General features: G+C 41.7%; 2 protein-coding genes across 9 annotated transcripts; one reads left to right on the top strand and one right to left on the bottom strand.

Annotated features, from left to right (window-relative positions):
• Positions 1 to 36,745: 36,745 nt before the first annotated feature.
• On the top strand, positions 36,746 to 60,629 carry DCTD (dCMP deaminase). Its single transcript, XM_065899962.1, has 5 exons — positions 36,746 to 36,853; positions 37,450 to 37,585; positions 56,816 to 56,932; positions 58,489 to 58,585; positions 60,551 to 60,629. Exons 1-5 carry the CDS (start codon positions 36,746 to 36,748, stop codon positions 60,627 to 60,629), a joined length of 537 nt encoding a protein of 178 aa, XP_065756034.1.
• Positions 60,630 to 113,606: 52,977 nt separating this feature from the next.
• On the bottom strand, positions 113,607 to 553,588 carry TENM3 (teneurin transmembrane protein 3). 8 transcript variants are annotated; one of them, XM_065899884.1, is made up of 29 exons: positions 553,357 to 553,588; positions 528,824 to 529,102; positions 293,166 to 293,403; positions 268,049 to 268,287; positions 244,516 to 244,638; positions 228,924 to 229,138; positions 223,217 to 223,427; positions 222,685 to 222,786; positions 222,290 to 222,484; positions 221,014 to 221,214; positions 214,392 to 214,577; positions 192,893 to 192,919; positions 190,235 to 190,381; positions 176,985 to 177,201; positions 175,857 to 175,976; positions 174,797 to 175,058; positions 171,122 to 171,389; positions 169,642 to 169,785; positions 165,420 to 165,669; positions 164,691 to 164,711; positions 155,523 to 155,755; positions 154,075 to 154,229; positions 152,424 to 153,298; positions 136,481 to 136,656; positions 134,476 to 134,711; positions 126,407 to 126,703; positions 120,618 to 122,229; positions 116,420 to 116,550; positions 113,607 to 114,362 (listed from the first exon to the last, which is right to left on the bottom strand). In XM_065899884.1, exons 1-29 carry the CDS (start codon positions 553,586 to 553,588, stop codon positions 113,607 to 113,609), a joined length of 8,148 nt encoding a protein of 2,715 aa, XP_065755956.1. The 8 variants fall into 8 exon arrangements, with proteins under 8 accessions (XP_065755956.1, XP_065755957.1, XP_065755958.1 ...); XM_065899885.1 differs by lacking the exon at positions 192,893 to 192,919; XM_065899886.1 differs by lacking the exon at positions 192,893 to 192,919 and having other exon boundaries at positions 155,523 to 155,752.
• Between the last annotated feature and the right edge of the window lie 23,128 nt (positions 553,589 to 576,716).

Genomic DNA, 576,716 nt, shown 5'->3' with positions numbered 1-576,716 from the left:
CTCTCCGGAGGAGTGAGGGCGTGCGTCTTCAACGGGGCCATATTGCCCCCAAGGATGCAGCAGTTGGTTCTTGGGAGAAATAACCTCATAGTTATTATGAAGTACGAGTATACATATCGTACAGAAATAGATATCTAGTATACCTATGCTATTAAAATTTCATGGAGGGGAACGATTAGGGGGAAAAAAGTCTAAAAAATATATATATATCCTTGGGCTTCCCTAGTGGCGCAGTGGTTGAGAGTCCGCCTGCCGGGGACACGGGTTCGTGCCCCGGTCCGGGAAGATCCCACATGCCGCGGAGCGGCTGGGCCCGTGAGCCATGGCCGCTGAGCCTGCGCGTCCGGAGCCTGTGCTCCGCAGCGGGAGAGGCCACAGCAGTGAGAGGCCCCAGTACCGCCAAAAAAAAATAATAATAATAATCTCCTTATGATAATGACGAAAAGGGTTGTGAACACGGGGCAAAGGGAAAGAGTAGAGGCACGGGTGGCTGTTAGACCTGCCGTTGTGCACTTGACGGTCTGGAACCTCCACAGGGGGGTAACCTGGAACCCCGGGGCCCTCAGCTCTTTCTCCCCCTTCTGAACATGGATCCGGAGGAGGCACAGGCCACGGCTGTATGGAGAGTCTGGTGCTAGATGCGACCCAGTCCTTTCACTCTCTAGCTCTTGTTGGGAACGTTGCTGGCGGATTCATCCCACACACAGCAACGACAAAACGTCTCGGAGGAAATGAACAGGCGCTCCTTTCCTTAAGCAGCGTGGGGACGCCTGAGGTGGGAACACTCACTGGGGCAAAGATTCAAAGACCCTCACATCCATCCGGTTCACGGAACCTCTGGATCAGGCCACATGTGGAGCTCTCCAACTGCTTTGGTGTAATTGGCACCAAGGGTGAGGTAGGTGGAAGGCTTTTCAGAGAATGAAACGTATCTTTAGGTCTACCTAAAGATTCCTCCACCCAAGTGGGCTTTGAAGCTCTTCCCCTGTGAGCTCAGGGGTTTACCCTCTCGCTCCTACAGGGAACAGTGGAAGTGGCTGCAAAGATGGAATCCTTTTGTATCACTTCCCTGTCTTGACAGAGCAGAATTTAAGACAGGCATCCCTGCATTGCGGCCCTGCTCAGCCATCATTTTAAAAACGACATCAGCGGTAGTCCTACGATCAATTAAAAAAAAAAAGGTGAGAAATGAAAACTAAAGAACAGGGCTCCAATACCTGCACCTTCTCTGCATTGTGATGGGCTACAACGTGTTTTCAGGAACTTCTGTCTTTGTCTTGAGGAAGAGAAAAGACCGTTAACGATTTTTAAATGCAAGACAAAGGAAGACTCTGTTAAGAGTAGGAGGAAAGCTCTACATTTAGGTCAGTCACTAGCACACTTGAAAGAAAATGTCTCCAGTGACCATAAATAATTGGATATCTTACAGGGGGCACACAATGCGTCAGATAACTCCCTTCCCCTTTATCTGCGTTTTTGATACCTGGTAGGAGGGAGTGGGGGAGACACACTTCACAGTGAATGGAGGTAGATAAAAGGGGAAGATCTGACAGTTGCCCTTATTACCGTGCCGTATCATTTACCTCAGCCAGGAGTCACTAACGCACCAGGTCACCCCCGAGGTCGAGGGCAAGACGGGGAGTTTACATAGCCAAACAGGGTAGCTTGCTGGCTGGGGGCACACATCAAAGTGTGACAACAAACATGAGAAGAAGATTTATCCAGGTACAGAGATCAAGATAACAGTGCTCTCCTTGCAATATTCTACCACTGTGGTGAAAGGGAAGCTTTAAATTTCAACATCAGTTCTTTCTGATCTTTTGAGAAGGGGCAAACACAATTAAAGGTTTAGTGAAATATCCTGTTTCTTTAGAAGTGGGCTCTTCCTAATAATGTACTGTTTCACTAAAGTCTTCCTCTGCACCAACTCCAAATTTGAAGTAGAAATCTCCTCCTTTTTTACGGTGGCAAAATAGACGTAACGTAAAGTTTACCATTTTGAAGTGTCCGGTTCAGTGGCATCAAGTACATTCCTATTCTTATACAACCATCTCTACCATCCGTCTCCAGAACCTTTCTGTTTTCTTCAACTGAAACTCTGTACCCATTAAATACCAACTCCCCATTCTTCCCATAACCTCATAACCCCCAGCCCCTGATAGCCACTACTCTACTTTCAATTTCTATACATCTGACTAATCTAGGTAACTCATAAAAGTGGAATCATACAACACGTGTTCTTCTGCGTCTGACTTACTTCACTTAGCACAATGCCCGCCGGGTTCTTCCATGTTGTAGCATGTGTCAGAATTGCATTCCTTTTTAAGAGTGACTGACATTCCATTGTATGTAAAGACCACATTTTGTTTATCCAATCATCCGTTGACAGACATCTGGATTGTTTCCGTCCTTTGGCTGTTGTGAATAATGCTGCTATGAACATGGGTGTATAAGTATCTGTTTGAGTCTCTGCTTTCAATTCTTTCGTATACCCAGAAGTGGAAAGCTAGATCACATGGTGATTCTATGTTTAATTTTTTGAGGAACACCATGCTGTTTTTCTCCCCCCCATCCCCATTTTTTTTGTACCTTAAACATATGTGGCTTTTTTATTGGGCAATATGTGAAATTGGTTCTGTACACTGAATAGTTTGAAACAGGTTATAGTTTCCACAACAGCATTGGTTGCCGTTTATAGTCTCCGAACAGTAGGTGTCTGGACAGTCAGGTAGCAGGTGAGAGATACCCAGTGAGCATTGTTTCCCATGAGACATTATTTCAGTGAGATCAAGCGTGCAGTCCTTAATGTCAAGCCAAAGACAGCAGCAAAGTAGATGTCACTGACCCAGGGTGGCTATTCTCCACTTGGGACATGGGACTTGCAGCCACATAAGAACTCCTATGTGTTCTGAATTCAGTTCACCAGTGCAGAGTTCCCTGAGACCTTGGAATAGTGGCGGTACAGGGAGATTTGGGAGACCTGGGTACTAATCCTAATCCAGCCATAAATAATGTATGACATTGAAAAAGACCTTTAGCCTCTCAGACCCATAGCTTCCCTAAGGACATTTGAGTTCAGTGTTCTCTAAATTACTTAGAGCTTTGTAATCCTCTGATGTAACAGTTACCTTGATACTATGCTGTTGTTAAAAACTGATGACTCCTTTTTAATCTGGCTCCTTTAATGAATCCAGTAATTTTCAAAAAACCTGTAATAATTCTTCACTTTCTGTTCCCGGTTACTGAAAGCTCGGTTATGGAGGATTTCTAGTTGCAGCAACAGTTCGGCAGCTCCACTGGGTGTTTTTGGTTTTGCCTATTTGCTTAGCACTTGTGAGTTTCCCTGGTTTCACCTCTCTCAACGTTATGAGGTCTGAAAAGCACCCTTGGAAAGAGAAAGACATTGGGGGTCTCCCAAAGGCTGGGCAGGTCCAGTGAGTGTCTGTAATTGTACAAAGATACCAATTTCCCTGCAGGTGAAATAAAATTCAGTGCAGAAAATAAGATTTTATGTCTGTACAGAGTCATAGCTATTTTCCTCTCAAAGGCTACTGTGAGATAAATATGACTTCTCAGGTTTTCATGAAAAAATGATTTGAATATTGGGCCTAGAGCTCCAAGTTCAAACTATTTGTTTATTATAGTTCTTGGTATAACAGTGCTTGAAGGCTGACCAAAATTTCTAGGGCCGTTGAGAAAACCCGTTGATGGGAATTTTTGATTTGCAAGAAAGACGATACCAACTTAAAGTATACTTTCTTATTAGCTAAAATCTTGGCCAAGCTTATGGTAGAAAAGGCTGATCCTGTGAAATGTGCCCTCCAGGTCCTCTGATTCTGCGAGGGGTTCATTTGTTCTAAATGGTTGGCACAGATGTTTGTGCTTTGTTTCTGACGTTGCTTAACTTTCTGTGACGAATGGTAGGATTTCAAGCAGTCTCAAATTTCTGCAATGATAAGGAAAACCAGCAAATGACTGTGTCACAGCATTAGGGAGATCATGATATGATTAAATAATGAAACTTTTGCACTGCCACTACTGGTAAGGGGGTATTTGTGTTACACTGAAATCTAAAATACAACAAAGTATATAAAATATATATGTATGACAAAGACCAGTGTCCAAAGAATCTATCACCCAAAGGAAAAAATAGAACATTTCTAGTGCCTGGGAAGGCCCATGTGTCCTTCCTCCAGTACCTCCTACTGTTTTCCCCGGAGGAGTGGTTTATAGCCCTCATTACACATTAGCACCACCTGAGGGGCTTTTGAACCATACTGATGCCAGTACTGGTTATACATTAGAATGGGGGATTAGTCTAATATAATATAATATAATATAATAGTCAGTTTTGATTCCATTATACTGCATATAGCTAAGGGTAAAACCCACTGTACTAAAGAGTTCTTCTCAAACTTCAATGTGTGTTCAAATCCCCTAAAGATCTTGTTAAAACGTAGCCCCTAAAGGCTTGTACATACTCTGTTAGATTTCTGATCAGGCCATTCATAAAAGGGGATATTAAAGGGCCAATAAACATACAAAAAGGCACTCAATCTCATTATTTTTCAGGGAAATACAAATTAAAACCACAGTGGGTTACAATTACAATTCACCAAAACGGCCAAAGTTAAAAAGGCTGACACTATTACAGGATGGCAAGGCGTGTTTTGTGGTGGTGTAGTGGTACAGCCCCTTTGGAGAATTAGCATTATCTATTGAAGTTAAATATATACTTGTATGTACCCTATGCCCAAACAATTTCACTACGAGCTAGAGACCCACAGAATGCGTGCGCATGTGTTTAAAAGACATTAACAGTAGTGTTCCCACAGCGTCAGTCAGCCCAAACTAGAAACAACCGAATCTCAGCTTAACACTAGCACGGATTAGTAAATTGTGTTGTACTCCTGTGATGGAATGCTAGTGGTGATGAAAATGAACAGACCGCTGTTCCACATAACAGCATGCAGGAATGTCACAGACATGATGCTGAGTGAGGGAAGCCGAACACAAAAGAATATATATTATGAGTCTGATATATGAGAACATATAGAGTCCATTTATATAAAGTTCAAACACAGGCAAAACAAATCTACAGTGTTAGAAGGCAGTGTGGTTGCTACCTGTGGGGCAGAGGGAAGAAGTAGTGACTGAATGTGGGCGAGGTAAGGGGGGTCTTGGGAACTGGTAATCTTTCTTTTATTAACCTGGATGGAAGTCCCGTGCAAGTATTCACTTGGTTATAGTTCATCGAGCCGAACACTTATGATCTGTGCCCTTTTCTATATAGCGCACATCACTATACTTCACGTATGCTGTATATGCTATCCACCAATAAAATAGTGTATGTATATGTTTTCAAACCTCGGGCTGGGGAACTGAGCAGGGTTTCAGCTGAAAGGTGCAAATCACTGTCACTTTCGTTGACCGAAGCCTCTAGTAATTTCACCTTACAGCAGCTTTAAAAAATTGCTTTTTTTTAGGAATGAACAAACTTTTAAAGGTTGAATCTGCATACCTAAAGCAATGAAATGATGGCAAATGTCAAGGGTCTTCACTTATGCTTTAACATGCAGACATAATGATAATTAAGAAATCTCTCAAGTAAAGTTTCTTATCTTCCTTCCTCATTTTTTGAACTCTGGGTTACTTTTCAAATTTACAAATTGCTGCTAAGCACATGCTAGCATTAAGTACATTAACATTCCTCAGAACAAATGTCACAGTGAATACAAAACCTATCCTTACTTAGAACATATGGCTTTAACAACAGTGATAATTTTTCATGTACCAGAGATGAACAGTTTGGCTTGTGCTTTTTTTTATGAATTCGGTCTGTTCTGGTCCCAAGCTTGTAGTACGCCTCTTTCTCTCTGAATGGCTCTCAAAAATGAGATGACAATCTGTAGACATTTCCCTTTACCACCAAGGGTCCTAATCTTTTGGAAGACATGGGAACAGATGAAAGTATTTGGTTCTGGGAATGGAAATTACAGATGGATAGAATCCCACTACACTGAGCTTCACTGGCATTTTCTATTGAGCAATTAGCCCTTATCCGACTGAAAAGGCTTCCTGCCATGTCCGGCAGGGAATGCATAAGGCAATGTCGGTTTTTATTTATTCCAGAAAAAGAAAATATTTTTTTATTTTTAGCTTCCTTAAATTCCAGATAAATGTATTCTTTTGCCAAAGAGGATGATTTTCCACATCAAAGGCTAAGACTCTGTATGTGTGTCTGTATACATAGTATGTATCCCTTATCTTGTGACTGGAATATAAATGTGACTGTAAATAAAAGGTGTATTAGAGGTACTACTTGTTCCATTAATTTGTTTTACAAATTATTTAAAATCCAGTTAATTTAATCTAAGTTTTAATATAGTAGAAGCTACATGCCAGAAGGTTGTGTGACAAAAATGCTATAAATGATATAGTAACTCATCTAAAACAAGATTTTCTCAAAGTAGCACAGACACAATAAAAACCACCAGGTGTCTCTTACTTGGGTATATGCTGTCATTAGTCAAAAGTAAGTACACATGCAAGGAAAAATACTAAGAAAGACTTGTTTTATAAAACTGACCAAAATATTGATGGATACTCTCCTTTTTGGGAACAGTCTCAGACCTTTTAGAATAAAGCATATTGAAACGCTACCAGTTATTCTGTGTACTTCTGTCACTAGTTTTTCCCAGTCTTTAAAAGGCTATATACTTCTACTCAGACATGCCAAGAACACATGGCTTATTCCCATAATTGTTATAATCTTGTTTCAGACTTCCAGTCTATGTGTATAGTAGATTTGTGGGAGAGGAGGAAGGATTTGCCAGTTAATGCTTTCTCTTCCAGTTCAAATACACTCCTCCAGGTAAATGCTCAGATGTTCAGAGTTTTTCCCGCTTGCTTTTTCGTCCTCCAGATGTTGGGTATAGAGACAAGCTTCAGTGTCCTCTTGGTGGTCAGGAGAGGAGGCCTCAGGTCGGCAAGTTCAGGTCCTGTGCTGTGCTCTGAGCCTTTGTTGCTTTCGGGGTTGAAGTCCCCATTGCCTGCTGCCTGCGTACTGCTGGCAGCCACTGTTGACACCTGAGGCTGATGAGCTTGTGGTCTATCCTCTCAGCTGGTCAGGGCTCTATTGTCATCCCGTGCTCTCTCAATCCTACCTCAGCTCTTGCCGTTACTGACACTATGACTCTTAATGGTTTCCAGCTTCTGCCTTTGCTTCCTCCCTTCACTCCTTCCTTTCTGCCTTTCTCCCTCCGTGCTCCCTTCCTCCATTTCTCTCTCCCTCCCTTCTGTCTTCTCCTCCACTAATATTTGTTGAGTATCTGCTATGTGTAAAGCACTGCATTAGGTACATGGAGTCCAGGAATAATGCTAAGACCCCTGCCCCCTTGGAGCTTACATTTTAATGAGGGGGCTCAAACAATAAGCAACAAGCAGTAAATCGAATAGTATGTTCAAAGGTGATGAGGGCTATGGGAAAAAGAAGAGAAAAATTAAAGCAGGGTAAATGAGGCCACCATGGGGGAATGGGCAGTAAAGCAGTAAAACAGAGTGGATGGAAGAGGCAGGGACAGCCGGGCTTTGTGGTACCCAAAGCTTGTAAAGTTTGGGGGGCTTCCTCCTTAAGAAATAAATGCAAAATTGGGAATTAAAAACTTAGTCCCCAAAGCAAACATTTGTGGAATGAGAAAAGATTATAAGAAATTAGTCACATCAGAGTATAGGTCCCTATCTTCTGCTTAAACCATTTATCAGAAACGTTTACATAGAAATACTTCCTAACTGTAAACCCGTGTCCTGTTCTCCACACTCGACTACCAGCAACTTCCAGCCCTCATGGAGACTTGTGTGAGTGATGTGTCCGGCAACTTAAACTTCGCTTGCTTCACACATCACTCTGCCTCTACAGGTGTGTCTCACTGAGAAGGGAAGATTTGTCCAGGGCTTGAAGGACAGAGAAATCTGCAGAAGACTGTTCCAGGAAGAGGGAACAGCTAGAGCAAATTCCATAACAGTCTCCCTCTGTGCCACCTGGCTGTTTTGTTCATGAGCACTTTTGCAAGCACTGGGGTGGCAAGGATAGAGACTGGCTAACATCAGCTGGATGAGCCATACCATCTGCCTGGCTGTTTAATGCCCTGTTCGTGGCAGAAGCTTTCTGTTAGGCATTACCACGCAATGGAAAGAGCCTCACACTTTGTGTCCACTTCCGTAGGTTCATCCATATGTCTCTTCCCTATAGACCTCCTTGTTCCCTTCCAAACCTACCCCTCTGATGCCCATAACAAATGTGCCAAAAGTGTTCACCACTGCCCAAGAGTCCACATATATACTTACCTTCGACCACTTCTCTCTCGATACAGAGGGATCACTAGGTACAGTGCCCATTGCTTTACCCAGTGTAATCGTTGCCTTTCAAGGCCATCTCTGAGTGGATCTACAGGGCAGCATCTGTCTGCTTTAGCTCACGTCAACATAGCCTGTTGACTCATCTTTGAACCAGCCCTTATTTTCTTCTGGTGAACTGGCCGTAGCTGTGAGGTGAGAGAGAGGTGATGGTGCATGAATTCGTTTTCTAGGGCTGCTGTAACAGAATGTCACAGACCGAGGGGCTTAAAACAACAGAAACTGTGCACTGTGCATTGGTGTCTGGCCAATGGTGAGAAGGGAGACTGAAATGCACGCAGTGATTTTCAGGACGGCATCTACACAAAGGGAGGACTTCTTCTAGTTGCACAAAGGCTAACAGAGGTTCTGTGGGAGAATTTTAAGGTGCACTGTTGTCATGTAGTTTAGCCCTACTTTGTCAGGGGCAGAGCCAAGGTTAAGGTGATTTGAAGGTTACCCAAAGATTTTATGCCTTAAGCATCCCAATTACTTTGTATCTTTGGAGTCACAGTGGGGTCCAAGAAACAGAAAGCAACATATCCGAGTCAAAAATCAGAAAGAAATTTGGCGGATAAGACTCAACAGCAACAAAGAGATTTTTTATTATGTATTTGTCCAACAAAAAGTAAAAACAAGGCTTCCCTGGTGGCACAGTGGTTGAGAATCTGCCTGCTAATGCAGGGGACACGGGTTCGAGCCCTGGTCTGGGAAGATCCCACATGCCGCGAAGCAACTAGGCCCATGAGCCACAACTACTGAGCCTGCACGTCTGGAGACTGTGCTCCACAACAAGAGAGGCCGCGATAGTGAGAGACCCGTGCACCGCGATGAAGAGTGGCCCCCGCTTGCCACAACTAGAGAAAGCCCTCACACAGAAACGAAGACCCAACACAGCCAAAAATAAATTAATTAATTAATTTTTAAAAAATAAATAAAAACAAATTTCAAGGCACGTCTTCAAAACGGGTGAGGAAGTACCTGAAAAGTTCCCAGTATATTATAGCTGGCAAATGAAAATAATTTATAGTAATTATTACTACCAGTTCCATATATATGTACATTTTATTGCTATTTCCTTAATTGATTGCTGTTTCTTATCTAATATTTATTACTTATTTTGTGGATACAAAACTACTCAGAGGGGTCTCAGTATTTATCATTTTATTTTTCTGAACATAAAAATTCATACAGCTTTCACAAGTTTGGGTACAATCCTTGCCCCACAATTCTGTTTTTTTCCTATAAGGTTTTAAGTTATTCAACTATGTATCTCCTACTATGGACTTTTTCAGGATCTTAACTCTCCTGTTCAAGAAGATAATACTGTAGATTCTGCATTATTTACATGGGCCTTTTTGTCAGTGGCAATTACCGTGTGGTTCACGTCTCATAACTGATTCCCCTTGCTCCTTCCCACCCAGCCTAGCTCAAAATTTCCACTTATTCTTTGATATTTTTTATTCCTAATATTTAAGATTCTTCTTTTACAACATCTGTATGGCTTTCTGCTTCCCCCATGTCACCACCCTATCGCTGATATTTAGATTCTTGCAATAGCCTCCTAACTAGTCTTTCTAACTTCAACATCTACTCTATCCAATCTAACCCTTATAGTGCTTTTAGATTGTTTTTCCCCAAATTCTCCTTTCATCATGTCATTTCCCTGGCCAAAATTTTCAGTGGTGCCCCATCATCTCTAGTAGCAATCTCAAAACTCATTTGATTGTGTACATATCAGTAAAGGTATTTTGAGCATGCACCCCTAGTGTGTCTGTGTCTGTGTGTGTGTGTGTGTGTGTGCACATGTGTACTTATTTATTTATAACTTATACATGTATACTCCTATCTCTACATATACTTAATTGAGCTTAACTTTAAACTCTTAGATAAAAATAATTATAAATGGAAGTTCTAATATTTTTCTTCTGCCATCCTAAAGGAACATTTAGTGCAACTCATTTTAGGTAATTATACGCAGGCAGAATATTTTTAGAACTCAGAGAGGGGGCAGTGGAACGCTGTTCCGCTGTCCGTGGTGCTGAACTATGATTCCACATTACCACATCATTGTATCTCCTGACCTTCGGATACTGGGGATTCCTTTCTAACTTTCCCCCATATTAAAAAAAAAAAAAAAAAAAAAAAACTTTCCGTTTATTTTGCTTGTTTGTTTGTTTGTTTTTGGCCACGCTGCGCAGCTTGTGGCTTCTCAGTTCCCCAACCAGGGATTGAAACCAGGTGCTTAGCAGTGAAAGTGCCACGTCCAAACAAACTGGACCTCCAGGGAAGTCCCTCCTCCATATTTTTTAAACAAAAGGAAATGCTATAGACTATACTCTCAATAGGATTCTAGTTCCTAACGTGGAATTCCAGAGGAGTAAATATTCTTTTTCCTCCATACTGAAGAGCAAAGTATCTCTTCTCCTTGGAAAGAAGCAGACTGAGAATAAAAAGAAATGGAGGGTTTAAGTAAGTCTCCATATTAGCTGAATCATTTCATTTCTCTGTTGAAAAAGCATAGTCAAGGAAGATGTTAAAAGAAGATTCTAATACTCATGTTTTCTTAATTTTATAGTTTCATAACCAAGAATGATTGAAAATAGGAGAAAGAAGTACTGTCAAAGATTATACAGTACAATGAAGTTGTACAGTGAGGCTCAGGAATATAAATGTTAGCAGGTAAATGAATACTTCTGTGACTGTTGGCTATTAGAAACAAGACTGTAAATTTCTGCCCTGAGGAAGATTCTGATGATCTATAAAATGTCAACTGATGTTGTCACAAATCAGTGGTTCACATGAATCTCATAAAGATTGTAGAACCAACAGCACTTGTTATATAAATGATGAAAGATTATTTCCTCTTTAAATCTCCAGCTAGGTGCAGTTCAACTGAATGCAAATTAGAAAGCTTAAGTGACATCCAGAGTGTTGAAAAATAGTTAGGGGTTTCTCATATAAGTAAAAATATATTGAGAACTTAGAAAAACAGAACAATATCTTGTTATTAATGGTTCTACTGTAATGTTATTAGAGAATTTACAACGATTATAGCAAATTCCAGTAGACCATTTTAAAACTTACTTTTTCCTCTCTATGGCAACAAATCTCTGGTCACTTGACACTGAGAAAAACTAGTATTTGATTGTGGATATCACCATCAATGTTCAACTTCAGTATTAACTGTAACATTTGAATACTCAGTGCACTGAAATTCTTCTTTGATGCAAGTTTTTAACACAGATTTCCATTTAATAAATGTTTGTTTGCAAATGTTATATGCCAGGCCATGCAGATACAGAGATTAAAAAGACAGAGTCTGGGGGCTTCCCTGGTGGTGCAGTGGTTAAGAATCCGCTTGCCAATGCAGGGGACATGGGTTCCAGCCCTGGTCCGGGAAGACCCCACATGCTGCAGAGCAACTAAGCCTGTGCACCACAACTACTGAGCCTGTGCTCTAGAGCTCGCGAGCCACAACTACTGAGCCCACGTGCCACAACTACTGAGGCTCACGTGCCTAGAGCCCATGCTCCACAACAAGAGAAGCCACCACAATGAGAAGCCCGTGCACCATGATGAAGACCCAACACAGCCCAAAATAAATTAATTAATTAATTTTTTTAAAAAAAGGCAGACTCTGACTTTAGAAATTTCATGATCCAGTGAAGGACACAGACAAGAAGATAAAGTAATATCACTATATTATATTGCATGGTAGATGTATAAACAGAATAGCATGTCAGCACATAGAGAAGTGCCTAATCAGACTGGGACAGCCTTCCCAGATGAACTGATGCTTCAGCTCACTCTTTCAAGGACAGTAGGAGTCAGCTAGGAAAGCAAATGGAAGAAAGTCATTGCAGAGAAAGAAAGCAGTATATGCAGGGGCAAAGAGGTGTGAGACAGTAGAGCGAGATTTGAAAATTAAATGCACTTCATTATCGTGACACAACAGGTATGAATGGGTAAAATTCAAGATCAAAAAGAGCTATGTAGAGGATTCTAAGGAGTTTGGATATTCCCTGAGAATAAAGGGGAGGTACTATTAAAGGAATCTGAGCAGTGAGGGGACATGATATTATTTGCATATTAAGAAAGTCCTTCTGACAATAGTGTAAGGAGTAGATTCACAAATAGTCACAAAAAAGGGAAATGAATTTGGAATATTAGAGAAATATTGAGTCATCAATCAAGTCATTGAAAGTGAAGATGGAGAATAACAGATTTAAAAGATATTTAGGCTATAGTTTCAATAGACATAATGAACAATTAATTTTTGGGCAAGGAAGAGAGAAAAGTCTCAGATAATCCCAAAGTTTTGTGTGGGGAAAAAGATATCACTTGCTGAGCACTGGGGTGCAGAAGGAGGAACATAGTTGGGGGACAGATAATGTGAGTTTTGGACATGCTGTGCTTGAGTACCTATGGGTCATATAAGCAGAGATGTCCAGCAGGAAGAAGCATACTTGATTTTGAAGCTCTGAAGAGCAATGTTGGCTCAAAGGAGACATTTGGGAGTCTTCAGTGGTAGGTGGAACCATGTGTACGATCCTCAGAGAGAATGCGTAGAATGAAGAGAAAATCAGGTAAAGTCTCCAGGGAAAGATAATATTTAAGCAGTGATTGGAGGAAGAGGAACCATCAAAGGAAGAATAAACTTGAGTAAACAGAGAGGTCAGAAGAAAACAAAGAGAATGTGTATCATGGAAGCCAGCGGAGGAGGAGTTTCCAAAAGTGGAAACAGTCAACAGTGACTACGAAGACATAGTCTGTACCTGACTCGCCCTCATTGGTCATTTTTTGACCAATTGAAATTTATATTCTATTCATATTAGATACTAAATATAAAAATATTATGTTTAAATAAATTACTTAAAATATACATGGTCAAATTATAGACATTACAGCTAACAATTATGACCAGACCAGTACATCTTCACTCTTGTATTCTTATGGTTATGCCAGAGGTGGTGTTTCTTATTGTGCTTGAAGCAAAGCCTGGAACCATATAGAGCAACTATTCCTGAGATTCCCCAGTGTAAAAATGAAATTTTATGTTCTAGAAATGAACTCTAATATATGATTGAGGGGACCCTTTTGAGAGAGTCTTTATAGTGCCATAATATAACTACTTGGCACTCACAAATTCATCCATTCAGGTTTTTATATTTGTCATAATGTCCAAAATTACCCTGAGGAGTCCAGAGAGTAAAAATACTTTGAATATGATGGAAACATATTCAGAGTTCTCAACACTGTCACGTAAACGTTGAACCTAAATAATTGAATGAGAAAAATACGTTTTAAAAGGTTTATTCCATGAGTTAAGGTCATAGCATTTTATAATAATCTCAAAAAGAATGCTGAAATCTAAAACTGGGATACCAGTCTTTCAGGGCTAAAATACAAGTTAGTTGAAACTCAGAAAATTACTTGTTAGATGTGGTGCTTGCATGTGTTTGTATGGGAGTGTGTCGGTTTTATGGGGTGTCTGCCCATGACACATCTAGAGTCTAGATTGCCTAAGAGGCAGGATGGCATATATGAGCAGGAAATGGTGCAAACCTCCCAAAGGGGTATAAGTTTTAGATGATCTGCTCAGTTTCCTTCTGGTTTCTCAAAGGGGTTGCATTGGTTTTTGTTTTTTTTTTTTAACAGTGCAGCATGCAGGATCTAGGTTCCCTGACCAGGGATCAAACCCATGCCTCCTGCAGTGGAAGTTCGGAGTCCCAACCACTGGAATGCCAGGGATGCATTCTTATATCCCATATATCCGCCCACTTAAACAAGATGTGGTTTGAACAAAAGTCAACCAGTTTTTCACAACTAGTTAATTTGTTAGAAAATAAGTGTAGGCATCATATCTGTGAAAGTTTATGGTGGTTGCCATAAACAACCACCCACAAAACATATACTAGTTTCTTCAACTTATTATCTTGAAAATTTACAAAACTAAAGAAAAGTTGAAAGAGTAGTACATTTATTTACCTTTCATCTAGAATCACCAGTTGTTTAGCCACATTTGCTTGATCAGTCTGTATGTAGGACCATTTTTTTAAAAATAGTTTTCTTTGAACCATTTGAAAATAAGTTGTAGACATCATGACACATATTCCTAAGAATGAGGAAGTCTCCTGTATAACCACAGCAGCACTAGCAAACCCAAGAAGTGTAACACTGGTATAATAATCTTATCTACCCATGTTTAGATCTCCCCAGTTGTCCCTTTAATAGCCAGGATCTAATCAAGAGTCACACACCACATTTAATTATCATGTCTCCCTAGTCTCCTTCAACCTAGAACAATCTCCCACCTATTTTCTCTGTTAGTGCTGTTTATGACATGGATATGTTTAAAGAATCAAACTAGTTGTCTTGTAGACTATCCTACAATCTGAATTTGTGTGTTAACAGTTTACTAGGGCTACTGTAACAGAGTACCACAAACCAGGTGGCTTGAAACAACAGAAATTTGTTGATTCACAGTTCTGGAGGCTAGAAGTCCAAGATCAAGGAGTTGACAGGGTCACACTCCCTCCAAAGGCTCTAGAGAATCCTTTCTTTCTTCTGCCAGCTTCTGGTGGCTCTTGGTGTTCCTTGGCCTTGGATAACATAACTCCAATCTCTGCCTTTGTGTCTTCACATGGTAATCTTATGAGGACACCACTTGTTGGATTTAAGGTCCACCCTACTCCAGTATGACCTTATTTTGACCTAACTAATTATATCTGCAAAGACCCTATTTCCAAATAAGGTCACATTCTGAGGTACTGGGGGTTAGGGTCTCAACATATGAATTTTGAGGAAAACACAATTCAACCTGTAATAGTGTCATTGTTTCATATGATTCAGTTGAGCTTGAAGATTTTTGTCGAGAATATTTCGTAAGTGATGTGGGGTACTCCCAATTGAATCAGTTTGTCCCATTATTGGCGATGCTAAATTTGTTCACTTAGGGTGGGGTCTGCCAGATTTCTTTTGTTATTAATAAGTAATTAATAAGTAATCTGTGAGGGTGGGAAAAAAACGAAGACAAGGTGAAAAGCAAGTCATTATTTGGAAGCTCCTACACAGGTAGGAGAGGGGAGGAGTAGGACAGGGCAGGAAAGCAGCCTGTGTGGGGTGGGGCATCAAGCTACTCATCGCTGTGGTTGCGAGCTTAATCCCACTGGGAGTCAGTGCGGAACAGAATACTTTCTCAGTCTCCAGCTGGGGGCCACTGGGGTGGGGCTGAGTTGCTTAATTATCTGAAATTTCCACCCTCCCCTGCTGCAGGCAGAGCTGGCTCTGCGACTGGAGAAAGCCCTGAGGCCTTTGGGTGCTTGTGCTTCACATTGTCAAGGCTGAGGCGATGGCCAGGGCACAGACATCATCTGCTACAATCGCCTGCCTTTACTTATTTATAGTTGATTTACAGTGTTATGTTAGTTCCTAATATACATCAACGTGATTAAGAATATATATATGGAATGTATATGTACATGGAATACATTTATGGAATATATATATGCACACATGTATATATTTTTTTTCAGATTTTTTTCTATTATTGGTTATTACAAGATGTTGAATATAGATCGCCGTGCTGTACAGTAGGTCCTTCTTGTTAATCTATTTTATACATAGTAGTGTGTATCTGTTAATCCCAAACTCCTAATTTATTCCTCCCCCGTCCTCTCCCCTTTAGTAACCATAAATTTTTTTTCTGTCTGTGGGTCTATTTCTGTTTCATAAATAAGTTCATTTGTACCATTTTTTTAGATTCCACATATAAGTAATATCATATGATATTTGTTTTTCTCTGTCTGACTTACTTCACTTAATATGATAATCTCTAGGTCCATCCATGTGGACTTGCAAATGGCATTATTTCATTCGTTTTTATGGCTGAGTAATATTCCACTATGATGGCCTTTTTTTTTTTTTTTTAATTTATTTATTCATTTATTTATTTTTGGCTGTGTTGGGTCTTCGTTTCTGTGCGAGGGCTTTCTCTAGTTGTGGCAAGGGGGGCCACTCTTCATCGCCGTGCGCGGGCCTCTCACTGTCGCGGCCTCTCTTGCTGCGGAGCACAGGCTCCAGACGCGCAGAGCTCAGTATTTGTAGCTCACGGGCCCAGCTGCTCCGTGGCACGTGGGATCTTCCCAGACCAGGGCTTGAACCCATGTCCCCTGCATTGGCAGGCAGACTCTCAACCACTGCGCCACCAGGGAAGCCCTATGATGGCCTTTTAAACTTACTTTATGAGCAAGTTATAGACCTCAGCTACTTGGTCTTTAGCCATACTTTTAAGAGTTTTCCCTATACAATGTCCTGCCTTGTCAATTTCAATTAATTTTGATTTCATTTTGATGACCTTAGGAACCAGAGTTAAGAAAGAACCCACTACTCACACTCTACAGATTCTGAGTTATCAGTGACATGGCAGGGGAGCGAGGGAGTGAAGTGAATTACCAGATGGCCGAGAATGAATGGTGAAGAAACGCATATGGTACGACTGCAGGCCGGGAATGTGTCCTTCTCCCCCTCTACACAAGCTTGCCGTACGTCCTGCTGCTGCCCTGTAGCCCACACTGAGGACAGCTCTCTGAGTAGCGGTCAAGGCCTGGTCCTGTCATGGACTGAATTGTTTTCCCCAAAAATACAGATGATGAAGCTTAATCCCCAAGGTGACTGTATTCAGAGGTAGGGCTTTTAAGGAAGTAGTGAAGGTGAGGTCATAAGGGTAGGGCCCTAAGGATATGACTGGTACCCTTCTAAGAAGAGGAAGAGACACCAAGGATGTGAGGACACAGAGAAAAGGCCATGTGAGGGTGCAGCAAGAAGGTGGCCATCTGCAAGCCGAGGAGAGAGGCCTCACCAGAAGCCAACCCTGCCGCCACCTTCATCTTAAACTTCCAGCCTCCAGAACCATGAGAACATAAATTCCTGTTGTTTAAGCCACCGTGTCTGTGGTAATTGCCATGGCAACCCTAGCAAACAAATAGAAACGGTTGTGCTTGCTTCCTCTTTTCTCAGCTCATTTACCCTCTTATATCCCTCTTTGAACTTAAAGGAAGAGATACCTTACTTCCTGGCTCTAAATCCCTTTTCCTGCCCAGGAGGTAGTTTATTCCCAAACATACCCCATTTGCTGTCTTTCCAATTCTTTAAGAAAATAAGGTAGAATGTAAATCATAAATAGATAATAAATAACATTCTTTTCTTTTTCTTCTATTATCTTCATCCTCTCCTTCGCCAAAGACTCTGTTCCTTTTCTGGTCTGAGGCATGTGGATGGCTCTCAGGTAAAGCCTGCCAGGACAGGAGGGCAGGTAGTGGTGTATTTATCACCGAAAGGAAGATGCTCTTACCATGAGTTAACTACAAACATGAATCTAAAGCAGTGCTTCTCAAATAATTTCTGAAAAAAAACCAAAATGAAACAGAATTGCCGGGCTCCCCTGGTGGTGCAGTGGTTGAGAGTCCGCCTGCCGATGCAGGGGACACGGGTTCGTGCCCCGGTCCGGGAAGATCCCACATGCCGCGGAGCGGCTGGGCCCGTGAGCCATGGCCGCTGAGCCTGCGCGTCCGGAGCCTGTGCTCCGCAACGGGAGAGGCCACAACAGTGAGAGGCCCGCGTACCGCAAAAAAAAAAAAAAAAAACAGAATTGCCCTCCACAACCCCTACCAGATCTAGTTTTGTAAAATAGGATAAAAATGAATTTCTAGAAAAAAATAAAGACATACAAAATACAAGTCCCAACTTTCAACAGACAGAAAATTACTCTGTCAAATTGCTTTTGAAGTTTCTAAACCATTGTTTCTGTACTTGCCACATACACTTAACAAATAGTTCAAGGACAGGCACTGGTGTATGCACCACACTTTGAGGACAACAGTTTCAAAGGACAGGTGAATTATTTCCTTCCTTTCTCAATGGTTCCTATCATCTCATTCAGAGTCAGCCGAGCTCTATGTCTAGGAGAGCTTCTTCCCTTTGACTTTCTCTCTCTCTTTTTCTGCACCTCTGCCTTCCTGTTGGAGTTTATCCTACCAGACTTTCCTGTATGGTCAAGGGCATGGAGAACTGGGTTATCCTAGGAGGATCTTGGGAAGACCGCTAGTCCTCTGTAAGAATTAGCGTTCTCAAATCCCTCTGATTGGAGCGTCTATAAGATAGACCACTCTCTCTCTCTTGCTAAGATCGATAGCCTGGCGTATTTGACTCTCGGATCAATCTCACTTTTCTGAAACTCTTCCTCTGTCTCCTTCGTATCAGTCTATCCATGGACAGTCAGACTGGCAATGTGTCAGATGAAACTAGGGTAACAGATTCCTGGGTCTAGGAACTTCACCATCTGTAATGGTAAGTGGGAGGGCAGAGAGATTGGCAGAGATTCCTGGAACTCTTAAAGAGGCTTGGAGCCTAAAGATCTACATAATTTACTGGAATAAACCCTCTCTAGGGAAGTGACTGTCCAGACAGTACGTTTAGTTTATTGCCCAGCAATAAATGAAAGGTTGAAGGACAACAGTTGTTATGTGCTGGCATACTGAGAGTGTACAGCCAAAGCCCAAGCGCATGGTCGGTACTCACAGTCTCCCATTGTTACCTGGACAACAGTCTTTATCCTGTCTCTCACCTGTCTCATGAACATCTATGTGACAATTGGTCTCTAGCGGGGTCAGCTTTGTGAGGCTGGAGCCCCCGGAATTATTCCAAGTGGTTTAGAATATAAATCTCTTATAAGAGATCACTGCATCACCATGGTGTTTCCCACACCAGGACACCCTACCTCGGCAAGAACACATCATATCCATCCAGAGCACCTGGTTTCTAGAAGAGGTGATGCACACGCCATTCCTGTTCTCTTGGAAGACAAACAAGGACAGTGCTCCGGGAGCAAAGATCATGTGGTCAGGCTGTAACAGACGCGGGTAAGTCTGGTCTGAGCCTAGCAGACTAACCCTGACACTAGCTGATTCCAATAAAAAGTGGTCCTATTATTCACCCTAACTTAGCCTTGCCTAGAATATGCTGAGATGTTAAAAGATGGAAGATTCTGGGTTTTTTTAGGAAATGAGCTAAGGGAAAATTGAAAATGAAATAAGGGAAAACTAAGGAGCAAATTCCTTGAGAAAGGATGAGATCCAGAAAACACATGAAGGATTGCCCTTGATAGGAAAGGAAGCTGTTTGCTCAGTTGCCAAAGGAAGGGAAACATGGACAATGGCACAAGTGCAGAGAAGTTTGTAAATCAGGTGGTGCAAAGGTCCTATTTTCTCAAACAAGTAGAAGGTAAAGTATATGGAGGATGTGAGGAAGCCACTAGGAAGGGCAGAAGGTTTGAGAGAAGAAATGCTTCCCTTGGAGACAACAACAATAATCTTATTGGCAAACAAGCACTGCGTTGCTGGGTTGTAATGACAGCCCATCTGGGGTGTGGGATCGTGAAGTATAAAGTGAAGCCAGTTTGCCCAGTTGTGTGAATCTGGCGGAGTTCAACTGCTGGGTGCAGACTTGGAGCTGATGGGAATCTGGGTCTGTTCAGCCAAGTGTGATGGAGGGAGAGAGAGACTAGGTGATTAAAGGATAGGTCGTGGAGTCTGACCTGGAGAATAAATTCGAAGAAAGGAAAACTAAGTTCAAATACTTGCTGGCTCCGCCATTTACTAGCTGTGTGATCTTGGCCAAGATTCTTAAATCTCTGACTCAGTTTCCACAATTTAAAAATGGAGAGAATAGCAGAACGAATTATGTTATCAGTAAACATGAGGATTAAAAGAAATAATTGTATATATAGCAGCTTACCGCCATGTCCGGCATACGGTAAGTACTCAAGAAATTCTTCTCTTTCATCTTTAAGATATTATGAAAATTTCCCAACTATTAAGTGTTTTTTCAAAGGTAGTATTCTGTCTGGTTGCTTAGTATTCCATAGTATTTGTGAACTCTATGTCCATCCCTTTTTGATGAGAGCACAATGTAGAAACTAGGACAGCATAGCACAGTGGCAGGCTTCAGAGTCAAACAAAATGCCTGGGTTTGACTCCTGGCTTCACCACTTACTACCTGTGTGACTTTGGAAGAGTTACTTAACTTCTATAATCTCGGTTTTCTAATCTGTGAAATGGGTATCATTTTATTTCTCCCGAGTTGTTACGGTAATTAACTAATGTAATACACATGAATGCTCAGTAAATCTTAGCGGCAATGATGATGATAGCGATGATGATGTTGGTGTTTCCAAACATTTAAGACATTTCCAGAGTATGCCAACTGCATTGCTAGTCTTATAATTTCTAGAAAGTGAGGTTAACCGAGAAGAGTAGCTCTGGTTGGACAGAATATTCTTCAAGATTCTGAAAAGCACAAGTTAAATAAAACTTGTGCAGTGACAACTAATACGTCATATTTTTTTAAGTAAGACGAATGAAAGAAACAGATCAACCATCTCAAGAGGACATGCAATTTGATTATAAAGTAATGAGACAGACTCCACGACAGTCAATCGTATTATTTTGAGTTACAGCTAGAATGCTTACTCTCTCCTGGAGATAGGAAGCTTTGGTGAGCCTAGTGATTATGTCACTGGATATCAGTTTATGATAAATAAAAGTACACACATACCTATTAATATTCTGTCTGGCTTCAAGCCTTGATACTAAAAATATGACTTAGCACATGTTGTACTGGCTTTCATGTGATCACTAAACTTACTATTTTCCCCAGGTATAATCCTCTATTTGATGACTCACGTACTAATGAATTCCATGCAATATTTGTTATTGTCGGAGAAAAATCCTGGTAGATTTTCAGTTATTATCTCAGTTGATGATACAGGTCTGAATTCAAAAAAGTAATTCAAATTCTTTTGAAGCTGTGTGAGATCTGTTTGCTTCATCTTCTACTCCACACGTGAAGCAATTAACTTGGGTTATATTCATATAATACTTTCCCATACTAAAAGAAAAATTATTCCAACTTTTTTCAAACGAAGCTTTTTCTTAATATTAAAATCATAGCCTTGAGAGTATCAAAAATAACGGAAGGTAGAACCTGCAAGAGCAATACAACAAAAATATTGAAAATTGCTGCCTGCCAGCCAGACGCTGTTGCCAAATTAGAGGGAGGAATGTGGGTCGTGACCCCTTCTCACCCTTCCTTTGATCGGTCTTTTGACGGAAACATTGATGGAAAGGATTTGTGCCTAATGATAAAGGCTGTGTCTACAAGAGGCAGGAAGTTGGACTGGCTTTTTCATGTTCTGTAGACGATGGTCTATAAGAATCTAGAGTAGTGAAAATGTCATCTGTAGTGATAGATTACAAAATGACGCTACAACAGCTAAGTTGAGATCAATTACATTCACTGAAGTTAATTTAACTGAAGTACGTTTCCAGGCGGTAGGAGTAGAAAACATAATGAGAGGACTGTGATTATTGGAAGAGCAGCTACTGGCCACAGGATGGAGCCTAAAGAGGTCCAGGGCCCCGGGACCAGTATTTCTACGGGGGCGCCTGGGGAGCCCCTTTGGAGAGCTCAGATGCCCTCGTGACCGTGATTCCTGCATAAGTATGTTTTGTTGACCCTTGGGTCTTTGATTTTCACCTGTGAGTTATTTTTTTCCTGTTTTTCTCTTTTAAAAACATCTCAGTTGTTCCATATTTCTTGGCTTCACCTATTTCTTGTATTGTCACATCCAGAGGCAAGCTTTACTCCCCTGGTGTGTGGTCTATGGATAGTGCCTTGAATCTGTATAAATATTTGACAGATGTTTGCACATAAAACCCATGGCAGGCCATTTTGTGGGTGTTCAATAACCATATACGGTGCCTCGTGCTTTTCTAGGCACTGTCACATCTTATCTGAGCCTTACAAGAGCCCTGCGAAGAAAGCAGGGCAAGCGTTAAGGCCATTTTGCAAGTGAGGAACTTGGAAAAGAAATTAAGAAATGGGAACAGGTTCCCATAGTTGTTAGGAATAGAACCAGAATTTGACCCTTGTTGAGCTTCTCACTCTGAGGCATTCAAAACAGATCAGCAAATATTTGGAGCACAAGACCCTCTCCCAAAATCCTCCAGTGTCTTACATGCTTCTGAAATGAAATTCATACCGAGCGTGGGCTTTGAGTCTCCACAGCCAGAGGTCCTTAATCGAGAACCCATGGATCCCTGTGAGATTTATGGATGGGTGACTGAGAACTTCCCAAAACTGTGTTCAAACTATGTTTTTGCACCTTTCCAGAGATGCTTCAAGGCTACCAGAAGATTCTCAAAGTGTCCATCACTTGGGTCAATCTTACACCTAAATCTCTTAAGGATTTCCAAACCGCTAGTCTTTTCTTCAGTAGGAGATACAGATTATTAGTCACGTTTCAACTTCATGAGAGGTTTCTTTACACCAGAACCTTATTAAAATAAATACAGAAGAAATTCCTAGTCAACAGGAATTTGGAGATAAACAAAGCCAATGCTTGGTTTCATAGAAGTACAGTGGGAGGATAATGAATCAGAGCTACCTGGGACAGACTCAGGTCAGTCAATATCAGTGATTCCAAACTTTGGCTTGTGTAAGATACTCCTTGAGAGCCCATAATGCTTCAGGTCCTGACCCACTGACTTAGCACCTCTGAGGGAGGCATCCTGTCATTTGCATTTTAAATGATGACTTCGGGTAATCCCGATGCTGGCCAGTAGTCTACACTAGGAGAAAAAGTGCCTTTTCCATTTCCGGCATCTCTTTTCTTATGCATAAAAGAGTTTCATTTTAAAAAAATGTTATTGAAGTAAAAACTGCATACAGAAAAGCACACGGCGTAAATGAACAGCCCAGTGAATTCTCACGTGGGAACACACTTGTGTGATCACCTTCCAGGTTAGCAGACAGAATGTTTTCAGCTTCCCAGGAGCCTCAGTCCCCACCCTCATCCCATCCTCCCAATGATTCCTCTCCCTTCTCTCTAAAGGTGCCAATATTTTACCTGTTTCTGGACTTTATACAAATGCAATCATACAGTATTATTTTGTGTTTGGTAGCATCAGGTTACAGAAGCCACACCAGTCCCTTTAACAGAGACAATTGAATTGAATAGAATGAATTATTAACTGTGTATTGGAGAGCCGAGAAGGCGAAAAGAGACACTAGAGTCGAATCAGGAAGAAGCAACGTCAGGATGCAAAAGGGGAGACGCTGGAATTATTAAAATTGAGGAGACCAACTTTGGGGGGTTCTGTGGAGCTGAAGCTCAGACCTCTGAGCGGATGTAATGACGTTTTTTCTGTGAAGAAGGAAAAACCGAAAATAAGAAATAATTGATGCTACAGGAAGGAGCAGGTCCATTTTCCTCTTCCAGCCTTGCAGTCCCTAGTGCCCCCTATTGGCAGAACCTCTCAGGGAGGCAGCTAACAAAGCAGGAATGTGCTTCACAGAGTCCCAGCCTCAGCGCTGCAAAGCGCAGACTGGAAGGCTGGGCTTGCAGGCGGAAGACAGCAGCTAAATAACTCGCAGAGTTTCTTTAGCTCAATACGTTTGCGAGATTCATCCATGTTAGGTGTGGCAGTAGTTCAGTTTTTTTATTGCGGCATAATATTCGGTTGTATGAATATACTGCAGTTTACCGTTTTACTGTTGATGGGCGTTTGGGATGTTTCCTTTTTTTACTATTATGAATCATAATGAAAATAAATATCCTTAGATATGTTTCTTGGTGCACATGTGTATATTTTCTACAGTATATGCCTAGAAATGTAATTGCTGGGCCATAGGGTTGCATATATTCAGTTGTAGATAAGGCCAAACAGTTGTCCAAAGTGGTTCTACCAATGGACACTCCCACCGGCCAGTGTATGAGAGCTGCCAGTTCCTACGCATTCCAGTCAACTCTTGATGTTGTCAAACTTTTAAGTTTTAGCCAATCTGGCATGAGGATGATGGCATGTCATTACAGTTTTAATTTTCATTTCCCTGAAGACCAACGGCATTGAGCTCGTCTTACGTATATCTATCAGCTATTTCTATATTCTCTTCTGTGAAATGTCTGTTCAAAAAGTCCCTTGTACATTTTTCTATTGGACTATTTTTTTCTTATTGATCTGTAGGAATTCTTTTTTTTGTTTGTCTGTTTGTTTGTTTGTTTTTTGCGGTACGTGGGCCTCTCACTGTTGTGGCCTCTCCCGTTGCGGAGCACAGGCTCCGGACGCGCAGGCTCAGCGGCCATGGCTCACGGGCCCAGCCGTTCCGCGGCACGTGGGATATTCCCGGACCGGGGCACGAACCTGTGTCCCCTGCATCGGCAGGCGGACTCTCAACCACTGCGCCACCAGGGAAGCCCTGTAGGAATTCTTTGTATATACCAAATGTAAATCTTCTATCAGTTATATAATGTGCTTTTTTCTTAGCTGTAACTTACCTTTTCCACTCTTTTAATGAAGAACAGAAGTTACCAATTTTTTAATTATAGTAAAAAACACATAACATAAGATTTACTATCTTAACTATTTTAAGTGTGCGGTACAGTTGTAATCTGTTGTGCCACAGATTTCTAGAATCTTTTCGTGCTGTAAAACTGAAACTCTGTACCTATTAAACAATCATTTCCCCTGCCCTATGTCCCCAGCCTTTGGCAACCACGTGTCTACTGTCTGTTTTTATGGTTTTGACCACTTTAGATACTTCATATGAGTGGAATTGTAAAGTATTTGTCCTTTTGGGACTGTGACTTATTTCACTTAGCATAATGTCCCAGAAGTTCTGAATTTTCATTAAGTACTCTTGGACGTCTGATTTAAGAAATTTTTTCCTACCACATGGCCATGAAAGTATTATCTTGAATTATCTTCTAGATCTGTGCCAATACAATAGTAGCCACTGGCCATATATGACTATTTAAGTTTAAATTAACTAAAATTAAATTTAATTTAAGATACAGTTTTTCAGTTGCAGTAGCCACATTTCAAGTGCTCAATAACCACATGAAACTAGTGGCTAATGTATTGGACCGTGCAGAATTATAGAACATTCTACCATCATAGAGATTTCTATTGGACAGCACTGATCTACAGGGTTTATTGTTTACTTCTCACAATTGGATCAGCAGTCCACCTGGAATTAACTTCCATGTACATGTTTGGTAGTGGTCAAGTTTAATTTTGTCCATACAGACCTTCAACTAATCCAGCACTATTTATTTTTTTCCCCACTGCTCTGCAGTTGCTAACTTGGTAATTTATAAAGTTTCCATTCACAAGTAAGCTTGTTTGTAGATTCTCTTTCTGTTCCATTAATCCGTTTCTCTACCTTTGTACTCACACGTATGACTGGCTTTTACTTAGTTATTTTCAGTATGATTTTAAACCTGAAAAGACCAAGTCTACATTTCTTTTGCTAGACAGCATTAGAGCACAAAGTAAAAGTTAATCTAAATTCTAGAAAGGTAAGAAAATTTACTTTTTTCTTTTTCGTACCTGGGTTTTGTTGCTTGAAATTGTTCAGACTACTTAATGCCTGACACTTTTGGAAGCAGGAAACTTGGGCTCCCTGGAGGTCTGTCTCCTAGAAGCACCTATTGTTATGTGTATTTCCCTCCCACTAAAGGTGATTGGATAGACACACGCAAGTTTTAAAATGTGTGTTGCCATGATTTTCTAATGTGTTCCTTTTATGATACCAAGTGTTTTGAATTCAGGAACTGTGCCTTCCATCTGATTTGGAAACTTCCAAATAACGTCTTATATGGTGGTCTTCCAGGAAGGGCACTGTGCATATTTCTTTTTTTTTTTTAATTTATTTACTTTATTTATTTATTATTTTGGCTGTGTTGGGTCTTTGTTGCTGCACGCCAACTTTCTCTAGTTGCGGCGAGCGGGGGCTACTCTTCGTTGTGGTGTACAGGCTTCTCATTGTGTTGGCTTCTCTTGTTGTGGAGCATGGGCTCTAGGCATGCGACTTCAGTAGTTGTGGCTTGCTGGCTCAGTAGTTGTGGCTCACGGACTCTAGAGCGCAGGCTCAGTAGTTGAGGTGCACAGGCTTAATTGCTCTGTGGCATGTGGGATCTTCCCGGACCAGGAATCAAACCCGTGCCCCTGAATTGGCAGGTGGATTCTTAACCACTGCCACCAAGGAAGTCCCTGTGCATATTTCTTAATGCTTAAGTGGCTGCCTTCAATGCTTTTTTTCTTCTTTTCTCTGTCTTTGTCTTGGCTCTTCCTGGAGAAGTTCTCTTTTGAATTTTCTCTTTCTTAAGAAGCAAACACCAAATTTACTCTGGTGCTGATGGCAGGAGGGAGAGGAGGACTGATGTTCTAGAAATGGAGGCGTGACCCACGACACCTAACTCAGCCTGGACCACAGTCAGGCTGGCTTGACTGCTGATGCCACCGCTCTCAGACCTGTGGACTGAGAGTCAGTTTTCTTATCACAGGACTCAGCAAACCCTGGCTGGTGGCCAGTACAGCCACTGCTTCTGTGCGGCTTGGTTACCTATTTTTGTATGGCCCGTGAGATAAGAATGATTTTTACATTTTGAAATGGCTGAAACAAAACCAAAAGAAAAGTATCTTGAGACATGTGAAAATTACATGAATTCCACTTTTCAGTGTCTGTGAGTAAAGTCTTATTGGGATACAGCCACTCCCATTTGTTTACCTATTGTCCTTGACTACGTTCACAGTGTAACCGCAGAGTTGAGTGAATACAGAGATGTGACAGAGGCTGGATGGCCCTCAAAGCCTAAAATATTTACTCTCTGGCCTTTATGGGAAAAGTTTGCCAACCTCTGCCTCATTTGGAAAAAAAAATCCAGATAATGATTCCTCCATCAGAGGCTTTTTCGTGAGGATTAAATGAATACTTGAGATAAAATATGGGGCTGTGCTTGGAATACACAGGTAGTTGAGGAATGATTCCCCTCAGCCAAGCCTAACCCTAACCTTATCACATTCCCTAAACAGTGACTTACGCTCACGCTGCTTTGAAGCACAGTACAGAGCATTCGCACGGACAGATAGACGGTAAAGCTAAAGGTACTCTGTATTCTATTTAGATATAACTTTCACTAATGAACCTCCTACAGATGCACAAGGATTCATTTAAACCTGAACGCTTTCGTTGGCAAAGGCAAATTTGCTCATAAAACATTCCCACGGATCCAGGAGATGCCAATTGCGCTAGACAGCATCTCTACCTTGCCTTTCCGAGACATCTAGTTTTGAATCATCCCCGACGTGCTTCCAAGCATCAGATAATTTTATGTTCCTCTGGCCACTAGAGAGCACTTTGAGACTAGCAAACGTGGGTCTGGGCACCCAGGCCTCCGTTTGAACCCTGCTCTCCCCAGGATCATGGGACTGTGCAGTTAGTCACTGCGCCATCTAGCTACCAGCAGCGGCTTGCAAATGGCTAGCAAGGCTGATGGATGCATTTTGTGAAGCTTAGTGACCTGTGGTAGTGATAATGAAGTATTCTGAAGCCCAGATCACGTTTTATTCCGTCACTCTGGTTTGCTGCCTGTGGTGACATCACCTCATTTGGACTGCTTTACAGCGTATTTCTAAGGCAAGCATTTTAGCCAGGGTCTGTTTCCTTATGGCTCCTTCTCTTTTCTGTCAGATTGAATTTCTCTCAAAGAGAAAATATCGCTTGATATTGATTCCAGTGCACGAGATAATTCCAGCTTCTCACTCTGCAGTTCAGCCAAAGCCCTGTTTAAAATCTTGAAGAGGTTTTCCGAGGCTAAGAGGCACAGTTCAAAAGAACAGTTCTTAAGTGTGTTTAAAAGACCCTTGGCTACATTTTCTGATGTTTCATCAGCAGTTTGCACTGATACACTTTCCATTGTTATTACAACTGAACCACATCATAGGGAGTTGTACCAGCAAGACCATCAAGTTTTCTAAAAAGCTATAAAGCTTTGATGTTTTCTGGCCTATTTCTTACTGTGCTCTTAAAAATGTTTAGCTTCTGCTGAGCCAAATGTGTACCTCTAAAGGAATATGCAGTGAAAAAGTCTTCAAGCATCTCAGTTACCGCTGCAATCTCTGTATATACAGCGGGAGGATGCGATTCTCTTTGGATGAAGCAAGGGGGGGAGTTCTTTGTGGTATGCACTGTAAATGAATAATACCCACCATCAGCTGGGCTTCAGCCCATCGGCACTGGGGTCTGGCTGTGAGTATAGAAGAATCCACTTTCCCAACCACTGCTTACGAGCATTTCCCAAAGCTATTCCATTCTGTATTATTGTTTGCATCAAAGAGAAATCAAAGGCATCAGTTCTGGCCCTGATTTCTGAACGGATTGAGGCATTTATGAGGATGGTTTGCAGGGGATTTCTTTGATGTTTTCAGAAATCCTAAATAATTTCTCCCTCTTTTGAATGACACTTGACTTTCAAGTAAAGAGTGTGCCTGCATGTGAAATGTCAGTTCTGTCTAATAATAACCGGCTTAATGTGCCACTAAAATCACTAACAGAATCTGCCACCATTTTTAGAAAATGAAGTTCGTTCCTCTGTCCCAGAGCCTGGCGTACAGAATCTGGCTGGAACAAGGGCAGAGGCCGTTACAAACAAACGGATTGCTCCATAAGGAAATTACACTCTAAAATGTAAACTTGCTATCTCACCTCCTGCCAACACGTAGCATTTGCGATATGTGACACGAGTACAGCGAGGGAGTGAATAGGCTATTAACAAAGACTTTCAAGAAAGGGACTCCTCTGGGTTTCACAGGGAGCCATGAATACGAAAACATAAAGGAATGGAAGGCAAAGACAAGGAGTTTACATGGGGGTCTATGCATTACTGTGGAGATATTATCGGTTCCCAGCAGCCAGACTTAGTTTTTAGCTATCGGTCTCTAAGCCAGATCCAGGCATCTTCTCCAGTCCGAGAGGGTGGACTCCCTGCACACTCTTGATTGATTGATTGATTGATTGATTGATTTCATGTGATGCTTTTTGTGTGAGTGCAAAGATAGTAGATCTCTATCTGAAAGGTAATGTTATCCCTGGGATTTCAACACGCATTGAGTTAAAAGTACAAAGCAGAAAGACCCCATAAGTGTGCGTTATATATTTATTTGCCCGAAACTCCATGGTTCTCAGGGGGCTCTGATTATGTCAAGGACATAGTAACATTTAATATTCAGCGAACACAAAAAGAGGGCACGCACTCCTCCTCGTGCGAGCTTAAGCACAGCTCTAGAGACACAATCCGATTTCTTCAGATGGGATCTTTTCCCCAGGTTATGAAGGGCTACGGTTAGAGCAGCTTCTAATGCTCAAGGTTGAAATGCGTATGATCCTGTATGTCTGTGCAGGCTTTTGTTCTTTGCATCTTGTATATCTTGCACTTCTTCCAAAACAGAAACTGGGTTACAAACAGAATATTGCACTTAATGGCAGCAGTGACAAAGGGAGCAGGGGACCCCTGTGTCTGTAAGCTACCTCCTCGGTGGGCAGAGAGGACTAGTTTTCGGTAGAAGACACACACAACAAATCATGTTCTACGTTGGACAGCTCTTTTAAGCTGATTGTTTTTTTTGTTTTTTGGTTTTTTGGGGTTTTTTTGGCCACGCCGTGTGGCATGCAGGATCCTAGTTTCCCTGACCAGGGATCGAAGCCATGCCCCCCTGCATTGGGAGCGCAGAGTCTTAACCACTGGAGCACCAGGGAATTCCCCTGGACAGCTCTTTTATTGTCATCTTACACCGCGACTTAACTCTTGAGTCAAACTCTTAGGTAGTTTTCTCTCTGGCACAGAACTGGAGGAAGCTGATTCAGCTTTCTTTACGCTCCTGGAAGGCTCCGCAAAGTGCCTTCCATAGAGGCTCCGAATAAACAGTTGTGATTGACTCTAAGACTCGGGATGGGCAGTGTGGTGCCTGGAGGAGATCTCACCAGATCAGCTGTGTGAATGGGAGCAAAGCCAACTCATCTTTCTGGGCCTCTATTTCCTCATCTGTAAAAAGAAGGGGCTGGACTCAGTGATTGCTAAGGTCACTTCCAGCTTTGTAAATTCTGTGCTTTTAAAATATACTTGGATCCTGAAAGAAGAGCATCTTCTTGGGTTTCGGACAAAAGAGCCCAGGTTGTATTTGTGCTTCACCTGCCACTACATCCTGACTTGCTGCTCTAATGAATCCGAGTTTGTTCTTCAGTGACATGGCTCAGCTCCAGGACCCCTTGGTGTGATTCTAACACTGTAGAGATACTGATTTTTCTTGCAGGATAGTGGCTACGGGAACCACCAAACTACTAAATCTCTCCCGTTCTCATAAGGATGCTTTCACAGGTATCCTTCCACTCCTTTTCGTTGATATTTAACTCAATCCAGGGCTAATTCGAAGACAGCATTACTAGCTCTGCGGTTGACACCTGGCACCATCTCCGGGTTGTCAGTCAAACACTGCAGCAGACAGAGGTTGGTCCAAAAGGGGCCTTTTGAAGACTTTGACCTTGTCACTGCCATGTTGTTCTCCATCACCTCCTGCATCAAAGCTTAGAATTCCTTACTGTGAACAGTGACAGTAGTTACTCAAATAGGATAGGCTTCCTTCCGTATTTGGTTTGTTTGTGCCTGTAGAAGCTGACTTTTCACCTCACGGCATTGACTGTTGTTGTCATAGCGAGACCACAGATGTTACCCTCAGTACACACATACGTAGTGAGCAGCCGTACTAAAATATTCATTTGATTCTTGCTTTCTCATTTTAGACGTTTACCCGCAGTGAGCGCTCCAGTGAGCTGACGGAAGGTACAACATGTCAAGCAGATTATGATAGCCATTAACTTCCCGGTACAGCTTACACAGGGGCTTTCATTTACAGTGGTTCTTGGGCGCTCACCTTGTTACATCAGTGAAAATACACACTACAAAATGAGTGGGGACTTTGATGTCAATAAAGAATTCTCTATCCAGAACCGTAATACCTTGTTCATTACCTTTCCATGGTGACCCCAGAGTAGAGGGGGTAACTTAATGAGATCGTTAATATTTCTATAAAACCAGCAATCTGCTAAATTCTCTTTTGGTAGGCACGTTTGCAGAACTAACGTAAGTGACTGTTCCGCACGAAGCATTATCTTTTCTTGTACAACACTGAAGCCTACGTGCTGCTTGACAAATCTGAATTTTAAAAAGTAAGAATGATTGGCGCGCGGTAACTTACACAGAAATATAAAGTGGTACAAGAAAATTGCCCGTTTCTTTTAGATTTACATTTTATAATTTTTTTTTCTTTTAAGAAGTGATAAGACATGTAATTTCCATCAGCTTCAACCAGTTATGTATGAAAGAGGCTGCGAGTTCAGCCCTGTAGCGGAAAAGCAAACCATGGGGAGAACTGACATACCGCAGACGCCTCCCAGCTGCCTTCCGTTCCGGTCCTGGAGACGGTCGGTTACTTTAGGCCAAGACTCAAATCCAAGGACTGAGATACCGCATGTCTTGAAAACGGCTTAGTTCACCCTCGGCTCCCGACCCAACCAGCTCCAGTGTCTTACTCAAATGTCTTTCCAGGTCCATCAAGTGCAAGGAGAAAAAGGAAGCAGATAGAGAGGTATGATAGAGTTTACACGTGGGATGCTCCAAAAAATTGGGCGTAAAGCAATTATTGCCTATTAATTCTTTTATTTAGTCAGCAACATTTATTGATATACCACTGCAAAGCAGCCAGCTCTGCGCACACGCCGAGTTAACACTTCCTCACTGATCTTCGTTATCATTTTGAAGCTGTGTCACAATAAAGATAATTGGGGGCCTCAACTCATAACCAAAATCCTGTTTAGGAATCCTGACGTTTCCGGGATAGGAATGTTCTGTCAGTCCGCAGTCTGTCTGACTTTCATTAAACATGAATAACTGACTCCTTGCTCTAATACACGTATAAAAATGTATCTATTGACAAGACCATCTTTTTTTTTCTAGAATTTACATTGACTTCTTTTCTGGTCCACTCATCCCCTTACTTAAGGTTTAAACAGTCTAGTTGGGACTGCTGCATGGAAACATAAACAAAGATTTCTTTTTAAAAAAGTGAAAGTGAAAATAAAATAAAATAAAATAAAAATTAAAAAGTGAAAGCGGTCCTTTGCCTCTAAGGGCAGCTGTTGAGCTATGGAAAGAAGGTTTTGGTCTTGACAATCACGGGATTAAGAACAAAGATATTCCAACAGGCGAGTTATCTTATGACAGCATTTATTGCGTCAACTAAGCCAGCAATGAGGCTCTTTGATTCAGCATTTATTTGGGGCGGGGCAGCGGTGGTGCTAAGCTCTAGGAGGGCAAGAACACGGGTTTATCTTGTTCGTCGCTGGGATTCACAGCACGTGGCGCATAGAGAATTGATAAAAAACGATCGAATGCGTGAATGTTGTTGATTTTACAAATGAGGAAACAAAAGACTCTGAAGGTCATTTGGGTAGTAAGAAGTGGACCTGGAGATCAAGATCTGGTTAGACCCCGAGGCCTGTGCCCTTTTTCACATGACAAATTAGATACCCACAGATTGGTGACTTTCCAGACTTCCTGCCTCTGTTTCTGGGTTGCAAATCACATCCTTTCCTGGGTAACAGAGGTGATGGGAGAGGTGGTGAGTGGTATCTTGATAGAGCAGACATCTATGAATACCATCAAAGCCCCATGTGAGGTCACCCTAGAAGACTCTTACTTTGACTTCTGTCTTTTTAACCTGGATCTGCCACCTTCAAGGCACTGAATATATTCCAGGTTGTGCTACAGACCAGACGCAGATAACCTGCGGGCTGGTAAGTAGAGGAGCCGAGCCCAAGCCTGTGGCGTAAATCCTTCACACAGCTGATCGTCTTCACCCCCTGTGAAGTCCCCTCTGCTCACAACTGATGTGGCTGAAAACATAGCAAGCTTCTGTATCTGTGGTGGGTGGAGAAAGATCTTTCATTATAAACCAGAATATGAGGTGTTAACAGGAGGGCTTTAACACCCACAGTTACACTTGGAGTTCCGAGGAAGGCGTTTTTTCCCCTCCTGGGCTGCCTGGGTTCGCTGTGGGTGCAGAACAATTGAAACCTCAAGTTGTGAGACCATGAATCAGGGGGGTTTCCTGTATTATGAATGATGTCATCTAATAAGATGAGAGACTTTCAGTGAAACGCAGGAACATTCAGGGTAATGTGTTTGCAGCAAGCAGGACCCTGACTTTATGGCAGACGGGAGTGTATGAGTTGACCAAAGTGGAGAATGATGAGAAGTAACTAAATTATGTATGGCAGTCTTTACAGAGCAGAGGAAGGAAGAAAGCTTAACGATGTTGTGCTTGAAGCACCAGCAGCAACTGGTAACGTATAGGTTGGAGGCTGGTAAGAAGAGAAACGGATCTATGAAGGCTCAAAGACCATACATGAGTGTGACCCGGACCAAGCAGTGGATTTGGGAGGGGGAGAGGAACCAGGGGCTCAGCATATAATAAACTTTAGTGGCAACGAGACAGCCAAGTTAACTCGACATTAAAAATCACCATCTTAATCTATGTAGCTCTTTCCAGCCTGAGTCTTATCAAGGCAAAAAAAAGAAAAGAAAAGAAAAGAAAAAATCTATAGTTAATGATGAAGAATTTTTCCGCTTTGCTTTCCCGGCATCCACTGAAGGCAGTGCATAATTTAATTATTGAATCTACAGTATGGACCATGGAGATGAAGAATGATGTACGTGCTGTAGTGAGAAATTAGATAGAACCAACTGTTGATCCTGATCATTCTTCCTCTGTTAGGCTAAAGGAATACAGTTAACAAGCTTTTGTTTGGATTCGAGGCTCAGATCTGGGATGTGCTGATCGGAACTCAGGATTGCTACAGTAGCTATTATTTATGGAGTCCTGACAGTATCCTCAAGCCCCACGTGTGAAACAGAAAGGGGTCCATTCCTCATTCTCTGCCGTGTAACCAATGTTCCAGCGACTGCGGGGCTAGACGTCTGAAGAGAATAAGAAAGTTCAAGAAAATCAGATTTCGTTCCTTGGAGCAGCTGCCTTCAGAAATGTCACCCCAGGTCTTCCCTATTGACCTGCACCCAGTTTCTCGGATCTTTCTAACAATCGTTAACAAAACATGCACAATTGTATAGCCGGGAAGCGTTACGGGGAGCACCAGGAAGGCGTGTGCAGTGGTGGGGCTGGGAAGGGGGAGCAGGCTTCCGTTCAGCACGCGTCTCAGGCTCTTCCCCACGCCTGGCGTAGGAAACGAAGCCGGCCAAGCCCAGCGCTTATGCAAATGCAGCTTCGAGGCATTTGTGCCTCGAGGGCAGCGGCTCCCCGCCCGACCCAGTTCGCTGCCTGCCAACAAACCCCTCCCGCGAGGAACAGTGAAGCTGCTCCGGCGACGTCGCAGGCCCGTTCCAGGGACCCAAGCCGCTTCCCCTTAGTCCTGCCCCGAAAAAAGTGAGAAGGAAAAACCCCAAACCCTCGCCAGCAACCGCTGAAACGACCCTCAGATCCCGAGATCTGAAACTGCAGCGGTTTCGAAGAAGTCGGAGGCCTGGGCGCGGCCACGAGCCGTGCCGTCCGAGGACCCGGGGCGGCGGGGCGACCGTGCAGGTGCCCAGCGGCCTCGGCGCGCGTTCGCGGGAGCCAAATGGAAGCCAAGGGCGAAACCCAAGCGCCGCTACGGCACACAGGGCGGGCGGCCCGGGCGCGGCCGCTCGTGCGCCGGCCCGGAAGGTCGCCGGCCGGCCGGGACAAGGAAGCGCCGGCGACCTGGGCGTGGAGTCCCGCCACCTTCCGGCCACGCGGCGGCCCCGCCTCCTCTGCCGACTTCCTTCCCGGGCGGGACGGCGGGACAGCGGTGGCGGCGGGGACGGGCGCCGGCCTGCAGGTCGCGGGCGGGGAGCGGAGGGGCGGCCGGGGCAGCGGGCGGCCGCGGGGACGCCCCTTCCCGGTCCAACGTGCTGCCGGGGAAGCGGCGCGGGGCCGGCGGCGCTTGGTCAACCTCGCGGGGCGCGCGGCGGCCTCCGGGGCGTCCGAGAGGAGCTGCCACGTGGGCGGCGGGGCCGGTGGCTGCGTCCCGGGGTTGGCCTCGAGGGGCGGGAGGAGCGTGGCTTGCGGCCGGGCCGGTGACCAGCCGTGTCTCCCTGGGTCCGTTCTGCAGCGGGGCTGCAGGGCACCAGCGAGCGTTAATCCTAAGCCGGTAGTAAGTTCCCTTCCCTCGGCTCTCCTTCCTCGCTCTCCTTCCTCGCCTGGCCTCCTGCCTAGCCAGCACCCCTCCGGGCCCCCAGCAGCGGTTTTGGATGCTGCCCCTTAAACCGCGTGGTAAACCAGTTCCGTCCAGCGTCGCTTCGCGTTAAGAGGGTTTACAGGACCCTTAGGATCGGAGAAGCGTACCTAGTGGGTAACCAGGTTCCCAGCAGGCACCGACGTGCTGCACGGTCGCGTCAGCTTCACAGCTAGGTCCCGAAGCCCAGCTGTTGGGAAAGCCTCCCCATCCTTCAGCCCTTGACATTAAAAATCAGACTTTTCCCTGAGAGCCACCGGGTTTCTGCGTTGTTGCCCTCCTTCCTTGCCCTTGATTCATCTCCCTCGAAAGGATCCCCCCACCCGCTTACTGGAAGCGTTAGGTCCCTTCAGGGCTCTCTCCCTGTTGGAGAGACTGCTTGTGCCTGCCCGGGAGTAGAGCGCAGTGTTACCGAAATCTTGCCTTACTCACACGACACTTGGCAGTCTTCATCGTTTCTCCTCTTTTGGTTCAGTACTCACAGTGGATAACGTCTGTCCCACCTGGGGAAACTAAGCGAAAGGGAAGGCACACATGAATATCACAGTTGGGACAGCTCCAAATGGAATCCAACTGGCATGGAGAATAATCCAGTGTGGTTTAGGGAGAGTTACTTATATTCTCTGAGCCTCTCTCTAAGAAGGATGTTAGTTACCTTTAGCTCAGAACGAGGCTTCAGTGAGATAATGTGTATAACCTTCAACAGTGTCTGAAATATATTAGATGATCAATAAGTGTTCTACCTTCCCTTGCCCTCTTTTGCTGGCTCCATTTGATAAGGGAGAGAGGTAAAGGATGACAGTGATTTGTAGGGCAGGCATGTGTAGTCACTGGCAAAAAAATCCTATGATAAAGCAGTAAATAGATGTAGTATCTGGGAATGCACAGCCATACAAGCCGAATCCAAACTTCCGAAATAGTAACTTAATTTCTTATTTTTTTTTTTCTGAAGACCAGAGACCGTCTGGGGTTCATGTGCTGTGATTTCTGATTGATAAATGTAAATTGAAATTGTCTGAGTTTGGAGATCCAAAGTTGAAATGTGCTTTGGGTTGAACCAGAAAGCAGATTGACCAAAATGTGTTTGTCCACTGCTATTTTGTTGTGTTTTTCTTCTAGACCCAGCATGAGTGAATTTCCCTGTAAAAAACGTGATGACTATTTGGAATGGCCTGAGTATTTCATGGCAGTGGCCTTCTTATCGGCACAGAGGAGCAAAGATCCAAACTCCCAGGTAAGTGAGTTGTTTTTGTTTTGTTTTTTTTGTTTTTTTTTTTGCGGTACGCGAGCCTCTCACTGTTGTGGCCTCTCCGTTGCGGAGCACGTCCATGCAGGCTCCGGACGTGCAGGGTCAGCGGCCATGGCTCACGGGCCCAGCCGCTCCGCGGCACGTGGGATCTTCCCGGACCGGGGCACGAACCCGTGTCCTTTGCATCGGCAGGCGGACTCTCAACCACTGCGCCACCGGGGAGGCCCGGTAAGTGAGTTTTACAGGAGAATGTTTGGACACTCACAGACACGGAGGTACCTACAAGTGAGCAAATTACAAGAGGAAGAGGCTCAGTGGACACCTGCCAACTTACAAAAAGCAGAGGAAATCTGCTGTCTTTTGTGCTGCATTCCTGCCTGCTTACCTCTTCCTGTGAGAGAGTAAATTGTCACATGCCATCGTTCACTGCCTCTCGTACCCCAAGGAGACAGAGCTCTTAGCCCCTCCAGAAGTAGCATGCCCATCTTGGAGCTCTGCAGGCCTCTGGTCTCCCTTACTGCCTCTCCACTGGCAGACCAGCCACCCAAAGTCACCAAGCCTTTGGGCATGTCTTCCTGTAGGTCGGAGCCTGCATCGTGAATGCAGAAAACAAGATTGTGGGCATTGGGTACAATGGAATGCCAAATGGATGCAGCGATGACCTCTTGCCTTGGAGGAGGACAGCGGAGAGTATACTGGATACCAAATACCCTTACGGTAGGGCATGTTGTGTGTTCCGTTCTGCTTGTGTCATAGCCTCGGTGAGTGCTTAAATACGGTAGATGGTCAGAAAGCATCATCTTCCTTTTCAGTTGTTACCGACAGCTGGAAAGAAAAAAAGATCCTATTGAAGTACCCCAATTTCCCCTAAGTGCCAAAGGGAGCCAAGAAGTGGAGGCGTGGTAGTGGTCACACAGCCTGGCCCTGGGGCCAGGGCTCTGTCATGGGCCTCGCGTGTTTCACTGGTGGTGGGCTTCTCTGCAGAGTGCTACAGCCCCCGGGGGAGGTGGCTGTGAAGTGGGCACGGTGGCCCTGCCATTTGTTTCCTGGCTGCTTGGGAGCGGGGCCAGCTAACCAAGTACTGGCCAGGGCTTTGCTCTGGTGAGAAGCAGCGTGCATTTCCATCTACTGAGGAAATCTGGCTCAAGCTCGTCTCTGGGAAGCAGGACACAAGCTGTGAGCTGGACGCCCAGAGAGGGATGATGCTGTCGCTTGCTCCTGTTTCCCCGGGCGCTGCATTCCCAGAGTGGCCGCTGGCCAGACCGCGAGCCAGATGCGCACGCGAGACCTTTGGCCTGGCCGACTCTGGTTTTCATCTTTAAATTAGGAGAGTAATCTGTTGGCTATCTGAGCCCCAGGGGGACTCACTTCAGAGATTATCTGGGAGTGACCAGCCAAGCCTCCCTTTTCCTTTAACTCCCTGGAGAATATGCAACTCATGCTGTAAAGAGGCGCATCGGGCCGCAAATGCTGGTTGCTGAATTTTCTTAACGTTTGGGCCTGAATTTATGTCTGGAAATGAACAGACTGCCTCTGCTGGAAGTAACGTAGATGCAGGCCATCCGAATGGGAAATCTGTGCCCTCAGGAAATAAGGGTCAGGTGTCGTGTGAGCCCTTTCTGTTTCATTGGCTCTTCCCTGCTAGGTTTTCCTCTGGAGTTTTTCTCACGAAGAGCTCCAAGTCTACATGTAGCCTACGTTATATATTTTTACTAATGTTCCTGGGCCTTAATCAGGTTAAATAAGCCCCATAAATTTCTTTCTAAGCTGCTTCAGGGCAACTGCTTTGTTTTTGAAAGAAAAAGAAAAAAAGTGCCTGGAGGTGGAGAAGGAATTGAAGAATGAGACTGGGGAGAGCTACAAAGCACTCAGGGTTCTCAGGGAATAGAACAGTTCCGTGATTAAGGGGATTTCATCGTCGGGTTAGTCCATTTAACTCGCCCCCTTGTCAGAGAAGGAAGAGTCGGATCCCGGGGAAAAGAGGGTAAAACTGCCTTCTCAGCCTCAGCTTTATAGCCGAGTGGAGCGCGGGAAAGATGTGCCAGTGTATTTGAGAAACTCGTGGTCACCCTGCTTTTGGTTCTGTATGCTTTCAGTGATGAGAAAGAAGGGAAATGATTCGTTCATTGTAGGCACACGCAAAGGTGCTTTTTCACAGGACAGTTCAGGGTCCCACATAAAGATGAAAGGGTTGATGAATTCAAGGTCCACGGTGATGTGTGTAAGGACCGCAGCCCGTATTCACTGAGTCAGGATAGTGGGCTGTGGGTCCCGGCGCTGAGCTTCCCTGTAGAGGAGGCTGTGACGCTGAGGCTGGTGGCAAAACGATGCCAGTGGTCTGCACGGCGTAGAGGGGTCCTCACTGGTTACCGGGCGGCTCTCCCGTAGGACCTGTGCCTCCTTCAATCACCATGAGCCCCAGGCACATTTCTGGCAGTGACCTAGAAGCCCAAGGCTTTGCAGCATATTTACCATCCCCCGACTTCCCACTTCCAGAACCTCTCCAGTAGCTAATTGTGTTTGTTCTGAGACACTTGCCTTTTGTCCAAGTTGGAGAGTACCTTTCAGAGCTCCTTTCCAGAAGGAATTAAAAAAAAAAAAACCCACACAGGCATTTGTCCAGCTCCACTGATTGTTTTCTATTGAATGGTTGCTGAGTTTCAGGGCACTGGTTGTCTGTGTGCATTATTTTTTACTATCCATGTGATACCTCTAGGTTTTCAAAGCTCTTTGCCCCTTACTTATCAATTATTCATTTTACATGTAGCTGTGTTAGAATGTAGACAGTTTTCTTTCACGAGAGTAAGCCTATAATTTGATGTACCGTAAAAGTCGGAGAACGTATTAAGTGGTTTTTAAAAGGCATTTAGTATCACTACCATCATAATACATGTAAAGATGGGCTTTAAGTCTGAATAACTATGACTGGCTGTAAAGTATCCACTCGGTCTTGTCTTTTGAAGGGATTTTGGGTCACAGAGAAGTAAATGTTTAGGTAGCCTTGGATGTAATAGAAATGTTTGGTGCTAATTGACTAAATGCAAATTCTTTTTTTCTGTTTTAAGACTTAAAGAAAATTAATTTAAAAAAATAAGTGATGGGGCTTCCCTGGTGGCGCAGTGGTGGAGAGTCCGCCTGCCGATGCAGGGGACGCGGGTTCGTGCCCCGGTCCGGGAAGATCCCACATGCCGCGGAGCGGCTGGGCCCGTGAGCCATGGCCGCTGAGCCTGTGCGTCCGGAGCCTGTGCTCCGCAGCGGGAGAGGCCGCAGCAGTGAGAGGCCCGCGTACCGCAAAAAAAAAAAAAAAAAAAAGAAGTCAAAAAAAATAAGTGATAATGTCTGGACTTGGGTGGGCGTTAACGGTGGCTGGGCTGCTGTCTCAGGGATGACTCTGTGTCCATCCCTGTAGAGGAGCTTTAGAGGTTATCTAGATTCCAGACCACTGGCTTCCTAATTCTTCCGAGTATATGGGGACCCTCTTTTAAATGTCAAAAAAACCTTCCAAGACCCCTATATAATGCTAGTTAAACTAGTAGTATCTTTTTAAAAGAACTGAGGTATGATTGACATACAAAGTTACACTAGTTACAGGTAGAGGACATGATGGTTCGTATGTATCAGTATTTGATATGTTTACAAAGTTTTTTTTCTTACCATGAAGATTTGCAAGACCTACTCTCTTAGCAACCTTCAAGTGTCAGTACTGTTTTATTATTAACTACAGTCACCATGCTGAACATCACAGGACTTCATTTCATAACTGGAAGTTTGTACCTCCCACCCACCTCCCCCCTCTGGCAACCACCCATCTGGTCTGTGTATCTGTGAGCTTGTTTTTGTTTTTTAGATTCCACACAAAAGTGAGATCATACCTTTTATGAGTATCTTTTGAGTAAGAAGATCCGTGATGACAAAAAGCTATTTGATATCAGTAACACTTTGCATTAATCTGAACTTTCCTGATGTTTGGAAAAAAGTGTATGTAAGTGCTAGACATATGTTTGCCAGTCTGTGGACCGTCCCTGTAGCCCTGGCAGAACCTCAGTGGTACCTTGGGGTTTGTGCCCACGGGGTCTCAGCTACCCACTTCATTCATGGATGGGAACCGGAAGGCCCAGAAACGTTAAGTAACTAACACAATGCCACACAGGCAGGGTGACATCTTCTAATGCCGAGGCCAGCACTCTGTGCTTCCTTGCGGGGGCAGTGGGGCACGGGAATTCGGCTTTTCTGAAGTGGGTACATGGCGGCACGGTGGGCCACCCATTTTCTTCTCGCCGTGCACTTGAGCAAACAGAGGTTTCAATGAAATGACCCCCCAGAGGTCGAGAGCTCAGGTGGTGGTGGCCTGCGCCTAGGATGAAGCAGGAAGCCCTTTGCACCTGGCTTCCCTTCACATTTCTCCCAAGGGGAGCTTGGGAACTGTGTAAGTTTAAGTTTACTGGTTAACATATATAGCTTAATTCTCCTTATTAATTCTGTAAGTTTGGAAGTCATTAGTCTTGATTGACACTCTGTGGAAGGGGAGGTAAACACAGAATACGTGTAACAGAGTAGGAAGATGGTGTTTTTTCTGGGCTGTGTCTCTAGAGAGGCATTTTTAAAGGGTGTTTTTGTTCTTCCAGGCTTAGGATCAAAACTTCACTGAAACGATTTGATTATAATGTGGTATTAATATGGAAAATGAAAATTCCCCCTGCCAAGGAAACTGCCTTTTATCTCATCTTTTTCCTGAGAAATCCAAAAGATAGTATGATGTCAGTAAGAGTAAGTGGCAGGAGGAAGCCAGCGCTATTATAGTGACGCCTTTTCACATGAATGACAATGAAAAAAAAACGGGAAAGGAGCAGATATACCTAATTTACCTTGTAAAGAACTTCGGAAGACTTTAATTTTTATGAGGGGTGGTTGCTAACCCCAGAATGAAGCACTCAGCTGACACTTTCCGCTCCTTTCTCTTTGCGGGATTCATCAGAGTGAAGCACATTTAATCAAAATACCAATTTTATAAAATGGAGGCGAAATACTTGTGGTAATTCAGAGATCACTCTTTCCTCAGGTTTTCATAACCAATTTTGATGACGTGGTTTACAGACCAGAGTGCTGGCATAGAATCAACTTCTTTCTTCCTTGAGAGCCGTTGTTAAACTTCATGTTTTTAACAGAGCTCCCACGCCCATCAAACTTGAATGCATTTTCCTGCCATGCTGGTTCCCATTGGGGAAGGGATTTGTGGGGAAGCAGGCCTCTTCGCTTGGCCTCCTCTTCCATCCCAGTCAATCAAGAAGCCAGGATGGCTTTGGCTGTTGCATCGCACTCGTGGAGGGGACCATAGTCTTGATGTCCCAAGGTGGGGGTAGCCCCGCACTCTGATGCATCAGGCAGACATGGAGGCATGAGACTTTTTCCAGAGTCAGTTCATATTTATGCAGGAAAACTCTCACTGGTTAAGAATCTGTGCTTCCACTGCAGGGGCCGCGGGTTCGATCCCTGGTCGGGGGACTAAGAAATCCCACATGCCGTGCAGCGTGGTCAAAAAAAAAAAGTATAATGCTGGGAAGGAAAATGCTGGAAATTAATTAAGGCATGAGTTCAGCGTGGCAGCTTGAAACAGTTTTGCCGGCGTGTGGCTTCTTTACATTTTCTGTTTAAATGTAGTCTTTATTTTTCAGATGTAGCGTGTTGTTAAGCGTGCATAGATGTCGTCTTAGGGATTACTTAGCCGTTTACCTTTTACCCCTTTGAACACTGACATTTTCCCGACTGCCATGCATGTGATGTATTTCTCTGGCGTCCGAAAGGTTAGTCTTGAGAAACTAATTTATCAGGAAGTTAGGAGGCTGCTCCTTCTTAAGCTGCAACATCCTCACAACGTAAGAGCTTCTTAGTAATTAAGATCAAAGTTATTCCCTCAGCCGGTTGAAACTGAATGCCCTCTGGTTTTGTTAGGCAGATCCATGGATTTGATGACTTGCTGTTTCTTTTCCTGCAGAATTCTAATTTCACTGGTGGCGACCCAACATCCCTCCCCTGCCTAGCCATCCGGTACCTGTGGCCTGACAGTGGGCCTAATTAGGGACTTTTGTACAAAATAACCAGTGTAATCAATGGAAAACCTTGGAGCAAGTTTACAGTAAAAAAATAAAGTATATTGTTTTTATGAAAAGAGGGGCAAACTCGGGTTTCACCGTGCGGTGTTTTAGACAAACAGGGAAACACAACGGCTTATGAATGAGGCTCCCCCCAGCTTAACATAAGTGTATTTCACATTCAGGTGTAAGTGTTTATAAACAGCCTTCAGAAAAGAATAAATCATGATTTTGTTCATTTATTTGATTTTTATCTATACGTTTTAATCTGTAAATTCAGGGCTAGTTATTTTCTAAGAGCTAGAGATTACTGTTTCACCATGAATGTCTACAAGGGATGTATAGTAACAATGTATTGTAACTACCTGTCCTGAAGAGCAGATGTAGGAAAAGCTCAAATGCTTATCTATAGGATCAAACCTACCCATGAAAGTACACGTATCGGTCTTTGTCTATAAAAAGCCAGTTTACTTCATGGACGTTTATAATAAAACTTAAAAATCATTCAAGGTTAGTGATTTCCAAATTGATGACCAGGAAGGGGGCTGAAGTTTGTCTTTGTACAATCTCTCTAAATAAAAGGTTTGTTGAGAGATTAATAGCGTCAACAAAATTTCAGGGCCGCATTCAACCTATTTTAGGTTGTATTAAGTATGTGAGCTCATTAATTATCTGAATGATAAATATAAGTTCTTTAATTCTCTATGTTGATAAGCCTTTGCTTAGAAACTCAGGGTTGCCATCATCGTGGTTCCAGGGAGCACCTGACACTCCTTGAACCTTGGAGTCTTTATTCTGTTGGTCTATTCTGTCAGTTATGTGGGTTTTGATTGATCTGTTCTGAAATTGGCCTGAATTATTAAGGTTTTGTTTTGAGTTTTTTTCATCAAGACTCCATCTTTCATAAGCTTTGTTAATACTGGTATTAAAGTAGAATATATATATATGTATATAGTTTGCTCCCAGAAATAGGCAATAAAATCTGGTTCCCAGAGATTTTTGCAACTATTTATATTGTTTATTACTTTTACTTCTTAGGACCTTTGTTTTATATTTGCGTGGTACCATACAAACCTTTAATATGCATGTTGGCTAAGAAAAGCTCCACAGTGCTTAAAATGACAGTTACCAGGTTCAAGTGAGAGAGTCCTAGACTGACTGTCCAGAGCCGGGGCTCCAGGGGTGGTGTATGTACATAAACCCAGGGATTGTGGGGTTGTCAGATACACGACCATACTTCTCAATATCTTTTTGAAATAAATGATCACTGAGGACTCCTCCAGTTCTAGAGTTTTCGGGAAAAATTAAACAATATAGCTTTGATTTTATTTGATTAGGGCGCTGTTTCTCTGCTTAAGGGGTTTTAAGGGGGTTCGGGGAGCATCCTGGGGTGAAAGCTGCAGTAAACAGCTGTTGATGGCAGCGACACAGAGGGACTGTGCATCTGTACGTGTGGACAAATTAACAGAGAGAAACAGGCTCTGTTCCCCTGCAACTCCGTCTAGTGATTCAGATCTGCGCCAGTTCTGAGATGAATATAAACCGATGGAGATGGTCAGGCTCTGTTCCCCTGCAACTCCGTCTAGTGATTCAGGTCTGCGCCAGTTCTGAGATGAATATAAACCGATGGAGATGGTACACAGAGTGTAGGTTACCCCGCAACCATGGATGAAAAAAGGTTGGAGGACAGCAATGAAGAAAAAGACCCCGTGCATAAATACAAGAAAATATATATGAAGAGAGGAGAGACACTTAGAACTCTTTGGAGACAGGAGGTTATTCTAAGACCAAATAGAAAGAAAGGACTTGAGAAATCCTTTTGTGAATCAGTCCGTGTGGTGATGTTTATTGAAACATGGGTACTGGCCTGGCTTCAGGAAATCCCTTGATAAATGGAGAATATTGGTGAAAGCAAGGTGGTTGGAATGTGCCCGTCTTCTCTCTGCTCTGACGCGCAGGTCCTAGCCAGTGCATGGCGGTGTAAATTTCATCCCTGTGCCTTCAAGTGATAGATGCCATAGTAAATTTAAAATATTGAATATGATAAGTGAGCATGAATTTTTAAATTCTACAATTAAAAGACTTTGTTCAAAACGCCATTAATTTTGAGCTTAGGTGGAAAAGGGAAGCAGAATTCCTCGTGTCCTTTTTCCTTCCGCGAGTGAGTTATAACTTCTAACTTGAGTTAGAAATTGAAATAAATACAAATGAGTCATCTACTCATATCAGTTTGAGTTGTCTGTTGGTGAGTTCTTAAAGCGTCTTGCTTTTTAAAAATTGTAACTATATTTTATAATACGTGACATTTCCCGAGTATGTTCACCTGTAGTTGTTCATTTACTCAGCAGATACTTACAGGTTCATCTATTTTATGTATTCTGTGCCAGGCGCTCTACAGCAGTAAATAATGTCCATGTTCTCTGTGTTCAAGGAGCTTGCAGACTGATGGTGGAGCAGGTAGACATGAATGGGATAAACAGATGGTATTGAATGTTTCTTTCTGAGGAAGTGACTGTTACACAGAGATCTGAAGGATTTGATGGGCCCCCGTCAGGTAAAGATGGCGTAATGGGTGTTTGGGGATGAGAACCGCGTTCCACAGAGAGCGATGCTTGGGTGAAGGCGCTGGAGGAGGAAGGCTCTAGATCACTGTGCAGCAAGGAGACCGTCTGGCCCAGGCCTAGCGGGTGAAGAGGCCGGAGTAACACGGCAGGGCTGGGGGCCCGCAGGGTCAGGAGTTTGGAGGGTGTGAGAAGTGGGTTGTTCGGGGGCCGGTGGAAACAGGGACACAGCCAGGGGCAGTTGCAGGAGGCGGGGCGAGAGGGCAGTGGGGAGAGGGGTGCTTTGGAGGCAGCATGATGAGGGCTGGTGGTGCGGGGTTGGGGAGGGAGAACCGCTCCTTGCAAAGGTTCTGGTCGAGCCGCCTACGTTTGGGGGAGGGGAGGGGAGGAGATCCGGGCCTCTGGGGTTGAAGGTGTGTGTAAGAGCTCCCAGGGAGGGTGTGAGGTCAGCGGGTTGGGTGTGCGAGCAGACATCCGAGTCAGCGTGGCGTGCCAGCACTGGGTGGCATCACGGGTGTAGGCGAGGTGATGCAGGGAGAGGGTGCAGAGGCCGGGCCCTGGCCAGATCCCTGAGTGGCAGCTGGGGGAGTGGAAGGGCCCGCAGAGAAGAGCTGTGGTATCAGGAAGCACACAGGGCAGGGCTTCCAGAAGGCGGGAGGCCACGCCAGAGGCTGCCGAGAGGTCCGGGAAGGTGGGAATACGCCTGTGGGGTTGAGCACCGCGCAAGTGCTGGCAGTGCAGAGGGCAGCTCCGTGGGGCGGGCCCGCTGGAAGGCAAACTGGAGCAGCTGAAGGAAGAGCGGAAGGCGAGGAAATGGGCAGGGCGGACGCAGATCTGGTTTTGAGATGTCTGGGAAGAGAGCAGAACGGCAGAAGCAGCCAGAAGGGAGGGGCCAAGGCAGAGGTGAGCACCGTCTGTCCGAGGGGAGGGTCCGGGTGTGTTTGTCGTTACAGCACGCATTTGCTTGCAGCTGAGGATGGTCCAGAGAGGGAGATGGATGAGGATGTGAGGGGGATGGCCCCCAAGCTCATGGATCAGCAACGAGGGGAGGACGCCAGGTGAGGGCAGAGGGGCGGGTGACAGCCAACCTGCCGCCTTCGGTTCATGGAATCACAGGTGGAGACATGATCCACTGCAGCATTCCAGTGGAGGATGAGGACGGTCACGAGCTGTAAGGGGACGGAGGCAGACGAGAGGTGGCTGTGTGGGGCAGGGAGCCGGGCCACCCTGGAAACGTAGGGCAGGGTCGCAAGTGTGGTCTCTCCTGGGAGTCCTGAGTTAGATCCGGTAAGCCCCGTCTTCTCCACCCCAGACCGGGATCTGCGCGTCACCCGAGGTGTGCCTTGCAGAGCTGGGATCGATTACAACACAGGTCCTGACTGCTGTTCCAGTGCCCATCGGTCGGTCCTGGTTCACCTTTAAAAGCTGTTAACCCGAGAGGGAAGCTTTGAAGCTTGACAGTGGGTCTTTCTGTCACAACGCTGTCCAGCAGTGGTGAGTGTTCTGCTGCTATCTGTGCTTCCTCAGGACGTATTAGACGTCAAACAATGTATGTATCGCGCGTAGACAGTGGAAAGGGAGGTGGGCTCAGCTCACACTGTCTCCACTCCCTCCTCCTTCTGACCTGGTTGTGTGTCCTTAGCACACAGGGAAGCAAAGTAATTAGAATTCTGGGGGCTTTATTGTCAATAATGGAAACACCGCAGCCAGGAGTCTCTTTAGCCCTAAGCACTACCACTGGGGCTAAGTGGATCCCCTGGGTGCCCTGAGTTGCTGCCAGCAGCCTTAGCAAGAGGCAGTGAGGAGAAGGGGGCAGGGGAGGGAGGGAGGAAAAACGCCTGTCCTCCTGTCTGCCCAGCCGAGCAGCCTGGGAGGAGAGGTCAGGCGGCACCGACATTTACCAGGTCCATCTTCGGTGCTGTGCGCATCACAGATTCTAGTCCTGGTGGCGGGGCTCAGAGGCAGGTCTTTGTGTGAACATCTTTATTGGAGTATAGAACTACCATACGACCCAGCAATCCCACTACTGGGCATATACCTTGAGAAAACCATAATTCAAACAGAGTCATGTACCAAAATGTTCATTGCAGCTCTATTTACAGTAGCCCGGAGATGGAAACAACCTAAGTGTCCATCATCGGATGAATGGATAAAGAAGATGTGGCACATATATACAATGGAATATTACTCAGCCATAAGAAGAAACGAAATTGAGTTATTTGTAGTGAGGTGGATGGACCTAGAGTCTGTCATACAGAGTGAAGTAGGTCTTTTTCTTTCGGGTTCATAGGCCAGGAGGCTGAGGCTTCACCGGATGCAAAGGGTCATTCACACAACTAGCAGCTGGGGGCAGGGGCAGAGTCTGAGGAGATGGCTGGGGTACATGCAGGAGGAAGCGGGGCTCTGGGGCGTCTCTGGACCAGCCCAAAGCCTTGTTCCAGGAGTGGCCTGGGCCACAGGCAGCTGAGCCTGAGGCTTCATGCAGAGCCTGGAGGATTTAACTGCCGTTTTGAATTTTTTTTACATTATTTTTATTTTATTTTTTTAACATCCTTATTAGAGTATAATTGCTTTACAATGGTGTGTTAGTTTCTGCTTTATAACAAAATGAATCAGCTATACGTATACATATATCCCCATCTCTCTTCCCTCTTGCATCTCCCACCCTCCCTATCCCACCCCTCTAGGTAGTCACAGAGCACGGAGCTGGTCTCCCTGTGCCATGCGGCTGCTTCCCACTAGCTATCTGTTTTACATTTGGTAGCGTATATATGTCCCTGCCGACTGCCTTTTGAGGGAGCTCATCCTCTTCAGATCCCAGATCTGGCCAGAATTCCCTTCTGCTGTCATTTTCTCCCAGCAGAGACCTCCTCTCTGGGCACAGGGTGGTAACAGAACAGACTCCAGATGTTTTCCAGGGGCAGGGCTGGGATCCTGCATTATCACTACTCCTTGTTTTTATTTTCACTTACAACCCTAGACTGTAATAATGGACGACTCTCCACTGGAACTATGCGCCCTCAATGCCAGAAGCTAGGAGGGCACAGTTGCTTTATCTTCTGAACAGAAAAGCCACTAACTGTACAGGGGGTGGGGTTGGCGGGGCAGTCGTATCCAGTTCTTAGCAGAGGGGTTCCCACTGTTAGGGGTGTGGCCGGGTGAGGCCCAAGTGCTGTCACCTGTCGCCTCTGCTTAGGAGGGCCCTGCTCCTGGCTCCCACAGGTCTTCATCATAGCAAGACCCAGCTGGATTGGACGCCGCTGTTCTCAGAAAACACTTGCAGTTCTGACTTGGTAACAGTGGCTTCACTGGCAGAATTCTCTCTGGTTCACAAAGCGATTTTCTGCCGTGCTCGGCATTGTAACCTTGCGAGTTAGGAAGGGAAGGTCCTCGTGTTCCTGTTCATCGTTGAGTGAGGCTGGGCTTTTGAACCCTGGTGCCCTGGTGCAGGCAGATGCCAGGTTTTAGCCCCCTTGGTTCTGAAAGCCATCTGTAATCCAGATACATTTTTCTGCAGGAACAATACTGCCTGCAGATTCAGCTCCCCTCTGTCTACAAACGGTGCATTTAAGCCCTTGTTTCCTGGGGTTTTGCCACACTTCCCGCCTTCCGTGGCCTTTCTTCTGTGGTGCCTGCAGCCCTGGCTCTGGTTTGTCCGTGCTTGGGCGTCTCCTGCCTGGCGGGGCATGGGCTCTGCAGGGGGGACCTGCCAGCTCCTGCAGTGCCAGCGCCCAGGCCTGTAGGCGCTCTGCCGGCAACCAAGACTTAGAACGACACGCATCTGGGAGTCGTCTACAGTTGGAAACCACTTTCCCTCCCTGCTGCAGCCCAGTGCCAAGGGAGGCTCCTCTGGTGGGGGTAAGGGGGGACGGGGATGGGCAGAGAAGCCCATGTGAGATGTGAGAAGCCGTGGGAGGGAAGTAGGCTTTGGAGCATTAGCAGCTGTCAGAGAGGAAGACCGTGGCGGGGGCTCGGGGCAGAGGCTGAGAAGCGCGGGCGGGGTCCACCAGGCCTGTGCCGCTGGGTTTGTCTCGGAGAAGTAATGTCCCTTCCTGAGCCGGTTCTCCCTCTCCCCTACCCACCATAGCCTCAGATCCTTTGACAACTCGATAGCGAGTCCAGTCGCTGCCTTACCAATATGGAAACTTCATGGAGCGGAGGTGAGGCAGAGGGGTGACGTCGTTTGGGGCCAGATTCTGGCTTTGGATTGGGGGTAGCCGTGACAGTGAACCCTTTGCGACCTTTGTGGGGTGCTGGGGGTGGGAGGCTGGGGAAGGGTTAAATCTGGAGGCTACTCTCTTGTTTAGTTCTCGACTTGAAGGATGGGTCCTTTGCAGGCTGGTGGTGATAGATGAGGCCGTCGGGACATCTTTCAATAATTAAGAAATAAGTAGTTGAAATTCCGTCCCAACTCCTGAAGCAGGGAAGCGCTTCCCTAAATGGATCTGTTAGAGGAGTGGGTGCACGTCCCACCCCTCAGTGGAAGCCTCCATCGGGCACCTGAGGGGCACCCAGAGCAGGGGGGCACCCGTGCTCTGAGAGAGACGGGTCCGATTCAGCCACTCTGATCCCTGTATGACGCCAGAAGCCAAAACACTTGGACCCTGATTTCAAGAAGTAATGACCAAGAGCTGTGTCATCAGAAGTGGGAGTATCGTGTAAAAATTAACGTTGCGTTATTTTTTTAAATGCACAGGTCAACCTTGAACTCGGGTACCCCGTTTTGTGTCAGTTATTAATTGCAGGCTGGAGCGTCCCACCTTTTCACGGCCCTGAGCGCATCCTTCTTGGCTCTCGAGTCTGGACCCTCCCTCTTGGCAGCAAGCTGAAGTGTCCGTGCTCAGAACGCTGGTGGCCGCCTGGCCCCGAGAACCGTCACAGCCATCGTTCAAGGGCACGGAGGCACTCCCCAGGGACGCCGAGCACGCTTGTACAGACCAGCCTGGAGAGTGTTGGCAGAAGGCAGGGCAGGTCGGGCTAAGTTCCAACAGGTGCTCTGTGTCTGGACCTTTTTCCTGCTCCTAACCCAGATGTGTCACCAGGCTGCCCCACTTTCCAGGTCAGCCTTGGTGGAATAGCCCTCAGGCCCCAGGAAGTCATTTTCTTCAAGTAAAAATCCTGTACTACTAAAAATGAGGAATTTTAAACAACCTCTAGGCTTTCTCTAACTGGAATAGAAACAGTTTTCCTGACCCCAAATTTCATCAGGCCCCAGTATCTCCCATCACGTCCTGGTAGCCACATGGCGATCAGTTTGGGGTAAAATCACGCTGTTAAATGATTTGTGCAGCAGTTAGCAATTGTTTAGCCTTATTCTGAGGTTTCTTTTTTCTTTTTTTTAACCTATTTAAGTAACCTTAACAATGCTGCTGTCTGAAATAGATGTTGTATTAGTCTTACATGAAACGAGATGAAAGTTAAATCTATAAAATGTTGAATCTCTTAAATCTAACCAAGGATGGAATATATCCTGTTAATTTGTCAAACTTCTAGAGAAACGCCTACATGAGACAGTAAGGATTAATCAAGCCCTAGTAAGAGGGAATTTGAAAAATACAGTTTTCTAATTATGCAGTCTCTTCTCAGCGGGCCAAGGTTAATGCAGTTCTGAATTCTGACAGTTAGTAATACGAAAGAAAAAAAAAAAAAAGACCAAAGCATGTGAATTGTCTTATAGTTACCTGAAACAGAGGTTCTCCTTCTAGCCATCAAGAACTTCATACGCGTTAATCTGATATTTTCAGCATTTGATCCTTTTCCTTTTAAACAATGTGGAGAATCATTGAAGCTTCTTGTGTCACTCTTTGTGCTTAACAGATACACATGTAGTGTTTGGAGATTTCTTTGGCTTATTGCTCAGCCATAGATGAGTAATTCTAGGTAAATGGAAAATTTGTCTTCTTGTGTGTATATAACAATTTAGCTTCTTTTGAATACTTTCTAGACACTGTGTATCTTTGGAATACTTGGTCCTGATTCCTGCTCTGAATGTAGAAACTAGGCTTATCTCGAGGTCAGTAGTACAGCCATCCTCCTTGGTTGGTTTTTGTACTCAGCCCTGTTTGTAGTTCTTGCTGCAGCTCTTCCGAAGCCACATCATAAAAACGCTAGCACTCGGGGGGCTTCCCTGGTGGCGCAGTGGTTGAGAGTCCGCCTGCCGATGCAGGGGACGCGGGTTCGTGCCCCGGTCTGGGAGGATCCCGCATGCCGCGGAGCGGCTGGGCCCGTGAGCCATGGCCGCTGGGCCTGCGCGTCCGGAGCCTGTCCTCCGCAACGGGAGAGGCCGCGACAGTGAGAGGCCCGCGTGGCGCATAAAAAAAAAAAAAAAAAAAAAAAAAAAAACGCTAGCACTCAAAAAAGATAAATGTATTCTTTAATTTAGTGCCATCAGATATCTACGGAGTGTTTCTATCATAGTGAGAAAAGTTGCAAAGAAGACTCAGCCCACCCAGAGAAGAGGCCTGCAGAGAAGGTGGGAAAAATTGGGGTTAGAAATGTAGATTTCAGGGTTTTACAAGTAGATCTGTTCTCTGAGAATCTACGGATGGATGAATCCTTAAAGTCCAGGACTACGGGAGGAAAACGAAAGACCAGGGTTGAGCCTTGGGAAACGCCCAGAAATGTGAGAGCAGCACAGGGACCCACAGAGAGGTGGTCTGGTGATGCTGAGCGGGTTAGAGCGGCGGGGTGTGGGGTGGTCACGCATCGAGGGCCAGCAGAGCAGGGAGCCCAGAGACTGCAGCCAGAAAAGGACTGCGTTTAGGTAACTATGAGGCCGCCCGGCAGGGTGTGAGGATAGCCTCCTGTCGGCTCACGGAGCAGATCCGACACATCACGTCTCTCCCCAGCTATGCACCACACGTTGGGGGCTTGGAATTAGCCCTGCAGGAGTATTTCCACCACAGAGATCGGCAGAGGCTATAAATTAGGGCTTAGTTTTTTGTTTGTGTGTTTATAGTAGTTGGTTGTGTGCGTGTAGTAGCACGTTACAGAGGCCAACAGGTTTCCACAGACTGGTATCTCTTAAGCTTTTTACATGGCGACGCAGCAAACATAGTTTACACCCGAAACAGTTTTCAGGAACCTCCTTAACCTTGCCACGTGGGATGCATTCGGATCTCTCTCCTTCTCTTTCCACCTGTTTCCTTAAGAAGGAGGAAAAAATGCTGTTTATAACTCACTAAACTGATTTCAGGACCTACAGCTAAGTCTTGTTTTACAGAAAACTAGAGGTTCTGTGTGCATCGTAACGCCAAGAGGTGATTATTTTAAAAATAGAGTAGCAGCTGTAGATAAGACAGTCTCATCTCGAAAGGAAGAAGAAAAGAGACGCAAAGTGCTGAAAAGGCAGCCTCTTCAGAATGGGGGCTAAGCGTATGTGTGTAAAGAAGAAGAAAAATGGGGCAGCGGGAGCCTGCATCATAGGAGATGCCTGGTGAGGGGCTGCCGAGAGCGCGGCCCAGCCCTTGGCGACAACAGTAGAGAAGCCTCATGTTTTGTTGCGACAGCCTGTCTTGGAAAAGGTCAGCTGTTCTAGAGGTTGAGGGAAGGAAACTGGACACATGGGGAAAAGCTAAAAACCAGATCCCCTTGGGATTGTAAAAACTGCTTTTATTTAGTTAGTTGGAGCCACTGTTACTCTTGCAAACCAAAGAGCACAGCTTTAAGTGGCAAGCCTGGGCCTTGAACCGCGGGCTGACTCCTGTCGCAAAGCTGTTTCTCCAGACTTGCCTGAGAGGACGCGAATACAGGGAAGGACGCTCGGCCTTGTGGTCAGGCCAGCCAGGGCCCTGGAGCAAGCCCGTCGCAGGCAGGCCCTGCTGCTGGGTGCTCCTTGGGCCTGGAGCGGCCTCCTCCAGGCGGCTACCTGTTAAGTGACCAGTGGAGATGCCAGGCCAGGTGAATGAATCCCCAGCCTCCGCCCTGACTGGCCCACGTTAAACAAGCCGAATGGACAGTCGTCAGTCACGTTGGTCTGCCCAGAGGACAGTCTGGGGCCCGAGGCCTGTCTGCCGGGTGCCGCCTGGGCGGATCAGCCCCAGAGAGAAACACAGGGCGGTCTTGGAGGGTCAGGGCCGCAGAGACTGGAGGCCGTGGTGCCGAAAGGCCAGCCAGGCCAGAAACGCACAGCCTTTCAGACTTGAAGATCTGGACCCACAGCGCAGGGGGTCACGAGGTGGGAGGGGCCCGGCTCAGTGTCAGGGGCTTCGCGGGCCAGGGGTTCCTCCCCTTGACCCTCAGGTGCAGGCTGGGGAAGCAGGTGCCCGGTGGCTGGGGTGGATGTTCGCCACGTCTGAGTTTGGGGTGTGCGGTGGTGAACGAGGGCAGCGAGGTGTGGAGGGGACGCCTGAGTTTCGCTCTCGTCATTGTCTGCTTTTGAACGTGTGGGATTGTGGGTTGTGACCTGTTCCCTTTACAGAGCCTCACGTGCGCCTGGCACTCAGCTGCTCTAAATGCCCAGGAGACCTCTTGTTTCTCTAACAAGAAGCTTTGTGTTTTCCGTCCTGTGATCTTGTGGTTAAGAGAAAGGAAGTCTGTTTATAGTCCAGCGTGTTACTTCTATAAACCACCCTTTACACAGGGGTGTCGGATGCTGCACGCGAGAATCTGTTTCATCTGATAGTTTTCGTTAATGAATCCAGACATAATACATTTTGCCCCAGACTGCCTGGGATGAATTAGAGGAAGACAGTTGTAGTCAGTGTGACAATTTTTAGAGATTCATAAGAGGACGATATCATAGAGTTTCCTAACAGATTCAGAAACTCTGGTCCTGAATATTAATACCAGCACCATCAAAAAATAGTTATTAGGTGGGAAAGCATATTTTTGATATTTGAATTTAAGAGGACTTTCTGTATTTCCCAACGTTGCCATCAAGAATTGGAATCTGAATTTCCTCCTTTATTCATTCAGTAAATATTTAACACCCGTATGTTCATGGCATAGCATTAGGCTCAGGGAGTCACACAGAACCTAGAAGCCTGGGCTGTGTCCTCAAGGGGGAAATAAAAGCAACAAGTTCCTCTAATTGGTTTTACACGGAGCAGTGTTGATACCAGCTTGGGAAATCTCGGTCACCAGGGAAGGAAATGGGGCCGGGGGGCCCCTCCGAGGCCAGTGCCCTGACAGCCCTGAGGGTCCCCCCACCCCTTGGGGTTTACGGGACAAGGTACAAGGAGCCAGGCTCGGGTCCCTCTGCAGCCGGTGAGGATCGTTCTCTGATGGGCTGTGATGTGATTAAGCACGGCTGCTCTTTTTCCCTTTAGATTTTCTTAACAATGCCAGAGACTGTCATTTCTACACATAACTAAGTCGTGGTGTTCGTAGGCCAAGGTGTGCACTCGCCAGCATCTCCTGAGAAGGCTCCAGCTCAGCCTTCTGCCTGCAGGATTGCAGAGCTGCTGCAGGACTCACAGGGACACTTACAACGTCCCCTGAAGACGGGAGGCCTGGGGAGGACGGTGGACCAGGGTCTGTATCCTGTCTGAGCCAGAGTGGGCCCCCAGTAAAAATTTATTGACTGAGTGAGGACATCCGAGCTAAAGTATACAAGAGCCGTGAGTTGAGGCCACTCTTCTTTTAAGGCCTTGTCGACTAAAAGAAAAACGCAGAACGTAAGAGCCGGGAGTTGAGTTTTATTCAGGGTCCTACTGAGGACCAGAGCCAGGAGACAGCCTCTCCGAGACCCTCTGAGAGACGGCTCTGAAGACGTAGCGAGGGAGGTCCACGTATATACGGCCTCGGCTAAGGGGCTTGTGCAGTCAGCGTACAGTATAACCAGTCACGAGGAGGAGATATCTCAGTTGATGAATTCAGTGCTTTCCTGAGTATGGGAAGATGCAAGAATCTGGGTTCATAAAAAGATTTTCTTGGAATTGATCCCTAATTTGTCCTGAAATGTGTATCTAACTAAGGGCCTGTCGTGCCTGTTTTCCCAAAGCACAGAGTGCGTCCTCCCGTTCTTTGCCCTGAATTCCTTTCAGGGCGCACGGTAGGTCAGCGGCTGCCGTGGCCGGTGACTTGATCTTGTAGAACTGGGTGGTGGGCAAGATTCTTTGTTTTACAACCTCAGTGCTCCTGGACGAAGGTGCTCGGGGTAGGAGGGTGATAAGTTGGAGACAGAGGGGGAGACCTTCGAAGGCCCCCATGTTTATAATTAGAAGTTTTGTATGATTTGGACCAGAGCCAGATGGTAATTCATTCAGTAAACATTTATCTAGCACTCGTGTGCCTAGAGTTCTACACGGCAGTGTTTTCTAAACGTGTCTGCAGCTTAGAATCATGAGGGAGAATCTCTGAAAAATTCCGAAGCCTAGGCCACACCCCAGACCATCACGGTCTCTAGGTGGGGGACACAGACGTGGCGGTTTCCTCCTTGGGGGGTTCCACCAGGCAGACAAGTCTGCGAATCACCACCACAAGGAGAACGGTTTTAGAGCATGCACCCAGAAAAGTAAGTAATGATATTAGAAGTCAGTAGCAGCTCACAAACAGGTCGGGGGTTCCGGAGTAGATCCGAGAGGCAAATACTACGAGCCCCCTCAAAGGAGCACCTGTGGATTAGGTGGTGGGAACACCTAGCCTAGCAGCCTGGGAAGATGGGTGGGCGTCAGCAGGTGCGGGACAGGAGAGGAGGGAGCCTCCCCAACCTTGAACCCAGGCAAGGCTGGGGACGACCTTGGATCACCATTTGGGGATCACTGACCAGTCTGGCGAGAACTTGACTTTGCACGGCCATTAAGTGGATGGATGGTTTTCGTAGGGAAGACAAGCGGCTGGTTATCCGCCGGCACTCTTCTTTGGTGTGTGCGGGCTGAGGGCCACGCGGTGTAGCATATCCCTGGGGACAGAAACGCTCAGCTTCACTTCCTGACGCTCTTGCTCTCAGAATTGCCCTTTGCCCGCTTGGTGGCCCTGGCGAATGTCCCGCGTGAGCGTTATCGGCACACAGTGAGCCGTTTTGTGCTGGTGGTTCCGTCCCCGCCTTGTGGGTCTTGGGGAGCGGTGAGCCATCGCTCTGCTTGGGGTGGATGGGGACAATTGACCTTGGCCCCTCCTGGCTGCTGTAGGTGCTAACAGGCCCGGGGCTGCTGCGGTCCACGCTGCTCATCACCAACCTGTCAGACCACGTGGCCTGCATTTCTTGGTACTTTCCGTCTCTCATCAGTTTTTTAAAAATTGAGCCTGTTATCTGTGTTATTTCATAGGGGCAAACGGAATGCCTCAACACTCTTAGCGAATTCTTCATGAGCTTGCAATCAAAGTTTTTCTTTCTTTCTCCTTCAAACCCACAGTGTGCCACGCCGAGCTGAATGCCATTATGAACAAAAACTCAGCAGATGTGAAAGGCTGTACCATGTATGTCGCCTTGTTCCCGTGTAATGAATGTGCGAAGCTCATCATCCAGGCAGGTAGGACCCGGCCGTTCCCGTTCGTCACATTTGCATTGCCGCCTGCTCGCTGTAGATGTGTTTGATCTCAAATCGCTATTGTTTAGATCTAAATTAACTGCGCTATCAGCTTTGCAAGGTATTTCCTGGGTTTTGTTTTTGAATGGTGCCAGGTATTCTAAGACTAATTGCATCCTCTGTGATTCTTAGCATGTTTTTAATTTAGTTTGCAACTTCCTAAACTGCAAGCTGCCAAAAAACACCACCAGCATTGCATATAACTACTGACAATTTACTATTCTCTGACGTATTGTGCATAGATTAGGGAGGAGGGAGAGAAATGAACTTCTGTCAGAAACAAGGTCAGCTGGGAGTCTGTAAATGAAATTTTAATTTGTATCTAATATATGGTAGATATATGAGGACCTAAACATCTCTTTGCATATAAATGTCATAAGACTCAAATGGTACAACTTGAAGTTTTTCTTACATTACGGTTACCATAAATCTGCACCATTGTGTTCGGAATCTTTCACCTTTTTCAAACTGTCGCATCTAAGATTCAGCTACACTTTATCTCCATAAAGCTCTCGGCTTGAGATTTAAAGACTTACCACGTTGGCCAGATGTGTGCTTTAACGGGGCTGTTTATCCCGAGCCCTGGATCTCTGAGCAGAAGCGGTCTGGTGGAATCAGGATCAAAGATCTCAGTTAAAGAGTCTCGTGGGCTCCCTCCCTGGGGGTGTACGACCCTTCGCGAGTTTTCCTCGCCATCCTTAGCACAGTGGCGGCGGCAGGTGCATGGGAAGAGCAGCCTCCTGTGGTCCCTTTTGTTTTTTTGCGGTACGCGGGCCTCTCACTGCTGTGGCCTCTCCCGTTGCGGAGCACAGGCTCCGGACGCGCAGGCTCAGCGGCCATGGCTCACGGGCCCAGCCGCTCCGCGGCATGTGGGATCTTCCCGGACCGGGGCACGAACCCGCGTCCCCTGCATCGGCAGGCGGACTCCCAACCACTGCACCACCAGGGAAGCCCCTGTGGTCCCTTCTGAGGCTCGTGGAGGAGCGAGTGATTGTCAAGTGCCCTCCAGATTCTTGGCCCTCAAGTTAGAACTGCCTGGTGAGACAGGGGTAGGAAACAGATCTGCCCTCTGTCAAGCTGGCTTGAACTGGTCTGCAGAGCCATTCCTGGCAGCACGGTGGTCCTCATCTCTGATTCTGCCAGTGTTCTCCACCACCCCCGTTAGCCTCTTGAGTTAGGAGTCGTTGCCTTGCGAATAAAGAATATTTGATTGCCTGCAGTAAAGAAAATTTGTTAATCGGATCAAGGCTTGACTATTTGACATGTTTTCACTTTGCATTTATTTTAAAAAAATCCATAAAGACTGGAGGGCAGATTAAACAGAATCCATGTGCTGCTGTATTTGAGAGCAGCAGATACATATTTCAGTCGCTGGACATTGTGTGCTCGCACCCTCAGGAAAGTTGATTAATCAGACTCCCCCAGGGCTTCCGTCCGCATGCCTCTTGTTGTATCTCTGTGTGCACATAATGAGGTTTCTTTCATTGTTGCCTTTTAAGGGATAAAAGAAGTCATTTTCATGTCTGATAAATACCACGACAGCAATGAGACAAGAGCCGCGAGGCTCATGTTGGAAATGGCCGGGGTTTCCTTCAGGTGAGTGGGAGGCGTGTGGAGGAGAAGGCGCTGGAAGGCCTGATGAAGAAAACACACTTGACCTTGTCTGATGTTTAATTTCTATGTGGGATGCCTGACCTCCACACTTGGAAGCATCTTTTTATTTATTTTATTTATTTTAAAAATTTATTTCTTAATTGAAGTATAGTTGATTTACAATGTTGTGCTAATTTCTGCCGTACGGCAAAGTGATTCAGTTATATATATGTATACATTCTTTTCCATTATGGTTTATCACAGGATACTGAATATAGTTCCCTGTGCTCTACAGTAGGACCTTGTTGTTTATGCATCCTGTATATAAAAGCTCACATCTGCTGACCCCAACCTCACACTCCATCCTTCCCCCAACCCCTCCCCCTTGGCAACCACAAATCTGTTCTCTATGTCCACGAGTCTGTTTCTGTTTCCTAGATAGGTTCATTTGTATCATATTCTAGGTTCCACATACAAGTGATATCATATGGTATTTGTCTTTCTCTTTCTAACTTCACTTAGTTTGATAATCTCTCGTTGCATCCATGTTGCTGCAAATGGCGTTATTTCGTTCTTTTTCATGGTTGAGTAATATTCCATTGTGTGTGTGTGTGTGTGTGTGTGTGTGTGTGTGTGTGTACACACACACATACACATAACATCTTTCTTATCCATTCATCTGTCAATGGACATTCAGGTTGTTTCCATGTCTTGACTATTGTGAATAGTGCTGCTATGAATATAGGGGTGCATGGATCTTTTTTGGATTAGAGTTTTGTCTGGATATAGGAAGCATCTTTTTAAATGGGATGGGCTAAGACTCTAAAGATTATTCTAAGGGTAGATTTTTATGGGCAGTGACAGAAGTAACTGAAGACAATCTGTGTAATGATTGCACTTTACTTTTAGTAGATTTCCGGGGCTTGAACTAATTATTCTGGTAGTGAGAAATTTTTAAATTCACAAGTTTTATAATATTAACATTAAATCTTTTTGCAGATGTAACAACTCTGGCATAAAATATTTAAGGTGAAAATAACCTGCCAGGTTGGAACACTGGGAATTCTTTTTACAGTCGTAGTTTAAATTGAGATTTTAAGTCATTGATATTTATATGCTTTACCTTTGGTAGGCACAGATTGGGAGGTATGTGTTACTTACAAGTCAGTTCAACCACCTTTGGTTTCTGGTAGAAACTTCTTTTCGACTGAAAACTTTTGAAGAAGTTCCTTTATATATAGTCTTTGTGTCAGCAGTTGGGGTCCTTGTAATTGGTAACATACCTCACCTTTTGGGCTACTCTTTAGGGATATAGGTTATACGTAATGAATCTCTTGCACTATTGTGCGTTCTGAGACACAATTTATTTACATAACGCTAATTAGATATTTACTGTATACTGACTTTTTTTAAGGAATATGTTTAGTCCCCATGTATGTTCTTTTCACCTGCTTGAGAAGGTATATTAATGAGTAAAAAATGTCATGGGTTTATTTTACTTCTGCATTTATAGAACATGGTTTTAAAAATGACTCCACTAGAGCTGGTTGTTTTGTATTGAGAGCAAAAGAAAATTTGCTCTTTTTTTTTGCTTTAGAGCAATTCCAAGTTGGCTGCAAAAATTTCCTAGACAATAAGATAAATCTGGTGGGGAAACTAGTCATTGGATGTCATGTCATGCAGCTAACTTGTTAGAAATCCTCTGACTTCCCGATAATTCATGAACTCAGCTAGCTGACGAACACACAAACCAAGCCGCCCCATGCATCTTTTTTTGTCTTAGTCTTTTCCGGTCCGTGTTTCTCTCGGTATGGTGCACTGTAATTGGCTCCTATAGAGACAAAATATCAAGCGAATACCGGGAAATTTTCTTCCTCCCCGCAGAAAATGTAGGTTAAGCCAAAGTAAACAAATGGCTCTAACTACTCACTAGATAATATCTTTATATGTTTTGTTTCTTACCTTTAGGAAATTCACACCAAAGTGCAGCCAGATTGTCATTGACTTTGATTCAATTAACAGCAGACCGAGTCAGACGCTCCAGTGACTTACATCTCATTAAATCTCCAGAAGATTGGATTATCCTCTTCTAAGAAGCTGCTAATGCCTTTCATCTTGAAGTTACACATAACTTTTTAATAGCCGGGACGGCAAAAGTCGACATCTGAAGAATGTAAAAGCTCAAATCTTCCTGACTCGCTCTCCTGTCACGTGGAATCTGCATCTGTTGAAACTATCGATTTAGGGTGTAAAATAAAGGAGCTGTGGGTGCGCACGGGGCTGGAGCGGGCACCTCCCCTCCTGTCCCCTGATTCGCTGGGACGCTGGTGGCTGCGCAGAAGGGCATCAGCCGTGCGTCGTCCACTGCGTTTCACAGCCGTTCTTCAACGCCACGTGTGCTGGGAGGACAAACAAATAACTGTGGCTGTGTGCCTACCGGGATGAGCAGACACGCTGATCTGAACATCGGGCCCGAATGAAGCATCACATGTAATGCCCTTGGGGAAAGGAAAGGAGCCGCAAGACAGTAGCATTTAAGTGTTTGCTTTCGAGAGTTGAGGGAGCCCCCAGCCGCCCAGCCACCCGCCCAAAAGTCCTGGACGGGGTGCGCCTTCGTCCTGGCAGATGATGAGTGCAACTGAGCGGGCGTTCTTTCCCCCGCTCTGCTGTCCTGCCTCCCACAGGGCGGTGCCGCGGTGTGCCTCTGCACGGTGGGGACCTCTGTTGTTCGTGCTTCTTATTCTGGCTTTGTGGGTTACACAGAGCTCTTACGTTAGTTTATTTGAGTAATGAGTCGTTCCCCGGGGAAGGCAGCCCATCGTCGCCCTGCGTCACCCCCAGGTCCACACCCTGCCCGGGGGCGGAGCCCCGCACCGCTGCTGCACGTGCCAGCACGGTTCATTCCCAGGGCTGCTGTCTCCCGTCCTGTAAGTGAAATGAACGTGAGGAGGTGTCAGTTCCGTCCAGATCTCTTGGTGACAGGAGCTCACTTGCGCTCCTGGTGCCCTGCCTTCATTGACACACATCTCACCTTCCTAATCACTTCGATTTGGGGGATGGGTGGCAGTGCACCTTGTCTTTAATCTCATTTCATTTTTATTAAATGTGCTCAGTACCTTCGTTGAGAAAATGGTTTCTTTATCCTAAAGATCATGACCATTTTAAAGTGCTCTTACATCTTTATGAGTTTTTATATTGTCTCTGAGGTTTTGGATTCCGTATTCTGGGGCACGTCATTTCTGTGTTGTCTGTGAAGCACACTTGCACATGTTTTAATGCTCAGAGAACAGTTTGAGGCACGGATGCCATGTGCCTTCCCCAGGAGATTGAAGATGTTCGGGAAGGCTCTCTTCCCTCTCTCTCTCCATTGTGCCCTGCTCCTGTCTCGGGTGTGGCCATCTGATCTGACAGGTCATCTCCACCACCCAATAGGTCCCAGGCCTCCTCCCTCCCATAATCCTCCAGTCTCCAGTGCTGGCTTGTCTGCTGCTTTCCTACCGTATTCTTTCTCTAAATCTCCTTTTCTCGCCTCAAATTTTTTCTCTCTTATCTCCTCCAAACCCCCTGCCCTCTGCTCTAAAATGCATAAAACAAAAACAAAAAGTATATAGACGCAAGAAATCAGTAAAGATATTTAAAGATAGAAAATACGTTAGATTTTTGTGTTGCTGTGAATGAGTTGTGAGCCCTTTCAGCAAGGAATGTGTCATTGTTTATGTCACATTCGTAAATATGTCTAGGGGCTACTGCCCTGTACAGTCAGCCTTCTGTGTTTACGGATTTCTGCATCTGCGGATTCAACCAACCTCACATGGAAAATGTTCAGGAAAAAGTTCCAGAAAGTTCCGAAAAGCAAAACTCGGGTTTGCCGTGCACCTCACAGGCAGATACTGCGTGTTTTACGTATTGGAGGTCAGTTGCAGCCCTTCTTGAAGCAAGTCTCCCAGCGCCATTTTTTCAGCAGCATTTGCACACTTCACGTCTCTGCGTCACATTTTGATAATTCTCACGATATTTTAAACTTTTTCTTTACTAACGTTTATTATGGTGATCAGTGATCTTTGAGGTTTTACCGTTGCAAAAAGATTATACGACTCCCTGAAGGTTCTGATGATGGTTCGCATTTTTTAGCAATAAAGTATTTCTTGATTAAGGTATGTGCATTTTTTAGACATAATGCTGTTACGCACTTAATACACTACCGTAAACGTAACTTCTGTATGCACTTGGAAACCAAAAAATGTGTGTGACTTGATTTATTGTGATACTTGCTTTATTGCAGTGGTCTGGAACCGAGCCAGCAGTATCTCCAAGGTCTGCCTGTATATAGTGTTTATATTGTGTACAACTATTGACATAGCATTTACATTGTATTAGGTAGTATAAGTAATATAGAGACGATTTAAACTATACAGGAGGATATCCGTAGGTTATATGCAAATACTACGCCATTTTATTTAAGGTACTTGAGCGTCGGCGGGTTTGGGTATCCACGGGGGTCCTGGAACCAGTCCTCCAGGACACCAAGGGTCGACTACAGTGCATCTAATTTATTTAACTTTGATACTGTCTTATATTTTGTCCCTTCTTGTTACATTGAGTTTTAGTGAAAAACATTTTTTTTCTTTTCCTTACTGGGAGGAGGTGAACAGGGGGGATCCTTGCTAAGCAGGAAGCACGTCTTTTGACGGTCCGGGGGGCTGTGTACGTGGTGCTCGTCCCCCCAGTGTGGGTATATAAGGCTTCCACGTATAGACCATGTTGCTGAACTTGACTTCCTGGTGACTGGAGTGTGCGTAATTACGTGTTAGTTTCCCATATCACTATAGGAGGAGTGGAATCTTCTGGCCAGAGAACTCTGTAGATATCAGTGTTCCAGTCAATAGAGGTTTGCTTTGAACTGTTGCCTTTGGGAACAGTATTCCAGAAGAAAGGCGGTTTGAGCCTTCTTTTGCCTTGCAGACTCTGTTAGATAATTGTGGTGGATGGCGGTTGTATCCGAGGCAGTGTTGCTGCCTGTCATGGGTAATAAATGACAATAAGGAAACCATCTTTCGCTGAACTGTTGGTGGGAGAACTGCATTTAAAAGGCAAAATTTCTGAGGGAAATGATGGGAATTCCATTTCCCTGACACATTTTATGCTTTTTCTTCTTTTTCAAAGAATCCATCCTTAAAGACTTCTGAAGCCCAACAAGATACAGCAGTGGAAGTGATCTAAGATATTGACCATTTCCTCCTAAATTAAAAATGAAGCAAAATAAGGGAACAAGCATAAAAAGAAAAATTGAGAAGAGCTTGAATAACAATTTAGGCCTATACAACCAGTGATCTAAACTTCCTCTATTCCAGGCCTAAGTTTTGATCTTCCGACGTCTACATCCACTTGAGGATTACGAATATTAGGTTGGCGAATCGACTGTTGCAGAAAGAGAGCGCGAGAGTGCAGGGCAGGTAGTTTTCCTGTGAGTGACACGGGTGAGAAGTTCTCACACGCACAGTTCACTTGGTTTTGCTTTTTAAAGTGAGGCTACGCTGAACATGGTGGATTCCACAAGTCATCAGTCAGGAGGGCTGCCTTGAGCTCCGTGGGAGGACTCGGCTCTCCCCACTTAACCTCCTGCCAGGGAACCATGGTGATGAGGGATTAGCATCGGCAGAAGCCAGCAAAATAACCCTGGGCCCAGGACTTTTTGGAATCGGGATCACATTTAGAGGGAAAGGCTTATCCCATTTAGATGAGAGGTGCCCAAGGATTCTGGAAAGATGTAGAGCTAGGCCGATTTTTCAGGACTGTTGGAGAGGTGGAAAGCCATTAATTCAAAAACTGCATTTAAAAACAGAGAAAGACTAGCTGCTGGCAGCTGGAGATACGGACGGGACTCGAAGAGGGAGCGCAGGGCTGGAAGGAAGAGGTCTCCTTGGCAGCTGGCCTCCGAAAAGAAGGGCAGCATCGGGCTGTACGAGTCTCCAAATGGTTGCCGAGCGCCTCGCCAAGTACAAAGTGGGTTCTCCAATGCTCCCTCGCTTAGAGTCGGAAGACAGAATCGTTAGATGAAGCCCAGCTTTGCCAGTCTCACTCTCCACCTGCCAGGGCCTGCCGACGCGGCCTGCAGTTTATTTTCCCTGGGATTGAGTTGTCTGCAGTGTCCATATCCACTGAGTGAGGCCAGAGGGGAGAGGGCAGGGGTCAGAAGTGGGTGTGCGCAGATGCCTGGCTCTTACTCCATTTCCAAGGTGACTTATTTTAAAAGATTGTAAAGGTTTTTCACTAAATTAAATTGAGCTCAGTATTTCCAAAGAAAACTGGGGAAGAGTTCTGTACGCCACCTGCCCACCACTCAGTAGCAGAGTTGCTCAGTGAAGCCCACGGATCTCACAGGCCTGGAGCCTGAAAATGATGCCGCCCTTCTTTCCGGAGGCCAGCTGCCAAGTAGATCTCTTCCTTCCAGCCCTGCGCTCCCTCTTCAAGTCCGGTCCATATCTTCAGCTGCCAGCGGCTGGTCTTTCTCTGTTTTTAAATACATTTTTTAAATGTAAAATATACATAGCAAAATTTACCATCTTAACCATTTTCAAATATACCGTTGAGTGATAACTACATTGACATTTTTTGTGCCCCCATCACCACTATCCAGCTCCAGAAGTCTTTTCACTTACAAAACTGAAACTCTGTGCCTGTCAAACAGTAACTCCCCATTCCCCTCTCCGGCCAGCCCCTGGCAACCAGCATTCCACTTTCTGTCTCTGACTGATCCAGCTACCTCCCATAGTGGAATCATACAGAATTGTTTCTTTGTGACTCTGGCTGATTTCACCTAGCACAGTGTCCGGTGTTTGTCCATGTTGCAGCACGTGTCAGACCTTCCTTCCTTTTGAAAGCCGAATAATACTCCATTGTACGCCACATTTTGTTTCTCCATGTGTCTGTTGATGGACTCTTGGATTGTTTCCACCTTTCGGCTGCCATTTTCTTTTTGTTTGTTTGTTTTTTGCGGTACGCGGGCCTCTCACTGTTGTGGCCTCTCCCGTTGCGGAGCACAGGCTCCGGACGCGCAGGCTCAGCGGCCATGGCTCACGGGCCCAGCCGCTCCGCGGCATGTGGGATCTTCCCGGACCGGGGCACGAACCCGTGTCCCCTGCATCTGTGTGTGTGTGTAAACCAGCCTTTCTGAGAGGCTCGTAATGTGCTTCCCTTGCTCGCGCACAGCTTTCTATGTCTCTTTCAAGACTGAGCTGGGATCCTGCCTTCTCTGTAAAGTCTCCCCAGGTCTTCCTCAGCTGGAACTGATCTATTTCTTCTCTGAAATCCTACAGCGGTTATTGTCAGCAACCATCTTTTCGGCAGTGAATCGTGCACAGTTTTATGACAACTCTCCCACCGTCTAGAACTGTTACTGAGACATTTCACTTAACTTTTCACAATGATCTCTTCCTGCTCTAACAGGATGATTAACTCCATGAGAGCATGTGTGTCTCGTGTATCTTTGTACCCACCGCCTTCCATTCCACCCACATCTTTGCATCGTACCTTACACAGATGTGTTTAATATTTCCATTTGAAAATTATGGACCTGATTGCACTTTAATTCAGTGAAGCGGCTGATCAGGAGCCAACTTCCTAGATCATTTTTTCCCGATTTCCTCCTGAACAGCCTGAAGAAATATGGTCAAACAGAATGCAAGAGAAAGAAGTCTTCCTGTTAGCATCCAGGGTTAACGGGCACATTTATCTTTGAGAGAGAAGGGAGATTATTATTTAAATGTCTTATTTTTGGCTTCTGTGTTTCAGTTAAAGCATGCTTACATATGGTTTTGGATTAGAAGGTTGGCAATAATATACACACTTGCCAAGACCCTAGAGATGATGTTTCCATTTAGACCCTTCTGATTAGAGGACGGCTTGACCTTTACAGGTCTTAAATCACTATAGACTGCTCACTGTTGCAGGGATGCTTTATTTTAACTTTTGTTAATGAAAATTGTTACATCTTTGGTATTGTTAAAAATGCCATTTGGTCCAGGTTTTAGATGGGCATTTTGGGATTGCTTCCCCTGGCACAGCAGTGCATGGCATGCAGCCTTTTGTGTTCATTCTCCTGCCCTTCCCCTGTTTTTCTTGAAGAAGCAGTCATCAGCAATATATGCAGCTATAAGTAACAGACACCTGACTCTCAGCGGCTTAAACAAAAAATATATTTTTCTTACATAATAACTGCATTTGCTGGAGTTAGTTCAGCTACTCGATGATGTCGGCAAAGATGTAGGCTTTTTTTTTTTTTTATTTTAACTTGGCTTTCTTTAGCATTATGTCTTAAAGCTTGTTTTGTCAAGCTCCAAGTGTCCCCTTAAGTACAAGAAGGGGGAGATGGGAGGTGGGGCAAGCAAGAGACTTCTCCCCTCTTGCCTGTCCTTTTTATCAGGAAAGCAGAAGCTTTCCCAGAAGCTCCCAGCTAATATTCCCTTATGTCTCATTGGCCACAAGTGGGTCAGTTGTCCCCTTAGCTGCAAGGGAGGCTGTCAGGGTGCTTGCATTCCAAGTTCTGTAGTGGAGTCTGCAAGGGAGAAGGAGGTTAGTAGCAGAAGCTACGAATGATTTGGGCCTTACTTGAGAAATTGCATAATGGTCTAATTATGTAATTTCTACTCAACTGCTGTTCACATACTAGGTGTTAAAGTATTAATTGAGTTGAAAAGTGATACCTCCTTCACAGGAAGTTTGTGAACTTTTGTAGAAAAGGGAGGAGTATTTTAATAGCCATTTCAGAAAATTGTAAACACTCTTCTTTGATAACACACCAGAAGTTGGTAAGTGATAGTTTCTTAAAGCATAGCTGCTATGTAAAGTATGAAACCACATCAGAAATGAACATTTCCTGTTAACTTACATGGAAACCCACTGGTCTGTCTTGTACTTTGAATTGATGTTTTACCTGTGCGTGCTGTTATAACATGCCTTGGTCATTTGGAAAATCCCGGTTCACTGAGTTATGTAGATCTTCCACATGTTGACTCCTCTCATGGTACAGTATCCAAAAATCACTTTTATAAATATCACAACTGATCTCATTCGAAAGATCCTTTAAGTATTGGGAAGCTGTCAAACTCATGGCGCCAGACAAGTTTACCGAAACTCTACTTTTATCTTAAAAGCTTGACCTTTAGCATTTCTTCTTCCTTGATGCCCTGAGTTCTAATGAAGACTGGGACCGCTTTCTGGGGCCTGCTTGTTCCTTGCTTCCTTTTCATTGAGTGGGAACAGTGGTGTTTCTGTCTAAGCCCCACGAGGCTGATTGGCCCTCTTCTTGGTAGAGTTAGAGATTTTAATTACCCGCGGCAGCCCTCGAAGAGGTGATAAGCGACAGGGCATCACCACTTGGACAACACAGGTCGGCACTGATTAGCGCGGCTGGTTAGAGCCACGACTAATGAGGCCGAGGTCACGGACTCGGCCCCGAAGCCCAGGCAGCCCGGCCACCCTCCAAATCGCCGCCCCGCCGCGTCAGCTGCCTCCGCAGATGCCCGCTGCCTTCTGGAAGGGGGCCAGGGAGGCGCGAGCCAGCAGCCAGCAAGGGCTCCTTTCGTTTAAAACCAAACAAAATAAGAACAGGGTCTCTAATGCGCCACCCCCGGCGATCCCTCTCTAGGAATATCAGACTTAATTACTTACATTTAATTTGTTAGCCATTGGCTGGTGAATTTTTTAAAAACCCGATGATTAATTAGCATTCTTATAATAAGCACCATTAAGATCTATTAATGAGAGTTGCGATGGATCAACGATTTAATTTTCTTAATAAAATGAATCGGGAAAGTATTGTTTAGGAGGGACTCCATACTGCGAGCATATGCTCTCTGCCTGTTTTGTGACCTTGATTTGTTTTGCGAGCCAGAAATGGAGCGGAGGATAAGCTGATTGCGGTACGTCCGCCAGCAGCTCTGACTTCCCAGAGCGAAGCCGGGCTGCGCGCGAGGACAGCGGAGTGTTCACGCAGCTCGCAAGCACCACAAGCTAAGGAGGGCGAAGCCCGCTGCAGCCTGTCCTGTCCCTTTCCTGCTGCATCCCCGGTGACGCTCACCGAGACAGGCTGACCGCAGCCTGTGACCCACGTCACACCCAGGACAAGTGGGAGGAGGGTGCAAACTGGCTTCAGAAACGTGCCCGGCCAAAGCGCACCTGTCGGTAAATCCAGCGCTTTGCTGCCGGGTATGAACGTCCGTCTTCATGTCACGTCTTGATCAAGCAGCCACCCGGGAGGGAAGGCTCCAAAGGGCAGGAGGTACAGAGCAGCACCGTGACACGTGCCTGCCCCGAGCCCCCAAACAGCAACAGCGCCCGGCTGGCTTTCAAAGCGTCGCGGCGCGTTCTCCCGGGGCGACAGGTGCGCGGCTCGGATGCGATTCAGCGAGGGGCTCCTTGCCCGTCACCGACCGTCGGGCTGTAGAGGGCCGGCTGGGCGGGACGCGGAGGTGGCGGCCCGGGCCGGGGCCCAGAGCTCCGGGCTCAGCAGCCTGGACGCGGGACCCGGAGCCCGCGCAGGTCCCGAGAGCCCGGCCCCCGCCCCCGCCCTGCTGCCTGGGGAGCCCAGTCTGAGTGAGTAGCGGATCGTCTGCCTCAGCCCCCGAGGGTGGCGCCCGTGAACGTGGCGCGCGCGGGCGCTGGCTGCGCTTTGGCCCAGCTGGGAAGTCGGCCGGGCCCGGCGCAGGCAGCCCGGGTCCCCGCGGGCCGATGCTTTTCCCACGTGCTTTCGTGCGGTCCCTCCGCGGGGCGGGGATGATGCTTCAATTCAGACTCGCTCAGCCAGGGCTCTTCAGAGCCTCACTGTGGGGGGACGGGCGCCCTGCCTGTGACGGCTCCCTCCTCCTGCCTGTCCTCTCTTCCACACGGCCGTGCCGTTGCTCGCCGGCCGAGTGAGTTGTTAGTGTCCCCCGGCTGCGGTCGGCAGGCTTCCACTCCGGCGGGGGCGGCAGCGGCCCTGCAGGGAAGATGCGAGGCTCCTGGAATGCCCGCGTGGTGCCCGTGCGCTTGGAGCCTTGGAGCTCCGTGTGAATCTGCGGCCGTGGTGCGCAGCCTCGCACAGCGGTTGCTGAAGAACGTCAGAGTTGACAGTCTTCTTCTGTTCTTCAACTGTCCACTTACCCAGGCTTCTGCAGCCTCAGAACTAGAACCGGGATGAAAATGCAGGCTTCCCGACTCCGAAGGCCTCGCCAGGATCCTGGGCCGAGTCACACTGAGCTAAGGCAGGCACGCGGGACTCTGCGGACCCCACGCGCCGCTGGGTTTCCAGCCTCCCTCCGAACCTCCTGTTCCTGGTGCTCTGACCTTGCTGTGGCCTCTGTTTTGTTTCTCGGACATTCCTTCCCAGGTCAAGGCTGCCGCACTTGCTATTTTTCCTTCCTGGGTGGGAGCTTCCTCCCCCAGCCCTTGCCATCGCTGAACGCAGCTCAAGCCTTGCTCTTCAGAGACGCCAACCCTGACTACCTGCTCCCCCGTGGCCTCAGCCTCCAGTTACCTATACCCCAGCCTGGCAGGGGTCGTGTTGTGTCACTCCTGGAAGCCCCATCCTCTGGGTTCTCTGTGAATGACGTCCCTACAGTCGTGCCACAGAGTGGTCCTTGGAAGCTTTCCTATCTTGGGGTAGGGCTGATCATGGCCAGGCCAGCTGCAGCGGAGGCAGACTGCCCAGTTCCAGACCCTGAACTCAGATCCTTTGCTGGGGTGCGGCAGGTGCTGGGGGACAGGCCAGCCACAGCTTTGGAGACACAGTGCGGACTCACAGTTGCGCCGTAATTGGGGCAGGTGGTGATGGGAGGGAGGGAAGGCCACAGGTTTTCCAAGAGGCAGTGAGCAAGCGAGGGGACCAGCCCACGGTGGGGACCACGGGAGGCTCAGAGGAGCCAGGGAGGGGCGCCAGGAGCGGGGGTCTAAGTGAGCAGCAGGGAGAGACTGTGGGCAGGTGACAGAGCCCCAGTCCCCCGGGCAGGACCGCAAGAGGGGAACCGCCGGAGCACGGCAGGCAGGCCCCCTGTCCTCAAGGGGCTGGGCTGTCGGGCAGTGACCTCCTCGCCAGAACTGGGACCCGACCTCAGTCACCGGGACGAGCCAGGGGCTCAAGCTCCCGAGTCCCTGTCTTAAGGACTGTCCTTCCTCCAGTATGTCAAGAAGCTCTGCTCAGGGGTAGGAAGCCAGGAGGACGTGGACTCGACACAGTCCCGGGAAGGCGCCGGGAAGAGCTTATTACAACTGAGAACCATATATGGAGAAAAAAATAAATCTGATCGTTTGATGCATTAAATACAGTCATTTTTCCCCTGAACATTTACTTGCATTACATCCTCCTGGAACGGTGTGTCAGAAGAATACATAACCCCACCCCCCTTTTTCTTTTCAAATAACAATTTTTCCCAATGACACAGAAGAAAGGATTCCCGAGTTGGCTCAGGGCTCCCATGGCCTGGTGTACGGCCTCTCACACAGAAACCTCATCAGGAAAACCAGAGTTCACTCCGTCCTACTGACACCCCCTCCCTCTCTTGAGATTTAAACAAGGACGTGTGAGGCAAACAGAGATTCTCGGTAGAAAAGTCTCACGAAAATTGGTGCAAAGTGTGATTTTAAATATCTGGTGCCCAGGGGTGAGGCGGGAGGGAGGGATGAACACGTGGATTTTTAGGGCAGTGGAACTACTCTTAATGATAAAGCTGGATACTTCTGTCAAACCCACAGAATGTACAGCACAAAGAGTGACCCCAAGTACAAACCATAGGCCTTAGTTCATAATCACGTATCAGCATTAGATTATCAGTGGTGACAAATGTGCCGCGCTAATGCAAGATATTAACAACAGGAGAATTTGTGTGCATGGCTTCTAGGGGGAGAGAACTGAGGGATAACATGGGAACTCTACTTCTCGCTCAATTTTTCTGCACATCGAAAACTGCTTTAGTGGCTTCCCTGGCGGTCCAGTGGTTGAGACTCCGCGCTTCCACTGCAGGGGACGCAGGTTCCATCCCTGGTTGGGGAACTAAGATCCCACATGCTGTGCAGTGCGGCCAAAAAAAAACGTCCTAAAAATAAGATCTGACATTTAAAAAAATCTAAACTTCCAGCTATAAGATAAATAAATACTAGGGATGTGTATGATATGGTACAATAAGATAAATAGAATTGATATTGCTGCTGTACATTGCGTACGTAAGTTGTCAAGAGAGAAAATCCTGAGTTCTCATCACAAGGAAAAACATTTTTTTCTTTCTGTTTAATGTTGTCTCTCTAGGAGATGATGGATGTTCACTAAACGTATTGTGGGCATCATTTCATGTTGTGTGTAAGTCACATAATTCTGCTGTACACCTTACACTTACACAGTGCCGTATGCCAATTATATCTCGAAACTGGAAGAAAAGAAACCTAAAAAAAGGTGGCCAGGTCACAATGAACAATTTGAGTGAGAAGCCACTCAGAAAAGTACAAAAGGGCCAGAAAGAAAGGGCACATGCACCCCGTTTCCTTTGCTACTTTCTACACCATAAGGATGGACGTACTCGGATGAGAAACCCTTGTTGCGTTTGCACGACGATGATAGTAATGAATTATGAGTTTTCTGAGGCGGATAGGTGTACAGATATCCAAACAAAGGAACAAAAATCACCAAAGTTAGGTATCAGGATCTCCTTCACGTTCTATGGTCCTTTTGTCTGCTGGGATCTCTTTCTCCCTAGGTGTGAAATAGAGACAAGTTAGATGAGTTTCCCCTTCTAGTATATTTAAAAGAGGATCTTGGAGTCAAGCAAAATTGGAAGAAAAAAGTTGGAACTAGAAAGGATAGTGCTGGGTGAAATTCAGCAGAGGGGCTCCATAGTGAAACAGACTAAGGGTGGTGAGGAGTGTGACGGTTGAGGGAAAAATGGAGAAAAAAATAGTTATTCTTGAAGGCCTGAAATAGGCAAAAGTGGAGACATTTAAAGGGATAGGAGCCCCGGGGAGAAATAAGTCAAGGACAGCACGGAGGAGAGGGTACAGCTTCTTAGGAGAATAGAGAGTGGTCAGTCCTTTCAGGAGGAGCCGGATGGGGTTCCGGGGTAGGTGGACCGGCCCCAGTGCTGCTATCATGTCTGAAATGACCCCTTCACGAAACACCGCCCACAGCCATGTGCACGGCGGCACTGGTCACGGTAGCCAAGAGGTGGAAGCAGCCCAGGGGTCCGTTGATGGATGGGTGGATAAACAAGCTGTGGCATCTCATTGCAATGGAATATTATCCAGCCTTAAAAAGGAAGGAAATCCTGACACCTGCTACAACACGGATGAACCTTGAGGATATTATGCTAAGTGAAGTAATCCAGTAACAAAAAGGCAAATACTGCATGATTGCACTTATACAAGCTACCCCGGGTAGTTAAAAATACATAGAGACAGAAAGTCGCAGGGTGGTTACCAGGAGCCCAGGGCAGTGGCGATGGGGAGGTCGTTTAATGGATACAGAGTCTCAGTTTTGCAAGACGAGAAAACTCTGGAGGATACACTTCACACCACTGAACTGTGCACTTAGACCTGATTAAGATGGTCAATTTTACGGTACTCGTGCTTTACCACAATGAGAAATAAAACCAAAACAGCTGCCCCACCCCTGGAGTGGTCACCAGGGGCCACATCGTGAATTTTCTCATCATTTTGGAGGATCTTCTGAGCTGTGCTCCTGACTTGGCCCCGTCCCCAGCCCTGTCCCTCTCTACAGTCCCTCGGTCCCCAGCCATCCTTGCTCTCAACTCAAGGATCCAAGGAAGCACATGCTCAGCTTCCTGGTTATGCCTTGTTTTCTCTGCCCGAGGGTCTCGGGCTGTCTCAGGAGGACGGCCCTGCATTGCCCCGTTCCCTAGGACCCCGCAGTACAGACTGCCCCCCACCGTGAGTGCCCCTTAGCTCCCTGGGCCTCTCACCCCGCCCTCGTTGGCATACGTACAATTGTAACACGACTGTGCAGGGAGCAGGGCTTGCTCTGGACCCCGTGCTCCCGGGAATTCGAGGCACAGCCGAATTTCTATTATCACTTAGTAACTGGAGTTTTGCAGGCTTGGGATTACTGCTAACGGAAAGCAAATGGGCTACGAATCAAGAGATAAGCCCTTCAACAGCCAGCACCACTCGGTAAAGCAGAGAGGCTATCGTGGCACTTTACGTGCCTAGAGATCATCGTTTGTCGAAAGATTTGCAAACTCCTCACTAGCCCAGAAACACGATGCCCCGCTAGGCTGTCCAGCGGCCCGGACCGGCCCTGCCTGGCGGGAGCAGCTAAGTGCCTGCCCAGCAGGGAAGCACGGCTGGCTGCCCGAGGCCCAGGCGCACCTCCTTGGCAGGGGAGAGATTTAATTTTGTCTTCACTCTCTGTCTGGCACCCAAACCTCAGAGAAGCCCTCAGAGCCCAAAGCCCTTCCGTATGCCCCTCCCTAGACTCCCTCAGCCTTGTCGCCCACCGCGGCCCAGAGAACAGGCGGTGACAGGCCTGGGACAAGGCTGCTGCAGGCGAGGGGCCCTGCACAGTGGCTCTTGACTCTGGGAGAGAGAAGTGGCTGTAAAGACTGACGTTTCCCGGGGTTTGCTGACCTCTGGTCTCCGGGCTCGTCTTGCCCTTTCTCCTCCGGGGAGAGTGTCAGCCCATCATACATTTACATGAGGGGCCTTTTCTCCACAGATCACATCACCCCCTCTCCAGTTGCTAAAAGGCAATTTAATATGCAGAAGCTCTGCTAGAACAGCATTAGGTTATGACACGAGGAAATGGAAAAAAAAAAACAACAACACAACAACCTAAGCCCACCCTCCGCCCTTCAGTCGTCCTCTGAGAGTGACTTGGCCATTGCTCAAGGACGGAGCAGGTGTGCTGTGCTCCTGGGCTCAGCCAACGGGAGGGAAACAGAGGCAAGTTCAGCTGTTGGCCAAAGGCTGTCAGGACTCACGTGAGTTCTCAAGCTCAAGTCGCTCCCGGGGCTGCAGGGGCTCGTGTTTCCGCTCCCTCGGGTGCAGTTGCTGAGACATTTGCAGACCCCCTCCTGGAGGCGCCCCTCAGCCCCGCCCCTCAGCGGTAACTTCCTCACTCAGCCATTAAATGTCACTGCAGCCCTTTGCACAGGGGACAGAATCTACATCTAGCCGTAAAGAAGGTGGTGAAATGAAAGATGTTGTGAAATGACATTGTTTTCCAGCAGGTTTGTCATATCTCCTGCATGGAGGAAAATTGCTTTCTGTAAATCTTGGTCCAACAGAACAAAAACACCTATTTCTTTCCAGTTGGGGAGACAGCCATCCTCACGGGCATAATGAAGGTATTGTACGCTGTGACTTTTACAAAGCCTGAGGGAACCAATCTGAAATCTTGACAGATATGATCTTTCCAGGATGCACTGTTCGGTGATGGTGGCGAAAGACCTCAATTAGTTTATGAGCGAGGACAGTGGGCTGTGACCCCTTGTGCAGAGTCTAGGTGGAGCTGTCCCTGTCTGCATTTATGTTCTGGTAATTTAAAAAGATTTATATTAAGCTTTTCTTTCATTTTGAGAGTAGATTAAAATTCTAATGGAAACCATTTGTATGCATTTGTTGAATTGAATAGTATTTATGGCTGTGTTAAAAAAAACGTTGCAAAATTCTGCTGATAATGAAGTCAGTGAAGCAAGAATAAGTGTAAAAACAGGAAGAGAAGCTGAATGGAAACCGCACTGTATTAAACAAGTGTAATGAGGGAGCCGAGCCGGGTAGCGCGAGACTGGGATGAGGCCCCGGAGTGGGATAGGTTTCCTTATTTAGTGTAAGGTTTTTATAGCTCTTTTATAACTTAAAACCAAATTTACATTTCGAAATAGGCCAGATCGGGCCTCACAAACCCCATGGCCATGTCACCCTTTCCCATCATTCTTGAACCTGTGCCAGTGTCCAGGACACACGGGAAGGAAGAAAAATCTAAGCAGCGACCCGGAGAAAAGATGCTGATCCCAGGAAAAGCAGACACTGCGCGTAAGAGGCCAGAGGTTGGCAAGTAAGGGGCAAATCTGAGCTTAGGAGCGTCAGGCAGGTGGCAGGGAGGTTGCCCCCAGCACCTTCTGGGTGGGACCAGGGACATCCCGGTACTCGGATCTGTCCGTGCACCCCTGGTGTCCACGTTCGTTGCCGTGGCCACTTGACCGGTACCTGGACTTGGAGACCGCAGTCACCTCTGTGGTGAAGGGCAGGGAGCGCTCAGCGGCCTTTGGCCAGCCGCGAAACGAGTGCCAATGACGTGACGACCTGCGAACACAAGCAAGCACGAGGCTTTCCCTCTGTCACCTTCTCCAGGGGACAGAAGCTCAGGCCTCCCATCTTGCTGGGAAGGCAGAGAAAGCTGACGTCCTGTCAACATCCATCTCAGAACCGACAGAGGGCATTTCACCAGGAAACTCACATTTTTCTCAGAAACAGCATCTTAGAGTCAGGGAAACACCAAGCATGATGGTTAACAGCTCTAAGCGAGAAGATGGAAATTTCCTGAGAGCCCACACTGCTCTGCTCCTGGGCTGTTGTTCTTTCCTCCCAGTTGTAAGCATATTCTTTAACAGAGTTACACGGATGTCATAAAATGCCTTACAATGCATCAGAGCGGAATTGTGCGTTAGCGAATTTCACAGATGTAAAGCTGTGTTGCTGTCAACAAAAGCCTGCGTGGAAAATCAGGGGTATCTTAAGAAAGAACCGTCTTCTCTCAAAATTACACCACAGCCGGAAATGCGGATGTCCCCACACCGCCCAAAGCACAGCCCTGCGAGTCTCACCGGCCTCAGAGTCTGGGCACTTCTCCTCTATTTAGTTCACGTTGCCTCTGTGAGGCTAAAAAATGGGTCTCTCGGGTCACTGTGTACCCCCGGCACCCAGCACAGTTCCTGGCACACAGAAGGTGCTCAACGCATCTTTGCCGAGCTAAACATATATGTTCTAGGGCCCAGGGGAGATGCAACATGAGTGAAACAAGCAAGGTTCCTGCTGGTCCCAGGCTAGAAACCTCAGCCCGGGGGGGTGGTGTCTGCACCTTAGGAGGCATCCAGCTCAGGTCCTCAGCCTAAGTTTGTTACTAGTGACAAGTTTTCAACATTTACTTTTCTATTAACTGCCCTTCACCCCCAATGTCAGAACACAACTTTATATAATTGAATAGAAACCCAGGGCTTCCCTGGTGGCGCAGTGGTTAAGAATCCGCCTGCCAATGCAGGGGACACAGGGCCGAGCCCTGGTCCGTGAAGATCCCACATGCCGCAGAGCAGCTAAGCCCGTGCCCCACAACTACTGAGCCTGCGGTCTAGAGCCCTCGAGCCACAACTACTGAGCCCACGTGACACAACTACTGAAGCCTGCCCACCTAGAGCTCCGCAACAAGAGAAGCCCGTGCACCGCCACGAAGAGTAGGCCCCGCTCGCCACAACTAGAGAAAAGCCTGCACGCAGCAACGAGGACCCAACACAGCCAAACATAAAAGTTAATTAATTAATTAAAAAAATAGAAACCCATAAGCCAGTTGCTAGAAGTTTTACATACTTTTGTCCTCCTTGGATTCCCGAATTAATCCTGGAAAGCAGGTGACATTATTATTATCATCATCTCGTTCACAAATGAAAAAAGAGTCGTGGGGAGATTTAATAGCTCACCTATTGTCGTATAACTACTATGCAGGAGAGGAGAATTTGATTTCATGTTTGATTCCAAGCCCAGTTTGCAAGTATTGGCTGGACATCGGTGCCTGGCACCGTGCTCGGCAGGGTTGGGGGTGTCACAGTACATTGTCCCTGCCCTCAAGAAGCCCAGAAACCGATAAGGAAAGCCCTTCATAAGCAAAAAAGAAAAGAAAAGGTTGCATAGGATGCCAAGCATTATCCTAGTGGGATGTGTGGAAACTCGCTTGGCCACACCAACTCAACAGGGGAGGTAGTGGATGGCATCAGGTTTTCCACCGGAAGGGAACTTGAACTCGTTCTTGGAAGATGAATATTTTTGCCAGGACCGCTACAGGAATACCAAGGCAGGTAAAGTCTGTGCTCAAAAGTCACCTTATCTGTGAGGGTGTCCCTGACTCCCCCATATAAAGAGCAAACTCACGCCCATTCGGCCACAGCACCCTGAGCCTGTTTTGCTTCTTTTCGCCCGGCACTCAACATATACAACACGCCCCATGTATTAGGCTGAATGGTGGCCCCCCCAAATGTCCATGCTCTCATCCTCAGAGGCTGTGTATATGTTAGCTTACACGGCAAAATGAACTTGACAGATATGGCTACATTAAGGATCTTGAGATGGGGAGATTACCCTGCATCATCCAGGAGCACCTGACGGAATCGAGTCCTTATAAAAGGGAGGTGGGAGTTCAGAGGAGAGAAGATGCCCTTCAGCTTGTCTTGAAGATGGAGGAAGCTTCTAGAATGTGGGAGGCCATGAGTCACTATTAGATGCTGAAAAAGACAAGGATGTGGATTCTGCCCTGCGTTTTACTTCTCTCTTCTCTTTCCTAAGTCTGAGGTCCTTCCATCTCTGGAGGCTGGAGGTCCACCCTCCTCTGGATTCTAGGGTTTTCCCGCCTCTGGAGTCTGGGGTCCTCCTGTCCTCTTGTGCCCCTCGCCTGTGAATCGCCTGTAGTGGCCCCTACCTTTTTGCTTTTTTGCCTGTTTAGCCCCTAAAACAATTTTGAAACAGTGTGTATCTCTTCACACATTTTTAGGTAAATAGCTCAAAATTTTAATTATATGTTTAAATCATTTTAAAAGATTTATTTTCCTGCATATTTTATATCGTCTACCTGCTTTAAACACATATTGTATTAAAATCTTGGAGCAGCAGATTTTAGCTCATCCAATTCATGAAACCAAAATGACAAAGCCAGTCTTTGCTCTCACATCAATCAGCGAAATCAGACATCATTTGGTAGAAGATGTATCAGTCCCCATGACGACCACCTCAGCTCTGCATTTGAATCTTGGCCTCAGCTGGAGAGAGGCAGCCGGTGGGCAGAGATGGATGCAGGCAGAGGGATGGGGCGCTGCCTGGGTTCCTTGTACAGGTGAACTGCTCCCGTCAAAGCGTCTAGAGATCTCCTTGCCTCGCCCTCAGGGCGTCCTCAGGAATAGTGCATTCTGGCATTGTCCCTTTTTTGGTGTCCTAGAAATGTTGACACTCCAGAGCGATTCAGGATGAGTGACGGGAAGGTTTTCTTTTTTTCCCCCCCCCAGTTTTATTGAGATATAATGGACACACAGCGCTGTATAAGTTTAAGGTGCCCAGCATAATGATTTGACTTCCATACATCATGAAATGGATGGATCCGTTTCAGGAAGTTGAGAACCTGGAAGTGGATTCCCCGAAATCTGTGTAGGCTTTGGTTTCCCTGAAGACTCATGAAATAACGAAAGGGGCTTATTATTCCCTCCCTGATTAACCTCTTGATATCAGTCACGCCGCCAGCACTTTTCAGTTCTCCAGTCACCAGAGAGTCCCTGAGAACCTACCACACGCCAATACCGTGCCAGCTGTCAGGGACAGCCAAGCCACGGTTCCTGCTCCGTCTGCAGAAGCAGCAAAAGGGGACAAAGGCAGGATCGTGAAAGAGACAGGGAGCCCAGAGGGGAGAGCCCAGCTCAGCGGGGTGGCGGGCGTGCCCAGGGGGCCCAGGCGGGCTTCCCAGGGAGATGTGTCCTCTGAGGCTGGAGGGGCGGGCCCGAGAGACCACAAGAGAAGGGGAGGGACGTGTGAGAGTGGGGAAGGGCTCTGCGGGCCCAGGAACCAGCATGGGCAGGGGCTCGGCAGCTAGAGCGGGAACACGGAGGAATACAACGGTCCATCCATCCGACAAAGAGCAGGCAGTAATAAGGCCCTTTCAGTCCACTGCCTGCAGCGCACAGAGACAGAAATATCGAGGCCACACACTAAAACTAGTGACTGGCATTGAATTATGATTCCAGCGTCTCAGCAGGAAGGCCGGAGCCGTGACCTCTCTTCATGAGACGTGCTGTCTATTCTAGCAGTTTTTGATTTCAAAGCATTTAATCGCTGTCAATTAATTAAGCCTCTAAAGGTGCAAAAGTGCAAAGTGGACTTATCTCCATTTCAGAAAGGCAGAGCGTCAGTCCAACGAAACCCTACGGTCTGCCTGAGACTGGCTCCAGCCCGGCATCAGGGGCCCACGGTGGCGACAATGGCCACACTGCCCCGCTCGCCCCTCGGGCCCTGACTAATAGAGTCACCAGGTGCGCCCGTGAAGAGGGGGCCCAGCCCTGCCCAGCCGGCCACCTGCCCGTCGGGGGGTGGCAGCAGCCTGGAGCTCCTGTTCTTGCCTTTGCTTTTCTTTGCACAGCAATGCCAGTCCCAGGAGAAGACTGCTTTCCCAAGAGGAGCTTAAGCTTTTTGGCTTTCGTTTTAAATACGCCTTGCTTTACTTTTTTTTTTTTTCTTTTCACTTCACAGAGATAAGTGAAAATCCCACAGGTGGTGGTCCTCACCAAAAGGACAGGAGAACCGAGGCCTTGCCGAGGACGCAGGGAGAGAGTTGACCAGGTGGCCCGTCGCACGCGCCCTCGGTCAAGGACACAGGTGTGCACGGGGCCACCTGCAGGTCGGTGGGAGGGGCCGGGAGGATGCCTGGAAAGCTGCGTATTTGAATGGAAGGTCTCCAGGGCACGGCAGCGGCAGTGGCTTTTGCCATTTTGTCTTGTAAGGGCTGTCAGCTGGCGTGCAGCAGGCACCTGCTTTAATTCGGGGTTTGCTGGAGCAGCTGCCTTTTGGACGAGGGAGTGAAGTCCCCGACTCCCGGTGGCCGTGCTCGCCTGTGTGTGGCACTCAGGGCCGCGGTCTGCCAGAACGCTGTCGCTGGCACAGGGCCTAGGGAGGGGCGTCCCTTTAGCCAGAAAGATGCATTTTTCTTCTTTTGGCTTCCGAGCTGCAGGAGAGCAGCCTGACTTCTCAGCTTTAGCCAGCAGAGTTGGGCCACCTGCAGTGTCCTAAGGCGGGCGCAGCCACGGGGCTGTGGGAGGAGTGCGCCAGGCGTGGGGAAGAGGGATGGCGGGCAGCTCTGCCACCTCTCGCCTCCAGATGCCTAGTCACTGTGCGTGCACCGGGCCCTTCACCCAGGGCCCCCTGGGAGACCGGCAGGTCCTGAAATAAAACATACGTCAAGCTTCCTTTTACGCCGTTCTCTTTGCTGTTTTTCAAGGCTATGACTAAGCGTCTCACGGCACACAACGCAGAGTAGGTGCTCAATAATTCCTCGCGTGGGTTAGCAAATTATGATCAACACGCTGGCCTTGGACTCAGTGTCCCAGAAAATAAGGGCTGCGACGTTTCAATATGCTCTGTGAATCCCTGGCATCCTGGAATAGGGATTTGCTCATACTTTTGATAATGATTATTAATAGTGTATCTGTGTTCTCTGATCTAAAACAATAATGGAATAGAGAGCTTGCAAATTTAGAACCATGTGTATTTATAAGGAAATCAGAGAATCCTGGAAAACACACCAGCTCAACCTAGACCCCTCAATCTAAAGGGCTACTAGAGGACACGTGAGCTTTCTTTCTCTGCCCCAATGTGAGTGGGAATATCTATCAGTTTCCTAGGCGCCATAACAAATGCCGCAGATGGCGGTGGGGTGAGGTGAGGGTGGAAGTTAAACGACAGGAGCTTATTGGCTCACAGGTGTCAGTGGGTTGGGTTGCCCATTCCCCCAGCTGCGGGTGCTTTGCTGGCCATCTGGGCTGTTCCGCGGCTTGGGGAGGCGTCACCCCAGGCTTCGCCTTCATCTTCACAAGGTTTCTCCCTGTGCGCGTCTGTGTGTAAAATTCCCCCTTTTATAAGGACGGCAGCCACACTGGATTAGGGGCCCACCCTCCCCCCGGTCTGACCGTATCTCAGCTTAACTAATTCTATCTGTAATGACCCTATTTACAAATCAGATCACATTCTGAGGTCCTGGGGGTTAGGAGTTCAACATGTAAATGGGCGGGGAGGCTCGGTTCTACCCACAGCAGAGCTTTCCCACAGCCTCCATAGAGGAAGAGAGAAGCGTCTAAGGGCCACTGTCCGAAAGGATCGAGGAGGGCGTGGAGGGAGATGGGGGGAGGGGGAGGGGAGAGGGAGGGGGAGGGGAGGGGACGGGAGGGGGAGGGGGAGGGGAGGGGGAGGGGAGGGGAGGGGGAGGGGAGGGGAGGGGAGGGGAAGGGAGTGGGAGGGGAGGGGAAGGGAGGGAGAGGGGGAGGGGCGGCCCCGGGGCGAGAAGCAGGGCAGAGGCAGCAGCGTCAGCGAGGGCTGCGTCCACGTGCTCGCTGAACGGCGCGCCTTCCTTCCTGCACTCTTCCTTCCGTCCTCGGCCCCCGCTGCTTGCCGGGCCACATACTAGATGGTGAGCACGAGTCCATCTTCTCAACGGCCTTCTAATTGGTAGATCAGTTGATCAATGGCTATCAATAGCCACTGATATGGCTGTTGAAATTAAATGAAAAATTCAGTTCTTCAGCCTCAGTCGCTATATTGCAAGGGCGGCTTGTGGTTGCCATTTTGAGCATCGCAGCTACAGAGCATTTCCAGTATCACAGAAAGTTGTATTGGACAGAGCCAGTCCAGAGGGTGGCACCTGGGACACGTGGTTGAGGAAGAAAGAAGCTGGACTGGAAGGAGTACGGAAATAGGTTGAAAGCGGGCGGAAGGGCCCCAGGTGGCCTTGAATTCCCACGGCACTCAAGTGAGTATGCAGGATTTAGAGATCCGTGAGGCAACCAATGGGCTGAGAGCCTGGGTGACAGGTCAGGTGACCTTGGAGTTGGCCTTTATCTCACAGCCCACTTCTGAGAAGTGTTCATTCATCATAGTGGGTGGCGCTCTGGAAATGTCCCCGGAACCTCCAGCTTGGGAAACACTGGCCCAAAGCAGAGCAGAGCAGAGGGAAGGGCGCCGACTGGCCGTTGCTCCCCTGAGGACCCAGAGAACTGCCGTCCAGGGCCCTCCATGAGTCTGGAGGAGGCAGTGAGGACCCGAGGCCCCTTCCTCGGGCTCCTGCAAATGTCTCCAAATTGGCCAAGTTCGGAAGACGGGAAGAGAAGTCCGGGCAACCTTGTTAAGTTAGACAGACGTTTGATGAATGATAAGGTGTCTTTCCGTAATAACATGGATAACATGCTTTTAAGGACTGAATACAAGATATTTTATGCACATCCAGGTGGGAGACAGCACAGCCGACAAAACCTCGGGGATTACTGGGTCTCCGCGCCGGTATTGACAGAGGGAGCGCGCGCCGGCCAGGAGGGACAGGGGGCGACACGGGGTCACCAGGGAGCCGTAGGGGCTGAGCACACACAGCGGAGGTCAGGCTCGGTGACAGGCCTCCACGGCGTACTTTGCTCTCTGAATTTTAAGAGCAATGAAGTAAAACTGCAGCAAATCAGAAGCAGAAATGAGCCAAGGTTACAGAGGAGTTTTAAGTTGTTTAACTTGTAAAAGAGAAACATAAAAAGCACATAGTACAGAGCCTTATTCTCAGGCGCCCGAGAAGCTATGACAAGGAGACCAGAGCCCCTTCTGGAAGAGGTCTGGGTGAGCTTCATGCCTGCGTGAGGAGGTCTGCGCGGGGAAGGACTGCCAACGTTTTCATGAATAACCATCTCCCGGGGGACGCAGGCTCCCCAGGGGCAGGGGCCTGGCCTGGCCAGCACGCGGTCTGGCAATAAGTCTTTGAGTCCACACGTGATCGGATGTCCTCCTGAGGTGCTCTCCATTTCTGTCACCAACACCTCGCCCTCACCCTCCATCGCCTCTCCCCTGGGTTGGCGGGAAGCCTTGCCTGTGCAGCCGATGTGTCCTTCCGCGTTGAGGAGTCTCCGTGCCTCTCTCCGCCCTCGACCCCCTGGACCGCAGCACTGGCTGATGGGCAGTTCCGGGAAGCATGGACTGGGCGCGTTCTTCAGCTTTGCTTTCCTCCTCTTGGGCGCGCGCTGCCGGCAGGGATGCTGGTGCTCCGGCGGCCGCAGGCTCTTCCTCTCCGTGGGGCTGGGGCACTGATCCGGGCGAGGGGTCAGTATCAGGAAGCCGTCTAGGCTCTTCTACCTAGCTTTACCAACGTTAAGGATAATAGTTTAGCCTCCATCTGCTGCTCCACTGTTTACTGTCAAATGAGTCAGGACTCAGGCCAGAAAGAGGCGCAGCTGTTTGGGGGGCCCCTCCAAGACCCCAGCAGCCTGCCTGCAACAATATTACAATGATCCCTCCACTTTCGCTCCCCTGAAATTCATTCTCACTGCTCCTGAGAGCTTTACAAAATACAAATCGGATATGTTGTTTCTTGCCTGAAATCCTGCACTGGTTTCCCGTCACAACTCGAAGAAAGCTCAACTCCTGTCCGTGAGTCCCGGATCTGGCCTTCTGCGGCCCGGCTCTCACTCCCCTTGAGCTCCGGTAGACTCTGCTGCGGGAAGAGAAGGCTGAATCGGACCTTAGGGACCTGGCAGTATAGACTGTTCTTCGTCCTCTTGCGTTCCACTTCTGACCTGCCCGGAGAGCCTGCTTTGAGCCCTGGGTCCACAGCAGTCCCTGTTCCCGCCCTTCCCCGGGATCCTTTTGTCCTTTTGATGGTACCCAACACCAGTGACGTCATCGTGTGCACTTGCTGACTTTCATTTATCCTCTGTCTCCACCACTGCCTGAGACGGAGAGCCTGCCCTTGAGAGCAGGGATCTGGTCCCCCTCCATTTGCTTTGCATCCTCAGTACCTGACAGAGCGGTCACCCAGTCAGTATCTGAGCAGCGAATGCAGGAGGGAAGCGTCCGGGAGAAGCAGGGCGATCCACAGGACACACCCTGGACCAGGAACCAAGAGAAGCGGGGCTTCAGCCCCTGCTCACCGCTAATAACTGTGTGCTTGCTCCTTGCAAGAAGATTTTCCCCTTCTTTCATCTCCAAAGCAAGGAGGGTTCACCCTCTGCGTTGGGAGACTCTTGTAAAGGTCAGACGTCCTTTTGGAGGGGTCTCTTGCTTCTTAGGAAAAGTGTGTTTTCCCGGCCCGGTGCTGCTAATATCTCCCCCTCCCGGCCCCCCTCCTTTTCAGTACTTAATGCGGCAGCTGAATTATTTAACGTGTGAGTGTTCGGGGCCCGAGTTTGAAGGGCAAATAAGATAACAAGTGAAGCAGCGCTGCGGCGTCATTCTTTCTGCTGCTGGGGGTTCTGGAGCGTTTATTTTTCTTGGGCAACTTGACTTTCTCAACAGAAAGAGTAAAACAAATCACATACACAAATCACACGCCCAGCCCTGCCGGAGCCGCTGCGGCCGAACGGGAGCGATTTTAAATGAGAAGATTAGAGCCGCAGCTACTGGGCCAGGAGCGAGAAACACATGGCCTGGGCTGGCAGCACCAAATACCCCTTATCACCCCCCAAGAGCGTATTATTATAATGTTAAACACAGTAAATTGCAAACTAGTAAAGTCACATTCAGACTTGCCTCCCCTCTGTTTGTCCGGTGACCGGCACGTGCATTAATACGTTTTCCTTATTGTGAGGTTTCTCAACCTCCCGAGTCCCGTTCGGCAGCCTTTATCTCCTTTGGTACCTTCCATGGAACCTTGCAATAAAGTCTCCTTTTTAAAGTACAATGCGTTTCCCTCAACCCTATTCTTCTGGGGCTTTTATGACTCACAATTGACAAAGGCCTCGCTAATGGAAATGCAAATTTCCTACCTGTCAAAGACTGAGAATGCTTTCTTGAAAACACTGGCTGGCGGGGCAGAAAGTACATTAGCATTTGCATACTCGGGGGAGAAGCTGCTTCCCATGAATTTGTGGGATAAAAGTGTTTATTTGATGCTGGGATATAAATAAAATAGCAATGCTTAGATCTCCCATGCGGACAGGACAACTCCCTGGGAATTTCCAACTTTTTTACCCCTTTGGTTTCAGCACACGTACTATTCAGATTCACATCACCCAGTACTGCCTGTGTGAAGGCTTTGATTTGGGGACCAGGAAGGTTGGGTGCCCTGGATCTCTCCTGTTGCTTTACTGAGGGGGCCCAGCGGAAGTCAGTGCGGCTGGTGTCTGGCTGTCGTGGGGTTCCTCACTTCTGAAGCATCAACCCTCCCCCTTCTCTTCATCCTCTTCTCTTGTTGTTTTCATTTAACAGTTCACACGACAGTGAGCGAAGTATGGTCTTTGCCTGAAATTTTAGGGGATAGCAGGCTGTGGGGACGGTTTCTGAGAATCGGGGTGATTTCCTACACGAGTCTGCCAGGGCTTGTCGACTGGAAAAAACGCACAACTTAAACTTGAGAACTGTGTTTTGCTTGGCAGACGAACTGAGGACTTAAGCCTGGGAGACAGGCTCTCACATGCTCTGAGGGACTGTCCGGAAGCGGTCAGGGAGGGGTCAGGATACATAGGAGTTTCTGCAAAACAAAACAAACGAAACAAAACAAAAAACCCAGGTAGTGGGAACATCAAAAGATTAGTGCTGATAAAGAAAACCAGACACCTCAAGGTCATGCGTTTACCGCTTTTCTGTGTACGGGAAGATGCAAGGGTCTGGGCTTACAGAAATTATCCCTTTGATATGCACCTTAACTATCGAGGGCTAGTATCCTGTTTTTCTCCACCCTGAATCCTTCAGGGTGAACCCGGTGGGCGGGAGAGGTGTGACTGCAGCGGTTGCTGGCTTGATGCCGGCAACACCCTTTGTTTACTGATAGGCAGGTGACATTCTTTGTCTACAGGTTGCTGTAACCAAGTACCCTAGACTGGGTGGCTCAAACAACAGAAATTCATTGTCTCACAGTTCTGGAGGCTGGAAGTGAAAAAAATCAAGGTACTGGTAGTGTTGATTCCTTCTGAGGGCTATGAGGAAAAGGTCTGTTCCAGACTTTTCTCTTTGGCTAGCAGCTGACCATCTTTTCCCTGTGTCTCTTCACATCGTCTTCCCTTTCTGCCCATCTCTGTGTCTAATTTTCCTCTTCTTATAAAGACACAGTCCTGCTGGACTAGAGTTCACCCTAATGACCCCATTTTAACTTGATTGCCTCTGTGAAAACCCTCTCTCCTAATAAGGTCACATTCTCCGGTGCTGGGGGTTGGGACTTCAACACAGACATCTGGGGCTGTGGGGAAAACACCATTCCGCCCAGTAACACTGCCCATCTGGAAAGGTGCATGGGGCTCTGATCAGCCAAGCTCTCCTCTGAGGAGAGTTGGTCGAGATGAGAAATCCGCGGGCCACCCCTGCCCTCGAACGCCTGCCCCCTGTCACTGCCGCCTGCCACTCAAGTGACTGAAGCTTTCCAAGGACCCAATTATGGTTTCTCCTCGGTGGCCCGGCAGAGGTCCTAGCGTCCAACACACACTGTAATTACTTTTAAACGTGCCCTAATCGTGAGGACAGTGTGGCAGAGAGCCTGACCAGGTGACTTTGCCTGTGGAGGGCTGTCCTCTGTGAAAGCAGGCTGCTCTCAGGGAAGGAAGGGAGGCCAAGGGGAAATGAGGGCAGGAAATCCTCACCCTCGCAGTGCGCAGCAGCCCGTTTCGGATTTCTTCTCTTTGGCTTAAAGGTGGCGGAGACGTGGGACCTGGCTCTCTGTGACGCTGCGAACAGACGGCCTGGCTTTGGCCCAGGGCAGGCCAGGTGGTCTGACCCCAGCGCTCGTAGCATCCTCTGAGGCAGAGTGATTTGCCAAACATTTAGAACAATGGAACAACCTGATGGAAAAAATGAACCGTATCGCCTTTACTTGGCTGTGTCCTTAGAAATGGGAAAGAAAGAGAGATCATCTCCTTTTGTCAGCTCTGGAAGAGTTATCAGATATCATTATAATCTTTGTTGTTATTATTGGCTTCAAACAACTGAAACCGATTGTCTTGTAGTTCTGCAGTCTAGAAGTCTGAAGTCAAGGCGTGGGCAGGGCCGTACTCTCTCTGAAGCCTGTAGGGGAGTCCTCTGCGGCTTCTGGCTAGCTTCTGATGGGTTGCTGGCGATCTCTAACATTCCTTGGCTTGTAGGTGCATCACCGCAATCCCTCTGCTTTTCTAAGCTGCCCACCGTGTGATACTTTGTTATTACATCCCTAGGAAACCAATACAATCCCTGAGGACAGTGGGAAGCCAGGAGAGGATGTTTAGAAGGGGAGGGACCGGTTCTCTGACCTGGAAATTGCTACAGAGCTACCAGACGTGACTGGATACATCTACATATAGCAGTACGACTGCGACCCAAGCACCCCAGCACTAGCAAATGCCTCCATCATGTCACGTAACTATCGTTTCTTTTCTGTGGTGAGAACAATTAAGAATTATGCTCTTGGCAACTTTGAGGTCTATAACACAGCACGTTGTCTGTAATCTCTCCACTCTACATTCGATCTTCGGGTCTTATTTACCTACTGGTTGCAAGTTTGTGCCCCTAAACCACGTCTCCCCAGTTCCCCTGCTCCCTAGTCCCTGGTAACCACCATGCTACTCTCTGTTTTTATGAGTTTGGTTTCTAAGATTCCACGTATAAGTGACATTGTACACTCTTTGTCTTTCTCGGTCTGACTTATCGCACGTAGTGCAATTCCCTCGAGGTCCATCCACGCTGTCGCAAATGGCAACATGTCCTTCGTTCTCTCGGGAGAATATATGCCATTGCACGTGCATATCGCACCCTCCACATCCATTCAACCTCTCTGATTCTTATTTCCCCAGGACAAGAATGGACAGCCCTTGACTTCAGTAAGATGTGGAGTTCGCACGGCTTCTAACTCCTAAAACTGAATCTTTCCGTTCTCCCCTCCAAATTCCCTTGCTCGCTCTTTCCATACTCGCTTTCCCTTTTCCTGCCCTTTCTTTTCTCCCTATTTCTCAGTCCTTACTCGATTAAAGGACTAAAGGACTGGATGGGTTTGGTCCCTGATCCTGGTCAGGTGCAGCCTTGCGAGAGAGAGGAAGGAGGGGACACGGGAAGGAGCAGGGCGTTGCCATGACTGCTGGGCTCATCGGTGTCTCCGGTGTCTCCTGTTGTGTGGATTCCGATTTCAGTTTATAACTGTCACTCATGACGAATGTGCCTCTTGTGATGAGCACGTTTTGAAGGGGAAACAAACGGGATACAATTGGCTTGTTACTGAAAATTAATTAAAACTAGATTTCAGCAGAGAAAAGGAGAAAGATGGGAGAATAATTTAGCAGGATGGCAAAGGGAAATCAGAGAACACTCGATTTAGCAGCAGAAAGGAGAAGCAACAGTTCCCTGCTAGGAATTTTCAGACACAGCTGACTTGGGCTTCCAGGGCTTGGTGAGACCAGATTCTCCTGGGTTCCTAAGATCCTTGCGAAAGGATCCGCCAGAATCAGATTTACCTGCTTCACCAGGGGGTACGACTTTCCCCATCTTTTCCAAAATTAAAGAAGGAAAAGCATGTTTACTCTGTGGCACGTCCTCCCCCGCCCTCACCTGAGATCTTAGTGTAGATTAGTTTCGCCCAATCTCTCTATCCCATAAAAAAGTCTTTTTGAGGAAGAGCTGAAATGCAGTGTCATCTAAAACAAGATAAACATTTCTAGTTTGGACTTGTCCTCTTGAGGTGATCTTTCAGAAGGCTCCACGGCCTCTGCTAAATTAGTTCTCCAGCGCTAACTCCAGGAGTGATTGGAAGGGAGATTGAGAAAAAGTGTCGAGAGGAGAGGAATTTGGAGGAACTTTCCTTTGCCAAGGCCAAGATTCTCAGCCTTCCAGAGTGAGGGGCTGGTTTGCGCAGCCTGCCCTCTGGGAGTGCATCCCGGGTGGCAGCTGGGTGGGCAAGGCAGGGCCGGGGCCCTCCTTGGGAAGCACAGAGTTTCTCAAGTCACATGGGCCTGGGGTCATCGCTTCCACTTGACGACTTCTGTAGCGTCTGCCTCTGGCAGCTGGCTTCGTCTCTGAACCTTAGTTCCTTCGTTATAAAATGCGGGTAATCGTAGCATCTACTTCACAGGCTCATTAAGAGGTTTAGTATCCACGTGAGCATATGAGCATCTAGAACGATCGTCCTCTTGCAATAAATGCCAGATTAAAGGTCTTTCCCTTCATGATCCACACAGTCTGAGCAAAGCATCACGCTCCCTACCTTAGAGGCAGGTATTTTATTTATTCCTTTACCGACCCATTCAAGCAAAGGTATTGAGGGCCTCCTACGTGCCCGGCACTGTTTTAGGTGTTGAGGCCGGAGCAGTGAAGCACACAGACGAGCCCCATCCATCACGGCCCGGACGTGCCAGCTGGGCAGCAGAGCAATGGAATAAACCCGCGGTTCACGTGGGGATGGATTAGTAACAAAGCACCACAAACTGCGTGGCCTAAGAAAATGGAATTTAGCGTCCCAGAGGCTCTGGAGGCTAGAAACCTGAACTCGAGGCGTCAGCAGAGCCGTGCCCTTGCTGAAGGCTCCAGGGAAGCCTCCTTCGTGGCCTCTCCGGCTTCTGCTGGTTGCCGGCGATCCTCGGTGTTCCTCGGCTGGTGGACGCATCACTCCAGTTCTCCCTCATCTTCGCTGGGCATTATCCCCTGTGTGTGGTGGTGGGGGGGGGGGCGCTTAGAAGGACACTGGTCACTGGAGTGGGGCCCACCCTCATGCAGTATGATGTCATCTTAACTTGATTATATCTGCAAAGACCCTCTTTCCAAACAAGGGCATATTCACAGCTTCTGGGTGGACACGAATTCTGGCGTGGGGCACGCTTCGGCCCAGTATAGTGAGATATGCTCTGAGGACAAGAAAACTGAGCATGGTGGCGGTGAGCGGGGGTGGGCGTGCTATTGCTGGGGAGGAAGTGGGATGGGCTCCGGGAGAGGCCCTCTGAGAGGATGACCTTCGAGCTCACACAGAAGGACAATAGGGTGACAGCTGCGGGAAGAGTACTCACTTCTCAGGGTAAATTCCTCTTTTTCTTTCTTTTTTTTAAAAACAATTCAAATTGTTTCTCTCTTTTTTAATTGACGTGTTACATCGTGTTCGTTTTAGGTGTACGACGTAATGACTCCATATGCTCATCACGCAGACTGGTCAGTTCAGGTCCATCAGCACACACAGTTCCGAATGTTTTTTCTTGCGATGAGAGCATGTAAGATCTACTCTCTTACCAACGTTTAAATCTACAGTGCGGTCTTATTAACCGTAGTCACCATGCTGTACATTATATCCTCAAGACTTTTATTTATCTTCCAACTGGAAGTTTGTACCTTTTGGCCCCTTCTACCCACTTCGCCCACCTCTCCACCCTCTGTAAACTCCTGGTCAGACAATAAGTTTTTATTCTAAGCCAGAACACCTCCACGTAGAAGACACACTAACATCAACCGGGAAGCTTCAAAATATACGTGCCAATTCTCAGAGAATTTAAACAGACTCTCCCCAGACCAATTAAACAGCATCCGTGGAGGTTGGACCCTCACGTGGGTATTTTTAAAAGCTCCCCAGCGAGAAGCCAGAACTGAGCACCCCAGTGGAACGCTGGCTGCACAGTGGAATCATCTAGATGCAGCCATGTATGGACGTTCACATCTCCTTTCTCAATGAAAAATTACGGCTGCCTGGTCCCTGGGGGTTTGATATGCGGTTCGGGGTGTGGCCAGGGTGACAGACTTTCTCAAACTCCCCAGGTGGTCCTGACAGGACTGTCCGGCTCTGGCCACTTCCTGAAGGTGTCTGGGTTGACACAGGCAGAGTCAGGTAAAATTCCAGTTGGAAGAGGGCCCCAGGATTCCAGGGGTGCGGCGACGCCGTGGAAGCCAGGGGGCAGCCCGAGGGTCCCCGCCCCTGACAGAGGAGTTGTAGAAAGGAAAGTCATGACAGTCCCTGATAGACAGGGTTGCTGGACAATTCAAATTCAAGACACAGAAAGCATTTGCCACAAACCTGCCAGGTGTTAGCGTGTAGTGAATGGCAGCCAGTACGTCTCACGAGGGGCATTGCTCTTCCTACCCTCTTGCTGAGGCCCCAGGACCCACAGAGTCTTGTCGGGGTCTTAGGTGACCCTCAGCCGGCCCCCTCAGCCCAGGCTGTGGCCCTCCAGGTGTGCCATAATGCCAGCAACGACATCTCTGGGCTTGCTGGCGACACGGTCGAAGACCCCAAGGTGACGATGGCCGTGCGTGGGCAGAGCCCTGCTAAAGGGCAGCGTCTTCATTCATCGTCAGGTGGAAACTTGAATCTGGTTTTGCTGCTCCTCTATCGCTGGAGGGTCAGTGCCAGGCCTGGCCCCAGGGCCACCTGGGCGGACATTTTGGCCTCGGTGAGCAGGTCAGCCCAGCCCATGAGCAAAGGGGTGACAGGGCTGTGGAGAACCCCTTTCCTCATGCCCACAAAGGGGATGCTCCCTGGGCCACCGTGGGCCCTGCCTGGGGGCTGCGGGCTGCAGGGGCAGCTTGACGAGGGGACAGGGGGCAGGGGGTGGGGTGGCGGCTGAACCACGGAGCTGCTTCCCAGGGACGCTAATAAGGCCGCGCTGGCTGCGCCCCCCAGTGCCGCATCTGTCTTCATTGAAGCATGCTCTCGGTAATTTCATTGTGGCGTTTTCCATTAAAAAGTTTGATTAATTCTATAAATATTAAAATAAGACAGATAATTAGAATCCAGGTACCCAGTGTACACTCAAGCGGTAGAGTCTGCGGTAAATCAATATTATTGTTAGTAGCACTGGTAATAAGTGCCGAGGAAGAAGAAGGGCCCACGATCACCGTTATTAACATCGTTCCCCCCAGGACAGTCTGAAGCCCTGGCTCTGAGTGCCTCGGTGGCTGCAGGAGAGAGACGAGGGGCCTGGGTGAGGCGGTCTGTCCTCCAGCGACAGGGCGGGGGTCTCGTCTGCTCGACTTTGATGCTCACCTTTCTAACGGCTCCGGCTTCTGTCCCTGGAGACAGTGTCTCCTGCCCTCTCCTGACGGATTTCCCCCGATGCTGAGGCAGTTCGCGATGCCTCCGCTCCCGAGCTCACGGGATGCTGGCGGTGACGGCGAAAGAGGTGCAGGACCTGGTTCCCGGGGTGCTGGCTTGAATAATAAGTGTCTCTGAGCTTCTCTATACATCCTGTGGACGAGTTTAAACTATGAGTCGTTAAGGTAGAAGGGCGGGTACATCGGATCGACAAACAGCAAAGCAAGGGGGACGCCCAGCGCTCTTAGGCCGAAGCCCCTCTTTTGCTGTGTTGGGTCCCAGTCGTAATTGTCTTGCTGATCGCTGACGGTAGATTCCCATCGTGGCCACGCTGGAGAATGAAAAAAGGCCTCTTCTTATTTTTAATCAGAGGAACAGTTCAACCATCCAAACACTTTTTCTTTTTTCTTTTTTTTTTTAAGTAGTTGTTTGTTTTTTTTAAAAAATAAAGCCTTCTCAGCAGCTGAGGAAATGGCTTTGACATCTGGGCCTCAGGTGGGACTGTTTCCCTCGCTGCTGGACGGGGCATCTTAGGACACACTCCGAGCGTGGTATTCAGTACTGAGCAGGTGTCACCACACTTAGGTTACTGGGCCAAGCTTAACAGAGATTTGTGACCCTTTTATGTGGGTGGGTGAGGGACAGAGGGAGAGAAGACCTGATGAAGGTCGTGGCTGGTGCAGGTGGAAGCGGGCAGCCAGGATAACCCAGACGTTTGTGGAAGGGGGATTAGACTTAATCCCGTGTGTTCCACGGGACCCCAGGAAGCCAAGTAAGGACCAGAGGTTAGAAGTTACAAGTATTTGGGGGGCCAATACAAGCCAGGTGTTCCTAACCACTGGAGCTGACCAGCACTGGACTAGGATACCTCATGGGGTTGAGGGGCCCTTGTCGCTGGGGGCATCCAAACAGGTGCCACCCTGGCTGGGACGGGGAGAGGAAATCCTCTCGTCTAAGGAGGTTTCTTGCAGAATAAGCGTAGCTGGAGCCCACATCAGCTGGCGCTGTCCCCAGAGAAGGTCTCTCTGAGAATTCCAAGAACACCTGTTTTGCGAGTCATCTCAGCTGCTCTTGTCTGGACTCTTAGGCGACGGGTCTCTGATTGGAGATACGGTGCAGGGCAGAGAGGCATGTTTGTGGCCATTCTGTGTGTTTTACTTTCTATTTCCTGGCAAACTAGGCAAGTAAGATGAGGAAACAGAAAACACTCAGAAATCTCACCTCTTTTCCTCTCTTCCCACCCCTCTTCTCTTCCCTCCTTCCTTTGTTTAATTTGCTTCTTATTTCAATGAACAAACTGTTTTAAAAGAACAAATATCCAGCCCAGGAAAGTGAGACTCTTTTATACACAGGTTTAAATCTCTCCAACAAAGAATTGTCTAGATTAGTTAAGTATTCTGAAGGAGGAGGGTGGGAGAAATTTGCGAGTCTGAGCCGAGTGAAGGGATCTGTAAGGGAAGAAGTGAAGTTATCGTTCACGTCAGCGGTTAAGGATTTAAACGCCGTAGCCTCGGAGCCCATATCTGGCACCTGGAGCGCGACAGCCCAGGCCGGGCTGAGCTTGCGGTAGTGTCACTTCTTTGCCAACAAGGCTGAAGGACTCAGGTGATTTGAGAGACGCAGGTGTGGTGCTAAAGTCACTGTCTTGGACTGAACCCTGAGCCATTTGCTCAATACTTTCCCCAAGACAGAAGATCTGTGTATCCTTGGTGGTTACCCGGCCTTGATATCTCCATCTGTAAATTGGAACTGGTACGAGTACTTCCTTTACGGGGCTGTGGTGAGGCGTAAATGTGATACGGAATGTAGAGAGCTTAGTAGAACATCCCTCCCAGAGTTAAATGCGGAGTAAGTGTCGACTGTGATCTTTTCTGCAGGAAGGTAATTTTCGGAGTTCCGTTACGCGCCAGCCACTAGGGCGAGCGCTGGCCAGGTTTCTGCCTCAGGGTCCTGGCGATGCGTGCGTGCTGCCCCCACGACGTGAGTGCTCGTGAGGAGGAGAAGGCGGGAGCAGTGCTGGGAGCAAAGGGAGATGGGGTCCCCGGGGATCCAGGACGTCCTCAGAACAGCTGGCAGTGCCTGAGGGGCTAGTGTGCAGGCACCTCGGGGAGCAGCCAGCAGCCCTGCAGAGGAAGCCTGGGCTCTGGAGAGGAGGTTTCCCTGCCTTTTCTAAGCCTCTTCTGCCCCGTTCCCTACACCTGAATGAGTAGGGTGCTCACAGAGGGCATCTAAAGGCAACAGAAATTTGCACCGACCTCAATCTACACATGTTTCCTGTGAATGATCTTTTTGTATGACGGTGTTTTGCAAGCTCTTGGCAGGAAGACTCTGTTTTCTGGTGGATGATGCCGAATATTAGAGCCGGAAGCTCTTGCCGACGCAGTGAACGCTCCAGGCGTTTCCCTCTCTCACCTGCAAACCAGTTTCCTGTTCTCAGCTCCGGGCGGCTGGTGCTGGGTCTCTGCCAGGGGCATCTCTGGCCCCTGCTGGTTCCGCCAGAAGGGCCCACTGGGAACAGGAGCGGGGAGAGGAGGAGACCTGACTTCCCGCTCCTCGTTTGTCCACTGCTTCTGTCATTGCTGTTCCAACAGTGGCACCTCGTCCTGTCCTGGTGGCAGCTGCTGGCTTCTGTCTCACGCCTCTTCAGAGGTACCAGCCAGCAGCATCTGGGCATCACCCCAGCTCGGAGGTCTGTGTCCCAGCTCCGTTGGGGCAAGGCCCTCCTCCAAGGTTCCAACTTTGGCGGTGCCCAGCCCTTCCCATTGTTCCCCTTGCAGTGGGGGTAGTATCTGATTCCTGTTATGATTTTCTTCTGTATGTTGATGTCCCACGCCCCTTTTCCCCCCTTTCAGCTCTCCACTACCTATGCGATCAATTTCCTATGTTAAATTCCCTCTGTTGAAATAACTGTTCAACTGGAGCTGCTGTGGCTTTGACTCCTGTAAATGGAAGTAGCTGACACCAGGGCTACCTGTCTTAAGGTCAGGAGGACATATTGGGCGTGTGGAGGATTATAAAAGTGACGCGTGGATGGGAGGGAGGACGTTCCGAGGGGGATGAAGTGCCCGTAGACAAACTCTGTTAAGTTTTGTAGTTTTGTCCAGAGGTAGAGAGTGACAGAGTGTGCAAATGCCCTAGTCAGGATGTCGGGACCAGTTTTAAAGAAGGTACAGGTCTATTTCCCCAAAGTGTTCATTATTTCTCACACGAAGAAAAAGATAAAAATAAGGAAAAGAAAGGAGAAGAGGAAGAAGCAGAGATGTATCCTTACAAACGCTTCTGTCTTTTCTTTCTTTCTTCTCAATATAGCAAAGTTAAATAGTGCTAGACTTCCTAGCTCAGGGTCACCTTTAGGAGGAAGGGAATTTTGAGAAAGGAAGAGGAAGAAAAAGCAATGCGGGATCATAGGCTCTGTGGGGGAGGAAAGGGCCGGGTGGGTAACAGGGAGGGGAGTGCAGACACAGGGCAGCACAGAGGCTCGGGACTCCTGAGAAGCAGGAGGGGAGGATGGCAGAAGGTGGAGGAGAGCTGCATGTTGGGGAGGAAGGATCTAAGAGCAACTTGACTTTGAAAGTTTGCTGGGTGTTAGACTCTGCTTCTGGATCTAATGGATTTTTTAAAAGTAGGTTTTTTTAAAAGGCCACATGTAAAATAATTTCTACCACACATTTCCTGTGGTATCCCATCAGGAATTCCTCTACAGCCAAGTGTCGCTGGGAAAGGCTGGGGGTGGCCGCCTTCAGCCATTCTGCGCGCAGCCCTGGGTGCTAGACAAGGCACCTGCTGAAACGGACTTGCTGAGCCAAAAGGACTGCTTTTGCCGCTTGCACAGGTGGCCTTCCCTCAGATGACATTTGCTTGCCTACTCTTCAGGGACATCCTGAAAGGGAAGCGAAGGAAGGAGAGTTAGTAGCTTTTAGTTTTAGCCCTGGGGGACCCTGTGCCTAAGAGCAGGAAGGTCAGGGCCTCGTGGGTCTAGAGATGGGAAGGATGCTGCTGGATCGGGTACCCTTTGACAGAACCTGGAAATGCTCTGCGTGTCGTGGAAAGGCCATACTAATTGCAGTCATTTAGGCAAACTGATTACCACTTAGGCCTAAGTGCAACTACGCAGTCATGATTCTGCCTATCGTTTTACGTGTGTCAGATGAAGTTGACTGCAAGCTTGGTTTGATGACAACACTAAATTCTCTTCTGTCTTGGGCTTGGTAAACTCAGCCTCCAGTTACGTGTCGCTCACGCGGCCTGTCCTGGACACCCCGGGGGGCCCCATGAAGAGGAGTGAGTGACAGACCCTGAGCTGTCCCTCCCCCTCCCCACTCTCTCCCCTAATTGCCTGTGACAAGGCTTCTTTCTGGGCTCCTGTGATTTGGGGTCTCCCTGACATCAGGCAATGGCAGTCCCCTTTGTGGCACTGCTCTTCCTGGTCTGAGGACGGGGAACTTGGCAATCTCAAGAATCCTTCCTTTTCTTTCTAGAAGACCCCGAAGCTGCTTCTCTCCTGTGCAGGGGTCTGTGTGCTTGGCCCTCCCTCTGGAGAGGCTAAGTTGTCACTTCCCAATCAGAGGAAGACGGTGCCTCTGAACAAAGCATCCTGCTGATGATGGGGCCCCGGTGGAGGTGCGCGAGCGGATGACGACGGCCCTTTACGAAAGGTACACAAATCGTGGCGCGGTAGGCCCTGGAGTCCTCAGTAGAACCTGCGGGGTCAGAGCACTTCGAAGACCCTCCCCTGGACTCTCTCCCTGTGAGACGAGCCCTTGCAGCTGCCACGTAATTGAGGGTTCAAGCCTTCGAATCCCCGCGTTGCTGAAGAATCCCTCAAAGGGTGCCGGCCTCAGGCTGGGAAGAGGGAGGAAGGACGTCCTGAGGCTCTACCTGAAGAGAAAGAAGCTACCGTTGGCTCAGAAAATCTGGTGTTCCTGGCAGACCCGGCCCATGAGCAAGCCGCTGCGAAGAGAGGCCACCAGGGGTCCAGGGCAGGAACGGGACCATGTCCCCACAGCTCAGGGAGGCGCTGTGCACGTGTGGTGTCAGGCTCCCCTGTGGCAGGCCGGGCACCGCTGCCCACTCTGTTGCTGCTGGCCCTGGCCACCCAGACAACGGGCTGCATTAATTATTGATGTTAGGTGTCTGCAGCGAGGCCCTCCTCCACCCAGAAAGGCTCCAGGTAACAAGTGAAGCGCCAGGCCTGTCAGCTCCGAGGGTCGTGGCTTTTCCCCGTGCGGTCCAGGCCCAGACCCTGAGACAGACGGGGCCAGAGCCACCGCGCGGAGGGCTGGGGGCCAGGCTCTGGAGCCCCCCGGACTCTGAGAGGCTCCCCCGGGAGCAGCAGCTTCCGGAAGGCTCCCCACAAGCCCATGCGGCCGGATCCCTTATCCGAACCTCCTTCTGCACCTCAGAGCCGGGCCCTGGGCCCCAGGCTGGAGTGGCATCTGGGCCGAGCCCGGGGCCCTCAGGCCACACAGACTTTGCCCAGGCCCGAGGCAGCTTCCGCCTGCAAAGCTGTTTCCTCTTCCTCTGCAGGAGCTCAGCCTCTCACAGAGTTTTGGAGGCAACTCCACCCAGGGGCCCAGCACACGAACACCCAACCCCAGGTTCCCTTGTGGCTGTGAGGGTGGCTTTAGGCCTGTTTCCGGGACCCAGTCGGCGCCCTTTCCCTTGGGCTCTTTGCAGAAGGGGAGGGGGGCAGCTCTGGCCCCAGGTGTCCCCTGGAGTCGCGTGGCTCTGGCCTCGTGGGTTGTGTGATAGTGGACATTTCTTTTCTGGTCGATGCTCTGGTCTTCTGGATCTGAGAGTTTTCAGTGAGGTGGGTGTGACTGAAAGCAGAGTGAATCCTCACATCCCCCAGGGGCCACAGAATGTGACCTTATTTGGAAAGAGGGTCTTTGCAGTTGTAATCAAGTTAAGATGAGGCCATACTGGATTGGGGTGGGCCCCCCTCCAGGGACTGGTGTCCTTTTAAACAGAGGAAGGAGAGGCCGGAGACCCGCAGCGAGAACTCCATGTGACATCGAGGCAGAGACAGGGCAATCCTGCCACAGGACAAAGGGCCCCAGAGGTTGCCGGCTGCCGCCAGGAGCCGGAGGAGGCAGGGGAGGGTCCTCCCCAGGAGCCTTCAGAGGGCACAGCTCTGCCGACACGCCAAGTTCGACTTCCAGCCTCCAGAGCTGTGACATGATAAATTCTTGTTGTTTAAGCCACCCCGTCCAAAGTACTTTGCTACGGCAGCCCTAGGATCCAACATACCCCCATGTCTCCGTCCTTCCACCGTGCTGGAGGGGCCAGCATGTGTCTGAGGGATAAACACCATCAGAGTTTCCAGTAGATCCTGACCTAGGGTTGCCAGATTTAGAGCACGCGCACACACACACACACACACACACACACACACCCCAAAATAAAACAGGATACCCTCGTACATCAAATTTCAGATCAGGGCTTCCCTGGTGGCGCAGCGGTTGGGAGTCCGCCTGCCGATGCGGGGGACGCGGGTTCGTGCCCCGGTCCGGGAAGATCCCACATGCCGCGGAGCGGCTGGGCCCGTGAGCCATGGCCGCTGAGCCTGCGCGTCCGGAGCCTGTGCTCCGCAACGGGAGAGGCCACAACAGTGAGAGGCCCACCTACTGGAAAAAAAAAAAAAAAAAAGTTTTGGATCAATAACAAATAAAACTTTTTAGTATATGTCCCCAATATTGTATGGGACACGCTTATAATGACAAATGATTCATTTTTGATCTGAGGTTCAGTTTTAAGTAGGCGTCCTGCCTCTCATCTGGCGTTCCTAGCCGCCGCCCCTCGGCTCCCAGAAGGGCCTGCGGGGCCTGCTCTGACCCGTGGAAGGTCAGGGTGGCCGCAGGCGAGCCGCAGGGCTGCTCCTTAGCCCCTCGTGCGCCTCCCTCCGGGCTGCCTGAGCCCTGCCAGCAGCCTGCAGTCTGAACATCCTGCCAGCTGAAGGCGAGTCTGGCAGGACCGGATCGTACAGGACGAGGTGCACAGGGGGGGCATGCACGGCCGCCCGGGGGGCGTGTTCCGGCGGGACGAGCCGGGCCCCCCGTGGTTCCTGCTGAGCGGCACTGGGCATACGTCTCTGCACTTGGACTCGTGCTGTTTTGGATTGTCTTCAGCTCCCCTCCGGGGGTGGCGAGAAGCTAGTGCGGACGGGAGGGGCCGGGGTGGGGCGTGGGGAGTGATTCCGGGGGACGCAGGAGCAGATGAGGCGGTGGGCTTCTGTGGGATCCGAAGGCCCAGGCGAGGGAGAGCGAGCCGGCGGGGCCGAGGGCACGCGGAGGGACTGGGCCCGAGCCGCCGCGAACCATTCGGGGGGCGTCTGTAGGGTGGCGGCCGTCCTGGCCGGATCCTTCAGCATAGTCACAGCTGGCGGCGGGCAAGGGTCAGAGCGGGACTCCCACGGGGGCTCCGCACTGCGGACGCCCGCACTCTCCCTTCCTGGTACCACAGGGTCTAGAGAAGACCCCTCTCTCCAGGGAGACCTAGCAGAGGTCCCCACTGGAAGGGTGAGGTGAGCAGAAGTGACGAAAAGGGATGGGGTCCCCGCCCCCGTGCCCCCTTTCCCAGGGGGAGGGCCCACGGTGCAGGAGGCCAAGGACAGATGCTGGGGAAGCCCACACCGGGGGAGCAGCGGATGGCGAGGACCCCAGAGAGGCAGGGGGCCTAGATGCCAGAGGCGGGGAGGGGTCGGAGCGGGGGGCTGGTGGAGGGAAGCATCACCGCGGGGGCGGGAGGGAAGGAGGCGGGTGCCCGGGAGGCCGTGCCTGGGCCACCGGGATATCAGGCTGCAGCAGCAGAGGGAACAGGGCTGACCCTGTGGGCGCGAGGAGAACAAGCCCCCTTCCCAGGAATTCTGGCAGGGCTGGGGCTGGAGGTGTGGAGACAAAAATGCGAGGGCCCGGCGCCAGCTGAGGGCGGCCCCGGCCAGGCTGGGAGGAGGGGCTGCGGGCTTGCGGCTGGAAACCTCCCCTTCTATAAGGCGGGGCGGTGTTTTCTTTCAGAGGTTCCAGCCCCAGGTGGAAGAATAGATCAAAGCCCTCCCATGCCTGCAGCAGTTTCATTTTCTCGCTGCGGGTGGGTGGTGCTGCCTTTGCTTCTGAAGCACCAGCCGGATGGGCATGTTCCCTGGAGCTGGGTCTCTGCACCCCTCAGGGACTTGTTCGTAGGAATGAAGGAATTTAATTGGCAGGAAAGACCCACCCTCCCCCCCCAAAAAAATACAAACCATCGGATAAGTGTTCCCAAAGGATCCCCAGGCCCCAGCCCTCGCAGGACCCCTCTGGCTTCCTGGCCCCCATGGTGAAGAGCCCTGGGGTGGAGGTGCGGGGCTGGCACCGGGCGCCCGGGGCCCCGTTGTCCCGGTGGAGGACAGCTCTGTCCTCCTGTTCCTGCTCGCAGGGATGAAGGAAGACAGGGGGGAACAGGGCAGAGCTGGGGTTTGGGGTCCCCAGAGCCATGAGTGGGGTACGCAGGGGTCAGTCTTGGGTCAGCTGTGCCCTCGGGAACTTATAGCAGGCAGCACCGTGCACCCTACTGGCCAGTTTTAGAGCAATATAACAGTTTAATATACTAACTTTAAAAAATAAAAAAGGATACCAACTATTCAATTTCTGTGGAACAGCAAAGTCTGCTTTTCCTCTTTCCCTAACAGGACCAGCCGAGGGAGACAGGTGAGGCAGCAGCGAGCAGCATTGAGGGAGGCCAGGAGCGGCGAGGGGCCCCAGTCAGAGGAAGCCCAGGCCACCCCCCCCCCCCATGCCCATGGGGGCCGTGGGAGCGTCAGGTTTGTGTTCTGTGTCCCGCAAGCCTGCGAGCCGGTGTCTCATGGCCCGAGGGCATCACAGGAGCCGTCAGCTGCTACCGCTTTGCTTTGAACGGTTAATTAGCTCTTCAATAATTTAGACCACTTCTTTCTATACCACAAATGGCTGACGTTTTAAATTTTAAAGTTTATGTTTGAAATAAGGGCATCCTTATTTCTGGAGGCATCCCGGATGTTTTGCAGAATGGCAGGTACTTATGACTTACCACGTTTGGAGCACGGTGTGGTGATGCCTTTCTAACTGCAAGCACCCCCTTGAGGGCCGGCCCCATCCCTGTGCCTCGTGGGGGCCAAGGAGCCGGGCCTGCTCACGGCCCGGGTAGAGCACGGGGCACCCTCCAGACCTGGACTCGCCGTGGTGCCACCAAGCAGTTGCCAGTCCAGAGGGGAGTCCGGCGAGGTGCGCCCAGCAGCCGGGCAAGGGGCACAGCACAGGCAAAGGCACCGAGGCTTGAGGGGTGCGGTTCCTTGGAAAGTGGGAGAACATTCATTTAGCTGGATTTCAGCATGTGCTCAGCATATCCTGGCCCGGAAGGCCCAGAGAGCGAATAGGGTGGGCCTCTGAAGTGGTCTGGGGCCCTGTACCCTGAGCTCGGAGCTTGGCTTTGGCTGCAGCAAGGTGGACGGGGAGAGCATGGGTTTTGGAGTTAGATGGACAGGAATTTCAGCGCTATAGCTCCTGTAGCACTAGCCATGCGTCTTGGGCCAGTCCCTAACCTGTTCCAGGGGATCTCAGGAAGCCCAGGGAGCACGCGTTCCAGACTCCTGCCTACGGGGGCTGTCCTGGGCCTGCACCCCTGGGAGAGGTCCCTGGGGATGTGCGTTCAGCCGCCCTGATCCACCCAGGCTGGTGCCCGGGGCTCATAGACTGCGGTTCTCTTGCACTGCCCTCGGGCAGGGGACGCTGGGGACGCCGGTTCTCCGCACAGCCCTGTGCTCAGAGGCGTGGCTTCGGCTGCCTGGGCCACACTGTGGCCGTGACTGCAGGCGGGGGCCGGACTCCTGTGAGGCGCTGAGCCTAGGCGGGCGCTGTGCCGAGCTCTTGACATCTGCTGCTTCACTGAGCTATAGCTTCACGATGACCACATGGAGCCCCAGTCCTCAATTTGTAAAAAAAGGAAACTGGGCCACAGAGCGGGGAATAAGTCCTGTGAGTCCAGGCAGCTGGTAACTGGCGTGGGAAGACCCAGGCGGCCTGGCTCCGGAGCCTGTGCCGCAGTCCCCTACACTCTGCTCTGCACAGCCTGCCTGCCTCCCCACTGCTCCTCCCCTGGAGCTCCAGCTCAGGCTCACCTCCTCCAGGAAGCCCGCCTGGACCCCCCAGGTGGGACTGGGCTCTCTGGTCCGTGTTCACAGCAGTCGCCTCTTGACTAAACAGGAAACCCTGGAGGATGGGAAGCTTTCTTTTCTGGGAACTTCCACAGTGCCCCTCACAGGTAGGGTGGCCCGACCCCCATTCTTAACTTCAATCCGAGCAGCTGGGCCTTTGTCAGCTTTGGTTTAATGTGAGATTTAATTGGAAAAAGACCCTGTCCCCCTCCCCCCGCCAAAAGGACTAGTTGCAAACCGTGGGCTGGGGGTTCTCAGAGGATCCTCAGGCTCTGGGCCTCTGCGGGGGTCCCCTCTGGCTGCCCAGCCCCCGTGGTGAAGCGGCCGGGCTTAGAGGTGGGGGGCAGCACTGAGGGCCCGGGCCTCCTTATCCTGCTGCAGGACAGCTCTGTCCTCCCGGCTCTGTCTCGACAGTGGTTTTCTTGAGGGGTCTGTGCAGCTGGCACCCTCAGTGGCTGTCGCAGTGGTGCCGGCAGAGGGCCCACAGCCAGGGACGTCCTGGGAGGCCGGAGGCTTCCTGCCTGGGGTTTAGGTGTCTCTGTAGCCCGCCACACGGTGAGACACAGAGGGGTCTGCCCAGGCACGGACTCCGCTCTAGCAGTGGAAAAGCGCTCTGGCTCTCAGGCAGCTCACGGGCTGGGGAGGCTGGGAAGGAGAGACTCAAGAACACAGGTTTGGGCCCAATTTAAAGATGGAGAAAACTGAGGTGCCGAGACACCAAGTGGTTTGCCTCACTTGGGTCAGGCAGAACTGCACGTGCGTGTGTGATTGTGTGTGTGTGTGACGGTGGTGGTGATGGGGGGTATGTGTGTGATGGTGGTGGAGGTGGGGTGTGTGTGTGATGGTGGTGGAGGTGGGGTGTGTGTGTGATGGTGGTGGTGATGGGGGGTATGTGTGTGACGGTGGTGGTGATGGGGGGTATGTGTGTGATGGTGGTGGAGGTGGGGTGTGTGTGTGATGGTGGTGGTGATGGGGGGTATGTGTGTGATGGTGGTGGAGGTGGGGTGTGTGTGTGACAGTGGAGGTGGGGTGTGTGTGTGATGGTGGTGATGGGGTGTGTGTGTGTGTGTGTGTGAGGTATGGTCTGTGCCTGTCCGTGGCTGGGATAGGGGGTCCTTCACACACCCGGCCAGCGCTCCTGACGGACAGAGGCCGCAGGCGTGTCCGGTCAGGCTGAGGGCCGAGCCTGGGGCAGTGGTTCAGGGCAGGACACCCCATGGGCTGGGCCCTGCCCGCGCTGTCTGCAGATCTCAGTCCTTAGTAATAGCGCCGCAGAGTCTCGCTCTGATCCCAGAGGCCGTGAGGGCTGGGGTGGCCCTGCCGTGCCTGAGGGGCCCACGAAGGAGAGGTGGGGACTCCAGCCACACAGCTTGGGGACCCTCTCTCTGCTCAGCTCCATTAGCATTGACAGCTCCTTTCTGAGTCGGGATGCGGAGCTTGTTGGGGACTCTACTGCCCCTGCCCGGGCCAAGCCTGGCACCTGGATGCGTGAGGCCTGCAGCAGACCGGGGGTTCTGTCAGGCTAAGACTGTCACGACTGTTGCTTTCTCTCCCAGTAAACTAGAGCTGGGCAGAAGCTGCCAGAATCTTTTTTTTTTTTTCTTGGCATCATGGGAAGATCAGACAGCAGCACAGAGGGATCGCTACGGCAGAGATGAAAATGCCGTCATCCTGTCACTCCTTGGGCTCTGGATTGGATGGCCTTGCAGAGAGCCCTTATTTCAGGCATGTTAATTGCCAGGGGCTTGAGCGCGGCCATGTCCTGACACCTTGGACCCGGCAGGACGGAGAGCTCCGGCAGGGGCACATCCTGTAGGTTCTGGTCGTCGCTGGCCTTTGAGGCCACCAGCAGGAAGGGAGCCGGTTGTGAACCCTCAGGCTTGGGGCCCCCAGCCCTGAGCTTGCTGCCTCTGCCCCTCCCTCAGCCGCTCCCTTTCTGCAGCTGGGCCACGTCCAGGACACTGGCTGCAGGCAGTATTCTGAAGGTGTGTATTCTGTATTATTCTATATTGGTCTGTGTGTGATTACAAATATTCACACTCACTAATTTCCACCATCTTAAGGTGAGCAGTGAGAGCTTGGGTAGGAAGGGGCTTCATCCTCAGCTCTTTCCTGCAGGTAAAAGTGTGGGCCCTCAGCAAAGACGGCAGTTCCCTCTCCTCTGGGAGTTTACAGGGAGAACCCCCCTTCCCCTTGGAGGGGCCTCCTAACGCAGCCTCGGGCAGCGGGATGCTGAAAGATGTCTGGGGAATAGCGTCACCACGGGCCCCTTTTTCCTTTGTCTGTCTGTCTGTGTCTCACACACACACACACACACACACACACCCCTTGTGGGCAGGGGAGGCGGGGAAGGAGCAGCTCAGCGGCAGAAGGTCGGGCCACTTTAAAGGTGGAAAACCTGAGGTGCAGACAGAGCAGGTGGCCAGGCGAGGTGGGACTAACGGGTATTTGTCCACTGCTCTGGGGCTTCGCCCAGCTCCGCCACTTCCCCAGGGCCTCTCTGAGTTTGATGAACTAGAGCACCAATTGGCGAGGCCGCAGAAAGAGCCCCGAGTGGCGGCAGGGCTAGGCCTGCTTCCCTGTGACTTACAAGAGCGGGGCGAGCCTGCCGCCCCCTCCTAGCAAGAGGCAGAGGAATGGGGAGGGGCGCTTCCCCAAAGTCCAGAGCCCCGGCTCTGCTGCCTGTTCCCTCCCGGGGGGAGTGGCGGTTTGGAGCGCAGGAGCAGGTGTATGAAACAGACCCTCCTCATCTGGATGGCTGCCAGTCTGCGGACGGGGCGAGAGCTTGTGTTTCAGGACTGGTTTCCGATACAGCCACCAAATGCCTCCACGGGTGTCGGAGCAGGAAGGGGGTGCCCGACGGAGTCCCGGAGGGAAGAAGCGTCGTGGCTGGAGGCCGTGTCACTGTGGGCAGCGCCAGGCAGACCCGAGGGCCTGAGATCTGGTGTAGTATTCCTGCCTCCTGGCTCTGTGTGTGAGTGAGGGAGATCTCGCACCTGACCGCTCTCTCCCTGTCGCTCCAGTGGGGCAGGAGGGCAGCTTACCCTTCCTGGTGAGTTGGGGAGTATGACTAGGCTCGTGGGGCGAACTGGGCCTCACTGCCCCCAGGCGAGGGCCGCCCAGGCCAGTACTCACAGCAAAGTGCGGGACGTCTCTATACCTGATTTTGGTATCCGTATTGCTTTTCACTTTTTTTTTTGCGGTACGCAGGCCTCTCACTGTTGTGGCCTCTCCCGTCACGGGACACAGGCTCCGGACACACAGGCTCAGCGGCCATGGCTCACGGGCCCAGCCGCTCTGCGGCATGTGGGATCTTCCCGGACCGGGGCTCAAACCCGTGTCCCCTGCATCAGCAGGTGGACTCCCAACCACTGCGCCACCAGGGAAGCCCTGCTTTTCACTTTAATCTAAGGTGATGCTCGCACTTTCACATGCCAACTTTGATCCTTTTCCTCATTTCCGTGAAAACTTGGGTGGGGAAAAGAGGGGGCTGCTATGTCTGGGGGCCCCAGAGGCCTCCAGGGACACCAGTGCAGGCTGCCATATAAAAGGAGCGTCCGTTGGCTCCTTTGGGTGACAACATGGGTCAAGAAGGTTGAACCCTGGATTCTTTCCCCCGTGGCCACTGTGGGCTGGCAGACGGGGGAGACGGATGTCCCCAGCGCCCGGGAGGCCAGGTGGAGGGCCGGCGGGCCCTGCTTAGGCCTCAGCTGCCCCCGAGGGGCTTCAGGGAGTTCACCCCTCTAGCACTTACGGTGAGAGCCTGGCTCCCTCGGAAATAAAAACGCCACTCTGAATTTAAATGACCTGTCCTTCTGGGAGATTCTTCAGAACGACAGGACTGTTCAAACATGAAAAGTAAAAGGGAAACAATGTGATAGTTCAGAAACCACTGTTTTTGGGGGGCTGCAAAACTCAAACAACAGCCCGCAGGCAATTCCTGGGAGGAAGGGCCTTATTTTGATCTGCGAAGCGAGAGGAACATTGTTTGACAAAGTTTCTGCTTGACGGGAAGGGAAATCTGACGGGGAGCGATTTTTGCAAGGACCAGGCCTCAGTGAGGCGGTGCATGAAGCAGAAGTAATCGTTTTATGTGTGAAACTCTGTGCGCAGAGCAAAGATGGGAAAATAGAGGCTAATTGGAACTGGCCTGACCGGGGAGAGGGCTAGAGGGTGGCAGGAGCTGGTCCTGGCGCCGCTACTTTGGCATCGATCACGTCTTCACCAACGATGCCCATCACCAGGGGGCACTAGAACCCTTCCCGAAAGTTCCTCGGACGGAGCAATCTTCCGGAGGGTTGTCGGGGAGGAGCCCTGGGGCCCCAGGTCCTCCCTAACCGGATGCTTCCGTGGGATTTCAGGAGGAGGCAGTGTTCTGAAGGACCTGCCCAACTCTCCCACCAGAGGTTGGGATGGCTTTTCATTCCTGCAGGACCAGAGCCCTGGAGATTGAAGGGAAGGCAAGAGGGCAGCCCCACGCTGGGCGGTGAACGTAGGGCAGGAGCTCTTCCCTCTGCTATGGCCCACGTGCCGTGCCCCTCCGAGCCAGGCCGGCCCTGGCCACTCCTCCCATTCTGCGTCATCTCTGCATCTGCTCTCTGCTCTGCAGTGGCACCTGTCCATGCTTGAGCCAGGCTCTTTCTTTTCTTTTGTTTTTTTGGCTACAGGGTCCAACCTAGAAATCATGTCATAGCTGAAGTGAGTAGATTTTAAAATCTGCTTGTTTATAACCTTCTGTAAGTAAGTCAAGGACAAAGAACTCTAGTTTCCTGTGATGTCCTGTGTAATTATTTATCGTCCATCTGGTCTACCAGGGGAGTCTATGGGTTTCCTCCTAAGCCTTAGAAAGATACCTGGCTAGACACAGCCTGCGTTGATTGCAACCTAGACAGCTTCTACCAGGTGGTAAAGGGTAGATCCAGTGAGTGGGGGGGGGGGGGCGGGGGGCGGGGAGAGGAACGCGAGCTCTCTAGAAGAGCATCACGGGTGATGGGTATAGAGCCAGGAGTCCTGCGGATGATTTTTCTAGAATTTTCTGTAGGACAGGTAGACTAGAATCTCCCTAGCATTCATTCTGGAGGAAAATTGGGGGTAGGGTAGTTTCTTCACCTCTATGGCCATTAATCACTTCTGTGATAAGAACTCGAGGTCCACGGGGGCCTTTGGTGTGCTTCTTCACACGCTCCCGTGTTCCATTCCCAGCCTTTCAGTCACGTCAGAGGACTTGTCATTTTAACTCCTCGGGTACTTATGCTCCCCTCACAGACCACTGATACAGTTAACATGTGAGAACTTTAAAGAATTCATTTTGACCCAGTGGGCCACTTGTAAATGCTGTCAGTTCTGTGCAGTGAGTCATGCTGGACAGAAGTAGCCACTGTGGGTGGAATTCGGGTAATCTCAGCACACGTGTAGAAGGTGTCATTTCCCTTCCTAAATGCAGGCTGAATGTCTGCATTAGGGCCCAGCTCACGGGTCACCTTCTGAGCAGGAAGGCTGTAACCAAGACACTGCCTTGCCCCAGAAGTCACAATTTACGCGTCTAATTTTTAATTTTCCTCAGCTTAGGTCCCGGAAGGATATATTAAATTCGCTTTGTGGACCCCATTAACTCTGAGCTGAATACTGATGTTACTCTAGGCTTACGATCCGTTTATAGTAAATTCTCTCTATAGGAGACTCTAGGAATCCTATATTCCTCCATGACAGAGTTTTAAGTCAGTGCATAAATGAAAAGGCTTACTCAATTTACCTACAAGTTATTCGTAATTAACTGACATCAAGAGACCATGCTTGCCGAGGTGGTGAATAGCAAATGAGGACTCTGGCGAGAGAGGATATTCATTATGTGGCTTAAGTTAGAAGCCAGAAAACTCAAATGGCTTATCACTACCTCTTTGGTACTCTGGCTTAACTCCGTGGTTAAGTGGGTAATAATGACTTATAACCAATTTTAATTTTTTCATTGTCTTGGTAAGATGACCAAAGCCAGATGAATAGCGTAGGGAAAATCTAGATAAACAGCCCAACACGTGCATATATGCAAATCAGTGGTCTCTCTTTTATAAGTCTTTTTAGAAATTAGGAAGTCATTAACACTGCATGGCAGACTTTCTTAACTACGGTGAGGGGGGATGAAGAGCTAGAAATATCGGCGGGCAGTGTCGGATTCAAGACACATGCCCTGTTCGAGGGTCGGGGGCATCTTTATATAACGAAAAACGCATGTCATGACTCTAGATTATGGCAGCTTTGGAAAAGACCCATGCCCCGAGGCAATGGCAGTGGTAAGGAGTGTTGCCAGTATTTCCTGGGTGGTGTCATTGGGAGACTACGGGATACAGTGGAGGGTACTTGCTGACACGACATCTCTGCTCACCTGGGTTTGAGCCACGTCTGTGAACTTGGGCAACTCATTCAAACTTCTCTAAATCCCTTCTGATTCCCACTTCTAGAATTTGATGCATTTTAAAGGGTGCTGGAAATCAGCTCACCCCTTGGAAGGAAAGTGGGGTAGAATCTATCTGGGTACCTGTGGAAGGGGGAAGAGCGCTGCGGTCCTTCATGTATTCCCAGGGGTGGGCTGGCTGCAGTCTGCAGGAGGTCAGATGGCACCTGAGGCCGGGGATGGGGAGGGAGGGGCCGATCCTGGCCCGGGGTGGGGGTGGGGCCTTCTCCTTCGCACTATAGCAAGCGCGCGGCTGTGGGCGCTGCCCAGGTGGGTTTTGCCACAGAGCGAGCACGGTGCGGATCAGTGCCTTCCCGCTGCGTCTTCTGGAGCCCTGCGTGCAAAAGCACCTCACTACCAAACGTACAACAGGTAGCTGGTGGGAAGCACCGCATAGCACAGGGAGATCAGCTCAGTGCTCTGTGACCACCTGGAGGGGTGGGATAGGCAGGGTGGGAGGGAGGGAGACACGCAAGAGGGAGGACATATGGGAACATAGGTATATGTATAACTGATTCACTTTGTTATACAGCTGAAACTAACACACCACTGTAAAGCAATTATACTCCAATAAAGATGTTTGAATAAATAAATAAATAAAATTTAAAAAAGCACCTCAGACAGCTGATCTGCTGTTCAGCGGGTGAGAGAAAGGGCTTCACTTGGGAGCAGGCCAGGATAAAAGGAGAAAGAAAAGATGGTGCATAGAGAGCACGGTGGGCACGGCTAGGGCGGCATCACAGGCAGGGGTCTCCCCTCATCTTTAAAGTGCTGGGGGACTGGTGTCAGTTCCAGGTGGTTGTAGGCAGGTATTGTTCTTATGCGCAGGTCCACGCTTGAAACCATAGGCGATGCTGTGTGAGGTGCGACGCGTGTAAACACCTGAATGCACGTCTCACAGCATATGCGGCAGCTGCATATCCCCTGCCCGGAGGATTCTGCTCCGAAGACACAATTTTCACCTACAACGTTCTTCTTTGCCTGCATTCAGACATGACTTCTGGGGAAAGCAGTGTAGAAAGTGAAAGCAGGAGTTCGCATGTGTTTTTCTGGCTTACCCCCGTTCTGAGTGTGTTAACCTCTAATTCGAGGAGAAAAAAATAGACCCTTCGGCTGAGTGGAGTGACCTGATTCTTCTTCTTCTGGATCAACGTTATCAAGTTGAGGCTGTCAGTACAAAGCAAGTGTGATGAAGCCTGCCTCTTCAGACTAAACTCAAAAGCCTTGGCCAGCCAGCCTGGGACTGCTGATCTAAGCACCCCCTAAATAAGGCGGTCTAGATGTAGATGTAGACATCTCCAGGACGCTGGGAGCCTATCAGGCCCAAACTGATTGTTCTAATCAAGAGTTTTAATTGAGCACTTATTGCCAGGATCACAGGAATGAGGCCTGCTGTCAGGGAGTAACAGGTAGTATGTTTTTTCCCTTCTCCTTCTTCACAGTGATAACGTTTGGCTTTGTAGGGGCACCCTTAACGTCTTCCTAAAGTAGGCCACGGGAAGAGTTCCCTGTGAAGCGCACACCGTTGAACAGGCCATGTGGCCGGTGGACACCACAATTAGAAAATAAAAGAAAAGATATGATCAACTGGTTGCCGATGAATCGATACCGCCACAACTGCATCTATTTACATCCTCCACCCCCAAAACACAAAAGCCATCCTGGCTGGCCCAAGGTCTTAAAAAATATATAAACACACACACACGTTGGGTTGGCTTTTATTGGAATGCCTAGATGCAATCTATAGTCATCCAGTTATGGAGAATTCAGGTCACATATAAAGTTAAGAAGGCAGATGAAAAGAACAATACAAATCAGACCAAAGTTACATCTCAAAATATCACGAGAGCGTTTTGACTGGCTGTGCCTAAAATACTTTGAATATTAATTTCTCTTTTGTAAGCTAATTCTTTTCATTACACAGTCCCCCACCTCCCTGCCAACTCTTAGAAAAAGGTCTTTTGTTTACATATTCCCCAAGGTCACTATTTCTCGTAAAACCATGTCCAGATCACAAGTCTTTTGACAAAGAAATAGCTCATTATACCCGCTAACAAGACACTAATTGGGTTGATTTGACTTCGTCTAAAATAAGCACCAGGAGATACTCCAAATCTGTTACTCAGCGGTGCCAGTGTAAAGGACCAGAGTCTTGTCAAGAGGAGGGTAAGGCTGTGACTCCACTACTGTCATGTGGTACAAGCTTTCCGTGGTCAATACATTAGAAACATTTCTGAGAATTTAGGCTCAGAGCCTCTTTCAACCAAAAGTACTTACAGCATGCTAAATACAGCCCTGCAGAGATGCCGTGGAACAGAACTGCAAACACCTATGTCAACAGGTAAAAAATAAAATGTAGAACAGAGCCATGTTTATGTGGTTTGAAATCTCATAGTTTTCTAAATTTGGGCTTCATAATACTCGCCAAAGGATCTCCAGGATAAAAAATATTACTGCTACTCTGTGCTTTCATTCTATTAAAATATCGGCATTCATCAGATTAATTACTTCGGTAGCTACCAGACACACAGATGGTGATAGCACTGATACTGGGAACTCAGTAGCTATCTTGAAACTTTCCCAGCCTACGGTGCAAATTCAGAGTATGTGATACACACAAAGCAGTTAAAAGTTATCTCCAGTACATCACTTGGACCTTTATGTGTACGACATGTTCACTTAGCTACGCTTTATCACCATTATACACAGAGGAAGACAGCGTGTGCGATAGCTCAATGAACTGAGAAAGGTTTTCTGAAAATATTTTTGTGGCTGAATTTAGTGCTCACGAAAGAGACGTGCCAGAGCGGCCAGAGCCGCACGGAAGTGCAGGTGCTCGGCGCGCGGGCACGCGGGACCGGCTGCCAGGTCACTTCCCGTGGCGTCTGCCACCCCGGGCGTCCCCGAGACAGAGCCGAGGCTGCCGTTCAAACCAGCTCCCGGGCAGGCTGGGTCGTGCGGGCTTAGGGCAGCTTTTGCCTCCCTTTCTTGTCCCTCTTGGTGACCCGAGGGTCCAAACTCGAGACCGGCCGAGGGACCCTGACCTTCCCCACCTGGCTCTCTCACCACTGCTCGGTTTCTGCTCGCTTCCCTGGATCTGAAGACACATGTCTGTGGTCACGACTGCATCAGCCCCTTTCCTGCTCACAAAGGTTTCCCGAGCACCCGACGGGGTCTCTCGCCTCCATCACGAAATGAGGCTTCAAGGAACGCTAACAGTAGAACCCTGGGGTTAACGACACCAACTCCCCACGGACTTCCAGGGCCGAGAGAGGGCCAGAGAACTCCTCCCGCCCCGTTTTGGTTGTTTTGTTTCTGTTTGTTTGTTTTTGTGTTTGTATCTTCCGTTACATTCCACCAGCCTTAGTTTTCTACCGTGCCTCTTAGCTGATAATGGTCGAGGACACCGGCCTGATGAAAAAGAGAAGAGAAAGGAGACGTCCTCTGATGAGCCAGCCACCCACGTAGGACTGCACTGTCCTACCGGTCTAGCGATAGAAAGTGGCACATTTTTTTCAACCTGATACAAAAATATTAACACTTCCGGACATTATAGGCATAAGTCGTTATATCTCTACAATATAATAATTTATACTGTACAGCTATAACAGATAACAAAAGGTGCAATCCTTTTTAAAAAATCACACAGTTCACATGTTTTTATCGTTTTATTTTTAAGTATAAACTTTTTAAACACTTTACATAAATTAACTCCTCTGAGACTAATATTTGATGTACAGTAAATTGTAATTCATATAAAAATCCATAAACAACTTGTCTCACATAATTTACAAAAAAATCAGGGCTTCCTTTGCTCATCATCAGTGACAAGGATTCTGTGTGGGCCGGTTCTTCCCCGCGAGGCACACCACGTTGGCCTCGTAAAATCCCTTAGAAATCCCCGCCCCGGCAGAAGTCACTTGTGCCAATGTCCTTTTACAAAGCAGCACTGGGGAAGCAGTCGGGTCGTCCAGGAACAGTAACTCTGCCTCACATTCTAACATTAACAGGGATATACATCACACCCTATGCAGAGAGACTACTTCTTGTAAGCAAAGGTCGACAGCTGGGTAACATCTGGAAACACTGTGTGCATCTCTACCTTCTTTAAACACAGTGCCTCGAAGAACAGACGGCCCGGGGCAAAATGGTTGGGCTTTTTTTTTTTCCTTTAATGATGTTTTCCTCGCAATACTTTCCGTCCAACTGAGTGCAGCGATATGCATATGTAAACATATTCTTTAAAGCCGATCACCTTTAAGGTCATTCAGAAGAAAGGTTTTTGTTTTTGTCTGTCTGCTTTGATTTGGGGGGGGGGTGGTTTTTTTTTTTTTTTAAGAGCAGTCTGGCTCTCCTCGGTGCCGGGGAGCCCCCTCGGCTCGCGCCCCAGACACATCTGCGCATAGGTGGCGCTGCGCCTGGGGCTGGAGAGGCAGGCGGCCCCGCCGGCTCGGCCCCCGCGCGCGCGCGCGCTTCCCCGCCGCCGGCGCGGGCGTTACCTGCGGCCGATCTCGCTCTGGCGGAGGAACTGGATGTTGTCCGCGCTGTCTGCCAGCTCGGGGTACTGCTCCACCGAGAGCACGTAGTAGCCGTCGTAGCCCTGCACCCTGCCGGCGCTCAGCAGCTGCCGCTTCTCGCCCTCCGTCCAGAGGCGCGCGCCCTCCTCGCCGTCGCGCACGCGCTGCTGCTCGCGCGCCCAGGCCCGGGCGAGCGCGCGCTGCCGCGCCTGCTCCAGCACGCGCGCCCTCTCCTCGTCCAGGGTCGCGCCGTAGCGCACATGCAGCGCCAGCGCGCCGAACTGCAGCTCCACGTCCGCGAACCTGCGGGTCCTGCCGTTGACCACGGCGGTGGACTGCGACACGGTCACGTTGATGCCGTTCTCCAGCGCCCGGCGGCCGCTCGTCAGGCGCAGCGTGCCCAGGTCGCCCTCGGGCGTGCTGGTCTTGATGAAGTGGTGCGTGTCCCTGCCCTCGACGGTGAAGTGCAGGTCCTCCAGGTAGAGGGCGCTGTTGAGCACGGCCGCCACCTTGATGCAGTCCTCGTCGGCGATGTTGAGCGCGTTGGTCTGCACGCGGCCCCGGCTCACGGCCAGCATGACGCCCTTGCCGATCAGCGACTTAACCGTCGCGAACCACAGCCACGACGGCGCGCCGCTGCCCTGGCGCGCGCTGCCCCGCACCTCGGCCATCCTGCCCAGGGACAGGAAGGCCTTGGCCTGCCTCGCCACCTGCTGCTGGACTCCAAACGTGGGCTGAAAAGCGAAACAGAACAGGAGGGCGCTTTAGAGAACAGCCTCCGCCCGGGCGGGGCTCCGGCTGCGGGCAGGAAAAACGGAGGGGCGGGGGAAGGCGGGGAGCGGGGGGCTGGGGAGAACCTCCGTCAGCTCTTGAGAGAGGCCGAGGCTTCGCCGGCCCCCGGGGTCCTCCCGCTCAGGCTGATCCCCAGTGTGTTTCGAAAGGCAGAGCGAGGTGGTAACGCCATCACGCATGGTGCTTAGCAAAGCGTTTTCCTTTCTAATGGGGGCGAAGCATGCAGGGCGTTTGCCTTCTCTCTCTCCGTTTCCAGATGCCCTTTTCCCAGGCTCACCCCACGAGCGGAATCAGCTTATCGGGGCGTCCACCCCAGCACCGTTCTCCATGGCAGGCTGGGGAGAAAGCACCAGCACCCAGGGGAAGGCTGGAAAGCCTGGGGGCGCTTGGCGCTGGCTCACCGCGCCCCACTTGATACGCTTTGAAAGGCGTGTGCTTTAATTCAGGCAAACTCGGCACCGTCTCCGGGTGCACAGTTTGCAGCTGCATGTGACCACTATAATCGGCCACGATGGGCGGCGCACAGTGGGACAGCTGGCAACGAGTGTTTATTACTTTAGGAAAACATTTATTTTTTTTCGCAGACTTAGGAGACAGTGGGCCTTCTACACTGGCAAGGGTTTTAAATTGGGGAGTTTTAACTCAGACAGCTCTTATACCACCAGATGTTTGTCTGGCCAGGGTTTCCCCAAATGGAAACGTGTTTCGTTTGCAGCAGTGAGGGCACATTTGTTTTTCTGCTCTCCGGGCGGCCTTGATGTCTTTGCCTTCGACTCCCTAAGCTGTCCTTATGGTATGCTTCTGAAGACAGAGGACCTGAGCCTGACTGAAAAGGCTGCCTAGGAAAAAAAGTTGGCAGTCCATTTGTACAGTAAGACTTCAGTGTTTTCAGACATGTTGGGAAGTCATCTGCCATTAGGACACGCTCAAAGGCATTAGTAAACTTCAGGATGTCTTCATGGCACTTGATCAGTGCAGATGTATTTGCAGTTAGAAGTGTCAAAATGGCTCCCAGGTCCTGGAAACTGGATGGGTTTTACTTTTTAAATGTAAAGGTGACATCTGAAAAAGGAATTGCTTTTATGTTAAGTATGAAACATGTACCAGAAAGCAGAGGTATTGGAACTGTGTAATAACTTGTGTGTGTATGTGTGTTTGAGCCAGGATTGCCTTTTCTCTTTGTATTCATTGAAATTCTAGGAAATTGGTCAAGGGGCGGGGGTGGGGGTGGGGAATGAATCTTTCTAAGAAACTCTGCGCTCTCTTCTTATTACGGGGTAGCCCAATTTCTTGACCTTTAATTATTCTTGCTTTAAGCTAGAAATTCTGGTGTTTCGTTGTTGCATTCCTTTCTGATCTCTGCATGGTGGGAATTAAAAGTGCCACTTTCTGAAATGGCAGCTTTGACTTTGCAATTTTCCATTCTTTCTCCGTTTCTTTTATTTCCCAGAACAGTTCCAGGCTTCCTGCTCTGTTCTTTTCAGGAAAATTCCATAAACACCTAGTAGTAGGTGGTGCCTTACCAGAGGCCATTTTATTTTTATTTTTAATCCTTTCCCTTGAAACACTGCCAGTATTTTAAGGAAGTGGAACTTTGTGGCATTGCTTGCGAGCTGCTAATTTGTGACATGAACCCCCCCGCCCTCCTGTTTATTGTATCTTTGCCTTAAGGTCCCAAATACTATAAATGTGCGTTCCTGGGGTTCTCTGTAGAAACCCTGCACTCAAAAATGAGCTTTCACATTTTATTACCTTTTGATAATGCTTTTCTCTGTTTGTATTAGCATCACTAAAACCAGATTTAAGCCTGTTTCACAGGCCCCTGATTTGCTGAACAGAAATGCAAGAGGGAAGTGGTGCTTTCTTTCCTGAAAGAGTCAAAAAAATTAAAAATGGTCTTTGGTACAGTTTTCACCCGGGTAGTCTGATTAAGCAGGGGAAAATAAGGTGCAAGTAAGCCCTTTATCACCTTTTCATGGTTTTGCTTTTTGTCTCTTACCGGTACATCATCCCACTGCTGACTCTTCACCAGTTCGTAAGAAGGCTCCGTTAGATCGAATTTGGGGACAGGGAACCCAGGAATGGCATTGTGCAGATGGAAGCCAAATGTCACCAGCCAGCTGTTAACATCTAGGAAAAGAAGGTTCCAAATGAAAGGCCTTAGAGTTTATCTTGTGCTTTCCTGCACTGAAAGCCTTACCGTAAAACCCACATTCGCAAACAATGACCCTGAAAAAGAGCCCATGTTTGCCATCACCCTACAATTAAAAACTGACTCTAGACCCAGCAATCCCACTCCTGGGCATATACCCTGAGAAAACCATAATTCAAACAGAGTCATGTACCAAAATGTTCACTGCAGCTCTATTTACAATAGCCCGGAGATGGAAGCAACCTAAGTGTCCATCATCGGATGAATGGATAAAGAAGACGTGGCACATGTATACAATGGAATATTACTCAGCCATAAAAAGAAACGGAATTGAGTTATTTGTAGTGAGGTGGATGGACCTAGAGTCTGTCATACAGAGTGAAGTAAGTCAGAAAGAGAAAAACAAATATAGTATGCTAACACATATATATGGAATGTAAGAAAAAACAAAAAAAGGTCATGAAGAACCTAGGGGTACGACAGGAATAAAGACACAGACCTACTAGAGAATGAACTTGAGGATACAGGGAGGGGGCAGGGTAAGCTGTGACAAAGACAGTGGCATGGACATATATACACTACCAAACGTAAAATAGATAGCTAGTGGGAAGCAGCCGCATAGCACAGGGAGGTCAGCTCGGTGCTTTGTGACCACCTAGAGGGGTGGGATAGGGAGGGTGGGAGGGAGACGCAAGAGGGAGGAGATATGGGGATATATGTATACGTATAGCTGATTCACTTTGTTATACAGCAGAAACTAACACACCATTGTAAAGCAATTATACTCTAATAAAGATGTTTTAAAAAACCGACTATTTTCAGACACGATGACAATAACTTCAGTAGCAGAACGAAGTGAGAAGCAGAACGAAGTGAGACAGGGCTGCAGACAATGCAGATAACAGAGACTCACCTCGACAGAGGGGGTACACGGTCCCTTGTGCTGGTGATGGTGATAAAAAATGCGAATAACAACGCCCAGAAACACGAAACAGACAGCGTTGTCGACAACAAATGGCATTTGTAGTTAGTAAAGGCTGGTCTTAAATAGAAGTCGTGTGTTATTAGCTTTCAAAAGCGACTGCCCAAGGATATGCAGGCTTCCACCACCCATTTCCTATTAATAAGAACCCTGAATTGCGGGTATGAAGATCAACCGTTGATTCTTAAAGATGAATGGTGAAAGCTGGCCAAGCTGGCCAAGGGCACAGGCGTTCTGATCCCATCAGTTCTGACTACACAGGCTCACTGTGCACAGGTGGAGACAAACTTTGGGGGAGAGAAGAAGCTGGAAACCTTTAAGATGGTATTTTAAAATGTCACCACGTGACTCCAGAAGCCATTAAGCTGAAAATAAGGCTTTGATTCTGTTCCGGAGGTTCTAATGTTACGGAACTAGGCAGCAGGCTTGCAGCTTCACGAGTACAGTTGGGTGTAGTTTACTTTATATACTAAGCACATTGCTGGAAAACTCGAAATTGCATTTCACCTAATATATTTTATGCTGTTCCATCTCTCTTTTGATATTTTTCAGAAAATGCTGCCGTGGCATTCCCTGCCACCCACATTGCTAGCAGAGGATGAATCCAGGAGCTGTGGGCTTTCCAGCCTTTCAGCCACTGTCAACACCTCTTAAATAACCAGTGGTAAACTGCTTGTCAGAATGATGAAGGCCACTTGTTCCCCATTTCCTTCTCCAAGGCACAGACTCTCACTTCATTGCCAGGCTGGCAGGTCCCTTTGTGCAGGCATCATATAGGCTATAAACCCAGCGGTGTCCTCCCTGTTTTAAGTGGAGGGTGGCTGGTGGTGGAGGAGGATAGAAAGTAACACACTTGTGTGTGTGTGCGCGCATGTGTGCGTAAGATTACAGGGGGCTTGTATGTTAGAGAAAATTCTTTTTGGATGGGGCAGTGCTGGGGGGGCAAAGGTACCCTACTGTGAACAATGTCTGTGAAGCAGTGAAAATCAGAGGCTCCTATCAAGTGTTGAACATTACTGCCCAACAAGTGGGACGTGAAGGCAGGTAAGTACGGAAAACCCTGAAGGAGAATTCCATAAGGGTGTTGCTGAATGAGGACGCCGAGAGAAGGGACACGGACGGAACTGGCTCGCGAGGGAGAGGGCTACGAAAAGCCCAGGAAAGTGGGAGGCAGATGTGCAGTGAACCGGGGGTGGAGAGCTGCGCCGAAAACAGCCGTCTGGGGACGCCTCAAGCGCTGGGTGAGAAAGACAGCCGGAAGGAGGACCTAACGCGAGCCAAAAGCGAACAGAACAGAAAACTCCAGAATAACCTTCCTCTAGGAAACATAAATATAGCCAGGAGGTTAACTGTGGCAGAGTGTGGCTCAGGAATGGAAGGTGGAAACAGAAGGCTTCAGAATCCCTGCAGCAGGGCACGAGGGGAGATCTCAGCTCACCAGAGGGAAGTAAGGGAAGCAGGATGGACGTTCCTCACAAAGCTACGAATGGAATTACCATATGATCCAGCAGTCTCTCTTCTGCATATTTATCCAAAAATACAAAGACACTAATTCGAAAGGATACATCCACCCCTAGGTTCACTGCAGCATTCTTTACAATAGCCAAGATATGGAAACAACCTAAGTGCTTATCAATAGATGAATGGATAGAGAAGATATGGTATGTGTATACACACACACACAATGGAATATGAGTCACAAAAAAAATGAAATCTTGCCATTTGTGACAACGTGGATGCATGGACCTTGAGGGTATGACGCTAAGTGAAGTAATTCAGACGGAGAAAGGCAAACACGGTATGACTTCGCTCGTAATGTACAACGTTTTTGTTTTTTTGGCCGCGTTGTGCAGTTTGTGGGATCTTAATTCCCTGACCAGGGACTGAACCCAGGCCTTTGGCAGTGAAAACACCAGAGTCTTACCAACTGGACCACCAGGGAATTCCCCTAACTCAGATGATATAAAAAAACCAAATAAATGACCAAACCAAACCAAACATGTAGATACAGAGGACAGAGTAGTGGTTACCACAAGGGCAGGAGGTGGGGAGGACAAAGCGGGGAAACGGCATCAACTGTGTATGGTGACGGATGTCACGTAAGTTTGTGTTGGCAAGGACGCTGTCGTGTGTACAGAAATAGAAACAGAATGTTGTACACATGAAACATATAATGTTGTAAAGCAATGTTACCTCAATAAAGAGTAAAGAAGCTGCTCGTTAAAGGGAACCAGAGTCACGCTTGCAAGGACTCGTCTCTGTTTCACATCCTGGTGCTTCTGTGGTGGCAGAAGGGGAACTCAATGTTTTAAATTGGATCATGCACTGAATTTGGAAAGGTCTTAAAACTATACCCATACTGGCAGAAAAACTAATGTGTTCCTTAGCAGTGCCACCGTACAGGAACACTGCCCTAACTGGTGATGAAGACAGTAGTATAAGAGGACAGAACTGAGGAGAGAAACAGGGTCCACTGGCTAAGCATCACTGCCCCCAGGCGACAGTGGGGAAGAGGGAGTTATCACACCTCCCAGGGATGGGCTGCTGAGTCACGTGGTGTCGTGTTCCTTACTGATTCCTTCATTAGAACTTGACACGTGTAAAAGGAAAACCTCCCTCACACATTTGTAAGGCAGTCACTATTTAAAGCAGAATTGCATACGTTACTGTATTTAATACCACAAAGCAGGCATTGCTCTCCCCAGTTTACTTTTAAGGAAACAGACTCAAAAAGTCATGTGACTTGGCTATAAAGCGTTGGAATTGGAACTCCAATCTGGGGACTCCAAGTTCCCCGTGTTTTCTGCACCCCCACGTCCCTTCCCTTCCTTAAGTGACTGGATTGCACGTCATGTCAGAAACCTGTGGTCTTGGGCACTGGCAGGCAGAATAGGAAGCAACGAACTATGTCTCAGTGTCCCTCTGTGGTTTCTCCTTGGTTTCATCTAAAAGGTTAGGCATTTGATTTTGCATGAGGGAGGCGCACAGTTAAACCACGGGCCGTTATTTCGTGTGTTAATCCAGTGATTAAAGTACTTGGAAAGGAAAAACAATGACACTTACCTGTGATGTAGTCTTTCACATCATGGATTTTGCTTGCAGGGTTGTTATTCCTAAACATGTACAGGTTAAAGGGAGCTGGGTCCTTCCCAATCCTTTTCCAGATTTCTATGTCAGGCGTTGTCCATCGTCCTGCCAAAATGTCATAATCCCTTTCTCCAAAGTGGATTAATTTTGTGAGCGGGTCATACAAGCCACCATGAAATCCAATCACCAGCTGAAAGTCAATGTTGGAGTCAAAATAGATTTCGCCGTATGCGGTGTACTGAATCTGTTTGAGCATAAGCCCGTTGCTGCTGAAGACAGCCAGTGGTGTCCCTGTGTTGTCTGACGCGATGTAGAATTCATCCCCGCTGCTGATTTCCATGGCAAAAAGATGTCCTTGGAGATCGTAATAGAGGGAGGTGATCTCTGAACTCGAATGGTTGTAGACGTGAGTAATCCTGGTGGGATAAGTGAGGTCTGCGTAAAAAAACTGCAGGTGCTGTCCCAGACTGGTCTTGCTAGACACACGCCTTCCCAGGCCGTCGTAACGATAGATCACTGTCCAGCCGCTGCCTTTACTGTACACTCGGGTCAGAAGCCCCTTGGAGCTGTACTCAAAGATCTCTGTGCCTCTTTGACGCAGGAAGCCATCTTCATCCAACCGGTACTGAACATCGCCCAGTCGGGTGATCCTGTCTCGCAGGTCATAGCGAAGAGGCGTCAAGCGCGCGCTGTTACTTGGGTTCAGTAGGTGGAGGTTTCCATTCAGGTCGTAGTTGTAACGCCACATAATCTTTTCATTCAGATAAACTGTCTGCAGCTGTCCGTCGACATCGTACTCATAAGCATATTTGGTAGTGTTGGCGAAGGGCCCTATTTTAATCTCTCTCTTGGTTACCCGACCCATGTTATCATACTGAATTGTAATCCAGTACATGAGTGACCTGAAGATCTCATATTGAATTTCCTTGATGCGGCCGTGAGCGTCAAAGTGCTTCGTGTAAGTCATTACAGCTGTGGAAATGATCTGGTTAATATCATAATATATAACTCCAAATTTTCCAAACTGTTCCACTTTTCCAGAAATGTCATCGAACTGATAGAGGTCAATGGGCAGCGGAGTTTCATTGATGACACCCTGCATGCTGGTCACCCGAAAGCTGTTGTCATAGCTGTAGTCGAATCTCGCGTTCACCATCCCATCTTCACTAAAGCGGAAGATCTGTCTGTCAATGAGAGGCCCAATTTGCCTGTATCTGATGGTGCAAATAAAACCATCACTCTGGAGGTTTACCGTTTTGAGGACTCCTGCCGTTTCATCGTAGGTAAAACTGACTCTCGTGCTATCGTATAAGATTTCTGAGAGCCTGGTCTGCCTCCTGTACTTGAATAGGACCCTCCGACTCGTACCCAGGAAGGCCGTCTGGAGAAGCAGCCCGCCCTCGTTGTAGTCCGTGATGACGGAGGCATTGCTCTCCGGGGGGTTGTATATGTTACGGTAATAGCCGATGGAGCGGATGGTCTGCATTGTGTGGCGAGCCACGCTGGGCATGGTGATGGCCGACAGCTGGTCCCACGTGTCGTACTCGAAGATGTACTGCCGCTGGCTATGCAGCAGAAGCACCATGGACTGCAAAGAGAGGACAGACCGTTAGCCGGCACTCGCGAATGGCGGAGGTAGTGACCACAAACGCGCAAAACACTCCCCTTGAGAGAGTGGTTTTCATTCCAACTGGGTCTCCTTGACTTTCCACGTCGCTACCGATTTCCTGCCTAATTTGCCTGGATGCTTAATTGTGAGGGGTTCTGCAGTGAGTGTCTCAGGTCTCAGGACCGTACCTTTCTTTTTTTTTTTTTTCAGGCATTCATAGCCAAGCAGAAGATTGTCCATGGATTCCGGTAAGTCGTAATACGGGCACGAGCAAAGCTGCTTCAAAGACAACAGTTCAAGGGGAAAACAGCATATGGGAAGTGCAGTCCTGTCCATAATTAGCAATTATTTAGTAAGGTGGCTTTTCCCCCTCATTTGATTGAAGAACCACTCAAATCATGTTTTAATTTCCAGTGCATTTGGGGAAGGAGCAAAGCATTCAAAACATTACTTTATAAAGAGGAAACACAGGGCTTCCCTGGTGGCGCAGTGGTTAAGAATCTGCCTGCCAATGCAGGGGACATGGGTTTGAGCCTTGGTCCGGGAAGATCCCACATGCCACGGAGCAACTAAGCCCGTGCGTCACAACTACTGAGCCTGCGCTCTAGAGCCCGTGAGCCACGACTACTAAGCCTGCGTGCTACAACTACTGAAGCCCACGCGCCTAGAGCCCGTGCTCTGTGCCCCGCAACGAAGAGTAGCCCCCACTTGCCGCAACTAGAGAAAGCCCGCATACAGCAACGAAGACCCAATGCAGCCAAAAATAAATAAATAAAATAAATTTATTAAAAATAAATAAAGAAGAAACATAAAATTAGCCCAAAATGGATCATGTGTACCTAAAGTATCAACAGCAACAAACACTGCTACAAACAAATCACTCGGTGAATGAGAGCTGTCAATGCCCTTATTAGGAACATGGATCCAGATATTCTGTTTGTTTGTTTGCAGATTCTTAAATGGCATCTGTAATGACAGGAAAATCTGAATTCTGAAATTTCCTTTTGTGAGAACCAAATCAGACTTGTACCTCAGGTGCGGGGAGGATGGTTCCTGGGCTACAGACTTGCTTTGGTGCTAAATTATGAAGTGAATAGATAGATAAATAAAAATAAGCTCTGGGGCTTCCCTGGTGGCGCAGTGGTTGAGAGCCCGCCTGCCAATGCAGGGGACACGGGTTCGTGCCCCGGTCCGGGAGGATCCCACATGCCGCAGAGCGGCTGGGCCCGTGAGCCACGGCTGCTGAGCCTGCGCGTCCGGAGCCTGTGCTCCGCAACGGGAGAGGCCACAACAGTGAGAGGCCCGCGTACCCACCCCCGCAAAAAAATAAAAATAAAAATAAGCTCTTTATATTTGGCAAGTAATTGCAGAAAGACAAAAGACAATGTATTAGGCCAACGTGAGACAAGGCCAACCTGGAGGCTGGTTAGGTAGCTCTTGCCGTGGTGCAGTGCATGGGTGGTTCTATCCTCTGAGGAAGCCCCCTCTAAAACTTGTTAGACCGAATGGAAGGATGGCCAAACTGGGAGGTGGTTAGATTAGGAGCCCACTTCCCCACCTACCCTCCGCACCGGAACTCGCTCTTTGCTTTTGACACAGAAACGCATAACCCCGTGTCCAAGGCTCATTCTTTGCTCCTTCTTTTTTTTTTTTTTTGCGGTACGCGGGCCTCTCACTGCTGTGGCCTCTCCTGTTGCGGAGCACAGGCTCCGGACGCGCAGGCTCAGCGGCCATGGCTCACGGGCCCAGCCGCTCCGCGGCCTGTGGGATCTTCCCGGACCAGGGCACGAACCCGTGTTCCCTGCATCGGCAGGCGGACTCTCAACCACTGCGCCACCAGGGAAGCCCTCTTTGCTTCTTTATCGTCCACCATTTTCAGAAGCAGTTTGCCTGACTTACGCTTCTGCAGAACCTCCTCTCTGGGCACATCTAGGGGCAATTTTTGTGCACAGACTCCGCGGCAAAAGTCTTGAGACTTGTTCCTGGTGGTCTGCAGCCTTCCGAGGAAGCCTGGACCGCTGCCGAATTCACAGGCCCAGGACCCAGTGCTGCAGAGTCATTCAGAATCACAGCTCACGGCAGGTAGTAATACTCCTTACTTGGCCATGGATAAGTTGTGGCTTAGGGTGCCTATCCTAGCGAGGAAATGGAAATAGTCTGGGTGGATTTTAGAGATTTGGGAGAGATGGTGAGAAAGTGCTTGTTGGCGTTTCTCATCCCTGTTGATACATGGACGTGATCTCGGTCACTGCTGGTGTCATTTTGTGACAGTGGCCCTTACCAGTCACACGCCCCTTTGCTCCCTTTAAAGATTTTTCAGTCACATTACGGTCACCACTCTCAATTTTGGGGGCCTGAGAGTTTATTTTGTTTGTTTATTTATTTATTTATTTTTGGCCTCACTGCTCGGCTCGCGGGATCTTAGCTCCTCGAGCAGGGATTAAACCCACACCCTAGCATTGGCAGCACGGAGCCCTAGCCACTGGACCGCCAGGGAATTCCCAGTCTGGGGGTTTATATTTCTGTCGCTCTTCTCTGTAATGCGCTTAATTTAAATTGGGAAGAGTGTTGCAGAATGAGGTAGTGTTCTACTCCCAGCAACTTCAGGCAGGAGTGTTCTCGGGGCTTGTAGGTTGCAGGATGAGCTATTCTCCAGGTGTCGGGATTTGCTCTCAGGAAGGTAAGTGTGGAGGGGGCTTACTCTGTGCTCTCTCAACAAATAACAGCCGGAGGACTAACCATAGCGTGTGATGACGAGTCTGGAGGGAAACTGTCACCTAATGGGTCTCCTCCGTGGTCTCAGGGGTGCGTCTCTTCTAAGGACGGCACATAGGCGGGTTTGCAAGAGGAGAAATTGGCAAGTAGGGTGGTAGCTGGAAGCACTGGAGAGTTAGCGGGCTGCCTGAAGGTGAACTCTGAACACGAACTGGTCCTCAGGAAGAGGAAGTAGCCAGGACGGCTCAGGTGCAGGGGAGAGGTAGGTCCAGAGCATCTCTGGTGGAGACACCACGGGGCGAGTGAGCGCGACAGTGACGTGCGTGTGAGTGTTCGGAGGACGGGGTTATTCTGTGTAACCGAGGAGGGGCAGGCAGTGAGGCTGGGAGCTGTGTCTGTGCCTCTGCTGCCGTGTGGCCGCAGGCAGTGTGGGTGCCCTGAGCTGAGAGGCACCCGAACGCAAAGCCAGTGCGAACCTGCATCGCAAAGGCAGGTGAAACCTCCCATGGATATGCTTCTTGGTGGATTCTACTTCTTCAGAAAGGAACTACAGAGGGGTGGTCTTTTCCTCTATTGTTCTTTCTTCTTTGTTTTTTAATATTTATTTTTGGCTGCTTCGGGTCTTAGTTGAGGCACATGGGATCTCTCCTTGGGGCGCGCGGGCTCAGCCGTTGTGGCGCGTGGGCTTAGTTGCCCCGTGGCGTGTGGGCTCTTAGTTCCCGGACCAGGGATCGAACCCGCATCCCCTGCATTAGAAGGAGGATTCTTAACCGGTGGACCACCAGGGAAGTCCCTCCTCTTTCCTCTTACTTTCATTCTCTCTTGACCCCAGTCACCACCCGGAAGCTGGCATCTACGACCTGGCATTCTGCACACGTAGTCCTGTTTGGTGTCGTGCACAGGTCTCGAGAATGGCTGCCCTTTACATGCAGAAGAAAGGGGAGAGGCCACAGAGGACCAGACGCGTGGCTTTCTTAAAAAACAGCCTCTTTTGGTTACTAATGCATAAGTCGGGTGTATGTGCTTTTTATGGTTATGTCGAAGCTCTGCGGGCAACAACGCAAAACTGACAGCTTTAACTGTGCGAATGCGTAAGGCTCTTTCTCAAATGAAAAAGCTCGCACGGAGATGATTTACAAATGACTAACAAGCTCAAGGTCTAGTCTGTGAATGTTGTTGACGTATGAGGTTGGCAGGTGGGCGCTGTTGTGGCTTGTTTGTTCACAGCACAAATCACGTAAAAGGGTTTCGGAGAGGAGAACTTAACTGAGGAGAAACACCGTGGCTAATGCAGAAATTCATCAGTGCTCTACAGATGTGATTTACACGTGGGTACTCAGAATAACAAGCGGGGCTCAGTCACGTGACACTGGCCCCCCCGGAAGTGTGCTTGGGTGACTGCTGGAAAATACCTGTGTTTACCCTCGGTGTGCAGGCGTACCTTTTCCAAGTACGTGTAACTCCATGTCTTCCCGTCAGCAAAAACCCGGGAAACGATTCTCCCCTGTCCGTCGTAATCTACTTTCTCACTCGTAGTTCCTCGCTGGACGCTGGCCACTTGACCCGTGGATGAATAGGTGACATTGACGGCCATCAGCTTGCTGCTCGGCAGCCAGAGAGTCGGATGCCCTGATGTGTCATAGGCGATCCTCAGGAGAAATTTACGGTGGTCATCATAGATCTTTTCTGTCTTCGTTGTTCGATCAAAGTCAACTGAAAGGAGGTTTCTGCCATTAACCTGTTACCACACAAACAAGAGGATAAAATAAATCATGCTGTTCCAATACCAGCCGCTTTTTACTCTTCAGCGTCCCCACTATTGTTCAAACACCGTTTATGACGATTGATTCTCTTTGTCAGTAAACTAATTTAGCAACTTCTTGGGTACAAGTGCAAGGCAGTAGATTAACTGCTCTTTTAAAAGGTTTCATTAAGCAGAAATACAGCCTGGCATTTGTTCAAAACCTTTTCAATTAAATTTTGTAACCTTAAGCAACCGATAAGAAAAAAGCCGAAATGCATTTGCTTTAAAGTTTGCTCAGAAGATACGAAGGTGGTAAACCTGACATCTCTGCACATTACTCAAATCCCTGCCCCGCCCCACCCAGAAGACATTGGGAAATAATTGCTTACTAGATTAATCATGGCTACATTAAATAAAATGGTGGTAAACGTGATTCTAGCCCTTCGAGGAGCAGTTAAGAGCAGATAATGTGGAACCCACATTACTGTAAATTATTAATTAGTTGAAATAGCAGGAGGTTACAAACATGATCCTTGTTTTTGACTAAGTGCTGAAGTGTCACAATTTTTTGGAATGCATTTTTCTTTGATAACATCTGGTTCACTGGCAAGGACTTCAAATCCTTCACTCCCACATCTACACAGTCTGACCACTGTGCTTACTTTACAAATCTAGCCCCATGCTGTTGTCGTAGGGTCTCTGTGTCATGTCCAGAATCTCTGACTACATCTGGCTGTTACTGTCTGTGGTCCAGGGCACACACCAGCCAGCATCTGTTACTGTGGTGGACATGTGGCCTTGGTTAAATTCTACTTTACACATGGTCTACAGCGTTTGCAGAAGACGAGGGCCAGTCCATTCTTTGGTTTTCTACTGCACCTTTGTGGTGATGGTGGCTTGTCCATACCAAAATGCTTGTTAACTGTTCGGATTGTTACAAGTTAAATGGGAAAATCTTAATTTTACTTGACCATGTCCTAGCTAGAACCTTCAAAACAGACAGTTCCAGCTGATCACTTACACACACACACACACACACACACACACCACTTATACACACACATACACATCACTTATACACACACACCACTTATATACACACACACACACCACTTACACACACACACACATATATCCACCACTTATACACACACACACACACACACACACCACTTATACACACATACACATCACTTATACACACACACACATATATCCACCACTTATACATACACACACACACACACCAATATATGTAAATATATATGTATGTACATACATAATATACACGTATATGTATGTAAAATCTGGGATAAAAACTTGTGCCTTGTATCACGGCCATTGAACAAGGCCCATGAAAAAATTCTCCTTAAGCTTTATTTAAACTTTTCCAATTAGCTCTTCAGGGGGGGGTACTGTGAAGTCCATGGAAGGGTAAAGATATGAGCTGAAAAGAAGTTCACGCCTAGCTGGCAAAGCGGTCGGGGTCAGGGTGCCGGGGAAGCACCCAGATGATTCACAACGAATGAGAAAGCAGAGCCCTGGATGCAAGTGAGGAGCCCTTAAGTTTTCAGTTCTGTCATTGCACATCCAGCTGATGCAGGAAAAAGAAAAACCCCTCGAGCCATAGAGCAACTGGTATGTGTTGGTGTGGGGTGTGTACCTGTGTCGGAGGGGGCAGCCAGGAGTCCGAAAGCCCCATTTCCACACACCACAAGGTCTAGAAGCAGCGAGGCCCTGGGCTCTCAGTGAGTTTATATGATTCTGACCAGCCAGCTGAAGGCTTTCCGGGCTTCTGTTTTCCCAAGTGGAAATTTCTGCAGAATAGCTGCTCGGCCTTCTGTGAATGTTGTGAGACTTGATACGAGTTTAGGTTTGCAGGATGCTTTGTGTACCTCGGAAAGAAGCTACTAGCTTACAAGGATGTATTTTTAAGTCTGTAGTTTTACAGATGTGATTTGATATCAAAGAGCTCAATACTGAACTGGCAGAATCCAGCTCTTCAGCTTCTATTTGCACACTTGTGATGCCTTAAGGAAGAGGCTTTGCACAATTTAAATGGTTTCCTAGGGCTCGTTTTTCTCACATTGTGATTTAAAAAACAAAACAAAACAACAGAGCGTTTAGGTTTGCCCTCCTTTTTCCGTCCTCAGGTTATTCCAGGCTACGAATAGCCAAGCGAGACCGCCTGTGTAGTTAGTTTCCATGGACTGCAGCCCGCAGTCGCACCCCATCTGTTTGCGTTTTACTTGTATTCATTTTAATTTGTATCTCGAGTCTTTATTGCCTTCCTGAACCCTCCTTTGCCTCTGCAGTATTTCCTACGGGTAGAGTACAGGAAATCTGCTCTGCAGATCTGGTATGGCTGCTTGGTCAGGAAGGGAGAGGGGCCAGAGGCAGGCCTGGGACCCCTTCTTTGCACGCCTGCGCCCACCACCGGGCTTCTGATTTGTCGCTCTGGTTTGGGACTCTGGCTGCACAACACCAAAGCGTCCAGGAGAACATCTAACGCTGCCACACCACGCATGTCACCATATGGAAACATCTAGAAGCACCGCGAGACCAAACATCTGGATAGCAGTTAACATTTTTCTTTTTATCCAGACAAATGCCTTTCTTGTGTCCTCCAACTGAAGAAATGAGGAAAGAATGAGAATGTGGCTGTGTTTTTCTCCACGTTCACAACACAAGCCAAGGTTTTAACTGTTCTGTTTCCAGACACCAGCCACTGTTATTCAATAGGTAACATTTCAGAAGATACTAACAGATGTTTTGTTTTTTTCCATCCCTCTCAAACCTGCCCGCACGTTCTCCTTTGGGTGTTGCAGACAAAATGCACAAGTCAAAGGACATTTCCATCTGGAACACAGTGCGCTTAACTGCATCTGTATGAAATCACAACTATTTTGCAAACTTTTTTTTGACAATCATAGAGGACCAGCATTGTTGCCCCAGTGGCCTTTTAATAAATATTTTTAACATAAAAAAATATCAAGTTACACTGAGTAGTTCACCTAAGATGAAAAACCTTCTATCAGATCGTTACGATACCTCCAGCTACATAAAAATGAATCCAAATGTTGTGTCTGGATAAAAGCTCACCATGAATTCCTTTGTGATATACAGCGTTTCTTTTTTTCTTTTTTTTTTGCGGTACGCGGGCCTCTCACTGCTGTGGCCTCTCCCGTCGCGGAGCACAGGCTCCGGACGCGCAGGCTCAGCGGCCATGGCTCACGGGCCCAGCCGCTCCGCGGCATGTGGGACCTTCCCGGACCGGTGCGCGAACCCGTGTCCCCTGCATCGGCAGGCGGACTCTCAACCACTGCGCCACCAGGGAAGCCCTACAGCGTTTCTTTTAAGTAAGCATGGAAAATCCCCATGTTCAAAGATCATGTCCAGCATGCCTGCAATCAATCACAATGCCCCTTTGATATCGGGAAGTAGGTATTTTCCCTCTGTAACGCTTGAAAAACTGAGGCATGAAGAGGTTAAAACAATGTCTGTATGTTTGACGACACGAAGCACAGTCAGGCTGTATTCAGGTATCCAGAATGTTTGTGACACTATGTCAACTCCCTGGTGTCCTTGTTAGAACATCAACCGTCTGCAGGCGGTTCTGTGTCCCCTCCACACACCAGCAAGTGCTAACTGCTCGCACCATCCCACTCTAGGCCCCCTGCCAGTCAGACGAAAGTGAGACACAGGACGTCACACAAACGTGATGGGCATAATAAGAGTTAAATAAGCTATCATATTTACGCATGCCTCGAAACACCCTTTTGGCCTTCAAGTTTCGAGAATTTCTTTTTCACGTAATCCACTAAATGTTTTCCTTTAAGCATCAGAATTCTGGGCAAGTTTAGAAGATGACTTTTATTATTAGGATAACATAACAATTTTTGGGAATTGATCAAAGGCTGGCTCTAAAGTCCAACACTGACAAAAATTAGGACTGTTTACCAAATACTGTAAGACAAGGACAAGCAACTATTATGCATGTCTTTTTTTAAAAAAATGTAGGTACAAGCGAGTAAGCTAAGGAATTGTCTCATCTTTGTTCTGTTTTCCCACATCTCTGCCACGATTGCCTCTGCTGGGTATCCCTATGTATCCAACCCCCTTTCCCTTAATGCAGTTTCACAGAAAATGCTTTCCATGTTGCTCATTTCTTGTATAATTTTTCCTTTTGTACTCCTTGCCTTTTTTTTTTTTTTCTTTTTAAACCACTCCATCTAGTGTTATACCTATTATATCCATGTGATCTATTCAACTGAGTGTTAGGTCTCCTGCAGTCAAACATCTGCAAGGATGTGCTGCTATTCCTACAGCTTCTCTCTGAGGAAGATCTAGAGGCAATGAAATAACCCGATTCTAAGGCTGGCTCTTCCTCATTCTTTCATTTATTGAATAAATATTTGAGTGCCCACCCTGTGTCAGGCCCATAGCTAGATTTAGGCCAGTAACTTAAAAATGAAAAGACGTTTCTGCTAGAAGATAATGAAAGGTAAGAGACGAGACGTCCTCTGTTTCAGGAAAGGGTGGAGTAAAAACGGGCGGCTTTTCGGGCTGATTCTGACTCTGATTTCTGATTCAGAGGCCCTGGTGGCCTCGCGTCATGCCCCTCCTTCCTCCTCTGCGCCCTAACTTGGCAGATTCCAGGTCCAGTCCCCCAACGAGATTTTCACACCATTGCTTTCTCCCTAGAATTCCTCTCTTAGAATCCACAGAGGATGAAATTAGCAAGCCGAGCTAGCACATCCAATCTTATCTTTTTTTTTTATTACATCTTTATTGGAGTATAATTGCTTTACAATGGTGTGTTAGTTTCTGCTTTATAACAAAGTGAATCAGTTATACATAAACATATGTTCCCATATCGCTCTTGAAAGTACGCAACCCTCCCTTGTGATCTTGGCACTGTCTCTATGTGAGCCATCACAAGTATCAGCTGGAAATCTCCTTTCAGTGTGAACGAACAGGCCGTTTTAAATAGCGTATCTTCTGAAATGACTTGCTGAGGCATTGTCGTTCTGGTATTTGGAAAGAAACTCACACCCATGCCTGTGTGCACTGGCCTCTTCCTCCCCAAAGGGAGGTGTTTTCTTCATTTAGAATCTGAGACTGAGAATCAGAGACTTAAAATCGGCTTTTTCCTCTTTTCCTCTACTCTTCTTAATTCCTTTTTTATGTCTAGAAAATCAGTATTAAAAAGGAAAAAGAAGGATGCACTTAGACTAGCTTGTCTCAAAGAACAGTGGGCCACATGTTACGTGGTCAGTTTCTGGGCAAAGCATCTCCCATAATCTTTCTTGTGTTTTCGTAACAAGTGAGTTAACCGGATTTTTCCTATCCATCTGTTGGGTGGGAATAAATGCCCACTGTTTGTGCCCATGGTTCAGATTCTCTGGGTTAGGGTTACAGAATATGTAATCATGCCTTTCGTTTTTCAAGGATTTTCACATTATCTCATTTGTTCTGTAACAATTGTGTGAGACGGCGGCAGGGTAGGGCAAATTATATTTATCCATAATACAGCTAATCTATATCGTGTCTGTGTCATAAGGTCAGGATATTATCTACACAATGTCGTATTATTGCCGTCATAATATGGATATCATCATATAGGTAAGGAAAATGAGCTTTACAGATGTTAGGACTGTCCTATAAGATTTATTATTAGTAAAAAGTGGAGCCTGATCTAGAACCCACATTTTTTGAGCACAAATGCGAGCAGAAGCTTCGTGTCTTTTGATGAAGTAAGTCCCGTGTCCAGGTACACGTGGGACTCTGTGCGTGTGTGTATGTGTGTGTACGGGCACACCACACTTGCTGTAGGGGTAGCTGACTAAGACAAAGCCTGTGAACTAGCTTCCAGTTTGCAGTGACCCAAGGAAGCATGGCCCAGGGGCAGCGGTCAGTGGTAGCAGCCGACAGGCACGCAGGCAGCTCAGTTCCTTGTTTCGGCAGAAGAAAAGGCCGGGGCTGGCGCTGACTCTGGTAACAGACCAAGACCCTCTGAAAGCGACCCCGGAATGAGCCTGGAGCTTGTTTTCTTCCCATCATGTTACTTGCCCCTTAATCATGCTCTTCTTTCTGAGGTTCTATTCCATCTTCTTCTGGCCCTTCTCACGGGATAACCTCCCTCCAGCCTCCCCAGCTCCTATCCACCAGAACTCCTGGTGCAGGGCCCCGGAGCTAGGGCATCCAGGCTCCCATAGCCTGGGAGACGGGTGAAGTGGGAGCAAAACACTGGTTTCAGAAGACCATGCATTTAGAGTCCCAACCCCTGCCTTGCAACTGAAGAGGAATTAGAATGTAACTGTGAGTTGGACAGTCTATCTGATGCACTGATTCCTTCTCACTTCATTTCTATTTCTTGGAAATAGCCAGAGACAATATGTAGTAGCTGTTTCTTACCATGAGGGCTTGTCCTGGGAAATAATGTTGGCCTGTTATAATAATAATAATTTAACCATTTTTTGGTGCTGAAAAAAGGACATGAATGGTATCCTCCATGTTTTTTGTCTCTCCTTGATTTTAAGGAACTTTTTTTTAAACAGCAAGGGAAGTAATTTTAGGAATAGTTATCTACATTTATCTGATAAATGAAAATCTGTTTGCTAATAGAAAGAATGAATCTGGTTCAGTTTATAGTGGTTTGAAGGTGGTTCCTTGTAACCCGTGTTTTAGTAGTTAATCTATGATGTCTTTACCAAACAGCTATCCTAAAGCACAGCTTGCTTTCTAGATCTCGTTGGCCCACAATGTGAGATGGAGGAATAAAAACACCTAAGAAGGCAACACAGAGAACATTTTGCAGAGGTCAATTACACGAGCGTACTCAGCAGTGTCATCACACTTCTCAGAACAGTGACGTCAGTTTGGGTTTCCCTTCAACAGGGAGGAGGTGGCAGGGGGTTTCCGACGTTGGTCCTCTTCTAGGTGCCTAAGCTGTACTTTAAAAATATTGAGAATGCAAAGGAAGGATCCAACTTTCAAAGGCCAACCCACCTCTTTCAAGATACATATTTATGACTTGGAATACTTTTAATATTTCATCCAACTCTTACCCATCCCCATCCCATTAGGAAGCCATCACTCCTGAGTGGGTAAAGGAAAATCGTAAGATTATTAGGGCAATATCAGTAAAACAAGAATCTGTCGGCCATCCAGGCTATTTGGAATTGTGCTACATGCACTACCCTAATCTCCCAGGGAAGAACTGATTTTCTTTTTTTAATTTAACACCTTTTTTGGAGTATAATTGCTTTACAGTGGTGTGTTAGTTTCTGCTGTATAACAAAGTGAATCAGCTATACGTATACATACATCCCCATATCCCCTCCCTCTTGCATCTCCCTCCCACCCTCCCTATCCCACCCTTCTAGGTGGTCACAAAGCACGGAGCTGTGCTATGAGGCTGCTTCCCACTAGCTAGCTATTTTACATTTGGTAGTGTATATATGTCCATGCCACTCTCTCACTTTGTCCCAGCTTACCCTTCCCCCTCCCCATATCCTCAAGTCCATTCTCTATGGGAAGAACTGATTTTTAATCAAAGCTATATTAAGAAAACGCTTTTCTCAAATAGTTGGCTTTTTCTATGAGTGATCTGATGGCTTGATGGTTGGCTGTAACTCATGCTCTAAGGTAAGGTGTTACCCTGAGTGTGAACAGGAGATGAGTCCTAGGCCTGCCCTCCCGGACAGGCCACTGCATGACACAGAGGACCGGGTGGCTGTCACCTCGCTCTGACACTGACTTACCCTGAGCTTTCGACCAAAGACGTTGACTTTGCCTTGGGCTTGCTCTTTTCGGAATCTCCATTCCACCAAATTCTGACCGTTTTCACCAGGAAGAGTCATGTTTCTTTTGGCAACTGTTGGGTTAGCTGTGCCGGCCAGAACATGTGGCTCTGTCTGGTAGTGCGAATCCAGGCCACTGGCGTACAGGATTCGAAGGGAGCCGTCGTAACCAACCTGGTAGCTGTTTCTTAACTGATCTAGAAAACAAGCAGCAGAAAACATGAACTGTAGGTGTGCATTAAACACCAGATCGTTTGTGGGGTTAGAAGTGATATGAATTTCTAAAACATTGACTGGACTCCATTTATAAGGGAATGAAAAGTACTTAATGATATCCTTTTAGAAAATAACAAAACAACTTCGATTTCTGGCATCTCATGCTGTAACAGATTTGGCTGAATGTTAAAGGCAAACTTTAGGGGAATTTAAAGTCCTTTTCTACTTTATTTGCCTGATTAAATAAATGAAGGTTCGACCTCCAGTAAATGTTTTGCAAAGAACCAAGTATGTGTTCTTTTCAGAGGCTGGTGTGTCTCCTCCAAGGGTTTAGAAGACATCTTCCCAATATTCATCCCTATATCTTTTGTTAAAGATGTTTTGAAACGAGTTAATATCTGTACCTTCTATACCAAAAATATAAGGAGATATTTCCCCCTGAAATTGACTTTAAAAAAGGAAGTCGGGCTTCCCTGGTGGTGCAGTGTTAAGAATCTGCCTGCTAATGCAGGGGACATGGGTTCAAGCCCTGGTCTGGGAAGATCCCACATGCCACGGAGCAACTAAGCCCGTGCGCCACAACTACTGAGCCTGCGTGCCACAACTAATGAAGCCCGCGTGCCTTGAGCCTGTGCTCTTCAACAAGGGAAGCCACCACAATGAGAAGCCCGCGCACTGCAACGAAGAGTAGCCCCCGCTCGCCACAACTAGAGAAAGCCCACGCGCAGCAACGAAGACCCAATGCAGCCAAAAACAAATAAACTAAAAAAAAAAAATGGAAGTCATATTTTGTACAAAACACCCTCTCATATTGTAGGCTACTGCCTCAACTTAAAAATTTTGAATAATATAGGACCATTTGGGGAAGCAATGAATTCAAGCAATACTGATTTTAGATGACTGTAGAGATTAACTGACAGAATTGGTAAAAAAAAAAAAGAGGAGAAGCTTAACTCAGATTTAGCAATAAGTCTTAGAGCAATGACCTCACAGTTGCAATTGTCATTGTAAACAGGCCTTTTCAAGATTACATCAAAAGGGAATATGGTGGGAGGTTCCATCATGGAGTTATTGGACATATATACCTACAGACTGAATGAAAAAATGGGAAGTTGAGCTATTACACATATGGGTATACAATTTCCAGTGATGGCATGAGATGCGGATTCAAACGCTGCATCGTGCACGGATTCGGAAAGCTCAGACTGCTGGCCTTCCATGGCGGTGATGATGATGCCAAAGGGCCTTTAGATGCAAGTGAAGAGTGGGAATTAACGTGTTTTATTAAATGGGAAAGAAAAAAACCGTAATTTCTAGGTTAACAGATTGTTTTAGATATTATGTGATTTTACATACGTATATATTACTAAATAAACAATACACGTAGACGTTAGACTATCTCATCAATATCTCTAGGGGTTTATATTTCCACCTTCTCTTTCCTGGTTCATCTTATAAAATGGGGGTTGCCACTTTCTACCCGGGTACCAGTGGTATTTTACTTTTTAAAGAGTTTTTTTTTTTTTGGTGTGGACTATTTTTAAAGTCTTTATTGAACTTGTTACAATACTGCTTCTGTTTTATGTTTTGGTTTTTTGGCCCCAAGGCATGTGGGATCTTAGCTCCACGACCAGGGATCGAACCCGCACCCCCTACATTGGAAGGTGAAGCCTTAACCACTGGACCTCCAGGGAAGCCCCACCAGTAGTATTTTAAACTGGGCCATTGAAAGCTCTGCTTTCGTGTTTACCTTGAGCCACGGTGTAGAATGAGTCGATGGAGGACAGGTTTGAAGTGATGCTGACACCTTCTTCTCGGCTGGATGACTCAAGGTCCACTGTGATAGCCTTGTCCATGTCCCCATGGAGGTTTGTGACCACTCCGGTTGGAAATGTCACATTTGTCAGACGACCTTCACTGTCATAGCTGAATAAAAGAGGCATGAACTCGGCATTAAATAGGAAACTGCAAGTTCTTCTTACTCGTGAGAGCGTCTGCGGCAACAGTAGCCGCACACATTTGGAAGACTATTCGTCTTTGTGCACGAGCTGTGCAGTGAGGACTTCAAACATGCTTTGAAGTGATCGGAAGCCTGCTTAACACAGAGAAGCCTCACCGGCGAGGGCAGGAGTAAACAGAGCCGCTCCCCTCCCCAGCACGCCATTCTCTCACGTGTGACCACATTCCAACTGCACATCTAATTTGCTGTTTCAAAGGGAACATGTTTGCTGGTATTAAATTTCGTAGTATCCCTCCATATTTTCTATAAAGTAGATTTAATTCACTGTTATATCCTTTTTGAAAGTTTTACTAACTTATGCCCTCTATGGCAGTGCAATATGGAAAAAAATATATATAATTTTGTAAAGCAGTATATGTACATGCATGTAAGTATTTGCATATGTAAAGATATTCCTTTGGTATCCTGAGACATCTTCAACAAATTAATATAATAAGGCCTTTTCTAGAGACTTTATTTCTCAGTGATTGACCTACTTTATAATGGCAAATTGGGACTTAATGTTGGCGGGCTGGAGATAATCTATCTTGTCTATACTCATGTTGTAGGAATGGGTGATATCTTGGATGATGATTTATCATGTTTACTGAAATGAGATGTAATATTTCCTGACATTTAATGACTATTTGCTTTTTTATGATACCCTCACTTTTTTTTTTAGCATATAAATATAAGAGGCACCTATAATTTAAGTGTTAGGATATATTTAAAAAGCTATCTTATTATCATAAATATGCATTACAGATACAACATTTTACTAAAAACTTGATTTTGGGGGTGACTTTTCTATTGGTGGCAGCACCAGAGAAAATTTCAAAAATGACAAGGTGGTTTGAAGAAAGGGAAAAAAATGTAAATTCTGGATGAAAAATCAGGGACTTCCTTGGGACAAAAAATATACTTAAGATTGGATTTCATATTAATACTAAGGCTGCTTCATCAATAAAAGGTCTAAGTGAAATGGAAACCTGAACCATGCCCTACTTAAAATAAGCCCAGATGCAGAACTAGGAGAGAAAGAATCTTATTAATGAAAGACAGAAGTTACCAGAGGAGGAAAAACAGTGAAGAGGATCCTAATAATGGGTGTAAACACGGGGCAACAAGGGAATAAGGGGTAGAAAAAAGGACTTAAATGATACTTTGGAATAAAAGGAGAGAGGGCTTCTAGACTGCAAAAATTAGCTTTGAAAAATGTGGTTATAGGAATTAGGAGCAGACTCTATGTCTCCAATGTCATGGCGGAGCTAGGAAGGCAAGGGAGGAAGGAGACGGATGTCTGTTCAGGGCCCGTTACTTCAGTGGGGACAGCATCACTCAGATGGTGGGCTTGCCTGACTTGACCTGACAACTCGCCCTGCTGCTTCGTCAGCGGAAGAAACGGGCACTCAGGAGAAAGAGGCGGGCGACGGATGGAGAAAGAGAGAAAGGGAGAAAGAGAGAGAGAAAGAGAGAAAATGCGCCGTTGAGTGTAATCATTGTTTGGACCCATAAAAGGCAGAGCTGAAGTGAAAGAGCGGACTCCCTTCCCTCTCCAGCAGCCCAAATGCCCCCAGCAGATTAAGGCATCAGCGAAAGAAACCAAAACTGCTTTTTTGAAGAAATTATTACTCTTGAAACAAACAAGCGTGGGTTTATTATGCAGCAAAGCAGTTACAGAATTACTGACCAAACCCGCTTAAAGTGCAATCTTGACCTGGACGTAATTCTTGCAGCGCGTTACATTTCTCATAGGATACGATGAAAAATAAGCTATTGTGTTTTAAAGAAACGAACACCCTAAGATAAGGAAGTACTAGGGATGTAATGCACAACGTGATAAACAGAATTAACACTGCTGTCGGTTATGTATAAAAGTTGTAGAGAGAAAAATCCCAAGAGTTCTCATCACAAGCAAGAAATGTGTATTTTCTAGTTCTTTAATGTTGTATCTGTAGGAGATGATGGACGTTCACTAAACTTATTGTGATAATCCTTTCAGGATGTATGGAAGCCCCATCACGATGCTGTACACTTAAACTTACACGGTGCTGTCTGTCCATTATATCTCAATAACACTGGAAGAAAAAAAAAGAAGCTATAGAAAAATTGAAAAAATAAAGTAACATCCTTTGGAATGCTCCTACGTAAAAGGCAGTTCAGTGCTGCGCTATGCCCGCACCCCCTTCCCATTTTACAGGTGGAAAATATGATGTGGTCAGGTGATTTGATCTGGCTCTCTTTGCATCTCACGATGGGGCCGTAACTGGAACTTTCATGCACTGGACCCAGGTCCCTTAGCCCTTCTGTAAAGCACAGGGCTTGACTTGAAGTGGAGAACGGCAGCTTTACACAGGTGATGCCGCCTGCCAGCACTCTGCTGGTTCATTCTTGCTGCTGTCACTCACCTGCCCTTTATCGACCCCTTTGCTGGTTTATGTTTTCTAGCTCCATTCAATCTAAAGCAGGTCTGTCACCTTTCTCCTGCAGAAAGCATTTCTCCAACCTTTGCCTCTGCTCTTTCATTGGCCTACCCCACGTTCCCTGTCCTGCTGGGCAGGCATCTCCTATCACAGGATGCTGAGTGCATGGCCATAGAGCATGGGATGCTGCACATTCAGACACTAACCTGTCAGCCTTTGGTCCTTTGGAAAATAAAAGTACGAGCAGCCTTTGTAGGCGGTGCAGTTAGAATGACAGAGGGTTAAGCTGGCATCTTAGTGGCCCAGTTTCACAGTTTAGCCCTGGAAGTCCTCAATTTGTGCCTTCAGACGGGCGGCTGCATCTACGTTAAGGCACTAAAAGGGCTGAAGGGCTCGCACAGGGCCGGCCAGGAAAGCTGCTATTTCGGAAGGGCCCTCAGAGCATCTACCCCGCCAGTCACCTACCAGTTTCTGAATAAGCTTTGTGGGCTAGTTACGGTGCGAGGGGATTGTGGGTACACAGAGCATCAGAAGTCTGGTGGTCCAGAGTCCCCCCACCCCCTGAGGGCAGGTGACGGAGCAGAGCAGGGAAGGGCCACCTCAAGGTGGGGACCTAAGCTGGGCCTTGAAATCGATGCGGATTTATACAGGCGCACAGGACACATTCCAGCCAGGAAGACAGCCGGGGAGAGGGTGCAGAGGACTGAGGACGGACGGGCTGTGAGGTCAGGGAGCAGAAGAGCCCACTGAAGCGGAGGGTCCGCGTAGGGTCCCTGATACGGTAGAGGGAGGCTCATCACCCGGGACTGTGATGAAGGTTTTAAAGGGAAGCAAGGCTTTAATTCGGTGTAAAGGAGCCCAGGGGCGGGGCGACACGTCAAGCAGGGAATCCTTCCCAGACTTGCCGATTCCACAAACCAGTACAAAAAATAAAACTGGGGCCCAACAGAGAGTTTTTAAATAAAAACTCCTCACCTATAACTAGCATCATTTCATAAAGAAAGGCCATTTACTCATGCCACAGATAGAAAGGACCTAACTTCAGGGTGAAAGTTCTTGACAAGGACCAGTAAAGCTTTATGAAAATGTTCTCCCCATCATTAGTTATTTTTTCCATTTCACTGTGGATCTGTGAAAACTTCTGCACAGATTCACATCTATGACAACGGAAATGCAACAAGATGGATGGCAGCCATTAGAATTGCCAGGGGATGCCGGATAAGGGAGGGAGAGAGAACAAGGGGCCGAGATGCCTTTCAGACGTGGCAGGCGATCCCTTCTCTGGCAAAAGCAGAAAAACAACGCAGCAGCCGATGTTCGCCTGTCCTCTGAAAAGCTTTGATCCCGGGTGCTAACAGGGGCCTTCCCATCAAACACACGCCTCTGGACATACTCTCTGCTTCCGCGCAGCTTCGCGGCTCTACGGAATGTTGCTTGGCCTCGCTGGTGAACCAGGCCTGCCCAGCTTGTAGATCTGAGACATGGTTTTCTTTTATGAGCTTCTTGAATTTACAGTACGATAGGCTCCAGGGAATCTGACTAGAACATCAACTTGATGCCCCCCTTTCCACTCATCCGGTCGCAGCCGCACGGCTTCAAGTTCATCGCACAGCACACTCTTCTTTACTCCCGGTTGACCCCTCTTGACAAAGGCCCCTTTTGCTGGAAAAGGCAAATCCCTCAGGCTCCCCACGACCTTTGCGACGCTCTTCACTGATGTTTCTCTGTTTGTTCGTCTTTAATTTTGCGTTTTTTTGCCTAGACTTGCCGTTTTAGCCTTTGTGGTATATTTTTAAATCTCTTTTTACGTTTCCTAAACAGCGGGATTATCGACAAATGCCCCGGAAAGCCAGAGCCTCAGACCTTCTCAGTTGAAGACGCCGATTCCGTTCTGACGTGAAATTTTCTCTCTCGCTTCCCTTTACAGACAGAAGTTCCCAACTCTTCACTTTTCCTTCACAATGTCTCTCACATATCTTCCCACTCCCACAGCCACCCTAGATTTCAAAAGCTGGTCTTGTCGCCTCTCCCCATACTCACGGCTACCAAATCCATCTTCCGAAACCCGCCCCGAGTACCACGCTTCTCTGATTAAACATCTTCTAGTGGTTCCTCAACGGAGAGAAACACTGACTGAGACTGTCACCAACCAAGGTCAATAGACTATTGATACCGCAAATGTATTCAGGTAGAAACAAGGTTCTTGAAAACTGTTTTTTTTGCAAGTGGTCTAAAACATCAGAACAAAACTAATTTATTATAGTCCTGTCTTCATTATACACCACGTGTTGGTGAGTCAGACACAACAAAATTATTTTCTTTTCTTTTAAAAGTGTCTACTAAAGATAAAAAGAATAAGGTAACAATTGACATGTAGTTTGTTGCATTAAAAAATCTGATATAGGGCTTCCCTGGTGGCGCAGTGGTTGAGAGTCCGCCTGCTGATGCAGGGGACACGGGTTTGTGCCCCGGTCCGGGAAGATCCCACATGCCGCGGAGCGGCTGGGCCTGTGAGCCATGGCCGCTGAGCCTGTGCGTCCGGAGCCTGTGCTCTGCAACGGGAGAGGCCACAACAGCGAGAGGCCTCTGTACCGCAAAAAAAAAAAAAAAAAAAAAAAAAAAAATCTGATATACTTATTTCTGTTGTCTGTTAGCTTGTTGTAAGTCTTTTAACTCTTACCCAGAAAAAGTCTTGTTCAAAAGCAAACATTCAATTCAGTTGATACATTACAGTAGAGTCAACTAACATCATTCAACAAAGGTAACAAGTTTTCTTTAAAACTCCACAGGATTATCTGTTGTCTTCAGTGCTTCCCCATAACATGGCTGCTTCTTCTTTTTTTTTTTTGGCCTCCCCGCGCGCCATGCGGGATCTTAGTTCCCCGACCAGGGATTGAACCCGAGCCCCCTGCGGTGGAAGCGCTGAGTCTTAACCACTGGACCGCCAGGGAAGTCCCATGGCTTCTTTAATCAAATGTTTCATTTCTAAAATTACCTTCTGTTTTTGAGAAAAATCTGTGTCCATGAGAGCAGGGCTTTAGAGAAGAAAGCAAACCAGCGAAGAGAGGCAGCCATCGCCCTGAGAGGGGCGGCTCTTTTGAGTGGGCTGCCCTGTCCCCCTTGCCTTGCGATTCAGCCTTATGCTGAACTGGTCTCAAAGGTGAGACAAATGTATGTATTTACTCCTAAAATGTTGGCAATGCTCCTCTCCCAGACCTTTATTCTCCTCACCTGTAGAGGAGTGGACACCAGCCAGCTAAACGCATGTGTCACCTTTGACTGGTTTCTCTAGTCCAAATCAGCCTGTCTGGAGAAGCTGAGACACCAGGAGGTGTTGGTCTGGATGGGAGCCATTCATGGCTGGTTCTTCCGCGTCTTCCCCAGGGCCACCCGGAATAAGCTGCTGAGTGGGGCTGCATCCGTGTGCTTTTAGACTTGAGTCCCAGTAAGGATTCCCAGGAAAGACATAATCAACCTGTCTTTCCCCCACTGTACCCCCGACACAGAGGGAGAATCTTTTCTCCCATCTATCAGAGTTCCTTTAATCCAATGTCCTTTCATTGTTTAACAGCCTACAAAACCAAAAAAAAAAAAAAAAACCCCAAACAAAATCCGCCCCCAACCTTGCCATCTGTATGGCAATACTTTTTTCACAGTGCTAACCCATAATAGCTTCTTATCTGTCGTCGTGGTAAAGCAGAACAAAATTACCAACCTCATCATAACACAAACACATGCACAAAGCGCTCCCGGGTCTGCAGTCCTGGTGAAGGACGTGCGCAAACGGCAAAACCAGAACAGAACCCGACTTAAGCTTCTCGTGGTGGACTGTCTGGAACCCTAATAGCAACAATGCTATCTGTAACACTCTTATCAAAAGAATTTACGTGTAAGCGTTCTGGGAACGGAACTGAGGTTTGTATATTTGAACAGCGATCTCACAGGCAAATCATAATTTCTTTGAGTTCAGGACCAATGTTGTCAGTTAGAAATCCTCAAAAAGTCAGGTTCTGAAGAGAAAATGCAAAATGCTTCCATCATCAAGGGAAGTAGAGCAATCAACCAACTCGTAAATCATTGGTTCATCTGGTACTTAGCTGTCTGCTACCTACACATTACCAAAAATAATGGGGAAGATGCAAAATAAGAAAGACGAAAGAAGGAATTATTTTACATGATGTTTGTGTCCAGGGCTAAGAGGATCCTGATGAGAACGGGTGGCACTACAAGGGTGGGAGCGGAAAGAGGGGTTAACACACACATTTCTCTGCTGCTGTCGCATTTTATTCAGAGGTCTTGCGATGGGGCAAAATTCTGGCCATTGGTTTGCTTCATAAACCCGGAAAGGGCAGCGGCCTACAGTCAAGCCACTATCCTGTTTGGCAACACCCAGATAACATGAGTTCAGAAGACCACGGACACCCAGATAACATGAGTTCAGAAGACCACAGACAACGGCAGATCTTTGCTTTCTCACCTCTGGTCCCGCCCTTACTTTGAACATTGAGCCTGGTGACAGATGGTCATGGACAGGACATTTTTCAATATTTTCGATATTTTTCAAAGATCCAATTCAAGAAAAGGGGCCCAATGCGTGGTCATCACCATTATCAGGGAGAGTTGATGAGGTGATAATGACCAGCCCTGAAATTCACAGGCCTTGAGACAAAGGGATCCAAGTCAGGACATTCCAGAATTAGTTCCCTTTGTGGTTTGAAAGATTGTGGGTGAGCCCTCATTAAGACAGGATCTTATTCAAACCATTTAGAAAATGTTTATTGACTACGGAAGGTTGAAACGAGTGGGACACGTCTTATTTGTTTAGATAACAGGTCTTGGCCAGGCCTTGAAATGTAGACTTGCTGGAGAGGGGATGTCAGGGAAATTTTTGTTCCAAAGAATCTGTCAGACAGAACTGTGCATGCCCTCGTCCCCCTTGATTGATTCCATGGGGCCCGGGAGCGCTCAGAGGACAAACCCATCCTCTCCGGAGCTCTCCTCTTTGTATCCTGGCCACTCACTGAGACCCACCCAGGAAATGGCTGTGCAGTGAGTGAGGACAAGGTGGATTTGAAAGACTTATGGTAAAGCTGGAAAGGTTAAAACAAAAGTACGAAGCCCATTTGGAAAGAGAAATTTTATTACTGTAAATTGCTATGACTACCAGCGGCATAATAGATACCAGGTTTGGCTGAAATGCCACACTATTTTAGCAAAAGAAATCTGGTAACTTCTTAAATGTTGTTTCTTTTGGAATCAGCCTTGACAGGGACCTAGGAGAAGTTGGGGAGAAATGGCAGAATCACACATTTTTTTAGAGCAGGCAAGAATCTTTAATTACTAAGAAGCCTTGCATTTCACAGGTGAGGGCGCAGAATTTTAGAGAGGTGCCACGCCTTGCGCAGCGTCACACAGACGGGAGTAAGTGACAAAGTCAGGCTGGAACCCAGGTTCTTGGTTTCCAAACCGAATGCCTTTTCCCAACCAGCTTACGCTGCTTCTCAGAAAAGACAGCAAATAGAGAACAGACAGAAAGGCATCAAAGAACTAACGGGATGTCAATGATTTGGAAATAAGGAAGGATTGGGAGGAAAAACAATAGATGTAGTGGGTAGACTGGGAATCTAAGATGAAATAACATTTAGGCTAAAATGCTGTCTGTTCACAAGCTTTATGAGAGAAAGTGAATATCGTGGAAAGTGTGAGGATGGAGGGAAAGCAGAGGGATGGTCAGACGTAGGCAGTTAAGGAACATGAGGGAGCAAAGAGGGGACAAATACAGAAGGGGAGGTAACACACAAGGCGAGGCCCAGATCTGATGGCATCAATAATCGGGGGGATGGCGTCCAGTAGCAGAAAAGGCGACCCTGAAGTGTGAACACTCGTACTGTCTCCGTTGTTGAGCCATAGGAAACCTTAGTCTGTAAATGCATATATTCACACGTTTCCCCCCCAGCGAGATCTCATTCACACTTGGGGCTCAGCTCTTTCCACGGGCCCCGTGCCCACGTCTCTAGAACTGACTTGCCCTGAGTTCTCATTGGCTGTTTCCGAACACATGCTGGGCTGGACTACGGTCCCCTCAAAGCCATAATTTCCAAATCAGAGCTCATCTGTTTCTACCAACCTGCGTCCTCCCTGTATGTCCTACCCACTCGGTCGCTAGGTCAGCAGATTCTCTTCTCCCTCCCCTCTTGCATTCAGTCACCAGGTTATACTTCATTTCCTAATGACTAACCTCCTTCTCTGTAATTTCAGTGCCCATCTGTGGGTCAGGCCTTCACCTCCCGACTAGATTTACTGTCTCCTAGCTCCTCTCTCCCCCTTTTCTCAGCCTCCTACTTTTCTACATCCAATCCATCCTTATATTGTCCCCAGATGGACCATGTTGCCTTCCTGGTAATCTCCTTCATGGGAAGCCTGTCCACGCAGGATCACCAGGTGGTCAGGTTAAGCCCTGCTTGATCAGAACTGTGACCTCCACCTCCCTTCTTCTTCCTACTTTCACACACGCTCTATGCGCTTGTCATCAAGCTGCACCTTCTTTCTAGAATCTACCACGCTCTGCCTCCCAAGGAAATGCTCTCCTCCGGCCTGGAACACCCCACCTCGGCTTGCTCACCTTGCTTCGTACCTTTAGGGGTCTCACTTTAAGAACCTCAGATTACATATAGAATCTAGAAAACAAAAATGGTTCTCATGAACCTAGGGGCAGGACAGGAATAAAAACACAGACGTAGAGAATGGACTTGAGGACACGGCGGGGAGGGAGAAGCTGGGACAAAGCGAGAGAGCGGCGTGGACATATATACGCTACCAAATGTAAAACAGAGAGCTAGTGGGAAGCAGCCGCATAGCACAGGGAGATCAGCTCGGTGCTGTGTGACCACCTGGAGGGGTGGGATAGGGAGAGTGGGAGGGAGACACAAGAGGGAGGGCATATGGGGATATATGTACATGTATAGCTGATTCACTTTGTTATATGGAAGAAACTAGGGACGGATGGGAGGGATGCTATGAGGAATCAGGGATGATGGTTTCCCCAATCATCTTATCTCCTTCCTAGGTCATCTCGCCCAACCCTGGGATGGAGTCCAGAAGAGAACAGAGTCCATATTAGCTCTGCTTTGACCCCTCAAGATTTTCTGAAGCCAGGATCCTGGAACACAGGCAAGGGGCTTCTTCTGGGAGTCTAGGAGTTAGGGTAGCCTGGAGGAAGGGATGCTGAGGTTGCTTTTATTTTGATATCATAGGAATCAGTCAGAGATGCCGGACAGTCTCTGGAAAATACCCAACTGTCCATCTTCAGTTCTGTGATTATAAAATAGTAAAGTTCCCTTGTCACCGTGTAGATTTCTTGCCCTGTTATCAGACAACCCTTTAAAATGGCTGGTGTATATAACTTGGTCTTAGAGTAAGTAAATCATCTGATAATCACGGTGTAAGGGAAGTTGCTGACACACCCAGATATGATGCTATCAGGTCATCTAACTTAAAACTAGATTGCAGAAGAAAATTGGATTAAATCAAGCATTAGTAAAAGCATTGCCTTAGTAGCGTTCAGGTTAGTGTTTGAAATGTACAAAAATGTACAATTATTCAATTGGCTACACACTTTTTTTTACTGATGTCCCTGGGACTATACATTCTGGTTACAAACTTAAAGCAAAATTATTAAACAAAACAGCAAAAATGGAAATCAACCACAGCATTTTCCCATGAATTTAAGTGATCTGCTGATAAAATCTCTTAAAATCATCCTTAATGCAGCAAATTTTTTCTTCCATGAGGAAAGAAAGAGAAAAAGGAAAATAAAGGAGAGGAATTGGGCACCAGTTTTAGAAATGTATTTGTAAAATGGGTTGCTTTGTTTTTAACGCAATTTTGGGCAGAAATAGCAATGAAACGTGATTTCAGCGTTTGAATTTTTAGGGTTGGATGTCAGATGCCTACCAAGGGAAAGGTTATCTTCTCAGTTGTGTCCCATGGAAGATGCCTCTGTGATTTTTCTAACATCATGAGCTATTATAGTCACACACACACATCAAGAGAACACAGCCCGGCACAGATGTCCAGCTATTTAGACATGATTCAGTGTCAAGGGGACCGGACACATCTTTCCGGACCGGGAATAACCGTCACTGAGTTCTCCTAGGATACCTGTGCTTTTTGCTCACTGCTCTGGATCTGAAGCCCAGTTACGCCTTACGCTGCCTCTCTCTCCTTCTCTGAGATGCCCTTTTCCATCTTCTCCCAGACGATCGGAACTGATGTCAGTGGCAGCTGTGGATCTGTCGTGGGCTCGGGGTTACGTTCATTATAAAGAAATGGTTAAGAAGCTCGTTCTGAAATTGCTCAGCTTGAATGAGGGACAGTAAAGCACCCAAATGAGAAGCTGGAGACCCGTATACACCTACATAAATGTGTAAGAGCTGAAACTCATTTATTTGCTCCGTGAATCTGAATAGAGCTCACGAAAGACCACAGTCAGCCCCGTGCATATAAAGCTCCAAATATTCCAAGTCCCAAGATAGAAAACTGCCACCGACCCAGCTGTGTGCATGTACACGTCAGCCAGAATTCGGAGGTGTTTTTTCCATGCTGTCTTCTCTAAGCAGACAGAAGAGCCTCTAGATGTGCCCACACGGTTTGTATCTTACGGGGTAGCAAGCAGAGAACTGTGAAATGCCGTTAGTCATTAAGTACTTGACTCAATTACCCAGTTCAATACACTGGGTTTGCTTTTGTGCGCATCCAAGTGAAGAACTGAGGTTCCGCTCTGGCTATGAACTTCTTAAATAATAGATTTCTAGCAAGTAAGATCTTTTGGGTCTCCCTGGAATTACTCTAGCTAAGGAATTATAACGTGTGATCATTGTTTTAAAATGGTATGAAGACCAGCACAAAATACTCCCTAAGTGAAGGGGGTAAGTAGGCTCATGACAGGGTCCTCAGACAAGGGGACGCCAGAGCCAGATGGACATCCTTTCTACCGCCCAGCAACTCAACGGAAGAGGAGGTCTGAGGCAAGATGGCTTATTCAATTAGCAACAAATAATTATTCCGCTCGTGAAACATATTCGTCTAACTCCGGGATTTCAGAGCTGAGTTATAAACTACCCGACACCTGTCTTCCTATCATACCGTCTGTAGCATGTCTAAGAACACTGGCCACTTCCCTAACAAATCACAGTAGGGACACAAAAATCACAAGTATCACGGAGAGGAATTGCTGCGCCGAAGACGGTATCTCTAGTTTCTGAAATGAAGGTTTCTTGTGCTTTGCAAACTACCAGTGAACCCTAAAAAGTCACCCTATTTTATTGGTGACTGATGAGAATCTCAAGTTGAGAGTCGGGTTTCCTTTTCCTAGAGCCATTCTTCCTGTTACCAGGGGCAACAGTATACTTAAACTGTATTTGCATGGGAAATGTTTTCTGTCTTTAACTCTTTAATCCCAACATTTCAGAAGAAAGTGCTACCAGTATGAAGTTTTAATTTTCGTTAATTATTGTAATAACAAGGTCAACTGAGGAAGTCCTTACTTTATAAAGCAAAAGAGAGTAAATGTGTAATAGTAGGTAAATATATTTCAAAAAATCAACAACAAAAATGAGAAGTGTTAATATTTTCAGCATTAACTCTTGGTACGGAAAAGTCTGAACTGTTTCAGAAGGCAAACATTCACACGATACTCTCCCAACGGAGGCAGCTCTAGGTTTCATCAGACTCTTCTCTATAAATAACCGTTCACCTGACCACAGGTGAACTCCTCTACTCCTTCATTCAACAAATAGCTATTGGGAGCATTCTACGTGCACTGCAAGCTTCCAGGAGCCGTGGGAGCCACAGAGATAATGGCACAGCTCGCATTTCAGAAAATACTTTCACATTTCATTCTGTACATTCTGTGACACACATGTCGCAAGACTGTGACATGCTGATGGTAAATGAAAGTTTGCACTAAGAAAAAGAGAAGTGAAATTAAAACATGTAAGGTAAACAATTTCAGCTAATTCTCTTTTAAAATTCTTTGGTAGAAACTGCAGTGACTGCACTTTTTATTGGTAGGCAATTTATCGATCCCAGATCTTCTCCCATCTGTTTCTATCCGATAAAGCTTTAATCTCAAGGCTTTTTAGACACTAGGCTAGCTAGAAAGCTGGACACATACAAATGGGAATTTGGGCTGAAAAGTTTAATCTTTCTTTGCAAGGTATTTGTACATAAAGATAGATACAGCATGTAACAGATCTAGGAACTACTGTCACAAAAGTCATAGAAAACAGGTGTTTTTCAACTGTGAAGTGTTTTTTTTCCCCCATAATCTCCTTGGGGTTTTGGTAAAACTGTGACCATTGTCAAACCTCTCACATCCCTTCTTTACGAAAGTACCAAGTACCCTTAAAAGGTCTAAATTAGACATGTAGTACTATAAGAATGTGAGGGGAAATATTACAGACACGCACTAGGATTCTGGGAGTCTGCCAGCTCACTAGTAACGACAAACACCAAGGAAGCCTGGCAGGGATTCAGAGTCCCCTCTGGCTCTTCTAGAACCTTCACATCCAGTCTCATATATCCGAGTCAGCACAGAATAAGCAGAAACTGTTGTTGTCAAGGCTCTGACGAGTAGAGGTGGGGGGTTGAGTGTATCCATCAACAATCTCAGACTTACACAGACAGAAAGGGGCCACTCTGTCAGAATCCAGAGGGTGCTTTCGGAGGGGCTGCCTGATGATGACACGCCTTTACGCACTTACTTTTGAACGTGTTTTAACGTTTCTCACCCTTAGAAAGGGTGGACCCTTGCTCATTGACAGCTAAATTATAAGAATGTACAGAAAGAAAAAAATGATCATTTGTCATTCTGATATGATGATTCTGAATTACTTAGGTTAAATGCTCTATTTTTTTTTTCCTGTCTTGTACAGTAATACACTGTTTTGCAAAGTGCATAAATGTTTCTTGGAAATTTTTAAATCATGTCTTTGCTGCAGACATCTAAAGGAAAATTAACAAAAACACTGTTTTCTGAAAGCAATATTTGTTTCTTTTATTAGAAAAGCTGTTTCTCAAGTACTGTAAACTACTATATTCTTAAGTTATAGCAAACACATGTTTATATGCGTGTGTGTGTATATAATTATGAGGTTTATATTTGGTGGAATACTTCAATAATGCTTCTTGGAATAGTCGCCTTTATTGTAATTTACCTAGATGATGACTTAACAGATATACTTTAAATATGATGTGTAACGGGTCTGTATTAGTGCAATATCATTGTGATTTATTTTAATTAATTAAAAACTTTCATTCTTGCAAACAGTGCTTGCCCATCATATTCACAAGACAGGTTTGCCAACTCAACCTCTACCTTAGCAGTCATGTTGATTCTTCACTAAGTCTGAAATTCTTGGAGAGTGTTTAGTACTAGAGAAATGTGTCTTCTTTGTGTACCATAATATTAAAAAAGTAAAAATCCCAAATTTGTTTATACTATCCCACATCAACTCCACCAATGGAGTATATCCATTTCTCATTGTAGGTCATAGGTCATTAGTGAACCTGTATATGTGTTGCAGAAGTCCATGCGTCAGTAGTAACCCACATGACGAACTTCTGTGCATTGTCAATTCCCGGGAACAAATAAGAACACATTCAAACATGGCTCACAGAGCAGAGCTTGAGTCCTAGACTGTACTAAAACCTTATTTCTCTATTTTCGCCCCTGCTTTTAAACCGAAACCCTACAAATGCCACCATCATTTCCTGAAGATCTTATAATCAGAGCAGCTCTCCCGCCCAGTCTCATCTGATGGGAACATTTTTACTGTACTCTTTTTTCGCCTCTTTGGCAACAGAGCCTGCTATCACTTTGAAAGGAAGTGCTTGCCATTAACTTCCAATTTATTCCTTTCCTATTGTGATCCTAAAATGAGCAAAAGGAATGCTAAGAACAGAATTTTAATGTAATTCAATTGCAAAGGTTTGTTCCACTGACAAAATCATGCTACTGGGTAACATTCATTTTATGAAAAGGGAATCTGTGAAAAAAGAAAAGCAATCCAAGGTACAGGAGAACTAAGCCTAATGTGTAAGTTCTACTCCAGAAAAGTTGTATAGAAAATATTTGTATATTGGATCATTTTTTTCTACTGACTTTTCTCATAATTTTGGAGCTGTGTTCCTAAAGAAAGTACATTTGCTTCTGCATTTCATCGAGCACATCCCACTAAGGAACTCAATATTCATTTCCAGGAGTATTTTGCACTGGTCAGCATGCCGTCTCTGCACATCTAATTTCCCCTTATGATTTGTGCAATGTTAGTGGAATGAACAAGTAACGGCAAGTGATTTTACACAGTCACAAAATGTGACTGTTCAAAGAGCACGTTGCCTGGGCCACTCCTCCACAAATTCAGTAGAATACCCCAGCGGGACGCTCCTTCTACTTTTTCATATGCTTTCAGAGTGACCAGCTATTTCATTTGCATTTAGTGGTAAGGTCCTTATAGGTGGAGTTTAGATTCTCCAATAACTGATGATAAAAAGCTAAGCCCTTCTATCTGTGGTGCTGATGGGTTCAGCTAAGTTCATTGTAAATGTTTTTAAAGTTTCCCTTCAGTGACAGCTCCCAAAACAGTCAGCTTTAGCACATGGGCAAATATAACCCCCAAAAGCTTTTGCCTAAAGCCAAGGCTGCAGTATGTTTCCCCAAAAGTTTGCTGCTAATATATTACGTCTGTATGAAGTAAAATCTTAAATTAATCTTTAAGCAGAAGTAGATTGACCTCGATGGTAATGAAACTTAAGCTTCAGGGCGCCCCACCTGCCTGGGTCCCTTCCAAGGTCCTGAGTCTAATTTTGTTTTTTTTTTTTTTTTTTCAGAAAAAGGGATCCCCAAATTACAGAATCTCCAGGCCCCCAAAAAGCTGAATCCCACTTGCCCTTAAGATTGTACTATTATTATCCACACTACTGTACATAAAATAGATAAACAACAAGGACCTACTGTATAGCACAGGGAACTATATTCGATATCTTGTAATAACTTATAATGGAAAAGAACCTGAAGAAGAAATATATATATACATATATATATAAGTATAACTGAATCACTTTGCTGTACACCTGAAACTAACACATTGTAAACCAACTATACTTCGATAAAAACAAATAAACAGAAAAAGGATTGTACTGCTATTATTTTAGATTACATTATTATATCACAGTATTTTATAATCGGAGTAGAATTTTGATTTACTTACTCAAAAAATGTTGTCCATCCAGTTTCATCGCTTTTAGTGGCTAAAAGACCACTGTTGCCATGGTAAGTAAACAAAACTAATTCCAGTCCTTGAGCGGTCATGCTTTTCAAACATCCATTTGTTCCTATGGTCAACCATATCACTTGGTTATCAGGAGACACCACTCGCACTGGCATCCGATTTGGGTCCCGTCTAATCCTAAGGGTATTGCCGTTACTGTCGGTCACGGCAGTAATATCATTGTCATTGCTGTAGCTAAAATTGTACAGATAATCGCCAGTGACTAAACTCACAGTATACTGGTGAGTGCCATTGACGTCAAAGATATAGAGTTCTTGATCGGTTGGAGAGGCAACTTCATAGAAGTTCATAGAGTTAAGTAAAGGCTTGTTCTTTGACACAGCCCGGATCCGAATGTTTCCTAGGTCTGCAATGTACAGGGTACCATCCGGAGAGGCGGCAAGGGAGGACGGAGCGCTCAGTTTGGCATCTTTGGCATAGCCATCTCCGCTCTGGTAGCAGTCACAATTGGCATCGTTTTTGCAGTCACACTCTGACGGTATCCCAGCAACCAGGGAGATCTCCCCGTCTGTGGTGACTTGCCTTATCCGGTTAATTTTCTTTTCGTCGGTTTCAGTGATGTACAGGACCCCACTGTAGGACACAGCAATGGCAGTAGCCGACTCCAGGGTCGTCTGAACTGCGTGCTTGCCCACAGAATATTCCACTCCTGGCACCTGGCAGTGCATGGGCCGCCCAGCAGCAACGCGCACTTGACGATTTTCAGTGATCTGTAAAACTACATTATTATCCAGGACATAAATGGAGTTATCCATAGGGTTAATGGCTAGGTCAGTGGGCCATTCCAGACGTACCTTCGTAAAAAAGAAATGGTCTGGTTACTCAGTTACTGAGCTGCTGTTAACTTGCCAGAAGAGTAAATTAGAAATTTACTGGGTAAATCTGGGGAAATTACCATTGATATGGTAAACTGTTTAAAAATTGTTTTTAAAATAGATACAGTGAAATAAACTTAAAAAGTTTTGAGTGGAGACAAACGTAGGAAATAAAATTTTATTTAAAAATGCAGCTCATTGAAAGATTTGCAAGTTCTAGCCAAAGAGCAAATGAATCATAAGTGGTGAGTTAACACGTATCAATGAGATGCGAACACACTCGTTCCTTTTAGCAGTAACAATCACCCAGTGCGGGGCTTTCTAGGTTATGAATACATTAGTGTTCCCTTGTGTTTTTAATCAGGCCAATAGTAAAGTTTCTAATTCTAAATATAAGTCCCTGAGGACTAATCCTAGTTGGTTTAGGATCTCACGCAATCAAAAGATTAGAGATTTAAGCGGTTTTGTTCTTTTTGGAATATCTGCATGCTGCTACTTTACTGGTATTTTATTACAAATGATTAGCATTTCTTAGTGGTAACTGTTCTGTATCTCACTGAATTCTTCAAATGCAGAGCTGGAGAAGAAGATAACTTTTTATTAGCTCCTGAGACACATTTTAGTGGAACAGCTTTACCACAACGACTGACGCCCATGCCACGCGCGGTTTAACACGGTGTCATCTTAGTGTACTGACACAGTAAATCAAGTCACTTAGAAGACAGACAGACCATTGGGTGTAATGTCTTCACTACCTGGCTGATGTGCATGCTTGTGTCACAAGTTAAAGGTCTGGCTGAAGTCAGGTCGTTAGAGCCTAGGAGAGTTGATATGATTCCATTCTGATCAACTTTTCTGATCATGGTTCCATCGACAAAGTAGATTAATCCATTTTTATCGATCGCCATTCCTGTATCCAAGAGAAGTAACAGTTATTAATCTTTCAAAAGTGATTAATTTTAATTAAATGTTCAGGCCCATCACGAAACGCAACATTTAACCCCAGTGATAACATGGGCAGTAGACAGCAAGTTAAGACTGCAGATTGCAAACACATTAGGAAAAACCCGACATAGGCATTCATGTTACGTATAAGTGTAAAATGTAATAAAGAACCGAAGTTTGTTAGAATCTGTCCTTCGTGTGTGAATCATATAAGTAGTACCTGTGTTTTAAATATAAACACTGTACAGTGTTGTCATCTATACATTATAGAAACAGGTCATATTCTGTTACACTGAACTTTATATTCTAACAAAAACAGATCTAAGCCAAGGTTAGTGTTTTATTGACCTTGTTACAATGAAATTTGCTAGTATGAATAACTCAGCACAACAAATACTTTTTTTCCAGTCCTTGTTCACATAATAGTATCTAGTTATAATGAAAAAAAACCCCAAAACCCCCAAAAGACACAAAGCCTCAAACCAAAAAACACTGCAATGAATGGCATAAAACATGAGGAAGGAGTCAGTCCTGACTGGTTTAAAAGCTAGAAACCTTCATCACATAGAATTTTAGCCCTTGTTACCTCCAGAAATGCCTCACAGCAAGTATTTTTTCCCATGGCATAGAAACAGAAGTTTAATAGCTCCAAACTGGGTGAGAGCTAATAGGGTTGCTTAGTGCTGGCTTTTTTGTGTGTGTGTGTGGTACGCGGGCCTCTCACTGTTGCGGCCTCTCCCGTTGCGGAGCACAGGCTCTGGACGCGCAGGCTCCGCAGCACGTGGGATCTTCCCGGACCGGGACACGAACCTGGGTCCCCTGCACCGGCAGGCGGGCTCTCAACCACTGCGCCACCAGGGAAGCCCAGTGATGGCTTTTAAGGAGGCCTGGGACTCATTCATGACAAAGAAATTCCAGGACAATGGGAAAAAAAAAAAAAAGAATTCAGATACTTCCTTGAAGTTGAATAGGATGCAACCTGAATGATATCGGGTAGTTGCTTGATTCTTTCAAAAGCTGAAAAAAAAGGGTACGATAAAAAATGCCAAGAACCTAATATTTACTGTAAAATCAACTTAGGATTCTAGCAGTTTCACACTAAGTAGCTTTTAAAAGCACTAGATGTGAATCAGCTTTTTCCAGAACACAGCTGAGGGTAAAATATTAGACGCAGAATGGAACACAATCAGGCACTAACTGGATTTTCCACATTTTTTTTTTAATAAAAAGAAATCCTCAAATTGATAAATGCCAATACCTTTGGGACTCATGAGTGTGGCTTCCACAGCCTTCCCTCCATCCCCACATCTGGCTTCATCAAAAGGAAGGCACTGTTCTCCTGTCCCTGCAACCACTTCAGCATTTTTAGTCAAGTCTTTTGCACCCGTGAGTGACTTCGGGCGATAAATCCTGCGAGTGTTAGTGTCAGAAACATACAAATCCCCTGAGACTGGATCAGTTGCAAGGTAGTATCTATGAGCTGGGCTGCTGCTGTAAAGAAAGATGATACATAAACATCACAAAGAAAGTTACTCCTAAAACACAGAAATTGAAAGCAAAATAAAACAGTTGATGAGAAACTAATTATAAACCGAGACCCCCCCACCCATCAATGGCTGGAAGAATTGGTGGCAACCTCTAACGTGACTGCTTTCCTTCCTTGTCTGTTGCTGAGGATTTAACAATTTAGGAAACGGCCATCTTAAAAATAATCACCTTTACAAGGCAACATGCTTCCAGCCTGAAACAAAGAAGCAAGTTCTCGGAATCTTTTTGGTTCAATGCAAAGCCATTAACATACAGCCTTTGAGTGATAGGCTTCAAGTTTATTCCAGGGGACGGGTGTCTCTACCAAACTCACCAGTGAAGTATTAACATACTAGTGATTTTACTTGCATCTCACGGTAGGGAAATCTCCTGTCTTCTCTTGCAATCAAACCAAAACCACCTGGCTCCAAAAAAATTACTTTTTTTGAAAGAAAAAAAAAAAGTAGTGCTGTGTCTGTCTGGGTTGCTCTACTGGAATCCAGAAAGGTAATCTGACGCAGTGACGTCTGTTCTGAGCTATGGGGTTAAATACTAAAATGAGGCCATTCAAGAGAAGGAGGCAGTCTTAGTGGCCTAACGCACTGAGTCAGAATGCTGGGTTCATCACTTCCATTTTTAAAATTTGCAAATTAAGCTGCTCTAAAACATGTCTATGAATTTGGTGACATACAGACATTTGTTCACAATACAGAGTACCTCAATTTTATAAATCTAAATTAGTGCAAATGTAAAATATGTTACGTCCCGTTACCTGTAAAAACGGTTAAGACCAACGTTAGCAAGGAATGGACAAATTATGACATAGAGTTGAAATTGCAAGGTAATCCCCTTACATATACTTAACACCACATTCTTGGAATTAATGTAATTTTGTACTGTGTGCAAATATTGCCTTCTGAAAAAAAAAATTCTAAAAAGTTTAAATGATTTGGTACCTTGACAAAGACGTCAACAGGCAGGAATCTCTGAGATTCCACAAGTCTTTCGATGACAAAATTGGTTTTACTGATTTTATTCTCATTCTCTTTCTCTCTCCACACACACACACTTACAGGCTTGTTTCCATTTATTTTATATATAGATATTTAAAATACGTAGTATAAATCTAACTACATGAAAATATTTACCCTGAGTAATGGTTTAGTAGCTTTCTCATTACTAGTTAGGTTCTAATGAAGCAGTTCTCACTACTTAATGCTCTTCTTTTTAAGTGGTGAGCACGTGCACTTGACTCTGCTGTGAAAGGCTCTAGTGTTGTTCACTGGTGTTTCTCACATTGGGAGAGGGGACAGCTGGCCACACATGGGGCCTGTAGAGGCCTCTGGGGCTCTAGAAAGCTCCGTGGCGGTGATGTTGGTAGACAAACACCCAGACCCACAAAGGCTTGAACGCCTTCAGATTCTCCTTTCCAGCCTTTAATATCTTTTAGTGACAAGAAACAGGTTAGAGCAAGAGGTCCTGAGTGTGTAAATATGAGGGAAAAGGGTGAAAAGTGATATGAGGAACTCATAAAGAGATGCAAAAAGCCATCTGACATAAAAGCCCTTCAGAACTACTGGGTTAGACCTGATGATCAACTTGCCATGCTCAGTGTTATTGTATCATGTTTATAAGTTGATGCCTGAAATTTAATTTTATTTAATTTTTATTTTTCAATTAAAAAAAGTTATTTATTTGTTTTTGGCTGCATCGGGTCTTAGTTGCAGGATCTTTCATAGCAGCCCGTGGGCTCTTTGTTGAGGTGCGGCGGGCTTAGCTGCCCCACGGCATGTGGGATTTTAGTTCCCTGAACAGGGATCGAACCCGTGCCCCCTGCACTGGGAGCGCCGAGCTTTAACCACTGGACCGCCAGGGAAGTCCCGATGCCTGAAGTTTTAAATGCAACGAGACATATGGTGTTCCTTAGTGCGGTAGTTCATTACTCTGTAATGAAGTGAAAAGTTACATATCAGTATAACATTCAGAGCAATTTTATAGAGGCTTTCCTCCCCCCCATAATCAGTCTGATCTTCCAGGTATGTATATATAGCTGGTGACACAGCTGCAACTCAATCAAGCTGGGTCTATTTTGGAAGACATGACATTGGAGAGGTTCTTTAGTCTTTCCTATCTCCCTGATTACATACTAATTATTGTACAGTTGGCTGTAAATACACATACACACATTTTATTTTCTTGCCAGCTGTACAGCTATGAGCATGACCTGTGGACCAGATTGCCTAGGTCTGAACACAGTTAGCATCACTAACTGTGTGACCTTGAGCAAGACAGCTAACTTATCTTTGCCTCAGATTCCTTATCTGTAAAGGTGATAATAATGCAGATTTCATAGGATGCTGAGAGGATTACACGAACTAGTACAAGTACAATCCTTAGAACAGTGCCTGCCACACAGTATATACTCAGTAAGCATTAGCTGGGCTTCCCTGGTGGCGCAGTGGTTAAGAATCCGCCTGCTAGTGCAGGGGACACGGGTTCGAGCCCTGGTCCGGGAAGATCCCACATGCCGCGGAGCAACTAAGCCCACGTGCCACAACTACTGAGCCTGCACTCTAGAGCCCGTGAGCCACAACTACTGAGCCCACGTGCCACAACTACTGAAGCCCGTGTACCTAGAGCCTGTGATCCGCAACAAGAGAAGCCACTGCAATGAGAAGCCCGCACACCGCAACGAAGAGTAGCCTCTGCTTGCCACAACTAGAGAAAGCCCACGCATAGCAGCGAAGACCCAACACAGCCAAACATAAATAAAATAAATTTATAAATAATAAATTTAAAAAATTTAAAAATGTTAAAAAAAAATTAGCTATTCTTTTTTTTTTTTTTTTTTTTTCCACAGTACGCGGGCCTTTCACTGTTGTGGCCTCTCCCGTTGTGGAGCACAGGCTCCAGACGCGCAGGCTCAGCAGCCGTGGCTCACGGGTCCAGCCGCTCCGCGGCATGTGGGATCTTCCCGGACCGGGGCACGAACCCGTGTCCCCTGCATCGGCAGGTGGACTCTCAACCACTGCGCCACCAGGGAAGCCCCCCTAGCTATTCTTAGTATTGGCTTGTATCCTGTCTCCTCTTACATTGCTACGTCTTTTTGCCTTGTAACTCTAGCCAGTGTAGAAGTGTAATAATTACTGTTAACTAAACTATAACTTGACTTCTGAAAATGTAAAGAAGAAAAAAAATTCTCTAAATTTGGATACGTTCTAATTTGTTTCCTTGGTCCTGCTGTTATACTATAACATCGAAACTACTAAAACGACGCAGATCCTTCTTAAAACATCCAGTTTGAATTGTTTCTAGAGCAATGATGATAAAGGTAAGTGAATAATGCATACTTTTCCATGATGTTCCTCATTCTGAGAAAGAACAACAGATTTCTGAGATGCTGTTTGAGTAGCAGTGGCACTCTCTTCAGCTATAGGGCACGAGTTTTCTTGGTCCAAAAATAATGGACATTCGAGTCATAAGCTTTGCCTTTATTGGCATAACTTTTATTCCAGTGGGACAGTAGTAAGAGAAGGTCCAAAGTGGTGCTTTACATTTGCTATTTCCTGTCCTGAAGCACTCCTTCCTTGAGGACACAGAAATTTCTAAACCAAGCAGTATATGCCAGTGGCTTGAAAGATGTCCACCAAGTGAAGGCTCGAATCTCGCAGAGAACTCTACTGTCCAGAAGAACAAATGTGGAGGAGCACGTGGCCCTGGAGAAGAGAATTTGCTCCTGGAAATACTCCCCACAGACTAGCAGGAAACGAGAGCTCCATCCACTGCCGGCAGGGCAGCGTGCTATGGCAACCTAGAGCTGCTTCTTGGGTCCCAGCCTTCCCTAAATGAAAGAAGGGATCTGTACTGAAACACTAAAAGAAGAGACAAGTGAGTTTGGAAATTTGCAGTTGCCAGACTGGTGGCAAGAAGCTCTGAGCCACGTGTGCGACGCGTCTGGGACTCAAGGACACCTGATCTAAGCACAGAGTTTTCTGATAGCGGTTCTTGTCCTTCTGCCTTCCTGAAAAGCCAAAGCCCTGGAGAGGCTGGGAAGGTGGTACAAACGGGTGATGAGCTTTTAGATCAGTAATACATCTGTGAACACGGGAGGCTATGATGACTGCAAACGGTCAGCCGCTGGCAGCTGGGGTGCAGGAAATGGGGGGAAATCTCTATTCAGCAGAAGTACAATAGCCTTCTTGTGTGACTGACTGGGAGTTTCATTTCAGAAAGGTTTATGATAACATTGAGATTGTGACTAATAGCAGCAAAATCAAAGAAACTGAGATCAAGAGAAGAGCCTTTACTATTACTGTGTCTTGATTCTTAACTCACCCTGAACTGCCTAGACCATCACAACCACCAAGCCGTTTTCTCTGCATCTTCTTCAGTTAGATACAGACCTGGTGGTAAATGCAGACTAGATTTGCTCATTTATTTTGTCATAATTCAACCTTCTTAGACTTGAGAAATATTTGCAAAGGACAAGCTATAGAATAGATATCATTAGCACTTTTAATCTTTTTAGCTGGAAACTGTACCACAGCCCTTGGAACACAGAGTATCTGAAGAAGCATAAATTACATTTATGTATAAAATTTCTGGCTAATGAAAGACTGTTTATATTATTGCAAGCAGGGTTTCGGGATGCGATATTCTTGTGCCTGCTTAATTTTTAAATATTAAGTCAATGAGAAGCGCTGAATCAAATTTTTATAGTTTTGTATCTAAACTTTAACCGGTTCAATTTCACAGAACTGTGATTGACCCTTTCTTTGATCTTCTAATTGGCAATATAAAATTCACAAAGTTTAGTTTTAGACCTCCATGCTTAAATGCCCCTTGGCTGGTATTAGTTAATTAATTTAGTTTCCTTTATTTTGGAATTTTAAAGCATTGGAACAGGAGTGAGCTAAAATTTACTGCCTACAAAAAGGGTTTGTTAGCAAACTAACACTATAAACATGGTAAGAGGAAATGTTTAGCATATATAACAGAAACTTATTTTCTAAGCATTTCAGAAGCTCCCATTTATGTAAAAAGTTTAATATGCTGGGTAGTATTTATAACTATTCATTAAAGTATAGCTAGAGACTTTGATTTGATACAATATCCTGACAAGTACTTAATAAATTTGGTATGACAGAATATTTTGAATTCTAAAATATTAAGACTACTGTTTTTATATTTATTTTACTATTCAATATTTTTATTCATTCTTTCCCCCCATTAGTCCAATTAATGAGACTGCTGACAGGGCATGAAACACACGTAGAGGAGCAGAAGCGCGCATTTTCCTACTTTACTTAATCATTAACAACCGACTTCTCTGTCCATTTTCATAGATTTAGACATAGTTTTCTTTTTCCTCCTATATCACCTACTCCTAAGCCTTTCATGATGTTTATGTTAGCCAGGAAAGTGGGGATAAGGAGAAATCCAGGTGGATCCTATCATCTGGCAAAAGGAAGATGATAGAGGTAGGTAAATAGGAAGAAGCACCTGAAAAGAATTTTAATTTTTAAGCTAAATGAAGAAGCTCCGATGAGCTGAAATATCGTCATTTTGTTTAGGTCAATTTTGATAAATTAGTTACTAAGTGAAGGGAATCCCTATTTTTGTCAATGATTTTGTCCTCTGTTTGATGACTTGAACTCAAAAGCCTTGGTTATTTTCTACATCTTCCTCTTTTTCATCACCCATACACAGTGTGTCCATTCTCTGCCTTCCTTTATTTTATTGGCTGATCGCCTTCATGACTTGCCAGACTATTTCAGGTAGCATCTCGTGGTTTCACGTAAGTCTTCTAACTGATCTTCAAGTCATCCTGGACACTGATACCAGATTCACCTAAAAGGCCACTTTGAGATGCCGCTATCTTGTTCAAGACCAGACCATGGTTCCCTACTGTCTCTGTTACCCTGTAGGACAGGAGAGGAACTCCTTAGAGCTACCAAGGCCCTGAGCTCTCTGACCCTAACCTGCCTTTCTACCTGTGTTTCTCATTATTACCAATATGGTAATTTTGGCATTATCAAAATTATAATTTTGAAGTGGATCGGGCTCCTCTTGGAACATGTCCCGCTCGTCTCTTTTGAGCAAGTAAGTTGACTTGCTCTATATTCTTTTGTTACCGAGTCCAAGCTCACTCTGCTCACCGCATGACAGCCTAATAAATCGGAGACGCTGTGTTGAGGCAGGGGGATACCACTTTATTCGGAAAGCCGGCAGACCGAGAAGGTGGCAGACTACAGTCCCAAAATAACCATCTTATCGGGCTTTGGATGCCAGTTTCTTTTATAGCACAGTGAGGGGAGGAGATAAGGAAGTAAAGTAAAAAGGCCACAAGTTTTGGAAATATCCCCTGGAATGGCCAGCCTGGGGGAGGGGATGTGCTAATTTCTTCTTTCTGGCAGCCATCCGCAGGTGGGCAGGGTCCGGATGTTCCCCTGAACAAAGACACTTTGGGTTAACATTCAGGCAGAGCGGCAGGGTTCCCCGGGGCAGGCCATTGTGTAGAGACAGTATCCTTTCAGTGAACAAAAGCATCGGGAAGCGAGGGTTAAAGTAAAAGAAACAGACCCAACAGGTAGTCAGATTGGGCTCCTCCCTGCTTCACTTTATTCATGACTGCCCTCCTTCCTCCTGGTTGTTTTGGGTAAGCAGACTTCACCTTAGAGCTATGGCAAATATCCACCTTCCGGGAAACCTCCGACCCACGCTCCCATTTCCCAGGAATCCCTTCCTGCACAGTTACTCTCGCAGGACAGGCCATGGATGTGATGAAGCGTCAAAGAACGACACTGATGATGTGATTCAGTCCATTACATGCACATCTTGTTTCCCCTACTAGATTGGGAGTTCTGAGAGCGTGGACTTTGTCTCACACTACAATTTGTCCAAGAGCCTAGCACATGGTAAGTGATCAGTTAACACTGACTTAATAAAGACGAAATCAAGTTAAACCCCAAACCAGTTTATTTTACATGCATGGCGCATAAAGGAAATGCAAGCACCCACACGTAGCAGGATAGCGTACAGGGGAGATAATGTACAGAGGAGACTCATGACAGACGGGTTACAATGAGTATCACTGCCGAACAGCACGAGTCAGTACATAATGAGTTCATTTTATAAAGTACTGTTGATAAAAAAGGTAGCTCTAACCTCATAGATTTTTCCCCAGAGAGATGACAGTTCTAGGTAATTTGTCAAATGGTTGTGAAATAAACCTAGCTTTTTGCACACCCAGGGCATTAGCCCATAGAAACCTGGCCGTTTGGACAGATGAAAACTGGCTGTGTGGTATAGTGCAAAGAACACACTTTTTAGAGGCATTCAAATCTCTGCTCCCCGTTTCTTAGTTATGTATCTTGGGGAAGACACACAACCTCCTTGAGCCTCTGTCAGTTCCTGTTATGTGGGTTGGAAGGGCTGTTATGTGGGTCTGCAGCACCGTGTATCTGGCACCGTGCCTGGCGTGGAATAGGCCGGCTTGTTAAAAGGTGGCTGCTCTGATGGGCTTTCTGTATTGCCTCCAGTGTTTTCGCACTTAGTTGGTGCACACACCAGGTTGTCTTCTTTTCTCCACAGTTACTAAGAAGGCAAGGCCAGAAAAAGTTTGATGTTCTGCTGTGGTTTCTAAAAGCAGAGCTTTGCAGGCTCAGAAGTCTGGAGAAATTCCGTGTTAGTTTTTGCATGCGGCTGGGCTATTAGCTGGTAGCATAAGATCAGTAGGGGAGCTTAGGAAAAGGTCTTAGGACCAGGCCTGGTCGTACGGATATGCGACAGCTACACATCTTCCAGCAGAAAGTTTTTAATTCCTAGTAGTCAATCTCTACACCAGAGTTTAACTGAGTCATGTGGATTTATTCATCTCAAGGACTTCACATAAATTATCACTAATTCTTCTTTCTAATATCATTTTATTAGTTATTTTAATGGCCAAACTACATTTAGCATATCCAATATGTCTTGCTTTTTTGGCTAGCTTTACTTGCAAATGTATTTTTTTCTCCCCCCCCCCCCTTTTTTTTTTTGCTGTCCTGAGGAAAGTTTTTCAGTCAAAAGTGTCCATATATTATACAAGCTTGCCCCGTACCTTCTCAGCTAAGCGTACAGAGCAAACAGAATCTGGAAAACTTCTGAACCTATGTATTTGCTTCGACTATAACCATTCTTAGCCTCGAGGAAAGTCTTTTCTTCCATAATCATGTCAGTGGAGACACTAATTCTTAAAACTCAAATCTAGTAATTCTCTCAACTTAGGAAAACATAAATGGGTTTTAAACACACAGTTTTAACTACAGCAGCAATGAATTTACCAGGAAGTCAATAAAGCTTAACCTTCAGGGCCCCTTCACTTGTATGGGTTCCTTCCAAGACCAATGAGGGCCCTGGCAGCGTAGTCAGGCGATCTCACGTTTTTAAAAATTTGCCAAAGTAAACTATTTTTAGATTCTTTTTCTTAAACAGAACCCCCCAAATTGAATAAGCTTTGGGCCCAATAAAGCAGAATCTGCCCTGGCTATTGGTCAAACTCAACTCTCCGTAAACTCTCCCAGCTGTGCTTCAAATGTTCTGTTCTATATGGCTCAGAGTCAGTCACTGAAATTTACAGATTTTTTTGTTGTTGTTACATAGAGATGTTCATTATACTAATTTTTTTGTGACAGAATTTACTTTGTCAGCCAACTTGAAAATATAAATTTCACAAAAGGAGTTGCAAGATGCTGTATAATAGTGGTTCATTTGAGTAGTTTTCATTCCTTAGATGTTCCGTGATACTGAGTTTCCTCTCTCATGATGAAATGTTCTTAGAAAACAATGTCAGATAGTCACATTGAAAAGTAAAAAGGACATTCAAAAATATACAATAACTTTTAAGCAAGATGCTTACCTATGTCTAAAATCTTTATTTCTTGGTGGAAGCAGACAAAAAAAGGCGGAGAAAAAAGCATAGTTAGAAAAGGTTTCTATATCATGAGTTGAATACTGAGATTTTAATTATTTTATGGAAAATTGCTAACTTAAGCAGAAATAACACTGGAAATGAATTTTGTAGGTCAAGGCTCATCAAATAACTCACAGAATAGGATGATTTTGATAACCACACTTAAATGAACAATGCAAAAACAGCCATTTGTTACTTTAACTATTGGCATTATGGTTGATGGGTTAACCCAACTTGAAGATCCAATATTCTAGTTGAAAGTTATAGGCTTAGTTGGTTTGCTATTATGTCCCAATACTGTAGGAAAATATTTTACACCTTAATTTCAACCCATGTGAAACAAAAGAGTGACAACCTATATCATAAGGTTATTCCAAAGATAACTGAAGGGGTTTAAAAATCATAGTTCTAGCTTATTAGAGTACAGAGAATTCACTGGAATCAGTGAGACATTTTATACACTGGGTGACTTCATACTCTTTTATGCATTTATGGCACAATATATACGTGTTGGGCTTTTCTTACCTTTAACCAAGAATTTAACTGCTTCCTAAGGAGAACTGTAAACACTGGAAAGGTACGTTTAAATAAATGAATCAGTACGTTAGATTCAACATTTTTTAAATAAAGGCATGTGTAGCTCTGATCAAAGTCCCGAGCTACGCAGAGACATACCTCAGTTCCAAGACGCTCGTCACGTTCCCGGAAGGGAACATCCGCCGCACGTAGTTGAAGTCCCCCACGTACAGGCTGCCGTCGATCCCACAGGCTAACGCCACTGGGGCCAAGAGTTTATTCCCGTCAGCTGGACCATTGCAGCTCGGGCACGAGATGCTGCGCCTCCGGCCGTTGCCCATGATGCTGCTGACGACAGGAGGCTGTTGGGAGATAAACTGGTTTTCTCCGTTTCCCTTGTACAGTATACCTAGAAGAGAGAAAACGCATTTTTCTTAAGATGAAAGGAGCAGAGATGAAAAGCAAACATGTTCACTCTAGAAACCACAATTCTCTGCCTTTTCGATCTGGACTGAAAACTGTCATCTGAAGTTCCTTCGGAAAGAGCTCCATTCAGTTACCTAGTGTAAGACATTATGTGTCAAGATACATAGGATACATCAAAAAATGCCGTCCGTTAGGGATTTAAAGAATGTCTGGTGGAAGAAACAAAGGACTAACGAGAAAACTTAAAAACCCAAATTCTCAACATCAGTGATTCTCAAACTTGGCTACACATTGGAACTGACAGGGGAGCTGTAAAAACTACCGATGCTGGGAACTCACCCTGAGGGATGCTGATTTAATTGATTTGGGGTGCAGCCTCGGCACTGAGATTTTTTAGAACTCTCCAGATGCTCTTAACGTGCAACCGAGTTTGAGAACCATCTCTACACAATGTTCTTTAGGGAACTGCAAGCTTGCCTAATTGTTAAATGATGTCGAAAACATTCTATATTAATCCAACTAATAAAAATGGGCACCGTAAATATGAATTTCTTCTTTATGAGTTTATCACTGATTTTTAAAAGGTTAAATACACTTTCTAGGAAACAGAAGTAGGAAATATATATCAAACCTCCAACATACTACTGTACTGCTGAAGAGCGTCCTTCTCGCTCACGCTTCAGCCTGCCTTGAGAATGCATGTGCATGCAATGATTCGAGATCTCAGACGGGACAAAACTGGGAAGGGCAGTTATAATGTCAAGTGAATTCTGCTTTTAGACATGAAAGTGCCAGTAAGTTTAAGAAGACAAAATACCAGTCTGCTCTACTTTGGTCTGCAATGAGAATCTGAGAGAAAATTCCAAATAAATATTTTCATAGTTAGAGACTGGATTTGAGTGGAGATTCTAACTTTATTCATTTACCAGTTTTATACATAGATCACTGGTTCCGTTTTGCTCTGATGTAACTGGATGGTCAGCTGTTATTGTTCCACACACATTCAAGATCCTTCTCAATGTGTTATTCTCTGTAAACACCTGTTGTTTATACTTTTTAACAGATGTACTGTTAGAGGAATCAATCCCATGAAAGTACAAACAGGAAACTTGAGAAAGTGTTTTTTCCTCCCACTTTGGGATAATTTTAAAGTGAAGAAGAAAGCAGAATAATTATGCTCCTCTCATAGCTCAGCACATTTTAGGTGAATTCTGGGATTACTTTTTTAATGCTTTGCTATTTGGGTGATGTAATAATCATAGCCAATCTACACAAAGAAATCAGGACTGATAAAACAGGTTTATTCAAATTCAGGGAAAATCATCTACATAGGCTGGATCATAACAGCAGATGAAAGGCATTTTGCCTTGAATATTCAAAGAATACATTAATGAGCCCTAAGGTCTCTCTTTCTGTGATTACGTTATTTGACAATTACAGGACTATAATCTCCTAGAAGAGCCAGTTCTGTAACTTTCATCAGGACAGTCCCACAAAGTCGGCCTACTGCTCTACTGCATCTGACTTATTCCTTCATTTCTTAGAGCAATCGGTCTTTCGTGATTCTCCTCTATTATGACAGAACAGAAAGATGAACATGAGAATATTTATTTCCACGTTCCAGGGTGCCTGCACAAACACCTGCCACTGTCTACATTTTTGTCTTTTCTTCCTTAATATATTTCCATAGCTCATCCACCTTGTCATGATTACAAATCACTTTGTTTACTCAATTAGACACACGTCACTTTGAAAAGCCACTACTTGTCAAACTGCTCTTGGATAAAATCTGAAATCACAATCAGTTCTCTGTGAATCAGGTTAGCTTGCATTTTAAAATAATATCTATTTTATAATTTATAACCATTTTTTTGGAGGACGGAATTTGGCGTGGCCCAGTTTTTACATCTGACCTGATATCTTAATAAAAATTAAGGGCTTCCCTGGTGGCGCAGTGGTTGAGAGTCTGCCTGCCAATGCGAGGGGACACGGGTTCGAGCCCTGGTCTGGGAAGATCCCACATGCCGCAGAGCAACTAGGCCCGTGAGCCACAACTACCGAGCCTGCGCGTCTGGAGCCTGTGCTCCGCAACAAGAGAGGCCGCGATAGTGAGAGGCCCGCGCACCGCGATGAAGAGTGGACCCCGCTCGCCGCAACTAGAGAAAGACCACGCACAGAAACGAAGACCCAACACAGCCAAAAAAAAAAAAAAAAATTAACTATACACTATTCTCTGGCAGACTGTATGTATTTTTACTATATATATCCACACGCAGAATATCTATGCGTTTCTTAATCCTCCCGAATATGACACTGAGTGTTCAGTATCAGGTACGGGCTTTCCTCAAGTTCTTTGCTTGTACTCTTCTTACTGGTTCATAATCTCTTGGGTGAAATCCTGTGGCGAACTGGTTATGAACTTTACCCCGTGTTCTCATCATAACTAAAATGCATGTGGAGAGGTTTTTCCTCCCATTTTGTTGGTAAAGAACTGGAGGAATATAGCAGTATGTCAAACCATGTGAAATATAATTGTAGAAAATTTAATCGAGAGCCGCTACTAGCACGGCAGGCACATGGCTTTGCATTTTGAAAGACGTGGTTAAACCTCGTGTGACTGACGTAGCAGGCTTCAGACAGTGCTGATGACCAGAGAGGGCACAGAGAGCATCCTCTGGGGATGGGACGCCCCACGTCTCCAAAACATGTGCTGCACGTGGCACTAGTTTTCGGCTCTGCTCCCAACCTTCTGAGGTGCAAAGTGAACTAAAACCTGATGTCCAGGACACAGCCGGAAAGGAAGGAGAGCTTAGCACCGCTGTAAACTAGGAAAGGTGCAAAGGGTCTTTCTGTTTTGTCTTTTTCTTACTACTGATTCGCTCCGTACGATTCTCTTCTGGAGGTGAGGCACCAGCATTTTCAAGCACTGGCCTGGAAACTGTTTTAGATTTAGCACGTTTGGGAAGTTTAAAATGTATCCTCTCCAACTCTGACAAACTTTTTTTTTTTTTTACAAAAAGAATCAATATCAAAGCAACATTAGTCTGAAAAAGCGGCCATTAATCATAGTTAAATATTTAGTTGTATTGCATGCTTAATTCGGCATTCTGAACCTCGGAAACCTCTGCTAAGAGAAAAGCTAGATTGTTTCGACAAGACTGAACTCTTCTTCTCTGGCTATTCGTAAGAGAAGGGCAGACATTTACTAGCACGGGATATGGTTCAGGATAGGAGGTGAGAGCAAGTTGCCTTAGGATTCTGTCTTTCTAGCAAAGCACCTATACACTATCTGAGATGTAGCCAGCATGTGGGTAAAATGTTAGAAACACAGCGAAGACAACAGAATTTGTTTAATGTAAATAATATTCTTTGTGAGATGAAGCGGGCCACATTTTGCAAATAATTTATCTCTTTTGGTTTGTGAGATCTGACATGTTTTTTCACAGCAGATTTACTTATAAGGTCTACAACACAATACTTTTGATTATTGCTTTTTTTTCTAGATTACTTGCAAAGTCAGATGACAGCATATGTAACCCAGTTTGAGTGGGAGAAGTTTTTTCCCTCAAATACAGTCTAAGAAGAACTGAAAAATAATCTAGATACTGAGAACAGACTAATTATTTAAGGATTAAGATCTACTAGAAACACTTTGGTAAAGTGACTTGGCATTTTATTTTTTCTTTACTTCAAAAATCCCCCTCCCTTCATTTTTCGTAAACCTCCCTAAAGCGCTCTGGATCAACTCGCTGACTTCCCGGGAAAACTATGTTGGTGACGAGCATATGAACATTGTGGCGTGTATTATGTAGTTCCCACTTTAGGCTTTTATAGTCTTTGAAAATACACTTCTCTCCCCCTACTAATTCTGATCCTATAGCATGCATGGGATAAAATATTGCTGCAGTTTAATCAATTTGAAGGTGAGTAATACTATCTGTGAACAAGATCTTACCATTCTGAACGTCCAATACGTGATGTTTGTTTAATGTCCAACCGCCCATGTTGGAAGCATCTAATTCGTAGCCTTGCAATATGGCAGTCCTTTTCTCCCACAAAGTCAGGTCCAAACACGACTCATATTCATATCCAACCGACACTAGAATCAAAACAAATCACAGTTCATCTTCCCAACCACAGGCAGAAATGGGATTTATTTTATTATTCTGATAAAACTGCTTTTTTCACTGATGTGCTCTGAGACTCTATTTCCACTTATTTGTGAGAAGAGTCTATTTTTATATGAGAAGATTTGATCACATAAAAGGTGTTTTTCTAAAAAATGATCTCCAAATATTATGTCTGTACTGACTTAATAGAAAACCAGTATTTTTTCCCACTTTTCACAAGGGGTTCACAGCACAAAACGAAGTTCAGGTCAGGTAACTGGGCGAATCATGAGATCCGACAACTCAGCCCTGAATGCTGATCAGATGATAACAACTAAGAATAACGTTTGCTATCTGCATAAGTAGTGATGTTTAGTTTCCAAGAGTATTAAGTTATGGAGAATATTTATAGTAAGTAAGGTTCAACATAGCAAAAAGATAGCCAGGTTATGACACCATATTCATATGTTATCAGGAACGGGCAATAAAACTAGCGGTAAATTAACACGAACAAATTACAGATGGAAAACTTCAGAGTTCACAATGAAACGCGGGTTTTAAAATTTAGAACAAAGTGAAGGGAGAAGTGGCAACTATCTGACTGATCTGAACTAATTCCAGTCCAAATTATATATTAATTTCAGAATAAAGTGTCTACTATATTTTCGGGTAACAGCTAAGAGAACAAAACACATGTTTTCCTTTAGTTTTTGATGTTCTGAGCCTGAGCTTGGAGCTACACTATGCATACCTCAACAGGTCAAACCTTGATTGCATTGTCCAGTCATGCAGTGAAACAACTCGTTTGATGTTTTAAGAATACCATTCCACTGAATTGACTGTTTCTTCCAGTCAGAAGAGCTGGAATAATTTTTGGACACAAATGTTGTCTGATGTCATGCTAAAATATCATTATGAGTTGAAACTACACTAGCTGTTAGATACTGAAAATATTAAAAAAAAAAAAAGGAGAAGGAAAGCTAACGAAATAAAATGATAAAGGAAAGAAAGAAACGAAAGAAGGAAGGGACACAATAAGAAAAAAACATGAAAGAAAGGATATGGCAGCCTGAAATCTCATTCAGAACATTCTTCTAAGATATAATTTCAGCCAGAAAAATGGATGCTTTCTCCTCTTCATCACATGGAGTATATTCCTCTTCCCCAAGGTAGATCTAAACAAACCAGCTTATCACTTTCCTAGGCAACCTTACTGTCTTCCTCTCTGCTTACCCATGGATTTTCACACGTTACAATGCATTTTATGTTAGTTCTGACTTCAAGACAATGTTTTCGGTTCAGAATATATATTTACAAGGGACTTACCAACAGCTTCAGATAGACCATAGACCTTTTGATTATAAGCATCTGTTTTATCCCATATAAAAGTATAGGCCAAGTTCGGTGAGGCAGGAAACCACTTTTGAAAGAGTCTTCCTACTACAGCTACCATCAGATGAACCTTCATTAAATTAAATGGGATAACGGACTGGGTCATGGTGATCTTAAGTACTGACTTATATCCGGCAGCTCTGGAACTCAGGTAGGAGAGTTTCAAGTCTGTTCCTGGAATTGTGGTTTCTTCATGGAGTACCTAGGGTTGGAGAAAGCAAACGGTGATCATGTACGACTATTAGGTAAAATGCATTGAAAGGAACGGCGCCAAGCAACTAAAATAAGACACTAAAGAGTCACTAATCATAAACACACATTTGAGATGTTATCTTATTCAATAATTAAAAATAACTCCTCTGCCAGCCCAATTTTTCTTCTCCTAAAAGCTTCTTGTTATTTATTCTGAGTTAATCACAGCTCAGGTGCTACCCCTCATACAGGAAATACTGTGACTGTTCCAGCAGGCTGACATGCAATGACTCGTTACTTTATGGTCACTGTGGATTCTCACTAACCCATCTGTCACACCTATGGCCCTGAAGAATTAGAGCAGACATTTGTAAGACGGTTAGCTCAGCACCTCGATGTGGTCCAGGCCAAAGATCTGGCCCACGCCAGCTGGCTCATTCAAGGATTAAACCTACTCCTAAAGGCAGGAATGATAGCAAAACAGACCAATTCATTTGGGTTAAATTGTAGCAAATTCCATATTCATGTTGGAAGGTAATAGCACATACTCATAATTAGTTAAACACTGCGCTTCAACTCACCACTGATTTTTGATATGATGGTACGTGAACTAATAGTTTCAAGTTGCGTAAATTTTCCCCCAGAGAACAACTAATGTGTTGTCGAATGCACACAAAAGACAGTCCATTTGTACTTTCTGAATTGAAGCGAGTGTAAGAAGTTAACATAATTACCTGCATAAGAATCATCTCCTTTACAAATTAAAAAAATCAAAGTCTTAACCCCACAACGTACGCATCGCTGTGCCTTGGTCAACGAATGCCAACAAATTTATCCCGACATAGGCAAAATATATTATGCCAAAACATTATTTAAATGTTTTGAAAAATTTATGTTACATTGTGTATAAAATCTATCCAAACAATTCAGATCCTACTTACTAGTGATGCTATTAGTTTGTTTAATAATAATAGCTCTTCCTAGGCTTACGACATCTACTGTAAAGTGCAAGACTATCTATGTTTAAGAACCTACCCCAGGAACTCACCACTTTCTCTACTAAGAATTAAATAGCATTCTCAAAGGCTGCCTCAGACTGCTCTATGACTATTCATTATTCAGACTTAAAGGACTACTTTTTCGCTTAGAAAAATCTTAGGATAGCGATTCAGTGTTCAGTAGTGTTCTCCTCCTTCCAGTTCCTCTCACGTGAAACGGTTAGGAATGATGTATATCTGTCATACAAATTTTTTAAAAAATTTATTTATTTTTGGCTGTGTTGGGTCTTCGTTGCTGCACGCGGGCTTTCTCTAGTTGCGGCGAGCGGGGGCTGCTCTTCGTTGCAGTGCGCGGGCTTCTCATTGAGGTGGCTTCTCTTGTTGCGGAGCACGGGCTCTAGGCACACGGGCTTCAGTAGTTGTGTCACGTGGGCTCAGTAGTTGTGGCTCACGGGCTCAGCAGTTGTGGCTCGCGGGCTCTAGAGCACAGGCTCAGTAGTTGTGGCGCACAGGCTTAGTTGCTCCGCGGCATGTGGGATCTTCCCGGACCAGGGCTCGAACCCGTGTCCCCTGCATTGGCAGGTGGACTCCCAACCACTGCACCACCAGGGAAGCCCTGTCATACAAATTTTAATAACTTAAGTAGAACCCATGCTACTGAGGGTATAGCTGTCACTTTCGATATAAACAATCACGCAGTTGGAAGTAGAACAAAAGAAGGGGCTAAACAAACTTCCATTCGGCCTGTGAGTCAGTGTTGGCAGGAAGCGGGATGTGATGCAATCTAGCAGACGAAGAAGGCACTGCTATGCTGTAACAGACACACCAATTTATTACAGTTGGCATTTTCCTTACCAGCCACGCTGACTGAATTCAAACACAGACTGTCTTAAGCAGAACAGTTTATGGAGATACAGAAACTTTCTAGAGCTCTATTAGACTTAGGGAAACCCTTACGTTTCAGATTGACAGTACTTTTGTAGGACTGTAGGGTACAGGGTGAATCATCTGAACAGAACTCACTGTTCTATATCATTGGGGTGAAACACCAGTGGGTTAGTTTGAAAAATAGATTTTGTGACTCTTGAATGGCCCTGAAAATATAAGTGATTGAAACCTCAGGCATATCATATTTATTTCCAAAATAATTTCCCATAAATTTGATAGGTTTTCCATAGGTAAGGCAGTCTTTCATGAATATATATTTCTGTGGTCTTCTAGGAGTTACTCCTGTATTTCAAAATATCGTGTTATTCCTAATTTTAATAACTGATTACCGTCTTTGTCATCATTAGCCTATTTCCCTGGAACAAGTATCTGCAGTTTAGTTCATTAAAACGTGTTTCTTAATTTGACCATATTTTTTGCATTAGTGGGAAAAGTAAATCCAGCCCGAGCGGAAAAACCAACCATTAAGCCGATTTTTGCCAGCTGCCTGATCTGTAAGCTCCATCCTTGACTTGGCTAAACACGCGGAAACCACGTCCTCCCAGCTCTACCTCCAAATCTGTCTAATCCATTCCCTCTTCTTCATTTCCACAACCGGTATGATTGGTGGGCCCTCTGCCTCGGGGTGCTGGGTCTGTATGGACGTACAGTGAATACGATTCTGTTCACTGATCTGTCTCCTTCTATTATTTTATGCATTTTGTCACTTGAGTTAGCATTAGAGAAATGCTGAAAAATCTACATTGGCCCCCTGGTTCCATGTCATCTAAAGAATTCAAGGTATCCATTGTATGGTATTTCTGGGCCATTCATTACCTGGCCCCAGTCTTTCCCCATAAGTGTCCTACACCTTTAAATTGCTCACCAGTTTTTATACAACAGCATTTGTTTTTACCACCACGTTATCGCTCGCACATTTTCTTCTATCTGGAATATCCTTTCCCCTTTGAAGGCCAGCCTCTTCAGTGACGTTTTCCTTGACTTCCTTAGGAACTGAGCTCTCTTTTGAACTTCCATAGTTCTTCATTCAAATCTTTATCACATGTAGAATGGCTTACAATAATCATTAAGCAGTGAGATATTGAGAGTGAAGACCATGTACAGTAGCACTTGGTACAGCGTCAGTTAGGAGGTCAGGTACAGGCACTAAAACCTTTTTCCAATGAATGAATACATGAGCAAAGGCATTATTAGCTGTCGAGCTTAAGCTGTTTTCCCATTTGGCTACAATTAATACAAGATACAGATATAGCTTGAGGAAAAAGTATTTTTAATAGATCTTTAAGGAATACCTAGATATCTTACTATAGAAATACCTATCCTTGTACATACACACACCACATTCTATATGTCATTCTATAGAATTATTTAGGATAGCACTGGAATTCTGTAATCCTGTAAAAACATTCTTTGGAAACCCCATGATCTGAAAATGGTTTATATAAAAGCAATGCCTGCTAGAATATCCTACCTGTGTCTCGGGAATAATGGGACTGTCTTCAGGAGAAGATCTAAAAAAGGTGGATAAAGGTGATGACACAATGATAGGATTCGGCCTCACGAAGCCACTTAGATCACAGCTGGGAATGTCATTCTCCTCTTTCTTCATGACGAGGGTATCCATCACATAAAAGACATTCCATGGAATCCACACAGTATGATACTGAGTGAGGAACGGGGATCGTTCAAATACCAAAGTTAGAGAAGCCCCGCCATTCGCCACCAAGTCAAACCTAAGAAAAAGCAAGACATGCTTAGTGAATTATCTGGATCTCATGAAACTCCAGTCACTCACCTCCCCAGATCAATATGCTTTATAAAGAAAAACTTCTTCTCCCAACGTTTATATGAAATAGTTTCAAATCTACAGGAATATTAAAAGAATTATACAATGACCATCCATATGCCCTTAACTTAGATTTACTAATTTATTAACATTTTTCCAAATTTGCTTTACCTATCTACCTGTCTACTCCTTTTCCAGAACCATCTGAGCGTAAGTTGTAGATATTACAAAATCTCACCTTCAAATATTTCAACATGAAGCTTCTAAGACGAAGAACATTCTCCTATAAAACCACAACACTATTATTATGCCTTAGGAAATGAAATCAACTTTTAAAGACCTATCTGAGTATATAACTTTAAATTTCTGCCGCCATGTACTGTCACAGATTTCTGGAGTCTAAAAGTTGTTGCAGTTCCATATTAGAAGGGACAATAAAACATGCTGGGTGATACAAGCATGCCTAGTCTTTATTATTTTTTTTTTTTTGCGGTACGCGGGCGTCTCACTGTTGTGGCCTCTCCCGTCGTGGAGCACAGGCTCCAGACGCGCAGGCTCAGCGGCCATGGCTCACGGGCCCAGCCGCTCCGCGGCATGAGGGATCTTCCCGGACCGGGGCACGGACCCGTGTCCTCTGCATCGGGAGGCAGACTCTCAACCACTGCGCCACCAGGGAAGCCCAAGCATGCCTAGTTTTTATACTTAAAATACTTCAAACAGAGACAGGGTGTTGGGATTAACTTACATTCCATCCTGGCGGGTAATAGTATATCCATATTCTGGGTAATGGAAAAATGAGACGTTCACTCCAATAAGTGGCGTTCCATCAGCAGTTAGTACTTGGCCTCTGATGACGGATGCAAGGCTGTGGGAAAAGTAGAAGAACTAGAATGAACATTTGTCTTTTCAGGCCAACATTATCATGATGTAGAGATAATTCAATCTAAGGATAAAATAACACTACTGCATGCACTTGTATTCACAGAAACCAGACCTGAAATACTCCCAAGACAATGTTCCTTCTAATTCATTGTAATCCACATTCTCGAAATGTCTGGTGTTTACCAGGGGTTTTAATTCATTGCAATCTGGATTTTGGAAAGTTATCAAGACCAATAATTTAGAGATGAAGTTTTAAAATTATAAGCTGCAGTTTTTTCATGTCATATACCTGGTGCTTGCATGAAGCAAAGTATACTTTCCAATTAATTCCAAGGCAATTGGGAAATCTACAGGGACCAAAAAGTACAAGATTTAAGCAGGCAATAAGGAACATTTGTGAAACAACTTTTAATCAACTGCTGGGTCTAACTGCATTAATGCTATTAAACTGCTGCAGAACCAGGAGTTCTGGTGTAAATCATCTTCTTTTGCTCAGTGAGACACAAGACACCTGCTTTCCCTTACTGGTTTATTTTCAGGTCATTACTGCTCTGCAAAGCACCAGTCCAACAGCTTATGCAATCTTACTGCCATGCTGTTAGCAGTTCCATTACATTATTTCATAATTTGTATTATTTAGTGAGCTCAGCTTAAAAAAAAGTGCACTTCTGTTTTGCCTTTTGGAGTCTTTTCATTGCTTCTTTTGAAACATTTCCAACTGTGCTAACAAAAATCAACTTGTTAAATGAAGATTTATTGACTCCTTAATGGGATGTCCTGTTATGTTTCACGTACTGAAATTGACAAAGTATGGGAACTATGTCAAAAATGCTTGAAATGCGAAGTTTGGTGAAGGATGTGCCAATCGAGGAGAAACTGCCTTTTAAAGAAAGCACTTTCCTCAAATTCACAGTCATCAGCATTTCATATAAAGGGCTTCTCACTGATGATAGTATCACTACAAGTCTATGTAAGGAAAAGCTGCATTAACCTCTTATTGAAAGGACTGTCTCCGGGTATGACATGGGTGCTATCAGATCCTATGAGAAAACTGATTCGGTCATAGAAGGGTTTGGCAGCTTGCTGAGATGGCGATTGTAAGCTTTGGCTAATGATATCCTGGGGATCGGGTAATCCGCGACAGTAGGGCTGATTTTGGCAGGAACTCTGTAAACAGCAGTCAGGATCCATGCAGTCAATGAGTCCATCTGTAGACAGAAACGGAAACCAGTAAGAGAACTCCTCTTTTTCTGCCGTGATGTAGAGCACGTTTTGTTTGTTGACTGGCTTTTTCCACATCAAATGATTCGCTCCCCCTATCTGATAGTCATTTCTAGGAGGCATGCTTTTTGAAACCAAATGAAATACAATACCTGCAGTTGCTTTCATAGACAGTAAATGTTTGGATTGAAGATGGCTGAAAAAAAATCATATGATGTTGATTCTGAGTAAAAAATAAAAAATGACTGTTTAGAACAATCCATCACATGCAGACCCCGTTTTATTGCTCTTCACAGATATTGAGTCTTTTACAAATCGGAGGTTTGTGGCAACCGTGTGGAGCAAGTCTATCGGTGCCATTTTCCCAACAGCATTTGCTCACTTCGTGTCTGTTACATTTCTGTATTTCTCGCGATACTCCACTTTTGCATTATTATTATATTTGTGATGGTCACCCGTGATCACTGAGCTCTGATGTTACTACTGTAACTGTTTTGAGGTGCCATGAGCTGTGCCCATACACAACGGTGGACTTAATTGGTAAATACTGTGTGTGTTCAGACTGCTCCAGTAACCGGCTGTTCCCCCATCTACAATTTGGGAAAAGGTCAGAATATGAAAGTCCGTGAAATACATATACAGAGTAACATATAATGAATGAGATTAGCCAACCACCTTTCAAGGAAATCATTTTCCCAGGGGTGGTAAAGTGTGTTTCGTATAAAATTAAGGCATCGCTCATATTTTAAACAGGAACCTGAGCTCTTAATACACATCCTTTAAAATGCAGATGTTAATAAAAATGAGGCTAATGTAAATAAGCCATACTATTGGAAATGATAAGAAACCTATCACTAAAAATGGACCTACACTGCTGGTGACATAACAAGAGTAATGGGTAGAATCTTCCAGAGCATTCTCCAGGAATATCAGAAGGAAACTACATTCAATGGCCCATGTAAGAATTTTGTTTGAAACATTTAAACCATCCCATTAGCAGATAAGAGTCAGGTTATGATGGTTGATGACATTATCCTTTAAGGTCATTTTTCAGTGACCAGTTGATACATGAAGTTTGATCTGCTTGGCAATTTCATTTCTCAATGTAGATTAATAAAAACATTAGTTTCCGAAGACTTTAATTACCTTTGGGAGAATAGACAAAAAATCATTATAAAATCTTCACACCTAAGTTTTAGGTCTTGGTGTGACCCTATTATGGCAAACTCAGCTGAAAATATCTAGCTGACCTATATATTTTATTTACACAAGTGTTTTGAAATAACTTTTATTTTTAGAAAAACCACACTAGTCATTTTTTTCTTTTTGCTTTAGGCTACTCTTATTAATAGAACATAAGCTTGCCCATTCATTATCTGACAGCAAACTGAGACAAAAGAAAACAGACTAAATTGAATTATATTGCCCAGTCTAGAATTAGGTCAACAACACAGATAAGGTAAGAAACAGGAGATGAGGAGCCTGGCTCCCACCTGAAGAACGTCGTCAACACTTGTGGTTTCTCCTAACACTCATTTCCCCTTCTTTGTGCAACAGCTCTGAACTTTCATTTGGGTACCCAGTTCTCCACAACTCTCAAGTCTATGTGCATATTTCCCTTTGTGCTTGGTTCAGAAATGTACATGTGACCTAACTTGTCAAGCCAGATTGAATTTCAGGAACTATCTAAAAAGCAATCCTGCCCCATCAGCTCCCATCCCCCCAGGCTTGGAGCTGTAAGGCTGTGAGGCCAGGGTTGCTGCATCCCTCTTGCTGCCACTACAGCAGAACCTGTCTGGGAACGGAGTCATCCCAGGAGAGGCAAAGTCAAGAGCTGGAGACCTAAGACAACAGGTCATAGTGACACCTTTGGGGCTTTTGCAATAAGCTGACCCTGACCTCCTGAGCTTTTCAGTTCTAGAAGCCAAAGCATTGCCTTCTTCCTTAAGCCTGTTTGGGTTGTGGCCTTTCTGTCACTTGAAACTGAAAGAGATGCAGTTTATCCAGAGACATTAACTAAAAATCTATTTCCCTTATACTTGAAGAAAAAGGCTTAATACGTAAAAATTGGAATTAAATGTATGGTGTTGGACTCTTTTTACGTTACTATTGTAACTTTTTGACACCATAATTTGACATGAAAATGTATGAGTCAGAATTTCTGATAAGTAGATCTTATTACATAGTTTTTTTATTATAGCTACATTTTCATGTAGATGTCTCTTATATTTCTAAAAAATGGGTTAATTACTTGAAACTGTATATTTATTCTTTGACAAAAATTTAAAATCATGTTTAAGAAAGTCAAATGAAACTGAGCTTTGAAATTTCATAGAAATTTATCAAAATATTGCTTTCTTAGCCAAAAGGCAACAAAGATGAAAAATGTCTAAATATTCTTCAATATTTCTAGTGGAAGAAAGATGAAACTATGATAGAGGCTTATTTTTCAAGAGGATATGTTATAATAATGCAATATATTGCATTTTTCTCCATCTGTCTCAAAGAAATAGAAGCATAGTTATGAAGATTCAGATTTTTAAAATCGTAGATGGTTGACCTATTGCCCCTAAATCATTTTTAGCTTCAAAAAAACAATTTAAAAAACCCCATTCAGTAACAATTCATGATCATATGTTGAGACTTCATGAGGAATCTTTAATCTGTTTTATGATGTATCTAAGAGCTCTGACTCCATGGATTTAGAATGGGGTGTGCATATGCTCGGGAGAGTAATTCCACACAAATATTTTATATTCTTACAGGTTTTCCCTTACGTTCGTTTTTTAACATAAGTAGAAACTACTTAATGGTGAAAGTACTTCCAAACATTATATTTTATCTCCATTAATCTGGTAAATTAAGGGTTAAATCCCCCCCCCCACTTTGTCCCCCATAATATCCCCACAGTGTCTTCCTTTAGGCACTATATGGTACAGCTGGCCAAAGAGGAATGCTCAAATTTCATCATTCATCTTTGTTAGTTTATAAAAAGCAAACATGCATCTGGCATGTAGTCTGCAGGTCATAAAACTGCATGAGATTGACACCTTCTGAACTAATCAGTTGGGAATGCATTTTTACAAGCCTCTCTGCTAACATCAATCAGAGAAAGAATCTCATTTTCAACAGCCGAGTTGCAGGGACACACGGTTTGTTATTTTTCTGCAGAGTTTATCAGTGACTTGCCCAAGCAAGTGACGGATGGTTATGAATCTGGCTTCCTATAAGTCGAGAAAACACTTTGCATTCTTTGTCTATACTCACGTGGCTAGGGCTATCTAGTAAAACTAAGCTGATTACCCACTTGCCCAAATGTATACGGTAGTAAAAGTGACTTCGTGGAAGAGCTTCTCAAAATCATCAACGTTTCATTTTAGTCTCAGGAATATTAGGTCGGCTTAAATTGAGATTGGTGTGGAAGCCTTAGCTAATAGAATTAACCGTAAAAAAATCTAAAGAAAATCAGAACTGTTCAAAATCCACTGAATAACAACTCCAATGATCAGTTAAGAGCCCCTCTTTCTCCTGGTTAGGCTCTGCAATGTAAGTGGTACTTTGATATAGACAGTGAGTATGCTTCCTTCCACTTAATCCTCAATGTCATTGTTCTGTTATCATTTCAAAACATGTTCTCATCTTTCTTAACCCTTTCATTGGTTTGTAACAGTGGCTGGCAAACTTATTTCATAAAGGGCCAGATAAAAAATATTTCAGACTTTGTGGACCATATAGTCCCTGCTACAAGTACCTAACTCTGCCTTTAGAGCTCTAAAGCAGCCAGAGACAATATGTAAATGAGTGGGTGTGACTGTGTCTCAAGCTTATTTACAAAAACAAGCTTTGGCCCAGGGGTAATAGTTTGCCAACCTCTAGTCTTGCTTTAAAGTTTCTACCCTGCCCTATTTCCTTATAGTCTTTAAATCATTCTTGATTTTTTTTCTGGCAAATTTAATGCCTATTTTGCTAGATAATTAAAATGTCTGACTCCATCTTTTCCTAGTTTACCCTCTATGCCGGCTTTGATCTGCTTCTGTCTTTTAAGCAGCTATGGATATTTTAACTTGTTTTTTAAAACCCTGACATACTGACTGGATAAAAAGTCATGAATTTCCTTTGAATGAATTTTCATCTTTACTCGAAAGATAATTAAATAATGCCCACTGCCCTTCCCCACAGTATTTGGAAGCCCCCCCCCCCCCCCGCCTTCCACTTGGAGGTAGAGGTAGAAATTCTCATGCAGTATTTAATCTGTGGATTTTAGAATTTTCAAAGTGTACGGGTATACCTTTTGCTGCTCTTTTAAGTCACCATTCTGTAGCATGCATGAAATTCACTTATTACTGAATTGGGATCATGTTTGGTTTTCTATATCTTCTTGGTTTGTCTACAGCAGTGCTTTCTTGGTGGCTTTATTCTCTCTATGTTCACAACATTTCAAGGCTCATGATTCCAGGCTGATCATTCTCCTGAACTCCAAATCCACAAACCGGTCTTCTAGATATTTCCACGGGCATCGAAAACTTAACACACGTCTAAAGCACAGCAAATATGATCTTCTCTGAACACTCGCTTCCTCTGCATTTCCTATTTCAAGGAATGGTTCCACCATCCACTCACCCAGTTTCTCAAAGCAGAAACCTGAATGTCAACCTTGATTCCTCTTCTCCCTTTTTCTCTGCACCTAATCAATGACCAGATCCTCCTTTTCTCCACCCCAAACATCTCTTCAATCAGTCTATTTCTTGCCATTTCACTGAAACAACCGTTTAGACCACATGGTCACTTCCTGACAAGATCTCAACAAGGGGTTGGTTTCCCAGGCGCCAGTCTTGTCCTAGCTATTCATTCTCAACACTTAAATCTGAGTAATCTTGGTAGAAATCAAATGTGGTTATTTCACTTCTCTAGCTAAAATACCTCCTTTAATTGGTCCCTGCTGCTTTCTGAGTAGTTAGAACTCCTTAACCTGGCTTACAAGACCTTTGTGATTATTATTTCCTCCACCGGGAGACTTCTCACCTGCTCTCTTATCCCCCTTCCCAATTCCTTTAGCAATCAGCTCAGACAATGGTCTCACGAAGTTCCCTGAGGGCTAATCTAGTTCACTGTTGTAGCACCAGAATTTAGGACACATACCTCTTGGTACCAAGTACGCATACAATAATTTTGCTGAATGAAGTGAAGAATCAATTCTGTTCCTAGAGCTTATGAGATCTAAACAGGTCAAAATGATGTCTTAAAAGCACAGCAGAGACACGTGCTGATTTTCTTTCATCACCTTTTTCCTGCCCTCAGACACTATGCTAATCCTTGAATTCCTGTTTCTATTTTTACTCTAATAGGTATCTTTACATGTTCTTGATGAACTGGACATTAAGCAATCCATACAATTACAAAAAGTATTAGAAGAAATTATAGGAAATACTACACATAAGTACAACTTATGTATGTACTTATAAAGACAAACAACCCAGAATTCATGAAGGAAAAGTTAAACCTTATAAACATTTACCTTGTAAAAGTTTATCATTTGAAAATTTCCACATGATGAAAGACACCATAAACAAAGTTAAAAGATAACGAAAACTTGGGATAAAATATCTGCAACACACCTCATAAAGAACTGATAAGAAGAATATACAAAGAACTCCTAAAAATTAAAAAGAAAAAGTCAAGTAACTCAATAGAAAAAAATGGTCAAGAAAAATAAATAAGCAATTAGCAAAAGAAGAAATGCAAACAATCAAGGAACATATATAAAGATCATCAATCTAACTAGTAATTGGGGAAATGCAAATTAAACAATAAAAATGGAGTCATTTCCACCCAGCAGACAAAATTCGTATTTTTCATTTTGTTGGCCAATTTCGCTTATGTACAACGATCAGGTACAGATCATGAACATGGGGAAGATAAGCGCTATCCCACCGATGAAGTGCACAATGGTGAGACTCACCTGCAAGGCAATTGGCAGTAGCTACCAGAATTACAAATTAAAATGACCCCGTGACCCAGCAACTTCATTTCTAAAAATCTGTCCCAAAGAAATATTTGTACATTCACAGATTTATATGCAGATATACACACACAGATTCACTACAGATTTGTCTTTATACTAAGAGCAAAAACAAAGAGAAACAACTAAATAATTATTAATTAGTAGTGGTAAAATTCATTAGGACAACCGTGTTTCTATTATAAAGTAGGAGATAGGCCTATATGTACTGACATGAAAAAATCTCTAAGTTACCCTCTTTGGCAGAATCAAATTTAGAACAGTACCTATCCCATTTACGTTTAAAAACATAAATGTGCATCTAAATCCACTGAAGGAGGCGCAGAAACACGCACTCTTTAAGTTGTTGACAGGGGTTACTCTTGACAATGAGAATGTAGCACTCGTGTATGGTTACTAGTAATAACCCTCCCCAGGAATGCAGAGGTTCTTAACATGGAGAAAGGGGACACTTTCTAAAGAGGTTCTGTGCGATGCCCTTTGTTACACTGTGAACCTTGCGGTGGCAGCAAATGGTAATGGGTGTAAAATACAGGGGAGACTTTTAGTTCCAGCCTGTGTGGCTCTGATTTTCCTCTCCTTCTAAAACTCATTCAAAAAACAGTGATCAAACCCCATGTTCCTTGTGTACTACCAGGAGGCTACTGGGGTCCTTTACTTCTGAGAGCACAAGCTGGACTTTTCTTTCCTAGAAGGGGATTCCCAGGGCTCTAAAACTTCTGTGGATAGCAAAAGGGTTCAGAGTAACCTGAATCTCTCCCTATAGTAGGATCTCATAGGGTCTTTCGAATGAATAGTAATTCCCCCTGCCCCAAATCATCCGCCAGGTTAACGTATTTTAAGGCTCTGAGACTGAGTGCCATTCTATATTCTGATATCTGGATTCTTTTTAAGAAGTACTTAGGAACTCTTGTAATCTCCTCCCTTCCCTCCCTCTTTCTTCTTTTTTTAAACTATTTTTCCCCCCTCTTCCTATTTCTGTTACTATTTTATTTAACTTTTATTTTTCAATATGTTTTTTTGAGAACACAATTGTCTCATCCTCCTGCTAGGACTTCTTAAAAATATATTTCCAAATATTTCCCTATTTTCATTTGGTAAATCTCCAAACTTAGACCAGCTCTGTCCATTCATCACACTCATTGAGGCTTACATTAAAATTTCATTCATTGTTTCCCTCATTTTCACTGCTAGCACACTCCTGCTTTCTCCTGCAGTTTGAATCTTTCATTTGTATTTTTCTTCCTTTCTCTCTCTCTCTCTCATTACGGTTTCTTTTTAATTTCTAAATAAGCTCAGTTGAATCTGAGCTTATTTAGAAATTAATTCAGTTGAATTGTAATCTCTACAATTATCAACCTCTGAAGATTTAAAAAAAGCCTGTTTTAGATACATCTTCCTGACATCTAGCCCCACGAAGTAGCAACTCTGAAGGACAAAGAATAACTCTATCGTCTTACAAGTAAGATGCATCTTTCCTGGCAGGATTTATACTTTGACACTCTACCATCTTGCACAAAATTTAGGAAGAGGCTTTAAGTCATTCTTGGGCCCTCAACCATCCAATATGCAGGAGAGGGCTTGCATCCCATGCCTCTGGTCCCCACAGGGGAGCTATCCACTGGAGGACCAGACAGGGAAGCAAGATGTCAGAGGAAACTCTGACGAGATCTCCCGAATAAGAAGGGCAATGGGAACATGGTAACCACTGCCAGAGACAATATATTTTGGAGTAATCTTCTCATTAATAAGCATCTCGAGTCTCTAAAAAACAGAGTTGTCTCTGGCAAGCTGTTGCATTTTGATGCTTCTACAGTGGGACCACCATATGGGGAGCTACTGAAAGTCAAGACACCCCCTCTTGAATGAGATTTGTAGTAGGGTGACCAGGTGAAACTGACGATGCGTACAGAAGTGTTTGGGAGAGAACTGAGAGCTGCCTCGTCAGTCTCAGGCATGGAGAGCATGTCAGGGGAGGCTCACCACTGGTTTCCTTGTTCTCAAGTGAGAAGGCTGGAATTTGGCGGGGAAGGGAGAAGAGAGAGACTAGAAGACTCCTGAAACGAACAGAGTTCTTCTAGCCATATGAAATGGTTATCAGTACACTGTCTGGTTACACTAAAACCAAACGCTATTGACAGCTATTTACATTCCGATAGTGGAATCTGTTTTTCTGCCTACCCACCATCCTTACCCCTTTATTCTGGAGACAGAACTTCAGTTTCCTTGTAGGGCAGGTGACCTAATTCAGACCAATGAGAGTCGGGCTCAGGCCAGGCCCAGGTCTCATGTAACCATTGAAAAAGGTGTCCTCCCTGCACTGGGCTTGTTATGCTAGAGGAATGTAAACCTCGAGCTGGTGGGAGAGACATCCAGAGAATGGTGCCAGCATAGAACAAGCAGAGTTGACAGATGATTAACCCAGATATCTGTTACCACTGTCTGTACGCCTAGGTGCAGTTCTCTCCAAATTTGTCAGTTATATAAGCTGAGGATGGGGCAGTATGGAGTCACTGTCTTCAACCCCACTCCAGACACACAGCATTTACTAGGGATCAGTTCCCATCTCTTCACCTGTCTTTTCTCTGATCTTAGCGACTTCACCAGCAGAGTGAGTTCCGGGATATGAACAAGACGTGGCTCAGTCTAGAGGGAGGATGACCTTGTAGGTGAAGATAAAGCTGAAGAAATATGTAAAAGCCAGGTGGAGGCCTGCAGCGTGGATCCCTTGCTCAGAAACCGTTTCCAACGAGAAAAGGATATCTTGTCCTTGCTTCCAAAGTGCCTACAGGCCCTGTGTGGAGATGTTCGCCACAATTCGCTGGTCCAGTGACCACAAGTTTCTGACGTCCACTGTGTGATTTAAAAGTTGACTCTCCCATAGCCCACCTCTGCCCTGATGTCTGCTCCAGCTGCCTCTGTGCGACACCTGGAGCTCAGATTTGAGAAGCAAAGGGGGAGACACCTTGTTGAGTCCACAGAGAGTGGGGATCTTTGTCAAGGCCTTTATGGTGGGTAAAAGATGGTCTTAGTTCTGAAAAGCTAATGAGTCTGTGTATGCAACAGCTATTTATTTGAGCCTTAAAGAAACAAGGTCCGACTGAACAGGAGATTCACTTCTCATGACTACGCAGGTGCTGCAAGAGTAGCTAAAGCCCCTCCGGAGGCTACTTTATTGGTAGCCCACCTCTCTTGGTCCTCATTGCAGATTCCCCTCGAAGCCTGCTCTTCCTCATGCCCGTTAGAGACATAAAGGGGAAGCTGGCTCCACAGGCAGAGAGGGTCACCTGTTTAATTTAAAAATAAATTTATTTTATTTATTTTTGGCTGCGTTGGGTCTTTGTTGCTGCGCACGGGCTTTCTCTAGTTGTGGCGAGCAGGGGCTGCCTTCGTTGCAGTGCGCGGGCTTCTCATTGCGGTGGCTTCTCTTGTTGTGGAGCACGGGCTCTAGGTGGGTGGGCTCAGTAGTTGTGGCATGCGGGCTTCAGTAGTTGTGGCTCGCGGGCTCAGTAGTTGTGGCTTGCGGGCTCTAGAGCACAGGCTCACTAGTTGTGGTGCACGGCTTAGGTGCTCCGCGGCATGTGGGATCTTCCCGGACCAGGGCTCCAACCGTGCCCCCTGCATCGGCAGGTGGTTCTTTATTTATTTAGTGAGATCCATAGGTTGGGGATCTTTAGGCTTAGGCAGTAGAAATGCGGTGAAGTGGATTTGGTAAAGGAAGGTATATTTTGGAGGCGAAGGAAGACGCTTGGCGTAAGAAAAAAATATTTATTTAGCCGTATGTGGCTGTCCTCTCTAAAATTTTTAAATATATCTTTTTCAGTTCTGGGAATAGTAAGCAACTTTCTTTGTGTGTGTGTGTGCGTGTGCGTGTGTGTTCTGCAAAGTTCTTAAAGTTGTGTTCTACAAAATTACTCAGACTAGACCAGCAGCTATTCGTATGATACGTTTAATTTCTGATTCGGGCTAAATCAACCTCTCTTCATCTTCTCCTCCTCCTTAGTTACTTAATGTGTTAAATCAAATTACTTATAGCTACTTTCTGGCTAATTCACCATTTTGACATCAAACTTAGTTTAGACAATAGATCTCTAATGGTACAGTTCCTACGTATCACAGAATTTCAAGTATAGTCCTTATTTTAAACATTCTGTTTTATTGTCCTCATATAATGATAATGATATCCTTAATTGCCAGATTATGTGTCTTGAGTTGGGGTTTGGTGTGGAAAATATTGTCTGTATACACACAGCCCATGCTTAAGTTCAAGGAACCCTCTAGCTTGGGTTATAAGGCACCCAGGTTACAATCTCAGGATATAATAAAGCTGGCACTGAGATTCCTGCTCAGATCAACAAAATTAGGTTAGGGACAGGAATACAAATTATATGAGATAAGCAGAGAATCCACATGAGGGCTTCTATCAGCTCAGATTTCCCCTTGGAGAGGCAAGTCTAGAGATAGCCTAGCTTCAGGCTAAGAGGAATAAACAAGGGGGGAATGAGGCCAATTCACAGCTGATAAATTTTGAGGAAAGAGAGAAACCTCCTTAGCTGATAACAATACTAAAGAGTTGATTAGCCCCTCAGTTACGCCGCAGCGTCTCTGCAGACTTGGCCCTGCAGTTTGCTTCCCTCTGCAAGAGTCTGTAACCTCCTCAAGGTAAATCTTTTAGAAGACAAGTGTGAAATATCTGATCAAGGAGGAAGGGAAGGGACTTCCCTGGCGGTCCAGCACTCCGCCCTTCCACTGCAGGGGGCATGGGTTCGATCCCTGGTCGGGGAACTAAGATCCCTCATGCTGTGTGGCAAAAGAATAAAAAATAAAAGAGTAATTTAAAAAAAAAAAAAAAAGGAGGAAGGGAAGCTCTCCTTCCTCCCTGGGCAATAGAACACAGTGGGGTAGGGGCTCCTTGGGGGAAAGCAAGGAGGAAAGTTGCCGTCTGGGCTGGGGGTCAGAGAGGACTGATGCTGTGGTTCCTAAGACAGGCACATGGGCGCGCTGAGGAGGGATCGGGGCAACCGCATATCATTAGGCAGGAGGGGCTGCGAGGGTTAAGGACCACCTAAATCTATCAGGAGCAGACAGCAAAGGAGGCTTCAGCTCAGAACCAGTGGCTCAAGTTTCTCAAGAGCCCAGGTTAAAAGAAAACAGGGAAAATAGTGACCAATGTGCTAGAATGAAAGGGGAGAATTGCAACTCTTAGGAAGTTGAGACACAAATAACGTTTGGTTTCAGAATGACTGTAGTGTGTGTGTGTGTGTGTGTGTGTGTGTGTGTGTGTGTGTGTTGGGGCAATGGGGAGAGCTGACAGCTGGTTCTGGCACTCTGCTTCTGAGAGAACCGTACAGGGCAGGCCTTGTTTTTACTGTGTTTCCCTTTATTGTGCTCCAAAGATACTGCATTTTTCATACATTGAAGGTTTGTGGCAACTCCGCGTGGAGCAAAGACCAGCGCGCTGTTTTTCCAACAGCATCTGCTCACCTTGTGTCTCTGTGTCACGTTTCGGTAATTCTCACAATATTTCAAACTTTTTCATTATTATATCTGTGCTGGTGATCTATGATGGTTTTTTTGATGTTTGATGTTACGACTTTGATGTTACAACTTGCTTAAGGCTCAGATGACGGTTAACCCTTTTTAGCAATATTTTTATATTAAGGTATGTACATTGTTTTTTAGACATAAGGCTATTGCCCACTTGACAGACTGCAGTATAGGGTAACTTAACAGTGGACGGTAAACGTAACTTTGATATGCACTGGGAAACCCCACAGTTAGTGGGACTTGCTTTATTCTGGTACTTGCTTTACTGCAATGCTCTGGAACCGGACCCGCAACATCTCTGAGGTCTGCCTGAAGTTAGGTCCACTCTATTTGGAAAGGAAAAGGCCATTCAACCTTCTCTGACAACCTTTTATGAATTTCACCCAGTCAAGGGGAGCACTTTTGAAAGCAAAAGAAGGAAAATAGGATAATAATAGCCGCTACTCACAATATAATATATCCCCGGCAATACACTAAGTACTTTACAAACATTCTCTAGCTTAATCCTTCCAGAAACTTCTTTATCACTCTTTTATACATGAAGCATTTGAAATGTAAAGGGATAAGAACCTTGTCTAAGGTCACATGAGCACTACGAGTTGGAGGGAAGATCTGACTCTAAACCTGCACTTTTAACCAACACTATATTGCCCACGTGGACACTCCCACAAGGGCAGGTGGGACGAAGGTGGGGGTAGGGAAACACACACTAACCCACACAGCAGGTGACCGCAGAGGTCCAGACAGAAACTGCATCCTTCCGAAAACCTCAGTCCCAAAGGGACACCAAAACTGAACAGCTCCAGGGGCAAGTCCTCCATCACTGGAGACAAACGCTAACTCTCACTTCTCTGTTCTCTGAAACTGAAATACACTAGCACGGAGGATGTGCGCAACGGGGAAAATACTTATTTCTTAACCCTGGGCTTATATGGGGTGGAATATCATAATCCTTTTCACAGGGTGTAAAGTTAAGGATAAAAAGACACTGGAGGTACAGCTTCAAGGGGATTGCTTTCTGTTCCTTTTTTTTTTTTTTTTTTTTCTTTTCATCCAGGCCTTCCAACAGAAGAGCTTGGGAGCTGTCTTGCACCTTTTGGAATGTTGCATTATTAAAATGCTGCTTTAGAGCTCCCAATCTACAGGGTCCTAAAAACTGCACCGAGGAGAACTGTCACCTGGAGATTACCACGAGGAATGGAGAACAATGTACATTACCCGGTAGCTTGGTTACCTTGCCTTTTCCCTGAATGACGATAATCTTGCATTTGTCTCAGGGAAAATAGGGAGCAAAATCACCCTATCAGCACTCATACATTTTTCAAAAAATTTAATCTATGGGGATCGGATTTTTTTTTTTTTTTTTTTTTTTGGCAACAGATAACCAGGTACCCGCGAGAACTCATAAACCTGAGTTCCGGCACAAGCTCGCTTTCCTGCTCAGCGTCTCTTACCTCCCTCATTGTCCTTGCTATCTGTGCAGAGGGTCTCCATGGCCACGTCACACCCTGCTCCCCTCCACCCTGGCTGGCAAACACAATGCCAGCCGTTTTGGTCCAGTGTGCATCTTCCATTGCTGTTGCACAGACCGGGGCACCCCTCTGTCGAAAGAGACAAAGAAGGACAACAGAAAGTGATCTGAGTATTGAAAGTTTTTGCACCTCAAGTAAACAAATGAGGGACACTTAGTGGGAACAGGCCTTTCGAAACAGCACAAATACTGTAATTGCACATGGACAGAAACAGCAACATTATCTGAGGCATCTCATCCCCATCCAAGTGGCATCTTTGATTGGCCTGACCCTTGAGACACCACTTACCTGTGCAGGACAGAAATACCTGCAATGATCCACTAAATTGCTGCAGGCCAGACAAAATGAACTTAAATTTTTTTCCTTTAGCAAAGCGACAAGGTTGGTTGTAAGGCGTGAAAAAGCGTCACAAAAAGACCATCTCAGAAGCCCTAGAAAAGACCTTCAATCTGTTGTAAACAACACTGGCCACTGGTTAGACATGCCTTCTTAAAAGCGCCTTGTTGCTTTCAAAAATTCCCTCTAATTTCAAAGCATGAAAGCGGGTATGAGGATATGAATGATGTCGGAAAGAGAACATTAGTTTTATCTGGTCTCAGAGTTGCCGTATATTCATGTGAAATTACAGCGCATTAAATAGCTGCACAAAGTATAGGCCAGTATTAATGACTATACTTTATGCCGAGGATACATTCCTTTTCACAGAATAAGCAAAGCCCAGGAAATAGTGAGGCAGCTTAGCATCTATTCTAACAGACACTAGGATTCAGGCTGCATACGGATGGGTAGGACCGACAGGATTTCCAACCGAATGTAATAGCTGTGCATATTTGATTACTTAGGACGGACAAAATGAAATACCATAAGGACCACAGTAAAACATCGATAGACCGAACAAAAACACGGTAGTCACGTGCTTCAAGACAGAGCGCGAAGAGTGATAGTTTGTGACAATCTCCCTAAAGCTTTTATGCTGTTACCTTTATATCCTATCTTGTCTGCTTTTATGGGCAAGGAGGGAAAATTTGGGAAACAATGAAAATAATTTAATATATCCAAAATCTATAATTGTTTCAGCCTAACATGACATTAAAAAAAAAAATTCTGCCACTTCCTACAGATGATAACTGGCATGCAGCCAACATGATCTGTTTATGAGGATGACACTTGGGTAGATTCTGGTGCTCTTGTCTATGAGCGTGACACGACACTGACAGAAACGAGGATATAAATGCTCTAAAATGGCAAGAATAATTGGCTATTAATCAGATCTCTTTGGAAAGAATTACTTATAATTTGGCATAAAATATATACTAGTAAAAAAAATACTTGCTCTGGCAGGTGGAGTTTGTTCTACAGCTTCTTGTAAGTAGAATGCTACTCTTGTTTTGGTGACAAAGTTTAAGGGAACAATCCGTTTAAGGATGTTTATTTTAAGTCTGGATTAAAAGAATTATTCATATCTTGGCTTCCCCTCCTCCACTGTGGAACGTGAAATGAAAAGATCTCAGAGACCTTCTGTCTCTTAAGGTTAGCGTTAACAGAAGGAAGACCATTGTGACAGTCTCTTGTGGCTGGGTATGATGAAATTACACTTATGGACACCATCAGGTCAGGAGAAGATTAATTTTGCTGCTTCTTTTCCTTCAGACAATTACCATCTGTATTTACGGATTATTCAACACCTAAAAGGTGAATTTTCCTTATGGATGTTTCTGTTTTGTTTTTAATGAAAAAAAAAATAAGGGGTTTAACTGCCCCACTGACAAAGATGTGTAGCAGCTGACTGCCTGCACACAAGGAGTTATTACATGAACGCCTGGATATCGTCGTGAATATTTTCATATTCTAATGAAAAGCACAAACAAGGAAAAAAAAATAGGTAATCTGAGGAGCAAGGGAAAGGGAATTTTCTCTTCTGAAAAATATGGTTTTCACTTATTTCTATGATAACTGAAGACAAAGAATCTGCTGTTTTCTGCTGAGTGGTGTTACCATTTCTGTTTTCTAGAATGCACAGTATTTTGTAGTTGTTTTAGAAAATCACAAAACATAAATTATATCACATATATTTCGAAACACTGAGAAAAAGCCAAAGAAGTTTCCATATGAGGATAAATGAGATTTCTCTCAACATATGTTAACCAGAATCTTCTTTAGATTGACAATTTCTTATTCTGTGATAAGAGTGAGCGTTCATGATTCTTTGATTTAGAATTTAAAGCTTATGAGCCGAATTGCCAACAATGAAGATCTTAAAGCCAAAAAAAACCAAAAAAACCAGAAAACAAAACAGAAAAACCCAAAAAACCAAAAAACAGCAAATTACTGTTATCTTCAGTTTTTGGTTCCAGTGAAAACTAATGTTTTTACATAGGATGAAATCTGCAATAACCCAAACTTATAAAAATGAGACACAGACATTCAAGTCTCAATACTTTAAATCCAAAGGATTTCACATAATGTAAGCCTGATTTATAATTTACAAAAATATGCATGAAAACAGTCTATTTTCATACCTAGTGCAAGCTAATACACAGTTATATAGAGATATGTCAACAAAGAGCAAGTATACAGTACCTTTAACTATCTTATCCAAATAGTGAGCTTGAGAAATTAAAAAGGAAAAAAGAACAGACAGACATTTCAGAAGTGTCACATGGGACAAGGAAATTTTCAGAATTTACATGCAAATTGAGTAGCTGCAGCTGACATAAGACTCCCATTACATGACAGAGATGCACTTCATATCTTCTAAAAATGCAATATATTCACGTTTTAGAAAATGTAGCCACGATTCCAGGATATGCTCAGCATTTTCAGGAAAAGTATGCAGATAAACTAACACTCCCTTTCGCAGATTATTTGGAATGGACTCACCCTGATCCTTCCCGAGGTTATACGAAAGCATAGCTAAGTAGAACAAATGGAATCAATTCTTTATTACTAAACAATTTTGGAAATTTACAACTATGAGATCTACAAATAATCAACTTTTTTGGGGGGGAGGTGAGAAAATAATTCTCTTTTTTTCAGTTCGTTTTTAACAAAGTAGTTTCATAAGGGTCACACAGTGGAAGGGCAGAAAGAACACACCGAAGGTCCTGAGGAGCCATTTATGTATGTTCGGATGCTTTCTTCAATCTGCAAGATAAACCCACAGAAATTCTACTTCATTCACCTTCTCTCTTGAGTTACTTGCATATTTACAAATAATCAAACGTGGTTAATAAAGAAGAAAAAATAAAGAAGGAAACTGAGAGTCCTTGAGCAAATTTAATACGGTACCGTGTAAGTTCTGTAGAATATGATTACCCAGCAGCCCCTGACTACATGTGAGATGCACAGTGATGTATCACGTACACAGTCCATTAAGAAACACGGACTGAGATCTTGTTTCTTTTCAGGATTCATAAAGGAATAGGCTCTGCTTCTCACAAGAGCTTTGCTGGAACAGTCAGGATGAGGACTGACGTCTTTTACTGTACCTGTCCATTTAATCTTTCATGAGCTTACAATTAGCCTACACCTTTCCTCTTGAACAGAGGCATAAATATCCCTCTCCGTTCACTCACTGGAGAGACCTAATATATTCTTAATAAGCCTCAAAGCTTCTTGCTTGGCCAAAATTCGTACCTCCTTAATGGTCTAAAATTGCTTTTCAAAGATGCTTATGTTGATTATTTTTCATTACTGACATATGCAAGTGGTCGCAGGACTTTTAACAGAATGATTTCAACTATAACTTTCAGGTGAGCTACTCAAGTCTGGTAGTTCTGTCACGTGTGTAAACAAAACCACAAATGGTTTAGACCCATCTGTACCGTGTATATAAAAGGATGCCTCACTTTGCCACAGGATTCCATCAGAGGCTTCTGAACTGCATATAAAAATAAGCATGTTTATGGCCAACCGACAATATATAGCAGGAGAAATTAAGGGGGAGGAGAAACAGTGTCAGGCACTAGTCTGAAATTACAATTTCATAAAAATAATTCTTTTCAAACATTAAAATAAAAATGTATTACTGTATAACATCATTCATATACTTTCTTAATAATTCCTTCCAAACATTATATAATCCAGTAGTCCCATAAGAGCTCACTTAATACGGAGGATAAACAAAGTGCCTTTAAACACTGTGGAGTTTCTGGTTCAGCTAGGGTAGTACTTCTGAGGGAATTCTTAGTTTATGAAAATTAATAACACCGATCAGAGTTGGAGTATAAGCCTTTGGCTTTTACATCGGGTCTACTTCAGTTAACACAATCAAAGTAAGGAATGTAATTAATTCTGATCTGGATTAGTAGTTTTAAAGGAGGAATAAGTTAGAATCCAGCCAATCCCATTATTTTAGCAAACAGAATCAATTATGCAAAACAGTGGATTATGGGTAAAGGTAGGTTTGTCATTGGGCCAAGGGAATATCGAAAGTGGAGCCGAAATTAGAAAACATTTAAAGCATACGGCAGGTCAAATTTTACATAAAGCTTTACATATTAAAAATATTTAAAACACGTTTTGCAAAAAGTTGTAAAACTAACCATAAGAAAAGTATCTGTACTGAAGAAAAAAATACAAAGATGTGTCATTTGCATTTTATATCACAGGGAATAGTTGAGGCTGATAGTTTAAGACTAAGAGAGAAGGGGAGGAAAACCCACCACCTGTATTTTGGTCACGTAGAGTAAAATTTCCGACAATACCACAGAAGCCTGGCTCTAAATAATGAAGAAGTTAAAAGAAGATGTCCGTATACGAGGTTCAAATAATTATTAAAGATAATAATTGCAACAATAAAAACATCATTATATGAGCCACTACAGGAAATCATCAGAAAAATGCAGGTATGTTGTAAAAAGCCATTAGCAACAATAATTGTAAAAAATAATACAGTATATTTAAAAAATTAATACACTTATCAATTGCTGAAACGCAAATTAAGTTGCAAAAAAATCACTTTGAAAATGAACAACCGTGTTCTGACACTGAAGGAAAGTCGTTCCTATTAGATCTACGAAGAAGTTTTAAATTTGTTTTATAGAAGAAAACTCTTATAAATATGAGCTCGAGACATACAAAATGGAGCCCTTTAAAAACTGTTCTCCAGTAAAATGCTGTATTCATAAAACACTTTCCCTGGAGTTTCAATTATTGATCTTTTTTTTTAAACATCTTTATTGGAGTATAATTGCTTTACAATGGTGTGTTAGTTTCTGCTGTATAACAAAGTGAATCAGCTGTACACATGCACACATCCCCATATCTCCTCCCTCTTGCTTATTTATCTTTTAAGAAGACCCCTGTGGGGTACAGGAGGTGAGTGTTACCGTGTTTCCTATAAGATAGCGGTTCTTAATCTTTCTGGGGTCTCAGATCTCCGAGACAAGTGGTGAGACTTACGGATTCTCTGCGCTCGCCCCCTGAAAAACACGCACACACGCTCATAAGTGCCGCTTACGATTCTAGCATTTCAGGAGCTCTGGTTCCGTAACCTGCAGATTACAAACACCTGGCGATATATTTTTGAGACCCAGATTTCTAGCTCTAAGTGCTTTATATCATTCTCTCATTTAATCTTCACCACAACCCTACGATGTAAATACAGTCACACAGTAAATACAGATGAAGAAAGGAGGAGAGAGGCAGTTTGTACAAGGTCACGGGCTAGCTGTCTAGGCTGTCTGGCTCTGGAGCCTGCTCTTAACTGCTATGTCATAATGCCTCTTCTCAGACATTTAGAAACAAACGGAAATGTTTTCTTTAGTAGAAGCAATGAATGAAAGGACCTCAGAAGTGCTGCGCAATCTTTCCTGACCTAACGTGACTCTCAGCAGATACTTGCTCCCAAAAGCCATAGGGTAGTACCACCATCTTTTCGACGTCTTCCACAGGCTTCCTTGGGAAAGTGCCAGGTGGATCCACCTTACGTGGCAGAAGGCAGGCGAGTGTCTTCAAATGCTAGGGCTCATCCGATACACAGTCATCCCAGAACATTACAAATGAAACAACGGTGCCAGTTTCGAGCCCATGCAGTGGAAGTCCTTGGTCTAATTGCCGGTACAGGTGGGCAAAGGCTCAGTGAAATCTGAGGTGTGGGAGAAAGGTCTGGCTCCTCAAAAGAATTTTTATTCTATGATTAGCTCATAAACCTCCAATATCACCAAAGCAAATGACTAGTACTGTATCCTCTTCACACACTCCCCTCTAGGTGCTTCTTTTTAAAAAGAATTCTTTCTCTTTTCAAGGCCCCTGTTTACCATACTTCCCCCCCTTTACTTTTGGGGAAGATGCGTGGGGATGAACACAAACTGATTTACTCTTGTCTGTGCGGCTGAGTAAAGGACACGGATTCTACAGCCCCCCGGGAAGGAGCTGGCTCATAGTCTTCTCGTACCATTTTTCGTTCCCAATGTGGAGTAGGGAGGAACAGCATCTTTTTGGAAATTCTACCTACATGCTGTGGCCTCATCTGCTTATCTATCAAAATTATGGGCAGCCCTGCTCCCTCCGTTTCCTCTAGTTAACTGATTCTTCCCGTTCTTCCCCCTGAATACGTCTCGTGGATGAAGTCTAGGACTATAAACACCAGGGTAAATGTAAAAGGAGAAGAGGAAAAAATCCAGAACTAGCCGTGATCAATTCATTTCAGTTAAGAGATTCCAGGAAAACGCAAGGCTTTAACAATATACAGGCATAGGAGACTTAACGTGTAAATCTTCCGCATTAGAAATGCAAGCTCTATGGCCACGCTAACCACTGTATTCCCCTCTCCTGGCTCATAAGGGATTCTTAATACCTGATGAAGAAAATGATCCAATGTACTTATCATGGCGGTCCTACTGAAACGGAGCAGGGCCCTATAGCCCTTGTCCCCAGGTCCTCAGCCTGCCTTTTGTTTGCGGAAAAACTTTAGCCAAAGAATAAGTTTAATCAGAGAAGTGAGAAAACGCAGAAACAGAGGAAAACAGTCAGAGGAGACCAAATAATAGGAGTTTGGTCATTCAGCACAGTCAAGGACCTTCAGCTCCTCAAGGGCTGCAGATCATATTCTGAGCCGTGTCCTATGAGCTGCCCTGTGGATACAAACACCCTCCACGAGCTGGAGGAGGACGGCTACAGGATGACTGAACTGAGGCCACGACATAAGCTACTCCACTTCACACAATTCCGAGAGCTGGCCTCAAAGCAATGGGAACAAACCCTGGAACTAAAGATCAACTGTACTTAAAACAAGCAAGGTGACGCCAATGAGACCGTCACGTTCCTGATTTCAAGGCGACTGTCAGAGCTGACCATGCTGTTCTAGCCCCGCCCTCCGCCTGTACAGCCCTGAAACTGCCCTTAAAAGCCCCTGTCCTCCGAACAGCAATCGGGCGTTGGTTCTCGGACAGGAGTCCACCCTCTCCTCTGGTTGCCGGCCTCCGAAACAAAGCAACGTCTCCTTTCCTACCAACACTTGTCTCAAGAATTGGCTTTCGAGTGGCGAGCAGCTGGACCCGGGTTCGGTAACACTATGTCCTACATGTGTTTGCAGCTCCTGGAGAAATTCTACGAATAACAGAGAGGCTACCTTGTGGGAAAGAAGCATATGTGAGCAATACCTCATTTACAATATCCTTCCCTCGCCTTCACCCATCTGTTCCTCTCCCCCTGCCCGATCGATCTATCCTAATCATATACAGCGGTATTAACAGTCACTAGCCTTTACTGACTGTTACTATGTGCTGAAAACTATGCCAAGCATTTTATATGAACTGGCTCATTGAATTTTCACCACTCTATGGGGTAATAGGTACTTTTATTATCTTCCCTACTTCACAAATGAAGAAACTTGAGGCACAGGAAATTAAATAACTTCCTCATGTGGCCAAAATTCCAACCAGGTGGTCTGAGACCAAAGTCCATACACTTAATAAACAAGCTCTACATACAACTCAGCAGAAGCAGAACTGTGTACCTGGGTAAGATAGACGAGAAACATACCTGTTTTTGGATTGGTCAATGAATTTACTTGAATGAGAAAATAAGACCAAAAAAATGTGGAAATCCTTATTTCAACATTGCCAATTAAAGAGAGAAACTGGGAAGTAAGATTAAAATCCAAACAACTTGAAGTATTAATCTGTGGGCACAGCCTCATAAAGGAGGGTACTTTATGTACTTAAGAAATCTTTATAATGAGAACTGCTGTAACTTGTTCTAAAAATCCCAAGTTTGGAAAACCGATCGGCAGGATATTAAAACTGAGGGATAAAACCAGGAAAAATTAAAACAAGTGAGTTTGAAAAATCAAAGACCAGAATCATTTCAGCTGATGCCTGTTGTATAAGAAATATTTGCTGAGTTCCAAAGAAGGCTGCTCCTTTAAAAAAGAGGCCAGAGGAGTATATGTGCCTGTCTGGGGGAGAAACTGGGGTATTGGAGGTCTTCACGGAATAAGATGAGTTCCCACTTTGCTTTCCTTTCACTGTCAAACCGATTCTTCAAAACACAGAGAAGAAACAAAGGCAAACCAAGTTGGTTATATCTACGTTAGGCAGCTCACAAGGGAAAATATGCCAACAGTTTGACTGTGTGTACACAGTTGCTGACGTGTGTAGTTGTGACCTATTCACACTGTTTCTGCTGTCAACAATGTGCTTGGTTGGAGCACATTAAATAGGACAGTATTTTCACTGCGCTGTTGAATTCACTCTTGGGGATATCCTAGACACAGGCAAAGAACACAGAATCTAGAACGCTAGAAATATTTCTCAGTTTAATTACTGCACGAAGATCTTAGGGGCCCATCTCCAAAAGAGGATAATTCAATCAGATGAGTCCATAATAAAATACAGACATATCCTTCACCACGGTGAACACTGCAGAGTCCTCAGAGTCGAGGACAAGTTTTTATTTAGCATTGTGTGTTTCGTAATACTTTATCATACAGACTTAAAAATGATTCACGTTAGTATCTCATTAAAGTTATAAGTAGGTATCTTTCTTAGATTATTCATGTACCAATTTCTGTAGGATGACAGAAAAGCTACGGTCTGCAAATAAGTACGTATTAAATCCATTTATTCCAATCAGCAACTGTTTAAATCAGTGTGCAAGCCACATACCCGTTGATTTGATGTTCCTGAACTGATACGCACTGTCCTGTTTTAGTACTGACTACCCTGTCACAAAGGATTATGACACCGACGTAATTTCAAACCCTGGAAAACAATTTACTCAGGCCCCTTAAAAATATGTCCTCTCTCACCACAGAATTCTCATGCTAAGATTAGATAAAACACTGCAAATATTTTATCCTATTTAGGGGGGTCAATTAATGTGAAATATAACAACTAGCAAGTGAGTTTTAACAATTAGGTTGTGCCAGTAAAGAAAAACGGTGTATGTATATGTGTGCGTATGCGTGTGTATGTGCGAGCACACGCGTGGGCACATGCGTTTGAAAGAGCTTTTGTTCCCCTAAAACTGGCAGCACATTTTTGAAAACCTGCTTCAAATAAATTGTTTTTGAAAGTTTGCACATTTTATTATTTTACTAGATTGGAAATTTGGTGAAAAAATTATCTGTACAACACATTGCTTCTTGCATGCACCTACCCAAGCAAAATACCAGGCTTCAGTTTGGAACACTATTTATGCCAAGACATTCCAAAAGAGTGAAATAATATTTTTCCTCATTTAAGTCTTCCCAGAAGAAAAATGTGGATTCTATGGAAAAGGTGCTTTGAGATAAACCACACTTTTTCAAGTCAGCACTGCTGAAACAGTGCCAGGATAAGCTGCAGAACTTTGTACAGACAACTGGGAGAATTATGTTTGGTGTTTTCTCTCAGTTTAGCATTTCATGCCTTACTGTAGATGACATCTACATAACAGAAGTAACAGTGTAGCAGGCAGAATGCAGACAGCAGGCTCACTGATGCTGGAGTGCACACAGCCTACGAAAGAGATGACTATCGTTTGGCGTGTGATGCATAATTTTTGCGGTAGTCTTTGCACGTGGCGTAATTTCATTTACTGGACCATAACATAAACATGGAGCGGCACATGTCTCCTTCAGATTTCTACTCGCTTGAGTTCAGTGAATGACGTGAGCAAAACCACATTATCTTATGATTTCCTTAATTTAAAAAAAAATCAGGTATATTTTAGCACCCTGATTTGGGAACTAAGCTATAAGAGACAGTTCTTCACATCAATAAATGAAAATCAGACACAAATATATGTTACACTAAACAAACATTTGGACTTTAACATTCTGGTACAGTGACCTTGGTGACTGCAATTACCAAAGTGGTGTCTGTGTAGTGCTAGCAAGTCTTGTGGCAGGAAACCATGAAAACGATCTATTTGGTCAATATCAAAGAGTGTAATTTCTTGTCTACCATCATTACTTTTGTCTATTCATAACATTTAATATTTAAGAAAACTTATAGAATAAGGCGTGAATAAGTACGTAAAATATACTAGGTCTTTCCACTGTCAATTTTTAAAAACTTTACCAGGAAAAATAATGAGCAAAGTTGAACAATCTGTTTAACTTACTGAAGATAAAACCGTAATTTATTTGGAAAAAACTGTAGGTAAATAGCTCTTTGCAAAGGTGATTTACAGAGAGAGTATTTTTTCTTTATTTGCAGGTGTGAGAGAGTGTGCATAGATGTTTACCGCTCGTATCCTGGGTATTAAACTTTTCTGAGACTTTTTTCATGAGCCGATACTGGTTACACAAGTCATCTACTCACTTTGTATGAGTGCTTTTCAGTGGCCAATGTCTATACATAGTATTCAGTCTACTAAGAAACTGGAAATAAATTTAACTTTTAAAAAGAAGTGTGAAAAAAAAAGTGTGGAGTTTTCAAGAAGTAGTTTACAACTTTCTTAAATCCTCTACAGTACAAACTGATTTTCTCTGAACTGTTTTTTCTGTTGCTGCAATTGTTATTGTTATTTTGGCAAGCTATGGATCCTGTTATCAGCTATAATTCAAATTCTCCTGAATAAAAAAGTGACATTTTATTACTGATATATCACTGACATGGTTATTACTGCATCTGTTTCTATGACAATTCAATCGAATGTGACAGGTATGTAGATATTATCTTTGTCACAGAACAAAATTTAATTGTCACCTATTCTGCTACATACATACATGCTGAAACAATTCCACAGTAATTTAGGAGGCAGCATGGTCTCGTGCTTAAGAGGAGGGGCTTGGGAACGGTTCATGTGGACTTGGCTTCTGGTTCTGTTACTAGCTGTGCATCCACGGAAAAGTTATAGAACCTCTCTGAGCCTGAGTTCTGTCAATCGAGATTTTAATAGCTTCCACTTGATAAGGTTGTTGTGAAAATTAAGTAAGATAATATATGCAGAGAACTTTGCATTGTGCCTTAGCACATAGTAAACCCTTAAATAACAGGTACTATGAATTAATCTTTTTAATAAAGACAGTTTAAAAAGGACAAAATCATGAAGTCACTGGTATCTTTTACGAGACTACGAAGAAAGAAAGAAATCTGACTTTAAGCAAAGCATCTCCGGGCTGCCAGTGATCTGTTTTCATAAGCCATGGGGTCCACTCTGCCCCAGCGACGCCAGGATGGGGCCCCTATGCTCCACCTGCATAAGATATACTCCCTTTGACGGGACCCTTCTTCATATGAACGGGCTAGATCCCAAAGTGGAGACAACTCCACTTTTGTGTCAAGAAGTTTTCTTATTCTCTGTCTCGCATAAACCCTGTGCTGGTATAGATGCAAAGTTCCTAATCAAAATGCGATTCAGCTTTTTAGAATAAAGAGCACATCACAACTTGTCCTTATATATTTCGTGTTCCCTCATTAGTGATTTGATTCGAGCAACGTAAATTAATATTTTTTAAAGGGCTATGTAAATCTTCGTATAATCTGCTCATAAATTCGGAAACACAAGTCACTTTTACAGTAACTACTTGGGAACTAAGACATTTAAATATCTTATTTTACATGCATATCACGATCCTTATCCTGCAATTTTGCTGAAAAGTTTTCATTCTGTTTTTCATTATGGAATGTATTGAGCAGACCAAACAGAAGATAAATTGCTATAGCCTTTGCAGCACAATGATGTGAATCTGTGTCACCGTTTCTACATACAGGGGGAAACCCACCCTCACGTGGCTGAGAAAAATGTTCCCAGTAGCTTGTGGGTGCCTTGCTGGTACGTGCAACCATAATCGCCCACCTAGGCTTTTACTCTGGGGCTTGTACCCACACTGGTCACAGATCAGAGGATACTGCTTTTGGGGGCAGGGAAGAGTTAGGGTTTGTGCAGTAACCACATAGATGGTTTTCTCTTTGCTTTTTATGAGTTACATGGTGATCTTTTCCCTTTGCATACACCAATGTATTGGGAGTGGGTTTCTCATACGCATAATAGTCACTACCGGGGACTCATCTTAAAACCCAAGAGTTGAATTGTCTGTGGAAAGCATTATTTTACACTTCACTGTTCATGTCGGGGCTAACTGATGAATACCTAACACCGTTAATTCACAATTAGACCCCTTATGCTTAACCACACGCTTTCTGTGCATTCATATGTAAGTGTTCATTTTGGATAGAATGATAATCATTCAGCACCATAACAATTAAACAGCTGTAACCTGTCTCGTGTGTTAAGCGATGGAGCTGCGGGCAAGCTCCAGAAACAGATGGTCTTACCCACCCATGCTTAATGTTAAAGACTTTTTTAAAAAAGAGGTGTTGACAAATCAGAACAAGGAGGCATAATTTTAATGCAAATCAGTCCATTTGCAATGGAGATTGCCCTAAAAACTAATTTGGTGTATAGGAAAAAAATTAAGCTCTGCTGTTAAAGCAAGACATTATATTCCATTTGGATCTACCATATTCCCCACCAACGTAATTATTTACTAATTTCATTCAACCAGCAGGGTTTAATGGAAAGGCAGCTGGCAAAGCATTCATATTTATGGACCTCCTTTGACTGGTCCTTAATTTATCCAAGGCACATGTCTGTTAAACCCCAGAAATAATGGCCATATTAGAGGCAGACGTTTTCCAGCTTCACTAAAGAGGCACTCAAAGAAGAGAGGGTCGATGAACCCTTCATGGAGAAGAGTAACAGAAAAAAATCGGCTCTAGTCACACCGTAATCTGTGAAAATAATATGTTAAATATGAAAAGGGAGAAAGGCCATGGCTTCTGTATGGATCAACACCGTAACTTGTATTTTAAAAACAGGTAGGTGGAAAAGGAATGGTTTGAGATGAAAAGAGGCTATTTTCAACTTGTCAAATTCGAGAAATGACACAGAGAAATTCTGCCACTGAAGAATACTAAGGTACCACTGCGGGAAGGAATAATCACATTCCTTGAAATTGTAGGCTTAATTCTTCCGTGCTTACGTGAAACTAAATGCAAAGCTCTGATTTTTCATTTCCTCCCTTAGGGTAATACGGATCTCTGCAGATGGTGAACATTACTTAAAATCTACACGAACACTTCACCAGCTGGCTGGTGGCTGCGGTTACCTGGCTTGAGTCTGGGGAAGAATATGGCTTATTTATAATCTGGCCCTAGTCGTGGTCCTTCTCTTCCTCACTAATCCTGTGAAATAGCTGACGACATATTATTTTGCACCTGGTTTCACTCCCAAACGCCTTGCACCTAAACTTCTCAATAAAAGGGTTCTGATGAACTTGGCAAGATTTAAAAGGAGCATCTTTCGCCTTTATTTCTGGTTAAATTACACAATATATCCAGTCAATTGAGCTTTCAAACCTCCTCTACACTAGATTTGGTGGAAATTAAGGTCTTAGATGATTTTTAAAAGATGCAAATCAATGAGGTGTTCCAAATTGAAAATGATACTCTAGTATATTAGTAAAGGAACACAATGGCAGGCTTTTAATAAAACAATACGATATAAATTTGACACATAAATGGCTTTTATTCTGATATCCTATCTCTTCATAAACTTTTTAAACTATGGAATATAACATTTTAATTCAAAGGAACAGAGTCAAAAATTTCTTTTGGATCATAATTATAATTTATAAATTGTTTCCCTAAGACACAGAGCACTTACACAGTAACTTATTTTCAGAGACTTAAAAAAACTAGCTAGAAAACCACTAAATTCATGGTGGGAAATAAACACAAGATAGTAAGAAAGGAAGGAATCAGATTTATCAAGCCTAAAGAAATCAGGTATATTTCAATGACACCTAAATGATCATAAAACAATACAAGTAATCAAATTTTCTTATACTGCTCCCATTGGAGAAAAATGACAGTAGATTTAACCCTCCATTTTCTTTTTTTTTTTCTGAACACATTGCCTCTAAAGCCAGTAGGCCTCACCGTCAGCTGAGTAGGAATAAGGTTAATTTACAGTAGCTCTGGGGACCCAAGTTACACCACAGGAAGCAGACTGGAGGGAAAATTTGTTCACAAATAACCACCACAGGATAGGATCCTTTATCACATGACCGTGAAGTACATCAAGCATATTTCTTCTAAAGACCTCAAAACTCTCATCCTCATGGGCTATGTGTAAATCACCTAAATGGAAAGATCTAGGTTAAATCGAGAAATACTCATCCACAAAACAATTACCTACACGCAGAATTGACTCTCAGAAGTCCTTAAAAAATGTCCCTTTTCTAAAGTATAGAACACATGTAACATTTCCCAAAACAATGCGACTGTCACTGAAATTTACCTCTCAGTAGCACTCCTGCCATGTGAGAACAGAGTCTCGGCTTCAGGCTGCTGCCTCTCTTTTTAGTAAGGATAAATCACAGCATGAAGAACCAGACAGACAACAGTGGCACTCAAATACCTGATGTCAATAGCTAAAGGTGTTTAGGTACATTTACTCCCATTCTTAGGGGTAAAGAAACTGATGCCTAGGGAAATAAATCAACGCAACGAAAGAACATTTATCAGGACAGCTCTGGGGACTATGGATTTTACTGACGGTCACACAGCAAATAAGGTGCAAAAGTTATGTGAAGATTCTAATTCAAACTTTCCCCAGGATTTGTTTGATTTGAGAATGTAATTCTAATGAGGCTCTTGGGACACGATGGGACTTGTGCAGGCACAAATTAAGAGATGAAGGGATGCTGCAAAGTTAAGGTTGCAAGGCACTTCCCAGAAAGACGAGTCAAAACTAATAACCACTCCGCAGCTTTAGAGGATATGGATTGTCAAAGTTAGTAGAGATTCAGAGTGATTCAAAAACGTGGACAGGGACTTCCCTAGTGGCGCAGTGGATAAGAATCCGCCTGCCAATGCGGGGGACACGTGTTCGATCCCTGGTCCGGGAAGATCCCACATGCCGCGGAGCCCGCGTAACTCCGGGCACGGAACTAAGCCCGTGCGCCACAACTACTGAGTCTGTGCTCTAGAGCCCGCGAGCCACAACTACTGAGCCCATGTGTCACAACTACTGAAGCCTGCACGCCTCGAGTCTGTGCTCCACAGCAAGCCACTGCAATGAGAAGCCCGCACACAGCAATGAAGACCCAACACAGCCAAAAATAAATAAATAATTTATAAAAAACAAAAACACTTGGACATACTGTATTATGGCTTAATATATGATGGAAACAGTTAAACTTACTAAAGTTTCAAATTTAGGCCAGTGGATGTGTTTTTTGTTGGTTGAGTCCTCTCTCTCTCAAAGGTTACTGAACACTGAATGAAATGACTACTTTCGCTCTAAGTACAGATCTGCCATTGTTGGCAATGCTGGGCTGCAGCTAATGGAACCCACCGGCTTCATGTCCTTTGATGCTGAAATTGGTACATGTAAAGAAAAACAAACGAACACAAGCGCAACCTGAGCTCAGGCTCAGTAGTTGTGGTGCATGGGCTTGGTTGTTCCACGGCCTGTGGGATGTTCCTGGACCAGGGCTCAAACCCATGTCCTCTGCATTAGCAGGTGGATTTTTAACCACTGCACCACTAGGAAAGTCCCAACACAGCTCTCATTATCCAAACACTTCTTCATAAAAATGAAACTAAATGGAACATGGTGACATTGACTAGTGAAATAAACACTATCTGTGATAGTTAAAAAATCCTGAAACTCTGTAGAGGGCTGACAACCTAACAAAATAGGGCCTCCATCATTCAGAAAGGCCAGAGAAACTAGTTTTGCATTTTCAGAAGAGAGGAGATTAAGCGACCTCGTTAAAAAAAAAAAAACAATTCTGAGGGGATTACAGAGGAGAAAGCACTGTATATAAAACTGTTAACTGAATAAATCAGACTCAAATGAAAAAATAATATCGAGAAGCCCCAGATGGATGCAAATGTAATCTCAAAGGAAGAAATCGACATCTAAACATCAGTCTGGTTTCCAGGACATTGGTGATTCTCAATGAGCTCTGAAGGGGGTCTTCCACAGTTCTCTTAGGAATCGCTAGCCTCTCGGTCACGTGAAATTACTTACAATCACTGGGACTGCTGAGCAGGAAGGATCTTAAGTTCTCCTTTTTTGCACACTTCATGGGAGGATTTTTTGCCTGTCTGGATTTTCATGGCCAACCAAGTCAGCTAAGGGGAATTTCCTCCCACTCAACTCTATGCCTACTGTGTTCTGATGACCCACCTTCCACCCTGTATGACAGATCACGAGGCATCTCTGTCCACAGCAGTGTGGACTTAGTGTGTCGGGAAGTGGAGGGGAGAAACTGTTCTTGGAACCAGCATGCACTCCTGTTTTCCTGCTGGCTAATTCCGCTGCATTAGGATAAGACTCAGTAGGGAAGAGCCAGCCACAGTAAACTTTTTTATTAATTTCAGTCCAAATACTCTAGCAATGGTAACAATAAGTAGCATCCCTATATGTTTGCTTTGTGCCAGACAGTGTTCCAAGTGCCCTTCTACATGTTTTAGGTCATCAACCCTCTCATCAACTCTAGGAGGTAGGTACTATTTTCATTCCCACTTTGGAGATGGGCAAACTGAGGCACTGAGAGTTTAAGTGATTTTCCCCAAATCACACAGCTGTCAAGTAATAGAGTTTGGAACACAGGTAGATCCAGCTTCTGTGGGGTCTGAAATGATACAAATTGGGGGGCTCTCTTTAAGAAAAAGAACCCCAAATTATAAATATGAAATTATGTACAAATTGAGTCATTATTTAGAATGACAAGAAATCACAATATAGTTTTTAAGCTGATAAACACCACAAACATCAGAAAAAAACTGCAGAACATTTTTTATTATTAAGTGCCTGACATGTCTCTAATAAACACTTTTTTTCTATAATTTTTGGGCTACATTTACTTTGCCTCCTTATAAGACAATGGTTTTATAATATTTTGTATAGAGAGACTAGACAGATAATTCAGTCTTTTTTCAATGTGATTGTTTAATATGGTTTTCATTATTGATAATCTGGAAAGTTTCATTTGGCTTCAAAATTTGTTATTAGTAATGTTATGCAAATTTGGGACATTACTGCCAAATTTGGGAAGACTTTATGGTGTAATAAGCTAGGCTTAAATACTCTGTGAAAAGATGTTAAAAAAATTAAAACAAAAAAATAAAAAATAAACAAAAAATTAAAATTAATTAATTTTAAAAAACCTCTGTGAATTGGTGACATTCATTAGCCACTTTGTTGGGATGGCATCCTAGAATATTATGAGTTTGGTAACAGCTTCATCAATATCAGTATTTCATGTCACGTAAGCCCTGAAGCTTTTCCTGGTACGTTCATATGATTCTGTGGTAACTGGGATGCATGTGACTTCACACACTGATGAGCTCAATTGTGCAGTACTGCTCTAGGTTCATGCCTTGAGGATACAAGAATTCTGATAAATTCCTCAAAAAGAAATAATCATCAAAAGAGAAAATTAGGGCACGTTTACAACTGTATAAGTTCCATCATCAAATATATTGCTGACGAGAGAAAACTCCCATTTGGAATGGGCATTTTACAACATATCTGACGACAGGAAGAACTTTCCAGAGACGGGCTTCAGTTTCCATACGTTTCAAACCTTATTTCCGCTCCACTACCTATTTTCCTCTGGTGTGGGGCTCCGTAGTACAAATTCATATCTTCCTATCATCTCTGACCCTGTACTCTGACGTTCACTAGATGAGCCAGTGGGTGGCAGAAACTTCTCCTCCGGACGGCTAGCATGAAACAATCACAGATGGCAATGATTTCACACCTCACAAATATATCCAATTAAATGGAAACTAAATGCATCCCCAGGTGAAATTCTCCTTAGCTAAATCCTCAAAGTGCCTACAGCCACTCCAATGCCACCCTACACGAGGAAAAGTGTGAGGGAGAGAAGTTGGGAGTGGAAAGAGACAAAGGTCCTAAATGATTTGCAACATATGACCATAGAAATCCATGGTCGCTTTGTAAGATCCTAGAAGGGGCCTGTGCAAGTGAGGGGCCCTGATGCTTAAGCTTCACCAGTTTCACAGTAAATATGTCAATGGCGCCATCAGCGACCCAGACAGGTGGCACGAGAGACCCCTTTCTTAACTACTGTTAATACACGACGCTGACAGGTGTGAAGCCAAATGCTTCCTATAGCTATCATTTGTGGGTGTAATGTGGTACCTTATAAGCACTTGTTAAGGGGAATCATAAAGTTTAAAATGGAAGAAGATAGTTTTAGAATTTCCATATTCTATATTATTATGATTCCCAATTTGAGAACATGACGAAAGTCATGAGTATCGATCTTGTAATCTCTGAAGTATATTATCAGAGAGGTTTTTTTTCAAAAATGTCACCTATTTTTTAAATGTAACCACTAAAATACTCTTCTTTCATCATTATCCTGAGATAAGAATTAGAATACCAAGTCTAAGCCATATCCACACTGGGACAGTTCTGATCTCTTTTTTACGCCCATACTGTTTAACTGATGCCTTCCCCAGCTGTGTGTATTTCATTTTCAATTTCTCATCTCCAGCACCCCTAAGCCCAGAGCAACCGTGGTGGTTTTTATTAGGGGTGTGCTGAATACTATACGTGGAACTTTTGTCTGAACAAACAAAGCATGTCTTCGTGATTATTAATGATCTTGTTTCCCAATGTGCTAAAGAATTAGAATTAAAACAAACAGCCAGTCTTTTGTAGCTTAAAGGAATAAGGATTTCCCCTAGGCCAAATTTCCATTTGAATTGCCTGAAAGTATAGGAAAATCAATGTAGCTCAATAAACGACTCTGTGTTTGAGACATAACTAGAAGAAAAATATCACAATAGACTCCACCTGTCTTTCATCACTGTGGTTTTAAAACCGCCATCCCAAACATATTAACCTCTTGTTAAGCCATAGTCAGTGTGAGACTAGGTCACACTTTATAACAATGAAATGGAAATTACATTAACTCCTTAAAGCAAATTCCTTGGATAGCCATTTTGTTTTACCGTTTAAAAAAAAAAAAAATTTCAGCACCCAAAACGTTGTCTGGGTTACAGTTTGACTCACTTATACCCAACAACAAAATAAAAACTCTAGTGAACACTGCTAGGCACTTTATAAGTGATTTACATTCTAGCATTTCATTTGATCCTAACAAGTCTGAGGTACATAATATTTATCTATGAGAAAACATACTCAGAGAGGTTAAGTGATTCGCACAGGGTCATACACCAAGTAAATGATGTAGCAAAGATTCAAACTCCAAAAGCTCTTAAACCTGAGATACTCTGCAGATGCAAAGAAGTGAAAAAACACTCCTCTCCTAAAACATTCCTCTAACTAACAGAAAGGAAAAAAACCCAAAAAACAACGCCTCCCAATTCACACCTACATAATTATGCTATTGCGGTAATACTTATTGGAACGGAGACTCGAAAATTCCTTTGGGATCTTGTTCCACCATTTAAATATGTTTCCAACCTAAGCAACTTTTAAACAATGTAAGCCCAGTTTCTCCATTTGTGTCTGTGGGGCAATGGGAAATGCAGATCAGCCTCTAGAAGGGGATTCGCCATCCACAGAGATCTGAGCCTTCCTCACCTTTGTAACAACCCCCGCGTAGACAACAAGCAGCTGTTACCCAATCTCCCTCTTCCCCACCCTTTGGGTCACAGTCTCATCTACGGCCTCCCCTGCTCTCCAATACAAATAGATGCTTGTAGGGGCAACTTTTCTCCAGCAATTGCTAAAAAGAGTATTTCCTGGAGAAGGTACAGGTCAATACTACTCAAAATTTGGTACTTAGGATTTATCATTGCCCAGGATATTTAGTTAGCGTTGCACCTTTACGGATTCTGCCTCCAAACATGTGCTCAGTAGAGGCTGGCGTGATATTTATGTTGCTTCTGTGTCCCATTAATTCCAACCACAGGCCAATCAGATAACTGGCCCCTCTCTTCCTAAGCAAGAAGAAAAGGGAGAGCCAAACCAACTGAGTTGCCTTTGCGTGTTTACAGGTTCCGGTTCCAGTTAAATACATTACAAATGGTGAGCTTACTGAATTAGGCCAAGTATCTCCCAGTTCAGAGATCGGACCTTGAACCACCACAGCTCTCACAGTACAGAACTGTTTAAGCTTTTCCATACAGAAATGCCACAATAACATTCTAATTATGTCAACTATTATTTAGAAACCACTTACTTATATTTAATATTTTTAAACTAGCTTCTGTATCCTCTCAATGTTCTTACGTCTTTCCGATCTTATGAGAAACAGAGAGGAGAACGAGTGTGATAATCATTTGGCCAATTACGAATGTCCGCTTACAAAGGGTGACATTATGCTCCTTGAGCATCTATGCCAGTGCTACTAGGATTAAATCATGTCGGTAATCACTGCTGGTGCTTGTTTCATGTGGTTCAATCATGTAACTTCTCTTTATTAATGAAAGGGTCCAACAATCGTAAGTGGGTTTTGGGGAGGAAGGGAGAAATATTCATTTTAATCATAGTATTGCTACAAGTGGATTTCCCTTTGTTTCATTTTTTTTATCTGCATACATCACTAGTCAAAGTCTAACTCAAGAAGAAAGGACTTGGGACAACAAACCTGAGGACGAATATGCCGAATTCGCTGAATACATGATTCATAAGGAGAGGAAAGTACAAACACACTAATAAAAATAGCAGGATGGAATCCCTTCAGGTAGTTGGGTGCTCAGTGAATACTCTAAACTCATAACCTATTTTACTCTCAAAATACCTATGGTTTTATGAAAGCATGAAAACTTTATGAAGACAGTAAGATGACTAATGAAGAATATTCTTTGCTTTCTATTGGGAACTTTTGTTTGCTTCTGTTTAATTTCTCCTCCATCTCTCTTCCAATTAACCTCCCTGTTTGTATTCAATGAGACGGCACATAATATGGAGAAAGGACAAAAAATCTTGCTGATTTACGAGCATCCTTTCATAAAGTGAAAGCTCCTTCCAGCCAGATGCCTAACTGTTGAAATTGAGACGAAATGAACAGAACAGGAGCTCTCCCGAATGAGAAAATATACTGTAGTTTCCTGCGCCGTTTAATCAGTGGCTCACAAAGGCCTCCTTTTAAAGGACCCCTGAGACTTCACTGTGGACATACACACAGGTAGGAAGTAGACAGGGAAAGGCAACTGGATCTTCGTGTGCAAAAACTTGGAATAACTACTTCTGAGAGTACAAAAGAGCAAAACAATGATTTAAAGGTTCTCTACATCTTTTAAACGGTTCACTTCGAAGATTTATTTTTAAATGCCACAGGTCCTTTACTTCCACGCTGTTACTCATACAGAGTATAAAAGCAACAAAATAAAACGAAACGATAGAAAACGGAATTATTAACAACCACAGGAAGACACGTTAAATTATAACAAAAGGACCTGCGCCTAGCAAAAATCCCGTTTGTTCCCAGACAACTGGAAAGTTGTCCAAGAACAGCTCCTCCATGGGAAATTAACCATGTAATATTACCAAGGTCAATGAGGACACCCAGAGAATGATTTGTTTGGTGACTGCTGGTTGGCAAGTTAAATCTGCTCGTGGATAACTTTATAGTACACCTCCTCGTTTTCCAAGCTATATATACAAGTGTGGGTTGTACTTCCCAGGCTACAAATAGTCAAATATACAACATTTTCCCTCTAGCTAGAATCAGTTCACTTAGGACGAGGGGGGTGCTGGGGTCACGAACAACGACGGTGTATGTGTGGAGGCATGCTGCTCCTGCCCCGCCTCCCGTGCGCGTGCACTCTGGGATTGCAGCGTGATGCTGTTTGGTCACAAGGATATGACATCGCCCTCTGCACGTCCGCAGAAAATACGCAAATCGTGACTGTCAACCATTTTCCGCCTTACCGTAGCAGCTCCCAAGCGCGGCTCACGTGAACAACAGGCAGCCACTGCCCTGCGGAGCCTCCCTTAAAGAGCAGAGGAGGGGAAGCCACATCCGGGCCAGCTGCTGGGGATGAGCACTTTGCAGTTTACCCCGGTAGGACTACAAGCTCCCCAGTTGCTGGCAGTAGCTCCCCTTCAACAGGTGACACCGTAGGTATGATTCGCAGGTAAGAGTTAACATAAAGGCCTGATCTTCAGACGTCTGCAGGGCTGGCCCTTGGCCAGCATCTGGAAAGGTGGATGTTCCCTACACTGATGAGGTTATTTTGCGCACCTGCAGCACTAAACATCTGCTCCTCTTTGGAGAGCCTGGAATTCTGATGGCTGCGGCTGACACAGGCTACCTCGCTGAGCCAGCCCCAATAAAAACCTTTTAACTCTCAACCTCAAACGGGCGGAAACACTGCACATATGTTGCTGCATTTCCCTGCTGGAGAAAGGGGCATGGTTCTTGTGACCTCTCCTGGTGGGAGACAAGGAGCCTGGAAAACCTGGACGTGGATTCCTGCAGACACCACCTGATGAGTCTTTCCCCTTTCTGGAAACGTCTATAGCCCTGAGCACAACTGTGCCGAGAGGGCCCTTCCAGCGGATCACCACATGTCGGTGAGGGTGGCGGGGGGGTGATAGTGGGACCCCTGAAACAGATGATTTGAAAAGAGCCTTCCTGGAAATTCTGCAGAGATGCCATTTGTGACAGCTTATAAAATGTAAGTGATTTCAATTTTCCTGTGAAAAAAAATCTTGGCTAACAAATGCGTTTTTTTTTTTTTTAAAAAGTGAAGTACATAAACTTAGAGATGCATTGGAAGAAGAAATCCTTGACTATATCAAGACTCCACCAACAGCTCTGTCAAATTTTACCCTACAGACATAAATGTGGAGAAAAATCATTCGGAAAATGATGAGATTTTTGTAGGGCTGTGCCATTTCTAGTTAATACTGTACATTTTCACTGAAGTGAGGGAGCACTGTATTTTACTTTTGTTGTATTTTCTTTAAATAGACGTTTTCATTTCAGTGACTCAAACGGTGAAAGCAAAGGCACTGAAGACCTTGAAAATATGGAACTAGTATGTATGTTCCGGGTGCTTTTGTATCCAGGCGAAATACCATTTATATACTAAGATTTTGATCTTAAACACCTATTTGTCTTATTTAACCAACAGATGTGCTAGAACATCACCGTATTTTAAGAAGTGTTAGGCATATAAAACTGTTGTGGAAAAACTAGATTGGTGTATTTGATTCTACTTTCTTCCTCATGGTGCTACAGGATAAAGTCATGAAGACTCCAACCTCCTTTCAGAGACTCAAACAGATGGACAGGTGCTAAGATGTGTGATTCTGGAATCTACAGGAGCCCCAAAGGCTACATACTGGGAATCTCTTTCTTAAAGTAAACAATACTGCCCTTACACGGTGAAACTAGCCTTATGCGAGTCGGTCTCGGCGGCCGTCCCCCAGCACCATGCACAGAACCTTCTTACACTCGAGACAGCGGCTCTAAAAAGAACTGGGCTGCTGTTGGGACCTGAGACCCTTCTGTAGCGGCCACTCCTTCTGAACACAGGACAGGAAAGGCTAACGCGTGGCGGGGGGAGGAGCTTTCCCGAGGTGAGAAGCAGGCCCGCGGGGGCGGGGCGGGGCGGGGCGCCCTGGGGGCGGGGCGGGGCGGGGCGCCCTGGGGCGGGGCGGGGCGCGGCCGGCCTACCGATGGTGCAGTGCTCGCCGTTCCAGCCCTGGCTGCATTCACACTTGCCGTCCCTGCAGGTGCCGTGCTCGGCGCAGCGCGGGTGGCAGGCTCTCTGACTGCACGCTGGGCCCGTCCAGCCTTCTTCACAGCGGCAAGCGCCCCCCATGCAGACGCCGTGCAAGCCGCAGTCCGCGGAACAGATCTCTGGGGGGAGAAAGAGAGGAAGCCGGGCAGGAGAGGAGAGCAGCGGCGAGTGAGACGGGGAGCGAGGGAGAAGCGCTTCGTCTCAAACTCAGCGCGTCAACAAGGTGAAGAACAAAGTCGCTGAGCATACGTACGAAAGCATTTACCTACTAAGTAGACGGCAGCATCGAGGGCTAGAAGCGACAGACGTAGTTTGCTTTCTTTGTTCCATTTTATATGCTGCCACGATTGGGCGTAAAATGCACATGGTAGTTATGTTATAAACAATTTTCTGTATTATATATGTGCTTACACACACACACGCTACTAACAAAACAGAACAAATGATTCATAAGGAGAGGAAACTATGTACGCACACATACCTGTTTGCAGGAGTATCTTTCGACAGCCAGGAACACAGGCACACATACATCAAATTGATATAAAATTTACGAAATATTTAAGTGTCTGTGTATGTCAGGTATCTAACAGGAGTTAGGTTTCACCCATAGAGCAAAAACTGAAAAGGGATTATTTTTAATCCTATGGTTTAATTTTTTTTAATATTCAGAAACTTCCACTGAAAAGAATCTTTTTTAAAAAAAGTGTAAAAAAAAAAAAAGAATCTACTTTAGTATGCACTTTAGCTTGCTCCTGACACAGAGACGTGCTGGTTAAATAAAAGAAGCTGTTGTTTTTCCTATTAAGTAGATTTGTACTGTTGACGGATAAAAGTTGTTAAGCAAAACCATAGTAGAAAACCGGTTTAATAATATATAGAACTGCCGGCTCTGGCATTTGCAAAGCAAGGATTTTCAATTACTAGAATTACTGAAAAGGGCACAAGTGACCAAAAGACTTTAAGAACGGTAACAACAGTTTAGGTTGTTAAAATAGAATTCAGGCGTCTGAAATAATTTTTTTCTTAAAAAACTTTCTTAGAAGCTTTATTTGACTAGAACCAATTGAGAGAGACAGACAGACAGAACTTTGAGGGTTATTTTATTTTTCACTCTTCACATATAAAGTTAAATAACATGAGCTTTTTTCTTAAGATTGGAAGACTACTGTTTAGTTTTGGTTTTCTTTCAACAGTAAAAACCTGAGATCGTTTCTGACAGACAGAAAACGACTACAGCTGAATTTTAAAAATAAGAAATAATCACTGTTTATGTAGTCACATGATCACATGTCCCCGTTCATTGACCAAATAAAACGTTTCTCAGACACTGGAATTCACAGGGCTGAAGACTTTTAGACACCACATCGAGGCTCAGTGAGAGTTGTAAACAAGAGCCAGGACTATGAACTGGAGGAGAGTGGTATGTGGTTTTTTTCATGCCACATTTTCTATCTCCTTTGAATTAAATTTTTGATTAAAAGATCCAAGATGGTTTGATTAACTTCAGAGGAACAGAACGTCACCTCAGCTCAGAAGAGCGAGGTTTCTTTCTGAGGTTCCCTTTTTTATTCAATCGAATCAATTTTTCATTAGGGTGAAGGTGTTTAGCAGCGATTAGCACACTCGCTTTGAGCAAGGTGCGTCAATCTTTGTAATGAATTTATTAATTAGAGTTAATTTAATTGAAGTGGAATTGAAGGGCTAATTAATGGACAAACTGCTGCTGAAGAGAGAGGAAACCTCTGTTGCTTTCAAACCTATAAACTTTCTGATGGAAATAATTCATTTCTTCTCTTTCAGCAGCTTAACCAAATGTTTCTTCAGGTGTAAAATCTTCTCTCCTATTGAATTTAGATCTCTGAAGGTCATTTCCACAACAACAAAAGAGGCAGCTGGTAAAGTGTTTTGCTTTAGGATTCAATAGGTTAGAAATTCCAAATTCTATTGCAAGTAAACTTTTAAGTCACAAATGGAAATTAACAACGGAGTTTTTGTAAACTTTCAATGAGAATGTGCAGACAAACTGGAGGCACGTGAACCCAGATGTTTTCACAGGATGACTATATGCGTATTTGAGATCTTTACTAATAATTCTAAGTAAGTTTTCTGTCTTTTGGCAGCTAATAGCAAAGTTTAATGAAGTTTTTTCCTGTGCTTAATTACTTTCTCCCAAAGAAGCATACTGTGTTCATTATTCAACTCTCTATATTGAGAGTTTAACATGTGTTAAGTGTGTATTTTGCATTAGGGATTTAAAGATGAATAGGATGAAGACCTTCACTCATTATGTCTAAGTGGTCATTTTGTATACAGGTAAAATTAGATTTTCAGCTAGCAAAATAATTACATCAGTATGAAAAAATCAGTCTAAATATGTAAAAGTGATAAGTAATTTTGGCAACCAATTTAATCTTTTAATTAACATTTATATCCTTTTTTTTTGCTATTTATAGCAATACCATTTTATGAAGAAGACCAAATTAACTTTTGAGCTATTTAATATCAATTACAAACCATCCTTTATAAAATAATTCTGGTAATGTATTAAGTAACTTTATACAGAACAAAAAAAAGGGGCTATTTCATTATTCCTTGCCTACTTGGATAACTGTGGGAAACAAACTAGAATGACAATATTTCAAACAAGTATTGTTTTATAGCTAGTATTATTATGCCTGTTTCACTGATGGAGGCGTAAGAGGCCCGAATCAAGTAACTGTATACAAGTAATATCTATAAACTTTAATTGGAGTTTTACATCTTTAATATAGAAGCTGGAAATGTAAATAAAAACTCAAAAGAAAGAGCTAAATGCCTATTTTGCTCTTGTAATTATATTTTTTAAGTGGAGGACAAAATGAGTTACTGTGTAATTTATTTACTTATTTATTTTTGGCTGCATTGGGTCTTCGTTGCTACGCGCGGGCTTTCTCTAGTTGCGGTGAGCAGGGGCTACTCTTCGTTGGGGTGCGCGGGCTTCTCATCGCGGTGGCTTCTCTTGTTGCGGAGCACAGGCTCTAGGCACATGGGCTTCAGTAGTTGTGGCACACGGGCTCAGTAGTTGTGGCTCACGGGCTCTAGAGCACAGGCTGAGTAGTTGTGGTGTACCGGCTTAGTTGCTCCGTGGCATGTGGGATCTTCCTGGACCAGGGCTCGAACCCGTGTCCCCTGCATTGGCAGGCTGATTCTTAACCACTGTGCCACCAGGGAAGTCCCCATGTGTTATTTGAAACAATGCCATGTGCCCATGCTTGATAAACCTTGGTTGGTGATGATTTCTTAAAACTCTTCAGTGAGATACTCAAGGCCCTCTATAGTGCTGGCCCCAATGTGGGTTTTTACTTATGTATCCTATACTCCTTGCCAACTCTAACAGTCACGCATTCGCATTTTCTAACCACAGTCTCTGGCTTTCCAAGCTCTCTGAATCAACTCACATTTCTGTGAAGCAATAATAAGCAACTGTAAACCCTGGTTGCCTCCAACAATGTATGGCCACAGATGAGGGAAGCAGAGGAAAAGGAGGGGCGGAAGAAAGAGAAAAGGGGAAGGGAGGAGAGGGGACGAGAGAGGGGAAGAAAAGAAAGGAGGAAAAAGAAACGTGAGGGGGGGAGCAGGAGGAAAACTCATAAACTGTTTCTCTAACTAGGATATCTACTTATGGGGTCGGCAGAAGTTTTCCATCAATACCACAAATTAGCCTATATAAGACTTTCTTTAGCTTGGGCTTCCGAGATTCAATGTGTAATAGGCGAAGAGCGGCCCATGAATCTTTCATGCCGATATTGACGCATAGGGCAGCAAACCTGTTACCCAAGTTCCTCAAAATGCCAAGAAAGAGTGATTTGTAAAAACCATGAGTCTTTTTTTCCTCCCTTAAAATAAGCATGTTAATTAGCTACTAGCAAGATTTCATTTAGGCTTATGCCATTAGGTTAATAGATTATATTTTCATTTCATAAATTTCACATTTGGGGAACTATATCCAATCAATACTTTTATGTGGAAGTGCCTCTGAATTGATGAGGAATTAAGTATGATGACCTAAAATTAGCCTGTGGAATTCGACCACCATAACTATTACCAATGCCACCACCAGTCCTTCTTAATGGCTAACACTTACGGAGTACTTACTACGCGTAAAGCCCTATCGTAAGTGCTTTTCATATACTAAGTCATTTACCCCTTACAATAATTGTATATAAGGTGGCACTATTATTATTCCCATTTTACAGATAGACGGAGGCACAGAAGTTACATAACTTGTCCAACATCACACAGCTAGGAAATAGCCAGTCCTAGATCTGAACCCAGGCAGGTCAGCTGCAGAATCCCTGTTTCTTAACCACTTACTGTTAAACAGCAGGTGTTCAGAGGGCAATAGGTGTGGGCAGGGTTAAGAGTAGACAAGGATTGTGTGAATCCAAGGCTTCTGCACGATATTTTTATGTACCTGACACTGCTCATAAAATCTGTCCTTCGCCCCCCCTTCTGTTTATCCTCCTCCGCCTTTTCTTTTCCTCCTCCTTCTTCTCTTGTCCTCATTTTTCCTTCTCTTCTTTTCCTGCCTTTTAATTTATTTTTGCTCAGTTGGTCCAAACAGAAGTCGTCACCGTCTCTCCCTCTCACTCGCCTCCCACTGCCGCGCCTACGTTCTGCCGACTCGGTGATTCTCACGTCTTCCCAACTTTCTCGCCTCTTTCAGAGACATGAACACCAACCCCAATCCCCCTTGCCTCAGACTTTCAGCTCTTCTCACCCTATTTTATGTTCCGTTTTTTCAGCAAGTCCTGTTTTGCCTTTAAACGTCCCTCAGTTTATCCTTTTCATTTCCACTAACTCCAAGGGACTGTGCTCTCGTCCCTTCGCCCTTCTGGGAAAGCCCGCCACGGTGCCTTCTGGGAGAGCCCTCCACGGTGCCTTCTGGGAGAGCCCGCCACGGTGCCTTCTGGGAAAGCCCGCCACGGTGCCTTCTGGGAAAGCCCGCCACGGTGTCTTCTAGTGCTCAGGTTTCACTGTTCTCTCTGACGTCTGATCCACGGGGTAGTTCTGGACCACTGTTCTCGTCATATCAGGGGCATCATTATTGTTAGTGAATTCTCCATTGTCTAATGTGTCCCTCATCATTGGGCCCAACTCAGTTTTTACCTCCAAATACTCTGTCGTCACTGTCCCCTGTATGTAGTGAGATTCTCACAGTCGTGTCTTTGTTAATGGTAGCAGCAGCAGCAGTAGTAGTAAAGGTGATGGCAGCTGTATTTAGAATTTATTATGGGCTAAGCTTTGTACTAAGTATTTACCTCACATGCATCAATTCAAGCAATTCCCACAGCAGCATCTCTGGAAAGAATGTCTTATGATTAAATCCATTTTATAGGTGAGCAAACTGAAGCATACAGTAATTTCCCTAGGGAATACAGGTATCAAGTAGTACAGACTGAATATGAACCCAAACATCGGATTTCAGAATCCACGCTCTTAAGTACTTTCTAATACTGTTCCCCTAGTCAAAAAATATTCCCTGAACCTCCACACTAACTACAATCTTTAAAAGAAGGCAAGAAATGTTAAAAATCTCCTTGACAACTTTCAATAGGCATCAAGGCGGGATCTAAATCCTGACTGAATTCAGCATATTAGTCCAGGTAACTCAATAGAATATTATACTGGAACACACTGGTTTCTAAGTATGTCATGTGTGTTTATCTCATCTCCCCAATTAAACTGTAATCTTCTAGACTAGAACAGTATCTTTTCAAACTGTATGACTAACGCGTGGCTCATGGAATTAATTCATGGGTTGCAACCGGCATTAAAAAAAGTAGAATGGACTTGGGAGAAAGTATCAGTGTTTATCACTTTGTAAACCTTTTGTTTCAGTGATGTGAGTATATGCACATATATGTATATGAGGTCACAATGTAAAAACGTATTTAAGACCACACGTTATTTAGGTCATGGTCAAAAACTTGAAAGCCAGTATTCTACAGGGCAGGGATGACTGACACTCTTTTATCCCTGCAGTGTCTGTCACAAAGCCATGCACAGAGCTGGCGCTCAAAAACAACGTGACTGATTGGATAAAATTACTACCTGTCATTTCTATTATAATCATAGAGTTACAATTAAAAACTCAGTGTTGAACCATTATGTACACCATAATATCTATATATGTTTACTCTTTATTGTGATAATATTAAGTCTTCTGTTGTCACATAATTTTTTAATTGAAGCCTCTCTGTTTACGAGATAATGTGCTTAAATCTCCAAGCTGTACACAGGCCTTCAGAGTTAAGAAGAGAGAGAGCTTTACACAAGTGAAAGATTCTTCTTTACATTAATACTAAAAGAGAAATTTAATGACAAATTGACTAAGCCTGTTTCTTTCCATATTATAAGATAACAAATTTCATTACTTTTAATATTTATTTCTATAAATGCTCACTTTAATAAAATCTATATTAAGTATAATAAGTGTGTTTTAAAAATTAAAATGTTGTAACCTGTAGCTAAACAATATTAAGCGCTCAATCGTATGGCATGTATGAACCTCACCATTTGAGCAGTCTGGGCCAGTCCAATTAGGGTCACAAGTGCAGGAGCCACTTTCTTGAAGATATGTTCCATGACCAGAGCACTGGTCTGGACACATGGTCTTGAGTATTTCACAATTGTTACCACCCCATCCTGGATTGCAGTGACATTCCCCATGGATACACACACCATGATTAGAACATCCAGGGTCTAGACAATCAGCTAGTGGAGAGAAAAGAGAACAAATTTATGGTCAAATCTAGAAGATATACACAAGTACATATGGAACAAAGAATTACACCTCAATCTAAGTTACCTGAACACTTTGGATACTCAAATGTTTACCCACTGTTTATTTGCAAGAACTTGTTTCTGAAAAATGCAGAGAATGTATACAATAAAGCATCAAGAATCATGCCATTTAGGTAACTGAGACTCTTGCAAGGATTTATAATTCTAGTGAATTACACACTTCTGCTCTTGATTGCTTTCCATTCTGCCCAATCAGAGAGTAATAAGTATTGGCTTCTCTATAACAAAATCTGAATCAGCTGACCTAATCCATAACCGCTGACTACTGACAGCTGTATGGGACCCTCAAATGTTTGAGAAATAAACGAGTTGCAGACTCTCCATCTCTCTTAATTCACTTTAATGTGCTTTAGGTGACGAGATTTAATTTAGCAATTTGACTCAATAAAACTTTACACTTGTAGGGTCAATGGCCTGAAAATTTAATTCCAGAGACTTAATTGTGTCACTTTGTGTGTGCAGATCGATAAAATCCATTTGACTGAAGAATGGAAATGGTGCTTTTCTGCTTTTTGAAAAAACAGTTCAACTGCACTTTACAGTATAGCATCTTGACTATCAACATTATATACAGTTACGGCACAAACCCATGATGTGTTTTTCTCCATCAGTATACTATGTTCAATACTCTGTCTTTCTAGAGAGGCCAAAATGCTAGATTTAGAAGCTGGCATCAAGGTGAAAAACTGCAAAAAAAAAAAAAAAAAAAAAGAATTCAACGGTTCACCGTTGGTTCTAAGACAAAAATGTTTGTGTACTTTCTCAGAGTAAAAGAAAAAAAAATATTCACACAATTGAGAGAGAGCTAAAGGACTCCTCGGTATTTTTTTTATTAGGTAAAATGTTCATGAAGCAATGCAAAATCAAAATTCCTTTCAGAAGGAGGCATATAAAAAGATTCATCTGCCAAACTAAGGGTTAGACATATAAGCTGTTTCTTTATGAAGCTATAACGACAAACCTCTGCAAGGTTTGACATGTTTACCTTCTTCACAGTTCTCTCCTTTGTATCCAGAGTTGCAAACACAAGAGCCCACGATACAAATCCCACGACCCCCGCACTGCGGGTCGATACACTGCGTATTTGGTACATCACACTCGGTGCCCTTCCAGCCACTGAAACAGAGGCAGCGGCCCTTGGAGTACTGGCCGTTGCCACTACACAGCACTGGACAGGCTGCTGTGAAATAAAACACGACAGAGGAATTAGGAATTAACAGCCACGTTTCCCATCGAGAGTCTCCAAGAACAGGCACATCGTTGGAACAAGCGATCTGCCATTTCTCCCCTCTTTTCTTTCCTGTCTTGAGAGCTTTCTGAATTGCTCGTGTTTCTACAGCTTATTTATATTGGCTTAAGAAAAGAATCTAACTCGCATACCTCTTGAACAATCCGGACCTAGAAATCCTGGAAAACAATGGCAAGTTCCAGAAACACACTCTCCATTTCCATGGCAATTTCGGGGGCATTCCACCACAGACTCTGAAGAAAAGAAAAAGAAGCAATCCTTGCTGTGCAGCCTGCCTCTCGTGCAGGGTAAACTGTGTCACTTCGATCATTTTAGCTACATCTTGAAGGAAGCATGGGTGGCTTGCTCCATAACCCCCCAAAAGTATTCATTCATACCGGATTATTCGAACAGTAAAGCAAAACACCGACATTTCAAATGCAGACGTTTTAAAGCGTTTTCGCAATGCACTGTCCTCCCCCAAGCTACTTCCAAGTGATACTGTCTTCCGGTGCTTCACGGTTTGTCACACAGTCATAAACAAACAATTAAAAAAATATTTCTCACTTTTACCTCAGGCTCTAGCATCCTAGGGATCACTCAAATTGGTGAAGACAGTTGCATTTCTATGCAACAGTGTTGAGGCCGGAAGCCCGGAAGTGACGCTTTGAAGACAGTTCTTACCTATCACAATGGTATTGAAGGACACCTGCTCTGCACTTTTCCCATCATTATAAAAAGCCAGATGCCAGATTCCAGAATCCAAGTACTGGATAAAGCCGGCCTCGTGGAGACTGACGGACCTCGCCTGTCGCCCAGCTCTTTCGGACTCAAGCAGGTTCCGTTGCTCTCGTGCAATCAGCCTGCTGCCATCCAGCAGTTCCACAAAGTCGTACTGAGAATGGGGAAAAGGAGAACTGTTGAGTAGTCGGAAAGAGTACGGTTGTGGCTGCTCCTCTCTTTCCTTTCCAAACTTTTCTCCTTTGCTCTAATAAACACAGTGGTAGAAAAAAGTTCCTGATTGACAGGTCTTCTAGGCATCGCGCTTACAGGGGTGATGGAGATTACCCACTGCACACCAAATACCACTGGTGTATTGAAACATCACAGACCATTTCTTCCCTTGATGCGCAATACGGTTTCCAAACGTATTTAATTCTTCTGACTGATAAAAAGTTTGTGAGTTTACAGAACAGACTTGTGGTTGCCTAGAGGCGGAGGGGGGTTGGGGCAGGGATAGATTGGGAGTTTGGGATGAGCAGATGCAAACTATTATATATAGGATGGATAAACAACAAGGTCCTGCTGTATAGCTATATTCGGTATCCTGTAATAAACCATAATGTAAAAGAATATATATGTATAACTTTGATGTACAGCGGAAATTAACACAACATTGTCAATCAACTATACTTCAATAAAATTATGAAAAATTTTTTTTTAAGTTTGTGAGTTTAGGCAGTTTGGGGATACAACCATAAACCTGTACTATTCCAAACCCAGCAGCTCTATTTTAGTTAGACCATTAGATGATCCCTTAAGATCTTCTCCTATTTAATACTCAAGTAGTAACCACTGCTACTGAATAATTACTTTGTGCCAGGATTATTTTTAATCCTCCTATAGCAACACTTCTAGGAAGGCATTAATGTTTACACTTCAAAGATGAAGGAAACTGAAGCTTGAGCAGGGTCAGATATCCGGTCATTGGCGCAGGTGGTATGTGAACTCCAGTGCGCTTTGCTCCAAAGCTTGGGCTGTTCCCGTTACCCCAACTCCACCCCTCTCTGTGACCCTGATGTAACCATTCCGAGCATCATGGAGAAAGCCATGGATTTTTACTTAGTTACAGTTAGATCAAAAACATATTAACAAGATGCCTTTACATCTTTGATCAAAAGTCTAAAAAATTAAACAATGGAGGAATTTTGAAGGGATGGCCGGCCCAATTATGATCATGAAGTCAGTCATCATTAAACTTAATTTTTGTTTTAGCAAGATTAATCATGAACATTGGGTAGTTGGAAGAATGTAACCGGAGAATTTGAAGATAATTTTAAAAAATATGGGGACTTCCCTGGCGGCACAGTGGTTAAGAATCTGTCTGCCAATGCAGGGGACATGGGTTCGAGCCCTGGTCCAGGAAGATCCCAGATGCCGCAGAGCAACTAAGCCCGTGCGCCACAACTACTGAGCCTGCACTCTAGAGCCCATGAGCCACAACTACTGAGCCCGCAAACCACAACTACTGAGCCTGTGCGCCTAGAGCCCGTGCTCCACAAGAGAAGCCACCGCAATGAGAAGCCCGTGCACCGCAACGAAGAGTAGCCCCCGTTCGCCGCAACTGGAGAAAAGCCCGTGCACAGCAACGAAGACCCAACGCAGCCATAAATAAACAAATAAACAAGCACATAACTAAATAAACAGGAAAAAAATGGAATGTGACTGGTAACAGTGGGGTAAAATTTTGTAGCCAGAGATAATTCCGTGAATTTGGAAGACACTGTAAAGATTTTCCAACACAGTTTTAATAAACTTGTTAGACAACAGTTTCTTAAATAGTGTCTATAGGCTCTAACCCAGTTTCATTTTATTCCTGGGGTATGTATTTATGGTGAAAAGTACACTACAGCACTATAAATATAAATCATTAACGCTAAAGCACTACACATGTGAATCATCGATATTCTACTTTCTGATAGATTGCTTAAATGGAATTTCATCAGACATCTTTCCTAAGGAAAGGTTATTTATACTGAATCCCTTAATACAATCAAATTGAAAAAAATCAGTTGTTGGGATTCTAAGAATCACAGTTAAATACGCTGCCACTGTACACAGACCTCTTACTGTTACTATTGGACAGAATTTAGAATATCTAATTCAGCTTCCGACATACTAAATTTTAAATTTAAATATAAAAGCTTTTTTTGGTTATTGTTTGGTGTAGTCAAACTGCATTATAACATCATTCAGCTGTGAGAAATATAAAAAAAGCCACAACGTAATTAGCATTCAAACACGTTTTCATTTACAGCTTATGAGGATGAAAATAATGACTGGTATGGATATCTGAACTGCAAAATTTCACTGGGATTCTGTTCCGAAATTATCAGAGGAAATTAATTCAGCACATTTGAAAGGTGCCTCTGCCTCAAATAGGCCATTCATTTTCTCATCAGATTTAAATACTTGATTAGCATGGCAAAAAAGACAAGAAAAAGTTTCTTCTTACGGTCCCATTGCACATAAACACTTTTTTCTCCTAACAAGCCCTATTAATTGTCACCTTTATCATAGGGATCATTGTTTCTCATCACACTGTGAACAACAAAGTGAGGCTGGGCGGGGAGGAGCTGACGGTTGTTGAGTCTCTACCCAGTTTGAGGCCCTTCGGGGGGCATTTCACACACAACTTCAGGAGGGCACTCAAATACCTAAAGACACGTCCCCTATCTAACACCGAAGCTATCTCCACGAAAAGGAAACAAACTCTGTGGGGCAGAAATTTAATAACCTTTGTTCTCAGGGTGTAAATTAATCACTTACGGGCAAATCTGAGAGTTTTGCTCTCTAATACCTATTCATAAGATTCCTCTGGCTTTTTCTGCGCAGCAAGTCTTAGAATCTTATGCTGTTATTTTTTTTTTTTTTTTTTTTTTGCGGTACGCGGGCCTCTCACTGCTGCGGCCTCTCCCGTTGCAGAGCACAGGCTCTGGACGCGCAGGCCCAGCGGCCATGGCTCACGGGCCCAGCCGCTCCGCGGCACATGGGATCTTCCCGGACCGGGGCACGAACCCGCGTCCCCTGCATCGGCAGGCGGACTCCCAACCACTGCGCCACCAGGGAAGCCCTCTTATGCTGTTTTTAGGACAAAACTCAGTCTCACCACTTTGGAGGAGCAATCATGAGACACAGCTTATACCTGATAAAGGCATCTTGGTGGTTCGTTTCTGAACAGATTTTCCATATTCTTAACTCATTTCAGTTATCAAAATGATGAGAACGCAGAATCTATGGATACCTAACTGTGCTCTTAAATCAACTCTTTGGTGGTGGTAGATTCTTGCTGTAAATCATTGACATAGAGGAGGGAGTGATTTTAAAGATCACCTGTTGCAGCTCCTTCATTTTACAGATAGACACCGAGGCACAAGGAAGTTAGACTTGTGCAAGGTCACAAGGTCATAAAGTGGCAGGGGTGTGTGCTCAAGAACCCAGCTTTCCGACTCCCATTCTAAAATAGCCTTCATGCAGATGCACTTAAAGGATACAGGACAGTATTAACTGTAAAGCGTTAACTTGCTCCCTTAGGCTTCTAACTGTCCAGGAGAATGAACTGAGCATCAGGGAGAAGAAAGTCAGTCGATTCCTTGGTAACAATCATATGGACAGTTTTACAAAGGGTCACAAAGACTTTCAAAACTCAAGTGACTATTCTGTATGGTTGGCCAATTTTAATTATTTCTGGTTGATTTATTTAACGTTCCCCAGAAACAGAGAAATGTTCAATTTGGGCTGTTTTACAGCATATTTCATGTTTAAACATTGAACTCAGAAACAGCTGTCTGCTCTGCTGATCTTGAATAAACTGCAGGAAGGAACTCTAATAACTGTGGAGCTTAAGAAAATGCATAACCTACTTAAACACATATATTGTGGGAGAAAAGAAAAGTGGATATCACGTATATTGTGTTTAAATACCAGAAGAATTATAAGAAAACCTGAAACTACACCTTTTATTCCCTAGTCTTATATGGTATATATAACCTCCAATAAGTCAACCCTAAATATTTAAATAAACCTTAAGTGTCCAATGCATCAGAGAATGTTTTCTGAAATTAATTTTTGGAATTTTTAGGTTACAAGCTCGCTATTGTACCTAGTTTAGAGGTATGTTTCTTGAGTTATACAAAAATAATTTAATCATGTATGTGATTCCAGTGGAAAAAAATTTTTTTTTCCTATTTCACTGGACTACTGCTCTACTAAATGCAATCTATCTGCTATAACTGAAGTCAGAGAGGGCCACTTCCACTTAAGAAAATCCGGTTATTACATCTTAGTCAGTGTCACCTATAACATTAACTAGAGTCAAATGCAATTGTAATCTAAAATTTAAAATTGGACCCCAGTACACAATAAGAGGAATTTGACATGTAAACATTAAAGGAATTACTTTAACAATGTAGATATGAAAAACGTTAAATCAGAAAAATGAATACACCAAAGCATGACATTCAAAAAATTTACAGCTGTATAATTTATGTATGCATATGAAACTTTCCCTGATCCATGACGTTAGAGAGTTCAAATTTTCTTACTCATCTTTTTTTTAAAGATATTATTTTTATTAGTATAGGGATCAATTTTTCTTTATAATTTGTATTCCGAGGTTATAGAAAAAGCATTTCTCACAAAATTACATAATATAAAGCATACATGAAAATCCTCTGGTCCTCATTTGATAAATCCAATTAAAATCGGCATGAAATTCTATGAGTAAATAAACTGATTTTCAAGTATAACTTTAAGCTTATCTAACTGTCAATTTTAATTAACCATCTATTACATTTTTTGGAATTCCTGTTTTGGGGAAAAGTCCCGGCTCCAGTTTTGTGGTAGGTAATTTAAGTAATTTCTCTTAGACATAATGGGACCTCTTTAAACCACAATTTCCAATTTATACACCGCGAGCCAATATTAGACTATGAAAAATCTGTGGGATTATCGGTCTGTGACAGTTGTGAGGTGATTTTCATTAAAGCAAATTGACTTTAAAGTTCTTTGAATCTACGATATAGGGGCATTTGAATTGTTTTGGGATCATCCTTGGTGACCTATGAAAGCTCTTTTATCTCTGTATTTCAGTGTTCATCATATGTAGACTAGGAATCATGGCTTAAGTTGATAAAGTTTATATCATGATATTTCTGTTTATGTTCCCATAATTTCTTTACAAAGAGTAAATCTGACATAAAGCAAAAGGTATATAATGTATTTTCAACAGAATGAACACGTTTGAGATGAAAATGTCATGCATCTATTACACGAAAGGAGTATGATCTTTGGAAATGATCATAGAATCTTTCTAAAACACTTGGAAAATCTACGGTGTTTTACTACGTACTCAGATGATGTTCCATATTCATCAGGTTACTCACAAATTCTGTACATTTTGATCAATCAATAATGATTAAAGCAAGTCAGGAAGAAAATGCTGTTCTTCCTACTAATTCAAAAATCTCAAGATAAGTGTCACCTATATTCAAAATTCTTTTCACTGTAAAAGATCAACACAGAAGTGGTCAAACAGTTAAACAGCTGAACTTAAGAAACAGAATGACTTTAAAAATGTAAACTAGCAGTTTTTACTGGTAACAGAGCCTACCTGAGTATGGGAAGGTGGTAAGCCTTTTCGGCCATATACTCCAATCAGCGCATCTTTCTGAAGAGAGATATTGAATTTAAGAAACTGCGGCTGATCAATAAGGAGCTGTGATCTCCAGAAGATCCCAGGAGGAACCTCTTGAATTGCTCTTCGGCCAATATCAAGTTCTCCGGAATCTATGGTGTTATTTTCTTGTGTAAATCCACCCAATCTTCCTGAATGTAAGAGATCCATTGAAAAAGAACAAAAAATTAAAAAGAAACAAAGCCAAAAAACAGCTTTCTGACTTTCAAAAAATTCTTTTTATTTAAATGCTCAAAAATTTCATTTTCTTCTGATAAATGAAATGCTCTTATTTATTTCTAATTTTCCCTTTAAAAGGTTTTCCTTTGTTAGGTATTGTTCAACCAACACTGAGCACATCCTTTAAGATATTTAAGTCAACATCCCTTTACTTCCTCCCAAGTTATGCCTATTACTGCAACTGTTTTCACACCTACAGTATTTCTTGATGGCTTAAAACGTAATTATCTTACAAATTACGTGTGTTATTTCTTGGGAGAGATTAATCTAAGTCTGGTATTTACCAGTCATTCTAAACATACCACAACCCTGCAAAGTGTAAATTAATGGATTGGAAATTGCAGAATGGATTATGGAGATTTCCAAATCAATCCTTAAGCAAACAACAAAAACAGTCAATGGCACAGATTCATGTAGTCCCTCCAAACTATATAGTAGAATGAATGAAAATTCAGATGCCTGAAGGGCGGCTGAGAGGGGGCAGGGGGCACGTTATGAGGGGAAGGGAAGGAGGAGGGGTAAGTTTAAATTCTCACGAAGTTTTTAATGTAGGCTGCCACAACTTCTCTTCCTTCTGATCTTTACCTCAACGTCACCTTCAGCCTTCCGCGCACGTGTGTTAGCCCTCTCACTAACTTTCAACGTGATGAGAACAAAGAGTCTCCACTCCCTGAATCTCTGACCCCTCTTAGAGACCATCTCCTTCCCAGTTTTAGGAAACAGATCCAAGAATCCTCTTTTTTGGTATGTCTCCGGCTCCTTCCCTCTTCATTAAGGATCTTCCTCATTCTGAGGGGGTTAGTGATAGAGAAGGTTTTACAATTTGCCTTAAATGGACACAAAACCACACTGTATCTTATTCCATGGAAAGCGTCCATGAACGCAAAGGAAGAGAATGGAAGTGGGCAGATTATCCTGTAGCAAGTCAATCTTTTTGAAAGTCACAACGTTGACAGTATTGAATTTGTCTTTTTAAGAACACTGATCTGAATATTAATTCAGATATTACATAATGTTATAAAATATCGATTATACAACACCGGATAAGTTGTGAATTCAAAATTTAGATGACTTCATTTCAAGTTGGAGAGTTGTGAACTATTTTATTTTAATGACAGAGGAGAGTCTTCTATCTATGAAGAATTATTATTTTAACACTGAGTTCATTTTTTTTTTTTTTTGAGTTCATTTTTGAGTGTTTACTAGGGACACAGAATTGTGGGTGTCAAGAAGAAATATAAATTAGAGAATAGAATCTTAGAGATTAGTCTGGCTTTGATGGCTTCTGCCATCAAGCAACTAGCTACCTGGTTGGGAAGACAACACCTAAAAACTAATAAATTAAATGACCATCTAAAGCAACACATGGTTAAAGGTCAGAGCAAAGTGATATCACTGAAGGCTGGAGGTGGAAAGATTTCACAGAAGGGGTAAGTTCTGAGCTAAACTTTGTAGGACAAGGAGGCTAAGGTTTCTGAATTGGGGTAAATATCGTAACTAAAAACATGGCAATGGAACTGAACACGTGTTAGGGTGATGGTGAGCAGAGACGTCCATCTGGCTAGAAAAGAAGTTAAGAAAGGCAGGAGTCAGATAAACGTAGGTTTGAATCCCAACTCTGCCAATAATTAGCAGTGTGACCTGAAGGTATATACTAAAGCTCTGATTCTAAACCTCACCTGTAAAATGGGGCTAGTAATAATGCAATCACAGGACTGCTATAAGGATTACATGAGGTATTCTATATAAAGCACTTGGCTCTCAGTAGGTATTAAATGCATGGAAGACATTAATGGGTTTGTCGTGGAAGTAATGAAAGATAAGATTGGAAAAGGAAAAATGATATCAGATGGTGGAGGCCCCTGAACACCAGGTTAAAGAATTTGGTCTTAAAAAAAAAAAAAAAAAGAATTTGGTCTTTATAATTCGTGTTCCTCTTTAAAAAAAATTTTTTTGTGTGTGTGTTATTTTCTTTTTTTACATCTTTATTGCAGTATAATTTTTTACAATGGTGTGTTAGTTTCTGCTTTATAACAAAGTGAATCAGTTATACATATGCATATGTTCCCACATCTCTTCCCTCTTGCGTCTCCCTCCCTCCCACCCTCCCTATCCCACCGCTCTAGGTGGTCACAAAGCACCGAGCTGATCTCCCTGTGCTATGCGGCTGCTTCCCACTAACTTTTTTGTATTTTCAACTCTGTCAAAGAGCATTATTCCACCCCTTTTCTTGAAGGTAGGTATGTATGTATATACATAGATATATATAGGCATTGTGTTACTATGCATATAATTTATGGCATGTTTTAAAAATAGGTACTTGAAATAGATTTAACATGGGTTAATTATACTTCAATGCTACAAAGGCACTTATCTGTTAATATGTTTTGTGTGTGTGTGTGTGTGTGTGTGTGCGTGTGCGTGCGTGTCATCAGGAGAAACAATTCAAGATTAGTAAGAGGGCTTCCCTGGTGGTGCAGTGGTTAAGAATCTGCCTGTCAATGCAGGGGACGCTGGTTCAAGCCCTGGTCCGGGAAGATCCCACATGCCGTGGAGCAACTAAGCCCGTGCACCACAACTACTGAGCCCATATGCTGCAACTACTGAAGCCTGCGTGCCTAGAGCCCATGCTCCGCAACAAGAGAAGCCACCGCAATGAGAAGCCTGCGCACCGCAACGAAGAGTAGCTCCCGCTCGCCGCAACTAGAGAAAGCCCACGCGCAGCAACGAAGACAACACAGCCAGAAAAAAAAAAAAAAGATTAGTAAGGAACAGATGTTTATGGAAGATATCCAGGTTATGGCCATTAGGGTCTAGAGTAATTCACAACAAATCACATTTATGGATAAGTGTGAAGTTTGAGGGAGAGTGTGTTATTAGTAAGTGTTGGGATTCTTTTCTATCTGGACTGCTGCATCCTACAATGACATATGACCATCAGGTGCAAAGGACAGCTACACCTAAACAGAGACCCATTAAAGGTTCTGATCGGGCAAAAGGTGACACGAAATAACTGTCTCAAGGACATTAAAGTGCAGTAGTGCGGGAAGCCCAGAAGTGGAGAGATGAGTTAGGATACAGTTGCAACAACCTAGGTAGGAGGCAGGAGGGGGCTGTAAAAGAAAGCTTAAGAAAAAGTCATTATGTACAGTTTCACTTCCTTTCTTTTTTCCTGATGTCTGTAATCACGGCAGTTAACAGTCCTTTACCTACCAGGTCTATCTTTGTTGAACTAATTTACTAATATAAAATGTTCTTGAAAATAAAAGTTCAAAATTGGGTTATAGTAATCACTGTAATTTTCCAGGTATCAACTCACAGACTATAAATCATGCATCATTCATTAAAATTTAAAATATGTATCGTATGATATTAATAAATATTCATTTTAGCAAAATTAGAATATATAAATGAAAAGATAAAAAATATAACCCCACACCCAGAGATTACTTTTGCTTGCTATCTAAGCAAATATCTTTCTTTATTCACAGGAATTTTAAAATACCTGAGATCAAGTTCTACTTTTCATTTTGGAAGCTTTTGCACAAGAACCTAAATTTCTCATAAATTAGATTTTACCAAGAAGATTAAGGAGGAGGGAAAAGAGAAATGGAATTAACCTTTAGTGAGAACCTACAACATGCCAGGTAGTTTCACCTGTACTACCTGTTTTAAATTTCAAAACAACTCTATGAGGTCGATATTATTTTGAGATGAGGAAATTAAGGCTCAAAGAAGTAAATTACATGCCTAAAGTGACGGCTGAGTCAAGATGCAAATCGGGGTCTGCACAATTCCAGAACTATGTGTTTTATAGAGTCATCCGTATAATCTTTGCTTTTTATTAAAAAATATTTATTTCAGATTACTGGGTTTTAAGTTTGTCTATTCCATATAAAATCAAGTATGTTAGCTCGCTGAAAGATACCAGAGAATCTGCTTAGCTTTCAATTTTAGGACATAATTTATTAGGAAGTAATGGGCAGTTTTGTGTGCCACGGATACTATAACAAAATATTCTGTGTGTTATAATTTACTATAAATTCCCAATAAGTTTTTGTCTTTTGGTTGACTTCCACATGGTGCTATTTAAAAACATATCCAATGGAGCAGTAGTCTTTTTTCCCACTAACATGTTAGTAAACATGAGATCATTCATATTTGGACTCATTATGTTCACACATTTCTAAGGCTATGATTATACTTTACTGTTATTAACAAGTTTATTGTTATTTTCTGAAGCTTATGTGACTGAATCTACTCTCTGGTCTTCACCCTATCTCCTGCTGGTACAAGTGGTTTAGTAGTTTTAACAGCGCACACATGCTTTGAGAGCCGGTAAGCATTAAGTGGTACTAATCCTGGAGCTGTTTTTCCAAAACACCATCTTTGCCCAAGAGCGTTAGCTTTGGAAATAGTAATCAAGTTCTGACTTCTAGGCTTTCAGGTTTTGCTTTGTTGCTTCTCCGTATTCTATTTTGAGGTGTTAAAATCTTTCTCACTGAAAAGATATGTGTACCCACTGATGGGTCAATAAGTGTATCTACTTATCCAATTAGTCCCATAGCTAATTTAACAGGTGGCTCTTTTTCAGAGAGAAGGTTCTTTCATTTGTAAGACAAAATAACCAATACTGAGTGGATGTGCTTGAATGGGGCAGCAGTAGCTACGATCATAGTTTTCTTGTGTACCTGTAATGAAAAAGCTTCACAGAATCTCAGAGTTCAAGTGCCCTTGGAGGTCATTTAGTCAAGGAGTCTTCAAACAAGAGTAGTCATACCCCTAAGGAACCTGAGGACTTTCCAATGAGGAAAGAGGGGTAGAGTATTTTATGGGAATTAACTTCTAGAACCTCAACAACTTCCATATGTAGACTTCTTTGCAACAGACAGGCACACCTCTCACACATCCAGAATCTTGCTTTCATACATTGTCTTAGAACATAAAGTTTCCAGTGTGTCAAACAGGCAAAACTGAAAGTATTTTTTGTTGATAAACCTCCTTTAGTCAAGACACCATAAACCCACGGTAGGGCTTCAGTGTTCTTCCTGTCTTACACGTATTTCTATCAAAGGCAAAGTGCGGTGAAGTTGAGAAATGGAGTATTTAAGACTGTTGGCACGTTTTAATATCCGATATATCAAAAGGGAGGGAGAACCTTATTGTTTCATGCCCCCATCACCCACCCAAACATTGTCCATGAATGCTTTTCATTTGCAGAAGAGTTTCATGATTGCAAAGAGAACATCAATAAAGTAAGAAATGTTAAAGGCAATGATGCCTTACTTAATCCAATGGTCAAACTCCTGGCAAGGATTTGGTCTTTCTTCATCTCTCTACTGCCTGCCTAGCATAGGAATTCGGAGCTGAGACAGTTGTGACAAAACGTGTATTAATTTATTTGAACTGAAAAAACAAGTCATACTTTTTTCTGACAGAAAATGTTTGATTTTAATGGGAACTAGCTCTGCCAGTAAATTATATAGTGGGTATTCCTCATAAATTAGTGAGCTAACTAAATAGAGATATTGAAAGTATATAATATGATAAAAGCATTCAAGAGAGATTACACCTAAGGTAAATGAAAATGAACAACAGTTCCATTTTCCAGTTCATTCTGCATGTATTAGATAAAGTGCCACGAAGTAAAAGAATAAGAGGTATAGTTGGCAGTATGTATTTTGCTAAGCCTTGGTGAATACCTTTTCTGGTATTCTCCACGGAAATTGAGAAATCGTATTGATTCGAAAACTGCATAACGCATCTTTTTGAAAGCAGGTAGTTGCTAGTTCTTTGCTTTCAATAAAACTGAAGAAGAAATGTGATGAAGTTGACAGCTTGCAGACCACTGAATATACTTTTTGGAAATAGATCACAATGTGGTCTAATAAGGATTTCAAGTCATTAAACGGCATCCTTCCAAAAAAACTCTTCCACTCCCTTCTGCTTATCTTGTAGCAAGATTTCTTACGTTCATACTTGTAACAAAGGATAAGAGGAACAGAGTTGATACTGAACCTTGCTTTGCTCTTGTAATAAGTAATATTCATCAGTGAATACATAAACTATTTGAACAAGTCCCCATTCATCTCATTCAGAGGTATTTTTAATACATTTTCACTTTTTACATTTAATGATTATCAAAATGCTCAACGTATTTATATCATAATCAGGTTGATTTCATCCGAATATGTACAACTAATAACTGTAAACAAAATTCAGTACAGAACAAAACGGATTTTAGAAAACACTTAAGAGTATTATGGTTGCATACAGCAGGTTCTTATTAGTAATCCATTTTATACATATTAGTGTATATATGTCAATCCCAGTCCCCCAATTCATCCCATCACCACCACCCCTGCCACTTCCCCCCTTGGTGTCCATACGTTTGTTCTCTACATCTGTGTTAAAATTCAATATAAATTTGTACACATATTTTGTTTTAGAGGCACAAGAACAAAGTAGTTTGAAGATCACTGATCTATTCTAGCCTTTCCTATGAAATGTGAATCTCATTTTTAAGTGCCTATCAATGTCTTTTGCTTCAAATTATTACACTATTTAGAATGGATTTATTTTGAATTAAAGTCTCAGAATGTGTCTTTTCTAAAGGGTAGATGCTGACCTGACCCTGTCGTTATAATCAGTGATATAGAGATATAAGGACATCACAGATTTTCCTCCGCTTAAATCCACAGAACTGCCAGCTAATATCAGTACAACATTCCTGCTAAAAAGCCTCTATTTGAATGTCAGGAGACTAGAGTTTTGTGAAGGGGCTTTGTCTTTTTAAATTCTGCATTGTTGCTTTTCGAGTCATGGCCCTCCTCTAATTTGGCCAAGTCAAGTGTGGTCATTCCTGTTAGCGTTTTCAAACGCTCTTTATTGACTGTAAACACACCTGGAAGTCGGTGAGCTATTCACACCATTTGATAAACTTGTAAATACTTGGACAACCTCTTCCTCTGAAGCTCATCAGTCCTCCTAGATAAAAGCCTGGAAACAGATGTCTTTCATCATGTCCTGAATTCCAGAAAACTTTGGCTTCAGAGGAAATAAAAGAAGGGCCAGTTTTAGTGCTCTCCAGCCCCCCTTACTGAGATCACTCCATCCTTAAGCCCCCAGAGTCTGAACCTGGGAATGATCATAGGAAACACTAAGGTTGTCTGTAGGTTTTACTAAGAGAAAAAGGAGGAAAGATGGAGGAAAAAATAGACAGGGCAACAGAGTGCCCTGTAGTTATTCTAAACTCAAAGCATGTGGGTTAGGAATCAAACCAATTAAAGCCTTCACAGTAAGAGTGAGACGTACCACATCTTCAAACACAATAAAGTATCATCTTGATTTTTTTTTTCAGCTTGTCCTGCCTCAGTGTGGGAGCCACTAGCCGTCTTTTCACCTACTAACTGTGATTCTTCCTTTCATCAGTTAAGCATGTGTTACAACAGTCTTAATGTCTTAAAATACAGTGGTCAGAGTGTGAAAACATAAAGAGACTGAGTACCACAAAGTTATTGTTATTCCTCTCCTTCTTATGTGATATCCAGTTTATAGAAAAACACATCAGTAAAGTGGCATTTTTCAGATAATGCCTTAAAAAAAGAACTCTGTACTCTGAGATATTTTATGAATAATAGTTTACCAGCCCTAGATTTTATAAGGACAAAACAGAGTAGTATTTAAAATCATACTGGTAATTAGGAGGTTTGGTATGTTTGAATATTATTTTGCAGTATCAGAAAACAACCCAAAGTTAAAAAATACTGCATTTTTTGGTCATAGATATCACGAATTTGCTGCCCGCACATCATGTGAGTAAACCAGCCTATAATGATTAAAATGGAAAGGCAGAAAATAAATCCAACTGTGAAAGTCCCGCTCAGCTGCTGAGGAAGGTAAATGATAATATCATTCTAAGTCCCACAGCGACACTAATAATTAAGACGTCAGGAAGCAAGGTTGGGCATTTATAGACAATCAATAGCCCATCCTCCAATTCGATGACCTAACCTTGGATTCATACCCCGACTTTGAGAGCTCTGAGAGAACACATCTTTTTATAAACAACCACATGCCGTAACTTAACATTGTGGATACAGAGTGTTACATCAGAAGCTAAGTGAATTAAAACACTACCCTGCAAACATAGTTTAATGGACAAAATCAATACAGCACCTAATTAAGGAACTATTATACAACGCAACAACATAAATACTATAAACAATATTGAATAAAACTCAATGCTCTTGCAGCCCCGTTAGCTCTATTTCTTCAATTCACAGGCAATCTTTAACTTGCTATAAAATCTAATTATCTGAAATTGGTTAGTATTTGAGAAAAGTCATACATGCTGAGTAACAATGAAAAATTAAAAAGCAATTTGAATTATTTCATTTAAAGAGGATGAATCACGTATATGTAGTTTTTCAATCTGTACTCATACAAAAGGAGGTTTTTTGTTGTTGAGATTTAATTGACGTACAACATTAGTTTCAGACGTACAACATGACTCGTTATTTGTATATATTGTGAAATGATCACCACGATAACTCTACCGTACATAGTTACCATTTTTTTCATGTGTGATGAGAACTTTTAAGATCTACTCTCTCACAGCTTTCAAATATATGGTACGTTTTGTTAACTATGGTCACCATGCTGTACATTATATCCCATGATTTATTTATTTTAAAACTGGAAGTTTTCTTTCTTTCTTTTTTTTTTGATTGGAGAAGTCATTTGCTAGAGTTACACTAACCAGAATTTATGGCCTGCACACTTTGTCTTACATTATCCCAAATTATCCTATGCTGAATTTCAGCATTTGTCTTATTGCTTCTTTCCAATAAAGCTAGTGTGAAATGTCCTGCCATGGTATCCTCTACTTTTCCTTATTGTGCATTTTCTAATTCATTGCAAGAGCTTGCGTGAATCCTGTCTTGCCTAGTAATTCACACACTCTGGGAACAACAAATGTGACTGTCTTTTTTTCTCACTGCTATGTTCTCAGAACCATGCTCTGTGCGTGGTACATAATATTATATGCTCAATAAATAAATGCAGAATGAATGAATACTATGCATTCAAAGGAGGATTAAGGAATAGATTTCTTCATAAAATCCAAATAACTAAAAATATAAATAACTAATGATAGGTATTTCTAACATTGCTTTAGAGGATATTTTGATGCCGATATAAGGAGCTACAAATACAAGTACGTAATCTTGAATTGCAGAAAAAAGAGTGAAGTAATAGTTACTGACATGTATAACCTACCTGTCATGTTCCAATCACTGCTTGGCCCCCTACATGCATTAAATGGTTTTAACCTCACTACTACCTATGAAGAAACAGGAGGTTAAAGAAGGGCTTAAAGAAGTGGCTTAAAGCCACCCAGCAAGCGCACAGCTTTAATCCTTAATCACTCTGCTGTACCAACATCTGCTCTGTGTACAGTTAATGCAAGGCACTGTGTCGGGCCCTTTACGTACTTTATAGCATTTAGTCATCCTATTTTCATTCACTCATTGGACAATACTTATTGAGCGTCCATTACATGCCTATAACTGTGCTGACAGCTTTGAACAGAGAGGTGGAAAAACAGTGTGCCTTACACTCTAGCAAAGAAGACACATATTAAATAGTAATGGTTGTAACCACTAACATTTTTCAAGCATTTACTATGTACCGTACACCATTTTAAGTATTTACATTGACTATTCAAGACCATTCTAATTGATGAGAAAGCTGAAGCACAAAGATGCTTTACAGTAACTTGTCCCAAGTATCAAAGGCATTAATAATGGTCAGAATTATCGTAGGATGTGAAACCAGGTGGTTTGGCTCAAGACCCTATAGCCTTTAACTCTCCGCTCTATTGTTTCTATGCTATAGTATGGTGTGACAAACAGCCAGATTGTGGAGAACGCTGTTACGTCCTCTAAAGGCGTTTGACCAGAATCTAGATCGCTGAAGGGCGTCAAGTAGGGTACTGATATTTCAAATCTGGATCTGAAGAACGGATGAGCCAGTCTAGAGATATGCATCCCAGATAGAAGGTGGCTTCTATAATCCAGGTGAGAGTTGATGGGATCCAGGAGGTATTCTGGAGTTAGAACTGACAGAACTTGATGAATGACTGCACAGGGGAGGTGAGCGCGGGAGAGGTCAGGCATGACCCTAAGCTTCTGGCCCAGGTAACTAGGTGAATGATGTGCCATTTCCTGACACAGAAAGAGAGGCAAATTTGGAAAGAAACATGATGGGCTAGTTGTGTTTTCCAAAGATGGCCACAACATCTCCCATCCCACATGTCCTTGTGCAATGTGTCCCCACCATTTCCCCAGTCAAGAGTGGGGTTTAATTCTCCATCTCACGAATCTGGGCTGATCTTACTGACTTTCTTGACCAAGCAGATATGATGGAAGTGACATCCCGGAGTGTCCAATGCTCTAGGTCATAAGAAGCCTTGTAACTTCTGTCTGGGTCTCTTGGAATGCTCCCTCTGGGGACGCTCCTCTTCAGAACTTGTGCTCTGAGAAGCCCAAGCCAAGTGGAAGGCTGTGTTTAGACGTTCCAGTCGACAGACAGCATCAACTGCTAGCCCTGTGAGTGGGCTACCTTGAATTTCAGTTTAGTGGAGTTTTCAAACAGACCAAGCAACATCTGAAAGCAATTTCATGAGCGACCCAAGCAAAAAAACAAAAATTACCCAGTTAATCCACAGAACCATGAGAGATGATAACAAACTGTTCTTTGAAGCCAATGGACTTTGATGTGGCTTGTTAGGCAGTAGTAGATAACCAAATTGGTTGTTGGGTTCGGTTCTAGACATATGGAGTTTGAGATGCCTGGAATACACCCAAGAGGGGATTTTCTAAAGATACTTGGATAGATTTTTCATAGTTGATGTCTGGAGCTCCAAGACAGAGAGATCCAGGCTGCACTTATTGATTTGGGAGCACAAAGAATGTGGCGTAACACATAGCACATGGAACGTAAATGAAGTCGGGAGAATGGATCCAAGGACCCAGAGATTATATTCTGAGTGATGGCAATGTTTGGGGATCGGGTAGAGGAAGATGAGTCAACTAAACGAACTGAGAAATCACTGCCAAAAGATCAGGGAGAAAGTGGAAACGGTATCACAGAAGCTAAGGAAAAGGATATTTCAATTAGGAGTGATAGGTTACCTACTGAATGCTACCAAGAGCTCAAATGTGATAAAGATCGTCGAGTATCAACTGATGCTATTGGCAGGACAACCGATAAGTCGGGAAGACATCCGTGTCTGTGAGTGACGGTGGCAGAGGACTGTCATGAGGAAGGATCCTGAAGAAGCCACACTGTCACAGGAGTAAGTAGAAGGTGAAGACATGACTTCACGGCGAATGTACACACCGTGTTCCAGAAGGGCTGGCTACACGGGGAGAAGAGAAGGATGGGGTAGGGCAGGGGTAGGAGGCAGACTCAAGGGTTCTTTTTTTTAAGACTTGAGAGACTTGGGAATGTTCAAATGTTGATTGGAAGGTGCCAGCCAGTTGAGAGAGGAAATTCTGAAGTACAGAATGGGATCAAGAACGCTCTTGGAAAAATTAGTAAGAAAAGGATGGAAAGACAGATCGAGATGCACATAGGAATGGAGCTGTGTTTACAGGAAATCAAGGTCTCTGTTTTTTTTGCTGAATAGAACACAAGGTCATCTGCTGAGGGATTGAAGCTTCGAGGATAGTAGGAGAGTTGGAAACAACCGTTGAGACGTGTGGGGAGAGAGCTTGCAAGGGAAACACAGAAGGGCTGCCAGACTGTTGAAGCTGATCAGCCAAGAGACAGGCATTACTCCCTCTTTACGTGGAGGAAATTGAGGCTCAAAGAGGTTGAGTAACTTGCTCAAGGTTACAGAGTAAACAGATGAAAGAGCTAGGATTTGAACACAGGGCTGCGCGGTGCTCTCCAGCACATTAGGCTAAGTGAATTCCTCGATCCAGCGGAATAATTCTAGTTTCTGGAAAGAGACTGGTGTTTGAACTAAAAAACTTCATCCTTGCCTCTTTATTCACGTTGCCCACTTCCATCAGTTTTGCCTGAGACCTCACACTTGACATCTCATCTCTAAAATCTGTAGTCAAAGAACGTCTTAGGAATAATCAGGAAAGAGTCATGGCGTGTAATAGAAATTCTTCTTTTAAATACTAAATACCATTTAGAAGCTTTGGTTCAGTATTCACTTAAACGCGAGCAGGGAGTTTAGCACCATGATTGTTAGCACCATGACTGTTCCTTAGAATTGTATTTATAAAATAAGAATAAAACAGGGCTGCATAAAGAAGAGCACTGCGTCTAGAAGCCACAAAGTAATTTCCCCATCACGCTTAGCACGGTTAATTTTCCCAGTGAGCTTCATTCAGAATTGCAAGAATTTCTTAAGGGTTATAATCTCCTAGAGTTTCTAGAGATGATGTGATCTGGTTCTCTGCACAGTTTATAAAACTGAAGTAGTAGATGATGGTGCACGGTCTCTGCCGGTTCATCAGGGATGCTTAAAAGCAGTGTTTGTAAGGTACCTCCCCTTCTTGCAAATACAGTCCCCTCCTGCCTGCTGCACTCCGGTATTTAAATAAGTATTTAAGAGATACATACCCAGAACCTTTACCTGGAAAAACGAAAATAAGAATTCCTTACCAATTTAGGGTTTTTCGGGCTACTGAAAAAATAATAAAGATAACAATTGAGACTATTATTTAGGTCACACTTTGGACAGACTCTGAGCCCCGAGATAGCCTTCTTTCCATAAAGAGAAATTCCTACGAATGCCCCTGTCCGCTTGGCAGGCTGCAGGATCCGTTCTCCAGTATATCTAACTCATTCTGGGGCATCTGTCGTCTCCTCCTTATGTGGGAGGCTAGGAAGATGGTCCTTCGTTTACAGGCATACAGTACGTCCCCTACATATGAACCTTCATGTTGAGCACTTTCAAAGATGCGGACGTGCATCTGGTTCCAGCAAGGAACCAGCACCTGTGCCATCAGTGTCAGGCGTGAGCGACACTGCAGCTCGCCCTCTGTCCCCTATGGCTGACCATCCCTCAGCTCTACCATCTCCCACCTCCTCTCCCTCCTCCAGGCAGTAACTCTTCTCGCCTGTTCACTGGATGCCAATCCCTGTGTGCCAGCTGTTGTACTGGACTACTGTACTTTCCAAGGCACTGTCCTGTAAGATGAAATATGTGTTCTTTATTTTTTGCGTTTGTTTTTTTATGTATTATTTGTGTGAAAAGTATTATAAACCTATTACAGTACGGTACTACGTAGCCGACTGTGTAAGTTGGGTACCTAGGCTAACTTTGTTAGACTTACGAACAAATTGGAGTTACGAACGCGCTCTTGGAACGGAGCTCGTTTGTATGTAGGGGACTCAGTTGCTCCAGTTGCTCCACTGGCACCTGTCAACTGCGCCCCATGCCTTCTGTGATCACATGGGAACTTCAGTCCCTCTTAGGGAAGTGGACTTTCAGAGCCGTGGTTTTGAAACTGTGGCCCACAATCCTTTGTAAATTGTGAAATTATCTGAGTGAGTTTTAGCTAGCATTTGTGATAAACGGGAAATTCAGTAAAATAGAAGAGAAAATCCCAAGGACCAGCACCGAGGCTGTGGGAGGGTCTCTGAAGCCACAGCTTTCTCAATATCACACATTTCAAGGACTGTGACACTCATTAGCCACACTCTATTTTCATTCTGATCGTAATAAAAGGCTAGGATGTTGTAAAATAGACGAAACGTCTATAATAAGCATTTTTCTCTTCAGTCTGTAAAAGAGTTCCCTACATGTGTGGTTAACAAGTGCCATCTGACCATTTTCATGGGAACGATCCACTTTAAAAGACAGTCTAAATGGCAATCTCTATAAATCAGAAATAAATACTCTTAATTTCTGTGTAGTTATGGATCTGTTCATGTGTGTGTTATCAGTGCATAAAAAATTAAATAGTTGTTTAAAGTAATTATATTTCACTTAATTGAAATTTCCCACCAACAGTTTTAATTAGGTAAGCTTTTCTTCACTCCTCTCTAATCCACTGTGCACTGACTTCCACCGCCACTGTCATCAGCCACCAGATTATAGTTTTTGGGAACGTATAGCACTTTTTATCAAAAGACTCCATACAAGGGTGGGGTAGCGGTATTTATTATTACTATGAAAATCTAATGTCTTATAAAACCTCTCAGCCTCCCCAAGAAGGAAGAGGAGTGTCATAAAGTATTATTGTTAAAATAAAACAGAAGCTGGGAAAGCAAAGAACAAAAAAAAATGGTAAAAGCATTAGTCACAGCCAATGGGTACATGTAACATAGCAGCATATATATAAATACAAATAAATATATTACAGCTTCTTTCTAGTCTCGCAAAGAAATTAGCCACGTGAGGATGAACATAAGAGATGCCAAAGCAGAACAAAGGTACCAGATAAGAAGAAACGAAAAGGAAGAAGAGCCAGGGCAATGCTTAAAGGCAAAGGATGTATTTCTCACGTGACAGAAAAGGTGTCTTGATCTGGTTGCTTTGAGACATAAAGTATTATGACATTTTGCAAAAAGTCAGAGGATGCCAAATGCCAAGACATACATACAAGCACATACACATATATAAAAATAATAGACAGATATAAATATGCTTACATATGTACATATTTTTCTGAAAAAAATGAAATACAGCATTCTCTAACCGCTTAAATTCCATTTTTAAACTCAGAGCCAGTTGATTTGAAAGTCTGTTAGTTCAAAGTGTAAACTTTTGAAGGTTTAAAGAAAGGGCAAACAGAGGAAAGGTCAATAAATGAGAATCCTTTCATGTGTTTTGTATGTAAAAGCTTTTAAAACAAAATGAAGATAGTATTCCAACTCCACATACTAGCTGAACAAGGAAAGCTCAATATACCCGAGGTAACATGAGATGATACACTGAATTATAATCTATTTACAGACTAAAAATAAAACAAAATGCACACTCGCAGGAAGGAAATGCAGAAAAGCCTAGCCATCGACTCAGAAGGCAGAGCACTGTGTTATTCCTATAATAAAAATGCGAATTTCCAATCCTTCAAGTAAGTGAATAAAAGTCACTCATTAAAAGATAACATTTGTAATTCCGAAACCTTTTCCTTCTCCCATATAAAGATGAATGTTACATGGGTAAAAATAAATTTATTTTATTTATAATGTTAAAAGAGATGAAATGTGAAAAGAGATGTTAAAAGAAAAACACAGGACACATAATTCTTTCTCTTACCATTGTCACCAGAAGGTAACGATACAGTGTTCGTTGGCATGGTATCAGAATTCACTTTTCCATTCTCAAATGTGTCATTTTCAGTCTGCTGTAACTGCCAGTTGAGGCCAAAGAGATGCATTGCTGGGGGTAAAAAAATGCAAGTTGTTGAAAGGTCTGCTGCTTCTAGCTACAATATCACATGGTATATATGTTTGTAACAAGAGTCACATGTAAAGTTACAATTTCCATGTTCTGAAATACCAAAGACGATTGCATAATAGAAATTAGAAAACAAACAGCTCCTCAGTGAACATGGCAGCACTTTGAGAAAGATTTGATATTACTCAGTTAATTGGTACCGGGAAATTCTTAGGAGCGAATCAATCATTATTTGTTCTGCTTTGTTCCAGTTCTACTCTGCACCATCATTTAAGTAAGCGGTAGTATGCTCTCTAGCAGTACTTGCCAAACTTACATGACCACAGGCCACTTGCACATGTACAACACTTTGTTGCAATATCTATAGGTTCTCAAGAGATATGATGCTATTCTCTGGGATTAAGGTAACAACTGGTCCCACAGACGAATCTGGTGCATTGAAATGTTCAGAATGGATTCAGATGCACAAAATACAATAATATTCGAATGTTCTAAATTTAAGATAAGTAATCTTCGAATTTATGACTTACAATTCAGCAAGAGCACAGATCAAGCAACATGCATATGTATCAGGTGATTTCATATAGAGTTTCTGATGTGGGTTTGATAATCTTATAAACTGATACAAAATTTGTAAATGTGTTTACTAATTTTCTTGATGTAAAATACTTAGAAAATAGGTAACTAGACCATATAATTATAAAGAGAAATGTAATATATCATTTTATATATTATTTATTAAAAATATTTAGAATAATCATCACTGTCATATTAACCATTAACACTTAACATTCATTTGTGCTCTATAGCATATAGTTTAGGAATTAATCCCTAAGGAAGGCCAAGTATCCATGGGGAAACCCAGTGACTGTCATATTACTATGTCACGAAGGAGAATTTTTCAGCATTATTTGACAGTATATTTTCATTATACATGTTGGAATTTACCAGAGAGGTGGAGAAAGACATGTTTAAAAAGTATTGTTAGAGACAGAATGATAACAATCACTGTAGAAAGCCCTCATTAAATATCCAATACATAGTAACAAAAAGCCCTTATTAAATATCCAATATATAGTAACAAGCCCTCATTAAATATCCAATACATAGTAACAAAACTAAAGGAGTACAGTGTAAAGAGGACAGGCTTTAGATGTAGTTAGATCTGGGTTCAACCTCAATCTAGGATTTAACCTTAGACAAATGATATAATTCTTTTTAATAACTTTTTTTTCTTTTATCTGAAAATATCTTTATTTCACTTTCATTCTTCACAGATGTTTTCACTAGTGTAAAATTCTGGATTGGCTTTTGTCTTCTTTGAGCACTTTTTTCTTTCCTTGGCTGCATTGGGTCATTGTTGCTGCGTGTGGGCTTTCTCTACTTGTGGCGAGCGGGGGCTTCTCTTCATTGCGGTGTGCGGGCTTCTCATTGCGGTGGCTTCTCTTGTTGCGGAGCACGGGCTCTAGGTGCGTGGGCTTCAGTAGTTGCAGCACATGGGCCCAGTAGTTGTGGCGCACGGGCTTAGTTGCTCTGTGGCATGTGGGAACTTCCCGGACCAGAGATCGAACCCATCTCCCCTGCACTGGCAGGCGGATTCTTAACCACTGCACCACCAGGGAAGTCCCAAATGATGTAATATTGTTAAACATTAGGTTTACTTACAAAACGAGGCTGGATAAACCTATCTTATTTAATTGATGTAAACTTTCTGGACAGTATACGTTAAGGCACCTAGCAGGACGGTCCGTAGTATATAGGTCTTTTATTTATTTGTTCTCTACTCCAGGTTACTGAACCATTTGCAGTCACCTGACCAGACCATAGAACCTCTCAATAAATAGTCCCCTCTGTCTGCAATGCTCTCCACCCACTGCAAAATACCTCTTCTCCCCTCAGATGGTCGGTATCAACTTCTTGGGAAAGCACTCCGTGACTGGGTGAAGCATCTCTCCCAATATTGTGTATCTCATTTGCCTTATACAGTATCTGCTACCGAGTAGATCTCGATAAGTATCTGTCAAAGAAACAGACTGTATTTTCTAAGGTTTTAAAATGTCACACAATACTGTTGTGGATAAAAGTATAGTAATTCAAGGAAAAATTAATAAATATAAAATATTTAAATATAAAACAAATACATAAATGCCTAAAAATGGAATGTTATATTATTAATAATGAATTAATGACTAGTCAGTGTTATGCTCTATGAAAAGTAGTTTTGTGAAAAGTCCACTAGCATTATATATAATTGATTGACTTTTTTAAAAGCGTCAACAGCTTGGTGACATTCTATTACCAGTGTCACATTCTTCTGTTAACAATACCTGATATAAAATCATCCTATAGTAAGAAACATACTAAACATAGATAGGAACATAGCTGTATCCACTCTGTACAATTTGTAGCAAACGTATATACTCATAACTCCCTGCTTAAATTAGTTTTCCAGCAATTCCCTTTAAAGACTGATTTTTTTCAAGGATTAAGATATAGGTTATAGAATTCTCCAATATACAAACTGTCAACTTGTAAAGAGGTATAACTTATGTCATTTTGCATTAAATTATGTAGTGTTTGAGTGGTAAAATGTCAGAAGCTTTCTAAAAATGTATCGCTTCACACAGTTTTCAAGGTTTCAGATAATTCAGCAATTTCTCAGTAAAATAATGGGTGCTAGGTCCGCATACAGTAAAAGTTTTGATGGGCATACTCTGGCATAGCAATGATAAATATTGCAAAAGGGTCAAAGTTTCTACACAAAATAACGTACCATCATTGTGAGCTTTTATGTAGCACAGAACGTCTTCCTGGGTGATAGATTTGCTCATATTATCGCTTTTAATAGACTGTGAAGAGGAGAGACAGTCCATGGGGTCAGGCACAGGCGTCAAATGTTAAAAAGCTATGTTATGTTTGTGTCTGGAGAACTATTTTACTTTTTGTCAGATGGGCAACAGCTTTATTATGTATTTTTTATTACAGAAAATCTCAATAAAATGGGATTTTGGTTCTACTTAGGATGTCGTATAATGAGAGCTGTACCAAAAAATATTATATCTTCTTAAACACTGTTTTGAAATATGTACTTTGAAAGCGTTGGTGTTTGGTGTTGAGTGAAGCTCTTGACACTTGTTATGTGTAACTTAAGATTTTTATGTAAATACAGGGTGAGATTGACTCCAAAGTTAATGAGAGACAGACAGAGAGAGACAAGGACAAACACACAGAGAGAGAGGGGTGGGGGGGGGGAGGCAGCAAACTCAAAGTCAGAGTGCTACAGAAATTCCTGAACGCTGCTATAATAAAACTACATGAGCTCTCTTGGCAGACAAATAAAGGGAGAATTAGAGAAGTAAAATAACATCTGTAAATAAAGAAGGATGATCCCAATTCTTTAATGCCCAGGCTGGAAAGCAGATTTGAACCCATGAGAAGGCATTGCTGCCACTCTTCATGACGGTACAATGGATCCTTGGTTTGCGCAGGACCTGATGGAGGGTGTGGCAAGAGTGCCAAGGAGAGGCGGGGAGCTCTGTGCTCTGCTGAGCCCTGGACCCCTCTGGGCAATGGCTTAGGTGAGAAGGTTCAGGCTGGCAGCCACACCAGGCATTCTCTCAGCCACAGACAGGGTCCTTTGTATTAGAGCACTGGGATGCAATATTTTTAAAAAATAAAATATCCATTGAACACAACCTATGTGTCAAGTGCTGTGCTTCTCTTTCACCCGGTATCTCATTTAAGCTTCACAAAGACTCCGTTGAATAGTTACTTTTTTTTTTTTCATTTTAAATCTGCAAAAACTGAGACTTTTTGAGAGTTTAGGGTTCCAAGCAAGTAAGCAGTGGACCGTGACCTTAAACCCAGACCTTCTGGTAATAAAGGGAATACATAGCACGATACACCTCTCTATCCTACCAGAGGGCAGTGGAGTGTGAAAATCCACACAGGAAGGAGTCGAATGTAACTTCTGTGGGGGTCAAAGGCTAGAGATATGCTTCTCTACCACATCTAGGAAACCAAAGGCAGAGAGAGACAGTATTTGGAGTTGAGGGCGGGAAAGATGTTAATCAGTAACACTTGTGTATTCCAATCACCATTCTTCTATACAGTACTTTCCCACATAGCATATTGTCTCAAAGGAAAACTACACCCATATGATGACGATTCAATTAGTAACAGGCTACTCTGGTTGACTCCGAGAGTCTTCAAGTAAGCTGTATAGGTGCATATTTTAAAGTTACAGAAATTAGTACTCATGTAGATTTAAGCAGTTCCGTGTGTTTTTCACATTTTCAAATGCCTTGATATCTATCATCTTCTAATAAGGTAGCATGTGACAGGATCATTATCCTTGTTGTATGAGGACGAAACACAGGCAGAGAGGGGATCAGTGACACACTCGGTGTCTTTTAAAGTTAGTGCATAAAGAGGACTCAGGACACGAGACCTCCTGACCCCGTTTCAGGATTCCTTTTTATGCACTGTGCTGTTTTCCTACTTAACCTGAATCAAAACTGAGCATTCACATCAAAGAAATTTTTAACAATTGAACACAAATTGTTAATTTATCTCTCTTTTGACAGTAGCAAACATGATAAAAAGTTGTCCACGTGATAAAACTGGCTTCTAAATACAAGATGTTTACCAACTATAAATGGTTGTATTTTTGCAAGATCATGTGTAAGTTGCTTGCTGGGAATTGGAATACATTTTCTCCACATTAAAAAATCTTATGAATGGTGGTTAACTCCCCAGTGTGCCTACAAAAGTCTGCCTGTATATCCAACAGAGATATGTATACAAAACTACAATGAGGTGTCACCTCACACTGGTCAGAATGGCCATCATCAAAAAATCTACAAACAATAAATGCTGGAGAGGGCGTGGAGAAAAGGGAACCCTCTTGCACTGTTGGTGGGAATGTAAATTGATACAGCCACTATAAAGAACAGTATGGAAGTTCCTTAAAAAACTAAAAATAGAACTACCATATGACTCAGCAATCTCACTACTGGGCATATACCTGGAGAAAAACATAACTCACAAAGGTACATGCACCCCAATGTTCATTGCAGCACTATTTACAATAGCCAGGACATGGAAGCAACCTAAGTGTCCATCGACAGAGGAATGGATAAAGAAGATGTGGTTCATATATACAATGGAATACTCCTCAGCCATAAAAAGGAATGTAATAGTGCCACTTGCAGAGACATGAACAGACCTAGAGACTGTCATAGAGAGTGAAGTAAGTCAGAAAGAGAAAAACAAATATCATACAATATTGCTTATACGTGGAATCTAGAAAAATGGTACAGATGAACTTTTTTGCAAAGCAGAAATAGAGACACAGATGTAGAGAACAAACGTATGGACACCAAGGGGGGAAGGGGGTGGGTGGGATGAACTGGGAGATTGGGATGGACATATACACACTACAATGTATAAAATAGATAACTAATGAGAACCTACTGTATAGCACAGGCAACTCTACTCACTGCTTCTGTGGTGACCTAAGTGGGAAGGAAATCCAAGCAAGAGGGGATGTATGTACACATGTGGCTGATTCACTTTGCTGTACAGCAGAAACTACCACAACACTGTAGAGCAACTATACTCCAATAAAATAAAAATTTTTTAAAAAGAACAAATAGGACAAATGGAAATCAAAGAGTATGATGAGAAATTTGAATCCAACAATATCACTAATTTTAATAAACTGTAATTCACATTCCAAGTTAAAAAAAAAGAAATATGTATACACGTGGCACCAAAAGCATGAACAAGAATGTTCACAGAAATATTTGTAATAGCCCCAAACTGGAAGCAACTCAGATGTCTTCTGGCCATAAGATGGATAAACAAATTAGAGTAATAATCATACAATGGAATTCCACACAGCAACGTAAATGAATGAACCCATCCCAGACGCAATGATGTGGAAAAATCTCACTAATACATCGAGCAAGAGAACACATTCACGAAAACCATGACTACTGACAGTCCATGTGTGTAAGCTTCAAAAGTAGCTAAAAGCCCCCAGAGTGACTCTCTCTAGGGAGAAGGGGGTAGGTGATGACTGGGAGAGCCCCTGGCGGCTTCTGGAGAGCTGGTAACATTCGGTTTCTCTGTCTGGGAGGTAGTTTCACTGGTGTGCTCACTTATGTTCTGTATACTTTTCTAACTACATATTATACTTAAATACTTTATTTAAAGTAGGCCATCTGATACATAGCTTGGCTGAAGAATGTATGTTTTTACCTTCCCTAAACCCTTTCTGTAGGCGCTTTTCTCTATAAGGCGCCTAGGCATTCCTTCCTACGAGGCTGCAGGTGAGGCAAGTATGACAGCCTGTTACAGCCCCTCCCTCACCCCGATAACTAGAATAAACTAGTGCAAATCTCAGGTGTCAGAAGGAAAGCAATATGATTAAACAAATTCACATATTGGGTTAATGACTATCAGCCCACGGCCCTCCCAGACGGACTCGCAGTTTAAAAACGTTATAACTTGGCTGGGTGAGGATGTGAAGAAATTAGAACCCCTGTGCACTGCTGGTGAGGTTGTAAAATGGTGCAACTACTATGGAAAACAGTTTCGTAGCTCCGCAAGAAATTCAAGCTAGAAGTACCATATGATCCAGAATCCCATTTCTCAAAATGAGCTGAAAGTAGGAGTGTCAAAGGGATATTCGCACATCCATGTTCACAGCAGCACTATTTACAACAGTCAAGAGGCAGAAGTGACCCACGTGTCCAATGATGGCACGATGGATAAAGAAAACGTCGTGTATATATATAAATATACAATGAAATATTATTCAGTCTTAAAAAGGAAGGAAATCTTGCCACATGCCGTAACATGGATGATCCTTGAGGACATTATGTTAAATGAAAGAAGCCAGCCACAGAAAGACAAATACTGTTTGATTCCATTTACATGGGCCACATCTAAAACAGTCAGACTCAAAGGGGCAGCCAGTGGAAGGGCGGTTACTAGGGGCTGCAGATGGGGGATGGGGAGTTGTCGTTTAAGGAGTTTCGGTTTTGCAAGATGAAAACAGTTCTGGAGATCTGTTGCGCCACAGTGCGAAGAGATCACAGACCCCGTGAGCTCGCCAGATTTGCCGGTCTACCATTTAGATCATGCCCTTAATTTTCTTGCTTCCATGCCTGTGTTCCTCATAATTCCTGGTTTCTAAGGTGCCTCCCTCAAACTCTGCCCGACGAAATCTCACTAACTCCTTAACGTCTAGTTCATATGACACTTATTTATGAAGTCTTCCTGGAATTAATATCTATTCTACACTGCCATAACACTTTATATTATTGTACCTTAAACATACCACCGTACATGTGAATAAATTTTTTACCTTCTGCTGTGTGAGGAATGGGCGGTTGTAGGAGAAGCAGAAATGGATCGTTGCAGCTGGGGGTTAACATAGGTACTTTGATGGGAAAAAGATGAGTTTGTGGGGGAAGGGAATAAAAGTACAGGCTGTTAGCTGTGGAAAAATGGGAGAAGATAGTTATGGGGAAATTTTAATATGTAACTCAGCTTTTTCAATATTCTGCTTAGAGTTGCTCTTAGAGGGCTGGCTCTCCGTGGCTTGGTTCCTGAGAAATAGGGGTGACAACAGAGAATCTGAGACTGGTGAGTCAGAAGCAGTCTCAGAAGGCACTAGTGCAATTCCTCCCTTTTCTCAAGGCAGGAGAACATGGACTTCCACGATGATTCCCAGTCAGAACCCTTTTAAATCAGCTGTAGTATCTGGCATTTGTCATCTACAAAATTTGTGAGCATACTTTTATACTATCACCCATCTTCTTAGTTTTTTTCCCCTGTTATTCTTAGATTGTAACCAATTTCAAGATGTTTAAAATATTTCTTATGTCATTCAAAAACATTTGTTCTGTAACCTTTTATTTTTTTTTTCTATAAATGTTAATTAAATAAACCTCACTAACTGAAATAATTTTGAGACAATATGATGGTGAATATCTACCAGTGAAATTTTATGAAGAAATTTTCTTTCGGGCTCAAGGACCATTCAAGTGAGAGAAATTTCCATTCCTTTTATTTTTCAAGGCTGATGGAGATGAGAGGAATCCATGGTATTCTAGCTATTTCACCTCCTCGCCACAGAAAAAGGGCATGCCATTGTTTTTAACCGATATATGTTGGTTTGATACTTAAAAGCCAGCTTGAAAGACTTGAAACCAAAATGTATAATTAAAGAAAATTATATATCACCAAGGAGCAAATTCAGTGCCATTTTTAGCTCCTTGTTGAGAGAAAAGGTGCCAGAGTTTGATCTTGTCTCTGGGGACCATGCCACTGAAGTTGTTATCACAGCTACTATTATTTCTACTGGCATGCCTGTGTCCCAGATGCTGCCAAACGTGAATGGGAAGAAGGGGTGGTGACAGCTGGTGACATGGTCCAGCAATTTGCCAGAACCTTGGAGCAAATTACAGGGGATGTTGTGAAGCGAACACAGAAGCAAGCACCCTTGCCATCAGAACCCTGAACCCAGCTTATGCCACCAGAACCCCGAAGGGTACACTCTGAGGCTTTGGCAACTTAAAATACTGCTCTTAGCAGGCCTGCCATTATTGGCTAAATGCTGTTTAATATTACAAGATCAAGCAAACATTATCACAAAGACAAAAAATATGGGATAACATGAGAACCAGATTCTGGTAAGAAAAACTAAGCTAAAAAATATCCTGGAAGTGTTTGCAGTGCACTTGGGGTTAGCCTCCAAAACCTTTAAAGTTCATCTCAGCAAGCTAAGGTCCAAAGCTTTCCCGTTTTATAATTCACCTCACAACCACCATGGTACGTTTCCCCCCGCAAAGTTATCTTTCTGAGAAAGAATCGTTAAGAACATGTTATCAGAAGCTGCAGGAAAAGAAAATCAGAATTTGATCTTTTTTATTTAAGAACACAGTTTTCAACATAGATTGTCTGTGGCATCTTGTGGAGCCTTTAGCTTATATTAAAAGAGACCTGGGTCCAAGTCTCAATTCTGGCTCTAACTAGTTGTGGAAACTTGGCAAGTCCCTGGGCTTCTCTGAGGCTTAGATATCTTATTTATACAAAAATCTGAAGAGCTTGCACTCGATCTTAAAGGTTTCTTCCAGATTTATATTGTATGATATGTCAATATAATATTTTAAAATATAAATAAATATTTAGGCTAAATCATTGAGCATAGGAAAAAAAACATCTGGCATCAATAAGATATCAATATATTAGAATACCAATGCCGTCGCTCCTTTGTTTTCACTTTAAAATAAAGTAAAATTGCATGGGCTCAAACTATCAGTTTATGCATACGATTCCTTGGGTATCTTTTTATGTTTCAATTTCATGAATACATAAATATACATGATGCACATATACAATGATTATATTTTACAGAAGAAATAAGAAGGGTCCTCTTAAATACAGGGCAATGATTTGATCTGACACATGCTTCCACAATGCAGCCAAGTTTTCAATGTAAAATGAAAGCATCTCATGTAAAGATTGCAGTTTGTAACCTGGACCCCTACTGGTCTAAACTGTCATTAGGAATACATAGTTTTCCATAAATTAGCTTTTGTTTCGGATTTCCTGCTGTGTTCATATACATGTTGATGGAATGTGTTAGGCAATATTTTGGCATTCGAACCCCTTATTATTTGTTATTAACTTTTTTTTTTTTTTTGCGGTACGTGGGCCTCTCACTGCCGCGGCCTCTCCCGCTGCGGAGCACAGGCTCCGGACGCGCAGGCTCAGCGGCCATGGCTCACGGGCCCAGCCGCTTCGCGGCACGTGGGATCTTCCCGGACCGGGGCACGAACCCGTGTCCCCTGCATCGGCAGGCGGACTCTCAACCACTGCGCCACCAGAGAAGCCCTGTTATTAAGTTTTAAGGCTAATATTATTTCAACAGTCTATACCTTGTTGACCCAAATATGGCTATTTTAAAGTCAATACTTCTTTTGAACGCTTTCATATTAATATGTGCTCAAATTATCATTAAAAAAGGAATTATTCCACCTATAGGATATTTTGATATTCAAAGGAACTAACACTTGATGTAGCAAGGTTCTCTGAGCATTATAAGATGACATACTGCAATTCACAGGCTTTATGAAGTAACAGTGTTTTGGGGGAAAGGGAAGTAAGGAATGCCTGCTGATAGTTTATATTTCTGTACTGCGTCCTTTTCCTTTCTATCCTTTCCTGGCATTGTCATTCATGGGAAAGTAGAATCACGGCTATCAAAATGTCTTGATGAGCCTGGACAGTGATTCAGCTCCGTAGATGTGTTTCTGCCAGAATATTAGACTCCTGTTCTTTTAAAAATGACAATATTAAAAAATTCTACTTTTAAATTTCATTGCCATTTTCTTTCTTTACTACGTAGATTCAGTGTAATACGTTTAAAGACGCTGCTTAGTAAACAGCAATTCCAGCTGCCCTGACAGCCAGCGCTGAAGCTGACAGAGGCTTATGAAAATCAAGCCGCTGTTTCTGTCACCAAGGGAATTAAGTCGGGATTTATCAAACAGATTGTTTTCCTAGTGTTTCATTAGTTTCCTCTTGTTTTCAGGTTCTGTTCTCTGAATGAGAGAAGCATTCCTTCTCCAAACAAACGGAAAGAATAAAGTGTTCACCATCATGATTAACTGCCCAAAGGGGCCAGTCACTATCAATAAGCTAGAGAATCTTGGAGGTAACAGCTGTCAACGTCAAAGAATATGGTAAGAGGACCTATTCCAAGAACATTCAAAATACAGAATGAAATCATTTACATGATTTATAGACTATTCCCTGCTTGCCAAAATACTGAGTTTGTTATGACGAAATGCTTGTAACAGAGGATTCACTAGTGACAGCTATTAGCAGCTTCACCATTGGATTGAAACCCCATGGACCTGCTCATTGTTCAAAGGCTTGTTGTAGATGTACTGACTCAATTTTCATCTGCATTCCTTTCTTCCAAAAAGGTTATTTAAGACCTATATCCTACTTTTATGCAACAAATGTATATGGATGTTAATGACCTACTTAAGCATACAATTTTTCCTTGACTTGTTTTGACCTTTTGGAAAAAGTGGAATAGACCTGAAAATTACAACTCTTTTAAATTTTAAGACACTTTAATCATCATTATTAAAAGATCCAACTATTAGGTATACGGAGACTCTTAGAGGAAGGTTGCTATAGTAAACTATGGCAAAATCCAGAAAAACATTCCCTTCAAAACATCCCTTTCATAATAGTCCACTCTCCCCTGAGAAGTCACATTTGAAAGAGAGAATACGAATTGTGAGTGTGTGTGCGCGCGCGTCAGCACGCATGCGTATGGTTATCAAGCAACAACTTTTAACAAAATCAATGACCCTCCAGGAATCCAGGCGCAACCAGCTCAAGTAGTGTGTCGTTCAGCATTCATATTCATCAACAAAGATTTAGTCAGTGTCGCCCTATCAAGTTCTGTTGCCTGTGAAAGCAGAGTGACGCGGAGTCCATGTCACCACTTCTGGTACCTCATACGTAGCGGTAAATTCAACACATCCCATCAGTCTGCCTGGACCATCGCATCTCATCAGGCAGGGTTGGAAAAGATCTTAGGAAGCTAGCGTCCGAGGTGCTCCCCATTCATCAGGGCTCACTTGGAGAACAGTTTTCCTCCGTTAACTATAATTAACTATAACTAATGGATATTTATGAAGCATTTGTGGAAATTTATTTCAAAGCAACATACAGAGGAGGTCACCTGTGATCTCCTGGAGACTGTGCTTGCTGTCCACTGGCTTCTGTATGTGGTGGTCTCGGGCTCCTTTCCTAAAAAATAAATGACCCGCTTTCCCACTTTCAACATGTATTGCTTCTCTATATGTGATTCTTTTCCGAGACCATAAGGAATTTCTTTGAGGAAGTAAAACACATCTAACAAGAGCTTTACGCTAAAAATAGAAAATGCTGGTAAAATTTGTGATTTGAAATGACTGAAATAATATGGTTAGGTTTTATGTACAAATTCTATGTAACTCACATAGGCTCACAAACTACATCATGAAGCTAGCTTGTTAAAACTACAAATGTAGGTAATGAAAAGATTAAGGATCCAGAATGAAATTAAAAGACCCAATGGTAAAGACCTACAGCATTTTCGGTCCACTCAGCAGTGATCCCTATGCACTTTTTTAATGTGCTTATCACCTTTATTATATAATTGTGAACCTTCTATGGTATTGTTATTTTATAAATAAATATTGTTATATTTATATATTTAATTTAGTTTTCCTTGAGATTACTGACTTAAAACTTTACATTTATTTTAAAATGAAATTTTTACAGTATTACCTTAAAGGAAAAATCAGTACAAACAGAAGGCATCACTAAGAATAAACAGAGTAAACTGTAAACTATGTTATTAAAATTACATAGAAATTATTGCCAGCAAAACCGTTCTTTATTTGTGAAAGAAGTGTTGACAGGTGTCATGACATGGGAACATCTACTGAGATCTTCCTCATGTGACATGATCTGATATAACAGAATAATAATTCAAAAGGGAATATATATCCCAGTTTGTCATTCCATCTTTCTTATTCTCCTGTCAATGCATCACCTGTAAGTTCTTAAATCTTATGAGAGACAATGCCCTATGATATAGTGGAACAAAGTTCTGGACTCAAAATAAAAAGACCTGGATCACGGTCCCTGTTTAAACACTGACTGGCTTTAACGCTAGACAGGTCACTGACCTCTGGGCCTAAGGTTTTTCTTTCTAAAAACTGTGGATAATAATATTTGGTTTACTAGGTTGTCACAAGGAATAATAATATCCCTAAAATCAACTGAGCACTTACATTTTTATAGGCACAGTAATTATTATTTTTTTCTTTTTTTAACCATTAAAAAATTGAAGTATAGTTAATTTACCATGTTGTGTTAGTTTCAGGTATACAGCAAAGTGATTCAGTTATACATATATATCTATTCTTTTTCAGATTCTTTTCCATTATAGGTTATTACAAGATATTGAAAATAGTTCCCTGCACTATATAGCAGGTCCTTTAATAATTATTTTATTAAATATCCCGAAGAGCTCTACTTTTACTAATCTTGTTTATACCGATGAGGAAACCCAGTTTCACGGAGGTTAAGTACCCTGCTCAAGCTCAAATAGCTAGTGAGTGACAGAGGTGGGATTAGAGACTCAAATCTTCCTGCTTTGAGGCTCTGGACTCTGAACAGCATGCTAAAAATATATTGTAATGTGATATTCAAATCTGACATCATTTTTTCCCACATAAGATCATTGTGGTAAAGATTATGTCATACTCTTCTCTGTGAATTCAGTGTTTAGGAGGGATATTCGATTCTTGCTAAGTTTAATGGAATTAAATTGACTGTGATACTGGAAATAATTGAAAGGCAATGCCTGGGAAAAACAAATAAAAATCTGCAAGATGCAAAAGCACTTGTAACATCTTTTTTTCTCAGAGCCAAGGGCCTCATGTCCCAGCTTTACATGCAGTAATATTGTAGGGAGCCTCGGGGACCCTTCTACAGCCCCAGGAAAGGAAAGCAATAAAGGGGAGAAAGAGCTCACTAGCAGAGGAGCAGACCGAAAGGATCGGCCTGTGGCTAAAGCTTTAGGGAGAAAAGACAAGCCCAGGAGAGAGCCCGCCAACGCCACGCCAGCCTCGCGGATGGAGAAAGCCACCGGGAGAGAAGCGTTAGGACGAGCTTCTTCGGAAACCTGGATAAGTCACCAGTGATGAAATCCAACAGCTCAGGAAAAGACTGGAAGTTCTTCTCTTTAAAAACACTGAAGATTTTCTCCCAAAACAAATTAGTACTATACAGAAGTGGCTCTAGCTAAAAAATATAATTGTTCTTTGATTCACCGTATGACAGCAGTCCCCAACCTTTTTGGCAGCAGGGCTGGGTTTCGTGCAAGACAATTCTTCCATGGATGGGGCGGGGGGGGGATGGTTCAGGCGGTAACGCAAGTGACGGGGAGCAACGGGGAGCGGCAGTGAAGCTTCACTCGCTCGCCCGCCGCTCACCTCCTGCTGGGGGGCCCGGCTCCTAACAGGCCCCAGACTGGCACAAGCCCACGGCCCAGGGCTTGGGGACCCCTGCTGTATGATGTGTGCTTAAAACGTCCAATGGAAAGATCTCAAAGTAACGTTCTTTCCACTTCTAGGCCCAACTCAATAATGGAAATTGGATGGGCCAACCTGTTTGGTTATCAAATGCAGAGAGACATGATCTCTGTCTCCAAACAACTTCTGACATATGGAAACACGTGGTTTAAGAATATCTTCAAAATAGGTTAATAGAGTACTCATGAATGTTTGGAAAAGAACCCAGAGATATCATTTCTTTTAACAGTTTTAAAACTATTTTCTGGGTATACTTTGTAAATAAAATCTTAAAGCATGAAAGTATGTTATCTAAACTTAAGGGAGAGAAACAAACAAAAACAGACTATAAATTCGTGTGGAAATTTTAAATCTAGTTACCCCAAATATCCAAAGTAACATTTCTTTCCACTTCTAGATGTTAACTACCACGAGGGTTCTAGCCAGACCAACTCGACAAAGAAAATCAATGAATATCGTAACTTATTTTCCCTCAGACACATCTAGATTTTTTTATTATATCACAATGTATTGGTTTTAATATTCCTGAGAATTGATTTTTGGGGCCACATTTAAGTTTATGTGGTAACACTTAAAATTTGTCCTTCTGTCAGCATTTTTCAAAACACATAATCCTACTTATTGTTCTGGTTTTAGCAGGAAAACTTTTCTCTGATGCTCAGACTCAGTAAGTACTGAGTTTTATGCACTGTCCTAGGCTTCTACATTTATTTCTCTTTTTTAACTAGTCATCATGATTACAATTAGGCGCTCAGTGTTTGCATTCGCTAAGATATAATCTAAGACGGCAAGGACTGTGTTGTTCACTGCAGTATCCACCATGGTGTCTCAATAAATAAGTGCTGAATGATGGATGGACGGATGGATGGATGAAGGGTCACTTCCTTATCTGGTGTTATATTAGTAGGCCACTAAAGAAACTGTGGAATCTTATTTTTAAGGAAGATGGACAAGGTGTGAGTAGTCTGTAGACATTCTAAAATGAAGTAGGAACAATAAACTAAAAAGGGTCTATACACATTGGCATTCTCCTTGATCTGTTTTATTTGAGGATGAGACCTTTGTTGGAATATAGATTCAATGGAATGTAGAGTTCTGATGGTGAATTCATTCCTAAGATTCCTAGCAATCTAGCAAGCTCTCTTTAACCCCGTATATGCCAGTTGCTTTTCCTTCCGCTCCTCTGTATGTAGATACTTCTCTCGGAGCACACTGCTCTCAGTACCACTAATGTAAAAGCGAATGACATATGCGACACCAATTAAATACTTATGCAACACAGCACTGAAATGGTAAATACTGCATTATGCTGTCCACTTGTCATTAGTCAGGAGGTGTTGCTACATTCTGCCAAAATGCTAGCCCACAACAGAGAAGACAGCCCCATATTTCACAGACAAGATATTTATGCACGGCACAAACTGGAGTTCAGCTGACTTTAAAGCTACTGCTTATTGTTGCCGCCCTTGGACGTTTTTCAAGTCAGGGAGGTTTTTATATTTGAATGGAAAATACAGTCTGTTTCTAGTATTTCCCATATATTATTTACTTTAGCTGAACTCATAGCAAGCTAAGAGTAAATAAATTATTTTTAGGGAGGAGAGGAAGAGCGTACGTTCTACATTTGTATAATTTCCTGATTTTGGTAGTGAGCTCCTTTTTCTCTATAGTAATACATAAATATTAAGATCAACTTAAAACTAAACATCTTTAAGTTGTGCTAATAAATAGCAAGAAAAAATTCATAACGTCAAAAAACCCTGGGTGTACAATATATTGATTTTTCCCACTTTAGGTTCAATTCAGAAGTCACTGATATGATTATACAGAGCTGGCTGGAGAATGAACTGACCTTTAAGTGATCTCTCAATTTTTTCTAGCTTTCTATATGATGTGCTAGACACAGAAAACTAATATTTTCTACAAATTAATAGAGTTCATATCGAAAGTCAGGATAGAGTGCAAACGTGACAAGATGGCCAAAATTTCTGTGGGTGTTAGAACAGTGTACATATGTGAAAGCACAATTTCACCTATACAAAGTGCTGTCCTTAATAAAGAAAAAACCACAACTGTCTAGACTGGCTTTGTAGTACAGTTTTGCCTTTTTGAATTTACAGACTCAGAAGACTGCAGGAGTATGTTTTTATTATATTCCTCCTCTCCTAGAGGTAAACTGTTTCATTCTGAGCCATCATTCACCATTGAATCAGGTTTTAAAATGTTCTTAATTTCATGTATCCAAGGATAAAATAAAATATTGATATATTGATTAAAAATTTTTAGTTTATGATCTTCAATTCTCTAAAATCCAGATGATATATATATTTTTCTACATTGGGATGACACCACATTAGTATTAAAATGCTACCATTCTACCTCAGACAAAATGCATTTTCTAAAAGTAATGCAGCTAGGAGTTAAGGGAAGAAGCTGTAGTGAAAAATGGTATGTAATTTACTGTTTGGCTGTGTTCTAGAACCTAATAAAGCAGCACTTTTATTATAAAGACATGTCCAAAAAGAAAAAAGAATGTCACAACACATTTTATTTTGCCATCTACATTTAAAAGGTTAACTTTTCTCGAAGCATAAAGGGCTGGCTTATTTTTCCTCCTGACTCTGAGTTGCATATATATAGCTAGTACCATAATCCATTTCAAGGTACATGGAGAGACAAAAATGTTCATAAAATCCAAATAGACAAAGAAGTAGAACAGATAACTGCTAAGGAATCATCACTGCCATGAACCTGGATTCGACAGGTTATGTTTTGCTTGATCTAGGGAAGGCTTATGTTGTTAAATAGCCTTTTTAGCAGACATATGACAACATCTATTTTAGGAATCAGTTGGTAGCAGCTGTTCAAAGTAAATAAATAACTACATATGTATTTCTGAAAAGGAGTACTGAAAATGTGACTAGTTCTTTGGTTAGCAGCCTATGTCAGAAGTTCACGAGAAAAACAATGCTGAGTTATTTCTTGTCATTGGGAAATGAGTCCACAAACCACTCCCTTACAAGTTCAATTTCTGTGGGAAAAAAAAAACTATTGGAGTTTTGGAGGGCAATGTGAAGTGTGTGTTTAGGGACATAGGGTTTTTTGTGGGTGATGGAAGTGCTAGAAAACTGATTGTGGTGATAGTTGCAAAGCTGTATGAATATGGGAAACACCACTGAAGTGTATACTTTAAATGGATGAACTACATGGTGTGCGAATTGTATCTCAATAAGCTGTGATAAACAAAAACCTTGCCGTAGGGATTATTGGTCGGAATAAACCTGGCCAAAAGGGTCCCAAGTTGAGAGAACATGCTAGCCTAATGTATTTTGGTGCGATTTTTGTTTTTTCTAGTTTTCCTTAGATTTAAATTACATGTGCAAATATTTTTGGTACTACTCTAAGGGGAAATTCTGTGGATTTTCAGACTCTGCTAGCAGTATATGGTCATGTTAATGAGGTTAAATGTCCATAACGGTGTTATTTGAAGTTTGACTTGACTTTGTTGCAGTTTTAATTGGTGTTAACATAGTAATTCCAGCACATTTTGATCTGTATTTAATAACGCTTCAGTAACGTTTACACTTCATGATAAGATTTCTGGGCATATTTCAATGTGAAGAACATCAAAATTTCAGGGTGTCTCCCCCACAGGGGAAAGAGTCTTCTGTGAGTAAAGAGCAATAATCAAGACACCTTCTCATTCTCTAACTGTGCAGAAGCAGAAGCAGTAGTAACCAACAGACTTTCTTTTCTACCCATTCTTTGGCTAACAACTGTTGGCTACTGCCCATCTTTATACTTTTCTGATTTTAGAAACAAAGAAGAATGAGTAAATTAGGGCCCAGAAAAAGTGGGACAGGTATTTTTTGGATAGGTCTGTATCACTGAACTCAACCTTTGTGTTTGGGAATCAGGAGAATTTTCGTTGTCCAAAGGCACATCAACTTAAACATTAATGCAGCAGGGAATGATTTTAATTGGGAGCTCAGTGATCTCAAGAAAATCACATGTGACTCTGCTGAAAAGAGGTCTGCCATATGTACGGGCCTGAACATTTGATTTTCCAGAATCGGTATATGATAAATCATGGCACATCTATTCTATTATGAGTCAGTTATAGTTTCTCAATTCCGCCCACTTCCCTATCCCAACATGGCTTCATGATCTCTCATTTAGACTAGTTTTGTAAGAGGTTGTCCATACTTGTACCGTCCAAATGGTAGCCATCAGTCACATGTAGCTGTGAGTTCAAATTAATTAACAATAATAAAATTTAAACTCCAGATCCTTAGTTGCATCAGCCACATTTCAAGGGCTCCATAGCTACATGTTTCTAGTGGCTGCTGAACTGGACCGTGTAGCAACATTTCCGTCATTAAGCATCACATCTGACAGTGCTGGTCACGGACCACGGCAGCATCACCTGGGAGCCTGTTCGAAATACAGACTCTCGGTTCTCACGCTGGATCTGCTGAATCAGAACACGCGTTTACAAGATCCCCCGATGATTCCTAGGCACATTCAAGTCTGAAAAGCACGAGTCTGGACTTTACGTCTTCGAATTACACATTCAGGGATGCCACTAGAGCAATCTTTGAAAAACATAAATGTGATCATTGCTATGCTTTCATTTCTTCCCTATTTTCAGTTCTTCAAAAACCCCATGGGAGGCAGTACAGTGTCCTGGGGTGGTTGGTAGTTTGCAGTCCAGCTTCCATTGCTTACTGGCTATGTGACTTTAGGTGAAGTGCCTCTCTAGGCGGTAGATTCCCATTTGTTAAATGGAGACGATAACTCATGGGGTTGCTGTGAAAATGAAAGGAGGTGATCCATACACAGTGCTGGCACACCGGGAGCCTCCACGCGCACCACTGTGGATATTTCACGCTTCTTCCTTTCCACGCCTTGGATGACCTCTTCTCAAGGTCACCTCCCACCAATCATTCTGATGTCAAACCTAGTGAACTGAACTCCTCTGCATCTTTCAAGTATCACCTGCTAGATCAAGTCTTACTCCAACATCTTCAGCCGGGAGTAGGTGTGTCCTTCTTTCCTTTTCTTTTCTTTATTTGCTCATTCGGATCAAGCTGCTATGAAAGCAGGTCCTGTTAAAAGTGTGTTTGCGTACGTGTCTTTATCGCTTGACTGAGAGCTTCTAGAATGAAGGGCTAATTTGAACCTCTAACACCTAGTGGAGTGCCCGGAAAAATGTTGACCTAAAAATGGTTACTGAAAAACCATAAAAGTACCAGAAGAAAATTTAAGTGACTTAAAAAATAATACTTGGAGTAAATAAGAATTTTATAGTCATAACACGAACATTAGAAATTACAAAGGAAAGGGACTTCCCTGGCGGCACAGTGGTTAAGACTCCGTGCTCTCAATGCAGGGGGCCTGGGTTCGACCCCTGGTCAGGGAACTAGATCCCACATGCATGCTGCAGCTAAGACTTCGCAGGCCACAACCTAAGACCCAGCGCAATCAAATAAGTAAATAAATATTTTAAAAAAGCAATTACAAAGAAAAAAATCGATAACTTTGATTACTTAAAAAATTCTATATGGTATACGGCAAGACAACCAAAAACAAAGTTCATAATAAATCGGAAGAGTATATAACATATGACAAATGATTCATATCCTTAATAAACGTGTAACTGCCCCCCCCAAAAGAACAAAAGCCCCAATAGAAAAATGGGGGAAACTACACTATTCCTACACATACATAAAAAAATACAAATGGTCAATAAGTATTTGAAAAGATATTCAGCACTACTAATAATAAATGAAAACAATAAAATGTTTTAATTTAAGACATTGCCAAGGATTACAAATACTGATATTAAGGGGCACTGGTAGTTGTGTAAACTGAGGGTAATTTGGCCGTGGTCCTTTGGCACAGAAAATTTCTTTCAAATAATTTATTCCGACCAAAAATTTGATTGACGGAACCCAGCTGCACATATAAACACACACACACGCGCATAAGAAAATAGTCACTGCATTTTTTGGAAACCGGTTAATTAAAAATAGCTGCTAGGGCTTCCCTGGTGGCGCAGTGGTTGGGAGTCCGCCTGCCGATGCAGGGGACGCGGGTTCGTGCCCCGGTCCGGGAGGATCCCACATGCCGCGGATAGGCTGGGCCCGTGAGCCATGGCCGCTGAGCCTGCGCGTCGGGAGCCTGTGCTCCGCAACGGGAGAGGCCATGACAGTGAGAGGCCCGTGTACCGCAAAAAAAAAAAAAAAGCTGCTAAATGTTGTTTAATGAATGATAAATGAGAAAGTCTGGTACAAAATGAATTAAAAATATGGGACTCTAGATGTATATGTGCATCGCGAAATATCTGGAAGGGCAGACACCAAAAGGTTAGCAGTGGTTACCTATGCAAAGATATAACACTTACCTATGGGAATTAATTTTAACTTTCCTTCTTGGCCTTTCTTTAGTCTCTGAAATTTTTTATAGGGATAGGAAAAACAACCAAACAGCAAAGTCTGTCCCCCTCCCTTCCTCGCTTTCTGACTATCCTGAGATAATTTTATCTTAGAGAAGAGACTTGTAAACGCTACGGTATCTCATAACTTCTCATGACCTTATTGGAAGGTGAGAAAGAAAATTCTAGGCGAGAAATAATTTCTCAGGCCTTTTATTTTACTTATTTCTTAAGGCTTTGACTTTATATTGACAGTCAATATGAGGGAAGGGGACCTCTAAGGGAATGGAAAGAAGAAAATTTAAGGACGGCTGCCCTTTTGCTGAAGGTTGTGAGGTCAATGTGATGATGACATTGGTCTCCCATTGATTGTGGGGCTTATCAGGCTGATCTGGCTGGACAGATCTCCCTCTCTGCTTTACACACACACTCAATAGAAAAGGGCAGCCTTCCCGGGGACAGAAGTGTCCTTTTTTTTTCAAGGGTAAAGGCAGTATCTTCACTCTCAAAATGATTTATCATGCTAACTGATGCAGAAATGAAATGCTTTACCTGATCTAAACAACAACAAACAAAAAACCATTATGTTAGAGTGTTAGTTATTGAAGTATAGGAAGACCAGTGAAAATTCTAAGTATATTTGTGTTTAATTAAAGCAATAAAACGATGAGATAATTCTCTGATGATAAAAGTAATTTTTTGGCAAATAACACTTGGATTGTATCACCTTAATTTCTAGGACAGTAACTAAATCTTAACAGAAGTTCAACAAATATCTGTTAAACTAACAAGAGTACGTGAGTATATTAATTATATAATTTGTATGTTTCCATGTGGGGAAAGATAAAATCAAAGGGAGACATTTATGATAGTGGTACTGGTAGGCGTAAAGTAGGGTGCTAACCACTAAACAGTAAAAACAGGAAATATGAAAAAAAGGGGAACATTTGAGTCCCTGACGGATATATTCACTGACGGATCCTTAAAAAGAGGATAAGGCTCACAAACAATAGTGACGTGATCTCACATTAAAATGCTATTTTTCTTCCTAGTCACGCAATGTAAATAAAATTAAATGGTATCAGAGTTGAGATTCAAAATATTTAACACTGGTAGGACACAGGTACTTAAGGTCAGAAAGGATGTCTGGCCACACATCCGCAGCACAGACACTGAACTCTGACCGTGCACAGTACTTACCTGTCCGTTTAGCATGTACTATAGTAAAAAAAAAAAAAAAAATCCCATACAAATACATATGCTTAATTTATTACATCCCATTTGTGACCGGTGCGTTTCAGACACCATTTAAAATTCTTCAGCACGCTGCTGACAAGTACAAGTAACGTGTACAGGAACCGGAAGAGATGCTCTTAATGGCTGGATATTTTTTAGCTGAATACTAGAAATGTGTCTGTGAACACAGATTTTTGTTGTGACCTTCCTCGTGTCCCTCGAGTGTTATGGAACGGTACAGCAGTACATCATTAGTGTGTGATCTCGGCCAAGTGGCAACCCCTTTGGTACCTGGTTTGACCACTTTTACAAGGAGGGAGTTAACTTAGATTGAAAAAAGATAGAAAGTTTCATCTCGCGTTCATCTCTGATGGACAGTGGCTGTACGAAGCCCCGTGATGACGGTAACGAGGCTGTGTGCAGGCTTAGTGGGAAAGGGTGCCCGGATTCATTAGCGATGTCGGCCACGGTCAAAGAATCAGAAGTCACAGTACTCCACATGCCACCGAGTTGGCAGCCCTGACTCAATTATCTCTAAAGTTCCTCCCTTCATGCTCTAAAATTCTATTTTCCTCTTAAATGACGTGACTCAAAATGGTTATTTCACTTTCCAAAGGACATCATTTATAACTAAGGAGTACTGTAGTTAATGATAGAAACTGGTTCACCACGGAAGCGTCACACTATTCTACAGACAGCCATGTGATTCTCTTATTCAGCTATAGAATTTCATGGGGCATCACACATCGCTTTGTAAACTTGAGGATGCATCACTGCCTGTTGTTCTTGTTGGCAAAACACACAGCCTGTGATTTATCTCAGTGGACACCATTTGCATTTCGATGCGGTGGGCCTTTCCCTACACTTAGAAGCAGATCAAGGTCAGATGTGGTCATTTCTGACACTTGAATAACCAACTTTCCAATAGTGTGAACGCTCATCTATGCTCTGAAACGGTTAGAGGAAAGGCATATTTACAACTTCTATTAGCAGCTCCCATCATTTGGGTGACAAAAAACATGATCGATACCACATCGGAAAAGCTGGCAAATCCACATAGAGGAGCGCGCGTGTGATCCAGCCATTGTTTTATGGATGGTCGGTTCTCTGGAGAGTGTTTCCTGAGTGCAAGAGGATGGCCCTGAGCGATGGGTTTTACATTTAGACAGCTGAGCTGGCTGAAAGACAGTAACATCGCAAGGAGCAGAGAGCTTCCGATCGACTGCCCTGAAGGAGATTCCTGCACAGAGTTCATTCCGCCTACAAGCGCATCAATTATCTCCTGGACATGAAATGCCACAGAGCTGCCCATATCTCACGAGGGACAAATCCGACACACACAGACACTCTACTGTGTGTCCAAGACAGACCTCGTGCCTCATGCAAAGGCAGCTTTTCCATCTATCTACGTATGATGGAAATTACTTAAAACACTCTGCGATTTACCATGTATCAGTACCAGCCCCTCCCCCATGACATACAACCTCCAAATACACACCTTGTCCAAATAAATAGAGTTCTAGAAATGTGTTCTTACCTATAAAATATGACAGAAGTATTGCCAGGAGCACTGAGACCCCTACAGCACACAGGGCGGTGCATTTCCAGCTACAGTACTTTGAAGACTTCTTGAATTTAAAAGCACTTCTTGATAGGGTGTTTCTAGGTAGTGGCCGAGTAGGCGGCGAGTAAACAGAGCCAGATGCCATTGTGTATCCTGGGGTTGCAGTACTGAACAGTGGCGTTGTCCCTGTTCCTGTTTTGAATAGGAAATGCCTGCGGGATGGGAAAAAAATCATAATAAGATACAAATAGATTAAAATGTGAGAGAGAGACGGCGAGGCATGAGCTCTCCTCTCTTTCTCTCTCTCTCTGGCTTTAAAATCATTTACTGCATATAATTCAAAAAATGAGAAATTAAGAAAATATTTTAACCAGAAAACCCAACTCAGAAAAATGACTCTGGGATGAAAGAGACTGGTTTGTAATGAATACAGGAGGATTTACGCACACAAATGATTACTGAGAGACCGCAGAGTTGTTCTAATCGTACCAATTCCTGCACAAAACCATTTTGGAAGTTCCCTTTATGAACTGCCTTCAGAATATCTTCACATTTCACTTAAGAAAAGTAATTATATTACTTTATAGCTACACGTGGATTTGCTCTATTTGAGAATATGTACTCCTACAAACACAAGCACACCCAATCACGTGGTACAGACTGATTTCTTTTCTGGACATGTGTGAGAACTTTCTTATCCTTCCCCTCCCCAGTAACGGGTACCGTCAAGCCTGGCCACAGGCAGTGGGTCAGTTCTCCAGGGGGGCAAACTAATCTTATCTTTCGCTTATGTCAAACATAGCCAGGAAAGTAAACCTGCTGGAGGGAGGGATAGAGAAAGAAAGGACTCACAGAACACTTTCTAAAACCAGTCTAAATAAATGAAGAGGTTAGTGAAGCAAGTTGTTAGATCAACTACAGAAAGATTCCCTAACGACTTGAGCCAAACGAGAGTGGGGTAAACTGCCTCTAAGAAGCGGTCTGCTCTCTTACCTTGAAAATGTTTAAGCAGAAATTTCAACGATCACACAACAGGAGTGCTGTATAGGGAATTCTTTAGGAAAGATGACTCGTTTTAAGATTTCTATTAACAATAAATGTCCCCAAGTTTAGAAAAAAGCACCATGTTTTTCATGGATTACATTTCATATTACGCTAGTATCTGATTGTGTATTTAGTTTGTGTCCCAATATTTACTATCATTTTCCCTAATAACACATCCAATTAAGTCAACAGACTACTCTCTCTTTTCTATGCAGGAGGCTATAGGAAATACGCCGGAATATTCCACCACGGTACAATACAGTCTTTATGCAAGATGATTTTAGATGGGACACAGCTGACTATTTTTAATTGTAATACAATGTACCTATTTTAATGGGTATTAGAAAATACATTGAGTATATCAAACAAGTTAAGGGGTTAAAAGGACAGAACTTGGAAGCTAGATTGCTGAGGTTCAAATCCTGCTTTACTACTAGGTATGTGTCTTTGGGCAAGACAGCTAACCCCTCTCTGTGTTTTGGTTTCTTAATCTGGAAAATACAGATAGTAATAGTATCTTCCTGTCGGGGTTGTTATGAGGCTTATATGAGTTAATATTTACTGTAGTGTACTTGGAATACAGTAAGCACCGTGCTTCAGAAATGAAAAAATCAAAGTCATAATTTTACAAATATTATTGTTTATGAAAGGCTAACCAGGTATTTAAGTTACAAAGAGTCCATTTCCAGAAAATTATTAAGTGAATAATAGTGTAGCTGGTGTACAGATATGGTAAAAGTCATGAAAATTTGCCTGACAGGTATAGTGGAAAAAATTCTAGGTTAGAAATCAGAAGATTGAGGTTTAAGTTCCTGGTCTAACATTTCCTACTTTTATGATCCTATTTTCATCTGTAAAATGATTTACTTATCTCACAGGGTTGTAAACCAGTTAATGCATCTAAAAATGCTTTGTCAACCACAAAATTAGAACAGATGCAAATGATAAGTAACTACTTCTGTAAATTATACTAGCGACTGTATTGTGAATCCATTTTCCCCCATGGAACAACTTTATAAAGCAAATTTTAAAGTTTATAACCTGAATTAAATGGTACGTTGGAAGCAGTATTTTTAGCACCTACTACCGTATTTATATTCAGCATAATTATTAAGAATGTGGGCTCTGGATCCGGACTGTCTGGGTTCAAATCCAGACTTCACCTATAACTATCTGCATGAAGTTTCTAAGTGGCTCAAATTTTGTGTCTTGGTTTTATCATCCATTAAATGGGAATACTAATAGTACCTACTACATAGGCATTTTATGAGGATTAAATGAAGTAACCTACGTGATGTGCTTACATCTGGCACCAGGAAAGTGTTGAATAAGCATTAGCTATTTTTCTTCCCAAATTCACTCACTGGAATCTATATTCCAAAGGACCCAAAAGTATCGTTTGAAGACTTTCAATCCCAAATCAGAATATAACACCCTCACAACCAATGACTACAAAAGGAATTCCCTGGTTTACAAATTTGACATCGGCGATCCCACACATGGGAGGGCACGTACGCTGGAGAAGATGGAGTGTGTGGTGCCAGGGAGGGCCCCGATCGTCCAGATCAGGGGCAGGCAAGCTTCTTCTGTAAAGGACCTAACAGTCACGATTTTAAGCTTTTCTGGCCATACCATCGCAACTCTGCTTCTATAGTGACTGCAGCCACAGACGATACATACTTGATTATGGCTGTATTCAAATAACATTTATTTATGGACATTGGAATGTTCATTTCATGTCATTTTCCCATGTCATAAAATACTCTTCTGCTTTTGACTCTTTTTCAGTCACTTAAAGATGGAAAAATCATTCTTAGCTCACGATCACTACAAACACAGGAGACAGGTTGGATGTGGCCTGAGAGTTGCAGCTGACCCCCTGCTCAAGGCTCTCACTTTCTTCAGGGTTATACATGAAGAGTGAGTGAGCAAGGGTCCCAGCGGCCCACAGTAACAGACTACTTCCTCCCTGCACGTGGAAAGGAGTAACAAAACGCATTCTGAAGGATACATATCCACCCCTCTTGGAGAAGGAAAAGGTGAGGCACGAAAGATAACGGAACCAGACAGAGATCCTACTGAAGGATCTTTACTTTCCATCATTTACTTTCCTCTTTACTTTCCATCATATCGTCACGCTTATTTCCTTCAAAGCGTTTATTACAGTCAGTTTCTATCTTGTCCATCTGTTTACTTGGGCGGTGGGTTAAGTTTTTTTAATGCTATTTTAAATGTGCATTTTTCCTCCTTAAATCTCCCCCATTTTCTGTCTTCGCGCTTCCTCCCCTTTCTCAATTCCAGCAGCTGCCTTGTTGCACTGCCCCCCAGAGAGACGAGACAGGACAAGAAGTAGAAACAGCCTGAGTGTCCTGCCGGTTTCCCAAAGCCCAGTCTACTGGGTGAAATGGGGTGGACTGGGGTATAACCAGAATGTTTGGGAGAAACGTAGTGTGACGTAAAATAACGGTTTCTCTCCAGGTGGGGGGCAGGAAGAGAACCCTCGGGGAGCTGATGAGAGCAGAGGGCTCCACAGGGCCCAGTGGGACAAGCCCGCCCGGGGGAGGGCTGGGAGGGAGGCGGGGGCTGAGGGTCCCCAGAGAAGCCTGAGGCTCTCCCTATACCTCGACGGAGGGTACGGAAAGGGCAGAGCGAGCGACCCGATGAAGCCAAGCACCCCGAAGCAAGTAGCATGTGAACAGCGACCAGTATGCAGGCCCGTGGCCAAAGACAGACGCCCTTGCCTTGGTCTTTGGTACCATGAAGAACCTCTGGGTGGGGTGAAGTAGAGAGCATCTGGATATAACCAGAATGTTGGAAAGAAATCAAATTTAGGAGGTAAAGATTCCCCTTAGATCAGACAGTTTTCCCATCACGCGTGAGGAAGAGGGAAATGGGGGAGAAGGCGCTGAGAGCAGAGGATTCGCTGTGCCTGGAGAAAGAAGCGGAGGGCAGGGAGCGGATCAGCAGCCCTGAGAATGGAAGACACGTGTCCTCAGACCTCAGACAGAGACCGGCAGAGGTCACAGGGTGCCCAAGAGAAAACTAGTGGGTGGAGGGTTGAGGTGATGAAGTTGTGGAGACCCTCCCTGGGATTTCCGCATCTTAGCGTGATTCACAGGAAGCAGAGCGACCTCTACGGCTTCAAGAGTAGCAGAGAAACTGGACCCAAGCGGCCTGCGCAGACAGGAACGCAGCTGTCGCGGCACCCACACTGCGACTGATAATGAGGAAACAGCATGAACGCTCAAGCCCTGGGACTCCCTGCTGTACTCACAGCATGGCGACAGCGTGGGCTGGGAGACGAAGAGACCCAAATCACCCGAGCGAGGTTTCCAGGGATGGGAGTTTCAAATAAAATCGAGACGGAAATAGAAAAACATGAAGTTGTTTGTCTAGCACCCTAAATTGATGGATATGAATGGTATACCCACTGCCCAGATCTCTGGTCTGTCTTCTCCAGTTAGAATGTAAGCTCCCCAAAGCCTCATTCGCCTCTAAGTATTTTCAGGACTTAGAAAGTTCCTGGTACATAACTGTTGCTCCGTAAATACTGTAAAATAAATAAAATGGTGACTATTGTGCCGATGTGGGCAGTGAGTCTAACAGAAATTAAGCACCTTTTTGGACAAAGACCCACAGCTAATAAACAAATGATGGAATAAAAATAAATAAAAGTTGGAAATTATAGCAAACCCGAACCTGGAAAATGCGTCAGAGCTTTATTCAGAGCGCTTTGGGTCATTTCTCGACGGGAAATGGGGTTTGAACCTCAGCCTATGGACCATGAAAGATTATGATCTTAGCCTTAACACTGAAAACATGGCTTGAGACAAGGAGTTAGACACATGCTGACTTCCAATCAGACATCCCTCTTCTAGTTTCCAAAATTTGTGGTATCAATACATGATGCCCATCTGCTTTGGTGATCCTGGCAAGGAACTCTTTCAAGAACTAGGCTTGAACGACTATGAAATTATTATTTTTCTTAAAGCAAAATGCAACTGTGAGATACTGTTGAAAACAAAGATATATTACTTAAAAATACACTGCTCATCAAGGTTAGCAGAACTGAAGACTCTTTACTTTCAAAGAGTTTCGAATTGTATTTATTTTTAAATAAATTTAGGACTGTACTGTTTATACTGTCATATAGTCTTTTAGTTTCTTTTGTAAAACTCAAGTAATTTATTTATTTTCTGGCTGTGCTACACGGCATGCAGGATCTCAGTTCCACGGCCAGGGACGGAACCTGTGCCCCCTGCAGTGGAAGCGTGGAGTCCTAACCACTGGACCGCCAGGGAAGTCCCCTAACTTATTTAATACATAAATTTACTTTTGTCGCTGCAAGAGAAAATAGAATTTGACTGTTTTGGGGGTTATTTTGGCCACTGACTTTAAAGCTCTGAAGTGCATTTCCCCTTCCTCTGTCTAAATGACTATCCATGTTGGGGGTGGCATCAAATTAGTGCCTTGGAGATGTACGTGCATAGCAAATAAAGAAACATTATAAAACACTGAAAGAGAAACCAAATCACCCTCAATTATATTTTGGAATGACTGGCCTTCAGTATTTTCAGATGGCTTTCTAGGGTGTAAGTACAGAAAGAATTCGTAAAGACTGCTTAAATCGATGTATTTTGAAACCACTTAAAAATGATGGCATTCATGTGAGGATGATTCCTTTAAGAATCATTACAGCCTCAAAATAGGTATGTTAAAATACACATGTAAAAACCTCTTAGACATTAAGTAGAAAAGGTCTATGTCAACCGACTTTCTATAGAGAACACTTGGTTTCAGATTTGGTAGGAATCTGTCCATTTTTAGGTTCAGACAGGATGCCGTCTTTCCAAAATCAACAATGCCCTTTCCACTGCAATACAGAAATTACCACACACTGACAAGTATATTTTGTGACTTACCTGTATCTTTAAGCCCAGGATCTTAAAAAAACTGTTTCAAGCTCGAACACAACGCTTAGTTTAGGTCTAGAATTCCACAAATATTTAATAAATGAACAGATAAATGAATACTGGAATTCAGCTACATGAAAAGTATACAAGGAGTTTCCAGAAAATTCTTTATCACCTAATTCTCTCTAAGGCACCCACTCCTGTGTGTCATGATGGTCTTTCCCACCCTGTGACTCTTCACCAGTCACACAGCCTTGGGGAGATGCTTCTCACATATCAAAAATTCTGCAAAAATTACTGTCAAAAACATATGCTTTTGACCCGGCATCCACATGAGGTTTGGAGAACAAAGACAGGGATTTTCTTTCCTTCTCAGACCATATTTGGGAATGAAACAAGTGGATCCTGTGAGAATATGCCCTCATTGTATTCGGCAATAAAGCAGAAGCAGCAGCAGCTTCCTTGTAACACAGGGCATACCAGAGCAGCCTGATCTTGTTCTGATGTTTCTAATGATGCCCTGCACGGCACCTGTCTCCAGTTCCTCTGCCATTTGTGCCACCATTTTCACTCTGGTGACAAATGAGAGATGCACACTTGAAGAGAAACTATCGGAGACCGGGAGGGGGAAAATCAATTTCAAAGCCCCAAAGGCAGCCGGTGCAGAAGGTCGCCGAACACTAAGAGTTGCTTTGTGGCTTTGGAATCTTGAGGGGGATTCTATTAACAACAACAGACAGACAAGCACCGTGGAACCGCGTGGCGTCATTGACTGTCACGCCGTGAGGCAGCGAAAACATAAATGGGGAGAGTCACTCAGTATTAAGCACAATTAATAGTTGCTCGTTTTTCTTCTGAAGTTGAAAGATCCGTTTCTTTGTTGATCTGCCTTCACACCAAGCTTTTCATTTCAGCTTTCCGCCTTTGGTTCTAGCATATATTTCTAACTGACTCTGTGATGGATCTTTCCCTGGGTCATGCCACAAATTTTTAATTACTATCTAAAAAATGACATAGATGAACTTATTTACAAAGAAACAGACTCACAGACTTAGAAAACAAATTTATGGTTACCAAAGGGGAAAGCTGGGGGAGGGATAAATTAGGGGATTGGGATTAACATATACACACTACTATATACAAAACAGATCATCAACAAGGAGCTACTGCAGAGCACAGGGAACTACACTCAATACTCTGTAATAACTTATATGGAAAAGAATCTGAAAAAGAATAGATACATGTATATGTATAACTGAATCACTTTGCTGTACACCTGAAACTAACACAATATTGTAAATTAACTACACTCCAATACAAAATAAAAAATAAAAAAGGAAATTAGTAGGGACACAGACTGAATCTCCTTGTCCTTCTTGCTGTCTCCATTCCCACCTTTTGGTCACTGTCGGTAACTCTGTCCTTAATGTTTCTCGGATTTAGGGGTAATTTTCAATTACCATTCTTTTCTGCCTGCCCCCTCCTCCAACCAGTATTCAACCAGTATTCAACCAGTCAGAGAATCTTGCATTCTTTCCTTTATAGCATTTCTCCTTTGCTTTTTTCTCTGTTTCATTCTTTTCTTTTCTTTTGCCAGGGTGGAGAAGTTCTCCTGAGTTCTTATACCTCAACTTCCTCTTTTTAATTTGTTTGGCAAACACCAAGAATGGGCACAGTAACATTTTCATTTCAAATTTCCTTCTACTCTCAAGTGAAATGTCATGTTTTAAGTACGGAACCTGCACAATGCACTGAATTACTTCCATATGTCCAGTCATAACTTCTATCTACCTTTATCTCAGACCACTTACAATTGCTTTTTCTTGCTGTTTTACTCAATCTCTCAGCAGGTACACTTTGTTCCTTGGTAACTCTTCACTTTTGATTGTTTTTGTCTTTCAAAGTAATCACCACAAAACTTACTATTGTTAAGATTTTTAGTGGAAAAATAATCAGATTTTTGGAGTAAATTTAAATGTGCCTTTCTGTATTATACGGAATATCAATTTATTCACTGCTCATTTTATAAGATCCTAACATCAAGTACAAAATTAAACAACTTATAAAATGCAATTAAATTGTAAGCTTACAAGCGTCACCAGGAAACAAACAGGTTAATAGTAGTCTTTTGTTCAGAAGCTTAACATAATCATTATACTCCTCTAAAATCAAGAACATGGTTTAATAAGTCGGAAATTATAGGAACCAAATGAGAAGCATCCCTGGAAAATGTGTTATAGCATCATTTAAAGCCGTGTGAGTCATTTCCTCAGTGGGACATTAGGATAGAAGATAAAAGTCAAAAAGAAAGTGTGCAACCACTGAATGAAATTTTAATTAGATTAACTTCATAATTGGTTATCTTCATAGAAAAGAGGGGTTTTTTTTTCCTTCCATGTTTTATACAGTATTAAAAACCTTTTGAGAGATGAGCAAACAAAGCAAATGATTAGGATGAAAAGAGAATAGCAGTGAGTGTTCAGTTCCTGTCCCTAAGGCACAGCTGAAACCTTTACTGGTGCCACACAGACACCTGGAAAACTATTTCTATTGTCTAAAACCTGATACATCTTATGGGGAGAAAGGCTCTATTCCACAGGAAATGATGCTTTCTTCCTCTTCTTATAGTCTTTGTTGAATAGAGAGAGTAATTTATATCAAACTAAACGTGAACTGTTTAAATGTCTTGATGCCTTGCCTTCTATTTATGTTTCTAGGCAAATCAATAAAAATTTTACCTATAATATAGATTGCTTGCTGCAAATTGGATGCTCTGATTTCAAAGACAATGTGCCAGTAAGAAGAAAGATTGGCAATATTTGGCCAAATTCACAACATTTTCAGAATCCAAAGTTCTCACTTAAGAGCTAAGGATGGGCTTCCCTGGTGGCGCAGTGGTTGAGAGTCCGCCTGCCGATGCAGGGGACACGGGTTCGTGCCCCGGTCCGGGAAGATCCCACATGCCGCGAAGCGGCTGGGCCCGTGAGCCATGGCCGCTGAGCCTGTGCGTCCGGAGCCTGTGCTCCGCAACGGGAGAGGCCACAACAGTGAGAGGCCCACGTACCGCAAAAAAAAAAAAAGAGCTAAGGAAATTTTAAGTTATAGGTTCTTTCTCCTTCCGGCAAAACATAACTTTCTGGATTTAAGAGGCTTATTAAAGGTCTCATAAGATTTCCTCAACATCAAACAGCTCTTCTGATTCTGATTTTCAGATTTAAAGCAAACGAATCCCACACTTGTGGATTAAATTTACCTGGTAATATATGAAGGCTAAAATTAACTACTGAGTTCAAAATAGTTTTAGTCACTTGATGATGCCCAAACAATGGATGGTTTGCCTGGAATTCATTTTAAGATAAAATACTTTCTAAAAATTTTCAAAATATACAAAATTTAATTATTGTGTTATCTTTCATATTGCCCATTATCACTCACTTAATTACCTGTAATCTATCATTGACAGTATATACATTAAATATTGCATGAGTTAAAACAGACCCAAATATTTGTCAGTATTTATTTATTTATAAATTTATTTATTTCATTTATTTATTTTTGGCTGCTTTGGTTCTTCGTTGCTGTGTGCAGCTTTCTCTAGTTGCATCACGCGGGCTCAGTAGTTGTGGCTTGTGGGCTTAGTTGCTCCGCAGCATGTGGGATCTTCCCGGACCAGGGCTCAAACCTGTGTCCCCTGCATTGGCAGGCGGACTCTTAACCACTGCACCACCGGGGGAGCCCTGTCTGTATATATTTATAAGAAATGATAAAACTGAAAGATGATATTAACTATTGTCTCTGCACTTTGAACCTTAAAACCTGTGCTTCATTATCACAGTCTTCGGAATTTTCACTATCAAATTCTGATTTTTCAGTTCCAAAGCCAAGTGGATTATCTGCTAAATATATACTTGGCAGCATTTGGTAACTGATTAAAAGGCTTGAAAAAGCAGTTTATTTAAGTGGTGTGCTTTAGGGTGATGATGCAAGCAAATATAACATTTTTGGCAGCTATTAAACAGAAAACTAAAGAAAGCAAGCGCGTGTAGAAAATTAGCTGTTTCTATTCAAGGCTGGGTTCCTATTGGTTTTCCTTACCTTTCAGCAACTGATTCTCAATAGATATCCAGAGACCTCTGCAATTACTTAACTGTGCTTAAATACCTAGATGTTTGGAAAGAAACCTCCATCAGTCAAGGATGATGGCCCTAAGCAGTTCTGTGACGATTCCGGAACTAAGAGATTGCAGAGGCTGCTATGAATTTTCAGGGAGAAGCCTACCCACACTAACATCTGCATGAGACTGCAAAAAGTACTCTGCAGTCACCTATCTTTCTCATGGAAACGGGTCCATCAGACTGATGAGGGACTCACAGATTTTGGTAGGGCCTTGTGAACTTACATACTCAAGGGTCAGGCCACCAACGTGAGGAGAAAGGTACTTCGAGACTATTACACACATTAAAGCAATGGTTCTCAAACTCCAGTTTATATCAGAATCCCTTGGCAGACTTGTTAGAAAAGGTCTGGGGTGCAACGCCAGCAGCTAATGCAGCTGGTCCACGGACCACGTTTTATTCAAGACTCCCGTCCAGACTGTATAACAAAACAGAAAGTCAGTTCAAAAGACTCCTGCTTAGACAGTCACTGCTGCTAGCTCACTTCAAGTCGTCATTTAGAGCAGCTGTAATTTATACAATGCGAGGCTCAATCCATCTGATCTCAGAATCAAATGGTTTAGATACATTTCATTGCTTTGCGTCATCTCACTCAATCCCTTACTTCCAATACCCCCCCTTCATTGTTCCTCCCTTTCAGTTTCACCTGTTTGTTAAGAAATTGGCTGCTTCATCCTTTTTAATCTCATTGCTACTTTTAAATGTCTACCGTGTTTATTGGCCTTTACTTTATCCCTAAATTAGACACCAGTATCCATTCTCTCCTGGCTCTTCCGTTTCCTAGAGGTATCTATATTTCCATGTGCTTATCAAACAACATTCAGCAATATACTTTCTTATTTCACAAGTACCTTCTTTTAGGGAGTTCTTTCCTTTTCTCTTTGAACTTGACATTTGGACTTGTGAGTCACGTAGAAGGCTAGCTGATAATTCACCTTGGGTATTTACAGCTTTCCAAAAGGTTTCACTACTTTTCTTCATAGAGATGATGCTATTTCTCTACTCTTAACCTTTTTGGTTGGAATTGTTTTTATATATTCTTTTTTTCCTCTAAAAACTTTGCTTCAATGTATTACCTGGATTAAAATCTATCTAGGAAAGAAACAGCTATCTCTACTCATTCTCTTTACCTATTAGAAGAGACTTCTGGAAAACTCAGTTCTAAACATTTAAAAGCACCGTATACACACACACAAACATAACCTCCTTACTCCTTTACACACCTGCTACTTTGAGGGGAAGGAAAAAAATAAGAGTATTTTCCCACACAACATGCCTTCTCCCTAAGTTTTCTCCTTTGAAGCAGCTGAGGACAAAGCAGTGACAATCAAGGTGCTGCCCCCAGCACTGGCCACGGCGGGTGCACCACCACACACACCCTGACAAAGGCTACAGCAGCGGTAGCTTCTGATCCACAAAGCTACATGATGAAAAAAAATTGTTTCCCTGAAGTTCAGAGGTAGCAGAAATCCCCCACTGAATCCTCATTATTACAGGTGAAGTGTTTTCTATCCTTTACATATTATATTAAAACGTGCTTTCAAGGGTGGGAGCGACAGAACCAGTGAAGAGTAGTACTTAACTGGTAGAAGGAAAGTAAAAAGTATTGGGAGGACTAGTGTTTAATTAACTTCTTCAATAACCACTATGGTAGCGGCAGCCCTTGCCAAAAGCTTTAACTAAGAATAAAAAATTATCAAACGGGACCTAAAGCCGGAAGAGGCTTGCCTCAAGGGGGGATTAAAAAGGTGAAACAGTTAAGAAAAATAAAATTTACCTCGAGTGAGTTAATGATAAACTGAACCTCAATATTTTTTCATTTTGATCATTTAATTTCTGCTAATTTTTAAATAGGACGAGTCTAGAAAAGGTGATGTGTGCATGTGTGTGGGTGTGTGTGTAAATTTTCTAAGAATTGGACAGGGCTCGTTCAAAATGGATTAACTGGGAGTTCCCTGGTGGAACAGTGGTAAAGAATCCGCCTGCCAGTGCAGGGGACATGGGTTTGATCCCTGGTCCGGGAAGATCCCACATGCCACAGGGCAACTAAACTCGTGAGCCACAGCTACTGAGCCCGAGCACTGCAACTTCTGAAGCCTGTGCGCCTACAGCCCGTGCTCCGCAACAAGAGAAGCCACTGCAATGAGAAGCCCGTGCACTGCAAAGAAGAGTAGCCCCTGCTCGCCGCAACTAGAGAAAGCCTGCACTCAGCAACGAAGACTCAACGCAGCCCAAAAAAAAAAAAAAAAAAGTGTACTTTCTAAAAGAATCCCAAAAAACAAAATGGACTAATTATTTTGCTTCTAATATAAGGTATTATTATTATAAATCTAATTGAAAATGCTTTATAGTATAATATACTGTGCATCCCTGAATTGCAAAAAAGGAAATATTTTAGACTCCTACTAATTAAAATGCCTCTTCTTGTACTACCTTTAAATTAATTATGGTATGCATTTTAAAGAAAAATATTCTAAATAAGAAAACTAAACATCCTCCAAGTGAGTAATCAGCATTAGAATGTAAATTACATACTTTGACATGAAAACAGAAAACAAGTATGTAATGATTCTAGCTGTGACACAGTGAGTTAGTGAGGCTGCTAAACTATTTCACGCTGATAGCATGTTGTGTTCTCAAATCTATTACACTTTTGAATTGATGTGCTATTATCTTTGAACAACTTTCACACTAGGAGGTGATCCCAGCAAGAAAAATGTCTTAAATGAAAAGCTTATAAACAAGATACATTTCACTGCTGTTACCTGAATTAATATGAGCTATTAGTGGTTGTACAAGAGGTTTGAGAAAAAAATTGTTTTATAATATTTTACAAAAAATCGCAGTATGAATGTATTAATAATTATACATTTTAGCAATTGCCTCTGTATCAATTTATAATCATACTGAATATACAACAGGTACGTGATAAGTACAGCATTATGTGTTAACTGATCTCTGAAAACTGGGAGGCAAAATTCTAGACAGTATTAAGGTGATTTGTGGGAAATATATTTTAGTGAATTCTCTACTGTTTTATACGTTCACTTTTCAGTCTTAAGCAAGAGACGTAAAATATAAAATTTAAGTATAACCACAGTTGTAAAAAATAAATAGGTCTACAACAGGAGGCAAAGTATTTTTATTATGACTTGTTTTAACTTAGACATGTTTATAATCAAGCAACAAGTCATGTTATACAGTTTGCTTGGGAGCATCAAGAACTGAACAACCAGATTAAATATGCAGACTTTTTTTTAACCATTATCAAGATGGCCAAAATAGTTTAATAGTCTTTGTTACATTTTAGTTATTTTAACTGTGTAGCCATGGTATCAAATGCCCAAATCTATATTAGATATTTTCCTACATGTTTTAAGAAATCAATTACACTGGGCTTCCCTGGTGGCGCAGTGGTTGAGAGTCCGCCTGCCGATGCAGGGGACACGGGTTCGTGCCCCGGTCCGGGAAGATCCCACATGCTGCGGAGCGGCTGGGCCCGTGAGCCATGGCCGCTGAGCCTGCGCGTCCGGAGCCTGAGCTCCGCAACGGGAGAGGCCACAACAGTGAGAGGCCGCGTTCCGCAAAAAAAGAAAAATAAATTAAAAGATATCAATTACACTACTGTTGGCAGTTATTACATACTAAATATATTAAAATTAAGATGGAAATGAAAAAGATCTTAAAATTCCTATGTGCTGGGCTTCCCTGGTGGTGCAGTGGTTGAGAATCTGCCTGCCAATGCAAGGGACGCGGGTTCGAGCCCTGGTCTGGGAGGATCCCACATGCCGCGGAGCAACTGGGCCCGTGAGCCACAACTACTAAGCCTGTGCGTCTGGAGTCTGTGCTCCGCAACAAGAGAGGCCGCGACAGTGAGAGGCCCTTGCACAGCGATGAAGAGTGGCCCCTGCTCGCCGCAACTATAGAAAGCCCTCGCACAGAAACAAAGACCCAACACAGTCAAAAATAAATAATTTATTAAAAAAAAATTCCTATGTGCTATTTGAACAAGATTTAATCTACTTAATTATTAATTCATTTAATTATTGGTGGCTTAAAATTGCTCAGCAAAGCTCTTTCTATAAATTTGAGAAGGAAGTGTGAATATAAAGAGAAGAATTTCAGCTGTCGATGTCAGTTGATGAAGAATAAAAGAATTCCAGGGTTGTTAAGAGATGTTGAAGGTATCCTAATCAATCAGATGTGTGACAGTGAACAAGAAGGATTTAACAAAACAAAACAGAAAACAACCAGTGCAAAGAGGGGTGAGCGGTTTACATTAGGCTGATTGAGGACCTATTTACTGTGTACAAAGAAAAAATCATGTAATTTAAACTTCATAAAATCTCCACTCTGTGTGATTGTAAACTCTGCTTTTTTTTAAGATGAGAAAACTGAGCCTTAACTTGGCAAAGTTAGTACAGGGGCAAAGTCATGACTTTTTGTCCTTAAAACTTACGTTTTTTAACCAGTTATGTAATATAGTAGTAGTCACCGAATGAGCTGTGTATCTTAATGCATGTGTAAAGCACCTTTCTATCTGTATTTATCTCGTATTTAAAAAAGATACCAGGCTTTTATGATATTGAATACACGGATGACTGTGGAGCCTACATCCAGTCCTTTTGTTGGAAAGTCATTAATGTTCAAGAGGTATCCTGAGACAGAGAAAAGAGCTCACCAAGAGGAGGGGTTACCAGTAACGTCCTCACCTTTTAGTTTTTGCAGTTTGTGTGTGATTAATTCAATACAAAATTCTTCACTCATTCTTTGGGATGAGTAGTGAAGTGATCTTGAAAATCTTTTTTAACCACTTAAAGGTTATCCAGCGAGCTCATGGCAAAGTACCCCCCAAGAGTTATAAACCATAAAAATGGGTTAAATATATAAAATGGGTCCAAATTTGCTGACCTTTTCAGTGATGGCAAGTGGCTGTCAGTAGTATGCTACCAAGAATTTATTTTTGAAAAAATTATTTATGTCTCTTTAAGGTGCAGGTATTATTCAAGAATAAGTAAGAAAGCACTGCTGCTCTGAAGGAACTGTTAGTCCAGAGAGAATATTTTGAAAACGTGCATTTGGAATTATTTTCATTATAATTTTGTTGCCAAGAACGGTGATTGCCACCTATGCCAATTATCAGTTTTCTAAACTGCTTAAATGTCTGCAAAACATGGAATTTTAGTGGGGTTTGCCTTCGTTTACTTAAAAATGTGAAATTGCAAAAACATCCAATTAGTTTGCTAGAAAATGAAATTAGCCAAGATACAACAGATACCGTATGATCTCATTTATATGTCGAATCTAAAAAAATTAACTTCGGGACTTCCCTGGTGGTCCAGTGGTTAAGACTCTGTGCTCCCAATGCAGGGGGCGTGGGTTCAATCCCTGGTCAGGGAACTAAGATCCCACATGCTGTGCTGCATGGCCAAAAAGAAAGAAGTCAAACCCTTAGAACCAGAGAGCAGAATGGTCTGGGAGGCGGGGGAACTGGGGGGACACTTTCGGTTATAAGGTGAATAAGTCGGGAGCTAATGTGCAGCCTGGTCATTACAGATAATAATACTACATTGTGTACTTGAAATTGCTAAAAGAGTAGATCCTACGTGTTCTCACCACACATACACACAGAAGATAACTATGTGACGTGATGGGTGCGTTAATTAACTCAGACACACACACACACACACACACACACACAAACATAAAATCACCATGTACACCTTAAAAAGACAAATTGTACAGTCTAAATATATACAACTTTTATTTGTCAAAAGGAAGTATACATAATTGTTAGATAGGATTGAAAAATGTTTAAGGTATGATGACTCTGATATGTAATTATTTCATAAGTGTATATTTAATAAATAATTTACTAAATGAACAAACTTAACAGACTTAAATAAAAGAAAATTATTTAAAAATATTATCGGGGCTTCCCTGGTGGCGCTGTGGTTGAGAATCCACCTGCCGATGCAGGGGACACGGGTTCGAGCCCTGGTCTGGGAAGATCCCACATGCCGTGGAGCAACTAGGCCCGTGAGCCATGGCCGCTGAGCCTGCGCATCCGGAGCCTGTGCTCCGCAACGGGAGAGGGCACAACGGTGAGAGGCCCGTGCACAGCGATGAAGCATGGCCCCCGCTTGACGCAACTAAAGAAATCCCTCGCACAGAAACGAAGACCCAACACAGCCAAAATAAATAAATAAATTTAAAAAAAATAAATAAATAAAATAAAAATATTATCTATTTCATTTCATCCTTTCAAGTTTTAGTTTTATATATGTATGATAACATGCTACAACTGTATAATTTTTAATTTGATAAATACATATATTTTGGAGTTGTATACTTTATTTTTCTCTTTCATATGTAATAAAAAAAATGTGGAGACACTACAAGAAGAAAAGGTAATGAATTTGGAACCTGAGATCTAGCTGAATGCTAGTGACCACATGATCTCAGGTACTTTACTAAATCTCCATGTACCTTACAAAGAAGTTAAGATTAGATAATCTCTAAAATCAGTTCCCACCTTGAAATCTGCTCTGGAATATAGTCCAATCTTTTTCAGAAGCAGTCATACCTTCTACAGGTCCTCCATAATAAACTTGAGTTTTTCACAGGGGTACATTTCATAAACATCTGCTGAATGAATGAATGCATTCAGGCTTTATTTTATGAAGCATCACTACCCCACCACTATCTCAGATAATTTCTTCCCCATATTATCACTGTTAGCTTTCTCTAAAACAAACCCAAAGCCTGTCTTTGAAAATTTACTTCATAATTTATTTCCTCTAGGAAGTCACCCAGTTAAACTGAGGATATAGTGATTATTCTCACAATAACACAATACCTAGCTCCAAAGCTGAGAATGCTACCTAACTGCTCACAACAATTAATCAGCATAAATTCCTGGTAACTGTCATTGCCTTCACTGCCTTGGTAGCTGTCATTTACCTTTATAAATGCTAACTCAATTATTTTATTTTTAAAGGTATAGCATAAGAATAAAGAAAAAAGAAACTGAAGTGCCAGATACTTTACATATGATATTTCAAGGAATACTTATAAAATGTTTGTGAAGTATCATCAAAGGTTATCAGGTTATCAGGTAAAAACGTATAAGTACTTGGCCCAAGGTTATATAGCTAGTAGGATGTTGAGATTTTAACCCAGATCTGGTGTCTAGTACACCATGACCAAAAAGAAGCAATATTCTATTAGTGCAGGATGTAACTGGAGCAAGATGACTTCTGGTAGTAGCACTTTAAGTGGTTCAGAATATGAGGTGAGATGCAAAGAAATCATAAAGAGGGCTTTAGCAGAATCAGAGGGGTTATCAAATAGAATTTATTAAACTTAGTTGGCTAATTGCATGTTCAAGAATTTAATCTTAATGGGCTAAGAAGAAAGGGTTCTGAGAATGGTGTAATACGACACAGACTCAGGTTTGCAATTAAGGGAGAAAGAAATCAAACAGGCGTAAGAATGTCAAGGCAAAATGAAGAAACGCAGGAAAAGAAAAGCAATTGTCTTTGACAGGGTATATATTAATTGGTGATGAAACGAGGGGATGAAATTTTAGAGAGAAACACATAGTTTTGAAATTGCACAATAAATTCTAGGAAAAGATAAAATCAACATGTAGTAATGATGTTAAGTAGAGACAACACACACACACACACACACACACACACACACACACACACACACAAAATCAAGGAAAGAGGACTGAAACGTATTTTCACAGACAACATTAGTGAAGAGTAAAAGAATTTTTTAAAACTTCCAAAAACAGTTGCTGAGGAAGAAGAGAGGTATCTCAAAATGAATAGGTCATATCCGGAAAAAGATTATGGTTAAATCACAGTCATTAGCTATGACCAGAGTAGTGGCACAGATGACCTTTTACTTTGATCATGTTCAGAGAAGCGACCAGAAATGTGCTAGGAGTAACTAAGAATTCATTACTCTAAATACTATGGAAATTCAGGTTATCATATATGAATATTTTATACAGATTGATGTTATCCAAAACCAAACATTACCAGAGTATACAGTATTTGCAACTGGTTGGAATTATGCTTTCAAAAATCATCTAAGGCCTACAGCAAATGATTAATACATACTTTCTTGGTATCTTAATTACTATTAAAAAAAAACTGGTTCACCTCAGTTAAACAAAATAACACTCCTACTCTTTTGTACAGTAACTTCATCATACTCAAAAGATACCTAAAGCTTTAAAAACCTTAAATATAACTGGGGTCTAACTTCTGACTGATGTGAAGACAATGCATCTATCAAGGCTTTTATGGATTCATTCCAAACATTTATTACTTTAGTTAACTAAATGTTTCAGGGATATGAATAGTTGCCTTTCATTATAATTTGAAGATTTTTTTCTTCTCAAGAACAAAATTAACAGACTTGAAAAAATTCATGTACTTTTTGTTTAATGACAGGAATAGTGAAAAAAAAAACCAAGAGATTTTATTCTGGTAAAACTATGGTTAAGGCTTGGACTACCTAACTCATAAAGATAAATTAGACATAATTATTCCAGTTAACACAAATATGTTCTTCATTCCTGGAGTGAAGAGAGCTACTTAATAATAAAAGATATTCATCCAGCTGTTAAGCAATTGGGTTATCTAACCCTATGCAATGGCTGTTATTACTATTATTATTGTTTGGTCATATTTAGAAAAAACATTTATGAAGCACCTATTGCCAGATGAGTTGTTTACATTATTTCATTTAATACAACACTATTATGAGTAGGTATTATTATTGCATTGGAAATTGACCTCAGATTTAAATAAGTAAATAATTTGTAGATGACTACATGGAGAGTTTAAATGCGGGATCTACGATTAAAAATCAGGTCTGGGGCTTCCCTGGTGGCGCAGTGGTTGGGAGTCCGCCTGCAGATGCAGGGCACGCGGGTTCGTGCCCCGGTCTGGGAAGATCCCACATGCCGTGGAGCGGCTGGGCCTGTGAGCCACGGCCGCTGAGCCTGCACTCCGCAACAGGAGAGGCCACAACAGTGAGAGGCCCGTGTACCGCAAAAAAAAAAAAAAAAAATCAGGTCTGACTGCAAAGCACATGTTCTTCTCATGATGCTAAACTGTGTTTATACCTCTACTAGATCTACTAGGTTTTATTCAGGAATATATATCAATATTGACTCCTGGGAATGACCTTTATTTTAGAGCTACAATCAGCCCACAGCCTACTTTCTCATTTTAATTATTGGCATGATGGCTGCTAAACAACCAAATGGAGACTATAGCATTACAGCTGGTTAGTAGCAATCCTGTATTAAAAATGATGCTTTTGCTTTCACTTAGTAATCATCTTTGAATCTTTATCTCATACTTTATTTTAGAATGAGGACTCTTTCAGTATAAGAGAATGGTTTCAGAAACCAAATTATAATGTTGCCAGAGACACATGGATCTTTGAGTAAAACCAGGATCAAATTTATCTTTGCTTAACATTTTTAGTTAATATATGATTTACCTTTAACATTTTACATTTAAGAAATTAAATTTGAACTTTTTGGGAAAAAAAAGTCATTCAACATGCTGACTTCAGTATATGCCCCCTCCTGTTCTCTTGATACTGTGAGAAGAAAATAAAGACGACCATTTTACGTATCATTTCTAGGAGTGACACATTTTGGGGGCCAACAGAAGCTTTCTCTGTGAAGGGGTTGACAAAGGGTTAAATATTTGCTACATGTTGGCAACAGAAACTAGAAAGTTTCAAAGTAGGAGTCACACCTGTATTCAACCAAGGGCTGCCTTTCCACTGCCTCTAACTTGATCTCTGTTATTATTAACCTTATGTATAAAATAATTTGAACTTACAAAGTAACTTTACTCTTGGGAATAAAACTTCGCAGGGTAGCCATGTGCCTCTTTGCCCACCACAGCCTTGGTTTATGCCTGTAGTTCCGGTGTAACTGTTCACAGTCCCCTTTCACTCTCATATTACCCTGGTTTGATGATCGATTATGTGGTTACGATAGAGCACAGGCGCTGAACTAGGACTGCAACAGCTGCTGGAATTACCCTCCTCTCATTGAGACAAAAATTTTTAAGCCACAAATTGAAACAAGTCTTAAATATAAACACCGCCTAGCAAATGCTCCTGCATCACACATCCGTCTTCCTCTGTCTTCCTATTACTCTTACAACTGGACACATATCCCTCTATGGGCCTTTTAACAAATACCGTAAGTTATTAAAGGTGAAATATTTCAAGAGATCTGGAATCCCTTGAGTTTTACTATTCATTAGTATGTAATTTTAGATGAGTTTACTGGTCTTTTTTTTTTTTTAAACAAATGGAGATGGTGAGACTCTCAAAGATTAATTAAGAATATCTTAGGACTTCCCTGGTGGCGCAGTGGTTGAGAATCTGCCTGCTAATGCAGGGGACACGGGTTCGAGCCCTGGTCTGGGAAGATCCCACATGCCGCGGAGCGGCTGGGCCTGTGAGCCACAACTACTGGGCCTGCGTGTCTGGAGCTTGTGCTCCGCAACGAGAGGCCCGTGTACCGCGATGAAGAGTTACCCCTGCTCACCGCAACTAGAGAAAGCCCTCGCACAGAAATGGAGACTCAACACAGCCAAAAATAAATATAAAAATAAATGAATAAATAAAAGATTACTATTTAAAAAAAAAGAATTTCTTATCCTAGATCCACATCTGATTTTGAAGTTTACGTTCAGTAACTTTAGCTTCTTCAGTTTTACCTCTCTTTACTGTATTTTGTGATTTTCTCTTTGTGATTTTCTCTTTTCCCACAGGTGTCCTTGGGTTTCCTCAAACTATCTTTAACCAAAGGATATGGCATTACTCAGTAAACTTAAGTCAGTAGATTACCTTCCCAGGTATATTTTACTTACAGCTGTATCTTTAATTATAGAGGATCTTACTACTTACTGCCTTGTTAAAGGTAGCTGGTTATCAGCTTGTAGGTAAAGGTACAATTTTTCAACTGGGAAAGCTCTACCCTGGTACTATACGGCCAAGATGTGTGTGTTGCTGCCTAGACTTCTAATAGGCAAGGCTGACTCAGACCTGATTGTCTTTCCTTTTCCTTAGAACCATTTAGAGTGAAGATAAAAGAGGAGGAAAAAAAAGGAGAATATCTTACTTTAGTAAATGATACTTCTGTTTAGGTTTTTTTTTTTTAAAAGATGTAGCAATTGATCTCACATTAAAGCAGCCCAAGACATCTTGATATTTGAATTAAAAATGCAATAATAAAAAGGTAATTTAATATGCAATTTCACACATTAATAATTAGCAAAGCCTTGCTGAGCTACAAGGTAAAAAGCTATGGGAACATCACTAATGAACTATCAAGGCCAAAGTAGACTTCAATAAATGAGACTTTAATAAATCTTTTATTAAATAGCTACACATGAACCACTTGGTTAACATCTAATAGGTAACTACTAAGCTACGTAATTCACATATGTAAGTGAGCAACTTGCAGGCAATTAACTTTACAATTGCTGAAGGTCAGGAATCTCAATCGAGTCTCCGTACTGCTCCTTTAAGTGGTGCTATCCTGAGTCAAGGGTACACTTTTCTTCAGCTGCTCTATATTCTGGTAGCAGCTATTATTATGTACGGAAGCAGCTGAAGTATAAAATAAACAAAGCAAGAGCTATAGGCTATCAGATGCCCTACAAATGAATTATACAAAGTACAAGAAATACTGAGCTCAAAGAAAAGGAGTCTTCAGAAAAGTTCTAAGCAAGTACTGGCGTTCTGTCTAGGCCCTGATTGTTACTTTTAGGAGATGATGAGATGATAAGAATATGCTTATAAACGGCAAATGCTTGTCCGCATCTTGATGTAACTCTAGATCTGAAACTCGCTGGAGATGGGCGACCAGAGCTACTCTGTTTAGTGGGTGGAAGTGCATAGTACACAATAACATCGACAGTCTCCAGCGGCAGCGACGGCTAAGTTCATTAGAGAAAGGAATACACACACTTTTATGCAAGCAAGAAACTGCTGGTGGGAAAGCATGCTTTTTACTAAATCAAAAGGAAAGCTACTGTTGAAACAGACAGGACACATCTTTTACGTCTTTTGTACCAAGTTTAGGTGCAAATGACTTGAGATTTTCATGGATTATTACATGCCACTTGTAACCAACTATTATCAGGATATGCTGAAAGGAGAAAAGGGGAAGAGACAAAGAGAAAAAACACCAGAGATCCTTATCTACACAGAACTGAATTTCAACCTTTATAGCTTACATCCTTTAAATGACAGTTTCAGAAAAGTGACAATCAGTAAGATGGGTCTATGTATAAATAGCAATAATTACCAGAGACGAAACTCTACACTAGATTAAAAAACAGTCAAAGGCAGACACAAGTCTGGATAAAGTCGTTAACATACTTGAAACTGAGAATCATACTCAATAGGGAACCTTAACTAAAAAAGGAAAAATCAATGATAAATAAGACTGGTTGTTCACCTCGAGTTCCAGCCAAGCGAGACTATTAAAGAAACCACAGTGGCACTATGTCAGTATAGTGGGAAATTTTCACACCTCTGCCTAGGCTGATTCACTGAGTACCTGAAAGTTGAAATGCCATTTTTTTTTGATTAGTAATATTATAAGATGTGAACATTGGAAAAGGAGAAAATAACAAAATTATACTACAGATTGAAAAATTTTAGCATGATGTACAATTTTCAAATTCATTGTACTTTCTATATATGTGTGTGAGAGTATCAACTGATAGATTTTCTTACTACGTCAATTCATAAAACCATAAAATGTAATTCCATTGATGGTTCACTAACGGTATCGCTTTGAAATGGAATTTCAAATGGTACGGCTTTGAAATCGCCCTGAGAGTGATTTCTCATACGGTCTGAACTTAGAGAAATCAACTACAATTTCACATATAGCTACTGTGGGTTGTCCTCTAAGGAGCTCCTTTCTTCCCTAACTTCCCAGCAACAAATATTCATTAGCACAATATGAGGAATAACAAGAACACACTTATCTTTCCCCCAAGTTATTCCAAATACCTGCTCTATAAGACGTGGCTTCAACTTTCCTATCACTGGGTTTTGAGGCTTTTGTGTTAACTACCACGTCCCCTAAATTAAACACATTTCTGATGACCTAACTTGGCATATTTCATAAATATCTGTCAAAACAATTACTGTCACCTACAATGCAATTATCCATATTCAATTTGATGACTCAACTGGAAAATTACTTTTTTCCTAATAAATTTTTTTCCAAATGTCAGTAGTGCATCGGTGTTGATTGTTCAGTGTGTGCTAATTAATGACACAGTAAGTTTAGCTCTGTGCTAAGAAGAAAACCTGTGTACGTGATGCTTTGTCTTTAAGTGAAAAAACCTGCTGTTGGCCTACTTCTGCACTTTCTAATTTTTCCCAGAAGAGTGTTCAATATTACAAAATAAATAATCAAACCCAACTACTCTTGGCTGACACTGTAGATGAAAAGACAAGGGTTCTTTGGAAACTTCTTTTTAGGTCAAGAGTAAAAGAAAAGACAGAAATACGTTACTGCTGACAACTAACTGTGAGGACATCCTGCTTGCTCGTCCGCAGGGCAGAATCGGTTTAGATCATGCAATTAATGGCAAAAAAAAAAAAAGGAATTTATTCATCATGAAACCCGTTTCTTCACCCAGAAGCTAATTTAAATGCTGACTTTAGCCAGGGGCTCTACGGGGCAGGGCACCCTCCCAGGAGGTCCAGAGCCCTCTGGTTTCTGGCTTTATGTGGTGATGAGTCTTTTTCTCTGAACCTACTGGAACCTTAGGGCAGGAAAGAAATAAATACCAATAGGAGTGTTAGAGGAACACGGCTGCAAAGCTGCCAATAGGAGACCCGTGAGTTAGGGCACCACACTCTTTGCTTGTGTGATGCGTAACACAAAGGAGATGCTGACTGTTGAGGTCCTGGCCAAAGGATGAAGGTAAGATTTTCTGTGCCCAGAGATATTTAAAAATGAAATGAATTAGCTCAAAATAGCTCCTACTGATCTACACTCTTGGGTGAGCAGGTTGCTAGCTGTGGCCTGAGGTGTGCTAGAAGTCATTAAGAACCTCACCAGCATGTGTCAGAGAAAGAGCACTGAGCTGGCAAAGGTTCTGGAAGCGAAGGGGTCCACAGGCCATGCTGAGGGCAGGCCATGCTGCAGAAATGGGGCAAAATGATTTTGTACAGTTACAGATTCTCAACTGCATGATGCAGACCAGAGGATGGAAATTTCAGGAATCATAAGGAAGAATTTTCGAACAGAATTGTCTAAACATGAATGGAAATAATGATGGAAGGAAACTTAAAGGTCCCATCTCCCTCATATTGCAAGAAACTAAAATATCCTTAACAAATGGTCCTCTGACTTGTTCTGAAGCATCAGCAGTGGGGGTCCACTACGATTTTAGGATGTGATGGACAAAACGGAGTCTGTGAAAAGCAGGGATGTCTGGAACCAAGTAGATGCTCAATATAATCACTGAATCATGGGCCTGAGAAACACATTTGCATTTCCATCCTTTTCTCTACATGCCTGATCATCTGTAGATAAGAAAAAAAATGGTAGCAAAGGAAAGTTTCACTGAAGCCATTTATTCTCATCTCTTGTAGGCTAAAAAAATGTGTGAAAAGGATAGGAAACTTCATTGGTCCAGCAACTAAAAGAGTACCAGTCATCTGGAACTGTTTCTAGAGAAGACAAAACAGAGAGTATATAAGAATGGTAAATCTCTCTTGGTGAGGAAAGGGTTGGACTAGTTTATCTTTCTATTTCAGATATTTAAAAAATATGGTTTGTTGACTGTTGTCAAACATGCATTCTCCATGCAGGTACATTGTGTGGTCCTAAGAATCAAATACTCTGAAAGTCTCAACTTCAAGGCTTACCTGCTTTCCAGTGGTACATTACTGCCAAGGACCCAGCTGTCCTGCAGCTGGACGGACTCGGGTGTGGTTTGCAGCTCGGCGGGCAAAGCAGCCGGCGGGGCCGGACTCTGGTTCCTTCTATTGGTCAGGGAGTTTCTATTGAGAGAAGTGATGGATGGATGATGCTGTGCGGAGTGTTGCTTATGGGAAGGTGGCAGAGGCTGCAGGGTGGATTGGCCTTGGTTGTTTGCAGGTTGCTCTGAAAAAAGAAATGGAGACATTATATTTATGTGTATGTGCACATACACATCTATACACACTACCCATTTCTTGGGGATCCACTGTAGATGAATTAGCATTAAAAACTGCACGTAGGGCTTCCCTGGTGGCGCAGTGGTTGAGAGTCCGCCTACTGATGCCGGAGCCTGTGCTCCGCAACGGGAGAGGCCACAACACTGAGAGGCCCGTGTACCGAAAAAAACAACAAAAAAACTGCATGTAAATCTATAACCTAATACATTTGCATATTGTTCTATTAAGCGGGTGTTCAGTGACATTCTCTAAGAGTAAGTTTACCCTTGATACACAAAGTTCTAATTAATATACCACAGATGGTAAAATTGCTTTTGGTTTTAATTTGTTTCAGATTTTTTTTTCATCTGGTTTTATTAACACCTACAGAAAATAGCATCTGACAGCTCCCCTAACGTGACTTTAGATTTCAGCTTTTTAAAACAAACCAACCCTGAAATTAAATGGGTAATTTCTGTAGAACACAAAGGTTTTGGAAGCGCATATAATCCCTATAATTATTTAATGGAGTTTTTTTAAGCTTTATTTAACTGCAATAAATTATTACAAGCTAGTTGCTAAACAGCAGTAGACTACTCTAGCACATTTCAAATAAGGCAGATCTGCACTGTGATCTACTAATAGACGCTAAGTATTCTTTAGCAGAAGGTCACTGTGTGAAGCAGATGTTTTTCATGGATATTTAACAGACTGAATCACAGCTGATTACAACGTCAGAAGACTCATATACTTAATGACTGTTACATCCATTAGAACACATGCAGAACAGATTTTCCAATTTCACAGTATGCAGTAGAACTACATTTTGGTGTAAGTCATTAAGTGATCAGAGCGACTCATGCCACTATGTCAGTGGTACAAATATTTTGTTCTAAACCGGAATCATAAAGGATCCAGCAACTTCAAAATATAAACACAACAGTGGGGTGTAACCAGGAAGAAATTCTCTAAAGCTAGTAAGTCATAAGTTAAAATACGCAAATGAATGGAACATTTGAGACCCACTTCTCATTCTCATTACCTAGCTTTGGACATGCTAGAATGCACAAATACTACATTTTAGCCAACAGACAGATGACTCCTTAATTTAATGCTAAACTTATTATGGTTCCGCACACATAAGATGTCAATTTTTGACTAACTTCAGTTCAGAGTGCAATATACCTTTAAAGTGTTGTATTAAACCATGCTATTAATATAAATGCACATATTGAAAGAGAACAGGAAACACAGGGACTATCTTTCATCTACAGTGTGAACTCCAGCAGTGATTGTTAACACAGTCTAACATTGTAGTTCTGGTTGCATGAAATGGATACATGATATGTAAGAGTTTGAATACATAGTATCAAACCTCTTTACAGGGTACAACAATTAAAATTACTCCTCCCACAGTGTATAATATCAGTAACACCATGTTTCCTGGGGTCTCTAATAATCTGTATCATATCATTTAACAACTAGTAATTTCTTACTCTTGAAATGAGGGACAGATATCACACCCAAATCTATGAAACAGAGCTGCTTCCTTGTACAAGTCACTATTCTTGAAGATTCCCATTCTGGAAACTATAGAAATCCTACTTGGTCCACTGTTTTGGTGCCCATGAAAAATTACGGAAGTCTAATTCTCAGTTAAAGTGAAATTAGCCTTTGAAGACATGGCAGGGTTAAAATAGCGCATACAGTTTTAATCGTGTGAGAATAAAAGAAACAGTTTAAAATTCATGTAAGATTTATTATTCAGGTATCATTTAACTACTTAGCTTTGCTGTTCTTAGCATCAGTGCATATGATTAGAATCTCTACAGATGTCTTTAAGGAACATTTCAAGAAGCTGTTTATAAGATGACATATAATAAGCTACAGTTACGGACTTCCCTGGTGGCGCAGTGGTTAAGAATCTGCCTGCCAATGCAGGGGACACGGGTTCGATCCCTGGTCGGGGAAGATCCCACATGCCGCAGAGCAACTAAGCCCGCGTGCCACAACAACTGAGCCTGCACTCCAGAGTCCGCGAACCACAACTACTGAATTCGTGTGCTGCAACAAGAGAAGCCACTGCAATGAGAAGCCCGCACACCACAACGAAGAGTAGCCCCCGCTCGCCGCAACTAGAGAGAAAGCCCACGCACAGCAACGAAGACCCAAACACAGCCAAAAAATGAATGAATAAATAAATAATAAAATTACTTTTAAATAAAATAAGCTACAGTTACGAGGGCCTAGACAAGGTCGGCCTCATAACAAAGAGAGAAAGAAGAGAAACATTTCATACGTAACAATACATAACAAGAGAAACAATACATAACAAAGTATTAAGACTGTGCCTAGGAAGAAGCAGATGACTCCATGTTTTTAAGTACAGCTCCATGAAAGAATGGTTTTATATTATAGATAGGTTACATAGAATAAATGATATATCAGATATTATACTATGTCGAGGGAAGAGCAGCATCGTAGAAGTCAGGGTACCAAATTTACTTCCTAACTCTGTCAGTCATCGTGATAGTGAGCCTCTGTTTCTTCAACTGTAATGTGGGGAATATTGCTTTCCAAAAAGTTTGTTAGGGTTTTTCATAGCATCTTATGAAAACCCGAACGAACTTTTTGGACAGTCCAATACCACTGTCCCATCCAGGTATTAGTGCAATCTAAAGATTCAGTGAAATGCACTCATTCATTCATTTATTCACACACGTCGTCATTCATCCCACAGGCATTTATCAACCTTCTATATTCTAAGGATCTGCTAAGTCAGTAACAGATGAAAGCACTGTGTAAATGATACAGCATTATAAATGTTAAGATTGTTACTGAAACATTAAAAGATTTAAGGTCTGTTATATATTTCATTATGCTGAACTTAAGATTCTTATTCTTTTTTAGTTTTTTAAAAAAAATTTATTTTTTATTGAAGTATTGTTGAGTTACAATGTTGTGTTAGTTTCTGGATTCTTATTCTTAAATCAAAATATAAATCGTGGGTTAAAACCTTCCATTTAAAACCTTCCAGAAACTAATTAGTTTCTGCTGCTGCTTTCTCCGGATTACTCATTCCTTTTGCAAGTATTCGTTAGGAGCTTACAATGTGCAAGACATCATGTAAACACCCTTCCTTTTTCCAGTTGTCTGAGGTTATTTCAGCACACGTGTTCTGTCTGCTGGGACCTCTTTTGATTTGACTACCTAATTAGGAGGCCTACCAATAAAATAAATCCAGATAATGAAAGCTAGGTTCAATCTTAAATTTGATGGAGGGCTTCCCTGGTGGCACAGTGGTTGAGAGTCCGCCTGCCGATGCAGGGGACGCGGGTTCGCGCCCCGGTCCGGGAAGATCCCACATGCCGTGGAACGGCTGGGCCCGTGAGCCATGGCCACTGAGCCTGCGCATCCGGAGCCTGTGCTCCGCAGCGGGAGAGGCCACAGCAGTGAGAGGCCCGAGTACCGAAATAAATAAATAAATAAATAAATAAAATTTGATGGAACAGAATAAGTGCAGAGTCTGAGCGAGATGGGGTGGATGGCCAGGAATTTAAATCCTGACGAATCACAAACAGAAGAAAATCCAAGGATTCGGTGGGAGGTCAACGCTAGTTCTAGAGATTCTGGCTTACAGGACGTGAGAAGTAGCTGGCGTATGCATTTATGTTTACCGACTTATTCAAGATAGATTACTTTTATAAAGTATAACAAGATAAAATAAAATTGAACATAGTCAGAGAGGAAGATAGAATAAAAGAAAACTGAAAGTGGTAAAGATAAAGCCAGATATGAGGTGAGTGGACAAAACGCCTGCTGTATATAGTTGTACACATGTTTAGAGAAGGGTACAAATCTGGCTCTAAATTACCTTGTTGCAAAGAGGGAAAAGAGGGAAACATGATCAGTTACCCGATTTGAAGTGTTTTTAAGATCAAAAAGTTTGCTTAAGAAAAGTACTGAGAATAGAGAGAACATTCTCTTTTCACCTCATAGGAAGACAGAAGAATACCCAGGGAAGTTCTATGACCAAGGTCCAAGGTGGGCACAAGGAAACAGAGAACAGGGCTTGGACTTGGAGACCAGCACTTAGAACCTAATAGAGGTGGGCAGATCCACCCAAGGACAGCCAAAACATCAACCGTAGCCTTTGCTTTAAGCTAATCCGCTGATACAGGCTTTGCATAGGCTTGAGAAAAAGTTTCAGATGAGACCTCACAGAGTCACCAAGTTCAGTGTTCCTGAAACATAGCTCTGAACATGTCATTTTATTCCTGGAAAACTCCAAAGGCGTTTTGCCTATAAAACATAAAGTGAACTCTAAAGGTGAATGTGATCCTTGTTCAAGATATCTTTGCAAACGTTACCCCCATGAATCTCTTGATGTATCCCTGTTCTAGTCAAGCTTGCTGTACGCACTGTATCTCCACCACAGCTTTCCACTTCTGTACAGTGGCTTCTATTTGAAACACATGTTCCTCCAACTTTCTATATCCAAACCCTGTGTATTTCAAGCTCTCAGAATGATGACAGCCCTTCTGTTTTCTTCAAGTAGAAATCAGTTATTTCTCCTGAGTCTTCTTAGAGTCTTTTATCTTTCTTCTCTTTTTCTTTTTTAAAATAAATGTATTTATCTTATTTTATTTATTTTTGGCTGTGCTGGGTCTTTGTTGCTGTGTGCAGGCTTCCTCTAGTTGCGGCAAGCAGGGGCTACTCTTCGTTGCGGTGCACGGGCTTCTCATTGCGGTGGCTTCTCTTCTTGCGGAGCACGGGCTCTAGGCGCGCGGGCTTCAGTAGTTGTGGTTCGCGGGCTCGGGAGTTGTGGTGCACGGGCTGAGTTGCTCTGCGGCATGTGGGATCTTCCCGGACCACGGCTCGAACCCGTGTCCCTGCATTGGCAGGCAGATTCTTAACCACTGCTCCACCAGGGAAGTCCCTTTTATCTTTCTTTTCCACGGCTCTTTTCACTTTTCCCTCTGTATTAGACCACTTTTATAGGTTTCGTGTCCCCTGTTAGACTCTCTATGGAGAGTCACCGTGGAACCCCTAAGGACCACACAGTGATACATACTCAGTAAATATCTGTTGAATGAATGACTATTGGTGAAGAAGTCAATGAAGGGGGAGTTGAAGTAGAAAGTGGGGCCTGCTCACATTGCCTTTTCTTTTTTTTTAACTGAAATATAGTTGATTTACAATGCTGTGTTAGTTTCAGGTGTACAGCAAAGTGGTTCAGTTACACATATGTATTGCCTTTAATTCTAAGGTAATTTGCAAACATGTCTTATTTCCCCAACTAAATTCTTAGATCCTGAAAGGCAGGGACTCTAACTTAAAGCTCTTTGGATTTTTCAGTATCTTCACTAAGCCTTGTGCTTCAAAGACTCCTAAAAATATGCTGAATGATTGGTGATACTTATGAAATAACAGGACCTTGGGAGGGGGGTGTCATCTCATCCAGGCAGGTACCATGTAACTCACTACAGAAACTGGTTTTTCAGAATATTTCTTTTGAATCATGGCAGATGTTCCAATATTTAAAATCTACCTTTTAAGATGTGTGAATAATAGAGAAATTACCTAAAATATATAAGAACATGTAAGATATAAATATATAAGATATGAAACAATACATAAAATATGTATTATAATTTGCCAAGTATAGCACGTTTTCCTTATATTTTAAAGCTTATGATTAAAAATCCTCCAAATTAGATATTTGAGAAAAGATGTAGGTTATTTTTTCCAAGTGGTCTTCCCTACTTTTTTTAAAAACAATTAAATTCTTGGCACTGTGCTTACTGGAAATTATACACTGTGCGTAACTAGTGCTGTTTCTTTCAGCCCATCTTCCTTTGTTCAAGTGCCTACCGCTCATATAACGTTCATGAAAGCCTGACAGCTGCTTGTTTTTATTTGATAAACTGGACACAAATGATAGCAGATATCTGTTGAAATTCACATTATAGTAATAAACATTAGACAGACTAGACTTCACTCATTGTGCTCAGCTCTTTGCCACCAAAGAAGTTAGCTCTTTGACAGAACACTGAAGGCCATCCCATTAAACCTATCAGCTGGGGATAAGCCTGGATCATAACATACACAGTAAGGTGTGCTGCCTACTAGACCACAAAAAGCTATTTGACAATGCAGTAGATTCCAGTTTAATCAAATTATAAAACCCAATTCCAAGCAAATGAAGGCATATTCACTGAGCTCCACAGGGGGAAGAAAAGAAACTTTTGACCACTTTCCTGGATAGCAACTCTGCTGTATGAGCCAGTGAGGTGGAGGGGCCATAGAGACAAATGACAATAAACATGGGAGACTTATTTTTCATGGGGTGTTTTCTTGAATAAGTTACATAGCTCTCTGAGCTTCATTTATTTTATAGTGCTTATTTAAAGGAATCTAAAAAGACAGGGCCTGACATATAGTAAGTGCTGAAGGCAACTTATTAAGCCGGAGGAAACAGCCATCTTCAGGGCAGAACATCACGAGGGAAGACAAAGTAACTCGGGAGCCTTGTCCGCGAGAAGCAAGAACACACTAGCCAATACCTCTGAAGAGGAAACGTCTTTCCTTGAACAGGCAACAAAGCAAGAATCGGAAATATCACAGGCATCAGAAATAAACTACTGTCTTGGCAGTTCCCAGAGAAGAGGGAATCTGATCTCTTAGTCATGAAGTTCAGCGGGTCTCTTTTTCCCATCTACTATAACCACAGAATCATGACAAGAATTTGAAAAAAAAAAAAGGAACATCTTTTTTTTTTTTTTTAACCTAACTGGGCATATTTGCTGGTTTGAATTTTTTTTTTTTTTTTTAATTAAAAGCCACTACAGGCAGCTTCCGGAGAGCTAGGTGCAACTCAGTCCAGCTCTCTCTGGTTCACGGCCTTGGGCTGAGGTCTTCGGGGGCCAGAGTGGAAATGGACTTTCAAACAGGAAAGTGGGGAGAGAAAATAATAGCTGCTGGGAGATACAAATACCCTTGTGTGGGTGCATGTCCACATGTGCCCCTTAAGGCTTTGGCGGGCTGGCTACAGATGTCCCCAGGGAAGAAGCACTCTATTTTGGAAGGGAGATGGAAGGCTAGGGGCTGACAGCTGTGCTGCTTTAAGATAATTGTTTGCAGTTTAAGTGGAGTGTGCTAACAAAAGACAAATGGGTGATGGGAGATGGAGGGCTGGAGAGAGGGAGGGGGAGGGAGGAAGGGAGGGGGAAGGAGGGGGAGGGAGATGAAGGACAGGGGATGAGGCTGGGGGAAGGGAAGAGAACCAAGGAAGAACAGAAACGTTTTTAACTTGACTGAACTACTAGAGAACCGGAGAAGCATTCTTCCTGTGGCTTGAGAATTCTTGGATACCAAAGACAGTGAGTTGAATTTATGAATAAACTCTGGTTCTGGACCCCCCCAGGAATTTACAAGATGCACAGACCGTGTTGAACTAGACAAACATTTAGAAGGAGCCACACCCGTTTACTGGGGATTAGCAATGGTGGGGTTAAAGCCTTTGTTTCTCTACCACCGAATTCATTCATTCTCACTTTACTTCCTGGCTGTATCGTTACCTTCTCCCACCTGTCTCAAGCAAAACTGAACTCTTTCGTAAAACAGGTCACCAAAACAAAACCTGTAAAGCACTTTGCTGTTGTATATTTTATTACCATATTAATTTTTTTTACTGAAGTACAGTTGATTTACAATATTTCATTAGTTTCAGGTGTACAGCATAGTGATTCAGGGTTTTTTTCTCTTTTGCAGATTCTATTCCATTATAGTTTATTACAAGATATTGGTATAACTTCCTGTGCTATACAGTAAATTCTTGTTGCTTATCTATTTTATGTGTAGTAGTTTGTATCTGTGACTCCCATACTCCTAATTTGTCCCTCCCTCCCTCTCCCCTTTGGTAGCCATAAGTTTGTTTCCTATGCCTGTGAGTCTGTTTCTATTTTGTATATAGATTTATATGTATTATGTTTTAGACTCCAATATAAGTGATACCATAGAGTATTTGTCCTTCTTTGTCTGACTTATTTCACTAAGCATAATATTTTCTAGGTCCATCCACGTTACTGCAAATGGCAATATTTCATTCTTTTTGAAGGCTTAGTAATATTCCACTGTAGATATATACACCATCTTCTTAAGCCAATCATCTGTCAATGGGTACTTAGGTTGTTTCCATGTCTTGGCTGTTGTAAACAGTGCTGCTAGTGACCAGGGCTTGGAGCGGATGCTCCAAGTATACAAGGACCAAATCATAGATAGCTTTTGCGTTTGAAAATCCCAATGTAATTCTTAGATTTAGCTTATTCTTTTGTTCCATTATCAACTAACTCAGTGGCCTTACAGAAGTTGCTTTTCCTTGATTTTCTAATGGTAAATTTTTCTACTGGTAAAAATGGTAAACACCTTCCTCATCTGGCTACATTTCAGGAGCTATTAGGAAAGGCATATTATAAATACAAAGTATTTTATGACACTGAAAATAGTACATTACATTAAAAATATCTCCTTTGCTCAGAAAATATCATAAATATTGCAGACATTTAGTTGACATTACATCCCTATGGAGAAAACAATTAAGTAGCAAGAATTTTCCTCATAAATGGGAAAAACTTGAGTTAAGAAAATATGTGTACTTAGTCATACCACAACTCAGTGGAGCCCAAATTGAACGAAAACATTTACATATTCAAGGTGCTTTCTTCTCCTCTCCTTTCTCACCCCCATCCTCCATACTATAATAAAAAGATAAGAAATGGTATAATGGAAATTAGGGAAGAGAGATCTCACCTCACTCAGAAAATCACTTTCACATAAACTTGCTCCTCTGGTTCGTTGTTTTATCTAGCGATTCTCACACAAGCTAGGTATTTGAAAGGGAATTGTCCATTTACATACCTCTGCAAGCCTTTGGTTAAAATATGGCACTGTGTAAAAACTGTCACCACAGTTTATCTGTCACTTAAACATTTCTGACAGTTGCACACAAATCAAATGAAAATGTAAAATGTGCTTTAAAAACCATAAAATACTATAAACATAAACAGCATTGTTCTCATCACCTTCACCATCAGACTACTGATTGTAAGGCTATTTATATAAAGATATTTGAGTATGAAAAACCTTGAAGATACACAAGAAGATGTAAAAGGACGATCTGTACTGGCCAGAAGGCATTATTTAATCAGCACACGTGAACTGGTTTACTGTTCTTACTGAGTTAGTGAGAATTTGGTTCCGTTTCTTTACGGTCATTCCTTGCAATGAGGATTAGAAGAAATCATCAAGGTCTGAGTCTTTTCAACCTTTGCATTCTTTTTTCTTTGAGAGTCCGGTGTATTTTCTGTTTCTAGCAATGTGGCAACCTGGATTAGCTGTCAAATCCCTTGCTATGAAATATCCAGAATTGCTGGGTTAAATACAGTAAATACCTTTTGGACGATTTCATTTAGTGTATCTATTGTCTAACATTTGCCAGGCTCTGTTGCAGGCATTGAGGATACAGCAGTGAACAAAACAGCCAACAATCTTAGCCCACCAGTGGAATGTGAACTTTAGATTAATATAACTGAATTAGAAAGAAAGGATGGGCCAGAAACAGAGGGGAGAGAAAAACTGTTGAGTGCACATGAGCCAACACTGTAGCTTCCCTGGGGAGACCTGCCAGCCTCTGTAATATTTCAATGTACAAGCGAGCGTCAAGAATCCATGCCTCAGCTGTTACTGAGACCCCTACATACAGCCTGGACACGTAAAGTGCTATACCCTCAGTCTAAGAGTAGACTTAAAAAACCTTCTCATTGCAGAAAGACAATAAGCAATCTTGCTGTGCTGTCTTGAACCTGGATGGGGAGGAAAACAACTTGTAAACATTTCAGCTGGTAGCCTGGGCTTCGCTGGAGTCGGAGTATGAAGTTGAAACTTTTACCATCAACATAGTTCTGGGACCCCCAAGCCAAGAACTTAATATTAAAAGTGGTGCTCATCAGTAACACTACCCCCCTCTCCCCAAGGACCCAGAAGAAGCAAATGCAAAACTTGTTTGGAAGAATACGCTCTCAACTCAAGTCACAAAGGATTTCCACAGAAAAAACCCTACTTTCAATGAATTTACTGTCTAAAATTACAAAACTTAAGAGAAAACATCTACCTTGAGTCAAAATCTACAGACAAAACAAAAAGCAAAAATTTATCTCCCTGAACTTCCGATAATATGGCCATAAGATAAAACAATAAGTATGTTTAGAATGATTACAGATTTAAAAGAAATTAGGAACATGAGAATAAGAGACCATGAAAAAAGAAGGAGCGGTTACAAAAAAAGGTAGAATGTGTTTGCAGACACTGAAGTTAGAAACTTACTGGGTGGTTCAAACAATACATTAAATACAACTGTAGAGAGTACCAGTGAGTTGGAAAAGAGATCTGGGAAAATCACTCAGATGGCATCAGAAAGACCTAGACTGCTTAAATATGAAAGAGTAATTCAAAGACAAAAAAAGAATGAAAGAAGGCTCAATATACATTCAGTGGGAATTCCAGAAGGCGAGAATAGAGTTTTCTTTGGAGCTACTTAAACAGCTTTCTACAAAGTTCCTAATATCACACAAATGGCTGTCAAATTATAGAGAACGTAAATTTATTCACCTCTCTTTCGTGTCGTATGAGTTATCTCTGCTATTCTCTTTTTTGTTCCTGTCAAGCACCCTAACCTGCTTTAGTGGGTGGAAGCAAATGGAAATGGTTAAACTAGTTCCTCTCTCAATATACTTAACGCCAATAATGCCACGGACACATTATCCTCTACAGAATTCTTAGTTTTCCATAACCATTTTTTTTTTTACAGAATCATACATAAAACTTACATATGCATAGAAAAATGGATCTAAATACCTTTTGAATGTCTCAGTATATGTTTCAGGATATCCTTCTACCCATTTAAAAAATATTTTACCTGAGAGAGTAAGCAAAAAAGGAAAAATCTGTCCCAATCTTGACAAGGAAGAACTGCTGACACAGAATCAACAGACGCTTTTCTCTCCTCTCTGATTTCCTAATGGACATTTGATTTTAGTGCAATTAAATTTTACTGACTTGAAATGGAGTATATGGTATGATATAAATAAAGCACATTTTGGAATATGGATAAGAATAGGCTGGAAGGCAACTAAAAGCTATTACTATGTGATAAGTGGCTTATAAAGAGTAAGAAAAGCGAATTGAATGTCCCAAGTAATGCAGAATTTGTTATGCTATTCAGATAACGTATTCTTTATCACAAAGAAAATGTCTGGTATAGAAGGAAAAGTACTGGAAAAGGAAACAGGAGACGTAGGGCTGAGTACTTGCTTTATCCGACTAAACATAACCACATATAAACCAACTAACTTCTGAGCCTCAGTTTTTCTCCTCCTCAAAGAATAGTGCTGGTGGCGGGGCGGATGGGTCATGCAGTGAATTCTAAAGCTTTTAGCTTTATTTCAGGCACTATACAATATTTTCTTGAAACATATTAGTGTATGTTATAAATATTAAAAATTTAAGGTAATTAAAAAACCTCATCATAGTATCTTAAGTTATACACGTAAAACATTTAAGGGACATATAGTAAAAAAAATTACTTCACTTCAAATGTAAACACGAAAACTCTACCATATTATTTCTTATCATAAATACTCTACCATATTATCTTATGTTATAAATACTGAAAATAATTTTTTTTCTAAAAAAAACACTGTTACCTTATGTTGTAACTAGTAACATCTTAAGGTACATATAATTAAAATCATTTTATACCAAATTTCAATTTACTTCAGATTTCAATTGTTAAAACTGCTTGTGAAAACAGCTATGTAAAAAGTCAGAATGGAACTTTCAAACTTAAATAAAACTGACCTGTTTTTGAAAAGTTATGATGACAATTATAATACAGTTTAAAAATTACAGCTAGGGCTTCCCTGGTGGCGCAGTGGTTGGGAGTCCGCCTGCCGATGCAGAGGACGCGGGTTCGTGCCCGGTCTGGGAGGATCCCACGTGCCGCGGAGCGGCTGGGCCCGTGAGCCGTGGCCGCTGAGCCTGCGCGTCGGGAGCCTGTGCTCCGCAACGGGAGAGGCCACGGCAGTGAGAGGCCCGCGTACCACAAAAAAAAAAAAATAAAATAAATAAAAATAAAATAAAAATAAAAATTACAGCTAATTAATCAATTATGGGAAAAAGATTCAGCCTACTTTACCTGAACCTTTTTCTAATTTTATTTTATTTATTTATTTTTGCGGTACGCGGGCCTCTCACTGTTGTGGCCTCTCCGTTGCGGAGCACAGGCTCCGGACGCGCAGGCTCAGCAGCCATGGCTCACGGGCCCAGCCGCTCCGCGGCATGTGGGATCTTCCCGGACCGGGGCACGAACCCGCGTCCCCTGCATCGGCAGGCGGACTCCCAACCACTGTGCCACCAGGGAAGCCCTCATTTTTATTTTTTAAAATATTTCCGGAACTACAGGAAAAATAAGTGACTAGAGAATACAGAGAAAGTACCCAGCAACCCTGCTGCTCTGGTCCCCCCCCCCCCCCCGCCGCAGCCAAATATTAATTTTGCCATTGATCTTCTTCCTTAGCATATTGTTTGATGTCATATTTGTTATCTGACAGTTTATTGAGTCCACATTGTCTGTCCACGTCTTACATAGAAATAGAATCAAATTTTTAGTTTCCTTCCAATCATATTATGGCCTCTAAGCAGAGATGTGTGTTATCGCAAACATTAAACATTACCTAGAGGCAACATGGACCGAATGGAACCCAGGGAATCCTTCCCATTCTTGGCATTTGCGATGAGGGTGATCTGTTAGGTGGAAACCATGTTATGATGCTCTGTGATTAAAAAGGAAATAGAGTCAGAGTTTAAGCTGACATATGCATACTTGCTGAATTCCCTTCTCTGTCATTATTACTTTGGGGATAACGTGTGTGTGTGTGTGTATATGCATGCATAACACTAAAAGCCTGTTCCCAATACACATTTTTCTGCTGCTTTAATGACTGAGCACCAATGGAGAGCAGGATGGTAGAGTGAAAAGAATACTAAATCTGGGAGATATAATGAAAACCAGTATCCAAGTGAGATCATGCATAGGAAAGTGTTCCATAAACTGCAAAGTGAGGCGCTGTCATTGTTTGGGAGATCAACGATACGTATTTTCTGAGGCTTTGTTGCACCTTTAAAAATGGTAAGCACGATTTGTTCAGGCTGGAAGCCTGTGTCTTCCTATAGGATGCTAATTGCCTCTAGAAGCCTTCCTCTCAAAATAGAGGTTTAAAAAGAAGCTGGTGACTGAGATACCCTCTCACAGATCTTCTGATCTTTTATTTCATGAGTCTACAGATTTTTTAATGCCAGTTGGTGAAAATTTTCCATAGAAGAGGTAAGTAAGCAACAGATTACAGCAGGGAAGAATAAGAAAGACCTGGACTATCGGTCTGCTCGTGCCGCCATGACGGAATACTGCACCTGGGGTGACCTTAGCAACGGGAGTGGACTTTCTCAGGGCTCTAGAGGCTAGAAGTCCCAGATCGAGGTCCAGCAGAGCCATTTTCCCGGGAGGGTTCTATTACTGACTAGCAGGAAGAGAACCCTCCTGTGTCCTCACAGGGCTGGAGAGAGAGCTCTCTGGTGGCTCTTCATATCTGAACACTAATCCTATCAGATCAAGCCTCACCCATACCATCTCATTTAACCTTAGTTACTTCGTTAGAGGGCCTATCTCCAAATACAGTTATGGGGGGGGCTTAGAGTTAGGGAAATACGAATTTGGGGGTAGGGGAGGACACGAACATTCAGTCCCTAACACCTGGGTTCAAGCTCCCTGTCTGAAATTTAGTAACTGTGCAACTCTGAGCAAATCAATTTCATGTTCCAAATTCTCTGATTACTCATCTCTAAAATGGGGGTGAAATGTGGGGATTAGAAGAGATAATGTCTCTTAATTTCCAGACTTTACCCATTTATTCAAATAAAGCAATAAAATTATTTTAATCCTTTTTTTTTAGGCCAGAGAAGATGTTTATGTGTGAGTATGCCCATAAGGTAATTTCCTTCTACAGGGATGTCTTTAAAAACATTCTCTTCTCATTTCTAAATTTATAAAGGCAAATATACACCTAATTATTTTACTATAGTGTCTCTTAATATCATTCAATTAGAGTGTTTTCTTAGGATAACGTATCACTAGCATAAAAGATGGAAAGAAACGTACATTATTAGAGAAATAATTCCCTGTATTTGCAGGGCGGCTGGCTAAAATGTATTTCGATCCTGTAGACTGAACTCATACTTTAAGTACTGAATTGTATTCTTTGCATTTAAAGCAGCACACTAGGAAGTGATGTTCCCACGGAAACACGTGAAAATGTAAAGATGAATGAAACAACTTTATGTTTTACGGCATTTACTTTGAAAATCTGATTAAGATAGATGTCTTCAGCTCATAATTCTTCAATGTCACAGTCATAGTTCCCATCAGCAAGATGTTTTAAAGGCTTTCGATTAATATTGCATGCCAGAACTGAAATTACATCCTTTGTCGTTTAGTTCTTAATGGTGCAAGTGATACCTATCAAGCAGTGTTATATGAAGCGTGTGTGATTTTTATTGCAGGCTGTTTTCACAAATCTTTATCAGGTTTCACAAAGACTGCTTGGGGTTTACAATAAATATGTCCTTCTGCTGAAAACCATACTGATTCTTAAAAGTGAGGTGAAACTTGGATTATTAGAATTTACTTATCGATAAAAAAAACTACTTGGATCTGCTGTATTGCCATTTGCAAGTAGTCTTGAATATATCTGCTTTTACCCAAATCTTTTAGTAAATCACTGTTATAATATATGCAAAGTATGTGTCAAATACACATAGCTCACGAAGCCTTCTTCAGTAAGCAAGCACATCACCTGCCTAGTAAGGAAAACACAGCTGGATGTGGCTGCAGCGCACACTATTGAACGTCGGCTGGGATTGTGCCGCAAAAGTGTATGTTTCATTTTTTTAAATATAATTACTAATTTATTTTTAAAGAGGAACCTAGGGTCCTGAAAAATAATTTCAAAATTTCTGAAACTCAAGCACATCAAAGACAACTCAACTTCATTTACTAAACACCCAGACTCATGAAAGAATCTTACTTATATAGAGATTAGAAAGATACAGGTAAAAAAAAATTCTTATATTGATATTTTACATATACATATTTTTTGTTTGTTTTTTGCTTTGAACACAAGCCAACGTATTTTGATCCTGGCTCTATCATTAACACATTCTACTCCTTCAGTCTTGGTTCCCTTTACCTATAAAGTTAAGGGGTAGATTATGATTTCTAAGGTCTTTTTTCCAGTTTAAAGAAAATTCTAAAATCCTATAGTGTTTTAAGTGTGTGTGTGTGTGTATGTGTGTGTGTGTGTGTGTACGTACATATATACACACACAGTTTAAAGCTTTGGTTGCTAAAGTCTCAACTGCTGTTATGCCTTGTCGCGTTGAGTTTTACAAAATACAAATCTTCTCAAGATAAAACAAGTGATCAAAAACATTACAAAGGACAACAGCAAGGGCTTATTCTGGGATGTGTCTCCCTTGGGCAGTATCTACATAGTTGATGTAAGAGAAATCTGGCTACATCTCTCCTGAGTGATCTGTGGTCTTTAGGGACCTCACAGACACGGCTTTTGCCAACTATATGTCTATTAGAAAGGAGAATAAAAATACTAACATTAAGATCGACATTCCTATTCAGCAGTGCACAGCACATTCATCTTGTTTGGGTAACTGCACATTTAAAATCAGAGTCTCCTTACCTGGTTCTAGACATTAGGGAATAACGCACATGTAGAAAAGGGTTTTCGCAATTCTGCTTCCCCATATGGCAGATCACTGCACTTCTCATTAATTCTATAAGGAAGAGCTTGCCTTTTCTACTGTTTACTTGAATTTTTTCTACTGTATGTGGTTGACTGAAGGAATGGCAATAGTTCACTTTAAACACATTCTCTCCATTAGCTAGGATCGATATTTTTAAAGCATTCCAACACGTCCATATCCACTCTGTAACAATTCCTTTACAGCTGATACTAAAAAATATTGTGTGCTTAAAAGATAATGCTCTTCACGTTAAAAAGAAAAACTACATATGTTCCCTCTATTTTACGTTTTTTTTTTTTTTTGCTAGCTATAAGTAAATTAGTTTTACCCAGTAATTCCAGAAAGAAGTTACTAAAAATCTAGCCTCAATGTAAACTTATAGATCCTAAATGCCAAAGAGGGGTTGCACAATGGAGAGAAAAATGCACAAAGGAAATTTATACTCACTAAAGCTTATTAAACTATTACGCTATGTGCTCAATATACATTATTTAATCTCAGAGCCACCTTAAACTGTCAGTATTTATTCCTATTTCACAAGCAGGGGGGGGAAAAGTTCTGAGAAATTGAGAACTCCGGCAATGGTCACAGAGTATGACTCCAAAGCTTTTCATACTAATTTACAGGGGAATAATTATTTTTGTCAGTTTTCTTTCAGGCATGTTGTCAAGAAGAAAATGAAGAGGAAACGTTAGCTTTAACATAGGTCTGTAGAAACTCGATATTAAATGGAAAAACAGCTTGTTTTATTCTGAGTGTGGGGATGGAGAGCCACCTAGTAAAGACTGGTGTAGAGACCAAAACCCAGCAGCACAAACAGAAGCATTCTTTTTTAATAAGGAAACTACGCAGCATTTTAAATGGGGAACATAGATGAAAAAATAATTTGGGTGTTATTTTCAGTTTTACAAAGAGTTTAACATTTTTTAGTATGTGGGCAGTGTTTTGTCTCCTTTTTAAATTTTCTGAAGCCAGTTTCTCTCTTTCATGCTAAGAAACAAAAATATGTTAGGTTTAAAAAAAAAATCTCTAAAAGAAATGATTAAAAAAAATACAAGATCCTAGATCCTATTGTTTTTCCTTCCTGTCCTTATACTATAACTTGGGGCTGGCAGGTTATTTTTACAAACTCATAATAGTTGTTAATGTAAGCATACGGTATTTTTTCTAACATTTTTAATGGATTATTAGAGTTATCAAATCAAACAGTACTACAAAGCACAATCCCATAGGCTCATCTTTGATTATCACCACAATTTACTGAAAAATATTTGAGACAGCATTATTAAAAGTTAATGGCCTTCTGGTTTATAAAGAACTGTTATATCTTTAATTTCTTACTTTCATCATATACTGCCATGTTTCTATTTTTGTGAGGGCATCAAAATAGGGTCAAACAATTTCACATATTATATTCAAAACAAAATAGTATCTGCTTCCCATTATAACTTCTTACTTCTTTCCTGTTATCTTAAAATAATGGATAATTTTGATTTTTCCCTGAATGCATGATCCAAAAACCGAGTATGAGAACAGAATACAAGTATGGTTTATATTAACATGTTTAGTAATCGGCGTTTTGCATGTCAATGCGATTACACACTTTAAATACGTAATTTGACTTAAAAAGTACCCACCAAAATCGAGTGAGAAAGACAGATGCAATTAAATGATTATTCAAGCAAAGTAGCAGATATTCTAACAAAGAATACTAATTAACTTTCAAACAATGACCATTGTGAAATCTAAGTTATACACTGCGCATTACCGCACACGTAAAAATGGAAAGTGACCGCAGAGCCACTCTTTAAATTCAAAAATGTACCACCCATAATTAGCAATCAAAGTGGAATCATGAAGTTCAGCCGTAAACATTTGCCCTGGCGCTGGGTTACGGCAGGTAAGTTGGCTGAAGAGGCTGTGACGTCTGTCATGCCACCCTTCACGCTTGCTGCTCACACAACCAGCAGAACGAAAACACTTTCTGACTTCAAGGCAGTCAGAAATACGAAGATTTATAACTGAGCAGATCTAACGCAGCTCTCACAAAGGGAAGTTACACTCACAACGAAACGCTCACATAATGATCTAGTGTTTATCCTAATTGGGGAAAAAAAAAATTCTTTGGGAAGAACCCTGCAAATGTTGTTGGGAGAAGAGACTCCCAATAAAAGAGGAAGGGGAAGAAAAAAGAGAGCTCGGGGGTGGGGGGGGCATTATTTCTTCAAAGAATTACTGCTGAGGTCACAGATAATGTGGTGCACCAGAAGACAGGGAATTTAGGATAGCACCTTCCTTTAAGTGCTTTATTCCTCTTTCATTTAGAATGGAGAAAAGAGTCAGAACAAGACAAAAGACAGCAAAAGAACCAAACTTCCAAAATAGCATTACACGACATTATTAATAGTGTCGCACGAAAGAGAAATGACAGCTCTCAAGAGTACTTTTGTCTCTACTTACTTTAATTAAACTCCCTAAGCTTTAAAGTGAAGTTGAACCTTTTCTTTTTTAAAACAGAAAAATACACCCAGACGGATTAAGATTTGATTTCTGTCCCCTAATGGTCCTCAAGCATCGTCAGATCCTGTTTAAAGCAACAGAAACAGCCACAGCAAAAACAAACCTCACCGGCATGCAATTTTCTCAAAAGAACCAAGATTTCATCCTCTGCCCCTCTGCCTTTTCACAGGGAAGTTAGCGCCCAGTGTGCCCCTTCCTTTCCAGCAGGCACCGACTCATTAAATTTGAAATGAGAATTACAACAAAATTATACTAGTATGAATGTTTCAATTAACTTACTTTGTACCGGGGTACCCGAACAATCTTGCTTTAAAATAAACTAATGTGATTTTAAAAGATCAGGGTAAAGTATGATCCATGAAAATGAGTCTTGACGGCACATTCATATTGGGGGAAAAGAGTTTTCAAATCTGTGGATACAACTGAAAAAAATCCATTGTAGCCAATGTAATGTCATTATTCTTATTCCAAAACACCTTAAAGGAAACCTATTTCTTTTTTTTTAAACTTTTTACTTTATATTGGAGTATAGTTGATTAACAATGTTTTGTTAGTTTCAGGTGTACAGAAAAGTGATTCAGTTATACATATACATGCATCTATTCTTTTTCAAATTCTTGGGATTGACATGTACACACTGCTCTATTTAAAGTGGATAACAAACAAGGACCTACTGTAGAGCACAGGGAACTCTGCTCAATATTACATATTAACAACCTAAATGTGAAAAGAACTTGAATTTGGAAAACCTGTGTCTTGCCTTCTCCCCATGCATCCTTTATCTGCCCAGAACTAGGTTCACCCTTCTCCTCCTATATACCTTGCCCAGCCCAAATCCTCTTTCTCAACCTTTCCATTCTTCCACTGAAATCACCATTTTCTCCTCGAAAATTTGGTGATAGTTTTGACTCTTAGTTTATACTTCATCATCAAGTTGGTTGTTAGTTCATTCAAACTGTACCTTGGTTTTGTATTTTCCCCTGGATCGCCATTGCGTCACCCTACCTAGACCCTGATTTATCACCCTTCCTCTCTACCTCTCAGTTATTTGATAAAAACCCTTGCCTGTTGACTAGGTATAAGCCCTGTGAAAACCTCTGTGCTGACATCTTTGCCTACTGACTCTCTCCACTACAGTCTCTCCTGCATACAACTGACAGCTTCATTTTCATAAATTTATTCTTTCTTGACCCAAGAATGGTTCGCTGCAGGCAAGTCACAAGTCCACATTTTATTTACCCAGTCATGTTCAGTAATGTTCAGTGTGGAGATACAGAAGGAGAAGGTAAGTTTATTGGCCTACAGGAGCTGATGCATTTTTTCGAGTTGGCACACCTGATGCAGCTAGAACACAAATCTCAGGTGAGTGCAACGAACAAATACGTTCAAACTGTATGAGGACACGGAAGGAGGAAACATTTGCTTCGTGCAGGGGTTAGTTTCGGAGGCTTCAAACTAACCCCTTCAAACCAAAGTGTAGGCTAACCTTCAGCTAAACTTGAAGGGAGAAGCAAAGGTTTGGGAAAGTCAAGGTGTGGGTCACAAGGAAGCCTGTCGAGATCAATAGTGACACTGGTTTGGAAAAGCAAGTAGGAGAGAGTTCTGGATAGACCAAGTGGCGACAACTGATGGCTTTAGGTCCAAGCGGGAGAATCTGTACTTGATTTGGGAAGCCATGCAGAGGTCCCTTGGAAGGGAGAGGAGAGAGGCCAGAGGAAGATTCACCTGGATGCTCCTCCAAGGCACAAGGACCTTGTGGCAGCAACCTGGCTGTGAAGTGATGGCCATCTTTTTACGTCTGGAGCTGAGCAGACTCATTGGTAATGGTCATTCATTCACTCCACACGTATTTACTGAGCACCTACCATTGCATGAGGGATACATCAGTTAAAAAAATACTGAGTTAGGTTTTAGCCATGTTGATAATGGTTTAGAAATGTTTACATGTTAGGATATTTTGGTGATATAGATTGTTGAGAAACCGTGAAGATCGCTGAAACTGGAAAAAATAAGTGCTATTATTTATGTGCATGATAACCATCGCTGTTGATGTTAATACAAAATATATTCCCCAAATGTAAATATTCTCTTCCAGATGCACTGAATTTTCTATGTTGTTAACATCATGGATCCACTTGACGATGACTCCACTGCTATTTCTGAAATTAACTCTTACAGTTTCCCATGTAACTTACTGAATGGTTAGAAATTCCCTTTAGATATTCATTCCTTCATTATAGCAATACTCCAGAAGGGGGTCTTCATTTAAACCCTTAGTATGTTTAGAAAGGCCTCTTGGGCTGTTATCCTACCCAATTCCAAAGAGTAAGACACATTCACCTCCTCCCTCCCTTCCTCCCTTCCACACATATGCAATAAACTCCTACAATATTTCAGGTACATGCCTGGTACTAGCAGTTCGATGATGAGGTCAGTACTCTTCCGCCCTTTTGGAGCTTCCACTGTGTCTGGCTCCAAAGGTTTTTTTCCTACTATACTACACTGCCCTCCCACTCTTGAGTACAGAAACATGCAAAGAGTAGGAGATAAAACAGCCTCAATTCTGAAAGGTTCACACAAGGCTTTTCTGATAGTATAATGCTTGTCTCGAGCAACGCCAATTTCAGGCAAAGAACCTACGGGAAACTGGGGAAATGCAAGGGCATGGAGGTGAGGCGGAGTGGAATGAAGCAATAGCTCAGATCAGCTGGAGCATAAAGGGTGTGGGTGGGTGCTGGGGTGGGTGCTGGGGTGGGGCGGGACGGCAGCAAATGAGACAGAAAATGAAGTGGCAAAGACAGGGAGGAGGGAGATGTTGATGGGCTTTGCCTTCTGCACCGACTACAGAAATCTGCACACTGTTGTATTAGCAACGGGGAGCTGCTGAATGGTTTTAAGCAAACGAATGACAAGGCCAGCGATGGATTAATGAAGACCATTCAGGAAGCAGCTTGAAGGATAGGTGTGGAGTGTGTGTGGCTGAGTGGGAGGTATCTACCGTAAATATCTGTATCGAGTACATAAATGAAAGCCCTGGAAGTGGGGATAAAGATGCAGGGTCAGATTCAGGAGATACTTAAGAGGTAGAATAAACTGATTACCTTTAGCGACACATTAAATGAAGGGGAGGGTAAAAGAGAGGGACGTGCACAGAGTTTTCAAAATATCTTCAGCAATGTCTTTCATCTCTTAAAATCACTTAAAAATCACAAGATTTCATCATATTAACCTTATTCGGCTCTAACCACGCTCATCATTCTGGAAACCGACACAGGACTGGCCTATGTTTCTGCTGAACTGTGGTTACTGAAACAGTTCTTTTTACACACCAGGGTCCGGTGGAGGTTGTATTTGCCTCTTCTTTTAAATTGCAAAGTCTGTCTCGGGAACACTCCACAGCACCGAGTGAAACTTAATACACATGTCTTTCTAAAGCAAATTCTTTTCTTTTTTTAAATCCCACATCCAAGGTATTTTTCCACACAAGCTACTCACATTAAAAACAGATGAAGAAGCAGAAGGAAAAAGAAACAGACTGGGAGAAAGAAGTTGGTATTGACGGGAAACTGAACCTGAATGTTTAAAGCTAAGCTCAGGATGTGGTGGAACGGGGAGAAAGCAAAGTTAACCCAAAGCCCTACAGAGTAAATGTAAAATCCACTGAACAAATACCTTGTATAGTGGATTTTCTGAACACTGTCTGAAACGTAGGCCTGAGTGCACTCTGACTTAATTCTTCGAAAGGGAGAGTAATCGAACCCAGCCTAAACTCTTCCAGAGGAAATTCAACTCTTGGCCAGAAGAGATAAACAGAAGCAAAAGTAAAGAAAATGGCTATTTTTCAGCTTAGAACCTTACTCGTTTAACTGTTTACTATTCGTGTTTAGAGATGAGAATTTTAGGAGAGAAAGTTCATGTTATTTTTTCCTTTTATATAGTGCTCTGTCTAAAAAGGATTTCTTACTTTCTTAAGACAAGTAAATTTATTTTGATTTCCCAATATCCAGAAACATGATACTGGACTCCCCTGGTGGCGTAGTGGTTAGGAATCTGCCGGTCATTGCAGGGGACACGGGTTCGAGCCCTGGTCCGGGAAGATCCCACATCCTGCGGAGCAACTAAGCCCATGCACCACAACTACTGAGCCTGCGCTCTAGAGCCCGTGAGCCACAACTGCTGAGCCCACGTGCCACAACTACTGAAGCCGGCGCGCCTAGAGTCCGTGCTCCACAACAAGAGAAGCACCGCAATGAGAAGCCCGCGCACCGCAACGAAGAGTAGCCCCCACTCGCCGCAACTAGAGAAAGCTCACGCGTAGCAACGAAGACCCAACGCAGCCAAAAATAATAAATAAAATAAACTTATTTAAAAAAAGAAACATTATACCAAAGCAATGCTTTGCAGAATATTTAAAATAAACTGAAGTGTATATGTATACTTTACATATAAATACTTATGCAAATTAAGAAAATTATAAAGACAGAGATCAGCTTCAAATTACAGCGTTACATAAAATAAAACAGACTCACAGATATAGAGAACAAACTAGTGGTTACCAGTTGGGAGAGGCAAGATAGGGGTAGGAGATTAAGAGGTACAAACTACTACGTATAAAATAAATAAGCAACAGGATATATTGTACAGCACAGGGAAATATAACCATAATTTTGTTATAACTTTAAACGGAGTATAATCTATAAAAATATTGAATCACTATGTTGTAGCTCAACTAATATAATATTATAAATCAACTACTCTTCAATAAAAAATTTAAAAAAGAGCAAAAAAATTAATAAATATATAATTAGCTTTTGTTACCATTTTTTTTTCCTGGAAGGGAGCAACAGATAGAATATTAAAAGCTTGTGTTTCTTTAAACCTGAGATCTGCAGAGAGCAAGTGTGCCGTGCCCTTTTCTATAAATAAAATTTCAAAGGAACACAGCCACGCCCACTCGTTTACATTCGACTGCTTCTTTACTACAACAATGGATTAGCACCTCCAGTCCCCATAAAAGCCGCAAATATTTACCATCTGGCCCTCTAAGAAAAAGGTTGCCAATCAGTTGTGTTTTGTTTTGTTTTCTGGTAACTGAAAATTTTATTGAGACAATTGTAGATTCCCACGCAGCTTTAAGAAACAATATAGAGATCATCCATGTACCCTTTACTCAATTTCCCCCGGTGATGACATCTTCCAAAATCAATACATCCAGCTTTCTTAGTCAGACTTCCCCAGTTTTATCTGTGTTCCTGGTTTTGTGTGTGTGTGTGTGTGTGTGTGTGTGTGTTCAATACAAATTTACTACATGTTTATGTTGACCAGTTTTAAACATAAACTTGTTTCCTCAGCAATGAGGGCTTTTTCTTATCATTTGTTTAGAAGGTAAAAATTGCAGTTCTAAAAGCAAAAATTAAAAAGTTCGTGTTAGTGTCAAGTTTGGCAGAAGTTGGCAAGATAAAATGGGGTAAAGACAGCCAGATTTAGGGCCTATCTGTAAAGTCATTTTAAAAAAGGAAACATGCTCTGTGTCTGTGAACAGAATAAACCGTTTTACCATCTGCAATTGCACTGCGAAGATTTTCCTTTTTGAAATAAGTTTTATTGAGAAGCTTACTTTCTTACTACCAAATCTTGTGGGAAGGGAGGGTTACCAGGGCAGTGGCAGGTAGAGAAAGAGAAAAAGGAAGAAAAAATGTAACCAAATTTAGGTGTATTAATAGTTGTTTGTCACTTAAAATTAAAGTTTTATCTATATGAGTCACTTGAAATTATTATCAGAAAGGCAAAAATAATATATTTTACTATGCGTTTGAGTTAAAATACATAATAGCATCTATAAATGGCTCAATGAAATGCTTCAGCATTTTAAATAATTCTTTACAGAGTGGCTTGGGAGAATTCATTTGCTTAAAGATGCCTCCTTCATTTCTAAAGCAAGGAACTAATAAAGCACAAGTTTCATAAATACAATTTAGTTGAGAAAGCAATAAATAAATGCATGAAGTAATGCATACCAAATGAAAACAATCCTTAAGTAAATCCTTCCTGTGGATATCCTCTCTGGAATAAAATGGAGAATAAATTAATGAATAAATAATAAATAATAAAGCTGTGGTAAATTGCAATTCTGAAAAGAATAGAAATCTACATGTTACAAGAATCAATTCGACATGACAAGTCATTTTGAAAGACTGATAAAAGGCATACGAAAGAATGTAAATTTCTAGCCTCACATAACCAAACTGAACTGTCAAGTTTGTTGTAATAAAAAATTATGGGGCTTTGTATAAATTGTGAGAAAGCATTTCAAGTCATAAATGGAGAAGGAAGCATGTTCAAAACTATGTCTGTTTGTGAATTAAAATACTTTTCTGTGCTTGAAGTGGAAAATATATTGAGCTAAAGGTCCTTAAGAAGAATTCATTTTAGTTGTTATTTTATTGTAGTTAATCTATTTTTATTACTAAAAAACAAGATGTTTCCAGCTCTAAAAAATAAGGAGTAATAAATAATGACAAATGTGAAAAGAGTTTCTGCTTAAGTACAATCATTTCAATGATGTGTGAAATATGAATCTCAATATTTTTCCTTATTAATAAATAAAACATTAACATTTGGGACTATCTGGAAGTAAACTACAAATAAACTTTCTTTTAAATATTAAATCACACAAACAATTCAATTCTGATATAAAGCTTCAGCACTCCTTTTCCTCTATCTGTTTCTCTAGTACCCATCTCAAACCCTTGAGAAAAATCTTCAGAAATTTTAACAAATACACTGGGTTGAAGTCACAAATATTTATGGCATCCATTCGATATGGAAAACTAGGCTAAAACACAAATATACTGGATTTTCACTATTTCTTTTCTCTTTTATTATATCCCTGTTTCTTTTTATAAACAATTGTTTCTGATGGTGTCAAACAAAACTTCATCATTACTGTATTATTGCGATGCTCTCCTAAAAATATCGAGAGACTTGATTCCCACGTCAAAAAGCTTACTTAAACCTTTATTCAGAGGCATATACTTGAAGACTTGTCAAAACGCTTTGCAGAAATTTCTTCAAAATTAATATTTTAAATTGATTTGATACATTATGTTGTAAATATCAGAAAAGTGTTTAGTTCATGTGAGTGTAACACACATTATTGGCTATACAGTTGACCCCTGAACAACAGGTTAGAACCACTTGGGTCCACTTATATGCATATATTTTCCAGCAGTAAATACTACAGTACTCCACAGTCAGTGGTTACTGAATCCGTGGATGTGTAGGAACCGCAGGCACAGACCATAAATTGTACTCGGACTAACCCCCCCCAACCTTGTGCAAGGGTCAACGGTGTTCCAAAATATCTCATCATGCAGGTGAGTCCTGCCACTCGAATCTCGACAGTATGGAGGTGCACAAACTAAGCAACGTCTTGGGAGTCTGGTCAACTTGGGCTTGAGGCTCTGAGTCTCGTTTTTCTAATGTAGAAAATGTGGACTAATAGCTACTACCTCTTGAGGTTCAAGGAGAATGGAATTCTATGAAATAATACCTGGCACAATTTGTAACTGAGAGAGGATGATCAGTAAATGATAGTTTTTTTTTAAAAAAAATGACTGTCTAACTTAAGCAGAATCAGCAAAGCCATGCCTTAGAGCTGGGCTATATGAAGCCCTCATTACTCCCCTTCCCATCCCCGCACGCCCACCCGCGGTCTGTGACCTTAACAGCTGCTATTAATATATATGGCACTCTTGGGCACCAATAAGGCCCTACAAATTTCTCAAAATTCTGAATCAGGCAGTTACCGACAATGAGTTTAACTTAGTACGTGAATGTAAGCCTCTTGATCAAACCTAGGGCAACGGTTTCTACCGTCTTAAAGCCACTAAAATAAGTTTCTTGAAGCTGAATACTTCTAATTTTGTTTTTTCTACTTAGTTCTAAATAGAAGTGATTGAAATATCAGTTTGAAATATCAATTTGGTAAAATTTAGGAAGAGACAGGGCACTGAAAATAGGTACACCCATCTGAAAATAAGTAAGGTTTCTCAACATTGACAATGTCATTAAGGTCAACTCTATTGCTGGATTTATACACGGGCATTGTGATTCTGAAGATACTAATTTACTAATTAAACGCAGACCTGTGCCCAAGATTACCTATATAGTGCTGTAATAAGTGACTCGGTGCACTGAAGTATTGTACTGCTGTCTTTGGCATTTAAATATATGCTCCTCCAGACGGACAGCTACTTATGTGAGGCTGAAAAGACCAATCGGATAGATAAACAAACTGTCTTTACAACAATGTTCTCCTTTTAAGACTAATCTTTGGTTTATGGCTGTTTATAAAATATGCTGTTGTGTGCAAGCCTGCCGCTCACTCCACAGTCCAGAGTCTTTGTTTTCTAACGGGTCATATCATTCCCAGTTGCTGTGTGCCAGAACGACCTTTGGTTTTGGTTTCATAGCAATTTATACTGATGTCATACTGTTTGAAATTTTGCAGTCTTGTGTGTTAATTATATACATCAGAAGAAAACACTCATTCTTAAAATGCTCATACCAATGGTTTCTTATATGGTTACTTTTCAGTGGAAGTTTACATTGTCTGAAACAGATCATATCACCAAAATATATCAATATTACCAGGAAAATCCAACCCGTATAACTAGAAGTCTCAGTTAACTGGAATTTTTCCTATCCTTCAAATTTTAAAAGAGAAGAAAATGCAAAGAAAACAACGTATGATTTCTAAATATTAAAAGAAAACATGTATAGGACCTGTCCTTGTTATAATACAGATTCACTTCACAGCCTTTATACCTCTAAGATAGGAAACAAAACAACAGTTATTACTTATTTAGCGTTTACTACAGGCGCTCTCCTTTACACATATTTATTTGGAGCTGTTTGTACAAAATGGCACAGATTTTGTAATCCTGCACTTAGTTAAGAATCATTCACCTCCAAATGAATCCTGCCATTTCTGATTATTGTATTCCTGGCTAGTCTGTCAGTTCTTATAGCAAACTATAACTACGGTATACAGCATTCGGTATACAGCATTCTCGCAATGTGACTCAGAATAAGCACACCCGTCACTACTTATAGAACCCAAACTATCATTTGTTCACTGGCCCTTCCCGAAGTTTTAAATCATTTAGAACCACCACTGGTATGGGTCTAAATCCTGGTTCTACTACTTTCTAGCTGACTGATCTTTGACAAAGTTAGTAACCACTCTGGGTCTTAATTTCTTTCATGTTTGCAGACATTCAAATCAAGGGCCTGAAACTCAAGATGTGGTATTACCCTCTTTCTTCCTAAACCCCTAACAAATCTGCTCTTTTCCTGTGTTTTCTCTAAGGTGGTCTATAGCATCCCATCCCAACCAATATTATCCAAATCGGACATTTTAGAGCAATCTCTGATGTGTCTTGCTCCGTAATCCTTGCCCCACCAAATGTAATCACTGACCCTGGCCCGTCATTTCTATCCTAAGAAATCTCTCTTGAGCTTTAATGCTCCCTCTCCCCTCCTGCCATTGCACGAGTCCAGAACTTCATTATCTTTTGCCTCGACTATGGCAATGAGTTTAACTTCTCTCCATGCTTCAAGGCTAGCACTGTCCAAAGAAATATGTGAGTTATATATATTGAATGTATATAATTAAAAATTTTCTAGTAATCAAATTAAAGAAAGCAAAAAGAAACAAGTGGAGTTAATTTTAATAATACATTCTGTTCAACGCAATATATTCTACCTGCACTTTCTCTGTCTACTAAGTTGCCACTTTACTCTTTGAGGCAAAGTTCAAACCTCACCTCTCCTGAGAAGAGTTCCAGAAAGACACAAATACCCTAGGCTCCAATTTTCTCCCTGACTTCCCAAGTAGCAGCTATCCAATTTATTCACCCTTCATCACAAAACCACGCTGACTGCTTCCACAGCAGCTTGGTCACACCATCTGCTCCAGCCCAGCCCTCGCTTCTGCTCACTAATACTTTTGTTTTCTCTTGTTAATTTCCTGTCACATTCCTTAAAGTGGCTGCTCTAAGCTTCTTCTAATCTTCCACTCAAATCACTGATGCATGAAGCTCAGGAAATGACTGAGGTGTCTTACTTTTCTAAGATTTGAGCCATGGCATTTGAGTTCCTGCATTTTCCTTCCTGTTTATCTCAGAATCCCGCAATATATGCTCAGACATTTTTATGAGGTATGTTTCTACTGAGGTATAATTAACACACAATATAGTGCACAGATCTCAAGTGTTCAGTTCCATCCGTCTGGCGACTGTGTACACTCATCTACCATCACCCAAAACAAGATATATTTAAGTATGTGAATTTTTCTTTTTTTTGGTCGGGCTTAAACAACAGAAACTTATTTTCTCATAGTTAGAGAGGTAGAAGTCCGAAATCATGGTGTCAGCAGAACTGATTTTTTTCTGAGGGCCTCTCTCCTTGGCTTGGCTTATAGATGGCTATCTTCTTCTGGGTGCAAAACAAGACGGGGAACATTTTCTTCACCCAGAAAGTTTCCTTGGGTCCCTTTCCAGATAATTCTCTTCCTCTTCCCCTAACCCTCCACCCTAGGCAGCCGCTCTCTGATGTCTGGCATCATATATATATAGCGTGTGTGTTCTTGGGTTTTGTAATCTGTGTAACTGGAATCCTACAGTATGTTCTCTGTCACATCTGGCCTCTTTTGCTTAATGGGATGTTTCTGAGATGCATTTAAAGTGTCGTGAATAGCAGTGGTTTATTCTTTTTTATACCATTAACCAATTCTGTTGATGGACATTAAAGCTGCTTCCAATTTTAGGTTTTTATGAATGAGGCTGCATATAAATATTTTTGTATGAGTCTTTTTTAACATATGTTTTCATATCTTTTTGGTTAAGTATCTAAGGGTGCAATTACTGGGTCACAGGCCAGATGTTTAACTTTAGAAACAGCCATCAAACAGTTCTCCAAGGGGTTTGGACCAAACTAACTGCTCACGAGCAGCGCACGAGAGCTCTGGCATTGCCTTCTGCCCGACATTTGGTGTTGTTAGTGTCTTTGATTTTAGTCCGGGCTGGAGGGTACGGGTCCTCGGCCTTTCTTGATCTCCTTAAGGTCGTCCCCACAGCTTCAAGGAAAAGGCTGCCCTGCTCGTTCCCACTCTTTTCTCCTTCTGGATCTAAGCCTCGTCAGCCTCCTTGCACTTCCCTCTCCATTCAGTATTCCCGCTCCCCTGCAGCTTCCCGTGTTCTTCCTCCCCGGATCCTTGCATTCCAACTCCCTGTGCTGAGCTTAAAACATGGTGACCAGTAAGGAAGAGCCCAATCCAGGTGAGAAATGAGGGTGGCTTATATGAGTGCAATATGGTAGACGTGGTGAAAAGTGGTAAATTCTGAACATCCTTTGAAGGCAGAGCTGACAGGATTTGCTGATGGATGTGGTGCACGTGTCTCCCCTAACTGCATCTACAGCCCTATTGTCTTTTCAAGCACTACTGCTTACTTCTAAAACTCAATAAGACAACACTGAATTCATACCATTCCCTTAAAACCAATTCCGCAACATCACTAGCTCTTTTGATTCAATTCATTCTCTCAAGAAGTATTTCTGAGTCGTTCCTGTGTATGTGTCAGGCACCGTTCTGGGCATTTGGGTTTTACCTCTGTGAACGAAACGGAGTAAACCTCTGTCTTTTTGATGGTTCCATTCTTTTGTGGGAAGACAGCAAATAATCAATATAATTGCAAGGTAAAGCATATGGTAACTTAGAAGGCAATAAGTGCCTTAGAAAACAAAGAGTAAACTAGGGTAGGGATGTCGGGTTAGCCTCATTGAGCAAAGGCTGAATGAAGGAGATGAGAGAGTTCAACAGGGAGAACTCTGGTTGAAGGGTTCCAAAGAAGGACGAACTAGGACAAAGGCATGCCCGGTGTACCCCAGGACCAGAAAGGAGGGTCAACGAGCCCAGAGAGGTGCAACCACGGGGGCAGCGGAGCAGGAGAGGGGCTCAGTGACAGCAGGAGCCAGACCACATGGGACGGTGCGAACCATTAGCAAGATGAGCCCTTACTCCGAGCGAAAGAGGGAGTGCAAGAGGGAGCTGGGGAGCGCTGTGAGGCGGTAAGTTACATTTTAAAAGAATCACTCAGGCCACTGTCTTGACTACAGATAAGGAGGCGGTGCCAAGGGACCCCCTGCAGATGGAATCTTCCGCAGAATCCAAGTGAGAGATGATGGCGACTAGCATGCTAGCCGTAGAGACGACAGGAGAGTGTTGGATTCTGATCCTAGGTTGACTATGGAGCCAACCTACTCAAAATTTTAACTTACAAGTCATTCCATCACACAAAAAGGGAAAAAACTTTAAAAGCAACCTCCACTTTAAGCTCTACTACCAAAAATTAGATTTTAAGGGCACAGACTAGATCGTGTCTCTTATACTTAACGCTTTATTTAAAAGTTATTATTTTATTTCCCTTCCCACATACCCTTTGTGGTATGAAGTAAGGTATGCTTTATTTCTCTTATACATCTTTAGGGGAAAAAACACCCCTTTCCTCACGGTAAAGAAGAATATGGTCTTTCTAAGTCTTAAAATATGTCACAGTATATACCAATAAATTTAATTTTGAAAGTAGTGAAATATGATAGAAAAGAACAGTGTCCAGGTGAGCAGTTTATTGTACACCTGCTATAAAGGGAGTTCAAAAAACATTCTGACATCCACTATTTTAGAAAAATAGCTTTAGATCCAAAATTTGGTAACTGTGCAGAATGAAAGCGTATTTCAGACAGAATATGTCATCTTTGTCACTCTACACTGGTAGTCATTGGAAAGACTACCTACAAACAGAGAGCACCCCTTGGCCGAATTCGAGGGCTCATGGGCTAGCCGTATATTCTGCCAGTTTGACTCAGTACATTATGATCTGAGAGAAAGAAACAATAAACACAACACCAGCATGACAATTCAGTGCTGTGATCTATTTGGAAGTAGTCGAGATGCGATTTTCATCTTCAATCATTCATACCATGCTTCCTGGAAGGGCCAACGTTCTCTGCATTGGCTTCATTTTGGTCATTTCCTGAGCTGGGTGTTATGCCAGGTTAAGACTTTATTCCATGGTTACAAAAAGTCAGGAAGCGCACCAGTGAGAAAACCTTCCATGTAATTAAAGCCTTTGACTGGGATGCACAGCTCCGGGCAAACGTGTTTCTGACAACACGAGCAAATCATGCTGCAGACAGAGAATCTGTCCGCTTCCCTGAATTTGTTTTTCACTGACTCCAGAGATCATATGGGCACTGAAACATCCCTGACTCAGCAACAGAAGTGACAAAAGCAATCATGTACAAAGGCCAGGGAAAGAGGCCCCGGGGAATCTTAGCACCCACCAGAGGAACACACAACTGGTAGCAGAGGTTATTCTCAGAGGCATGATGAAATCAGAGAAAGACACCCTGTCTGACCTTTTATAGAACATTTCAGAAGCAGAACAATCAGATGAGGAATGCTTTCCATAACAATGGTGTACAGAGTAAAGGAGTGCCTTTGATCAGAGTGCTGGAACTAGGTAACTGAATCGCCTACAAGCAACTGAAATATGCAATAATTAAGGGGCCCTTCAAGTTTACTTCAACAGCTGGTCTTAAGCTGAACAAGGAGACAGAATTCAATCTTACATGCTAATGATTATTCAACAGATGTGAAAATCCCACTGTTCTCTCTTCCTTCCTTCTTAAGGAATGCCAAGAAGAATTTTCTTTAAAGCGGAATACTCTAGATGTTTAATCCATTTATGTATGGAAGCAGGAAATGTGCTTTCCAAGTGCTTTATTTAAGAGAGTAATCTGGATGCCTAAAAGGGCACTATAAAAATAGACACTGATTTAAGACAGAAAGTTTGAAAACATACTGATAATGGCAATTGGTATGAGGGACACGGATTTCAAAGATGCATAACATTTTAAAACCATTTCCTCAGACATTTGACTTTATACTTTTCTTTTAAAGATTCTATTGTTGAATAACTAACATAGTTGCAACACTCCATTAAATATTTACAGAGAATCTGAAACAGCTGCCTCTGAATAATAACTGTTAAGAAATTCAACTACAGAAAATTCTTCATTATTTGTGATAACTGGGTGTGGATATGACTTAAAGTCACATATAATTTAGTTTGTAGCCTCGACCTTCATAGCCTATACACCTTCACCAGAGAAGAATTAACTGACTTACTACTTTCTCAGCTTTTTTGGTTTTATCATCTTGGAGGTTAAAAAAAAAAAGTCTATAGACAGCAGGATAAACAAAAGTAGGTAGTAATCAAGACTGATTTCATCAGAAATGTCTCTTTTAATTCTATTCTATTCCTTTATATGTGTGCTTTATAAATTGTGTAATTGAGTATCTTTACTAATGATATAAGTGAACATATTAATAAAGGCGTATTGCTCCATCCTAGTGACGGACTAATTATATATGAACACTAATGAATACTGGAACTTTTCACACACTGTGGGGAAAAACTCAAACGGAACGGTAAACGTTTCAAATACAGGAGATAAATAAGATGACACATACTCATTTAAGATATTTATACTGTAATGCTGGAGGCTGTTGAAAAACAAAAGATACAAAACCAAAGAGAGGGAATAAACTTACAGATTTAAAAATACCCTGGCAGAGACATATTTGACATTTCTGTGAAGCTAAAAGAAGAGAGAAACAGATGTTACATCATTGCAGGAGTTGCTACAGATCACCTACCAGATGGAGGATATGTATGGAGGCCTTCCTTTACAGATTATAAAACTGGAACCAAAGCAATACTGTGATGATGGGGCATTTTAACCATTCATTAAGTCAGGAAACAAATAGGTGTTGAATGCTTGCTGTGTGTCAAGAATTGTTGTAGTCTCAGAGATACATTAATGAATAAAACAAGGAGGGAACTGGGGATGCCCAGCCTGGTGAAGAGAAGAACTGAGGTGGGAAGACAGACATTCTTATTTCTGTGGAACGACTGTCACTTAAAAGAAAGAATGGACTCATTTTAACGGAAGTTAAAGGGAGGCCTTCGGTAGAGCAGTAAGAAGGAACTTCCCAGCTCTTTAAGCTGGCTAAAAATAGGACAAGCTGCTTCATAAACCAGCTAATCCCTTACCCACCAGTTCAAGGAAAGGCTGGCAAATCCCATGCCCGGGATCCTTCAGAAGAGATTCCTGAACTATGTGAGGCTCTTTCAATTCTAAGGCCCTGATGATTATATGATCCAAGCAATATTTTAGTAAAATTAATTGGTGTGAAGCACGTACTGGAGAGAATAAATAGCAGCAGGGAGGGATACGGCAGTCATTGAAATATGACGCCATTAAGACCAGGATGAAGGAGATATCCCTGGAAATGAAAGGATGGACACAAACTTTTTCAATGGAGAAGTCAATCAAAAAGTAATCTTGGAAATGCTTTGTAATCAATAAGGGCTTAGAGAAACACTAGGCATTATTATGACATTTTTAATAGCTTCTTTCCCAACACATGCCTTACACACTGAAGACGTTCGTTACATGCTTGCCTCCCATTTTTCTTCCCTGTCCTAGATCAAAGATACATATGAAACTTACGGAAGTGGTTAATTTTTTATTTAAAATGGATAATTATTATTTTTAAATATTATGAATTATATAAAGTAGTTTCTTTCCCCTCTTTAATAGTAAGTTCTAAAGACAACCAGTTAGGGGCTTCCCTGGCGGTCCAGTGGTTAAGACTTCACCTTCCAATGCAGGGACTGCGAGTTCAATCCCTGGTTGGGGAGCTACGATCCCACATGCCTCGCAGCCAAAAGAGCAAAACATAAAAACAGAAGCAATATTGTAACAAATTCAATAAAGACTTTAAAAATGGTCCACATCAAAAACAATCTTAAAAAATAATAAAGATACCAGCTGTACCAGAGTAATATTTTGAAATATTAATCAAGGTTCCTAACCATCACCACCATTAACTTTTTCTCTTGTATCTTTCTCCACATCCTATGAGTACATAGTACCTTAGGAAAAAGTTGTTAACACAGAAGTAGAATATAAATAAATAAACTCTTGATCTTTGAGTTTCAACAGCTTAGACTTATGCAAGAAACAGAAAGGTTCCAGAAGAATTCTTGAGTATTCAGAGATAGTTTTCCTAGCACCCACCCTTCCCAACCCTATGGCACTTGACTACTAATGCCTACCTGGAGTAGAAGAAAAATAGGCGAAGGGTTGCTTGTATTGAGAAGGCACTCTGCTCAATGCTGGCCCCTTCCAAGTTGGATACAATAACAGGAACAAACGATGGACCCAAGAACAGCAAAACTTTACCCTTTCCCCAGCATGGTGAAGTAGGATAAGACTAAGGATGGATGGGTAGGGCATTTAGGCAGATGAGACAACTAAGACAACTGAGACAACTTCAAAGAGACAACAGGTTCTGGCCCCCAAGCCTCCCCACACCTAGTGTATCCTAATGGGGCAGCCATACACTTTCTGTACATCGAAGGGTCATGGAAATCCCTAAGAGAGGGCTAGAATTTTAAAGGTCTTGTGGTTAGTATGGACTTATGAGGCCACAGTGATTGTAACAAACTCATAAACAAAGGTACTGATAGGTTTCAATGTGCAAAGCGTGAAAGAAGACCAGATGTTTCTTACTGTCTTGGTTAGCTCAGACTATGATAAGAAAACGCCACACACTGGGTGGCTTAAACAACAGACAATTGTTTCTCGTAGTTCCAGAGACTGGAAGTCCAAGACCAAGGTGCCAGCCAATTTGGTTCCTAAAGAGGGCCCTCTTCCTGGCTGGCAGGTGGTCACCTGTGTTCCTACATGGTGGAGAGGGTGTCCTGGTGTCTCTTTTCCTTCTTAGAAGGGCCTTAATTCCACTATGCGGGCCTCACACCCTAACCACATCTAAAACTAATTATCTCCCCAAAGGTCCTACCTCCAAATACCATCACATTGTGGGTTAGGGCTTCAACACGGGAATTCTGGGTGAATGTAATTCAGTCCACAGCATTTTGCTCCTGCCCCCCAATTCATGTCTTTCTCGTATCCAAAAATTCGTTCATTCCACCCCAACAGCCTCAAAAATCTTAACTGCTGTAGCATCAATTCTGAAGTCTAACCTTTCATTTAAAACCATCTAAAGCAGGAGCCCGGTGCAGTGCCATCCTGAACTGCGGTGTCTCGCACGGCGCTTCTGCTCATGGTGTGAGGTGCTGGCACAGCCACATTACATAAAGAACTCTGGTCTGAAAGGCTGGGTGAAAACCTTTGCATGCAGCACCCTACGAGCAAGTAAAACTAGACTGTGCACACAGGAAAAAAAGTTAAAACTCAGTATCTTTGGGCCTGAACCAGGATGGCAGAGTAGAAGGACGTGCTCTCACTCCCTCTTGCGAGAACACCAGGATCACAACCAGCTGCTGGACAATCGTCGACAGGAAGACACTGGAACTCACCGATAAAGATACCCCACATCCAAAGACAAAGCAGAAGTCACAATGAGACGGTAGGAGGGGCGCAATCACAGTAAAATCAAACCCATAACTGCTGGGTGGGTGACTCACAGACTGGAGAACACTTATACCACAGAAGTTCACCCACTGGAGTGAAGGTTCTGAGCCCCACATCAGACTTCCGAAGCTGGGGGTCCAGCAACGGGAGGAGGAATTCCTAGAGAATCAGACTTTGAAGGCTAGTGAGATTTGATTGCAGGACTTTGACAGGACTGGGGAAAACAGAGACTCCACTCTTGGAGGGCACACACAAAGTAGTGTCTGCATCAGGACCCAGGGGAAGGAGCAGTGACCCCAGGGGAGACTGAACCAGGTCCGCCTGCTAGTGTTGGAAGGTCTCCTGCAGAGGAAGGGTTGGCTGTGTGTCACTGTGAGGACAAGGACACTGGCAGCAGAGGTTCTGGGAACTCCTCCTTGGTGAGAGCCCTCCCAGAGTCTGCCGTTAGCCCCACCAAAGAGCCCAGGTAGGCTCCAGTGTTGGGTCGCCTTAGGCCAAGCAACCAACAGGGAGGGAACCCAGCTCCAACCATCAGCGGACAAGCAGATTAAAGTTTTACTGAGCTCTGCCCACCAGAGCAACACCCAGCTCTACCCACCACCAGTCCCTCCCATCAAGCCTCTTAGATAGCCTCATCCACCAGAGGGCAGACAGCAGAAGCAAGAAGAACGACAGTCTGGCAGCCTGTGGAACAAAAACCACATTCACAGAAAGAGAGACAAGATGAAAAGGCAGAAGGTTATGTACCAGATGAAGGAACAAGATAAAACCACAGAAAAACAACTAAATGAAGTGGAGATAGGCAATCTTCCAGAAAAAGAACCCAGAATAATGATAGTGAAGATGATCCAGGACCTTGGAAAAAGAATAGAGGCAAAGATTGAGAAGATGCAAGAAATGTTTAACAAAGACCTAGAAGAATTAAAGAACAAACAAACAGAGATGAAGAATACAATAACTGAAATGAAAACTACACTAGAAGGAATCAATAGCAGAATAACTGAGGCAGAAGAACGGATAAGTGACCTGGAAGACAGAATGGTGGGATTCACTGCTGCGGAACAGAATAAAGAAAAAAGAATGAAAAGAAATGAAGACAGCCTAAGAGACCTCTGGGACAACGTTAAATGCAACAACATTCGCATTGCAGGGGTCCCAGAAGGAGAAGAGAGAGAAAGGACCAGAGAAAATATTTGAAGAGATTATAGTAGAAAAAAACTTCCCTAACATGGGAAAGGAAATAGCCACCCAAGTCCGGGAAGCGCAGCGAGTCCCATACAGGATAAACCCAAGGAGAAAAACACTGAGACACATAGTAATCAAATTGGCAAAAATTAAAGACAAAGAAAAATTATTGAAAGCAGCAAGGGAAAAATGACAAATAACATACAGGGGAACTCCCATAAGGTTAACAGCTGACTTCTCAGCACAAACTCTGCAAGCCAGAAGCGAGTGGCATGATATACTTAAAGTGATGAAAGGGAATAACCTACAACCAAGATTACTCTACCCGGCGAGGATCTCATTCAGATTTGATGGAGAAATCAAAAGCTTTACAGACAAGCAAAAGCTAAGAGAATTCAGCACCACCAAACCAGCTCTACAACAAATGCTAAAGGAACTTCTCTAAGTGGGAAACACACAAGAAGAAAAGGACCTACAAAAACAAACCCAAAACAATTAAGAAAATGGCCACAGGAACATACATATCGATAATTACCTTAAACATGAATGGATTAAATGCTCGAACCAAAAGACATAGGCTTGCTGAATGGATACAAAAACAAGACCCATATATATGTTGTCTACAAGAGACCCACTTCAGACATAGGGGCACATACAGACTGAAAGTGAGGGGATGGAAAAAGATATTACATGCAAATGGAAATCAAAAGAAAGCTGGAGTAGCAATACTCATATCAGACAAAATAGAGTTTAAAATGAAGGATGTTACAAGAGACAAGGAAGGACATTACATAATGATCAAGGGATCAATCCAAGAATAAGATATAACAATTATAAATACATATGCACCCAACATAGAAGCACCTCAATACATAAGGCAACTAATAAGAGCTAAAAAGAGGAAATCAACAGTAACACAGTAATAGCGGGGGACTTTAACAGCTCACTTACACCAATGGACAGATCATTCAACATGAACATAAATAAGGAAACAGAAGCTTTAAATGACACAACAGACCAGATAGATTTAATTGATATTTATAGGACATTCCATCCAAAAACAGCAGATTACACTTTCTTCTCAAGTACGCAAGGAACATTCTCCAGGATAGTTCACATCTTGGGTCACAAATCAAGCCTCAGTAAATTTAAGAAAATTGAAATCATATCAAGCATCTTTTCTGACCACAATGCTATGAGATTAGAAATGAATTACACAGAGAAAAACGTAAAAAACACAAACACATGGATGCTAAACAATACGTTACTAAATAACCAAGAGATCACTGAAGAAATCAAAGAGGAAATCAAAAAATACCTACAGACAAATTACAATGGGAACACGATGAACCAAAACCTCTGGGATGCAGCAAAAGCAGTTCTAAGAGGGAAGTTTATAGCTATACAAGACTACCTGAACAAACAAGAAGAATCTCAAATGAACAATCTAACCTTACACCTAAAGGAACTAGAGAAGGAAGAACAAACAAAACCCAAAGTTAGCAGAAGGAAAGAAATCATAAAGATCAGAGCAGAAATTAATGAAATAGAAACAAAGAAAACAATAGGGAAGATAAAAAAACCTAAAAGCTGGTTCTTTAAGAAGATAAACAAAATTGATAAACCATTAGCCAGACTCATCAAGAAAAAGAGGGAGAGGATTCAAATCAATAAAATTAGAAAAGATAAAGGAGAAGTTACAACAGACACTGCAGAAATACAAAGCATCCTAAGAGACTACTACAAGCAGCTCTATGCCAATAAAATGGACAACCTGGAAGAAATGGACAAATTCTTAGAAAGGTATAACCTTCCAAGACTGCACTAGGTAGAGACAGAAAATATGAACAGACCAATCACAAGTAATGAAATTGAAACTGTGATTAAAAATCTTCCAACAAACAAAAGTCCAGGACCAGATGGCTTCACAGGTGAATTCTGTCAAACATTTAGAGAAGAGCCAACACCCATCCTTCTGAAACTCTTCCCAAAAATTGCAGAGGAAAGAACATTCCCAAATTCACTCTATGAGGCCACCATCACCCTGATACCAAAACCAGACAAAGATACTACAGAAAAAGAAAATTACAGACCAATATCACTGATGAATATAGATGCAAAAATCCTCAACAAAATACTAGCAAACAGAATCCAACAACACATTAAAAGGACCATACACCATGATCAAGTGATATTTATCCCAGGGATGCAAGGATTCTTCAATAGACACAAATCAATCAATGTGATACACCATATTAACAAACTGAAGAATAAAAACCATACGATTATCTCAATAGATGCAGAAAAAGCTTTTGACAAAATTCAACACCCATTTATGATAAAAACTCTCCAGAAAGTGGGCATAGAGGGAACCTACCTCAACATAATAAAGGCCATATACAACAGACTCACAGCAACCATCATTCTCAATGGTGAAAAACTGAAAGCATTTCCTCTAAGATCAGGAACAAAACAAGGACATCCACTCTCACCACTATTTTTCAACATAGTTTTGGAAGTCCTAGCCATGGCAATCAGAGAAGAAAAAGGAATAACAGGAATACAAACTGGAAAAGAAGAAGTAAAACTGTCACTGTTTGCAGATGACATGATACTATACACAGAGAATCCTAAAGATGCCACCAGAAAACTACTAGAGCTAATCAATGAATTTGGTAAAGTTGCAGGATACAAAATTAATGCACAGAAATCTCTTGCATTCCTATACACTAATGATGAAAAATCTGAAAGAGAAATTAAGGAAACACTCCCATTTAGCACTGCAACAAAAAGAATAAAATACCTAGGAATAAACCTACCTAGGGAGACAAAAGACCTGTATGCAGAAAACTATAAGACACTGATGAAAGAAATTAAAGATGATACCAACAGATGGAGAGATATACCATGTTCTTGGACTGGAAGAATCAATACTGTGAAAATGACTATACTAACCAAAGCAATCTACAGATTCAATGCAATCGCTATCAAATTACCAACGGCATTTTTTACGGAACTAGAACAAAAAATCTTAAAATCTGTATGGAGACACAAAAGACCCAGAATAGCCAAAGCAGTCTTGAGGGGAAAAAACGGAGCTGGAGGAATCAGACTCCCTGACTTCAGACTATACTACAAAGCTACTGTAATCAAGACAATATGGTACAGGCACAAAAACAGAAACACAGATCAGCGGAACAGGATAGAAAGCCCAGAGGTAAACCCACACACCTATGGTCAACTACTCTATGACAAAGGAGGCAAGGATATACAATGGAGAAAATACAGTCTCTTCAATAAGTGGTGCTGGGAAAACTGGACAGCTACATGTAAAAGAATGAAATTAGAACACTTCCTAACACCATACACAAAAATAAACTCAAAGTGGATTCAAGACCTAAATGTAAGACCGGATACTATAAAACTCTTAGAGGAAAACATAGGAAGCACAGTCTTTGACAAAAATCACAGCAAGATCTTTTTTTTTTGGTTGGTGCGTGGGCCTCTCATTGCTGTGGCCTTCACCGTTGCAGAGCACAGGCTCCGGATGCACAGGCTCAGCGGCCACGGCTCACGGGCCCAGCCGCTCCGCGGCATGTGGGATCTTCCCGGACCGGGGCACGAACCTGTATCCCCTGCATTGGCAGGCGGACTCTCAACCACTGCGCCACCAGGGAAGCCCAGCAAGCAAGATCTTTTTTGATCCACCTCCTAGAGTAACGGAAATAAAAACAAAAATAAACAAATGGGACCTAATGAAACTTCAAAGCTTTTGCACAGCAAAGGAAACCATAAACAAGACGAAAAGACAACCCTCAGAATGGGAGAAAATATTTGCAAATGAATCAACGGACAAAGGATTAATCTCCAAAATATATAAACATCTCATGCAGCTCAATATTAAAAAAACAAACAACCCGATCCAAAAATAAGCAGAAGGCCTAAATAGACATTTCGCCAAAGAAGATATACAGATTGCCAACAAACACATGAAAGAATGTTCAACATCACTAATCATTAGAGAAATGCAAATCAAAATTACAATGAGGTATCACCTCACACCAGTTAGAATGGGTACCATCAGAAAATCTACAAACAACAAATGCTGGTGAGGGTGTGGAGAAAAGGGAACCCCCTTGCACTATTGGTGGGAATGTAAATTGATACAGCCACTAACTTTGGAGAACAGTATGGAGGTTCCTTAAAAAGCTAAAAATAGAACTACCATACGACCCAGCGATCCCACTACTGGGCATATACCCAGAGAAAACCAAAAAGACACATGCACCCCAATGCTCATTGCAGCACTATTTACAATAGCCAGGTCATGGAGGCAATCTAAGTGTCCATCGACAGAGGAATGTATAAAGATGTGGTACATATATACAATGCAATATTACTCAGCCATAAAAAGGAACGAAATTGGGTCATTTGTTGAGACGTGGATGGATCTAGAGAGTGTCATACAGAGTGAAGTAAGTCACAAAGACAAAAACAAATATCGTATATTAACGCATGTATGTGGAACCTAGAAAAAGGGTACAGATGAACCGGTGTGCAGGGCAGAAGTTGGGAGACAGATGTAGAGAACAAACGTATGGACACCAAGGGGGAAAAGCCGCGGGGGGAGTGCAGGTGGTGGTGTGATGAATTGGGCGATTGGGATTGACATGTGTACACTGATGTGTACAGAATTGATGACTAATAAGAACCTGCTGTATAAAAAAATAAATAAAATAAATATCATCTAAATCAGATATGGGTGAGACTTGAGGATTCATTCTGAGGCAAAATTCTCTCCAGCTGTGAACCTGTGAAACCAGACAAGTTACACACTTTCAAAAATACAATTGTACGACAGGCACAGGATAGACAGCCCCTTTCCGAAAGGGGGAAATAAGAAAGAAGAAAGGAGTGATGGGTCCTAAGCAAGTCCAAAACTCATTAAGGCAAATTCCACCAGATCTTAAGCCTCAGGAATAATCCTCTGTGGTTGGATGATCTCCCTCCCAGACCCACGGGGGCAGTGGTTGGGTTCCACAGCTCTGCTGGGTGGCGGTTGCAGCGCTGTCCCCAGTGCTTCACAGAGATGCCCTCTTGCCTGTAGAAACCTAGGCGGCGGCCCTGATGATCTCTGAATTGCTTTCAGCGTCCTTTTTCCCTTTTCTTGAAGAACAGTGCAGGTTTCTAGACCACTGGCTCTGTATTCCAGTAGTGTAGGATATAAGAAGGCTGACAGTCTTCTTTCATCTTATCTCACTTTTTCTGTCCAGTTAGTTTAAACTGGTATAACCCCGACTCTATTCCTGGCTTCTGTTGAAATGGCTGACTAAGACCTTGACTCGCACCCATGGTTTCTTTATCAAATGACTGCTCAGCTACACCCTTAGTGGCCCCTTCAGAACAAGCTTTCTCATTCTTTGCATTATGGGTAGGCTGAGCATTTTCCAAATCTTCAAGTTCTGATTGCTTTCTGCCTAACAATTCCTTACTCAAGTTATCATTCTCTTTTAGCATTTTTCTCTAAGCACTGGAAGGAACCAAGATGATACTTCAACACTTTGCTTAGAAGTCTCCTTAGTTAAATATCCAATTTCACCATTCAGAAGTTCTACCTTCCACAAAACATGAAAATACAGTTCAGCCAAGCTTTCTGCCACTCCATAACAAGGATCCCCTTTCCTCCAGTTTCCACTAACATGTTCCTCATTTCCATGTGAGACCTCACTCCTATCGATTTTAACATTCATATTTCTAGCATGGATGCAACTCAGAACTCCTCCAGCCTCCACTCAATACCCAGTTCCAAAGCCGCTTCCACATGTTTAGATATTTGTTACAGCTGCACCCTATCTCTTGATACCAAAATCTCTACTGGGTTGCTACAACAAAACACCATAGGTTGGGTGGCTTAACAACAGACATTTATTTCTCACAGTTCTGCAGGCCGGGAAGTCCAAGATCTAAGTGCCAGCGATTGGGTTCTTGGTGAGGACCCTCCTCTTGGCCCCCAGTCTTCCAGACAGTTGCCTTCTTGCTGTGTCCTCACAATACAGAGAGAACTCTGGTGTCTCTTCTTCTTCCTATAAGGGCGCTAATCCCATCAGGAGAACTCTACCCTCATGACCCCATCTAACCTCAATATCAACTCTACCCTCATGACCCCATCTAACCTCAATATCTCATCTCCAAATACAATCACATTGGGATTAGGTCTTCAACATATGGGATTCTGAGGGGGTAATTCAATCCATAGCACTCACCATAATATGACATTAGTATCATCATATTCCTAGGATGAGATGAGGAAATTGATAAGAAACCCTGATTTGCCTATATCCATCTGAAGAGTTGCTACCATCTGGTGAAATGGGGGCTCAAAATTAAAAGAATAAAGACACTCATAAACTTATATAGCATAAGCTTGCGTAGACACACACACACATAGATTTTTAGAAAACGAAACCAATCTTCATACTTAGTTTGGCAAAGTACCTTTTTATCCACTCCACAATAGACCATAGGTGTCTTTTCAAGTTAGCGTGTATATATCTATACACACGTGTGTGTGTGCATACAACTCACACACACTCTTGTTTATACATATATACACAATATATCTTATATAATATACTTTTAAAATAATAACTGAATAGTATTATTACATAGCATGAATCCCCTTCTGATGGACATTTAGTTTGCTTCTAATGTCCACCGAGTGCTTATACTTGCAATCACTTATATAACTATTTCTACAGGATACATCCAGAGAAATGAGATACTGAGTCACAGCTCATCCACATAAGCAATTTTGATAGGTACTGACCAAAAACTTTCTCATTAAATTAAAAAATTTTTCGTCATAAAAAATGCACGTGCAGTATAAAAACTGGGAGAAACAGAACTACAGAAAAATAAAGAAAACTAGGAAAAGGAAAAAACAGAAACCATCCATAATCCACATACCCAGAAGTATTTTTGTTTCTTTCTTTCCTGGCCTTTTTTCCTTGTACAAATACGGTCACAATTCAGATCATACTGTATTGTTTTGTTTTGCTATTTTTTACGTATCATCATGTCATAAGCATTCTCCTATGTCATTAAATATTTGGAAGAATTTTTTAAACTGTGAAGCACTATGAAGATATGAGCTACTTTTTAAACACTTTTATTTAGATATCATTTATATACTATAAGGTTTGTAATTTTAAAATTCGAGTTCATAAATTCAACAATTTTAAATAAATCTACAGAATTTTACACCCATCAGTCAATCCAGTTTTAGAACATTTCCATCAATGCTGTATTACAAATGGAGAGATAGTTTAGGAGAGATATCCTATACTACTTAAAAAAACAAACAAACACTATATATATATATATATATATATATATATACACACACACACACATACATACATACATATATATCTCAACACTCAGATTTTATACTAAATGGAGAGACTATTTCTAAAGCATTGTCTTCTCTGACAAGTTGCATCTTTGCCCATTTATTTTTCCTCTGCAATGCCGTTTTTCATATGGATGTTCTTGAATGTTTTCTTTTCCCTTCCTCTTTCCCTTGAGCAGGCTATGTTCATTTATGATACCCTGCTGCCTTGTTTCCTTGTGGTACCATCAGAATTGCTGCTTTATATGTGCTGTGAGCCCTTGGGAGCTGGAGAAGCAGCATGAAACAGATGTGATACTTGTCAGTTTTATTCCTGCTGCTCCTGAGAAGGAAGTCCTTTGTTCAAGAACAGAGCAGGCACGACCACCCACTGATGGCATTAACCATAGGAAAGAACAAGAGAAACAGCCCTGGCTCTCCTTGAAAATCTCTCTTCCCTATTAGCAGAGGGAAGAGAGATTCTGCTTCTGCTCGTATTACCAGGAAATCATCGATTGAAGGAGAAGCAGCAGTGGAAGTGAACTCGAGGGAATAACCAAAGTTTTGAAATTATTAAATGGCTGAATCATCTTCACAGGGTATCATTCTCAACTTAATGTTAATAAACAAGAAATGTGAGACAGAGTTGTGGAATATGTATTATTATTCCAATTATCCTTTCTATTTTCCAGTTTTTTATCTTTTGTTTTTTAGTTATTAAATGAATAGAAGTGCGTGAGTGTATGCAATTGTGGGTGTTTGCATTAAGATACTTTTTAATTCTAATAACTTACTCTTGTGCACTGCAATGCTGCCAGGGTGAAGGTGTGTGTGTGTGTGTGTGTGTGTGTGTATGTGTGTGTAGTGTAGGATAGATAGATAGAATGTATGAGGATTCCCAATTCTCCATTTCGCAAATTAAATTTCAATAGAAGCATGTGCTTTCAAGTAATTCTGAATGAAATCAAGCTTAAAGTGACCAGTGTGGAGTGGAAAAAAAATTTATGAAATGAACACAGCAGAGCTGGGGCAGTAAAAAAAAAAAAAATCAATAGAAAATCTTAAAGTTTTATTATAGGCTTCTTGCACATGGTACACATTTTTCTTTTCATTCCAGGCTATCATGTTGCCAGTTTCTGGCTTTGCTATTAAAAAGTAATCCTAGAAAGGCAGGTAAATCTGTTCAAGAGAAAAGTCTGAATTCTAAACAGAACAAAGGATCTTTTGATTAGTGGTTACTATTTTATTGTAATTAAGCAAAAGTAGCGAGATCTGAGTGAGGACCAAAGAACAAGGAACTCCTCATTTCTATGGCAACAAGGAAAATTACTCCTTTCAGAGGTTTTAGGGAACTCTTTGCATCACACCACTTTTGACAAATTTAATTGAAACAACTCAATCCTGTGTACTGTATTATCCTCAGGATTAATAAATATATATAAATATAAACTGCTTTTAAGATATTATTTAATGTAGGCACCACAAAATCTTTTTGCTGGATTGACATAAAGAGCAGTGATTTTCCAAACACAAGCTAAGATACGAAGAAAAACAGAGAGAAGAGAAAGAAAGCGAATAAAATAGAAAATGCTGAGAATAATGTTAAATAAAGAATAATCTAACCTGATTGGAGACTCAGAGAATTATGATGCCAGCTGAGTTGCATTAAGCTCAAAGCCTCAATGATTCTGCCTTAAATAACCACAAGCGTGGATCAACATTGGACATGTGGATTATTCTTATTATAATTTTGCATATGGTACTTTTCTCTAGCGAAACTATCAATTTTACCCTCCTCAGTATTACAACATCTCAAATAAGGAAACATTAGGCTTTAAAACTTCCCTGGAAGAAGCATAAACACTGATTTATATCTAATAACAAATCAGGACAAGGGGTCTGACAGCTCATGCTACAGAAATACAGAATTTTTGTTTACATTAGGAGAAATACTTTAACGTGTGCCATTTTGCACCATACTACAATCGGATTACAACTGTGGCTTATTCGTTTTGTTTGCACTGATGAGATTAATATCAACAGTCTTTACTGAAGAACTAACAAGGCTACAGCGGCTTTTTATGCATTTACATTCCCAATCTACTTCCTCTTTCTCAACTGACGTACAGCAGTACAGTAACTTTTAAGAGACAGCATCTTTCAGCTTTGCCATTTTTATCACCTCCATCTCGAGAGCCTGCTGGCAAGTCAGCGGCATGTCAGAAATGGGTGACGAACATGAAGATACGCACGTGTGAATTTCACGGAGCACGCTGCTCCTTCCATGCCATGCTGTTTTGGCCACTAAAACACTGTAAGTACTTAGCTTCAACACCCCGTGTTGTGCATCTCATCCCAGTAGCAATTACAGCTAGAGTCCAGCTGTGAAAACCTGATGGAGATGCTGTGCGGATTCAACGAAGCAAAAGCACAATTCATTAGCAGTGCTTCCCTTGTTTGCTGAAGCTTCTGCACTACAGGCGTGTACTGACAGGGCAGGTCATTTCTATTCCTCCCTCTTCTCCACTCCAACGAGGGCAAACTACTGAAAAATAACCCAGAAACTCAGGACCACCTCAGACGCCATTTAAATCCTTCCTTAATACGTTAAAGGGAAATCAGATTGCAGCCACAGATGAAAGCACGGCGAGGTAAAGAGGCAATACACCAAGCCCATCTGCAAGTTCTCTCTTTCTAGTAACTCTGAAGAAATGGAATCAATCCGATCAGACTAGCAGTAAACTTGGATTGCAACTCAGAAATGGGCAGGTTAACTCTACTGGAAACATTGAGAGTTATACATATTTATCCAGAAAGAAATGAGTACAATTATGTATGAGTGGTACAGACACCTAGGTAACAGGGTTTCTGATGCACATGGAGCCTTTTTATGCCCAAGCACACCTGAGGGACACCATCAATTCCGAAGTCTCTCTGCCTCTCGGCTGGTGTGGTGACACCATAGTAGCCGGAGGCTGGTGAGGAGAAGAGAGGTGAGTGCAGAGGCAGGGAAAAGAGTGCGTTTGCATCTGTCTGTCCCGGGTGTGACGGGAGACTGCAGTTCCAACTCCAAGTCCCATGATTTTGCGCCCTGTGGCTTCTCTTTGAGCATCGCTGGGTGGAGACTATACCGAGATTAAACAGAGCAGGGGGCAAATCCATCAATAAGGAAGACTGTTAACACCTGGGTTAATAAATTAAACCCCTTGCTTGGGGCTTTTTGCAAATGACGCTCATTTGTTAGCTTAAATAAGACGCTAGTCCTTTATTAAAAGAAATGAACATTTGAAAACATTGATTAAGAGCTGAGCCCTGGCTTATTTAACAAAAATGTGAAAAACAGACACAAATGCAGAAGTTCAACTACAGATTATCGTTTGCTCATAGACAATAACTTTAATGAAGCTCAGGGTGCCGAGTTCACAAGTGACCAGAGCTGGCAGGTGAACAGTAAAGAGTCCCTGTTAATAAGTGTGCAAATCAATTTGTACAGTTTTGATAACATCCTTTTGAAATGTGCAGTTGGGCCTAATATAAAGAATCGACTTATACACAGATAATTAGAGAGAATGTTGAGTGGAAATGAGAAAAGTCATTTCATTTTACATTTTATGTGAGTTGTTATAATTTTAAGGTTCTCCCCCCAAAACCCACCAAAAAAACAGAGACCTAGGAATCTTAGAGAAAGGAGGTAATGTCTGGTAGCCATATTTAACAACTCACTCTTAGCATATATGAGACGTGTGATAAAATCTGGCCGTTGGGATGAATGAATCATCGATGCATTCAGGCAGCTTCCAGGCTGACGTCACGCTCAGCCCTCTTGCCTTTCCTTGCCTACTTCTAGGGACTGAGATGAAGTAGAGAAACCCAGTGGGTGTGCAGTTTTACCTATAGCTCAGCAGGCATCAGGATAACTAAATGCTGTCTGCCTATATGATAACATGGGGCTGGAGTGGTCACCACTTCATCCTATGAGTGGCTCATCCTCACTTCAGTGTTTGCCTGTGATGTAACGTGCATGTTTATGCTTCTCCAAATTAACTCGATGCAGTGCTGGCTACAGTGGAGTGGGAAGGGAAAAGAGATATGTAAATGGAGGCCCTTAAGCCTCAATACTTGAGTAAGAAAAAACTTTTAAAGTTGTCATTCTCTAAATAGAAAGTGATTCTTTGGAAATGAAAAACTTTCCTTTTTAAATAGGACAATTCATGCTTATGAATTCTAATGACTGAACCATTTCACTAATTACTTTGTCGCATTCCACTTGGAATAGTTGCACAGTTGAGTTTGTAATGCAATAAACTATGCCTGAATGGTCTGTTTACTCCACTGCAAGTTACAAGGAAAAGGCTTTTTCCTTAAAGGATTTCTCTTTGAAATGCACAAAATGGCAAAAAGCCAAGGGAAGCGGGTGCTTAAGCAACCAAGACTGAGCAGTGCCTGCGTGCATTTCAACCCCAGCCAGCTGAAGTGAATGTTATTGGAGCTTTTGTGCTGTAAAATTGCTGCTTTCATGCCCACTGCATCGGACAACAGGAATCCCTGGTCTACTAGGAAGGAGGGAGGCTGTTCTACCATCTAGCCCTAGCCGGATTTCTACATTCCTAAGAAGAGGGCCAATGACACTCAGGCTGGCGGTGCAACTGGCTGGAGAGAGAGACTAAACAGAAAAAAACAATATTACTATTACTTTTTGAATTAAGCACTGGGAGCTAGAAAGTTATTTTTTCAGAACAACTCTTTAGCATTTGTTAAAAAAAATTAATTTGGGAGAGTACTGGGTTTATGAAATACATTTTAAAATTTAATTTTCAGAAAATTATAAAAATATATTTTAAGTGTCATAAAATCAAGATCGGTAAATACATTATTGAATTTTGAAGGGTAATAATTTAAAATTCATATAATGCATGTAATTTAATATCTGCATTTGTGTTTTTTTTTGAGATACTGAACTTTCCTTGACATGCTATTTACTTGTATGCTGTTTAGTTTATATTAATATTTTATTTATTAGGACATTCATTCAAGGCTCATTTATTGAGCACCTAATATGAATCAGCCATGGAATTTCATTTCTAATGTTGCACTTTTAAATGCACTTTAAGCCCCAAATCTATGTTTAAGCTCCAAGCCATACAGATATTTTTTTCTTAAAATTACTGAAAATACTTTTTAAAAAGTTTCTATTGCTACTACCAATTTTTCAGAATTATCCTAACGTAATGTCTACCATAAAAGCATGACATCTGAAATAAGACAAACAGCATTACAGTTAATGGGGGGAACGAGTCAAACAATATTTCTTGATTTAAAAAACAACTTTACAATAGGTTGTCAGTGATTACAACGCACAGTTATATTTATACCTGATATCAAAAAAGATTTGCAGTAAAAAAAAAATTGTAGTGAATAATACACAATGATTTGGCATCCCTTGCCTCATTTAGTCATAGACTAATTCTAGTAGAATGGTTTATGTTACTCACACCCTTACTTTGCATTAACCATACACTTTCAGCATGTACTCACACGGCCATTAATGTGAACTAAGTAAGTAACCACATTCGCTACCTTTTTTTTTTTTTGGAAGACCAGGGATATTACGGCGTCCATTGTACACGTGAGGCATAAAAAATAGACCGCGGTAGTTCTGCCTCCCTATTCTCTCTTTTCCTTAACCTTTTTAAGCTGTTCAGTGCTTTGGCTTTAGAAAGGGTGAAGAAAAAGAGAAACATAAATCATGAAAGAAGAAAAAGGAAGCTTAAAAGGAAAAGCAGGGAAGTGGAAATAGAATTCAAGCTGCAAAAAGACAAATCAGACCCCGTTCCCTGTCTCCCAAGTACTCATGATAGGATGAAGTGGGCTTTGTTTCAGAATTCTTTTGATTACTTTTTTCTCCATGGCTTTTAGATAGATCTGCCTCTTAACTTCCAATTGATAATCCTATGACCCTGGGCAAGTTATTTAACCTCTCCATGCCACAGATTCTTCATCTGTAAACCAGGGTTAATGATACCAACTCCTCAGGGCTATGAACATTAAATTAGATATCTCACACACACACACACACACACACTACCTGGCGTACTAGCTTCCTCACAGTAGGTACCCAGTTAGTGTTAAAAACATCTATCTACATATACACATACACACACATATAAAATAGCAAGTGTTCCACTTCTCAAATCAATAATGTTTTTTAATAATCTTGTTTGGAAGAGTCAAGAAACATGTTTACAAGTTGGATTGAGAATTAAGCTGGTTTTCCTAATTACCCTTTGAATAACGGAGGTTTCTGAATTATATTCTTCCTGCGTGTGATCTTTAACTGCACATTTCAGAAGAGCACAAATAAAAGCCATGAATAGGCAGCAAGAGCAGTACAGACATGCATTTAACTTCAACTATCCACGTAAAGCTATCTGGAGCCAAGTTTCTGGATCCTAACCTAGTTGATATTGGGAGACAGTTTTGTCCTTTAGTTTAAGTGTTGCTTTTTAAAATTCTGAGTAGACAACACATCTACTATAGAATCAATTATGCTCTTTCCAGATTCTTCTGGATCTCACATTTTCTTATTACAGGTTAATGGGACTATATCTTTGGATATTATCACGTCTACAGTATGTTACACTTTATGCAGGTTGGCCCATCCTGGGAGACAGTCTCCTTGCAGAAGGAATCATTTGTCACTCCAAACCTATTGATCTGTGAATAGGCTGAAATGATTCTTCGAGAAAGATATGCAGTTAATGATAAACGTGTAGACGACACGTTTCTCTGAAAGCAGAGAAACCAACATTCAAAGTGAACATAATTGGTCTTGTCTCAATCATTAAGAAAAAAAGGTAGAAAACTATAATTCTTGGAAGAAATATGAATAACAAGGATAAGGTAGTTCAACTAATTGTCTAACCACACCATAAAAACGGTCAGTGGTTAGATGTGACGAGTAATTACCTTTTGCCAAAAGTTGGAATACTTAAGTGAGCAAAGATAAATTCTGTGTATGTTAGAAGAATAGTACAAATGGCTTTGGCATTGCAACTAAGGAATAAAAACACAAAAGAGATTAATCAAATCGGAGATCAAGCAATTAAAAAAAATTGGCTAGTCATCAGAAAACCTTTTTACGTTTAAAATGTTTCCCTGCTCACCCAAAGCATGAGAAAAAAAATGAATAGCTTTTGACCTAAGGGATATTCACCTTCCCAGGCTAATTTTTCTGGTCATGTACCACAGAGGTACATATACTAGTGCCTAAGATTGGCCAAAAGTAACATGATACAGATGGTTTTTATGAAGACAAAATTGAGACACCTTCCTAATCTATTCCTGAATATTAGACTTCAGGGGCTGTATGGTAAGGGAGTAGACATAAAACTGTTCGTTTGGCAAAGAGGAAAGATTGAGTTAAGGGGCCTTGTGCTTTGAGGAAATTTGGCACCTGAAGTGAAAGGGTTTAAAAATCAGGGGCTCTGAAACAAGTTAAATCACAAAACAGATGGACTCTTAACTCTCCATTTTCTTTGAAGATTGGGATCCTAACACAGGTTATCAAGCTGCTGTAGTTTGAAAAAGTGCCGTAAAAGCCAACAGCATGAATGCCTTTCAATTCTAAATGAGTGTCTTTAGCTCTTTAGTTTACCTCTTCCTAAGCTGTAAGTAACTGAGTCAAGGAATGACAGACTATTTAAAAATAAAGTGTCATCATTAAAAGGATCAGCATCTTACCCTTAGGTTTATTCACAGTAAAACAGTTTCAATTTTCTAAATGAGTTGTTAAGATTAGAAAAATGAATTAGGATGTACTTCTTAAAAAGGGCTGCCCTTGCTGTGAACCTTTGTTTTTTACTGATTGAATGTCATGTACCTCCTGGGACCAGGTGCTGGCTTTCTCTGTGGTCAAGCTCTACAATTTCCTGAAAGACTACGGAGAATGCTGAACCTTCTGTAGTTGATCCGTAAATTCAGTCAAGATTCAACTTGGGGAAACAAAATATATTTTATACAATTTTTAAATATCTTTTAAGTTTGTCTGGAGTACATTCATTAATAGGACCCATATTAAAATAACTCACTTGGTCTTAAATCTTCAAGTCTAACCTAAATACCTCATTCTATAGTTTAATCTACTTTTTCTTTTTCCCATCTTTGGCCAAAACTAGGACCAGATGGTCACCATCCATTACATCTTCAAAAACGATTAATACATCTCCCTTTAGCTTTCTTTCCTCTCTACTAAATAATTCAATTCTTCTTGAGTTTTTTTCACAAGAGTCTCATTTTCTATGCTTCTAATTAGCTTGGCGGCTCCCAGAACACTCTTCAAGTTTCAGAACGGTAGAGCAAAACTGAATTCTGGTAAAGGTCCAACCAACGCAAAATAAAATGGTTTAAATATCACATAGCTAGACTGAGAGGTCCCTGGGAGCAGGAAGCACGTCTTGTACATCTTTGTAGTACCTGAAACATACCAGGTATTCAATAAATGATGAATTAATGGGTCGGCAATCATCAGAGCTCAAAATGTCACCCACTACTGGAAAGCAAATCAAGAGTTTTTTTGTCGTTGTTATTTTTAAGCGATGGTAGGGAAAGGAAAAATGCTAACACCGGAAAAATTTCTGCCAAGGCCCAAGCTAATGAACAGTCTCGTCACTCCCAAATGTCACATACCACTTAACTTTAAACACAGTAACAGATGCAACCTTAGAATACTTCTGCACAATTATCCAATTTTACTAGTCTGCATAATGAACAGGGGGTCACATTAAGTCAGTTACAAGAGTGATGATATTCTGAATGAGTCTTATTAAATTATGTTTATATCAATTTTATCCTTGTAGTATGAATGTGATTTCCCTCCCTTAGTACACTTCATAATAGATGCAATGCACTCTACCAGTAGCACTTCTAATCTCCAGAGTCTGAAAAGTTACTTCTTCATGAAAACTCACTTGAGTGTGTATTTGTACAGTTCACAGAGTTATCCTGCAACCCTTGCTCTTACATCTTTATAAAAATGATTATTTGCATGAACAGAATATTGTCAGAGTCAGAAAAGTTAGCTTGAGAGCTCTGTTTAAAAGAAGGGGTAGTTTATCATCTTTGTCTTACTGAGGGGGGAGGGAAGTACAATTATATATAAAGATTTTTTTAACAGAAACTCCTTAAATCAATTCCCGCCTGGCTTACTCTCTGAAATATTGCTCAATCCCTGTAGCGAATGTTGAAATAAACATCTTCCATTCCCAGTCCTCAGGACATGTTTTCATTCAACAAACACTTACTCAGTAACTACTCTATGTTAAGCCCTGCATTAGGTATAGGGATTACGAAATAGACACCTTCTATCTTAACCTCAAATAGCTTACATGACGGGAGGCAGGATTTATAGTAATAGAAGAGCTTCCAACTACCCTAGTGTTAGGGGTATTAATAACCTGCCTCCAGTGATGCAAACCCAGGGAATCTGAAATAAACATTTTAAGCAAGCTTCAGAGCCAGAATAAGGTTTCACAGAGCAAAGCCAGAATAAGGTTTCACAGAGCAAAATCAAGAACAAATCTGCCAGATGTGGAAATTATTAACATCTGCAAAAGATGTTATCACCTGAGAGAAAAGACACAGTTTAATTAGAGCAGGAAAGAATAAGAAACTCAGAATTATTTCAGGGACTGTGACCCCAGTGTTTAGTTTTAGTAAACAGAAGCTACTGTTTAGCGATATATGATATTACTCTGAGGATGAGCCCTCAACAAACAGGCCTGTAAGTACAACTACTTTTCATTTATCTGTGGATCAAAGTATACTCAAATTCTCAAACTCTGTATTTAAATTTATAAACCCATGTACATACATACGTACATATGACCACTTGAGCTATTTTAGCAATTCCTATTTTCTGCTATAAATCCCATGTTAACGCTGACTTCTTTTAAAATTAAAATCTCTAAATAATTTTATGGTCATCTTGGATAATTTTTAAAAGTTACTCCTTGTAAAATAGTAAGTGTTGGGTTTCAGTAGAATCTTTGTAAGTCCTTTAACTACTTTCATATACAAGTAAGATTTCAATACATAATTATAACCCCAAAGAAGGATTCCCACTTTGACTTCCCAGTACGTCTAAAAAAACAAACTGCAATTCCTAAATGAACCCCAAATCTCTTGTTTTTTTTGCCTAGGTAGATTTCACTATAGTCGGACTAAATTAAAAGGAGGAGAAAAGCAGATTTTTAATTAGACTGCAAAGCTGCTTCTTTTCCAATCCTCATTCTATCTGTTCTTAATGCCCTAAGGTTTTCAGCTATACTTGACAGATTACAAGTATCCTATGTTTCTTTATACTATCTGAAAGACTAATTCTCCTCAAGAAGAATGCATGATATTTTAAAAAGAAAATACTTCTTAAAGGATCTCAAAGGTGAAAATGAAGCAAAGAAAATACTTCAGAAGCAGGCTCCTCAGTGAACAGTGCTGAGTTCTGGAAGCGTGACTCAAACAATGACGGAGCTGCGTCTGTGCTTCTGAGATGCCGACAACCCTAACAGTGGCCTTCCAGTTCTTGCAGAGAACTCACCTAACACGTACCCTAATCCGAAAAACACTAGAAGCGAAGCACTTAAGAGTTCTGAAATCCCACAAGATGAGCTGGAAAACTCAAACAACACATTCCTCCTTATCCCGAGGGCTTTTTATGCTATTACAGACTTCATCTTAGAATGGTAACTACTCCACCCATCTTTTATTGGAAAAGAACTAAAGGAAAAGGCTTTATTTTTAAAACACCAGTTTCCAAATCATGAATCTGCCTTTGAACAGAATTAATTCTTTGAAGTGAACTTTTCTGGTCTACAATTACTATGCTGACATTTTACCTGACTGTAACTTACACACACACACACACAAACAAGCACTGCACACTTACACACATACGCACCCACACAAACCAGAATAATACGTAGTTCTGGGAGAATTAAAATTTTCCGCAATGTCACTTGGACACATTAGAATTATACCTGGGACAGACTTCCTAAATTTGTACCTTACCTTACCTACTCTCCTGCTCATTTAGGTAACTTATTGCTGGGTTGCAATGCAAAGAGAAAAAAAAAAAAAAATCACATCATCTCTGTTTTTCATTTTGTAAAAGCAGATGACGGGTCCTTTAGAAAATACCATGAAGCAATCATGAAATCGGAGTCTAGTTGCCATGGTGGGGACAGCAGTGGAGTGAGAAGAGGAGACAGGATAAGAATAACTTAGAGCTAGAAGGATTTCAAGGAGTGCTGATGCTTCCTTCATAAAACAAGGTTGGCAATTGACAGTGATTTGCTGTGTTAAGAAAATCCAAGCCTGCCTAGGAAAGACCGCCATGATCCATGATCGGTATCTGTTATAAGCATTAGAGGCGGGAATGTTAACATATATGCCACACACTTTTCATCTCTGGAGTAGAAGATCTAAGTCAGGTGACTAACCAAAGAGTGCCAGGATCAACAGGCTACCCACCCAGGGCCACGCAAATGCCCTTTCCCTAGGAGAGCTGCAGAGGCCTTTCCACTCCAAAGTATTAGCAACTTGTGTTGGAGTTGTGAAGAGTCAGTGTTATCAGTATAGACATTCTTCAAGTTCCTAAAACTCATGTGTCTACTGTGAATATTTTACAACTGAAAGCATCTCATATTTTCCTAAAACAAGAAGAAAATCTGGGTTTGGACTAGAGAAATTCTGAATGGTGAGTCATGGTTGGTCCCTTTTTCTATTCCAATTGGATACAGGAAGGAAACTTCTTTTTTTTTTGACAGGAGATGGCAAACAGTTGGGTTAAAAAACCTGCTTATATGGCTACTACAAGGCATTTATTTCTTCTCAGACCCTTAATATCTTTAATTACAAAATATTCCTAGGAAATTTGATATAGAGAGATATCAAGTAACAAGTTTAAAATAAGATTTTGGTTTCTTACATGATGTGAAAAACAGAGAGCTGAGTCAAACTATCAACAAACTGTCATCTTCTTACCATGGAGTGGAACTCCAGTGGAAACGGCACCAATCCACATTAGACAGGAGTGGTCGTGTACTCCACAGCGGCATCAAAACGGCCTGGATAAAACCAGCACTTAGCAACAACCTCTGGTTGTCATGGAGATTGGAGACTGGAGGAGGGGAATGTGTATATTCAGTAACTGATGGACCAGATAAAGAAGATGACATGGAAGGAACCAGGTGAAAAAACAAAAACAAAAACAAAAAAAACACTGAAATCAGGGCTAGGAGATTGTATCTGGGAGAGTGCACAGGCTCACCATTTTATTTTGAAGGAATGTTATTCATTAACATTTAAGAGTAACAGATTCACATTCAAGTGACAACATATAAACAGTTTATTAAACAATTAAAAAGCACAGGAGAAAAGGTAATAATAACATAGTTTAGAAATAAATCTGTAACATTGTACCCAAGAAAATCTAAAATTAAGAGCTCACAGCAGGCTCTGCACTGAGGAGGGAGAGGTGTCTGCAGAGCAAACACACACACCTGCCCTGTTCCTAGGCTTTCCTATAATTCTCTGCTCTGCTAAACAAATAGGCAGATGTAAGTAGCTACAGGTCAAGATCCCTGCTTGCTCATGAGAATTAATCACATAAAGCAGACCAGGGGATGGAAAAGGAGATATTTATTTTATAAAAGCATGCATATTCAAGATCTGGAAAATGAACACACAGGATTAATTCAGCAGGGATCATACAGATCAGATTTTACAAGTGTAAACATGCTGCATGTCTACAAAGACTTGAAATCATATGTCTTCAGAGATGTATTAAGTCATATGTGTTCAGATTCCAATAGGAATGCCTTTTGAAGTGATCTCTCCTAACTAGAGGAAGAGGCATGTGTAGAACCTTCTCAAAAACAGATACCTCTTGGACATTCTTTTGATGGCCCATCAGTAATGCATCCATTTTCTAGATGATCTGTGGACAAATTAAATCGCTGGTAGGCTTCCCTATTTCTTTGTACATTTCCAGACCATCTATTTCAGTTGCCTGGACAGTGTGGGTTTTTGGAGATTAAAAACTTATTTTACTTAACTGAAGCAAAACACAAATAGGAAGGTAAATGTTTGATTCACTCAAGGATTCAACAGCCACTTGTAAGGCACCCACTGTGTTCCCGACGCGGTGTCTGGTGTTGGGCGGACAGTAGGAGAGGGACAGACATGGCCCCTGCCAGCAGGAGCTTCAATTTTTCTAGAAGGAAAAACAATTAATAAACAGGGGGAAAAAAACCCCAATGTAATTGTTATGAAAAGTAACAAACTGGACAAAGAAAAAGAGTAAATATGGGGACGCCCTGCACTCCGATAGGGGAGTGAGGGAAGATTTACTCCGTGAAGCTGAGATCAAGACAGAGGATGAGACACCACAGCAAGCCAGAGGGCGGTCTTCTGGGAAGCGGAGACCGACTGCCCAACAGTGCTGGGGTGGGGAGACCTGGGTAAGCTTTAAAGTCAAAGGGAGGTCAGAGGGCAGGGGCAAAGGCAGAACAAGACAAGACGGCAAGGTAGGCAGAAGCCAGCTTAGGCGGGGTCTGGTAGACCATGGACGGTTCTGAACAGCATAGAACTAGGAAGTGGCTTTTGATTTTAAAAACATTCTGTGGGCTAGAAGCCAAGTCAGATGGCAAGCGCAGTGGTCCAGACAAAAGGTGACAGCGAGTGGCACAGACCCGGATGGCTGGAGTGGGACTGAGGATGATTTGGTAGCTCTGAGATATATTACAGAGATGCCAGCAACAGTTTGATGTCTCGCCTATCAAAAACTATGCAGCTATTAATGAATTACTACAAACCCCAAAGGGGAATTTCCATGCAAATCACAGGCACATCAAATAAACTGATTTTTGTTGTTGCTGTCGTCATCTTCACATTATTTTCTCAGTTTTATTTTAATCGTATGATAGAACCACAGCTCTGTCACGGAAAAAACTGAATTGGATGGAATCTTAGATATCATCTTGGCTAAAAACCACACCTATTTTATGAGGAGTAACCATTTCCATTACTTTTTATTTCTTCAGAGACTGTGGAGCAAGTGTTAATGCTTGAGGGGAACTTAGCCAAAAGAAGGCTGGCAGGTTAAGTTTTCGGCATCTGCTGTCAGAGGCTGATGTCCCAGGGTTCAGGGCTTCTGATCTACCCCAACTCTTGTTCAGGTAAGAAAACTGATGCCAAGAAGTGTTTAGAGATTTGCTGACATCTACCCAGAGAAGAGCTAATCATATATTAAGCGAAAGCAATCTCATCTCTGCCACAGCTTCAATTATCATCCATATAATGATCACTTTAGAATTTATATCTATAGCCCTGACATTCCGCTCGAGCTACTCAGCTATACATCTAACTGCTTAGATGATATCTTTGCTCAGGTGCTCAAACTCGGCATGTTCCAAACAAAACTCATGACCTTCCCCCAGCCCGGTATGTCGTGCTTTCTGAGTGTACTGAGTCAGAAAATGCCACTGACGCCCATCCTTCCACGCAGATCATCAGTGTAGGTCTCATCCTGGAAACCTCCTTTCCCTCACTCTCACATTCAATCTATGTTGATATCTTCTCATAAATACCTTCCAAGCCCCACTTGCTTTCTTCATCTCTACTACCACCTCCTTGCACTCTCCACTTTGCTCTTCTACATGACAGTCCAAGTAATATATAATAATAGTCAAAAAGATGCTAATCTGGTCACGTCCTTCTGGCAAGTCCTTACACACAGCACGCCACTGCGTTATGTCCCCTTTGCTACGCTGCAGCCCCTCAATTCCTCAAACATGTCATGTCTACTTCCCTGCTACCCTCACACACGCTCTCCTCCTTACGTGCCATCGCCTTCTTTCTCCTGCCCTTCCGACCCATCTGTATCCCACCCACCCTTCAAATCTCAGCGTGGGTGAGGGCTCCTGGGTCAGCCCTATCTCAGCGGCGACGCTATTTGTGCGATCATTCCACTGACGTGCCCTGTTAGACTGGAAGCTCCTCACGACACGGGACCCTTGTCTGGACTGGCTGACCCGTCTCCTCAGCACCCAGCAAAACGCCTCACGCTTCTTGGCGCTCAGCAAACGCTTGTTAATAAAATGGTTTCATCAAACTCTTCCTGGGTAGACCTTTGGCCAACCAGCTGTATTTCTGCTCATTCCAGTTTATTGCTCTAATATACCCAATCACGAACATGCACCTACCCGTCTGACGAGTGAATTAAAAAAAAATACTATACAAAAGTTTATGTTGGACCAATTAATTTCTATATTGCCTTGGAGATATTGCGGGTTTGGTTCCAGACCACTTCAATAAAGCACATATTGTAATAAAAAACTAAAATAACTAAAAAAATTTGAAGGCCAGTGGAAAGTGCACAGTTAAGCTACTGGGAAGATGACAAAGGATGCAGTTCTGAAAAGAGCGGTCAGTGTGCGGCAAGACAAGTCCTCCGTTCCACCACAAATATATGTCAGTTTGCACCTGTTCACACATTCAGAGAACACTGCGGGCACCAGGAAACTGAAGACGATACTGTGGCGCAAACCTAACAGAGACAGGTACACAGATGGACCCACAGGCAGGCACACAACACCATCATTAAGGCACAAGCCTAGCAAGGTAATTAAACACAAGTGGGAAGGTTAGAATGACTACAGGCAACGGTGACGAGATTATGCAGAGATGGCCTCCTAGGGAAGGAAAGTTTTGAACAAAGGCAAAAAGGGTCTCATGTTCAGGAGAAAGGAAGGCATTCAGCCTGTGAGTGGGAAGGGCTGGCGAGTGCAGAGGCCAAGAGAGAGGACAAGGCAAACGGTGATAGGAAATAGTAATAAGTGGTTTACTTGACTGAAGCTGAGAATCTAGTTTAGTGCAGGAAAGGACCACGAAAGCAGAAGGATATGGCAGCTGGTGCAAAGAGTTGGTGAAAGGCTTCAAAGTAATCGTTAGAAGATGGCGCGAGAGGACAGAGTCTTACATGGAAGAGACAGAGGCCAGGGCTGGCTACATGGTGAGAACTCACGTCTTGCACTTGCAGGCTTTGGCACACGGTGAACTGGATGCGACAGCCCTTCTGAAAACTGATTTAAGAAATCACCTCTGACACACTTCGACTTATTACAGCGCTGAGAGAATGAAAGAAGGACGAGATGGGGAAAGTCTAGAAACATAAGGATACTCTTATATCCTGAAGCTGAAGTGTCAGCTAGGTATCGGAGCTTCTGGGTCACTTTATCCACTGTATTGCCTCACATTCCTGTTTCTCCTTTTCTTTTTGGTCGCACAGCACGCCATGCGGGATCTTAGTTCCCCAACCAGGGATGGAACCTGCGCCCCTCTGCAGGAGTCTTAACCACCGGACCACCAAGGAAGTCCCTCATAATCCTGTTTCCCTGCAACTGAAACATCCAGTTAACTGTATCTATGTCTCTCATTCTCCTGGACACTCCTTCACAGTATCCAGCACATCGATATCTTGCCAACACTCAGGCTTTTAGTGAATAATCATTGAATGCATAAAACGTAAACAAGCAGGGAAAAAAAGAGGCTCCTTGACATACAGTGAAAGAGTAGTTAAGATATCCCACCGAACAAGCAACTGAAATAGCTAACAGTTATTCGAGCTACACTCAAGCTTTCTGAGACCAGGAGAGGCAATAGTGAAATTCTGAGGCATGTGTGTTAAGAAGCAGTGACTTCACAGAAACTTCCACGGTAAGCTCGCAGAGGTGGGATGGGCTCCGTGCTAGGGAATGATGGATGCTTAGAATCACAGGAAAGGTTTAAGTGCATGCAGGATTCTTCTAAGTCAGACAGGAAAGCATGGGAGCCCGGCCTGCGGAAGAGCCATGGTCACCTCTGCTTATTTTTTCAGCAAGTCGGTGTTGTTGTTTCTTGGCAGAAGGAAAGAAACAAAAGTGTACACTTTCCCTGGCGGCCAAGATCTGATCCTCTGACCCTCTTGTGAGCTGTCATCAGCCACTAAGAAACCTCGCCGGATTTGTAACCGGAATTTCACCGAAGTTAAAAAGAGCATGGCGTGCATATTGGCAGCTCTTTTGCTCAGCTACCCAGTGGAGGCACTGGCTGTGACATTTGCATTCCGTGGCCTTGCATCTCGCCTGTTTAGCATGGCCACACTGCTAGAAGAAAGGCTTGACAAGCTGCTGGGATGTTACCTTTATAAGAATGGTTTATAAACCTCAACCAGTTTTTCCCTGGACAGTGCCACCGGACACTGTTGCCCCAGCAAAATTACAAGTTGCAAATTTGATCTGGCCAGAGGAAAGCTTGCTGTCAACAGGAAACGTGGGTAGAAATAATAATAATAGAAACAATAGCTGACACATGCAAATCTAATGTAAATAAAAATACACCGTGTGTGTGTGTGTGTGTGTGTGTGTGTGTGTGCGTGCATGTGTGTGTGTGTGGTGTTTATCTACCTACTGGACAGAATTCCTCATTGTTCTGAAGTCCACATGCTGTTTTAGAAAAACTGATAATAATAATAAATACTTGTATAGAGTACCTGTCCATACAGCCACTGTCCCAAGTGTTTCACACATACTGACTTACTTTAACTCATTTAACTCTCACATTTGTTCTGACAGGGAGGTGCTATTATTATTGTTAACATATAATACCTAACGTAATTCATTATGGATCAAACACCATCACACAAAAAATGTAAAGATTTATAAGGATAAATCTTTGGCCTATATATTTGAAGAAACATATCCTAAAATAAAATAAAATAGCAATAACAACAAACAACGGTAACTTGAGAGATTGTTGAAATGGGATAAGATTCTCCCCTCTGCCCAAATTCTCGCCTAAGAAGTATTCTCTTTTTTTTAACTAATTTTTTGAACACCTTTATTGTAGTATAACTGCTTTACAATGGTGTGTTAGTTTCTGCTGTACAACAAAGTGAATCAGCTATACGTATATAGATATCCCCACATCCTCTCCCTCTTGCGTCTCCCTCCCACCCCTCCAGGTGGTCACAAAGCACGGAGCTGATCTCCCTGTGCTATGCGGCTGCTTCCCACTAGCTTTCTATTTTACGTTTGGTAGTGTATATATGTCCATGCCACTCTCTCACTTCGTCCCAGCTTCCCCTTCCCCCTCCCCGTGGCCTCAAGTCCATTCTCTATAGAAGTACTCGCTTTTTGCTATAGAGTCTTTGAGAAGAAGAGTCATAATATTGATTACTATAATAATCGTAAGATGCTTACATGCCACTGTCCTTCTCCAACTCCCAGGTTTACTCCGAGCTTTTACTGTTCCCTCCCTGCATCCCCATAAATGGAACTCATGTTCAGTCCTGCCCTCATGCAAAGGAAAAAAGATTTGAATTGAATACCTGCTCAGACACGTACTGTGTAATCCTGGGCAAATTATTCAATCTCTCTGAAAATTTGTGTTTTGGAATTCTGTAGAGTTGAATTCTATCTCCCGTGGTTATTTTCTCTGCATCCTTGGGTAATTTACTTAATATTTCTCAACAATAGGTATTTCCTCTGTAAAATGGGGGGAAATAACACTACCTCCTCCACGGGTTTTGGGGAAGAATGTATACAACGGACTCCAGTGACCAACTGTCAAGCATATGTAATGCTGTCTATGTCACGTGCATACATTAGTTTTCTCTCTCCAATTAGGTTTAAAAACGCAGCAAATTTAAACCATAGTATTTCGCTGATCTGATATCTGCCTACTTTTCCAGCCTTGCTTTTTGCTGTCCATGTGACGTTCAGCAAAAACAAACCACCATAGTACCGCCAGCCCTCTGCCTCTCGTCATTTTTTTCCCTCAACTTTGTGCCCTTATATTGTTCCTCTCTGGGGGAAATGCCCGTTGTTCTTAGATGACTCCTATTCGTGCGGTAAGATTCCACCTTCATCTTCTGCAGGTCATTTTCCCAGATTCCTTCTAAGCTGGGTTAGGTCTCCCTCACTGACCGCCCTGAGTAGCTGGATATATTCCTGTCACTGCACTTCTACAGGTGCAATGGTATTACAACACAATGTCATCATTCATCATCTCCTCAACCAAACTTCAAGCTCTTTGTCGCTTTTTCTTTGTCTTTTCAGAGTACAAAAGCACACAGCTGGCTTAGGAAGTATCTATTGAAGAAAATGACTCAGTGAGCTAGTCATATGTTACTTTTGTATCACTCAAAGCACTTAACATAATGTTACACATACAGCGACGACTCAGTAAATACTTAGTGGCTCACAGATTACAGACTATAACACATCAATGAAAAGACAACCTTTCATGTGAAAAAACTAGTACTTCAGGAGTCAAGTAATTTTTCCAAGTGAGTGGTAATGATTTTTCCAGTCTATCTGGAAAAATATCTGAGTCAGAGATGTAAGTTTAAGAATTGACTGCAGGTGTGTCTATTCATGAGAAAGTAAGGGTCACTCCTGAATAATTAAACGCTGTATTAGAATTTATGGTAGAAACACAGCCACGGGGGACGGCTAATATATACATTACAGAAAGGCAGGATTCCTGCCCACACAAAAGTTTACCTGCGGGCTTCCCTGGTGGCGCAGTGGTCGAGAGTCCGCCTGCCGATGCAGGGGACGCGGGTTTGTGCCCCGGTCCGGGAGGATCCCACATGCCGCGGAGCGGCTGGGCCCGTGAGCCATGGTCACTGAGCCTGCGCGTCCGGAGCCTGTGCTCCGCAACAGGAGAGGCCACAACAGTGAGAAGCACACGTGTTTACCTGCTACAATACCATGAGACATAATTCTCTTCAGTGCTCACACACCTGGGGAGACACATTAATAGGACTGCCTAGTACTCAGATCATAATCAGGGAATCACTTGTGCCCTTGGAAAACGATGCCCTTCTTGTGCACTGCGTAAGATGCATTTATTATCCCCATCAGATTTATTTTCTATATTATATAGTGAACACCAATACCTTAAACCCCCTTAGGCTTGTGAGTGAACTCACTCTACTTTTCACTGAGCTTATAACGTCTATTAAAAATAAATAACTGTATCCAATATTTCATTTTTAAAGAAAGTGACAATTATAGGAAGGGAAACATTTAATGTAATGAGACAGATCTGATAGTCAGAAGGTGGTAAACGGCTCAGTCTGTTGGTGCCTTATTAACTCTTTCTGGTCACTTGGGTAACATTTTGAGTGCCATACTAAGAGAGGTAATTTACTAAATGGTACCCGAATGGCCAGAAAGAGTTAATGTGGTAATCAAAAATGAGCAATTTACTTCTCATCAACTAATCAAGCTCAGTAAAATTTTTATTAAAATGCCTCTGATACTGTTCAACTGAAATTTTAATTGAAAAACGGAAAGCCATTTAGCTGAAAATACTGTGGGGTGGATATTACAACCGATTAATCCAAGAAAAGAAATGGCACATCTAACCGTAGAAAGACAATAATAAAGCAACAACTACTACTGCAATTATTAACAGCAATGTCAATGCCACCACTATTTTTAAACGTCTATTATGTGCCGGTCACTACTCCAGGCATTGTATATATCTCATGGAATCTTCAAAATGGTAGGTTTTGTGACCAGAAATGGAGGTTCAGAGAGGAAATAAGTAGCTGAGCCGTGACCAGAAGCCAGGTCTGTCCGCTCTCACGGCCTGTGATTGTTTTATTATATGCTAGACTGCCCCCCAACACACAGCGACAACGTTTCTGGCCCACTACCCAGCAAAGGACCTGGAATATGCTGGAAAGGGTTTATTAATCAAATGACTGCTCTGGAGAAATTCTGATTAGTCTCAGTGCCAACAGCGCTTGTTTTTTCCTGGGCTTTGGCCTGTGTACAAAAAAAGAGTGAACACAGCAGGCCTGAGACGGTTCTCCTCAGAAAGACCTGCTGGCACGACTGGCCCTGGGCTGGCACCTGGTAACACAGAGTCTGGGAGAATTCCCACCATTCCCCAAACTGATAAAAGTGGCTCACCATGCTTAGGCTGTTTTATATAACTAGTGTGGTTCATGCTGAATACATGCTTTCCTTCTGTGAGTCTGGTGTTTTGGTACATGCGAGGCAGAGGGTGACTTCATGACCGGCCCCCAGGTAAAACCCTGCATGCTGAGTCTCTCGTGAATTTCCCTGTTAGACAATACTTCACACGTGTTGTCATAACTCATTAATAGGGCTTTAAGTGAGTCCTGTGTGACTCTGTTAGCTGGGGACTCCTGGGATCCTACGCCCGGCCTCCTTTAGCATCACCCCAAACACCTTTGCCCTTTGCTGCTTTTGCTCCGGGTCCTTTCACCACAAGAAATCTGAGTGAGTCTATATACTGAGCTCTGTAAGTCCTCCTAGCAGCTCATCTAACCTGGCGGTGGTCTTGGGGACCCTGACACGGTCTGTTTTTATTTTATGGTCATTGTGAGTGAAGATAACTAACACTGGCTTTTACAGAGGAACGCTGAGAGCCAAGATCTGTAGCACACCCAGAGCCAGGGTTTAGGTCTTTGCGATTTGCAAATTTTAGCATTTTAACTTCATTTCATAGTCCATTTTGTGTCTCTACTATTACTACTGTCTTTTTATTTGCTTTGGGACCTAATTTTTTGCAAGCTAAAAATAATTTTAGTTCTTTATAGTAATAAAGTAAAAGCTAGCATTTCGTACTGAACGGCTCAGAAACCTCTGACACAGGTGCATATTCCATACAGTACCCTCCCCGGGTTTCCCCAACAACACCATCTCCTGGTTTTCTTCTCGCCCCATTCCTTCGCTGGTCAGCCCTCCTCTGACCACTCAGAGCTTGACTCGGAGATCACTGTTTCCCTCCTCTATCTACACCCTCTGCCTAGGCGTTCTCATCTAGTCCAACTGCTGTAGAAAATCCTCCCTTGAGCTCCAGACTAAAATTCACCTGTCCACTCGACATCTCTTTGGATTTCTGATACCCATCTTAAACTCGGCGTGTCCCACTCAATCGAAATGCTTTGGTTTTCGCGTGTCCCATCCGCACACCACCTGTGCCCTCCTCGTCACTAGCAGCAACACTCCCAAGCCCTGAGTCTGCAAGCCAACCACCTGGGACTCATCGCCTGCCCTTGCCTTTTCCTCAACTTCCACAAGGAATCCACAAGCAAGTCTTGCCAACTCTACCTCCAAAGTAGCTCTGCTTCTCTACATCTACCCTCTAGACCACTGCTCTCAAAGCGGGGAGGGGGGGGGGGGCGGGCCGATGGACTGTCTCGTCCCCCAGGGTACGTCTGACAAGGTCTGGAGACATTTTTGGCTGTCATGACTAGGAAGGCGCTACTGGCATCTAGGAGGTAGAGGTCAGAGACGCTGCTAAACGTCCCACAGTGCACAGGATGGCCCCCCGCTCTCACAATAAACACCTGCATGGGCCTGCATGTCCAACAGTGCTAAGGTCGAGGAACCCCGCTCAACACCAGGCAACGCAGACGCTGCAACACTTACTCTTAATTCACACACCCCATGCCTATTTTACACACCCTCTAAACTGCCATCAGTCCTGTCCGGATCAAGGCAGAGTGCAAGTAAAATGGAACATTATGAACAAGGAAAGGAGAAGTTCAACTAAAATCTGTAGTGTTTCTAAATGCAGTATGTTGTTGAAAAAGGATGACGGATAAAGTTTAGAGACGGTTTCAGTGGCCGAAAGATAATATGAGACTGCTATCTTAATTCCCTTGAGTAAGAGTTTTCCCTAGAAAAAAGTCACTGAATCTGAGACGATTATGTTTGTGAACAGGTTGAGATGTTGGCCACATCCACCTATAATCTATAGATGGATCTATGATGTAATTTTAAGATGAAAAATATTTCTCTCTGAAAAGTCTGAAATTCCCAGTTATCTCAAAAAGTAATTTTCCAACACTTCCGGAAAGATGGCGGAAGAATAAGACGCGGAGATCACCCTCCTCCCCACAGATACACCAGAAATACATCTACACGTGGAACAACTCCTTCAGAACACCTACTGAACGCTGGCAGAAGACCTCAGACCTCCCAAAAGGCAAGAAACCCGCCACGTAACTGGGTAGGGCAAAAGAAAAAAGAATAAACAGAGTCAAAGAATAGGGACGGTACCTGCACCAGTGGGAGGGAGCCGTGAAGGAGGAAAGGTGTCCACACTAGGAGCCCCTTCGCGGGCGGAGACTGTGGGCGGCGGAGGTGGGAGCTTCGGGGCCGCGGAGGAGAGCGCAGCCACAGGGGTGCGGAGGCCAAAGCGGACCGATTCCAGCGCAGAGGGTCGGTGCCGACCGGCACTCACCAGCCGGGAGGCTCGTCTGCTCCCCCGCCGCAGCGGGCGGGCCGGGAGCTGAGGCTCGGGCTTCGGTCGGAGCGCAGGGAGAGGACTGGGGTTGGCGGCGTGAACACAGCCTCCAGGGCTTAGTGCGCCACGGCTGGCCGGGAGGGAGTCCGGGGAAAAGTCTGGACCTGCCGAAGAGGCAAGAGACTTTTTCTTCCCTCTTTGTTTCCTGATGCGCGAGGAGAGGGGATTCAGAGCGCCGCTTAAAGGAGCTCCAGAGACGGGCGCGAGCCGCGGCTACCAGTGCGGACCCCAGAGACGGGCGGGAGACGCTAAGGCTGCTGCTGCCGCCACCAAGAAGCCTGTGTGCGAGCACAGGTCACCATCCACACCCCCTTCCGGGGAGCCTACGCAGCCCGCCACTGCCGGGGTCCCGGGATCCAGCGACAACTTCCCCGGGAGAACGCACGGCGCCCTCAGGCTGGTGCAACGTCACGCCGCCTCTGCCGCAACGTCACGCCGCCTCTGACGCCGCAGGCCCGCCCCGCACGCAGCGCCCCGCCCTCCCTGCGGCCTGAGTGAGCCAGAGCTCCCGAATCAGCGGCTCCTTTAACCCCGTCCTGTCTGAGCAAACAACAAACGCCCTCAGGCGACCAACATGCAGAGGCGGGGCCAAATCCAAAGCTGAGCCCCGGTAGCTGTGCGAACAAAGAAGAGAAAGGGAAATCCCTCCCAGCAGCCTCAGGAGCAGCGGATTAAATCTCCACCATCAACCTGATCTACCTGCATCTGTGGAATCCATGAATAGACAACGAATCATCCCAAATTAAGGAGCCGTGTGGATGAAAGGCTCTTGGTGCTGCAGCCAGGAGTTAGTGCTGTGCCTCTGAGGTGGGAGAGCCAACTTCAGGACACTGGTCCACAAGAGGCCTCCCAGCTCCACATAATATCAAACGGCGAAAATCTCCCAGACACCTCCATCTCAACACCAGCACCCAGCTTCACTCAACGACCAGCAAGCTACAGTGCTGGACATCCTATGCCAAACAACTAGCAAGACAGGAACACAACCCCACCCATTAGCAGAGAGGCTGCCCAAAATCATAATAAGTCTACAGACACCCCAAAACACACCACCAGACGTGGACCTGCCCACCAGAAAGACAAGATCCAGCCTCATCCACCAGAACAAAGGCACTAGTACCCTCCACCAGGAAGCCTACACAACCCACTGAACCAACCTTAGCCACTGGGGACAGACAATAAAAACAACAGGAACTACGAACCTTCAGCCTGCAAAAAGGAGACCCCAAACACAGTAAGATAAGCAAAATGAAAAGACAGAAAAACACAGCAGATGAAGGAGCAAGATAAAAACCCACCAGACCTAACAAATGAAGAGGAAATAGGCAGTCTACCTCAAAAAGAATTCAGAATAATGATAGTAAAGATGATCCAAAATCTTGGAAATAGAATAGGCAAAATGCAAGAAACAGTTAACAAGGACCTAGAAGAACTAAAGATGAAACAAACAATGATGAACAACACAATAAATGAAACGAAAAATACTCTAGATGGGATCAATAGCAGAATAACTGAGGAAGAAGAACGGATAAGTGACCTGGAAGATAAAATAGTGGAAATAACTACTGCAGAGCAGAATAAAGAAAAAAGAATGAAAAGAACTGAGGACAGTCTCAGAGACCTCTGGGACAACATTAAACGCACCAACATTCGAATGATAGGGGTTCCAGAAGAAGAGAAAAAGAAAGGGACTGAGAAAATACTTGAAGAGATTATAGTTGAAAACTTCCCTAATATGGGAAAGGAAATAGTTAAGTCCAGGAAGCACAGAGAGTCCCATACAGGATAAATCCAAGGGGAAATATGCCAAGACACATATTAATCAAACTGTCAAAAATTAAATACAAAGAAAGCATATTAAAAGCAGCAAGGGAAAAACAACAAATAACACACAAGGGAATCCCCATAAGGTGAACAGCTGATCTTTCAGCAGAAACTCTGCAAGCCAGAAGGGACTGGCAGGACATAGTGAAAGTGTTGAAGGAGAAAAACCTGCAACCAAGATTACTCTACCCAGCAAGGATCTCATTCAGATTTGATGGAGAAATTAAACCTTTACAGACAAGCAAAAGCTGAGAGAGTTCAGCACCACCAAACCAGCTCTACAACAACTGCTAAAGGAACTTCTCTAGACAAGAAACAGAAAAGAAGGAAAAGACCTACAATAACGAACCCAAAACAATTAAGAAAATGGGAACGGGAACACACATATTGACAATTACCTTAAATGTAAATGGACTAAATGCTCCCACCAAAAGACACAGATTGGCTGAATGGATACAAAAACAAGACCCATATATTTGCTGTCTACAAGAGACCCACTTCAGACCTAGAGACACATACAGACTAAAAGTAAGGGGATGGAAAAAGGTATTTCATGCAAATGGAAACCAAAAGAAAGCTGGAGTAGCAATTCTCATATCAGACAAAATAGACTTTAAAATAAAGACGATTAGAAGAGACAAAGAAGGACACTACATAATGATCAAGGGATCGATCCAAGAAGAAGATATAACAATTGTAAATATTTATGCACCCAACATAGGAGCACCGCAATACATAAGGCAAATACTAACAGCCATAAAAGGGGAAATCGACAGTAACACAGTCATAGTAGGGGACTTGAACACCCCACTTTCACCAATGGACAGACCATCCAAAATGAAAATAAATAAGGAAACACAAGCTTTAAATGATACATTAAACAAGATGGACTTAATCGATATTTAGAGGACATTCCATCCAAAAACAACAGAATACACATTTTTCTCAAGTGCTCATGGAACATTCTCCAGGATAGATCATATCTTGGGTCACAAATCAAGCCTTGGTAAATTTAAGAAAATTGAAATTGTATCAAGTATCTTTTCTGACCACAACGCTATGAGACTAGATATCAATTACAGGAAAAGATCTGTAAAAAATACAAACACATGGAGGCTAAACAATACACTACTTAATAACGAAGTGATCACTGAAGAAATCAAAGAGGAAATCAAAAAATACCTAGAAACAAATGACAATGGAGACACGACGACTCAAAATCTATGGGATGCAGCAAAAGCAGTTCTAAGAGGGAAGTTTATAGCAATACAATCATACCTTAAGAAACAGGAAACATCTCGAATAAACAACCTAACCTTGCACCTAAAGCAATTAGAGAAAGAAGAACAACAAAACCCCAAAGTTAGCAGAAGGAAAGAAATCATAAAAATCAGATCAGAAATAAATGAAAAAGAAATGAAGGAAACAATAGCAAAGATCAATAAAACTAAAAGCTGGTTCGTTGAAAGGATAAACAAAATTGATAAACCATTAGCCAGACTCATCAAGAAAAAAAGGGAGAAGACTGAAATCCATAGAATTAGAAACGAAAAAGGAGAAGTAACAACTGACACTGCAGAAATACAAAAGATCATGAGAGATTACTACAAGCAACTCTATGCCAATAAAATGGACAACCTGGAAGAAATGGACAAATTCTTAGAAAGGCACAACCTGCCAAGACTGAATCAGGAAGAAATAGAAAATATGAACAGACCAATCACAAGCACTGAAATTGAAACTGTGATTAAAAATCTTCCAACAAGCAAAAGCCCAGGACCAGATGGCTTCACAGGCGAATTCTATCAAACATTTAGAGAAGAGCTATCACCTATCCTTCTCAAACTCTTCCAAAATATAGCAGAGGGAGGAACACTCCCCAACTCATTCTACGAGGCCACCATCACCCTGATACCAAAACCAGACAAGGATGTCACGAAGAAAGAAAACTACAGGCCAATATCACCGATGAACATAGATGCAAAAATCCTCAACAAAATACTAGCAAACAGAATCCAACAGCACATTAAACGGATCATACACCATGATCAAGTGGGGTTTATTCCAGGAACGCAAGGATTCTTCAATATACGCAAATCAATCAACGTGATACACCATATTAACAAATTGAAGGAGAAAAACCATATGATCATCTCAATACATGCAGAGAAAGCTTTTGACAAAATTCAACACCAATTTATGATAAAAACCCTGCAGAAAGCAGGCACAGAGGGAACGTTCCTCAACATAATAAAGGCCATATATGACAAACCCACAGCCAACATCGTCCTCAACGGTGAAAAACTGAAAGCATTTCCACTAAGATCGGGAACAAGACAAGGTTGTCCACTCTCACCACTCTTATTCAACATAGTTTTGGAAGTTTTAGCCACAGCAATCAGAGAAGAAAAGGAAATAAAAGGGATCCAAATCGGAAAAGAAGAAGTAAAGCTGTCACTCTTTGCAGATGACATGATACTATACATAGAGAATCCTAAAGATGCTACCAGAAAACTACTAGAGCTAATCAATGAATTTGATAAAGTAGCAGGATACAAAGTTAATGCACAGAAATCTCTGGCATTCCTATACACTAAGGATGAAAAATCTGAAAGTGAAATCAAGAAAACACTCCCATTTACCACTGCAACAAAAAGAATAAAATATCTAGGAATAAACCTACCTAAGGAGACAAAAGACCTGTATGCAGAAAATTATAAGACACTGATGAAAGAAATTAAAGATGATACAAATAGATGGAGAGATATACCATGTTCTTGGATTGGAAGAACCAACATTGTGAAAATGACTATACTACCCAAAGCAATCCACAGATTCAATGCCATCCCTATCAAACTACCAATGGCATTTTTCACAGAACTAGAACAAAAAATTTCACAATTTGTATGGAAACACAAAAGACCCCGAATAGCCAAAGCAATCTTGAGAACGAAAAACGGAGCTGGAGGAATCAGGCTTCCTGACTTCAGACTATACTACAAAGCTACAATAATCAAGACAGTATGGTACTGGCACAAAAACAGAAATATAGATCAATGGAACAGGAGAGAAAGCCCAGAGATAAACCCACGCACATATGGTCACCTTATCTTTGATAAAGGAGGAAGGAATGTAGAGTGGAGAAAGGACAGCCTCTTCAATAAGTGGTGCTGGGAAAACTGGACAGCTACATGTAAAAGTATGAGATTAGATCACTCCCTAACACCATACACAAAAATAAGCTCAAAATGGATTAAAGACCTAAATGTAAGGCCAGAAACTATCAAACTCTTAGAGGAAAACATAGGCAGGACACTCTATGACATAAATCACAGCAAGGTCCTTTTTGACCCACCTCCTAGAGGAATGGAAATATAAACAAATGGGACCTAATGAAACTTAAAAGCTTTTGCAGAGCAAAGGAAACCATAAACAAGACCAAAAGACAACCCTCAGAATGGGAGAAAATATTTGCAAATGAAGCAACTGACAAAGGATTAATCTCCAAAATTTATAAGCAGCTCATGCAGCTTAATAACAAAAAAACAAACAACGCAATCCAAAAATGGGCAGAAGACCTAAATAGACATTTCTCCAAAGAAGATATACAGACTGCCAACAAACACATGAAAGAATGCTCAACATCACTAATCATTAGAGAAATGCAAATCAAAACTACAATGAGATATCATCTCACACCAGTCAGAATGGCCATCATCAAAAAATCTAGAAACAATAAATGCTGGAGAGGGTGTGGAGAAAAGGGAACCCTCTTACACTGTTGGTGGGAATGTAAATTGATACAGCCGCTGTGGAGAACAGTATGGAGGTTCCTTAAAAAACTATAAATAGAACTACCATATGACCCAGCAATCCCACTACTGGGCATATACCCTGAGAAAACCATAATTCAAAAAGAGTCATGTACCAAAATGTTCATTGCAGCTCTATTTACAATAGCCCAGAGATGGAAACAACCTAAATGTCCATCATCGGATGAATGGATAAAGAAGATGTGGCACATATATACAATGGAATATTACTCAGCCATAAAAAGAAACGAAATTGAGCTATTTGTAATGAGGTGGATGGACCTAGAGTCTGTCATACAGAGTGAAGTAAGTCAGAAAGAGAGAGACAAATACCATATGCTAACACATATATATGGAATTTAAAGAAAAAAATGTCATGAAAAACCTAGGGGTGAAACAGAAATAAAGACACAGACTTACTAGAGAATGGACTTGAGGCTATGGGGAGGGGGAAGGGTAAACTGTGACAAAGCGAGAGAGTGGCATGGACACATATACACTACCAAACGTAAGGTAGATAGCTAGTGGGAAGCAGCCACATAGCACAGGGAGATCAGCTCGGTGCTTTGTGACCGCCTGGAGGGGTGGGATAGGGAGGCTGGGAGGGAGGGAGACGCAAGGGGGAAGAGATATGGGAACATACGTATATGTATAACTGATTCATTTTGTTGTGAAGCTGAAACTAACACACCATTGTAAAGCAATTAAACTCCAATAAAGATGTTAAAATGAAAAAAAAAAGTAATTTTCCATTACTGGTTGTTATTAGGATATCTTGCCGACACGGACACTGAACTAAATACATAAAGCCAACTAAACACATACAAACCTACTGATACACTGGACGAAGCAAAGGCTCAAAGCAGTGTGTGTCTCTCCCTCGCCACAGTCTGATTTAGACCGCTGGCACCCGTACCTACATATACTTGGTGTACTTATCACCTTGTACGGTAGCTGTGGAATTACGCTTCTCCCCAGTATACTGTCGTATAAGCCATGTCTGTGCCTAATTTGGTGCCTAATTGGAATTTATGTTCCAAACACTTGGCCCTCAAGTTGGTGCTGAACAAATATTCATTAAATGAACACAGGAATGAAGACATGAACAAGGGAGTGAACCAACAGATGGCTAGGGAGGAGGGACCGCTCGCTGGTCACGGCAGGGGGAAGGTTCGGGTTGGCCTTTGGGACTATCTGGGCTGCAGAAGCAAATGGAGTAGAGAGGTAAAAAGTTGCTATGACTCCAGCAGGAAGGAAGAAGGGTGAAACAGGGCCCGAAACCCATCCTGGATTCACAACTAGAGATACACAATAACAGAAAAAGCAGCAGAGCAGAGAGAGAAGACACCTGTCTTTCAAAATGGTCATGACACCCTCACAAACTCCTAAGTGATAAGAAAGGTAATGCTTAATAAAAGAGAAAAACAGATATGTTGAGCAATTTTTATATACTTGGAAGTGCGCCTCATTTATCCATAATACACAAATTAAGTCAGGACATAGTCTTTTTGAGCCCAAGGGATATTGAGACGTTGGTTCATTTTAGGGTTCGCCTCTGAACAGCACCCTTCCCTGTGCTTATCTCCATCCTCTCCAAACCCTTTCAGGTTCCATTACTGCACTGACCCCAATATGTCAAGTGCTTCTTCCCACTTCCCTATGAAAATACCAGAAGCTAGAATCTACCCTGGAATCGCTTCAGAACGACAGGAACAGAAATTGGCAAGCTCAGGTGCCAAGGTGAGTTTTAGCTGCAAGCACAGCAAACACAAACATTTGTCACTGAAGCTAAACATGGACGCAGTACAACAGTGCAGTCATGTAACGTACTAAGTACTTAGGGTACAGGCGGCATATGGGTGCTGACTCTGCCACACTCAAGGCAGAGTCCTGGAGGGGATCTGGATTCACCACCTGAGTGATTCATCGAGCTACAAAACGGGTTGGTTTTAGAATGAACACATAACTTACCATAATAAATCACTGTTGTAATAAAAGAAACATTTTGGTCTGAGTAAGTGGAACCCGGATTTGTCCTTAGCTTCTGGGTAAAGGTCTTTGCTGATAAATAAACCGTTCTTTTTTCCCTAAATACATAAAAAGATCAGAGAGAAAGTCTGTTTTTCTCCTCAGAATTTTGTGATTTCATTGAAAGACTTACATATCTATAATTTCCTTTATTGAAATGATCTAGGAGAAGACACCGGAGAAACCCTTGTAGGCCACAAAGAATGTTATATTAGATGACAACTACAGGAGTTTTAAAATCTTGCTAAGTTTTGACGATTCATTTTCAACACAAGAATACAGTATATTAGGATTGGAAGGGATCTCAAAATATTCTTGGCCTAATTCCTTATACACAGGTGAAGATATCAATGCTTAGAGAAGTTAAATGACCTACCCAAATTCACACAACTGTATTTCCTCTTATGAGTGATATCATAAATTTCTACATCAATCATCAACTTAATTACTTCCTGTATGGGGTAAAAAGCTACATAAAATGTCCACAGTTTGTTTTTCTTTTTCTTAATACCAGCAGGTATTAGTTCCCCTTAATCCACATAGTTAAGTACCATTTTTTGCATTGGTAACAGGGTCACGAGCCTTCTCATCAGAAGTCTAAAGGATCACTTCTGCTCATCCGTAATTAGGCAGCGCACCACAGGGATAACCTCGTCACTATTTACTCCTCTACCTGGCAACCAGCAAGTTTCTTTTGACATCAGTTAAAAAATACATCCCAGTTTCAGGAAGTTAAAACAAACAAAACGGAAGGATGTTTCGAGTTTGAAGGAAATAACGTAGGTGATGGAAAAAAGACAGCCAGAACCTGTTTCGTAACTTTCTATTCCACTGTCACCTCCTCTCACTGCTAACTACGTTTGACTCTTTTCATTGAAATATCTGCTTTCAAATCTAACACTGCAGAAAACACATAATATCTCTAAGGAAAAACAATATAATTATCCAAATTTCATTTGCCAGAATGTACTATATACACACCAGCAGGTTTCACATATTATTAGGAGCTCAGAAAAAGTCAAAGAACTCAAGAAGGAGGGAGAGGGGCTAATTAGTGTCAAGAAGCTACAGGACAGACAAGTGACCACTTTAACAACGTCACACACGGCAGTGATTATCAATTCGGGATGCTTATCACATAGATGCACAAGCCGAAGGCGAATCGAATGTAGTGCGAGTCAGCACAAGAATGGCAACTACCTGTATGTCGTGTTAACAAAGATGCGCTGCCGTGCTAAAGGTTAGAAAGTAAACGAGCCGAGAGCAATGGGCAGCCACTGGGGCTTCCCGGTAAATCAGTGCAATTCACTCATTCATTCACTTCTTCGTGTTCGCTGTTCGAGGCTCTGAGGACAGAGAGGTGAACAAGACAGTTACAGCTCTACCTTCATGGAGTTTACATTCTAGTGAGGACGCAGGCTCAGAACAAATGATAACCTTCCTTCTATTTCCTTTAACGCACTTCCTGTAACTTGAAACGCATTAACAATCATGCCAGGTATGCAGACCCACTCAAGGAAGAAGAGAGAGTTTTGTGTTTGATTTGGGCAAAAGGAAAGTGAAGAGAGAAGGGGGAACGCCCAACAACTAAACTAAAGGTACAGAGCTGCTGGGAGGATTCTAAACCACATTGGGGTACTGGAAGGGGTAGTACACGTTGAAAGAGACGGTCAGAGACTGCCTCTGCTAGGTGTAGAGATGTCCCAGAAAGGAGATGTGATAGGCAAAGGGATGTCAGGCGTTGAAACAGTGGAAAATGCACCAAATCAATTGTGATCATTCAGTGTTTTTCCTCGTTATGTCCTCTTGTTTGGTCCTTATCAGCATGTCTTTCATTTATCTGGAAATCTTGCTGGCTTCACTTTGAACACGGCGTTGAACACAGCAATGAACACTGTTAACTGACAAAGAGCTGAGTAGTTTTTGACCTGTAACTTTTGAAGGATGGTGGGAAGGAAAGTGAGCTATAAGCATGGAGGCACAGGAGACTGGCATGATGTGGAACGCTTATGGGTAGCAGAAATCCCTTATTACCGACACAACTCTGACACAAGGTGGACGTCTGTGGAATGGGCAGACACTGATACAGTTCTAGAATACTTTAGAGCAGTGTTCACTTATTCAAACAGATACAAACTGATTTTGCTTGAGAAGTGTCAAGTACAAAGGAGAGAAAGCACAGTGTAATGGAAAGTGGTTGGTCTTCAAAGTCAGACAAGCTGTGAAGTCTATGTTTTGGCTGCTACGCTGTCTGACCTTGGGCAAATAGTCCAACTAACCTCTCCAAGCCTCCATACTCTAATCTGTAACATTGGACACGACAATGCATATCTGACAGCATGGTTGTAAAGATGAGCTTGGTGTCTGAAACTAGTCGCTACTATAGTTTCTGTCTTTGTTTTTCATTTGAAAATTACCCCTCTAATATACTATGGGAGGCTGCTTTGTAAAGTAACCCTATGGTCAATTTTTGGGTACATTTCACGACCACCACATTCTTCTTTACTCCAGTCAGAGGCAGAGTGGAGTGGAGTGGAAGGTAGAGTCGGGATCCAGAAGGTGGGACACAAAACTCAGGGACACTCAGAGGAATGGATAAAAAAGATGTGGTACATGTATACAATGGAATATTACTCAGCCATAAAAAAGGATGAAATAATGCCCTTTGCAGCAACATGGGTGGACCTAGAGATTGTCATACTGAGTGAAGTCAGACAGAGGAAGAGAAATATTGTACATCACTTATATGCAGAATATAAAAAGAAATGATACAAATGACCGTATTTACAAAACAGGAATGGACTCACAGACTTAGCAAATGAACTTATGGTTACCCGGGAGGGAAGGGTGGAGGGAACGGATAGTTACGGAGTTTGGGATTGGCACGTACACACTGCTATATTTAAAAAGGGTAACCAACAAGGACTTACCGTATAGCACAGGGAACCCTGCTCAATGTTATGTGGCAGCCTGGACGGGACAGGACTCTGGGGGAGAATGGATACATGCATATGTATGGCTGAGTTGCCTTGCTGTGCACCTGAAACTAACATAACATTGTTAATCGGATATACGCCAATATAAAATAAAAAGTTAAAAAAGAAACTTAAAAAAAACCTCATGGACACTAATACCTAACGAAAGGATTATGTAAATTATTGAACCTCTCCTGGGTCTTCGTTTTGCTTTGTTTGCATGTGATTTGGTTCCCTCTCATTTTATTTTATTTTATATTTTGCAGTACGTGGGCCTCTCACTGCTGTGGCCTCTCCCACTGCGGAGCACAGGCTCCGGACGCGCAGGCTCAGCGGCCATGGCTCACGGGCCCAGCCGCTCCGCGGCATGTGGGATCTTCCCGGACCGGGGCACGAACCCGTGTCCCCTGCATCGGCAGGCAGACTCTCAACCACTGCGCCACTAGGGAAGCCCGGTTCCCTCTCATTTTAGAAAGCAATGATTCTAAGTCTGGATTTACATATGCTGGTTAGGTTTTTAAAGGGATTCATCAGTATGGAGGTACGTTAAGTCAATATTCTGAGTGAACTGAAAGATATCATTTTGGTTCTCAATGCAAGATTTTGGACATGTTACCATTTGAAATGATAACACATTCAGGTTTTTGCCAAAATAATAAATTGCATAATTTGTGCCCCTGTTGTTAACATATTCTTTTTCTCTTGTTCAAATAAGCCTAAGTAACTACTGCCTCTTAATCAATTGGAACTGTAAATGTAAAAGGATGATGGCTTCATCCAAGTTATAGGAAAGTGATGGATAACAGAAGTAGGAGGAGGAAAGGATAAGAAAGGGACTGTAGGAAAGTTACATTTCTGGGTTTTCTGGCTCCTTTTATTTCCATGGCAAATTCTTCCCTCTAAACTGGATACCTTCCCTTGTAGTATGATACGTGAGGAAAATAAATACCCTATAGAATACATACACGATATCACAAAAGAAAGTAATAAAGTAAAATGCCTTGTTTCTATTCTCTCCAATTATCCAAGTAGTCTCTCACTACAAAAATTATATTTTTAAATGGATTGGATCATAATTTCTTTTTTTACCTTTTTCAATATACTTTATTTTTTTATTTTTTGGCCATGTCATGCAGCATGTGGGATCCCAGTCCCCCGACCAGGATGGAACCTGCGCCCCCTGCATTGAAAGCCCGGAGTCTTAACCACTGGACCACCAGGGGAGTCCTTAAAAATTATTTTTAAATAAAAGGATTGGCTCAAATCCTACCCCTTCCGATCTAGGTGTGCTGCGTATAGTATATACAGCAAGTTTTGCCCAAAACCAAAGCCAATCATAAAAGACATCAGAAGATATGCCGTTACGAAACACAAACATTTTCAGGCTGTCCAAAACTTCCTCTTGGGCAATAAAATTTGCCATAATTTAAAATACTTCAATCAAGAAACGATAGACTACGTTAAGTTTAAGTTAAGTTGTTATGTTACGGCATGGCAATTATTCTCCCTTCTCAGTACCTGCTAATTTACTAGGAGAATCGGGCATGGGAGGTTGTCCCACCCATCTCATAGCCTGTTCCAAAAAGGTTATAATTGGTTCAGTTAATTAAGGACAAAGCAGAAGTGATCACTTGGTTGACAGGGTGAAAGCAGAAAGGAAAACAGTGAGGTTTGATCAGAATCACCGCCTTGTGGCGAGAGCATTCTTCCTTTGATCTATGTGTGTGTAGTCTGGATTAAGACTGGAAATCACAATTAAGTTTTATTCAAAATGCACCTGAAAATGGATAAAAAGAGCCCATGAATAAATAATACAGAATTATTTCCACTTCGTTTTCCACCTTTATGTATAAAATATTCCTAGCCGCTAGTTCTTGATAGCTCATCTGAGTTAGAACTTCATATGAGCCTCTTTTCTGAGTGATTTTTCTAGAGAGTAAGTATAACAATCCATCTCTTGGATCTAAGTCACTTTGTAAGAAAAATTCTTTTGTGAACGTGGAAGGACAATCCTGGCTCAAATCAATCAAAGAAAAACCAGGAAAAGATGAAATCTTGGATCAGAAGGTTCATGGTTCAGAATTTGTATCACCCAGTTTACAAAACTAACCATGTGCTGAAATTAAAAAAAAAAATTTCCTCAAAACTTCAATTTGCAGAGACGTAGATGGATCTAGAAACTGTCATAAAGAATGAAATAAGTCGGAAAGAAAGAAACAAATATCGTATGATATCGCTTATATGTGGAATCTAGAAAAATGATACAGATGAACTTACTTGCAAAGCAGAAACAGAGACACAGACGTAGAGAACAAACAGATGGATATGACGGGGGAGGGGATGAACTGGGAGACTGGGATGGACATATACACACTACTATGTATAAAATAGATAACTAATGAGAACCTGCTGTAGAGCACAGGCAATTCTACTCAGTGCTCTGTGGTGACCTAAATGGGAAGGAAATCCAAAAGAGAGGGGATATATGTATCTGTATAGTTGATTCACTTTGCTATACTACACTTTGCAACTATACTCCAATAAAATTAATAAAAAATTAAAAAAAATAAAACAAGTTCCTACTGGGGCAGGAACATTCGTAATACTTTTATAAAAGCCATTAAAAGGAATAAGAAATGATTAAAAAATAAGTGAACACATTTAAAATATTTTTTATTATTCATTAAATTAGAAAGAAGTGACTATCACACTTTTAATTATAGTCTGATTTTATGTTTCCGACCCCCCATTTGCTACCCAACCTGTAGGACTTGACAGCAACACTGCTTTCTCTGCTGGAGACTGTAGCCTTCTGCAGCCAACCCGTGGTGACAGTTACCTCTTAATTAAAACTCAACATGCGAATACAGCGGTATTAAGAAGTGCTGCTTCAAAAGCACATACAAAGCATGGTAATTTATAACTGCACAAACCTTTTCATCTAATGTTTTAACACCGACGGCAACTACGCTAGTCAGTGTGAAACTTACCCTGAAGAAAAGTCTGCATAGCCTATTCTTTACACAGGTATTAAAGGATAAGCCAGTATAGATCTCTCTATTGGCATGTCACTTTTCTGAAGAATGGTGAGGTGCGTGTCCCTGCAAGAGATAACACTTTGAAATATGTGAAACGTTCTACACAGTGCATGATACTTCCTTTCATAACTGATGATGACCCACTTAACCTTGGATTGTGAAATATATTTTCGAAGTTTTAGATACTTCAAGGGCTAATTAACTGTCATTACTTTTTTGATGCAAATCTGAAATAAAAAATGAAAGCCACCTTTACCAGACTTCTGTACAGTTATTATTTATGGAGAGAAGAAGTACATCACTTTGACATATATTTGAACTTGGAGATTTTCTATTATTCCCAAGAAAGCTAAGAGAAAAGAAAAATTCTATAAAGCTGCCATAGCAAGGGAATTCACCTGGTTATCAATTACCATTAGAAAAAATAATTAGAACTATGGCCCAGGAGAGAAGGGAAGGAACTGTGTATGATGTCTGAATTCATGGTACGATAATTATTTTCCTTTTAAGCCATTCTGTTATGAAATAATAAACCACATACTCTCTAGAAGATACAAGCCTATACTAACTTGTTCAAAACTGATCCATAAAGAAGGAAATTCACTTCTAGGGAAAACATTTGTTTTTATCTTGAAATGCCAACACCCACTGTGCGATGAAAAGCAGCAGCAAACTGTCCCGCCGGCTCATACGTTAAGTGGGAATGACTTCACGCATAACTTTTTGTGTTCGCTTTTTGAAAGAGCCTGGATGTGAAACGAGCTACTGTCAGCTGGATTCAGAAAGGAGCGCTCCAGCTAAGCAATATATATTCTGGAATCAAAGCCACACGAAGTGTTCTGAGGGTAAAACACCCGAAATACACGTCTCCGGCATCGTCCACACGCCAGAGAACTGTACCCACCCGTGGTGGAAACGCCCTGCTAGGCTACAGGCTGGATTTACTGCTATGATCGTTTTCTTAATTTCATTTTCAGATTGTTTGTTGTCAGAATATAGGAATACCACTGAGTTTTGTATATTGCTCTTGTGTCTTGTGACCTTGCTCAATTCTTATTAATTCCAGGAGATTATTTTAAAGATTCCTTAAGATTTTCTACACACAAGATCACACACTCTGCAACGTTTTAGTTCCTTTCCAGTGTGCCTGTAACTTCTTCTTCTTGTGAATTTCATTTTAAAAGAATTATCTCTAAAGCAGTTATTTACTCAATTCTATACATAACTAGTAATAACTGCTAGCATTAGCTGCTAAAGTCAACTATATCCACCCTCCTCTGTCCACCTATACCTCGTGAATATATTCTAGAAAAACATTTACCATCAACCCTATAAACATTTTGGTGACTACTCAGAAACTCCAGAAATATAAACTCCAAAATAATGTAAAACTTGCAGGCCCTGTTGAGTTTCCTTTCTGTGTTTAATACTTTCCAAAACATAACACTGTGAGTCATCTCTTCATTTTTCTTGTAAAGATTTTTCGGGAGAGGTATTGCGGTATATGTAGGAAAAGAATGTAGGTTTTGGAGGCAAACAGATTTGGAGTCAGAGAGACATGGGGTCAGCTCCTTCACTTAACAAGTGTAACATCTCAGGCAAACATTTTAAGCTCACCTGCGGTGTCTTTCTCTTGTCCTATAATTGTTTCTTGACACTATAATGGAATAAACTGTGGAGGGAAAGAAAAATTTATACCTTGAAAATAACAGAAAGGAAGTACATAAAAATATAAACAATGGTTCTTTCTGGGTAGTGGAATGGGAGTTTTGTTTTCTTTCTTGTTTTTCAAATTCTCCTCTGTCCAAAGATACATGTGAGCCACGTATGTAATTTCAATTTTTTAGTAACCACATTAAAAAAGTAAAAAGACACAGGTTGAATTTATTCAATAATATAGTTAATTTATTCTAATTTATCCAAAAATATCACTTCATCACGGAATCAACATATAAAAATAGGTGATGGATTTTACGTTCTCTCTTTGGCACTAAGCCTTCAAAATCCAGTGTTTATTCACAGTGCGGTTTATCTCAATTCAGCCTGCCCGTTTCAACTGCCACATGGGGCACATGGACACCACACTGGACAGCGCAGTGCTTCTCTGAATAGGTTTGGGATTCCCGTGCAGTCTTTGATTTTATCCTCTGTGTTACTATATTAGTTTTCTATCGCCGAGTAGTAATTTGCCCTTGATCTTCGCTGTTTGCAACAATACATTTATTATGTCACAGTTTCTGTGGGTCAGGATAGTCCGGGCTTGGGTTAACTGGGTTCTCTACTCAGGATCTCACTAGATTGAAATCTAGCTATCAGCCAAGGTGCTGTTCTCATCTGGAGTTTGACCGAGGTGTCCTTCCAAGCTCATCTAGGTTGGTGGCAGAATTTAGTTCCCTGCAGCTACAGGATGAAGGAGGTCTTCGGGCCCTAGAGGTCACCTCTCCACACAGGCAGCTCTCACAACTCAAGCTGTTTGCTTTTCTCCCTGAGGCCTCCTGGAGAGCACCTGCTACATCTCATCTTTTTTAAGGGCTCCCCTAATTAGGTCAGGCCCACCAAAGACCATCTCCCATTAGATTAACCAGTAGTCAACTAATTCGGGGCCTTAGTTACATCTGCAAAATCCCTCTTCCATATAATGTAAGATAATCATAGGAGTGCTTTCCATGCTAATCACAGATCTCACTTACACTCATGGGGAGGAGTGGGTACAGAGCGTGTGTGTACACCAAGGGGTGGGAATCTGGAGGGTCATTGTAGAATTCTGCCTAACACAGTCACCATCCAGTCCACTGGCTACTGTTTCCTGGTATATGACTGTTTTCAGTGTACCTGACGCAAATGATATTTCCAAAGAGCTTTGTTACTACGAGGCCCAGTAACACAGTCAGTAACTATCTTTCCTTATTTTCTTTCTTTTTTTGGACCTAGGTCTGTGTATCTGAACTGGAGGATCCCGAGGCTTTAAAACCAAAAGAGAACAAGAAAAGGGAAAGAAAAAAGATCAAGGAAAAGAGGATCTGGGGCCTCTTTCTCAAGTCATGGTACACTGAACCCAGGAGAAGCAGGTCACTAGTCTGGACATGCAGTGGATTACCTGCATTTATTTCCTTGTAGAGTCACATGCAGTTTCTTTCACGAGTTACATACTTCTTCATCTGTCCTATGTGCATTCATAGGATTTCAAACTCTGGGGGTACTACCCACATGTGCAACATATACTTTGAAATGATTGAAGACAAATGTTAAGTTTACACAAGTAAAGTATAAAAAACTGGCTAACCATCGACTCTTCTCCTAGACCTGGATTACGTTTACTATCAGTTTATTATGCTACGACGAACTTTGTTCTTTTAAACACGGTAATAGAGAGACTACAGAAAAGAGGAAGAAGACTCTGCCGGACTTCAATTACTGTGAAGCTCTGAGATGTTTAATAATGATGACTCTTTGGAAGCTTTTTCCCCACTTTTAAATTGTGTTTTTGGCAGCTGCTGTAAGTCTGTCCAACTTATATTTTTTATACTCTTCTTAGCTGGGTTTGGACTTACCTTTGCTTCTAGCTGCATGTTAAAAGTTCTTTAAAAATGCTGATTGTTTTTATTCCCTTCTTTTTTCTTTTAAAAACCTAAGAATCATTGTACCTGCCTCATATTCTAAAATCTAGAAGGAATTACCTGTCTTGAAATTCTTCTGTTTCTGATATAAAGTGCACGCATTCTTCTAACTCCAACGAGGATGAACCCAGAGAAAACTTAGAGAAAACATGAACTAGTCACTTCTCGGGTTTTTTCCCTGTGGTATTATACATTAATCCTATGTCATAGTTGTCATCTGCTCACATACCATGACTTTGTGAAGTCATGCTCAAAGAGCTCTGCAAAACTCTTCTATCACTAATGCATAAACAGGGAAAGTACGGCCACCTCTAACCGAGTTCACAGTAACTTGGAAAAAGAACCCTAGTAAAAAGTCTCCTTGGCTACATCGCTATGAGTTGAAGTACCCTGGAACTTGCTGTTGTAATAAATCTGGCGGTGGTGTCTGGGTAGACCTAATCATGAAAATCACAATACTGTTGCCTTATATTTATCTGTTTTTGAAAACTTAACAAAATATTTCCACACTCATCCCATTGAACAATTATTAAAATCCCATGAGATGGGAAGTACAGCTATTTTCAGTCCCATTTCAAGATGAGATTGACTTGCTTGAGGTGGTACAGAACTGCAGTTCCTGACTGACGATCCAGTGCAATTTCCCACCAGTTCACATTACTCACCATTCCCTTCCCCCACGACAAATCAGGTGGAGAATTTTAGCCAACTCTGTGCCCAGGGTCATCGCTGACCAATGGTATATTTAGATTTGCGGTGAAATGAACAGCACCATGTTAGACGTTTGCATTTACAAGCTTTACTTCTTGAGTAAACTATAAACATTTGCTCTAGCAAGACCACGGTAAGCCTCTGAATTGGAGACTAATGCAGGGTGTAAGGGCAATCACTATAGAATTGCTTCTTAAAGCTGTGTGTGGAATCACAAAAACGTTTTGTTTGAAATGAGGATAAGTTTATACAGCGGGTTCTAGTTAAACCTTTATAACCAATATTAGATTGGACTTTTACTGTAACACAGCTAAGATCACAAACTCACAGAATTGTAAATAACTTCCAGGGGTAATTTACCATTTCTTTTAGGCAACTGATTCCAAATCATCCAAAATATGTATTAATAATATGCATTTCAGAAAGCCTACTCAATCTCCATTAAACCTCATTCCTAGGCTTAACAAAGCTTATATTCATTCAGTCTCTCCAAACCAATTTACATCTAAGAAATTCTATATACATTCTTAATAAAATATATAAATGTGTATATATGTATATGCATATATATTCAAATACATATCAATTTAACAAGACTTTTTCATCTCTCTTAATCTGGGGCCCTATTTATTATATGATTCTTGCTATTAGTTTCTAGGCTACCCATTTCCAAGTGAAATAATTAAATGGCTATAATTTTATTATAATTGTTGCTATTATTTTTCCACCTGTTGGTCACTTTCATCTATTTCCTCTTAACTCTTTAAATCCCTTTTCAAAAAAATTCAGCAAACGCTGATTCAGTCTTTAACATGTATCCCTAGCAAACAAACCAGCCCGTTTCAAGGATTTCACCTGAATCCTTTTTCTGCCCTCCTAGTTACTGTCATTCAGAAAGATAGATAGACAGATAGATAGGTAGATAGATCGATCTTTTTTCCCTTAAAGAACAAACTCTGAAAAAGAAGTCGAACTTCTTTGCTTCCCTTTCTTTACCTCCCGTTCACTTTTCCACCCACTGCAACCTACTCTCATTTACCTACTTACCATCTCATTCATTTACCACCCATGACATCTTAGATTACAAATCCAGTCTCATTATTCTTCGTATTATTTGGTATCATCAGCATCTGTGATTACTGCCTACTTGAGAAGTCCTCCCTTGGTGGTTTCTCAACATTAGTGATTCTACTACTAAGATTTACTACTCTTTCCCAGTAAAAGCTGCCTCCTCTTCCGCTATGTGCTTTAAAATATTTAAATGTTTGGTATCCTACAGAGCTACAATCTGGGAAACGTTCCTTCTCCCCACCCTGGCCCTCAGAAAATGTCCCGTAGCTTCAGCTAACATCAGTATATTTACGGCTTCAAAATCTTTTCAAGTCTAAGTTTCTTTTATGCCCCAACCAGTATTTTCCAAAGAATGGGTTATAACTTTTTAGTAGTTCATAAATTCAGTTTGGTGACTTACAACTCACATTTAAAAGTGAAACACAATGGATGGCAACGACAAAAACTGTCAGAGAGCATCACAAAAGAAAGGGGTATTATTTTGTGAAATAAGAAATCGTATCTGTGTGTAGGGTCAGATGTAAAATGTATTTGATACTGTGTGTCATGGTGATAAAAGATTCAAAACCACGGTGCGGCATACAACTTTATAACTGCTAGATATTTCTATGTGGATGTCTTTCAGGTACCTAAACTCTACAAGCTCCAAACCAAATTCGTTTCTTTCCCCCTCAAAACCTTTTCTAGTTTAGCACTCTCAGTATCATCAAGCTAGAAATCTGTCAGTAATCATCTTCTCCCCCCATTTGCTTATTCCACACACCCTGTCACCATCAAAACCTGTTAATTCTGACTCCTAAACATCTCTCAATCTTTTTCTCTGTCCTCATTTTCACTGCTTTCATTGAGGTCCACAACATCTTGTTTTAAAATCTAGAGTACTAATAGAAAATTTGAGGTATGGTAAGGAAACAGATCAGGAGACTATTATCATTGAAAAGGTAAGTCTGTTACTAACAGTTCCCAAGAGGAGGGGGAGGGCCATGCCATGCAGGGCCATGGGGGAAGCACCGGGTCGCTCAGGAGGCAAAGGGGAGGAAGCGGGGCTGTGGGAGAGCCTTTACTGTGGTTTCTGCAGGAAGGAATGGGAAATGCGGGTTAACACGTTTCTTATTGTCTAGTCTGAATAATTTCAGTGGGCCCTGAGCATAGGGGCTGTCCCTAGCTGTCTGGCGTCTGGCCTGGGGCTGATCAGGGCATGTGGATAATGGCCCAGAGAATGAGAGTCTGATAAAGGAGGCAACTGAGGCGGGGGCTCTGGATTGGTTGGTTTGCAACTGAAAAAACATCTTCCTAAGCCAGTTATTTATTATCTCTAGAAAGCGGCTAACCCTGGGAGGGCAGTCTCTCCAGGGTAAGCAAGGCCCCAGATGTCAAAGCATCAGAAAACAGAAAATAAGACGGAATATTACTCAGCCACAAAAAGAAACGAAATTGAGTTATTTGTAGTGAGGTGGATGGACATAGAGTCTGTCATACAGAGTGAAGTAAGTCAGAAAGAGAAAAACAAATACCGTATGCTAACACATATATATGGAATGTAAGAAAAAACAAAAAAAGGTCATGAAGAACCTAAGGGTAAGACGGGAATAAAGACACAGACCTACTAGAGAATGGACTTGAGGACACAGTGGGGGGAAGGGTAAGCAGGGACAAAGTGAGAGAGTGGCATGGACATATATACACTACCAAAAGTAAAACAGATAGCTAGTGGGAAGCAGCCATATAGCACAGGGAGATCAGCTCGGTGCTTTGTGGCGGCCTGGAGGGGTGGGATAGGGAGGGTGGGAGGGAGACGCAAGAGGGAGGAGATATGGGGATATATGTATATGTATAGCTGATTCACTTTGTTATACAGCAGAAGCTAACACACCATTGTAAAGCAATTATACTCCAATAAAGATGTAAAAAAAAAAAAAAAAGACATGGTTAAATTCACATTTGCCACCATTGCCTGAATTGTTGCAGTAATGGTCTACCCTATCTCCCTATTACCACACTCCCTTACCACAAATTATCCTTCTAAAAGCCAGAGTCAATCACAGATCTATATAAAAATCTTGTGATGCCTACTCAACCCCCAGTACCTACAGAATGAAATCCAAAGGTGTTTTTCCCCCATTCCAGAGCCTTAAATAGCTAGCCCCTCAATTCTTCTCTAGACACTTCTCCCATCTTGCCCTGCAGATCTACTGAAAGGAAAAAAAAACTATTCCATAATTCTACCACTAACATATCAAACTGTATCCAACCTCCTTTGTATGTTCCCTTCTAAGTCTTTACTAAGTGTAAATTTCATTTTTTCCATAATTTTAATAAAGACATAGCTCCATTTCTGTGTTTCAGTTAGTTATCTAGCATAAAGTTTCATGATATTAATGTGGTTTGTGTTTTTTACCTCGTTCTTTCTTTTTCTCTTTCTTCCTTCCTTTCTTTTTAATTGAGGTATAATTGACATAACATTAATGTTAGTTTCAAGTGTACAGTGTAATGATTTGGCATTTATATATATTGCAAAATGATCGACACCATCGTTCCAGTTAACATCCATCAGTTACAACTTTTTTTTCCTCCTGATGAGAGCTTCCAGGACCCACTCTCCTAGCTACTTTCTAATATGAAATACAGTATTATTAACTATAGTCACCGTGAGTTATTTACCTTTTCAAAGCAGGAAACCTTGGCAGCAAGTGAGTCTACCATACCTTACCAAATCATTAAGTTATAGTTAGATACTTAGACTATCTCCAAAGGCTAAAATAAGGCTTCTGAGACCCTATCCTATCTCACTTCTTTTGCTTGGACTCTTCATAAATAATGCTACATGTTAATACTGGGCCAACTAGAATAGATACATTTATGGCTTTTGACTCAAAGTGCTTTCTAAAAGGATATCATGTTCTGTTCCATCAGAAATTCATTCCATATGTATTGACACATCCTATGCGCTAAATCAGGGCTAGTACAGACACACAGACAAACTGGACACTTTCTGTCCTCGAGGAGTGCACACTGTCAGTACAGCAATTGTACAGCAGCCCTAAAGAGGCTGGATTCTTCCCTCTTACAGATTAGGGAACTGGGGCTCACAGAGATTCAATCATCTGCCCAATTAAAAAGAGGCAGTTCGTTGAACGGGGCACAGCTATCTTTACACCACTCCCAACATGCTCATATTTTCACAGTTTTTCTTTTTGTAAAGGTAATAATAATAGCTGCTCGTTCACACATGCACAGTAATAATCAAGTCTTTTTGAAGTTCCCCCAAAACCAATGCCATCGTGATTTTATCAAATATTTAAATAGATTCTAGTGCTCCTACTGGTGATATCTTGGTCATCTCCATCTGTGTTAGTAAGGTAATGTGAGCTGCTGCAACGGATAAACTCTGAAATATCAGTGCTGTAATGTAAGAAGAGCTTTTTTCATCCTAATATCAGCCCACTGCCGGTGTTCAGTGGGGGGTCTTCCATGTGATGCCTCAGAGACCTGGGTTCCTTCCATCTTGTGACTCTGTCACCTTCTGTGATCCTTCAAATCCTTTGCTTTTAGCAAGTAGATGCAAAGAGATCACAGCAGAGGCACGCTTGTGGTCTGGTCCATCACCTCTGCTGACATTCCACTGTAGAGAGAGAACTAGCCCTACGTTCCTGCCCAGATGCAAGGGGGTAGAAGAGGGCTGGGAAACGTAGTCTTTTGCCCAGGAAGATGGGAAAATCGGTTCTGACGAACACATGGCAGTCTCTGCCTTATCTTCCTTTGCTTTAACTCTCCCTGGACATAAGAGTTAATGGTTAAGTGCTTTTGGTGTCGATGGCTGATCTATCTGGGCTGGATTCATGTTTTGCCACAGTAGGAACTTGGGCTGTTTACCTAACGCTATTTACTTTCATTTTCTAAGAGTTTAATGTCTTCCTCAGTAATACTTAACTCTTAGATTACTGGGAGATTTAATGATATAATGCATTGAAAGCACTTTAAAAGGACCTGGCACTTGCTAACTGATCTATAAATACTAACTTTTTTCTACCCCTATTCTTCAGAGGTCATATGTCATTGATTTCTGTGCTCATAATTTCCTTTTATCTCTTAAGGTTGGAGTTAAAACCACAATTTAAAGACATGTTACTGCTTCTGGTCCACAAAGAACTGCTGCATTCTCAAAACTTCAGTGAGAATAAAAATCAAAATAAAAGAAAAGAACAAAGAGGATGAAAGGAAGGAGAACACAGACTGAGGTAGATAAATAAATAAAACTGTTAATTCTATATGAAAGTGCTCTTCAGAAAGCTCCCCACAGGAAAGCTGAAGTTAAATGTATTCTCTATTCATTTTTGTAGTTGAAGCAGAAAAGTCAAGCGATTTTAATAGCTTGAGGATTCTCGACATAATTCTACAAAATGACCGATTTAATTACTGTTACTGCTGCCATGATTTTATGAAAGGTACGCTCTGTCAAGCACAGTACGTATAAATACTGATATCTAATTACATAATCAGCATACTTAGGACAGTGCTATGCACAGTGGGTCGGTTTTAAAGGCTCAGAACACATCTTTTATATTAACTGATGGAAGAGCTTCTATCTTTCCATAAAGTATTGTTTGGTCTAGGATTTTGTTTTATCCGAATTACTACCGCATGAGTTAGCCTGTTGCTGCTATGAGCGCTGGCAGAAGACACGAGAGCCCTGGGTCAGAGGCAAAGGACTTTACGGCTCACGGTACAGCAAGCAGTGTGCGCATTTGGATGCACGTCGGTTGCCTTGGCCCCCAAGTCCCAGGGGCCCCAATGGAGGTCAGCGTCACCACTGAGCCTGGGGAACCCACTGCTTTCAGTCACCAGTACGCAAGCCTGCTCCTCTGCTCGACACTTCATCCCTCAAGGTTTCTTTTTATTTTTTTGCGGTACGCGGGCCTCTCACCGTTGTGGCCTCTCCCGTTGCGGAGCACAGGCTCCGGACGCGCAGGCTCAGCGGCCATGGCTCACGGGCCCAGCCGCTCCGCGGCATGTGGGATCCTCCCGGACCGGGGCACGAACCCGCGTCCCCTGCATCGGCGGGCGGACCCCCAACCACTGCTCCACCAGGGAAGCCCCCTTAAGGTTTCCTGCCATAAACACGAGCCTGAGCAACGATCTGGGTGAAGAGCAGCCGGGGCTATAGGCAGCAAGACTGTGAAGGGCGCTCAGGCCTCCTGGAAGATAACCTCTCCTAACACGGCTCTGAGGTGGCTTACAAGATGACAGTATAGACGAAGGCTAAAAAGTTAGAAGAAATCATTGCAAAAGAGAAGCAGTACAATGAAGATAAAGCTGTAGGGAAAGTGAATACGCAGAAATGGATAGCAAAGATTCTCTGTAATCACTGAAGCTCAGTCAGTGACCCAGCCCTGCACTTCCTAGTGGTCAGAACACACTGATGCGGCATGTACGAGAGAATTTAAGAGCACAGGACGATCAGTGGGAATCGGCGCAACCAGAAAAGTAACTGGTCCTGGAGGCTGATCTCTAAAGGATAAGGAGGGTTTCAAAATTGAGGGTTACAGAGAAACCTGAGTCTTGGGCAGCTGGGACATGACGTAATCACACTGCGGACGGGATGAGCTGAATCAAAGGGGTTTGTCTTCAGAGGAAAGAAAATGCGCTCCGAGGGCAAGAGGTGAGCTAAGTCAGGAAAGGCTTGAACCGGGGGAACCAGTTAGTATTGATGGAGAAGAAGAGGCCCCTCTGGTAATTTTCTGAGACAGTGATTGATAAAGCAACGTTTACTCTAGATTAACATGACCTCTTTGTTAGAAAAAATTATAAATAAACCAACTGGAGAGACTGGACTATGGTGACAGCAATGACCTAGAGATTAAAAGACTGTTGGGAGAGATCATTTGAAGAAAATGTAACAGGATTTGATAAAAGCACAACTGAAGGCTTACTGGCACATTTGTATTTTTGTGTCAAATGTTTATGTTTTCTGGTTTGGCTTCAGAAATGATCTTACATCTGAAGTACAGACTCTATATCTGTATCTACCTAAGGTAAGTATTTTCCACCTGCTTATTGATTTCATTCTATCCTTCTTGTTTTCAGACATGGTATTTATCCAAGAGAGATACTCAGTTCTTCTGACAACAATTATTTAAAAGAATTATACATGTGAAAATAAAATTCCATATAGCATTTTCCTCGAGGTACCTTAGAAAATGGGAATAATTATTTACAACTGTGGCTTGCATATTATTACCAGAGCATCAAATACATGTGCAAAAGGGACGTAAATGAAGAAATATCAGTGAAACAAATCAAGTAGTATATAGTGCTTATTATATTTCTCTATGAGGCAAAACAGAAACAGGCCTTGGACCTCCCACAAGAATCTTATAACTAGAAATTTTATAAGCCCCCAAAAAAGGTGGAACCGTGGAAATGGAGTTTAACACATCTGAGAACACAGTGACTATTCTTTGGTCTGAGTGTCTGGCTCACTATCAGAAAAGGTAATTTTCATGAAATTTAGTGAGAAATACATTTGTACTGGCCTGCAGGATGGATACCTACATGCTTCACTAGAACACAAAGGATCCCTGCTAGATTATCAGTCATTTTCATCCATGTGCATTAGAGTGAATATGTTAAATAACTGATAATTCTGTCCCATTTAGCCACATCATAATTTACATGTGCATCAGAAGCCAACATTAGGGAATTACAATAAATAATTATTGACTCTTACTTCATACTGCCACATTTTTACAAGCAAAAGAAAATTTCCTAGACGTTGATGTCTCATTATAGCTGGCATGTAATTTATTTCTCTGTTGGAGTTGAGGTTATCAACTGTTTCTGTCCATGCAGAAAAAAATGTTCCTACCTAAGAAACCTATACAAGAACACAGGAAGCTGGAAAGCTTAATTGAAAGTCTCAGGTTGTCTTCAAAGAAAAGAAGAAAGAACCCTGTTTCATCAACTCTTATTCACCTGCACAAAACCAGACAGTTGATTGTATACTGATTAGTACATAGTACATCAGAATATACTAATGTGTTCTAAATTAGAATTGTATTATTTATTAATTATTCCCTATGGGATATCTGGAACTATACTGATTAGCTATATAGAAAGATAAGTAGTTCCATAATTTCCTGACATTCAAGTAATAATGATGGTGACAATTTTTACAAAATGTTCTTTCAGTAGCTGTTGACAGCAGGTCAGAATTCAGGTGGCTATGACTATTCTCTGACTACCATATTATTGGTGCTTAATTGCCAAATGAGATTTAGACCACCAAAATCACAATGAAGAAAACCCTCAGAGGAATTATTGTTTTAATGAAAGCTATATACTAGTTTGAAAATCCCCAAATGAAAGAAATCATTCTTTGCAAATATCTGAAACCAAGGTCCACAGTTCCTACCCTACAAAATATTTATAACCCGGAAAATGCAAGCTAGCCCTTCAAAGACCACCCACAATGATCACCATAATAATGGTGGCTACCATTTATTCTACATTTACTGTGAACCAGGCACAGGCAGCATTACAGATGATGTCTCATCTTCACGGTGACTCAGTGGGGCAAACAGCATTAACGCCCATTTTACACACAGAAAACTGAGGCCTAGTGAGGTTAAACAAACTGTTTCAGATCGCCTAGCCACTGAGTGACAGAATCAGGGTTCTAGAGCCTGCACTATCACCCGCTCAGTGGGCAGGGACCACCTGCTCTAGGACCCATGAAAGCACAAGTCCCGGTGACCAAACTGGCATTTAAGACACAAACCATCTTCACAATTTAAGTATATGAAATAATCCATAGATAATATATAAGAAGGTAATGTAAAGATATTAATATTAAAGCATCATGCTTCCAAGATAAACTTCTCCTATTTCTATTCACCATTATCTGCCAAAGAAAAAGACAATCACTATCCGGAAAGTATTTAAAGAGACACGTTTGGAGGCACGTATTTCAGAAGCAAAAGCTTCCCAGATACTTGGTTAAATGCTCTGTAAAGAGTCTCCTTCCCCAAACTGAAAATTTATAAACCTCTGTTTCCAAAACTTCTCCCACAAAGAGTACATACTGGTAATTCACTGTGTTCTCCCTTTTATGGAAAAATACCCTCTTCCAGTGTCATGCTTTGGCAGCTTTCTGGACAACACTAAATTAAGAAAACCCACTGCTTACACGCGGACTTATAGAAAAAGCTGATGCAACTACCTATGAAAGAAAGACCCCTGCAAAATCAAACCGAGGAGTTGATTCCGTTCTGAAATATTTAAGTCCACAGTCACTGACTTTTATAGACACTTACTTGGCAACGAATTTCTGGAACAGAGAAAAGGTGCAGGGGCACAAGTGCCTGGACTAGAAAGAAACAAGAAGACAGCAAAGCTGATCGATTCTCAGAGATCTAAGAGCTAACGTTACCTAGACGAACTCCAATTTTTAGACATAACGATAGAAGAAAAAAAGACAAAAGAAAAAATTTTAGCATTAATTCTAGTCTTTGCATTTTGAATAAGTCAGTTTTCCTTTATTTCATCTAATTTTAGTATGCTTTTTTTTCTTAGTGGTAACCTAAAAACTTAATACGGATGGAGAATAGATTTTCAATTTCAATGTTGATTCCAGTGTGTCTCTTAGGACTGTGACCTACTTTCGAGCTCTACTTTTTGCAATATGCAACCTTCAAAGGAGGTTTTATGGATCATGAATATGACAGATAAAGATGTTCCATAGTATTTGCCCATGAAGATTAAACATGCAGCCCATACTCACTAATATCAGGATAATAGCGGACAGTCATCTTCGAGGGACGAAGGACCATCCAACTGACTGATTCAATGATGGTCCAACACAGTTAAGGAAATTCAAAAGTATGTCTTGGAGCTCTTCCATGGAAGGTTTGGTATTAAGTTCCTGACTCACCTCCTCCATACTTCTTAAAAATTGTAATCATTTTTTTACTTTAATCTTTTATGTACAAAGCTATTAGTTCATTTAATAAAACCCACTTTGTAAATACACCTGGAGTACATGCACTTATGTTATAGCTCAACCAGAATTTAAAATACTTGAGACCAGAAATTTAGCATTTGATTATTTTTCATTGTAGCACAGCATATAAGATAGAGATGTGTAAATACACACACACACACACACCCCAGACAAACCTTATTAAATAATAAAGAAGGCAGAAAGGAATAACTTAACATTTTTTTAAGTACCCACCACGTGCCAGCCCAGTGCTTGAATCTTTACATACACTGTTTCCACTTACTATTATTTCTGTTACTACTATACCCATTTTACTGATGGGAAAATTTAGCTTAAAGTGAAGACAGATTATACTTCAGTTTTTCTGACTCTCAAACATGCAGTCTTCCAACCATACCTTATGATCTCTAAATACTGAAAGCATTTCAAATGTAGCAGGTACCTAAAAACAAAAACAAAACAACTGAAGGGCCTTAAGGGTTACCAACACAGTTTCAGGATCATATGCCACTACTTCAGGCTGAAGTCAAGCAGATGCTAACTATTAAGCAAGGTGCGGAGAAAATGCAATCAGGAATCTTCCTTGCCTCTGTCTTCCTGAGGTCTCCAGTAATCTCTGCCCCTTTCTAGATCAGAGAGCTACTGCATTTATCTTCATTAGCAATCATCCTAAGTCTCTTCCACTCACAAAACCCCGGAATTTTACTATGTGAGGCATCATCCTTTCGGTTCATTTCATACTCAACGTGTACCTTTCCTAAGGGAAACGTAACGCTTCGGTCTAAGAATAAGAAAGCTGAAACCGGCCTCCTTCTACCTTGTTATTCAGGGGTGTTTCAGTGAGCACGGGGTGACAGGCCAACAAAGGAATGATTTATGAAGAGTCAGAGATGATGTCAGGAGGAAACAGAATATAAAAATGAAGCAGAAGAGGCAGTAAGAGGTACAGCAATAAGGTAAAGAGATTCTCTTAAAAAGGCTAATATTAGAAGGATTTAGATACTTAAACAATTATTTTCCTTTCAAAGTGAACACTTCGGAATGCTATCAGGCAAGTTTGAGATCTACATCACACAATTTTAGATGTGATATAGATTTCCATCTTTGCAGAATGGATTTTATTTTTGGAAATAAACACACTACTTGGAGTTACAAAAATGCTACAGAATGTAAATGTTCACACTGAGTTAACATCGCCTAATTAGAAATAAGAGGCTAGAACATAAGAACGAGACTTAAAACGGGGCCTATAAGCTGACTCTAAAGGTAGTTCTACAGGGGGAGTTTCAAAATGTTTTAATCAATATTGATGATATTGGTATAAGTTTATGGTTCCCTTGACGGTCAACAAATAAGTATTGTGATGCTAGCAAAACAACTGAAAAGAGTTTCATCAATCTCACGTATGAGTAACAGGAAAATGATCACCGTCATGGTATCACTATGCTGGATTGGAAAACACATATAACAGCACGAAACCCAAATATCTGTCGTACTCCGACCCAGGCTGCGGAAATTACAAGCAGTGAGAGCAGAAAACAACACATGAACGGTTCACGGAAACACAGTCGAAAGCAATGATTAATAAGTGGTGGGAAATAACTGCAGCTGACAGATAGGTAGGCCTATAGCTACAAGGACTGGAGCTGCTTTCTGCATTTATAAGGTTAAAAGGCACGCCCCCAATAGCAAGCAGGTCCTTTGAATACCAGCTCCAAATGTCGTATGTATTCAGTATAAAAATGCTCATGATATATGTAGGCCTCTTTATTCCCACCTGCACAAGAACAAATTCACTTTCAAGTAGGTTGACTACCGTGTTATTTTTTTTAAATGAAGGACAGATAAGATAATCTGTTATTCACAGAGGGAGGCGTCACCAACCATATCATACCTTTTAATAGTTACTATGTTAGGCAATTTACTTACTACAGCATTTAGAGAGGACAGAATTTTGTGTGACCTTTACTTAAAAAAAAAACCCAAACTATCAAGCAAATACGAAGGCAGAGAAAAGGACACGTATAGATACGCAAGGACTCAGAAAATCTGCTTCCCTGTACTGAGTCTACGGACCCCAGGAACACGCTCTAGCAAAGGAAGAAAAAATAGAGAGCTGTATAGGAGAATAACTATAATTAGACTACAATCTACGGTTCTATGTTAACAATATATACTTAATGACTAAGTTTTAAACAGTCATATAACTACATTGGAAGAATGGAGAAAAAATAAGTAGACAAGCTGCAAGACAGGTGTCTCATGTTATAAGACGTCAACAGATAACATCTAAAGTTAATAAATTAAGGAATAATGGTATATTATCTACTAACATGGATTTAAGCATCAAATAAACAGCTCAAAGCGTTAACAGTAGCTGCTTCTGGATATGGAAATGGGGTGGGGTGAGGTGAGGGATTGCCATTCTTCATGATGGCTCTTTCAGTTGAAATTGAATTTTTAACTATGTACCTAAATTACTTCAATTATAAAATAATTTATGAAAGAACAAATACTCTAAAATATGACCCAACTCCCTCTTGCAAAAGCGCCGTTAATAATATTACCTACTGGATATGTATAAAGTCTGGGTAAATCACCCTGCTAACATGTCACATAATTAGGTAAGTTGCAAAGGTTAATTATATATGCTAACGGTGTTCAAATACAATCCTTTACTTTTAGATGTAAATGGAAATATTTTAAAAATCTCAATCTCTCTTTCAAACTGAATTTTTCTCTCCTCCTTTTCCTTTTCCTTCAGGGCTATTTCTTGACTGATTTAATGCTGATTATCAGTACAGCTCTGACAAGCACTTTACGGAATACAGGAGGTACCACCACTCCTGAACTAAAGACATCTGTATTATTGGGCTCTTACTGCTCAAAAGCAAGACAAATATTTGCTTGGCATAACTTTTCTGTGGTGATAAGAATGGATTACATCATTTGCTGATCAGTGCCTCATGGCTTTCTCTTCGCTTTTTTACATCTATAAGCAGTCCATGCTCATCATTCTAAAAAAGTTAGAACAAAGAAATGAAAAGACAAAATAAATAAATAAAACCTCCCCAACTCTCTCCACCCAGAGATATCCGTGGTTATCATTTAGGGTGCACTCTTTCAGACTTTCCTCATTCAAACGTACACTGTATATATATTAAATAGGAACGTATTATTTGTGCTCTTCTATAACCTATTTCTTTCTGCTTAATACTCATAAATTCTTTCAACAATTATTAGAGGTCATACAGCTCTAAATCCAAACACTTTCAAAGACGACGAGGTGTTAAACTGTGTACTTTAAGCAATCCCCGATTTTTGGCCATTGAGGGTTTTTTTGACACTGCAAACAAATGTATACTTTTGACAATTTTAATAAAAACTGCTAATTGTGCTCCTTAAACCGTTCACCAGGAAACACTCCTACCGGAAGTCTGTGACAGTGACATCAGTGACCTTTTAAAACTTTTGCCAACGTGAGAAAGGAAACATGATATCTCAGGTGCTGCTTTTTTCAACTTAATGACGTCATTAAGATCATTAATAATGCTGAATATTTTTTTCACAGTTCTTAGGTATCTACATGTCACTTTATATAAATTTCCCATTTTTCTATTGTCTCTTTTACAAATTGATTTGTAAAAGCTCTTCATATGTTAAGACTATCAAAGCTCTGTCATATTTGTAAATCATTAACTCGCTTATTTGCATCTTTCTAAAGCTTCTTTTCACATTTGGTCTCTGGATGGGGAGTTTGTGATGAAAATTTAATGCCTTTTTGTCAGTACACAAAGCTATTTTGAATAGTATAAAGTTAGATACCGTTGACTCGTGCCTTTGATGATTAGCAAGTGAAACATATGATTGAGTATGGCTGCTATATTAACCTTAGGTCTGCTGATGTGTCTGTACCAAGGTAGCAGGAAGATAACATCAGTCAATCTCAATCACTTCTCTGCCACTGGATGTCCATTTTTCCCTAGTTGTCAAACCTATCTGGCATAAGATTTTCAGCATAAATCATAATTCAGGGACCAGAAAGGAAAAAAGGAGGTAGACTCTAAATCTAGTTTTAGGAGTAAAAATTAAAAATAATTGTTAGGGCTGGCATAATAAGAATTATTTAAGCTTGTACTAGCTTACCTCTTGGCCTTCCGGTAAAAAAACCGTAAGAATACAATTGGCGAGAAGAAGGAGAGATGGATTATGGGAAAGGAAGGGTCAAAACAATACATGCCAAGTTTACCGTATAAATAAGATGAAAGTAAGTTATAGTCATGTAAGAATCTCCTTTAGGGCTTCCCGGGTGGCGCAGTGGTTGGGCGTCCGCCTGCCGATGCAGGAGACACGGGTTCGTGCCCCAGTCCGGGAAGATCCCACGTGCCGCGGAGCGGCTGAGCCCGTGAGCCACGGCCGCTGAGCCTGCGCGTCCAGAGCCTGTGCTCCGCAACGGGAGAGGCCACAACAGGAAGAGGCCCGTGTACCGCAAAAAAAAAAAGAATCTCTTTAACGTTTAATACAATTGGTAATATATATATATTTTAAGATGGTCTTTGGAACATGACACCTAATAATTATTTATAATAATTCAAGAATCCATTGATAAACTCCAGATACTTACTTGGGTTCACTTTATGATGTCTCAGCTACTCAAACATTCACTTCCTGAATTCCATGCTTCAGACATAGACCAGAACTACTTCTGACACTTAGGAACAATATTTTGAGGGTTATGTAAACCAGAAGTCATATAAGTGCCTTATTTAAAAATTATTTTTCACTCTTTTGGATTCTGGCCCTGTTGCTATTTCAAGAGGTACACACTGGAAAAAGCTTTTCTAACACTCCCTTTAAAAACACATAGATACGGTACGATGACATCTGTTACCCAAGGTTTATGTATCCAGCACTCGTACAGTCTGTACAAGTCTTAAAGAAGAAAATAATATATCTTGCGAGAAGGGTGGTTTTAAAAGAGATTTTAAGTAGCTGGGAATCTGGCCTATGGTTGGGTTTATGTACGATTCTCAGTCAGTAAACCGTATTAAGCTGCATATCCTGTCATCAGATGTCTGGTTCTTTGGTTCCTAGGTGCTTTGAGCAACGAGAGTTCTAGAACGTCTAAACAGCGGAGGATTAAGGAGTTGTGTTGAAGATGCATTCGCATTGCAAGCATACTTTTTTTCTTAGACTTATTCATTTGTCCTGAATTGGAGGCAAGTAATAAAGATTACGGGAGAGGAATATAGTGATGAGCTGTGAAGAAAGGAATCTACAAAAAGGAAACAGAAGAAGAGAGAGGTGGGGAAGGGTTCCTTTTCTCAGTGTTTGACAACCCAATCCATGGGCCATGGCATATGGTAGGCAGCTTTTCACTGAATGACTTTGGAGTGACATACACCTGGGTTCAAATACCAGTCAAATACCACCTGGGAAAACTGTGTAACTCCCGTGAGACTCAGTTGTGCCATCTGAAAAGTGGGGCCAACACCTCGGAGGCTAATTGTGGAAATTAAATGTCAAGGTATCTTTTTCAGCTGAGGCTGTAACGTACGTTCTTCTTTATGACCTTACATGTTAGGAGCGAATTCTTTAACTTCCAACTTGGAGTGGCATTCTTCAGATCATCCTGGTTTAAGGAACCTCAGCCCGCCGTACACTTCTTCATCACCAGGTGAATGGTTTTATTTCCAAGTCAAGTCATTTCACAGACCTGGCACTGTTTATATGTACCGAGTGACCACGGGCTCTGTGCTTTTATTTTCAAGCTTCTAGGAGAATTATACTACAAAGCATGTACACATTCTGGTAAATGCTTAATATTACTTACGGTAAAACCACTTAGTTCTTTGAGGAAACTTGCCTATGGCGAAGTTGCTTTATAAACCATCCTGTGCATTGTATTGAAATCCAGAATTTTTAAACATGTCTTTTAATAAAGTCCTGAGAAAATGATTGCTAACAGAATTTGAGAGTGCATACGATGCCACTGAAAAAGCTAATGGGAGAGAAGTTTCAGCAACATTTTGCCTGACTTGGTGCCATCTCAGTGAAACACGATTCGAGTGCTCAGAAGGGACCATGACACTGTGAGTGGAGCCTGAAGATCAGCATAAATATTCCGCGATGCATAAGAACGTCCCAAGAAGTGAGGATAAATGATGAGCAGTTTTCCTAATAGCCCTTAATTTCTAAGCTAAATTTAATGTGTTTCAGTTATCATCATCAATATCAAAAACACATACTGGTGCTTGACTAGATATTACAGAGAGAGATTACATGCGTCAGCACCTTCCTTCTAAGAAGCTGACGTCTTAGGTATATTTGGTCCCATGAGCTCTGGGCTGAGAACCTCAACTTTTACAACTATAAGATGTCACATGCTGACGAAGATAGAACACACCGACAGACAGACAAACAAACCAACAGACCACCACCCAAACCTCTATTTAATTTTGAACAGGAAAGGCATCATCTGCACTGACGCGTCAATCAGCTCCAAACCATTCCTTCTGTACATGATCCCGAGTTTTCGTGACCCAACTATTGCTTATACAGTCTCTTTACCAAGAATCCTTTACTGGAAGAGTTATACGCGCATGGCCCTTTGCAATTCCTGCCTTATAGGTACACGTCTGCGTTTAAATGTCTACCTCTGCTTGTTTTTTGTGAAGAAGCATAAAACTTGACTGTCTGCTAATGGACTGATAGAACTGGTAATTGTGTCTAATTGTAGCAGAAGCATAAAATTGCTGTTTTTTTTAAAGTTAGGTTGCCTATGGTCGGTCCTCTAAAATGAGAAATGTGGTTCCAGAGTTCAGTGCTTGTTTGAATTGATGAGGAAAATTGCCACTTGTATGAACATTCAATTTCATACCTTTAACCACTAAACTGCTATGTGAGTCTCCATATTTCTAAGAAACTAGCTTTAAAAATGTGTTAAAAGATGTACTTCAATCCAAAGTATTTTCACTTTGTTATTTAGTATCCCACCAAAAGTATATTTCTAGAATTTAGTATGGTAGAAAATACTTTAAATAGCTGTAAATACACCACTCCTGGTATACTTTAGAGTATCCTGCAGTTGCTTTTGGGAAACCCATAGCTCAAAAATACGTGTTAATTCTTTAATGTTATCAAGTCTACATTTTTTTTTCTTAATTCCGTTGTATTCTATAATATACCACATCAAAAAATTCAGAAAACATTCAGGATGTGTTTTGATCCAAGTCTCAAACTTGGTCATTAGCTATTAATGATGTTAGCTATTTGTTTGCATAATAAAAATCTCTTCTAGTTATCCCAGGAGCTGCTTCAGATCCTAACATCTCACCTCAATCTGTCCTACCTTACAAGATTTTATGATAAATCATAAAGCACGCTCAGCAGGAACTGTCCTGTGAAAATAAGTAGTCAGGTTTACATTTGTAAGGGTTTCAACTGTAATAGACAGATTTTTAATGAAGCTACAATTGAGAAAGAAAATAAACGAAAGCGAGTCGCTCTGCAGGCACCAAAACTTACGACTGTAACAAGAGGAAATCAATCAAATCTCTCACTTAGAACAATCTCTGTTTTCTTACAAAGCACAAAATCACTTGAGCTGAACAGACAACAAATACTAACCGAATACACACGCATCAACTAATTAAAGGCCAATTTTCCACAAGAGGAAAAAACGGTTGCGTTCTCCCTTCTGAGAAAAAGGTACTCTTTCTGTGGCTTGAATAAATTCCTGTGTATCATTTGTGTAAAAGGGGGGGAGAGGGAAGCAGACAAAGGAGGATTCCAGTCCCTAAATACACTGGCTCTGTTTAAAAGGGCAACACTAAGCCACTGCCTTCACGGTGGCTTCCATTAGGCGGGAGTAGTAACATTAAACCGCTTCAAACGACTGGCAGAACAGGAGTAAACCAAGAACAGTGTGACTGGCCCCTTAGAAAAAAAGGGGTCTGGACATACACACGAACTTTAATTCCATCATGCAATAAGAAAATGTTGAATAAATTAACTTTTTCAAAGGGCCATTATACCTTAGCCCCTCATCACAGATCCCATTACAGACTGTCTTTATAATGCCCACCTGACAATATCAGGCAAAGCTTAGCTTCTAAGGTCAGTCTAAGTAAGAGAACAATGCTCCTACTTATAGCAAAGGATGAACTTTTCTCATTTAGATGTTTAAGCAGCTAACCCCTGAGTTTAACGTAATTAGGGAAGGGATATTCAATTTACAGTATCCACGAGTAATGATAATTAAATTGATCGAAAAAAGCTGTTGGTAAGCATAAGCTACCTTTGTAATTACATCCCGTTTTCAAAATGACTTTACTACTGTGAACTTCAAGCATTTCAGCAAATGGAGGCCAACACACATAAAACGAGAACTACAGTAGCCTAAAAGCTTGGCTGTTTAACGTAATGAGCAGTTCGACCACAGGGAAATCTCGGGACATTCTATAACTCACCACGACAGCCTAGGCTTTCTCCTCTCCTCTCACCAACAGCCATTAAAAATATGCAAGATTGTCTTCATTTTTCACCAGATTCTTCATTAAGTCTTTTTTTTCCCCCCACTTTTAAAGGAAACTAAAGAATCCGTTCTCCATATTTCTCTATTATTTAAAGTGGCTGGTCATAAGTTCCAGTTCTGTGTTTATTTGAAAGCCCAGACGAAGAGCTATGAATATGAAACCATTTTCCCCGTGAGTCCTGAAGATTAGCTAGGTCAGCATTCCACCAGGACCAAGGTGAAAAATAAACAAACAACCATGCTCACAGCAGCTGCAGTGATCACTCTTTGGAAAATTATCCAGGCATTATGAGAAAGACGGTATTAAATGCTGCCACTTGCAGCTTCACGGCTCTCTGAATATTCACATCAGAAAAGGGCCGAGCACTTAAGGGGTATCATCAGAGAGCTCGCCCATCTGAGCATCTTCCATTAAGTTTTTGTCGTAAAGGAGGAAGGCGGGAACATCTGCCTGACAGGCAAAAGGCTTGTCATAATTCATTAATATCACAGCCTTGCTCAGGTTTCCTTCAATGAGCCAGGCAAGAAGCCTAGCAAAAGTGCTGAGCACACAACTGCTCTGAAGATGCTGCTGCCATCAACTGGGTACCACTTGGTCCTCCTACACTATAGGCTAAACACCTTCCACAGGACTGCCCAGGAGAAGGGTGATTCCATAAACATCACCTCACGACTGCATCAATCAATAATTCCTAGATCGAATTTCAAAAGGACAGGGAAGAGAAATATTTAAAACATCCCCAAAGTAGGAAAGCTAAAAAGTTCCTAGTACTATTAAAGTATCCCTTCTAGTAAAACATAATGTATGAAGTTAAAGATTACTGGTCTTAAAAAAACAGACATTGGAAAGAACAGGATTCTCTATACTGCCATTTCTCTTGACTAAATTACTTCAAGGGAGGGTAAAGAAACAGCAACCTACATCATTTCAATTAAATGAACAGTTTAACGTAAAATGACTTCTATTAACAAAACCATGTAGTATTATCCATCTGTGTTTCTAGAACAGAATATCATATATTGGTGTCTTTTCATTTTCCTTCCACATTTTGCTACCTAACACGCTGAAGAACCAGGAATCTGGCTAAGTATTTACCCTACGTTTTCATTTACATGGCAAAAAGGAGGAAATTTGAAAATGGAAGAGCAATAGACACATTTGCAAATCAGCAGACAGCAGTACCACTAGTTATAAAAATGGCGGCAGTAAAAGGGAAATATTATCAAGAACCACATTCCAGTTCCATTAATTTTACTTCATTATTAACAGAAATAAATTAAAAGTTATCTGTTAATTTAGCAAACAATACACTGAAGATGGGTGGTTATAAATTTTTCAACATCAGTATCACTTTTATAATTCTAATAAACATGATCTTGGTTAGTGAGCCAATTATAGAATTTCTTTTTCATTATTGTTACTATTTTAACTTTATTTTAAACTCTAACTTTAAATATACTATCTATTATTTAAAGTGCATGAAATCAAGACAGCATTAATGTATATAATGATCATAAAATGAAGGTACAATCTGACTGAACAGAAATCAATAACGGTATTTAATGACTTCATGAGGAAAATAAATGACCCTCACACCCGTAATGGATTAATGTCAGTTATGAGCAACACAACATCACATAATGCTGATACAGGCTCACTCAAAGTGGTATCACTTTTCATGTGAGTGCCTTAAAGCTTTATCAAAGGAAATTGCGTTTTAATGCGATTTTGGATGTCATTTTTGAGAGGACTTTTACAATCCCATTTCAGAAAGCATAAAGCATGCTCTGAATTGTTACAAGGAGCTTTTGTCATTGCCACATGTACTAGGTCACTGCCTGAAAGCTTTCCAACATGAAATCCTAAATATACAAAAAGGATAACAACGTATAATATTACTCGAACACCTAGTTTACTGTAGCTTGTCTTCTTTGAATACATATACCCTGAATGTTACTCCAGAATGTTCTTTTTTCCCTAGATAAGGAGAGAGGCCTATGCTGCCTATGTGTGCCGCAGTCAATTCCAGTCCATTCAACATAAAACACATGTGCTTCACATACATGTACAAACGGCTTGATGATCAGAGCATGCGAAAAAGAAGGCTCACCAATAACCTGATACGCAGCTATTGATTTGTAAAGTCATTCAACTTTCCAGGAAGTTTATACAAAGATGAATTTTTCTTTTCTCCTAATAACTTAATGTCCTTCTTATGAAGAAAGAATGTCATAGCTCTTCTCCCTACGACATAAAGTTACAGGAAAATATAAAGCACTCCTTTTCACCCCTTTAAAAGATGCTAAAATCGTCTTATAATATCACTTGCAGAGAGTCTGGCTTTTGCTTGTCAAAAAAATGTTGACCATTGTGAAACAAAGATTTAATAAATATGTAATATTTTGGACTTTCATTTTCTACTGAGTATTTGAAACCACTAGCAACAGGAATATCTTGATGCTGTAACTCAGGTTATTGTTACTTTTTCCAGCATAATTTAAAATTCATTTCTGACTGATTCAGCAGTCATCAAGCAAAACTTCCAGTAACCCCTCTGAAGATTTGGCACAGATAAGAAGTTCAGAATAGGAACAAATGTGCAATGATGTACAGCAGCTACTACAGTTATTTCTAAAAATAGCCGGGTTTCAGGCTTTCAGTGGCTTAGGTTTCTCACCAAACGAAACGGAAAAATCCTTAAGATAGAACCAGGAAACCGTAGCTAGAGATTCCTGACTGACATGAATCTTACTTCCTTTATCCCAAAGGATATAATAACTTCTCAAGTAAATGTAGCATCATAATTAGTTATAATTGACTTTGCCTTTTAATTTTTAAGGCAATCTATAAAGTATAGATTGCTGTGTCAACTGGCAGACAGTTTCTGACACCATACCATATGTCTCATCACTGTCATCCGACCCCAGTTCCGTATCAGGGTAACTCCACCGTCTGCTAGATTTTAAAATCATTTCGGCAAACGTCAGCTTTATATTACTGAACCGCACTGCACAATGTTAACATATGCTGTCATAATTGTGATGTGGCTTCAAATCTACAGAAGTTCACAGTAACATTAGGAATTACAGGAGGACGATCAGAAATACAGCTTGTGAGGAGGTGTCCCACACTTCAAGTCATTTGTTTTGAGAACCACGCGACCTGGGCTATTTTCACCTCTGTACCGTTCTCCCAGTCCATCTCCTTCCTTTAGCTCATCACAGCTGCTGGGAAGATGCAGTCCACCAACGCTCCTCTGAAATTAGTGGGACGCCAGCACGCGCCTGTTCTCAGCCGCTCAGCAGGTACACTTCACCTGGCACACTGGGAATCAGTGAAGCAACGGCAAGGGGAGGGCTCACTTCTCTCTCCAATTACTGTTCTGCACCCCAGTCCCTTCCTTCTTACTTTACACCAATGTCCATGGCAGCACCTGCTGACAGTGCAATACTGCCTCAAACTTCCGCTTGTCAAAAGTGGATCCTGTAGGTGTCCTGCATTAAAACCTCTGGTAAACAACTCAAGGCTACTAAAAAGTGCTCCCCTGAGACTTCTTATAATCAACTGAATATAATTCACCTTTAAAAATAAGATTGGGGGAAAAAATAACACAATTTTCCCTAACACATTTCACAATTTTCAATGGAATCCTTGAACAATTTGAAAACACTACCTACCACTTTAACATTAACAAAATGGATTGATGAAAAAAATATATAATTACTCTACGCACCGAAATCTAACAGAGTACCATGTTGTATGAGTTAATTAAAAAGAAATCCAAATTTGAAATTAGATTAGAGGTATGTACCAGGGTGTGAAACATAATCAAATGATAGGGAAGAATAGCAGGTCATCAAAATGCTTATGGCTCGTAAGTTTCACTACAAACTGTAAGTTTCACTATACATGGAAAAAACTTTTTCACATGTAGAGAAAAACATATATGGAATATATATTTACACATATATACATTTCATCACAAGTTTTTAATGTAATGAAATTAAGGAGATAGAGTATTTGCTTAACAATATTCAGGGACTTACATGTAGTGAAAGTCATTCACTCATCCGACAAACATCCTGTCCCTCAAACTGAGCCATGATAAAGAAATATCTCCCAAAGTTTATAGCAAAATATTTGTGCTGGAGTCATTTTTGAAGGTAGTTTTTTGCTTTAAAGTTTACTTCGTTAATTAAAAAGAAAATACTGACCACACTGCATTCAAAGAAAATCCTCATAAATCTTTCTTTGTGAAACAGTATGTAAAAACCCAGAGCAGGCTTACTAGCCTCACAGCTGAGGTCAGGAGAATGTGAAGTTCTTGTGGATTCACTAGAGTGTTTTGAGATAGTAGATATGAAGGACCACATCCATCTGCATATGTTCAATTCTCTTCTTTTTCTCAAAATTATACAAGTATAATTGTATAATATAATTATATAAGTATAATATATAAGTATATATTATATACAATACAATTATATAAGTATAATATATAAGTATAATTATATAAGTATAATCATGTCACTATACTGGGAAGTCACCAGGAAGGGTGAGAAAAGCACAAGTAGGCATAAAGCTGAGACCGTGGTGGGTGGAAAAGCTTTGAGAAATAAGATGGCGGCTCGGCATCGATTGTGAGTCCTGGCGCTGCAAGGCCAACAGTTAGCAAGTTCAAGCCTAACATGCGGCCCGAAATGCCACCAGAGTTGCCACGGAGCCCTTTCACGTTGTACTAAATGTGCCGAGGAACAATCTCAGGAAGACTATCATTCACAAAAGTCACTTTAAATGTATGTTTTGAGCAATTCTTTGGTATAAAACTAAAATAAATAATAGAGATACTTAACCTCATATAACGTTCTTGAGCACAACCGTCCATCGCATTTACCTTTCCATGAAATCAAAAATTACAACTTGGGTCTCCCTGGTGGCGCAGTGGTTGAGAGCCCGCCTGCCGATGCAGGGGACACGGGTTCGTGCCCCGGTCTGGGAAGATCCCACATGCCGCGGAGCGGCTGGGCCCGTGAGCCATGGCCGCTGAGCCTGCGCTTCCGGGGCCCGTGCTCCGCAACGGGAGAGGCCACAACAGTGAGAGGCCCGCGTACCGCAAAAAAAAAAAAAAAAAAAAAAAAAGAGTACACCAGTTTTTTCCCTGTGATCTGACATTGTTATATACCACCTGCAATATGAATCACTGTTTGGGGAACTCTTGACTCACAAGGCCCAGGAGAGGAGAGCACAGAGGACGCTGTTATTCAGCACTATCCCTTACCTGTGCAAAAAAAGAAGAGGACAGCATTTGAAGGATAACACACAGGACCTTATATGACTAAGGATGCAGAAATTAATCACAGAGTAACTGAAGCAATTCCTATCAGTATCAGGTGGTGATCATGGTTATTTAAACAAGATGAAAATCAAGATCTATCTTTGATGAAGACGTGTATTAATAAAATATTTGAATATTTATAATTATTCAAAAGAGCAACTATTTTATATAACATTATAATAAACACCCCTAGATATTAACAATTTATAATAACTGTACTGTCAGTCTGGTGGTCAGAAATTTACAGTAGGATAGAGTGAGAATGAAAGGATTCTTCTTGTGCTAGATGGTGGCTTCAGTCTCTTGTGTAAGAACGGGAGTGGACGACTGGTTTACCTATTTCTAAATGGGACAGAGGGCGAGTGACCTCTAAATAATAGTATGAGAACCAAAAGCAAAACCGAACAACCCCAGAATATTACGCTCTGACATGAGTACTTGGGTTAATGAACATCTTACATAGCCCCTCCTAGGTAACATAAATAGGAAATAAAAGAGAAATGCTATTGGAGAGGAAAATTATTGTGTTCAATACTGTGTATTTTGCAGGGAGAAAAAAAAAATATTTGGACTTTTTGCCCAGCTAGCATGGTAGATTTGCTGTCCAACAAATAAGGACACAAAAGCTGGGGGAAAAGGGCAATAAAGATACTCTACACGACCTCACCTACTAATGCTGTCTGCACACTTCCTATGGAAACTAACTTGTTACAATAATCAATAAATTCAAACGTCTTGTACTTTAAAAATATTCCTGGTATTTATTATATTAAAAATCATCATGTTTTAAAAATAACAGGGACCAGAGAAAGCAGCTAGTTTAACCTTCTCATTTCACAGATGATAAAGACAAAGCAAACCGGGACCCAAGGCTACACAGCTAGTTAGTGAAAAGTTAGCTGACCGCTCCCCCAAAACTATATTTTACATATAGCCCAAATTAACTAAGGTTTGTGATATACCACCACAATTAATTTCTTCAAGGCATCCGACTGCTTTTAGGAAAGTGCAAATTCTTGATCCTGAGTTCAAGGTCCTCCATGATCTGGTCCCAAACTTACTTTCCATTAAGTTCAAATCAAACTGAACTCACTAGCTCCCTGGACCGTATCTTATTTTCGGAATACCTTTCTCCTTTTCTTGAGGTCTACATCATTCACACCTTTGAAGCATGTCTCCACTGCAGTCTTTCCTGATCTTCCTGGCTAAGCCTGCTGCTGTCTCAAACAGCATTTGGTCTTTACCTCTCGTAGAGAATTTACCATTTTCTACTTGTATTACATTACATACTTGTTTTGGGCTTCCCTACTACAGGGGCCCCAACCCCCGGGACGCAGACCAGTACCGGCCCACGGTATATAAACCCCTATTGCGAACCGGGCTGCGCTGCATGCGAGTGGCGGGGCGGGCAGGCGGAAGCTTCATCTGAATTTACAGCCTCTCCCCATCGCTCGCATTACCGCCTGAGCTCCGCCTCCTGTCAGCGTTATGGGGAGTTGTATAATGATTTCATTATCTATTACGATGTAATAATAATAGAAATAAAGTGCGCAATAAACGTAATGCGCTTGAATCATCCCGAAACCATCCCCAGCCAGCCCACGGAAAAACTGTCTTCCAGGAAACCGGTCCCTGGTGCCAAAAAGGTTGGGGACCTCCGCCCGACTACCATACTCTGTTAGGGCAACACCTATTCAACCTCTACACGTCCGTCAGGGTGGTTGATCTTTAAAAAAAAAAAAAAAAATCAGACTTTATCATTCCCTGTTTCAACGCACAGCACTGATGGAAGCCTCCACATGCCACGTGATCTGCCCCTTTCCTAGTTCTCCCACCTCGCTCCACACCGTTCTCTGCCTCTGTCATAATCTGTAGCCACACTGGCCTCTCTGCCCATCTTTCCTCGTTCCAGGCCTTCACATGTGCTCCTCCCTCCTGCTCTGAATACCCTCCCCCAGATCACCGCGTGGCTACCCCAGCCTCGCCTTTCAGGTCAACCGTCACCTCCTCACAGAGGCATCTGCTGATCGCCCCATCCTGAGATGTCTCCTCCAGTGCCTCTATGGCATCGTTTGTTCAATGTGTTCATTGTCTCATGCCCCTCCATTACCACGGCTTATCACTTCTTTATTATCTGACTGCAGAACTGGAATGTAAGTTCCATTATGGCAAGAACTCACCATGTCTGGTTCAATGATAAATTACCAATAACCAGTACAGAGCAGGCACTCAGAGACTGTGTGCTGAATAAATGAATTAATGACATTTTCTTATCTCTCGCCACTCTTGGCGTTGTGCTTCATATACATCAGTGCTGAAAATATTTGTAAAACGAAGGAGGAAAGGAAGAGAAAAGAAGGAGTGAGTCATTCACTCTAGTTTACTAACCTTCTATTACAGTGCATTTTCTATTACGTAGAGTCTCTTTCCTACAAAATATTTAATGATGGAAAACAGTTATCAAATCGTATGTTAAAGATTTTTATTTTAAAAAGACACAAAACAATTTAAACTCCAAAATCAGGAAGGAAGGAAGGAGGGAAGGGAGGGAGGGAGGGAGGAAGGGGAGACGTGCAAGGAGTGAGGCAACGCTTGCCTAGGGAGCATATACTGTAATCTCTACTGCAAAAGAATTTTGAATAATTTGTCAGTGGTAAGCAAAGGTTTTGTGAAATTATGTTAGTCTGTTACAAGTGACGAGAAAACCATCAATCATTTCAACAGTGTGGTGTTCTTGTTCACACTTAACTCAATAAAGGCTGGTTTTTCTTTCTATTAAAGTCTAAATATTTTATACACGCCCACTATGTGACCTGGCACGTTCTCCGCACCCTGCGAATCCATACAAACTCTGAAAGCTCAGTTGCCTACTAAAATAACCAAAGGTGATTTCACGAGTCATGAAAAAACACAATACAGGCTTGGAAATTTCTACTCTACACCACGTTAAATCATAGTAATATGTATCTGGTAAAAATAATCATGAAAACATAGCTTTGGAGACCATGTAAACGCCAACAATTAGGGAATGAATTAAATTATTCTGCAAGGACACATTTTCCCTTTGTGTTTTAGAGCGCATTATAAAATGTACTAGCTGTGATAAGCCTTCGCTCTTTCAAAATACAACTGTGGCTCTAAAGTATGAATACTTACCAATTCTGGAGTCTCTTTTTACCTTAAAGATGAAACTCTTTCCACTATACACAACAAAAACTGTCAAGAAGTCCAAACACAGTATGTCCATATCATGTCCATGAATGCATGTATGCTCTCAAGAGTATATAATCACTTTCCACAAAGGAATAAACTCATTTAAAATGAAGAAAAGAATACAGAATTATTTTTAACCATTGACTAACATTTCTGTAATTAGAGTCATTTAAAATTGAAAATGAAAGGAATATTTTTCCCCAGCCAGTTGCAACGTACTGTTAGTATAATTCCTTCTATTCGTCACCTCTTACTGACACAGGCTTCCATCATCAGCATTCTTCCAGAACTTTTAAATTATTAATACTTTCTGGTTTCAAATACACATGAAATTATATTACATACTTTTCTCTATAGTCTCCATTTTAGATCCCTCAATTAAAATGAAAATCCTCGTCTTGAAAGAGTTTCTGTCTTAGCATCTATAACACTGGACTGTTCCAGCTCTCCTGTCCTATAACACCGGACTGTTCCAGCTATATCCTGTCTTAGATCCTGTCTTAGATCCGACTTCTTTGCCTCGTACTTGTTAACTGCCAACTTCTCACTTCCCCTTGAATGTGTGGTTTTCTTCCTTGATTTGTTTTCTTGTTTTGATTCTTCATATAACTTCCCACATGCAATAGGTAAGAATAACATACAGCCGACATCCCCAGCCTTGGCCATTCTCTAGCATTATATCTAATACTCTCTATTTGTATACAGAATAGACTTATTTAGATAACGTACCAATTCACAAAATTGAAGCTCTTCCTTCCTCGCTATAATTAGTCACTCCATCCTCTTCAGTGACACTATCTAAAACAACTTCCCTTTTCTTCCTGGAAATTAAATACATGGCTAAATCATGCCACCTTGTTTTCTCTTGTCAGTATTTCTTAGAACCCTCTTCCAGTTTGGACTTAGCCACTGCTCTAATGACTTCAAGCTGAGGCTCCTCTTTTGTCTACCTAGCTCTGGTCTCCCAAACCAAACTTCTTCAACAATGACCCCCTTTTATGCCAGAAATCCCATTTCTACGTACTTGTCAGCATATTACCCATATGTGTTTCAGATCTGTTTGTCATCACCTGGAAGCGATTAGTCATTATTATTTTTACACCCTTGCTTTTGCCATTTTATCCAAAAGACACTCACTTCCTCATCATCTGTACAAAACTCTATCTCCATTCCCCTCAAGACCTAGCTTAACTCTACTCAATACTCTGTAATGGCCTATATGGGAAAAGAATCTAAAAAAAGCGTGGATATATGTATAACTGATTCACTTTGCTGTACACCTGAAACTAACACAACATTGTAAATCAACTATATTCCAATAAAAATTATTTTTAAAAAGACCTAGCTTGAGCTTCCCTGGTGGCGCAGTGGTTGAGAGTCTGCCTGCCGATGCAGGGGACACGGGTTCGTGCCCCGGTCCGGGAAGATCCCACATGCCGCGGAGCGGCTGGGCCCGTGAGCCATGGCCCCTGAGCCTGCGCGTCGGAGCCTGTGCTCCGCGACGGGAGAGGCCACAGCGGTGAGAGGCCCGCGTACCGCAAAAATAAATAAATAAATAAAATAAAAAAATTAAAAAAGACCTAGCTTAAAAGTCATTACTGCCATATGTAATCTCGTATTTCAACCTACTATATTCTAGACTTCCTATTCTATTTTGTGCCCAAAATTTAAAGGCTCTGCTTGCTACAATAAATTACACCACTGCACTTAATAAATATTAAGGAACACCGACTATGTGTACCTATTAGAACCTGAGAACAAATATTTGAATAATTCCCTGAATCTAATTTAGGTCTCACTTAAAAAATACCTTAAGCCTTTACTATGTGAGTATGTTACCTATATTAACAACTTGAGGGCAGAGGAAATCGTGTTTTACCTTTTGTAAAACATGCATGTCCAGCCAACTTCAATATGATTTCCTCCAGCGAGGTTCCAAGGAGTCCTCTAAAGCAGGTAAGGTGCCCACCTTCTGCGTGCCCACCGAATCCTGTACTTAACACTGTCATAACTCACGTCACTCTGTAAAACTCCCTGTTTACCTGACCATATTTAGGAAAAGATGTAAAGACCTTGAGAACGGGAATTATGTCTTCCTCAGCAACATACCCAAGGGCTCACATAGTACCTCACACCAGCGGTTACTCCATAAATACTTAACATGCTAAAATTCTGTTAGTTAAATTTATTTCCAGAAAACCAAAAACATAAGTCACATCAAATTGTATCTCGCTTTTTGGCCTCTATGTTCACTGTTTACCTCTAAAGCCAATGATCAAATATTGAAAACTTTAGTAAAATTCTAGGAACTTCCCTGGTGGCACAGTGGTTTTGACTCCATGCTCCCAATGCAGGGGGCCCGAGTTTGATCCCTGGTCAGAGAACTAGATCCCACATGCATGCTGCAACCCGTGAGCCACAACTGAGGAGCCCATGAGCTGCAACTGAGGAGCCCGCCTGCCGCAATGAAGGAGCCCGCCTGACGCAACTAAGACCTAGCACGATCAAATAAATAAATATTTTTTTAAATGTTTAAAAAAACAGAAAACTTTAGTAAGATTCTAGTGCAACACTTATTTGTAGTTAATTTGATTACATTTATCGATTGCTTGGTAGGATTAAAATTGGGTGTGACTGTATGTTATTGGATACATTTGCTGGATTTATACATGATACTTTTTGTTTGCTTGGGGGTATAAAGAAAAATAATTTCTAAAATCATCTGAAATGCTCATTTTCAAAAAGTTGCCAGTAGGCCAAAGGGCCTCTATCACTCTCATTTTTAAAATTAACCAGTGAATACTGTTTAGGATACAAATGAAGCATCAAGAAATATCTCTCATAAGTCCAACATCAGTAGTTTTGGTGATATACTTGTAATCAAGCAAAAATATTATTTACACTTATGTTGCTTCTAAAAAATAAATGTGGATAGTGTTGTGAAAGCTATTTGCATACCCATTACCAGAAAATACTGATTGCCATACCATACCAGAATTTCTTCTGAGTTTGAAAGAATATAGTTATACCTTTATTTATAGCACATGTAAAATATGTTCTTGAAAGTATGTGAATTACTAACATAGAAAACTATGAAAAAACAGTGTTTAAAATAAAGGTATTACTTATCTAAGTTAAAATGAAACATAAAACTTCTCATTTATCGCTAAAAATGGGGTATCTGTGGCAGTTAGATAACTTTATCATATATATTAAATGACAATAATTGCACCAATATCAACTGTCCTGAATAAAAAGTCAATTTTGTCTTGCAGCTTTTTAGATAAATAATTCAAAGATAATACAAACTCTAGTAGCTTTCGAGATCATTAACAATAAATCGCACAATTCTCTCTAACTCTAATAAGGAGCAATTTGCAAAAGTTTTCATATGTTCTAAAATGGCTACAATATCCAGAAATAATAATGATAAATTTTAATTTATCATTATTTCCTTTTAAAAATTTGTATTTCCTAAATCTTCATGACCTATAAAATTTTAACAAACATTCTCATATGTAGGTACACAATCAGTTAAATTAAATTGTATTCAAAGGTCAATTTATACCAACTAACTTCTAAAACTTTCATTCTATGTGTGAAAAATAACCATGAAGAAAAAAAATTTAGGTAAAATATTATCATTATTTTATCAGTTGTGTGAAAGAGAAAGCAAGTAAATAAAGCCTTTAAGTTTCGGAGGAAACGGTTCACTCCATCAATATGAGAAAAGGCAAGGAAATAAGTAAGAGCATAAACCCTTGAACCACACTTGCCTAGTTTCCAATTCCAGCTCCACAACTGACTAGCTGTGTGACTTTACACTGGTTACTTAATCTCTCTGTACCTCAGTTTCCTGTAAAATAGGTGATGAAAATAGAGCTGATGTAAAGATTAAATATATTCATCTATGCAGAGTATTTACAACAGTACCTGGCACGTGTTTCCTATTATCATCACTTATTTTCTTCTATATCTCAGGCATTGGGCTAAATGCTAGAAATAAGTTGCAAGCAACTGCTACTCTCCTGAAGTTCTTAACAGGCATACTAATGGGTACTTTGACAGTCTTCTTGGAGTGCTGTGCTGTTCTAGGCAGATGGCATGTTACTGAGTAGGGCACATGACACGCTGCTCCTTTGGTTGGTGGTAGTTCCATGTTTAATTTCTAGAAACAATGGTCATATCACCTTCATGGGAATTGGGGTCTAAAAGCCCCAATATCAAAGCAACTGAGTTGCATGATCACTCAGGCTAATTACATTATATATTTGGCTGTAAACTAGCCTCAAGTGGCTAGCTTGCAATTAAGTGCCGGTATTAAATAAGGGCTCTGAAAATTGTTCTGTTTTACACACACACACATACACACACACACACACACACACACTACAGTCTACATCTACTACTTATTCCTGCCATATACTATTTCTACTGCAAAGACATATTTCTAATGCTGCATGGAAACAGCCACAATGCTATTATTCCACTTAAAAGTATCACCACGAGGTAAGCAAGTAAACAATTTTGTAGTTTGGTGAATACATACATAAAACATGCATTAAAGAGTCCTGCTTTGAAGCTTGAATAGGAAATTGTGGAGATGTAGACTCATTCATAAAGGAAAAATTACCTGAAGAACAAATAAGTACATTTTTCCTGCATGTGTTCTTAAGGAAGAATTTGGATAATATTTTTAGTTGCAATGCAAACTTTAAGTATATGACATGCAGTAAGCTAAAACAGATGTAAAAAACTGACTTTAGCGGTGACTCTCAAGTCCTAATGTAATTCATCTATGAAGATCTGCACTGGTATCTGCTTCCTTGAATCGTTTTTATTTCAATATAATGACCTCTTTTAAGCACATTGTACTATGTTACAAAGAAGGCATCCTATGGGAGAAGACCATAAAAATAGATCATATTCCTGTGTAATAATTACTTGTGGTTTCTGAAAGGAACTGACATGAATGTGCACTTCTCAAATCTCTTGGAGGCAATGCAATCTGGCCATGTACAAGATAGTGGCCTATATGTAGATACTTCCATAGGTTAGCAATGAAAATCGTACTAAAATTGCAAAAGGTTAAGAAAGATCCTTTATTTTCTCTTTTCTAATCTAAAATGCAGTGAAGATTCTCTTCTGCAAGGGCAGCATTTAATCATGTTAATATATTCAACATATTTGCAGGATTAGACTTAAGGGTAATATTTGTTTAAATCACAGTTCCTGATGCTACTTTCACATTATATTCTGTTCATGTCATTGGAAGGAAAATGAAATCAATCTGTACATAGGAGTACGTAATAAATCTACAATATGGATTTAAACATATTAATAATTGAGTTTACTTTATCATAATTTTGAAAGAAAAGGAGCCATAAACTCAAAAGCATTAGTGTGTAACAAAAAATGTATATTTACCTTAAAACAATAATTGTCCTCCCAAATGTATTTTTCAACGAATGCTTCCAGTTCAGTATGTCCAAATGAAAAGTATCTAGTTTACATTATATTTCATAAGTTACAGATATATCATATAGATATTTTCCTGCTAGTTAAGTGTAATATTTAATAAAATTCAGTTTATAATTGATGGTTTTTGTTTTTAGGTTAATAAACTTATTCTTTAGTATTTAATTCATATTGCATTTTAAATGTATTCCATTAAGATACAGTATCTGCATTTACTAAAATGTTGTACATCGTCCAAGAAAATTTGCTTGTTTGGTATACTGTATTTTGTTCCTCATCAAAATAACCGGGGAGGGGAGACAATGAAGCACAAAAGCAAATATCACCTCTTAAATTTTGATGTAAAGTAAAAAATGACTGAATTACCCTTAGAAGTAAATTATAATTATATTTAAAAATAGAATAAACTATCATTAAAAAATATTCAACGTAAGTACAAAATTGAGGATTTTCACAGTGTAATGAATCTTCAACTCAAAAATTCTTTTTGAAGACTACAAAAACCAAACCTAAGCAATACTTATTATATATAAATTTCAAAAAGTCAAGGCAAAGGGGATTTAAGTGTCTTTTTATTGTTAAAAAGTGCAAGATAAAGAAAAGCTATTTAAATTTTAGGTTTATATCCGGATTTTTTGTCTCCTTGTATATTGTTACATTTAAATCTTAATTTAGAAAATCTTAGCCTCATTTTGAATTATTTTTCAGAGTTTGTGTTATAAATACTCAGTTATTCACTTTGACAAAATAAAACTTCTCAACTCAAAGCCCCAAGAAATAGATAATTCTCAAAGGGGATTATATTAAAACAAACAAAAGCTACTCTTCCGAAAAACTAATATTTGATTAAAAAGAAAAGGAAATTTCTAACTACTTGTGTCTTTCAAAATCAATAAAATGACTCAGCATACATCTCAGAATTACTCCATAAATACTCCATTCTCCCCTCTCTGAAATAATTCCTTAAAAGAGATGTCGGCTGAGATTTGACATATTAAAACCATACTTTAGTCATTGATCAAGAATTCATTTTATATCTGGAAATCCAAGATGCAAACCCAGAGTGAAAATAAGAAGCCTAAGAACACTTCACAAAATATTTGTTTGATTTTTTTTTAATGTGAAAGAAAAATTAAACTGACAAAATTAATTGTTCATTAAATAGTTTACTAATGTTTTTCAAATATACAAATTTCCAAATATGATTAGAACTCACATTTTAACCTTTCATCTTTACTAACAGCCTTTTAAATTAAAAATATATTTTTAAAGCAAGTTTGTTACTATATTAGTTACTTAAGACCTGCAAATAAACTCAAAAACTGTATTTCAAAAATGCTTCTTTCACACTTTGACAGAAGGGAGTTTGTGATTTTGAAAACCACCATTAGGAAACTGGCATGCTATACTTCCAGGAAATTTTAGCAATTAACTGTGCCAACAGCTTCCTACAGCTTCGTTTGTGAAAAGCTTCATTTTGAGAGACTGGGAGAGTGAAATTTAGGATGGTGGTCAAATTACTGTAAAACTCAGGATTCCACTTAAGATTTGTTAAATTAAGCTCTTATTGGTTTTTGTTTTATTTTTAGTACCAATGTCACAAAGAAGCTTCACGTGACCAAAATAAGTGAATCTGCTACACAGCTTGGAGAGAATAAAACTGTGATTGATGGCTTGAAAACCACTTTAAAAATTCTGCAGTAATATGGAGCATAATTTCTCAAAATTGTTGACACAATTTTTGAAAATATATTGAAATACTTCCTGTTACTATAAATCATATTCAAAGAAGAGTGCAATATAGATTCCATTAAACAAATCGCTGTTGCTTTCCTTTTATCTTCTCTCTTTATTTTCTAAATGTGCAGGCAAAACTTCAGGGGAAAAGACTTTTTATAATTCCATCTACTTATTTATCTTTCAAGAATAGCAATATCATCATAAAACAGTTCCTCATGTATTGGAAATCCTAAATCAATATGTTGATATTTTCATCAGAAGAAAATGACACCCCATTTAGAGATCAAAGACGTCTACTTCTAATTTTGAAGTTCTATAGCATTCTCCATAGGATGAAAAACGACAAAAAGCAATTTATCAGTAGACACACAAAGTAAACCCATTTCTTTCAAGCATAAACTTCTGTGTTTATTTGTAAAGAATGAGAGTACTGTAAAAATAGTATTTTCAACACCACAAATGAGGATTACCTCAATTTCTAAGGAAATGCCTCCCTCAATGCTTTCTTCAAACATTCAAATCCCAGCTTAATAAAAACAAATGGCATTCCTCATTTCTTCAAATTGCACATTCAATATTGTAAGCTTTGCTTTTTCAACAAGACACTAACACTCTCAAATTCAGTAATTAAGAATGCATAAGCCTGAGTTCAGGCTGCAGTGTTCTGGGGCTGATGGGCTATGATAAACGTATTTGTAACTTTCAAACTAATGAATTTAGATACATAAAATAAAATAAATAAGAAGGTAAGTTAAAATAATATAAAAGCATAGGTTGACTAATCCCTAAAAGTGGTCTTTGGCATTTCATGACAGGACTAAATAAATCATAAAGGTGTGTAGTATCACTGGAGGACTTTAACATTTCTATCACTCAGTAATTCTAGCCACTTCTGAATTAGAAAAGCCACAACAGTCAAAATTACAGAGACTTTTGGCTTTTCAAGCTAAATGAGTACATTTTCGTGTCTAACAAGAAACTAAACTGAAGACTTACTGTATTAAGTTACTGAACAAGATGGATAAGCATTGGGATCCAAATTATTTTACTTACTGAACCTTTTACTTTCTAGCTCCAATTTCCAGTAAAAGTGGAAATCATCTTATAAGGCAAACATTCCTTCGAGTAAAATATGCTAGTAAATAAAATGTGCAAAGAAAAATCTATCTAATAAAATTTAATCAACAACCATGAGCCATAAAGTTTTCAATTCCTAGAATAAACCCCAATGTTAATGAAACAAGAGTATTTTAAATCATGTTTCTAAAACTCTGCATGATTAAATAATGTTTTGTCTAGATTCATAACTAATTCATTACTCCTAACAAAAAAGGGATGCTTTAAAATTACAATCTATGAAGATATGCAGGTAAATGTTATTCAGGTTTGTGTACTTCCTTTCTGGTTGAAAAGCAGACATCCAGATAATTTTTTAGGGTTGACAGTCTAGAACAGTGGTACAAAAGCTAAAAAAAAAAAGGCTGAAATGATGTTTATTAACATCAATTTTTTTACTGCCCTCTAGTGGCAAAGAGTCACATCACTGTATGAAGATGAAAAGACACAGGATGGGAGCAATTCTGAAAGATAGAACCAAAATTTTACACTGTACGTCATACTTTTTCCAGGAGATTAAATTACTAAACAAAAGAAAACTCTGTATGTGATGTGAAAGTCAAATTTTATTTGCTAAAAATATGATAAGAATTACATGAGGAGCAGGAATAGGACAGCATCATACATCAACCATTAAAGTCAGTGTTTAAGGGACACTAAAATAGTTGGTCAGAAAATTAAAACTTCAGTAGAAGTTAGAGAGAATATTTGGCTAATTCCTTAATTTTACTGACTGGCTACTTTTAGATAGAGGCAAGCTGACAAAGTTATTTTTAATGTTCTCTAAAATTGCAAATTTTCAACAAATAAAAATGTAAAGCTACTTAAACTCCACAGAACGAAGTAAACTAAATTAACATTCAGATCTGCTCGTGAAAGACATTTTACAAAAGGAAATTTTTAGAAACAGCTGTTACCATCCATAAAATTTGTAATTGGTATGATATCAAAGTATATGTAATGTCAAAGTATTATAAATTAATTTTTGTTCCTTTTTTTGCCAAATTAGACCTTTCCAAGTATTTTCCAGAGCATGTCCATAATTTTATTCATTATTTTTGCTTTTTTTTCAATATTCATCTCCTTTACCAGAAATAATAACGTCAGAAGGGCATAAAACACTTTACTTACGATTATTAAAAATAGGTATTGAAAAATAAAGTAGTAGATGAACTCTGATCTTTTGTATTTCACATATAAAATTTATTAAATAGTTTTCCTGTATTTAGAACAAGTGTCACCTTGAAAATGTATGCAGTTTATTCACATAACGTCTTAGAATGGAAAATCATAGAATGCAATGGAGAAATTACCCAATAAAGGGGAAAAAACATTACAAACCTTGACAAAAAGCTACGGTAGGAGGGATAAGAGGTAGGCAGGAAAGGCCCTACGCAGATCCCTTCTTTTCAGTTTCTAACTTTTAGGAACTCTGTGACCATAGGAAGTAAATTGTGGGCTTGGTTATTTTTGTTTGTTTTCCACAGTGTAAACAGTGCCTGCAAACAGCTACCAGACTCTTCTTTCTAGGGATCTCTATAAAACACTGAAGACTCATTATGTCATAAGGCAGAAGGAAACACTTTCTTTCTGAGCCCAAACACGTAAACAGTCAGCTAGGCTGTTCGCTAGAGGCTCCTTCTACACACAAAGTGGCCCAGTTCTTACACAGCGATTTAGTCATTTCAGAGGGTCAACAGTACTTAAAGGTTTTCATCATATGGAAGATTTTTGAATGAAAAAGAACATTTTAAAAGCTCTGCCCTTAGCAATTCTACCAAAAACATAGCAGACAAGGACACCACTAAAATTTTGTAAAGGATATTAACTATATGGCACAATCCTCGAAATGGGCATTGGAAATAAAAGATATCTCACAGAAATATTTCAGTCTCATCTCTGTTTTGCAATTGTCTTCTGGTGCAGAGAACCTTCTGGACATTTAACACAGAATCAACCCAAGTGAGTTTGGATACATGGTCAGAGATGCAACAAGACTGTTTTCAAAAAATCAAATCATTTTCCGGTTGTAAGTTTTCTAAGAAGTTTGCCAGAACTAAGAAATTAGAACAACACAGCTCTACGGCAACTGAGTTATTTACAATTTGTCTTTGAAAAGAAACGTCAGAAATCCGGCGTCAATCACATCCAGACAGCAAAGAAAGACTAATGAAAGGAAATGAAATTAAGAATGAGTAGCTGAAAGAGCAAAGACACATTAAGGACAATTCCGCTCTCTCTTTACACAAATTTTGGCAAAATAATTTTACTTCAACCCTAAGTTCACTTTCTAAGATGTAGTCTCTATCAAATTTTAAAAGAATTTCAGAGTAATGAAGAAAAATGAGTGCTCAGACTATCACGTAGGTGGTTTAATTGGCCTAAGAGACTTTCAGTGTGCCTCAGAGTCAGAAACATAAACAAAATAATATAGGTAATAAATTTTGCTAATGTATTTTTCCCTAAATCTTACACTAACTAAACGTGTGAACTCATAAATGTGATATTTGAAGAAATGTGGCTTTAGAAAGAGTATCTATCTGAAACAGCTTAAGCTTTAAGAAGTAGACGTCAGTAACCTTTCTGAAGGTTCAAGCAAGTGGCAGGAGCGGCGTCACTGATGCCTGGGAGACAGTGGCATAGCTGGTATTCTTCAGCTTCTCCTTTCAATACGTTCCTGTAACATTTAAAGCATCTGATCTTCAAGTGCACATACTCCATCCTGGGAAGTGTTCAGCTTCACTGTCAGACCTAAAAGTTCACTTCTGCAGTTGTGATAGAGGAATTTTTTAAAAGCAAGAGTAAACTTGGAGTATTAAATCAGCACAATGAAAACTTAAGAAATTAAATAGACATATATATACACACACACATAGACGTGGGTGTATGTAGTTTCTAAAACCTGAGAGAATACAAGGGGCTGCTAAAATTTTATGCTCTTCATACCACTCTTCACCTTAAAAATCAACATTTTTTAACTTAAAAAATTTAACCTTAAAAACATACTCCTCCAGCATCAAAGAAACTGGCAAGCCAGTCTTAAAAACTTTTATTTCTTCACCATTTTGTTTTCTCCTCACCAAGCCCAAATAAACTTAAAATCATACATGTGAACCACTGCCACATCATCTATTTTGTTTTTACTCATAGGAAACTGAAAAAAAGAAATAAACCTGTTTTCTAAATCTGAAAATAGGGGGAAAGTAAAGGTTTGATAGAGACTAAAATGGCTTTAGATAAAAGTATTCATTTTAAGCACCCACTAAAAATCTCTGAGGAGTTTCAGCTATTAGATGAGACTTCACTTAATCAAGTGTAGGTCACTTTGAAATGAGTCAAGTAATACCACCGGGGACTTATTTTGGAATGGTAAATGCCATTTTTAGAAAGCAAAGAGGTTATACTTAGGGCTTCCCCACAAGATCTATTCTAAGTAACTTAAACAAAAGAGAACCGTGCCATGAATTCCACTTAAACTGGAATGTATTCAAATGTACAAGAGACAGGAACACAGAGCTCAAATTTTGAATAGGGGAGTAGTACAAATCTCGAATCCTCTTTTAGAATCCAATTATCATAGTCACTTGAGAGATAATGAATTATTATTTATCCAGTAAAAATGGAGATGGACACAGCTGAGTGACTGTCCAATAGAGACAGATATTAAAACCATCTGGGACTACAGAAAGGTAAAACATCTGATGAATTAGCGAAGATGACATCCCTGAGTGTGGGCTTGCTACCACCTGTCATTTACACAAGTTAAATTTATGAACAGAATAAAGAAGTATGTGGAAGAGAGGTCAGGGTTTCTAATGGTATAAGCCACTAAAGTATCAACCTTTTAAGAACTGCAAAATACTTCTAAGTTTCCTCTGGTACTTTGGCATTTCAATCTAATGTTAAACATATAAAAACATATCCTCTATCATAAATATGATTTGCTCTCTAACACTTCTGTTGAGTAATTTCACTGAATATTTAACCTTTCAAAAAACTAGAGCAAAACAGGACCAGTTTTAAATAAGTAATGTACAAAAATAGTAGACAAACCCATTCTCAATCCCATTGGCGAGGATTTTGTAGTCTCACAGTTTGAAAAATCATGGATACATTTTTAAAAGAATATAATTTTTAAATTAACTTTTGAATAAAATGGTAACTTAAGCATAGGCATCTAACAGTCTCTTCCTCTTCTTCCTTTCCTAGTAAGAACTTAAATGACTGAAGGACATAAAACCAGGAGATAACCTAGCACTTAAATGAACCCATCACATTACGAAGGCAGTGTAGGAATTTCAGCTGGCTCCACTATAATTGTGACCAATAGTTGTAAACATAGATAAATTAGTAACTACTATTACTGGAAACAAAGAAGATATAATGTTAACAGGCTAATTAAAACACACACACACACACAGACACACACACACACACACACATACACACACACACACACACACACACACACACACACACGACTTTTTGTTTGTTTTCAATTTACCTAAAGGCTCCTGGGACATAATTAGAGAGCTTGTGGGTACAAACCTTAATAGAGTACTAGAAGGGGAAACTACTAGAATTAATATATCAAGTTGGAATGTTGATTCTTAAATCAACATAACTAAAAAAGCTGATCATAAAAAAGTAATGTTTATTTTGATTATCAGGAAAATTTCCATGTAGGTGTAGACAGAGAACGCAGTTCTGGTCAATGATAATGTACACTTGAAAAGAGGGATGTTACGTGTCAGCTTAAACAAAAGTATGATGGAAGAATTTCAGGTCTTTTGAGTCATGATTAGGAGTTTGTTATCCAAACCAAGTCAGGTGGTCGACAGCTGATCACAGACTGGCATCCACATCTCCGACACCCAGAGCAGTAAGTAGGTCTTGTCCTCATGCTATGTGCGTGGCCCCGGGTAAAGCAGAAACCTGACCACTGTCAAATATACTGTGGATCCTAATTCTATAGGAAAACAAGTTAACAAAGTAACTCCTGTTGTTGAAACAAGTATAAGAAACTAGGTATTTAATAAATAGATGACCATGAAACATTTGTGTGCCTTGTATTTTCTGCCTCTGAGCTTAAAACATTTTTAAACCAGCAAGCATTTTTATAAATTGAATGATTATGAATAGCATTACGAATTTACGTTTTGTAGGTCAGATCATCACCGATTCCTCCTCCTCCAGAGAAAGTAAACTGGGAACAGAGGAGACGAAAGAGCACCCAACCCAAATTCTCCCAGGCCAGTCATTTTTGGAATATTCTATACGGAAAAATGTTCTAAGACTCAGATATACTTTCATATAATAAAATATACTTGCTTTGGAAGATCTGACAGATATCTGTTTAAAAAGCATATTTTTAATTAAAATCAATTCTAATCGTGAATGGTACGTAAACAAGAAAAGAAGGAAAACGTTTGCAATTTAAAATACATCTCCACCTCACCCCCCAAAAAATAAATAAATAAAAAACAAAATACATCTCCCTCCTCCAACCAGCCCCTGGACTGAAGTTGTGTGCAAGTCACACCTGGGAAAACACGTACTTCAGAAGGGTGGCGGAGGAGATGCCTGATTTCTTCATGTAGCAAAAATATCCCACCAGTTGAAGAGAAGGCTGACTGATTATCCAAAAATATAAGTGGATATATTCTCTTACGTCTGAATGAGGAATCTGAGTAGATGACCCCCATCTTTACTCTGCAAAATATCTGACTGGTACAAAGTCCCAGATTCAGAACCCCTTCCCTTTCTCCATCCCCAAACCCCAAAAAGGGACAGACCATCCTAACATTCTGATTAGAAGACTGGATATTTACAAGGTGAACGTTCATGGAGATGGGTTTAAACTATATTCGTATTATTATATTCCACATAGGAACTCTCCTCCCGCAGGGGTGATCCAAAGCAGAACGAAAAGCCAGGTAACAGTTCGAGCACTGAGGCTTTTCCCTTGTCTGTAGCCTCCCTACACTACCCAGAAAGGGCCCTTCCCATGTCTAATTTACCAATAGCTGCTCTCAGGAAAGGATCTCATCCATCACTCCTTGGGAATATAATACTTTAGACTTCAGTGTATCATTTATTGTCTTGAAAGATGAAGACAAACCTCTGAAAATTCCTGACCTAGATATCTATTCATTCTCACAGAGCAATATTTCACATGTTTATTAAAACACAGTTGATTTTTAAAAATTATTTTCTGGTATATATGGATATTTCAATTTTGCAACTTAAATTGAAAGCCAAAGGTAATTTTTTAAAATAAATTACAAATAAGCTTTGTTGATCATCGTAAAGTTCACTTATCAAACTGCTTCTTTTTTCATTAAAAAATAGTTTATAAGTTTAAAAGTTACAGGGAAATTGAGAGGCAACAGACCATACCCACATAAAGTTTATCAAAATTAATGACTACAGCATACTCTATGACACTCAGTTTACAAGTACAAAGGTTATAACTATATTCTCCGAGTGCTATACCTGTAGTATGGCAGTCTCAATCATTTTTTGTTTCTTTCTAGTTTTTAAAATTCTGAAAATAACAAAAAGAAGTATAAAAACTAAATTTTGATCTCCCCTCTGACTTAATAGCAAACATTCAAAATTCTATGGCTCTCTCACTGGAAGTTCCCATAAGACTTAGGAGAAAAGAAGCATAAATCAGTTTTGGCAGATAAAATACCTTCAAAAGAATAGGAGTATGAAGGTATGAACACTCAATTCTAACGTATCTAAACCCACTAAGGAATGGGAAAGCAAAATGCTGAGAACAGCAAAGACCATTTTTTTTACCTCCTTTTTCGACGCTACTTCCTCTTCCTCTATAGTGGGTTGAATAGTGTCTCCAAAATTCACGTCCACCCAGAACCTCAGAATGCGACCTTATTTGGAAATTAGGTCTTTGCAGATGTAATTAGTTAATATGAAGTCATACCGGATTAGGGTGGGCCTAAACCCAATGACTGATGTCCCTTTATAAGATGAATAAATAATATGAGGAAAGGATATTCAGAGACACAGAGGGAAGACCGCTAAGTGAAGATGAGATGAGAGTGATGTGGGTACCAGCCCAAGAATGCCTGGGCCACCAGAAGCCGGAAGAGGCAAGGTCTCACTCTTCCCCAGAGCCTACAGAGGATGCAAGGCCTGGCCAATGCCTTGACTTAGGACTTCTAGCCTCCAAAATTGTGAGACAATAAATTCTATTGTTTTCAGCCACTCACTTTGTAATAATTGTCATAGTAGCCCTAGGAAATGAGTACATCTTCAAGTGCCTAAAAACCCAGCCAATGAAGAACTGCATCTTTCTTGGGCTAGGACAGTGCTTTGTTTTGATCTATTCTTTGGTGATTTACATTAAAATATGAACTAAGCCATCAGCCTAGCAGCCTAAATCTATTACTCAAAATGGTATTATATTTTGGATTCAACCTTCAGTAATGATTTAGTTTTGTCTCTGTTTAGTAAAAGTTTGATACAGAAATGAGAGGTGGACTTAACTTTGGCCTCTAATATGAGAAATAGAAAACTTAAAAATAAAAAAAATTATTTTTACAACGAACAGGTCAATATTTATTAAATGTTAGTGTTACAAAGCACTACTAAATTTTACTTTCTTTCCAACCTGTATACTTATTAGTGAGCTTCTTATATCTTATATTAATAAATCACTGATGTAAACCCAGAGTAGGTACTCAATACGTATTCATTAAATTAAACGGAATGCTCTAGCAGTGTATTACTACCACTAAATAGCTGGAAGAGTAATGTCCAGTTCTCTAAAATTTCAGCAAATATATTTGGCCCCAAAACGTTTTAGTGTCTTCTTTTAGAAATTTGTATAAAACCACTGCAAACATTTATTTCACTCTGCTCAAACTCTTTCCTTAAGACTTAATTATTAGAAAATAACTTTAATGGGTTATGTAGATCACTTTACTCAACTCTCCTAAGAATTATGAATCAATACTCCCTTCCCCTGCCCCATCCTCCAAAAAACCTCAGTGACATTATCTCAGAAATTCTGTCTCTAAAATATGTCAAAGGACTTTCAAAGATTAAAACTTACTTAATTCAGGGAGTAAGCATCAAAAGAATAAACACATCTAGGCAGGCAATATTGAGCAATGAGAGCAGAAGCATATTCAGAAAGATTCTAATTCAACAAACAAAAATACAAATATAGGGCTTCCCTGGTGGCGCAGTGGTTGGGAGTCCGCCTGCCGATGCAGGGGACACGGGTTCGTGCCCTGGTCCGGGAGGATCCCACATGCCGCGGAGCGGCTGGCCCCGTGAGCCATGGCCACTGAGCCTGCCTGTCCGGAGCCTGTGCTCTGCAACAGGAGAGGCCACAACAGTGAGAGGCCCGCGTACCGCAAAAAAAGAAAAAAAAAAAATTAATCTAATTTACATACAAAATAACATTACATGGTTACAAGGTAATAAAGTTATAAGGTAAAAATGAGTACTATACAGACTATGGTTCTCTCACAAAATCTATCTGAAAGCACATATTTCTCTAAAATTATCTTTCTGTAGCATAAAAAGCCTGAGTGTTTTCATTGTGGAATTTTTTCAACTTTAAAAATTCTAAATTAATACCTTGTAGAACTACATATTACTGCCATATTCAGCATAAGCCTGGTTCATTTTTCAGTAGTTTTAATTCATTTTGAAGTAAATTGTGAAATTTTCTCTAAAAAGTTTTAAATCTGGAAAGTTATATAATATCAGGATGTCTCTGAATCATACGTGAACATTTCATATTTTGGAGAAACTCACATTTCATGGGTACAGTATTTCTACCTTTAATCCTGTCAACTGTGAGGGAAAGATCTCTAGATCTAATAATGATTCACTGGCTATTACAAATGTTTATAAAAGTGTGGCAATTTCTTGGTCTATTTAAAAACATTGATTCCTTAACATTTTATTAATCATAGTAAGAGCCTCTATTACACTTAATGAATAACACTTTTTTCAGGGAAAGACATTATAACAAAATACTTACACAAGTAAGAGATACTTGGACTAAACTACTCCACTAATTGCACTGTTCTACTAAAATAGAGCAATGTGTTGACAACAGAGAAAATAACTGAGTAATATTACTGAGTAAACGTCAGACAATGATAGTGGGTCATCTCATAGTTTTTGCAATGGTTTCATATAATACTTCTCTTTTTGTGGCATCTTATTTCAAGGTGGTCTCACAGAATCAGACAGAATACCTCTGAATTTTTTCCTTTTGCTTTTAAGTTGTAAAATGATAAACTAGTTAGTTAAATTCACAAGACTATTGCTTTAAGTGGAGAGCTGGAAAACCCTTAAAAATTTCATTTCACTACTTGTTTCAACTATTACAAAAATATCAAGTAAATTTTAAGTGGTCCTTTTCCAACCTGACAAAAATAATTTCAACTGTATGTGTGTAACTTCTCAACAACTTGAACTAAAAGACACATTTGAAGGTTGGGTAGTCAGTCAACAAGCTTCCATGCTCAGAGAAAGTGTTTTGAGTATATGTGTTCTGGGAGAGGAGGGCTGCTGAAAAATAAAACAAGCAAACAAACAAAACCCTAAACAGAAGATACAGTCTCTGACCTTGAGTTTGCCATCCAAAAAAACAACAAAAAAGCAGTAGAATAAATAATTTAACCAATTACATCTGGGTATGAAAGCAACCTACTAAGAGCTCCATGGAGGCTGTAATGAGTATGTAAGATATAAGATATTTTGCAATCATTTGCTGGAAGAAATGAGTTGAGAAGTTAAGATAAGAGTTGACAAGGAAGAAAGAAGAAGGTATGTTAGTGGAAATGACCTGAATGACAGCTTCGCACCGCATAGTCAAAAGGGCGCCAATATGCAGTCCTGCGTCTGTCACGATTAGCTGTGTAAATTCGAAAAAGTCACTTAATCTTTTTGGGTCTTGGTGTTCTCATTCATTCAATTCAACAAGTATTCCCTGAGCACCACCAAGTGCCAGGCAGTGTTCTGGGCTCTGAGCATACCAAATGTAACAGAGACTCCTGCCTTTGTGAAGCTTACATTGATAAAATGTAAAATTTCAGAGGAAGTCATGCATTGAAAACAGTAGGAAAAGTTCATTGTTGGTTTCTCTCTTTCTACTATCTCCCTTTTATAATTCATCCACCAGAGAGATCCTCCCCCAAACAGATTCTGTTATGTCACTGTGTTCTATGCCAAATACCCAATGGATCCCAAATGAACATCAAAATAAACCCTTTCCTCTGAGATTCAAGGTCCTCCATGTCCTGGCTTCAACCAACTTCTCTAGCCTCATCTTCCAAATCTCTCTTTCATGAACTTCATGATCCAAGGAGGTTATTTGATTTTCTTCTCAAATATACCTCACACATTCCACTCTTACAGCTCTGCTCACACCTCCCTCTGCCTCGAAGGCCTGCTCTCCACAACCTCACTCCTCCTTCCTTCAGGCTCAAATATTTTCTTGATATGACACTACGATTTCCTGAGTAGGAGAGAGAAAATCAAGGAGATCCCCAAGAAAGATGATTCGCTTTTCCGGTATTGAAGAGGAAAGTTAAAGTCAGGGAAGCTAGTGAGAAGGATATTAACAAAAATGACTGTGGTTGCATTGTAACAGGCAGATCCAAAAAACGTCTGGTTTGTGGAATCAGCACTTTATATGACTACTGACTGAGTGTACACATAAATGGAAAGAAATGAGTCTAAATGGACTCCGAATTATATGATTTATGAATAAGATGGTAAAAAGCATACCAGGTGGTACACAACAGGTTTTCCGTAGGTTTTCAATAAATGCTGAGTAGGCCTTCCCTGGTGGCGCAGTAGTTAAGAATCCGCCTGCCAATGCAGGGGACATGGATTCGAGCCCTGGTCTGGGAAGATCCCACATGCCGCGGAGCAACTAACCCCGTGCGCCACAACTACTGAGCCTGCGCTCTAGAGCCCGCGAGCCACAACTACTGAGCCCGTGTGCCACAACTACTGCAGCCCGTCATTTTAAAAAGAAACCAGGTTAACACTAATTAATAATTTAACAGAAATATACAGAATGGGTCTTTCCTTACATATAAGTGGAGTCGAGGTTGTGTGATAAATAGCATGTATAGAACAGTATCGCAAAAGGTTGTTAATTTCAGATCTCATGCTTTATTTTAAACAAATAAAATGGAACAGAAATAGCTAAACCCCTGGACCACTCCTCCCATCTCTGTCCTTCTCTTCCCTCCCTCCCTCCAGTCCTTTCACAACCACCAGTGTGCAGTGGGTATGTATGCTTCTCAGGCACTGAACTTCAGTGCTCTACTGTGGGTTTCAGCTTGCCACCTCAAATAGTTTAGCCTATGGTAAAAGCAGGCTGATTTTCGTCGCTGACATATATTTTAACAACGTGAACCAGGCTCTCAGATGCTAGCTTTTCATTGGCTTATGATCGACCGAGTTGTCAAAAAATAAGTGTAACACAAGAATTCTCCTAAATGGAACAGTCTAACATATACAGAATTTTATTCTCGGGGAACTTAAGAAATAGAGAAAAAATTCAATATTGGTCTCAAATTTACCTTTATTCAATAGTAAGGTCCTCTGCCCTAGGGTCTTGATGGGGATCTATCATTTTGTTAGAGCCTAGAACTAGTTATCTCTGTTTCACAGTGCTTCCATTCCACACTGCAGAGATTAATAACAATCGGCCTCCTTCCAATGAGGTATCTCATTAAAGTACACCCTAGGCATTTAGAGGTAGATATCTTGTTATTGCTAATCGAGATATTCCCAGAAATAGGGGCTGGAGATGCTTTTGATAAAATACACACAAGGAGATGTTTTTTAAATGAAAAAAATCCTATCAACTTTCTTTCTCCATAAATATACTTTAAAAATCTTTAATATTTAACTCTACCCATGTTCTGCATTTACTGAGGTGGAAAGATTTGTACGTTTAAAATTCTAATGCCCAGCTCTTGAGAAACTGAGGCACTACTTGAATAAATATATTTTACTAATAAGCATTTCAATAAACCAGGTGTTTATACTGATATCGGAGCATGAAAGTAAATAATTTTTTTTTAATTTATTTAAGACCTGGCACCGTGAGTCCCTATTCCTAACTGGAAGCATAAACGTAAATATTGAGCTTAGCTTTCTGTATGAAATGTAATACGCATGAAACTTAAATATACTTTAAAGAAATCAAACATATTATCACACATCTACAGCCCTTAGTGGTTTAAAAAAGTCTAAGAATGTTTAAAATAAACAATTATACATTAGAAACAACTATAAAGTTTTAGTTTCTAAATTTCTAAATTTAATTGTTCTGCCCATTAAGGGTTCAGTCGTTAATCTTGACATGTGAAAGGGGCTATAATACAATGCCACTCAACTCTTAAAAAAAAAAAAAATACTAGAATTCATCCACGTGAAAATAATTGCCTTCTGCAGGCCATCTCAGGAGTTATCACCTTCTTCGGATAATGCAGTCATTTCTCAACGTAACACTGATATTTCTCTTTTGAAAAGGCCTCATGGAATATATTTATCTGTAGTAAACACTCCCTCTCTGAGTAGAGATCTAATATCGTGAAATAGCCAAATGCTGGTTTGTTAGGCCCGTGAAGGAAGGTAAACACTCAAACTAGCTGAATTGGTATTTGATCAAAATGAGACATGCCTATATAACAAGAACTATATAACAAGAACTACCTGTGTCTTGCAAATAAACTGAATTTCAAGAATAGTTTCAAAAAAGTTTTGGTCAAGGTACTATGATGGAACTTGGGAATAGTAATTATCTATTCATAATGAGGGCAACCACCTTCATTTTCAGAATCTCTATTATAACCAAACACAAATGTAGCAAAAGCATACGTGGTCTACCGAACATTACCCATTTCCCTGGAAGCTGGTGAGTAAGGATACACTTTTCCCAGATTTGCTCTGCAGGGCATGCTTTCTCTTCTTATTCCTTAGGCAAGCCGAATTAACAAAAAAGCCAGTATAGAGCCCTAACTTCCCTAACCAAAGACACCCTCACAAAAATGCAAATATATGCATAGAAGCAGGACATACATGTTTATTGTATATTTTATTGTGCATGCTATGTTTTATTACCATCTGCAGTCTGGTGTGTTTTTTTTCCAAGAATTTTGAATTAACTGAAGAAATCCTACAGGACCTCTACAAGAATCCATACTACCTAAAGCCACTGATCTGGTTTACTTCCCTCCTTTCACAGGTACAACTCAAAGTCAAGCAACTTTTCCAAGGTCATACCACCAGATAATAGTTTAAATGCTAATTTATTTGACTTCCTAAGCAGAAGTTCTTAGCATATTAAAACTTGAAAGGAAGGAAAGAAGGAAGGAAGGAAGGAAGGAAGGAAGGAAGGAAGGAAGGGAAGAAAAGAACACCAGATTAGCCTTGGGCACAAAGGAATAAACACAAACATAATTTATCATTTTGCCAGGTTAAATAATTACCATTTTGATGTCTTAATAGCCTTTAATAGTAAAGGCATTAGTCATCAATTAAATAAACAAACCATTAAATAGGGAATAGAAGCGTCGATACAGGCATAATCTACTAATTTTCTAATCAATGCTAATCATTGCTGCATATTAGCCAAGAAGTGGACATTAGCTATATCACAGATGATCATTTATAATCATGGGTCACTAAAAAAAAAAATCTAAAGAAGATTAAAAACAGAGTAAAATACTAAACACATACTCTCTCCGTAAGTACTTGCTGATAAATTACATGATCTGCCTTGAACGGACATGGAAATATTTGTAACATTCAATGGTGACAATATTTAGGAAAGGTTGTATACTGGCATAATTCTATTCTATAACAGTAAAGAAAACTTACATGTAAAGCAAAGTTAGGACTGAAGTCAGAACAAAATCCAATTTAATATTTAAACTAGAGGAAGAATTCAGTAATGAAGAATGATATAAATCTGAGATTAGCAGCAACCTGCCTTTGTACTTTAGTAGCTGAATAACCTTATGCAAATCACTTAATCTCTTTAGCCTCAATTTTCTCATCTATAAAATAGGGAGTAAGAATATTTTCTTCATAAACCATCTGCTACATATTAGGTGTTTTAAGATGTCATAATAATTTTTCTTAATGCCAAAACTGGACTGGAAGTCAGGGGCTCTGGGGCCCAGTCACTTCTAACGGAGGGATGTGGTGATCTCCACTCGTCGTCCTCAAGGGAGTGCAGGAGCGCGTCCTGGACACACGCTCCACAGCTAACTAGCAACGCACGTAACTCGTCCAGGCCTGTTTCCCCATCTTTAAAATGGAGATTATGAGTATTTAACTCCGGGAGTTAAAACGCTCATTCTGAAGATGAGATAAAAATAATGTCCATATAAAAGGTACAGCACAGAGATTTGGACTAAGTAAATACATAACAAATCAAAGGTTAGCCCTGCTTCTCCACTTATAAAATAGGTAGTCTGGATTAGGTGATCTTGATTTGTAAACAAAGGATCACAGTATAATGTGTCAAGTGCCCGTAACAGAAACCTGTCCCAGGTGCCATGGAAGTCTACAAGCAGGTGCCAGCTCTGCCTGGGGCAAACAGCAAAGGCTTCAAAGAAATGCCCTGCAGGTAGGCTCTCGAAAGACCTGTGAAAAGGTAAGAAGGTAAGTGGCACCGACCAAGTAAAAATGCTGAAGCACGGATGGAAAGGTACAAGAGGGGGGATCACGAAGGGCCTGATAAAACACACTTAAGGAATCTGGATTTGATCCGAAAGACATAACGAAGGTTCAATGCAGGGACGGGCCATGCTCGGAATCATGATTCGGAATGACAACTCTGATGATAGTGTGCAGGCGGGATTAAAGGAGGGACAGACAGAAGGCAGGGAAACCAGATGAGAAGGCTCATGAAAAAGTCTACGCGTGAGACGAAAAGAGCCTGAACTAAGGTCCTTACTGTGAGAACAAATAGGAGGAGGTGGGGCGGGATAATTCATTTTAAACATTTTTCAATTCAGTACGTCTGTTTTTAAAATAAAAAGTCCCTATAGACATAAATCCTTTGCGATCAAGAAAATCTGACTTGCCTGACGGTACTACTTCTGGTGATTTTGAGTTCCTCAGATTTTAGGGTTACATAATTCATTGCGTGATGATAGGTTCTGAAATGATATTCGAGGAATTTTGATAATGGGCCAAGTTTTTTCTTCCTTATGAAAAGATGTGTACTTAGCTCTGATTAATTGTAATAAAAAGAATTCAGCAAAAAGTAAAGCGTAAATGCCGATCATTGATGTTTGACGGCTTTGCCTAGGAAAACAATCTTGTATGCAGCACTTAATTGCTTTAACTGGAGTTTCCAGAAAGGTTAGCTCTTGTACTGTGTTTAATAAAATTCTTCCTATAACTGAACAATACTTGTCCAAATATTTAATCAAGAATTCCATTTTAATGGAGTTGACATAAAATACATCACAAGGAAAATCTTGGCCATAAAGTTAAGAAATATAAACTAAAAACCTTCCGGTTTGGTTTTACCTTTTTAAGGGAAGTGACGGCTCTAGGACAGCAGCAACAGAACTACTAAAACCCTTCAAGTCAACATACCTAGACACTTGTTAAAACAAACATTCTTCCCGCTGCTAAAATTGAGGTTGGCAGGTCTCTCCGTTTAACAGCCGAGAAACAATTTGAAAAGTAGCAGGATAGCAGCTTCTTTGCAAAGAGACTAATCATCACCATTAAAAGATCCTTAAAAGCAAATACAGAACGGTCAGCCACCCTGATCACCTTAATTTTTAATGAAGGAATACTTCCATACACATCAATGTATGATATGAACGTACGAAGGAAAATCTACTATCAATTAAAAAGAAACTAATTTTTAATTCTCCCCTTCACTGTGATGGCCTAGGGTCAGAGGAAATACTATTTGAAAACAAAAAGAAGGAAACAGGAAAAAGGGGATGTAAAGATGTGTCAGTGATAAAACAAGCAGGGGTGGCTGTCATAAAACAGCCAAATGGCTCTTTCTACCTCCATCAAGGTCACTCTACCGATGATGCGGTCAATGGGATGATAATGCATTGAACCACTTTCCTCGCATCTAACTTTGACCTCACAGATCCAAATGGCCTTGTTTAACTACCCTGGCCTTTCAGCGTTTCCCTGAACAAAGGTAATCAAGGAGATGTACTGCCCCCTACTATCACAGGAACTGAAAGACAAACTTTTAAGAGCACAGCCAGGTGTCGACTCCACCAATGTACAACTTTTAGGCGGGAGGTAAAGTGAAATAATGGCTAAATAATTAGAAAACGTTAACAGCGTTAAATTTGTTATATATGGTGGTTTTGTTTTATTTCAAAGAAAAAGCAGAAAGAGAGTTCCAGGCTCCATTTTACAGGTCTCTAGACAGCAGGTTCCCTCTGCCTGCAGGAAACAATTTAAGGTTATGGAAAAAGGAGGGCGGGGCAGACACTAACATTAAAAAAATGTCACAGAAAGACCCACACATTATTTTAATTTTAAAAAATTTCAGGTTAAGATGTCTAAATAGCAAAACCTGAAGTGCTGTTCTACATTAGTTTGTATTAGTCATTTTGGAATGCACTAGAATCCATGATGCTTTCTAAATGTACAAAACTTTTATGTGAAATAGTATTTAATTTTAAGAGAGGGGGAGAATAACACTTAAGAGAAACTTTTTCAAATACTATAGTATGTGGTTTCCCAACCTGAACTATTATTTAGAAGTGATGGGCCCTCAAATATTTGTGGGCACTTTTCAATTATTATTCTTCCCTTGTGAAATGAATTTCCCATCAGTGACATCCATGGTATACATTGTTTCTGGGATACCAAAGAGGTAGCTTTTATCATCCTTTTGTGGTAAAAAAGTAAGAGTAGATATTTCAAAACTTAAACACATAGGATTTGTAACTAAGCAGCTAGGTTCCTAACTAAAATCAACATATAAACACCAATTTTAAAACAACTGGTTTCTTAAAATATTAAAATATATACCATTTCAAGGCTGCTGAAAATACATATGATCAAATCATTTCTACACATCAAAATGTTATTCTCTACGGGGAAAAACAAATTTTGACGTGTCAAAAAACAAACACACTCCAAATACCTAAACTGAGACTTCAAGTTGAAAGGCCTTAGACGTAAACAAGTATTACAATAAATAACTTTCCATTTTAGACAACACTATAACACATCTCATGTATTTTATATTATCTATTACTAGACTAATCTGTAATGCCAAACGATCTGATAAAACTAAATATAATGAATTACTATTGTAAAATATCTCTCAGAAGAATTAAGTGTTATGTTGGCTTTAAAAATATTCAGTGTTTGAAAATATGGAATCACTTCATATATAATCACTTAAGATTGATAACTTAATACCTATGTTTATATGCTTTAAACTTGCCCAGATCAATGTGATAGAGCAAAAAATCTTGCTAATAATCCTAATCTAAACCTTTGGGAACTCCTGTCTCATCTCTCCTATTCCTCTAACAGCCCTTATCCATCAAATCCCTTCCTCCACCAGAAAGTTCCCCAACTTGTATTTATGACCGTTGTTGGATTAGCTAAGAACCAGGTCCCAGGAAGATGTAACTCATTAAACACTTCAACAGTTGTGGCTTAGGTTTTTAGCCCTAACTACATAGAAGCTCTGGTCTAACCCAGAAGGGTACAGCTAACTTTATTCTTAAAAAACAACGACAACAACAAAAAGCACCCTACTGCCCCTAATTGACTTATTTACTTTCTCACTTTGACATATCACTCTCTCTCCTTCGTGGTACCAAATTCACACCATCCAAACATCCTTAAGGAAATATATCCTAATACTTCTCAAGGGCTTGGTGCTAAAGCACTCATACCTAGGATAAGATCAAATAATTACAACCATACTTTAGTTTAAACCACACATGTATGTATGCATGTATATATTTTTTTTTTCACAAAGAAAGAGTAAGAAATCCAGAGTGAAGCAGTAGTTTACCATGTTAGTGTAAAATTTAAACTTTTTTGAAATGAGGGAAAAGCTAATAAAAATTACTCAATTCGACAGAAATTTAAAGCAAATATACTGCCCTACATTTAGCATGTACCTTTGGATTGTAAGGAAGGTGATTTGTTAAAAATCTTTATTCACAACTGTTTAAAGTCTAGAAAACAAAAGAAATTATAAAGAGACTGATGTTCCAAAGCCCAATCTTTTAATTGCTGATCAGAGCTGAAAATAGATCCTTTTTTCTCCACTAATTGAATGAGTCTGGTTAAACCTTTTGAAATGCACTTTAGAAAATGCAAGAATACAGCTTAGAACAGGTTCTTTAATTTGGGTCATTTTCTGTTACTTGCAGTAGTGACGGGTGCTTAGCAACGCTGTTCTGGTGGCCCTTTTAAGGAAATGAATACCTGGAATACAGCATTTTAATCTATTTTATGGCATTAATTATCAAGATCGCCGCATTTAGACAGTGCCTCCTTTGCCACTTCCCTACATTATGAAAGGAAGGAATCCCGTGACAAATTGAATATGTGATTTCAGATGACAGAAGATCCTATGCACACCCGTTACCAAGTTAAAAAAAAAAAAAATGTAAGGACAGAAAAACTAACAGTAAATAGAAGTCACAGAAAGCGTGAGTTTAAATGTTTAGCTAAGGATCTTACACTGAAAATCAGTGTTCAGACATCTGTAAGGGTCCACAGGAAGTTGCTTTTTTCTTTCTGAATCTTTGAGGAAAATTAAATTCTATTATGCCACACACTAGGCCAATGATATCTAAGAAAGGTGATGCAACACAGCCAAAATGTAGTAAGATTTTATTTGGTAGTTAAAGATTTGCTGAATCTTTTAAATACTGATTTCGTAAAAGATGACTCTTACGTGAGACGGGTTCACAAAAACATCATTTAAATCATGACCAAGTTATTCACTTCATATTTCTTTTAATGCGCTCAAAGGATTAACTATCAAGACGAGGAAACCAGGTAAAATACGGAGCTACCAAGTAGTTTTTAAGAAATCAAACTGCCATGTCATACTCTGTAAATACGCCCATTCACATCTTATTGATAATCACCAAACTAGGTTTAAGAAAGTAGTTATTAAAAATATTTGGAATACTGCTTTCTGTTTTTTCTCTGATCTCAGTTATCACTGTTAAAAGTGCAACTCTTCTCACTTTTCCCTCATAACTACACAATTCATCTTCGATTCCTTGTCCTGAAGAAGGAAGGTACCGCTCTTGTACACCGCCATCCTTCTCAATCTTCACAGCTAAAAAGAGAGTAAGTGACTCTCTCGTCTAGAATGCATCCTCATCTCAGTCTTCAAGAGCCAGTTTTTAAAAGCTTTCAACACTTAGCCTCCAAAGATGAGAGGGCAACCATGTTAACGTGCGATCATATTTTGTACGTTTCAATCTACCGGCTGAGGTATAATCGGCATCTGCTGAAATGAAGCATGCTTGACGACAAAGTTTAGCATCAAACTGTGTATATCGCAACATACAATGGGATAACACCAAAAATTTTCAAGTTTTTTAACCTCTTAAAACAGATGGGCTCTCCCTGGGGTTTGGGGGTTCTGAACAGTACAGCTGCATTTGAACGTCTGGGAATCCGGGGAGAGAGCGAAACGCGGGGCCCAGACGTTGCAGACTGCTCTCAACAGTCCGCTACCGCGAGGCAGGGAGGCAGGGAGGCTGGGAGGCAGGGAGGCTGTGTTTCTCAAATGCCTTCCCTGGGTATGTTCAAGCCTTGGCTACTTTAACGATTAGCGCACACAGAGGTCTCTGGATGGCTCTCCGGAACTTTTAAAGCCAGAGAACAAAAGGTTTATTTTAAAAATGAAAACCTTGGCTTGTACAACTCCAGACGTGAATCTGCTTTCAATTACTGAAAGTATTTCCACTTCAGTGGAAGGGGATCAAATCTTCAACTACACCCTCTTAACGGCGCTGAATTTGATTATCTCAGGCTTTCGGAAGACAGAATGGCTTTGGGACACAGCACGCATTTTCTGTACATCTCATTTAGGAGATATTCGGAGAGAGAGAGAGATGCCAGCACAGGGAGAGAGAGGAAATGTGACCTCTCGTTCTGAGAGCTGCCACGGATCCTTGTTTTATTTTATTAAGATACACACATAAATGGTAAATGATTCCGACTGCGATAGACAGTGCGCAAGTTATTTCCAAAAATCATTCCCAACTAGTTCCTCCACGGGAGCGACCTGCATCGAAGCACGACGGAAAAACGGGATTTCTTTTAGAGCCTCTGCCCTGCAAAACCCTCTCCAGAAAAAAATCACACGCTGAGTATTTTGCAGGAGAAGAGCTGCTCTTTTAATCATTAGCCAGATTACTGTGTGCCTCCCTCCCTGCCCCGCCCCGCCCTAAACCGCTGGCACGACGGACCTTAGTTTAGGAAACCGAAGGGCTGATTAATTCCAGCTCAAGGCGGATTTTGAAACCCCGGAGACATCAACGATCCCAAATCACTCCAGCTCCAGATGTGCTCCCCACGAATTCAACATGCCACGTCGCAAAAGTAACAGAACGCGGGGAAAACACACAGCGCTATCTCCTGGGTTAGCCCTGGACACTACTCATAACAAAATATCCACTTAATTAAAAACGCGCGAACAAAAGACCATTCTCCCCGCAGCTACCTGCATCGCTCCGAGGGACGCAGAGTCCTCCAGAGAGTTCAGCCTCCGCCTCCTCTAAACCCTAAAGGCGGCCCCTCAGGGGTCAAAGCGCCCCTGCCGATCTGATGCTCACGTTGCCTGGGCCCCGATTCGAACCCGCGCAGAGCCTCCTCCCATCCCGACGCCACAGGGCAGGACAGCGGGGCTGCCGCCGCCGCCGCCGCGGTTCCCGGGCGCGAACGAGCGACCCAGCCGCGCGAGAAGCCGCCCAGGCCGCGGAGCCGCCGCCGCCGCCGCCGCCGCCGCCGCTCACCCACCTTGCCGCCGCGCGCCCTCGCTGTGGCCGTGCAGAGCCGAGCCCGGCGCTACCAAGCTGCCGCGGTCTGGAGCGTCTCGTGTTACTGCGCCGGGCTCCGGGCTCCGGCTGCGAGCGGCCGCCAGACATGATAGGCTGAGGCTCCTCTGTTTACACCCGGCCGCGGAGGGGGCGGGGGCGGCGGCGGCGGCGCTTAACCCCTTCGCGCCGGGCCGGGCCGGGCCGCCCCCGCCCCGCCCCCGCCCCGCCCCGCCGGCCCCGCTCCCAGGCGCCAGCGCTCCCGGCCGCGCCCCCCGCCCCCGCCCCCGCTTCCACAAGCAGGCACGCACATACACACACACGCACGCGCGCGCAGGACGGGCGTCCCCAGAGCCGCGTCCCACGCGCAGGGGGTGCGACCTGCGCCCCGAGCTGCTCGCTAGTCTCCCCCAGAGGCCCCGATCCGAGGCCTTCCGCGCGCGCGCGCAGGCCGTGCAGCGCCCGCGTTCCGTCCTGGGCTTCTCTGGCTTGCTGTGGATCTTTGCAAGTCGGTCCTTGTCCGGAAGCGCGACCTGGCTGCGCTCACAAAAGAACCTCCTTCCCAGCATCTGGATGAACCCCGACCCCTGAGCCGCCAGCCTTCACGCCTCACGCGGCGGCGGCGGTGTGGCCTTCGTCCGAACGCGAGCGGTGGACCCGCGCCCCGTCGTCGCCGCGAAACGAAGTCCTCGAGCTGGCGGGACGCGCCGCTCGGGGAAGGGGGCCGGCGGGGGCCCAGGCGGCGGGAGGGGTCGCCGGCGGGGCCTGAAGTCCGGCGCCGGCGGGCGCGCGCGCTGTGTGTGTGTGTGTGTGTGTCGCTTGCGAAGCGCAGCGGGGGCACCGGCTCACCCCGCATCGCCCCTCGGCCTGGGTTGCCGAGGCCTGGTCCCTCGAGTCGGCCCCGGGGCCCGCGGGCCGGGGGGCGGAGCTGCCTTGCTCCTGGATCGTGCCGACCGGGGACTCGGACCCCCAGCAGCGCCGTCGGTGGCGCCGGGCCCGCTCCGCCGGGAGGGAGGGCGGTCTCCGGGGCTGCACATAGGAGCTCAAGGGGTCTGAGCGAACTGTGAACGCCGCGCCAGGGCTGGACAGCCCGGACCTGGGACACCTACCTGATGCGGCGTTCCAAGGGGCTTCACTCTGAACGCGAGACACTTCGATGCTGCAAGCTCTTACTACATCTTTACTTTAAAAGATTGCTTTCTCCTCCCTCCAGATGCACTCTCATCGTTATTTTTGCGTGGCCTCTGGGCCAACGTCCCTCCTTCCTTTAATTTCTCTTTCTTCCAGAACATTCCATCCCTTCAGCCTCTTCCTCCATTAAGCTAAGAACGGAATGACGGAATGTTCCTGAATTTTTAGACTCACCCGTGTTTTCTTCCAAGCCCTGCAAACCCCTCAGGTATTTTCATTAATAAGGAAACAAAGACAACAAGCAGCACCTTGCAATACTAGCATCAATCAGCAGATCTTTGCATCATTAGCTGTCATTCCACGTTTTAACGCTCATCTAAAAATAGTAAGCCAACAAATGGCTACTTAAGAAAGGACCAGTGTTCCCCCCCCTTCATTTATCAGATTATATCCTTTTCTCAATTTCCTTGATTTAACAACAGCAATTTCTTTTCCCTCTTCAGGTTATCTCTACCTTGACTTTGGTCGCCTTCTACGCGTAATGCTACAGTGATGTGCATACAGCTCACCTGCCTTTCGGTGAACACTCTTCCTCTCCAGTTTTCCTTACCATCCAGCACATCCATTGTCATTCACGGAAATGTCTGCTGTTCCTCAGCGTTGAAGCACAGCCTCTGCACCGCAGTGTGCTTTGCTTTCAATAACAATGGCTCTTCGAAAATCGTGACTCACAAACACATTCTGTTACCTGATGATCACAAACATCGTGCTTATTCTTCCCTGAATGATCAATGTGTTCACTCTTTAATTAGGACATCATTAAGGTATCAAAGAAAGTATTTAAACATGCCTCTGACACAGTCTAAATTTCAAAGTTATTTCAAGGTTTTGAAATTCACCTTAGTAAAACTGGGTCAAAAAATAGAACAATAGCTATTTTGCGGGGCACTGAAAGACTTCTACTTCTTAGGCAAATATCCTCCTAAGTCGTAATATTTTGAAAAGGATCCTTTCACGAATCACTGTAACGTGTGTGATTCATGGGGGAGGGCGAGGGGAGGGTTACCTGAAGTAATGCCAGTAGACGCTGTAGAACGATTTAGGCCCTGGAATATGAAGAAGGCGTATTCAATTGGAATCTTAGAAGAATTAAATAGGTAAAGCATTGCACCGTGAGAGTCTTCCAGGACCCAGGGACTTGGGAATGCTTCAGATACGTACCCCTGGATTTTTGATGACAGGTTAGCAGATCTGGATTTCGACTAGAACGTGAGGAGACAGGAAGATGAACACTCTAATCGAGGAATGAAAGGTTTTAACATCTTAAATCGCCGCTTGGGTCAAGATGAATCTCAAGAAGACTGATACTTGGGCACGCTCGTTTCCCCAGATAAATGCCATGTAAATTGGTCACTGCTGGGTAGTATTTATTAAAATTCCAATTTAGAATGCTAATTAATCCATGCCCATCTATAAATATCAGATACAGGTTAGGTAAATTTTTATATTGGACTACCTTGGAATATTCTGCATGTAGATCTAGTTCTACCTTTCCTGAATACGAAACTAATTATTTTCAAATCAGACCAAGACATCCCTTTTGAGAATGATCAAGGACTGACTTTGAACACAGCTGAGCAGCAGCCCACGGGGAAGGAGAGGGAGAGACGGGGTTTCAAACGGATGGTTTCCACAAATACCTTCCTAAGAAAAGATACAAGGGCTTGGGGCTACACCCATCCATGCGTTAAGTCACTGCCATCTTTTACATACAGGGGGTCCACTAAAGTGTCCTACAGAGACATATAATAAGGCACACCTTAAACTGCTATTTTCATCTATTATAGTTTGCCATATTGATGCTGTCAGGAATAATTAGCATTATGGATACTGCCTTCTATAACTTAAGCATTTCTTGTCTGAGATCTGCAGAATTCCCTGCAGTTCCATGAGCAGACACTACCAAATATGTTGAATTATGTGGCTAATTTGTTGTGAATAAATAACCACATGCAATCATACTTGTGCTGTTAAATGAATTTTACTTATAACTGAACGCAGTTCTTCAGGCATAAAAGCCTAATGACTGCACACCACGAGGAAGATTTTTAAAAATGCATGAACCAAATCAAATCAGAGCAAATTGTATTAAAAAAAAAAAAAAAGTCCACGCGTGAGCTGTGACTTCAGATCGGCACCAACTTAGCTTTAATATTAAGATTCTTCTGCCCTCTGCCTGCTTAGGCCAAAAGCCTTGAAGAAAAAGCAGAGTTTAACCAAAACTGGGGTGATGATTTTCTTGCTAGTGATTAAGCACCGAATCCATAGTGTCAGAGGTGTTCCTCAAAATCATAATCAAACACTTTTAGCTGTGTTAAATATATGAATATGATCAAAACTAACATTGAGCACTTCGTGTGGCTCTCCCCATATGAAGCAGCATTTGACATATATCATTTTTATTAATTCTCTAAAGCCCCAATGAGAAAGTAATATTATCCCATTGTACAGATGAGGAAACCAGAGCTCAAAGAGGTTAATAACAGCCCACGTAGGGTGCCAGAGACTAAAACCAGCCTCAGGTCCTCAGCCTGACACTTAACCCATTGCACTAAATAGCTATTATAGTATCGACTCATTAGTAAAAACTGGTATTAGGAGTGTAGTTCACTTTCTAAATAAAATACGTCGGGATAATCCAGGGCAAGGATTTGAAAACATCATATTCTCTTTTAAAAACTGACCACGTGTGGATTTGGAAGGGGAAAAAAAGAAAAGGCACCACATCTGGTTTCTCCTGTGTTTTGAAGCTGCTTTTAGAGTTAAGGTAATAAGTAATATACTTATTAGTATTCTCTGCCAGCTAGAGTCTCACAGAGGAATGAAATAGTTAATAAACCTTCCCAAACACCTGATTTAGGGATTGCATAGGTCAGTAGGTATCTGTCACTCTAGAATTCAGTTTGTCTAAATGGACTTTGTTAAAAATTATGCACTTATTTATATATTTTTCTTCTTTAAATAACAAATATGTCAAAGGAACCATTTATGTCACTAAAGTTACAGCACACTGACATCAATCGGTATACAATAATTGTACAATTACTTTAGTAACAGGCTGTAAATAAAATTTTAGACTTTATCTTCTGTTTTGCAAAGTGTTATTTTGTCAGTAGCGTGAAAATCTCTTAACAGCTATGTGGACTCTGTTATAAGCTGACATAAACTGTATTTAAGACCGTATTTCTGGGTCCTTTTTCCAATGAAGTTCAATTATCATTTACACTGGAACAGAAATAAAGGTTTCAAAAAAAGGCTTGTAATAAAGGCCAATCCATAATTTTTCACAGGTGTCTACAGTAAATCTAAAAAGGCTAGGATAATACGTAGGTGATTCTTTGCTGTAAGCTATGGAAAAATCCACCCACAGTACAGCTATTTACTTCACAACTGTTTGAAATGACCCACATCCAAAATCATTTCTAAAAGGTAAGTCTTCTTCTTTATTTCTAGAGGTGTTATGTTATTTCACCAAAAACACAAATGCCTTCTGAAATCTGATCCATGATGAAGACATGACTCTTTCTTTATCTCCAGTCACGTTTCTTGTGTGTCCAAAGAACTGGTTCTGATTTTTGTCCTAACTCGCGTGACCTTGGGCAGGAGCACGCTGGGTCCTCCACAGCCCTGGCAGGCGGGCAGGTGGGGGGCGGGGAGGGGGGGAAGCAGGATCTGGGCGCGTGGGTCGAGGTCTGGACTCCTTGCAGGGGCATCAAGCAATACGCTGTATCCAAAAGGCTTAGTGAGCTTCAGCCCTGTGCTGGCAAATATCCAGGTGGGAGGGACGTGGGTGAGGCAGAGAGATCATTCCTCTCTGGTTGTGAGAGCACGACAGGCGCAGGACACAGCTTTAAGAGAAATCCAGATCGCCAGCAAGAGTTAGCTGGGGGTATGGTTGCCAGGAACCAGGTACGTAGCAAGAGCTGAGGGCTCAAGTCAAGCCACCAAACGTCCAAAGGCAACGTTACACGGGGGTCTGTAGTAGGTCGTGGAACCCTAGTTCTGTGCAGGAGTCAACCTCCATGACTGGGGAAGCACAGGAGTGGCCGAGTCAGAGGGAGCGCTATGCATCCCTGGCAGGCTGGACACAAGGTCTAAAAACAGCAAGATGAACTCCCAGGTCCACCCGGGGATGGCAGTGTTGTTTGTCCATGCTTAGCAACTCATCGGGTTCAACTTGTTTGTGGGTTTTGAAAATAAGAGTACGTTGTGGGTGTGTCCTTTGAAAGTCCATGTTTAAGAAATGCACATGTGAGAAAGAAAAACGACTGAACTGCTTTAATCCCTTCAATCCGGGCTATTTGTTTCCAACATCATTAAGCCATATATCTTTGAAATTAAATACATTACCAGAAGCAATTTATTTTCTTTGTTTAGATGCCGAAATTTAGTTATTCATTGATGGCTAGTGATGAAGTGATGATGCCAGGTGGGTAGCTGTCTGTAGGGGCAATAGTTACCTGCGGATCAAATCCCTCATGCAGGGGATAGAACACAGAAATCACACAAACTTCTAGAGCCACTCTTTGAAATTTACACCGTCCAAAATTTTCCAAAGAACCCATAGGTATTAAGATCATTTTTGCAAATAGCTTACCAGGTCTTTATTGACAAACAAATCTGGATAATCAATAACGTGTTAACTTTAGGTGTTTTCATAACAGAGTCCCACGGAATCGATTTTTTTCTGTTTTGTGAACATAAATTATTTCTATGCACTTATTTTATTCACTTATGTCATTTTGGATGTAAGTATATGCTTGCTACTTCTGCTATGCACCTGGCCAATTTCTGCTTGCTCACGAGTTGGCTGGAAGTCAGCTCCTCTATTTCGCCTTTCCTGATCCCCTAAGAATAGTTAGTTTAAGGGCCCCTCTCTTTGTGTTCCCATGGAACTCTGTAAGTATCCTTTCCTAACATTCATCACGCTATATTCTTATTCCGCTGCCTTTGTACTTGTCTGTAACTCCTTCCAGACCATAAACCCGTGAGGGCAAAAGGACCATTTCTTTGCCGATTCCCCAGCATTCAGCACAGTGTACTGCACAAGGGAGACTCTATTTAAATACGGGTTTGGGGGTGGCTAGATGGATGGACCATTGGAAACACAGTCCACATTGAGGAAAGTGCTTGTTAATTAAAACGATTCTGTCCCTTGTATTGATCATTTGTAATATTTGGTTTCCTCTCTCTCTCTCTCTCTCACACACACACCCCGCAACCTAATCCAACCTAACCTAACCAGCTTTTCTAGGGCAGAGACTGTGCCCTAATGGCACCATTGGTTATTTGAGGTCACTATTTTTAAACTATAAATGTGTACTTTCTCATTATAAAAATCACAGGATTATAAAACTGGACATACACTTAATACATGATCTATTTTGATCATATACTTCTGGATCCCCAGCCACAGATGAATCTATTAGTTTAAAAAGAAAAAAGCCTCTCTACCATGCCATGGGCATTTTAAATAATACATTACAATATTTTACATTGTTTACCAAGGACAATTCTATTTTGAGAATCTCTAACTTAAATCTCTAAAGCCGCAATTTACACCCAAATGCCCTTGTTCAAGCTTCAGTAGAAACAAGAAGCAGCTGGTCACCATTTCTCAATATGGGCCCTTCATACACTTAAAGATGATTCTCCTTAAATCTTCCCTTCAGCTCCACATGGCCATGCTAAATAATCTCAATTATTATTTTTTTAAGTTTTCTCTTACCCTTTCCTCTTGGGTCTAATTTTTATTCCTTTCATCGTCTTAATGGCTCTTCTCTGAACCTCCTTTAGAGGATGGGTGTCTGGGGGTGAAGCTGAGAGCCACAACCTCTGGGTTATCAGACTCCAGGTTTAGAGACTGAGGCCCAGGATGAGAAGAAGGCCCAACGAGAAGACAAAGACAAAATAAATAGGGTGCAGTGTGCATTTCATGGGATATCTCTCTTTAAGCGTGCCAGCAAGGAGTTCACAGATGGAAACAAGGGGTTTGCTTCTGTAATGTGCCTTTGCTAACCCATTCTAGAACAGTGCTAATTCTGAAAGTAGATGAATATTGTGAAAGTAGAAGAGATGAGAGGCAATGAGTAAGCTGAGAAAGCAAAGGGCCAAGCCTGAATCTTGGGGGCTTCTTATATACAGAGGCCTCCAAGAGGAAGTTCAATCACCACGGGAGACAATTCCCCGGCTAGGAAACTGGATGGAATCAGCGGTGCAGCATGACAAAGGAGCCCCAGCGGAGAGCTTTCAAGAACATAGGTAGGGAATGAGGTGGGTGATAGTTAACAAAGCCACATGTCACAGATAAATACTTTTGATCACTGAGGTGAAGTTCTTTGAATTGGCAGGAAGAGGCAATCTGTGACCTGAAGATGAACAACTTCTAACAGAGTGATGGGGTGAACGTCAGATTTAAGAAGGGTTGAGGAGCAAGGGGATGGAGGGGAAATGGAGACATAGCTAGTGTACAAACCAGTTTTCATCTTCAAAACATTTAGATATGACTTTGACTCCCATTTATTGAGTGCCTATTATGTACCCGAAACACCTTAGGTACTCTGGCATGAAATGCTATTTTTAAACCTCATGGGGCAATACTAGCTTAAAACTAGAGTAGAAAACTGTATTCCCATTGTTTAAAATACTCTGTAGGGGAAAATATACTTTTAGGCACATTTCTACCCAGGATCAGTCTTGGTCTGTAAAAAAAAAAAGCAAGTGTGCTTAGGGTCTTGCTAGGGATGGGAAATCATACAAAGATATACATTAAGTACTAAATGTGAAGAAATGAGTTCTCTAGAAACGGGAAGGTGGGAGAGAGGATAAAGTAAAAAACAGGTAGAGATAGAGGCCGTCAGGTACGGAAAACTCCAGTTATAGTACATCTAGTCCTGGGGGCTTTCAGCTTCTGAATGGTAGCAAGCTTCAGGGACTGTCTCTTTCAGGAGAACTGGCACAAAGGGAATTAGGTCTTTCAAAAGATCTAGACGAATGAAAGGCAAAATACGGGCATCCATTTAATTGATGCAAAGCAAGGTGAATCTAACTCCTGAAGCCATCCACGGCAGACAGAAGATCCCAACCACTAAGGCAGGTGTCCAGGCGAAGAGTCTGACACCAGACAGCACAGGTGTTTCAGAGTCTACTCTCCCTGATGGCAATTTGACTCCGAAATAGAAACCACTGTGAAAATATGTGGAACTATATGTTATTTTTGGCCAAAGGCCTCTGCAAGATCTTCCAAAAGAGGTTTGCATAATGTGACGCTTCAAATGAATTTTAAAGATTAGGGCAGAACAAGTTAGAGTATTTTAGAATTAATTTCATAATATTACTCATTAGATCAATAGATCACTGCGTCACTTTACAGAGTCTGAGATAGCTTTCATCCAGATGATACTGGCATACAGAATAAGTAGAAAGGCTCTCATAGTTAGGGACAAGTCTAGGTTGAATAACTGCATGCTTCCTGCTTGTATTCTAGAATGGATGCTGGGTAAATTTACCTTCAAGGAATTTCTGGCAGGATATCAGAAGGATGGTTAGAATGAAGAATTTTCTAACTGGAAAAAAGCAGTTAGATTAGGTTGTGATTAATAGCAATTTATGATTAGTGACCAAGGTCCTAAATTACAGCAAGGCACTCACTCCACAAAAAGCTTATTCTATTGCTTCGTGATTATTTCTAGCGATTTTAATAAAAACATGTAGTGTCATAATCAGTGTCACGAAGATCCGTGGCTGTAACTCAGAGAAGCGGGCATCTTTTTGTCCACACTTTAGATGATGTGAACAGACACCAGATGATAAAATGGGCTCCGTGCAAAAGAAAAGAACCTAAAAGGAACAAAGTAGCTTTGATAATTTGTACATCGAAACGGTGAAGACACATCACAGCCCACACTTCAGGGCTTTCTCCACTTGTCTACAAATTCTCTGGGAATCAGGAAATCTAGGTTCTGGACATGGCTCTTCTCATTGGCTGTGTGACCTTGCTAAGTCTTAACTTACCTGGGCCTCAATTTTTCCCTCTAAAAAATGGAAAATCTCTCAGGTCTTCTGAATCATTTAAATGGCCACGCAAGAGTTTCTTCTAACTTCTTTAATGCCCTAGGATAACAGTTTTCAGTTACTGGATATTTAAATTCATTTCTCATTTTCCTAATGTTTTTCTTTTTTCCACCCTGGTTTCCCACTGCCCTGATTGTTTTGTTGCCTGTCCATCAACTATCAGTATAAAGATCAAGCTTTCGTTTGTTTATTTTGAGGAATGAGTTAAAGGTTCCACTCTGTCATTTCCAAATGTTGACTTTTTAAGGCAGATGTGATTTAGAAAACAGCTATTCTCATCTTTATTCTACTCCATATATTAACATTCCATGTGTTAAGATACCAGCCACAATCCAATGTCTATATGAGGTGAAAAGTTCTTTATTTCATAAGAACAGCACTGGTGATTCATTTTAGAAGCCAGGAGACGTAGCAAGGCATGCGTGAGCTGTATTATTATGTGTTTGTTATCATACTGTCTGTTATTGTACTGTTAGTGGCAACCACGTCTATTTATTCTATCTAGCTAAGATTTACATCCCTTGCAAGGTCTCTGTCTTCCAATGCCTCTGTATCCTGTCAACAACTTCAAGTAAGGTGAACTCCAAATAGGAGGCTCTTGGTAGGTATAGTTTCTCCTTGCTGAACCCCCTTGCCTTCTCACAGAGCGGCTGGTAATTATGACCCCAAAGACAGACATCTGCTCTATGTATTACCGATCCTAAATATTGTTAACATGACCCCCTCTCCATACGCCCTTAAACACAGAAGTAGAGAGAGGCAATAGAATTTGCCTAAAGGTATTTATCAAAGCAAAAGAACCACTGTCAATAGAAAATTAGAATCCCTGCAGCCTTCACAAACACAAAACTGCCCCGCCCCCTCTGGTTAGTGTGAAGTTTCATTAATTATCTTTGTAACTAGCAGGTAAAAAAAATCTACTTTTCCTGAGCCTAGAATTAGAACATTTATAATTTTCCACTTCTTTTTTTTATTTCAAAAGGATCAAGAAGAATTGCCCAAGAGTGGAGTACAGATGCACATCCCATTTTCCTCCAATTAGGAAACAATAAACCAACTTCAGGCCTTTCTAATACCTGTATGACTGTGAATTTGCTGCCTTCTTAATTCTCGTGAGAGAGGAGGTAAGATCACCTTTCTCTGTGGAGACAGCAACTACTTATGCCTAAAGAGGGAATATCTGAGCATTCTAAATGCATTCTTCTTTTTCCCTATCCTATTTCCAATCAATTTCCTATTTTCTCACATTCCTCCTGGCTGGCATCTGCTCCTTCTGGGCCTTTATCTGGCCCGAGGAAGACAGGCAGGCAAGCAGTTGCCTGTTCAGCTGATGTCAACCCTGTTCCCTTGCCGGAGACAGAATGTCTGATCTCATATTCGTAGCAGCTTCCAACTGCGCGCACCGCCCCTCCCCCGCACCGTCTTCAAAAGCATCTTAACACTTGGGTCCACAGCCTGGGGTCCCCTTTCTTTTCAACGGGAATTAAAACCTTTTTATCCTTGGAAAGAAGGCTTCCTGAGAAAAGAAACAGTCATAACAAGCAACACGCAAGTCAAGCCACTAAAGGAAAAAAAATTCACCTTCCGTGTACACACGGAAGATGGAAGGAGTCCCGTAATCAACACGGTATTTATCGACTGTCTGAAGCAATACAACTGAAGTAAACTAGCTTTCGGTGGTGGTCCGGCAGGGAGAATCGACCCTCCTGAACAAGACCACACCTTCCATACAACTGTGGAACCGATGAGCACCCCCGGCAAAGGGCATGAAAAGACTCTCCCTCACCCCCCAGGACGGCTACTTAAGCGAAAATGGCATCAAGGCTTCTTGATGTGTTTGACTTTGCCTCAGACCCTTCTTGGTACACATCCAGAACTATATTTTTATAGACTTCAAAGACGCCAGCGAAAGAACAACTCGTGTCCTAGCAATTCCCATGGAAATGCCCCACATCTTTTCTGTATCCATTGTTTTATTGAGCCCTGCTGAAGTGATGGGCTTAAACCGTAAGTTCAGCTGCTGTGGCTGCCCTTCAGCCCCCCATCCCGTAGCGGTCCAGCCCAGCAAAGACGAAGGACTGTCACTCTTGGTGAGGATGACTAAGTTCTCTCATCTGAGTTTCTTTCCAAATGGATTTCTAAGTCCTTTTTTTTCTTTTCTCTTGTAGTGCATAGCAAAAGAAATACATCATCCGGTCTAACCTCTGGGATAGAATTTTAGAAGTTCAAGGAAAACAGGGGGAAGAAGCAAGTTTAAAAATATACTGATATACTATTCTTCTATTTTTATTTCTACGAATTATGATCATAAAGTTCTAAATACCTTACAAGATACACATTTCCCAAAACCAGATCCCTCTTCTGACTTTTCTCTCTTTTTCCTCCAAGTTGTCACTATCCGAACAGCCATCTCCTGTCCCTGGCCTTACCATGTTCCGTTAGAAGTAGTGGGAGCACCTCTCTTTTCACAAGTACCTCTTGCATCCATGTTTTTTCTTTAAATCTCCTTTCTACTTCCTGCCCAACTTCTCAATCTCATTACATCTATCCCAGATGCATCAGTAGCCCGCTACATGGTCTCTGCATCCCTACTCCAATCCACATTCCAGTCAGATCTTCCTAATGACTCAGAGTACGTCCCCTACATATGAACCTTCCTGTTGCGAACTTTCAAAGATGCGGATGTGCATCTGGTTCCAGCACCTGTGCCATCAGCGTCGGGCGTGAGTGACACTGCAGCTCGCCCTCTGTCCCCTACTGCTGACCATCCCTCAGCTCTACCATCTCCCACCTCCTCTCCCTCCTCCAGGCAGTAACTCTTCTCGCCTGTTCACTGGATGCCAGCCCCTGTGTGCCAGCTATTGTACTGGACTACTGTACTTTCCAAGGCACTGTCCTATAAGATGAAAAATGTGTTCTTTAGTTTGTGTTTGTTTTTTATGTATTATTTGTGTGAAAAGTATTATAAACCTATTACAGGACAGTACTATGTAGCCGATTGTGTTAGTTGGGTACCTAGGCTAACTCTGTTGGACTTAAGAACAAATTGGACTTGTGAATGCGCTCTTTGAACGGAGCTCGTTTGTATGTAGAGGACTTACTGTAGTCACAAATGCCCCTTCTGCGCTCAGAGCCTCACTGGCACCCCACCGACTACAGCATACCCCATCGTCAACCTGTTACGTAGGAGGGGACCATTTTAGTCTTATGTTGCACCTGACAATAGGATTTTTCTCAAACATACCTCTCCCCTTTTTCTGCTACTTTGTGTGTCACATCGCTCCCTCTGCCTAGATGCCCTTCTTCTCCCCCTCTCTTCCTCTACTCTTCCCCCCCACCCACCTTTTTCTTTCTCTCTGACTTCCACGATCATTGTCACCTCTCAAGGCCTAATTCACCAATTATGTTATTCCCTAATTCCAATTGCCTGCCAGGCTCATAGCCAATCACTTAATGGCTTTGACAAGATGTCTACAGGAATCTTAAATGCAACATGTTCAAAGCTAAAATAATCATCTTTGGGAATCCCCTGGTGGTCCAGTGGTTAGGACTCCACGCTTTCACTGCCCAGGGCCCGGGTTCAATCCCTGGTCGGGGAACTAAGATCCACAAGCCCCCGGCGTGGACAAAAAATAAAATGAAAATAAAGACCTCATGACAGTTGAATGGAAACACTGGCTTTCAGCAGTGCTCCTTTCAAAAGTAAAATAACATAAAATAAATCATCGTCCACAAATTTCTGTCTCTTCCTGGGTTCCCTGTGTTAGTGAGCAAAACCTCTGTGTCCATCCAAAGGCTCAAGAAAGAAACCTGGAAGCCATTCTTTTTTCCTCTTATCAGCACTGTCTTCCCCATTCCCCACATCGAGTCAACCCATAGGCCCTCCACCATTTTCACAATTTTCATCACCATGGTCTCTACCTTTGTTGCTGCAATCAGCATTTTTCACTTACATGCAATATCATACCTGCCTCTATTCTTGCCTTCCTCAAACATTCTTCCCACTATGTTCAGAAAAACCTTTCAAAAAGATGCAAATAATCATATCAATTTCCTGGCTGAAAAAATCTGAACGGCTCCCACTGCCACTATGAAAACATCCAAACTCCTAGGTAGGATTGATAAGGTCCTCTGTGACCTAGTCTCTCCTTGCACTTTTTACCACAGCTACACTTTCTGACACTTTGCAAAGGCTATTCCTCCTCTTTGGTCTAGGACCCTCCTTTGGCTAAGTCCTATTTGTCTTTCAGTCGTAGCTTAGATGTCTCCTCTTACTTACCTGAAAGATTTCCTGTGCCCTGGATGCCAGTTGATTATTGCATATTTACTATCTTAAGAAAACAATAACAATCACAGTACCTATTACATTGTATGTATTGCCTTAAAATACTTCATGATATTAAAATGATTGGCTTAATATCATTGAATGAAAGAATGAACACATATCACATTTAACCTGACTACAGCCCGACATACTTTCACATGTTAGAGAAAATTATTACAGAAAAGATATCAAAATGTGTGCACATCTTTTCCAATTGTCTTACGACATCATTCCCAATGCTTGCTGTGGCTTCCCCGTGAGCAGTTCTAATGCAACAGGTCCAAAGACAAATCTATTACATGTCATCCTCACTGCAAAGCCATCCCTGCCTCTTGCCCTTCTTAGTTCAGTTCCTATAGCTCTTCACCTAGTTGACTAAGGTAGAACGTTCAATTGTCTTTCCTTCGGCTCCACCATAAAACCACCCATCACCACGTCCTGTCGCTTCTACTCTTCAAGAAGGTCGTGAATCTCTCCCCTCCCTTTCCATTCACGAACCACTGTCCAGCTCGACAGCCTCACCATCTTGTGGCTGGATCTCTGTAAGAGCATCCTAAACATTCTCTCCCTCCTCTTTCCCTCACCTTATCAGGACCTCCTCTCCAAAGCTACCAAACTTATGTTTTAAAACCGCAAACCTGCTGATGTCTTAAATTTAACCTCCTCAGCAGGACACCTTAGTACTTTTACATCAAGCCCTGGCCTTTCTTTTTAATCTTCATCTGCTGCCCTTCCTCAACATACCAAACAATTTTTATAAAATACGCTACCTACTACTCCTCACACACTTTGCCTCTCCGCAAAAGAAGAGTGACCTAACGGCATTCTTCTACACACTAACTAGCAGATTCAAATAAATCAAATGTTTCCTCTACCTGCTACCTTTCGTTGCCCTCTAGACCAAAAACCCCAGCTGTATCATACACCTCCGTGAGAGCAGTGCATTGAGCATGATGAAAAGTGAAGACCACGTGCTCAGGAGTCAGACAGACCTGAGTTCAAACTCTGCCTCTTCCACTTACTAGATGTGTGATTTGGGGGAAATCGCTTGACATTTTTGAGCCTCATGTGTGTATGTAAAATAGGAGTAATATAATACCTATGTCATTGGATTGTTGTAAAAATTAAATGAGATAATTTATGAAACATACTTATTATAGCACTTAAATCTAGTAGACACTCAAAAGCCGGGTTCACGTTTCATTCAGCATTCAATCCCTGACAGTATTAACAATGTGTAGGCACTGAATAAAATTGGTTTACCTGAACCAAATTTGTGGCATTTTGAATTACCAGTTAATTACCAACTGTAGCTGTTAGATAATCATTTGATTCCACAGTGATAAGATTTAGAAATTTGCCAAACACCAAAACCAATCATTTGAACTTGATCTGAATTGGTAAGGCAAAATAGTTTTACTCCTTGATACTAACAGAAATATTAATTCAATCAATCACTGTAGACAATAAATTATTAAAAAAACTGATATTGGATCTAAAGAATTTAAAATATAGGTATGATATAAGTAAAAACAAGTATTTAAGCATTTCTATTTTTATCATACTCATTTATATCACATATAGAAGAAATTGCTTATGTGATTTATACATGTGCATGGAAGTAAATTTCATCATCAAATGTAGTACAATTAAGCATTGATTTAAAAGTTAAAATTAAACATTTTTGAAGGACACAAATAAAAATTAGAGTCAGTTTTTAATGTCCAACAGCAAATAATGCTTAATAGCCCTATGACATTATGGAACTGGAGAAGAATTTAGAAACAGGCAGCATCGTTATTTCTGACACGCACTGGTTGTATGTTAACTGGCAAAAATTCTCTGAGTCTGGAAGATGCAGAGATTATCCTCCTGTTTGTGGAATATCAACAGTCATAAAATCCCCAAATACGTTTCACCAGGAAAAAAGAAAAAAAAAAAACGGAGTCGGTTAGAGTCTTTAGAAAGAAGTTGTCTCAGGCTCTGTTGGGTCAAAAGATAGAATATATTTCCTAGCACTGGGAAATATCTGACTTTGCTCCCTGTGTGCCAGACATATTGGTGCCCAGACTAAACAGTAGTCTCCCATTATGCTTACTGGAACAGGGAAGCACTTATATCAGTCCAGTGCCCTTAATAAGAATTAGTTCCCATCAGAGACAGGAAAAGTTACAATACAAATTATTCCCCTTATTATTTTCTTTGATATTATTTACTTCCTCTTGGAGAAATTAAAATATTCTGCTCAGAAAATTTAGCAAAGTAAAATATTTTTTAAATGCATCATATATTTTTAAAAAATCTTTATTATTTTAATGTATGCATTTATGATAAAATATATGGGCCGCCCGCAAGTCACACAAAGCTTTCCAAAGACCGCTCTTCTGGGTCCCTGCTTGGCTTCATGGCATCACTCCTGTCACCCTGTCTCCAAGGGATGGATGAAATTAAAAGCTGATCCAAAGAAAACTAACTACTTGCAGGGCCAACATCCAGTAAATGGTCTGTGGTGATTGATCTGGGTTGTGCTCTATATGGGATGGAGACTAGACTCCACTGATCAGATCCTGTTTTGGGGAAGCTGGATCTGGAGATAAAATGGGAGAACATCAGTCAGCAGTGGTGGTGGAGAGCGGAAGCAGAGAACATGTGGCCTAACCAGGTAACTATAACTAGGTAGCCAGGGGCATCTCTTAACGCTGCCTGCACTCCCCTAAAACCTGCCTCAACCGTTGCTCGTGTGTCATGATTGGCATTTGTTTCTTCCAGGCCTATGGAAGTGGGTTCCTGTTTTTCTCTTTCTTTGCCAAGTGTCTTGATCATAATTCCTTATCACCTAGGTAACCTGGGTATCTCTAAGTCCTTACATTCCAAAGGCACCGAATGCAGTATCCATCCCCATTCTGAATACAAGCTGGTTTTCTCCATAACTTTGGTTAGTGAATATTTACTCACAAAAACTGAGCTTATAAGAAATGCCTTTTTAAAGACATGTTGAAGGGCTTCCCTGGTGGCGCAGTGGTTGGGAGTCCGCCTGCCGATGCAGGGGACGCGGGTTCGTGCCCCGGTCAGGGAAGATCCCACGTGCCGCGGAGCGGCTGGGCCCGTGAGCCATGGCCGCTGAGCCTGCGCGTCCGGAGCCTGTGCTCCGCAACGGGAGAGGCCACGGCAGTGAGAGGCCCGTGTACCGCTAAAAAAAAAAAAGTGTTGTATTTATAGCAAATACATTAGCATGTTTTTTTTATTGCCAAAATGTTTTGAATAATCATCTGTCAATCACATTTTCCTTTTGTGGGAACAGAAAGGTCAGCAAGTCGGCAAAAAAAAAAAAGCGACAGCTCTGGATAGGGTTTTGGTAGGTGGGGATAAAAGTCACTGCTATTGTACGCAGCTGCGTGTAATGAATGCAGCATGTTTGAGGCCTATTCTTGGATCGGTTCCCCTACATTTTAAACCCAACTTTTCTTGGCAAGATTTCTGGGGCCATACTGTGTATGTGTCTGAATTCCTTCAGCCAAAACCTCTTAATATGAAAATTCAGCAGTACTGCAGTCTGTGTAGATGTCATGACTCAAAATCCAGTCTGTTTTATGTACCCTATGGCCCCGGACTGACCTTTGTATTACTATAGGCTTATTTTTAGCACAAAGTGATATTTATCTATGTCATTTTCTATATCCATAGATAAAGATGTGCACATATATTATCCTGTAGACTTATAGTTTACAAGGAATATATGTGGAAGGAAAGCATTTTTAAGTGAATTAACAGAAAATACATATAACCCAAACCACAGCCTGGCTTTTACCTTAATGAGTAACAATTCTGTTGCTGAAAAGGGAGTCAAGAAGTTCCACCCAGGGGAATCTGGCTTCCTCTCTCTCCCAAAGGAGAAGCTCCCCTCGACATATGACTACCCCTCCCCAAAGCAAACAGAAACTCCCTTTTGCTTGCTTAAGGGTTTTCTTCTATATTCTGGAATTAAAGCTGTATTTAAAAAATAAATTTTCAGAAAGACTGCGAATGTGACCTTCATCATGAAGGTCCAAATGTCAAAACAAAACAAAAATAATAACACAGACTCTGTTTAATGTGTATAAGTGAAAAGGTGACTATTCCCCAAGTGGAAAAAACGCACAATAACGTTTTGAAAAATTTACGAATCTGAAAAGTCTTATTGACTCTGGGTCTCCAGACGTCATCCAGCACATAAAGAATTCGAATATCACACTGAATATCACATTAACACCAAAAGATTTTGAAAATAAGCTAGAAATCATGAACAGATGCCTCAGCATGAAAGAAACTTAGAAATACAAATATGCAAAACTGAATGGCAAATATTTTGGAAACATGTTTGGAAATTCGATATTTTTCAACAGATAATGAATATGGAGGTATTTTATTTTCTATCCAAAAGATTGGGAATTATTCTATAAATTCAATAATTAATCTTATTATGTTAAATTATACTTGTCAAAAGTATTAAGTCTAGGTTCAGAATCACATAAAGTTTAAAAAGACTTGTCAGATCAAGTAATCGGATAATAACAGGTTTTTATACCATATTAAGGAAAATGATCTGGGCCCTAAAGATATTAAGACATTGAAATAAGGGCTAAATATTCTGAAACGCAATTAGTTTACCACAAAGTAGAGTAATGACTAAATTAATCCCTATTTGGTTTTAACTTCTGGTAAAAGTACAGCTCTAATTGTCCAGAGTCATGTGACAACACAATCAAAATGATTAGAAAGGCATCCACTCGTGTTCTTCTTCATACTTCTGCAAAGGGATTTACCTAAGTGTCAATGATGGAACGACAGTCCTTTGTCATTACCTTTGGTAGCTGTTTTAACTATCTTCAGGTCGTTTCTTTGAGTTTATAATTTTGCTAGGGCAGTGTATCTGCTTTTCATTAGTTTTTCAAAGTCAAAGATTCAATACTAGACAAAATACTACATTCTCAGTGGTTCTCCAGTATTGGAGTGTGGAAGGAGCTAAGCTACCCATGCAACCAATTACTTTCTCGAGTAAATCCATTAATTGTCAGAACTGTAGAGTACTGCAAAATATCCACGAGAACTGAACTTGTGGTCTGTGTGTAAATATTGGCACTGCTTAAAGTCAAAAGAGACATTTACTCCCAAACTAAATTACATTTGGAACATTTTGGAAAGAAATGTATAGTAAACCATTGTAAAATCCTAATATGTTCAATTTCCACTTTGAGTGTTTTTGATTCAACTTTTTGTGGCCAATTCAGTTGAGTTCATTCAGCAGAAGAAAGCAATAGATTTTGCTAGAAAGAATGGAAGCACAACGTTTCAGAAATTAACCAGGGATCAATCTGCCCTTGACTAGCCATCCTTGTGGGCACTTTGAAACATCTGTGTCTCATCAGAAACTACAGAAAACGCAGTGCATACCACAATGGAAAAATTTCCTCCAAACTCTCTCCCTTTTTAATGGAATGTTTTACCGAGATTTGTTTTATATGTTTGACAGAAAATAAATTACTAAGATACAGGAGATTATCTGAAGATTTGTGATCCTTACAGAGTAGGTTAGTATGAGTTAGACAAGATCAGCATTTAGGATATGAAAGAAATACAAATGTTTCCAGCAGTTGTCTTAGGCAAGCGGAATAACTGGGGTTGTTTGACTTTTTTTTAAGAAATAAAAAGAATAAAAACAATGAACATCTTCCTTGATCACTCCAGAGACTGTAACTCAGTTCAACATAATCCCCTAAAGTATGGAAAATGTTATTTTCTGAAGCCATTATTTAAAAGCACAACAGCTAGTGTGAAGTGACAAAGAGTTGATGAGTTTAATGTGTCGTGTGGTTATTTCCCTGGATGATTTTCTTCATTAACAAAAGTAAAATTATGTAAGAAGTGGATATGCTCAAAAAATCTAAAAATAAGGATCAATGTGCAAGCACTAAACTTTGATATGACATCTCAGAAATCTGTCTTATCTATGTTATGCCGTATCAAAAAGTAGTCCGTTTTTACATAACATATTTTAATACATCAGAGCTTGATTTGCTGTTCTGTTGATTGTTTCAACTTAAGAAAATGATGGATAAAATGTTAAGAATACAGACTAAAGTGAAGACTATATTGTGCCAGTAGCCGTTACTCTGTGACTAGCATAAAAAATTTGAGTAAATATACTTCCAGTATTTTGATTTATTTAAAAAAATTTTTTTATTTTATATTGGAGTATAGTTGATTAACAATGTTGTGTTAGTTTCAGGTGTGCACCAAAGTGATTCAGTTATACATATACATGTATCTATGCTTTCATTTAGGGCATAACTGCTGAGGTTAAATACAATTTTAGGAGATAATGTCAGCAAAAATTTAATTAGCTCACAAAACCGGCACTTTTCTCTATGTTGTTACGCTTCCCCCTTTGAATATTCCTCTTAACCTCGATTGCTTTTAAAAAGGCAAGTCTGTGGATGGAAGGAGGAGGACGTTGGTACCCTGCCTTGCCCCTAGCAAACACACTCACTTCTCTATGAAATTAACTTAAAAACAGGTCGATTTAACTTATAAAAGGCAGATTATATGAATTTTGTACATTCGTTATTTCTTTTAAGGGTGATGACGTGGCAAAATTTGTGCAAAATCCTCAGATTGAACCCGTGTTTTGAACATTCTTACATTCAAAATTTTTGGTCATGTACATTTAAAAAAATGCACGCCTAAATCAGAGACAGGAGCAATTAAACAGTCAAAATGAAAAAAATGTGTAAAAAAATAAAAATCAACAGGGAAGGGACTTCCCTGGTGGCGCAGTGGTTAACAATCTGCCTGCCAGTGCAGGGGATCTGGGTTCGAGTCCTGGTCCAGGAAGATCCCACATGCCGCGGAGCAACGAAGCCCATACGCCACAACTACTGAGCCTGTGCTCCAGAGCCCACGAGCCACAACTACTGAGCCTGCGCTCTAGAGCCCGCGAGCCACAACTACTGAGCCCGCAAGCCACAACTACTGAAGCCTGTGTGCTCTAGAGCCCGTGCTCCACAACAAGAGAAGCCACCACAATGAGAAGCCTGCGCACTGCAACGAAGAGTAGCCCCCGCTCGCCGCAACTAGAGAAAGCCCACGCGCAGCAACAAAGAACCAACGCAGCCAAAAATAAATAAATAAATAAATTTATAAAAAAATCAACAGGGAAAACAATTTCCTACAATGTTTGCTTTCTAAGGGGTAAATACTAGAAAATGGGACTTTAACTGAAAGCCTCAAATCTGAGAAGATGAAAATGCAAATTGCCATTAAAGATTTACTAAGATACTTTTACACACAAATTTATAAGAAACATTCTGTTTATATTTTTGCTTTCTCACTTCTTTCAAAAAGAGCTTCTAGTTAAATTGCCACTATTAATGTTTTTAAATTTTTTAGTTAATTTTTCTATTTAACTGTAGAATATTACCAATTGCAACCAAAAAAAGGAAAAGTTGGACCAGTCGACGATGTGAAATACAACTGAATGACTATTCTCAGCTTATTTACTGACAGGGTTTCTTCTTCACGTATTTTATTTTAACACTCACATACTTTTACAAGTGAAAAATGCTTTTTCAAAAATATGTTTGTGGGTCACTGATAATCCTGCCTTAACTTTTCCTTGAGTAATAGAACATAGTGAGACAAAGTAACAGAACGGTTATGTACATTTTTCTTCATTAATTATTTCATCGATATAATCTGGGAAAAGAATGACTAAAGCTAATGTAAGGTATAGGTTTAATAGTCACTGGATTTAAGTGAAAGTCAAGAAACATCTAAATAGGGACTTCCCTGGTGGTCTAGTGGCTGAGACTCTGCGCTCCCAATGCAGGGGGCCCGGGTTCGGATCCCTAGTCAGGGAACTAAGACCCCACATGTCACAACTATGAGTTCACATGTTGCAGCTAAAGGATCCTGCAACTAAGACCCACACGGCCAAATAAATAAGATTTAAAAAAAAAAAAAAAAAGAAACATCTAAATATATTTCCTCATGCCTTATAAGTAGCTCATTAGAATATATTAAAACTATTTTAAATCTTAAAATATGGCTTATTAACAACTGTCGAAAAGATTCACTCAAAGTTAAATATCTTACGGTTGATAATAAACAGGTGTTTCTTGTTTCTTGTTTTAAAACTAAATTGGTCTTCTTGGAATGTGCGGTATTAACATATGAAGCTTTACATACATTTTAGAAAACAAGAGTATTTTGTAGTGGTATTGTTCCCTTGTGCACTGCTGATTTCTAACTTGCAGTTTATTTCACTGAACTTCGTTGACTCCATTTTTAAAGCCTATGGAGTGAGCACAAGTTTTTAGAACACCACATCCTTCAGGTAGGACATCGCCAAACAGTCTGAAAGAATAATGCAGCCATGTTGATCACAGCTGTGAAAACTTTTATATTATGGATTTCATATTCAGAGCTATTTGGGACTAAACTTTAACTTCTCCAAATATAAGATGATCTGGAAGAAAGGGTTTTAAAGATGTGAAGGAATAACTAATGTTTTCTTTACTACTCTTTCCCCACCACTTCTTCCCAAAGTCCTGTAGCAAAAATGTTTCATACAACCTAAGCAGAAGTCTGAAAATAAAATGACAATACAGAAAACATTTTAAATTCACACACACACACACACACACACACACACACGAACAAAGGGAACAGGAAATGCAATGAGAGCAGATAAGAGATGTTGACAAATTTTGGAAGATGGAAAACAAATGAAATGGTGACAATGGATGAAGTAGAGGGAAGCAGGTTAAAGCCCCAGGGCCAGCAGAAAGCAAAACCCACCAGGGGCAACCTGATTCCTTCCCTAAAACCTCCGAATGACACAGGAAACAGAGATGTCTGGTGTGTGGAAAATTAATTTTATAGTAATCTCATTCGCTACACCTTCAAAACTATCTACCACTTGCTTTGTAAATGTAATGAAGGAGAGTTCAGAAACGGAGTCAAATTGTTGAGACAGTGTCATTTCGAAGTTGGGGACAAGGACTATGGAGCGAAACTGACTGCGATTTACTAGCTCTGTGACCCCCCCACCTCATACTTCCTGTGCCTCAGTTGCATCATCTGTAAAATGGGGGCTCCAATGACACCCACTTCATAGAGCTGCTATAGTATTAAGTCAGTTAATATATATATGGCTTGCTTAATATACACCTGGCAATTGTGAGTGATTCTTTTTTTAATAAAGAATTGTACTACGAGTGGCAAAATTTAAAAACTGTTTTTTGTTCATATACATTTAGCACATTCTTTCCTAAGAAGGTTGATCCCAATACACAGTGAAACTGAATGGCAAGTCGATTCCAAGATTCTAATTTCAAATTCTTCCTCCAGAAGGGATGATTTCCAGGTCTCCACCAAATCCGGAGAGAATTCTTAAATTGGTTTCTTGGGACCTTTCCTGCTCAGTGATGCCCTAATTTACACTTCATAATTTGCAGCCTGCACGTGAGGCATTGTTGAACAGTCTGAACTGAAAAGAAATTCTTATCATAATTAATTTTTAAGGCAGCAGGGACTTGGTTATAAGGTTACCCGAAGCCAACAACAGAAGCAGAGATGTCAATGTGACAACAGGTCAAAATAACGCAGTGACGCCTTCCATGCCACCACTGAATTAATCTGTTTGGTTTCAAAACATGCAACTTCATTTCATGATGCCATTTTCAAAGGACTACAGCCCACGGCTTGCTTGGCTTTAGCAGCTTCTAATGCTATAGCTTACACTCTTTTAAAAGGAATTTTTAAAAAAGTATAGCTACACATTGATAAATAGTCATCTTTATTGCATTAAAAATTTTTTGCATGGCTTCAGAAGTGTTTAATGACAGAGGGACGCATTTGCATTACAAATAGTTTTCACACAGACAAAAAAGAAGACTGAGCTTGGAGATGAGAGATCTTTTACCAAGGAGCATTTAAGAAGTTATCTTAAGAGTTTCTTCCTAACCACAGTGGGATTCATTTCCCAGGGCAATTGCCTAACAGAACTGCAAAGCTGGCATTTAAATTTGACCTTCAACCGATGGTAATCCAGAACGATGAGCTTCAGCAGGAACCTGGGAATTCTGACGGGCCATTACGGCCCCTAAGGTCATGGCTGGGAGGACGTTGGCTGGCTGATTCAGACCCACATACAATATCCCCTGCTGATTAGAAACAGCTTTGAGTGTTTCTTCTTTTCATAGCTCATTTCATTTTATTTTCTTTTGTTTTAAAAGAATCCTAATAAGCATAAAAATAGCACAGATCCATATGAATGCAAGAGCAGAAATCTGAGTTTCCTTTGATTGTCACATTTGCTTTCTTGCTTGTCCTTATTGCCCTGAATCTGAAGATAGTTATGGCCAGAGGCTAAGCATTTACCAACATAAGTTCTCTCTTCTGGTTTCTTCTGGAAATGCTCAAGAGAGTGTCCAGCAACAAATGGGAATTAAGACGATACACCTCTTATTTATTTTATCTTTCAAAGTCATACATAAAGCATGTAATAAGGGGAGAAACTCTGATCTAGAAGGATGAGTATATTGTGCCAGGGCTTAAGTTTATTCCTGGCTTGGCCACTGGCTTAGGTAAGTGACACTTACCTGTCACTTACTTTGGGGATGATATCTTTTCTATCGCCTTTTTCTCAGTGTGACTGGCAGTTGAGAGGACCATGAGATAACGAAGGATGATGCTGATGGACGTGAAGATGATGATGAGTAAGGATGATGGAGATACATATAAGGGCTCACAGGAATTTGGATTTCAACTTGGCTAACCTGGAAAGTTTATTTTATTTTATTTTATTGGAGTATAGTTGATTTATAATGTTATGTTCGTTTCTGTGACACAAATGAACTTATCTATGAAACAGAAACAGACTAACAGGGCAAGTTTTATTCCAAAATGTCACTTCTCGGGTGACATCGCATGCATTTCAGAGTTACCTTTGCCAAGCTGCTCTGCAAGCTGTCCAGTGATGAAACATCTCCAGTCCCTGGAAGAACTAGATTTTCTTCTATGGCACTCAACATTTTTTCCTCGCACTTATATCAATTCCTAGTCATCCGGATAATATATAAGCTAAAAGCAAGTGGCTTCCAAAATGGAGAAGTAGGTAGGACATATGAAAACTCACGTCTCCACATCGAGATATATCTTCTAAGTGGTCAAATAAAAACCAGAATTCCAAACTGTTGATTTATTATTGGTTTGCTATTATGGCTCCAACCCAGAAGATCTTTATACAGCCATTACTTTGGACATAGCTATAGTTTGGTATATATCCATTTATCAATCCTAATATGAATGTTCATGATACATAATCATATCCACAAGGTTTTCCCTCCAAAGCAGCCATGAAGTTTTCCTTTAATTCCTATGAGCAATGGTACCTATGCTCCACTTTTTAATTTTATAAAGGCTCTAGAAATTTCCAGACAAAACTCATCATTTCATAGAAGAATCCCAGAGGCCATACCTCTCAAATTATCGGCCATATGTGGCAAAAATAAATCTTCACCAGGGTGGTACAGTACACGTGTGTGTGTGTGTGTGTGTGTGTGTGTGTATGTGTGTGTGTGTGTGTGTGTTTGAGAGAGAGACAGAAAGAGAGAGATGCATGGATGGATTATTCTCTATGGGTGACTGGGGTCGATTACATAGTAATTCAAGTGACAGTGCCTGAACCAAGTCAACTGCGGTCCAGTGTTAATTCATTTCATAGCTACACATAGATTAATTTAAAGCAAGATTTCATCCATCTTAGAACTGCAGAATACCTGCCTCTCAAAACACAAAATTTACGTTTGTGAGAGTTAGAAATTCATTCAAAATATAAGGTTGCATGGCAAATTGGACAACATTATAACAATCAGACAGATTTGCTCAAATCTCACTTCTACCACTTACTGGATACAAACGGACACATTTCTTAACCTCGGTTTTCTCATCTGAAAAATGGGGGTAATAACAGGATTTGCTTCATAGGGTTTATATAAAAAGTTAAATAAGATCACGAGTAACATACATTTAGCGTACAGCCAGCACAATTTGCTCAGGAATTATTTATTTGCTATGATGGTTAATAATAAGAATCTTCAAATAAATAAACAAGTAAATAATAAACAAGCGAACGAATAATTTCATACATAGAAGATCCTGGTAACTCAGAATTGTCAGCACTGACTTGAAGACCGATTTTCCAAAACTAGGTTTGAAAATCATCTTCTATATATAATCTCCTTGTGACTTCCACGCATAATCCTAAAGGTAGAACGTAAGGCAGATGTGAGGGACAGGCCATATCACTCTTGGGACTTGTCTTAGATTTCCTCCTTTCGATTCTTACATCCTCGGTTCCTGTGTCCACCCTGGGTCCCCAACACTGGAACCAGGTTATAGAACCCTATCACAACCCCCAGCAACCATTCAGGTAGCTAAGTTCTGTGCCTGTGAAAATTTCACAGACACAAATTTCAGAATTAGTAAAGAACAAATAAGTAAAGAACATTACAAATTCTATAGTTACACAGATGATGCTTATTGGAGAACCCTTTATATGTGTTTTCTGTCTCCTTGACTTGTTATCCTGACTTGCTATTTGAAAATAAAAGTGAAGCTGTACCTAAAAGAACCGCCTAGCTTTCTCCAGCAGCTTCACGGTCTACGGCAATCCCACCATGCTACACCTTTGGATTGCAATATTCTCTTACTTTTTTGGCCTGATTTTTTGTGTGTTGTTCACCAATATTTTCAAAAACATTTGTTCCCAAGGCAAACCTTAGAGCATGTTTTCGTTTTCATGTTAGCACCTGCACAGATAATAATATCATGATTCTTTTTTATTATAATGTAAGGCCAAATTAGAGATTTTTTTTCAAAATTAGGAATATTAAAAAACCATATACACACAAATCTTTAGGCATAAATTCAAAGTTTGAAATGTAAATCTTCATTTTGGAGAGATGTGCAGATATCAAACATTTAAAACATGAAAAATGTCCTCAATCATCTACATTTCCAAAGAGCTATGTTAAAAGCATAAAGAAAACATCAAAATGATTGGCTCTTCCTGGCTTGTTTCTTTTTGTTTTTGGCTCTGTCCTAAGAGCATGGATTTGTAACTCTTCACTAAACTTACATGAAAATATAACTATCACTTAGAAAAATATAATCTCTCTTCTCTCCTGATACCTGTTTTTGTCTTTGCTTCTTGATCCTTGAGGATGCCAACGTAACAATTTTTTTTTTTTGCTCAAAGGGATTTTTAGGCTTTTATTGGATAATAAATCATTTCTGGCGTTGATTATTTTTAGCTATAAGAGACTACATTTCATGAATACTTTTTCTCTCATTGTCCTACACATGGATGTTAGCGACCTATAAAACACGAATGCAAGCAAAATGTTAAAAAAAAATTATGTGAGATAGGGATATACCATTTAGAACAGTAAAAGCGTTGGATACTTTTTGCATTGGTGATAATAATTTTTATATTTGATTATTGAGAAACTGATAAACATTAAAATCTCATACGGTATATATCAATGAGAAAAAAAATTGAAGATTTATTCCCTAATTATGGTTTTCCATTCTGCATACTAGATTGGCAATGGAAATTCACTACCTTAGAATTAAGCATTTTGTCATTCATATTTATTCACAACATGGTGCGTGACAAAATTATGATGAAAACACAGTATAGACGCAGACAGTAATGTAGATAATTTATTACTGTAAGATTTTTAAAGACCCTGTATTGCAGGCTTAGGTGTTTCTTGGTCGGTAAGATAATTTCCATGTTATTAATAGGGAGGACCACTTATTAGAGTATGGTTTGCATAACTATATAGACAGATTTATTATCTCACAACAAAGTCTATCTAGAAATAATATTGTGACAGTTACTTTGGGAAACCAGTTGGGACCCTAGAAAAAGTATTGACTTGGGTCACATGCATATGACCTGATTTAACTCATGAGTTATTAACCTCAACTGAACTCAGGAAAAAAAATCTCATAAATACCTTGAAAAAATGTAGTGTGTCAGAAGAAATGTTAAACTGAAATAAAAACAATCATGAGACAGCCAGATCATGAAAAATTGCTTGATTCAAAGAACTTTTAAAGGTTAGAGCTCTGTTAAAGGTTTAAAAAACCGAAAGCAATATGAGAGGGAAAATACAAGGAAGGCAAAAGATTAATATGCTCTCTGCCTACTTTCTGTTTTACGATGCTCATTTTTTTCTAAGAGGTTACCATCTTTGCAGCTGGTCAGAAATATCACATTCCTTGATGTCTCAAAAGGTTTTATATGACTAAGCTGAACCATACTTCAACTTAAATAACATATTAAGCGGCTGTTGAAAATAAAAACGCATTATGGATATTTGAACAGACACCAGTGAGAGGAAAACAACTTCCTCTGGGGTGTGAATTAAGACTACCCATTCCCTATAATATTGAAATTTTCACCAATATTATAGCAGCTAACAGTAGGGATTCTAAAATATAGGCTCCAGGTGCTTTTACTTGAGACAATTTCTTGGTACTTTTACAAGTATGGTTAAAAGTTTTTTTTTTAATTAATTAAACATATGGTATGTTGGGGAGGTGAGGGATTGGATTTATTATAAGGTGTCTCAGGATGACATGCATGCCAAACAACTCCTTTTAAATGACTACAAGTAGCTTAGTATAACCGCACTATATGAAGTGAAGAAAAAAAACGCATATCAGATCACGACTGAAAAACCTGTATTTAAATTAGGTCAATTTTCACTTTGAGATCATTGTTTAAAATTTTAATAAGCAATCATCTATTTTATGTTGATGTATTTTAAGTTTTTCTGTTTTTAGACAGATTGGCAACTTAGTATAATTAAAATACTTGTATATGATTGTTTATTCACTGTCATATATGAAAAAAAGTAAACGCTAATTCTCTGCTAATGAAACTTACTTTACATTAGTTTAAAATTTTTATTTGCAATTTTTTTTGCTTTCGTCTTTGCCTGTTTCTCTTTTCACACTAAGTGAATAAATGAATATATGAAGTTGATTTCTAGTAAAAAGAAATGTTCGAACTTGGCTCCCAGTCAAAGGGTTCATGTATAACATAATAGGTGTATATTCGTTCTTTCCAATTTCAAAGCAAAATAATTTCTGAGTACTAATTTTGGTCATAACATTATATATTTCTTAAAGACACGAAAGTTAAACTGACTTCCTTCCTGTTGCCCAAAAATCTATAGCACATTTCCGACATTTGAAATGCTACATTCTCTTTTGGAATCAAAGACGACAGTGCCAGAATGATGAGACCATTCGAATATGCCATGAGGCTTGAAAATCACTGGGGTCAGAAAACACAGTTAAAGAAGTTAGGAAGAGCTGACCTTTCTTCTCCCTCCTGTTAAAGATCCAGCTGAAATCCATAGGCTTATGGAAAAAATGGACTTAATAGGCATTAAAATATTTTGAAATGGTATATGTTGGTGAATAGTGTGTCACCAATCAGGGTTCAAGGCAGGAAATTTACCCACCTTTACACAATGGCCAAGGTTTAAATCTAGTGAAGTGGCACAAATGAAATCACTAAAAATTAAATGTAAAGCTGATATCTACTTTGTACCTTTGTCTCCTCTACATGATTTTGGTCTCTACATTTATCTGTGTGTGTGTGTGTTCTGAACAATTATTTCACATTTCATAAACAGCCCCATAATAGATCTCTGGGAAATTTTTTTTAAAATATATTCTTTCTTTATTTATTTTTGGCTGCGTTGGGTCTCTGTTGCCACACGCAGGCTTTCTCTAGTTGCTGAGAGCAGAGGTTACTCTTCGTTGCAGAGTGTGGGCTTCTCACTGCGGTGGCTTCTCTTGTTGTGGAGCACGGGCTCTAGGCACGCGGGCTTCAGTAGTTGTGGCTTGTGGGCTCTAGAATGCAGGCTCACTAGCTGTGGCGCACTGGCCCAGTTGCTCCGCAGCATGTGGGATCTTCCCGGACCAGGGCTGGAACCCGTGTCCCCTGCATTGGCAGGCGGATTCTTAACCACTGCGCCACCAGGGAAGCCCTCTGGGAAATTTTATAAGGATTTACTTCTTCAGGTTAGTTCAGTATTATACATGTTTTGAATGAACTACATTTCTAGGCAAGTGCAGAATGAGAATTCCTATTTTAAAGAATTACTTCAAAACCAAATGATTGTGGTAGCTTTTGGAAATGTAGTTGCATGTTTTTTAAATATAAAGTTCATTTTTCTTTTCTCATGCAGACACATCATGAAATAACCAGATTATTAAAAACTAATTTTTCTATAAACCATAGTATTTTCCCAAATTGGTTATAAAAATGGTTGATTTCACTTAACTCTCCTTTTAAAAGAAATTAACCTCAGTATCTACTTCCAAATAGCTTTCAACTACTTTATAAAATTAAGCAACAGCCACAACTAGTGGTAAATTTTGACAGAATTACAGGGAGCAGAGAGCACAGACTGTTAGGGAAATAAATCCTGGTTTGGTCTGATCTGATATCAAAAAAGTCCAATCACTGCAAGTAGGCACAAACTTTGACTCTAGTTTCTTAGCAACTGGAACAAAAATGAAACCGTTAAGTTCCATAGTTTCCACTTTCTGAAGGAAAAAATCAAATTTATTTGCAAGAATAAGTTTTTCCAGGAACCAAACACAGGAAGGAATATATTGTATGAGCTCTGTGTGTATAAGATAATGAACAAAATATTCAACTATGACCTTCTAGTTTCTAGAATTGTTTCACTATGCCAATATATTCTAACCTTAGCATAATTTTGTGTTGACAGAGTAAGTTACATTCTCATTGACATTATTATCTCTTGATTTAAGAGATTTATTATAATGAGTGTTGATAGGACTGAGTCCTCAACTTGGTTGAAAGCTCCTCCAAGTGCAGAAACTGTCTTGGATCTATACTTGCTGGTGTTTATTAAATGTGCGATTACTGGTCTCCTTCCATTAGGAGCTTGAATTAAACACTTTGAATGGCACTTTAGCTGGGAATAGAAATCACTTATTTTGATGCTTTCTGATTGAAATGAGAGAATCTCTGTTGAAAACAGTTTCCTACAGCAGTTAAACTGGGGTCTGTGGACTGCTGGGGGTTCCTGAGACCCCTTCAGGGCTCCATGGGGTTGGGACGATTTTGTAACAATGTTAAGATGTTATTGGCCCCTCACTCCCTCTTGTGAGAGCACCGGGATCACAACTAACTGCTGAACAATCGTTGACAGGAAGACACCGGAACGCACCAAAAAAGATACCCCACATCCAAAGAAAAAGGAGAAGCTGCAGTGAGATGGTATGAGGGATGCAATCACAATAAAATCAAATCCTATAACTGCTGGGTGGGTGACTCACAGACTGGAGAACACTTAAACCACAGAAGTCTGCCACTGGAGTGAAGGTTCTGAGCCCCACGTCAGGTTTCCCAACCTAGGGGTCTGGCAAGAGGAGGAGGAATTCCCAGAGAATCAGACTTTGAAGGCTAGTGGGATTTGACTGCAGGACTTTGACGGGACTAGGGGAAACAAGAGACTCAACTCTTGGAGGGCACACACAAAGAGTGCGCGCATCGGGACCCAGGGGAAGGAGGAGTGACCCCAGAGGAGACTGAACCAGACCTACCTGCTAGTGTTGGAGGGTCTCCTGCAGAGGCGGGGGGTGGCTGTGGCTCACCATGGGGACAAGGACACTGGCAGCAGAAGTTCTGGGAAGTACTCCTTGGCGTGAGCCCTCCCAGAGTCTGTCATTAGCCCCACGAAAGAGGCAGGTAAGCTCCAGTGCTGGGTCACCTCAGGCCAAACAACCAGCAAGGAGGGAACCTAGCCCCACCCATCATTAAACAAGAGGATTAAAGTTTTACTGAGCTCTGTCCACCAGAGCAACACCCAGCTCTACCCAACACCAGTACCTCCATCAGGAAGCTTGCACAAGCCTCTTAGATAGCCTCATTCACCAGAGGGAAGACAGCAGAAGCAAGAAGAACTACAATCCTGCAGCCTGTGGAACGAAAACCACAATCACAGAAAGATAGACAAGATGAAAAGGCAGAGGACTATGTACCAGATGAAGGAACAAGATAAAACCCAGAAAAACAACTAAATGAAGTGGAGATAGGCAACCTTCCAGAAAAAGAATTCAGAATAATGATAGTGAAGATGATCCAGGACCTCGGAAAAAGAATGGAGGCAAAGATCGAGAAGATGCAAGAAATGTTTAACAAAGACCTAGAAGAATTAAAGAACAAACACCTAGAAGAATTAAAGAACAAACAAACAGAGATGAACAATACAATAACTGAAATGAAAAATACACTACAAAGAATCAATGGCAGAATAAGTGAGACAGAAGAACGGATAAGTGACCTGGAAGGCAGAATGGTGGAATTCACTGCTGCGGAACAGATTAAAGAAAAAAGAACAAAAAGAAATGAAGACAGCCTAAGAGACCTCTGGGACAACATTAAACACACCAACATTTGCATTATAGGGGTCCCAGAAGGAGGAGAGAGAGAAAGGACCGAAGAAAATCTTTGAAGAGATTATAGTCAAAAACTTCCCTAACAGGGGAAAGAAAATAGCCACCCAAGTCCAGGAAGTACAGAGAGTCCCAGGCAGGATAAACCCAAGGAGAAACACATCGAGACACATGGTAATCAAATTGACAAATATTAAAGACAAAGAAAAATTATTGAAAGCAACAAGGGAAAAACGACAAATAACACACAAAGGAACTCCCATAAGGTTAACAGCTGATTTCTCAGCAGAAACTCTACAAGCCAGAAGCGAGTGGCACAATATATTAAAAAGTGATGAAACGGAAGAAACTACAACCAAGATTACTCTACCCAGCAAGGATCTCATTCAGATTTGACAGAGAAGTTAAAACCTTTACAGACAAGCCAAACTAAGAGAATTCAGCACCACCAAACCAGCTCTACAACAAATGCTAAAGGAATTTCTCTATGTGGGAAACACAAGAGAAGAAAAGGACCTACAAAAACAAATCCAAAACAATTAAGAAAATGGTCATATCGATAATTACCTTAAACGTGAATGGATTAAGTGCTCCAACCAAAAGACACAGGCTCACTGAATGGATACAAAAACAAGACCCATATATATGTTGTTTACAAGAGACCCAATTCAGACCTAGGGACACATATAGACTGAAAGGGATGGGATGGAAAAAGATATTCCATGTAAATGGAAATCAAAAGAAAGCTGGGGTACCAATACTCATATCAGATAAAATAGGCTTTAAAATAAAGAATGTTACAAGAGACAAGGAAGGACACTACATAATGATCAAGGGATCAATGCAAGAAAAAGATATAACAATTATAAATATATATGCACCCAACATAGGGACACCTCAATACATAAGGCAACTTCTAACAGCTATAAGAGAGGAAATCAACAGTAACACAATAACAGTGGGGGACTTTAACACCTCACTTACACCAATTGACAGATCATCCAGACAGAAAATTAATAAGGAAACACAAGCTTTAAATGACACAACAGACCAGATAGATTTAATTGATATTTATAGGACATTCCATCCAGAAACAGCAGATTACACGTTCTTCTCAAGTGCGCACGGAACTTTCTCCTGGATAGATCACGTCTTGGGTCACAAATCAAGCCTTGGTAAATTTAAGAAAATTGAAATCATATCAAGCATCTTTTCCGACCACAACGCTATGAGACTAGATATCATTAAAGGGAAAAGAAACGTAAAAAACACAAACACATGGAGGCTAAACAATATGGTACTAAATAACCAAGAGATCACTGAAGAAATCAAAGAGGAAATCAAAAAATACCTAGAGAAAAATGACAACAGAAACATGATGACCCAAAACCTATGGGATACAGCAGAAGCAGTTCTAAGGGGGAAGTTTATAGCAATACAAGCCTACCTCAAGAAACAAGAAACACCTCAAATAAACAATCTAACCTTACACCTAATGGAACTAGAGAAAGAAGAACAAACAAAACCCAAACTTAGTAGAAGGAAAGAAATCATAAATATCAGAGCAGAAATAAATGAAATAGAAACAAAGAAAACAACAGCAAAGATCAATAAAACTAAAAGCTGGCTTTTTGAGAAGATAAACAAAATTGATAAACCTTATCCAGACTCATCAAGAAAAAGAGGGAGAGGGCTCAAATCAATAAAATTAGAAATGAAAAAGGAGAGGTTACAACAGACACCACAGAAATACAAAACATCCTAAGAGACTACTACAAGCAACTATATGCCAATAAAATGGACAATCTGGAAGAAATGGACAAATTCTTAGAAAGGTATACCCTTCCAAGACTGAACCAGGAAGAAATAGAAAATATGAATAGACCAATCACAAGTAATGAAATTGAAACTGTGATTAAAAATCTTCCAACAAACAAAAGTTCAGGACCAGATGGCTTCACAGGTGAATTCTATCATATATTTAGAGAAGAGCTAACATCCATCCTTCTCAAACTCTTCCAAAAAATTGCAGAGGAAGGAATACTCCCAAACTCATTCTACAAGGCCACCGTCACCCTGATACCAAAACCAGACAAAGATACTACAAAAAAAGAAAATTACAGACCAATATCACTGATGAATATAGATGCAAAAATCCTCAACAAAATACTAGCAAACAGAATCCAACAACACATTAAAAGGACCATACACCATGATCAAGTGATATTTATCCCAGGGATGCAAGGATTCTTCAATAGACACAAATCAATCAATGTGATACACCATATTAACAAATTGAAGAATAAAAACGATATGATCATCTCAATAGATGCAGAAGAAGCTTTTGACTAAATTCAACACCCATTTATGATAAAAACTCTCCAGAAAGTGAGAACAGAGGGAACCTATCTCAACATAATAAAGGCCATATATGACAAACCCACAGTAAACATCATTCTCAACGGTGAAAAACTGAAAGCGTTCGTCTAAGATCAGGAAGGAGACAAGGATGTCCACTCTCACCACTATTATTCAACATAGTTTTGGAAGTCCTAGCCACGGCAATCAGAGAAGACAAAGAAATAAAAGAATACAAACTGCAAAAGAAGAAGTAAAACTGTCACTGTTTGCAGATGACATGATACTATACATAGAGAATCCTAAAGATGCCACCAAAAACTACTAGAGCTAATCAATGAATTTGGTAGAGTAGCAGGATACAAAATTAATGCACAGAAATCTCTTGTATTCCTATACACTAACAACAAAAGATCAGAAAGAGAAATTAAGGAAACAATCCCATTCACCACTGCAACAAAAAGAATAAAATACCTAGGAATAAACCTACGTAAGGAGGTAAAAGACGTGTACTCAGGAAACTATAAGACACTGATGAAAGAAATCAAAGATGACACAAACAGATGGAGAGATATACCATGTTCTTGGATTGGAAGAATCAATATTGTGAAAATGACTATACTACTCAAAGCAATCTACAGACTCAATGCAATCCCTATCAAACCACCAATGGCATTTTTGACAGAAGTAGAACAAAAAAATCTTAAAATCTGTATGGAGACACAAAAGACCCCGAATAGCCAAAGCAGTCTTGAGGGAAAACAACGGAGCTGGAGGAATCAGACTCCCTGACTTCAGACTATACTACAAAGCTACAGTCATCAAGACAGTATGGTACTGGCACAAAAACAGAAGTGTAGATCAATGGAACAGGATAGAAAGCCCAGAGATAAACCCACGCACCTATGGTCAACTAATCTATGATAAAGGAGGTAAGGATATACAATGGAGAAAAGACAGTCTCTACAATAAGTGGTGCTGGGAAAACTGGACACCTACATGTAAAAGAATGAAATTAGAACACTCCCTAACACCATGCACAAAAATAAGCTCAAAATGGATTAGAGACCAAAATGTAAGACTAGACGCTATAAAACTCTTAGAGGAAAACATAGGAATCACACTCTTTGACATAAATCACAGCAAGATCTTTTTTGACCCACCTCCTAGAGCAATGGAAATAAAACCAAAAATAAACAAATGGGACCTAATGAAACTTAAAAGCGTTTGCAAAGCAAAGGAAACTACAAACAATACGAAAAGACAACCCTCAGAATGGGAGAAACTATTTGTAAACGAATCAACGGACAAGGGATTAATCTCCAAAATATATAAACAGCTCATGCACCTCAATATTAAAAAAACAAACAACCTAATCAAAAATGGGCAGAAGATCTAAACAGACATTTCTCCAAAGAAGACATACAGATGGCCAAAAGGCACATGAAAAGCTGCTCAACATCACTAATCATTAGAGAAATGCAAATTAAAACTACCATGGGGTGTCTCCTCACACCAGTTAGAATGGGCATCATCAGAAAATCTACAAACAACAAATGCTGGAGAGGGCGTGGAGAAAAGGGAACCCTCTTGCACTGTTGGTGGGAATGTAAATTGATACAACCACTATGGAGAACAGTATGGAGGTTCCTCAAAAAACTAAAAATAGAATTACCATATGACCCAGCAATCCCACTACTGGGCATACACCCTGAGAAAACCATAATTCAAAAAGACACATGCACCACAATGTTCATTGCAGCACTATTTACAATAGCCAGGTCATGGAAGCAACCTAAATGCCCATCGACAGACGAATGGATAAAGAAGATGTGGCACATACATACGATGGAATATTACTCAGCCAAAGAAAGGAATGTATTTGGGTCATTTGTAGAGATGTGGATGGATCTAGAGACTGTCATACAGAGTGAAGTAAGTCAGAAAGAGAAAAACAAATATCGGATATTAACACATATATGTGGAACCTAGAAAAATGGTACAGATGAACCGGTTTGCAGGGCAGAAATAGAGACACAGATGTAGAGAACAACATATGGACACCAAGGGGGGAAAGTGGCGGGGGGGTGGGATGAACTGGGCGATTGGGATTGACATGTATACACTGATGTGTATAAAGTGGATGACTAATATGAACCTGCTGTATAAAAAATAATTAAACATTCAAAAAAAAATCACTTTTTTTTTCTCTGCACTTCAAAAGCATTTTGAAAAAAATCTTTTGTTTTCTGTTTACACTCATGAGAAGATTCCTGTTTGAGAGGTGATCCTCTGGCGATAATCTGTCTCTTCTTTCAGGCGACTTTAACATTTTTGTCTCTATCCTGAACGTTCCCAATTTTCTTACCAAAGGTATCCGTTTTTTCCCCGCTCTGCACGTGGTATGTACATTCAGTCTGGGAATTCAGGTCATCCTTCAGTTCTGGAAAAATCCTTAACCCTGGTCTCTTCGAATGCTGCTTCCCCTCTATTTCATTCTTTCTCTTTCGGATATTCCCGTAACTTGTATTTTGTAGCAATTATTTTTTTCTCCACGCTTCTTATTTGCTGGTGCATATTTTTTCAATCTTTATGCTCCATTTAACTGAATGCCTTAACATTAACTTCCAGTTCACTATTTTTCTCCAACTATGTTTAAGCCAGAGTTTATCTTACCTATTAATGTTTTTAAGGACCATATTTTTCAGAATTTTTAACAGTACCTTTTCACGTACTCTGCTCTTGTTTCCCTCTGTCTATTTTGTTTTCATAGTTTATTATTCTTTATGCATGCTATCCCTTCCCTTATCACTTTCAGGATAACTAACGTACTTATTTGTAACATTATTTTCACTTCATATGCACTGAATTCATCTCCCAAACATTGCCATTACTGACTTTCTTAGCATTACTTTTACTTCTATATCTTGGCATTTTGATTTGCATACTCATTTTGAATAGTATTCCATCTATATTCTCTGTTTCTTTCCTCATTCATATCTCCCTGTTTGGTGGTATTTTGGTTGCCTTCCCCCAGCCCCCCGTAAGCCCAGTCCAGAACCAGATCAGTAGCTTGGAGCTCGTGTTCTGCCGTAAGACTGGCGATATTACACATCCAGTCTCCGAGTCAGGGAGAATGTGGGCTCAGGTCCTGGCTAGCAGGCTGCATCTGCTTCAAGCAACCACCCGTGATACTCAGCTCTCTAGGGAGACCTTTTCTCCCAGCTTCCTTTCATTACTTTGCTGCCCCTGCTTTCAAGCACATAGGCTGGCTCAGGTCCAGGCCTTTGATGGGGCACTGTTAGCCCTAGTCACCCTGCAGGAGACAAATTCCTCTGTCTCCTGACTGCTTTCCTACGCAAACTTCAGCAGGCCTCCCTTAGCTTCACCTACTGGTATACTTTCTGCTTCTTTCTCAGCCGTACAGATACTTATCTGGTTTTTTAATTACAGATATATCTTTACATTTTTTTCCTCTTTTTTGTTTTATCTATCGGTTTCGGTGTCTAGAACCAAGGAGGCGTTAACGAATCGTCATTGTTTCCCGAACTACATCATCAACCTATGAACATAACGCACACAAGGGACGTGTCCTCTTGGAATCTGAATTTAGGAGAAGGAACACTTCCATGCCTCTCGCCCTCCCCCATTAGCTAAACCAAGGATCCCAGAGCCCTTGAGTTAGAATCCTCTGAAACCCTCCTTTAAAATGCACATTCTTAGGCCTCTATCCAGATTTACCACATGGGAATATCCGAGGGAGGGAGCCCAGGAGCGTGCATTTTAAACTGCACTTGAGCTGGTTTTCTGCAAACAAGTCTTGAGAATCAGTGCATCCCCAGTAACCTCCTAGTTGTAAAATCCTGTTTCTAAGACTCTCCCAGATCCTCTCTTCTGTGATCCCAGGAGGGACAGTGAGAGGGCATTGAACACAACCATCGCCTCCATACTCTCTACAGGAAAGGAGATGCTTTCACTCACAAGCCCGCCATGCAGTATCTTACGAGCAAGAAAGCATGTAAAAACAGTTATCTTGTTAGTTACCACCAAGAAATCACTTTCTGTGTAATCACCGTGGTGCCTACCTGGAGACTGACAAGCCATCTCAAAGCTCGGGAGTGAAGAAAGCTACGAGGGACAGGCTTTAGATAAGAGCCCTTGACCACTGGACCCAGGCTTAGGGATACGTCCATGTATCAGACCACTGCAGCTGATGGGGCCTCGTAGCAGGTTAACGCCCGGTTTGAACTCCTTCCTACACCCGCTTCGAGCACAGGGAAGCAATGACAAGGGAAGAAAGGTGAGTCAAATAATACAAAAGGATAAACGCTGGTCCGGCGCACATTAATAGACCCGCAGAACACATTTTAAGGGAAACAGGGAGAAAATATTCAAAATAAACTTTAGTTCAAATAGAGTGAATGGAAAAAAAATGCTTTCATCTCTCCCATTAGCAATGCAATATGGTAAATCAAAAATAAAGGGTGACGCTTCTACCTAAATATTTGGGAAAACTTTTTTCTTTCTGTTCACCTGCTTTCCATTTGCAGTCCTCAGTTTGAAGATGATTTCTCACCTTTGTCCTTGCTCTGCTGTTAGCCCTGCCTTACCGCTTCTTAATTTCCATGTGGCACTGATGCTTCTAGAGCATCCAGGCAGAAAGCACGTCCCATTAATTATAGCAACGTGGTGTAACTGGAGAGTCACAAAATTATTTTACCTGGGAGAAAACACCTTTTAAAAAAGGCAACCTGCCAGATGAGACCAAATCATTAGCGAGGCCCAGCAAAGAGAACTAGTGTGTTTCTCTAAAGACAGAAGGACAGCCGCCTCCGGCATCTCAAGGTTGTGTTACCCTCCCTTACATCTGCTGTGTTGTCCACATACGAGCACTGTCCAGGCCACACACACCACTGTGTTAAAAATCTTTCTGAGGGTGCTACACCATTTCCAGAACAAGAAAATCAGAGTGTCGTCTGATGAATTATTACACACAAGACCATAAGACCATACCATCATTAAGTGTCTTCTTCATTATTGACATTTTTCCAGCACTCCTGACTTCGAGTGTTCCCTACAGTGTATTAGACACTGTAGAGATTTTAAATAGAAGGACATGACCCTTGTGAACTTAAAATTATAAAATGTAATACGGTAATCATACAGATGTTTTCGAAGATGTCAATACCGAAAGAAAATGTCTTTTTTTTTTTAGCTCATAATATACTTACTAAGGTGTGGCCCTCAGGATGGATTTAAATATATAAAACCAACAGGCCCTCTGCTGGTTAATATCTATTGGACAAATTACCCATGTAAGTGGATGGCTGGGGCAGAGTCCTCACCAACAACTGCGAAGAACCAGAAGTGGCTAAGGGGAGCCTCTGGCAGCGCACACGTGGAAAGGCTGCAGTTTTCTGTACTGTGGAACATCCAGCCCCAGTGCTGGATCTGAGCCCAATAGGGAAAAACAGTGCAGCCAAAGCTCCTGCAGCTCTTTCACGTAAAATGAGACCACGAGGCCTTTGCTTTGGCTGCTGGGATGCAAGGAAATATGCACCTTGTAACTCAAGCTGGAATAGAAGCTGTATTTTCTCACAGAAATAGTGATATAACAGAAGCATTGCATTTTTACTTTTTCTAGGACCCTGTACATCTCCTGGGAGATGACCCCAGAGAGATGCCAGGTGCCCCAGTCAGATAAATGCCGGCCTTGTGCCTGGGAGGCAAGACCAAAATTTTCCATTGGGGCGAATCTGGCCTGGCCCTTACCTGGACAGAAAGCGTTGCTAGAAAAGCCCCTGCAGTGTTATCTGGCATGGCCCTTACCTGGACAGAAAGGGTCGCTAGAAAACCCCTGCAGTGTTATCTGGCATGGCCCTTACCTGGACAGAAAGCGTCGCTAGAAAAAAAGCCCCTGCAGTGTTATCTGGCATGGCCCTTACCTGGACAGAAAGCGTCGCTAGAAAAGCCCCTGCAGTGTTATCTGGCATGGCCCTTACCTGGACAGAAAGGGTCGCTAGAAAAAAAGCCCCTGCAGTGTTATCTGGCATGGCCCTTACCTGGACAGAAAGCGTCGCTAGAAAAGCCCCTGCAGTGTTATCTGGCATGGCCCTTACCTGGACAGAAAGCGTCGCTAGAAAAGCCCCTGCAGTGTTATCTGGCATGGCCCTTACCTGGACAGAAAGGGTCACTAGAAAACCCCTGCAGTGTTATCTGGCCTGGCCCTTACCTGGACAGAAAGCGTCGCTAGAAAAGCCCCTGCAGTGTTACCTGGCATGGCCCTTACCTGGACAGAAAGCGTCGCTAGAAAACCCCTGCAGTGTTATCTGGCATGGCCCTTACCTGGACAGAAAGGGTCGCTAGAAAACCCCCTGCAGTGTTATCTGGCATGGCCCTTACCTGGACAGAAAGCGTCGCTAGAAAAGCCCCTGCAGTGTTATCTGGCATGGCCCTTACCTGGACAGAAAGCGTCGCTAGAAAACCCCCTGCAGTGTTGACAGTAGATGTTGCTAGGAGGCACATCTATTTGCCCTGGCCCTTCATTTGTTTCTTTCTCTCATTTGGGGTGTTTACCTCATTTGTCAGTGTGCCACCGCATAGATAAAGCAAGTGTGAGTTACCTGAAACCTCTGCCCTCCATGTTTATCTGAATCCTTGACTGGCCTCGGGTATCTGGAACCGACCTCTTTGCTGCTCTGTTGACTTAGTACAACCAAGCGTGAGGTTTCCCGTCTTTAAATAATGCCCATCCTGCTAACTTAACAGGAAAGTGGCTGCTAAGAGACACACAGACCAACTCAAGCGATCCTTTGTTGAGTATTTCGTGGTGAATACCACTGGCCAGGAAGTCTGGGTCCTTGAGGAAGAATGCTTCTTGAATGGATGCATAAATTCCATTCCATCCACACTGAATTGTCGAACTTTAATCAGAAAAGAGTGGAATATAAAAGATGACTTTTTATTTTAAACTTTTCAACTGGGCAAGTTCAATTTGATTTTTGAAAAAGAGCCCAAGTGTTGGGCGATGCTAACCAACCACAGCTGGCGGCCTTATCTGTAATTCCTTACCATCCCACCTCAAGTCAATGCTCTCAAGTTAAGGATTCTTTTTGCTTTCTCCTTTTCAAGAATGGGGAGCTTTTAGTCCACAGAAGATAAGTATTTGCAGTTGGTCCCAAGATTTTCTCTGGAAGAACACAATCTCTCCAGTCAATTGGCTTCCGAACCTTTACCCCACATTTCCAGGAATCCAGTGTATATTTCTGCCTACGTTTTATTTAGCTTTCATTGTCACAGAAGCAAGTGTCTACTAAGGGATTTGGATGAAAGGGCCTCTGGGAGGAACGGTTGATAAATTGGCGTCTTTTTTTGTGGAACTTCGGAGAAAAGGTTTAAATACAACGAAGTTAATTTTTATCTCTATTCTTGCAATGATTTACTAACAAGAGGATCTGAAAAGAGAAACTCCCTGGTCAATATCATATCTCCCACTGCACACTGGGGTATTAGGTTACAGCCCTGTTTGCCTTCCTCCCATGGTGAGTTTATGATTATACTTCTAGATGACTCTTACAAAGAGCGAGTCAGGTATTAAAGATGAGCTCATCTCTGAAGAAAGAAATGAAGGTACTCAGTAGTTCAGGGTTATAAAAATGGGCAGGAGTTTGCTATAAACACTTGAAGAAAATATCAAGGTTATTTATATCAATTACATATATATCAATTCCGAAAGGGATTTTTAATGCATCGGCGTTGCCATTCTAGTGCTTGTTAATACTTTTTGACAAAATAGAAGGAAGATCTGGGACTGAAGGCTGAATTCCTTAAGATAGCATAAAGCAGCAAAGGTATTAAGGAAAACCAGGTCACTTGCTAATGATCTAATGGGATGTCTTTTTTTAAATGATGCAATATATTTTGCACAAATGTCAATTTCATTATTGAAACTTTTAAAATCCAGAGTCATTCTTTACAGCTTTAATATGTTCAGCCCCGAGTTTTTCTTCTTATTGAAGGTCAGTACGTAACAACATTCAGTCATTCATTCACTCAGCAAATGCTCAAGGTCCCAGGTCCCAACACCAGTGTCACTCAGGTTACAATGTTATAAAAAGTAACAAACAATGTGACATTTCCTTTCTTGTTGGAATGACATTATTTAAAAGAGCGAAGTACTTACTACTAGCTTTTTCTTTATAGAGGTTTCAAGGGTCACACTTTCCTATAATATGTTATTTTGACATATTTTGATAAATTTAGTTGCTGTGAAATGAGGCAGCTGACCCTGAGACTCTCTATTTATCTTTAAATGAACAGATCTTGATTGTATTAAAATTCAGCCTAAATGGCTTAGATCCCACCTAGAAGTAAAAAAAATTAGTTTTCTAAACTTATAAGCAAAAGTTTTTTCCTTCTCATATTACTGATTCATTTTACGCGAGATTGTTTTCTGTGTTTGAACTCTGTCCACCGGAACTGGATTGAGATATTCAGGGAGTGCGTATAAAGCAATAAAACTGATTTCCAGGGGCCACTCATCAAAAATCAATCCTGTTATTTTGCAGTTACACCACGGATAGAAAGTTCCTCAAATCACCTCCTCAGAATTCTAATCAGTACAAATGGAATGAAAGCAAACAGAAGTCTGATGTAAAGGTGATCGTTCTTTTGTTTCCCACCGTACATCTAAGTTTGCTTCATCGCCTTCCTTTGCCCTAAAAGTCCGAAGATGGCAAATCTTCTTGTCACGTACAGGACAGGCATTAAAGGTCTGAAATGGAATTAATCAAACATCATTTCAGTCTATTTTTGTTAGTGGAACTGGAGGCAAGAATTAAAACGTGCTTTTGCAAATTTACTTTTTAACATGAAAACACTTCCTGACATTTCATTCTCCATAGGCTCTCGCGGAAGTTCCAGAGCACCGGATGTTCAGAAAGCAAAAGCAAGTAACCATTAAAGCATCACCTTACTTGTGAGAGTCAGAATGGTCCTTACGAATCATCTGGAGATGCTGCCAGGTGAAGAAACTGAGGGGAGATAATCATGGCCCGGGGCAGCTTCAGCCTCTGGCGTATGTCCAGTTCCTTGAGCAGGAGAAGGACGTTATCCTTTGCCATCACCTTACGCGTCCGGAAGAGTTCCACACGCTTACCGTGCTTTCACTGTATCGCTGTTAAACACACGACCTCCAGATACGTCCGCATACAGAAGGGAAAGGTGATGAGGGAGGTGAGGAGGGCACTGGCTCTGCTCCTGTCACCTTAGTTACACAACGTCAAGTCTCAGCCCAACAGGAGACATTCCGGGGAGCCAAGCGGAGTGTGGGAGGGACATGGGGGAATGTTCTCTGAGGGAGCCTGGGAGCCGACTTCACCTTACGGGGGGGAACCAGGTGACAGGAGAACTGAGGTCGACGAAGCCCTCCGGTGGGGGGCACTGAGGAACTATGCCCAGTACCTTTTTCAGGCCTGGGTGCTGGGTTCATTCTTCGTACACCTACCAAAAAGCCAGGCCGGAAGTTAGCGAGAACAGTGCCACCTTAAAACAACTTTCAGCTGCCTTCCTGGCGCTCTCTAATCCGTGAAGGAAGAGACCTGCCTCCGAGGAGAAGTGTGAGCCCTGACGATGAACGGCGTTCAAGGACAGTCGAGGACGAAGTGCCTCCACCTTGGCCTTGCCCTCAGCTCACAGCACCGCGGTTACATTTCTCAGGCTCCTTTGTTGGGAGCTGTACAGTCTAATCCACAGTAAAAGCTTACACTGATGGGCTTTGCTAAGTGTCATCCTGTTTGAATACAATATAATAGAACACAGCAATTAATAAACGCGCTTTATTTACACGCTGTGGTTTGGGGCCTCTAGCACTCAGATTTGGGGGGCACGCGCTTCACGTGAGCAAAGCCTTGACATTTTTAACCAGCCCTCTGCACTGCCTGAACACACGCTGTGGCAACATGAGAAAGTGAAAGTACTGTCTGCAGCTTCCAGCTCCCAGCGCTCCGATGGGGCACGTACGCTGTCGGCTTCGTTTGTACTTGATCCGTGAAGAGTTGCATCGTGAAACTCTCTTCAGATGCCGGCAGGTTTATTGGTGGCTTACATTCTGACTTCGTCTGGATTCTATAAAAAACTCAAATTTGTTTTTTTAAAGTGATGAACGACTTCACTTTGCAGGTGTAGATTTTCATATTCCCAGATAGTATTTCTGGCCTTGGGAAAGATGTAGATTGAATGCTCTCTGTTAACCATCCATAGATTTTTCACGTTTAGGTTACACACTGAAAAACTGTTAAGAACTTTGTATTTAATAGTCCTTATGACGTCTTATTGAACGGAATAATGTAAGGGTTGTGGTCATTCCTATTTTACTGAACGAGGAGGGGAAGCAAAATTTCAGGATTCAAAACAAAAACAGACTGTATTGATGGTGATTGCGAAAATGAATTGGTAGCTTCTGAAGCACAATGATAAGCCCACGTTCTTCCTACCAGTTAGGAAAGTAATCTTTATACAGAAAGAAATCTTTATACGAAAAGAAGCTCCTCTTAAACTGTATGCTGCTTTGCAAAGGTATCCTATGGTCCCACGGGGGTCAGAATATGCCCGCCTTAGCAAAGACCTACCACCACTTCTATCTAGAAAACCGGATGAAAGATGAAAGCTAGTCTTCTCCTCTCAAGAACAGATACTATTTAAACTTAACTTAATCTGATGTCCCAGCTCTATTTTACTCTCCCAATCATCAGAGAATACGCCAGTAACTGCCTAAAATTCCTCAAGAGAGCACATAATGTGGGGTATACACTATTCTTGCATTTGTACTCACAGTTAAGATACAGGGCATCATGCCTGTGCAAGTAACAAGGAAAAGCTGTCAGAGGTCTTCTAAAACAGATGCACCACCTTTAATTTATTACAGACCTTCTTACTGTTACAGCTGTACCATCATTATATTTCAGAATAATTCCTTACGCTCTGTTTGTTTGAACTGTGAAAGAACAGTCACTGTACCTTTGTAAAAACGTCTTACTGGAGAAATCTTATTCTTGACTGATCAACCTTAGGACTTAAAGTACATTTCACTTGACTGAGCTGCCATCTTTGCCAGACCGTATCTGAACGATGGGAAGATGGAATGGCCTGGCTTCGGAACTGCTCAGGTTGACCCTTGGTTGACCCTATTTTAGGCACAAACTATGTACGTGACCAAAGCAGGAATCTAAAAATAATTTTGAAATAATTAAACTGTGAACAAAGATATCTAAGAGAAAAACTGGCTTTGGGACAGAAATACATTTCCATCATGGTTATATCTTTCCTTTTATTCTCAAGTTAAATTTGGCAGAGAAACGGCCAAAAAATCCTTCCACTGAAGAAAAAGTTATATCTTAAATAAATTTCGTATTTTATTCTTTTAAATTATATTCAAATATTATATAGTTTACAAAAATTTGAGTTGTCTCATGAAACACTGATTTGGTCCACCAAAATTTATCAATATAATTTCTCTTCTACTCCTTTGTTTACATCATAATTGTCGGATAAGAAGAACCTAGGCAAGGGCAGCAAACAGGAAGTTCTACCCACATAAAAATTCCGATGAAAACCAAACCAACTCCCTCACGCTCCCCCCAGAGAGGTGAAGTATGTTAAATTTGCTTTCAAGCTCACTGGGAAATTTCCATTCTGTCCACTGTCATTTATTTTGGGCCATGGATGTGCACGTTTATTTTTATGGTTGGATACGTGCATGCTGCCCAGCAAACAGCCTACTGTACTAACGTCAGTGCAAAAGCACAATGCGTTGAAGAGCTGCCCCAACTCTGTTTTTACTCCAATAGCAGCCAGTTAGTACATAAGGCTTGGAGGCATGTGGAAAGGCTGTATGAAAAACTGTACACTGACAAAGTACATGTTTCTGCAAAGATGGTATTCTGCCCAGTAAGTCAGAAACAATTAAAATAAAGGTCTTCCCCCCTACAGTTTTGAATGAAACATTCAAGAATATCAAAGGAGAGGACTGCGTGTTTTGATATTCCAATAAAGTGAGTGAAGGGAGCATCTACTGAGTTCAGAGCTAGAGACTCGCCCATCACCTGAACCAAAGGGCAGCCCTTGGATTGCCCTTGATGGAGGGTAGGAAACACTAACAGGTGCATGAGAACCGGGGTTCCACACCATCACATGGTTCTGGAATCTCCTCCATTTACGACCTCTGACATCTGTCTTTGTTAATCAATATCTGTAAACCCTATGTAACACAGATGAGAAGAGCTATAGTGTAATTCAAAAAGATACAGGCACCTCTATGTTCATAGCACAATAGCCAAGACATGGAAATAACCTAAATGTCCATCGACAGACGAATGGATAAAGAAGATGTGGTACATATATCAATATATACAATGGAATACTACTCAGCCATAAAAAATAACGAAATAATGCCATTTGCAGCAACATGGATGGACCTAGAGATTATCATACTAAGTGAAGTAAGTCAGAAAGAGAAAGGCAAATACCATATGATATCAATTACATGTGGAATCTAAAATATGACACAAATGAACTTATCTACGAAACAGACTCACAGACTAGGGCAGGGATGGAGTGGGAGTTTGCAGATGCAAACGATTATATAGAGAATGGATAAACAACAAGGTCCTACTGTAGAGCACAGGGAACTATATTCAATATCCTGTGATAAACCAAAATGGAAAAGAATATAAAAAAGAATGCATATGTATGTATGAACTGAATCACTTTGCTGTATAGCAGAAATTAACACAATGTTGTAAATCAACTGTACGTCAAGAAAAAAAAAGAAAAGAAAAAAGAAGAGCTATAGTGAAGTGGGTTGGCGAACAGATAAAGGGGTCTCAAAGTGGAAATAGTAATAATGGCCCACGCCATCCCCTTCCCATCCACTTCCGTATCCATACATTTTCATCTGTATTTGGAACTATAACAGATAAAGAAATGGATAAAGAATAAAGACCAATAAGTGAATGCCTTTAAAATTTTAACCCCCCCCCAAAAAAAATTTTAACCCCCAAATATCAGAGAAACCAACTCTGCTATGCTCATCACTGAAGGGAATCTTTAGGTCTGTGGTAATTTATAACAGATAAATGCAAGAGAAAGTCACATTATAAAAATAATAAAATATGTGACTCAGGGTCTCACTTAATATTCTTACTCATCTGGGGTCCTAAAAAAAAAGGAAAACCATTTTGATAAACAGATGTTGAATGGTCTCAGTGGAAAATGATTGAAGGCTCGCACCATGTAATTATTATAAAATACCACACATCTGGTACAAAGTTTGGCCTTAAATCAAAAGTCATTTAGGACAAAATGAGCAAGGAGACTTCCGGCCTCATGAAAGTCTGAGCTTGTAGCTTATAGGATGATTTCAACTTTACTCTAAATTCTCTCTTTACTGAGTGTAATTTATTTCATGACTGAACAGCACGTTTCTCCAAACCACCAACCAAATAATTAGGACATTAAAAGTGAACTCTGAGCTATTATTTCAGAGAAAATATTGTAGTGTAAAATTATACAAAGCAATCCAGTTCCATGGGAAAAATAAGGAAAGAATGTAGAAGGTTTACAAATGACCTTTTCATTCATGAAAAGCTAAGGTCTCAAAGGAACGCTGGAATAACTTGCATATGAGTTTATCACTAATCCATCATCAGGAAAAAACTCTAAGCTGAGAGGACCCTGCTAATGTATTCTGAGTCCACTGGAGCAGAAGCGGCAATGTTCTGGCTGTAATATTTCTCTCCATCACTACAGCCATCTGCCCGTCACGGGTCACATCCACTACGTACCATCAGCAGAGTTGCTCCACATTTATATTTATCAAAAGTCAAATCTTGAAGCTGGCAATGCCTTGCTTTCTTTCCACCTTGAAAGAGCAATGTGAGTCCTAAGTTAATCCGATAAATAAAAGTAACAGGATATTACCGCGTAACCCCTTCTAAGTAAGCAACTCTCTCAGAGGAAGCCGTGATTCTGGAGCAGAAAAAAGAAAAACTTTCGGTAACGAAATAACGCTAGTAAGAATGAATCCGAAAACTCTTGGAGTTCCCTTAATTAGTAAAGCTCAGCTTAGAAAATATGCTTGTATTGTGAATTTTTTAAAGATTCACTTCAAATACACAATTTTGCTATTTATTGTACTTCGTTACACTGCTAAATTGTTTCAGGTTTATCCGTCTTCTGAATTTTAGTTTTTTCATCCACAAAGATGTTATATCTTAAAAGTACCTTTAATGTTATATGTAATATGCTAGCTTTACAATATCAGCAGTACTTGGAAATAAATGAAATGTGCCTTATTTAGCCGACATACAGTGGTTTACCGATATACAAACAGAAAAATGTCATTTAAGGAGATGATTAAGAAAAGCATGAGCTTTCTGTCTTAAAGGTTATCCATTTTAGGTTACAGTAATTGATCCCAGTCACTTCAAATGTTTAAAACATTCCAAACCCTCAGCCAAATGTTGAAGAAATAACTCTGCCAGAATTTCAGTAGAGAAAATTTAAGAAGGCTGTTCAAATCCAAAGAAAAGGAAAAATATATATTATTGCTGAAAGTTGTACGTGTGTTCCGCTTTCCAATGAAAACCATGGCCAAGTAAGCTTTCATTAAATTGGAACAAGATGACAAATACTAAAGCTGGAATGCACACAGTAAATTGAAACATTAAACATTACATAAGGTCTCTAACATGTAACAAAAAAATTTCGAGACACAAAGTCAAAGAAAATCTTTTCAGTATCTTAACAGCTGTCTCCTCTTTCCCCCAAGACACACAAATAAAATAGGTAATGGCCTTTGAAACCAAACTTCAGTTTCTAAAACAGGAAAGAAGGAATGCTGGTTAATTCAGACATTTCACTACCAAGATGCCACACATGTAGCGATATTTACAGTAGCTGCAAACACAGAGTACCTGGAGACCCTTTTACCACAGTCAGGTGAAGTGACAGACCGTCAGAGACTCACTCACCATAAACTTCACATTCAGGACAGTAACTCGTTGTATATAAAACTGCAAACTGGCAGGCGAGCCGTGATCTTCTTGCACAGCAGTTTGGGGTACATTTTCCACCTTCTATGAAGGTTATAACAAAAACTGAACAAGTAGTGCATTTTACAGCTCAAATGGGCCATAGCATAATACAGAGACTGGCGGTGGGGGAGGGGGGGAGAACTTGTTTTGCCATATAGCCTGTAAGAGCAAAGCAGATTTGCCAATTTTTCTCTGACCAGGTAGTTGAAATATCACCAATTGCTGATGCCAAGAAAACGCACAGCTGATTCTCACATGCAAAAATATATCCTTGTAGGCAAATCGCACCAGTTACGGGAGCACCCTGCTGACTGTAACAGCAAAATGCTAATCCAAAGGGGACCACTGCTACCAGCTCCTGCCCGGTCACCTTCACGCCAAGGAAATGCTTAACGTGTTGAGAATTCAGTTAGGAGGTTCTATGAAAATACAAAGTCTCGATTATTTAAAGAAGAAAAAAAAATTACCAGCTTAAGTATTCTGAAACAGTGTGTCTACTCATACCCATCTAAAATATTTTACCAGAGACATTTCCTCTTATAAGTTGTATTTTAACCAGGGTGTGAATTCGGCATTTGATGTCGACTCATTCCTTTAGGTACCTCTTAGCTATTACAGGCTGTATGCCGTGATTTATAAGCTTAGTCGTCAACGCATCTCAAACCTGAGATGGTCTTCCTAAAGTGCATGGGGTAGCTCACTAGCCTGACAGGGCCTGTATTTATCCATCATAAAACCAAGTCCAGGGCTGTGCATGGCGTAAACATGAGTAGGCAATCGATAAATACTTGCTGGATGATGCTGAGTGAACTGAACTGAACTGAAGTGCGGGCAACTCTCCATGTTAACTCCCAAATGACAGGCCAAGTCTTCGGACTTATTCTGTATAAGACCCAAGGTGTTGCCACGTTCTAAGAGGAACTTACCAAATGCTTTCTGATGCTAATGTAATGACGTCTTCTTACCCTAAAGAAAGAAACCTAGCTCTCACCACAGATGTATCAGCTATTAGCAAAATAAAAACTGAAAATGTAACATTTTACCTTTCCTCCAACTTGCCATGGCTTCGATAACCACATTTCAGGTCTTCACCAATCAAGAATGGAGACTTTATTAACTCCTCTTTGCGTGTGGTTTGTTGCCAGGAATTCAGTACAGTGAGACATAACTACATGTGAGACACTTTCACGTTTCTTTGCCCCTTTTCCCCCTCACACTCAGTCAAGTTTAAGTCAGCTAATACTAACTGGATAGGCAGTCAACAACCACTAAATCTCTACTACGTGCAGTATATATAACAGCACCACTGAGAGAGGAATACATAGAGAAAAGCTGCGGTAATTGTCAATTGTAACGTCAATGATCCCAGGAGAGGTGGTGTGTGTGTGTGTGTGTGTGTGTGTGTGTGTGTGTATCTCCCTGCCACTGTCCCTGCCGTCCTTCTCTCCAGAGTGATAAGCATTTGACCCATAGCCTAATACCTGTCCAGGATCTGGAATCAATTTCACCCTCAGTAAAAAACAAAAAACACAACCCCCTCCTACCCGCCCCCCCCCCCCCCCCCCCCCCAAATCTCAGTGTGCTCTAGTTTCACACGTAGAGGCTTCAGTGATGTGTCCTCCATCAGGGCCAACCTTGCGTTTCACTTTATAGTACAGGCAGACCTCGTTTTATTGCACTTCGCTTTATTGCGTTTTCCACAAATGGAACGTTTGGGGCAAGGTTGCATGGAGCAAGACTATTGGTGCCATTTTTCCAACAGAATTTGCTCACTTTATCTCTATGTGTCACATTCCGATAAACCGCCCAATGCTTTAAACGTTTTCATTATTATTATTTCTGTTACGGGGATCTATGATCAGTGATCTTCGATGTTACTATTATTACTGTTTTGGCATTTTTTAGTAATACTGTATTTTTTTTTTTTTTTTTTTGCGGTACGTGGGCCTCTCACTGCTGTGGCCTCTCCCGTTGCGGAGCACAGGCTCCGGACGCGCAGGCTCAGCGGCCACGGCTCACGGGCCCAGCCGCTCCGCGGCACGTGGGATCTTCCCGGACCGGGGCACGAACCCGCGTCCCCTGCGTCGGCAGGCGGACTCTCAACCACTGCGCCACCAGGGAAGCCCAGTAATACTGTATTTTAAAATTCAGGTATGTACATTGTTTTTATAGACATAATGCTATTGCACGTTTAATAGACTACAGTGTAGCATAAACATAACTGTTCGATGCACTGGGAAACCAAAGATGCGTCTGACTCGCTGCATCGCCATATTCACTTGATGTAGCGGTCTGGAACCGAATCCACAGTATCTCCGAGGTCTGCCTGTAAATGGGTTTCCGCCTTGCTCCTGAGACAACGATCCCTGTAGCTGGAGTCACTGTATTTGAATTTCAATTTTCACAGACTGTCCAGCGCACCAGTTTTTCCAGGACTAAAAGTCCTTCTTCAGTATTGAATCCCACACTTCCTAAAGCCTGCTCATGGGTTACCGTACCTAAGCCCCTAAATGAAGTCACAGGTGGCCTGGCATGCAGTTCCACTTGATAATTTTCAACCCGCAGAGGAAGCGGAGTACAAGTCTGCAACAGCGCTTCTCAAGATGTGGTCTCCAGGGCAGCCTGCGGCAGATGCTCAAGCCCCAGCCCAGACCTACTGAATGGAGGCTGGGGGGATGGGCTCAGCTTTATCATCCCTCCCGGGGATTCGCAAGCTCCCTGAAGTTTGAGAACATTGTTTAGGGTCAGGGTTTGCCTGTGTTTGACCTCTAGCCCTGGGCAAGCACTCTTCTAACCTTTCTGTAGCCTTGGAGAAGTCATCTATAAAGTGGAGATAAAATACACACCTTAGGGTTAGAACAAATGCTTCATGTGGTCCCAGGGACACACTCGGGGCTCAACTATGTCGTCCGCTCCTAGACTCTCCGTTCATTCCCTTGTTCTGCTCTCCCCTCATCACCTCTTATTTAAAAGTGTTAATGTCAAAACGACTTGCTACCTGTCTTCATAGTCTGCTTGTTGTTTTTCTCAGATTGAGTCAGGGTCTCAGTGGGGTCTCATCTCCAGTCTAGATCCATCTAGGTTTCCTGCTTCCTCACACAGTTAACTCTTCTTAATTCCTAACATATAATGATGTGTATAGTTGCATTTGACTATACGTGTGATTTCATGATTCCTTTATTATTAATCTCATGCTTTTTCATTTGTACTGTATATTGACTGGAAAGATTTGTTTCTTTTATAAAATCCAACCTAAACTAAGTTGGATTCAAAAGAAGCCATAGACAAATACAAAACCTTCTTTTGGTAAAAAAGTCTAAATAAAGGATTTTACAGGAAATTCATAATCAATCTGAGATGATTTATGTTAACTAAAAAATGCAGAGTAATTGTGATAATCCCTGTTTTTGCTCGCTTACCTGGTGCCAGCCTCTGTTGCTATCCTGTGACATAGATATCATCGTCCCATTTAGCGGGTCAAGAAACAGGGGCGCAGAGGACTTTAACAACCAGATGACAGTCTCATAGTCATAAGTGGCAGAATTCAAACTCAGGGCTCTCTGACTCCAAAGACTGTATTCTTTTACTGCCTCTAGAAATATAAGGCTTCATCATAATAGTGAAATTTCACCTAGACCGCCACACTCCACAAAGATGTGGATAAACTGGATGCGAGCCAGAGATAAATCCAGGTGATGAAAGGAATAGAATGAATGAGTAACGAGAAAAATGAGGAAAAAATCCAAATGTGCTTAGGTTGAGGAAGAAAGTGAAATATGACATAACTGTTTATGGAGCAAAATGGAGTCACTGTAGTGATTTAAAACAGCGTAATCTAGGGAGAGAGAACGAGCTGATTCTACGCGAAGAAAATTTCAGGCAAAATCTTTCATAACCACCCCAAAACAACTTTATCTTGAAGAACTTCTGGATTTTAGCCACTTTAGGAAAGAGTGAAAAATTATCACCTGGGGCATTTCAGATAATCCAGACAAATGTGAAATAAGATAATTCTGCCGAGGCGGAGAGAAACCGAATGACCTCTCGGTTCTTGTCAAACTTTAATTTTTATGTTTTATAAATAAAACATTTTAATTTTTTTAAAGTCTATGCATTTATTCTTCAAGGCTCTTGGGTCTCCTGGCTAAATTAACACATTTCTAACCTTGAGTGTTTTCATTTCCCTTTTAATGGGCTTTGTAAGTAAACAACCCCCAAAATGCATAAAGAAAGCAACAACTAAACTAAGTATTTCAAGCATAATATTTCAGACGAAAAGGAGGTTTGAATGTTCTTGGTCTAATTAGACTTATTAGATAGTGCATTAATTTAGTACTTCTATTCTACGTATTTAGCCATGAGGGCAAAATTCTACCCGTGATTTTTATTTTTTAATCCCCTATTAATTAATACTCCCCCAAAGTGATTTTCAATCTTTTAATTTTACTTTTATTTTTGTGGTAACAAACATCAGTTGTGATAACATGCTGGGAGTTTCCAGCCAAAGCTGCTAACGGGTTAATTTTCTGAAAGAACCAGACTGTATGAGGGGCTCAGTGTTATCCTTAAAACGCTTAGTATATCCGTTTGTTTCAGGTGTCATATCAGGGACAAATCAGTGTGTTAAAAAGTGTCTGATAATATTGTCGAGGGATTAATCTCACAGACTAGATCGTCAGCACGATTACCTTTAGCATTGTGTGAGCACACAGTTCCATTTTAAGCATAAAAAGCCTTCTAATGCCAAACTATGAGGACCTACGTTTTGAATGATATGCCACCATTCAATATTTAATCCTGCAAGTGAAGTCACTACAGGGATATAGCGAAGTAAGAAGATGAATGAATCGTGACCTCAAACTTGCAAAAGGACGACCCAAACAATTTATCTTTCTGGCCTGTATGGCACTTTTTTATCCAATATTCCTATCACTTCTCCTCAGTCTGGGAATTGTCAATTGATCAATGTCACATTAGCAAATACTTGAAGTGGGAGCTGGGAACTTAGGCAACCCGCTGTTTATGCTTTAAGAATATTCTGGTTCAGTTTCGTTTACCTGAAGTCTAAAATCAAGGACTCGTAATTAAAACTCAATTTAGTTCTCTAGACTACATCTTTAAGCTACCGCGGAAAGGATGACATAAAATAACCCAGTGTCTATGAGAAATGAAAAAGATAAACGATGAAAACAAAAAACTTAGAACTTCATGCCTCAGAGCTCACACAGAATTCTTTGAAATTATACAGCTCTCAACTGCAATAAAAGCGCGCTTCAGTTATTAGGATACATTCCACCCGATTCATCGGTTAACTGCTCATCACCACGTCACTCCGGCACGCGATCGTATGTTTGGCACAAGGAGAGCGAACCCGAGGCATATAGGTGGTCAGTGCATATTTATATAACTTTCTGCTCCTGTATGCACACGTGCTTCAGTTGTGCAAGGATAGTTTTGTTTTTATAGTGAAGTGGAGGGGGCGGTGAGGAGACACAGGGTAGATAAACGTACTCTTCTCTGCTCCTAATTAAAATCCCTGTAACAGAAAAACATTCTCAGATTTCTTCCCCAGAGAAATAAATATAAACTAGGCAGCAAAAGAAACCAATGAGCTGTTCCATAAGAAGTTACAGGCCAAGCGTGCGGCTCTTGTACAGAACTTAAATGCATTGGTGACCTTCCTAAGTAACTACCCTGTAGGTCTTCAAATAGCCCAAGGGTGGTGTTTGTTTTCTTCTATTAACTAAATTTTGTTTTGAATCACCATGTGCTACCTACAAGTGATTCTTCCCTGGGATTACAACTATAAAATGGTAATTATTCTCTGCCCAAGCGTGTGGTTTCTGGTCAGTGAATAAGAACTCTAAATGACTCTTGTGTCATAATATCAAGCTGGTCACATTTCAGTTGGTATCTAATTAAAGCCAATGGTTTTGAGATACGGAAGGGAAACCGTTAACACATATTACAGGTATCATTATTATTATGAACATGCCAGCGATACTCCGTGATAAAGTGCCATTGACTTCCTGCCAGCTCTCATGGATTGGTGACATTTTGTTAACCAGTCTACTAAAAAAATCTATAACAGGATATTAGATGGTATTTAAAAATAACATCAAGCAAGGGATCAAGTGAAAGGAATCTTGTATCTTAAAAGAGGATAACTGCAAAGTCCACTAGCTATGTCTGTCAACGTCTACTCTGTGTAATTTAATTATTGTGTTTATTATGAAATTCTAAGATAAAAAGTATCTCCTGGGCAGCACACATATGTTAAATAAATCAGACCTGTGCAATGATCATTTCTGTATTTTGATTATATAATACTTGCGTACATTCCTAGCCACCTCATTTCTGCATGTTATTATTTTCCTGCTTTTCATTTTGCTTTTATGTTTGTCTAAAGATGCCTATGTTTATGGCTTGTGAATAGAGCCAGGACCATTCATAGCACGTTGCTTTTTTGTTTTTAAAATAGTATTAACCCATCAAGTTTTTATGAAAGCAATACAACTCTCTTAGATGACAGGAAATATTGAAGTAAACACTCTCTTTCCTAATGACTTGTCAACAAGTGCAGGGAAATAAGTAGGACGAGGATTCAGAGGTAAAGATTTAAGTAAACTAATGTGTCGCTTAAAAGGACATTTTCTGTTAGTTATGTTTAATGATGTGCTGTGTAGAGATGGCGATGGAAATGGATCTCATTAAGAGGAAACACTCTGATGCTATCTTTTATCCCTGAGACAAATGCCGTTTATTATTCTTTATGTCTCTCTCCCCACTGGGTATTTAACTTCCGTCTACACAGACACTCTCACCGATCCTTACAATAACTGTCTACCCACATTTACTTCCTCTCCTTTCGATTTTGTACCGCAGAGAGCTCGTCTCATTCACTATTCAACTTCATTTAAAAATAGCCAGGACAGCTTCTTCTGGTTTCTCACTGCTTCCTCACTTATCTCCTGCGTCTGGAAGACCCGCTTCCTCAAGAAATTAATGTCTCTCGTAATTCACACTCTTCAGTCTGTCCCTATTTCTCTGCGGTTCCTCGCCTGTGTCCTTTTCTATTGCCACCCTCACCTCCAAACGTAGGTCTCCCTCTGGACTTGGTGGCTTTCCCCTCCGTCTCCTTCTCCCGGCTCTCAGTACTCTCCGCAGAGCGATGACTCATGGCTCCACGGGGTCATCTGTCTCCCCAAGTCTGCATTTCCAATCCCCATCCCTCTCTTGAGCACCAGCTCTGCTTTTCCAAAAAATGCTGGTTATGGATCAGTGTCTGGACCATGTAGTCAAACACATATTTCAAGTGACATGTAATTAAATCTATGCAAGTTACATTGGGGTGTGAGCTTACCATTTATTTCATCTCGCGGAAATGACCTCAGGTTGGGTGGAAAAGTGAAAGATGGTGAGTGAATCAACATTTACTGTTTCACAGTTAAAGCTGTTCCACAGATTTCAGTTTTTCCCTCTCCCCAGTGATACCAGACGTGTTAATGCCTCTTATTAATTACCTCAACTCTGTATGGTAGAGCAGGTGGCTATAATGACAACAGAGAGCAGCCTTGAGGAAGACTTACCCTTAACTGTTTAAATCCCAAAGCCCTTACACTGAATATGCGAATTTTTAGAAACTTGCGCCAAAAGGACGTAACAGATAAAATAGCCATTCAATGTGGTATATCAGTAACTTGAGAAGACTTGTGGTTGGATTACGAGTGAAATGATCTAGAAAGCAGGGAAAACGCTAGTCAGGTCCCAGTATCCGGAGCATCTCTTTTAAAATGAAGGAACAAAACATTTAAGCAATTTGTTCAACTTATGCCTGAAATTGCTTTAAATTAAATGTATTATGCCATATATCCCCACTGTATCTCAAAGGTTACTTTTGGGTCCATTTTGTAGAGGAAGAAGCCAATTATAAAAAGGATAAGTTCAGAAACATAGAGGAAATTTCTACTGCCTTAGCCAATAAACATTTATTAAGTGCCAACTGTATGCAGGGTGGTGCCAATTATTTCTTTCACGTAGAGAGTTTCCCATTCATTTATCCCTGTCATTTATAAACAGAGTAAACAGAGAATACAGTACACTGAAATTGACCTTTGAATAAAAGATGCTACGAGCTAAATGATCATTAAATGCCATTAAATTTATTGAATCTACTCAGTTACTGAAAATGAATGCTGCCTTTTAATTGTGCCCAGTCTGGGTAGTGAGGCAACGTGGGTGCGCCATCATTTCTAACAGCTCTGCGGCCACGTTACTATGATGGAAGCCTCCTAGGAGCAGAGGCCAGTGTCTTATGTGACCGTGTCTATTCAGGGCCTGACAGTGGGCACTCAACAATTATTTGATGAGAAAAATATGTAAGTGGAGCGAGTCCTGTTGGAATCGTTAGGACATCTGGGTTTGATTTTAACCTCTGAGATTTAATAGATGTGCAACTTTGTACAAGTTAATTAACTTCTCTACAACTCGGTTCCTATCTATAGAAGAAGATTCCTCCTTCTTACCCATGGGCATGGTCATAGCTTCAAGGGATGGTGAAATAATATGTGAAAATCTCTGAAAATGGAAGAACAGCTCACAGAGGCAGATATGATTTTTATTATTAGTCTAACATGAAAGTCTCTAAAAGTCATTAATTTTTTAGGCTAAAGTAAGTTTCACAACACTTTGAAAACATTAAAGAATAACATGCAATTAGGAAAGGGACAAGAAACACGGGAAAGATGGATTAGGGCACAGAATGAATAGCTATTCTCTTAAATTTTATCAAATGAATAAGCAGGACATTGTGCTGGGCCGGACAGGAATTCCCAGGATAACACGGCAATGGACATTATGGCATCCCGACCCAATACTGGACAAAAGCTAACAGTCCTCATACAAAGTAGAATCTGTAAGTGTCATAAACAAGTTAAGAAGCCAAAGTGGTAGCCATTTTGAAGCGGATCAGTGAAAGCCTTCTGGTAACAAGGTCACTGTGGAGATCACCTGTAAACATGGACAACTGCTCAATATTCTGTAATAACCTAAATGGGAAAAGAATCTGAAAAAGAATGGATACATGTATATGTATAACTGAATCACTTAGCTGTACACCTGAAACTAACACAACATTGTAAATCAACTATACTCCAATCTAAAATAAATTTTTTTTTAAAAAAACAACATGGCCAAGATTTTGAAGGGGAGAGGCATGGGGACAGAAGTGTGCTTCAGGCTGAAGGGATCACATAAGGAAAGCGCAGATCTGAGACAGCGTAATTTCACTGGAGCATACAAACAACTTAGGAAGGCCCCAAAACACGCCACAAACACGTTCTACCGTCATTACATTGCTAACGCTTGCACGTCAGGGCGCATTATCAGCAACCTCAAAACTGACATGGCAGAGCCCCACTTTACAGAGCTGAAAACTGACATGGCGGGTCCCACTTTACAGAGCTGAAAACTGACATGGCGGCCCCACTTTACAAAGCTGAAAACTGACGTGGCGGCCCCACTTTACAAAGCTGAAAACTGACATGGCAGGTCCCCACTTTACAAAGCTGAAAAGTGACATGGCGGGTCCACTTTACAAAGCTGAGAAGTGACATGGCGGGTCCCACCTTACAAAGCTGAAAGCTGACATGGCGGGTCCCCACTTTACAAAGCTGAAAGCTGACATGGCGGGTCCCACTTTACAAAGCTGAAAAGTGACATGGCGGGTCCACTTTACAAAGCTGAGAAGTGACATGGCGGGTCCCACCTTACAAAGCTGAAAGCTGACATGGCGGGTCCCACTTTACAAAGCTGAAAACTGACATGACGGGTCCCCACTTTACAAAGCTGATCATTTTCTGCTGCATTGCAACCAGGTCACCCAACAAGAGCCCTCCGAGGAGTCCTCGGCAACAGCAAAAGCAACAAAGAGGCCCTGGCTCTCTTCAAGAACGGGCTTCTGCGAAGATCTTCATGTTTATAATGTTCTGTGACTCAACTCAGCATCACACAGATAAAGCTCAGAGGAAATGTCGCAGTTAATGAATTATTAAGCCGCTTTCCTTTAAAAACATCAGGACTGGGCAGTACAAAGACTTGCCAGGGTCTGTCAAATGCAAAAGGATCTGTAAATCTCAAAAAGAAGAATTATCTGAGCTAAGGAACAGCTGGCCCCGCAGATCCCATAGCCCACCTGGGATCCCCTACTGCAGCCTGTCATTCTTAAAGCGTTTAATGCTAATATAGTCAATGAAACATAAAACCAGACTGAGGGAGACGGGCTCTGGGCGCCCTCAAAGGAATTATCCTGTGCTCATAAAATGACCTTTGCAGAGTCACCTACTAAAACGTAGCTTTGAAACCGCAGCCTCCTGCTTGCCCAGAAATAACAACTGATGCTGATGACTTGTTTACAGGACGAGGAACAGTTACACAGATCTCTGCTCTGTCATATTCTTTGTTACATAGCTGCAGTTCAGATTTCTTTGCTTGTGTCACATCCACTGAGCTAAAATCACTAATTCTTAAAACTGTTACAGGTCATTTTTTTCCCGATAGGTAAAATGGCTTCACAATTACCTTAGCTCCATTTTGAGGTCTGATTTCTCTGGCCTGGGCATAGTTCCTTAACCTCGTTCTTTCGTCTGCGAACCCACTTGGCTCGCTTTGCAGAAATGGCTGCAACAGTGGTCTGGTTTAGATAAGTTGTTTGAACGTGTAATTTCTGAGTAGAGTCGGTGGGGCAGGGGGGAAGGCCAGCTGGCTGGGGGGTCAGATGAGTCGAAACACAAAACCAGTACTTTCATCTATGCTTCCCTCTCTTCCCGACACAGGCACCACACTTACAGTCAAGATGAAAAGTTGGAAAACATCCCAGTTTCATTTAAATGGGAACAGAGATCTGACATGTTAATGATGTGGGATGTATTGAGAGCAGCATATTCCTTTTTTCCTCCTTTATGACTTCAGACATTTCTGCAGGGACCTTACCACATAACTGATGTTTAAAATTTCAGTTACGAAAGGGACCAGATTTAAGGACACTGACGAGGGACAGCAGTGCTAAGGAAGGTCTTCAAGCCGCCTCCACCCGGAGCATCATCTTCGTCTGTCTCCGTGCTGGTTACCAGTCTGCTCTCGTTGCAGGTCAGCTCCTTTTGCTCATTGATCCCTAACCCTTTCAAAATGGTTCTTGGGTTCGTGATACAGGTAGATGTTCCCGAGAAACTGGGGTAGCTAGAGAGTTTCGCATTCAATTTCATTTATGAACTAAACTAGATTCAAAAGTGTGATAAGACAACAAAGTAGCAGCGAATTTCCGGAAGTTCTATGAAGTTAATGTTCTACCAAATGTCCCAGAAAATAATTAAATATAAAACAAGAAGTGTGTGGCTCAGTGAGAAGGAGGGGTGTAGATTCTGTAGATGGTTTAAGTCAGGAAGAATATTTTACATTTACAGTGTGAAAGGATGAGGAATCGGTGAAAGTTGCTGTGTAACCTCCTGCAAAGTATCTAAATGCTTAAGCCTCAAATCTTTACCTATCAAACACGGTTAGTACTCAAACACATCTTGTAAGATTGTTTTGAAGATTAAATGAGATAATACATCAAAAGATTTAACACAGCTTAGTGCGTAGAACGGCTCAATAAATATTTAGTGTAATATTATTGTTATTGTCATCATCACCAGAAGTTTGTTTTTCAGGAAAATAACATAAAAGAAACAGGTTTCAGGAAGCTTGCTTTAGCCATGGCAGAGGGTGGAGAGGGAAGATTGATAAGTTAGGGAGAGCAGGTAGGAAGTGGTTCCTGGATTCCAGAGAAGCGGTGATGGATCTCTGATCTAGGGTGGGAACAACTGGAATGCAGAAGAGACAGCCTTGGAGAAAATAAAAGCAACCCAAGATATCCAGATGGTTGAAAATACCGTAATTCCCAAGAGTTAATAAACTCTTCATAATTTGTGAAAGCCCATTCTCCATTTGAGGGAACAGATGTAGGTTTACATATTTACTTGACCATATGGAGGAAAGCAATCCCTAAGCAAGACTGAATTATTTTCTTTAATTTCCAATTACTATCCCTTAGAATTTAAGAATTCTGTTTTGTATATCATTCTTTCTCTTCAAAGCACAAACACTTTCAAAAATATATAAGGTTAAAATCCTATCCCTTCTGGGTTAACAGTACCCAAAGTTTCTTGTGAGGTTCTCTTTTGTGAGAACCCATTCTTGGGATAAGTTATTGACTCTTCACAGTTTTTAGGGTTCCTAATCATACTGTGTTATGTTGCTAAAATTTTTTAAGTCAAAGCCACAAAGATCTTCTGTGATATCTGACTGATTGAACGATTGATTTTCTCCAAACAGTAACTCACTGTGTGTTCAGTATTCACCTTCTCTTTCTTACATTCTAAGTCATTAAACAGTGAGATTTTGCCTCTTACGACATAACATGACGTTAATTTATAGTATCCTTGGTAGAGTTTTCATCTTTTTAAGGTAAACGTTACTTTTCCTAGGTATAGGATCAAAGGTGACACAATTTTTAAAATGCAATTTAGATGTCAGTTTAGTTACTTTATAAAATGCCATTGAAAAAAATGATAACGTGAATGATAATTTATTCTTTCAAGAGAAAAAAACTGTATCTCATGAAATAATTAAGATACACGCACCTGTCATCTACTAACCGCTTTAAGAAACTCTCAATGTATATCAGTCATCTGTTGAAATAGTTTATCTTGGAGGCAAAGAAAAGGATAAACAGACAACTTCATAAAAATTTCAATTTTCTTTTTTTACATTTCTCTCCCCATTCATTTTATTTTTATTTATTTAAAAAATAACTTTTAGCAGAAGCTCCTACAAAGTATCAAGTATTGTAATGAAATTTCGTTGAACAGGGTCATGGTAACCTGCTATAAGATACACAATAAAACTTCCGTTGGCCAGATTTACCTTATAAGATCCCTAGCTTGTCCATACAGATTCCCAGCTCAACCTTCTCTCGATGTAATGTTTGGGTGAAGTCTGAATTTCACTCAAAGCAGAAGGAGGTTCCTTTCTAGGACGCACGAGTATGCCTCTGTGCTAAATCCTTTCATGTACGGAAAAATGAGTCAGAAGCTGAAGAACAGTTTGCTAACACGTCCCAGGAAGCTCTGGTTTGGGGGGCGTCGTGGATGGATGTTGAAGAGCTGCCGACCTACCTTTTAAGTTCCCTTGCACCGGAGCCAGGAGACGGCTAACTATTTTCAATAGAAAATCCGTACAGCTGTTTGGGGGAGACGGTGCTTCTTCTTCAGTTTTGAGACTCAATATTAGTCTTCAGCGCCTGTAGCCAAACGAAGCCACGGGTGGAAAAGAAATGTGGCATGCAGGCAAAAGGGAATAAAGGGAAACAAGAAAAGAGTCACGAAAAGACTCTGAAAGAAAGGAAGCATAATTAGAGGAAGGAGTAAGCAGGAACTGGCGGAGACGAGGGAAGGCTGCAGCGTGAAGGTTCGAGCTGCCGGAAGAGAAGGGTTGTATGTTTGGAGAACAGTGAACATCCACTCTGGCAGCAAAGCAAACACTAATATCTCAATATTGGTGGTGTTTTTAAAAGCCAGTGGAAAGGAGCTAAAACAGCCCATTCATCCTACTTACTTTCTAGCTTGTTCAAGGGCGACTTTAGTACAAATTGTACTATGGGTGGCCGGCAATAAATATACCAAATGCATTTCTTTTTTTTTTTTTTTCTTTTAGAGGAGAAACTTTATTTCTTTTCTTTTTTTTTACTTTTTTAATTTTAAAAATTTTTTGGCCATGCCACACGGCGTGTGGGACCTTTGTTCCCTGACCAGGGATGGAACCCGTGCCCCCTGCGGTGGAAGCGTGGAGTCCTAACCACTGGACAGCCAGGGAAGTCCCATCAAATGCATTTCTTTGTTTACACTCTGCATTTGTAAACACGCATAACCAGAAAATTCTCCAGCAAGCCTCCAGAAAATTGCCTGCATTTACTCTGCAATCTTCTCTCCAAGGCCTGGTACTAAATGAAGAACAGTTGATACTTTCAAGAAAAAAGAATTGAGCGGCACAAGATGTTTTGAAAGAAAAACTGGCCAATTTTTCTGAGTATGAACATGTGAACTCCCTTCCCTTGTAATGTTGCCTCTGAATAAAATATCACATGTGAGTCATATGTGTTTCTTCATTTGATAAAATCTGAATAAAATGTCACATGTGAGTCGTGTGTATTTTCCTCATTTGATAAAATCTGCTTCACGGGGTGAGTATGAAAGGTGGGAGCATCACCAAGGAGGCATTTTCCAAGGTTCTTCTCAAATCCCAGGATCTGTCCTGAGTGAAACCTTCAGGCCAGAGTCCCAGCCCAACATGGATGGCGGAAGGGAGAATGCAAAAATGACCCTCTGTCTGACGGCGGGCAAGCTGGAGCGAGTTTAAATGCACGCATCTGTCCATGGAAACAGTCCTGCCACTAGTAGAGCCACAATTACCTGAATTTTATATTCGAAGTTTTTGGACAAAACTGTTGCTTGTCACACTGACAAACACTCTCTCCTTGAGCAAACTATTGTTTTTAAACCTAACTTTCTCTTTTATTGATCAAATTTTATTTTATTTATATAGAACTGACATAGAACATTATATTCATTTCAGGTATACAACATAATGATTTGATATCTGTATATATGTTTGCAAAACGACCACCACAGTAAGTCTAGTTAACACCCATCACTATATATAGTTACACAATTTTTTGTGTGTGAAGAAGACTTTTAAGAGCTGCTCTCTCGGCAACTTTCAAATATACAGTCTAGCAAAATCACGCCCCTCTGAGCCCTCTGCCTCTCCTCGTGGAGCCTGCACAGCCCGGTTTTAGCAGGACTCCTGCCATGTCAGTTGAGAGAGAATCCCTCACCCTCCGCAGCTGAATACATTCTCACCCCCACCTTTGCTATATAAGACCTCGGCCTGCCCTTCACCAAGGGCCTTGTTAAGCCATAGGACTCCCCTGTGCTTGATATCGATGCTCCATCCACCAGCCCCGAACCCACTCCTTGCGGATAAATCCCTAACTGTTCCTGTACTCAGAGCTGAACCCAAATATAACACTGAGATCATCTGACACCTCAATCGGTACCATTTCAACAAGTGTCAGAATCAGTTTTTCTTTAACAGTATCAGTCGTACGCGGTCCCAGGCTGTGGGACCCAGATGCGGAACTAGAAGGGTGAGAAGCATACAGGGTGACAGGCGTGGTAGAGGGCTTGGCCTGAACGTCAGGCGTCGAGCTGCCGTCTGGATCTGACGTCAGGTGACCTGCACACCACGAGGTCACAAGGCAGAAGCGGGATCAAGACAACGGGTTGGTGAGAAGAGATTTTTAAAGATCAGATGAACTCAGGGCTCATGGCTTCACCCTCTGCCTGCCCGCCGTTTGGTGCTGAGTTGATCTGGCTAAAGGATCAGGCCAGTATCCTGGATCACAGGCATCTGCGATAGGAGCGGCAGCCTTAGCGCCAGAGATGTGAAACCTAAGAAGGAAAGGGCACCAGGGGTGAGACGCCGATGATGAGCTGGAAAAGGAACATCTTACGAGAGGAAGAAAGTGGCCCTGAATACTTCTTGCATGAGTCCTTCACCTCCACCATGAATGAGAGGGGCTGAGCGTGACTGGGAATGATGTGTTCGGCTGAGCTATTCTGAACGTGAGATATGCATCAAAACGACCAGGTGTAATTTGAAAACATCCAAAAACATGACGTAGTGAAAAAATACCAGACAATCCAAGTCAATTCAATTAACCAGCCATCTAGTTTAATGTGACTAAACCAAGAAAAATGACTAACGCACAGTTTCTTTGAGAATCATCTCCTTTTCTCTCCTTACAAACTGATGAGGAAAATGGTCTAAGCAAATAAGAACCAATTCGGATTTCATTCTCTACCTACTTGCATCTAAATATGATCTTATCTTTAGCAACAAGATTCTTTGGCGCTCTTAAGTGACTACAGATAGTCAATTAAATCCACATTTTAACTAATCATCCTACAATTCCCTCTTCAATAAACTGTATCAGAACATTAGCCCAGGAGGCTTCCCTGCCATTCCTATTCCAAAAGCAAAATGCGTATTCTAATTATAAACTTGCAAGGTCAACAATATTTACTCAACGCCTTTACTTTGCAGCAAAGTAGGAGCAAACTGAGTAAGAGCCCTTCTTTGCTCTGGATAAATACCACTCAGCTCCTCATTAAGAAAACAATAACCGCAGAATCTCTCATGCAGTTCTCTATCTCTATTCAAGTTTCCAGTCCAAAAAAGAAGTCAACTGTTCTTATTCTTCCCCCATATCATTACTTCTCCTTTATGGTTACAGATCTTTATTCATCCCGGTGACTAACCCAGCCTGGGGCCCCCAGTCTTTTGTCCACACCCCCAGGGTCCCTCATCCTATCGCATGGACACACATATAACTGGAGAGGCCAGGAAACCAGGAAGACACACTAGGGATCAATTTATCTTTGGCAAGGCAATTGACTAATAGGTTTTTTTCCTGTCTCTAATTTCTGTGAGTTCCCTTTGTCAGGGGGATTCTCAGACCAATTCTTTCCTAGAGCTGTCAAGAGCACCTGCTCTCAAGCCTGGGTTCAGCACCGGTCAGGCCCTCATACAGTTGTCCGGTCTCATCCCTGGTCAGAGCACACACGTCCCTCCGGGACCACGTCAGTGGAAAGGCCCCAGGGCTTCTGGTTCACGTGGCTCCTTGGCTGAGAGCACAGAGGCACTGAGCGCAGTCACCATCCCACAAACTCGTCCACTTCCCCCAGGCACTGGGGGCCCAACAAGAGGAGGTTGACATAGGTCAGGGAGGCAGAGAGGACACGCGGCAGAAACTTTCAATAAGATTTTCCTAAATTATTCCAGGATGTCAGCCAAAGCCTGGGCCAACCTCAGTTGCGTCACTGGTAAATGAATCACGCGCCTGCTGAAATGGTAAAGCAAGACGCGGCCTTGGTTAAATTTCGGGAAATTGGTGAGTTGTGTGATCTGCATAAACTCTCACAGTTGGGAGACATTTGAAATAATAATGTTGAATATTTTTCCATCTCTGAGTTTATTTTTTATATTGACTTCACGTTTGTCTTGATATTATCAAACGGGTCCGTATCATCAACAGCATATGTAGATGCAATGCACAAGCATAACCGATCCACAGCAGAACATGTGCATTTATCCTACATCGTGTGTGAGTTCAGTCCAAATCCACACACATGCATTGCATGCTTCCTTAATGCCAGGCGCCATACTAGCCACTGGGGATATGACAGGAAGCAATGCGGTCATGGTGCCTACTCTCATGGAGTTTCTGGTCTAACACCGTGATTCGTTTCTACAGTCCGTCCCTTAACGTCTCCTTTGCTTTCACTCTAGTTGAACCTTAATTAGCTCTTGCAGGAGTTCCTGCACTAGCCCTTTTTCTGAAGTAGCGAACAGGCATTGAGTACTGACTGCAGGCCAAGCGCCCTGGTAACACTCTACACAGATCATCTAATTTACTCTGTTCAACAGCCTTGTGAAGTAGGTGCTATTATTATTATTATTATTTGAGAACCACTTTATTCTGAGTAGTATAAACATAACTCCATCTATAATATAAACAAACTTTCCATCAATTTCTTCACAGTTAGCCCAAAGAATAAAACCTCTAACTGAATTAGAATTTACATTTGGCCTTAACTATTCTAAAATCCATCCATGTCAACTATGGAATTTTTTTCTTTTTTCTTTTTTTTTTTCCGGTACACGGGCCTCTCAGTGTTGTGGCCTCTCCCGTTGTGGAGCACAGGCTCCGGACGCGCAGGCTCAGCGGCCATGGCTCACGGGCCCAGCCGCTCCGCGGCACGTGGGATCCTCCCGGACTGGGGCACGAACCCGTGTCCCCTGCATCGGCAGGCGGACTCTCAACCACTGCGCCACCAGGGAAGCCCCCAACTGTGGAATTTTAATCTTGCTGCTTGAAAAAGAGCAAACCTTGATCAATGGTCAAATTTATAATTTTTGCTGTTCAGCCATTTTTCTTGATTTTGCGCTCTGATTCTGTACATTCCAGAGTGTTCAATGGATTTGTAATAAACTTCCAAGACGAAGGGAAATTTCTTGCTCATTGTTTGCCTAAAATCTTGGCTTGCGTTCATCTTTTTAAACAAAAAGTATGCTCCAAAAATGCCCACAAGTGCAGCTACTAAAACTCCTTTAAAGATTTTCTTGCCAGTGGTTCCAGAGCGTGGGCCGTCACATCTGAAGCAAGGTCCTGGAGCAACACCCCACCTTGCGTGGCACACAGCAGGCAGGACGTGACAGCAATCTTCGCTGCTATGATTAACCGCACTTGCGCACGAGGAAATGCAGACACCAAGAGACGAAGAAAACTGTCTGAGGCCACAGAACTAGTTAGTGGTGTAATCTGAACATGGGATCAGGCAGTGTGACTCCAGAGCCAGACTCTAGACTCTAGATATAGGTATAGGTGTGTGTGTGTGTATAATTAATTTTTAAATTTTATTTTATTTTTTTAAATGTATTTTATTAAAGTCTAGTTGATTTACAATGTTGTATTACTTTCTACTATACAGCCAAGTGATTCAGTTTTACACACACACACACAGACACACACATTCGTTTTCATATTCTTTTCCATTATAGTATATGTTTTTAAAACATACCTCTGGTCATGTTATTCTCCTCAGATACCTCCCCTGACTCTTTGCTAATTATTGAATTATAAGCGAAGGTCCCAGACTAGAGTGAAAAGCCCCATTCAGACTTTTTTCAACCGACCTTTGCAGTTTGCTGGCCACCCACTATGGGTGGTACATGCTCAGGACTTGGACTGTTCACTTCCCCCTGCAAAGAGCCTGCTTCCCCCTGCCCCGTTTCTATGCTCTTCCCTTTTCCTGGATTGCCCTTCCAGCCTCTAGACACGTGCCACCTCCTCCCTTGGTCTTTTTAAATGAAAGCCCCACAGATGCTATTTCTTCTTGCTTAGAATCGCCACATGCTTTATGGGCGCCTCGTTGCACACGTACCTTCTGCCACGCTCTCAGTTATTGTCGAGTCTCGGGGGAAATAGTGTGTTGGAACGTGGAGCTGGGCTCTGATATCAGGTTGGCCCGAGATTGATTCCAGCTCTTGGAATTTTTAGCTCTGGGATCTTAGGCAAGTTGGATCACATCTCTCCCCGCTCACAACCCTCTTATGTCTTCCCACTGCAATTTGGGGTGGGGGAAAGACTTCTGGAACCCAACATAATGTTTTACAAATACACATTCCTTTAAAATCCAAGCTCTGCCAAGCAAGCATTCCTGGCCAAGCTCATTTCATAAGTCACACCAGTCTTGACCACGAAGCTACCCTTCAGCATCCTGACTTCAGTTTCTCAAATGCCCCAGCAAGTGTCCCTCAAGCCTTCACGGTGCTTTCCTTCCACCTGTAACCTTTCCCGCTGTCTCCTCTGACTCGCTCATTCTGACCCTCGGAGTCTCAGCTTTAAAGTCGTCACATTTTCAGAGAAGACTTCTTGGACCATCTGATCCAGAGACTTCCCTCCCTCCTCCAGCCTGAAACCCCCCCTCCCTCACTGAAGCCAGTCCTTTGCCTTAGATGTGGAGTGATTTCATTTGTGTGGTTTGCTTGTGGAAGGTCTGTTTTTCCCACTAGACGTATAAGCTCCCACGAGGACAGGATGTATCTGTTTGGTTCATCACACTGGCACAGGGAGATGTTCAAGGCAGACAAATAAAGAGAGAAACCTCTCTGTACCTCAGTCCCCTCATGTATAAAATAGGAACAACAATAACGCACCCTCACTGCTTTAAGAAGCTGAGCACAGAGTCTGCAAGGCGAAGCTAAGAACTCAGGGCAGCCCAGCTTCCACTGCGAACTGCAATCCCCATCAAGCGAGCCAGCTGCCTTCTCTCTGTATCCTCCCCACAGCGGAGCACAGGGCTTTGGGTACCGTGGGCACCCACGAGTGTTCGCTTTAACTGAACTCAGCTATGCCATCTGAAACCGTAACTCTTCACTTTTGCCATACATGCTAGATTTGACTCCCACACAGAGATGTGCTTCTCCACGATCACGCGATAGAACATCCCCTCAAGCCTTGCCGTTGCGATCAAATGAGGTGAGTCCATACGCAGGCGTGTGTAATATGATCCCGGCATCACCAGGCTCTCTTGGTGTCACACGCTGAAGATCCCTCCTTGGGAAATTTTCTTCTGAATTGAAAATCTTAAATCATACGTATCATCATATATTTATGTGATTCGCTTTGTACACATATTGTATCACAGACAAGCAAACACTGAAAATGTTTGGAATAAAAGTCGACTGGGCTCATATCCACATCCAAAATTTAATTGTTGTACAATATCTAATTGTTGAACAAAGAGAGTTTGAGAGTTTTTGCAAAGTAGGTCAAGTGTAGGATTTCTAATGGGAAATAGGAGAGGTACTAAACTAAAAATGTGTAATAGGTTGGGTGACCATTTAATTTAATGACCAAACCAAGACACCTACCTGTAAGAGTGAAAGGAGCCAGTATTGATTATATTAGAACAACAGAGAAACCTGAACTGTCCCAGGGGTGCTCTCCTGTGCTCTGGATTTGGGGAAATGCACAATTCTAACCATACAGCACTGTAGCTCCAACAAAGGTTTTCCCTTTTTCCCACCAATCCGCCTGTGTCTAGCATTTTCAACTGTTATTGTCTTTAGATTTGATGATATATTAGGATACCATTCAGCGTAGTATAATATCACCACAATACCTGGTTTTCCCCAGATGAGGTTCACAGAAAACAAAAAAAAACTGACCAAAAAACAAGCTGAACGCAGGGAAGGAGAGGGTCTGATGTCCACCCCTCCCGGGTTGGCACCCTGACTGGTTCAGCTCCGCCACGCTGCTCTTCCAGCGCTTCATCACCAACTCAACGAATCTGAGCTCACGTCTGAATCTGTATTTTCAAAACGTGTCTGCTCATTACATTTACTGCATTCTGAATGATATTTAAAATTGACGTAAATAGTTTAAGGAGAAAATATCAAGGGCCTGAAATGAATGTCTTTAAATATAATGCAATCAGGTAGATATTTTTGCAATGTTTGGTGACATTAATGTGGTGATACTGAGCGACTGCGGACCATTAGCCAGAAGATGGAGCAGAGGTCTTGTAAGAAAATTACTCCCAGGTGACAAAACATTGAAAATTCAATTACACTCCGTTTATTATAGGCTTACATTAGCAACCATCTTCCTGATAAAGACCTGATAATACACAAATTAATGGGAACGCAGGGGAGGACTTTTAGAAATATTTTTTCTTCTTATAGGATCCTACAATATTGATTTCTAAAGTGCTCCAAATGACAGTGTAAAGCTTGCTGGAGAAAATTCTTAGCATAAGTTATATGCATAAGAACGTAAGATATATTGAAGTACTCAAGATTATGAAAATAACTTTAATGTATAACGACAATGTGTCATAAATTTAAGGTTTAAAATTTCAAGTTACGCAAGTGTATAAATCATTTAGGAAGGGAAGTCTAGTGAATGCAAACGAGAAGAAAACCATAATAAGGGCTGCACAAATGGTCCGAATTCTAATGAAAACAGTATGTCATGGAAGCCAATGCATTCATTCTCCTTTTTACACATGTGGTTTTAAAATTCATCCACAACATAAAGCTCTTTATGAAACATTTTTACAGGTCGGAGTATACAAATATTTACCTCCGTACCAAGAAGACCAAAGTGTTCGTCTGTATTGAGCTAAATTTTCCTCTTGTCTTCCTCCCACTATTTTCTTACATCATGGGTAGTTCAATGGACACGTCATTTCTTTTTTTTTTTTAAACATCTTTATTGGAGTATAATTGCTTTACAGTCGCTTCATTTGGTTGTTGAAAATTTTAACCTGGCACCTGTTTTGGGTGTAGCTCTTTCGTTACACAATCCTTGGAGTAGACTTAGAAGCCTGGTACCTCTTCTCTAGGCATTTCTGATAGAGGGAAGGGAAAAAGACAGGTAGATAGATAACTTCAAAATAATGTAGTAAATGCTAAATGTCACGGAAGAACTCCAGTGGCTAGACACTACGGGAGTTTAGAGGCAGGCCAGCTATTTACACTTTGGGACAATGAAAATGCAACGGTAATTAAGTGAAGCCATGGAAGACCGGCAGGATTTTGATCCGTAAAGAGCAGCTGGGAGGGCAATGCACATTGCCAACTTGGCATGGGGCAAGAAAGCACATGGTTCATTCACAAGATTGCAAACAATAAAGACGAGTCCATTATAATGACTTCATAAGGAACCTCAAGGAAAGAAGAGGAAGATAAATCACTTGGTGTTTAATTAACAGGAAAGATAAGCTTAGAGAACTGAAATCTTCCTAAGAAGGTTGATTCAACTTCTTTTCCGTCTTCTCTGATGAACAGACATTTTATGGAGCCAGGAATCAAGAGAATTGGAGGAAAGAAATAAAAATTTCTAGAGGTAAGGAAAGTACAAAAGAAGGGCAGAAATTTGAATGAAGTAATATATATGCTCCCTGTATACCAGGAACTAAGACTAGCTTTGAAATAAATAAACAGTTTGAATTTGACGAAAGTATATAGCAGTGAAAAGATTTCAAGTAGGTAAGTAAGACAAAGTAATAATGTTGAAATTTTGGAAGTGATTTGGAAATGGTAAGTGGGAATAAAAAACAGAAAATTGAGCTCCACTTTGGCAAAGAGTTTTGATTGCCATGATGAAAAATGTATAATGCAAGTCGTGTGAGTTCATTTAAAAAAATATTTATAGCAGTTTGTGTTTGGAAAATTTCTTTAAAAACTTCCATTTGCAGCTTTTGATGGCAGTAAGACTTTAAGCAGGAAGAGGAATAGAGAGGATACCAAAGCAGCAGCAGGAAGCCAACAAAGAAACAGCGGAATTCAAAATCAAATACAACTTAGACACAGCCCGTGAAACAAAAAGATTGGTGCCTCTGTTAGTAAGAGAACCACTCTGCTAAAGGGCTAACCTTTAGAGGGAAAAGGGGACATCTGAATGCTGTAATGCCCCAAAGAACGAGAAATTAATTCAAAAATACTAAAAGACACAAACGTGTGATAAAGAGGTGTGAAGTTACAAGTGTCTGGAGCTCCTAACAGAGTTATTACTAAGATTCTTCAGTCGCAACCCTGGAAGGTCATGGCTTTCGGCTTTGTAGCCTCTGAAAAGTCAGAAACAATGCCTTAACTGTGTTTGTTGAATGAGTAACTGAGAAAGGAAAACTTGGATAATGTATTTTCTCAAAGTGAGGGAATCTGAGATAAACTTCAAAATGTTGTATACCTGGAAAGAGAAAATCAAAGAGAGGAACTTAGAAGACATCCTCTCCGTGTGGAAGTCGTGATGTCAAGAGCTCCCAAAAAAGTCCACTGAGCTGGCGGGAAGTAATGCCCTTCAAGTCTCGCTTCAGAGACTTCCAGGGAAAGGCTGATCAACTTGTCCGGGAAGACAAGGCCAAATAAAGCTGGAAAGGGCTTTCTGTTGGGCCTTCTCCATAACCCAGCAGGAGCTTCTCTGTCTTAATTTTGAGGAGGCAAAGAAAAATAAAACCTCCTGTCCAGAAGGCAATGGGAGCTACTGAAAGTAAGAGGCGTTATCTTCCTGCGTAGGGGGTGGCGGTCTAAGGGGTGACAGGCATGTGACGTTGCCAGGACAGTCAAATTGGAAAGTCATGTGCTGATTTAACAATCGATGAAGCAAGTTAATTAGAGGATTTAGTCCACAAGAATGTTCCTTCCAAATGGATTATTTTTTTCTTCGGTCTGGGGACAGATCACCACTATTTATTATACAAACACAAAATCTGAGGTCCTTGTGTTTGTAGTTATCCTTATAACATGACCCATTTTAAAATGCATCACAAACGTTTACAGTGTTTTGCATCTCTTGTATGTTTTACTACTACTAAAAAAAACCCCTCTGTTTTATGGATCAAGTGTCTGTTTGCAAACAAAATATTATTGGAAGAATGTATTTTCCAGGTGGACTACAGACGAAATAGAAATAATTCAAACACATTTAAAGCATAATGAAACAATCTGAAGTCATCAATGACAAAACCTGCTTTGTCAAGTATTCCTTAAAAATTGGTGAAGATATCAGTGTTGTACTTAATATAGAAAATATGCAAAGTATAGTTAAAAGAAACAGACTACCAGTTTATATTCTTCATAACATAATGAGTCTGTTGACAGTATGTATATTGCTGTTATTTATAGTCCCATGGTGACAAGAAAATGTCACCAATTACTGGCTACAATGACAGAACACAATTTATTCCTAATGATTTATACCTCTTAGAAAAAAAAAAAAAAGCAGGCTACTACCATTCTGTTCCCCAACAGCAGTTTTCTAACTGGAAGTATGTTTGCAAAGAATAACAAGTTATTTTTGTTAATGAGGGTTTGCATAATTTACTTATATAACACCGTAAGTGACAAACTAAAATAAGGTACCCTAAGGTATATTTTTAAAACAGATCTAACTGAAACATCATGTTTGTAGAGCAGGCTTTCCTCAACTAACATATCGTATTCCATTTTAAACCTAGATCTCTTCAAAGCTGCATGGACTTTCAGAGTGTGGGAAATAAGAATAAGGTACTAAGTCAGCCTTTCAAATAGACGTTTACTGCTCATCCTGGCTTATTAAGAACCGCAGGTTGAAAGAAACATGTATTTGAGTGCTCCAGTTATTTCGAAAGAAATTTAGAGTGATGACAGGAAGCAGAAAGAGGGAGAGAGGGCCTGATAATTAATAAGCAGGAAAGTAAACTAGACATTACAATACAATTGAACTAAATTAGTAAGATCAGAGGATGTGAGAAGACAGCCGTAAGTAAATTCTGATCTCGTAATCTACAGGAGGAAATATGTTCTGGGAAATAAGAGTTTCATGGAAAATTCCAAAGAAATCCAAAGTTGAAATTACAAAGAAATTTATGAAAAAGCAAGAGGAAGGGAAAAGTAACGAGTAATGGCTCTTTTGAGTGGTTCCAGTAACATCACAGTAAGACAGATCAGAATTGAATTAAAGGGCCATAAAAGGGAACTTAACCATTGAAAACATATTTTGAGGACAGATGCCAGGCTTTTTAACATACTGCTGATACATGTCCTAGGCACTAAAAATAACTGAGCAGAAATGTGATGTTAGTCATTAAAATGGTGCGAGAGAGAGAGAGAGAGAGAGAGAGAGAGAGAGAGTGTGTGTGTGTGTGTGTGTGTGTGTGTGTGTGTTTTGAGGTCCCCAGAAACCAAGGAGACATAATGAATTGGGAAGACGCTCAGTGAATAATGAAAATGATTAGGTCTAGGAAGTAGGATCAATTCGTCAAAGAATATGACTATTGGGACTAATTAGTTTTGAGAAAAGAAGGATAACAGTCTTGCTACTCAAGTATAAGAAGGATTATGACATGAAGATGAGGACCAAAACTGCTCCATTTCATGCCAAGAACTTAGGATAAAAGTCACGAAAGAAATTCTAATTAAACACAGATACAGGTAAATTCAGAAGAATCGCAATACCTAGTTCAGTTGTATCTCTCCAGACTTCCTGACAGAGAGTGAAGCTGGTGTCTCACGAGGTCTCTGTCAGACTTGCAGGTTATGATATTCAAGTATCTGGCAGATTCTTTAGCCATACAAAGCAGAATTGATTTTTAGAGATCATTTCCCCTAGAAACAAGCTGATAATCACATGAATATTCTTTCAGTGAAATAATAACCTGAGCCAGATTGTGTTTTGAGCCTGTAGTATCTCAAGAAAGACACAGATAATAATACATGGGGAAGTTTGGGGTAGAAATGATTCATGTATGGAAATCAAGTATGACCATGGTCAAAACAAAAATGTATGTTCCACACCAAATCTTTCTTTGAAAAGTGCATGAAAGAGGAAGAGACAATGTTATTGACTGTTTTTCGTTTGTTAAAACTGGCTTGATTATCTTTTTTAAAAGACTGAAATATTTAAGTAACGTCATTTTTGTTTTTGTTCTTTTAATTGAAGTATAGTTGACTTCCATTAGTTTCACATGTATAACATAGTGATTCAATATTTTTATAGATTATGCACCATACAAAGTTATTAAAATATCATTGACTATATTCCCTGTGCTGTACATTACATTCCTGTGACACTTATTTTATAACTGGTAGCTTGTACCTTTTAATCCCTTTCACCTATTTCACCCTTCCCCTTCTCCCCTCCCCTCTGGCAACCACTAGTTTGTTCTCTGTATCTGTGAGTCTGTCTTGTTTTGTTCTTTTTGTTCGTTTGTTTTGTTTTTTAGATTCTACATAAAAGTGGAAACATATAGTATTTGTGAGGATACAGAGAAAAGAGAACCCTCATGCACTGTTGGTAGGGATGTAAACTGGTGCAGTCACTGTGGAAAACAGTATGGAGGTTCCTCAAAAAACTGAAAACAGAACTACCATATGATCTAGCAATCCCACTCCTGGGTATTATCTGAAGAAAATAAAAAACACTAATTCGAAAAGACATATGCACCCCTATGTTCATTGAAGCATTATTTATAATAGCCAAGATATGGAAGCACACTAAGTGTCCATTGACAGATGAATGGAGAAAGATGTTTTACACACACACACATACACACACACACACACACACAGAGAGAGAGAGAGAGAGAGAGAGAGAGGAATATCACTCAGTCTTAAAGGGACTGAAATCTTGCAATTTGTGACAACATGGGTGGACCTAGAGTGTATTTTGCTAAGTGAAACAAGTCAGAAAAAGAAAGTTATTTTTGTATTTATCTATTAAACATTTAGGACCTGCTTGCCAGGTATGGCAAAATATTCACCAAAAACTTTCTTCCTTAATATCACTACTAAGCAAATTTCCTAAGCTTATATAATGAAATACCATACAATACTTATACTTAGATAAAACTCTTAGCAGTGAAACAAATCTATTTTAGGAATCTGAAATGACTGTGAAAACAAAAGATAACAAAACTTTGTACGCAATAATGTATTAGTTTAAGGGTCATAGTTCCACTCTTTGTAGATGTAATACTTAGACATACACAGAAGCAAAGGAAACTTGGATTATATTTAATTGAGGCAAACAATGAATCTAATTTTTCTTGCTACTTTAGGTGGTTTATTAGATTCTCATGCTTCATATCTTCGCTTCAATGGACTTATCCTAACCCAACGTGACTCTCCTCTCTTGAGGTAAATCCTCAAGAAAAAACTTTGCAACATTAGCTTTGTAAGGTTAACCAAAAATATAATAATGCATATTTTAAAACAACTGTTTAATAAGGAGGCACAGTTTGAAGGAACTCAGACACAAAGACACTGGGTGAATGATCCAAGATAAAAAACATGAGTTAATGATAGAATCAGAATAACAGCCGAGATCTTTCCACTTCTAATCAAGTGTCCTTAGCACTGTGCCTATGAAACTCTTTTCTTAAAAGAGGAGGATTATATCTTAGACTAAGAAGTGTGAAACAAATTCAACTACACAGAAGCTCAAGGTGACGTGGAAGACATTTAAATTTATAAGACTTTTTCCTTCTCTTTGAAAAGTAGGTGATCTGAGGGGACCTTCACTCTACTATTGTCTAGATTCCAGGAGATTCCACAGAAGAATAGGCTGTGTATTATAGTGGATTTGGAATTAGATGGTGGATTTCAACCCTGGCTTTGTCATTTAGTACCCGTGGGACCTTAGCAAGATATTTGGAGTCTCTAAGTCTTCGTTTTCTTTCCTTGGTTAAATAGGGATAATACTAACCTCAAAAGGTGTCAGGCGGACTACAGTAGGTGCTCAATAAAATCCAAATATCTGTCTCTGTCTCTGTCTCTGCCTCTCTCTCTACTCTACTCTGCCATCTGGATTTTCATAGAATGACTTTTCTAAAGAACAATAACCACAACGTTCACACCCAAAATCCTTACCGATTATCATTGTTGCAGAATGACTCCTTTTCCAAAATGCTTCTATAGAGTAGCGACACTTCCCATGGGATGTCGAAGTATTCCGGAGAATACAAACTGTTCCAGGAATGATGGGACGTCATCAGAGCAAAATCAGAATTGGTTGGAGTAGGAGGATTTTTGTGGGTGAAAACTTCTAATTAAAAAAGGATAAGAAATGTATTTCATGGAAAGGGTCAACCTAAGCACTGACTCTTTCCGATATTTCTTCAGGAGATGAAATCTTGCCTGACAGCTGTCACCTATCACTGAGCTATACATTTAGTACAAACTACTTGAAATATGGTGGTAGTAACCGGGACTCATGGATATATATGGCAATATTCTTATCCCTTAAAGTACAAACTTTTCACCTCCCAATAAATTCCTTTCCATCAGTTTTTATCCCTTTAGCAATCACTCTTGGAATAGGTAGGTAAAATTATGAGAATACTTTAAAGAAACATCGTTCCTCTTCTGCCCCTCTGCACTAATCTCATAAGATTTTGAGATAAAATAATAAGTACATTCAATGCGCTAATGGTGAAACCATGAAGTTCACATCTAGACCCTTACAGATGCAAATGCGGACAACAAGAGCTACTGGAATGTAAGTCCTTTGCCTTTACAGCATTGAAGGGCCCACTGGCCCAGCGTTAGGGCACCGCTGTGCCTTTATCAAGCCATCTACAGAACTCAACTGTCCTGACATAAAATCCTAATCAGGACTGAGATCCATTGGCGGAAGGGGAATAAGGTTTACTACTAATAATTTTGCAGCCTCCTTCCTTGTACCGTCATGGTGTTATCCAGTGGTTCCCCTGGGGAATACGTCTGTTGCAAAACCCTCATTATAGCCATGGCAAAGATATTAAGTCAAGAAGTACAGGAAATCTATTTTACGCAGTGATTGTTTTGAGATTTGGCAGGAAGCAACTAAAATATATGGGGATAAAATATTTTCAGACTCTGTTCTTCAATTGCTAAGGCTCTTACTCTAGTAGTAAATTAGTGCACTGGAATAGCATGAAATAGGATTCTTGCTGGATACTGTATGGTAACTGAATGTCTTTTCTAAGGGATGATTCAGGAAAAATGGAGAAATAACTGTCTCTTTTGAGTCTATACCAGATCTGCTATTATTCACTGTCCATTTTGTTTTCTAATAAAACCACTGCAAATTCCCGTAAATGCACGTCGACGTTTGGTTTTCGGCAGCATCTTTTCCACACTGCTTACTGTTCCACGGACTGCCATACGCACTCTTCTGCACGACGGCTTTATGCAATTGTGCAGATGACAGTCTGTTCAACTATCTTCCTATGGCCTTTCTTTTTTTATTTTCCTACTACAGCAACATTTTTCGAGGTTGTGCACTCATCTTTGACCCTTTATGTTTCTTTCTCACATGACAAAGTCCTGCCAACCCTGCTACAACTTGTTGCTGCCTCTCTATTCAACATAACGTCTTCCTAGTATATGTTGAACCACGGCTCATCAATTCCAAGTTGGCCTTCATACAGTCCATTCAACACTGCTTTAGGATGTCGACTGGACAGACAGGACCCACAGGGACAATCTCCGACCTATCGGCACGACATTTGCAGTTCTTCGCAAGTGGATTCCACTTAACTGTCAACTTTAACTTCCGGTGTTCCCCGAGGATTCTTCTAGAATCTATGGGTGGCCTCCTTGGAAGGCTACCATTGTTCGCTTGTGGCTTCCAAGCATTTCTTAAAGTTTTTCCAACTGTAAGCGTGCACTACTTTTCTGCCGTATTTAAACATATTTTACCACCTTCAAAATCCTGCTGGAAGACTACTAATTCTGCAGAATCTTTCCTTTTTTAAACCTTTATCACTTTTCTCTTTTCAATGTGTACTTTAGCCATGTATTTCATCCAGTTGCTTTGTCTTCTAATTGTTCTCTCTTTGTAAAGCCCTGTATCTCCGAGTCCATAAGCTTGAGAGCAAAGGGTCCATTTTATTCCTTAAAAATATCTCTCAAAGTATTTAATATAAGGATGGTCACAAAATATGTGCATAATGTATCCTGACTCTGCAGGTTTCATGCTTTATTTTTTAATGAAAAATAGATCTCAATAACTGCTTCTGATATTATATGTAACTTCCACAAACCTATTTAAGTCTGTTTTTCTACTACATTTTTTTGCAATGTCTAAAGGCTACACATTATACTGCTAGTGGTTAACTGTGCATTCCTGAAAACGTTTATTTTTAGTTAGCATTCTAGATCTCTCAGAAACTACCAAACCTGAATTTAGTATCTAAAAACTACTATTTATATAAGATATCTCACAAATTTTACCCCACTTCTTTAAAAAGATTTAACAGCACTAATTTTTATTGATGTCTCCTTGCCAAAATTTAAGTAGATTAGTATATATTTATTAGACATTATGAAGCATCCCCTAATTAAATTAAATGACATTTACAAAAGCAAATTATGTGAAGAAAATCAATATAAATTCCTACACCACAGACTATATCTAAAAATTCAGCTAAATTAAACACAAAAAAAGAAAAAGAAATATACAAAAGGGAAGAAAATAAAACCGTTATTTGTTCTAGGGGTAAAGTCAACATTGCTAAGCATAAAAAAGTAAATAATATAATTGACGACTATATTTTAAAGTTTCTAAAAAACTGTATCAAAAATAAAACAGTTTGGCCCATTAGGGAGGCCAAATAAATAAATAAAACAAAATTAAACTGAGGAAAATATTTACAAAACACTAAGATTTAGATATTTTATTTTATTTATTTATTTATTTATTTTGGAAGTACGCGGGCTTCTCACTGTTGTGGCCTCTCCCGTTGCGGAGCACAGGCTCCAGACGCGCAGGCTCAGCGGCCATGGCTCACAGGCCCAGCCGCTCCATGACATGTGGGATCTTCCCGGACCGGGGCACGAACCCTTGTCCCCTGCATCGGCAGGCGGACTCTCAACCACTGCGCCACCAGGGAAGCCCAGATTTAGATATTTTAAAAGAGACTGTTATTAAGATTCTTGTTTTGTGAAAACTATGCAAATCAATAAGAAAACGATATAATGTACACGAATTCCTGCATCTCCTGTATCTTTTCCAGCAGCCTATGGATTGATGGAAAGAGTCTTACCTCCCACTGTTACTATCACCTTCTTTAAGTTTTTAAAATTTATTTAATAAGGATGTAGAAACTTTGTGGAAATGAACTTGCTACTCTGAGCTGGAGTAAATACAGATTTTCTTGGCACCTAGAACCTCTAATAAGGAGTGTGTAGCTGTTTAAACAAGGTGGAATCCTGGTAGAGTCGAAGACCTTACGTCTGTGCTGTGCCCCAGCTCTTTCATACTTGGAGTTCATGTCGTTATTCATCACTACTGTGGAACTTACACATATGTCTATGAGCAGAAGGCCTGCGTTTAAGGAGATGTTTATTTATATCAGGTCCTCCTGCAACCAAACCCGTCTCATCAAGGCCACATGTACACAAGGTGGAAAAAGGCAGAGTCAGCGTCCTAATGTCCTTGAATGTCATCTCTTCTTTCAGTTTCCTGATGTCCTGGAAGACCCATTTCTCCATATACCCAACAGAATAATGGGCAAAGGGCATAAATTGGCAATTCATGATAGAAGAAATACAAACAATATACACACATATATGAGAATATATTCAATCTATTACTCAAATGAATATAAATTGCAACAGTAAGATACTATGTTTCCATCAAGTTGCCAAAATTTTAAAGCATGGCAACATTCCTTGTCAATGGCATGTGGAAAAAGACACATTTTCACACTTCTGGTGGGAAGGTAAATTGATACAGGTTTTTTTTGCAGGGCATTTTGACAGGGTATATCAAATGCTTTAAACTGTACGTAACTTTGGCTCTGATATTCCACTTCCAAGAATTCATCCTAAGGTATTAGGGGATACAGAATTAGGGGCAAAGATTTAGCCACTAGAATTGTTATTACAACACGATTTACAAAAGTGAAAATTCAAACAACCTAGATGTTCAGAAGTAGTGGATATATTAAACAAATTATGATAAATCACAGCATGGAAAACTATTATGTTGAAGAAGAATATCTAATAATGTGGAGAAACTTAGGTCAAAACAGAAATTGCAATTCTAATTTAAAAATATATACACAGGGCTTCCCTGGTGGCGCAGTGGTTGAGAGTCTGCCTGCCGACGCAGGGGACATGGGTTTGTGCCCCGGGCCAGGAAGATCCCACATGCCGCGGAGCGGCTGGGCCCGTGAGCCATGGCCGCTGAGCCTGCGCATCCGGAGCCTGTGCTCTGCAATGGGAGAGGCCACAACAGTGAGAGGCCCGCGTACCGCAAAAAAAAATAAAAAATAAAAATATATACACAGATAAAGAATGAAAGTGTAAATACCAAAATAGAAAGTAGTGAATATTATCCATATGCTTCTCTGTGTCTTCAAATGACATGCAATGCTAAGTAAATAAAATAGATAAATTAAGGGCATAGATTTAAACACTCATAACATTTTATATTTAAAATTGCTTGGTCTAAAGTTCCATTTTTATTATGGCTGTCATCACCTACCATTTTACTTGGGTTATTGACACAGTACCATGCAAATAATAATTAAATGCTTAAAAAATTCTAATGATTATCTGAAGCCTTAAACTCTTTAGATAGGTTAATTCAAATAATTTAGTTCACCTATAAGCACATTTTGTACCTTACAATCTATACAATGGTGCTCCAGTCACAGTAAATGAGACACCGTCCATTATAAGGGATGTTTTATACTTGCTTCTGCAGCAACTGACATTTCATTCAAATCCCCCAGGAATCTCCAGCTGATGTATGTCAAAATTTTAAGATCTCTCTTTGTGAACTTTAACACCCCTATACAAACCAGTTGGAAGAGCAAGCCTACTTCCTACTGATTACTTTGATATTAACCAATTTAAGATGAATCAATTATTCAGTTTAGTCTGAATAATCATTCCACAGAGTCAGTTTTCCAAATTTAAATATGCAAATACTGACTAACACTCTGGCTTTTTATAGCCTATTTTTATTTCTCTCAGACATATCACTTGTGTTCTATTTTTTTGGCTCCCTTTTGAGTATTTTTAAAAAATAAATGTTTGGTAATTCCTCAAGAGTGTTTGCTAATAATCAAATCTGGTTGTATAATTTTATGTTTGTAGACATGCATTTTGTTTTTAAGCAAAATAGACAGTATAGCTAGTGCAAAACCATGTGGCAGTTACTAAGGTGGAAAGACTTATATTTAAGCTATTAATTTAATCCTTAAGGCAAAGGTCGTAAACACACACCTATATATGTATACTGTATATAGGCGTGTGTATGATTTATATATAATTATATATTTGTATCTATTTTTATTTTGTCATATCTATTTATTATATATGTATTTATTATACAACTATTTTATTATATGTTTATATGTAGATTGTACAAACACACACATACACACAAACATCAGTGATCAACGAAATAGAACGTTCCCTACGTATCTGTACCTGGAGTAGTACTGAGAACAGTCCTCTTACTTCAGGCTCCAGAACTGATAATTACCTGTTTTCTGCTAAACTCTGGATGTGCTTTTCTTTCTTTTCTTTGTTTTTAACAGCTTTATAGTACTGTTTTAAATGAAATCTCAATTTTGAATACGAATGTATTTTCCCGCAAACCTTTTAATGACGTGAACTGTCAAGTCCATCAAATGTCATCAATTTATACCACACCGACTATGCTATGCTATGATTTTAATCAGTGTAGATTGAAAAGTACCTTTTTAAAGTACACCTCTCCTACAGCAAACACGAAACTAATGCTATCACAAAGTTGTAAGATGAAAAGCACCTTACAGGATAAAAAGTGCTGAGGAATTCACAGTTACCTAAGTCTATATTCCAAAGATCTCTCTCCTCCCGATCCTTCAGAGGCCAGACTTCATTTCCCCCTCAATCTCCTCCACTTTCATCTTCTCAGCACTCCTCCCCTTTCCTTAGAAAGAGGCTGAAATGCCCTCCAATATAAAAATACCCCTGCCCTTGTGTTCCGCAGGAGTTATACCTAACTCTCTCCTTTCTTAGTTAAGATTTGGAAAGAATAATCTACATTTACTGATGCCATAGTTTCCGTTCATCTCCCCACCCACTACAACTTGACGACCACACCCACTACACAGAAATTAAGATCCTCTGTGCAATCCAAAGGATATATCTGGCACTTAACTTACTACACTTTTGGAAATTTTTGACTCTGTCAATCATGTCCTGCCTCTTTTGTCTTCTGTGAACTGATCTTGTTTGGTTTTCTTTTTGTCTCTATGGAACGTCCCTCTCGTTTCTTTCACTGGTGCTTCTTCTGTACCTTTATGTTAAATATGGGTGAACTCAGTATTTTATCTTCATTTCTCTTCTTTTCTCACTTTATTTGCTTTTGGGGAGAGGTTTAATTTGCCCTATGGCTTTAACTGCAATCATAGAGATCATAAAGAAAATGTTTCTAAACAAAATTTAACTTGAGTTTTATATATACACATATATATATAATTATATATATAATTACATTTTATTATATATTATATATAAAATTTATAATATATATGGTTATATGTATTATTACATTTTATAATATATAAATTTTACAATATATATATGTATATATAATTGCTTAATATATTCTGAATTTTGATGTCCCACAGACATCTCAAATACAACTTGTCCTTCTTGAAATTACTGACTTTATCACAGACAACATGCTTTAACCTCCAACTTGGATTATAGCATCACTTCCACGTTAGAGGGTCTTTTTAAATGTCTTCCTCTTCTCTAACACCAATGCAATGAATTAATCATCAAATCGAACCTATTTGAATTTGTCTCCCTTTCCTTTCCAGTTCTTTGTTCAAATGTTTGTATTTTCTCACTCTGATAATTATAATACTACCTGATTGGCCAATTTGCTTTCAAGTTTGACCTCCAGTTATGTATTCGCTCAGCTACAGTTTCAGTTCCAAATTCAGGCACTGGGTGAGGTGAACACAGAGACACAAGGGTGAACAGGGCCACGGCCCTACGGAGCTTACTCCCTTTGTGGGAAAGACAGTTAACACTCTACACTGCTTTCTGAGTACTTTCCAAAAATGTAAATATGACTGGAATATTCCTCTATACGAAAATTCTTCCGAGACTTCCATTACCTACAGGAAAAAGTACAAATTCCTTAGCATGGCCGTGAAGTCCCTTTGCAACATGGTCTGGGGCTACCTGTACCGCCTAAACTCTCATAACTCATCCACACAACACCCTGTGTTCCAGGCACCAAAGAGCCTCTGGCTCTTGGAACAGTCCCCAGGGATTTCACACTCTCTCCTTCACTGCTTTGTCTACACCTCGCATTTTTACACATCCTTTGAGCCTGTGTAACAATGCCACCTCCTTCCTCCTTTATAAAACCTTTTTTCCTCTCCTGCCCTCAATTTCTGTGGCAAGAATCTGCTCTGTGCTGACTTCACATACTGTGTTGGAATATTACTTAGCACATTAAAGTACAATTACAATGTAATATCTACTTGCCTGTTTTCCCAACCAGCCTATGAACTTCTAGAGTCAGAGACTATATCATACTCATTTTCTTGTTTTGTAGCCCCTGGTACGATACCTAGCATTTACCATTCATTGATTGAGAATGTAGTTGACATACTCAATGAGAAATCAATTCCAAGTCACAGCTCAACTTTATTCAGTTTTCAGTTTCTGTGTGACTTGATATTTAAAATCAAGGCACTACTCATAAGACATTTTAAATTGTCCCTTTTTCAAGTTTATACTCATTTGTATCCATTTTAATACGCATTCAGAAAGCTTTTACACTTAGTTTACAGTCTATTCATATGGCAAACTATCTCAAGTCAACTGATAAAGAGAAGAAAATTCCAATAGAGTGAAACCCTCGTTCAAACTACTCAGTAAATAAGGTAGAAGATTTTTCACATTTAAACTTGTGTGTAGGTAAATGTTAATTAACAGAATTATTATGACCTGAGAAGAATATTCTATAAATAACACCCCCCCCACAAATCAGTTAGTTGCTTTTCAAACACTTGAACACCCTTGGAATGGCTAATAAACTGTGGTTCTATGGCTCTAACACTTATTTTTTCTATTTCAGTGATAATTACATCAATGAACCTGACTCGGCATTCGCTGCTGTTCAGTTCATTAATTAAAACAATTTTACCACTACTACTGTGATTTTTCAAGGATATCAAACCACATTCAAAAATCAAAAGAGCATGCATCACCAGTTTTGATTTGTGTTAGTATGGTTTACGTTGATTGCAACTGCACAATTAAAAGAACATCTGGATTTTAAACAGATACAGCATATATTCTATATACTTCGAACAAAAGTACTTAGAATACAAGTTGTTTTGTAGAAACGACAATATCCGTGTGACAAGTAGCAAACTGTCAAGCAGTGCCAAAAATCCTCCTAGAATGGAAAATATAAATGTATATAAATACTTAAGTGATGATAACCATGGTGGTGGACTTTATGGCATTCTTTTTTTTTTTTTTTTCTCTGCTGTATGCATAGGCTCTGGATGCGCAGGCTCAGCGGCCATGGCTCATGGGCCCAGCCGCTCCGCAGCATGTGGGATCTTCCCGGACCGGGGCACAAACCCATGTCCCCTGAATCGGCAGGCGGACTCCCAACCACTGTGCCACCAGGGAAGCCCCCTATGGCATTCTTAATTCTACTTTCATAATACTAAATTTTAAAAAAGTTTTATTTAAATCATCACTTACTTGTGCTCAAGTGACTTGTAACACATCCATGAAGTGAATGTATTTCATCCAAAATGAAGTATGGAAGCTTTTGCTTAAAGAATGACAAGTTGCTGTTTAAACTATAAAGACATACCCATCAAGGTGATGTAATTATTTTTATATATTGGAAGCTATTTGACTGTATTTTGCAAAGCAGCACTTTAATTCTGACCTTGATTTAGGAAGCATGCAACATATTACTTTTGCTGTTTTGACATCCCAGAGCACCTAAAACATAAAATATAATTTACAACAGTAGGACATGCTGGAATTGACCGTTACATGCGAGAAGAGAGCCCATAATGGAATTTATATTCAAGTTACGGTTTAGCGTGTGTAGTAAAATCTCATCAAATTAGAATAACACTGAAATACCATTTATTTCTTGCAGCAACGGAATTCCTCCTTAATTCTCACAATCAATTTCCAAAGTAGGCTGAGAGTTGAGAAAGATCAAGCTGAAGGAACGGAACCAGGCTATAGGCAAAAATCCACCTCTTCAAATTATTTGTGGAAAACTCAACGATTAGCCTCGTGTAGAAAAGGAGCCAGGAGAGGAATGACGTCTGTGTCATGGCTAGAAGCATCACAAGTACGGGACATAACAGGTACTCCAACACCACTGGCACTTTCTCCCACACTATTCTAGAACGTAACTGGTTATAGCATAGGTACAAATCCTCCCATTTCTTCTCTCACCTATATGCAGTTGCTTAGAAAGAGAAAAAATTGCCCTGCCCACTTTGTCAGAGAACGTATTTTGCCCAATGTGGTAATTTGGATCGCAAAATAAAGTTCTCTACTGTGACAGTGATGTAAACATCACTACAACAGTTTATCAAATTGGTTTAAGGGGTATATCTTTTTTTTTTTTTTTTGCTCTACGCGGGCCTCTCACTGCTGTGGCCTCTCCCGTTGCGGAGCACAGGCTCCGGACACACAGGCTCACGGGCCCAGCCGCTCCGCGGCACGTGGGATCTTCCCGGACTGGGGCACGAACCCGTGTCCCCTGCATCGGCAGGCGGACTCTCAACCACTGCGCCACCAGGGAAGCCCGGGGTATATCTTTTTTTAAAGTATAGTAGCTCAACTTTTAGATTTTATCTATCCATACAGAAAGTAGACTTTAAAACTACTATTTCAAAGGACAAGTAAATTGGTTTTTGGAAGTGTTTTAGTCTGGCAAAGCAAGTATCTATTACACTTAAAAATACTGCACATTAATGCTCTATGCTTCTTGTTAGCCAAATTAGCCCTGGAATACTCCAGTATCTGCAGTTAGTGTGGCATTAGTGAGGTCCTACCACAGGTATATTGCTAAGACCCCAGGTGAGAAATAAAGTCTTCCAGGAGGGATTTATTTTATTGGGTGAACTCATGAGCACCAGTTAAATTGCCTTTTAAGTGACTGGCTGTCTAAGTAACATGCCTTTGAGGGAAGCACCACTTTTGAAATTTCCTTTGGCCAGGAAGAGAAGGAGCACATTTAACTCTTTGAAGCCTACAGCCGTCAGACTAACTGTCAGCACCACTCGATGTGCGTTCATTTAATTACAGTGAATTTAAAAGTATGTGGGGTTTTAGAGAAAAATAAAAGAGTCAATAAACGGTGACAGAAATTCCAGGCTATGCAAATCAGCAGCAGGTCTCCTAGAGGAGACCACTCACTCTCCCTCATTCGCCAAACGTACAAATACTTGACTAATGCAGACAGAGGGGGAAAATGGAAGGGGGGCAGGGGACACGCTGTGGGCCAAGACTACGTGGGTACTTGATACCGTGCACCTCACTTAATCTTCACAAGCACTTAAGAAGGACATACAATTTTCCACCATTTACAAATAATAATAAGAGGACACCCTTGTTTGGAACTCACTAGGCGCCAGGCACCGTTGTTCTCAGCGTATCATATATCCGAGCTCAGGTGATCCTCACAGCAAAACCCTATACGGACTGCACGTCATTTGTGATCTTCTGCATTTTACCCTCATGGAAACGGCAGCACAGGAAGGTTAAGTCACTTGCCCAAGGCCACACAGCTGGGAGGCGGTGGAGCCAGTACAATCCCAGGTGGTCTGCCCCCGTCAACACGTTCTCAGCTGTTGCCCTAAGAGGAGGCTCTTGAGGTCCCCAGTTACGACGAGGTAGAAGAGGAGAGGAGAGCCAATTCCTCTTGGTCTGTCTAGTGTCAAAGGTCATTGGTTCCCAAGGGGCAGAAGAGGTCGTGGAGACAGGCAGAAGAAGCAAGACGAAGACCTCCACATCTCTGGGGCCAGCAGTACAACTGGCCGAGTAGCCAGGCAGAGGTGGGAAAGTTGGGACCTTGAGCTCTGGGTGACTCAGGAGCAAACGGTCTTAGGGGTCGAATGAAAGTGTTTACACCCTGAGCGCTGTGATTCTGAATCCAAGCACTTCTCACGATACCACACTGCTGGCTGACAAACGATAATAATACATGCTAGGCTGCTTCTGGGAAAAGATGCACAAATAAACACTTTTTAAAGCTTAAAAGCTTGATGTTTCGGAAAAAAAAAAAAAGTTCTTTGTTCCTGACATTTACATAGATATTTGGAATTCAGATCAGATGACTTGCAAAGCTGGAGAGTGGGCGTTCAGTCAGGGGTCTTTTAACAATCCATCAGAGACAGGAAAGAGGCCTCAAACGAGCCAGAGCACACTGGTAACTTTCCCTCTGATTATGGCAGCCCATCACATTTATTTTGTAGTCGCTTACTAGGACCGTCACTAATAGGTGGTCACAAACCATTGACCCTCCAGTGTTTGCCCTGGAGCATGGCAGTTGACTTAGAAAGTTGTCAGTACGTGTCAAGAGAGGCCTTCTCCCACATCCTTAATTCGGAACGAGATTAACATTTGAAATTTGATATGAAACAATATACTGTAATAAATTTTTTTTCTCAAATTGCTTCTTAACATCAACTCCCCACGGTTGGTGAAGAGTTAGTTTTGCAAAAGAATATATTTTATCACTGGTTTAGAATCTCTGCTAACACGGAGACGTGTGACATGGTCCGAATGTTCCTTTACTCTCATGGGATGCTCAGGCCATCAAAATTTCATTAGCCTCACAGCAGTTCTAGCACCTTCTTAACTTGAACTGTTGGCCTCCTTATCAATAAATAAATGAAATCTAATCCCTTGCAGTGACTAAACTCTTCTTTGAAGTTATAACTAGAATATCAGTCACTCAGCTTGCATAATTGCACAAGTGTTGAATAACATTTTATTTTTTTCTGAGGAAAACAGCCTTATTCACATTATTTCAAATGACAAAAAGAGTCAACCCAAACTCCCCTTCCAAACTGGGGGGAAAAAACAAGTCAGTGTCTGGTTTCTCAATTAGTTTCACTTTGGTGAGTTATTTTATGCACATCCTTCTTGTTTCAACTTACAGTGATATGATAGAACGTCTAAGGACACACGGCAAGCTAACATGAAGATGAATAAACTTTGACAATTTAAATAATCGAATGTCAAGGGAAAATATAGCTGGAAAAATCAATAATCTTTCAGAGTGAGAGCATTTAAGAATACCTGAGTTGAATTATTTCAGAAATCTTATATTATAAATATTTGACTAGAAGCAGTACTAATATTAGAAACAGGTAATGGATTTGAGGATCTTGTTTATAAAGATGTTAGGAGGCCCTGTGTATGATTACAAGTTTTAGTTTTTACTGTAGCCCAGCTTAAGAAAAGAAGTTTTTTATGTCAGAAAAAACCCCTCAAATACTCTTGTTTAATTCCACAATTCAAAATGATAAGGTCTGCTAAATATCAGAAAATTAGGCTTCCCTAGATCTCAATGTAATTTATTACTTTAAATGGAATTTTGCTCTGTCTGACTAATCACTGAAAATTCAGAACAAATAAATGAATCTGCAATGTTCCTCTGGACACACATACGAAATAGCCAGTGTTCAGTAAGAGGTCATCTCTATTTCTTTTCCTCTTTTGCTTTCTTCCCTAAGCTGACCTCATTGGGAGCTCTTAGACCATCAAAATGTTGTTTCAAAAAACAACCACAGCCAAACCTTGGGGAAAGAGTAAACACAAGTTTAAGTCATCACTTGTCCAGCTCAACAAACGTTGTCTTTGACACTTTATACTCCTAACTTGGCTGACCTGTTTACTCTCAACAAATGCTACCCAATGTTCTGAATTTCGAGGCAAGGCCCCTGACACCCTCTTCCTGTGTCTCTCATTCTGCCTCAGAACACCACTTGGAGAAATGGACGAGTGTAACTTTCCTTGTCTTTACATCATTCCAAGGACATGGACTAGGAGATTCCTGGGGCAGCAAGTCCCTCCTCTCTTTCATAATAAGTGCAAACAGAGAGGGGCGGCAGTGTGAGAAAGTGTCAGGCTTGTCACCCCGCCCCCAGTCATTTGGATGTTAGATACTGTTAACTAGAGGTGGCAACGTTTCTAAGTTTTCTGAAAAGAATATAAAATGGCATGTGTTTGGGAATTCACTGTGAGATGGTTTTAGCAGATACACAAGTTAAAAAATAATAAAATTAATTTATATTGTACCAATACAGACACAATAACAAGATACACTCATTATGAGAGAGAGAGAGAGAGAAAGAGATGCTACAAGGGTTGTATATAGAAAGGGCATGCTGACGCAATGTGGGACGATATCTAATGGGTATGGAAGGTCCGTGATGCAGAAAATCAGAACTGAACACATTGTCCTGCTGTACCCTCCCTTTTTTCATGTATTTTAGGAACATCAAACGTCAAATAACACATCTGAATACAACCACTGCGCCTACAATTGCTTGCAGAGTGTTACATAAACATACAGAGGGACAGGAAGCAAAATTGATGCCAGATCTTATATACTTAAGGTTAGAAACTTCTGAGTCCAGTGAAAATGTCTATAAACACAGGTTTTACTGAGGTGAGTGGATTAGCTCAGGAAAACGCTGCAGTCAGATTCTAAGACTCACTTTGTTAGCCAGAACTGCCCTTGTTTCCGGTTTTGGGTTGGGATAAGTCCAGTCTCCACCAAGAACTGACACTTCCAAAATGAATACCTTGAGTGCCTATTAGTAGTTGATTTTGACTTTGGTTTAATGCACCCAAGTATTCTCCACAAGGTATTGTTTTAGTTGGTTCAAAGTAGACCTTTTTTTCCCTGGATAGCAAGAAAACAAGTACTAAGCAGTAGGAAGCAGTAGCTACCCCCTTGGTTTGGTGACTGAGCTGAGACTAAAAGCTGACAATGGACCCGCTTTCCTGTCACAAAGCAAGGCTGACAAGCTTGCTCGATAAGTAACGAAAAGGAAACCATAGGTAAAACAGCACCTTTCTTTTCACACGTCATGCAGTTCTTCCACTTTAATTATCTCTCTGCTTTTTTGACACACCGTATACACAGCATTAATAACCAGATTAAAGTAGCAAGTACGCTGTTAACATTAAATGCTGAAAGAGAAATGTCATTTTGTTGTCCGGTGCGTTGCTGCTGATGCTACAATTCTTCCCAGAAGCTGCAGTGACTAAAAATTAAGTTTTCTTTGAAATCTATTATTGCATAGAAATTAACTGTTTCTTTATTATTCTGCGTTGGTGATAGGAAAAGAGTCCCAATATATCGATTTTTCGTACAGTATGCTCTTTGGATACCCTAAAATCCAGCTTTTGTGCATCGATCTAATTGCAGAACGATCCAGTCCCCAAAGCAATCAAAGGCCACACTCCCTTTCTCTTTACCAAGATTTCGATTGCTGTCATCAACAAGTAAGTTTAAAGCATGATCAAATTTGTTCTTCAGTCATTGAGCCCTGTTAATAAACTATTCCGTGTGCTCAGTCAACCATTCTAAGATTCTGGAGCTTCTTTGAGATATTTTCAAGAGGAATCTACAAAGACATCTCTGATTACAAGCTGGCTGTGGGGTAAACTTTACCACCACTTGCTTTGCTACTCCGTCGAGGATAACAGGTGGCATGGTCCAAGATAAGTCAAAGCCAATCTTTGTGTGTGTGTTTTTTTTTCTTATCACGATTAAACTGTTTTTCAAAAGTATAGCTAACACAACAGAGAAAGCCTGCATAATTTTACAATCTGATGTCATCGAATATTGATTTTTTCCCAGGGAAAAAAAAAATGCAATAACGAAGGACATTTCTTGAGCGCTACTAGTAGCGTTGCAATACAAAGAAAGGAAGAAGAAAGAAAGAGAAGGAGAGATGGGAGGAAGGAAGGAAGCCACGCCTCCAGAGTCAACGGAAACAGACAGAAGCACTGAACGCCAACATTACGAAGCCAAAGAAAAAAGAACTTACCGTTTTCACTGTCCGACTTGTTTTCGTGCTCTGTATCTGTCAGGGTGAGGGCTGAGTTGGACCGGCTTGACAGACAGGAGCTGCGGCCTGACTTGACCCCCCTGCCCCACAGTCTCATGGCATGCTCTGGGGACATCACTGCTTCATTCTCAGTGTCAGCGTCTGACCCTGCACTGATAGAGTAACCTCTGTGAGGGAGCCCCATTTCCGCACAAAACGTCAGTCCTCTTCGGGCTTCCGGTTCACAAACGCCTAACTGCCTTAGGGTGAAATTCTGTCCTAATTAGGGGGAAAGAAGATGACAACTAGTGAGTATATGTCTCGTTTCAGTATTTTTTAAACAAAATCTCCCTAAAATAAACACTTAAGCATCCAGTCTTGTCAGCTCTCAGCACCAGGTGTTTGCATTAGCTCCACATGACCTGTGGTCGCGTGGGTCCAGTTGGGGTGCAGGGAGCTCCATCTCTGACTTGCCACCCACCACGGCTCAGAGCTCCTTTGTCAACTATTTCAGCCCATAAACACCTCCAGGGAGCCCGGCAGGTAAAGCGGCCCAGACCATGAAAACCCAACCCAGAGAAAGGCTTAGTTATCCTCGATAGACCTGTATTTAGCAGAATTGTGAAGCCATAGAAATTGTCAGAATTATTTCCTGGGTCCTGGCTCTCAACCCAAACAGTAGGATTTTCCCGCCCAGGTGTCACTCCTTTGGAAGAGAAAAGATTGCCCTCCAGAATAAGTTACCCAATAATCAGAAAAAATTAGAAACCGGAGCCTGGGCAGTCTTTATTATATTTTCCCACCTAAAACTTAACAACCAATATAAACATGTATCACGTGTGTACAAACATACACTAACTTTTGGAGTGTAATGTCATGAAAACGTGCAGACATCTGACTTCCCAGATTTTTTGCTTTAATAAACACCTGGAAACATCTGTATTGATCAGAGTAAACCAATTTGTGCAAATAAAGTACACTCTAAAAAATAAAGCAGGAGTATTATGTATTTAAAAATTAATGATAAAATCAAGTTCCCTGCAAAATAAATGGTTGTGAACCCTGAAGGCTTTCACTAATAAATTGAGCATAATAAAACTCATGACACTGCAATAACTTACAGCAAAAGTGTTTAAATTAGGTGACACTTTAAAATGACTGCCGTTATGAATGGCTTTTCCAATCCTGTATTTATTCTTGAAAATTTCACCTATGTTTTATGATACTAGGGGTGAGAAGAGAGACAAAAATGTTTGCTTAGAGGATGCATACACATGGGCCTTCCATTTCCTGTCTCATTGGCATGGTAGAGTCTAAGATTTAGGTACCAACTAGAATCAAAATACAGGAAGAGAATAATAGTATACCAAGACTGATTTAAATGCTACCATATAATACCAAACTTTTAAGAATATTAAGCATTTATATTACTCAGAGTTTTCATTTTTGTACTTCCCTCTCTTATATCCACAAACATTTTAAAGTTAATTGGCTAGTATGAGAAATAACATACATTACGTTTTTTAAAAGAGGGTGTTATAAATTATTTGTAATAATAACATCTTGAATCTTCTAGGAAATGAATCAGACATAATGCACAAGACAGTAAATATTTGGTTGTACAAATATCAGCACCCTCAAGGATTCAGCCCATTTTAGCCAGTGTGGTAATTGCTTTATTGCTGTGGTCAGATCAGGAGTTGGAATCTGCTTTATCTCGGTCAGACTTCCAAATGGATTCTGACAGTTACACTCATAAATAATGAAAATCTGTTGCTACAAATTAGCTACAAATCATCTCAGAGAGATGTGAGTAAGTATCTGAACCAAAAAGTATGTCAAAAACAAAGGAAGTAGTCGGGGCTTCCCTGGTGGCGCAGTGGTTAAGAATCCGCCTGCCAGTGCAGGGGACACAAGTTCGAGCCCTGGTCCGGGAAGATCCCATGTGCCGCAGAGCAGCTGGGCCTGTGTGCCACAACTACTGAGCCTGCGCTCTAGAGCCCACTAACCACAACTACTGAGCCCGTGTGCCACAACTACTGAGGCCCGCACACCTAGAGCCTGTGCTCCGCAACAAGAGAAGCCACCGCAATGAGAAGCCCGTGCACTGCAACGGAGAGTAGCCCCCACTCGCCGCAACTAGAGAAAGCCCCCGCACAGCAGCGAAGACCCAACGCAGCCAAAAATAAACAAAAACAAATAAATAAATAAATTTTTAAAAAGGGTCTTCTCATTCCAAGTGCAAATATTCAACCTAGATTTTCTATAAAAGAAATAAAAATAAAAAATAAAGGAAGTAGCAAAAATAAAGAAGAGGGAATAAAAACTCATTGAACAGTGAGAAAGTAGGCAAGCTTAATGAGCTAAGACATAGTAGTGGCAATATTTTTAAAAGAAATAGTGTGGACTGTACTTATGAAAGTAAATCCAAAAATGGTCAATGTAATGGAGAGTTAATGGAATGTAATGGACAGTTAATGTGAAAGAGCTTATCCATTCCTATTTATATATCATATCTAAAATGGGGAGGGGGGGAAAGTGTGTAAAACATCACCATCAAACATGTTGATTTTTCCAAAACAATTTTTAAAGGGTGAAAATGAATGATAAGATCCTGTGCATCTCTCCTCTATTTGGGGAGGTTCCCACATTGGAGCATAAAAATAAGAGACAAGTTAAAAGACAGTAAGAACTCGCTTTCTAATCTCTGAAATGTAACTTGAAACATTTTCCATGTTACTGACTTTTCACACTGCTGCCATCTTGATGCAAATATCAATGGGGTGAAGGAAAGCAGAAAATGTCATCTGGGTATGTAAACACAGTTCATTGTGCAAATGAATATCCAAGCCATCGTCCCTATGAATTGGTATGTATATCCCAAACTCCTTAAACATCTGACCCTCCACCCAGAGATAAAGCCATGCACATAAGGTCACCTTATCTTTGATAAGGAGGCAAGAATATACAATGGAGAAAAGACAGCCTCTTCAATAAATGGTGTTGGGAAAACTGGACAGCTACATGTAAAAGAGTGAAATTAGAACACTTCCTAACACCATACACAAAATAAACTCAAAATGGATTAAAGACCTAAATGTAAGGCCGGACACTATCAAACTCTTAGAGGAAAACATAGGCGGAACACTGTATGACATAAATCTCAGCAAGATCTTTTTGACCCACCTCCTAGAGAAATGGAAATAAAAACAAAAATAAACAAATGGGACCTAATGTAACTTAAAAGCTTTTGCACAGCAAAGGAAACCATAAACAAGATGAAAAGACAACCCTCAGAATGGGAGAAAATATTTGCAAATGAAGCAACTGACAAAGGATTAATCTCCAAAATTTATAAGCAGCTCATGCAGCTCAATATCAAAGAAACAAATGACCCAATCCAAAGATGGGCAGAAAACATAGATAGACATTTCTCCAAAGAAGATATACAGATTGCCAACAAACACATGAAAGGATGCTCAACATCATTAATCATTAGAGAAATGCAAATCAAAACTACAATGAGATATCATCTCACACCGGTCAGAATGGCCATCATCAAAAAATCTAGAAACAATAAATGCTGGAGAGGGTGTGGAGAAAAGGGAACCCTCTTGCACTGTTGGTGGGAATGTAAATTGATACAGCCCCTGTGGAGAACAGTATGGAGGTTCCTCAAAAAACTAAAAATAGAACTACCATATGACCCAGCAATCCCACTACTGGGCATATACCCTGAGAAAACCATAATTCAAAAAGAATCGTGTACCACAGTGTTCATGTAGCTCTGTTTACAAGAGCCAGGACATGGAAGCAACCTAAGTGTCCATCGACAGATGAATGGATAAAGAAGATGTGGCACACATATACAACGGAATATTACTCAGCCATAGAAAGAAACGAAGTTGAGTTATTTGTAGTGAGGTGGAAGGACCTAGAGTCTGTCATACAGAGTGAAGTAAGTCAGAAAGAGAAAAACAAATACCGTATGTTAACACATATATATGGAATCTAAAAAAAAAAAAAAAAAGGTTCTGATGAACCTAGGGGCAGGACAGGAATAAAGATGCAGACGTAGAGAATGGACTTGAGGACACGGGGAGGGGGAAGGGGAAGCTGGGACGAAGTGAGAGAGTAACATGGACATATATACACTACAAAATGTAAAACAGATAGATAGTGGGAAGCAGCCGCATAGCACAGGGAGATCAGCTCGGTGCTGTGTGACCACCTGGAAGGGTGGGATAGGGAGGGTGGGAGGGAGATGCAAGAGGGAGGGGATATGGGGATGTATGTATACATATAGCTGATTCACTTTTTCATAAAGCAGAAACTAACACACCATTGTAAAGCAATTAAACTCCAATAAAGATGTTAAACACAAACAAACATCTGACCCTCTGAAATCAATGTCTCGCGATGATTCAAACTCTTAAGGTCTGTTTCTGAAATGCAAGCTAGAAAGCAAGCTGTTAGATTTCCTTACTGAAGTAAAATTTGCTTTTGCTCTCTTGGGAAAGGACACTAAACTTGATTTCCAATGGACCTAATTTAAAGCCACTTACTGGCTTCATTCAAGCCACTTCACCACTCTATTTTTTCACTTTTCAGGGCTGTGATGACTTGGTTTAAGAGATGCTTTACGCTTTGGCAAAGCATAAAGGAGAGCATCGACAAAACAAAAAGACAGCCTACTGAATGGGAGAAGATATTTGCAAATGATAAGACAGATAAGGGATTAATTTCCAACATATATAAACAGCTCACAGAACATCAAAAAAACAACCAACCTGATTTAAAAATGGGCAGAAGAACTGAATAGTCATTTTTCCAAAGAGGAAATGCAGATGGCCAAAGATGCTCAACACCGCTAATCATCAGGGAAAAATGCAAATCAAAACCACAGTGAGATAGCACCTCACTTGTCAGAACGGCTATCATCAAAAAGAACACAAACAAATGTTAGCGAGGCTGTGGAGAAAAGAGAACCCTCCTACACTGCTGGTGGGAATGTAAACTGATGCAGCCACTGTGGAGAACTGTGTGGGGATTTCTCACAAAACTACAAATAGAACTACCATATGACCCAGCAATACCACTCCTGGGTATATATCCAAAACATAAACAAAAGCACTAATTCAAAAAGATACATGCATCTCAATGTTCATAGCAATGTTATTTATAATCGCCAAAGTATGAAGCAACCTAAGTGTCCATCAACAGATCAATGGATAAAGAAGCTGTGTGTGTATATATATATAGTCCATTATATATATAATACTGAGTATATATACATATATACACACACACATATACATATATGGCTGAGTAATATTCCATTATATATATAATACTGAGTATTTATATATATATATACACACACACACATATATATATATATGGCTGAGTAGTATTCCATTATATATATAATACTGAGTATATATACACACACACACACACACACACACACACACACATATATATATGGTTGAGTAGTATTCCATTATATATATAATACTGAGTGTACATATATATATATATATATATACTCAGCCACAAAAAGAATAAAATTTTGCCATTTGCAGCAACATGGATGGATTTGGAGGGTATTATGCTAAGTGAAATAAATCAAACAGAGAAAGACAAATACTGTATGATATCACTTATATGTAGGATCTGAAAAATACAACAAACTGATGAATAAAACAAACAAGAAGCAGACAAACAGATACAGAGAACAAACTAGCAGTTACCAATGGGGAGAGGGAAGTGGGGAGGACAATATAGGGGGAGGGGAGAAAAAAAGGGTTATTACGGAATTATATAAAATCGTATGTATGAATCTTTTGAAAATTGTAAAGCACTATAGAATTTAAAGAATCGTTCATTCAGTTTAAAATTGTTTTTAATTGAAAAAAGAGATGCTTTATGTAAATGAAGCCAGCATAAAGGGAAGCAAAATGAAAAATGACAAAAAATAAACACCTGGACAAATGTAATAATCATAGAGAAATGTATAACTTGAGCGGGGGGGGGACAAGATGGTTTTCAAATAATTTTAGAATAGTCGCATCACCAAAGTTGACTTTTCCTTCATTCAAAACTATCTCTCCCCAGTGCTTCAAAGTCCACGGTTGCTGATTCCCCCCTTAGGTTAAGGATTCTTGCTTGTAGGATCCCTCGTTTTAATGCAGACACCCCTGGGGAGATCTAGCTATTAAATTTGAATGAATTAGTCTATTAGATTATTTCCTACAATTCAGCAATGTTTAGCAAGATGGGCTATACTTATGGAAAGCTCAGGCAGTTTGGACAAACAGAAGGAAGATGGTGAAAAGAAGGGTTCCTGATTGGGAGAAGAGGCAGTTGGCTGAGGTACCACGGAGTGGGAATTTGGGGTTGGGATGCGGTTCTTGGAGCTGGATTTTAGGTCAATGTGGAGAAATGGGAAGAGACTGGCAGAAAAAGGCGGCAAAGATGCTCTGGAACCAGACTAAAGACATGACCGTCTTGTTTAAACTCATCTTTGGCTTCAAGTAACATGAAGGAGATGAGGATACATTTATTCTTATTTTCCATGGTTTCTTCAGATTGTGTTCTTTGCAATGCTTCTAACACTATTACCTTAATTTCTTTCTTCACCCTGTAGAGTCTTTATATTAATTCTGTTGGCCGAGACTGGCGAAATCAGTATTTACCTCCTGCACTCTGAATTTTGATAACCTTGATCAGCAAGGCCAGCCACAGAGTTTCCCATTACAATTTGAAACAGTCCCAAAATAATAAATTGCAGGAAGAACAAAGTGTACCTGAGGATGAAATTTCTTGTGATTAAAAGGCAAGGTTAGCTTGGACTAGATTAGGCATTTCTGTTTCATGACACTCATAAATTTGAGAAACCTATAAAACAAAGACTGAATAAACAGCCCAGGCAGGTGGCATCGTTGAAAAAAGTTCACATTTTGAAAAATGAGTGAGGGTACGTGACAAAATGGAAAGGACCACTTTCCACCAGCACTGAGCATAGCTACCTCTTTAATAAAAGAAGGGGGTTGGAAAAAAAAATGGCCTTTGTCTTGCATGGTGTCTATAACCTAGTCCGAACAAGAAGGGATTTTTCAAAGCTGCAATGCACAGTGATGTTCACCAACAGGCAAGACATCTGCTATGTCTGGGTGAGTTGAAAAGGAAAAGCCTCTACGTGAGGGACTAGCCTCGGAGTGACACAGGGTGACTGCAGAACCCAGAGGAGGCTGGTCCCACATGAGAACTCGTGGTATTCTCTCCCCTCTTATGTCTAGATTCTCTAATGCTTAGATTGTGCCCTTTCTCTCTCTCTATTTCACTCGTTTCTTCTCTGTTCCAAAACTACTTTATTGAGATATTAACTCACAAACCATACAGTGAACCCACTTAAAGTGTACAAGTCAGTGGTTTTTAGCATACACACGGTGGTGTGCAACTATCACCACAACCAATTTTAGAACATTTTCATCACCCTTGTACCAATTATCAGTCACCTCCCATTTCCCCTCTTACCCTACCACTCCCTCTAGCCCTAGGCAAGCACTAAGCTACTTTCTCTCACTATAGATTTGTCTACTCTGGACATTTCAAAGAAAAGGGGTCCTACAATATGTAGACGTCTGCGACTGGCTTTTTTCACTTATAGTGTTTTCAAGATTCATCCACATTGTAGCATGTGCCAGTAGTCATTTCTTTTTATGGCCAAATAATATTCCATTGTATAGACACATCATCTTTTATTTATCTGTTTATCAGTTAATGGACATTTGAGTTGTTTCCACTTTTTGGCTATTATGAAAATGCTGCTATGGAACACCATATGTTTTTGTTTTTTTTTTTTTGTTTTTTTTGCGGTACGCGGGCCTCTCACTGCTGTGGCCTCTCCCGTTACGGAGCACAGTCTCTGGACGCGCAGGCTCAGCGGTGTGTGGGATCTTCCCGGACCGGGGCACGAACCCGTGTCCCCTGCATTGGCAGGCGGACCCTCAACCACTGCACCACCAGGGAAGCCCCACCATATGTTTTTATTTCTCTTGTGTATATACCTATGAGAGGCATTGCTGGGTCATATTGTATTAGCTCTATGTTTAACCTTTTGAGGAACCGCCAGACTGTTTTCCACCGTGGCTGCGCCACTTTACTTTCTGACCACAAGTGTGTGAGAGTTCCAGTTTCTGTACATCCTCACAACACTTATTATCTGTTGGCTCTCTTTTATGCCACACTGCCAGTGTGTATATACCATATTGTAAACTTGCAGTGAGGAGTTGGACTATAAGTCATTGGCACAGAAACTGGTACTGAAACCGCGAACTGTTCTCTTAAACAGCAGTGGATTCTGCGGGTCTGCTACACAATTTCATTATTTCTTTATAATTTTTTCTTTGCCTTCTATTATGCTGCCTTAGTCTTTGAAAATATTTTGTCTGTTAAAGTTAAAATATTCTTTAGCGCTGAAAGTCTACCTCTGTGACTGTATCCGAGAGAAATAAAATCACCTGGACTTAAACAGACATGTACAAATAATGTTTATTATGGCATGGTTGTAAAAATTAAAATAACTGGAATGTTTACCAGAAAGGGAACTGTTAAATATGTGATATATTCCCTGCATGGAAGGCTCTGTGGCTATAGCAGAAAGAGTGGGTTTGGACCTATGTTTTCTGTTCTGGAGGGAAGCCTATTATATATATTTTAAGTTAAAAAAATACAAGTTGCAAAGCAGTGTGTAGAGTATGATCCCATTTTTGGAAACTAAGAAGGAGACCCAACAGATTATATAAATGCCTATGGTTTTGAGCATCAATAAAGGGGAGGGGGCCATTAACTGTCAAGATGGACCACACAGAAGGAGACGTAAGTGAAGGAAATCAGTAATTTTCTCTTCTATAGTTCTGAATTTTTACTTTGCATGATAATTTCCATTAATTTAAAAACATAAGAAAGAAAGATGAAAGTCTACCTTCTTTTAAGAAAACCAATATATTTTCTTGATTTGCTGTTTAATAGCTCCCATTCAATAATTAGAAATTTAGTTTACTACCTTCCCTTGGAGAAGCTGGGTTTTAAAACTCCTTCCTCATTTATTGTAAAGAAATGAAGTTGTCTAAGAAATACAGGAGCAACGTTTTTCTTTTCATTCTTCCCTTTCCCTTCATCATATATGGACTTTTTAAAAGGCGAATAAGCATCTATTTCTTCTATAGTAACAAGCCCCATAACTGAGCGTAGGAAATGGAGAGAAGGATCAATGTAAGTGTAATACACAGAAATAAAATAATCTGTAACTGCCTTTAAGTACTTTCCTTGGTCGTTGTCAGCTTGGATGGAATTATATACTTTCTGACATGGAGGCACCAACCTCCAAGGGCGGAGCACAGCCCCAAACTACAAATTGGACAAACATTGCTTATTTGGTACTGGTGGATCCAGTGTCACCACCATCTTACCTGGAGTTCCCTTTTTTGCTGTGTTTGTAAAACGATAAGAAGATCACAGACTAAAACAAGCGTATGGAATTTTTTCCCCTTTGAGTCCTAATGCATATTTTCTGGGATACTCCAAACTTCCTTACGTTCAACTTGTCACTCTTTGAACAGAATACCCACCCTTGAACATGCAGTAGAAGCTCCAGTGAGGGTATAAATCTTGACTTACAGGATCCTACACAAAACTACATTTTAAAAATTAACTTAGGGCTTCCCTGGTGGCGCAGTGGTTGAGAGTCCGCCTGCCGATGCAGGGGACACGGGTTCGTGCCCCGGTCCGGGAAGATCCCACGTGCCGCGGAGCGGCTGGGCCCGTGAGCCATGGCCGCTGAGCCTGCGCGTCCGGAGCCTGTGCTCCGCAGTGGGAGAGGCCGCAACAATGAGAGGCCCGCGTACCGCAAAAAAATAAATAAATAAATAAATAAAATAAAATAAATGATTCTAAAAAAAAAAAAAATTAACTTAAAATCCCACTAAATACCTTAACTTTCCCTACCCCATTTTACTCTCTATAAAACGTAAATATCGTCAACAGTATTCAACAGCCTTCTCGATGTACCTATTCATAAGATATTAATATCTAATATTTCTAGAGGACAAAGGAAACGACCACTGTACACCGTATTTACAATGCAATTTATTACTCAAAATACGGGTCTAACAGAAGCCATTGCAGGTTACACCCCTCAGCATTCATCCTGAACTCGGCTGTGAACTGTATGTACCTGTCACTGGAAGTGTGTGGTTGAGACCTGACGGTGAACTTGATGAGAAGCCTGAGAAGGGAAAACCCCAAGTGCATTTGCAAGCAGGGAAAGCAGGATTTGAATGATCAGCCCCAGAGAATATGCATTTTCTTCAAGATTAGATCTGTGAAGCCCCCAGGGGGGGACTAACATGGATACTGAAGAGGAGGCTTGGTGGCTCAAACAAGAAAAATGAGGTTGTGAGTCTGCTGACTTATAAAGAAAAAGCATCTTCTTAGGCATGTACCATGAAGGATTTAGGTACCCACCGCAGAACAGTGCAATTCTGACGTTAGCAACCATTTGTACCCATTTGTAAGGAGAGTCATAACTTTAAACTTGGTTTTTCTCAAAAGCATTCTGAAAATGAATTTGCTTTTTATTTTTTACCCAGTCATTCTTTCTGTAGAACAACTCAGGACCCAGCGATGGATGCTTATACGCCTACAACCCTACAACGCATCTGCTGCTATCTGATAATCAAACTGCAGTAGGTATTGGTATAAATAGCGTGTGGTTTGGCGTGAAGTGGCACGTGTTTAATAATTGTGACTGAAGCGGCACCACAGTGACTCACAACGTGGATCCAAAACTGGCAGTGTGGCAAGGAACCAGATACAAGCTTAGCAGCAAGAGGGTACTCAGGACATCAGACCAATAAAGGCCGAGGCAGGGGGCAAGGATTACCCCTACTGTGTCCAGAGGAGCGCTATAAGCTACATCTATCTACTCACACCTTCTGGCAGGTAATCTACAAAGCAGGTTGGCTGCCAAGTCTGAAAGAGGCACTTACCTACTTAACAGCCAAAATTAGTTAACAATCAGTTAGGAAGGGGAGCTAAAAGAGGGAACTAAGAGGAAAACATTCACATGAAGCGATGATAAACTGCAGCTCTTTAACTGGTGTCTTTAAGTACAGAAATTTAAAGCTGAGTAAACATGGCCATCTAAATCCTTTAATCCCACCGCTGACATTCGTAGTGACTGAGAAGGATTAATCATTTTGATCTCTAAATGAATCATTTTAAAGAGTTCATATTTAAAAGGAATAAACTTTGGAGTTGCAGTAATTAGCCTAGGGGATCTGATGTCTGTTTCAGGTTTTTGTCTTTCTTTATGAAACCCTGTTCTCCCGAAGAAAAGGTTTTCTTAGCACCAGGAAGTATTTCAGAAAACATGAAACAGGGTTTCAGATTCCTTTCGTTTTTGTAAGATGACAGAGGGTAGAACTGGAAATTCACAGCAGCGCTAAGTGCTGAACGGTAAGACCACATGGTCGTATTTCTTCTGAAGTCTAGGATCAGTTCCCATTATTCACTATAATGGCATCCAAGACTAAATGAAATCTCAGTCTTTAAAATTAAAAGCATTTTGCTCTTGGGTCTCAAATTTTCCTCTTTCACAGTTTCCAACATGCCTGAACGTTTAATCTATTTTCATAATGCAAAAATTACAAAGGAACAAAATAAAAATAAGAGTAAGAAAAAAATGGATATATTCCATTTCACTTCCAAAACAGGATAAAATGGTACAGAGAGACACACAATTAGTATCTTAATCAACAGAGCTATGAATATTATTTTTACATCCGCCAAATGCTATTGGTGATATTCTAAAATTATACGTACATCTTTCATGATTTACATCTCAGAAATATGAATTTAATTCTTTTGACCTATCTGGAAACACACAATATGTGGAAAGATTTAAAAATTATTTATCATTTTAGGGAATTCCAACATTAAAACTGCCAAAACATGTAACCTATATCCAAGAGTTAAAAATGGACCTTTTTTTCTATTTGGAAATGGATGAAAATATTTGAAAGGCATGGTCCCAACTGTGTTCCACCAAGTCGGCCTTCTCTCCCTCGGCACTGTCCTGGAAAGGCTGGGGCTGCTATTATCTTAGTGGGCAAAATGTCTTTATCCAGCAAAACACTGTAGTGCTTTGGCAGCAGAGGTGGTCTCTAAAAGGATTGTGCTTGTGGTTCAGTGGAGACAATGTGAGTGTCCCAGGACCAAGTGAAATGTCATCTTGGCTGAAGCTGGATGAAAAGAGAAAGGAAACCCCAGACTTCCCACATTCAGCTACACTTGTTTGAGCATGCCTAGTTTGGGGGGTTGTTTTTTAAAGTTATTACTGCTTAGGTAAATTCTATATGCAGTGAAGTACACAAATCTTAAGTGGACACTTCAGTGAGTTCTAACATATGTTTCCACCACGAAGCCCAACTAAACATGGCACATCTCCTTCACGTCCACAAAGTTCCCGTATCCCCTGAAGTCAATCCCCGTCATCGTAGGCAACTACTGTTCTGACTTCTTTTTTTTTTTTTTTGCGGTACGCGGGCCTCTCACCGCTGTGGCCTCTCCCGTTGTGGCGCACAGGCTCCGGACGCGCAGGCTCAGCGGCCGTGGCTCACGGGCCCAGCCGCTCCGCGGCACGTGGGATCTTCCCGGACCGGGGCACGAACCCGTGTCCCCTGCATCGGCGGGTGGACTTTCAGCCACTGCGCCACCAGGGAAGCCACACAGTAATTTTTTTTTTTTTTTTTTTTTTTGCGGTACGCAGCCCTCTTACCGCTGTGGCCTCTCCCGTTGCGGCGCACAGGCTCCGGACGCGCAGGCTCAGCGGCCGTGGCTCACGGGCCCAGCCGCTCCGCGGCACGTGGGATCTTCCCGGACCGGGGCACGAACCCGCGTCCCCTGCATCGGCAGGCGGACTCTCAACCGCTGCGCCACCAGGGAAGCCCCTGACTTCTTTTATTATAGATAAGTTTTGTCTGTTCTTGAACTGAATATAAACAGTCACACAGTATCCACTATGGATCCTTTCACTTAATGGAATGCTTTTGAGGTTCTTCCACATTGCTGCGTTATCAGTAATTCATCTTCGGTATTACCAGGCTACTGCATGAATGGAACTACAATTTGTAACATCCATTCACTTGGTGATTCCTGTTCGGGTTGTTTATGGAGAAAGCTGCTATGAAAATAGAGCTTCATTTGTCTTATATGTAAATACTTAGGATATGCATTGCTCGGTCAAAAGGAAGGTGTTATTTTTAAGTTTACATAAGAAGTTGCCGAACCGTTTCTGAAAATCTTGCCATTCTGCATTTCGCACTCCCGCCAGCAATGTCTGAGAGTTCGGTTGTCCCACATCCTTACAGATATTTGGTGCTGCGGAATTTTTTACTTTAGCCATTCCAGTGGGTGAGTGGTAATATGTCGTCGTAGTTTTAATTTTCAGTTCCCTGATGGCTAATGATGTTGAGCGCTGTTTCAGGTACTCATCAGACATTTGTGTATTTTCCATGTAGTTTTGAAGGATTTTGTCCATTTTTAAATTGCATTGTTAATCTTTTTATTATTGAGTTATAGGAGCTCTTTATATAGTCTGGATATAAGTCCTTTGTCATATATATGACATATACGTATATATGTCTATATATGCATGCATATGACAAAGATATATACTGTCATATATGTGTGTGTGTATGTATACATATATATATATATATAGACAATTTTCTCTTACACTGTGGCTTGCTGTTTCATTTTCTTAAAGGTATTTTCTGATAAGTAGAAGTTTTAATGTTGATGAAGTCCAATTTATCAACTTTCTTTTTATGTTTTGTCCTTTTTATGACCTAAGCTATCTATGCTTACTTCAAGGTTGCAAGCATATTCAAGAACATGGTTAGCTTTTTCTGTGGTTTTCTTAAAAGGGCTTGGTTTTTTCTTGTAAATTAGGAAGGCGGAAGAGTAGGAAAATAATAGGATCAGACTCTGTTTATTTCTGGCTCTGGAACTCACCAGCTGTTGACTGAGTGAGCGTTTTCACAAGTCTGGGTCTCATTTTTCCTCATCTATAAAATGGACTTAGAGGATCTCAGATATCTCCCAACCGTAAGTTTATGCAGAGGCATAAAGAAGGTAGCACGATGGACCATGAAATGAGGCTGAGAACAATAGTATCAAGAGTCCAAGCAGGAGGAAAAGGAAGAGAATAGACCTTGGGAAAAGTACGGGTCACAAGGGTTAAAGTGCCCTTTAGTACCAGGAACTTTGGGTTTATATTTCATCCCTAAACTAAATCAGAAACGCTGTGCCGTGCTCGTGCTGTCCCTGGGATTCATCCTGAATCGAAAACCAACCCTCAGGACAGTGTGAACATTAACAACGGTACCTGCCTGTCTGGAAAGGTGCTTCTCCTCCCCACTCCTATGGCTCCAAGACAGGGATTATTTTTGCCTTTGACCTCTGATGATTTAGAGCGGCAGGTTTTCCCTCATAGCCCCACTCTCCAAATACAACCTCTGTGAATATTTTACTGTTTTTTCTTTCCTTTCTCTTTCTTTCTTTTTTGGTAATTCTGCAAATGGATTTTGTTGTGTTTATTTCAATACTTTTAAGAGTTTTTGAGTCAAGTTTTGTGTGATGCAATTCACAAGTTGGTCTTTTTTTTTTTGGCTTCTTCCTAATCCCAAACTTCACAGTTGTACAGCAAGTCCTTGCTGTAGGAATCAATGTATTGCGTTTAGATGTTGATAATGGATCACTATGTATTTTTCAATGGAAACAACATGGAGGAAGGCCCGATGGATCACGCACGTGTATTAGGTCACCTGGATGGAAGAACATTCTAGGGTGTGACTCCAATGTACAAGGCTGTCTGTCTGAAAAGAATGTGTGCAGAATTCCAAACGGGAACACCTGTCACTATGGTTGCTTCTCCCATTCATTTTCTGCTTACCAAGCTGGGAGGAACTTCCTCAGCAAATCACTGGTGGTTACCTGGTTCACAGATGCTCTGTGAGGGATGCCAGGACACGAGCTGTGCAGGGGGGATGCGGGGGCCCGGATGAGCTACTGCTTTTCTCGGACTAATAGGAAAACTCATGACCTTTTCATGTGTTCACTGACCACTTGAATTTGCTCTTCTGTGAATTGAAGCTATTTCCCATTGGGTTGTCTTTCTGTTTTCAATTTGTAAAAGTCACTCTTACTTTATTTTATGTGTGTGTGTGTGTGTGTGTGTGTGTGTGTATCTTTTATCTGTCACATGGATTATAAACATATTTCCCAACAAAATCATTTTGTTCGTGGTATGCGTATTTATATTTTATATAAAAGACTTTAAGTAAAAAATAATCATATAAGGCTTCTCTTCTGTTTTTTTTTATTTCAATTAGAATGGTCTCCTCTATTCTCGGGATGTACATAGTCCCTGGGGCAGGCTGTGTAGATTCACAACCAGTTTTTCCTTGCCTTCCTCTGTTATAAAAGCTGGAAAGCAAAAATAGTAAGTGTTCCCTCTTCTCATGCAGCTAAGCATAGCCAAGGATAACAGTTGTGAAAAAAAGAGATGCAAGAAGACGTCTCTGGGGAGTGAAAGGAAATAGTCCAATGGAGAGAAACCCTTCTCACTTTTGCTTTGGTTCTATTTCAACAGGAATATGAAAATGCAGCAAACATCTGGGGATCCGTGGGACAAAGACCACATGCTACAGATGACTGAGCCAAGAAAGATAGAAGGTACCTGGGGCCCTGATGGCATCTTTGAACCCTGGACGGTCTGCCTCTGGACTTCTTGTTTTGTAAGAAAATAATTCTGTTAGGTGTTTAAACCACTGTTTCTGGAACTTTCTGCTACTCACGGGTCAAGTCATTGCTACTTTACTCAGTCTCTCAAATCAACTTCTAGAGTTCTTATTGCTTTATTTTTTACATTTGTCTTTAATCCATCTTAATTTATTTTTGAATATGCTGAAAGATATGGGTCCAATTTTATTTTCTTCCAGATGGATAACCAGTTGTGCCAGCACCATTTATCAAATCCCAATGAATAGAAAAACCATTTTTTGTTTTATGCTAAATTTCCCTGTATGCTAGGATCTATTTCTGAAATTTTAGCCAACTCCACTGATCAACTTGTCTTTATTTACGCCAATATCTTATAGACGTGATTACATGGCTTTATACTATTTTAAACAATATATGGTAAGGCCCTTTTATCCTCACTTTTGAATATATTTTTGACATTTATTCTTCCACATTAATTTTCAGATCACTTTCTCCAATTAAACATAAGCCTTGACTCCTATGCATGTATTTTCATAGAACTGATATTTTTATATCTGTCTTCCCATCCGAAAACATTGACTGTCTTTCTATTTATTCAGCTCTGTTGTCTGTCTCACAGTAATATTTACAGATCTCTTCATATTAGGTCCTATACCACTCTTGTTAACATTTATTCCAGAGAACTTTATAGCGTTTGTTGCCATTGTGGTAGGATATTTTTTTTCTGACTGCCAAGTTTAGCCAATTATTGTTTAATAAGTACTTAATGGTATACAACATGCATCAGGTACTATTCTAAGCAGTTTATATATATCAACTCGTTTCATTCTCAGCAAACCGCAGATTGAAAGCTAAAGCACAATGTACATAGAAGGAAACTGAAGCACAGAGAAATTAAGTGATTTGTTCAAGCAAGTTACTCGGCCAAAATGAGGTAACTTGCCGCTTGGTTAATGAATGGCAGATGTGGGTCTCAAACACATATCTTCGTCCAGAATATATACTCTCAGCTATTATGCTAAATATACTACCAGTGATGTCCATAGATTCATCTTGCATTTACCCAAGTACCAATTTGCTTCAAACTTGAAAAAAGATTTTCTAGTGGTTTTTATTTCACATGGTTTTTTGTACGTACAAAATCAATCACATATTTAGCAAAAGTGCTAATTTTAACGTCTTCCAAAATATATATCAATTGTTTCATTTTCTTCTCTTACTACAATTGCTAAAATGTCTAAACAATTTTGCATAGTAATTGTGAGGGTAGGTGAGCCTTTTTTGTGTTACTGATTTCAACTGAAATGGTCCTAGAATCTTACCCTTGAGAATGCTTTTTTTTTTTTTTTTTTTTTTTTTGCTGTACGCGGGCCTCTCACTGTTGCGGCCTCTCCCGTTGCGGAGCACAGGCTCCGGACGCGCAGGCTCAGCGGCCATGGCTCACGGGCCCAGCCGCTCCGCGGCATGTGGGATCCTCCCGGACCGGGACGCGAACCCGCGTCCCCTGCATCGGCAGGCGGACTCTCAACCACTGCGCCACCAGGGAAGCCGTAATTTTTTTGATTGATCATCTTACACGACTAACATATTTGTTTTTTTTCCTTCTTGTTTACTTAGTGAGTTTTATTTTAATCAGGAATGGGTTTAAAATTTTATCCCAAGCCTTTTCATCATCTAGTGATAAGATCATGCTTTTCTACACTGATTTATTAATCTAATTATGTTAATAGATTTCCCAACATTGAAAGATCCTTGCATCATCACCCAGGATTAGTAATCACTTGGTTATTAATCTGGTCCAGACTGTTACCCTTTTTATACATTGCTGGATTCTTATATACAAATGGTTATTTAGAATTTTCATTACATACATATTGAGAAGAAATTTTGGTCTAGATAGTTTCTTTTTTGTACTATGTTAATCAAGTTTTGTTGTTAAGGTTATGTCAACCTCACAATATGAATTTTAGTGCTTTCCATCTTTTTCTTTTCTTTTTTATTTTTTTGGTGTTGAATAGCTTTTTGAACTATGGACTTACATAACCTTTGAAGGTTATGTAAGATTCACCTAGGACCCTATCTGGTACTTTTTAATGGCGTCCCTTTTAATCACCTTGCTAATCTCTTTTGAGGTAACTGATTCTGATGACTTTTCTCCATGTTCTGAAATAATTTGGGGTTGATCATATTTTACTAAGAAAAAATAAATTTCCCTAGATTTAAAAAAATGTGTTGTTTGGAGCAGTTCCTTTTCGTTGTTATGATGTGTTCAGTATCTCTCCTTATTTTCGTTCTCATTATTCTTTAATCGGGACCATCAGGGGCTTTCTGGTTTCTTAGACTTCTTAAAGAATCAACTTTTTGTTTGTTTTTAATTTAAGTTTATCATGATGATCTACTTCTTCCTATTTTCCTTTGGTTCCTTTTTCCCGATATTTCACTTATTTCTTAATATATACAGTATGTTCATTTTTGTTGGTCTTTTTAGATCTGTTTCTGAAGGAGGTGAACCACATATCCCTCAATAGATGTGTTTTAACAACATGTTTTCCCTAAAAGCTTCTGCTTTGTAAATTTAGCTGCTACACTGTGTGATGTATGCACTTGAAGAGTACTCACCCCGTTGTCTCTTACCATTTGCTCAGTGGTTCTCTTTACCCTGTTTAGTGTTTTTAATTGCAAATTCCACCTTTCCTGATATTAGTACTGCCGATCCTACTTTCTTTTTGTTTGTGTTCACCTGATATCTCTTGATCTCCATCTCTTTATTCTCAACCACTTTTTAACCATTTTAAGTCTGTTTCTTGTAAATACCAATAACGTTTATAAATCAGCTGGTTAGTTTCTGTTTGTGTCAAAATTCAGTTCATTTCTGTTTCATGTAATATGTCATATGGGAGAGTTCACGTCTTCCATCTTGTTTTATGGTTATTCATGATTTTACCTGTTTCCTCGTTTTCCTTGGAGCTGTTTTTGCTAAGTTGAACAGATTGCTATTCATGCCTCTTCCCCCCCGCTAATTAGGTAGGTCTATTGTGCTTTCTTCATTTCACTAATGATTACCTTCCCTTCCCTGACATTCATATTCAAATACATATTTTTCATTACCACATGAATGAAAGATAGCAATTATTCCCCTCCACTAAAGCTCTGTTCCATAACTGTTTCTCCCCTCTTTCTTCAGATGAGATTTTTGGAACACTTTTAATTTCCCTACCAGCTTCTCCCAACTATTGGATTTTGCTGATACGGAAGGAGTTTTATTTCTAGTCTTTTCTTAGGGTTTCCCTTGTAGTGGTCTTGCACATTTCCACTCGCTCTATCGTCATTTGGGATTTGACCGCACATATACTGCATGGTGGGTGGTTCACCACATTTTCCTTTCCTTTCGCAGGTAGTGACTCTGATTCAGTTGGTATCACTTCTTGAATACTTCAGATGGTGCACATTGGTGATACAGTCTCTGAATCTCTGCATGTCCCTAAATATCTTGCATTTACTGAGAGATGGATGATATCTTCTCTGCATATAGAACCCCTGGGTTGTAGTCTTTTCCTTGTGGTTGAAGTTATTCTGTTGTCTTCTAGTTTTCACTGTTGATGATGAGAGATTCATTAGTTTTATATTTGTTTCTTTGGTAAGTCACAAGAAGAGAAACTTGTTTTTCTTTCTCTGGAATCTTGTAAAATATCTTTATCCACAAAGTTAAAGAATTTCTCGAGGATGTGCTAAGGTGTGTGTGTGTGTGTTTTCTTAATTTTACCTGGAACTTCACCTTCTGAGTCATTTCTTCTACTTGGTCTTCAAAACCAGTCATCTGGAGTTCAGCAATGACCACCCTTCCTTCTTCAACATATCTATTCTGTTTTTTTGGTTTGTAAATTATGGCTTTCCCCACCTTAGCGTTCGGCCGTTACTGCTGGTTTTGCTGCTGTGCTTTTTTTTTTGTACTTAGATGTCTGACAGTGCTCTTATTATAATCTTTCATTGGGTTTGGCTTTTCCTTTTCTTCCCATCGCTCATTTGCATTCAGAGCTTCCCGATCTGTTTTGTATCCTACCTCACTTTCTACGTGCTGGGCGCCATTAAGCTTGTTGCTGCTTTCCTGGGGGCTGCCTTGGAAAGGCAGTGACAAGTCGTCTTAGTCGCTGGGGACAAGCCTTTCTACTCCCTGAGTTCCGGGGCTGGCACTCTCACAGTACTGGAGTGGAGAAAAGGCGTCCACTTAGGCTCCCTCAGCTCCTGAGGGGCCAAGGAAGAGAGCTGCCCCTGCAGCACGACGTCCACCCCCGTGAGTAGTGTGGGGGGGGCGGGGAGCCTCTCTCCGGCACCGTGAAGCCACAGCGTCCTCTCTGACCCTCACGCTAGGGCTTCATCCCACTTCGAGCTTTCATCTGGCCCAAGAAGAAAGGCACGTGCATCGGCTTTGTCCACCAGGACCCTAAGAGGGTTCTAGACCTCATGTGCACCCATATCACTGCTCAGCTCAGGAGGGGTAAAGAGCCATTTGGGAGATGGGTAAATGAGGCATCACTCGAACAACCCTTATACCAGAGTCCTGGATACATGTGTACAGAAAAACTCAGACCGCGCCTCTAATGCCCTTTTGTTTCTCAAAAGAGGGTCACATTTGGTCAGGGGAAGGTCTCGCATCCGGAATCTTGTATAAAAGATGGACCGGGACTCAGGACACAGCCCACCGAGCAGGTGCAGCCGGAGGCTTCAGGGCTTGTGGCGTCTCCTTTCCCACCAACTCTACTGGGACCAGCCCTGGGCCAGCGATACCACGAGGCGAGAAGTCGCGTCTGTGGGAGCTGGGGGTTGCTGAGCACCCCTGATGGCGACAAGCAGGAAGAGGAGGCAAATCCCAGAGCAGCGGTGAGGAAAGAGGAGAGTTGCTGGGACCAGGGCGCCCCACCCAGAAATCAGTGACCTTCCTCCTTCCCTCTCCTACTTTGTAAATGTATTATGTATTTGGATTTCAGGTGCGTACAAACACAGACATAAGGCTGTCTGCTTTTCAAATTTAAAGACAGGTAACCTTCCTCCCCTGACATTCTATAAATGAAGAATAAATGGTAGGCTTTTCATTTTAAAATTCTGAAATTCACAACCACAACACTGATGACTGACTAACGGGTAAACACTTTGGGTTAAGACTATCTCAGAGGTGTTTTTCCTTTTTTTCCAGGGTTAGGGTTCTGTGGAAAAAAAGTGTTCCCACTTCCAGATATCACCTCATTTCAAACTTCACCTTCACGGCCAGTGTTCCTCACTGGAGTTGATGAGCTTCCACATTTGGTCAAGGACATCACAGGCAATGTACATAGTGCGGAGAAGGAAAGATCTTTTATTTTATCACTTCTCTAAAAACTGTGGGATGATCTTACGCAGCTGTTTCATAAGAAATGTGTCTCAGATCTGACAGGATAAATTCCCTTCAAAGATGAATCAAAGAAAATAGTATCCAAGGATGCCGAAGAAGCCACTATTAGCCTAACCCCATCACACCTACAGAGAGCTCCACAGCTGCTAAAAGGACTATTCCCACCACCCAGTAAACCACACGGAGAGATTTAAAAGGAGAGAAAGAGATCTGTGTGAGAACCGGTCAAATGACACATTACTGTGAAAAGGAAATCCTCCTTAGCTTTACAGTATCTGAATATAACACGTAATTAACAATAGTCACTTGCCAGTCAGTAAAGCCGTAAAAAATGATTAAAATTAAGTTTGATAATAGGCCATAAAATTGGTCGATAAAAATAAAAATACTACCTTTCTTTTTTTTTAAGGTTGACTAAAATCATTGTGTTTCTAGATTTGAATTCTCCATGTAATTGCATTAACAGGCGTCTCTACTCTCCCTTCCTGCAGCTGAAGCTGCGTTTTCCTGCGTCATTCAAAGAAGAAGTGGATTTGGACTGGCAAGGCGCTTTGAGACTCCATGGTCGAGCTCAATTAGCATGACTCTTTGGAAGAGTTTCAACGGTCTTTGGCTACCATTAATATTTTTAATCTTTCATTTTTATTACGTGTACGATGTCAGGAGCTGTGGCAGGAAGCACATTTTGTCAATTAAATAATTGATACCACAGCGTAATAGTCAGGGAGGAAAAACTGACATTTGTCAGGTTCAAAGAAAATGAAAGGCTGGGGAGGATCCTTCATCATGCGTGCTTGGGAAACACATCACCCGATAGCAGACTTTCCCTTGCTCCTTTCTCACCTCACCTGCCGCTCCTGCTACAAATATTCCCCACATCAAAGCAGGCGGAAGAAAAAGCATTTGCAAGGCTCCCCGCTTCCCCACACACTCATCCGCCCAATCACAAAATCGCGTCCATCTTATTTCCCAAATATGTGTCCAGTCTCCTCATTTCTCTCGATCGGTACCATCAAAGTTGGCTAAGACTGACTCCAAGAAACCAAAGGGCAAGGTTGACACTGAATTGCCCGTTTTCTGCCTTGGCAACTGCACAGAGGTTAGAAGCCTGAGCACCTGGGGGCAGACAGACCTGGGTTCAAGTCCCAGCACGGCCCTCACTGGCCATGGGATCTCAGGCCTCCAAGCCTTGACCGTCTCAACCTGTGAAAGGACGATGCCCCTGGGCCCTACGTCCCGAGGTGCTGTGAGAGTTCAGTGATGGTGCACGGGACGCCGAGCACACACTGACTGGAACGAGGTAAGGAATCAGCACACCTCAGCTGTCCATAGCAGTGCCTTCCATTTACGTTCTTAATACGACCTGATTTATGAACACGTCAACTGAATGGCAGCACCTCCGCACGCCGCACTTCTGCTTTTCCTTTCACCTCCGCTCTGAAACCTCTTCTCACCACTGCACTCGGCCGCTCCTGCCAAGAGGCCCCTGGCGGCTGCCTTGTCTCTGTCCCTTCCCTCTGCCCCGTTCACTCTCTAGTCCTTGGCTGGCAGGGAGCTAGGTGACAGGGATGCTTGGTCCCCTAAGACTTTGGCTCCGGGCTTTCCACAGATGGCCTCGCCGTGTCACCAGCAACAGTGTGCGCCGGACGAACGCTGCCTGGGAGGTGAAAACTTCAGCTCCGCTATTTTTAACCAGCTAAGCATCCTCTCTGCCTAAACTAAAGGCTTGCTCGGGGCCGAGACGCGCCTCCTCGGCGTATCACGCCACATGTGCTGCTTTGTTCCCTCTCACGGGATCCCACAGTGTAGCTTCTTCTTTGCCAACGGGGCACTAAAAGTTATTTTTGTTACAAAGGGTGAGACTTCACACCGGGTTCAGATTGCCTGCATTTCTACAGTACCTGCTGTGTTTGAAACTGGTGAAAAATGTACTCTGATAATCTCTGTTCACTGTGTAGAGATTACGAAGGAAGAAACGGGGTTTAGAATGAGCACGCATGGGACAATGAACTCAAGTCCCTTCATCTAGCAAGGGCACCTATCTCAAATATCTGCTCTGTATTTCCCTTAAAAACTGGATTTGAAACGTTAAGCAAGTGTTTCCTCTTTCGTATAATTTGATACCTGTAATTAGTAAGGCATGCTCTCGCGGGGAACACGATCTCTCTGGCAAATCAAATGAGTCGTCTTGACGTAAACTGGTTTAGGTGAGGGAACACTATCTCAATCTATTGAGGGCGGCTCTTTCCACAACGCAGAGAAGAAAAGAACCACGGAAAAGTTCAAACTTTGGAATGATTTATAGCATTGTTACTTTTTCTTAAGTTTGTTCCTGTTCAGTATTAAACCGTCAGTCACACTGTCTGTAAGGCGACTGGAAAAGAATGAACATATCCTTTATTTCTGAAGTTTAATTTATTTGTCCTCGTTTCTTGATCACATTAGCTACGGGATGCTAAGTTCTAGGTAAATGAACTGAGCAATGCAGATGTAAGAGGATTTTATTTTTATTAGTGGTAACGTTGCCCACATCTCAAGACTGTGTCGGAAGGAACGAAACGTCCCTCTGTATGCCTAATTTTAAAGAAGCCACTGTCTTTAAAGCATGGAGATCAGTAGGGTTAGGACTGTGAACTCGAGTTACAGAAGTCGCTATCGCACTGGTAGAACACGCAGGCAGAAAACAGAGCGTAAAAGTGTCCGGCAAACACGTGGGAAGGACCAAACCATAATGGATTACGTTATGGGAAACTAGGAGGTTTTAAGGCCTAAACTTAACGTCCCAAAATGCCTTCGAGAGAGAAAATGGAACCCTTGTGACGCAGGCTCTCCTATAAACAGACACAAAGAGCTGGGCCAGATGGATCACGAGATGATCCAGAGGAAGAATTCTTACTTTCTCCTGAGGGAAAGATGAGTTTCCTCACACCAGGTCTAACTACAAAGACAGCGTCTGTGTGCGCCTTCCTGAGCCTGGCGGGGAGCCCTGGAGACCTGGGTTTCAAGTTTATGCACCAACACTTGGACCACACGCGGAATCACAACCTCACATACGGAATGTGGGGTGTGGGATGATTCTTTACATGGGTCCATACCTGCATCTGGGTCCATGTGTCCACAGGTGGCTTTCTACTTTTAATGTGGGATACTCGGGGGTCATCTAATATCTCAACGTCTAAATCAGAGGACAGGACATCAATCTAAGAAATAATCATATCACCTCGAAGGGAACAAAGCGACACCTGCAAGTTAGCAGGAGCCGAGCGTGCTTCGTTCTACTAGAGCCATGACCTACCTTGTCTGGTGAACTCATCTGCTTCTCTGTGAACCAAATCCTTTACTCTGTTTCCATAAAGCAGCCGCGAGGAATCGTGATCAAAAGCTTTCAGGGTCTCACTGGAACTGTAGGACTTCTGTGTAGGAACCCTGCACTCCGCACTGTCTGCTGAGGAATTAGCACAGCGCCGCTCCCTCTCCCGTCTGTTCTTGGTCAGGGAGCAGTAAGGCCTACGTTCCTTCACGTCCATACTTCATTCCTTCCGGGCGCACATCAGTCCTGGCTGCGGCGAGGTACGCTCAGGGTTCCATTCTCACTGGCCTGTCTGTGAAGATAAAAGGTTTGCATGATGTCAGCGTCACATTCGCCTACAAACTGACTGTACCCTTCTCGATCTGGAGAATGGTGGAAAGTAAGGGTATTATTGCTTATTGAGCCAACGTGCTTTCCACAAGAAATGAAAATTCGTGAAATCAGTGTAAAATGTCCTGTATTATCAGGAAGTGAGGCACCCGTTCTGGTAATGAGAGCTATGGGTGCTTGTTTAAGCTCCTAGATCTGAGTTTTCACATTAATACAAAAAAAAAAGTAAGGTCAACCACAAATTTTGATACAGAAGCTAGCTAAAAATTGGTCTTGACGTTTTCTAAATTTTCCACAATGGAAACGTTTTCTCTTGCTGCATTTTCTCCATTCATAAAAAATTACCTTTCTTTTTCTTACAAAAACGCATACTACTTTTATTTACTTATTTATTTATTGAAGATTAGGAGCAAATTGGGAGCTTCACAGAAGTAAAACTTTGTCAAGTGCATTGAACGTTTGATTATTTTTCACAAAGACGTTTCCTTCAGAGGGCACAATTATCCCGTGTTAATGACCTAAATGTCTTGACAGGTGGAAAAAAGCGGACCCTTCTCTTCTACTCCTCCCCTTCAAAAGCACTGTGCTTTCTAGAAAATGAACTGAATCAGCACTATCTTGATTTTTAAGGCAATGCAAGTAGCTGAACTGATGGGATAGTTTCCTGCAAGGGCCGGTAGCGAGAATGAGTTAGAAGGAGCAGGGCGAATTGTGTTTCTCTGCCTAGCAACTCTCTTTTTCCTGAATTTGCTAAAAGGACAGGGGTCAGGGTGGGTAGAAAAGGCTCTGCTGCTGAAGATACAGGGCCCAGAAGAGGGAGGGCCGCACCCGCATTCTACACCGTGGTCCAGGGCTCATCCACACTCTACGTGGTCCTCCTTGCAGTTCTTTCTCCTTTTGTCTTTCCTTTCAGTCTGAAGGTCCCTTAGCATTCAGTGTCTTCCCCGCCCCACTCCTTCCCTAAACTCACTTTTTATTTGAGTGATTCCATAATCAACTTGAAACAAATGATTCCCGGTGGCCCCAGGTCTTCTCTCGGGTTCCACGTCCTTAGGGCTGGGACTTGTCTTTAGCTATTTTCTCCTGAGAGTCCTTCTCCGGAAGAGTCTCTCTCCCCCTCTCTTCATCCTTGGCCATCATGAAACACGTCACACTGCTCTCTCTAATGTGCTTCCAACTCGGAGTCTCTTCGCTGACTCCGATTCGCCCACGTCAACTCAGGTTACATCTACGCTGTCAACAAGTCTTGATTCTTTCTGAGCAAAATTACGACTCCTAATACCTTTCACTTTCTAACTTCTGCCTTCCTTCCAGCGATAAGGAGAGTGGGGAAACTCTGAGCTGGACTGACCCCAGAATACCAGAACCTATGCTTGGAAAAGTTGGGTGCTCCTCCAGCCGCCTCTTCAACCAAACTGAATCTTACCCCTCCCATATTGAGGGCATCCCACATGGGGTTCCACGTGTCTCTGCTAGTGAACTGAGCTGCGCTGTTAAAGCAGCTGCTAATGTTTTAGCTTGGTTGTTGGCACGTATCTTGACTTCCCTACCTTCTTCTACTTTTTGATGAATCCTATTTTATAAACTAACATTTTTCACCGACCCCCTCTGATTCATTACTCCATTTTTCTCTTTACAAGTTCTCCCAATAGCTTTTTTTTTTTTTTTTTTTTTTTTTTTTTGCTGTACGCGGGCCTCTCACTGTTGTGGTCTCTCCCGTTGCGGAGCACAGGCTCCGGACGCACAGGCTCAGCGGCCATGGCACACGGGCCCAGCCGCTCCGCGGGCATGTGGGATCTTCCCGGACCGGGGCACGAACCCGTGTCGCCTGCATCGGAAGGCGGACTCTCAACCACTGCGCCACCAGGGAAGCCCCCAATAGCTTTTAATAGAAATTGGATTCCCCTTAACGTAGCTTTCCTTTCTGTTTAAGACAATAAATAATTTCAAGGTGCGGTGACAGGGACTATATTTGTACAACAGGATTAAAACAACAACACACGAATTTACTCTTGTTATTCCAACAAACAGAAGTCACTTTAGATAAATATTTATCGAATGACTAATATGCTGAGAACACACCACTGAATCAAACACTGTCCCTGCCCTCAGGGAACATATGCTTAGTGAGGGAAACAGGTACATTCCTTCTACTGGAGTGAATAAATATGCCCAAGTTAAAGGAAAATCTTGTTTCCAAAACAGCCTTGATCTCTCTGGAGGAAAGGTTTATGTAGACTCTCATAACTAAATGATCCTCAAAAAGCTTTTCATTGACCGGAAAAATATTGTCAGTCAAGCATTTTTACTAATAGAGTTTTGGGATTTGAAATCATTATAAAGGTTCCATTTCTTGCCCTAAGTTGACATCTTTCAAAAAAATAAGTGTTGCTATATATACAAATATGTAGGCATTTTTATACTTTAAAAATGGACTGACTGGGACTTCCCTGGTGGTGCAGTGGTTAAGACTCCGTGCTCCTAATGCAGGGGGCCCGGGTTTGATCCCTGGTCAGGGAACTAGATCCCACACGCCACAGTGAAGATCCCATGCGCCTCAACTAAGACCCGGAGCCGCCAAATAAATATTTTTTAAAAAATGAACTAATGCCAGCAAAAATTGTTTTTTTTTTTTTCTTCTCTGCTACAGTTTTGTTTCAATTAGTTAGGCCACGCATTGGTAAACTCTAGTCCCCTGGCCCAATCTGACCCATGGCCTGCTTTTGTAAATACAGTTTTACTGGAACGAAGCACATGTATTTGTTTACGTATTCTCCTTGGCTGTGTTCACGTTGCAAAGACAGAGTTGAGCGGTTGCTACGGAGACTGTAGTGAATTGAACTGTGGCTCCCAGAAAGATATGTTGAAGTCTTAACCCCTGGTATCTGTGAAGGTGACCTTATCTGGAAATGTGGTCTTCGTAGTTGTAATCGAGTTAGGATGAGGTCATAGTAAGTTAGGGTGGGCTTCAAATCCAATGACTGGTCTCTTTATGAGATAGAAGACGGGGATTTGGATACAGAGACGTACAGACAAACAAGAAAATGGGCCAGGTGACGTTGAAGGCAGAGATGGAGGAATGCAGCTACGAGACAAGGGTGCCAAGTGTAGCCAGCAGCCACCAGAAGCCGGCAGAGTTGCGGGGAATAGATGCCTCCCTAGGACCTCAGAGGCAGCATGGCCCTGCCGGCACCTCACTGCCATACTTCTTGCCTCCAGAACTGAAAGGCTAAATTTCTGTTGATTCAAGCCATCAAATTTGTGATATTTTTTTACTGCAGCCCTAGGAAACGAATACAGAGATCTGATGGCCCCACAAAGTCTAAACGATTTGCTGTCTGGCCCTTTACAGAAAAAAAAAATTGCCCACGTCTAAGTCAGACCACACGTATTTCCATTCTGTCTTTTTCTTTGTCCCTTTGGACCTTTGAATGTAAAAAGTATTTTCTTTACTATATGGTCCATGATACAGTTTTTCAGTCTTGCAAATCAGATAAGTCACTAAGTTCTTTAAAGCAATAATACGCACATACGTCATCAGTAGCAAAGACGCATCCTTGCAATAATGTTACCAATGTTTAAAAATCAATTCCAATTAAATGTTAATAAATTAGTAATCAAAAGATAATTTTATGTATTCTTGAGCTTTATACAACATCTCCAGCACAAAATATCTGACTTTTCTTTATTTGTGGAGCAATTCTAAAGTGCCATGAAAAATCAAGATAGAGTATTCAAATACACCATCAAAGAAAAAGACATTTTGGGCTTAGAGCTTCCAAACAATAAAAAATCTTTTGCATCTGTATTTCCGGGTTTGCACACGGTTCAAACTCTTAAAGGATTTAATTTGCACTGTAACGTTTGCAACTACTGATATGCTTCTGATGGAAGCCAGTGAGTTCAATGTGACTTCAAAAGGCAGTTTTCTTAGATTAATATCCCATGGAAATGACGGTGTTTATTAGAATATCCCAACCTTTTGTCTATATCTATAATTTCTTCTGTTGACATTTACTATTAATCTTGTGATTTACATAATTTTAAGAATCACATCCATAAAGGATATTGGGAAAATTTGTTGTGTGAGGCCAGTGTGATAATTTTTTATTTGATATTAAAATTATGATATTAATTAACATACTGGGAGTTTGGGGTTAGTAGATGCAAACCATTACATTTAGAATGGGTAAACAACAAGCTCTTACTGTAGAGCACAGGGAACTATATCCAATCTCCTGGGATAAACCATAATGGAAAAGAATATAAAAAAAGAATGTATATATGTGTATAACTGAGTCACTTTGCTGTACAGCAGAAATTAGCACAATATTGTAAATCAACTGTACTTCAATAAAAACAGGGTAAAAAAATTTCTTTTTAATTAAAAAAAAAAAAAGGCAGTTTTCTGCATTATCACCTGCACTCAAAGCTGGGGACAAGAACGTTAAAAAAATGCAGCTGCTTGGGCTTCCCTGGTGGCGCAGTGGTTGAGAGTCCGCCTGCCGATGCAGGGGACGCGGGTTCGTACCCTGGCCCGGGAAGATCCCACATGACGCGGAGCGGCTGGGCCCGTGAGCCATGGCCGCTGAGCCTGCGCGTCCGGAGCCTGTGCTCCGCAATGGGAGAGGCCACAGCAGCGAGAGGCCTGCGTACAGCCAAAAAAAAAAAAAAAAGCGTTTTCTTAAGTGGTGTTAAATCGTTGAAGCACTTTGATGGTGATTGCATAGTCCTACCAGAGGAAGAGGGTCGCTGGGAGCATATTTAGCATAAAGCAATTAACGAACAGGACCCTCGCTGCGTCAGGGGGCGGGGCCTTTGAAAAGGAAAGGAAACTAGTAGAGAGAAAGGGGACCGAAAACTTTCAGTTGAACTGCCTACAGCAAGTATATGACAATATCAAACTGATTTGGTTAATTTTCATTAGCTCCTTGAAAAACCACTCAGTTACTGCCCATAGCACCGCTCTGGAAAACACAGCTGGTCTTAGAGCAAATTCCATTATTTGGCTATTTGTTTTTTCTCAATATCTTGCAAAGTGTTTGATTGTTTGAATGAATGCGCAGGCAGTCCTGACTTAGGGACACTAGGGATCATATCCTCTATTTCAGATACTGTATATTATTTCAACATGCTTTGAAACTTGGCCACAGAACTTAACGACATTGTTTCGTAACCTGTTCTTAACTCCAAAGAAACAGTTTAAAATTGTACCTTTAGGAAGTAATCTGATTTTTATTGGACTTTGTATATTTTTAAAACCCTTGATGCCAATGATTATAATCTCTCAGGCCCATGACAAACATCCCTAAAATCATCTGCACTTCTAAAATTCTGTGAGCTTATATGTCAATCTAGCAACGGAAATAAAAACAAATAGCCAAACCCAAAGGATTAAGTAAGCTTTTCGTCAAATTCACTCATGTGTCCATTGTTATTTATTTTCTGTAAGGATTACAAATTCCTGAATGTTACCTTGAATATCTCCTGCGTAGACTGTCTCCTCACTTTAGAATGGTTTGGAGACGCTCACCCAAAAGAGTAAGCAGATTTCAGAGAAACACTAATTTACCTCAGCATAGTTTAGATTAAAGATCTAAATTAAGCTATTTGTACACAATACCAAGACAATTTTGCCTTTTGTTACTCACAATTCGTATTTTCCCTAATAAGTTAGTATTTATGATTTATTACCAGTTATGTTAATCCAACAGTAAATACAACTTTGCACACCACAAGCACTTCAAAATAGTTACATTACTGTCAACTGAACACAAGATGAAATCAATTGCTATTGTTCATTTCAGGGGTAATTTTGTTTCCTGAGACAAATTTGTAAATCAAAGAATTGAAATAATTAAGAACAAAAATAAAAGCATGTTACGGTGATTTTTTTTAATAATGCTAAATTCAAGCATAACTAAACTTTGAGCTTACAGTTTCAAATAGAAGAACGCAAGCGAATCATGTCTGAGACACAAAATTAACACACAAACAAAACCGTGTAAAGAAACACAGGGAAAGCAGAGTGTACCATGAGTAACAAAAGTGAGCTTGTTGAGAAGATGCAGGTACAGAGAAAAGTAAATATAGCGAATAATTTGCGATTGAGAAGATTAAAAACAAGGACGGTTGCTTCCTTTAAACAAGAGAGGAAATAAAGAGAACATTCGATAGCAATAATAAATAAGAAGTCAACTTCTGCTTCCAGCCAAGATGGCGTAACGGGAAGTGGATTTACCCACCTGTCTAAAACAGCAACGGCAATAAAATAGACAAAATACATGAAACGAAGTTTTCAAGTTACTGACATGAAGAAATGAAGGACAGTGAACCTTGAGAAAGGAAACAAACAAGGTGAGCCCTTGAGCACCCTTGCTCACTGCCTTGAAAGAATTTCCAGGCTGTAGCACAGCAAGGAGGAGCCCAGGAAGAGCTCAGCCAACTCCTAAGCTAAAGAGACAGAGCTCACACTCTGCTAGAACAGCTGGTAAGAATTTGCAGGACAAAGTGTTGGAGGAAAGAGAGCTGCATGGGGAAAGAACTCTGCAGGTCTGCAGAGGGTCCTTCTTGAGAATTCAGCGGTGCACTGACCAGCACATGTGTGTGAGGGGACTGCTGGAGGCCAGAGGAAGAATGACTGGAAAGGATTATAGCAGAGTTTCTCAACCTTGGCATTACTGATACATTAGATGGAAAATTTTCTTTCTGTTGGGGGATATCCTATAGTAGGACGTCTAGCAGCATTCCTAGCGTCAACCTACTGGATACCAGTAGCACGCCTAGTCATGGTAATAATAAAATACGCTCAGACGCTACCAGATGTCTTGCCTGGGTAAAACTGTCCCTGTAAAGGACCACTGAATTACAGGGAACAGTTTTCAAAGCTCAAACTGGGCCAAGAATAGTGTATAGTTTTTCCAGCCAGACTAGAAAAACCTCATAATTTATTAGGCAATGTATTCACAAAGGCCTTGCCTCAGTTGTGGGGAATAATTAGAACTATAGGCTAAACATCATTCTGGTCTCAATAAAAAATCTTAAAAGCAAGAGGAGAAAGGATCAAAGTGTTTCCAAGTAGCTTACATGTCCCATGACAAAGCTTAGGAATGTTATAGAATAGAAAAATAACCAGCACTCAACAAAGTGAAATTCGCAATGTCTGTCATCTGATCAAAGAGTACCTGGCATGCAAAGAAGCAGGAAAATAATGAGGAGAAAAATCAAGCAACTGAAACTGACCCAGAACTGACACAGGTGTTAGAATGAATAGACAAGGACATGAAAACACTTATTAATAACTGCATTCCATATGTTCAAAAAATTAAATGGAGACATGAAAGACATTAAAAAAGAAAAAGAACCAAATCAAACTTGTAGAGATGGAAGTACCCTGTCTGAGATGGAAAAATACACTGGGTGAGATGGACGGCAGATTAGACATCACAGAAGAAAAGATTAATGAACTTAAAGATACAGTAATAGAAACTATATGAAATGAGGCACAGAGAAAGAAAAAACTAATAAATGAATACATCGTCAGTGAGATGTGGGACTACTTCAAAACGCCAATATAGATGTAACTGGAATCTCTGAAGGAGAAGACAGAGAGGAGAGAACAGAAAAAATGCTGATGAAATAACAACCGAAAAATAATCAAATTTGAGAAATGCTACAAAACCCCACAGATCCCAGAAACTCAACAAACCCCAAGCACAAGAAATATAAAGAAAATTATACCAAGGCATTTAATTGTGATTAAAATTGCCCAAAATCAGGGACTTCCCTGGTTGTCCAGTGGTTAAGAATCCGCCTGCCAATGCAGGGGAGATGGGTTCGAGCCCTGGTCTGGGAAGATCCCACATGCTGCAGAGCGACTAAACCTGTGCGCCACAACTACTAAGCCTGCGCTCTAGAGCCCATGAGCCACAACTACTGAGCCTGCACGCCACAACTACTGAAGCCTGCACACCTAGAGCCCATGCTCTGCAACAAGAGAAGCCACTGCAGCGAGAAGCCCGCGCACTGCAACGAAGAGTAGCCCCCGCTCGCCGCAACTAGAGGAAACCTGCGCGCATCAACGAAGACCCAGTGCAGCCAAAAATAAGGAAATAAATAATAAAAAAAAACTTAGTTATTAAAAAAATTGCTAAAAATCAATAATAAGGAATAAGTCTGAAAGCAGACACAGGAAAAAGGCACATTACACACAGAGTTTCTTGTTGTAAATAATGAAAGCAAGTAGACAGTAGAGAGACACCTTTGAAGTACTGAAAGAAAAAAATCTGTCACCATCGAATCCTGTAAGTAATGAAAATATCTCTTAAAAAGGAAGGCGGAATAACTACCTTTTTCAGACATACAAAAGTTAATCACCAGTCGACTCTCATTACAAGAAATGCAATGGGAGTCCTCTAGGCAGCAAAAAAAAATGCCATCAGATGGAAACACAGATCTACAAAAGGAATAAGTAGCCTTTGGAAGTGGTAGCTGTTTGGTTAAATACACAAGCTATTCTCTTATTAAATCTCTTTTAAAAACAGATGACTGTTTAAACAAAATGATATCATAACAATGTATTGTGGATTTGATAACATATGTGTAAGTAAAATTTATTGCAACACTAGCACAAAGGAAGGAGTGGGGAAACGGAAGTGTGTTTGATACTGTATGTGAAGTAGCATAGTACTGCCTCAAGGTAGTCTGCTATACTAGCGATGTCTACTTTAAAGCCTACCCTAGTGCACCCACTAAAATGAAACTGAGAGTTACAGCCAGTAAGTTAAAAGAAATAATGGAATCATACGAAATGGAGGCATAAAACATCAACTAAGCCAAAGAAAGTAGAAGAGGAACAAGGAACATACGGGCAAATAGAAAGCAAACAGCAAGATGACAGACTTAAACTTAACTAAGCCAATGATCACATTAGATGCAAATAGTCTAAATACGCCACAGAATGCAGAGGTTTTCAGATTGGATTAAAAAATAAAAATAAAAAACAAGACCCAATTATATGGTGCTTCCAAGAAACATAATTAAATACAAAGACACAAATAAGTTAAAAGTAAATGGATGGAAAAGAGAAACCTAACCATATCAATAATTGCATTAAATGTAAATAGAAATGATCACAACAATTAAAAGGCCGAGATAGACTGAATGAAAGAGTAAGATGAGACCAGCTGGAGGAACACCCAGCAGCCATTCGAAAGAATGCAACGGATCTACATGCATTGACATGGAATTGTGCACAAGGCAGAGTGATCATTAAGTTTTCTGTTCATTGATCATACATGTCAGGCATGGTAAGAGGTTCTGGGAATGGAGAGATGAACAAGACATAGTCTCTACTCTTTCATTCTGAAAGGGGAGTTGGAGTTTAAATAATGAGTCACGCAAATAAATGCACAACTAAAAATGTAACAAATGCTGCAAGAAATTGCAAGTTGCTAAAACAGAGAATAGAAGGTGGGGTCTGATTGAGACCGAGAGCCAAAAACAAAGACTGATCTTAAATGACATTTAGGCTGAGAGCCATCGGTTAAATAGGGTTTAACCTGGCCACAAGTATGTGTCACAGAAAAGAGGCTGACAGTAGAGCAGACCAGGCTGAAAGAATGTGTTCAACCAACACATGGAGACAGGGAGGGGCTTGATGGACAAATGTCAGCAGGGCTGGAGCAGCGCCAGAGAGGGGAGAGGCATGAGATGAGTCCAGAGGGAGCCTGAGGCCCAGAGGCAGAGCTTCACAGGACAGGATGAGCAGTTTCACCCAAATACCACCATTAATGGGGGACCACTGGAGAGCTTTAAATGGCACGTTTGACATGATCAATCAGGTTTCCAGTTTGGAGAGATCCCTCTGGCTGAAGTGTAGAGAACAGGGAAGATGGAGGTCTGGGGAGGAAACGGGAAAACTTGTTGGCAGATTTTTGCAGAAGTCCAGGCAAGAGAATGAGAGCTTGGACTAGGGGACCTGAAATGGCAGTGGGCATTTAGGGAGGTGGATGGGTGGGAGAGATAGACTTGGCATCAGAAAGACCTGTGATGGGCTGAAATGAGGGTGAGGAAGAGGAAAGAGTTGGGGGTGACGACCAGGCTGCTGGCTGGAGCAGACGGGAAAAGGGGGATGTCTACTGAGACAGAGGGGACAGGAGGCCGCCCCTCAAAACTATTTAGTGTACACTCCCAATTCTCGCTTTTCTTTCATTTAAAACATGTTATTAGGCAGTAATCTTTGTCCTTTGTGGAAACTAGAAAATACAGTTAAGAGCAAAACAAATCCTTAAAATTATTGCTCACATAACATTTTAGCGTTCACCTTTTCAGGCCCTTTGTATGCATGTGTGTGTGAGTGTATGTATGTCATATATAATTTACAATTTAATGTAAATGATCTTGTAACCTAGTTCTACTTGACATATTACGAACAGTCTATGGGAGTAAAGATATATTTATGCCTTTATAAATGATAAATAGGAAGCTTATTGTTTTAAAACTGAAAAGTATTCTTCAGGCTATATCATAGATAGCAAAAACTTAGAAAATGAAACAAAATAGGAGAAATATACTAAAATAGCTACTAAGTGAGTGTGAATACTGGAAAATTTTTAATTGCAAAATATATAGAACAGTACCTGAGGCTGTAAGAAAAGTGGTTTGAGTCTGATCAAATCATTAAAAATTCTTTCAAAATTATTTATATGTAGAAGGAAACAGAAACTGGAAATGATCAAAAAAGAAAAAAATATGGATAATGAGGTTAATTCACCCAGTAGTGTAAAGTGGGAATATATTCTATGATGTAAAAACAAATAAAGCAATTCACTTGCAAAATTAGAAATTAAAAGTGATTCTATTTTCCCTAATAGAAACAATGGACAATAGTAATGTAGTAGTAAAATATATTAACACAGCTACGTGGGCTACCGCCGCAAAGGAGGGAAAAACTGCAAGGAAAGTCATAATCTCCATACTTCGAATAATTTGAGAAAAGGTCCTCTAGAATCCAGAGCGGCTGAACCAAATGCAGCTCTCTTACCTTCCAGACCTTTAGGGTAAAGTTGTAAATAATCTCTCTCAATTTGTCTGCCTGCCTGGATCAACACATATATCCATCACATATAGTTAAGTATTTTTATGATCGTTTAAGCCAGAACTCTGAATCTGGAGGCCACCACTTTATTCACCAGTGCTTCAAAGTGAGCCAGGCCTTTGAAAAATTTGCCAGTAATGCCACCCGGTTCAGAGGGAAAAATCAAAGAAACGGTTACGTGTCATGAGACTGTGTTATCCAAATGGCCTCAAATATACACTAGGTAAAAAGCAAACAAATAGACAACTGTGGTAGCACTCGGTGTATTGTTCTGATTCAACTGGGTCGCGGACTGTCATGCCGCCTTCAAACGTACGTGTTCACCCCAGTGAACACGCCAGTCACACTCAAATACACAACCATCACAATAACCTCCACTTAGTAAGCGGTTTCACGTTGTAGGTCGCACACTGCATTACGACTTCTAACAACAGCTTGTCAACTTGCTGATATTTGCCAGTTTTACAGGTGAGGAAATACGAGAAATTCATAAAAAAACTTCAAGTCAGACACCCAGGGAGCGGCCAGGCTGGGACTCACACTCCCACACGCTGTTCTTCCATTTACGTCTCTGAACCGTTGCCAAACTCTAAGGCCTGTGGAACATCGACTCCAAACTCAAACCTTTAGCCATAATGCGAGAAAAGTAAGCAAGCCTTTTGGAAACAACTAAAAACAACTACAGCTTCATATCTTAAAACTGACCTATGGGTATTACTAACCTGGTGACAGTTGGGGACCTGCAGGCCATTGGAGGAGCTTCTCAAGTGAAGAGCTATAGGATTATGTCCCTAAGTGCTGGGCATATTCCTCTCGTGAAGAGTGGACATAAAAACTCCTTGATGAATTATTAATTTCAAGCTTGATTATTTATTGAGTGCTTAAAATACGCCAGGTGCTTTACATATATGACCTCACTTAACCCTCACAGCAACCTTGCGAAGTAAGAATTATAAATTCCACTTTCACGTGAGAGAACTAAAGCCCAGAGAGATGAACTGATTCCTCCAAGGACACAGAGTCAGGAAGTAGCCAAGTGGAATTGGAACACATTTCGGTTAGTTGCAAGTCTGTCCTCTTAATACTAGCCTCTCCTTCCAAACCTTAGAACAAAGAGGGGGTTTAAGCCATAAACAAACAAACAAAAAAAACCAAAAACCAAGGAAAACAGTTTTTCAAAAGGTGAGGGAGAGGGAGAAATGACAGCAAAGAGTCTGACAAACTGTGCCAGGATGTCAGCAGATCCAGTGCAAAGTCAAGGAAGGCTGTCATATTGAAAATACCACAATAATTATTATTGTTTAATTTATTCAACTGAGTAAGAAAGGTGGAAAATTCAAGATCCAGTTAAAAAGATCAAAAATATTGGGAATATTTTCAAGCTTCTTCTTTGAGGAAAAGACAATTTAGGAGGAAATAACTGATACCTTACTGTGATGTTCTGTGTTTCAGAGGAGGACCCCGTCACAGTTCCCTTTGCTTGTCTCCCATCTCATGTAGTTTAGTTACTAGAGGAGAAAGGCTCCCCTACATCACGGCCACTGTGGTCAGGTGTGGGGGTTTTGTATGCCCCGTATTTCCCTGAATAAATGCTCCTCTCCCACGTCGGTTTCTAAAGGGTTCGGGTGAAACAGACCCCAATCCTGGAGTCAAGGAACTGTCCGCACAGAATCCAGTGACTGGATCAGGAATGGACATGTGACCTAACTCAGGCCAGAAAGGTCAGCTCCAGGACACATGACAAAACCACTGGGAATGTGCTTACTCAACACCAGACAATGTAGAGCTGCTAATATGGGAAGACGAAGACATGGCGCTTGTTTGCATTCCTGCCGCCGCGTGGAGAGCCTTCCTGCCACCGAAGTCCACACGGAAGAAAAGAGGCCTCAGAGAGAGAGAGCCAACAAGTTCTTACCCGGATTTTTCAAATTAAAAAAAAAATCTATACTGGGCTTCCCTGGTGGCGCAGTGGTTTAGAGTCCGCCTGCTGATGCAGGGGACACGGGTTCGTGCCCGGGTCCGGGAAGATCCCACGTGCCGCGGAGCGGCTGGGCCCGTGAGCCACAGCCGCTGAGCCTGCGCGTCCGGAGCCTGTGCTCCGCAACGGGAGAGGCCACAACAGTGAGAGGCCCGCGTACGGCAAAAAAAAAAAAAAGAAAAAAAAAAAAAATCTATACTGATACAACTGGGTTGGAATACAGGGTGGGTTTTTGATCAGACAGATGATGCCAAAAGTCTAGCTCCACTATTTACAATTTATGTGACTTATGACCTCAGACAAGTTATTTAAACTCCCTGAGATTTGCTTTCCTACCTTTTATTCTTTAAAATGCATATGACAATGTCTTTCTTAAGGAGGTATTATGAAGATTAAATGAGATACAGTTTTAAAAGCATTTAGCCCAGTGATTGGCATATAACATAATGTCTACTTGATAAGAACCATTTATTATAATTAAATTCAAAAGCACTGTTCCACGTCCAAGAATAACTTCCAGCATCATTAGGCTTGGGAAGCTGAGACGGGGAAAAGCGTATGAAAGCTCAGTTCTACGAGGTGGAGAGCAAGAGATTATACATCTGTAGCAAAACGTTTCGCTAAACTGTTTGAATGGAACTTGGGGTTTGGATTCTTACGAGCTTATTCAGAAATACTGTGTTATCAAAATGAGAAAAAAAAAAAGTTCCCACACCAATAATTTCAAAATGATTGCATCTCTACTGACATCCAAATATTTACATCTCGGTAGTAAAAAGCAAAGTCAGCAAACAACAGGAAAGACTTCCAGGAGAAGCAATGAAGCTGATTGAGAGTCTCCAGATTGAAAGAACTACGTGAGCTTCACTTTAGTAACAACTAGGTGGAGACCTGATAAGTACCCATATGTATTTGGAGAATAAAGATAACTGCAGTTATCCATGCCTCTCTAACCCACAGGCAGAATTACTATAATAAACATGTCCTCTGTCTACTGCCCACCAGATAGTTTTCATCTCAGTCTGAAAAGCACCAAACCAGCCAAATGGCACCTTCTTCACAGACCCCCGGAGAGCAAGAAATGCTGGTTCAGCGCTGTAGGTGAGGGTCTCACTCAACACAGCATCTCCCTGCAGAGATGCGGACAGAGAGATTCCCAAACCCCACTTTTCCTTGAAGCGGTGAAGCTTAGGGGGGCAGAGCAATTCCAGAGTTGCTTCAGGGTTTCAAAATGCCTTTGGTTCAGTCCTAGTGTCTGATTTGCCCCAAGAACCACGGAAACCCTCTTAGCTGGCGGTAGACTCAGTCTCTGTGGGTGTGGGGAAGAGGACCGACGTCGTCAGCACCAGTCTGGCAAGCAACCTGTGCACTTCATCAGGAGGGTTCCATTCTCCTTACTCTTCCTCTGCTTTGGTGTCCGTTGTTTGCTTTTTAGTGAATTTTAACACAACTCTATCAGGATAGTTAAAGACGCTTGCCTTGGTGTGTAGGCCCACATCGAAATAGACTGTTTTGAAATCTCAAGTTTAATCACACGCCTTAAAGTGCGTACATATAATATACTCAAATATTATGACTTTGTATAAACACAGCCAAATAGTCAAGTAAAAATAGGAAAAGTATATCCAATTAGTCAACTGTTGTAGATCTCCTGGATGTTTTCTATCATATAGACAAATACGTGCGTAATTTATAACATTTATAAAAACTTGTGTGAGTCGGGGACATATGGCCTGACCCAGGCCTGCCTTGTCGGGGGCACGTGCTGAGTGGTGGAGGTGTGGGCCGCCATCCAGCCCAGCATCTCGCTGAGGGGCTGTGTCTGCTCCCGGGGGACCCCTTTCAATGATTAGCATAAAGGCTCGGGACGAAGCGGCCCAAGCAAAAAAATATTTTTTTTCTGCTGTTACTAGTGGTAGTTATAAGCCGAGGCACGGGGTGAAAATGGACCTAGGCAGCAGGTGAGATTGTTGCTTTCTCAGACGTCTGCTGAAGTAGGAGTCTTTCAAGGCTCTTCCTGACCATGAAAGGGCAGCGCGAGCAGGAGTACACGGAGAGAGAAATCCCGTTTCCTTGGCTTCCCGTCGACTGCCTGCCAAGGCGAGAAGCTGGACTTTTGCCACTGTATTTCATACCTTGATGATGTATTCTAGACAACTGTGAAAAACCACACTTTCAAGGTAAGCTAGTAAATTGTGACTACTCCATAAATATTAAACCACCACAGCAATGTGGAGTAAGTCCATTTGCTCTGTGCTTCTAGAAAGAAAGGCATGACTGAAACGCAAGAGTCACTGCTGAGAAAATATGATCTAATTTTGGCTACAGTGGCTTTGCTTTAAAACAATTGAGCTTGCTATTCATCTCATTATAAAATAGTTATGATATCAGTTAATATTTATAGTTCTAATCCATATCCCGGGAGGAGTTTAAAATTAATTTGGATGGAGAATTAAGGAAAGGACTCTAATTTAAGGAAACACCTTCCTCAGGTGAGTCTACCTGTCCGTCACCTTCCCAACTGGGCATTGGCGTTTCTGTCCTAGTGCAGGAGCAGCATTTCTGCAACCAGGAGGTGTATTATTTTAACACTCATTTAATTTGTGGTCCCTCTACTTCTAACTACCAGTAGGGGGGCCAGTTAGCACTGATGACATCAATTATTTTGCATAATGGACACCTGTCACCTATGACCCGGACTCAGCCTACTAACCGGATTTCACGTGGGTAAACAAGTAGTAATGACTACTAGTTATCATTAGTCTAGATTTGCAGTCCTCCCCCACCCCCACCTTTTCCCACTTCACAATCACCAGTCCCCTCTGAGCATATGAAATGGTGAGACCACCTAGAAAAAAAGAAATCGTGAACATAAAGATTTCCACGATTATTTTTGGAAAATAGACACGTTTCATTGGATCGTTTCTACAGTCTATAGTAGTAAACACGTAACGTGGAATATATTTTAATTGCTGTGATGTAAATGAGACCTCGGGGTCATGTTACAGAGTGTTAACTGAAAGATCCAGCTAGGACTTCAGCACGCCTGCAGGCCTTTTAAATCGTTACGGGAAATCGCAGCATTCAATCGAGCAGTTTCCACGCTGAGCTCCCCCAAGGCTAATTAGAGTTTGGTAACATGATGCCAATTTCAACTAATGTACATAATGCTTTTTTCTTCTCCTACTTTATCTACAGAACCTTTCCAGTATGTACAGCTCAAAAACCGTGAAACGCCAGGCAGATGAGGAGCTACATAATTGAGGCCATTTACCATTGTGTTATTGGCAAGAGTTCTCAGGTACGAAGGACCTCACTCACATGGGGTTCAGAAAACCACGAGAATCGAAATATTGGTCCAATAATAATAAATAGAAATGCATCCAGATAACTCAGTGCGAGAGAGACTCAAGTGGTAAATATCTAGGACATTAACTCAGGATACTAGGACGCTTAGAAAATGTATTACAATTGCTAAACATTTTCAGATACGCTCTGATAGTTAAGTTGGCTCTGAAACCCTGGTTCCTCAGGTATGAGCCACTGAAAAGAGAAAATGTATCTCAGATGTAAGTATGGCTTACTGTCGTACAAGGGAGCGCACTAGGGGACCCTGTTTCCTCTTCTTGGGGACATGAAGTACAGGTCTAGGTGACTTCTCGCTGCTGCAAGGAAGACGATGGGCCAGATCCCCACTGCCTGACTAGACCGAGTCTGATGCTTCTTAGCAAGGGTCTGAGCAGGACAATGCAGAAGCCTTCACAGAGATGTGTCCAGAGTTGTTACTGGTTTCGCATTAGATCCCCCAAATGGCTGGGCCATCCCCCCTTCAGTTGGATCTGTACAGCCTGGGGAGTAAATAGCAACGTCACAAGAATACCTTCCCAACTGCTATTAATGAACTGCAGAACACCTTGGATAACAACCACTTCCTTTAAAGCCCCACAATAAAAGGCATGAAATAGTCTCCGGGACCTAAACACCACTCATCACACTGGCACTGGGTGTTTCATACCAGGCCATACCCACCATGACTCGGTGTGGACATTTAATACTCTGCTGGGAATTATCCCTCCAGCTCAGGCCAAGGGAGAGAAGGCAGAAAAGTGCAGCTTTGGCGGAAGCAAAGGAATGTAACTGGGGAGCGGAACCAGGGCACAGATCTGAAGTACCTAGCTAAGAAACTGTAGTAAAAGAGGACAAGCTACGGCTAAAATGTCTATAAGCAGAATACCATCAAAATATGGATTTTGAATGATAACACTCTTCCACATTCCTGTCGAAGGCTCATTGAAAGAACATCTTAGCCTGATCACACCTAATTTTCTAGTTCAGCAAATTCCCCACAACACTATTCACGGCATCCTTTGAAATATTAGCTGTCTTGGTGGCACGTTGAAAGGAATGAAAGACTCAAAATAACGCTGGAAAGTCACCCGCAATCATATGCAATTATTTCCACAGTAAGTCAGTGCCGCACAGTCTCAGTGAAGGGATCAAGCATTCTTGGTTAATCGCACTATTCACTTGCTGGCCCTTCGGGACTTGTTCTTTGCTAATAACCTGTTGCTTTTCTCATAGAGCTGTTTACTGCCCTGACCACATCCTCTTCTATACTTTCAGGGCAGAATGCTCACATTTCAGTAAAAATGTAGTAATTTCTGGAGCCGGCCTGACAATGTGATACTCAGCTCTGGTCAAGCGTGCCGTTCTCACAAACCATTGCAGCCCAGCTTTCCAGCTTTCTGGATCTGGGTGCTAGATCCAGTCCACCTGTGTCCTCTTGGTGCACCCCCCCCCCAAATATCTTGACAAGTTGATCTCCAGGTGTTGGCACCCCTTATTCATCAGTAGCACACGAACAAGCCAAGGGAGAGCAGTTGAAAACTGCAGGACGATAAAGGATCTGTACCATAAACAAGTTCTCTGGTTCGTGTCCACGCAAACCAGTTTTGAGCTATGTCACTCCTGTTGCAGACTGAACTACTTTGGTTACAACCGTTGAGAAGGGGAAGGGCACGGGTTGTCAGTGAAGTTTGTACCGTCGTTTTCTACTACTCCACATGTTTCTCAACTTCAAAATTCACAGTCATCCCTAAGTGTGCATCGACAGGGGAGTGGATAAAGAAGATGTGGTACATATATACAATGGAATATTACTCGGCCCTAAAAAAGAACAAAATAAGGCCTTCTGCAGCAACATCATTGGACCTAGAGATTATCATACTAAGTGAAGTAAGTCAGACAGAGAAAGACAAATATCATATATCACTTATGTGTGGAATCTAAAATATGATACCAGTGAACTTATTAACAAAACAGAAACAGATTCAGAGTTAGAAAACAAACTTATGGTTACAAAGGGGAAAGGTGGCGAGGGGGATAAATTGGGAGGTTGGGATTAACATGTACACACTACTATACATAAAAGAGATAATCAACAAGGACCTACTGTATAGCACAGGGGACTGTCCTCAATATTATGTAATAGCCTAAATGGGAAAGTAATTTGAAAAAGAATAGATATATGTTTAACTGAATCACTTTGCTGTGTAGGTGAAACTAACACAACATTTGTGAATCAACTATACTCCAATATAAAGTAAAAATTAAAAAAAAGAAAGAAGACAGTGCCGTTTTCTCAGGACAAATGTCTTTATGCAATGCACAACTTAAAAAAAAAAAAGAAAATTCAGAAGCACTCCATCCAAACGACCCTCTCTGATGTTATCCACTTTTGTGTTTCACACATAGTAAGTCTTCAGTAATCAATAGTTTCCTGATTTATGCGAACATGGTGTCCCCAAAAACCCAAATGAGACAATGGAGCTGGCTGTAACAGAAAAATAAATTATCTCAAAAGAGAAAAGATAATATCATATTATCTTCAGGGCATCTCTCGCTTGCCACTACTAGACTTAGTTCATTTGCTTTTGTGTAATTTTTTCACTATCCCCTATAGAGTCTTCACACTCTATTTAAAATCTTCCTCTTGAATAACAGGAACGTCATCATCTAGCGAGGAAGCTATTATAACAAAATCACACTATAACATTCGAACGTCTTCATGAGTCGTACCACACTAAAATTTATATCTAGAAAAATAATGGTTGTGTAGAATATTCTCATTATAATCATGCAATATTAAAACAAAAGGAAAGATCTCCAAACTAAACATTAAACCATTAGAAATGACAATGTACAGTGAAGCTGAGGATTCTACAGCCCTGGCGTGCCTAAAAAGTTGCCTGATAGCGACTAAAAGAAGTTTTACATACACAGCTAACATTTATTTACCTCATTTAATCTCCACAACACACACACGAGGTGGATTCTTTTATTAAACCTTCTTTTGCCGAGAAAGAAACCTACACTCAGAGAAGTTAAGTAACTCACTCAAGGTCACACAGTTGCTAGGTAGCAGAGCTAGGGCTGCGACCCAGATCTGTGGGACATAAAACTGGTGCACGGAGCCACGGCTGGTGTCGACCATTAGGGCAGATACATGCGGTCACACTGGATAAAATAAAATAGGATAATGTGACTTATTCTTATTCTGTTTAAGAACTGATAACACCAATTCTTGTGTTGCACTGTGAAAGCTTTTAAGGCAGAAATGATCATCAGCAGAAAACAGAAATCTTACTCTCATGTCATAATATTGTTCAGTGGGGCTTTGGTAAAATCCCGACACCTGATAGCGCCTGGTAGAGCACAGGCTGACCGATTAGTCACTGGTGTGTCCCAGCATAGTAACCGACGTGTGAAATCACAGAATCGGAAAGGCCAGCGCTCAAACATTAGTGCCAATAATAATTCAGCTATTAATTTTCACACTAAGTAACGATGAAAAGTACATACACTGATTTCCACGAGGTATGTTTAAATGAAAAACAAACCCTACCCGTGGTTCATGGCAGAGTTGATGAGAGAAGCAGGTTTCACCGGCGAAATTAAGATAGGTTCCCATCAACGAGAATGCCGCAATTCACATAACTAATCACCCATAAAACCTATTACGAACAAACACTGAGAAAAACTCAAAAAGCATGTAAGAGTGATGAAATTTCCACCTCAATGACTGATGAAGGCAGATATATCAAAAATCAACTGAGCTGGAAAAATGACACGCTGTGAAGAGGTGCTTCGGGTGACAAGTGATCAGGATCCTCCATTAGTCAAAGTGATGACTCTCAACACACGGATATTCCGGGTCCTCACCCCTGGAAGCTCAGGTCTTAATGACAGAAGTCTGTCTTCTCACATGGAAATTAGAAAGAATGCTTCCAAACGCAGCACTCTCAAGGAAAGATCGCTCATCAGATGAACAGCTCTCCATCTGAATCTTAAGAAAGCCATGTCTATCCTTCCATTTTAGAATTAGATAAAGTGCACATTTATCACACACTCTTTTTTTTTTTTAATTAATTTATTTTTTGGCTGCGTTGGGTCTTCGTTGCTGCGCGCGGGCTTTCTCTAGTTGCGGCGAGCGGGGGCTACTCTTCGTTGCGGTGCGCGGGCTTCTCATTGCGGTGGCTTCTCTTGTTGTGGAGCACGGGCTCTAGGTGTGTGGGCTTCGGTACCTGTGGCACGTGGGCTAAGTAGCTGCGGCACGTGGGCTCAGTAGTTGTGGCGCACGGGCTTAGTTGCTCCGCGGCATGTGGGATCTTCCGTGACCAGGGCTCGAACCCGTGTCCCCTGCATTGGCAGGTGGATTTGTAACCACCGTGCCACCAGGGAAGTTCCTCACACACTCTTTAAATATCGTTTTCAGCACCAGTTTCTTGGCTTCAAGTTTTAGATCTTCTTTTACCATTGCTTTGGACCAAACATGATTAATGACTTTCCCATTTAACTTTTTAAGGAAAAGGCATTCAGCCTTGTTAAAGGGAGAACAGTGCACAGATAAAAGGAAAACTAGTGGTCACGGATGACCAAGCATCCCATCCTGTGTATCTTACTTTTAAAACCAGTTCCATTGTGGCTCTCAGCAGAGCAGAGCGGCCTCCCGAATAGCGACAGCTGCTCCATAAACGTTTGCTGAATCAACATGTGACAGGGTGACCCCACAAAGAACGATGCGCCGGGAACGCCCACTTTCCCGTCCAGATCCCAGAAGTGTTTTTAACACAACGTCCACCTTCTACCGGCATCAGCATGAAACTAAAATGCTACCTCTCATTTTACAAGGGAGAGAGTATTCGAATCACACACGCCGAGAAAGGATGGGGGTGAGGCATGAACATGGGAAAAGTCCAAGGGCAACAGGCTGTGGAATAACCTTTTAAATGGATTTTCTTCTTTGCTAAATTTTGGGCAAGATAATACATTTTTTTCCAGTAAAAGAAATTCAATAGTCCAGACAGCCTTAGATACTTGGATAGCAGGGTTGATAAAACAACTTCCTGGCCTTTAAAAGAAAATGTATCATTCAAGTGAGTTTTGTTAGGCCCCCTCTTTCCCTGTCTATGCAAGCCCAAAAGGTTCAATATTGTGCTCTACAGAAGCACGGGGACTTGAAGCTTACACAGTGATGCGGAGCTGTACCTACCGGCTGTTTACCTTTCTCAGTATAGACCCAACACCACCCCGTCTTTACAGCTGTTTGCCACTCCTATTCCCGATGCTGCAGTGCAGCCATGCTGTCGCTGAAAACACAAATTGCATTTTATGGCTGTATATGCTCAACTTCCACTTCCCGGTGTATTCATTCTGTCACTTCAAAAGAAGCATCCTTTAAAAACAATAAAAAAAAACAATTATGTCATCTGCTAAAAGCCAGTGGTATGTCCTGTTGTAGAGAGCGTCACAAGGGACACCTCTCCTCTGATGCTTCCAAAGGTGGGAATTTTCAAGATGCTCTTAAACGTACGTTTCTTTTCCATTTAATTTATTATTCATGAGTTAAAAATAATTAAAGAGGGGCTTCCCTGGTGGCGCAGTGGTTGAGAGTCCGCCTGCCGATGCAGGGGACGCGGGTTCGTGTCCCGGTCCGGGAGGATCCCACATGCCGCGGAGCGGCTGGACCCGTGAGCCATGGCCGCTGAGCCTGCACGTCCGGAGCCTGTGCTCCGCAATGGGAGAGGCCACAACAGTGAGAGGCCCGCGTATCGCAAAAAAAAAAAAAAAAAATAATTAAAGAAAAAAAAATCTGAAATTGACAGTCATATTTTTCTTGCTAACCTCAATGAACTTCAGCCTCTCTTCAGTCATGCTACTTGTCAAAATGGTACTCGATGCTGATTCGGGGGAAAGGAAAGCTAGAGATATCAGGAGAAATCGATTCGAAATATCCTCTTTGAAGAGATATTATTTAAAAAATACAAGTTTTTCATACAGACAAAGCCCAGACAAATCCCAAATTTGGTTGCAATTTTAAGTAAAGGAAGAGCGAAATTTGGGCCCCTAGAGAGATGATGGAATGGTGTATGCCTTAACTGCATAGGACAGACTCTACCTGATGGAAAAGTTCCTGCCCAAGTTAAGAACCAAAGGAAATGTGGGGGAACGGTAACAGGAAACATGTATGCGGCTTATTAATCACCCTCACTATCGTGGTTTAAGATGCTGTCCTCTTCACTTTTCTTTCAAATGTCTGCTTTTCTTTATAAGGGATAGCGTTATAACCGAAAAGCAACAGAGAACTAATAAATAAAAGGAATGCTTCTCTTTTCTGTAAAACAAAGCTAGGCTGGAAATGCCAGGCTAAGAGAGATCAAAGGTCATTTCAGCACAAACTGAAGTCAATTATTCTGGGATCCATCATCCAATTGAATTGTTTTAGAAATGGAGAGTCTGTCATCACATTTCTATCCTTTTTGAACATTTCAATGTTTTGTAGACATCTAGGAAGAGCCTGTGGATCACAGAGAAGCCTCAGCTTTCCAGAATGGAAGCTCTAGAAATCAAGCATGGCAAATACAGCAAATCAGCTAGAGA

This window comes from Phocoena phocoena, chromosome 21 (genome assembly GCF_963924675.1).
Source record: "Phocoena phocoena chromosome 21, mPhoPho1.1, whole genome shotgun sequence".
NCBI lineage: Eukaryota > Metazoa > Chordata > Mammalia > Artiodactyla > Phocoenidae > Phocoena > Phocoena phocoena.
The sequence above is the reverse complement of the archived record's forward strand: the minus strand, read 5'-3'. Positions and strand labels throughout refer to the sequence as shown.

What these genes read in the sequence shown, in the direction of transcription:
- DCTD (XM_065899962.1), top strand. Translation starts at nt 36,746, where the DNA reads ATGAGTGAATTTCCCTGTAAAAAACGTGATGACTATTTGGAATGGCCT. An exon ending in GCAAAGATCCAAACTCCCAG is followed by an intron (nt 36,854 to 37,449) that starts GTAAGTGAGTTG and finishes GTCTTCCTGTAG; the next exon opens with GTCGGAGCCTGCATCGTGAA. An exon ending in GAAGCTCATCATCCAGGCAG is followed by an intron (nt 56,933 to 58,488) that starts GTAGGACCCGGC and finishes TTGCCTTTTAAG; the next exon opens with GGATAAAAGAAGTCATTTTC.
- TENM3 (XM_065899884.1), bottom strand. Translation starts at nt 553,588, where the DNA reads ATGGACGTGAAGGAACGTAGGCCTTACTGCTCCCTGACCAAGAACAGA. An exon ending in AGGTCCGGATTGTTCAAGAG is followed by an intron (nt 222,485 to 222,684) that starts GTATGCGAGTTA and finishes TTTATTTCACAG; the next exon opens with CAGCCTGTCCAGTGCTGTGT. An exon ending in CGTATTGGACGTTCAGAATG is followed by an intron (nt 165,670 to 169,641) that starts GTAAGATCTTGT and finishes TCTCTCTTCTAG; the next exon opens with GTATACTGTACAAGGGAAAC.